General features: G+C 40.3%; 13 protein-coding genes and 1 long non-coding RNA gene across 31 annotated transcripts in view; 7 read left to right on the top strand and 7 right to left on the bottom strand.

Annotated features, from left to right (window-relative positions):
• Positions 1 to 689, top strand: part of gnrh3 (gonadotropin-releasing hormone 3) — a gene marked incomplete at its 3' end in the record, with an annotated part of 760 nt that extends 71 nt beyond the window's left edge. Inside the window, exons 1-3 of the mRNA XM_082557974.1 lie at positions 1 to 82; positions 221 to 301; positions 636 to 689. The exon at positions 1 to 82 is cut by the window's left edge and continues 71 nt beyond it. Of these exons, the coding sequence (XP_082414100.1) occupies positions 1 to 82; positions 221 to 301; positions 636 to 689 (217 nt within the window). The remainder of the gene's footprint in view (positions 83 to 220; positions 302 to 635) is intronic.
• Positions 690 to 63,743: 63,054 nt separating this feature from the next.
• On the top strand, positions 63,744 to 82,341 carry LOC309720093 (methylated-DNA--protein-cysteine methyltransferase-like). Of its 2 annotated transcripts, none has more exons than XM_082556677.1 (5): positions 63,744 to 63,860; positions 66,082 to 66,227; positions 75,009 to 75,169; positions 79,585 to 79,724; positions 82,186 to 82,341. In XM_082556677.1, exons 1-5 carry the CDS (start codon positions 63,843 to 63,845, stop codon positions 82,312 to 82,314), a joined length of 594 nt encoding a protein of 197 aa, XP_082412803.1. In that variant the 5' UTR covers positions 63,744 to 63,842; the 3' UTR covers positions 82,315 to 82,341. The 2 variants fall into 2 exon arrangements, with proteins under 2 accessions (XP_082412803.1, XP_082412802.1); XM_082556676.1 differs by having other exon boundaries at positions 63,746 to 63,860; positions 66,079 to 66,227.
• An 8,209-nt stretch (positions 82,342 to 90,550) lies between these two features.
• Positions 90,551 to 158,173, bottom strand: LOC309720160 (transcription factor COE3). Of its 8 annotated transcripts, none has more exons than XM_082556784.1 (16): positions 157,474 to 158,173; positions 157,028 to 157,184; positions 156,655 to 156,718; positions 156,318 to 156,373; positions 154,341 to 154,414; positions 152,595 to 152,663; positions 118,351 to 118,432; positions 116,212 to 116,353; positions 111,329 to 111,459; positions 111,058 to 111,184; positions 100,522 to 100,610; positions 95,425 to 95,490; positions 95,026 to 95,197; positions 94,472 to 94,657; positions 93,882 to 94,049; positions 90,551 to 92,604 (listed from the first exon to the last, which is right to left on the bottom strand). In XM_082556784.1, exons 1-16 carry the CDS (start codon positions 157,602 to 157,604, stop codon positions 92,573 to 92,575), a joined length of 1,746 nt encoding a protein of 581 aa, XP_082412910.1. In that variant the 5' UTR covers positions 157,605 to 158,173; the 3' UTR covers positions 90,551 to 92,572. The 8 variants fall into 8 exon arrangements, with proteins under 8 accessions (XP_082412910.1, XP_082412909.1, XP_082412911.1 ...); XM_082556783.1 differs by having other exon boundaries at positions 111,329 to 111,462; positions 157,474 to 158,172; XM_082556785.1 differs by having other exon boundaries at positions 111,329 to 111,462; positions 116,236 to 116,353; positions 157,474 to 158,172.
• A 132-nt stretch (positions 158,174 to 158,305) lies between these two features.
• LOC309720161 lies at positions 158,306 to 164,890 on the top strand. Its single transcript, XR_014280425.1, has 3 exons — positions 158,306 to 158,403; positions 160,006 to 160,141; positions 162,637 to 164,890. It is a non-coding gene; the product is annotated as an uncharacterized lncRNA (long non-coding RNA).
• Positions 164,891 to 170,262: 5,372 nt separating this feature from the next.
• On the top strand, positions 170,263 to 176,397 carry LOC309720223 (serine/threonine-protein phosphatase 2A 55 kDa regulatory subunit B delta isoform). The gene is made up of 10 exons (XM_082556913.1): positions 170,263 to 170,409; positions 170,607 to 170,681; positions 171,189 to 171,286; positions 172,807 to 172,972; positions 173,057 to 173,169; positions 173,257 to 173,434; positions 173,553 to 173,717; positions 173,967 to 174,136; positions 174,466 to 174,557; positions 174,716 to 176,397. The coding sequence occupies exons 1-10, from the start codon at positions 170,403 to 170,405 to the stop codon at positions 174,993 to 174,995; spliced, it is 1,344 nt and encodes a 447-aa protein (XP_082413039.1). The 5' UTR covers positions 170,263 to 170,402; the 3' UTR covers positions 174,996 to 176,397.
• Positions 176,398 to 176,449: 52 nt separating this feature from the next.
• Positions 176,450 to 180,063, bottom strand: LOC309720224 (BCL2/adenovirus E1B 19 kDa protein-interacting protein 3-like). The gene is made up of 6 exons (XM_082556914.1): positions 179,810 to 180,063; positions 179,238 to 179,409; positions 179,041 to 179,101; positions 178,666 to 178,772; positions 178,323 to 178,472; positions 176,450 to 176,962 (listed from the first exon to the last, which is right to left on the bottom strand). The coding sequence occupies exons 1-6, from the start codon at positions 179,850 to 179,852 to the stop codon at positions 176,926 to 176,928; spliced, it is 570 nt and encodes a 189-aa protein (XP_082413040.1). The 5' UTR covers positions 179,853 to 180,063; the 3' UTR covers positions 176,450 to 176,925.
• A 6,849-nt stretch (positions 180,064 to 186,912) lies between these two features.
• Positions 186,913 to 189,381, bottom strand: LOC309721085 (alpha-2A adrenergic receptor-like). The gene is made up of 2 exons (XM_082558441.1): positions 189,214 to 189,381; positions 186,913 to 188,849 (listed from the first exon to the last, which is right to left on the bottom strand). The coding sequence occupies exon 2, from the start codon at positions 188,741 to 188,743 to the stop codon at positions 187,676 to 187,678; it is 1,068 nt and encodes a 355-aa protein (XP_082414567.1). The 5' UTR covers positions 188,744 to 188,849; positions 189,214 to 189,381; the 3' UTR covers positions 186,913 to 187,675.
• Positions 189,382 to 206,594: 17,213 nt separating this feature from the next.
• smndc1 (survival motor neuron domain containing 1) lies at positions 206,595 to 212,495 on the top strand. Its single transcript, XM_082558263.1, has 6 exons — positions 206,595 to 206,736; positions 207,090 to 207,209; positions 208,121 to 208,263; positions 208,725 to 208,886; positions 211,530 to 211,683; positions 211,859 to 212,495. Exons 2-6 carry the CDS (start codon positions 207,090 to 207,092, stop codon positions 211,994 to 211,996), a joined length of 717 nt encoding a protein of 238 aa, XP_082414389.1. The 5' UTR covers positions 206,595 to 206,736; the 3' UTR covers positions 211,997 to 212,495.
• A 141-nt stretch (positions 212,496 to 212,636) lies between these two features.
• On the bottom strand, positions 212,637 to 220,560 carry LOC309720974 (max-interacting protein 1-like). Its single transcript, XM_082558261.1, has 6 exons — positions 220,126 to 220,560; positions 219,009 to 219,111; positions 218,876 to 218,905; positions 217,523 to 217,637; positions 214,785 to 214,956; positions 212,637 to 214,689 (listed from the first exon to the last, which is right to left on the bottom strand). The coding sequence occupies exons 1-6, from the start codon at positions 220,352 to 220,354 to the stop codon at positions 214,526 to 214,528; spliced, it is 813 nt and encodes a 270-aa protein (XP_082414387.1). The 5' UTR covers positions 220,355 to 220,560; the 3' UTR covers positions 212,637 to 214,525.
• Positions 220,561 to 225,266: 4,706 nt separating this feature from the next.
• Positions 225,267 to 251,475, bottom strand: LOC309720421 (gamma-adducin-like). Of its 2 annotated transcripts, none has more exons than XM_082557344.1 (15): positions 251,283 to 251,475; positions 241,838 to 242,068; positions 240,548 to 240,692; positions 239,737 to 239,888; positions 238,408 to 238,488; positions 236,330 to 236,479; positions 235,852 to 235,995; positions 234,567 to 234,665; positions 233,772 to 233,945; positions 231,877 to 232,137; positions 231,550 to 231,666; positions 231,288 to 231,377; positions 229,364 to 229,487; positions 227,134 to 227,229; positions 225,267 to 227,012 (listed from the first exon to the last, which is right to left on the bottom strand). In XM_082557344.1, exons 2-15 carry the CDS (start codon positions 242,036 to 242,038, stop codon positions 226,762 to 226,764), a joined length of 2,085 nt encoding a protein of 694 aa, XP_082413470.1. In that variant the 5' UTR covers positions 242,039 to 242,068; positions 251,283 to 251,475; the 3' UTR covers positions 225,267 to 226,761. The 2 variants fall into 2 exon arrangements, with proteins under 2 accessions (XP_082413470.1, XP_082413469.1); XM_082557343.1 differs by lacking the exon at positions 251,283 to 251,475 and adding an exon at positions 245,875 to 246,114.
• An 81-nt stretch (positions 251,476 to 251,556) lies between these two features.
• Positions 251,557 to 331,475, top strand: LOC309720420 (VPS10 domain-containing receptor SorCS1-like). 5 transcript variants are annotated; one of them, XM_082557342.1, is made up of 28 exons: positions 251,557 to 251,642; positions 293,045 to 293,112; positions 295,224 to 295,323; positions 295,517 to 295,675; positions 297,025 to 297,098; positions 303,677 to 303,754; positions 304,006 to 304,070; positions 304,607 to 304,725; positions 305,054 to 305,143; positions 305,964 to 306,143; positions 310,861 to 311,007; positions 312,714 to 312,816; positions 313,124 to 313,200; positions 313,843 to 313,934; positions 314,108 to 314,215; positions 314,535 to 314,652; positions 314,817 to 314,950; positions 315,969 to 316,082; positions 316,829 to 317,000; positions 318,977 to 319,163; positions 320,107 to 320,240; positions 320,343 to 320,466; positions 322,084 to 322,196; positions 323,101 to 323,235; positions 326,472 to 326,571; positions 326,929 to 327,037; positions 328,066 to 328,220; positions 329,506 to 331,475. In XM_082557342.1, exons 2-28 carry the CDS (start codon positions 293,054 to 293,056, stop codon positions 329,562 to 329,564), a joined length of 3,105 nt encoding a protein of 1,034 aa, XP_082413468.1. In that variant the 5' UTR covers positions 251,557 to 251,642; positions 293,045 to 293,053; the 3' UTR covers positions 329,565 to 331,475. The 5 variants fall into 5 exon arrangements, 4 of the variants coding, with proteins under 4 accessions (XP_082413468.1, XP_082413467.1, XP_082413465.1 ...); XR_014280479.1 differs by lacking the exons at positions 251,557 to 251,642; positions 329,506 to 331,475 and adding exons at positions 276,990 to 279,001; positions 327,350 to 327,485 and having other exon boundaries at positions 328,066 to 328,148; XM_082557339.1 differs by lacking the exon at positions 251,557 to 251,642 and adding an exon at positions 276,991 to 279,001.
• LOC309720422 (piggyBac transposable element-derived protein 4-like) lies at positions 307,370 to 308,466 on the bottom strand. Its single transcript, XM_082557345.1, has 2 exons — positions 308,178 to 308,466; positions 307,370 to 308,088 (listed from the first exon to the last, which is right to left on the bottom strand). Exons 1-2 carry the CDS (start codon positions 308,361 to 308,363, stop codon positions 307,540 to 307,542), a joined length of 735 nt encoding a protein of 244 aa, XP_082413471.1. The 5' UTR covers positions 308,364 to 308,466; the 3' UTR covers positions 307,370 to 307,539.
• Positions 331,476 to 333,142: 1,667 nt separating the features above from the next.
• Positions 333,143 to 388,697, bottom strand: LOC309720348 (VPS10 domain-containing receptor SorCS3-like). 5 transcript variants are annotated; one of them, XM_082557189.1, is made up of 28 exons: positions 387,828 to 388,693; positions 370,536 to 370,603; positions 359,043 to 359,142; positions 358,727 to 358,885; positions 358,530 to 358,603; positions 357,637 to 357,701; positions 356,888 to 357,006; positions 353,917 to 354,006; positions 353,479 to 353,658; positions 352,850 to 352,996; positions 351,858 to 351,960; positions 350,270 to 350,346; positions 350,083 to 350,174; positions 349,190 to 349,297; positions 348,827 to 348,944; positions 348,572 to 348,705; positions 347,870 to 347,983; positions 347,114 to 347,285; positions 344,781 to 344,967; positions 344,382 to 344,515; positions 343,889 to 344,012; positions 343,465 to 343,577; positions 343,107 to 343,241; positions 342,211 to 342,310; positions 341,275 to 341,380; positions 341,026 to 341,186; positions 335,476 to 335,560; positions 333,143 to 334,681 (listed from the first exon to the last, which is right to left on the bottom strand). In XM_082557189.1, the coding sequence occupies exons 1-27, from the start codon at positions 388,521 to 388,523 to the stop codon at positions 335,496 to 335,498; spliced, it is 3,741 nt and encodes a 1,246-aa protein (XP_082413315.1). In that variant the 5' UTR covers positions 388,524 to 388,693; the 3' UTR covers positions 333,143 to 334,681; positions 335,476 to 335,495. The 5 variants fall into 5 exon arrangements, with proteins under 5 accessions (XP_082413315.1, XP_082413314.1, XP_082413316.1 ...); XM_082557188.1 differs by having other exon boundaries at positions 333,143 to 335,560; XM_082557190.1 differs by lacking the exons at positions 333,143 to 334,681; positions 335,476 to 335,560; positions 341,026 to 341,186; positions 341,275 to 341,380; positions 342,211 to 342,310 and adding an exon at positions 342,329 to 342,754 and having other exon boundaries at positions 387,828 to 388,696.
• Positions 388,698 to 461,353: 72,656 nt separating this feature from the next.
• LOC309720347 (E3 ubiquitin-protein ligase NEURL1-like) lies at positions 461,354 to 497,368 on the top strand. Its single transcript, XM_082557187.1, has 6 exons — positions 461,354 to 461,651; positions 467,398 to 467,639; positions 469,918 to 470,239; positions 486,883 to 487,602; positions 493,273 to 493,452; positions 494,058 to 497,368. Exons 1-6 carry the CDS (start codon positions 461,618 to 461,620, stop codon positions 494,300 to 494,302), a joined length of 1,743 nt encoding a protein of 580 aa, XP_082413313.1. The 5' UTR covers positions 461,354 to 461,617; the 3' UTR covers positions 494,303 to 497,368.
• Positions 497,369 to 500,134: the final 2,766 nt, after the last annotated feature.

Raw genomic sequence — 500,134 nt, 5'->3', positions numbered from 1 at the left:
GGTCACCCTGTCCCAACACTGGTCCTATGGATGGCTACCAGGTGGAAAGAGAAGTGTGGGAGAGCTTGAGGCAACCATTAGGGTGAGTAATTATTATATGTGGAACTGAATGAAATGTTAAATAAGGGCAAAATATAACAGGAACGACCAAAACACTTCAAACCTGCTGTTAATGGGATCAGATGGGAACATCTTCTAAATTCTCTTTTACTCTACATAGATGATGGGCACAGGAGGGGTGGTGTCTCTTCCCGATGAGGCAAATGCCCAAATCCAAGAGAGACTTAGACCATACAATATAGTAAGTGCCTATTATGCATAATTTATCACCAATGTCTAGTTCAATTGTACAATATTAATGTACACTACACCACTGTGTGCCAGTGTGTTCCAAAGCGGCAATGACAATATACAAACTGCTCAGTGACTGTTTTTATTTTTCCCTCTTCGCATGAAAGAATATGGGTGTGACTCCTTTTAGTTTTGGGAGTGGTGATAGATGTACTGCAAATTTTTCTCTCTTGTTTGGTATCTACTGAGCCTACATATCAATTCAAATTGAAATATTTTTAGATTAAATATTTAAAGAAGCAGCTCGAATGACTGATTAAAATGTTTAATTTTAATCTCTTCAGATTAATGATGATTCCAGTCACTTTGACCGAAAAAAAAGGTTCCCTAATAATTGAAGAGCTACATCATTATCAGCAGCACATGGGAAAGATCGCCCGGCAACAAGATGGTGACTTCAGCAAATCATTTGTTACGCAGATGTTAATTATTTGTTATCGGTGGTTAAAGCCTTGTAAAACTGTAATAAACTTTAAAATCCAGATTAGCTAATTGTGTATTGCTCAGTGTGTTTTTTATAGATCTTGTTGATCTTGTTATTGGAGATTAAACGATATAAAATGCTCTTTTAAAGTCTTTAAACAGATTCAGCCGCCTTTGTAAAGCAGACACGACCGACAAGCATGACAAACTTGTGACACAACAATCTTAGCATGACAACAGCTGGTGATTAAGCCAATTTATTAGAAATCAATGACTTAATTGAATTTGTTACAGTTTTGGTAATTCCATTTTCTGCCACACCAGTCACTTGCATATGCAATATGGAAAATCTCACCAGCTGATTTTCCTGCTCACACTTGAATATTGATTAGACACCTACCTAAATATTTTCTGCTTTTAATGTCCGCAACTGCTTTCTGCTAATTTAGGATAACTGCAGTCATCCAAAACAGACCAAGAGTAGAACTTTATTTCCCCCCTCTCTGTACAGGAAATTGGTGTTCATTAAAAAAATTGGAATTTCATATCAGGAAAGGAAAAGAATCAGCAGGGGGCATATGTTTTAAAGAGAACTCATTTTCTGGCAAAGCCCCACAGACAGAGCACCATACTAATCGCCTGGTGCATAAGGGGCTAGAATTCATGAACTGTGCTGACACCGGGGAGGCCCGGCATTGTTAGAGCGTGGTTGTAATGCACACCAATGAACCCAAACCCGCTGGCACAATTGGGAAAAGGTGAACATTATAAAAGCACATAGAATTAAAGCGAAATTAAACCACATTCCATTGCACTTCCAGAACAATGCTTGTTCATTTGTGATACTTCACGTCATTGGTTTAATATTCATGGTTGTACTTTGCATAGCACAATCATTTCCTTTGATGAGGAAAGACTTAAGTATTTTTGAAAAGTGTTATATTATACTTTAGCTCCGTTGACAAAGTTACAGGGGAAACTATTATCCTGGGTATTTTCTTCTGAAAGTCACGATGAGACTTCCTTGAATTGATTTACTTGAGTTTATGCTTCGTGGCATTTTCAGTAATTTTGCAACATCTTCATAAAAGATAATCGTGCTTTTATAACACATCCTAAAATACAGTTTTTATTCAATTTGGTACACTTTTGTGGGGATAATTAATGTTCACAGATAAAACATAAAATCCCATAAATTCCCTTTAAATAATCCCAAAGCATTTGCAGTGAAAGCCAACTTTCTCCCTCCCAGTGTCCTCATCAAGGACCTGCCTAATTGCACGTATATCAGGACAACAAAACCTGCTGGTATCTATGTTTCCAAATTTGATTTAACCTCACTTTCTCCTTCCCAGACCCCCTGGTGGATATTCACTTTGTTTACCTCAAATTAAACTTCATATTGTTTACAGCCTCCTGGTCCCTGAACATTTTATAGCATTTTAGAATTATTTCTTTATTTATTTTTTGTAATGATTGTAGAGTTGGGATTCATTTGAATGTTTCCCTCATCTGCATGAAAATTATATAATTAACTTTTGATTAACCAGCTCAGTTGAGTTGGTTCCCCCATGCACACTGGTGAATAGTACCCACCGCATTTTAATGACTGTTTTCCAATTGAGTGGCGACCTTTTCATCAAAGAGCCACAACTGGGGCTAAACAACGGATAGAAAATAATCACGGTGAAGACAATAGTAGAGGCCGACAGGCTAGGATGTCATCCTTAAATATAACAACAAAGATAAAAGCAGCTTTACCGCATGTAGAGGCTGCGGTGAGAGAAGCCAAGTGCTTATGCTGCTGGATGCCCCATTGTTAAAGCAGTGGAGGTCACGTCCATTGGCATAGAGAGGGAAAGCACAGGAAGCTGAGAATGGCCCATTGTTACATGTCCTTGCTCTGAGGGAATTCCATTATGAAGGGCAATACATTTTTGATACTTTGATTTTTGTGCCATTCATTTGTTTGAAAAACAGAACATATTTGGATAATGGCTTCAGGAAAAAGGGGGTCTCAGAGCATCTCCATCCAAGGCTACGGCGCAGCATTAACACACCTGCCAATCAAGCACATCCGAGCAGATGTGCATCCTTGCGCTGCCTACCATCAAATAAGCATTCTATCATATGCATAATATAGTTTTCATTTCATCACTATTATGCCCCTTGCACCGTGTGTGTTTCTGATGGGTCATAGGAAACTTTTATTGAAGCGGAGTGTATAATAAAGTCATTTTCCAGGTGCTTGTTGTGGCTCTTATTATGAACAGAATGATAATTTCCCCTGGAGGAATCTGGCACTGCATATCAATTGAAGTTTAGTGTGGGTCTTACTATGTTCCCGCAGGCTATAGTAGAAGGCAAAGTCATCTTCAGAGAGAGTCTAAATGTCAGGGAGGTCTTCAAACACTTTTTTCCCAGAGCCTCACTGAAAAGGGTCTTTGGAACGGCTGTGTCTTGGAATTGATATGGTAGACGTCAGGTAAAGAGAGTGGCTGAAGGCTTAATGTAAAACAGGTGAAATTTAATTGGAGAAAATGTATTTTAAAGACTAAGGAAAGGTTAATAGAAGAAATGAAAATATTAATGCTTTTCTGGAGCCGTGTTCTGAGGTAAAGCATTTGTTCAGACAGCTGCTCAGGGACTTTTTTTTGCTATGTCGCCTCTTCTCCACATGGTGACACTCTTGAGCTGTGTGTTTTGAATCAGCTTGTGGATGCCCATCTCTCAGCAATTCCATCACTTAAGTTGGAGAAACTGTTATTCCTCTAAATCTAACAAAGGCTTCATTCAATCATCCCAAACTCTTCGAAAATTGCTCATTTTTGATCCCACTGTCTGATGGAGTTTGTGTTTTATTTTGCACAGTTTTGCAGCAGGCCTGCACACGGCCGAGAATTAAGCTCTCTGTAAAATGTGGAAATTCGCATTTCATCAATGGAAAGTCATGAATTTCTCAAGCGTTCTTAGTTTTGCATTTGCAAGACATTCATTTATTTTATTCTACTTTTCTCCCCTTGTTTCGTTGAGTGAAGTCTTCAACTACAGCTAGCTATATGGTAACATGTACAGTAGTGAATTGGCCTTCCTTCTCCTTCTTGGCTGGCAGGGAACCTTCCTGTTGTGATCTGACTTCTCTCCTTTGATCAAAGAACAGTGTTAAAGCACTGGGAGAAGGAGGAGATATGAAATATGAATGAATACAGCTGTGTTTTGATGGATATGTCTCAAAGTATCCCAGTAAGAGACTGCTAAAGGCCAGGAAATCTGTTTGTGTTGTGGAAATAGGCTCTTCCTCGCTTGTTTCTTTACCAGCTTCATCTTGGGTAGCTTTTCACTTCATATTTTAGAGATCCTTTGTTAGGAGAGAGATCAACCCCTTATCCATGCATTTGTAGGAAACTGTTCTAAGAGGCCCTAGTTCATAATATATATCATTAATGACACCATTTCTTTTGTTTGGTCTTGAAAACACCTTTTGAACAAAAAGAGCGGCAGCCATGAGAGGGGGATATTTATTATTTTTCTAGGGTAGACCCAAAGTTCTCACAGATGGAATGAGATCTTATATGAGGTGATGGAGGCTTTGTCACTCGTTATGTCTGTGATTCCATTTCCTTTTCTAAAACCCCATCGGGGAGCTCTGACTCATTTTAAAGTTGGAAGCTGATACTGTGGTGTAAAACTAACATTCCCATATGAATTAGGAAACTGTCAGCGCTCAGAGAGATTTCAGATTTTTAGAGTTAGATGAACTCATCTTTTAAATTACTCTTCTTTAATAAACAACGATAATAAAAAGAGGTGCTCGTAAAAACAATTATTAAGAGAGACTGTAAATGAGAATGGGTGCCTATAGATGTGTTTTACTCCGCAGCACGGCTCGGCTGTCTAATTAACAGTCATTTAAAGACTCTCTTTAGTCATTTAGGTTTATATTAACTAAGATTCAGCCTTTGGACTCATGTCAGGACAATGTCTCTGGGCTACTGGAGGTTCAAAACTTTCTGCATGGGCTTTATTAGCCTCACTAATAGCTGGGTTCCCCAAATGCCAGGCTCCACCTCTGCTGGGAATAAGGTCTCAGATCCTGTCAGAGAGGGGTCGCACTAACCAACTGTAATCTTTAGGGTTCTCCACTCCTGCTGACCTACATCTAACACCAGCTCCATCCCCCCCCGCTTACCTCCAACTGCTATCCTTTCCCTCCCCAATCTGGTCTACCCATCCCACGTCAGTTATGCCACCCTTGGCTCTCCCTCCCACATCTTACCACCCTTGTGTGATAGTATCCCTCCACCCATCCCACCCCATGCTTGTTCCAGCCTTGTCCGGCTGGCCACAGCGAGGAGCACGCCTTATCCTGTGGTAACAGCAATTAGCAGAGTAAAGCAAGCTGTGGAGAAGACTGGATCCCTGTCCACGTTTCAACCCCAGATCATGAGTCTCCAGCCCGACTTCAAGGCAAACCATGCAATTAGCTACAATAATGATAATGTGTTGTAGGGGAACAAAGAGAGGGTAAAACAGACTACTGGTGTGAGGGAGAGAGGGGTGCTAATAGTAGGGGGGTTATTTGAATGCCCTAGTGCAGATAGGAGACCAAATCACACTGATTATCAAACGTATGATGAATTACATTTTTCCTCTAATTATCCGTGCCTTTTATGTGTAAACCAACTGAGTGAATTTTGCATTCTAGACATCTACGGTCAGTGGTCTTTGGGCATCACACTGGGGTTACAGCTTTTATTTCCTCTAAGAAACATACAAGGAGTTACTCATGTGGCTAAGCTGATGGGAAGAGGGGAAAGATGTACTGACAATTTTCTTAGTTGACTTAATTAGATACTTTCAGAAATGTTTGGCAGCGGTACAGGAATGGAAAAAGGGAAAGTATGTGGTTTGATGTTTGACTATCGCAGATGTGTTGACACAGAATCAAAACATGCTGGAAACAAACCACAAAACCCAGACCACAAATAACAGCATTTCAAGTCAAGGTTGTGAGTAGATACAGTTGAGAAGCAGACGCGCTGCCTTGGTTGGAACACAAAAGTGCAGCACCTATTCTCTCCGCTGTGAGCAGAGACCATTCCTACAGTCTTACATCCAGAGGTTTATAGAGGATATTTTGCTGGGTGTTGTGCAAAACGAACCGTGTCCCCAGAGCAGCAGCAACTTCACCTTGGCGGAGTAATGCTGTGATATTCTGTTTATTCTTCACTCACTTCATTTTACTCAGAGGAAATCCTCTGGAGATGGCTTATCTTGGAGCTGGAACAGGTGCACTCTAATTTACTCCTATTGCTTGGGGAGCCCAGGGGCCCCTGTAGAGAAGAAAGTAGCGATGTAGCACACTCCACTGTAAAGCACAAACAGCCAGAGAAAGAGCATTTAATCGAAAGAGAAGAAAACTGTGAGCTTTGAGAGCAGCCGTATCATTTGGATGCAGAAAATCTCCCCTACTTTTTTTTTCTTTTTTGAAGAAAATGGACCTGTCATTTAATTTAATTTTCATTTCACCAACAGTGTTTACTTTGTTTGAAACTGTCATGCTACATTCGGCAAAGCACCAGATGACATAAAGGACCTGTTGTGTTACCCCTGCATCATAATACATTTCCTCGGCATCCATTCCTGAAATATCTGCAGCATTTAAGGCTTAAAAAGGTTTTATAGTATCTCAGATATGTGCCTCTTAAGTTTAAGTGTACGCAAATGTGTATGCTATCACCTATTTGTTTTAGTAATACTGCACATTTTCAGCCAGGAGAAAAAGTTTGTTTCATCTTTTACCCTCATCCCTGCATTCACCACGAAAGAGCTAAGCTTTCAACTTTGAATTACTCTCCAATTCCTTTTCTTTAGAGAACTATGGTTTTGAAGAGTGGAGCTGGTATGTTATTTGTTCGGTATATTATAAGTCTGAATTCAGTCAGTATTTTTGTTTTGTGTTGTTCGTCTCTTGGGAATTATGCAATCAAAGCAGATGCCTCAAGCAGTCTAGAAAGCGCCCCTTGTGAATAAGAGAAAATCTTGTACACAGCATTTTTTGTATGTGTGTATGAGGAAGGGGGGCATGACAACAAAGCAAATATATGGCATTGTTCTCTGTATACTATACCCGTATGCTGCACCTTTTTTAAAAGTGAATATAACCATCACACCTGCATACATTTAAATGGTGAGGAGGGGGAGTGTCTGACCATTTGACTCTGCTCAAATGACAATTTTGAGCCCAGCTGATGAAGTGCATATCTACAATGTGTGCACCGCTTTGACTGATGCGATGGAGGTTCAACCGTCAATGCAGTGGAAAATAGGCTTGAAAACTGTGTTGCTACTGGAATTCCACATTGTACAAACAGACATTTCTCAGAAAACACATACTAACACCAGGGAGACAAACGCTTTGCCCCCCCCTCATCCCTGCAACAAAAAGAAAAAAAGAGTGAACACAAACAAGAGACAGTAATACAAGGACAACAAGAGAAATATTATATACACTTTTAATGAGTGTGCCTGCTCCAAGCTTCTGTTTTTAATCACCTTTCCATGTGACATAATTTGCTGCAAGATTGTATATGCTTGAGGGACTTTCAGTTCTTGTCAACTCAAGAGCATTTGAACCAATCAATACCTGTCTATCCTGTGGCACACTCATAGTTGGCCATTAGGAAAGAGCTGCTTAAAGTAAGCTCAGCCAATACCATTAGCCCTAGCCTAAGGGCAGTTCCATGCCTTAGTCAGGGTAGGCACCTGCCCCCGTCACCCCCACCTCACCCCCTTAACCCCCCTCCACCCCTCCCCCTACCATTAAGAACCTCCCCTGAGACATCATTTGGACACATCGGCCAAAGAGCACTTCTTTATTCCCTCTCTTTTCTTTCCCTGGCTCCACCAAAAATCAATACATCTCCCCTTTTTCTTATTTTCACAATTTTGCCTCAATATTATTCTCTCCTACTGCCAGAAACCAACGGGTTATCCTCTTTTTTTTGTCTTTTCATCTACAATTTCCTGTGACTAATGTCTCCACACCTCGTGTTTCAAGGGAAAGAATGGGAAAATAATTAAATTATCTTGTCATGTTGATATCAAACAGAGCGTGTGTGGAGAAACATTTTGAAAGCACCCAGTCATCCTACATTTACTTGCTCCTCTTTTAACCCTTTATTTATATATATATATATATACATATGTGTGTGTGTGTGTGTGTGTGTGTGTGTGTGCCATTAAGAAAGTTGCTTTGCAAACTCAGCAGATTGTGTAGCCATGCTTAAACTGAATCCTTTATTTTTGACACTCAATAAGGGAGACATCAGAGCTCAGATATCTTTGCAGTAATGAGTGAACTTCCTCTGTGTCAGTGTTTTTCTGCTTCAACCATGTCATAATACCAGGCCCCAGAGAACAGTGCAGCATACACTGTAATGATTCCTGACTGCTTCTAATTTTATAGCAAGGCAATGACTCCACACAGCACAAAGTTTGAGAACAAGTCATACAATATAATGTCCTTAGAAGGGCCACGGTCACTCTGTTATGGTCCTCCCAACCCTCTATTTTCAATAGAAGCAGCAAAAGTAGGGTACTGCCCTAAATCTTGGCCAGAGCTGTTTACGATAATAACTCTGAAGAGTGATAGCTGGTTCCGCAGCGCTGGCGATTTCTGTGGCCGCCTATATCGATCGGGGGGTCCTAATGAGCAGCAGCGGAGCTGTGGCTAATGGTGTTGTGTCTGGTGTCCGTGGTAAACGCCCACGTTGAGATTATCATTCCCAGGGGGGAGTGAGAAAGGTTTTGCCAGCCCAAGCCCTCGGGGTGTGAGCGACACACTTCAGGGGTCAAGGTAAACTATCAAATGAACAGCCAGGCCTTTCCCTCCTTTGCTTTGAGTACTAGGCTATACCATACTACACTCCTACTGTTAAGTTTCCGTACAGACCTGTGTGATCCAAAGTCAAAACCACATGCATTCCTTGATATTTTTTTTACTTATTTCAGTCCAAACACAAGAAGAGATTATAATCTCACCACCCTGTTGCAGCCATGCTTTATCGCTTCAGTTCTTTGTCTCATTTCTCTACAGTAGTTGTAAAAAGCAATTACTGGGGCATTGATAGAGACTTCACCAAACTGCCTAACTGTTATTAAGAGACCTGAAATGAGACCTGGCTTGACAGACTGATAATGGCTTATTTGACTTCAGAGATCGCCCTGGCACAAACACTCTAGCCCCTTCAGATACCCATGGCAGTCATTGTCCTTTGCTATGCATGGCCATTCTGGCGGTCTTGAGTGACGTCCAACAAGTTCAGCAGATTCAGAATGTAAGTGCACACCAGACAGTACGTAGTATCTTCAAAGAAGGAGCTGAAACAGTCCCATTGTAATGAAGGGAGGTGCTGCTCCCTTCATAAACCTGGCTTGGAAATGAAACCTGCTGTCTGCTCACATGTGGGAAGGGGAAACTCTTGAAGCTATGTGGACAATTAAGTTGCGATAAAAGCACAGCAAAAACGCATCTTTATTACCGCAACCACCTTGTTGATTCCACAGACATTCCTTTGTGGATTATGCTTGATGGTATTCAGCTCAGGGTGCGTGCAGAGCATTAGTAGGGCACATTCTAATGAAGTCAAACCAACACGCGGCACCTCTCAGAGTCATGCCCTGTTTGGAGCCACACTTCCATGTCCTGGCAAATGCTGAGCATGTAAAACAGAACTGTCAATTATTCAACACGAACACGAGGATGTATGGAGTGACACGGGGGGTGGACAGGGGCCGACTAAGCCTCGGGCAGATAGGGGGTACCACTTTGATGTGAGTGTGTGGGCCTGCAGAGTTGAGCAAGGTGCACTGGGTAATCTGCTAGAACACACCCATCCCACCTCGAGCCGCGGCGCTACTTCAGTTTTCTTTCTCCTCCCTCCCAATGCCGAGCCTCTCCACACCCTTTATGTCCTGCCCCGCTTTCCCCTCTGACACGCGCTCCCTCTCTCGCTTCATCCCTGCTTTGCACAGGCATAAACAAACCCATGTGCAGACGCACAAGCGCACACACACATGCAGCGCGCGCACATGTGCGTACACACATGTAGCGACATGAAAGCAAGCCCCCTTTGTTCATTAACCAAACAAGAGCAGGCAGCACTTGTTACAGATAATAAAGTTGTGAATGGCTGATTTTTGGGGAAACAGCGTTGTTGCAGTGTCACAGGAATGGCATTACTCATTTATACAATGAATACTAAAAGTTCCTCTCTCTAGAGTCTCCTCTCGTAGTCATACAATAGCAAGCTTAATTACATTAAGTTCTGAGAAGAGAGAAGTTAATGGATGACATTTTGCTACACCATGAGTGCTCCTTCCAATAACAATAGAAACCCAAATAAGACCTAATTAATATGCATAGCAGAGCCAATGAACTTAATTGTCAAGTTGCTTTTATCAACCTGTCAAAGGATTGACAATTAAAACAGCCTCCGTTAAAACTTTAATGAGAAGCAAGTAGGATAGAGGGGTGATGAGGGAACAAAAAGACGCAAGCTTCATCCGTCATGAAAGACGCTACAAGACAACTACCCATTATTATTTCCTATCAGGATAAAACTATGCAAATCATATTATGCATTTTTAAATAATGAGTCAATGAGTAATATTTAATTTATTACCTATACTCTTAGAATGAATATTTAACGCTGTTTTTAAGTTGATGAATTCATTAGATAATTTAGTGTTGAGTTGTAACAGGAAGTCTTTTTTTTTCTTTCTTTCCTTTTTTTTGCTGCTTACAGTGTCCTTCAGCATGTCTCAGTTTTCAAGTTCAACAAGTAAACTTCTTGAAGTCTTCTCTCAAGGAGGCCAGAGAGCCTCCTCAATTTCAGCAGAGCCCGAGCAGAGGTAAGGTCTGTACCTGAGCTCAGGCTAAGGCAGCATTTTGACTTGAGTTTTTATCCCAACATTGACACCAGCATGTCTATGTTTCAGAGGGGAGTTAAAACTGCTGACTCACTCCCAGTGCGCTGGTTGTTGTTCTCCCTTACAGATGTGACCGTTAATAGGCCTGCATCCATAATCATTAGTGTGTCTCAGTGCACAGGTACCCGATGGGCCCCATGCGTCTGCCATTTGGTCTCGGTTCACTGTGCTTGCCTGCAGATGTGAGCGAGACACACACCTGCTCAGGGGCTCTCAAACAGACCGGCGCCATCCGTCACAGCTCACGCTACACTCGCTCTGTCGGAACAAGGCCTTGGTTCCGGTCCAATGGCCCTCAGACTGTAGGTCAGTGGCCGTCTCTCGTGATGAACCCACCCTACCATGAATCATATTCTCTCGTCCCTTTATACCCACTCCACTCCATCCAACCCAGCCCTCATCGCCCCTGTTCATGGTTCGCTCTTTTCTCAAACAAGCACTCAAGCGCACTGTGATCGCCCAGGTGAGCCAGGTAAAGACAGCACCTTAAAGAGAGACATAAACTAATGATCATGTTTTCCCACATCATGCGCTCTCTCTGCCCATAAGCCACTGTACACTCAATAAAAAAAATAAAAAAAAAGAAAGATGGGGGGGGGGGGAGGAAAAAAAAAACTTTCGTGTGGGTCTTTCACGGGCATCAGGCCACGCTTCACACTACATTTGTTGATGTGTGCATGCATGTGCACGTCTCATGCCAGCCCGCCTCCCATCAAGTCCTAATGAGGCCAGCTGGCTCTGTGCTTGGACCAAACCAAACTGGAGAGACGGCACAGTCCTGGCTCTCTCCGCCTTGTACACCCCTCCTCCCAGAAGCCTCACGCCTACCCTCCCTCTCCTCCAGATATCTTGGAGAACCATGGACGGCTGAGCACACAAGGCAGATTTGGAAATGGCCAGTGTGTTTGTTAAAATCGACGATGTCTCCCAGATCCCTTGGCCAGGGCCTGAATTAGAAAGTCCACAGCTGCAACCCCAGACCTGCCTCCCTGGTTGCTTACCACTACACAGTTTTCTGCATCTACAACAGCAGTGATGTTGAGGTCTGCTGTGGAAAAGCGGAAAGGAGGAGATACCCCGAGGCATAGTCAAGGGAATATTCTACCTGACTATGGAAACAGAAACAGCCAATGTTACATATACCTACAGTAACTACAATAAAAACCCAGACAGATAAAACAGATCCTAGACAACATGTCATAATGTACTTTTTTAAGAAGCTAAAAAAATAAAAATCCAACAGCCACAGTTAAAATTCCAAGTTTAGGGTTTGTAATTTCTTAGCTGCTTTCTTTTTTAATATTTTTTAATGTGCATTTTTATCTTATTATCGAGAAGAGTATTTGTTACTGGACTACAGCACTTAACTTCACTGCAGACTAATTAGAGCCATTTTACAACTATTATTGTTGATATGGGCCAAAGAGGTCTGCAGAGAGACTTGTATTGTCCAGGCTATTTCTTGGCATGCAGTTATGTCCATGTGGGTGAGTAATTCTAGCTCCCTTGCAATGTCTCCTTGACAACTAACAATAATACACCTCCTCTTAATAGCGCAAGAAATCACACACAAGATGTGTTGAGGCACACTTGGAATGTGTGTGTGTGTGTGTCTGCTGTGTATCTGTACACGCATGCATTGGTCACACATAAATAATGCACCTTTACGTTCACGCGAAAACACCTTTATGCAGTCAGACCTTAGATCGTGTTCACGACAGCAGCCTACATGTGAGTTTTTTTGCCCAGGAAGAGAGACTGGACCAGGGGGAACACCTTAACAGGTAGCCCTGGGGTGCTTAACAGAGTTCGGGCAGCCAGGGGGAGAGAGTGGCTCTGGGAAGCCGTACCACCACTATCCTCTCTGTCCACTGATTATGAAGCAGGTCCCAGACGGGTGCCTTTAGGAACCCCCCAGGCTACTCACAGCCTCCTTCTCCTCTGTTACAGGATCTGTCGCTGGGGGATTCGACTGAAGTGTGAAGAGGGGTGTATGCAGGAGACATGCTGAGAATTCTAAATAGGTACGTGCTGATTTCATTTATCTCTGTGTAAAGTTTTGTTCTGGTTACAAATTTGTTGGGAAAAAAATTACAGTGTTCACCTCCTGTGTGGGATTGATTTCAGATCATTTGTGAATTCACTTGTGTATTCCCCAGGTGTAACTCTGCATGTCTCAGCTGTTGATATAGTCAAACTCCAAACCAAAAAATGTCTCGTGTAAGTGCTACGAAAGCTGTGAGGAAAAGGTCTCAACACTTGGGCTCAGCTATAACCCTGTCTTGAGTTATGATGACGTCCCAAGTTTGCAAAAGCCCTCTGGCTTCAACTATCTCTGATGTGTGTGCATGTGCATGTATGTGTGTGTGTGTGTAAAACTCCTTGCAAAGTCCAAAAAAGAAAGAAAAAAATCATAACTAATGAGCCCATTTAGCGCCCAGCACCTGACTTTGGCCCGTGATCTCCGGGAGACATTAGAGGCAATTTGCCATCGACTTCAGGGCTCTTGTCCCAAACGTTATCAATGAGCTTGTCAGGTAGAGACCTAACCTCCCTTTGTTTCCTCCCACACCCCCCTCTCTGCTCCAGTCCCCCAGCCAGCTCCCCGGGCCCCCGAAGAGGAACCAGCGGCATGATGTCACACACCTGTTTGGCTGGAGGCTGCGGCCCGGCGATGCTTGCAACCGTGGGTGTCGCGCCGGCACCCCTCGGCCTCCCCCAACCCCACCTCACCCCACCCTTGTCGCTCCCTGCTACGCCCCGTGGATGTGTCAAAATGGCAGATGATGGTTGGGGTGTGTGCAGCTGCTTGGGAAGAGGAGTGCCAAGGGCGCTCATTTCCTGCGGTGAGTTTTAATTTGCTCTACCCGCGTCTTCTGAAGAACCCTACCCCCACCACACATACATACACACACACACACACACACACATGCACACACATTCATCTATTCCTATAAACTTACCTCATGTTACACACACTTGCAATAAACACACATACTGTATACAAGTCTGCCACCACCCAAGGGGGCAAAAGCCCCACATGCCCAAATAGAGGTGAGTGCAAAGGAGGGGGATAACAGGATGGTGCCAGACTATAGTTTTGGAGGCACACTTTTCTTGAAACTTGCTCAGATGATCAAACCGGTGCCTGTACAAATCACTTTTCAGAGGCGTTCAGCTGGGTAAAAAGAGACAAGTCACAAAACCTGCAGATAGAATATGCGGCTAGCATTGCTACGCTATGCGAAGGGTCTGTGTCTCTTGACATCTGCTGTGCAGTTGTCACTGGTAACTTAAATCCCCATTGATCAGACAGCTAGAGTGAATTTGTGTTGCTGTTTTTTTCTAACTCCCACTTTGCCAACAAACCCATTTTCACACGGGGCACACGCATATACCTGACAGTTACACCCAAACAAGCCTTGCTGTTTACTTGAGAACAAACACATAGACGCCAACCAGCAAATCTATTCTCAATACACACATCACCCTAGACGTAAAGAGATTCAATTTTCGCCTACCGGGAGTGTTTCCATTTTTTTTTACGCAACAATTTTTTTCTTTCTCTCCTGTGTCAAGACAGCTGCCTTTGATGTTAGCATCTAATATACAGGGCTAAAAAACTATAGTTTGCTGTGAGCTGACAGATAAAACAGTGCAAGACGCCATTACCCCGCAAAGCGGAATAATGAGGAGACCTGAACACACAGAAGACAGGAGCCCAGTTGAATTACCATGGTCTCTCATCCAAGGTGGGAGCTTTTTGACAGCTTTCCAGGCAGCACAACACATTACCATACTGACGCTGCTCTGTAGTGCCAAAGAAAAGCTTTGATGAAAACATAACTGGGAAACTGGGAAATCTTTATATGTGTGTGAGTGCATTTGTGTGTGTAAAAGCACATGCGTGCGTGCGCGTGTCTGCGTTTGTGTGCGTGCGCACGCACGCGTGTTCTGCTCAGGCATGTCTATGCATTCATGTGCCATTCAGTGAGTGCGACAGTGCATGTCTGTGAGAGCCCGCGTGTGCGTAACAACAAAGACAGGACAACAATGGGAAACCAAGCAGTGTCAAGCTGCAACTTTATGTTCTCTAATTACTAAGTGGATACTGTATTCTTGAGTGTGTTCCTATTGGCTGAGATACAAGGGCCTCTTTTTTGATTTATATTCATGTTGATGATTCAGTTGAATTATCAAAGTATCAAACCCATCTGACAATATGTCTAAAAGAAATTCTTCAAGTGGAGCGTAATGCTGCCAAATTCATTCTGCCATTTCATTAATGTGGTTAGCTAGTTAGTTATCCATATTCTAACAGAGTAGGCTTGATGTTAGATCTTTGGCAAGGACACCCTGTACTGAGTTTTGGCACGGTACTGTGCCGCAGTATGCTGCTGACTCTGGGTCTTAACGACAGGCTAAACGAAGCGGGCGTTACGGCCCCCTGGATAGGTCATTACTCGTCCGTGGCCAAGAGCTAAACTGGAGCAGGGCTTTTTAAAGAGGGGAGCAGGTGTGTTTCACCATAGGGGCTGGAGCCGGCCCAAGACCAAACAGCCTTAACGGTCTTTATCTCCTTCATAATGAGGCCACGCTCTCCACACATCCGAACTCTGCCCACATGGGCTAATGCTGGAGGTATGGAGACCCAGCCCTCCCCCCAGTTAAATGGTGACACTTTCAAAATGACCCATGCCCCAAGCGATGGAGGAACAGTGGCATGTCATGAATGTCTATGGACAGAAAATGATAGGGGACTATGCCATTTTATATGAGCTTGTTTTTTTTTAAAGAATTTAACAAAGTAACAAAAAAACCTCTACAGTGGAAGAAATTAACTTTTAGTACACAAATGACATGCTGACCTTTTCCTGTTTAAAATTCTTAAATAACTGTACACTGGATAAGGGTTTCTCTGCATTCGTGTATGTGTGTGAGTCATCGGGTGTGTGTTTGTATGTGTGAGTAGCAGCGTACGTGAGTGTGTCTGAGTGGTATTGTCCCTCTCCTCTTTCACCTGTCTGAGTAGGTTCTCTAGTATGGTCCCTGTGCTCCCCACAGTCTTCTCAGCCCTGTCAGCCGAGTTGAACTTGATCAACATCAAACGGCATAGCATTCAAAAGTATTAGTGTTCTCTGTTGATGGGCCCACTTGCTATCACAAATCAGTCCCTGAGCTACTTCATTATTTATCTCTAATTCATCAGTGTTTTCTCCTTGCACACGGGCAGTAATGCACACACATACTCAGTGCGAGCGCACACATGCACACACACGCAGGACCCACACCGCACATCAGCACATTAATCTCTGCTTACCTTCAACTGTGCTTTTGTTTTTGTGATACACTATGTCATCATGATTTAGCTACAAAAAAATAATATTTTTTTTCTCTCTTTGTTTTTCCTTCTACCTTTTCCTCAGGTCAGTGCAAAGCCAAAATATTCCTGAGGAGTGATTAGTCTCATGCTTGTACTTTCAAAATGCTGATTATTGCAGGGACCCGACAGGCCTTGTGTTTTTCTCCAAGCATTCTGGGGATGTGAGTCCGAAAGTAGCCCCATGGTGCCGTGACCCCTGACCTAGCGTGGGCGATCCCACCAGATGTGGAGTGTGTGCTGGGACAGTGGCGAGGGGCAGCTCGGTCTCACGCGGGGAGGCCCTGTCTCCCCAAACTGCCACAGAGAGCATGGCCAGAGGGGTTCTGTCAGCACCGTTATCAATCATACTCCCTCCCTGTCTCTCTTTCTCTTTCTCTACCACTTTTCCTCTCTCCCACTCTCTCTTTCACACTGTTTCCTTTTTGCACTGTCTCTCACTTTACCCCATTCTCTGTATTTCCCTGTTCTACTCTCTGCTTTTGTTTTTCCTCTCACTTTTTCTCTTAGCTCTCTCAGATATCCTCTTTGCCACTTAGACAACCAGCTCTTTCGTTTTCAGTCACATTCTGTACGTGCCTTCAACTCCCCCCTCCCTCACATATACACACTTTAACCTTCCTAGTGAGACTTATTTTTTTCTTTCTTTGCTCTCTAATCTGTTTCACCCCTACCATGCTCCAGTCTTAGTACAAACTTTTAGTTAAATAAAAAAAATATTTTTTACTTGTCCTTTAAATTGACAAAGCAGATGCTCTGGAAGGACATGATACGTTGTTCCAACTTCAGCAGGAATAAATAGACCGTGATTTATCATGCCCAGGGAATAAAGTGAAGAAGAAATGGAGAAGTGGACAAAAGAGCAAATAAAAAGGACTAAAATGAGCATGAGAAAAAAAATATAAAGGGCACGTAGAGGAAATGTTCACTTAGCTTAAGTTTGGAAAAAACTTAATTTTTAAGATTCTTGATGCTGTGTAATGGGAGCTGGAGGCAGGGGTTAAGGTTTGAGGAATGGATGCCAGTTCTCCCTGCCATCCGGTGTGAGGTGTTCTCTGACACATGGCACTTTGAAGGCCTCAGTCCCTCCTATCGCTGCTATCCTTTACATCTGCAATCAGGGCAAATGGGTTACAGCCAGCACAACAGACAACAACTAAATAAACAACATACCTGGGGTGGATCCCCTCCAATTCCGGACTGCCAGTCTGGCTTTGGTGCATTTTTAAAACATCACTAGGTAATTGAACTCGAATGTTCACACTGACACATTTGCATGGGGTAAAGGGGGGTTGGTGTAAGCAATGGAGCAGCTGGTACGCACCAGTACGACTCCGGCTCAACCAGTCCTTCTGACTTCATATGTAGCACTTAATTGGTTCCCAAGGCAAGAATGAAATATTTAGCTCGCACGTCCTTTAAAATGCGATTGATTTTGATCTGACAGCTGTGCCTGTCCCGCGCAAGGGAGTGAGAGAGCGAGAGTAAGAAAGAGAGAGAGAGGAAAGGAGAGGGTGAAGGCTGTCTGGGCTCGTTGCCTGAGAATAACGCGACAACACCCACTCACCCGTACACAAACACCAGTATATGACCACTGAATGTAAAGGATCACTCACTCATGGATGCCATATGCTTTCAACTGAAGCCTCCTTTTAAACACCCCCCCCCCCCCCCCCCCCCTCCTCTACCGTTTAACCTTTAAGATACAACAACCTCCAAGCTTTGGACGATCATGAGGAGAAGCTGCTTTCTTTTTTCTTTTTGCATGTTCAAAGCACGGCTGCAGTATATAAAATGCATACTCTCTCTCTTCTGCATCATAAAAAATAATTAAATGAGGTTGGGTTTTGGATTCTTTTGCATGCTACATGAAAACTCAAAATTTTAAAAAGAGCTTTAACACACTAGATCACACTTAGTAGTAACCTTCTATGTGTAGGTACAGCTTTTACTCAGAAGTAATACTCTTACCAGACTGAGGCAGATATCCAATCAAATTGGATTAATGTCACTAATTATATGGCAGAACTGAACGATGCAAGGCGCTGGTGTGGTCACGCCATAACATGATAGAAATGCATTAAATGGAAACCTGCATGGGATCCATGGCTGGGAACCTCCCCCCTGTCAAATTGACTAAGCTGCAAATTACGTACAAACGGATATATCCTTTATATAACAGCAGTGATTTTCTCCACTTTATCCTACCTGTCAAGCTCAGAACATCACAGGCTAATTCTTTATTAAGTGAAAGGGCATCGGGGACCAGATGATCCAATTTAAGTACATTGGGCAGAATAGAAGACTAATTAAAACCCATATTTTTACATTATTAATTTTGGAACTTCACTTTTAATGAATGTGAAATGACAGGCCTTCCATTTATACACACATACTCTTTGGGCTGCTCAACAAGGGAATAAGAGTTACGGGTATACTGGAGGGGCTAAGAAGAATTTTTAAGCATCCATGACAGACTTAATATCAAAGTTTAGACAAAGGTGTGCATAGCTAACTTCTGCATCATAAACATGGCTTTTAATTGAGTGTATAGGTTTAGTGCCTTTGGTTTATTTGGGTCTGCTGTGAAGCTTGAGACAAAAAGTAATCAGGACGTCTGTTGCCGGGGGTGCAACCTTGTCATTTAGCCCTCATTCCTCCTCTCAGTACCTGGAGAAAGAGAGAAAGAAAGAAAGAAAGAAAGAGAGAGGCACCTACATCCCATTTAATAATGTGCCCCATTTCCAGTCACCTCTGCTCAAAAGCAGTCCACTTTTTTAGCAGCGTCACCCTTAATTGTCCATCATGCCCTCTAATCAGAACATGACCCTGTTTTAGTGTTCACTTAATTATTATAGGGACTAGTATTGCAAAGCTCCTTCCATCCGAGGTTTTTTGCATGGTCTCCATTAGATTCATGCTTAAACATTAAAGACATCTTGTTCCACACTAGATAAAAAAAATCATTTGCAATGCTTGTTACATGTTGGAAAAAGCAGCTAAGGTGAATGAGAAGCTGCTGTGTGAAAAAAAATATGAAAATAGGGAAGGTGGATCTTGTGTTTACCCTTCATAAAAACATTTCTTTCTATTCACATTTCATTCCCCACAGGCTAACACATCCTCACTTCCACAAATAGGCACAAGTCAAAGGGCAGTGAGTTTGTAAAATTGAGTCAAATATACAAAACAGCAGTATTTAATGGCGTTTCTTTTTTCACATCAAGTGACCCCTGCATGGAAACCGATCTTTTTTTTTTCCTCCGGTTTCAGGAAACTCTTGGAAGGCAAAAGCAACATCCTGAGTTGGTGAGGAGACAGGAGAGGTGCTGACATGCCGACAGGCAGGGGATCCTGGGAAAAGCCACAGACAGGAAGAGCCTGACTGACTTTGACCCCTGAGGTCAAGGCTGGGGGCTCGGCAACTGAAAGATGTTTCCAAGCCACACTCAGACTATCATAGAGTTTTACAGGAAATAGCTTAGAAATACTGTACGCTGTGAAATGTGGGAGATCTTTTTATTGCTTGCTCTTTTGTTTTGCTCTCTGTGATATAAAATGCATTTTGGCCCTGAGCTATATTTGACTTATTTGTTTGAGGGTTACCATATGTAATTGAGTTGAGCTCTAGTCTATTTGTTTTCTCTATAATGTGAAAAACTACATTCACATATATATATATATATATATATATATATATATATATACGTAAAAATATGTAGGGTTTTTTTCGTCTGTGAATTTGCAGTGACTAATAGAATTACAGTTAATGGGGAACGAGGAGGTTTGTGTGACAGAATTCAGGCTGGGATAAAAGCTTAGTGTTACTACAGTGCTCCAGTTTCTGACATGTGTTTTGAATATAGAGAAGTTTCTCTACTTTTTAGGCTTTGTGCCGTGGGTCCCCAAAGACCCTTTACAGTTAAATCAAATTGGGTGAAAGAAGATTGTCCTTTTCTCAGTTTCACAGAAGCACCCATAAATCAAGGCATCCATCGTTTGTCACACCTCTGTCTCCCAGCTCGTTGCTCAGGCCCACCGCGTTCAACTCTGAGTTTTTACGGCACAAATGTATCCATCAACCCCACCGAGTGGCCGCCAGCCGCCAAGCCGCCTCAGCGATCGATGGGTGCGATGTACCCTCCCTCTCGGCCTATGTGGAGCTCTCGCTGCGTGGGAAGGGGTAAGAGGAACCTCATTTTAGCTGGTTTTAGCCTCGGGCCACTACTGTGATTTTACCCCATGCTCCTGGCCTGACGTCATTAAAGATGCATGATGATGGATACCGTGAAGTCAACCTCTCCGAGGGGGTTTTGAGGTGGAAGCAAAAAAAACCTTGCTTGTTTTTCAGATCACACTAAGAATAAATCAAGACTGTTTAAATGTAGAGGTTGCAACTGGATGCATGTGACTAATCTTTCAATGCACATCAGAGGAAAGAGTAAGGTATTTAATGGTGAGGCATGTTTTGACCAGTTGGTGGTGCTCCTGTCACAGTAAATTCACAAGCTTGGATATCTCTGTGACTCGCATAAATACACTCTCGGCAGTTTCCAAACCGCGTTGGAAACACAAAACACAATGATGCAAATTTAGATTTTTAGAGCAAGACATGTTTGAGAAATTGTTTTTCCTTTCTTCTCTTTTGCAATAGAAACTTGTATTTGCTGTTGCTAATTTTAGAAGTCTTTCACACCCACTTTTCATTAGCCGATACACGTCTTCCCCTCCCACTACATGTACATGTTTAAGATGATGGAAGATATTCATGAAGTCCCACTACAGCGTATTTTGCAAAATTAAGAAAAAGTGAATGTATGTATGCTCAGTATTCTCAGATTTAGAATTTCAGTACAGCATTAACATGTTTTTAATGGTTAATGTGTCTCCATATGCACTGTATGCCTAATCTTGATTTTGCTACTTGATTTATGTGAGCTTCCTAGTCCAACGCAGGAAGCTCCAACGAAAGAAATGTGGTAATGTTGTGTGTGTGTTGTTGATTCATGGCAACAGAGTGTGTGTGTGTGTGTCATTTCTTGTGAAGAATCAGTGGGTCTCCAAAGGGAATGACAGGAGAGACATTTGACAGCTGTGCTCCTCAGGTTCAAAGGTCATGTCAAGTCCTGGATGAGTCTAAGGTAAAATGCTTCACAGGGCCCGTACCGGTCAATGGGTATCGTTTGCCTCAATAGCAAACAGGATTGGAGGTAATGGGACCTCAGTCATGTGTCAGCGCCTGCAAGAAAAGTCAAATACCATGAGGCCGCGTTTACAGGCTCCCAAAACAAAAGAGAAAGTGAAAAGATTGAACTTTTAAACTCTCCAATTTATAGCTCAAAGGTGTCATATGCATGGCAAACTCTCCTGGTAGCATCTATTATCAGTCAACACCTCTCTCTTTCACTCAGCCTCTTCCCTCAATCTCTTCTCCTGCTTTCCCCTTTTACTTTTCTGTCCCACCCTCCCCTCTCAGTGTTTCAGCTCTAACTGCAGTTTCTAGCATTTCCCTTAACCGGCACGGTCCATGCCGTCCCTGCTGGGGAGTAGAATCCAGCCCCTCACTGGAAGACCCTGAAATAAGGCCTTTATCAGCCAACCCCACACAGTATCAGGGGGCCCCCCGCTCCTCCAGCAGCCTCTGATGTGAAGGAGAGATGGACAGAGCTCTGTGGTCCTCTGGTCGAGCACCAGAACAGGATTCAGCCCATTGTACCATTCAAATTAAGCAGGCATCAAAAGGGAAGAGGAAGCTGTTGTTGATGTATTGTCTCGTGTTATTTTAACCGGCTTAACTCAAGCCTCTTCATGGTGGAGTGTTGTGGCGCTGGATGCCGATGATGATAAGTGGTGGATTCTCTGTTAAGACTGCTAAGCTGCTGTGCTGGCTGAACGGGGGGCTCTGGCTCCGTCGGCTGTCGTAGCCGATTTTGGCTGTGGTTGAACCATTTCAATAGGTTACCATGGATTTATCCACTCAAAACCGCTGACTTGGCTGTCCGTGTTCAGCCTCTTCATGTCACCAGTGGGACTTCTGTTTATTTCATAACGCTGACATTTTTTTTGAGAAGATTTGATGAAAAATTAAAGTTCAACACAACAACACACACAAAGAGAAACTTTTTCGTCAGTTGCACAGTTTTAAACAGCACAACCTAAAACCGCCGTTTTCATGTTAACTTTATTTTTTGAACAAAATTAATAGAAAAAAAACTCTGTTTACGTTTTAAAAGATTGCTCCACATCATTCAGAGTGCAATAAAAGCCAACAGCTGAATTCCTGGGCCTTCAAATTCCAAACAAACTCAGCCGTCTTTTTAATAATGACACCAATAACATGTAAATAGGTGCTATAAACATACATGTGAAAGGAAATATGTTTTCCATAGACTTAAATTGCGGCATTTTATTTGCTGGCCTGGTAAATAATCACCTTGTAACGACAGTTCAGTCAGCTCTGAGTACTTGTGAATAGCGCTCTCCATTCTCCACTGAAAGCTGTCTATTTAATTTCTCTCGTCTGTCCTCAGAGCAGTAGCTATTAAGTGCCTTCATATGTCAAGCCAGTGACACCTCCTCCATTCTCTTCAGCTTGTTTAAGCGTGCCCCTGTATTGTTGCCCGCCGTGCTTGACGTGTTAATAGCTTAATAACGTAATCTGGCAAATAATGACACCTCATCACAAAGACCGAGGCCAAATGTTTACAAGGGAAGCCGTAATGTATGATGACAGTAATCTGAATAAAAATGAATTTACTGGCATCGTCTCATTTGCAGTAAATTTTCACTTCTTCTGTGCACAACTGATGCTCCGCGGACACCTTCCTTTGCTCTCTAGCTGTCTCATTACCCTGCCTTTCAAGTGGTGGGAGAAAGGGAGAGACGGAGAGAAAAGAGATGGGAGAAAGGGTGAGAGTGTGTGAGAGGGAGAAGAGGGAGGGAGGAGAAAGGGGTAAAGGAAGAAAGACGGAGAGGGCAAGGAGGAGATAGGCACTGATAGAGCTTGTTATTTTCAAAGCTATTTCCCTCTCTATTGTTTGCTGTGGAACAGGAATAAGGAAAAAAGGAGAAGTTCACACCGATTTCAAAAAAGTCTCACTTCCTTTTTGACAGATGTGGTGTCAGCTTTGCTGTTTAATTAAAAGGAAATGGAGGTGATGATTGCAACACAGACGTGATCTGATATGATAATGTATTTACAATCATCAAGATGATCGTCATTAAGGATGTGTCAAGGACGAATTCATTGTGGGATTTGGGGTCCTGAGCTGTCAAGTGTATTTTTCTGAGGCAGTTGTGTGATTGTCGGGAGGATGCTGTGACTATGACAGTCACAATTAATAATTTGCTAAAAGAATGTGATTGAGTTTTATACACAGTTTTGTCGTGGCGATTTTCAGAGCCCAGAACATTTATAGCAGCAGCGTGCGGGAGGAGAGAAAATAAAGGCCCAGGAAAGACCGTAACAACAGATATATATATTTTTTAAAAAACACCATGATGTAAACACTATATGGAAATCTGTTATTCTATACCTTTGAATTATTTTATGCACACCGTGTTAAATTCTTCAAAAGAGGTGCATATGGAAGGTTCATCAAAACAAATTGTTTGATTTTGACAATTACTACAACAATCACACCCTCCTTTCACTGCACCTGTTTGAAAATGAATAATTTGAAGTCATTTTAATTGCTTATGTGACAGCTAATCATCAAGGCATTAATTTATTTATCGAGCTTCATTTGAACTTCCTCCTTAGTGATAACATATCCAGCCTTACTCTCTAGAGTAACAAGATACTGATTAAACTGTAGCAACCTCCTTCAGTATTATGCAGATGCAGAGCAGTAAGCCCAGAGTGCCTGTAATAATAAGATGCATGATCCACACTGAGTCAAAATTAACCATGTATTGGTCATAGGAACGAAAGGCAGAGAAAATACAACTTGTTGATTTTGTCATTAAACTTTAAACTCCGGGGAGGTCGGTCGGTATCGCTGTGGTTAGCAAAAACGTACGGGGTATAAAGATTTCAAATGTTCTTTTAATCACGATGCTATTTTTACTAGATCAACCAAAAAAAGAGAAAAAAATCTGCGAACACTCTAAATGAAAAGACAAACTTGACAGTGTTAAGTTATGTGACAAAACACAAAAAGTGTGGAACATCTGCCCCGAACTCTCAGAGAAGCGGAGCATTAGCCTGAATGTTTCTAGCTGCTGGTGGCTCATCTGCAGTTGGTAGTGTGCCGGGATTGGTGCGATGGCAATGGGGAAATCAGCCACTGTTCTCTCTCTCTGGGTCCCAAGCATGGCCATTAACTGACTGCCAGCAGCTCTGGGAAGAGGAACAACAGATGCCAGCAACTGAAAAGCCTCCAGCTCTTCAGCTAAACCAATCCCAACTGAGTCGGGACGGGCCTCTGTAGATTTTTGGACATACAGCGAACAAATGTGGACATGAAAGGGGGAAGAGGAGGGCTGTTCTGGAGGTAAAGATTTGTTAACCCTCTTGAACTTGACAAGAGACAGGACCGAGGCACAGATTAGCCTCTCAAAGCTGGCTTTTGCAAAAGGTTGCTGTGAATATGCGAACATTGGTGTGAAGTGGCGCGTGTGTGAGTGTGTGCCTGTGCATTTGCGTTTAAACAAGTTTGCCTGTTTGCACATACTATATGCAGACATGTACAGTCATAATGAAAGCCGCACATTAAACGGTATGTAATTACAGCGATGAAACCATTTAATTATGTTGTAATTACATTTTACTTCTCTGCCATTACCATATGTGTCGACAGCAAAGATTTCTTTTTCATTTGATGTCATTAGATTTCATTGCAACTATTTCGCAGGGCTGCACCACAGCTTAACTTTCATCAATTCAACGAAAGAAGGAAAACATATCGACCCAAAAAAGTCCCCACATGTTTAAATGATTCAAAAGCTTCTAAATGGAAATATCTAACGGGGCTAAACTATTGAGGCGCTAATACTACCTTCATGCACGGGGGTCACGGGCTTGAACATCACATTACTTTTTAAGAACAAAAAAAAAACATGTAGGAAAAGTCCAATGATTTTGACCACATCAAGCAACAAAGCAACAAGGGAATGAGGAAATGACAGGACAGTGAAGTAGGAAGAGGAGGTGGAGAGTGGGGTGGGGGAGCAAGAAAGCACAAAGCCTGGGTAAACACAGCTAGGTCTGCATCTGGAACCAACTAAAAAGATGCTTAATAATGCAGAGCCGTGCAGGCGGGCCCTGTGCAGCTGTTGTGTGCGCAGGACCATGAAAGACTCTCCATCTGACAGCTGGCTCCATCTAGCTGGCTCCATCACCCTCTCCGTCTCTTTCTCTCTCGCTCTCTCTCTCTCACTTGCTTCCCTCTCTCCTCTGTGGTCCAGAATGGCAAGGAGACAGCAGATTAGGGATTAGCCAATCCCTGCCATCCTCATCTGTCCCATCTGCTTGCCAAGCAGCCAAGCTTCTGATTCCAGGGAGAGACGGGACATTACTGGGAGAAGTGGGGAGAAGGGGATGTGAGACAACAGAGGAGACAGCAGGAGCGAACGGGGGAAAGTGTGGAGAACTGAGACGAGGCAGAACGACACAGGTTGATGCTGGAGTGGGAGCAAAGCCGGACCGAAGAATGGGTGGGTGTCAGGCACGGGACGGCAAGACGAGAGTGGGATAGACAGAGATTCCCCTGCTAGGTGGACCACAGCTGGGGAATAAAAAATTAGAGATTTGACCATTTCAATGATCTTCAGGTTACTTTAACAATTTAAGTCAATGCCACGATACATGCCGTGGCTCTGTAATCTCATAAAACATTCAAAGAACCTGCCACTCTGAATATTCAACAACTTTTCAATCACCCTATCTCAATCTGCGACTCTTTGCTACAAGCGGCACATGAACGTATATTACATTCTGTGAAGAGATTTCACCTGAACAAAGCTGGCAACCTTTTATAGTTGCTAAAAATACACTCTTGTATTTTGTCTCAGTATCAAAGAGACCACTTGTCTTTTTAATAATCTGCCAGCTCACATTTGGCAGACACCAGAAAGCACACTCAGAGAAATAATTGCTGTTATCTGTTAGAGTCAATAAAACCTCTACAATTGCACTATTTGAGATAAGAGTGCACTCCTCGCCATGTGTTCCCCCCTAAACGAAGTCCTGCTAAATGATTTAGATATACGCTCACTAAGTATCTGCTTATACATTATGAGTGTAATAAGCTCCAGGCAATTGCAGGCTATTGGAAACATCAGTCATTGAACTAAATTGCAAGGAAATAGACACACATGCAAATGCAGTTTTGGCCCCAAATCATTTAGATATCAATATTATGGTTTCTTTTCATTTTGTGAACATTTCATGGTATTTCACATATTTATCTTTGGCAACAAGTTAATGTACTGTAAACGTATATCCTGTAAGTATTACACTGTCAGATGCACATTAACGTAAATAGCAGAAGCATTACAGTTTTTGTTTAATATCATGTGAATGGTTTGGATTTAAGGGACCAAGGTCTGCTCAGCAGCTGGGGAATTTTTTTTTTTTTTAAGTTTGCTTTTTTTCTCTAGAAAGGCACCCGGTAGCTTAACAGGCCCTCAGCTCCAGTACCTGGTTCCCTCTGTGCACACCTTTAAATCACACCCAGGATAGTTGCCTTGTCAAAGCTCTCTCAGTAAGCCAGGCATCTGAGAAACATTAAAACACTTCCTCATGCAAGCCCGAGCCTCCCACAGGGCAACGAACAGGAGCAGAGCCTTTCTCTCAGGCCCAGTATCCGGGGAGGATACTGCTCAGTACCGTTTGCAAAGTCCCAGCTCGGACAGCGGTGGTTAATATTTTAATAGCCTACGGCTGAGGTAGTTATCATCCAAGTGTATTCTTGTTGGTGGATTTAAAAAACCCACTCTCGCTCCCTCTCTCTCTCTCTTTCTCACAGTTAAGAACCCGATTTGAGTTTTTAATTATTCTTTTTTGAATTCCCCAACCAGCTCTCCTCTGTTCTTTTTCATTTGTGCTGTGCAGTTTTTCCAAGACTCGTGCCCAGGGAATCCCTGACAGTGTCCTACTTAACTTTTCACTTTCTTTCCTGTGATTTGTTCTTTTTTTCAGTTTGAGGGACTATTACTGATCAATCCCCATCTCTCTAAACACCTGCATTTATATTGATCAGTCATCTGTTTTAGCTTCTTTTGAACTGAAGGGAAGACTTGTCAGTACAGGTAAAAGTGATCAAATCCCCTTATGAAGCCACAGCTCTGTACCGTGAAATGCTTTACTTGGGAACAATGTTTGCCCGCAAGTGCTACGCTTTGGAGTTAAATGAGCACCACAACAATTTCCACCATTGAACTGGTCTCCTAGCACAACTTTGGAATGACTTTGGTGTCTCCACAGTGTACGATAGTGTAGGTCTTTCATTTAAAACCAGAGGAAGGGAATCAAGACATGTGCGCGCTTGTGTGTTACTGCCTTCACTGGCATGTACATGAGCATATTTGCATATGTTTGCATGCGAACATTTGTGTCCATGCAAATGTGGGTCTACAAGTCTTTTTCCATATACGTGTGTGCGTGTGTGGCTGCTCCGAGCCAGCCGTCAGCACAGCCTGCAGGGAAGGGGCCAGGGTTACGGCATCAGCTGCAAGCAGGAATGAGAATGGCTGAGAGTCAGACAGACACTGCCGTGGGTTATTATGTTTGAGTCAGACCAAGCACTCCTGGGAGTACCGAAAATATTGCTGTTACAGTTGTAACATTATCACAACAGAATAAATAAGAGCGGACCCGGGACACCCAAGGAAAGATTTAAAAAGGAATATATGCATGGGCCAAAACAGAAGTGGAATAATTAATTAAATAAATCTCATCACAGCACTCCTCTGCACACTTAATTGAAGTGCGCTAAACGCAGCGAGTGCTTTCAAAATTGAGAGGATGGGTCAATCCGAACCTCTGCACCTCCATAATGAAAGAGAAAAAGGAAGATAATAGCACACATAACCTCAAGCAATTAAAGGGCTCTAGAATGTGGTGAACAAGCTTTGCCCTCTTGGACACTGTTGACCCATGGTGCCCAACAAGGCCCCCTGGGAAATAAGCACTTATTAAAAATGGAGGAACAGCCACAATCCCACTGTGGCTGTAATATACTATAGAGTAATTTAATTCTACTTACATGTATCACTTCAGCTTCCGTGTAGAGAATGAAGCAATTCAGCATTTCATTTGACAAAATATGACCTGTCAAGAGACTGAATAATAACACTGTTAGATCAGATGTGCGGACTTGCAATCCAGTCTTGTGCGTGGTTCCAGAAAAAGGTCCTGCCATTCAGGAACATAGCATCTCGACATAATTGTCATTTCCTCTGCTATCTCGAAACATGCATCATCGTACAATAAAAAGCAATACATAAGAAAAAAAAAACCTCATCTACTTAAGGGATTATTTTGAAAGTCTCTCTTTACCCTCCAACAGACTGATGAAACACACTTCCATGCTTGATTTGATCATTCTTCATAAAGGAGAGAGGGGGGGGGAAAGTATACAGCGAAATCACAAGTCCTGGCATGGTTTTGGGAATATTGGTTGTACCCTTCTCAAGAGTCAGGAAAATCCCTTGGTATGGATGCTCTTTCTTTGTGCTGTGTAGCTTCATCGCAAATAAACATACTGTCTGTTATTGTTTTCCCATAAGAACTTCAGAGTTTTAAAAGTATATTTTTTTCTTTTGCTCTTCAAAATGAAATACAGGTCAGTGTCCTACATAAGTTTGCTGGAGTTTCGAAAACATTTCTGCATCATATTTTAAACGTGAGTTTGTGTTTTTGCCAAATTTGTCAAATTCACTATAAGTATATCCATTTTTTAAATCGTTGCTTTATATAAATGATCATTATTGTAGATATATGTTTAAATGTGAGTGTGGAAAAACAGCTCTGAGACGCAACCATGAATAAAACAACTGCTTTAGGGGAACAATTTGGGATGTCTGATTTTCTCTGTGGGTGTTGAGATGAATAAAAAAGGGCCCTTCTTGAGCATGCATGTGTGGTTGTCTTTGGGAGAGCGGCCATGCCCTGTGGACAGATAAAGGAGTGATAGGACACCGGGGGATAGGGCAAGGACACGTGGCGGCCCGCCCCTGGTCATTGGTGACAAGAGCAGGGGGACGTTAAACACACACACTGGGCTGACTCCACACTTTGATTTAGCGTTTTTTGCCTAATGTTACAAAGGGGTTTACAGAGGCCCATTGGAGATGGGATCAGCAGATCTCACCGACTGTCGTCATAAAGAAGCCTGCGGAGGGCTCAAACCTCGGCTCACATGTGATGCACGAGCCAAGCGTGCGCGAGCGTGTGAGTGAGAGGAAGAGAGAGGAAAAGAGGGGTGGTCCGTAGACCATAGAGAACAATACACAAAGGGCATTTAATGATTCCATATTGATGCTCTGTAAATGGCTTAATTTGTCTGAAGATGCGCAGCAAAGGCAGTGTTGTGGTGAAAACTGTATTGACTCAAAACACATGATTTAATACATATTAATATTGGATGAATAACTCATTAGACAAATCATAATACTGTGTCATAAATAGATTGAGGGCTTTTAAGAATTTATGGAATATTGGATTATTTTCCGGAAGACTACAGCGATACAGACCCAACTTGCACTGATAAAAGTCTTACACCGTAGATGCAGGTAAATAATCTCGCTGCCTTCTTCTTCTTCTTTTTTTCCAGCTAGTTACTCTCACTGTGGGCTGGGAGCTGATCTCTGCTCCAGACACTTTCAAGTCTACTTAATGTAGCCTACATGGGCTTCACAGGCTGTTTCATGCTCTTATGGAAAACAGGCCTTTGAAATCCCTCAGCAGCCCAATCTTAATCTCATTTGTGAATATGAGCCGAGCCACGACAGGACCAGGAACATCCTCGTCTTCCTAAAGCACCATTTCATTTGTCAGGAGATTTGGGGCGGTTGACACTAGAGGAGTGATTTAATTGATTTTAATCACACACCTGAGATAGGGAGAGCGAGGGGGCTGCCCTTAACGATTATTCAGAGGGCCCATCCCGTGCTGTATCTGTGCTTTCAGCCCTCTGTTTGTTTTGATACATCAGCATTTTGATGGATAGGGCTTAGATTATGAACTTACAAAGCGGTCTGGAATTTTAAACATGACCTTGGACTTAATATGCCAATATGAGGAATAAAACCATTGTTTGTCAGAGGGATGTGCATCCGAATCTCGCCCGCTTTTGTGAAAAAGCTTTTCACCAAGCAGCAGCATGCAATATGGATTTTCTATTTCCAAATGTTGCTGTCAGCTTCCTGACAATATTGACTTATTATCTGCAGTTGACTGTCTTCTCAATGTTTAACGGACACACACTGTGAAAATGTTCCACAGGCAATGCTCAACTTTGTACCACTTAAAGATGAATTTTTCCCTTATGCCTCCTCAGGAAGTTGGAGCATACTCCCTTCCCCTGGCGTACCACAGTAATTTGTTATGAAAATCTAGACCAAAAGCAGAGGGGGAAAGCAGGACCACGTTGTTGCAACCCATTAGTTGGGAAAGCTGTTTGGTGAACATTATAATGCAAACCAACCCAAGAAAAAAAGAGTGTAAGACAGCCTGGGGAGAGAGAGATTTAAATATGTAATAAACTAATATTTCATTTATTTCCCTCACATGGGAACCTGACCATTTAGCAGCAGCATAGTCAGATCAGAACCCTTCTCCTTTAATGAATTAAGCCAGCAATTATACACATCTTGGAAAATATTTAAAAAATGGATTTGGAGTAGCCATTGAAGTGTTTCACTATACAGCTTTTAGTATTGTTTGTTGTTATTGTCTTGAACATATCTATATAACTGCAATGTCTTTTTTTTTTGGATTCTCAGTTGTGCTTTGACTTGAATTGAGAAAGTAAAAAAAGAGTTATAAGGGTGTATTTTGCTGTGCATTTTATGCCTTCTTTTGCCCTCATTCCTTCATTCACGGCATTTCTCTGAGCTTTGGTTTTCCCTGTTACAGAGGCACCGTGGAAGCCTGCATGTGTTATTATGTGATTTTGCCCTGTCTTTTCAGCTCCGCGTAGAATACAATGGCATTCATTCTTGATGAGGTTGCTGTCACTTTTAATTTCTGCTAGTTCGGGTAAAATGAATGACAGTCAGCCTTGTAATAAATATAACATGCGCTGCATTAATTTTTCAGAGAACAAGAATGGGAGGCTCCTGTTACTAATTCCTTTTCAAATGTTTAGATTTATGGCTTTCTCAATGAGTGAATCTTTTTCAAACTTTGTGGCAGAAATATATTTCCATCTCATTAATGAGCAATTAAGGAAAAGGGGAGTATACAGCCAGAATCTCCATACTAAAGGACACGTCTTTGATGAATCTTCATGGTCTTCGCTTCTTGTGTGTGTATGTGTGCATATTATTGCACGTGAATGACTCTACTAATTTTGTGTGTATATCAAGTATTTTTAGCTATTTTTTTTCTAATGCCAGCACGTACATTACAATGGTTCTTGAGGAAGGTCTGCATATGAGTAATGTTAAAATACATGAGCCCATATAAATGTAATCTGCAGTGTGTGTGTGTGTGTGTGTGTGTGTGTGTGTGTGTGTGTGTGTGTGTGTGTGTGTGTGTGTGTGTGTGTGTGCCCGCGCGTGCATGCATTTCCACCTCCCCAGATAGATTTTAATTACTGTTGACTCTTATCCCTGAGTTTGCACTGTTCCTGCTGTCTGGATATCATCATTGACAGGTCTGCTCAACTAACCCTCAGACAGTCGGGGAAAGCCTCAGCATCACCTCAGCTTATAGCCACATCAGCAAAAAAAAAAAGAACAAAAAAAGGGAAAGATTTTCAGGACATAATGGTGCTTCTCAGTCAACGTTTTCAACCCAAAGTGAAAGTAATGATGGCTCTCTAATAAGCTCTTTATCAGCCATCTTTGTACTTTGTTAGGCAGGAAATTCACTCCAGCAGTTTTTTATCACCCTGAATAAGTTTGTGTTGAGTCCCTACTTTGTGGCAAAAATAGACTTTAAAAAAATGAGAGAGGAAAACGTTTGGATATGCTCAAAAGAAGTCCTCTCTCAAAGGCAGAACATCCTCAAAGAAGTTGGGGGAATCTGATATTCTTTTTAATGTCTGGAAAGCTGTTGAAGACATGAACTACTGTATGTCCTTGTAGTGGCTCCACTGTGATGATATATTACAATGGTCCAGGTTAGCCACCGAGTATCCCCAAATATCAAATAAAAGTGACATATTGGACTAAATAAATGCTCATTCTCTTTGTTCAGGTGGGCAGTAAATAAAATATAAAATTACAGGTCGTAAGCAGCTAATCCGTAACATCATGTGGTGAGATTAGTCACAGATATTTTAACAGTTTCATTTTAGAAAGAACAAGGTGGCCTCAGTTCCATGTGTGCTTTACGCTGAGGTAATAAAACCCTTCTATACAGCTGCAATATGCAGGCCATAACACTGATATACTGCTCAATGAATGCCTTATTCATACTCTAGTAAATATAACTTAAGTCTAGGCAGTATGTAAGAGTAGTAGTAACTGTTATACCTTAATTACAAGCCTGCAGTAGCCACAGTAATTTCAAGAATGTTTTTGAAATTTACTAACATTAATTTTCATTATAATGGCTGTAAAAAAAGAAAAGAAAAAAAAACCATTAAGCATAATTTAGAACCAGGGAAACTAATAAGAAATCAGTGGCAATTCCATTTCCATCCAGGATCTTCTCGGAGCAAATGTCATTCATATTTTAGCCCTTATTAGGAATGTCTGCTCCTGTGTCTCTGAATTATATTTTCAGGATTTCCACTCATCTTGAAAGACAAAAATCATTTGAATTCTGAAGATGGCAGGCATTGACAGAGGAGAGACAGAGTGAAAATATATATAAATGCAGAAATACTTTTTCTTCTGGGCTTTTTTTAATGAGCTAAAATCCCCACTTCTTGCCATTTCCCTGCTTTAATTGATGATTATGTTGTTACACAGTAGAAGCGCTTCCCTCTCTCCTCCCAGTCATTATGATATGGACAGGCAGCTCTTGAAGCTTCAAAGGCAGAATGGAGTGATTTAAGCTCAATTCAGCCATTGCCTGGCCCACAGGTAAAAACCCTTGTAAACAGTGAATGCTAATCGCTAATTAGCCCTGTGGCTGAATCACACAATTTTTGTTTGAGCTGACCGCTGTTACGGTCCTGCTTAAGGGCATGTTGTATCTCTTTTGACGGCCCAATTAGAAATTCAGCTGCAGAACCATAAGGCAAGCTCGTCATGAATATTTAAAAAGACTGCCACAGACGAGCACGAAGGGGGCACTGAACCACATGTCATGGAGGGAATATTCGGCAAGTAACCACAATCAATAGTCTCTTGATGTTCTCTGTATTAACATGATGATTGCTGTTTTTCTTGGGCCTGTAATAGAGGAAGACTACAGGTCAGGGTGATGAGGGGGCTAAAGTAATAAGGGTTGGGTTCACACCACTGAATGTCCAAATTAAATCTCCAGTGGACATGATCCTATCTGACTCAAAACATAGCAGGCACTCAGGAATCAAACTCCAGCCTCGGTGGTTCAACTCAATCTGAAGGGACTGGCAGGTCTGTGCCACTGCCAGGGAATAATTAGGCTACTGTCCTTCACAATATGTCAGGCTAACTGACTGAGGAAATGCTGCGTGCTCTCACTGCACTTTCACTCTACCGCTGTATGGTGAGGTCTGAATATAGAGGCAGCTCATGTGCTGACTCAGTATTGTATCAGGCTATTGTGGAACATATACCGTGTCAAATGCAGACATGTCGCAAAGGGCAATAAAGCTATACCATTATCACCGCTGCACAGGTTCTGCACCACATATTGGCAGGTGTGATGTCAATCTGCTGCTTATGTGTGTTTTGTTAACTTCACTGATTTTTTTTTTTTTTTTTGTGATAATTTATTTTTGCATGCCTCAGGATTTTTTTTCCTCCCCAAAACAGAAGATGTGTATTAGGAAATAATGGGCTCCTACTTCCTGCTTCAACAGTCATTACAATGCAAGTGTCAGGTAGAGGTTGGGTGTTATGTGGTTAATTGGTATTTTAATACACTGCATCTGCGACACCTAAAACAGATTCTTCATTTCCAATAACACTGTAAAACAGCATGCTGTAAAACAGCATGCTACCTTGCTTAATTATTTCAGTGAATATGAAAAGTGCCTGTTTAAACTTTATTCACCCTCACCTATTCTTTTGTGCATGGAGCCGTGAAACAGCATTCAGAGGAAAACAGGAATTGTGGCAAAGCATTAACAGGCTTGCATTGCCTGTCACTGAATTACAGAGGGTTCAAACACTTTCAAGGTAAACATGTTTTTTGAGCTTAGGGGCAATTGAATAAATTACCATTTCTCACCCTTTCTTTATAGTTATGCACTGTATGCAAGCTGTACATATATATGCAGGAAATATTCCGAATCCAGGCTTGTTTTTGCTCTAGAGGGGGGCATTTCCACATTATCCCAATAAATTCATCTTGTCTACATGATCACAGATAAGAGTCTGATTCTGCTCAGAACACGAGAGCATCATTTGGATGAGCAGAAAACAACAAGTGTAAACCTCTCACCCTCCACTCACTTATCCCGTATCACTCCAGGCAAATTGTTTTTACTCTGGACCCCACGACAGCAACTAAAGACCCACCTGCTCATCCAATAACAGCAAATCAAATCACATAGGCTTCCCTTTCTTGGTTTCAAAGGGACATTCTCTAAGTTGATTCTTTTCATTTAATTCCTGCAAAGGATAGAGGCCCCCCTCCCCACCCCACCCCACACTCACCCTTTATCTGCTCGTGAGAGTGGGGGAAGAAACAGAGGATTATCGATTTGCACTCAAACAGTGGGCCAACCTAAAAAGCCCCAATGAATTGTCACTCATTATTGAAATTATCAGGCACTAATTAAACTGGCAACCCTAAGCCCCCTGGGCTGTGCTCATCTCCAACTGAATTTCAGCTCCTCAGACAGTAATAGGGAGGCAGCATTAGCCGCTACTGGATGCTAATGAGACCTGGAAGCTGTCTCTCCCTCTTAGGGTTTCACAGAAGCAACTGCTGAATGTGAACCGCAACTACAGTGCAGCACTGTTTGTGAGCACTTGATTGGCAGAATGAGCAAGAGAGAGAGCGAGTGTGTGAGAGGGAGATTTAGGCTGGCGACTGTATGAAACTGGATGGTCCTCCGAGTACAGCGTCAACAGTTACATTCAGCAATAATTTTAGTACATGGATTTGAAAGATTTGAGGCTTTTGCGCATAATACCTCCCCCTCAGTCTTTGCTCTGCATATTTCCACCTCGCGCTGTATCTCTTACAGCTGTACTGAAGTTGTTGACTTACTCCTCATGCGCTCTCTGCTTCTCTACGCGAATCAACAGACACAGTACCAGTGAGAGTCTGTCTGACTTTATCACATGGTACACAGCTTGTTAATAACTTCCTCTGACAATTCCTCCTCATCTTTGCTGATGACCAGAGGGACAACTGTGATTGTCATGTTTGTAGGGAAGAAAGAATCTAAACAATGATGTCACGTCAGCCTCTCTATTAAAAGACTTCATATTTTGAGCGGCATAATTAATACTCTTGGGCACGTCGCTTCCAAGTTGGCACTCCAGGCAAAGGGCTGCCACTCACCTGATAATTATTTTTGGAAATGGAGCCCAAATTACAGTGATTGACAAATGCAACAAAGCAGAGACAGCCTCGAGCATTCATGAAGAAAGAAATGAGAAAATACTTAAGTGGTTAATGCACTTTCACAGTGGATTTAAAGTTTAAATCAGTTGTCCTTTTATGTCTCAAATGTAACTTTGGCTCGGGTCAAACTATTTAGCTTCTGTATCCTCATGAAGGAACTGACAAAAAAAGGCCTCTGCAGGAGTAATTAACACTTTTATCATTTCGATTTGCGAGCAAGTGAATTACTTTATTGCTATTTTTGATAGTAGCCTTATGCTCGCATATTTTCAGTGCAGCATTAACCAACTGTTATGTGTCACAGACCTCTTCACAAATCACAGTCAGCAATTCGTATGAATCCAAGTGTGTCCTCACTTCGCAGCTCTCTGCAAAAAAGGCAAACAGTTGTTAGCCTGTCGGGTTGCATCCATTAGATGGTAGATAGAGAAAAGCGGCATGCCTCTATGCTTTTTACACCTCTCGCCATGCGTAAATCAGCCACTCTGTCATTCTACTCGGAGGAGAGGGGGAGGAATTATGTCAAGTTATTTGTTTTGTACCAAAATGAAATATTTATTGGGAGTGAACACCTACCAGGAACAGACGATAGGCCAGGGTGCTTCATCTTCTCAGACTCATATTTGGCTTCCACCTCCGCAAAGGCCAAACCACGTCCTGAGGGTTTTCAGTGATTCAGGGAAGTCCGCTAGCTTTGAATCCACATTTCAAAGCCCGTGCTGAACCGGAGGACTGTGCTGGAACTGGAGGGAGACATGTGTACACACACTCTAACCAATTATATGGTGATCTCCTTGATTTCTCTTTGTGTTTGATGGTTACAAGATACATAACTTCATGCTTCTTTATTTTTCCATGTTTTCATAAAGGCTCTGAAAGATAATCTAACAATTCTAGATTGAAGCGTACACGAGAGGCTGGTTGATTTATGCCTTCGTGGTTGGGAAGTTTTCCACTTAAACATTAGGCTGTGAGGGAGACGTTAAGTTGCACTAAAGTCATCAGGGGTTATTTTGTTTTCCTTCACAACACATTGAACACACATCATTTCCCATAATTTAAGCTTGAAATACTGGTTTAAGGGAGGAAAACGGAGCACTTTCTGGAAAGAAATGCCAAAAAAACATGAAGGTGGAAACCTTAAATCCTCCAAGTAAAATCAAATTTTAGGTCTATTTAAGAGAAATAAAGTCTGACAGGAAAACCATGACAAGGCGGTGCGGTTTTCAGAATGAGCACTCAAAACAAATTCCTGCACATCAAATCTTATTGGAGAAAATACTTTTCACAGTGAGAGGCAGAACGGTGGTAGAAGGGGAAGTATTATTTTCCTACAGTCCAAGTAGACCACTTAAAGAGTTGTATTATTGATAGTGGCAATAATGTGGATCTCTGCTCCACGTCCTTCGGTACGTCATTAAACCTGTTTTAACAACAGCTTCCACTCTCCCTCCTCACTGGTAAACCCATTACAGACGCCGAATGCTAAACGCATTAACAGAAAAGGATCGGAAAGCAAAAAGAGAGAATCATTGTACCTTTGTCCAAACCCATTACAACACTGACCCCTCTGACTTCAAAGTAACAATGATTGAGTTGGTGTCATCACGAGCCCAGACTTCCCTGCCAGTAGGCCTACCTGGAAAACTCCTTTTCGGAGAGGGCTCTCGTTTGATCATGCATGCGGGCGACGCATGTCAAGCCGGGTTATTCCCACAGTTAATATTCTTTCATAACCTGCCATGCGAGCTGAACTTGATTATTTTGGCACCTGGGCAAACAGCCACAGCTTTCAGGTGGTTCATACAGTATCAGAGACCCTGGTCACAAGGGTGATCTATTCGCTGAAAAGGCAGGGTTCTGGCAAAAGACTCAGCACCTTGGAGTAATGAAGCCAGCCCTACTCTGCGAGCATGGGCAGAACAGGTTACATTAGAAATGCATGAAGGCCAATAGGTGGTTACCTTAGGTCTGCTCCAACCCATTTATATTCCATCAACTGATATCAAAGCAGGAAAATGTTTTTGGAGAGGAGGAAAAGCGGTGAGCGAGGAGGTATATTGAAATGTCCGTGTATCAACAAAACATGCAAAAATGACTGTCAAATAGCACTGGGCATGTGAAAACGTGCAGTGGTGTCCAAGTCGATGGTTACCACAGAAGGCAAGAGGCGTTTCTTTGGAAGCCTCAACTATGGCTTGGATAAAGGTTGGCTTGGATAATGAATCTTTCCTTTAACAACACTTAAAAAAAAGCTCCATGATTTTTACTTTGCTGTCTCATTACCAGTGTCCACTTGGCAGAAACTGGAGACTGCGCTGCCCAGAATTAAGGCCTGAACCTGGGCAACTTTCCTGCTGTCCACCCACCCTCTCTGCTTTTGCTTTCTCTCTTCGAGACTTGGTGCTTACTTAATCATGATTAATCGCTGCCTGGATAATCAGATACAACATCAAAAGGTTGGAGATGACAGTCCAAGGACGCTTGGGAGGAAACAAGGTATACCAGGCATTCATTAGCTTTGGCATGGCAGTCATACATTAGCCCATAACCCTTTATTGTCCTAATTAGGCTGGAGAGGAGCTGCTAGCATTAACACGACCAATATTATAAATACACTTGCGGCAATATAGTTCACTCGACTTCTGACCACACAGTGTAAGGCGCACACACATGAAAGACCTTTTATGTCTTGCGCTTTAGGTCCGTTGTTATTATTTTCTCTTCTTCCTCTTTCTGCCCAGGTAGCAGTTTGTCCATGCAGTGTATTATGTTAGCTCACATCCAGCCACTAAGCTGGGCAGTGTTTTTGATTTACAATCACCTGCTCAGGACAAACATAAGACAGGCTTCCCCTTCCTCCATTATTTTACTCATCTCACTTCACACTGTGAGGTGCAACCCATACTGTATATTTCATTTCTTTTTTTTCCTCCTCCCTCCCCTGTTTTAAGTCTCCCCGGATGGAGCCTGGCTTGCAGTGCACCATTTTCCCAGCTACAGTAGCAGTGGTGCTGGGCCCTGTTCAACCCCATTATTTCTGGGAGCCAAATTCCCATGGTCCCAGGAACAGGCGTGCCAGCTCTGCCTTCTTGGCTCTCTTCCCTGGTATTGTTTCCTTTGTTACATCCAGAGCTGCATTTCAGCCCGTTAATGTTTGCGCTGGGAGGTCCAAATTCCCAGTGTTCAGCTTTAGAAAAGGTAACTTGAAGTTCAGAATGCAACCACTTTTTTTTTTTCTTCCACAAATTACGTCTTTTTCACTTTTATTTCTTCCATTTTTTTTTGTTCTTTGTTTTGATATAGCGTATATAGTAGTAACGGCACTACACTTGTTTTTTTTAAATCCTTACATGCTGGGTAATTTTAAAATCATGCCCTGCAAATGGTTTTGGGAGACCACACTTGTACTGCAATTAAAATGTAATTATTTTTCAGCCGTGTTTCAAAAATACCTCTCTGAAGCTAATTTAATTTTTATCTCTTCTACATTACTACACAATTAAACTAAAGTGTGAAACATCTCCACCTTTAATTCTAGCAACATCACACTAACTCCAGATTGTACAAGCGCGGTCGCCAAATGGCGAATCACTAATATTAACATTTTGAGTCTGACTTACTATTCAAGCATGATGGCATTTCCCCATCTGTAATCCATTTTATCACCCATCATTCCAGCCTTAGCACCCTAACTCCTTTTCTCTGATGTCAACTCATGTAGCCATCATGGCAGCTCACACATGGGATTAAATGCAGGGTTTGTTGGCTCAGCGCAGCATGGAGGGAGCATTTCCAACTGATGTTGGCTGTTCCACTCCGAGCCACAGCACTGTCTCCCAGAGCGCAGACACGACGGTGTCAGGTAATTCTCTGAGGAAGAGCCACACGCCCCTGCAGAGAGCAGTGGGGGAGCCTGTATCACATCTCAGGAGTTGTAATAGCAGCTTTGAAGACTTCAGTCCACTAATCCCACATCATGTGATCATGTGTCTAATAGACCGGTTCCTAATTCACAGCATTGTGGGGGATTTTTAGCTGTCACTTGCACCGGCAGAGGTTTACACTGGGAGAGTGTTATGTTTAGTGAGAATAAATGTAGGAGACTTCAGCACACGGCTACACTTGGACACACATCCTTTAAAGCGCTCACACAAAGAAAAATACACTGCATATAAAGAACTATAAAAGTAAAGGCAGACATTTAGTTAAAATTTGAGCAGGAAAGTGCAAAAGTAAGAACAGAATTTCATTCATCTTTCTGAAGTCATAGGAATTACGGTCCGCAGTGAAATAAAATGATCAACAAAGAAAACTCTTTGTGCAGGACTAAAGCTCTTCCTTAATAAACAGTTAACAGAATTTATATTAGGTCAGCCTATGATCAATAATAGTATCTCTGGTGACTCTGCAGACAGTGTGATCACACATCACAGAAGATATTCCTTGTAAGAAATTTGAATCAAATACCTTGAAGACTAGTTTCATACAGTAGAAATTGTCTACTCCATAGTCATAAGCTGTCAAATCTTAGAAAAGAGAAAAATGCAACAAGACCCTCTGAGTATAGTGTGTGATCATTGCAGAAGCCCTGGTCTGTTGAGGTTTGTGTGACATTTTTAAGTCCTTTTTGAGTGATTATCTCTAAGGTACTATGCACATTAAATGGCTGAGTTAACCTTAACACATGTAAAACCATTACGCCTATTGACGACAGCAGTGTGTAATCCTGCTTTGCAGTTTGATATTGACACTCATGATCAAATGCTAAGCTCTGCTAGCGGATAGGTTGTCCCTCTCTGGGGGACTGAAAGACAGGCAAATGAAGCAGCACCAGATTGATGAGAAATGAGTGCTCTGTAAATTGTGGTGTGTGTGTGTGTGTGTGTGTGTGTGTGTGTGTGTGTGGGTGGGTGGTTGCATGTAGTGGATGTGTGTGCGTGCACGCTTCTCCTGTAAGGGATACTGCAAAGCCAATCAATTAATACTTAAAGTGGAACCAATTCTTGTTTCACTTGGGAACTTACTGAGGGCTTTGCCCCTTCATTTTAATACTGAGGTCTGCATTCCTAATTATGAACAGTGCAAATAGATGTTAAGCCATGCCAAATTAAATCTTAGTTCATTAGATATAAGCTCTTTAAAGATTGAAAGAAAATATTTGAATTTTTAAAAAGTTTCAATGTGCAGTGTCCCATTTTTAATGAGGGCGTTGCAATGTGAGGGAGGAAAAAAGGGAAATGTCTTTGTGTGGATGAATAATCTCACCAATATGAAATATTAAGTCTCTGTTTTACCCAGTGTTTCTCCTCAGGCTGCAGTGTTAGGCTGGATAATAGAAGATTTTCCTTTGGTGAGGTTCTGCTTTGAATAAAATACAGGGGTGCATGAAGGGGAAGCTCAACTGTCTAGAGGCAACTGGAGTTCTGAATTACATTGTAAATATATTCATTATTCCTCAGAAAAAGGCATTGTTGACAGACGTCAGCTTCATCATTAGAAGCGTTCCGAGCCATCCAGTAAATAACGAAAGTCCTTTTGTTTTTCTGCGGGAAAATTCATGAAACTTCCCAATTTCAATTTTTAACGATGTTTGCCGCCTAGATAAACCTAGTTATCATAATGTTGGTTTTATCTATATTGAATGTGCAAGCTTACAGGAATACTGTTTCTGCAGTAACACTTACCTGTAGCTTTTAACGTGCACAGCTTGTAATGGAGAAAGCAGATGTTCAGCGCGGCAGAACCTACTTGCTGCCTTCCTAACTCCGCTTTCGCACCACATGAGGAGACCGCAGTAAAAATCTATAGAAAGTTTCACACCAGTGCTATTAAAGGAACATTTCTTCACACCCGCTGTCTCCTGAATACGGCATCAAAAGAACATAATGTAACACATTAGATTGACCTGTTCTTGTCTTTGCTCCGCTATCTTTTTGTTATTTCTCTGTCATTGACTGTCTTACAAAGACGGATCTGCTTCTAAAATGGAAAGCTCCGAGGCCCCGTGTTGTAAGAGGTTTACACAGTGTCCATTGTGTAACAGCTGTAAAACACAGACCAAATTATTATTAACTCCGCATGCTGCTCTGCCTCTGCCTCTGATAAAGTGGAATCCCAGAACAACCTTTGGATTTTGGCCAATAACCTTGGAGGGAGATGGTGATTGAAAACAGTAGTATGAATCCAGGTCAGTCATTATGTCTGCACTGCTGAGACAAAGATACAGGACTAAGCTGAGGGTGTGGTGATGCCATTTTATGCATCAAAAAAAAAAGAAAAAAGAAAAGTGGAAACGTGAGGACTAAATCCTCCTTTGTTCAACACTCGAGACCAGTTAGGAAGAAACCGAAATCTAGTTTTCAATAAAGTTTCGGGGAAAGGCGTTCACCACTTTGCAGCCTGATGGGTTTCTAAAAGGGGAAAAACCTGCTTAAAATTTTCATCTGCTTCTGTAATTTCACAATCACTTGGTTTTTTGATTCTCACTTTACCTGTTGGGACATACGGAAATGTCGAATTTGCTCTAGCATCTTTCAGCTATGATATGACACCCAAAACCCAGAAGTGACGGTGTCTCTTTCCCCGCAGGAAAAACAAGGAAGATGATTTGTTGAGGGGCCCCGGGGAACAACTGCGCCTTGAAAACAGGTGGCGCAACATCGCACTGCAGCATGCCTTTAGGGAATATTTGTAGATATTCAGGAAATGCACAAAAACAAAACATTTCCCTTCCACAGACGCCACAAACGCCACCTACAGTACAACACAGACTGAAGAGGTGATTAACTCAGCTGCTGACATGTTTCCCCTAATGTCATTTTCCTCAGACTTGAATGATCTTTTTAAAGTAAGTTTTTTTCCTGAAGATGAATGCTTGTTATGACTTTGGCTCTCGTATATTCAACACGGACGGCGGTGAGCATGAGCAATACGTCGCTCGTCTCGTCAAGTCTCACCAACTGAGTCACTCACAGCTGAGCGAGATAGGTCAGCAAGAACAATTTCTTCATTTTGACAAATCACTCCAAAATGTATTAGCAGAGAGGCCAACTGTCAATCCAGTTGCCCAAAGGTCCTTACAGGCCCTTTTGGTGGGTCTGAAAAATGATGTAATCAGCCTGTCCTTCCTTCTTTCTCGGGCTCCATCCATCCTCTCTAAAGGCCCGGTCCCCTTGGCCTCGCTCTGGATCAAGTCCCCATAAGGCCCCCTGACCCCGTTAGAGGCGCATGATGGGCGGCCCTGTCACTTCAAATGGCTGCCGAGGTCCGGTCTGAGAGTAACCCCTCACTGTGAGTAAACCTCCACGTTATTTCTGTTTTATAGGCTACGGGCGGATAACTGCGTGGAATGGATGTGGACAACTTAGTTATTGTCACTCAGGGCGAGGGAGTGAATGTCGTTACTGGGTTGCGAATGGGAGTCGATTGAAAGGTATGAAAAGTTATGTGGTGTAGTTTCGCAGTCTGAGAAAAGTACGGCACATTTCTTACCGGTGTTAGTTCCCACTGACGAGGGAGCCTTGCTGTCACCGAATTGTCTCAGTCGACTGTTATACATTGCAGTGCATGTGGAATTACATAGTTGGCCAAAACTTACCAAAGACAATGTTCAAAGGAGTTATTTAAATTTCAAGGAAGATGAATGACTCATATATGATGTGTATTTTCACTTCTGGAGAGCTGTGCCTTTGATGGCAAGAGGGGAAGACGTGGGTTTGTTATTGAAGTAAAGAATAATAAGGCCACTGCATGTTGGCCGACTCTCCCTGTACAAAGACCTTGATATGAATCCAATGCACTATGTATGCCCCTTAGAACAAGCAGGGATACAGGAAAGCATGTGGCTTTTGATCCTGCTTTCCTTCTGTTGTCTTTCATCTGACCCATCCTCCAAAATTGTCACTAGAACTCATGTAGAAGACCGAGCAGAGATCTACTAATGTAACCCTCCGGGGCTACACTGTTTTTCTTGCTCACTTCCAGTTTCTGAATGCTCCTGGACATTTTTAGTCATTAACTTGCAGAAGACAGTGCCTTAAGTCTTAAAAACCTTCCACTCTGTATGTTGTGGACCAAGTGGGTATGAAGTGCAGCACAAAAAAAACACAATTCAGTTTTGATTCTAACATTTTTGCTACCTTTAAAAAAAAAGCCCTCTCTTCCATGAGTAAACTGTGTTGAATGTTTGAAGAGGTGCCAGGTTAGCTGCAGTATCAGCTCCGTATCCTTCCCCTTAGAGGTAGAGAGAGAGAGCATGTTCTCCTAAGTCTCTGCATGGTGAACATGTCAGCGAATTACACACTGTGAACAACTGATTGAGGCTATGAAGAGGAGGGCATACCAGAAGATAATATGTTTGGTTTGGAGGCGATCCGCTGAACATACATTTTTTCTCCCACATAAATTTTCCTGGTCCGCCCTCTACAGCAGAGTATCCCCCCCCAACACAGTAGCAGCCGGCTTTAATTCTCCGAATTCAGCATTTTGGCTTTATAAATTTTGTCCATTTCACCTTAGGGTAGCATTTGTAATCAGAAGCATGAGTTTATAAGTACAGTAAATGATGCATTTGAAAGTTTTAGTGTTACCACAAGCCTGCAGTGGCTCTGCTGGCTAGGGAGTCTCCACCTCCAGATACTTATGTTCAGGGACATGGGTTTAGATTCCAGGTGGTTGCATGGACGAGTCTGTGAATCAAACCGTGACTTTAGCAGATTGAAAAGCGATAAAATTAAATTGTTACTGTAAAACTGAGCACAGAAATGTTTAAAAGTTCGCCTCTGAACTTCTCCATTACTGCATCAAATTCCTCCCAAATGTTTGTTTTGACAACGGCTGAGGGCTGAATTCCCGGTGATGAGTCCTATACATATAAACAGGGGCCTATATTTTCGAACGCAGCAACCAGGAAAGGCTATTGCGCCAGTCTTCCACATCGATTTTAAGGCAACCTCGCCACTTCCTAGGTAACAACGAGGCATTCATATGATAATAATCATAATATGTCAAGTATCTCCAGCCATCAGAGATGCTAGTCTCAGTTTAATGATTCTGGGAAATTGAGGATTACCCAGGATATGAGAGCAAGCCTACAGTTTTCATATAGTGTGGGAGGTTGCAGGGCTCTGTATTAGTAATCACAGGGGAGAGCCGAGAGGTGGGAGAGAAAATCTGCTTCTTCTCTTCTCTCATTCATCATAGCAGTCCTCTGGTGAGGAAACATGGCAAATGGCCAAATGAATGCACTTCATAAAGCGCAAATGTCTCCTCTGATGTGCCTCTCACTGAGGATCTGGAGAGTGGGGGAAAGATTTCCACAGATATATTATTGTCAAACTCTGCTGCCCCCGCTTCCAAGTGTTATTATGATATTGTAGGAGATTTTACAATAAGATTTGGTGACTTCACTCATGCAGTTACCATAACAATGTTACAATGATGGCAGCAGTTTTCAATAGCTGCCTAAACTGAATGAAGCATATTGTCAGAGTGGATGATAAGTTTTCTAAAAGAAGCACTCGTTTTTAATGTTTTATGAGGCTGTAATTTAACAGGGTAATCTTAAAATGGAAAGCAAATTCTCACGTGGTACATAAAAGCGACTATAAGTTGAAGAGATGTAAGATAAGATATTGAAAGTGGAACTAGATCACACTACACACAATAAGATGGTCAGTACCACAGGGAGGTGCTATGGATCTGTATCCCTTATTACAAGAAGCATATGTACTGTATTTATAGATTTTATATATTATATGTATATATATTTTTTCACTTACCAATTTTGAAGCACGTCTGCAAAATGAGTTTAATCTCACATTCTTTATTATTCTGATTTAACAAAAGACAAGATTTAATGTAAAGCAGGAAATCCATGACAAAACCTTGCAAACTTTTTTTTTTAATTTATTAAAAATCTGAAAGGAGTGGCCAGATAATTAAATTATTACAATCACAATAAATAATTTTAACTGCTTTAAATATAGTCGCTTGATATACGAATAATTAAAAATTATTTCCCTTTTAAATGCAATTAAATTGTGTTAACTTTATACACTTTAAAATGTCAGTGAGTGCAGCCCATTTAAAAATAAATAAACTTAGATTTAAATATTTAGAGCCCTGCCTGTATCTGTCTGTTTTTATGCTTTTGTGAAAGCACATTTTGAAATTTCTTAAATAATTTAAGAAGAAAAACTAATTAGGTGAATAAATGAGTGACCCACGAAACACAATAGAAACATTTTTGCTAATTGAAAAATGTCTAATTAATGCTACCACAGGTCCGAAATGTACTTTACCGTGCCTGTGTGGAATAACTGTTTTCTTGAATTTAAAATTGTGTAAGTTCAACCCTCAGCTGTGCACTGAGTTTAAGTTCAAGTGAATGGCAAGACACTGAAAAAGCCGGAGTAAAACTTGCAAAAAAAATGTTAAAGAAATTAAGGTTAAAGTTTATTTCTAAAATCTATAATAATAATAATTACATTTTTTTTAAATCACACAATCATAGCATTAGTTGACAATAGTGATGATGTTCTAAATGTACTAATTAGGTACCTGTGTTTACAGTCTCTATGAGATTAGCCCAATTATGCCTTTTTCATATGGTCCCTTTATATCAGTGTATTAATTGCAGTATTGATGCAACTTAACACCTAATGCCCAAAAAGCATAAATCACATTTTCCATTTAATTGTGCATTTGGACTAATTAAACACAGCACTTTTGTTGCTGTTGTTATTGTAAAATAAATATGCATTATTGTTATTTATTATTTATTCCCTGTGCTGTCACAGTGCAGTTCAAATGCAATTAAATTGTTTGTACATCCCTAAATATATATTTAAATGTTTTGCTATGAAGACGCCAGATATTGGGTTGCATTGTTTTATTGGCAGCAGTCACTTTATCCTTTGTTTGTTTTAAGTAGAAGTAAACAAGTAGACAAGTGGACAAAGCTTTTTAGGATTAATTTGAATATTTTCAAATATGGATGCCTCTTCAAATGAGATCTTCATTCCTAACAATACTGTACAGTTGCCAATCATGGCATACGTACAGTATTGTACTGCAGCTTTGCTTCATTTATCATGCCAACTTACAGTTACATTTGGACATCTAAAGTGAGACTGTAAGGAAACGAGTGGCAAGAGAGGGCAAAGGAGGCGGGAGAAAGGGATCCAAGAAGGCTTGGCTTGTATAATTACACTCTCAAGATGGCATATTTACCGTCTCTGCCAGCGAGGTCATGCCTTCTGTCGTAGTAAACGTAGTGAAGTATGAAAGAGCCAATTACAGCACACTGGGTGACCTTTTAACAACTATTACCACATCCCATCAACACATTATCATGATGGAGATTGTGATTCCACGAGAATTACAACATTATCCTGTCACTTCTAGACCAAGACGGGCTTGTTGTGTGATGGCAGTGACAGCGCAGCTTTGAAGAATCAGCACAATAAAGGAAGACAAGTGAAATGAAAAAAGAGATTGAGACAGAGAGAGATATGGAGGAAGGATGAGAGGGGGGTTAGAACAATAGCCCCGTACAGTACATTAGCTGTGGATGTCAAGCACCCCAGTCATTCCCAATGAAAAGCACAACAAATAAGACGTTGGCCTGTTTGTATTCATTATCAGTCAGCACATGCCCCGGCTCCTGCATTAAACATTAGACTGCCTCTGATGTCTGCTTAACAGTTTAATTCCCTCCCCGCCGCTCAGCCTGTCATAATAAACCCAGCGAAGCACACACAAAGTCAAATAAGAGTGTGAGGGGGCCGCCTTTGTGTGTATGTGTGTGTTTGTATGCCTGTTTGTTTGTGCGTGTGTGTATGCGCGGTTGAGTGACATACAGATCATTCATAATAGCCCGTGCCCTCTATTGCCAGTCTTGCCTTTATTGTAGTTTATCTGATCACAGATTAAGTAGATTGTAGAGTGGCAGTCCCGTCTGCCCATGATCTGTGGGAGTGTGTGTGAGTGTGTGTGTGTGTTGGAAAGAGTATTTATATCTGTGTATTTACATCAATGTTACAAGTGCATTTTTGAGTATATGTGTGTATTCCTGTTTAGTTATGTGCGCTGATGTGTTTGTATTCCTGTCTGTGTGTGTGTGTGTTTTTTTCCTTTCTTTTCCTTTTTTTTTTCCTGCGCACTCCCTATCTCCTCGCCACAGCCAGAGGTTGGCACGAACACCACATGGTCATAACAGTCTCCTTGAGAAGGGGACCAGCCTCTTAGGCTGGCAGCCTGGCAGCCTGGCACAAAGACGCCAATCTCAGTCAAAAAGGAGGAGACCAGTGGGCACAGAAATCCCCCATTCAAAAGAGATGATTGGATTAATTAGATAAATCCACTGTATCCAATGCAATTGTGTGTTGTCCAGAAATATGTTCATGTTATTGGTAAAGGTATGGCCTCTGACATGAGCGTTCACACAGTAACACTGGCATAAGGGTGACCATCTGCTCCCTAATCTGACAGCGCCGGAAATATGAAGTCCTTCACTTCCAATAAACATTTATATTATTAGATTTATTCCACTTTGATAATTTAATCCACTTATGAATTTATTCAGTGTAGCCGGCTGTGCTAATCACTAGCTATGAAAACACTGCAACAAAAGCTGTCTTCTAATATTAATAAATCACAAGCAGTGGTGCACTGTAAATATGTTTCAGCAACATTATCAAAGAAGGGGAGGGTTTCTCTTATTTCTCTCTCTCTGGGAAAATATTGTAATTACCCCTTGGCGTTGTAAGGGAGCAAAACAGTTTGGGCTTTTAGTTTTTCATGACATTTGAACAAAGATATATAATATGTAAAAATAAAAAAAATAAAAAATTTAAATATCAGCGGTTGTCTATTATTCATATGCTAATGTGTTCTCCCTGAAAAGGGTGTGACATTAGTAATTCAACACGTTATTATTGTATTTGGGGTCCCTTTTTTTTCCTGGTGGAAAGCTTTTATTTGCCTTGTAAACGAGAGTAGAGTAATACAATGCATGTATGTCTTTTAAAAGCCATGTTTAGCCAGCAGAATGTTAACTAAGGTAAGCAGTGTTGTTTTAGCCCCTCAGTAACCACGCCAATTATCTGTAAACTTATTTTTTTCGACTTCCATGCATACTTAATGCATCCCCTGTTTCCCTCACACCATCTGCCCCCCCCACCCCCTCCGTGCCCCCCTCTCGCTCACCCCACCCCACCCCCTCTCCTGCTCCCCTCTCTACCTCCCCCCCCTCCCCTCTCCAACACTCTGGAATTTTTATGAGATAGGACAAAAATGGGCACTTCCCTTATTAACATCTCACAGTGGAAATCAAATATGCAAGGAAAGTAGTGTATCTACTAATTAGTGCTGAATTCATAATTACTGTGCTCATTGATGGAGATACATTTGAATACGTTCATTTCCTTAGGGAGAGAGGCAGGCTGTCCGGGATAGACTGGGAGAAAAAAAAATCCCCTTCAGCCCCCCCTCCCTTTTCTTTTGGAAATTAGGGATCCGTGGCACATGGCGATACTACCAGACTAAGATCCGAAGTGCCCGCAATTTTCTTCAGATATAATTAATCAAGTGAAGCATGTAACCTAATGAATGTGTTTGATATCCGCTCCTATTCAAATATGGGCTTTATCGCGATGTGTGCCGGAATTGCTTAGAGCTATGCATAGACAGTGACATTGCTTGGAAATGTTCTTCAACAGTTTCTCTTTGCGTGTAAACAATATCCATGCTTGTCAAGGCATGAAAAAAAAAACAGACAGAGAGACACATTTTAATTGCAGTAAATTAATAACAATTAAGCCGCAGGATGCTGGGTATCTTGACAGTGCTTTGTTGTTACCCTGGAGATAATTTCACTGAGTGCCTTGCAAGTCTGACAAGCAGGTGAAAAGGTAGAAAAGAGAGGGGAAAAAACTGGCAATAGGACCCAAACAAGAAAACAACTCTGGCCTGACTCTTTTTCACAGTAGATTACATAGATACAGACTTAATTAACCAAAACATTGACTTTGCAACTTGGTGAATTATTTTAAGCCTTTGACCATGAAAGTTGATGGATGATTGGAACGTTCAATCGAAGAACTGTCTGCCATGTGCACCAAAAAATGAAAAATGTGGACGCGAACGCACTTGCAGTGCTGTGCAAGAAGACAGATAGACAAACGGACATTGCGGGAGGAAGATCTATAAGTCCTTACTGTGACCTCAGAGTGTCAGACCAGCAGAGTCACGTGATGGACAAAGGCTCTCTAATTAACAGAGAGGACTCTGGAAAGCCTCTCTGTAATGAGGCACCATGCTGGACGGGCCTCCAGTGAGGCACTAGGCCCATATGCAAGGCCAGCATTGCAGGAATTTACATACTGCAGGTCAATTGAACATATGCACACTCAAAACTGACTAATGACTTCCACTAGCGCTCTGATTTTATTTCACAGACTGCTCTGAGGACGAGCATAGTATAGAACACTAATGAGGATAACACTGGGAGGCAGATGAATGCAAGCATTAATATATGTACTGAGACATGGGCTCAGTATTAAACCTGGTTGCTGGGGAAATTGGAACAACCACAACATTTCTTTGGGTACAACTTCAAGCTGCATGACTGAACCTTCTGCACAAAGGAAGCTTTTCATAGTGTGGCTGATCAGCAGGGAGCAAAAGGCAATGTCCAGTAAAGTGCCCATCCTTGTCTTTTTGCCGCACATTTACTCTCAGACAGCTGATGCCCAGTACCTGTAAGGCCACCCATTCACTATTAAACTCTTCCCCCAGCACCCCGCAGTTTGGACAGTTTGGGGGCTCGGCGGGGGTGTGTGTGTCCATCTGTGTGTGGCCGCATGCTCGTGTGCCTGACTGCTCGTGTGTGCGTGCATGCATGCAGCCTTCATGCATGTGTATGTATGTGCATGAGGAGAGGGGGTTTATGTTGAGGGGGTGGTGGCGAGGAGTTGGAAGGTGTTAAAAGTAAGAGTGCTGGTGGTGGTGGAGGGGGTTGGGAGGGGTGGCTCTTATTTGGCTGGGTGTAAAAAAATGCCCCCAGGTCTCCTGATGGAAGAGACAGGTATTAGCTCTGAGACCTCCATAGTCCCAGCTTGCCATTAGTTTCCTCTCCAGCTGCACCAGGATCCGGACTATGAATCTGCCATGGCTGGTCATTCATCAGTTTCACAGTCCGCACCAGCACACACACAGATTCCAATAACAACACTGTGAAATAGTGAGTGAGTGAGTAAGAGACACAGACGGGGAGAGAGGCATAGAATGAGAGAGAGTAAAAGTGTGAGAAAAATATCTTGTCATACAGACCCTTTGACTCCTGCAAGTGTGTAAAACCACTACATACTGTACCTTTGACTCAAATGGTAGGGTACATTACCACATCAGCATGTGTATACACGTGTGTGTGTGTGTGTGTTTGCTCACAAGCATGCATGACCAAAAAGACCCATGTTCAAATGTTTGTCTCTGCCTGATTGTGTACATGTGTGTGCGCAGTCTTCCACAAAAAGGTGATGAGACACGATATAAATTAACTCTGGGTTCTGCGTGCTGTCGTTTCGCACAGTTGAGTTTAGCTCAGGTCCCATGGAGTGATGTGGAACTTCCTGTCAAACAGGAAGCATTTAAACGTTGGCTAGAGAGTTATGGAATTGCCTGTAGAAACATATTGAAGGAGGTCAAACACAGAGGTCAGCGGTTTCCTTGACTTCCCATGTCAAGGTCCCACTCGTCAGACCCTTCAAGTTTTCTTTCTCTTGTGTTTTGTTTAGATTGTAACTTGCTCCAAAATTATTAGTTACATAATCGTAATGAATGAATGTAAGTAACTCCCTGTTTACATGTTATGGTAATCAAAAGTTTCCCAAAAAAATTGCAAATCAATCAAAGCATTTGATTTCATCCACATGACCTACCAAGCCAGAAGAATCTTTTTTTTTTTTTTTTTGTGAGTGAAGGCCACACGCTCTGTCATGTAGTGTGTATGCTAACTCAAAAGGAAGGACAGGTCCTAGCGATTCGGTCGCTTGGGTTGATGTGACCAGGACATGGCCATGGCAGCAGTGAAAGCCCGGTTGAGCCATAGTGACACGTCGTCTCCATCCATCTTCAGTCTGAAACATTTTACGCTAACTGACAGAGCGTGGCGCTTGCTTACCCACCTCCCAGAGGAAATAGTCCAGACTGGTGTCTTCTTGACATGCACTAAAGAGTGAGCAGTCCAGAGGTCCAGAGGGGCATTGTGTATTCAGTCCAAGACGAAAGGTTAGATCCTCTGAAAAGAAAGAGTAGTTCAGTATATATTGTTGAAAGTGACAATGACTTTTTTTGGTGTGTTATTCAAGCAAATAAACAATTCTGTCAGTCCTTTCAGATTTTTGTCCTTGTTGCTGTTATTGTGAAAGTGATGCTGCATGCAAGAATAATGTGTGTATTTGTTATATGAAAATTTTCATATGGAATGTAGTAGATTAAGCTTATTGATGAACTACCAAAACAGAATTTTCTTAGTAATTGTGCAATAAAAATATCTTACTGGATGTTAAATAATCTGTTTGAACAGGTAAAAAAAAAAAAAAAAAGGCCAGTGCTTTTGCTTTTCCTAATTAATATTGCATATGTTTGACAAATATAAGCAAAAAATCTTTAAATATTCCACCTATGCAGTGTGCTCGCTGACAGACTAAATTTTGTCTACACTTCTGTTCATATCCTGTATCTCGGTCAGGTACCAAAAGAAGAGGGGGGGGAGGTAGAAAAGGAGAATTGAGCAGTGGCTGTAGTAATAAATCACACGATCGCTGGTGACATTCATACAATACGGATACAGTGTTAACTCAATGAGTCGGACAGCCCTAGCCTGTTCCTCCATCCTGACCTTGCCTCCCTGTCGTAATCAATCATGTTGGCACGGCACACACGCTCCTTATTTATTATTACTCTGGACCCGCATGTACAGTAAACAATGAGTAGAATACATTCGAAAGACTGAGAGAGTGGGGCGCTATTATAAGAGAGGAGGTAAAGGTCCGGTGGAATAACCGGGGGGCATATATGTCCAGCTGGCTGGTTATAAGACTACTGAACAGGACAGTGAACAACCAGCATGGCCAATAGTGGGCTATATTGTGCAGAAATAACCAATACTAAGCGCACATTGCACCAAAAAGGTCCCATTATTGTCACTAGATAAAATTGTGCTGCTGTTGATGTTGTAAAACAACATAGTGTCACGTCTATTGGACTGCTTTTATTTTTTATTTTGTACATGAGTGGCAGCACTCTTGGATAAGTGGACGCTTTTTAAGGGAAGGTGGTGTTAAAGCTTTTCTCAGGTCTGTCCTTACTTCTAGATCACATTAAGAAGCCGTCAGACAGATGTCACTTATTTCTATGCCGTTTGACTGTTTTCCTTTTTGAAATATTCTAATTTTGACTTCTGTTATTCTCAGGTAGCAGGTGTATATCCTGAGTGACAAACCATTTTCTTTGTAAAACTAATAGCTTACAAAGTAGTGTAAATTAACAATGACCCAATGTGAAGCCTTCATAACACCACCATAACAATCCATGAAAGCCAGCCAAGCCAGACGTCATACAGTCCCATATGTAGCCTATGCAGGGGGCCTGTCTTGGCAACAAAACAGGGCCCCCATGTACAGCAGAGGGCCCTGAACTCTTCATGAAGGATGGCTGGCTATGAGGAGGGCCGAGGGGGAGTCAGTTTAAAACACATACCATATGCAGTTAGGAAGAGCCTCATTTATCAGCCCCTGAAATTCCTTGGTTTTTACACCTCAGACCCCCCAGCACTTTCTCTCCTCCCTGAGGGGTTAGCCACCTCCTAACTGTACACCACAGATGACAGGTCGCTGAGACCTGGCTTTAACTGCAGACCACAACTCGGATTTGTCTCTCCGTGGAAATAAGAAAGAACTGATTATGTAAGAAATCTAGTGATATGCTGTTCATCGGTAAGCATTCGATAACTAAACCATGAAATGAATTGCATAGATCCTGTTGCAGTTTAGAGCTTATTTTTTTGTTTGGTTTTTTTTTTCCTCTTAAGTCCATCAACCTTCCCTGTCTTTTTTCGCCCTTCTCCTGCCCTTCCTGTCCAAACTCTTCTTCGCAGTTGGACATCATCTGGCCCGTGAATGGCACATTGTTATGCCTGTTCCTCAGTGGCCGTCTGAGCAGATGCCATGAGCAGCCGCAACACTGGTCCCTGCACAAGGTTGGTAGCTCACATTCAACACGAGGCTGTAAATTACATCCCGCTAACACACAAACACTCTGCGCTCAACTGAGTTTCAGCAGTTCAGAGCACCACTGAAGAAGCATAGCATATCCTGATTTTGTTTCAGCGAAGACCAGTTTCAGGCAGCGGGGGAAGTGGCCCCTGTGGTGCACAACCATGGCCTAGACGAAGAGATCATGCACAGACAGCTGGGCTTTGAACTTCTTACCCCCACGTTCCTGGGGTCAACAGCTTGGTGGCCGCAAGGGTCAGCCAGCAGCAAGAAGCCGTCTTCTAGTAAACTGCCGGACTTATTTTGACTGGGTCCCTGTGGCACGATTACCCCATGGTGACTGGAGGTGCTCCTCTTCTGAGGGATCAGGTGAAGCAAAGTTTAGAAATAACACTTGAATAATATGCCTGCACATTACAGTGTAAGCAAGGAAAAAAATGCTACAAATGCTTTCTTTATTTGAAGTCTCTTCGATTTAAGACTTAAACAATTATAAAATACCTGCCAACAGTTTCATGTTTTATCTGAGCAAAACTTCAAACAAAATCACAGAGTTAAGCTTGCTAGAAGTTCAGTAAATAACACTATAGATCTGAGATGACACACAATAAAGTGTGATTTGTTATGATCCAGGGAAATACATGGCTCAAAATCCAATCAAAGATATCACCAAAGTGTATTTGAGGAAGAATCATCCTTGTTGCGACTTGCTACAGACAATATTTACACACTCAAATCCCACGTCTTGTCAACGGATGCATAGTGGATTGCTAAGATATATGGGTTACTTTATTCATAGCACTTCAATTACAAAATCATGTATTGGGGGAAGAATAAATTAATAATAAAACCCCCTATCTGAACTTCTAATATTTTGCTTGGCGAAGGGAAACGAATTACCCTTTTCAGAACTGATGATGTATTACTAGCGTTTGATCCTTGGAGGTTTAACCATGCTCACATTCATTACTTTCAAGTGCTGAGGTGTATCTGCAATTAGAAGCACCTTGCAGTGGATTTCTGACACTCCCGCAGACTTGAAACACCAGATCATAGAATCATCACAGCATTATACTGCAGGAGAGGGGACGGTGTCTCCTTCGAATGGAGGCAAAGATGTGGGGGGGGTTGGGCGGTGGGTGCGGGTGCTTAATTTAACCATGTGCCCATAAGTGAGGGGAGACGGTAAGCAAATGAGGACCTTTCATTAAATCAAAGGTGATTTTTGTTCTGCTAATGGGTGCCCCAAAAATCTAGTACAGCAGCGAAACATGTGATCATTCTCTGTGGAGCCTGCTATACTGTTACCGACCGGTCAGGGCTATTCTTATTACAGTATGCATAATGTAATGAGCATGCTTGTTTAATTTAATCACACTGAGTGGACTGTGTTAGTATTTCTTTGAAATGACAAAGCCATACAAGAATTTGGTTTGACAAAAAAAAGAAAAAAGGAATAAATAATAAAACCAATCAACCAACTTGCATAGTAAATGCATTTGCATTTTCACAAATGGCAACCATTTACATGGTATAGTGATTTCCTAACATGGAGACACATAAGCATGTGTGCTTCTGCAGTGTGTGTGTGTGTGTGTGTTTCTTCACCGTACAGTCCAATTTCAAATGTGGATGTCCAACTCTCAAATGCTTTTGGAATTATTGTTCTCAAGAATCGCTGTCATCCTCAAGTCCTGGTCATGGCAGGGCCAAAGCGGCCACTGTTGTGAAACACCTCAGAGAAGCAAAGGAAGTTTAGCCAAAAAACACGCTGAGCCATTATGTTAAAGTAAACGACAGCACTTCCTAATGTCATTTGGCAGAGCTAGCGCTCAGCAATTAGGGCCTCTCTTAATGCGACGCTGGGAGCATTTCTCCTCAAGGTTAGCGCCTCATTTCCCCACGATGGGTCTGCAGGGCCGCACCAGATGCATTGTGGGAGCTGGGGGGCGCGAGTTAGGACAGGTGTCCGCCACCTTGGATATCTCCCCTCGCAGCTGGCACCAGCTGGCACCCCCAGTGCCCCATCCGGACGGTCTGCTCTCCCTTCTCCGTGGAGGAGGAGGAGGAGGAGGAGGAGTACGAGGGGGGCATGTCAAGGGCAGACCTGGTACAAGCTCACTCACAGGGCACCCATGCCATGACATGACCTGGCCACTAGGGGACCTGCCAGCACTGAGGGGTAGGAGTAATGCGGTGCAGCCATGCTCGTTCGGAGACCTGCTCCACTATCCCTAATGGACCGGCGATGATGAGGCCCAGCAGTGCCAGAGGGTCAGAGGCAGCTTCTGTGGAGGACGCTGCTCTTCCCGCTAGAGAGCGGAAGATGTCATGTCTGAAGGTGGTCTCTCTGGATGCACAGCAGCTATTTTGCCAGGAGGTAAATTGTAGAAGAATTACTGTTTCTCCAAATTACAAACAAGAATCCATGGAAATGATATTGTGAATGTACATGCATAGATTTAAACAATTATTATTTATGTACACATTAACTAACACTAACTATTTTAAATTTATAGATAAAATTACAGTAATATATTTTTTAAAAGAAAATTCTTTTTCATTTTTGTGAGAAAAACACAAGGAAAATGTATATTCATGCTTATAAATCTCCCCACTTTAGTAGTTAAATAATATTCATTTTCAAAACATGAAAAAAAAAACACAGATGCATTTTTTTTCTTTTGCTTTGCTTTTGCTTTCTTTGTGTGGGGTTAAGGTAAATTATTATGAATGCAAACTGGCTGACTTGTCTCCAGTCAGGAGAAATCACTTCACATTATAAGCACATTATGTTCCAGGCAATACCACACAGTGCTTTTCTACTCATGATGTGAGTTAATTCACTTAATATGTCTTTAATGGGAAGAGGCTTTTCTTAGTGTAAAATGGTTTCAACGCTGACCATTATCTGAAATCAAGCCTAATGATGGCTCCGGTTTATGATAATGACCATTATCACACATGCCACTATCATGCCTGCCAACTGATCAAATGATCTTGCATTTCTTAGCAGCGGTCTGAATTTGTTAGTCATGTAAATTTAAGCCCTTGATGAAGCGTACCCCCCATTTCTCCTCACACCCCTTCTGTATAATATTAGACATCTGATGCTTTTGCTGCTGTTGTGCAGACCTTATATTGAACTAAGCCTGCTTTTGAAGTTCCTAACAGCATATAGCGTATCAACTTTGCCCTCATCAGCCCTTAATGGGCAAACAGAAGCGTGCAGGAATTTCATAGTCTCCTTAGTTAACACAGTCATCAGCTTCAGTATATTAAGGTAACTGTGAGGCAATAATAATAATTTGTAATAACACACACTGGCTCTTGGTATCTGATGCCACATGAATCCTTTGAAGTGCAGACTGTTGATTACTGTAAATGAGAGCTGTTTCAGGGTGGATTGTGGGTAATTATATGCAGTGCACCCCAGGGAGCAGTGCTAGGACCCAGGGGACAGCAGTTCCACAGGAGAGTGAAGCACAGACAGAGCAACACATGCTGGGCCACCGATTCCCAGCATGAAACAAGTCAACAGGCCTGTCTTTTATTTCTAATGTCTGTGATTTACATGAAAGAACCACTGTCACCCAACCGCAACAGAGTGTTGTATACCGCAGTTTGATTGACAGGATTTCATATTTCACTTGTCCCTGCACCCCCTACTCCCTCCCTAAACAACTTGATGATGATTGCAGCATTATATCATAAAGCATATTGCCAGTTTAGCTGCTATAACTCCTCTGCATGTAGTATGCAACACGGATGAAAAAAAAAAAAATCTGTTACACTCTGAAAAATCCAAAAGATAAATTATAAACTAAGTGTGAATTTAAATTAATGATAGGTCTAATTATAATATGAAAATGTATCCAGTGGCTCTTGTTTTTGTTTTTTTATATTTAAAACGTCAATCACATGCAAAAACAAGACACATAATATTAAACACTTAATAAATTTGCACTTTAACATAGTAGCAAGCAGACAGAGAAATTAACGTGAAGTATTTGCTGTGTGTAGACATTAATTATTATAAATGCATTAAGAATGTTGTCAAGCTTTACGGAGGCTAACGGGAGCACGCTAATTTCTATTTACTGTCTGCAAACCGTATATTGTTTATTTACAAACTGCAATCTAGCTGCAAGTGTTTATTAATTTATCAACTACTACTCCTTCTGTGGACAGCCATATGAATGTTTGCGTATAAAAATAATAAATAACTCAATTGTAAAACACAGACTTTCAGTGGTATGTTTATTTTTAAGTGAAATTGTAAACAATGTAAGCTAATGGATATTTCAAAACTGCCCTAGTATCTTCAAGCAGCTAAATTACAGCGTGCTGTAAAATATCTATTAAATGCTTATGTGCTGCCTCCAAATGCTAAACATGCAACGCTAAAGGCACCGATTTTTCCGAGTACATATTTTCTAATTGTCCTTATCTATCAAATATACATTGAAAATTGAATTCAAATTAGGATGCAATGTGAAGCAAAGTTTCCAATCATGCTGGGAGCCCTGCAATCTCTTTCTCTTCACTTGAGCTCATTTCTCCACTAATGACTTTGCCCTCTGATGCAAGCCAAGGGATCATCAAAGGTCCTTGAAACAAAAAGGGAAATATAGCAATTACTGGGACTTTCATCGGCGAGAAAGAGATTAAAAACCCCGTGGTTGTATAAGCACCCGAGAAGCAAACCGAGATCTGTTTCACTATCAAATGTATATTCAAGCACTTCACTGCAAACGTTATTCATCAACATGTTCTTCCTTTCACCACTCTCATTCATTTTTTTTTCCATGCATGATAATAGAATCAAATGTATTATGTATTACTAATCACATGATAAAAGCCTGTGGTGCTAGTAATGCATGTAGATTCCAAAATGCTGTGCATGTACAAGAAAAGTCATTGCCTTTTTAACAGTGGCCTGAGGGAATGGAGTTGTCCCTTAGCCTCCATAACCATTGACACAAAAGGTCCCCTAACAATTTCAAATTACTGCTTTATTTCTCTCTCTTATATAATCCACCCACATTATTAAATCTACCACCTTCTGGGACTTTACTGATACAATAATATTACAGTGCTAAGATGTTTACATTCGAGACGCCAGCTTTCCTTGTTATAAACATGTATGCCCTTAGGAATTGTGCAATACGTATGCATACTACTTGGCCTAAATGAGGCACAGGTCATTTTATTTTTAAGAGGGGTCAATATTACCTCAAGCAAGGGGCCAAGGCCAACACCAGAACCTGACTGAGCAGAAAATGGCTCCTGATTCTTACAGATGAGATCTATTATACATTAAACATGCTTGTAAATATTCACTAGTCAGACTATTCAAATGGAAAATATGGTTTAGGTCAAAGGTCTATGAAAATGTTGTCTCCAGAGGAAGTCCCCTTAGAATAGAGGCAATGATGATAACAGGGAGAAACACCCATAGGGGACTAGGGAGAACATTAAGAGTTGTTTTACATGTTTGACTGTGGTGCAGCGATGATACCAGGGAGATAAATGATGGGCACTTATTAGACTGGACTGACCTAGAGTTATGTACCATGCCTAATGGAATGTAACACTCCCATCAATTTTACAAGGCCAGGCTGAATTACAATGAATTAGTGTCCAATAAAGTTTTCTAAATAATTTCGTTCAACTAGTTTATTAGCATAAAGGATTTTTTTTAAATGTAATAATGTCCGAACAGGTATTCTTATTTAACACGACCACGCTTATTGAAATCTATGAATAGCAAAGCGCAGAAGGTACAGAATAATATGTGAACATCAGTTTTATTAGTGGTTTGTCTCACTGACAGGATCACATGGCTTGAAAATTATTTCATCATGTTCGAGTCCAACAGTGGGACCACGGTGTTATCTTCTATTTTTGTCTCTCTCAGCCGTATATTTCAGAGGCCAGGAACAATGTAGTCTGACAGACATATTCTTTATGAGGGGCTCGTGGTCTCTCTAATTTGACACAGTTGTCAGAGATAAAGCTCCTTAGAGAGTGTGGCCATGCTCTGGGTAAGAATGGGGATTAAATTAACACCCCCACCTTCACATTCTCTGACCCCAATACTGGAGAATAAAACATACATGGTGACTCACTTCAACACCCCAGATCTCCCCTCCAACTTCATCTTTGAATGTATTTGGAGTTTATTCCTAAATAAAACAATGATACTCGGCTTATAGGTTAATATTATTCAAATCCATATTATAAAACAGCTTTGCAAAAGTGACCAAGAGCATAAATTCAGTCTGCTAAAAATAAAAAAATACATACAAAAATTATTTTTATAATCAAATTTAATTATATGAGGAAACAGTGCTGCATACCTTCGGGCATTTTTTACGATAAATGTGACCAGTAAAAGCAACACAAAACAGCTTACAGGGTGTAACAATACACTCCCACTCCTCGGTAGCTTCCTATCAAATGACCCGAGCACGTAAAATCAAATCAACACTGGAATGGATCATATCAAATTCTAATGAAAACATAATATGCTCTTAAAATGTGTGTTGGCCCGGCAGCCAGTCATCCAGAGAGTCTCCCCCAGATGACGTGATGAATAGGGAACACCGATGGAATATGCATCAAAGTCGAGCTCATGATTTATGTAATAGCAGTCACTTGGACACTGATTAGCTGCTCTGTCAAGCGTGTAATACGAGAGGCACAACCCCTGGTTTATCAGTCATTTATCTGAAGTGCGTCCTGATATTATCACTGGATCCTAATGTCATCATTATGCCGCACAGCATGTGCGGGCCAGTGTGTCATGGTGCCGGCGACACTGCCTGTCAGGAGTTCAAGCCTCTTCATTTGCAAAATGCTCAGACATTCATAGCACTATGTCAACAGTAAAATAGAGAAGCCACATCATACGAGAGATGGAGGGACAGAGGCACACAGGTACACTAAATAAGTGGACACAAGAGGATACAAGGAAATTTTGTCACCTCTTTGTGGCCGTGGAATTGCTTATATGATCATCAGGCTAATTCTTTTGAGAGGAGTGGAATAACAAAGTGTCAGAGTAAAAAGAACAAAATAACAGGTTGCTTCTTTTTTTTTTCTGCGTCTGCTTCGTGGTTTGATTTAGAGGAATAGACACATCTACTGTACACTTGGTACACAAAAGACCTCCTCAATGTGCAATGTGAGGCCCACAGAGCCATTTTTCCTGATTAAAATGCACACTCACACACACCACTGTGTGAGACGATGGCGGTTGTTCAGTCTGTCAGGACTTTCCTGTTCTCCTAAAGAATATCTGATATCATAAATGACTTCAACTCCTCCCACGCCAACATGCGAGCGAGGCTGCAAACACAGGAAAAGAGAGCAAGACACAGACTGCCAGTATATGACTGAGCTATGACAATCATACATTACCGGATGGACAAAACTGCTAATAAACAATCGCTGTCATTATTACAAAAAAAGGTTAGGGCTGTTATTCTCGCAAACATCTGGTGCTGTACACTAAAAGGAAGCTGTGCAACGTATAAGTCCGTCAACACCTCACACAAACAAAAATAGTGAGGGAAACTGAACAGGAAAAGGAGCTCTTTGAGTCCCAAACAAAAGATATCAGCCCGGCTGCCAACACAGACAGGGCACCACACCTTGGCAATGATGCCGCTCACAATCAAAGGAACAGTCGTCATCAGTGGAGCCGTGTTTTTAAAGGATATCTTTAAAAGATTGAAAATATGTGTCATTATGGAAAACAATTGAGCCTGGAGCCTTTAGTATACCGAGTTGTTATGTCACTCACACGCACTTTAGGTTGTTTATTTCAACACATAATGGCAAATATGCTTCCTGTTTTTAAACATTAGAATTTTTGCACACCTCATAATAAATGTATATGATTGTAAAATGTGTAAAGCAGCCTTGATGAGCCGGTGGTAATTAAAATTAGCACACAACAAAAATTGCATTACAAAAAAATTAATAAATAATAAAATCTGTCTTAGAAAATATTTAAAATTGCACATTTCTGTCATTTTTAGTAAATGCAATAAAGCAAACACGGAACGGCTTTAGTGGCTGCCACATATGATAATTGTCTGGCCACTGAATGCAGCATTAAAATGATTTCAAACAGTATGGCTCAGAAGATCCAGCAGAGGGGGCTGCTTACTGCAATCATATGCTGATTAATTGAGCTTGATTCTCCCCATGCTGCGAACATAAGTTGTCCCACACTGTAGGCTACATGTTGGTATGTGGTTAAAGGTTACAAGGCTTTATCGAAGTCACCTTTTACCACAGGTAGCCCCTCACATCATTTTTGATGAATATTAAGAAAACACTGATTTTCTGATTATCCCTCATCAAGCCTATATCAAACTAGGTTATGTTCATTTTTATTAATCGTGCATGTTGCTCTCTAATTAGCTAATGAGAGACAAAAAGCAGGTTTAGAGCAGAAAATGCAAATGACTCTTAGAAAATAGCACAAAAAAGTAAATGGCAAGGCTGAGAATCATCCTTCATTGAAATGTCAGAGATAAATGGCTCAAATGTCACATCAATTAAAACGGGGGACAGTTAGTAGTTCATTAAAGAGAGAGCCATATTGCACCGTCGGGTACCGTTGCCAACCCTTACTATCTGGGGCAGACTGGCAGCGGGTCCAGATGGCACGGAAATCCTCACAGATTTCAAAATGGTCTCTGCAGGGGTGGCGTTTTCTCCCCCGCTCCCACCCTCACCGCTGAGATGGGGTGTGGGCCACAGGCCCATGCCGGCCTACACATTCCAAACGGAGGCATGCAGAGAGCTGAAGGCATCACAGAAACAAAAAAATAAAGCTGCAAAGGACAACAGACAGAAGAAAAGAAAAATGCGTGACTGATGCCACACACTTGGTCATAATGACTGAAATATAAGCTTCCACTTAATCTATGACTGCTCCAGGCAACATAAGGCAACCCCCCTCTCCTTTAAACGGCATAAAAACTCTAATAAAAGGATTGAGTGCTGCCCCATGTGTTGTTCATAATACTGACTTTATTAGTTGGTAATACATAAGGTGTTATTGGTTGCTGCAGTCACATAGGTGTTTTTTTATCCACAAACATTACGCTTGAGACCCTAAAGACCTCACTGAGAAGCTGTCACAGGAGATGCAGAATTGGATAAATGTCTCAGCAATAAGTGGAAAGATAACAGTGTTTGAAATTAATGCTCAAAATATGCATTATCATATTTTTTCCTGCTGTAAAAACATCAAGCAAACCAAATATCTAAATCACTACCATTACTAGTCTTCGGCGTACTGGGGACCCCCTGAAGGACCCCAAATCCCAACTTGAGACCTATTAGAAAAGCCTTCTTCTTAAGTCTGTCCCTGGCAAAGGGGAGGAGCGGAGACTTTCTCTGGACCAATTACAGAGCGAGAGCGGACTTTTGCCTCTCGTGATTGGTCGGCTTGACCACGCTGCCTTGAGAAACAGGAAGAGTTCTGCTTTGACATGTGTTTTGCAGAGGGGGGAAGAGGAGTGGGCATCGCAGAGACACCGTTTGGATGCACACGGTTAAATTTGTAAGCACCGGCGTTAATTTACAGCGTTAAACTTTCTCTAACACAAGCTAACAACATACACAAAGCTGAAAGTACGCGTACGCTTAAGCTAACGAGGGCTAGCGTTTGCTAATACGCCTTTCAGACACGAACTCTCGCTTGTTTATTTCATTATTATGATAGGTATATTTTTACATTAAAACAGATACTCACCCAAGGAGCCGTCATCTGAAACAGCACATTAAGGACACATGTTGCATTTTTACACCTGCGCAGTCACGGGGCGCTTTCTACTCAATTAATCACGCAGGTTTGACCAGGAACTAGTCTAATGAGAAACGAGTCAAATGATTGACGAGCATGAGGATGCCGCCAGTGATTTTTTTTTCTTTTTAACAACACAATCTGCTTATTGTTTGTTGTTCCTCACCGTGAAGAGCTGGGTAAACACCCAGGCACTCACTTAGACTACTCTACTGCACCGAAAACGGCACAGAACAAACATGATAGCATTATTTTTAATCAGCGCAGACTATTAGCCAAGGCCATTATTGCCAAAGTCCATTATTCTATCTATGAGTCTATTACCATCTTGCTAAATGGCACGGAGTGTGTGCAGCGCTTATCCAAAGTGCACTGTACCATTGTTTGGCTCAGAAAATTTCTCGCCTTTATTGTCAGTTCAGGCAAACCCCTGATGAATACAGTGAGAGCTGCAAGAGTAGAAACAAGAAAGTTGAAGCAGACGCATTTGTGATCACATACCATGACAGATGTGGTGGTGGTGGTGGTGGTGTTGGTAGTATGCGTGTGTGAAGTGCGGATGGGGGGGTGGATACGGGAGTAATCTAAAAATAAAAGATATCCATTCTTAAATTAAAAGTAGAGTGTGCAATGAGCAGTGAAGTGTTTTTGTTTTGCTTTGTTTAAGGGCTACAGCTTGTGATTATTGTTTTATTAAACAGTCTGTAATTTTCTGAAGCTCAAGGTGTCATTTTCTCCACTCCACAGCTCCCCAAAATTCAGTTTACGAGCAATGAAGACAAAGGAAAGAAGAAAGTGCTCTTAATACTTTTATTTTTAGTAAAAAAAAAAAAATCAAATAAAAGGATTAATTATTGAAGTAGTTACCAGTTGTGGTTAATTGTTTCATCTGTAGTTTGTTTTGTTGCTTCCTTAAATAACTAGTGCAGAAGATTTCACGTGGTGAGCATTGAAAATTTGATTATGGGACTTAAAAATGTTATAAAAGTCAGTTTAGCAGAGAAAGAGTTTCACATCTGTCAATATGCCAGGCCTGCAAAAATTAAAACAATTAGTTAGTCATTAAAAAAAATTTGTTATTCCTTTTTTAATATCATTCCCTCTTTATAGTCTGTCTTGAAACTTTAATTGTCATGTGTCATTTTTATTTTAATTAAATGCAACAAATAATAATTCATAATGAAAATAAAGTCTAGTCAAAGCAGTGCACAGCTCCCATCAATGTACACACACGTGCGAGTTAACCATTTAAAAACACGTGGTATGTGTAATATTGAAAGCAAAAATGGAGATATTGCATTTGTGCACTTTAAACTTTTCAGATCATCGTTCTGGGAAGGAAAGGTTACTTGTTTGAAACTTACAATCAATGTGACCTTTATTTATTATAACCCCCATCTCTCAAAAACTCACATATAACATAGTCAATCATCTCTCCTTCCCTCAAAGTAAAAATAAAAAAGGAACTGCTGTCTGGTTATTGCCAGTATCCATCTCAGTCGTCAGAAAAGCTGCACGTTTTTGCTGTTGTTAAGGGCTGGAAACCAGAATCCCATCGGAGTTGCACCCTAAGGAACAAATTTAATGCTAGAAAAACATCCCGGCCATCAACCAAAAATGACGGATTGAAAATAATGTCGAGCTATCTTGGGAATCCCCCACCAGACAAGGGAACAGACTGCATTGTTTTTCTCATTTATGTGATATATAGAACAGAAAGAGGGGAAAAAATGGGCGATTTATTGGTTAGATAGGCGTATTCTTTTCCATACACAGAAGAAATATTGGATAGTAATGTGGGGATCAAGTCACATCATGACATTGTTTGGAGGCAAGGTGTTCAAATATGTAAGTCATCTTCCGTTGGTGGCCCGCTAGGTTTTCAATAGATCATTCAATGCAAATATGTGTGGGAAATTGTGAAAGTTGCCACATGAATATGTCAATGAACGTAGTGTAATTTGTACTTCCTCAGCAGGGCAGCAAGATGAAGAAGCAGGGGGAGAGCCAGTGCACTCAGAAGACCATCTCATTGCTGAGCCCCCTGGGGACGATCCAAGTCAGTGGATGTGAGAATGGTGTGCACACCATCCAGATCCTAATGGATGTCGCACCTGCTGAAAGGTACTGTACAACAGCCGGGCTGGTGACGTGATAAACAAAGGTGTGAAATTTACAGGCAGACAGAATCCACTCCTGTGATGGAGTGCCACCATTCCTCATTGGAAGCAGGGCATTTTTGTAGATCCCACAAGAAATATCCTGGAGAAAGTTGGGCAAATATGAGCAGGCACTAGAAATATGAGGGGCACTAGAATACAGTTGGGCTTGAAATTAGATTTCTGATGGCATGTGGTTGTGATTCTTCCTGCAGTATATTTGAAATTTCAGAAAAATAACTTGTTTATTACCCACAAGGGAGTTGATTAGAACTGATGTCTGTAGGGTCAGCAAAGGCCACGGGGAGCATGGACTGTTCTCTCCTGTTTATTTATGTTTCCTTCAAGTTGTATGCAGTAGTTCTGAGTGTCGACTGACACTCAGAAATGTAATATGTGATTGCATTTCTCGGCCTGCCCATCCCTCAAAAGTGTCAGGAACGTTGACAGTCTTACTGAAGCGATTGAAACTGATTAAAGGCAGCATTAATAAGTGCCTCTTCCTTATTTTTACAGGTCCATATCCTACAGCTCAGATTAGTTTTGATTAGATTGAAATTAAATATCCATGTATCGCAGATTCGCATTTGATAAACTTGAATGGTCGGGGAAATTAAACGATTTCCAAATGCACCCGGATAGGAAGTTATCCTTTTGAAAATGTATGTTCAAATTCTAATTTATGGAAACCCATTAATGACCTTGTATATTATACCTCAACATGTGTTTCCTTCTCGACTGTCTGCTATTTCCTAAAATTCATCAAGCAGTAAAAAACATTCCACTTGTTGTTAATGAGTTGAAGTGAGAAAATTAATAATATGGAATTTTGATTATGGAAGATGTCCTGTAACCATGCACAAGCACCTTTCTCCGTCTCCTTGTGAACAGGGTTTAATTTGTGTGTTCAGGTTCAGTAGGAATATGCAAATGAATTTAATGATTCGCATCACTAGATCATTTCTCACTTTAATATCATTTGCTATGTCGGTCATAAGTGAAGCTCTGATCACATCGCTGTATGTTTGCAAAGGTGTGAGCCTCCCACCACCCCCACCCAAGAAAAAATTACTAGTAAAAATGTTTAGATTTTATCTCAACCGGTTGAATATATTGTTATTGTCACAGGACAGGGAAACTAGAGCCACCTTAGATATATGTAGTAACGCAATGTAAACAGGCATTAAGGGAGGCGAGATAAAGTGACAAAATACAGGCTTATCTTTGCAACCGGCTTTACATGTAGATCTCACCAAAGCCCGCCTGTAGCAGTAATAGTTCAGATCAGCCATTTCTATTGATTTATTTATGACATACTAAACAAGGCTCTTTCCAGCTTCGGATGTGTTGTGGTACAGGCTTAGAAAGTCACTGTGATAAATGATCTCTAAGAGCATATTTTAGATATGGGAAATAGATAATGTCCATTCATAGCATAAACTCAGACCTATAGCAGATATTTGCCAACGAGCCAGAGCTTTGAAGGCTTACACGGCCGCGTTTGCCTCCTGCGTTTCTCAGACTTCACTATTGCTTGGCGTTGAACAGCTGGGCCAGCAACAGAAGCATTTGTGGCATTGATAGATAGTTATTGATAAATGCCATTATAGCTACATAAACGCCCTTGAAGTATTGCTTACACACCATGACCGTCAGCTCTTTCTAATAGAAACGTCTCAAGCCCCTTTTGCTTCCTAACTGATCTTAGGAACATTTCCTGAAATCAACCTCCTCTGCCAGTCTAACGACAGCCCTGAAGGCACCATCAGATGAACAAATTCATTACATCTCAACAACCCCTGTTGGGGCCCTACGCACCAGCCTCCCTGTTAACCAGTTTCCCCCCCCTTTAGTTTTTAGCATGGCCTCAGCGTTCACAGAAAAATGATACGCATTTTGTTTACAGGAGATTACTATTATCTGAAATATGATGCTTCTTGCCTCTTTCACACAGAGCACAGACACATAATACAGAGGAAATCATAGAGCACTTTTTTATTAGGGTGAAAAATGAAAAAAAAGGGCTGGACTCCTGCCCCGAGACATTTTGTGAGCATATTATTTTACAATGCTTTGATCAATTTGTCTGTCAAGCTGGCTGAGATGTGGGGGAGCAGGAAAAAAGCAATTTAGCTTGTGAGGTCCTCAATAGAAATGTACTACAGGAGCCTGTGTATGACATGTTGCATTAGAACCTGAGTAGCCTTTATTGCCTGATAATGTTGCAAGGCAATGCTGATATCAATCACCCTTTAACAGCCAGTGTGATGTGTTTTTATGAAAAAAGAAAAAAAAAAACTGAAATAATGCATGAAACATTTTTTGGAAAATAATTGATTTAATTCAGAGCTGAGGGATTTCTACTTTTAACAACAAAAAATATTGTGTTGGTAAAAACATGCACAAAATGTGCTAGGAGCTAAAAATTGTTAGGAACAAGATCTTTTCGCATATGCTCCTATAGAAAATTGTAATTAATTTTACACGGATAAACACTTCTGTCTCATTTGCATATAGATATAAACAATATATTCGTGCGTCTGAATTCCCAGCACACTCGGGTCACGTGATCTGCCTAAAATCCTAAGTGGCTAAAACCAAAAATTATCATTATACTTCCCAGGCCATAAATCCCCCCCCCCCCCCCCGTTTTTTTTCTCTGACACAAAGCCTTATAAATCTGTGTCTGATTTTTCACATTGCACATTGTTTTTAGTTAATGATTTTCATCTGTTTGTTGTTGCTGTGATAGCGGGGAAATGTACCATATGCTCCGGCAAAAGACAAATGATTAGCAAATGAAATTCTGGACAGCTGTCTGACTGAAAGCGTTTGGTTGATAGCATTCTGCTACCATAATTAGCTTAAGCTTTGGGTTAATTAACTTTCTACCTGGATATGCATAATAATAGCATTCTGGAGAAAGCCAAGGAGCTTCCAGTATATCAGCAGCAAAGGCTGGCTTTTTATTTTGTATTTCGGCTGCATATTTCAATTTCAAGAGGCGATTTAGCTCGGGAGCATCGTCAAATATTGTAGATTTTACTCCCCAAGCCAGATAATTCTGAAACAATAGGGGTGTATTATGTGGCAGAAATGCCATTTCTGAATGTAATTAAAGCGGATGAAAGCAATCACCGATTTTTAAACGCTTTTGTCTAGCATGAGGCCTACTTGTAAAAAAATACCCATCAAGAGGAGAAAAGAGGCAAGAGAACCCCCAAGTCCTTATATAAGAGGCCTTTGAGACTGAAGTGAAGTACAACAGTAATTAGTCTTTTGTATGAATTTGCTGGCCATGGTCATGATTAGTTAAGCATATGAGAGGACTGCAGGACTGCATTGCTCTTAAGGAGGAGGGTGTTAAAGTCTATTTATCACCAGTTATCCTCACAGCTTTCCATTATCACTGACAACACTGGATGGGGCCTGAGAACAGCCTAATTGTTCTGAGGTGGAGTGTTTTTGTGTCAAATCTGCCACCCCACTCACATTGGCATTCATAAGCATCCAGACATTTTCCATCTATCTATCCCTAATACCCAAGCTGTCACAACAGCTTTTACACACTACCAACGCTAGTGTGAAATATCTGAGGTGATGCATTTATCGTTTTTTGTTTTTTTTTTCTTCTCACACTCATGTAGTGTTGTGAATCAATGTCCTGGTTCACGCTGAATAGCAGTATGGCAAATGTGTTCCTTATTCTGAGGGGCCTGTTTACATGATGTGCTCACACACCGGGAAATATAACAACTCTTTTTATTCCACTGTAATTTTTCTCTCCGCTTCTCCATCTATGGTGTATTTCATCTAACGTAGGATTTTGTTCATTTAAATTATAATTTTGCTTGATATGTAGATATATACATACATACATATATATAGACACTGCTGTGTGCTAAATAAACTGCTTACATTTGTAACTAAAATGCTTTGTCATACAAACCATGAACTGCTGAGATATTGAATGAAATCATCAATAAAGCAAGGAGAGATTTTTTGACGGAGTCCCTTTAGAAACGGTATGAATAATTCATTGTGTAATGATATTCTGATGATTTTTGTTCTATTTTTTGCTGCGGCCTTAGAATATTGTTTTGCATGTTGTGAAGTGTAGTACTCAGCTGCGTATTCATTAAGGTGCTGCTCCCACTGGCCCTTGGACCCATCTGTGCTCTATGTTTATGCCTCCATCTCCCGGGACCGTCCCAATCAGGCTGCATGTGCCATTTCCTGTGTAAACCAACACCTGTGTAACACACTACCTGTAAACCGCCCCACACAGACGAGACACTGACATTCACTCAGATGAAAATCTGCAAATGTTGTGGTTTCTAAAGCGGAGCCTCCAGGGTGAGGTTTTGAGTTGAATGAGAGTTGCTGCTCACTGTGGAGATGCAGCTAAAAGCAGCTCCTGCAGTTTTTTTGTTTCCCTCCCCTTTCCCTGCTGTCGACCGGGAACTTTTTCCAGCATAAGGGTTGCGCTAGTTTGTTTTAGAACTTGATTGGATTCTATATCTGCAACATGCAGAAGTGTACAGTGTGTGACATACTAAGGCAATATGCAGAGAGATGATTCCGCTCTGACATCTTGGAGAGGAGTACGAGTCAATTATGCCCAAGTGTTGTTCTTGCTTATCTTCCTGCGGCACCAAACAAGGATTTAGTCAAGGATTTAGGGGTGAGGGGGCGGTGGTGGGGATCATGGTAAGCGGTTCACAACAAAACACTCAAAACTCTTGGGAGCGGGCACTGATTTAAAAATAAATTACAGAAGACGAAGCGCTAACACTCAAGGGCCCTCAGCAGTGCTGGCGTACACAGGTGAAGATTAGCCTCCTCGCTAATCAGAGGAACAAGGCAGTAATTTGCTCTGAACACAGACAGTAATTAGGACTTGGTGACACTGGATTCCCATAATGCCTTTGTGCTTGACGTGGTCAAATTTTGACAGAGGCTATCCATGCAGGGTCACTGTCCCCCCAGTCTCCCGGCCCTCTTCAGTTGAGGCTCTAAAAGGTCCCTGCAGTTACAGGGGATCCCTAATGTACTTTATGCCTCCCTCACTGGCTCCTTACCATTCGGGTAATTGGAGTCTCTTACTGTGGCACTTGAGAATAGAGGCTAAAAACGCTATTTGAAACTGCTCAGTAGTCTGTTGTAGATAAACATTGCGGCGTCGGGGTGTGGATACACTACATAATGGAGTAAGAGTTAAGGCTCTGGTAATACATGCCTTCACTGACTCCTGTGGCTAGCCAGTTGGGAGAAGACCTAATTGTTGTGTGCTTTGTTGCCTACTCTGCAGTATTTTACCACCACCTTTATGTATTGGATTGAGTGTTGCAGCCTCTTTGGCGGACATTCACTAATAAGAGTTGCGGGATATCTAGAGAGCAGTTTATCCGGCCCAGTTGTTTTTATTTTGAAACAGCGGAGCACAAAACGTGCACCCCAGAACAGAGTAGGAAGCATTCCTAACAGCTTCCCACTTCAAAAGCTCTCGAGTTTAGTGCTGCACTGCCTAGATAGGCATCTGAATGATCTTCCGATGGTTGAACGAGCTGCATTGAGCAAGTGGCTTACAATTGTATCACAGCCTTTGGCTCAGAGACCATCAGGATCTTGACATTCATAGAGACATGCTGTATTTTTTTCCCTTTTTAGACAGTCATTTTAGGCTTTTTTCATGCTCTCTTGAGTCTTTGACGTCTCTGAGTTAAGTATCTGCAGCTATAAGGCTGAGGAAAATATTGGACTGCTCTTGGCCTTTTCTATTTCATCCTCTGACCCGCCATGTTACCCATGATCGGTGAAGGAGAACTCTGGCAGGCTGTGTCAAAAGTGACAGCCGATCGAGTCAGGATGAGCGCCATCACGCTTCACAGGATGGAGGCATGAGTTCTGAGTTTTTCCCCTTTTAGTGCAATATACCATTACACCCTTCGCCAGATTCCTTTCAATTAGATTCTGTGGTTAACCTGTTTCATTCTTACGTCTGCAGCTGATAGAAAAAGTCTTACTGAAGTCTTGTGCAACTAGAGATACAGAAAAAGACTAATTTAATGTCAGCTATTCTTTTCTTTTTTTTTCCCTTTGTCTCCTTTGATTGTTTCTTCCAGGATGAACAAAATAGCCTCCAACATTGTATAAATGCTCAATTCATTCTTTATATTAGAGTTGGAAAACGGGTAGAACTCCAAATGAGTCCCACTTTACGCAACAATGATTTATGGTAATTGGAAATTGATTGTGACAGGAGCACAATATTAGAAAATTTCTCAAATCGCAATCTTCTATCAAGGGAAATATTCTTTTTAGTGCAGCAGATCCTCGGCTAGTTTGGAATTAGTTTCTGATTTCTTTACCTGTGATGAAATAGTAAATGGCTGAAGGACATGGAAAAAAATATGATTTATGTAGTCAAAAGATAATAAAATAACAATTCTTCTTTAACCCAATTTGAATTGTTTGTTCTAACGTCAACACACTCGCTACACACGTTTATTAAAATACTCTTTATAATCACTGCTAATTATAATTCTTGGTTTTCATAGAGCGTTGGCAGTTACTTTAGTACAATATAAAGATTGTTTCCCCTTGGAGAGTTTTGTTGTAATTAGTCCGACATTTATTAGACATCTCTAATCTCTCATTTGAAGGGCACAGCTTCTAATGTGCCAGTCTGGACTCCATAAAGATCACATGATGCTGCCTGATTTCTGATTCACTGAAGCGGCTGGAAATGTTGCAAGCACAAGTGCTACATCTCCACTGCCCACATGCTCTTTTAAAAACAATCCCCCATTGCACCTAGAGGTGACAGACTTCAGCTCAACTGATGTTGTTCCCCCCCTTTTATTTATTTATTTCCTTGTTGTTTGCCAGCCATAACATGTACTGCATTGCATTAACTTTTACTACTGTCAATGTTGTATCAGTCAAACACCTTTTAAAAACGGGCGCATCCGTAAGCTGGGAGGAGAGGAAAATTAGCCACAGTGACAAGTCTGAAGTGTAAGCACAAGGTCAAAGGTGCCAAGCCTTAAGCAAAGGTGCACTAGCCTTTGTCCGGTAGATTGTAAGGGCCTGCGGGTCCAACAGGAACATTTCCACACACAATATCCCCGAGCTGTCAGTGTGCAGCGGCTGGAACATCCTCTCGGAGAGAAAGAGAGGGTGTGGAGGGGCAGAGGAGGTGGTGGTGTGAGGATGCGTGTTGTGGGGGGGTTGAGGGTGTGTAGAGAGGGAACAGTGGCCTGAAGATCCTTGCTGAGAGAAAGAGAAGTTGGGGGATGGTGTGTGTGTGTGTATGTCGGGGTGTAGGTGGTGGGGAGCCAAAAGAGCTGGAGTGGGAGGATAGAGCAATAGAGAGGGGGAAATGAGGAGGGAGAGCTGGGGGAGGGAGGGGAGGGAGGGGATAGAAAGGAGAGACAATGACAAGTAGGGGCTGGCTGGGCACTCACCCATGCCGACAGAGATTGCCATGAGCCATGGCCATTGTTTGAGCGGGTCTCAGCACAGAACCCGCTGGTGGGTTTCCAAGTTTTCACCACTCAACTATAAACTGCTGTGTGGTTTATTTAGAAATGAGAGTATTTACACCTTTTACTGTATTTACACCCACTGTTAAACGGCACCCGGGAGATTTTTATCACACAGCCACAAACTAGCAAGCAGAGTGGTTTCTCTGAAAACTGACCTGCTCAGTCATAACACTCCAGTAAACCTCAGCTTCACATGTCCAATATAAAACGCAGCTCAAACTGTGACCTGCACAAGTGTAAAAACACTTTAGGGCCGCGCTGTTACGGCGTGCAGGAGAGAGACGGTCTGTGTGTTTAACAAAGTAAATGTCTATTATTAATACCGTACAGGACAAGCCAATTTTGAAAAAAGGGGGCACTTAAATGGTGGTATTATTTATTTATAAGTCCTGTACACCAGTTAATGGAATTGGCGGGCCTGCTTTAGATCCACAACACAGCTTGAGGTCCACTTTGGAGTAATGCACATGCTAAGAGAGGACTTTCCCAGTAGGGTCTTTAAGTGTCAAATATGGGTCAGTCTGCTTGCATTGACCTGGGGGGTGGTCAGCAGCAGAGAGAAATTCAGCTGTTAAGTGATGCCAACTCAACCGTCGGCAAATTCCTCCAAGCATCTACTCAAGCTAAGATGCATGTCCAAGTGCGGCGCTTTTCTGGCCAACATCGCTCTGGCCAAAAAAATCCATTTATTCTTGTCATGAACTATAAACTAGACCCAAGCAGAGTTGAAACTGTTGTTAATGCTGTGCTCTTAACTTTTGTCTGCTACTTTTCTGTTTTAAGAAACCGTTTTTTCTCCCTTAAAGTAGTTTGAAACGAACTGTTAGCGGTTTCTTATGACCTGACGGTTGTTTTTTTTTTTGTCTTTTTTTCCCTTTCGTACTCTATTATATCTACTCTTGAGAAAATTCTGGATTTTGCCTTTTTATCTTCCTGAGGTTTATTCTGTCTTCCAAAGCTCTGGTATCCGTCAAAGCCGAGCGACATGCAAAAATGTACAAGTTCAGATTTTAAACACGTCTTAATTTACAACTTCAGTTCCACTCAGCAAATTATGTCATCTTGCATCTTTGTCACTCGTGGCATGTTATTACACTCTTGTGACATATTTAGCACTGTTCAAGCAAGAATTGGGTATTATGATTGCTCCTCTGATCCCCACCTCACCTCCCCATCCTGCCTTATATCCCTCACAGGAGCAGCGGGGGCCCCCTGAGCTGTGTGGTCAACGATAGCCTGGCAGAAACGAGCCCTGAGTTGCAGCGCTGCGTTGAATGGCTCCAGGCGTACTTCAGTGAGCCGCAGACCACTGGGAGTCTCCCGCTCCCTGGCTTTCACCACCCCGCCCTGCAAGGAGGTCTGTCATGGATAAATATTTGCAGAGCCATGACTGGGATCAGGCTTTCACTCTTAATTGTCAGTTACATCACTTACACTCACTGGCTCAGTGTGTTATAATGAAGTATTTTATGGCTGAGAGAGAGAGCGAGAGCGAGTGTGCGAGGAAGAGAGCGAGAGCAGAGGAAAAGTGAGTGAGTGGGTGAGTGAAAGGAGAGAGAACAGAACACAGAGCTGTAACTTGGTTCAGTAATCTGTGGCAGCTCTTACCACGCGTGTTAGTCTTGGCAAGCTTTTCCATGATTCTTGGCACATTCTTTGAAACTGATCGAATTCCACTCTTGACATTTTCAGACAGGAAGCTTTTTTTTTTTTTTTTTTTTTTTTTTAATGAGAACATGTGAATGGTGGTAAAGTTTGAATGAGCTTATTGTTGGCTTGATCAGTCACCTACTGTGAGTGAAATGAAAGCACCCCCCCAAAAATGGACAATTAGTGTCCTTTCAACCGGTAGCTTCGGCGAGGCGAACGACTAAAGATGCAGAGGAAAACAAGAAAACAAAAGCAAACAAAATGAATATTTGATTGCCAACCGTGGTTTCGTTTCGAGGAAATAAATAATATCGTAGCCCGACGACTCATTTTTGAGATCGTAAACAGAAATTTGTTTTCAAAACAATTGCGGGCTGCTCCTTTGTCACACTGAGATGCTCATCGCATTTTAACTGAAAGATTTTCAGAAGCTCTCATTTAGACACAGAAGCACACCTACACAGGAAAAAAAATGACTTTAATATATGCATTTAACAATTGTGCCTCTCTTCCCCTGCAATCAGGCCTTAGTTGCTCTCTAATTTCATGCAGATCTGCAGTGCTTGAGTGATGGCATTTTCAATGAGCAGGTACTCCATCGAGACCCTGTATACAGCTATGAGTCCCACGCTCCCGCAAAGGCAATGCAGAAATACATCAGGACCAATTACGATATCAACTTTCAGTGTGATTCCCTTCGCCACCAAGTGCTTGTGTACCAGCCCCAGGCTCTTTCAAATCGCATCTCATCTGAAGTCTTTGGGGTTTTAATTAAATTTCAGGATAGATGGAATTCTTCATTAGTACCTGATCTGAATAGGTGATTGTGCTGTGTTCCACCTCTCTCCCTCGCCTGTTGTTTTGGGGCTCCGTAAATACAGGGTTTAGGCTTGGATTGCTCTCAGTAGTCAGAACCATAGGCCATGCCAGTATAAAAATGTTAAATGTGAGCATCAAGAGTATTTGTCTTTTCAGGGGGGGAAATGGAAGGTTCTTTTTTTCTTGCTTGTTGATTCACAAATATTAAGTATCTTTTCTTTTTGCCTTATTGCTGTAAAAATTCCTCCTCGATCTAGTCGTGCAGCCTCTGCCTGCCTGGGAAAAAAAAAGATACAAGTTTAATCAGGTCATTACAATCTGTGACAACCAACTTTTGTTTGCTCAGTTATCTTGTGGGAGAACCTGAGCGCAACAGCGCTCTCGCAGCACTTGTCATGTAATATTGAGTTGTGACCTTCACTTGAAGTGTTGCCATGTTTATTTACACATTTCTGACAAAACAAGCCACTTTTCATATTAGCTGTCACGATATACCTGAGAAACAGAGGTGACATGAAAGGAGATGCAAGGTGCAGTTTTCTATACCGTCTCGACTGGTTGTCATGCACAACATCACACGCAAGTTTGGTCGGCGGGGGTAAGGGAATGGCGAGCGCTCGCGTGCGTTATGCTCAGTTAGCTTGTGTTTGCGCCTGTGTATGTGCGCTGGCTGCCTCAGAAAAACACAGACACCAACGTGGGTTCTTAAAACGATGCATATTCTTATCTCATTAATTATACATCCATATGTAACAGACGAGAGGATCTTAGTCTCGGTAAGCGGCGCGGGGAATGTGCGGGGAGGGGGCCGTGCAAAGGGGGGGAAGGGCGCTCTTCAAAGCCCAAATGACTGTGTTCCTGCAGGAGTCTGAACCTCCCCCTGTGCACAGCGCAGGGCGAGATGAGACACTCACCAGGACTCGCCCCTGTGATGTGGAGAGGAATTAGGGAAATGAACGTTTTCAGAATATCGAATAATCAGAGAATCATCAGCACCCCGTCAGCCTTCAAAAGTATGGATCCCTCAAGACTCAAGAGACACTTTGACTGGGAGTCAAAGTCTTCCCTCCCATTAGACACAAAGGATAATGAGGTAGCTGCATTTCCACTATTGTCTTTTTATTCTCACCACCATGTACGAGGTGACTGTCAGCTGGAAGTCGTCTCTCCAAATCTATCATTAGCAGGGCTGATGGATTTCAGTTTATTGTTTTCCTTTTTTTGGCTTTCAAATTGCTCCCATACACAGAATTATGAGCAAATCAATCATATATGTCAATACCATCATAACTGCCGAACGTGTTCGATTTTACTCCGGGTAAATCCATCGCAGCCGCAGTGGCTCTGTCACCTGGCCTCATGGCAGGTAATGACCTGTGACATAATTATGGGGATGTCTGTAAACATGTAAGTGGTTCCTCTCAACTTTTATTTAAACAATTGACACCAGTGCTCCTCGATCTAAAGAGGGTCCTGACCCCAGACACACCGTATTAGGCTCTTTATGAAGTATGGGGCTAGGGGACTGCTCTCCAAGTCATTGCTGGTCCCCTCGAGTGACCTGCCTGAAGTCTCTGTCACAGCCACTGATGAGGGCAAAGTTCTTTAACCTTTGTGCCCTGCAGATAAAAGTACAGACACTTTTTGTCCAGAACTGTAGGAGATGTGAAAGCTTCCAGGAGAAACAGCTGCTCAGGATTAGTCAAAGGTGTACACAGCGCCATAGCTTGTTGCTCGGTCTGTTTGTAGGCTAAAGTTCCCGTCTGCGTCTGCCGGTGTGACTTTGGTTGTTTGTCAATAACGTTTGCATCACTGTGGATTTGTCGTAGCTGCAGTCTGGGCAAGTTGTCATCTACCCCGCCGGTGACAAAAGCGAAATCCTTATGTATCACACACATCATGTGGCCAAATCCGAGCTTTATGAGGGAGAGTAATGCATGAAAGGAATTTCAGGGGTGTATCTCATCTCCTCATAACATTAAGTCTGTCTGCATAAGAGCCCGTCATCTCGTTGACAGTGTGATTATTACCTGAAAAATTATTAAACAGTACCTACGGGCCTTGTTCAAGACAAAGAACTCACATGGGTGTGCATCAATCAAATGTATCCCCTTTAGGTTTTACACTTATTCCCCCCAGTTTAGGCAAATTGCCTTGTTCGCGTGGCTTTGTGTAGCAGAGAGTGACTATAAGGTAGCGAGGGAGCCTGGGGAGCAAAGGATGTTCACTCTGTAGAAGAGAGACAGGGGTGTGACATGTTTTCACACAATGCCAATTTAGAAGGATTTCACATAGATCACTTGTCATGTGCTCTCTTAGACCATATAAATGAGAGAGAATGGGAGATCACTAATTGAATTTTCATGACTGAGTACATGTATATACTAGAAGAAATTCACCCCCTCTTGATAACGAGACCATTGTTCCTCATCTTGTTCTCAGTGCAGAAAAAGAGTGTTTTGTGCTTTCTGCACAACCTCGGTGCATCGGCGTCTTAAGGTTTTTGAGATGCCTCAAATACTTTTCTTCAGCAATCAGAGCTAGACAAACATGCCTCTCAGTCACCGCCTGGTAATCCAGAAAAAAAAAGAAGAAAAGATAATGCTACTGCTAAAGTGCTAATGAAATCAAAGCCGTTAATGTGGTTGGTTAAGCTGTGGATGATTTGAAGAATTCTGCCATTTAAGTGAAGATGATATAATGAATCTACTCTGAATAGAAAGCAATTAAAAGGACAAATTGGTCTGATTAACCTCAAAGTCATCCCGCTGCCACAAATGGTGTGCAACATTCAAATTATTATTATTAAAAATCTGGAGCAGATTTGCAGTCTTTTTGGCCTCTCTTAATCCTTTTAAATGAAGGAGCGAACTTTTTTAATTTTAGCTGTGACCTTTCAAAGCATAACCTAGATTTTTCTGCCATAGGAATAATTTTCTCACGTCAGCTTCTGTAGCATGTTAATACTAGTTCTAAGGTCAAATTGAGGGACTTCTCTGTGTTTAGGTGCATAATGAGCAGTGTAAAGATGGAAAGAAGAAAAAAGATGGAATTGTAGGGAGCCAGGATGGACATTATAGTGTTCACCAATAGGTGAAAATGCATTAATGAGTCAAACGTTGGCTTTTTAATTAAAAACAGCAGAGAGTTTAAAAAAATATAACACATGTTTAAAGTTCCTTCATGTTATCAGCCTCTCGGCTGGCTGTTTGAGTTTGATTGATTAAATGAGGAACTCTCTCTTCCCCCCTTCTCCTTTCCCGTCTTTCTGTCACTCTTCCGTCCTCTTGCTTTCTGGCAAAGATTCATTCACCAGCCGCGTGCTGCAGGTACTTCTGAGAGATGTGACGTTCGGAAAGACGGTTTCATACAAACGCCTCGCCGAGATGGCGGGAAACCCCAGAGCGGTGCGGGCGGTGGGAGGGGCTATGAGGAAGAATCCGGTGAGTATGGTTGACATTGATTGACAGGCTTCTGTCTTGCTTACTTTATTTAGTCAGACAGGTAAAGTAACGGTTTGTATTTTTTTTTTTAACTTTATTAGCGACTTCAATATTTAACACATGCAAGATTAATTATGATTAGTTTTTCGGTGAATTTGCCCTTTAACAGAAAAGTAATTTTAAATTATTCTTAGTTTATATGTTGTATTAATACGTGGAAGCAGATTGCTGTGAACTATAATATTTATTGGGTAGTAATTCATTTTGTACAAATGCATGAAAAAATGACAGAATACATAAAATAGGCAAAGATCACATTTGAGGTCATTTCCTGGTGAGGTATTGTCTCTCCTAGTTTCCTAACTCGTGTGCACGACTGAAGTTTTCCAGTAAAATGCATTTTAAAAAGTTTTCCCCGATGCATGATATGTAATCTAAACTGTAGGCGTGTTCGAGTACGTGCGATGGCGAAATAAACACCTCCCTCTGAGCACAGCTGAGGAGGGAAAGTCTACCTACAGCACAATTTTAAGCCCACACCTTTTGTTCCTGTTCTCTCAAGTCTTTACTGTAGATGTTCGCTGCAAATCTCCGCTTCTTGTAAGAAACCTGGCCTGCATCATTTTGCCCATGAATCCACTGTGTACAAAATGGAGGGCTAGAGGGCAAGTGGTGTGTCTTCTTTTGATCAAACCCTTTGATCAAAGCCTGTTTAACTCTGCCCATGTAGTGCTGTGGGCACCACCGGTGTGCTCTGTGAGGCAGAGAGCACTTCTTGTACAGCAGCAGTGCAGCCAGTGAGATGTTCTCCCTCATATGTGCTTGTGTGCATCCTCGTCTTAGTGCTGGGTCTCCCAGCATGTTGTAATTGATGTTGGGTGGGGACAAAAAGTTATTTATAATGAGAGCGCTCAATTTATAACCCAGAATAAAATGTAGATAAACTAATTAATAGTGTCCTCTGGATTCTCTGTGTACTTTATACATTGCATTAGCCAGTGGCATTGCTGCTAGATGGCTGTATAATACCGCTCCGATTTAGCATCAGTATGTTTTACAGACATTTCTTTCCTCTCGTCCAGGAGGCTGGGAGCCTGAGCCATCAGCTCCTGATTCAGATCCAGAGTCAGATTGTCAGTGTCAATTACTTGTCAGTAGCACTGCTCCACTCAGGCTTCAGCTGTGAAAAGCTCAGTGTGCTCAATCGATCCTCCCCTCTCTGTGGCACTTCTTCTTCACCAGGATTTGAGTATTGATAAGCCTGGTGTAGTGCTCTTTTCCCCCCCAAGTGAAGAGGCAGATCCGAAGGCCTTGAGGGTACCCTGCTCTCCCTCCAAACCCGGGGAACAGTATTGATCTGAATACTCGAGCAGTATTTCTCTGTCTGCAAGGTTAATCTGGGGCTCGGAAAGTTTTATTGCTGTTGATATGGGAGTGGGTTTAATGATGGATTGTTCAGTTTTCATATAAAAGGCTGGAGGTGCAACCGTCACGTCAGCCTAACACAGTTACATTGGAGAAATACAGTCGCAATGCAGCGACGGTTGTGTTGCCTTTCCGGTTAGTATAACAAGAACAAAATGAGGGCAACATTAAGAATATTTTAAAAGAAATAATTGCTGTGATTCATTCCCAACCATTGCCACTCTTCTTGTTCTGAATTCACAATGATCGAAGTGTTTTAGGCTTGCTTGTTTAATCTTTCTCCAGCCATTTAGTTTACAAAGAACTCGGGACCCCCCTGGCAGTCGTCTGCAACAAGAGTAAACGCTCCACCGACTTCCTCTTTTTAATGATCACAGGGTTATCAGATCTTAATGTTGACACCCTCTCGATTGAATATTCATCCTGCTGGTGTTTTTGCCCATTAATTTTTGATTGCTTCTTTGCTTTTCACTATTAAAGAGTAACAAACATTTATACCCAAAGACTGAGCCATCACCCTGAATGTGGATTTGTGCAGGATCAAACCAGACACTTCTGGTGTGGCACTTTGTTTTCATGCAGTGCATGAATATAAAAAGTGCTACAAAAACAAAAGCAGTTCATATTTCCTGCACGTTGGTTACTTTTAAGTCACATCGTTTATGTGCTAAATCAGAGATTCTTTCATACATAATACATATCTACTATCAGCACTTGCAACTATTGTGGTGCTGTGACAATAAATGTCAACCTGAGAATAAGTATTTGATTTTTTTCCAGCGGTCTAATCTGCGTTCCTGTCTTACTCATATATTACTTTTTGTTCCTCCACATCATAGCTTTTAGGTATTTAAATTTCTAAAGTTTAGTGAAAAATGTCCTTTTTTCCCCATAATTCTGACCAAATGTAAAAATGAAGTAGTTACTTTTTATTAAAAAAACACATTTTAAAAGTGGGACTTGGTCCTACAAATTCTAATATTTGTAAAATTGCACATGTTTATTAAATCCCCGTCTCTCTCTCTGTCTGTGCCAGGTTCCTCTCCTCATTCCTTGTCACAGAGTCATTTCTAGCAGTGGACAGAGTGGGCCGTACATGAGCGGCAAGGGCAACCATCTCAAACAATGGCTGCTCACCCATGAGAGGCAGGGAGGGGAAGGCTAAAGCATGACAGAGCCCAACTGTCCTTCAGTCAGTGCACACACGCACACACACACATATATATATACACACTCACAAGGCCAGGGTTTTTTTTTATTATTATTCTTGTCTCTTTTTTTTCTTTTCTTTTCAGAACACAAAACAGGGCCATAAAGTTTTCCTTGCTTGGCACACACCGTGGAACAACTGGAGTAACTTGTAAATATTCAGTTTATAATCCTTTTTTTTTAAATCTAAGAATAGAGATGCTGCATAGTTAATGTGATACAGAGTTGTTGCAGAATTAGAATGTACAAAAATAACTTAAACAGAGAACAGTAGGAATTACAAACATATGCTCCCGTGGGTCTCCGTTGCGTTTGCCAGATAGTGCTTGGAATGGTTTTTCTAAAGAATTATTATTCCCTTAAAAATATGTCTCTTGCATTGTTGTTGTTGTTATTTTTTTTCCTAAGCAGAATTAGTCTTTGTACCTCTCGTTGGTTTTTTAATTTCCTGCCAAGTGAATGCTTTGTTCAACATCCAGTGATAAAGGCTCTGAATTTTACGGCTACAAAGCTTTGTAGTGAGGCATTTGTTTTGTCTTCATTTAGATCTCATTGTTTGCTCTCGCCTTATAATCCACCTCGAGTGGAGAGTTGTCCTATGCATTTTATACTGTACTTTTGTTGCGTTAGACATGTTTAAATAAATCTGTCTCAAACTGACAAAATCCCGTCTTTTCATCATTTTAATTGCGTTTAATTTAAAAAGTGATTTCATGTAGCATTCACTCAGTTCAGCTCATGATTAATTATGCTGTACGTCTCTCTCCTTGCTGCTGCTCTGTATGTCACAGCTCCTTCTTTTTTATTTCTGAGGGGTGTTTTCCATTAGAGGGCAGTACAGAACGGGAAACAGAAATCAACATTTCAACCTTGAATTCATCCTGAGCGTTTAAACTGTAATTTAAATGTTTATATCCTTTCTTTAAAAAAATACAAATTTCACCACAACGTTATTTCACCCCTTTGGGATATCTTTTTTCCTTCTTAAAAAAAAAAACACCATATGGAGAGGGCAGCAGCAGCGGAGGTGCATTTAGAAAAATCTGTTACTTTAATTGAATTTGCCCTTTAGTTTTATTTTCGGCGTTTTCTCGCAGTGATATTTGTAACAGTGACAGTTTATCCTTTTCCCCTTAAATTCGTGATTCTCCTCACTCTCTGGTGAAACTCCAGAGTGACCCTTACTTGCCCATAGTTATTCCTCTTCTGTTCAGCCCAGGTAGCCTAATAATCCACCCTCCAAAAATAACCTCAGCTCTAACCTTTGCAGAACCAATTCAAGTGGCCCTCTCACTGAATACATTTGAACTTTGCTGCATTTTTGAATTTCTTATCCGATCAGCTCCGTGTGGCTGTCTTGCCGTGCTGCTGGACTCACTTACTCTGCCATTGGAGCACCATCGCAGCGTAAATGTTGAGGCAGCAGACAGGCAGATGAAGAATGAGACTCAGTCTGTGGTTTCACAGAGGGCTAATGATGCCTGTGGTGACTACAGGCTACAGTCAGCCCCCTAACGAAGGGAGCTGTGACACAGCCACAAGGGGTCCCATTTAAGCCAGGCGCACTCTGAAGTGCACTGTAAGCACCCTCCTTTTTTTGCTTGTGGCTAAGTAAATTCTATGGAATGCTATGAATTTAGCAACCAGAGATACTGATGTCTGTAGAGTGCTGTGGTTGATGTTAAAAAACAAGTCCAGCATCAAAGCTTCTGACATGCTGCCAGTAATTGGCCGTGTAATTTGCGGAGGTACCTAAGGAGTCTCCTAAAAATAATTCGCACCTTTTATTTTGTCCAGTTTTACACTTTTGAGATATTTTAGCATTTATCGGTAACAGTGTTGTTATTATTACGTCTGTATTGTTTTGTTGTTGTGCTTTCACCTTGCATACCTCTTCCACATCACGCTGGCTCAGAGATAAAAAGGAATTAGATTAAAAGACGCTGAGACGATCTCATCATCCGCACTGTTAATCTCTGTGAAACCTTTAATTTTGGCCTAATATCTGCCTCCATTTCATAGAGAAAGACTATATAAGTGCATGTGTGCGTGAGCATGTGGCCTTGCATGTTGGTGTGCGCACATGTGTATGTCCATATGTGTGTGGGTGAAGTGGATGATATTGAGTCTGACTTCATAAATCACCCAGACACTGATAAACTCCCCATGCACCCACACACCGCTAATGGGCAACCCTTAAGGAGTGTGAGTGTCTCGTGCGGCGTTTGATTCAACATTTATTAACCCCCTCACACACACTCTCTCCCTCAGATACGACACACACTCATTTGAGCCCCAGAAAGAGCGAGGATATGGTTGGTGGCATCCGTAGCGGTAGCGCAGGGTTTTGACCTGGCCGGGCTGTATTAATCATGGCCAATAGTGGTAAGGTACGTTTTGGCTTATAGCACCACAACAACAACAGCCTCTGCATTTCCTAACATTAGTTTCCCTCTCATAACTTATATCCTGTCTCCAACTCCCTACTTCCCATCTCATATCCTGGCACCCCTCCTCATTATAGAACAATTTTCTGCCCCCACATCAAATACAAACACACTCTGTGCTTCCATCTCCTTCTCTTCATACATGTCGGCTCATAATTCTAATGTTATCGCAACCTGCACCCCTTGGTACGAGGCGCAAGCTTAGTGGGGACTCTGCGCAAGTTAATTCTGCAGCCGCTTCGGTGATCGATAAACAGCTGCTTTTATCCTTCCAGAGAAGTTTGTATGTTTAAAATGAATAAAAGTAAGACTTTTTGGAATGTGTAACTCAGCTGCCAGCCGTGCTCTGTTCCTGGGAACACAGAAGGAGTATCCGGCATGCAGATAGGTAATGTCCAACAGTGAGTCAGAGATAGACGCAGGGATAGATAGCTGGATAGACAGACATTAGACTGGGGCTTGGCTGCACTATCAGGTTTCCTCCCCCTCTGTCTGTCTGCCGGGACAGCCTGGCCTCAGAGGCCCTGACACCGAGGCACCACACAGCCAGCCACGACAGCTGCCACAGCAGCATCTAATACCAACACACTCCATGCTATGCCACGACTACAAAGAGAAATATCGTTTCAAACATGGCATACTTTGATGCTCTTGTAATGATCTTTGTGTTTTGAGAGAGAAAGCGAGGGGACAGAGGATTCGTATGGTGCGCCGTCTATTTTTTTTTTCTTTCTTTCTCGTTTCTTTAGAACAAAGAGACTCCTCTCAACACGAGCAAGTTTAAAACAGTGTTGATGAGATGGAGCCGGATTAAATGAGAACGTAAAAGAAACCCTGAGCGGTATCAGCATGCGAGTGCGCGCGTGTTTGTAACCTTGTATCAGCATGTCATCGTAACCTCGTGAACTCGAGCGTCGGTCTGGGGGTCTCTAATTAGGAACGGCTGATGAACGGCCATACATTACGTGAGAGCGGGGGCCTGTGAGCGTGTATCCCTCTATGTATCAATCTGTGACTGTGCCGGGTGGCTGTCAGAGTGGTAAGGAGAGTGTCTCAGCCTGGAGAAAGTGCAGGTCTAGCCTTGGTCATGTTGACGGAGGGGGCGGCACTTCAGAGGCTCCAGGACCCCATGGCACCAGTCTCCCCAGTCCCCCAGACAGACTGGGAGCATCTGGGCTCTGTCAGCGCCTCTGGCCCCTGCAGACTCCGATCTATATGACGAGGGAGAGGAGTGCATTGGATCAGCGAGAGGGAAAATATGAGCCAGATTCCTCGACTTATGAGAAAAACCCGCGTTGCCAGTTTGCATGTAACACGTGGACGCATGTGTGGCTGCGTTAAGGCCTTATAACAGGTCACAGTGATTAAATTTGTATTATGTGAGATGGGGGGTATTGATTAGCGACTAATGCTGAAAAAGTCCTTTTTAAAAACTGTCCGATTAAGTATTAATTAAAAGTACGCCACGAAAAAATATGCGAAGCCTGTTCTGAGTAAAAACATCAAGATAAGACTGATAGATATCATTCCAGACTTTCCTATGAAAGCGAGCAATGATTTGATCAAGTAGATATAACTCTAAGCTGTGCCACATGAAAACTGATATACACACACTTGCCAAGACTAATTAATCCATACACTAAATTAGGAATATAAATCGCGGTCCCAATTTAACAAGGTCAGCTTTAACTTCTCCCTTTACACTTTTATTTAACTGTGTAGTTGCGGGAAAAAAGAATCCCTATCAATGTGCTTCGCTTATTATGATTGACGATTGATGATTAAGTCCTCCAGCTGACACACACCACCAAAGCCGGTGAGTTGGAATTGGATGTGACACATACACAGTTCTGCGTGTTAGGTAATTCGTTGACGAGGGGCCAAATTCATTTATGGAACAGCGGTATTGGCAGGCATGGACACTCTCTGCAAAAACAACGATAATCACAGAGGTTTGGCGCGGCGTGACAAGGACTCTTCAGGGAAAGGCCCTTACACGCTGCTTTGTTGGCCGTTCCTCCCTAAGATGGAGGGAAACATCCGCCACTGTTCTTAAGATGAGAGGCGCTCAGAGCAGGAGGAAAGAGGTTTATGTAAGGTGCGGAAGGGCTTCATTAGCATTCGTCGAGTCTGTTACAATATCTGAAATGACCAAATTTTTATCAATATAAATTTAACTACTCGCTGCTTTTTTTCGGAGGGAAGAAGTGAGTGATATTCTTTCCTTTTTTCCCTTTTTTTTGGTTCAATTGATGAAATAAAGGCTCTGATAAATCCTCTGTAATGAAACATGAGGGGGACCCTGTCTCAAGTCATTTAATCTCTTTTCACATTCTCCATTTTTTCTGCTAATGAGCCTTATTGACAATCAAACAGAAGCTGTCATCCCCCAGGATGCAACACTCCCAGCCCCTGCGTGTTTGTCATAGTGTCCTGGCAATCAGAGCTGCCTGCAAGACCAGGCTGGCAGTTAGTGGTTCTCACAGCAGCGCTGCCTGAAAATGGCACACTTCCTGTAGAGTTGCAGCTGCCACCTCTGCTACTTCCATTACTTTCTATAGCATGCAGATGTTGTATCAACATTCCCTGCCAAGGGGACTGCAATAACTGTGAGATTCATGCCATGTTTCAGAGGCACGTCAATTTCTCAAGTGGGACAATTAAAGAGGGAAATACAGTACCAGGTTTTTCACAGCCGCTGAAATCGGAAAAGGGCTTTTTTCACGTTTTTTTCCAAAGGGTGGCTGTTTCATAAGGGTTCAGAAATCCACCCGATTTTTACTGCCCTTTTCCTGAGTCGAGCTGTTCTGTGAGCCTTTGTGCGGCAGACCTGTTGTGACCCACAGCGGATATGGAAATGGGGCTAAGGTTTTATGGGCCAAACGGATTGGACACAGTCAAGCTCAGGGGGCATGAATATTGGATGTTATTTCTGCTCCCTTTTTATGTAATCCATTGCCAATACATTATTAATAGATGATATCATATCCAGAACTACTGGACAAAGCACTACAGAGGAGTGCTATGAAAGGAGCTCTATGTGGTGGAGACTGTGGCAGAAAAATACTGTTCAAGTGATATTATTTTATCACTGCAGCCTAGCACTCCCTGACCAGGCAATCTTTATAGTGTAATTTTTGGGCTAGGTGAAGTTCATGGAAGGAAAGTACGGTGAATGCTCTATTTCTACCGCGGGTAAATCCTGCATTTGTGGGTTTGAAATGTACTGAAACATTGATGAAGTATCAAATGACACCCAAATACAAGTTTAATGGATTTTGAAGCACTGGGATACTTTGCTCATCCTTCTTGACTGCAGTGAGTGAAGTGGAAATCTTTGTGAGGATCTAGAGTTTTCCTTCCAAAGCTGACTCCCAGTGTACAGTAGCAGGGGAGCAGTGTCTTATCTGATGTACAGATTTACAGACGGGAGACGGCGCTAATGTGGGTCAGATTCCCAGTTTTGATTCAAATTTCAAATCGTTCATAAAAGGTCACACTCCCTATTTTGAGTTATTGTCATCTCCGAGTTGTGATCTGCAGTAGTGCGGCTTTTATGAGTGGAAGAGGCAGCTTCCCACTCATGTGTGAACTTCACGGGAGTTGCAGAGACTTTTTTTTCCCCTCCACAAAACACATCACTCAGCGGCTTCACAAATCCTGTCTGTCCAAGAGCAAATCCTTAAAAAAGTACTTCTCAGCACTGCCCATCAAGCAGAGAAGATAAAACAAAGCAAAAAAATCTAGCGTCCAGCTTTTTGTTTTACGACCCGTCCGGGTACTGTGCCCATGTTCGCATTACCACATCAATGTGGGATAATGCATTAAGAGTGAACGTATAAGCCTCAATAAGAGTTACATAGAGAGCGGATACGTAAGGTAATATTCCCTTTTTAAGGTCAGTTTGAATTGTTTTTTCTCATGGGAAACGGCAGATTGATAAAGAGCAAACAAAACCTCTTTTCTGAAAGCTTGTCCTCCACGGCCTCAGTGAAGGTTTCATTCCTTTATATCATCCAGCCCAATTCCCAGCATGCACGGCCATTGTGGCTCTTTCAACTGGAGCTCTCCATTGACTGGCTTATTGTCCGGTCGCTCTTTTGTGTGCGCTATCACCAGAGCACAATCTTTCACCTGAACAGCACAGGAGCGCAGCCTGGATATAGTCACGTTAAAAAGAAAAGGAAGGAGAGAGAGAGAGGGGAAAAAAACAAAACAAACTGAGTCACTCGTGTAGTTGCCAGGCGGCGCAATTAACCCCACGCCAGTGAAGAAATGTTTAGTACGTATACTGCGTATCAACTTGTAAAAATCTCAAGTGATGCTTGTTAATAACGCAGTTATTAGTCACGCTTGAGCGGCCCGCGTCACAAAGAGATGTTCAATATTACTGCTCAGGCTTATATTATCGAAAGGAGGTTTTTTTTTTGAAATATAACAATGCACAAGCAGATGTTTGAAGAGTGGCCCTCGGCAACACGAGGCCAGTTAAGATCGATATTGCTTTCAATATTTCTTTCCTTTGACAGATAACCAGTACCGAGGAAAGTCTTGATAAGAGTGGCAACATATGGATGCGGTGAACCTCGCTCTCTTTTGATTGCGTGACCCCTTCACCTTTGCTTGTGTTTGAGAGTGAGGCAGCCACATGGTATGGTGGGGGTCTGTCAGGCTTTGGATGTGGGGCATTATTGACCCAGGATTTATAAATATTTAATGCACACATTAAGATCATGGTGGAGGGTAGCCATTAGAGTTCTCCAATAAAAGAGGCTCTCACGATGATTGAATGTTGTGGCAGAGCCAGTGGCTGATTGTTGGGTACAGGGAAACCTGCTGAGACAATATACTGTACCTCGAGCTCGCCTGCCAGGCTTCAGAGCGCTCAAAACTAAACTTGTCTTTTTTTTTTTTCTTTGATTGCACTTTTACCCTCAGTATTTTTCTTTCTTTGGCTGTTTTTGCTTGGTTTGGTTTCTAAAGAAATGTGCTGTTTGTCCTAACATTTTTTTAAAATAATAAGACACGGCGGTGCGCAGGAGATGGATCCAAACCTGTGTATCTGTGTGGCTGTTGTTATCAGACGCGCTGGATTATCGAGGGAATGATTTAAAGAACAAGGCGGCTGAAAATTAAATAGCTCTTTTTAGCGTATCTGTCCTTTGCGCTATCAGCAGCTCCTGGGCTATCTCCGGTGCTGCCAGATCTGCGCATGCTGTTTGACATAATAAGCTGCGATATGCTGATTGGCGCTTAATTGTGCATTTATGGCAGAGGTGGCCTCGGACAATGTTGCCTTGATGAGAAATTGACATTTTGCGACCTGCTCCCCGCGACCACTCAGGATGGCAGATAAGATGCTCAGTTGTTTTTAAGGAGAACCACTATTCTTCCCTCAAACACTTCTATCCTTCTGTTTGACCCACTTGATGAGTATAGATTTCACCACGGCCCCCTTTCAACGCTCTAACTATAAGAGGTTCAAAACGATACCAGCCCTTATAGACAAAGGATAACCTTGCTCTTTCAATGTATTGATTCTTTATTAACTAGGTGGCTTAATGCAATGAAATGAGGGATTTGAATGAGCCCCATTTGGGGTGTTTTGAATAAAAAGCTTGCACTGTTTATGAATGGCTACAATGAACCTTTGAAGCACCACAGATGCAGGATATGCTGATACAAAGACCAGTAGGAATATGTCACAATGTCAGAGTGCTTTGCTGAAAGAATATGAGTAAAGAGCAGTTTTCATCTTTTATGGATGTTACACTTTTTCCACAGGTGTCAAACAATTATCTCTATAGCAATGTCTAAACACTACATCTTACAGACGAATCACAGGTTTGTCCTCAGAAGTTTCTACTGTCTTTTTCTTGTTCCTGATTGTCAGTTTGTCTGCCAGCCAAACTGTACTTCAAACTGAAGAAGTCCACAGTTGAGTAGCTATTGTGTTTTTACTGAAAATTTTAATAAAACATCGCTTATTCATTTCTGTTTCCATTCCAAATGTTGAACAGTTTTAAATTTGTCTTCCCTGTAAACACAAGTAAGCTATGTGGCAGAGTCATAAGTGGTGAGTAAAAATGACTTCTATACATTCTACAAAACAGAAAAAAATACAACCACAGATGGAGTGTTTTTTTTTTATCTCCAAGGTTGTCCCTCATGCACATTAGTCTCTATTGGATCTTAACAACTATCATATGGGTCACAAACAATTTATTTGACAATACAACCAACAAAGTTTTCTCCAAAATGGTCTGTATAGATAATTTAAAATCAATACAAAAATAAACAATGAAGTTTGACTTCCCCTTTAAAAAATGGACAGAGAGTCTTGACGGAGTAACACAAATTTTGAGGATACACATGAAATATATGCACATTGCATTTCATCAAATACAAAAAGAAAAACAAATGAAGGCAACAGTTCTTGGCTGAATTATCTGTGCTGCATCACTATATTAAGGGCATGACGATTAATACATACATAATGAAAAGCAATATACAAAATTTCAGAGATAAATACATTATTTATAGTTGATATGTTACAAAATTTCCCTCAGTGAGCGCAAGTGTGTATTGGAACAGAAATATGACAATGAACTACTATAGTCCTACATTGTCAATGGATTGTAATTTAGTTTTGGGTTTTTTTTTCTTTTTTTTTTTCATTTTTGTTGATCTAAAAGAACATGAAAAAGACAGATGTATAAATATTTAGCACACGTTTGGCAATATCACAATAGTCTACAATTTTTTTTTTTACCACATATAAAACACATAAGGGAGTTGGAGCTAGGGGGGGGAGACTGCTCCTCATCAACAAGAAACAGACTTCACAGTAGCCTAGGAATGCATTAATATACAGTGCTAGCAAAAAAGTTGAAAAACATGGCAAAACACACTTGCTTAAAAGGAAGCTCTAGACATGGAAGTACATCATATTCATCAACAGAGCAGTGTTTTGTACACATCAGTGTGCTTGTTGAATCAAAGAGGATTTTTTTTTACTTTTGAAGATGATTTCTAGCTACAATAAATTACAAAATTTAAGTTAAAATGCAGGAATGAAACATGATACAACGTTACCCACCCAGCCCTGCCCCTTTTTACTCGTATTTGTTGTACTTTTATGATCGATTTTCTACATTATATATCTCATATATTTTCCAGTTGAAATTCAAACTGTCTTGGCCCCTGTGTATTTTTCTCACACATAAAAATACAAAAAAGTCACATTATAAAGACACACAACTGTTGTGAATCTATTAAAAGAGAGTTGAAACAGAAAACAATTTCTGAGGCAAACAAGTTCATTGGCAAATGTACTGTACATCAGTGTTTTTACTTTACAACCAGATGGTGAGTCCACAGAGTCCCTTCCAGTATTGAGCGTGTGGTTGATTGGACAAATCCGAGACCGAAGCGCAACCCGACAGGTATACAAAATAAACACTTCATCATCCTGTGTCCTCTTCAAGGGTGATAAAATGGGAGGAGGGTGGGGGAATAAACAAAAAAAAATCCCACAGAAAAAAAATATTGTTCATCATGAAATCCTTTTTTTTCTGCAGGCTGTGAAAGTCAATGAAAATTTAAAAAAAAAAAAAGTCTTTCTTTTCTTTCTTTTTTTTTTTTCTTCGTCTTCAAAAACAGAACAAGCGGTGGACTATACATTGCACCAGCCTTTTGCAGTGTGCTGAGGGGGTGCCCTGTGAAGTGGTAGTGGGTAGACTGGTGCTTGAGATGACGAAAGTGCATTTACATTGGAGGGACAACTAGGCCGGACATGGCTGGGGACAAAAAAGAGAGAAAGGTAACGGAGATTAGTTTATTAGGCTAAAGCAGGTATGGATATAAGTATGAAAAACTATTAAAGTGTTGTAATTTAGTGCATGCATGGCGTGTGTGTGTGTGTGTGTGTGTGTGTGTGTGTGTGTGTGTGTGTGCGTGTGTGTGTGTGGCCATCTGACAGTGCGCAAGTGCGTGAATGTAAGCCTTAATGTGCCTGTTTGCGTATGAGCCTGTGAGTGTTTGCCGTGTCCGCCAGCCTGCTGCTGCGTGTCCTCCTAACGGGGAGAGTTTGAAAACCTCCCTCCTGCTCTGACATTTCAGCCCCCAGCACGCCAGTCCTGCTATGTGTGATATTTCTCCTGGCATTGGGGTAATAGCAAACACTGGCCCAGACTCCCAGGAGACACAGCCGTGGTGACGGCAGAGCAACAACACGGTCACTTCCCACAATGCCACAATGCTACAGTACCAGACACCCAGACTCTCCTCTCCGCAAATTCAGTCCTATCACTTCCTTTCCTCCCGTCATCTCTTCTTTATCCTTGACTCTCCAACACCGAGCGGCACATTAGTCCTACGTTTCCCCATTCCCCAAGTTATGCCTCTGCGTCATTATCCAAGAGAGATTAGGCAAGATCAAAGGTAGCTTCCGTTATTTTACCGAGACCATCTGCTTAGGATATCATTAGCAACTGTACCTCACCCTGAGAGTTTATATATTCAGTATTTTCACACGTTTTAACAATTAGGCGACTAGTGAAGTGCTGGGATGATATATTATTATATTGCTCTGAGTATATTTGTAGAGTCATGGTTGAAATGCTTTTAAGTTTGCCAGCGCAGATGATGGCAAGGCATTGCTCATTAATTTCTGCACAACATGTATTAATAAGTATGAACGTGTAGCAAGATGAACTTTAATTTCCCACTTCATTAAGCCCAATGTTATTAATCTTGGGGCACACACTACGGCTAAGCTTGTTTTCAAAGCAATCATGTTGGTCATGACACATGCACAAAACCTAATAAACATAATTACTAAAACAATTCTGGGAAGGTCTTTTCCTGCGACATCAGAGGGGATCATTTGTATGAAAGGGCAACAAGGATGTATGTTTGTGTGAATGTTGGCGAAGACGCGGGATGAAGCTTGCGCTCCTACGCTTGTGCGTGTGTGCAAAGGCATGCTCTGCGTGAGTGTGTGCGTCCGAATGTAAACTGAAAGGTGTAAATTGGCCTGTCAAAATGCATATATTTGTAATGATTAATCCCTCACCAAACCGGACAGAGGCCTGAGCAGCGGTATCTGACCAGTAGTCCGTAGGGAAGGGATGAGGGGGTGAGGGGGGCTCACCTTGCAGTCCGTTGCCGTTGGCGCTGGTGCAGGAGGGGGGTGGGGAGGCCTGGGGTCGGACCACAGGGGCGAAGGCGCTCTTTTGTTTAACTGTGGAGACGATAGGGAAGGAAAGGAAAGGAGGGAGGGTAAGAGTGAGAACGTGCTGTGAGTAGTGCTCAAGAGGGAGAGGGCAGTTAAGGTAAGGCTGGGATAGTATTACTGCCAGGGGGGATACACGATCAGTACTCACAGGCCCCTACCATCAACATCTTGCCCAGTTGAACAAACACAGGTGGCAAACGGTGAAAGACAAAATGAATATTTCTTTGATTCTAAGCTGCGCGCGTGTTCTCCAAAGTGCTAAAACTAAACAAGCCCCCGTGAATAACCGGTAATATATTATCACCATCGGTAATTTTATAAACCCCCGTCAGAAATGATTCATAGAAGTGAAAACGAATGTGGGAGCTGGAATTAAATCAGCAGCAGCTTAGTGCTACTACAGCGTGCGATAGTGGCAAGCTACTCACTTCCATATGGGGAGTTGGCAGAGGATCCGTTGAGGAACCCAGGGGAGCTTGGCACTCCCAGGTTCATACCGGCATTGCCGTAGCCATTCATGCTGTTGCTGACGGTGTTGTAGCTCGACTGCTGTGGGGTGCTGCTGGAGATGTAGCCCCTGGGGGACACGCTGCTGGTGTTCCGGCTGTAACCCACTGAACAACACAAGAAAAAAGGAGAGGGATATTTTTTTAATGTATGTGGAGTGTTTGCTAATTACAGTAAAAAAAAACAATGGAGTTTTGCTGTTGCAGTAAAATTTTTATATTAACGCATGCTGCGGATGCTAGTTTAATAAGAAGAGAACTTGACATGTTAATTGGACCCTTTTTTAAAAAAAACCCAGCGTTCAGACATAATTCCTGTTCAATTTTCTTACTTTAATAAGAAAAAGGAGGGAAATGTAACTATTTCTCATTTTCCTGCAAACCCCTTGGAATACCCTCAAGGGCCCACCTCCAGGTCCCCGCACCCCACTTTGGAAACCCACCTGAATTGCAGAGCCGTATCCAAAATCTCATACCTTGGTCATTTCCTTGTGACTCAGACACATTGACTGCTAGTTGGCTGCTGAAGGAGTTGACTCCCATCATGCCGTGGGAGGCTGTGTTAGCGAGAGAGGGGATCTGGTTGTGGTTGCGGGGAACGCTGTACAGGGCCTCTGCGATGTCAGCTGCCCTCTTCAGAATGATCTCCTGAGAAGCACAGGGGAAGGTTTTGTTATTTATGTTGTTGTTTTTTGCTTTTTCTTTATAGCTGTGCTTTTTCTTTGATGCATGGTTCATGACTATATGGTTAACTCACAATGCACGTAGCCTACATTGTTCCAGATATAGTGGTAAAAATACCCTTTGGTGATACTAAATTGTTTCTTACTTAGCAGAGGTACAAGCATGCTTAAATTAGCTGTGTGGACACGGACCTGATTGTTGTGAGGCATTCCATACAGGGCTTCAACGAGATCAGCCGCCCTCTTCAGTAACACCTCCTGATGAGGAAAGCAGTGGGAGTAAATGTTAAAACCTAAAGAGATTACATTGGAGAGCCCAGTGGTACGTACAGTAACAGAAAATATCAAAAGCAACATTGCGCAGCAGGGTCGCGGGGAGCTTTAGAAATGTTTACATATTCAAACACTAAATAAAAGCCACCTTGATTTAAGAGGCACTAGAGCTGCATTTATATGGCACTACCATTTTACTCCTTCCAACCATGCAGAGCAGTGAATAATGTTCCCTATCTTAATTAAACTGGCATAGTCCTTTAAAAACAACACCTCACCCCTGATTCTGGGCTTCACGTTTGCTCCAGAGTTCACCGCTGAGTCCCCTCTCTTCAGAACAATAAAGTGAATTAGCTCTGGGTTAATCTAGTTCTGTTGTAATGACATTAAGGAATTTTTCAATTAACCTCTTTGACTGGCTGTTGCAAAGGACTTCACAAATGACTTCCCATCCAGCAAGAGCTGGGTGCTTGTGCCTTGGGGACACGGATGCTCAGGATGTGGTCTTATCCATGTCTGCATGCTTGCCCCCGCTTGACAATGCGGATTAGCTGTGTTGCTTTGGCTCTTAACACTGAAAATGAGTTGGCCCCGGATCCCGTTCCCCCCCACTCTCTTTCGGGCTTTCAGCAAGGTGGGGTTTGGCCCGTTTGTGTATCTTTATCTGCTCTTTGAATTCAGCACTTACAATTAAATCCCTCTCAAGCAACCAGGCTGCTCTCTTTGTTTTCTATAATACAGAAGGCAATATGCTCAATGAAAAATCCTCTCCTCCTTTTAGAGTGCATATAATCTGACAAAGGCAAGTTGCAGACACGGCTCTCGCGTGTGTTTTAAAACGCTCGCTTGTTGTCACCTGCTGTAGAGCAGAGATTTGTCGCCTGTGCTGTTAGAACCCTGGTTAAAAGCAATGCAAATCTGTCACCAGAAACATCTCAGATGGCGCTTGTTTTCTTCCCACATTCGCTGTGTTTTCTTTTGCGGGCCCCGGTAATTTGTCTGAAGTGTTCCATCACTTGGCAATAGCAGTGTGGGATTAAGACGGCAGCTGCCATAAATGAATGTAAACACAGCCTTCGCGCCTTCAAACAGCGGCCTCCAAGACTTGGCCTGCATTTCCAAGGCACAGCGTATGTAGTGTGTATGGAGCGTGTGTATGGGCCCTTTCATCCAGAGGAGCATATCTACCACAGTCCTTGATTTATCAAGATGAATCACTGTAGAAGCCACTTCCAGCGTATGCCATGCTCTCTTATAGAAACATATCGCTTAATCCACCCCAAGTTACCGGATGGGTGGCTCTTAGAATGGGCATTTACCTCTGAAATTGGTGTGTATGCTCAACGTTGCATGCATCTAGTTTGCATACAAATAAAGAATTATGGTTGTCGTGAGGCAGGTAGACTAAATGAGAGGACCAGCTGTCTTGATGTGTTCTCATCAGGCAGAACAGATTTCTCTCTCTCTTGCTGAGTGAGATAAAGTGGTTTTCTTTCTTTTTGTCTGCAGTTAATAATTACCAATAATCTATTCTATCATATTTCAAGATCTCCTACATGGCTCTCAATTTTAAACAACAATTAAAGCAATTAAGACTGTCGCGTTTGCAAGCCATGTTTCATTCTCTGTAAAACGTCCTCTCCCTCCTTGTCCATATGGTACTTTGCAGCAGTGACATAAGGAGAGCTTGGAAAAAGGAGGGAGGAAAACGATATTGCCTCTCATCCTTAATCTGTCGTTTACCGCGTGGTGTCTTAACTAACCAAGTTGACTCGCAGGGCTATGCTTAAGTGGCAACCTAGTCATATCCGAGGATGATGAGAAGTGCTGCACCCAATCAAGGAAGAAGTTTGTTTTCTTCTGACGAGACGCTTCCATGCGTATCAGCTCACGCTGTGAATACGATTAACACGGAATAGTGTTCTGAGGGCATTTCCATGTAAATCTCAATACTGCTCCAGCATAAGTGTAATTGGCTTTCTTGTCATGGAGACATATCAGAACACACCATGTTAAATTGAAACAATTAAAGGCTTCAAATGATTTCTGTTGTTCTGTGACAAATGCGTGACAGATTCCTTCTATTGTTTGCCATGCTTTGCATAAAGGTCTCGTGTTCCGCAACTGTCTAAATGGGACTGCTCAGATAACAGATCACCTAAGATTTAGGAGCCGTTTTATGTTATTGCTGAGAAAAAAGGCGACCAGGGGGTGGGGGTGGGGGGGGGAAGCCATATCAAATGATGTGTTATAAAAAATATCTAACAATAAGGAGATGTGGTCTAAAATGGCCCAAATGTGATTCTTCAAGCAGTAGATTAACATGGATGTTGTATTTATATTATCACAGTTAATAAAAAAGGGCCTAGGTTATGTAGCTTGGAGTGCTAATGCCATTATAAAACTGTAAGGCAATTACTCTGTTAGCTCTAGCCTGAGGTAATGAATGCATTTAGAAGCATAGGGCCATTAGATGAAGGTACTTCAAAGAGCACAGGAAGAGAGATTCATTTAAATACATGGGTAATTGCTTGACATGAACACATTTGTAATATTTTCTCCTTGTGGATTACACAAAGAATTGGAAAAGAATGGGCTTATGCTCATTTTGGGAGGAAAGAAAAGAATCCAAAGCAATCAGCTTAATAATAAAACAATATTGAGTTTCCACTTTTAATTTCATAATGAATCTAATTTGTTACAGAAGAGAGAAATTGAGTGTGATATAATGTGATATCCAGTCTATTTGTCCATTACTGCCAGAGGGCACAAAATGGTATTATAAATTGTCTTTTTTATATTATGAATAGAAAATTGTTTTATAACAAGATCTTAAAAGGGAGGGTGAATTCCAAAGTCTCTCTTCACTTAACGCAATGCCCGCAAACCAATCTCCTTTCTCATCACTTGACTGCTCACACTTATTACTTTCATATTCACCCTGGACTTTGCATTGAATTTTTATATCTCCACTCCTCCCACAGGGTCAGACTGTCATCTACGATGTTGTCTTAGAATTACGAGGTAAACTTCAATCAGAGGCAGCTTCCCCCCTTTTTTCTCTGTGTAGCAACAATATTAGCGTGCATCCCTTGCTATCCATGAGCACTCCCATATTGGCTTTCTGTCTCCTTACAATTACCACGTGTCTTACTGGTCCCAGGGAGAAGGCTGGTGGAAATCAATAGTGGAGTAATATTATCAACTGGAGGGTGAAGTCATGGGAGGGGGGAGTAGAGGTGGTGAGTGGGCTTGGTGTCGATTTGCCTTTCTGCTAATGCACACCGCGCGTCCTCCAGCTTTATCTTCTTTTTATAGAGTCTCCCTACCTCACCTGCACCCTGTAATGGCTGTTCTCTATATGCCGTTTCTGTTCTCATTCCAAATGTACATGCCAGCCTCGGCCCGCCGTGGGCTGTTTTATTGGGAATGTGCTTTTGACCCCGAGAGCTGACCCTCAGATGGCAAGCTTAACAATGACGAATCACTTGGTGGGATCATTTACATGCCCCCTGAACCCCATATTTGGGTCCATTAGAGAGCAAATCAAATATTTATGTTGTTTATTGGAAGTGCAGGGTTTCATCTCACTCTGTGATTGTTTCATGCAAAGGCTGGGAGACCATGCTATATTAAGTATGCGCACACCCAGGAAACTAATCTTGGGTTCAGTGTCAAAATCTGTCTCAGAGCCAACAACACTTTGTATTCAAGGAAAAAAAGAAGCGAAAGAAAAGAAAGGGAAAAAGGGAGGAGGGTTTCTCTGTAATAAAGCTGTGTTAAACACTGTTGCTCTCTTTGTTCACAAGATGTGGATTTCACAAAGACACTGGGTGACTTTATAAAATAAAAACAGTGCAGCTAGACTGACCTGTGATGCCTGCGGAGATAGAACGAGTCATGTGGATATGAAAGGGTAAGTGTACTTTACCTTTTGGTCTACGTTTACAGTTGAAATTAGAGTAACATTTCATGTCTAGGTGTTGTTTCCTGTCTCCACAGGGACTGGGTCTAATTGAAACACTTCATATACTGAACCAGGGACTAGCTGTGATGTTCCATTTCTCCACATTGCCTTGGTCAAATGTCTATAGCTACCACACAGTCTGTTCTTTATTAAATTGTCCGTTGGACATTAATGATATTGCGGTGTAGCATGCTGGGATTTAATAGATAAGGTCTTTAAAGGTTTTACAGTATTATTAAAACTCTGAGGTGGCCTCCACTTTACTGCGTGCCGAGGGGTTTTGAAAGTACTAATCAGTCATATTATTACACTTGACACATCTGGAACGTCAGTCATCAAAATGGTTACTGGCAGGGTAGCAATTAGTGAAAACACACAGATAGATTTTATCAATCGGAAATGGAAAGAGCGCAAGAATCAAAGGGGAGAAAAAGAATAAAAGAATCAAAGCGGTTCTGCAGGGGAGGGTTTTTTTCTCACTGTTTGCACCCAAGTTTTCGTGCTCAGGTCTTTCAATATGCCAGCGTCTTTATGTGCCACACCGGTGTGTATAAAACTGATGTGGCTTTCAACTCCTTCACCAAGGTTCAAAAGAAAACAATAAGAAAGCCAAAGCATAATAACATGCAGTCTTTGTCTATTAGCCGCAGTAAGACTAGGGGGTTTACGGCACAGGGTTCTGTAAACAAAAGATTAAACCAAATCGAGCTGCAGAAAATGAAAGGAAAACATGAGTGGGGTAATGAGGGTGCAGACGTCGTTTCTGACCAGATTACCATCTCCACAGACTACTGGAGAGGAAAACGCCTGATTGAGCTATTTTACCACACAGAGAGTTTACGCCTCTCTCCACACACAAAACCAATAGCATTATCACGCTGGTTAGTGGGTAAGCCACATATGTGAAGAAAATCTGTTAGAGTTTTGGGTCATACTGCTCTGCTTGGTTGTAATGTTGTTTTGTTTATTTGTCGAAGAATTATAACCCAGACCGCTCTGTGTCATTATGGTTCTTTTGGTTTTCAGTGCAGCAGAGACACTGTACTGACCTTTGGTAACCTCTCAGGGTCGCCGGGGTGTCTGGGGATGACTTTCTGCAGCCTCTGGAACCCATAGTCGATGGTTGGCTCATTCAGGGCTGAAAAAAAGACGAGAGAAGGTGAAAATTAGAGCGTTGTGGGGGCTAAACTAATTGAGAAATGAGTTAGAGTTTACAGTAAAATAGTCATTTCCAAATCCAAACCTCAAGGGCCAGACAGTGTTTTATACGACACAAGTTCCTCTGACACTTGTGCCACTAAGTGCTATTCCATTAAAAGCCATGATGACCTACATCAGTCTGAGGATTCTTCAGAGGGGCCCTCCCCCTTTTTATCTGCTTGAGAATATTGACTAAAGCAAACTACATAACGGCGGTCTTTTAATCTAACAGAGCCTTAATAATCTGTGAAAGGCTGTCCACACATTGATCTAGTGTAAGTTGCCGTCATTTCACCCTTCTGCACCAACTGTACTGCAACACTGGCCGTGTGAAATACGGCAGCAGATCCCATGGAGCCATTAATCTCTCCCACCCCTCAAATAGTAATCTGGGGCATGAAGCATATTGGGCGATGAATCAGAGGCACAAAGTAAATGAATCATAACCCAGACTTTGGTGAGAGCAGGGCGTTTTATGTCTGACAGTCCTAATGGGTAATTGAAGGTTTCCTTACAGCTCCGCCTGATTCTAAACAATCATGTGTACACTCATAGGCAGGACAAGGCGAGGGAGGCAGGGCAGAGGAGAGAAGGAGGGGAGGAGTGGAAGAAAGGAGGAGAGCAGTGTAAAGGGGGAAGGAACGACTTAATAGAGAACATCACTTCTCAATGTAGATATCATTTTCAGGAGAGTAACTCCACCGAGCAAGGCGCTTCATAAATCAATGGCTTTCTATGGAGACTAATAAGAGCTGCCTGCCTCTATTCATTGTTCAGCCTGTAATTTGGCCCATCACTCATTACTCAGCATGTAATTTCAGCATTAACACCGCACAGCTCGCTGAACCCGCTGAACACCAGAGAATGTGAAAGCAAGCAACCCCCCCCCCCACAAACACACACACGCACATAGAGGCAGGCAGGGCCACTGGAGCACAAGCCAGGGAGTCAGGGCAGGAAAAGGAACATTTATGTTTCTCATTCTTTCTTTTGTACATCAGATACACATGCACAACCCCGAAACACACCCATAAGGCATACTGCACCTACTCACGCATACTTATGTTACTCACACACATACTTATAATCGAACACACCACTTGTGCTAAAACTCAAATACGGTAATTGCTAGCTCAACCGTGCTCAAGTGGAGCAGTTATGTGTTCAAGCATGGACAATGCAGGGTGATAATCGATAGCAAGGATCTGGCTTACAAATACAGTGATATTCAGCCTCATAGGCTGGACACACCTGAATAAACCCATGCCACAACAACATACACTGCTGGAAATCTGATTTGACATGTTATCATGCGTCCCGAAACGACAAAGGTCTGCCATGGAATGTGAGGGAAAGCCATCTTCTCCTTAATAAAGGATTGATCTGCCGTATTGATCGTACATGACAAGGCTATAGCAAGGAATTTGCCCCCTTTCTTTTGTTATTTCCACCCCCCTTCCCCTTCTTATCTATGCACTCTGGCAGTCCTGTACATGTGTGCATGTGTACACACACGAGTGTGTAGATGTGAGTGCATATGGCCGGCAGAGAGAGAGTGTATGTGCACGGCAGCCCTGCCAGACCCTGCTGCTCAGTGTGATGTAAATTGTGTATGTGTAAAAAGCACTCCATAATCAGGCCATCCATCATCAGAGGCTGTCAGTGGGCTCTCTCAGGGTGATACATCACGCTCTCCTGTCCTCTGCCTCAGTTGGGGCCTACACAACCCGCCAGGCATGCTGGGAACACAGCCGGAGAGACGTACAGTACAGGACAAGACCTAGGTTGGGAGAGGTGTTCTGTTTGATGTGCCTCTCCAATGATAATGATGCCCTCCTGTAAATGCATGTTTTGGAGGGTAGGGTCTCCTTAATCCTTGAAATGTGGTTTATGCTGGATTTTGTCAACAGCTTTCACAGTTTATTACACTTCTAAATATGGAGAAATCGAAACGCCTCGAACTAAACCGATATTAGATGTAAAGTTTTCTCCGTCATGGTTTAACACCTGGCAGAATCGCCTGCAGTTGTCGTCCAAGCGTCAGGCATGATCTCTACATGTCGACATGTCACCATCTCATCTATCATGGAGATGATCTTTGTAACAACCCCGGCATAATGAAATTGGTGACACGGACCGCCATCTGCTATTGATTTCATGCAAATGCTTTTGACAGCTGATGGAGACTTGCATTAGCGCTAAACGGTGCTGTCAGTTGATGAGTTGACAGTTTTGTAGTCATAGCATGTACACTAGTGCAGACAGACACAGACAATGTCAATAATCCTGTAAGAGCTGCTGATGATATATACTGAGCACTTATATTCAATCTAGACAATAAATGTGTTATGAGTGCAGTCGTTGCATTGCGCCTCACATTTTTTCTTTCAGGCAAAGATTTTCTTTCATGTGCTGAGCTTTTACAAGAATCATTGGGACTACTCGCCTTACTTTTCCTCACACCACACACATTGACAGCAGCCCCACCTCTTCACCTCATGTCTTTTTTAATCCTTGACACATCATTATGTTCCAACTTCACACTCTGTCGTAAACTTTACTCTCTTCTAAAGAGCAGCTCTGTGATGCCCCGGCATGACTCGATGCATGCCAGAATTTGTTTGCTCCTTCCAGTACAATATGGAGAGAGAGGTGGGATGAGGGTGTGGACAAAGCATGCCCCCCTCCCCCTAACCTCCTCCTTACCCCTCCTTGTAAGGCTTCTCAATCGCTGCAAGGAAACATGAAACCCTCCACACACATCCCATAAATCCTGAATTGGGTGGGGAGTCTAGCCGAGGGGAGGGGGGGGGCGGCGGGGGGGGGGGGGGGACTGAAGGAGGTATGATACGGGTGGGGGGGGGGTCGCTGGCACGTTCCAGTCACGCCCGCTTCCCGGCCCGCGGCCAATCAATACCACTTTCCTGTTTTAGAGGCGGGTAATTATGAGGTGGAGAGATTGTGTGACCTCTCACCCCTGCTGCATTACTCGCCTGATATTAAGATAAATTGCCTGATTTTGGGTAAACATATGCTGCAATTCAAACTGTCAGCACTGGTTTGCTCAGGGATAATTTGTATTGATCTCCTGGCTTCTTCCCCATTTTGCTTACTGACCTCATGGATAATTAGAGAAAAAGAGACACGGGGAGGTAAGGCAGGGCTTGCATTTGAATACTTTGCAGGAGAGATGAAGAGCACATGCGGGGGGGATGTTGGGAGGTGGCAGAGGGAACATTAGAGACTAATAGAATTTTCATTTTCTCTCATTTTCGGCTCAGATTTAGACAGGTTACGTGTTTTGTTCAATTATATCTCTTTTTTTCTCTTTCCCTGCCTGTCTTATATACACAGCGATGGCCCGGGGTTTAATTTCTGTCGTGATACAAATTTTACAAATATAATGAGACAACAAAGCGACGGCGAATACGTTTCAAGTTAAACAGCTGATAACAAAAGGATTTATTGCCATATGTGAGCAAAATTAGCATGGTAAGTGACGAAAGAACAGACGTGATAAAGAGTGTGCTTCCCCTTCACGAAGGTTTGGAAGAACATTTTTATGAATATTTCAGTAATTTTCTCTCTCCAGAGAGTGAATGATCATGTTTCAGAATATGAAGAAATGGAATGCATGACTCGGTGTGCAGCTGTGACCATATCATTTCCAATTTTGAATATCACGCATGCGCATGGGCATGCATGGCAGGCCTTCAGTGAGATTCCTCTGCCTGGAATGTGCAATTCCCAATCTTATTTTGATCTGATGCCTTAATCTGCCACCCTTTCATGCCACTAACACATTTTCTCTGAGAGCTCCTTTAGCCGCCTCAGTCGAGCCACTTTACTTAAAATGTAGAGTGGATGGCGTGTACATGGCATCTGAGTGTGGTCCGCTGCTCCTTCTCCATGTTCTCTAGAAATAGGACATGAGTAACCGCTCTACAAGAACACTGTAACATGGCCGTCTCTGGCAGCCAGAAGTGCTTACATGGCGATACAGCACAGTGTGCCCACAGTCCATATGAAAGCGGATTGAACACTTGTATTGGCTTACAGTATCGAGGTAAAAACATAGGGAAATGTTTGAGCAAAGCAGTAAATTTAAAGGAAATTGTTCCTTGTTAAGTCTATGAGCCTGAATGGAAGCTCGCACAGTGTACTAGCATTCCTGCCAGCCATTACAGCTTATTACGATAACTCTATCTTTCCAGGAGATAAAAACCTAGCCTTGTTGCCATTTGCCAGCTATTACTTTCGCTAATTATACTTAACTGCTTCGAGCTTATCTCCACTCCTCCTACACCATTGAGCAGTTATTTTTTTCTTTCCCCTTAACACAAATTAGAGGTGGAGTGGGAGTTGGAAAGGGGGAGACAGATAAACAGCACAGGCAGAAGTTCATTCAAGTGTTATTGCATTTGTGACTTGTCAAACAGTCTAACTGAAGCCTTCTAGGCACCTGCAGTCTGTTAGATGGATGCAGTTCACAACAGCATCAACACACATAACGACCTCTTCTCGTCAATATTCAACAGCTGCGGACGTAGGACGAGCGTATATCTTCACAGCGTTGCGTTAAGGAATTAAAACGGACTCCTGTGCGTACAAGGAAGGCGTGATATTCAGAAGTCATGCTGCTGCTCCTCAGTATAAATGTGTTCCAGTGTTGAGAGCAGAAAATACGCATGCAGACCATCTTAAAAAAAAAAAAATCAACCAACACCAAACCAAGGCAAATTGAAATTTTCACAGCAAACCCACGCAAAGCAAACCTCATCTGTGTTAACACTGACCATATCATCTCCATCCACTGCAGCCAGTTATCACTCAGTGATTCCATCTCCAGCAGTCTCAAGATGAACAGGAAATTAAAATTTCAAAGATCTGCAGTTAAGATAAATCAATGGAGACAGATCAATGTTCATTGAAATTTCATGAACTTTGAGCCAATACAGATGAAAAAAACCCAGACAGTTACAGTCTCCAGCAGATATTGCTCCTGCAACAGATAAAATGTAATTAACACGCTTAAAAGGGAGCAATGTTACAGATTGCCCATCCATAATTCCAGACTCCCTTCATATCGGTGGTATTATTAGAAAGGGCCGAAGACACCTGTTCAATCCTCTTAGATGACATCTAAAGTACTTCTCTGAGGACGTCAGCGGACTTTCACACATTACCGGCCAACAGAAATCAAATGGGTTCCCTTCACAGCTGATTGCAAGCGCAAATTAATATTGTAAAATGAAGATCAATACATGGACGGGGCACAGATCGATGACGGCTAAATTACGGCCGCATTTTCCCCCTCATTCAAGATGAGTTGTGTTTTCCTCTCAAAGTCAATACCGTGCTGCCTCCCTCATTCATTTCTCAATAAACTTGCCGATGAATTTCAATCAAAATGCGGCAGAGGAGGGGGCGGGAGGCTGGAGTTCTTTTAAAGCCCGTTGGGTGCAGATCATACTGAAAATGGGGCAAGAAGAGGAGGTAGAGAAAAAAAGAGGAGGAGGGAAAGATCCTCGTCTATCAAGAGCCCCCCTCCCTGCCTCCTGTGTCTATCTTTCCCGTGGCAGAGGACTGATGCTGTGACTTCGTGAGGACAATCCATTTTAAGAGCTATTACAAAACAGACCTCTAACGATACTGTGGGACAAAAAGTGGGTCCAATTAAAATTAAATCAATGAATACCATCCTTACTGGGAGGAAAAAAAGCACGCACCTATGCTTTCATTTTTCTCATGAAAGATAACCACAATGCATTTCACAGAGAGATGTAATGGGGGAAAATACATGCTCAACTGCAAGTGCTTATTTCAATCAATTTCCTGGAGCTGGATTTCACAGGTCACTTGCTGATAACACGCTGTGGAATAATGCCACAGTGTGCTTCTCAAAGCCTACCTGACAAGCTGCCTGACAGTGGGGGAGTGCGAGCACGTGTCACGTCAGCCCTCTAATTGGACACAAGGACCTTCCTCCGTGGAACCTTGTCGTGCTCCACACAAGCTCACAAGGCCTTCAAACCAGGCCCATCTAACTTGGCAATGAGTGTCTGCTCCACTCCCGTGGAGCTGGTGCTAAATACCAGAGTTGTAATGAGACAGGTAGGTATGGGGATATGGCTAGTGGATAACATGCTTTGACACATGCTAAAACTGTTGTGCCAACTGGTTACAACCCACGTGACTGTGGCAGTGACATTTATAAATGCCTATGTCATCTTTTCTCATTGTAGCAGTTCATACTGCAGGGGGATTTTCTTTTTCCTCCTTTAAATCAGCCTTTTTTAGAAATATCACAAATGTTGTGCGGAGTGGCTTTAAAGGGTGCGGAAATATGAAGTCATTTGGCGTGTGTGTTTCAAAGAGCTCCTCAAAAGCAGATCTGTTTACATACCTCCTTGAATGCCTTTGATTATAGCATATCTTTGCTGTAGGCCACACCCCGTCGCTGACCAGCAACCAACCGAGTACCAAACCCAACCCATCAGGACAGGAAATGAAAAGGAAGCGCCTCATCTGATCAGCTTCTAAGTCTGGAACTTCAAAGTGACGGCAGGGCGGAGAGGAGACGCAAGGATAGGGACAATTCACGAGCTGGTCAGCACAGGACCCTATCTGATGTGCTTTGATAAAGACGTCTGCATTTGTTTGTTTAATTTTTCCCTTTTTTTTAGGGTCCACCGCTGTAACACTGTGTTCCTCTTTCTAAGAGCAGAACATTAAGTGGGTTTAATTTTGGATTTGAGAAGTGGACTTCACTATTTATATCTCTGATTTGTGCATAGAGGTTGTCAGCTCAGTGTGGGTGCATACATGTTGGAGACTGGCATTAAATAGTTTGACTTTCATAAAGCAGGAAGCTTTAGTGGAAGTGTATTTACAAAGAACCCTTACTTCTGCACTATCAACATCTCCCTTTTCCATCCCTTACAAGGTTGACATTTCTTGAGCTCCACCAGTATTGAGTGAAGCACACATGACCCCTTTGTCCTTATGTTGATGAATGACTGCCTCATACCCATTTTGTCAGATTTTGGTGCAGTGGAGTCGATAGCGTCACCTTGACGAGGAAAGTTTGTGATCCATCAGCCCTCAAGGCTGTCTGGCCACAACTAAGGCCTGGCAAGAACAGAACACTGTATGGGGGCATCCGCTTCATCCAAAAATCCTTCACCCAGTGTGTGCTGCAGTCTTGTGAGGTCGAACGAATGGCTCTTATTACTGCCGCTTTACAGTGAAGGGAGAAAAAAGAAAAAGAAAAAACACTTGACTTGTACTAATAGCTGCGAAGCCATGCTGGTCACCAAAGGTCTGAAGACGAAGCACCCTGTCAGTGCCCAGCTTGGGAAATTAGCAAATAATGTTCCCTTCCCCCTGACAAATGTGTGACAGCTCGCCTTCGCCAATCATTCTCTCCTAACGTTATGATGCATGTCCTGGATCCCCACTGGAGGATACAGGCGAAGTTTACTGACCCTCAATTTACCCATGACAAATGGGGTCCCGGTAAATGTGCGTTTTCTGGGGCGCGGAAGGGGTTCATTTTAAGCAATCCTGGTTATGTGGATGTCACTGATTAGGATAAATAGTGGCTGAGTGTGTTAGGACTGCTTGCAGAACCATATTACCAAGAGCCCGCATCGTTGCCCCTGGAGGGGAGCACTCGTGGAAACTTGGCCAAGATAGAAAACCAAAAGCTCTGATGCAATTAGGAGCTTAAATTGGATGAATTGTACACTCAAGTTTTTATTTATGATTTACTCTTTCATACACTTATGTAAGTATGCAATAAAAAGGTGAAAATGCTGCAAATGAGGCCAGAAAATTGAGACCTTTTGGTTTAGAAATATTTAATCTGGCCCGCACGTACAGGTTTTAGGGTTTAATAAAGTGAAAAGTATAATACAGTATTGACTCAGATACAGCCAGGACTTTCTCCTTTTGATTTTCTACAACCTTGCTGACAGCTGGTTCTACCAGTCCTGTCCTGACCAATAGATAACCAATATATGGATTAGACAGAGGACAAATCAGCAAGCTCCAAGGGACGACAAGCTTTTTAGAAGGTAAAAGGTATAGACTGTAAAACATCAAAATAGGCAACAAGTCATTCCTTTAAAAATGTGCCACTTAAAGAACGGATATAAGCTATTTAAAGCAGTCGGTAAACTGCAGGCTTCTCAAGTTTTATATAGTATGTCTGTTTGTCTCATTAGTGTTTTAAACATTCAAGAGTCGATGCCAACAGGATTATTTGACATATACTACACCGTGCTCTCTTTCTGAGAATGGATTGTGAGTTTTGGAGCCGTTCCAGGGTGCTAACCCGAGTGAGGACATGTCCCTCTGCTGTTCGAATTGACTGCAGTCTCCTCTGTGTTGACTCTTGGTAATTTGTGATAATTTCTTAAATTGAGCGAGTTAAATTTCCACAATTAGGGTGGTGGTGCAAGAAGAGTCAACATAAAAAAAAAGTCTAAAAAGGCACTCCTCTCAAGCCGTGCTCTCAAGTCATGCTTGAAGCCATATGCTTTGATAACTAGACCTTTGATATGCACACGGTGCTCTCCAATATGACACCGTGCCTTTCTGTGCCTTTTAGACAGCACTGTGTCACTACATGCCCTTTTCAGCCCATGTAATGTGCTATTATAACTCCAAATCTATTTGCAAATGAAGTGCCATTTGCTCAAGAGTCAGAAACAGAAAGAAAAGCTATAGCTGGAAATGAGTTTCATTCTTAAATACAATATCTGCTCTCTTACACTCAATGCATCAGCCAATTGTCATTTTAATGTCCGAGAGATGTAGCTAACATCCTTTTACCTACTGTACGTGTGGAAGCAGTGATATCTTTTTCTAGCGTTATGCATTCTGCTCTTATAACGGTTTCGTTCTCTCAAGCGTCAACCCCTGTACAATCAGGGTAAGCCACATAGGGAATAGCAGAGCAGAGGAGCCAGACCTGTCTATTGGTGACTTTCTCTTTTAATTCACCACACTAATCAATTGTACCACCGTTGCCTCGAGGGGTAATTGTATCTTTATACTAACTGGAAGTGAGTAGGAACCCAGGGAAGACAGAGAAGAAGAATGGTGGGAAAAAAAACAACAAAGATAGGGAGAAGGGGACACGTTTCCCCAGTAAAACCTGATGGTAATCATCCCAATCCGCTTAGCCTCTGTGACTAATGGGGTCTGTTCTTAAGGGACCTGGCACTTTCACTAGGGTGCTATAGAAGCCATTAATGTCTTAACTTATACACCTTCTCAGGGCTGCACAGTAACACATGTACACACATACACACACATTTCCCCCTCACTCACTCTCATACAAATACACACATACACTTTCATTATCCCAGTGCCTTGTTGGCCTCTGCTCTGCTCCTGCTAGGGAGGTTAAATGCAGGAGAGCTGGGCCAGACTGCATGGTTGGAGGAGAAGGGGACGGGTGGTTGGGGGTGGTGGTGGAGGTGGTGGTGCTGGAGATTTTAGAAGTGGGAGGGGGGACTTGATGAGAAACAGCTGCCCCAGGATGGAGGGGTCTGGATGGGGATTTTGGGTGAGGGAGTTGGGGGGGGGGCTGCACAACCCTGGCCTTGAGCGTAGCAAGGCCAGGGTTGTGCTTGGAGGCTTGGGAGTGCAGGGGGAAGTGTGAGTGCCTTGACGCACCCCCATTTCATTCTGCCCATCAGAGTTGGAACAGTCAGAGGCTTCCAGGTCAGACAGGCTCTGACCCCCAGAACCTCTGTCTCCTCACCAATGATGACAGATAAGACCACCACTTCCTTCTGTTAGCCAAGATAATCAGATCCTTTACTTAGAGTGTGACACACACACTCCCCTTCTCTCTCACGTACATATCTCTCCCTCTTTGCCGTTAATTCTCTCCTATGAATTCATGTTCAGCATACATGAGAATAACCAGATATATGTGTGCACTTAACCTACAGTAGATATGGCTTTTCTAATCTGATTTATTGTAAGAAAAAAAAAGAAATCACATTTTGGCTTATAAAAAATTGGCTCATTAGCAGAAAGCATTATCTGTCTCACTAAATAACAGATAAAGAGAACTGGCAGAAATAACTTTCCTGACAGCTTGATTCTAACAGAGCTTGGCAACGACCTTGTATGGTGGCAGGTCAGAGAGGGATCGAGTTGCACTTGTAGTCGCCCCCCTCCACAACAGCTTTTCACGAGCAGTGCAAATCTCACACATTCAACATTCAGCAAGTCGGACGGTTAGTTCATTATTAGTGCCTGGACTTAAGGCTGGGGGCTCCATCCAGAAGGAAGGGGGAAAAGCGGGGGTACATGAATAAGCCTGTAGAAAAAGGGAGAGCAGGGTGGAGGAAGTTTTGACTCACCGGTATAGACGAATCTTCCAGGGGCGCCTTTGCAGAACTGCTTGGACTTGTAGGACAGCGTTACTTCCACAACACCGGGAATGTGCCGAGGTGGAGTCTGGACGCGGATGGCGTGGGGAGTTATGAGCTGGATCACAGAGATTTAAAAAAAGCAAAAGAAAAAAGGGGTATAAGCGGTCATTACTTGCTAGAAAGTTTGTCTTAATAATTATTATTCTAATATTGTGGATGGGTTTCAATTGAGTATAAAATGTGAAATTCTACATCGTACCTCACTCCATACAAGCATGGTGCCGAACACAACTTGTAGGCCATCGAAGAAGTTGTCCCCTATGAGGATGACAGTGGCACCTCCAGTGGTCCATCCCTCACTGGGACTGATAGCCTTGATGCATGGGGTGGCTGCTTATCCAAGACAAAGAGAAGAGCAAATTCAGCACCTAAGCTTCAGCACTAGGCCTCACGTCTCCTTCCACTCAGACACATTACTGCACCACCTCTACGTTGAGCCCTCCATATCTCTCTCACAAAAGACATATCATGGAAATTGCCCCTGGAAAAAAAATGATGGATTTGTCCTTTAAGGCACGAGAATCAAAATCATTTATCAGTGCGCTGGAGTGATGTAGTTAAGCAGACCCTTCAAATGGTCCACTTCACAAAGGCTAAACGCCAGGCTCACCAGGAAAATGATTTGATGGAGCAAATTATGTGTCAGGGCAAATGTAGCTATCAGAATTGATTAAGCATGCACCCGCATGTACAGTAAAATTTCAAAGTTGAACACATCTTAAATGAGTCAAGAATACAGGCTGTTAAAGTGGAAATGACAAGCTAAAGCTTTGCTGGTTCATGTTATTTCATTACCTTTGTTCTTCATGTGCAGTACAGTGCAGGCGGTGAGCGTAGTTTCAGGTTTCATAACGTGAAATGCACTCATGAATTATTCAGATTGTGTTTTTTTTTTCTCTCTTTTTGTGATCGATTCAATCCATTTCATATTGTTTATTACAATGCTTTTCATCTGGCATGACTTCTGCTACGTAGCTCTGCCATTCATCAACAGTCTGGGTTGTTATTATAATCTAATTTGAGTGATCTGGTGCCTCACATTCACTGTCATTTGATGCATTACCTTAATATGGTGCTCAGCACAACACTGTGTTTACAACAGAAATAGCATGACAGCTAGCCATAAAATAGCAATATCAAATTTAATCTATTTCCATCAATATCTTTTAACACACTATGAATTGTGCATGTTTTCCCTTTTCCTCAAAATACGAGCAACTATTTTGCAAGTTCCTTTTTTTTCTCTCCCCTTTACAAGCTCACTTCTAAACCTCTATTATCCTTTCCATCCAGTAAGTAAATCACAGTCAGCCATTGTTGTATGGATCACCTCAGACAAGACATCTCCCTTTGTTTGCCTTGCTGTTGGGTCTGTTCAGGTCATGTTTGCTCTCTCTCCGTGCCCATAAAGTGCACACACACACATTGGTACTACAGGGAATCTGACTTTAACAGGCGCTGTTGACTTCATGCTAATCACCTCGTACAGATTTTCATTTGTGAGGCCTGGAGGAGTGACATTTGCTTTCCTTAATTGCGAAGCAGAGCGTCTGAAAGAGGACCAACCCTCTATGGGCATGCTGGGCCCCCTCTAAGGGCCTGACCTTCATCAGTGCGGACGATTACAGCAAATAATTCACCCTTCAAAATTACTGTAAACAAATTGACTTTGGGGATGAGAGAGCGAGGGGGGCAGGAAGGAGGAGGAGGCAAGAAGAGGGCCTGATGGTAACGGTGACTGTTGGGGGGCAGCTGCAGCCTGGAACCTGCGACACGCACACACAATCACGCACGCACGCACGCACACAAAACCACACACACGCAGACGCACTACCTCGGAAATCCCAGTGCCCCCTCCCACACGCAGAAGGACCCATGGTGAGGCAGCGACTGAGGCCCTAAGCCGTCCACCCTTCTGCCTAAAAATTTGCATATGTCTCAATGCACAGACAGAGAGGGAAGCATGTGCTGAATGGGGACCGTGGCGAAGTGGATTACACAGTCAGCGCAGGCGATCTGATGACAGACACGCACAATGCCCCCTCAGCAGATGATAGGCATCATGAGGAGTGGACGGATGAGGATGCAAAGAGCCGCCCTGCCGCTCTGAGTGTTGCACCACTAAGTCTTTTGCAAACTTTGGGCTACAGCTGAGGAAATTCACTGAATTTGAATTCATATGTCATGGCTTGTTTTGGGGGCTCTTTTGTCTCTCTCTCTCTGTTTGCTAAAACGTTACCCTTGTCCATTTTTGTTTGTTTGCTTGACTTTTTTTTTTCCAAGATCGCCTTCGCTGTGAATTGATCGCGGGGTGCTGATCTGGGATCTGCTCTAATCTTTGTCGTTTCTGGTTAGGGTTAGCCGCGGAGGACGTCAAAACGGATCCAAGATCTGAGCAGAGGAGGTCCTAGCTCTAGTATTGTGACACTCAAACAGGTCTGATGTGGCCCCGTGAAGCCGTCCTTTGTTCTGCCTGCTGAAATGTGTTGTAATTGTGCTGTGGGATGTCCAGATGGTCGGTTGATAGTGCAGCTGATGGGATTATACCTTTTACCTCTCCCTGGGCCATCTGTTCCCTTTGACTCTCTCTCTCTCTCTTTCTCTCTCGCTCACTCTCAGCCTCTCTCTCTCATACTCTCTCCTTCTCTTTCTCCTTTCCTCCTCTCCTTTTTCCCCCCTTCTTTTCTCCTTCTCTTTCTTCCTCTTAGGCCCAGCAGTCTGGATTCACTTGTCTTTATTGCATAAACCCTAACAGCATTACAGCCACTTGGCATGCAAATGAGGCAGGCGCTGCAGGCTCTATGCTGAGTCTCCTATATTGTCTGGGGCTCTATAATGGTGGAACTGAGCTAAGGAACGTGTGTGTGCGCGAGTGTGTCTGAGTAAGTGAGAAAGAGAGAGAGAAATTCTGTGTGTGTCAGTGCTGGTTGTTCGTGTGTGTCTGTGTGTGTGTGTGTGTGTGGGGGGGGGGGGGGGGGGTGCTCTGTGTGAAAGACTCAGCTATTTGTGAGCATGTTTATGCACCTTTGAGCCTGAATCTATACATGTTTGAGTGACAGGCAGCCACAAAGAACATCCATGTCTGAATGCATAATATGCTTGTTGTGTGACAGTACACACAAGTGAACAAAAATGTCACATGGCGAGATTCAGTCTGTCATCCACAGGCTGTGGCCCCTCTGTGCCAACAGGGGGCAGCACTTCTTGATCAATGCGAGGCAGTCGTGCAAGTGCGGTGTGAGCCGAGAGGAAGGATGCCTCTGTGTTTCAGCCACACAGTCAGTCAGCCAGTCACATATCTAAGGCTTCTCGCCCAGTGAACTCCCAAGGAAGAATGTGTTGCTAATTTAAAGCATGCTGTCTGCCTGCTAGTTGTCAAAGCAGTGTGGAGGACATGGCTGGAATTACATTTTATGACCGGCTCTCCTTTTCTCATGTGTCACATTTCTGTTTGTTAAAGGTGACGCAAACAAAGTGAGCAATCGCAGTTGATGCATGTTAAATTAGTTTGTTATGGAGCCGAGCCTAAGAGGGAGGGAGGGGGGAAAAAAGAGAAAAAACAAATCTCAACTTGTGTGAGCACACACAGTTAAGCAGAGGGAAGGTGTATTAAAGTTATTAGACAAAGACATGTTCAACTGGGCGGTTGACAATGGCTTCTTTTCTTGCTTTACGGGGCGTCACTCTGCTGCTTTGAAGAGTGTGGTGAAGGGTAGAATAAAAAAGGATGGGTTAGGGTAACCTGTAAAGAACACGAGCGTGCACACACGCACACACACACACAACGCAGGGGGTCCCATGGGAGCGGGGGAACATGGAGGCGAGGGCTCAACCTCTTTAATTGCTCTCCTCATTAAGAAACTGGTTGCTAGGCGATCCACACCTATCGTGTCATAAACGTGAAACACACAAACAGAACGTCAGCGAACATAATGACTTTGGTGCTCCGGGCAGGACTTTAATTATTTGATTTTGTTCTCCAGTAGAGGAGTCATTAATAAAGACAAAAACAAATAGATTAGCTTTTCCCCCACTAGGACTGGAGAGCACTGAGATATATTAATTGTCTGGTCTTTTTTTTTTCTTTTTTTTTTGTATTAGTCGTTGTTGTATTAAACATTACATTTGCTTTTGGTGATAGAACCATTAATGCCCATTAATGTGTAGAGAAGCTTGTTTTAGTCAGTGGTGTATATAAACTGTTTGCCCAGCCATAATTGGCCCTTGAAATCTGAAAATAAGCAATTTGCACAATTGGGCTAAGTCAGTTAACTTTTCTTTCTTTCTTTTCCTTGCAGTCTTTCAGCTGTGTGTGCTCCCATCTGCAAGCGGAGGCCACAAGGGTCAGAAGGTTATGTTTAGTGCATTTTACTTTTTGGATTTCCCATGGTTTGGTGGTCCTACTTTTCTCTCTTTTGGCTGAGAAGGCAATCAGTCTATCATATGGAATCAGTTGGAAGAAAAACAGTAAGTTCTGTTTTTCTCATAGGCCACCCCCCACACCCCTTCTCTCCTTCTCTCTCTTTCTCTCTGTTTCACACACACACACACACACACACACACACACACACACACACACACACACACACACACACACAAGCAACCCCCCTTACCTCCCCCCTCTTTTCTGTCTTTCTCCTTCCTCCCCCTGTTTCAGTTCTCTCACAGCTAAAACTGCAGAACCCAGTGGCAGGAAATTGACCTCACAGCCAAATTCTTCAGCAATTTGATCATGTTTCACATTGGCTTTTAAGACAAATGTAGGTGCGTAAGGAGACTGGAAGTAGTATAACATTTTAAAAGAGTGAATTAGTCCGAGTATTATCATCTTCGCTGGCGATACTGAAATGATAAACACTGACTAATGCATGTTGCTTCCAATCAAGACATAACAGCAGGTATGAGTGAGGCCAAAAGCAACTTAAAAAGTGAAAAAAAATGAAAGTGATGGAGGAACGAAAGCTTCTAAGCAACTAGAAGCAACTAGGTGTGTGATCTGGGAGGAAAAAAATGGGAGGATGTCTGAAAGAAACTATGAGAAAAAGGAGCGTAGCAAATTATAAGATGTAAAAATGTGCCTACCATTCTCCAGATAAGGAGGCGTACCTTCTGAAGGGTCGAGTCTGCGAGCCCTTCGCCCATGCTTGGAATTGTTGTGTACAAACATGTTGTCAGAGACAGCCAAGACATGGCCGTCCACATTGACGGTCGTCGATACGACAACCTGCGAGAGGAATTAAAGCAAAACATGTCATTCAGCAAGTTTGAAGGTGATAATAGTACATTTTGGTAAAGGTTTAGGGACATTCTGAGGGATGTATGAATAGTTTGTTGTGTCCAGGTGCTAAAGCTCATGAATTGGTTGTCCTCTTTGGACAGATCACATTACATCAACCTCCCCTCCCTGCCATTTCCTTTTTTCTTTTTACTGTCGTGCATTTGTGTACAGCTAATTGACATTTCAATCACTAAAATACCATTTCCGTTTACCCACTCTACCAACTGTCATCATAGGCGAAGCTCGGTATTATTGATCAGCTTGTCCATCTCTTTGAGGATGGAAGGCCTCCCTTTTAAAATATTACTGGAGTCATTAGCAACTGAACAGTGCTCTATCCCATCTCTCAGCAAACATTTTACTAGGATCAAATTCCAAGCCATACTCCATATTTCATAATGCTTATTTTTGTTGTTGTTTTTTTGGCTACCACATTCCAAACAGTGAGCCACATGTGAATGGCCAAAGTGTTTTTGAGCCGGAAACAGAGAGCCCCTCTCAGGTTTGCTTCGCCGGTAAGTGACCTCGGTGTAGCAGTGGAATTTAGGGGGGTGCTTTTTTTGGTTGGTTTGGGGTAGGTGGGGGTATAGGGAGAGGAGGGGAGAGAAGGGGAAGTGAAAGAGCTCCATTCTTGTGAGCAGGTTCAGAGCTGGGCCAAGCTGAGGATGATGGATTGGGCCCTTTCTGGCCTCCAGCTGGTTTTGGGGTAATAAGAAGAGTGGAAGGCATGCAGAATACACAACTTTAGCCAGAGAAACACCTACGGTGGCACATCTGGGAAATCTATTTAGGGCAAATGACATACTAACTGCTGGAATAAAGGCAATCGATGATAATAAAAAGTAAAAACATCTTCTGTTTTGGGAAAATAATATAGTTACACAAAAAGAGTGATGCAAAAAGTTCTTGCATTCCTTTTGACATATAGGAGTGAGAGGTGAAAGCCCTTGGTGGCTGTCACGCATCAGTCCACATTCAGCCTGAGGGAAGATTTGAAGAGGCAGGGGAGGTCTGATGGTAGTGACATCAGGAGGGGACACCCTGTCTTGTCTGTTTCATATCTGGGCTTCCTCCTGGAGGATGCTGGCTTATGTGTCTATCACAAAACAGTGCTGCCAGTGACGGCCGCCCTCCTGTAGGCTGTCGTTACCCTGATAGGACAAATCACACTAAACTCTCACTGTCTCACCTTGACCTAGTGGGCTGCTTGTGGTGATGTGGGCTGCTGAGTAGGATAGGTAGACAAATGGAACAACAGGGAGTCAATCATTTGAAGGCTTAACTATTTGACACTTTAGATAAGACTGAGTTAAGAGACGGTAAAAATGTATTTTAACTGGCAGTATTTTGTTAGCTTACAATAATGTTTTCTTATTTTTTTTAAAAGCATGGTTTTGACATAAAGTACATGCATATGTGGATAAACATATATGCAAGGGTTCCTAGCGTGTATCCCATCTATCTATATGTCTATGTGTGTGTGTCTGCCTGTGGGCGTGCTTGCAGATATGCGTGTGCAAGAAGGTATGCGTTTCCGCTGCCAGACAGTTCGTGAGTTAACACTGTTGTTACATTTGGTTGGATCGTCCTCCCCTCTGTGCAGAGGCTCAGAAAGCTGTCAGGGACACAATTGATGGCACTCTTAAATCCTATATCCTTATTTGTGTCAGATGGTATTCCCTAATAAATATTCTGTCCAAGAGCACACAGGACACAAAATCCCTCTCTCTCTCTCTTTGCCTGGTTTTTGCCTCCTTCAGTGCCAATAATAAAAATGTATTCATATGTGAATCTGTGTCAGTGTGACTTAGTATAGTGGAGCAGCTGTGGCTGTGCATTTGCACACCTGTGTGTGTGAGAGCGTGCGTGTCTGCAAAAAGAGAGCGAGACAGTGAAAGACAGGGACAGAAATAGAGCATATGTGTGAAATAGATTTCAGTCACCTGGAATCTGCGCATGTCTCGTGGATTCCCTGCATTCTTCAGACAGTTCTGATTGCACTTGAGAAAGAACTTTAGGAAGAATCTGTGAGAGAGCAGAAAAGAAAAAGCAAAAATATTAATTATACTTTTGAAGCTGGAATTTTAGCTGGCGAGGTGACAGAATATTTCAACAGGATTTCTCAAGCACACCCATTTTCCACATTCATTCATTCACCGTGTGAGCATCACGGTATCTCGGTTTGAGAAGTCGCACTCTTTATTATTCTTTCAAAATCTAGAGCTGTTTGTGATCTCATCCTCTCACCTGAGTTCACGGGTCTTTCCCAACTCCCATCTGCCACTAACATATAGGAAGTCACTTGATATTCCACCCACCGCTTTAATCCCAGGACACCCCCTGTGCAATTAAAGTTCTCCTGTTCAATAGGGAAGCAAATGAGGCCCACCTGTGACCAGGTCTTGTTTGAAGAGCATCAGGGATAAAGGACCTAACAAGGTGAGAGCGCGCCACAAAACTTATAGTCCTGTCAGGCAATTAGGCGGACACTCCTGGGACCACCGTATGCCACACACACACACACACACGCGCACAGACAGACACACATACACACACATAACGCATACACACACCCATGTTCTTGTGGGTGGGTGAGGCAATTATGCCACAAATTACAACCTGGCTAATCGTCTCTGAACAAATGTCACGTCTGAGTGAGATCTGGGCTTGCTTAGTTTGTAAGCCGCCTTCTCAGGTCTTGCTGAATTTATTGATAAGCCCTCGTACTGAGAGTTCTATATCAGATGAGGCTTTACAGACATCAAATAGTTAAAGAGAGGAAAACTAAAAACAAGACCAATAAGAGAAATTATCTCAGATGTAGCCCATTGTGTAAAATCCCACACAGAATAAACAATGAAATCGACTTGTTGTTTTTGCAAATTCTCCCCACAGAATCATGACTGATTGCGCCTTTGCTTTCTCCGATTCTTTATAAATACAGTGCTGTGATATTTATTTTTCATCACATTGCACTAGCATTACTATATGCAATACTGCGGTTTTCATTGTAATACTAACTTGACTCACAGAATTGCAGCAGCTCATTGGATTACCATAGATTGCACCATAGATTGCACGGACATTTCATTCAGCTAAATACAGTGGCTTGTGTGGCCTGCGAGGACGCTTTCACAACACTTAAGACTTCTCGTTCGCCCAGTGGGATCCTGGCCAAGCCATAAATCAGAGTCTGAAATGACCCTTCTAACCCCGGCCACATTAACACATGCACTGGTCATTTAGAAGCGTTCTTCGATAGACTCCTATACCTTGTGCTTCGCGGAGGGCCCAGGAGGGAGAGGAGAGGTGAGAAAATATTTTCACTCCACATCCAAGAAGCTTTGGCTTGGACATCAATAAAAGACGTTTTAACCCATGCCAGAATGCTGATTGCCTGTCGGTGTGTGGTGAGGCCATAAAAAACCTGACTTGTCATTAGTGCATTTCGCTTGATTGTGTTCACTGTGTTTTCGGGTTGCATCTGTTGGCTGATCATCAAAATGACCATTATGTACTCTAATTCCCTGACCCTGTTTTTATTTCCCCAAAGAGCCATAATGTAGAGCAGCAGACATCTGCGGAAAGCAGACCTGAAATACGACTTTTATTTGTCTGTCGCCTCTCATATAGATTGGGCAAGGCGGGTGGTGCGTATTTGTGTGCGCGTGTGCACACATCTACATGCATATGTGCGTGCAGGCATGCGCACGTACATCCATCACCGGTTGGTAAACAATTTATGTCAAAGCAAGAGATAGAATATATTTCCCAAGCAATGCATTGACTTCATAAAAGAAACACATTACTTTCAGAGTTAGTCTTGTCTCTTTTCTGGGATACTTTAATGCTTTTACATACTGTTCCCACTACAGCAAAACCAAAAGTTAAGAAACAATAAACACAAGAAATTGAGTGCCCACGCTATCATAAAGTAGCTCCTTTATGTTTACTGTTATGAAGGCAATTAAGCACAATTTCTCTCCTAAAAAGATAAGCTTAATTTTCATAGTCCACAGCAGTGGCAGCGCTATAGCATCCATTACATTTGAGTTGGTTAAGATTCTCCATGAGCACAGTGCAAATTGGTCCTTGGTGAAAAGGAGAGCAATTAAGACAAGGCCCCTCTCTCTCTCTTTTACTTCTTAAATATCTACAGAAGTTTGTGCTGGTGTTTTGGCACGCACAGAGACAAAAGGAGGTTGTTTAATTGTTTTTTAATGGGATATCAAGTCGTCGCTGCCATTAGATGTTGGCAATGGAGGGCAAAGGGGGATAGAGAGAAAGAATGAACTGCAATTAGGTTTGATTAAAGCTATCCTTCTCAATAATCAGCTGTTCTGACAGGACAGGGGGACCCTGGTGGCCGCTGAGATGGAGGAAGGTGTTGAGTGATATTAAGGCCAATGAAGGGGATATTAACATGGCTAATTAAAGCTCTTCCAAAGCCGGGAGAGGAGGCTCTCAGTGGACCGCACTGGATGAAATAATCGGCCAAGGCAGCTATCAGTTGGAGGAGAGCGAGAGAGAGAAAGGGTGTATGGGAAGGGGTGGGGTGGGCTGGGGTGTAGTCCATCTGAGAGAAAGAGAGGAGTAGAGGGAAGGAAAGAGGGAGGCGTAGAGGAAAACTGCGAAGTGTGAAGGAAGACAAAGAGGAAGACATTGACAGGCATATAGAGAAAGACTTTCAGTGTAGCCACAGAAGCTCATTCTGACATCAACCCTCTCTGTCTGCATGCCCGAAGTCTGCCAGTATAACTAAGACCTGACATCAGCTTTTATCTCCGACAGCTAGTCATACAGGTCCACAAATCAACATTAAAACAATCCTGCTCATGCCTTGGTCTAAGGCAATTAATACGATTCTCCTGTAGTACCTCCATGCTCGCCCACTGCTGAAGCTACTAATCATGCCATAATGATTTCTCTCCCTCTGGTCAAAGGGGAAATAGATTGTCTCTTTAGTAATGCAGCAGGCTCTGCGCCTTCCACTCCCTGGCTTCACAGACCCGGTAATTGAGGAGAAAAAGGCCGACTTTGGCACTTTGACTGATTTGAGGGCTGCTAGACCCTCTTATCTTTACTCTGATCATTTTAGGCTGACACTCAAAGGAAGACCCATCGCCCTAATTCTAGCTCACCCTCTCCCATCATCAAACAGAAGAGGAATAGGAAAAAAAGAAGAGAGGGAGAGGGGGGAAAAAAACAAACAGGCGAGGTGAGGAAGGCCCTCTCTCGTTTAAATGACCAACTTAATTGCCGGGTTGATGTCACTCATGCATAAATGTCCATTCCTTTGATTTGAGTGAAGAGGGCAAATAAGGATAATGTTATATTATTAAGAAGGCTCTATCGACAGTGGAGGCTCGCTGTCCTGTCAATTTCATTCACATTTTTTTCATCCATTTCTTTTTCGGATTTTTTTATGACTTACAAAAAAAAGTCAGCTTTTTTTAAAACGTGTTTTCACCCACCAGTTTCTTTAGTTGCTTACATGAGGATATATTTTCCGTTCTCTAATAGTACACCTTGTTCTTATTGTTCAAAAGAGCTTGCCCATATTTACTTAGGCTGCTACACAATACACTGACAGATGGCCATGGTTTCTGTAAGAGTCAGGTATTGACAACTCTAAGCTCCTGATTGGTGCCCCGGCACTAATGACTAGCATGCAGTGTCCACAGCCGGCAGCCATGACAGTGAGGTCATCCGTTGCAGGGCGGTGAGTATCGATCACCACCCAGCTCCAGCCCATCAGGCCCCAGCTGCCTCCCAGACTCAATGGGCCCCTGTTACAGGAGCCCTGTAAGAAAACGGTTCCCAACACCAGACTACAATCTGCTGACACCAGATCTCTACGCTGAGATAGTAGTACACGGGTCAATAGCGTATCGGATTTCCAAAACGCCAGGGTCTTAATGTCAAGCCTCCTGCCTTCCCTACCTACTGCTCCAGTTATTAGGCACTTCACTGAACTGCATTCAGATCCCTGTTGTGACAAGGCGGAGCAGGTAAAACGAGAAATAGAGACACTTATAGATCTTAATCTTCCCGAACACTTATTTATGCAACTGAGTGGGCTTGGATATATGTGCCAGTTAAGTCCCTGGGAGGGTGAACTGAGCTCCGTGGCCATTCCCATCGTATTCATGTTTGCCACTGTCTTCTCTCGTCAAGCAGAGCTGTTTTTCTCGCCTTAGCTGAAGTAAACCACAGCACATTAACAATATTTGCTCTACCCCTGTACAAGCGCCAAGGGACCAGACCCACAGATCCTATCACTTCTTTATCGGGGAACAAGTGCCTCACTATCCAACCTTATTGGGTTTGGAAGATTAACCCCTTCCACTCACGGGCTCTGCCCGTCTCCTCCGAGAGCAGCAAGGCAGATGTCACTGTGATTATTATTGTTCGGCATCAAATATCCCAACAACGTGTCTCAAAGAATTTATTGGGTATTTCCAAGGCCTTTTTTGTTTTCATTTCTTTATTTTTTCCTGCTGCTATTGTCAGTTCATTTTGTTGTTTCATATTTCATATTTTTGTTGGTGGTATGTGTGTTGTGAGGGTGTCACAAATAATTTATGTGCTTCCTCTGCACCGTAAGATGTAGCTGTGTCCCTCCATTCATCCCTCTTTACCCTCTCCTCCACCATCCCCCTTTCTCTCTAATGGGCAGAGTGGCATTGACATTATTTCACTTGAGGATCCCTCACTCTGTCAATCCCTCTTCATTTACTCCATGGCTACAGGACTCATTATTGTATCTCTTCCTCCTTCTCTCCCTCTCTCGCACTCTCACTCATTCTCCTCACCTCCTGTCTCTCTCGCTCTCTAACTATCCCTCTCCCTCACTGGACACTGTTAGTTTCTTACTTAAGAGAATCGCTCGTCTTCACAAATGGTTTCACGTCAAACCCACTCCTAGCCAGCCCCCACTGATTCCCTTCAGGCTTTGGCACAGGTTTACTGTAACAGATTAGACGAAGACTCAAAGCTCCTGCTAACTATCCATCACTTGCTAACAGTGGACTAAGGCTGTGTGCTTTATGCAGCTTTTAGCTCCAGCCCGCCACATACTGCATGTTTAGCCCCAAGCTTTCTCTCTGCCTCTCCCATCCCCTCACATCAAGATACTGCTGAGGCTGTGTACTGTTGCACGCTGTTCTTTGTTTTACTCTGAATACAGCTTTTTCTCTACTAGGACTTTGAACACAATATAATAAGACACAAAACATAAATAATTCTGCGTTGTTTTGTCTTGCACGGCCCTGTTGTAAAAACGAATAAAACACTGGTTGCTGCTATAGTGCCGGCATCATCTACATCCAAACTGGAACTCCTAGATTTTACTTAATCATAAGCACCACAGAAATGTGATGATGATTACTGATAATGACCGTGACAGTCTGAGTGTTCCTCATGAGGTGGCTGACATTACAAAAATAATCACGTACATCCACAATACAGCCCTGAGGAATATTTACTCTGCTCACCAGCTGGACGGCATAGAGGTATCTCCAGGTTATTTTTCTGCAGGAGGAGAAATATGGTGCTTTGATTACTGGTCAGCGTTGGAGCTTGAGGCCTTGAGGAAATACCAGTCAGCACCTCCCTGCACTAGTGAGATGGAAGATAAGCATATGTTGGAGTAACTGGCCAGGGTGAATAGTAGTATTTAGGGTGTTGGACGTGGGGTTCTGGAAGGCCCCAGAGCGGGTTTACAATGAGAGCCATACACCGCCGCCGTCTCTCTCCTGTGGCACCTTGGAGTGATCAGACCCAGGCAAGACGGAGAGGAACACATCTGTACAGGCAAGGCCGGCAGGGGGGCTTTGACCATTTACAGAAAGCCTTGCTGGACCCAGCAGGCCAGCAGGGGCTAATTTGCATGCGTATGTATATGAGCGTTTGTTTGTGTGTAACATATAGGTCAGTGAGTCAGTGGTTTTGCTGTCTGCCCATGCATGCTCAAATGTATGCAAGTGTATTTCGGCATTGTATTATTACTAATGTATAATACATACATCTAAAGTGGCTGTCAAAACTGGTAAGCCATCATGAAACATGAGGCTGCGACATCGGCACCACATTAACGCATTCTCAGAAGAGTTTAAAAAAAAACACCCACTGTGGACTGTCATGTAGGTGGTGGGGGGTATAAAGATAGAAAGACAGAGAGCGGGTCGGTGCTTAAAGCTAACAGGTAACCTTTCTGTGCACCTAGGACAAAGGCAGGGGGAAAAAGAAAATGTCAAATTAAGAGAGGCCAGGCAGAGAGACGTGGCTGCCATATTTGTGTGAAAGCCCAGTGCTGTTGGCAGCAGAGATGGCTGCTTTCTGATTCATCTGGGGCCGTATGGCAAAGCTTTGTCAGTCTGTGCGAGGTATAAATAATTCAGGGTGAGAGATGGCAATTACAGGGCCCTGCACAACCAAAATGAATATTTTATAAGGACTAAAACTGCCCTGGAATGAATCACACACATGGAGTCACACACACATACACACTCACACGTGCACACACGAGCGTAAGTGAATGTGCACACGCGCACACATGAGACCAAACACACACACACACAAAGGTAGCACATATGAACCCATGGCATAGCTGTTGCATTGTTGACAAAAAACAATTCTATTATATAAACCCCCGCTTTTATGGCTTAATAATTTTTAATATTCTCGTGCGCATGTGTAAAATTTGGCACGATATTTAGTTAAGGGGTGTGTTATATTCATTTATCCGTGTTCTTATTCTGTTATGGAAAAGAAAAAAACAATTCACCACAAACAAATACACATTTAAGATTTTAGTGAGCTACCCAGGAGCCCGAGTGAAATCCATTAGCTAAATAAATTCTAAAAAGTGTTGCAAATATATAGGAAAGATCTACAGAAAAAGCAGTCTCCAGAGACCCAGAGCCTTTACTTTTGACCCTGTAAATATGGTCTTTGTGTGTGAGCATAGAGGGGGTGGAGGTGGTGGTGGTGGTGTGTATGTGTGTGTGTGTGTGTGTGTGGGGGGGGGGGGGGGGGGGGGTAAAATGCTAATGGGAAAAGATTAAACCCAAAAGCCGCCTGGAGCATTTACCTCTAAAAGGTTTTGTCTGTCAGGTTTCCTGCAAAACTCTGTCCTTATAATTCTGAGACAAAAAATAACATTGTTCCAGAGTCCTGAGGACCACAGTGGCTTGGTTGAATGGCCATTGTGTGGGCCTAGCTAATGATACCTTAGCTTTTGTGAGAGGGAGGCCAGGTAGGTCTGTGACATCAGCGCCACACAAGTGCTTCTCTGTCCGGATGTTTAGGGAAGGATTTCGCCGATGGTGGGAAAAGGGTATAAAGAATAAACAGGTCCTGTTTTTGTATCAGCATTTTCAACCCCAAAGCCTAAGATAGGCCAGGTATCTTTTAAAGGAGGAAGAAAAAATTAAGGCAACTTTTTTTTCTTAATCATCCTTTAAATATGAGGAAATCTGCACACAGGTTTGTGGAGAAACTGCTTCAGCAGAAAATGATGTAATTCCAGGAATCTCTTTTCCTTTTTCCTCCCTCTCTTTTTTTTTTCATATTTCAGTGTGGGCGTTTTGTCAGTCCAAAGGGAAGATGGCAACCCTCTGAGGGAGGAGAGACCCCAAGCATGAAGACACAAGGAACGCATGTGTTGGAAAAAGTGACAGCGAGGCAAATGCTAAGAGAAAGCTGCTTCCTTACCGAAACGCACACTGTTAGCGATATAGCTAGCTGTTGTGAAGGCAGCTGACAAACTCATAGCGTGGCATGTCTCGCCCCGTTTGTGAATTTTCAAAGAGTGTGATTTGCAAATAACATGAGTCTCTGGGCATAGACTGGGCATGTAAGTACGGTGAATAAAGCCCCCCTGCTCTGCTGAGGGAAACCCATACTTGTCAGCTCAGTTCTTTGTCAGGAACCTGACAGATAAATAGACAGTGTTTTGCCGCTCACTCCTCCTGCCTTATGTACACAGAGGCGTGTGTCTGCTTCCACATACAGGTTGACTTGCTTTAGGGGAGGAATTTGTTGAAAGATACCCCACCGCTTCTCAGGGCAATGACTGAAAATATTGTGGGCCACTTCAGACAGCCTCAAACAACAAACAATGGGGGTTGATGTGTAACCAGATAAAACACAGATCGGATAGCTGGGTCTAAGCACCACTACAGGGCTTATTTTTCATGCAAATTACTACTAATGAGCTTCCTGAAATCTGACTAATTATATCAAAGTGATTTCTTTAATTAGTTTGTAATAATTCCTCGCATAAACATCATAGTAAACAGATTAAGCTATATAAAAATATCAATTTGTCACACTTATATGAGACGCCGTGCAGTCGACGCTAATCTAGCTTCTCCAAAATGCCAGAGCAAACATTTATTAAAGAATTAAATATGTACTCAGAGAATGTTTGGTAACATTAAGGGCGTGTATCTTTCACATATTTGTCACGGTTTCCCCGCAAAGATCTCGATAGCATATAAGGAAGAAGCCTGAATAGTGAGTGTCAAGTGGTAAGAGAGGTTTCAGTTAATAATTCAATGCTCCACATAAAGTGCAATATTAAATTCTGTAATTGAAAGTCATAAAAAAGCGTATAAGTATTTAACTCAAACAGAGCTAGTGTTATTGCAATCCAACATCAGAGATTACACCAGTGAGTGACTGCAAGACTGCATGTCAAATCCAAATACCCGTTTGAAAAATAACAGATGACTTCAGAAAAGATAAGAAATTGAATTTATCTACCACTTTACACCTTTTGTTAATCCAGCAACATTCCTAAAACCCCTAAAGAGTAAAAATATCTAATATACTAGCAGTCACGAGAGAACTCGCACGACTACCGATCTTTCTGATACCCTCAATCTGCACTGAGATGGATTAAACATTCAATTTGTTACTCGCCAGACCACCACCTAGGTTCACCACTTACCATACAAATGGAAAACACGCTAGTAATCTATTAGCCTGCCTGGCCTGACACTGTATTATGTTGTATTTGTATTATATTTACTTCAGGGAAATTACGATTCAAGTCATATTTATCTTCATGTGGAAATGTGTGTCTAAATGGAAATCACCTATAGTGCGAGGGTGGATGCAGAGCAATACTAATGTGATCCATGAACCGTGCGATTTAGTCACCCTCTATGGATGCACTATGAGCTGATTCTACATATCAAACATGCTCTCCCCCTGCTAAAGCCCATACCCAGAGCCCCCGATGCTGTTTGATAATTATTACGCTTACATTACAACACAAGACCTTGCCTGTGGAGTTGGAAGAGCCACCCCCTTCCCCGTAAACTAACACACACACACGCTCGCGCGCACACACATGCACACGCACTCTTTGTCATATACAGTAGTAAACAGCTTCCCAGTAAGCTGTTTGCACTTCACTGCCCGCTCTAGGAAATAAAAACAAAGAGCAAATTGGGGGTTTTGCGTCTCAGTGAATAAATAAGGTTGTTTTACTCACAGAATCCATTACCTTTTTAAAACATGCGCCTAATGCGTTGAGCCTTTTCATTCTACAAACAAAGCCTAAATTAGGAATTAAATACATTGGTATTTAGATAACGGCATTAGCTTTATGACATCAATGTAAAAAAGTTGGATGCCATCCATATCATTCCCATGCTTCCATTGTTACGTTAAATTGCAATATTAATCCTGGCTCAAACCAAGGTACTGTGGCTTTTATGCAGTACACTTGAATTATGCTATTGAAGTAATTGATAGTGATTCAGTCATTGAAGGTACTAATCCCATGATTCAGTTCATCTCTCTCAGTGCCATTTACCTCCAGATGTTTAGAGTTTGGGGTAATCAATAAAGAGGGAATAAAGATTGGCATTCACAATACTCCCCTTGACAAGCTCCAGCCGAATGTTTGTCAAGCAAATTAAACACACTTAGACTTTTCACCTGCTCCTACAACGACACCACATATGGCCGTGAAGTTAAAAATAAGAAACTGTGCATACATTACCATGCATAATGCACAACTCCCTCCATTTAATATGCAAATTTTGTAAAATATTACTGAATACCTTCTGTTCGGAATGAATAAATTTGAATTGCAATTAGAATAATCTTGTATAATTAATGAAAACTGTCAATTTTGGTTCCGAAGTAATTTGATTAGCATGTTGATAGGACACTTATCAAGTTCAGTAAACTGTTAGATTAAGAAGATGAAAAAAAAAAGATTCTAAGGATATTTTTCTCAACGGCTCTGACATTTTCCCTTGGCATTGTAAACAAAGACAGTAGCTGGCAAACTTCCTGAATCGAGGGGCGAGAAGGGGAGGGTGCAACAGAAAAAGAGAAATAGAGACGAGGACAGAGATAGAGAGCCTCTTGAGATAATCTGTGAATCTCAGTCCGCAGATGAAAAGGAGTCTATCGTCAAGGCTCCTGAGTGAGCTACTCATCTCTGCCCTCTGCTCTCCAGCTAAGCCCAAGTTTATGGGATTTATCTCGTGAACCATTTGTAGTTTTCACAGCACATGATGAGTTAAAAACAGCATACAGCTTTTCTAAATGTTTTGAGGCTATAAATGTTGAGTTCACAGCTAAAGCCCACAGACAACTGATTCCAGTCTGCAATTCATCTGAGAGTAGCTATCTATTAGCGATCAACAAATTGATGTACGCCATTGTTGTATTGTATAAAAAACAACCATCTGTACTGTCTACAGATGAACAGAGCTAGTGACCTCCTTTTCCCCTCTCTTTCTCTGCTCATTAGCTATCCTGAACCTCTTTCTCTCCTGCCTTTAGTTTTCAAACCCCCAAATGAGACCTAAATCGCTTGCAATACAGGTTAGCTTGAGGAGAAGGGGGGCAAACATCTGTCGCGCTAGGTACCCGCATGCAGCTCGGGGTATCTCCTGCGAGGAACTTTGGGGATGTTTAATTCATAAACGCTGTCATCCATGTAAACCTCCTGATTTCATAATGACTAACTCTTGGTGGTTTAATTAATTTAATAATGCCTTTCAGAAGCCATAAATGAAAGGGTCTCTGAAGTGGTGCATTAATTAGCCAGCTCCGCTGCTAGCCCTGTCAGACTGGTGGCTGTCAAAAGCAGGGCAAAGCGGAGGATGGGCACAGCTGACGTCCTGAGTTCAGAGGTCATGCCAATCATGCTCCTCACCACACTTAATGAGTCATAATTTGTGTCTGGTATACACATGTATTAGGGTCAACCTGTGGTCATGTCCATAATTCTCTCCCCTTGCTAGGCTACATGAAAATAAGTGGCGGGACGACAAGGTACTTACATTCTCAGTAATAAGCTGTGGCATGGCCACATTATGTTGCTTCTAGTATTTACATGGAAAGTACAATCCATCAGAGCCATTGTCATTACCTTACATATTGTTTATGCTGTTACCCGCTACATATTTTGCTTTAATGACAATGTTATGACTTACTTGTTCACAAGATTATAATAAAGAATAAATCAAACTTCATTAAAAGTCTCAGCAACTCAACGCATGAGCGCACAAAATCATCACAGAACCAGCCAGATTATATTCCAAAGTAACACCATGCATCTCATAAGGAGGTTGTTTTCCTTTTTCATATTTCATAAATATGAACCAGGGTGGTTTGTGTCTGTGCCTGTCCATTTATTACCATAAAAATCAGCTGACTGAAGTATCTCACTATCTGTGGAGGCAATTAACTGTTTTGAGAGAATGCGTAATACGGGACTTTGTAATGGTATCATTTGGAGTCAAGGCACAGATGCGCCGTGCGGAGCCATACTGTAATTAGAGAGAAACGCTGTACAGGTTTTCCACTAATTAGCAAATTATGCTGAAAATAGCATCAAGCTAATTAACAGTTATTATGGCATTTTTGAAAGTATGACTTTAATTAGCAAAGTCCTGACGCAGGCAATTTCAAACTCGTCTCTGAGAAGATGAGGAGGAAAGGGGAAAAAAAACATGGGGCATGATCAAGAAGATACCCAGATTATTACGATGCTGTCAAAAACTAAAGGAAGGGGAGAAAAAAAAACAGGAGGGGAAAAGAGAGACTGTGTGAGTGAGCGAGGGAGGGAAGGGAAGGGAGGAGGAGGAGGAGGGCCGGGGGGGTAAAGCTTTTGTGTGTTGTGTCTGAATCTCCATCCAAATGAGGGGACATGTGTGCTGTGCCACGTTGCCAAGAGGAGCCCTGAGCCGTGTGCCCAGTGTCAGGTGGCAGCGGCTCACCCCTCAGCTACCAGGCGAAGACGAGAGTGAGCTCAGCTGGTGCCCACAGCCACTCACTTATTCTACTCCGCTGCACATTAAAGGAGCCCTCGAGTGGAGCCAAGCAACGCCAGCCAGCCAACCTGACAACAACACTCCACCTCCTCCTCATTTCCAACAGTTCCTCTTAGCACTTCCAGGGACCCACCTTGGATCTAATGACGCCCGGTGACAGCGGATACACTCGGAGAATTACGCATCTTCTTAGCTTACAAAGAAAACGCCTTCTCCGTCATTTTGGATTGGCCTTGTGAAATTATTTCTAATTGGGGAAATGTCACTCATTAACATCACAATTGTTGATACGGCGTGTAAGCGAGTATTTCCGAGGTGTTTCGTGGATAATGTGTCTTAAAAGGCACCTGTGCAGAACCTTTTGAAGGGAGGAATTGTCACCAGTGGAAGTGGGGAAACGAGAAAAAGAGGAGTGGAAGAGATGGAGGGAAGGGAGAGGAGAGAAGGAGAGGGGTGGACTGAAGGGTCTTTGAAGGCCCAGTGTGTGAGAGAGAACAGAAGTGTGCCTAGCCCCAGGCAGCCTACGGCTCAGGCCCATTAGCTAGACTGACCTTGCCCGCGCCTTTGTCTTTGTGCTCTCCTCCCGCTGCTTCCCCTTCTCAAGCATTCCCTTTTTGTTGTCTCCGAGCGAGATTGGGAAGAGGGCCATATCTTTCAGCTTTCTAACCCCCCCACAATCTACCACTCCTCTCCACCCCACACACAACACCCCCCACACTTTGCCTGGAGCTTGTGCCCCCAGAGGGCTCGGTACAGTGACACGCCTAGCCGGTGGCCACCTCTGCCCCGACGAGAACTTGGCTGGAGTGGTCAGCGCCCCGAAGACCTCCGGAGAAAATACTACATATCAGGGGGCCCAAATCATGGCGCTGCAGGCCTCGCATACATGCACCCACTCTGGGCAGCCTGCCTCTTTATTGCCTGCCTCTCATTTGAGAGGATGGAGACCGGCTGCCAAGTTTTGACACCGCCACATATGGCCTCCTCCATCAATCGGACTAATCAAGCATCAAGGGGAGGCAGGACCAGCTTAATTGCCAGCCAGATATAGCTGCTCTCACTTGACGTGCAACCTGAAATAGAAACAGGTCTAAGGAGACATGACAGAAGATAAATGAATACGGCCATTGTTCTAATAATTGTAGAAATACATTTCTTTACACTTTAAATCTTAGCCCCAACACAAGTAACAGCTAATGCAATAGACGTGCTTGTTTCAACATCAACACTATTGCAAATATTGCCTTAATATAGCATCATCTACTCATTAAAATGTGGATTATGTTCACATTTGTAATGTTAGGTACCTCAGGTTAGAGAAGTGTACAGTAAGTTGTTAGGGAGTTTTTTTTCCCATGCAGGCAGAAGAGCTCTGCTCCTCCAGAGTCCTTGAGGCATTCTGTCTGCCTCTGCCTGCCTCTCTCAACTTCCTGTTTCCCTACACCCCCCACTGGGGTAGCAGCCACGGAATAACTTAGCACATGGAATGAGGAGGAGAGATCAACAGCAGTGATCCATTCATCTTGAGTTTCTCCTGTCACTCTCTCTTTCCGTTTGTAAACACTGAGGGTCTGTGGTCAGAATGGCCTTTTGTCCACTGTGTTTTTCTGCATCCCTCTCTTATTCACTTCAAAGGTAACAAGTGACAGATGTCTGTCTTTGCTGCGGTCTTAAACACTAAGGCTCCCGCGATAGCATCTGGACTGAATGTCAAACTGTGAATCTACCCTAAGAATGTACTGTGGTTATGCCAAGCTCATTGTTATTAATGTCAGGGACACTGCCTACAGAAGTATTTAAAATACTCCCTGTAGTTCGCAGCAGGGTGCGCACCGGGGGAGGAGTTGGAGAGGGGGGCATGTATGTAAAAATAATGGACAAAGATTATTAGAAAAATATTAAAATAGAGAAATTATAACAAAGGGCAAAGTAAATGGATGAATAGCTCAATTAGATCTATATCATGATTTCCTGGTGGGCGTGCAACTTCCCAAAGAATTTGACTCTGCATGAATCAATTTAGCCACAGGAGGTGATAAAACCGAAAAGGAGGGGGGGGGGGGGAGAAGGAGGAAATATATAACATGTTAAAGCAGAAGTTTAGCGGGATTAAAGAGTTCCCTGGAGTTGCAAGAACTGAAAAAGTGGCAAAGGTGGTGGTGTTTTGAGCTTGTAATCACAGCACGGTGCTGTGTTTATTTAACTTTCCCTTCTCCGTCGCTGCCTGCTTTTGGTATTTACATGTTTAATTGAGAAGTGTGCTGCTGGTTTCTTCTGCCCATCTGCCGAGTCCCTTCCTCTTATCAAGCTCATTCCTCAAACTGACAGCTCTCCCTTTCTGCATATCTCTCTTTCACTCCCGTGCCACTACACTACTAACTCCTCTCTTCCTTTCCATGTCCCTCTTCAATCTGTCAAGTTCGGCTATGAGTAATGACAATGCGTTTTCTCTCAAATCAAACCAATAAGTAGAAACACGCACAGGCAGACTCGCAAGAAAAGTCTGTGCCGCCGGTGTCACGTCATGAAACTCTCTGTTGTGTGGTCCGGGGTTTGTTTGTTTTTTCCTCTTAGTACCACGTCTAAATCATGCGCCTGTCAGACGCAACATGTGTGTCATTGTATCCCCATCAGCGTGTTTCATTGTACACACTACCACCTCTGAAGAGCTGCCTCTTATCAGTGGAGTGTCAGAAAGCCCCCAGCACCACCACCTCCTCCCTGCTGCCTTTCTAAATGCTTTTCTATTAAGAGCAGTGTTGTGTCCCTCTGATAGCGGCAGCTTCTCCACTTCATCATTCATAATCCCAATGGGCATCAATGGACTCCATGGCCTCGCCATCCACACCAAAGCCTTTGTCATTCATTGCAAATGAAAACAACCTAAATGAGAGAGAGAATCTAAGGAATCCACTACAAGAGATGGGGAAAAGGCCCAATGGGCCAGAGCACTCCAATCATGAATAGTCTCCGCCACGGTAAGACACAGGCGATACCTCATATGTTTCGAGTGGGCTTTTGGCCTGCTTTAATCCTTTCTAGATGGCAGAAAACATATGGTGATCACTATATAAGTCTGAAATGGTACCACTTATGTGCTCAGGCCTTTTAAATGCAGTTCTATTTTAGTTATCTGCATGGCATGACAGGGAAAAAACAATAAATTCCCAAAGGTAGACAAGTGCTTTGCAAATCAAGGAATGAGCGCCAGATGAGAAAACAAGAGATGAAAAAATATCCACTATACTACATTATAGTGACGGCGTAGGCTAACTTTTACTAGCTCAAAAAGTCTAAACTGATGTTCCCGCCCTTCCCAGCATGCAGAAGTCCCGCTGGGGGCCTCAATGTGATCAGCAGCATCCCCACCACGTCTCCTCATTATTGAGTAAATAGGTTTGGGCATGTCCTCAGTAAACAAAGCCAAGACTGACAGTTAAGGGAGTGAGGGGAGTGGGAGGCAGCCTCGTTCCCAATTAGAGTCGCCTCAGGCAAAACTTTAAAGAGGAGATCAATCCTACAGATCGCTAAACTGATCCTGTCACAGGCTGGGGATATTTAAACCGTGGTGCAGAGCAGAGCGGTGCAGGGCAGTTCTCAGTACAGTTTGACTGTGTGTGCTAATGACTTGGGGGTAGGCTCTCTCACCAGGACACACACCCCACAGCGAGGAGGCCATGATTGACGGGTGAAATCGGACCTCAGCTGCAGTTCTCGGCACAGTAGGGGCCAGATGGGGAAATAGTGATTTGCGTTTTTTAGTATGCAGCGCCTGCACTTACGGATATTCCCTAATTGTCTCCCTTACTTACCTGTGAGGCTGTTTCCCATCACAGATGCAGAATACATTTCAAATTAACCCAGGATGTTTTGATTTTTTTTCACACCCTACACCTTTGAAGCAGACTTATTAAAATGTGCCAGTGGGGCTCATCCCTGTCCATCTACTCAAGGTAAAAAAGTTAGTTCTCACTAATGTCGAATGGACTAACAAGAGTTGAATGAAGCAGGTGTTGTGGAGATGACACCAGAGTTTATTCGCATCGTCAATTCATGACATCCCGCTGAAGCGCCAGATACCACATCTTTGACTACAAGTGAGAAACATGCCTACTCCAACTCCCAGGCATACATTGGTAATGTGTAATGAGCTACCGAGTTTTCTGCAGCTGCAGAGGAGCTGCACATTTAAATGAGCGAATAATGTATTCTGTATATCACTGAGATTTCTGCGCGGGAATTAATCATGATCATAAAAGCCAAAGACAAAACAATATACCCGGGCCACTGCTAAATTGTTGTGATCTAATGTAAAACAAATTCATTTTTCATGCCATTAAAGATAAAGAAAATCTTAAAAGGTTTGGTTTTGCTTGTCTGCGTCTCTTATTGAGAGTCATTCACTTTCAACTTTATTTGCGGATTATTGCAAATCCCCGGTACAAATCATATCATGAAATCATGTAGCTGGGACATTGGATGTGTTCTGCTAATGCTCAAGGAAGATCCCCTGAGGGAGCCATTGAGTGGGGGAGAAGGAAAAGAAAAAGAAAGACGGGATTGAGGCAGAAAGAAAGAGGGAAAGCAAGAGAGAGGTGGAGAGCAAGCTACAGGATGGAGGAAAAAGAGAGAGGAGGGCGCGAAAGGAAGACAGAGAGGAGGGGAGGGCGGCAGCAGTCAAGCTGCACTTTATCCTGACAGATCTCCTTTACACACTAATTTCCTTGTTAAAGAAGAGAAAATGGCACTCAATCCGGAGAAATCCTTTTCTCCTGGAGCAGGCCTGTCAGCTGAGGGATGAGTGGATACAAGCGTAGCTTTCCTCCTCAGGCTAGCTCCCCCTGGCACACAGCAGCTAGGCTACCGCTCACAGCAGAGCTCTCTATCTATAGCCATAATTAATACACCATCAGAATATAATGAACCATACCATGATACATGAATTTCAGTGGATGCTGTCGACAGCAGTCATTTAACCGCGCGCTGGAAATCAAATGTGAAGTGAATTGATTTTTTGATCATGTCATCTCCATCACAAATGGCAAACAAATCGTGTACAAACATTTCATGCTCAGTTGCTGTTCATAAACAACCCCCATGACAAAATAGTAAGCCTCCACCCCCCCCTACCCCGCCCCCTCTACCCCTGGCATTCCGAGTTACCGGCAAAGACAATAAAATCCAGTAAGGGCACCTCTTTCACCGGAGCATATTTATCACTGAATTTGTAATTCACCAAAGTGTATTAGCTCGGATTTGAAGAGGGGAGAAAAGAAAAGCCTCTTTTATTTTAAGTCAGGGGTGTTAGCTGTTCACTCTGGATGTTCTCATCTCCCAAGATTACTATTCGCGGGGTGTGTGTCAAGACTACTTTTCAGAAATCTCGGTAACAATTCAGATGCGATCGATAAGGAGTGACAGTTTATTCTAAGGCTTAGCACAGGCCAAGAAAAGAACGAGTGAAGCATCAAGTTTAGAGGAATGAATTTGTTTTGTATTTGATTTTTCCATTAAATTTATCACCACTTTAACTCTCCCTTTCCCCCCTCACTCCTTCTCACTCTTTCCCTCTCACTTTCTCCCTCACTCTGTCACTCACATCAACAACAAGGCTGTAAACGGCTGTCAATTTCTCATCTGTGATTCCCATGTCTTCATTTTCATCCATTTTTGATTGCTTCACACCCTGTACCTATGGTGCTTTTAGTGCTCATCGGTGACCTTGCGAGATGATGGGGGAAATTATAAAATACATTTTCAGTGGCAGAGTGACGGTGCCCTTTGTAACACTTCATCATATCTGCTGTGGACGGAAAATAGTTGAGAAACATTTTCTTACACAACTGCCTAATGCTGGTTTGGCCCAGAATCATATGGTAAATCTATTACCACTTTGTCAAGAGAAACCACTTGAGGTTTCCCACAGTGTAGCAGCAGGCAAAGTGGGAAATTGTAACCCTGAAACTGCTGTCCGATTTCTCTTATTAAAGTGTTTTCAAAATCTTCTCCCTTTTCGGATTTAAGGGTCACTGAGAAAGCCAATCAGAGGGACAGGCCAGTCAGAAAGCCAGCGGCGTGAACAGGACAGGAACCAGCTGATGAAATTCATCCATACTTCTCACTTATGATGACATGATTGATTTTCCCTCAGAGTGCTCAAATGTAGGATTGTCTTCCTACCCCCATCTCCTCCTCCATCCCGCCTCAATCTGCCCACCCACCCGCCAAGCCAGCAGCTAATGGATAAAGCCTCTGTCTGTCTCAGGCATGGCGGAGAGTTGACGAGTGGAAGAACAACTGCAACGAATGAAGGGTGAAATCTGAGAGTGCAATTTTCCGTCTGTCAATCTCCCTTCAAGAGAACAAGTTGACCACCAATCAGGGGAGTCGATTCGGGGCTGGCGGTTGATGGGAGCATTCTGAGTGACAGCATCATGTCACTACATTAACACAGCAATGAGAGACATAAAAAGGAATTTTTTGAAGGGCCCAGCCAGTTATTCGATTTCTGGATGTGATTCGGGGGGTTGGGACCATACTTTTCTGCCTTAACAAATGAACTAACTGACAGGTTAATGCATAACATATCACTCTATAATTCATGCTTCTGAATTTGGGAGACTCCTATCATCCACTAGGTGCTTCAAAATACAACCAATTAAACTTTACTTAATTATTAAAGTTAGAAAGTGAGGGAGAAACATGCCTTAAAAACTCTTGCTTGCAGTCAATTACGATAAAACTTTAATGAGCCTGGATAGAGAGCCATAAAAACTGATAGCCTCTGTGTCATGAATTATATATCCATATCGATTTTGTTGCTTTGCTATAAGAATTGCAGGTAATCGTATGTTACCACATGTAAAGTGCACTTCCCTAGTGAGGATAAATATTAACTATCAAATATATATGAGGTGTGTGTGCATTTATGACCAAGCTCATGTAGAAAATGAAGAGCAGAGATGTCGAGGCGAGGGCCACTGGGAATGGATGAAGGGTGCCATTTCTGACAGTAAGAGAGACCCTTAGCGGCGCTGGCTTGATATGTTACCTAGTTAGCGTCACAGAGAGAGGAATAAATAGTTCTTTATTATTTGTGGTTGCCATCATGTCTCTCCTAATAGACAGGCTATACTGAGTTTAAACCACATTATCCTCTGCGAGACCATTGCAATTACTCTTGAGAGCTTGGTCTGATGTGTGGATAAGGCAGGTCGCCCATGTCTTAATGAACACAAACAATGTGAAATGGAGGAAGGAGCAGTGGGGGGAAAGATAATGGCAGGGGAGGGCTTGCTTTAATAGAGACAGCACTAAGTTGTTTGCTATGATCTATGCGAAGTCTGAGAATGCTGAAAACCTCCACTGTTAGTTTGTAGAGATCTGTTTTCATGATCCTATTACCCAATAAATCCACACTCGCTCCTCTGCATTTTGCTGACAAGCAGCAGGCACAAATCCTGTTTAGAAGACCTCCAGTTGTGGACTTGTGTGTCTTGCTGTCATTGTCGCGCAGTCCTGCCTTGTTGGACACTCACAGGGGTTAAAGGGCACCAAACTGGATCACTGTGACGCCCAGCACGAGCAATATCCCCAGCACAAATGGCTCAGCGCTGGATTAATTGATAAACTGCCGCTCCACTTCATTAGTCAGACAGACCAGGCTTAACGAACGAACACAGAGAGAGTGTCACTCTGAATATGTTAATCATGACTAGCCATTACGGGGCTCTTCCCTCTACCTCCTTGTCTCAGTCTACAAAGACCGTGGATATGGAATCACTTCCGACTGTCTGTATGCTTGTAGTGAGCAAGGCTATTTATCAGTGACAATGGAAAAATAACAGGAGACAGACAGACACAAGAGTGGTCCTTGGTGTTATTGAATATAAATATATAATAACCATGTAAAAAATGCATCATTTGGCCTTTTCACAAAGGCAGTTGTAATATAGCGCTAGGTGAGCACTGTACTTGACGTACACACTGGAGGTGAGGGTGTCAGGGGAGAGCTCGCTGGAGAGAGAGGAGGTTTTTATTGTTGCCCAGCCCTTCCGCTTAAGTGCACATGGCTGGGAGGAAGCCGGGACCTCCAGCTCTGACCTCTGCGCATGTATATTTAATAGGCCATCAGTTGGCCGGGGCAGCGCTCTGATCAGGATTCAGAGAGGGGCTTTGAACACCCCTGTGTATTCCTGAGCGTGCAGCCTCAAGCTGCTCTCCCCAGCTGTGTCAATCCGACAGCACTGTTACAGGCACCCAGACAAGGCGCTGGGCACTCCACTGCTACCGCCTAATGACTACAGAAAAAAAAAAAAAAAGAAGCAAAACAAACACAAAAACAATAACATTTGGCGTATGGAGCTCTGCTACCATCTAATGAGTGGTTTAAAAAACAGAAATATTACACCAGCTGATATACTGTAGGGTGCGTGGAATGCCTTCGGATTACATCAGCTATACTATACAATGCTATGTTCCCTTTAATAATAACAAAAAGGCAATCTCACGGTGACTGCACTACACACGCTGGTAACGATTGAAGAAACAAGACGGCAAACAGAGAAGTGCCACTCGTGTGTCTTTTCTTCTAACAAGGTATCACTACTCTTTGAATCAAATCGGCTTTGTGTGCGGGTGTGTGTGCATGCGTGTGTGAGCGCATGAATGTCACAGCGCACGCAAGTGTGTGCATATGCGTGTGTGTGTGTGAGGGCAGCTTAACGAGGGTGGTTCATTTGACAGGCAATTAGTTTGCGGAGCTGCTATTGACAGCCCCTGTGCTTGTGTTTGTTCAACAGCTCTGGGTGAGTTCCACGCTCCCTGGGCTACGTGACAAAGCACCTCCGACAGGGAGCTCCTGATCTCCACCGGGGCTCGGAGGCTCACACTGTGAGGGGGGTGGATATGTGACAGCCTAGCAGAGAGAAGAGAGGAGAGAGAAGGGGGAGAGATACAAAACCCACAAGGGTCTATTAGGGGGTTGTTGCAAGTTAATGTAGCTACAACACACTTTTTGTGTTGTATTTTGAAAGGCCTGAGCAATGATGTTGTCATTTGTTGTTTGATTGCGGGGATAGCGGAGGGTAATCTTAGGAGACGCACAGGCTCTCACACTACATGCACACACATAAAAATGCAGAAAGAGAGGAGACGAGGAGGTGGGGGGAAAGCTTGAGGGAGATGGAGGAGAGGAAAAATATAACAAGATCCAAACACTCTTTTATCCTCGAAAATCCCATATTCTAATGCAAGGGCCCATCCCTCTTTTAGTTGCAACCGTTTCGTTTGTAGAGCCAAGCTCCAATCAATATCATTATTTTCACAGAGGATCGAAGTGCCTTCACCGAGTTAATGGGGGATTGAGGTGGTAAACGTTTACCCTCTCACTGTCAGCAGAGCAGTGGTCCATAGTGGGCCCAGATGACAGCACTGGCCCCACTGTGGACACACTATGTGGAGATGTCCTGTGGGTAGACAGGCTGCATGGACTGTCAACCGCCTGCCATGCCCTAGATGGCCTAACATATCAGCCACTTGAGTTAGAGCAGCAGCATGGGCTCTGACTTCTGCTGGAGCTAACAGAAACAAAACGGCCAGTGCAGGCAGCAGCACTACTGCACCGCTTGACACTGTTATTGTTGATACGAGGAAAACCGAAATTACACTTTGCTTTTCCTTGATTTATTTTATGATTGGAGACAGCACTGATGTAGTTAAGCAAAATATTAACATGTATTAGTTTTTGGACAGCACTCAATGCTGTTTGTGACTACGGATCAGCTGTTCTGTCGGATTTTTGAGAAATGAGGACTAATCTGCAGCTGGCAACAGCAAAGCAAATTCTCTTGTATAGCAGCATATGCTAAATAGCTCTTCAAGCGCGCAGATGCATTGCTGTAAAATACTTCTCATGTCTGCGTATCTGCATCTCCCAGATGGGTCCCAAGCTGTGCCAAACTGCATCTCATCAACTGCTATGAACTATGGCATCACATGACCACAGGAGATATGTGGAGTCCTATTCTGTCTTGCCTTGGCACAACGTGGTCAAGCGATGCATCATCGGTGAGCACACACTTTGTCAAAAAATGGGACGAAGGTGAAGGAAAAAAGGGAGGCAAGGGAGAGACGTGCCTTTTCTGCTCAAACTGTCGAAGTTCTGTTCAGTGAGCAGAAGAAAAGAACAAGACTTTTGTCTATTTTTTTTTCCACTTAAGAAAAAAAAACGACTAATCAGCAGAGTTTGAGTTGATTCGGGTTTGCACGAGGGTGTGACAGAGCAGTGAAAGATTTCATGGGACGTTGCCCCATGATTCATTGAGTTATTGGTTTCCGCCCTGTTTTAATCGCTGACGTGCCCGAGCCAAAAAATCTCGGAGGATTCCGGAGAGTTCTTTTCTCCACCATTCAGCAGAATGGAATTTGGTCTGCAAGTGCCTCACGTCATTCGAGGCGTCCTTCACAGTTTCGGGGGCCCTAATTCAAACCACATGGAGGCCAGCGTCCGGTTACGGACCTCTGCGAGAGAAAAAAAAGGACATATTCCCATTGGCTGCATCAGGGCGGGAAATGGAGTGTCTTGATGGAAAAAGATAACAAACAGATCTAAGTGGGCGTCACAACACAGCCTAAGCACAAACATATTCACATGCATAAATATACATACACATGTACGTACACGAGGACATATACAAATATACATGCATATACACAAATACACACACAGACTGTGAAACATACACTTGGGCCTGCAAAAGCTGTTTGCTTGACATGATGGAAGAATGAGCAGCAGGCTCTGTAATATTGCTCCTATTCTTCATTGACAAGCATATATATATTTTGCTGTTCCCAACTGACTTTGCAGCGCTGAACTCCATTTATGAATTATCTGACATATTTCCTGCTATTTTTTTGACAGGAGTACTCAGAGGAAATTTCAAGGCACCTTTCTCCTGACAAGTAGAAATATCAATATTTGAATAAATTGCAGATTTGGATCTCCTCACATGGATGCTCTCCAGCAAGAGTGTGTGTGTGTGTATACGACGGCATGAATGTGTGTTTGTGGATGTGTGTTTTGCATGTGTGTCTGTGTTTGTGTGTGAGTGAAGGGAATGGGAAGGGGTTTGTTTCATTCTGTTACCACGGTCTTATCCCCCTGAGCCCGCAGGCAGAAATCTGTATGCAGCATTTCATTAGGAGGGAGCTCGACTGAGTGACATGTGAAGCACACCTCGCCGTCGACCTGATGAAGTTTACTTCTCTCAAACGACAAAAAGCCACTTTGTAGACTAGCCTTTTTTCCACTGAGGAAGAGAGGGGGTGATGGCTGAGCACCAATAAAAGAATCATGAATGCTGTTTCACAGAATGACAGGCCTATCTGTACACAAATATTTCTCTTCGAGAAAAATGTAAGCTTCAGAGCTTTTTTTTTTCTCCTCCCCTCTTTTTAAAGTAGATTTGACTTGATAGAAGTGACAGTGTTCAAAATATGATCACCTAAATTCTAAGCCTTGTAGAAAAAAAGGTTGACAAGAAGCACAAAAGGGAGGCTAGAAACCGATTGTTCTTATCTTACAAAAGTGGCAAGTTTTATGTGAGGAAAACAGCATTTCACCCAGTGAACTAAATAATTTACAAACAAATACACCGTTGTCCTACAACCTTGATAAATACACACTCTGTGTATAAGAGGTCAATGTCAAGCATCCATAACACTCAGTGCTGTCTTCTTAAAGCTCCTGGTGTTACGTATGAGAGACTTCTGCCTATCTGTCTCACTCTGTTTAGCTGCAGTAGCTGCCATGCTGTCTGCATGTCTCCTGCTGCCGCTGATAGATCACTCTCCTGCCCACCCCTTCAACTTACCCCTCCTCTCTGCACCCCGCCATCATTTCAGGGAGCTTGAGAAATGGCTTAGCCATGTGAGGTTACTCAGGTACCAAACAGGCTGTGACCCTTTGACCCCCAGATCTGACCTTCCTGACCTGAACCTCGTACTTTCTCCCTCTCCCCCCCCAAAAAACAAAAACAAATCTAATGCACCTTAGCTGCTCAAAGAAAATCGCAAAGCTTTATATCAACGTGGAGCTTTGACAATCATCTGTCCACATGACCTGCGATTTCTCCAACAGGGTCTGCTTGACACTTACAATAGAGAGGTGACGGCACGCAGGTTGTCCATCTCTCGTCTCGCCTGCCCTTATCTCCTCTCCTCTCCATCTCTCTCCGCCTTGTGTGCACAACTTAATAACCAAGCAAGGGGTAGATTCCCATTATGGAAACCCTGGAAAATGGCCCGGACATTTTCCCCCATATCTGGGATCTCCATCTGGAGGACGCACTCTCGCTCTCGCTGCCCCCCTTGTCCAATCTCTGTGTGTGTTCTGGTGAGCCTACGCTGCAGAGATGGCTTTCACTCTCCACTGGCTACAATGAGATTGGCGCACCAGGTTGACTCTATTCGACTCGACAACCCATTTCAATAACGTAACAAAACAGAACAGAGTGGTGATGCTGAATAAAACATTTTTGAGGGGTGCCCAGGGGGCAGTGTGGAGGTCTTAAATGAGCTAAATCTGTAAAATTTTGAAACACTTTAGCAGACACATACATTTATGTAGCTATAATCTAAAATAGTGTCAACTTAAGAATAGCAGGTGATTCTTGCTAGCCTGAGCTGTATGTCAGTACGGCTCTTCTCCAATCAGGCTTCATAGCTAGACTATGCGGTTAATAGACTAATAAAGATTACACTGAGGTCAGCAAGTCACTAATCCCTGGCATTATTAGTAAAAACAAAGCCTACAGCTTTGCACTATGCACCTTATCCCATCTGAGTGCCTATGCACGTGCATAAAGTCCGAACATAATATGTGTGACTTAAACCATACAATGAGAAGAGAAAATAAATATGCTAAGAGCAGCAGGGGTGGACCAGGCCGGGCCTCTGTGGACCTATGTCATCGCTCCCTCTGGTCTCAGCTACACTCCCCACCCGAGCGAAAGGTTCAGTGATTACGGAGGCTCAACTTCCCTCTAAGAAAGCAAACCGGAGCTGCAGTCCAAACAAGGCCGAGCCAGCAGCGAGGGAGCACTGCTGCACCAGGCAGCTCGGGTTTACCGTCGCCTCCGACCTGGCTGGCCCCGGGGCTTGCATTAGTCCCCAGCCCAGCCTCCCTAGGACAAACAAACAACCACCACTTACACAGTCAGACGAGCAGTGAGGCAGGGAGAGCTGGTGCCACCAGCACTGTGTGGAGGGGAACCTGACCCAATTGGATTTGCTTTATCACCCCATATAATGACTCCCAGACTGGCCTGTTCCAGTGGTCGAAAATAAAAGATTACAAAAAATATCTGCCTGCTTGCCATTCTGAGTTTGGCCCAAAATGGGCAGCTCCCCCAAAACAGATGGGGAGGCATCTCAAAAATGTTCTCTGCCTCTGGGGACATGTGGTTTTCCCCATCATTATATAACTGTAAACTCCTGGATGTCAGAGATTGGGGATAATAACTTTCAGATGTTGGCAGCCCGGGCCAAAGCTGGGACCTGCTGGATGGGAACAGTTATTTGGCAGAGAAGAGGAAGTCCGAGAGATTAGGACTAAGATGTGACAGGGAGGAAAGTGGATCTGGATGGAGCTCAATAGGTCCTGTTAGTCTGTTCCAGTGTGTTCGGTGTTGTATTGGGTCCTAATGATGACCGTGTGGAAGGCAGGGGCCCAGCGTGTGTGTGCGGGTGGGATAGAGAATGAGACATGAATTAATATCAAACCGCAGGAAATCATGTCATCGTGTTAACACGCTGAAATCAAGCTCAAGCGATCCACCACTTTTAGCATTCCATTTCAATTTTCTGAAAGATTTGATATGACAGTTTTAGCACTCCCCACTGCAGTGCAGATGTGCCACTAATTCAGAAACAGACACACCTCCTTCAATAAATGAGTCCTTATAGAAGTGTCATCCTGTTAAACCATTTTTATTGGTTTGTCTCACATGAGCAGGAGAGGATCATTGTTCACTGCAGACGTGGTTGCCGGTTGCTGGCGTGGTCAAGGTTTGGTCACTTAAACTCGCACTCCTCTAATGAAATGAAACATCTCTTCATATATATTTTTTAATATATTCCAGCTGGTCGCTGCATGGTAGAAAGAACAGCCCTGTTTTTCTTCTTTTTAAATTTTTTTCCCCCCCTTTACTTTAAAGTATCGATCGCAGTGCTGAACAAGCAGAGGAGTGTTTTTTATTGTAAATCAATACTGATCGATCTGCAGCCTGGGTGTTGAATATGGATCAATATCACACCAGGCTGTGGAGGAGATCTGATTTCAATTGGCAAGAGAAGCCCACAGCAGGTTTCCATCAAGCGGTAATTCAAGACATGGGAACATAAGTCAGATGGATTGATATAGACTAGCCAGGACCTTTCTTGCCACTGAACCAGCACAAGGAAATTTCTGTCATATATCATTAACGCAGTTGGGGCAGGCAGTAAAAAAAAGATGGGGAGCAGAGTACCTCAGTGACCCTCAATGAAGAGCTTTGGTCAAACACTAAAAAAATATGCCATTATTACTGTGAACTTTATGATTTTTATAAATAAAACCCAGAATAGAAAAACAACTGAAACAGTAAAAGCTGAATATCTACTCTCTGTGCACACACACACACCACAGTGTGGTCATATTCTGCAGAACTCCTGGTACTGATTATGCAGAGGTCAAGCTGAGATGCATACTGTAAGCTGTTATTAATTTACTGAACAAATGTCCTGCAGGAAAATCTGGTGCATGGTGAAATGTTTTTAGTACACTTATCACGGGGTCGATCTTTATTAAACCTGCACATTTGTTTAATTTACCACAGAAATGAGACACAAAATATCATTTAACAGCGCGCGTGTGTTGCAGAGGAGCATCGAGCATGTGTGTATGGTAAAAAAGCTGGTCACCTGGTTCATTCATCACTTGTTTGTGATTCCTGAACAGAGAGGCACTGTTCCAAATGACAGCATTGTAAAACAATAAAAACAGAGCTATAGTTAGAAATAACTTGTCACTTTTAATAAATGACACTGGTTCAGGGTTCTTTCTCTGGGGCTTCTCCTCCGATACATCCCAGGCACCCCTGGGGCCAACAGAGCAGCCAGCAGACCAGCTCGTTTCCCCGAGGTAACTGATGACCCTATCCCTGAATTCCCCCCATCTTTGTCCTGTGACCTCACACCAGCGGGAGCAGGACCATGTCCGATGAAATCTTCAGACTGCTTCCCATCCTAATCTAGCCTGTGTCACACTACAAATTGCTACATTCAGAAAATGGAAAAAGATTGCGGCGGTGGTGGAGGGAGGGACTGACAGAGGTAGGGAAAAAAGGAAGGATGGGCAGGGAGGGGGAGCAGAGGAGTGTGCATCGACAACCAGTCCCCTAAGAAAAATACTTGAGGAAAGAACGACTCGGGAGATCCCAACATGGAATCACATCTCAGCGAACATATTGATCTGATTTACAAAACCTCCACTCTAATGCGAAACAAATGGCGTGGGCGTGAACTGGTACTTAACCATAAAACCCCAGCATTACTCCGTCTCCGATGAAATACCACATATATCCCTCACCAGGGCCTAATGTGCTGTTTTACGGCCAGATACGACTGAGGTTGACCCAACAGTTTGTTTGACAATTAGGGGAAACCTAATAAGGATTGAATGGGAGTAAGAACATGCCAAGAGAAAGAAAGGAGACTCTTTTTCAACTGAAAAAATAGCACAAAAAAGGAAAAAGAAAAAAAAACACACACACATAGGTCTGAGTGACCTAAATGTGATTCACAGAATCGGGAGCTGTTCGACAAAGATCTTGCGTCATTAATGCTTTAAGGAACCAAACAACATCATCACAACAGCTACAAAGTTTAATTATAAAGGAGAGCTGCTAAATATTTGAGAAAGAGTGGCATGTTTTATTTACCTCAGATTTAATTTCAATAATGTAGGATTTTCACCACGGTGGCTTATTGCAGCAGTGTGTCGGGGAACAGTGAATAAATCTCGATAGAGTGTTTTCGCTCATAATATCAAAATAAATGATCGCTCCGCAGCTGGACATGAAAACTATGGAAAAACAAGTCGGCGAATAAAGATGGCAAACTTTAACAACATATAAAGACATACACCAAAAAAAAAACAAAAAAACAAGTGAATAAATAAATATAAAATCTTTGATAACCTTTTCTTACTCCTCTTCGGCTTGTGTGTGTGTGTGTGTGTGTGTGTGTGTGTGTGTGTGTGTGTGTGTGTGTGTGTGTAACTGTGTGTAACTGTGTGTAACTGTGTGTATACAAGGTCCAGTGTTGCTCTTGGCCCAGCATTCATCCCATCACCCCAGCTCTGGCCTTGTTTCTGTCAGCAGTGAACCAGGGGAGTAAAAAGTGGAGGGGGTGGGTGGTTCGGGCAGCTAGAGAAGGAGAGAGGAAGAGAAGGAAAGAGGGAAAGAGAAGGGGGGTGGGGTTGGAGGGGGGGAGGGGTTGTCTCAATGGACAGATGGACTGCTCTTTCTCAACACATGTGGAACCATGTTTCGTCTTTCACTGCCGTCAAGCTGGAGCCGAATCCGTCGCTCTGTTGGCCCGCGCCACTTTCGTACTGCACACCTCTCTCTTTAGCACAGCACACACACACACACACACACACGCGAGTGTGTGCACACACTCAGAGATGCAGGTACACACACAAAACACATGCACACACGCCACACAAACATCTCCGTCTTTCTCTGCACACATGTTAAAGTCATCACCCCTGCTCAGCGCTAGTAAAACACAACACCCCCGGCTTCTCTGCTGTTGTCAAGTCTTGCCATTAGCTGATGCCACTGGGGAATCCTACCCTAGTGAGGTGGGTCTCCCTCGGGAACGTCAGGCACCACGTTACATTCAGCCGCCACTCATGTGAACCCAAACATGTGAGCATAATTTGGAAAATATCATTTATACTGTGCGTCTTTGTACGTGTCTTGACATTTACAAACTGCGATAAAACCGACATGAGGGAGGAGGGAATAGAAAACAGGGCGAGTATAATTTGAGGTAATGTTTTGCTTAGTGAACAGTATTACCCAATCCTGGATGTTGGAGCACTGGGAAGGAGGTTCTGGCTCTGGGGCTGCAGAGAGGGTCTGGGTTTCATTTCTCGGCAAGTGCAAGCCAAAGGAGGGCTGCCAAGTACAGCTTTCACTCTCAACACTTCCTGCTCTTCCTACTCTGGCTCGGGAGGAGACAGGCTTCACTCAAACATCACGTCGACTTAGGCAGGGGTGGCCAGTTTATTCTCCCATTTCTCAATGGGCGTGAAAAACTCACATCTGTCACACGAATTACACCAAACACAGCCATAAATCCAACAGCAAGATGGATATTTTATTAAGCCGCAAATAATAAGACATTTGCAGGTGTTTGCATGCGTGTGTAAATATAATAACAGAGCATTTCCTATACATGTTAACAGCTTTAAATGACTCACTGTAAAATCTAAAGAGCCCACAGCTCAGTGGTATAATGTTAAAAAGAGAAATAAAAGTAACACCTGCAGCAATCAACTCTAAATCAAAACAACAGTGACCCTATCCACTGCATCATTTTCATTATGGATGGTGGGATGGTGTTAGATTAACACTACCTACCGAGTGCCATCTTAATTGCCCCTCTGCAGATGCAGTGAAAACATGTCATTTAGGCACTTCATAAACAGACTTCTCTTTGCAGGTTATCAAGTCAGCCGCTCAGTGAAAACACACCCTCTTTTCCAATGCTGATGTGCAATTAAAATGGTTTTAGAAATCCTCTTTGACAGTCCAGGGCTTAGCCAAAAATGTAAATGACATTAAAGGAGACAATGAATTTAATTTTGCTTAATGTCCCCTTTCGCTGATTCTCATTTACATCACATTTCCACATAAAGGGCTGACCTTATAAATACTGGCATTTGTTCAGCTTTTGGAGGTAATCACGGTTTTGCACAAACCAGATGGGAGCGCACAAATTTTCCGATTTGTTTCTTAGAAGGCCGAGGGAACCACATGCGAGACGTTCTAAGGCTGCGGTCTTTTGTTTCTGGTAAACAACTTGACAACAAGTCAAGTGCACTCTGGGAAATGACCTCGTAGGTGTTCCACAAATGAACGATAACGCAAAGTCATTTAGAAAATACAGGCTCACTAATGAGGGACATAACAGAAAGCTAAGCAAAATCTACATTAGGCAAAAATTTAATTGCATTAACACACGAACAGGTGCGGTGAGGCCTTTATAAATGAGCTAAATGAATAAAAGCCTCCCACAGCACAACCATGTGTGCTGACCAAAAAAAAAAGAGAGAGAAAGAAAGAGACAAGGGGAAAAATAAGGGGAAAAAACAAGTCAATGTCATGAATTATTCAGTGGCTGGGCTGCACTCCAAAGGTCAGTGCTCTTTGACCTTTGTGACAGGAAGTGAAAGGGAGGGCCGTAGCCGCTGGAATAAATGAAGCTGACATGTTTAGATATGGTCCAGAATCTGTTGGTGAATGGCAGCGTAAACTCACACACCTTAAAAAAAATCCAAATTCATACACACATTTGCCGCTTGTCTGTTTCAATGCTACTTGCATAAATTGCTCGAGATCCCTGTGTAAAATGTGACCTTTGAACCCTGACAGTCAGAATGAGTCATTTTCTCTCCTCTTTCAACAACATGTGCCGTCTTATTACAAAATCCATGTGTAAGCCGGAACAATGTATCTAATCTTTCACACAAGAGAGGACAAAGTCAATATGCAAGAGAGTGAAGGCAGATACCCAACCAGAGGAGTCACCGTAAATTGAGTTATGTTTGGCTATATGTGTACTGTAAATGGGAAAACCATCTAATCAGATATTGGGTGCCTCATCACTATATTTCTAAAGACTTAAATTACCAGTTAAATCAGCCTACACTCCCACTTACTTTAAAGGACCATTAACTTATAAATGTGACAACTGTAGCACTGCTGGATTTATAAATGAGACATAGCAAAGTGTACAGCTATGCAATCATAGCAACAATGCTACAATTAGTGGCTGTTTCCTTTATTTAACAAGCACGGACTGACTTACTTTTTTTTTTTTTTTAGTTTCTGGTTTGATGTCTGAAGAAAGGAAAAAGAGTGCTCATGCTCTTAACAGTGAATCGACTTTTTTGTAGAGCAAAATACAAACTGACTTTTGCAAAAGACACTGAAACTTTAGTAGCACATATAAACCCACCCAAATGCAGCAAAAATAGGGCCTTTCTTCATCCAAAAATTAATATGAATTATGCAAGGGCATCAAATGTAAGTGCTGAAATATTTAAAGACCAAGCAGTGCTGAAACTTTGTGACAGCTGTTGGGCCTATATCTAACCAACTTTTTTTTTTTTTTAAAGAGAATCCTTCCTCTTCAAAAATCTGAGTGAAAATCTGTATCAAAACTCTGAGAGAAAATAGGGTAAACAGATGTCTGGCTTGACCGCAGGAAAATAGGACACATTTGGAATGATAAGTTTCCCAAACTCCGTTGGATATGCCAGATCCATGGGAATGCCAGTTAATGTCTTGCTAGATGCCAGCTAGCTGTGTGCGCTTTCCCCTCTTACCATCTGGGAAAATGTTACAGAGAATGAACGCCATCAATGATTCACTCCAAATCTGTTTCTTAAGGTTCGGCCATGCTACTGTTTCTCTGGGAAATGTGGCAGTGCTAGCTGGTTTTCATACTGTAATTGTAGACAGATGAGACGTGCCTGATTCAACAATCAAACCTCTCCTCTAGGTTTATGTCACTCAACTATGTTCTACTCAATTGGAAATAATCAGTTTCTGCCAGCAGCGACCGCAGCACAGGTGCCTGTAATGATGTGCATGAGAAAATGACAGATGTAACAGAAATGGCTGTAAAACATGGAAGCTTTAACAGAAAAGCTTACCCATATGCACAGCGGGAAAAGTCAAGTAATTGCAGTAAATAAGCTTACATAGCAAGCCTACAGTGTGCTCTGGCCGTGTCCGTAACTCTTGCTAAACCCTGCAACCTTTCACAAGCACCCCTCTCTGCGAGCCTCCTTCAGTCACTGGGAACCTGTGTGGGTCTGTTAGGGTGAGCTGACGGGCTCATAGTTACGACATGGAGACAATGGGAGGGTCTAATGAGGAACATATGCTTTTGTGTTTCAACAGAGCTGCTCATTGTGCAAGGAAAGGGATACTCTACTCCTATTCAGACTCGTCACAATGAAAATCCGAGCCCTCCCTGAGCCAGTTGAGCTTACAATATCCATCCGCTTCTTTCTTCCCTGTTCTTTTTTTCCCACCCCTCTTCTTGACTTTAATTCTCCATGCATTCATTTTGCTTATTGTACTTAAGTTACATGTTTTGTCCCGCAGATTGAAGAACAATGGCGTGCGAAACTCTAAACAGTAAAAGGCAGCAGAGCAGCACAAAGCAAACATGAAAGCGGCGGAAATCAGGAGACGTAGACGTCTCAAGTTATATGTTAATGTTTGCACTATCGCTGTCACTATTGTAAGGAACAAATGCACCTGACTAATGAATTAAGAAATCCTTGCAATCCGGCGAGAAAAAAAAAGGAAAAAGCTATACTCTTACGATGCCCTAAAAAAACCCTCAATAGTTTTCTTGTACTTGCATTGAAATACATTCAGCCACAGCAACAGCATGAACGACATACAAGCAGCACGCGTGTGTGTTTGAGGATGTGCATGCGTGTGTGTGGGTGTCTGTCTGTCTGCGTTTGTGTCCTTGTCTGAGTGTGCATCTGCGTTTATCTACATGTGTGTCTTTGTGAGCTTGACTTCAGACAGCAGTAGCTCTGGTAATCCATCCAGGCTCCCAGGGCAGCCAGCTCCTACTTCCTGATGCATGAGAAGCCGCTGGAGTGGAGTGGCAGCAACAACTGCTCAGCCCTATTTGATTACTAATAAGAGAGTTGTCCCCTCTGTCAGATACCAGGCATTCTCCACTAAGCAAACAGTGATTCCAGCTAGTCAAACATTAGCATTGCTGTCTCTCCCTACTACGTGGTGAGAGTTACATTGAGATCGACGCTCAAACTACACCCCCTACCTCACCTCTATAGCCACCGAACACACATAAGCACAAAAGCGCGCACACCCTCGTACCACCAACCTAAACATATTCACATTGACCAAGACCTATAGTTTCACAGTGTGAGGGAAAATGTCAACGCCTGGAAGAAGGCCATTTATTCTCCCACTTTATAAAGTGATGAAGGTAATATAAAAGTGGCAGATAACTAGCCTGAAGGTGCAGAACAAAACAGCAGACATAAAATGTTTATCCCTCCTAAAACAAAGCTTTAATGGCACCTAGCTCACAGCTAACTTGAACGAAGGAAACAGTCAATGAAAAACAACTATTGACAGTGTAAGCATCACTGTCATAAACAAAGAAAGGAAGCCAGCCAAATAAATGCGAAGTTGCCTAAGCTAATTAGGTGTATTCCCAGCATGATCCTCTAGTGATTGAACCACCTGTGACTGAACAAACCCTATCCAGGTGGTGACCGCCCCTCAGTGCACAGGTACTTGGGAAAGACACCCCTCAGCCACTCACACAGAGTCACCCACAGTTCCCACACTGTGGGCTGTAAGATGCAAGTCAGCCCAACTGGGCCGTCTGGTACAGCGGGAGGGGACTAATTTGTTCACTAGCTCATCCGTGTGCCTGCTCATCCACTCAGTCACTCATGCATTTAGTCAGTCTGACGCTCACTCATTCACTTACTCATTCCCTGTTCGCAAACACAGAAAAGGAAAAAGCTGCACACGGCCTACCTGTCAATGATCACTGGGTCTGAGGGAGTCTCGTTCCTGTTTCCACAGCTTTTCTTGTCACAGCATCGGCTACAAAAACATAGAAAAGTGTGTTACAGGGCAAGCGATACTTTGCACAATAAATACAAATAAATAAATAATGCACAAAAAAAAAAAAAACATGCATGTATTACGCGTATCTGAGTGCTTTTGATATGGGGGGTAAAAATTACCATGAGATTTCCTTCACTCAATCTATCCTTTCCATTGATGCTGATGGCTGATAAAAATGGTGAAAACAACATGTTGTGTTGTTTGGCTTAGTGTTGGAGGGGAGGGGAGTGGGGATTGGGCCAGGAGGCAGGGGAGTCACTTTTCACAGCTTCAGCTTTTGTTTACCTCTAATTGCCAAGCTGCTATTTCTGAGGGAGATGCAAGGTGCCACCCTCAACCAATATTTCTGCGGGGCATTTATCAATTATGGCCTCAAAAGCACTAATCTATCTTCCACCACATGTTTCAACCATCTCCTCCCTAAGCCTATAGCTAGCTGCCTTTCACTTCTTTGATTGGGACTGGAAAAAAAAAAAACAGCAAAAATAAACAAATACATCATCCCAGCTTCCATTTGAAATGAAAACATATAAACATATGTGAATAAGATTGATTTATGCCATATGGTGCAGAAAAGGGAAAACAAAGATTTTGTGCAAAGCTACTGTCAGTCAAGCACACGCTATTTAAATATCCCTGATTTACATGACTTTCTAGAAGCAATAATAAAAAAGTGTTTTATGGCTGCAAAGTACTGAGAAAAAATATATAATTCAAAAACTAGTTTATTACACGGCTAAAATAAAATATGCTTTAATTAGATAATATATCAAAAGAATATTCTCGTTATGTATATCTTCTTATGTGATAATAGGCAGCAGTTGTAGTAGTTGTTTTATTCAGCAGCAAAATGCACTTCCCTTTGGAAAAAAAAATATATTACCTCTCGAGCACGACCATATTCAATGTGTCACAAATAAGTGATGGATGCTTGTATAAATTGAGCGTGAGTGATGAGTTTATGCATGGAAAAAGACAAATCATTCTCAGCTCTCATGCTGCACTTGCTCTCAACCAGTAACTTGAACAATGCACCGGTGCAACAAAGGAGCGGTTAACCGACAGTATCCGAATTCAATGTTCACAAAGCTCATGCTGAGCTCAACAATAACAACAAAAGGCGTTTTTCCTTTTAGTATCAATGACACCGCTGAATAGCAGCGCAATATGAGTGGAGATTTATGTGGTTAAATGACACTAAAAGGCTTGCTGATCATTGTTGACAGGTGGGATCAACTGAGAATTGAGTACAAAAAAAAAAAAGATGCATAGCATGCAGCATTAATGCATAACAGAAGACACATTGTCCCTGGCATGCTGATATATAATTCTTAAAATATAAAAACAAACTAAAAGATTAAAAAAAACAAAACCACAACTTATGTACTTTGTCACTGAGTGTTTATTACACATTCAGTTCCCCTTCACTGGAAAAGACAGTTCATTTTCACTGTCATATTCATATCAAAGTTGAATCACATCATATCAAAGTTAGAAATGACAGCAGCTCTCTCTCGCTCTGTGGCTGCTGAAGGACCACAGGACAGTTTTGGCTCGCTGCATCACATCATGAGTGTCAAAACTTATTGAAGGGGAGGGAATTACTTTTTGCTTGAATCTGCAAAATGGACAGAGCAGGAAAATAACGCTTACCTGCACATAATTTCATGAGTAAGAAGAACTCTGCACATTTCTGGATTCTTGTCTTGACCCTCATAAACTATGGCCTTTGAAACAAAATGAGATGGAAATAAAGTGAAAACACAGCCGTCGTTTTCAACACACACATCAAGAAAACTCTTGAACTGGCAAATAATTAGGCTACTGTTTAACAAAATAAATCAGGGCATGAACACACGTGATGTTAGAGCAACACAATATAACAGATGAGACCAAATACTGAATAGGAAATGTGGTTCAAATAATCCCAGCATTCCCCTGTGCTGTAAATTATACTGATTTCTATAAACATAAATGACTGTCTAAATTTAACTCTTAAAAAATGCACAAATATCAACTGCTTCTACATTTTTGTGGCAGCAATAGTAAAAATTTATATAAAAATAAAAGTAGCAATCCATATATTTAATAATAATCATAAACTGTATTTTTTATTAATCTGGATAATATGTGGCACAGACAGACAGAGGAAGAGAGAGGGGGGGGGAGACAGAGGGATTTTCATAAGGAGAGATCCAATAGAAGTGTCATCAATATGCTTATAATCTGGGGATATTTGGGGGAAAGTGTTAATGGGCAATCTGTTGTTTATTTTGAGCCGCTAACAATGATCTTTCTGTGGATAAAAAGCGGTGTCTGGCGGTACGGTTGAGTAATTTTTGAGCATTGGCTGAAACAGATGGCGTGGAGCTATCAGTTCTGCCGCTCTTCTCTCCCTCCCTCGATCCCTCCCTCCTTCTACCATTTCTAAGGATAGACACTTTACTCCCTCGTACGCTGAACCGGCACCGAGTGTAAATGCAAAGCAAAGCAACAAATTATAAAGAAAATATTGCACATAATGCCAAAAAAATCTACATATATATATATATATATATATAATAAAAAAAACCTGATAGGTTGCATTTAATTTTTACGTTCTGTTTGCCTAGAATGAAATTTGTATTTTTTGCCCCTGACTCTCTTTATGCCAACAGGAAAGAATGACTTTGAAAAAGTGACATATCTGAACCAGGTCGCATCACTCTCTCTCGCTTCTAAAAGCTGTCCTACTTGACCTGCTGTGGGGTTTTTTTCCTCCCCTCTCTTCTTTTTTTCGGGGGAACCAGGCGATTATCTATATTGGTTTGATTTATGTAGCTATTTGCAGCTGTAGAAACAGAAATCCATAAATTGCTTGTTCTGCGTCATTGACTCGGATCATTCGCACAGGAATGTTGTCTGTGACCAGTGGTCCAGGCTTCACGGCTCTATTCAGGAGGCTGAGGCTCTAGCTAAATCCTCTGTTTAATAATAAAACACGATATGGAGAGACGAAAGCGTGGCGTCTAATTTTATTTTCCCTAATCATAATTAAGTTCGGTAATCTAAAAAAAAACAAAAAAAATACTCATAAGCATTTTTGGGGGTTTATTTTTACGCTATGAAAGCCATTCACGTGTTTACACCTGAGCAGAATTTTTTAAATGTCTATTTTTATAAATATAACATTTAAAGCAATTTTTTTTTTAAAAAATGTTTAGACCGTCACCTCTGACTCTTTGCAGGAAAAGTCAAATCGGATCATATGGAGCAGAGGTAGTGTTTAAATTTTAATGCTGGACAAACTGAACCTACAAAAAAAAAGACTCAACTCTGGCGAAGAGAAATTGACTTTAGGGTCTTGCAATATGATATGGTCAAACGTAAACAGTCAAAATGGAAGCTGTCTCTTCTGATTCCATCTGTAATTTGATTTTTATTTTGTGCCACAACTGCATTTTGCAAGCAGATTTTTTTTCTTTTTTCTTTTTAGAAAACCGAGAAGTGTGTCTATGTATCTCAGGGGTGACGATTTACACGCCATGTTAAGATTTTGTTTGGCTTTTTTTTTATGTTTTTTTCCTCCCCCACTTGTGAACCGTGGAGTTTGCACTGTGCGCAGAAACAAGTGTAACAGCAGCAGCTTACCTGCTTCGTCATGGAATCGATTAACCGTATGTAAAGATCCTGTTCTGTTCTGACGCCTGGGGAGAGAAAAAGAGGAGCACTTTTACATTTTTAAGGAATTGTGGGTAATGAATTTATGAAAATAAATAATAATAAAACCCTCAAAAAAAGAGAAAAAAGAAAAAAAAACTTTTCATTAAAATCTAAGAGTTCAGATAGTGATTATAATTTTATAATATTATTATTATTATTATTATTATTATTATTATTATTATTATTACATGTGGTTTTACGCACACAGACAAACTCACTGATAGATTTTCACGTTTTTAAAAATATTAAAGACAGTTTCACTCACCGTTACTGTACAATAACTGTAGTTTGTAATGTATCCCATTGTTAGTTTTTTCACTGGTTGGTTCCTGCAGAAAACAACAGTTTGTGAAAATCAGCAATCAGAAAAACAACTGCCCATCACCACCACATGTCTATGCGTTTAAAAATAAATTCAGAGTTTTGGTGCTAAAGAAGAGAAACGGCTTTAGATGCTAAAATGACCCTCTGTCATCAAGGAATTGAATTTTTCCTTTTTTCCTTTTTTTCTTTTTAAAGAAAATCAATATTACACGTGACTTCCCCTTAGTAACCCATTGCCCATTTCTGAGTACATAATTTCGATACATGTGCTGATTATGTAGAGAGGTGCATGTATTCTAAAATACACCGCTTACTTTTTCTTTCTCCACAAAGTCCACAAAAGCTGTCCTTTCGATCTCCACGGGCTGACCCTGTCTGTCATACAGCGCCAGGACGAAATGGAAAAAATTGGATTTTCTGAGGTTGGAAGGGGGCTGCTTTTCATAATGTGCCCGTGCCAAGCCGACACCGCTGCGGGGAGAAAACAAGAGACCATCTCGGTTAAGCACCGGACACCGGGGATACTAGATGATGGAGAAGCTGATGGAAACATTGGAGATGCAGAAGCACGCTTGAGTACGGGGGAGATTTCTTGATTTGTCACAATAATGGGTAATCTGATGTAATGAAAGAAGGGAAAGCCGAAGGGGGGGCATTTATTGGGAGACCGTAATTGATACAGAGTATTCAGGGGATTGAGGGGTCGATATGATGAGGAGGGAATGCGTGAGAAAAATCAGATGCTTTTTGGCATGCGTACCTTTGGGCGGCTGTGTTTGCATCCACCACCCCAGCTGTGTGCATCCAGGAGCGGACCGAGTTCAGTCCACCCAGCGGTTCCTCCTTCATCGTCGTCCCACCCCGCGGTATAGTTTCCTGAATCCCAAACATTTAGGACAATTTGCGTGAAAAAGAGCCTCCTGCGAAATTAGGCAAATAAACGTCCAAGCGTGTTATCCTTCAGGGTTTTTTTTTTTTCACGGGATAAGTAGCGAGAGCCGATTCAGACTTGCGAGGGAAAACCCGGTCCACAGGTCTTGCCTCCCTCTTCAGTCCGTCCGATGTGAACAATTCTCAAAGTGCTGTACTTAGTTAGAGCGGTATCCACAGACTGGAAAAGTGAATTGTTCAATAGACAAGATTTTTTTGTGTTGCTATTGTTCCTCTGTTTTTTTTTTCTTTTTCTTTTTTTTTTGTGCTATTCACAGAAAAATCGATGGCAGTTGTTTGTGTTTGTGGGTGATGCTGCTCTCAAAGTGCCCACATCCCTGAAGCACCGCATCCAAAACCTTCAGGACTTCTTGTTGAATAAAAAACCCACTCCTGAAAAGGTGCTGCTGCTTCTCCACAAGACAAACACAGGCAAAGGCTGATCACCAGTGGAGGTGTTCCTAGTACACAGGAGAGGTGGATAAGGGGCCCTTTCGCGTCGTGCAGGATGGATGGGAACATGCAAAACTAAGCCCTCTTTCCCCGAGGACTGAAATCTTTCCCGGGAGCCAAAACTCTAAACCCACGGGAGAGGCGCTGTCAGAATATGACGCTGAAGGGGCGTGGTTTTGACCATATATGGAGCTCTGACGGTTCCTGTCAGGCAGTGGCGCTCCACTGTACGGGTACAGCCCTATAGTGCAGCAGCTTGAGAACACTCATTCGCTCCACTTTTCCTCTTGCTTAGGCCCTATATGTGGTGAGTTTGATTTTTTTAATGATATGGAAAATTCAACCGGGTGTAACCATCACACATAATGAGGAGGAAAATAATAATAATAATAAAATAATCATAATAATAATACATAACAATTATTCGGAATTCAGTGCTTATTATTTTTAGCTGGCCTACCGATTGCAATTTCCGTGATTAGTTTTATTATAATGGATTAAAATTAATAGCATTTCATATATTTATTCGATTAAATTTTTTAACACCATTACAAATTGACTTGATGAGACCGTTTGTTCACTGACGTATCGAAAGCATCTCAGTGTCTGTGAGATTAAAGGCCATAAATCATATTTCAATAAGAGCAGATTATGTTTCTTCATAAAATTGATATATATTCTATTTCGTATTGTGATCGCGTGCTGTGGGTTATGTTATTGTAATTAAGGTGTAATTAACACAACGCGGAAATCATAAAATCACACATGATTATAAATATTTTAATTTACATTAACTTTTCATTGATCATTTTTTTTTAACAACAGGTATTTGACTCATTTGTTTCGCTGGGGCAGTCGGGCAGGGTTTTTTTTTTTATGTTTTAGTTTTTGCGCACAAAATCCAAAAAAGGGAGCAAAGTTTGGAAATCAGACGGAGTTTTTCAGCATCTTTGTTATTAATGTCAAAACAAATCAGTCACATCGCGGTGCCATTTACTGCAGATAAAGTCAGGTCTTTTGACCTCTTTTATAGATTAAAAATCAGAGTCGGTGTCTCATGACATTAAACAAACTTCGGGAAATCCATGGTTCTATGTCTTCCGCATTTAATGCACGCCATGTACCTAATAATCAGAAACATCTTAATCATTTTTAAAGAGCCAACTGCCTACATGTCCGACTCCGTCCGAGAGGGACAAGCAAGCAATTCGGTTCATTAGTGGTGAAAGGGGGGAGAGGATGAAGGAGAGAGGGGAGGGTGCGAGGAAGAGAGATGTGTGCTATATCCTGAGCAATCTATCTAGCTGGTGCAGAGGGTTAATAGCTGCTGCCAAAGATAAGTGAATTATAAGCTGTTGCTTTCACCTCTACACAATCTATTGCCAAATTGCCCAGTTACAAAACCAGGTTGTAGATTTTTTTTTAAACTTTTTATTTTTGTTTTTATTTTTTATTTTTTTTAGAGAACTCAAAGTTTAAATTTGTGGGGAGGGGAGGATATGAGAATGAAATCAAATGGGTGCTCTTTGTTAATTGTATTTTTCCCCCTTAGATGAAACAAATCGAGACGCGTGCTGCAAATGTTTTGTCTGTTCTACCGAGATTGCAAATATCTTTTTTGCACAGAACTCACTGTGCTTTTTGCACAGTTTCAAGTCGCTTATTAGAACTTAACCCCTGATTACACGCACCGAGGCGATTTAAATCTGATTATCAAATTAGGAGACTTTGAGACAAATCCTCTTAGATCTGATACTGTTGACTGGAGAGGGAAAATGGATCTCCACACCCGTCACGTAGGTAACGATGCTGTCCTGAAAGGGAGTTTTAAACCGTATTTGACAACAAATGCAGCTGCCCCGCTATTTCAGAAGATATTAAAGGAAAATGAATGCAAATCTGTGTGCAGGAGCCATCTGGACGTGGAGAGAGGGAGTCAGCTGCTCCACACACTGAGGCGCGGAGCCTGAATCCGTCTCAGCTCATTCTGTGGGATCATCTGCGTGGTGGGCTTACACCGTGGAAAATGCGCTCTCCATCATTAGGTGAAATGTTAGCATCAAAATAAAAGAAATGTTGATCCCCGTTTGTTTTAGTGGTTGCATGCATGAAAACTTTGCACGGGCGTGGAATTAGACCATCTCAGTCACATTTTCTTTTTATTACCCACCCCCTCCCCCACTCTCCTTAAGAGATTTTTTTTAAATCCACTTTTTTCAACAGCGTGCTAGAGGTAAGTGATGGGTGACAGAGAAGGGGAAACAATTGCAAACTATTTCATCTTGGCCGCATTAAGCCAGCCTGAATGCTCGTATAAATGACCGGCTGATAACACGGGGGCCCTGTTATCTCACTCTTTCTATTCAGTGATCACAATGAGTGAACCCCCAAAGATTTGGACCTGACCACTGATATAAAACCAAACTCCTCGGGACGCGTGGTTTCCACTCAAAAAAAAATGTTACAGGGTGACTTTAGAAGACCTCCCGTCTCGACGGGACGAGGGTGACGTCTTCTTTTTTGTGTGCGTGTGTCTATGTGTGTGTGTGTGAATTTACGGGGCGAGGCCCTCATGATCTCCTTAAATTTGCATGTAAATGGCGACATCAGCCTATACGCGTGCCAGGGGCCAGCGGGCCTCCCAGATGTCAAGGCAAAGTCAATCAGCCGGCCGCTGCCCAGCTGTCCATCGATGCACTTTATTGGGACAACACTTTCATTATGCTCACCTGCATTGTTTCCTAATGGATTGATTGGTAAAAAGCGAAGTGAAGGAAATTTTATTAGCACCCACCAAGCAAGTTTCCTCACGGCTTTATCGCAGAGGTTGTTTTAAAGTGATCTTTTTCCCCCTTCTCCTTCTTCTTCTTTTTTTCGATTAAATATTTATCAAGTACGCCCACAGTTAGGCATTATTCCAAATTCCATACGGAACAAATAGGCAATCAGCCCACTTACTGTTTACAGCTAACATCGCCTGTTCCGTTGTTTAGAGCTACAATATTTTGTGAAAATATTTGAAGTTGAAATTTAAGTTACACCGCGCAAAGAAAACTAATTTAGGGAGCTTCAGCCTACAGCCTTTGTTTAAAATTTCTGTCACTTGTAGCTGAATTAGAAAAGATTAACTCCAGCTGATGCTTGTGCGTTGACAATTTTCTCATGAGTAGGGAGGAAAAAAATACACATCACTTATATCAGTTTCCCCCATCAGTTTTAATTAAATTACCAAATAGCTTGATTCCGCATCACATATATATAAAAAAAAAACCTTCAGTGCAAACTTTAGTTATTACAACTTATCGGCCTAATAAATGCACGCCTAAAATTCGATATCTCATATTAAAACATGGTTTTCACGATATTTTTTAATTATTGTAGTTAGAAAAAAAATCAAACGGCCAAGAGTGATGAGATCAATCATGAAGGCTGTTCGTGTCAAGTTGGAGCTAATAGACGGACAGCGCCCCTCGTTGGTTACACTTGAGATCATGGAGTCGATATGAGGCAGCTGTGTTGTTCAGTGACAAGATAGCAAAATCTCAAGTTTGGTTTATATGTAACTGCTTCCCCACTGCCCCACGAGCTACATTTTCTTTTTTCAAATTCAGGTACTATTTTAAAAAGCAACAGAATTATTTTTAAAATAATAAAAAAAAATTTTTTTTATTTTTCTTTGTCATCTCGCACACTAGAATAAGAAAAAATAACAGATGTTTGAAGGGCTAAAAAAATTAAGGAAAGAATGTTTTTTATGTATTATTATTATTATTATTATTATTATTATTATTATTATTATTATTATTATTATTATTATTTCTGATGTGTTTATTGTGTGTCTGAAATAAACATTATTTGACAATGTGCTGGTGTGACCTCACGTTTCGTCACTAACTTCTGTCAGAGTGTTCATGTTAATTGTGTGCAGTGGTGAGTTCTGTCAAGGGCATTGCCCGTGCGCACAATTTGCATTTCCATTCTGCTGTGGAAATGATGAGAGAGTTTCTGCGCGGTTTAGAGCCTCGCGGCGCAGTCTGTGGGCGAATTACATTTAAAGAAGGCGAGAGAAATTAAATAAGAAACCGAGACCACTTCAGGGCTATTAACATCTAAAATATCCCCTGGAAATTTAGACCAAAATACACATGACCAAATACCCAGGATACCTTCGCTCTTAACACAGCCCTGGTCTTGATTGTGTCCATCACTGTTTTGTAGGCCTATCTAAAATTCTTTATTTAAAAAAAAAAAAAGTTATCACGCCGCCTCACATTTCTCAGTGGCGATGATGGAAGTGAGGCAAATTTGATTATGCAGCTCTAAATCGGAACATATTAACTTAATATATAGGCGCCCTACTGCCAAACAGACTGTGACACTCAGAAAAATGGGTGCAAAAATCCGACTTTAAAGGTCAGTTTAAAAAAAAAAACCCTCATCAGTAAGTATGATGTGGGCACATGTTGCATCGGGGAAAGTGGCCTCCAAAAGAGGAGGCATCAGCTTTAACCTTGTTCCTTTTTTTTCTTATTTTTTTTAGAGCGCCTGTGCATGCATGACCAAAGAGGCAGCAGCCTTTCCCTCAGTACTCCAGAGACCTTTAATTTGCCTGTTGACCCCAGGATGGAGGTGTTGCCAACTCACAGTGATACTACCTCACCCACAAGAGACTAATAATTCTCAAGTTACTTACATCAAAATATATATTTTCAACATGTTGCATCAGTGCCTCTAATTCGTTTTTCTCCTTTAGGGGCTGCCATTATAAAGGAGATACATATTTGATGGCAACTGGCAAGTCTACAAATGCATTTTGATTTTAGTCAGATTATTAATATCGGACTGTGTTACTATTAACAGAAATGTTAATTATGATGTCAAGACAGAGGGAGTCAAGGTGAAAGCTGCACAGCAATAGCTAAAAATAATCCATGCCAGCCAGAGTACAGTATGATCCTGCAGAGGAGTGTTACTGGCAAGGGACCTTTTTGCTGCAACAAAGAGGTGGAAAAGAGGAAGTAAATGAATTAGAGTACAAGCCAGATTTTGTCTTTGTTTCATCCACACTTGTCCTGTCCCTATTTTCCAACCTCTCCCTTTTCCTTGCTATTGGAAGTGCTGCAAATTGTATAATGCTGGTCTTTGTTCTACAGAGTCAAGCCACATGAATAGCCGTCCTGAGCACACACAAAAACACACTGACAAACTGATCATCTTAAAAAAGCAACGCCCTGGTGCTCACTTGGCCTACTTTCCACGGCAGCACTGGGACGTGGGAAGAGGAATAGAATTCAGGGGAGGATGTTCTTGCACTCTGGGAAACATTCAGTATAGCAAGTGTGATGCACATAAACATAGCCTTTGCATTGTCAACCTTAGACCGTATTTGCCCCAGATAACTAGTCCCCATGTGCTAGACTATTCTCTTTGACTTTGCAATTGAAATCCTGAGAAGATTATGCCAAAGCTAAAAGAGGCAAACTCTGGGGTGGGATTTCAATTGTCAATTCCTGTTGGATTTTATAGCATTATGACATATAGTACACCATCTGTTACGCTTCCCGTGACTAGGTCTACATCTGCACAAGTGGAGCTTATTGATGTGAACATCAGTACAACTAAGACCTGGTTTTTGAATGGACAGCAATTTTCAATCACCGATATTTTTCTCCTGAATCCCGTTTAACACAGATGTATGACTAAGTAGCGGGGTCTCTAGCTTACAAAACACCAGAGCAAATTAAAAAGGTGCAGGAAAGTAACCACTCCTAACTTTAGCTAAACAGACTTCCTGGAGCGCTAGATAATCTGGGGCTTCTATGTACACCGCCTAACCAAATGTCGACATCTGTGAGGGTGTGCATAAAGAAAAGCTCCTCAGAGAAACGGGGGATAATAATCTTAGTTCCCCTCACCTTCAGCTTGCCCATAGGGGTTTAAAAGGGAGATGAAGAAATCCTATGTAAACATGCCAAGTCAAATTTTCACTTGAAATGTGACATAAAGGCAAAGGGCAACCTTGGTGCATCGCTAATGTGCTTCCACGCATGAGTTTTCCAGTGCCCCTGGATGTAAACAATTGATGTATTCAGTCTGTGGTTTGAACACTGACTCACTGTGCACACTTAATATGTTTGAGCATCTTCTTAGCCATCACTGTACATTTAGTGCATAGGTGAAGAGCCCAAAAGAAGTCAACACAAAGCCTGTACACAATCAGAATCTCTGTACTCAATAGCTGCATGAAAGTGAGTTTTGCTCTCCTGAGAAACATACAAAGTTTGAGCATCTGTTCCATCATGTAGTCTTTGTTGAGAAATTAAATATTGAACTGATCTAGTGTACCATGAATGTTTCACTCACATAGTGATTAGACAGACTGGAGAGGCAAGACATCGCAGCACTTTACTCTCTACTTTCATATACTGTATTTGTTGGTCTTGCCTTTAAGTGTTTCACGCGCCAGATTGTGTTGTTGTTATGGAAAATGTTTTTTAATGTTGCGTCAATTATACTTAGCATGCATGTGTAACTCGACACAAAAGTAAATTCATATGCATGCTACGTATGTGCACAAACGCAATCATCCTCAGTCTGATAATTGCTGTATAGTGTAGTCCAGCTGAAGCAATATAATTGGAAAAAAGAGAAAAACATAAATTAGAGTTTTGGTTTTATGATTCAATTATGAACTTGGCAGCATCTGTTTTTTCATACTTTTATGTTATTGTGAATATGGAGAAAATACTGATTGGTTTTCTTGTCGCATCTCAGAATAAAGGGCGTCTCTTTTATAGTTTCTCATCCCTTACTCCAAATCAACAATTGTCTCTCGGGAGAGTCCCAAATGATGTTTCCTGACATAAACATTTTGGATTATAATGGGCAGACCAAGCCAACGTGCAAGCAGGAGAAGGAAACAGTATCATCACAGAGATCATAAAATGGTGTCGTGAGTAGTCTTTTGTCCAGGACCATAGGAGAGTTCTGTTGCTAAAGGGAAGGACAAAAGCAGAAGGCGCCACGGGTATAAGGTTCCCCTGAGCAACAATACTGAAAGTTTCAACTTGCAGCACATGGGTGTAACTTTAACTGGAATACTGTGGATCAAAGACTCACAAACAAAGTGGGTGGAAATGCTGAAGGAGTGTCTGTGCTCAAGTGAAGGACAGGTTCACTAGAGAGAAAGCGGGAGCGACAATTTCTGAAACACAGACCAGGCAATCAAGGCTAATTACTGAGCCCGTGTTTTGTGAACTCAAAGGGCAGCATGATTCAATTAACAAAACCGATGTGTATTATAATTCTGAAAAGCAAAATTACCTCTGTCGACAACACGCTTATCAGATATAAAACAAAAGCAAATTCAAATTAAACTGAACAGTTTTAAATGTGTTTCTGCTTCGTGCGCTTTAATAAGGAAGAGTGCACACAGTCGATTTTGTATTGCATCTCAAACATTCATTCCGCACTCTTGTCTTCACCTGTCAGCTTTTAGAGAGTGGGAGAATTATTCAGTTCTGCTTCTTTAAATAAAAAACACAGCCTTGAAATTTGTGAGGCTTAAGGCAATTCATCAGGTTAGATCAGTACAATGTGGATGTGTAACCTTTACACTGCACTGGAACCTGCACATACAAGTGTTATGAAAGGTCCCCGTGGCACTCTGCTCTTCTGACATGGATTTGAAGACTTGCCACTTTATTAGCTGCTAAGCCCCCACTACTTGTTCTATATAGTGGAGGCCTATGTTATGAGCTGGGATCTCATTGTCTAGCGTTATTAGAGGTAGAGTCTGCAGCGCTCTCTTGTCTCCCCTCGAGAGTAGCCTGACTATTTGAAAGGAAGCTACAAGTGCAATTTAACCCATCTTATTTACAATACGATCTCTTACAAGGACATCATCGCAGCAAGGATTCACATATAATACATCTCTACAATGTGCTTCTTTCCTGTTTTGATTGTTTCAGGAGAGTTGTTTGACGCTCAATTGAGCCCTAAGAAGAAAAAAAATCTCTGAATGTGTCAAGTTAGAGCAGACACAAACTTTAGTCAACAACACTAGTCCGGTTTTGTATTTTTCAAAAATACTTCACATAAGATTTATGCACAACAACAAGTGTTTTCTGCTTAAAGGTCAAAAGAGTTAATAAATAAAAAAGAGTGGGTATGGGGTTCTTAATGATAGCATTAACATCGTGTCTGGGAAAACAAGCTGTTTGTGATCATCACTTTTGTCACCAACGCACACGCACACACACCCCCTCCAAAATGGAAATGATCTGTTGGCACTGAATAATAAGTGCCATAGTGCCATCTAGTGCACAAATTTGCACACTGAAGAATGACAGTCCCTGTATGTAAAACATACACTACATACTGCAGCGTACATGCAAAGGTACAGGGCTTAAGGGCTACTTGTGATTATGATAAAGGATGGTGTACTGTTTTCACTGATCGCTTGTGTGCTTCAGTGTGAGTTTCAGCTACACTAAATGACCACACTGAAAATTTCCACTCATAGGGGAAATAAACAAGGAGACAAAGGTTTGTCTTAGAAGCCAGGTCTTTGACAACCCGCGGCTGTGGCAAGCCGCAAGGATAATCTCCTTCAGACAATGAGACGATGTTGAAGGCTGTGCATGCAAATTATACTCTGCCATCTAAATTACAAAGACATACACAGACCTCAAGTCATCAGGCCTCATATCTCACTCATCTGGCCTCCTGGCTGTTAGGTTGCCAGAGGATACTATAGAGACAACAGAACAGAAATAATAAGAAAAAACACATGAGCCAAAACAAGAGTCTTGAATAATTGATTGTGTTTGTCTTTTGCTGTTTGTGTGTGAGAGTGTGTGTTTGAGTGAGAGCGAGAGTGTGTGTGTGTTAGGACTCAGGGTCTGGACAGAGCTTATGCCCCTGAGCAGAGCAGACACATCCACTGGCCAATGGTTTGTGTTAAAAACTGTCTGATTGACCAAATGTGGGGGAAGGGTATGTTTGTGCGTGCCGGGCAAAAATGAATGTGCATGGGTATTTATGTTCATGACTGTGTGTGTAAATTCAAAGAGAAATAGGTGAGGATAGTAGCTGCGATGTGTGTGATTTTTGGCAAACTAAACCTGGGCATGATTAGCTCATGTTGAAATCAGCGCTGGTTTTGTATTCAGTAACATGGGAATAAGATGAAGTAAAGATTTCCAGGATAACAAACGCTTTTTGTTAAACGGGCCAGGAATAGGTGTGTTGTAAGATGTTAAAAAGTCAATATACCTTCATTTTGTCTGTGCTGGTAATGAGCCATATTTTCTGGGGAAAATGGCTGCTTCTCCGGAGGCACCATGTCTACTGAATGTGGCCCTGATCCTGGATAAAACAGAAGGCTCACCAATCAATCTCTCCAGGTTGCCCACAGCCAGAGAAAGCAGCTGCACCACATGTTTGCCTTGCGCGATAGCGACAAGTTAACATACGGGCAGCACAGTAACCATCCACAAGCAGCCTCTAGCTGTCTTATAATGAATTCCCACAGGGATGGGGAACTATCAGAGTCAGTGGTGTTACTGGAGGCTCGGAATAAAGTCAACACCTCTCCTTATACCTGATGAAGCTACGGCACGGCAGCACACTCACACACATAGTCACAGCCACAACGCTCGACTCGTACAAACGTGAACATTTCGAATGCACACAACGATTAAGCTGTACAGTTTATTAAATCATAAATTAGGCTGCATTCGGGCATTACATGTTCACGCAATGATGGTGAACAGAAACTGCTTGCTTTTAATAATGCAGTCTTATCGGGACAGCAGTTTTGTTTAATTCAATGTATAACACGTTATAAAGAGACATTTTAAATTAACGAAAAATCGCCATTCAGCATTTTCTTTAATTTTTTAAAAGCCCTATTTTTCATTCTGATTTGGACATCAGTGTGGCGTCTACACCCACACACCTACTGCTTTCAAATCATGATGTGTTTGTACTGTATTCACAAAGTAATGACTGACACAGTGGTCCACTTAGTCAAACATTTAAGCAATCAAAGTACAAAACACAACAAACCCATTTGGTGCACAGGGCTCGACACGTAGAAGTCAAGGGTGTTTTAAAAGGTTTAAGCGGTTGTTAAAATAATGATGGTTTTATGAAACACTGGTGGACCATCTTTTGTTAATTTAAAGCTAAATGCCCTCACATCTACTAACTGCAAATGAGATCAATACACAAGCTGGTGCTGTAGAGTTTCTCTGGTAAACTGACATTAGTCAACTGCATTTCAGACAGCACTTTCAGAAAATGCATAAATTACACCCATTATGTATTCATATGTGGAATAATGTTAAACTGAGTGAGCAAGAAAAGTGCAATGCAGTCCATGTAGATAGATAGATAGATAGATAGATAGATAGATAGATAGATAGATAGATAGATAGATAGATAGATAGATAGATAGATAGATAGATAGATAGATAGATAGATAGATAGATAGATAGATAGATCAAAGTATTTCCTCTGGTAGCGTTCCAGAAACTTTCAGAATCAATGCCAAGGAGTACTGCAGTTGTTCTGGTGGCAGGTGTTGACCCAACACCTTATAAGAACATTTAATTTTATGCTATATCTGTATAAATATCTCTACAGACAAATATATAGATATGTCTGTACCTGTATAGATAGTTAAATATAGATATATAGGTGTACTGAGAAAGAGAGTGAGGGAGTGAGAGAGTCTTCCTAACCTCCAGGCCTCTGCTCTGCTTCTTCCCGTGGGACTCTGCGTGAGTGATGAGACGATGTGTAGCTTGGGAGAAGGTTTTGGTGGGATTTGGCCCAGGTCTTCGAGGGTACATCGTTTTTATTCTCTTGCCACCTCCTGGACAATGTGCAGCTGCAAAAACCAAATATAAACTATGGGGAAAATACATATATATATATATATAATCAAACTTCAAGTCAGTGCAAGTGATGAGTTGGCTTCAAAAACACACGCTATGATAGCTGAATAAAAACAAGCTTTAGACTATGCTTTTTCATATCTGCTTATTGGCATTTATCCACTGAACTGTGTATATATATCACCATATGTATTTAATTAAAAAAAATACATCATCTACGGCAGTTTTTTCTGTATGCACTACATCACACTGCAGACAATCTATTTAAAAAATAAATACACAGCATATTTTTTTGTTGGTTCTGTGTAAAATACCTAAAACATTATTTTGTAGCTTGAAAAAATCACACTGAGTATTTGAAATAATATCAAATTAACCTAATATACTTTGAACCATTATCTAAGTTACCTTTGTTTGGTCATAGAAAACTGAAATTGCATGTGCAGAATTACCAGTTTTAGCCAATAAAACTAATTTTAAAAGCTCACTTACATTGTTGTGAAATTCTCTCATAGATTTAAATTCTGGATTCTTTGAGTGGCAGGCTTCTTTCTAATAACACTGGCTTGCATTTGTTTTCACTGGACTTGTCAGACTCTTTTTACCTTTATCTTCGTGAAGAAATATAACAATAGAAAAGGATACAGACTAAAATAAAGACTGAAAACTATATAGTGGATGCGAAGTACACTGAATTTTCTCAGTTTTGCCGCTAGATGTCACCGATTGACCATCCAATACAGGCTGAGGTGCTACATGTTGTCACTATAATTCAAAGTGACGCTTTACTCAAAATCACACTTTGCATGTAAAATATGAAAAATTAAAAAAAAAATTTAAATGTCAAAAAACGTTTAACATGCAAACAAAATGTGTTTAACTCGTATTCATGGGCTGCTATGCAAATCATTTTAATTAAACATATTTGCTCTGTGGATATATGCCTGAAAAAAATGTAGATTTTCTTAGTTGTTTTTGCATGTGTAGCTGTTTATTTCAGTCACAGTGAAAATAACCAGGCGGGGATGTGTAAATTGTATTTGTCCTGCTTATTAGTGGGCAGCTAAATAGAATTTAAACTCCTCAATAACCATATATGTAAAACATGCAATTCATCGAAACAAAGCTGGGTGGATATAAAATCCAGTGAAAATGCACATTTACTGATATGATGCTCAGGAGGATGGATGGAGTCAGGATGTGGCATGTGTGCATGACGTCATTTCTCCATGTACTGTGCGCCATTTTGGAAGAAAAAAAATCACGGATAATTTCCGTGGTCTTGACAGATCTGGACCCGAGTCTTCACACTGATTGTGGATGCTATCTATCTCCCCGAGCGCGCCGCACTGGTTGATAAGGCATTGGAAGCTGTGTACAACAAGAGCTGCTAAATGAAGCAATGGCGGGTAAGCTACTTTTTAAAGGAAGGGAAAAGGATCCACCTCACTTGGTGTGTGTGATGGCCTGAATCTGCAACTTGGCTAACCAGCGTTAGCGCTGGCAAGCTAAGTTGCTAGTTGTCAAACTGTGTCACTGTCAGGTCATTATTACCGCCCGATGAAGGGCGAGCCGGAATCACACTAACCCTGGTTTCTTTTTGCAGGAGTTGCAGGAGGAAATGATTTTCAGTGGTGTTTCTCTCAAGTAAAAGGAGCGATAGATGAAGATGTTGCGGAAGGTATGTGGCTAACGTTAGCTCGGCGGCTAGGCTACAGTGGTGGGCAGCTAGCTAGGTGGTCTGATGATGGTTCTCTGTGGGATTCACTTGAGGTGCACGAGAGCTGACGGCGGATGGACGCGCGTGCTTTTTTGCAAGACTGCTCTCGTGATTAGTGTAGACCTGTTTGTGGATCAGTTGCACAAACGCCCTTTCCTTGTAGATTGCTGTGTGTCGCTAGCTCGCTATGAGCTAGCTGGTGGCTAAACTATTAAAGGGGGAGCGACCGTGCCCGTGACGTCAATGTGCTGCGTCCATAAATTGTCGAGTGACATCATGCTTGTTTTCATTCATACCTTAATGGGTCTACGTGATATTATGTGGTTATCGGTATTTTACATTTTCTATAAGAACAGTGGGACCAGACTTAGCCTGCAGCCCATCACAGTAGCATTCTAGCTGCCATCCCAACTACAGTGCGGAAGCTGAGCTGTGAGGTCTGATTCACACCGATTTGTGTCTTTTCAGCTGACATAATCTCAACAGTTGAGTTCAACTATTCTGGAGAGCTACTGGCAACTGGAGACAAGGGAGGCAGAGTAGTGATATTTCAGCATGAACAAGAGGTAAGGATCACACAGCAGTAACACCATTCCAGAAGTGAAGCTGTTGTTGTATATAGATATTAAATATTCTCTGAGCAGTATTTGCATATTAATGATCATAAAACTGACCTTACAGCGGATTGTTAGTCAGTGGCACCAGTTTAGATCATCATGCAAATGTAGTGTTTGTAAGGTTGGGGAAACCTGCACTCAGCTAAGACTGAGGAAGTCATTTGGATGAATGCCTCCCACTGAAAACGCAACATCCAAATGAGCAGAATGAGCTCTCTGGGATACACTACATCTAAAAGACCAAGTTTATTGTATCCATTTCAACAATACAATTTCTATGAATTTGTCTTGTTATGCTCACATTTACCATAAGATGCATTCATCATCGTACAGCACAGAACAATGTAATGTGGAATAAAACTACATGTAAGAACTGAAGGCTGCATGCATATTTTAGGAAGTAAACAGTTGGCAGAAACACTGGCTAGGAACAAAGTGTGAGTGGTATTCAAACTGGATATTATATTTATTTTGGTTTTAAGGTTAAATATTAAGGTACTAGACTATCATGGGAAGGTGTTATCTTAGTTTTTCTCAGTTTAATCATATATTTATTCAATTCAATAAAATTGAATTGATTTTATTGATCCTGAAGGTTGACCCCGAAGGAAATTGGGTTAAGGCTGCCGACCTTTGCCAGCGCCGTCTTACCCTTCTGACCATACATACATTACACAAACATCACATGGGGAAGATAGGCCAGAGAGGTATAACAATGGAAAATGCACAACACGAGGAAAGATAAGGAGAAAAAAATAACTCCCCCCAGACTGAGCTCCAACAGGGAGATCAGTTTGAGAACAGAAAAAAAACCACCTCTGCACATAGCACATGAAAAAACTCTTAATACACCAAAGAAACACATGACAAGCAACAGGGGTGGGTAAAGGGTGAGAGACAGCCAATGTAGACAGTACATCCAGGCCTGCAGCATAAGCGCTGGTCTCCTTGATCCACCGTCAGCATCGGAGGGGGGATGAGTGTACATTTATGGAAAATATGGTAAAGTTACAATGAAAATGTGCTATTAAACATTGTTTAGGGCATTTCAAAAAGCACAATGCCATGATCATAGTGTTTTACATCAGTACTCCATAATGGAACTGTTGTGAAAAATCTACATGTGGCTCCACAGTGTAGTAGTTTATACATGTACTTGGTCTATGGGTTTTTGGGGTTGTCTCAGGAAGACCAACTAATGTCTACTATGCAGAATCAAATATAAGGAGTTACCCACTTGTAAATAACTGAGTGGCCGAAAATGTATTTTTTGTTTATTTATTTTGCTTGTTGTTGATTGTGCTATTTTCTGTAATGAGCTTTCTTTTACATATTTATGCAAAAATATGAACAGGTAATGATGAAATCTTGTTTGTTTTTGGTTTTTTGCTGTTGTTTTGGGTTTTTTTTTTAATGCCAGAAACAATACCATGATTACAGTGTTGTTTTTGTTGCCTTTTCCCCCTCAGTCTAAGAATCGTCCACACCTGCGTGGGGAGTACAACGTCTATAGCACTTTTCAGAGTCACGAGCCAGAATTTGATTATTTGAAAAGTTTAGAAATCGAGGAAAAAATTAATAAAATAAGATGGCTACCACAACAAAATGCTGCTCACTTTCTACTTTCAACAAACGGTAAGAGCTTTTTTCTGTTTTTCTTATTTGTTGATAATGAAGCGCTATGTTCCCTCTCCTAAAGCCTTTCCTTTTTCCCCCCAGATAAAACTATCAAATTGTGGAAAATTAGTGAAAGAGATAAACGAGCAGAAGGTTACAATCTGAAAGACGAAGACGGACGACTCAGAGACCCCTTTAGAATCACCTCTTTACGGGTGTGTTTAGCCGTCCCTCAGACCTGCCTCATTCTGAGCATGACTCTATGTGATAACTTTTCTAAAATTGATTGTTGTACATTTCAGGTACCAGTACTGATGCCAATGGATCTCATGGTAGAAGCAAGCCCACGGAGGATCTTTGCAAATGCGCACACCTATCACATTAATTCCATTTCTGTAAATAGTGATCATGAAACTTACCTCTCTGCAGATGACCTAAGAATAAATCTATGGCACTTGGAAATCACAGACAGAAGTTTTAGTATCCTTTTTTTTATATATATATCAGAAAGCTGATTTTTAGATGTGTCTTAAAGTTTTAATAGCATTGCATCAATGTAAAATATAAGACTGCTAGCTCCTTAACAGTGTGCTAACAGATATTGTAGACATCAAGCCCGCCAACATGGAGGAACTGACAGAAGTAATCACAGCTGCTGAGTGCCATCCACATCAATGCAATGTATTTGTGTACAGCAGTAGCAAAGGAACCATCCGCCTGTGTGACATGCGAGCGGCAGCGCTCTGTGATAGGCACTCAAAGTGTAAGTACTTCTACCGTATTGTAGTGAAGCCATCGGTCTGTCTGGAAAATAGAGAATTCGAAAGTGCAGCGATTTCTGAAATTAACCTTAGTCTGACAATTTGTCTAGTTTTTTTTGTTTTTTCAAAGATGCATCTGTTACCTGTTAATCTAATTTCTTTGTCGTGATCTGTAATTCAATTAAGAGCTAATAAGATTTATACAAGAATTTGAGGATTTCCCCCTTTGCCCTTTCCCTTTATTTTCTAAGTCTTTGAGGAACCAGAGGATCCCAGCAGCCGATCCTTTTTTTCTGAGATCATCTCCTCCATCTCAGACGTGAAGTTCAGTCACAGCGGACGCTATATGATGACACGTGACTACCTCTCCGTCAAAGTTTGGGACCTCAACATGGAGAACAGGCCAGTGGAGACGTATCAGGTGCTTAAACATGCTTTTCTGGGGATTCAATTTTAAATCACATTAACACTTGTGATCTTTTCTGGGACTTGGTTTTTATTTTTTTTTAAAGTCAACTTTGATTAAGGCTTGAAATAGTGCTTTTTCAGATATACGTCAGAATTTTACTCAGACTTCCTAAAGTCAGTAATAACCAAATAGGGATATGGTCTATCAAGAAATGACAGGCAAACTCCTAATGGAGGCTGATAGGTACCGGTTAGCCTCGCAACATGGATTAAATATGCAGAAGGCTATGTTTTATGTAAGATAAAGATTTGAACAGTTCCCTTTACATTGTTTCATTTCAGGTCCATGAATATCTTCGCAGTAAGCTTTGCTCTTTGTATGAAAACGACTGCATCTTTGACAAGTTTGAGTGCTGCTGGAATGGCAGTGACAGGTATGTATCCTTCCTGCTGCAAAGGACAAGCATTTCACTCACTACTGTTTTTATAAATGTTGTTCCCGGCTTATAAGTTATATCAATCGGTGGTCAAACTTTTGGTGTTACTGCAACAAATTCAAACATTGAGTTTATTTTTTTACTCTCTTCGGCAGTGCCATCATGACAGGCTCCTACAACAACTTCTTTCGAATGTTTGACCGGAACACCCGGCGGGACATCACACTGGAGGCATCCCGAGAGAGCAGCAAACCACGGGCCACACTTAAACCACGTAAAGTGTCCACCGGTGGCAAGAGGAAGAAGGACGAGATCAGCGTGGACAGCCTGGACTTCAACAAGAAGATCCTCCACACTGCCTGGCACCCCAAAGATAACGTGATAGCTGTGGCAGCCACCAACAACTTGTACATTTTCCAGGACAAAATCAACTAGAAGATTTGGGGCTCCAGAGGATAGGGCTTTTACCGTACCTGTGTAGTTAAGCCTACTACTTGTCTATCTGTATAAGAAGAAACAGCCTTGTTGTCCTCCTGGTGAAGAATTTGAAAGCACGTGTCTACTTTTTTTGCCACAGGAGGTTGATCCATAGGCCTGTTTTATTTTGAGTCTGAGCTTAGGTTGTTTTTGCCTTTGGCACCAGGGCAATCGACATGCCCCCCTGACCCAGAAAGCCCAGTTCGGGTCTAATTGACAGAACGGCACTCCCTAGAGGTCAAACTCTTGAACGTTGGTGTTTGTGTTGACATTTTAAGCCTTCATTTCACAATTTAATGACAGAACTCTTGGAAGTACTTAAAAATGACGTCTTGTCAAGGTTGTATCATCAATTCAAAGTTTTTGGGCCCTCTGAAGCACGGATGAATGGCCAATAAGCCTAACTGTAACATTCCCCCATTGGTCATGTATTCAGGCCACACAACTGGTGGAAAAGGCCATGAATTTGGAAAAGTGGACATGTTTCTGCCCCCAAACCCCACCCCCTTCTCTTATTTTACCCCAGTCAATACGGTGACATAATTTCACTGACTGTATCTACTCAAGTACACCTTGTCATCCACATAATAAAAGAAACTAAATCTACAGACGTGTTTTTAAATTTAGAAGTATGTATTAAAACATGTTTATTGCTTTGCATGTTTTTATGTTGTAGAGAGGTGGAAAAATCTCCAGTCACACCACTGTCTATTGAGCAGATCTCAAGAAAACCTTGTTAAGGAAATACCATTCGGGGCTACCAGTTTGAGAACCACTGTTGGAGACAACCTATAACGTGTTTGTGTCAAGAGATTCAAGTTCTAGTTTTTGCTCATGTTTAGGATGCAGGCTGGAAACTACACTGCACAAGATGGGGTCCAGGACAAAGGGAATCTGCAGCCTTAATACCTACTTCTATCAGTGACAGCTACAAGTTATGTCCCCCAATGTTTTACAAACCTCATGTGCATTATTTGTAAATCCTATTTTATAGTTATGTCCTCATATACTGCTGCTACACGTGGCTGTCTATGAAAACACCGAGGAGGAAATTGCACACCATACAGTTTGTGATAGTGCCTCCGGATCATGAGATAAGTAGGACATTAAGACAGGCCTCATACATGTGCCCTTACTCATTTATTAGGGATGTCACCCAAATTTGAACTGCATATTGCAAATGTGGATCTTATCTCTGTAGTTGTGAACGCAGAAATGAAGGTTGACTACACAAAATATACTGATGAATTAAAACAAACACATAATGCATTGTCTTTGTCCATTGATTCCTAACATGGTGGCAATGTATTCACTTGTTTATTATTTTGACCAAAGTTCAATAAAATTTTAATTGTGTTCATCTGCTGTTCGCCTGCTCTGCATCATTGTGAATTAAATCAACTGTAACACAGTTAAGGTCATGCATACGTTTCACACTTTTAATGTTTTTTGATGATGAACATGTGCCATTTCTATGCTGTTTGTTCTTTTTTGAAAATCACAATTTATCATTGCACAACTAAGCAATCAGTAACGAGTGCCATCAACTAATCTAAAGATTCCCCAAAACAAATAAAACAGTCAAGTTAAATTTCTTTGAGCCATCTGCCTCCTCTAAAAAACTGCTTGCATTATTTATTTATTTATTTTTAAAAAGTGATTTGAGTTCAATCAAAAGAAAACGCCACTGCTGTGTTCAGAGCTTTACACCCAAAAAACAGCAATAACTGATCCCTCAACTCTCCACACTGCTGTGGGAAATGTGGAACACTGAATTCAACAGGACCACGTCACATGGCTACTATATTTCCTTTGATCATTAGAAGGTCCCGTTTTCATGCCAAGATGGTTGCATGACGTTGACGTGGTAGTGCCAAGCGCCACGATCCTATTTAGGATGTGTTAGGCGCCTTCCAATATATATCCTACCAGGAAAGAAGAAAACAGAGAAATTAAGATGCTGCTTTAAAACATAAACACAACTAGATGTATCTACTGAAATAGTTTTTTAACCGGGTAAAATGCAAACTCAATGACCACCAAATTAGGTACAACTTTTCAGCCAATGGCAGCAACTCAAAGCATTAACCCTCTGGGCTACCTGGAGCCATTTTTCATCCACAGCGTTTTTTAATTTCAAGCCATTTTCACTGTGTTGAATAGAATATAGCCAAACTTTCCAAACATTTATTTATTTTTTTACTTTAGAATTGCAGTCTGAGTTCATCAGATTAGCTTAAGGCATGCAGACATGGTCCAGATGACCTGCTGAATTTCAAATCGAGCAACAGAATGGAGAAGGTGACTCAAAGGAATTTGAACGTGGCATGGCTATTGGTGCCAGATAGGCTGATCTAAATGTTTCATATTCTGCTGATCAAGTAGGATTTTCCAACACAGCCATCTCTAGGGTTTACAGAAAACGGCCTGAAAAAGAGAAACTTGAACAGCAGTTCTCTGGTTGAATATGCCTTATTGATGCCAGAGGAGTATGGCCAAGCTAAGCGCTTCCTCTCCAGCTAATTTGCATTTGCTCATCAAAACTGGACATTAAAATGAAATTGGAAAAACATTTGTTATAAAACAGAATTTGCTATAAACAACATGAAAGATCCACCCTGTAGTTTTCAGGCTGGTGGTGGTGGCAGTGTGATGGCATGGTGGATATTTTCTTGGCACACTTTGGGCCCCTTCATACCAGCGAAGCATCACTGATATGGACCAAAATCTCTGAAGAACATTTCCACCAATTTGTTTAAGGTGTAACTAATGAGGTGGCCAGTGAGTTTATGTGGTCGTTTTTTAAATATAAAAGTCCAAAATAAGATGTGTTGAAATAATGCTCTATAGAATAATAACCACAGGCTCCTAAATAAAGACAATTATATTCTCTGTCATTCTGAAGTTGATATACTTCAGGGAGTATCTTACCTAAACCTATTAAATGTCAGACACTGAACAGGACTGCTGTTTATCCAGTCAGGCATTGTTCTAAACATCATTATGTTTGTTTTATTTTTACATATATTTCAGTGTTTTGTTGTGAGGACACTGTCGTTTTTCTACCCTGCAAATCCTGCAAATGTTAAGAGATTATTGATTGGTCATTATTTAATTTACAAATACCATTTTTAAGTGCATGTAAAATCATCCCAATATTTATGTGAAAATAGAAAACATCAGGTCTAGTGGGTCAACAGTTTCTGCAGCAACTCAAGAGGTTCCCGTACAGTGTTTTTAGTTTTTGCATACTGCCTGAGTTAAAGATTAAATGATGCTGCTTACCCTAAGCCAACAGCGAGTATGTGGGAAATGATAAATGATGGAAGGAAAAGCTTCAGAAAGTCAGAAGAGAGAAAGCCTCCCTTCTTCATGACGCTGGTTTTCCTGATGCTGAGAGAGGTTGAGCGCTTAGGGTGCTTCAGCAGGAACTCCCTACAGAGCGACACATTAATTTTTCATTGTTCTGAATACATTAAAATCAAGTGAGTGCCAGTTTAATGTCACACCAGCACCTTTGCTCACACAGACATCATTCCAAATTCTATGAATCACAATTACAAATCATGGCATGTAATAATTATAGTTGGGGTAAAAGATTATCTCTAATTGTGAAATGACTACTTACTTTGGTGGACTGTTCTCAGGTCGGCTAGACCAGTCCCAGATCCAGTCAGCATTTTTCTTCATCAGGTTCTCAACTTCCCGTATTCTCTCTTGGAAATCTTCATCTGACTAAAAGGGGGGAAAAAATAATTTAAAATAATAATAATAATAAAATTATGTCACAATACATTTAGCTTTAACAAGGTTATGAATAATGCATAAACATAAAACTATATATAAAGAAAACAGATTGTTTTCAACTTGTCTAAGCAGGAAAAGCCCGACTCAGCTGTTAAGTAAGGACCTCTTCAAGTGGAACGACCTTAATAATTAAGAATACTTTCCCTTGCCTGCTATAACATGTCCAAATTTCTGCTGTGAGAAAGGCTTAATGTACCTGTGAGCTATTCCCCTCTGAGCCTTTCCACAGAAGAAGCGGGGTCTGTGCTCTGCGTGGGCTGTTGTGAAGAAGAACAAGAAGGAGAAGGAGAAGAAAACACATAAGGGAAACTCAGCTCACGACTTCTTCATATTACTCAACAAACAGAGGAAAAACATGAACTGCTCTTCCCCCTTCTGCCCACCCCCACCAACCTGTTGCACTGAGAGCTTCCTCTGGAGCTGCTCCTGCCTGATTCGTGCTGTGCTTCTAGCAACATTTTCTCCATGTCAGCTGCCAGGCTGGATGAGGGAATTTGCTCCTGGCTTCCTTGTTGACTGGCACTTTGGGAGCCATTCCCACTGAAATGCAGCTCAACCCAGGAACCTTAAATCAAATGCAAAGTCTTTAAACATGAATCCTGGTTATCCAGTACTACATCACAGGCCAATCTCGGCTAGGATAGGAATGCAGTCTCTGCGCATAGAGGAACAATAAACAAATGAGGACTGTTTTTAGCTTGAAGGCATTTTCATCGTGGCAACACTGCAGATTAGCCTTAATAACTAACTAGAACCATGGCCTACCCTGTATAGCTGTGTCTACACGTCTTATAGGTATATAAATCAATGTGGAGTTGAGATTCAATCTCGCTATTTAGCCAAACACCCCTATCGACTGGCTTTTCACGTGGTCAGGCTAGGTGACGTTTTTAGTCGTGGTGTTTAACTATCGTCTACCGCTAACAACAACACTGGCAAATATATATTTGACGTAAATACTTCACCTTGCAGACTTTCGTCAGAGGAAGCGTCCACCGGTAGTGACATTGCAGCGGTATAATGCAGTCTCCGCAGATTTAAAGGCCTATATATCAGCGAAATGGTGGCGAAATGCCTGCAAGCAGCTGGAGCTCCAACTACCACAATAACAATGACGCAACATTGTGTTTATCTAAAATGTGATTGGCTTGGAAAGGAGAGCACGCGCGCCACGCTCTCCCTGCGTGTTGCTCATGCGCGTTCACGCCCGCATACAAGGACACGATTTATGACCCACCACGATAAACACGTATCCGAGTTATTTGTGAAAATGTTATGCAAGCAGCGCTACAGAGAAAATGTGCTTATGTCAGCTGACTGTGTCTCACATTTTTGGTTTAACCTTCACTGCAGCAGTTATACACATCTGTCTGCAGAGGGCAGTCATAACTAGGATGACCAGATCCCTCCCCCCCCATCCCACAGCTTCAGACAATGTCCCACATTTTGACTTGTTCTGCAGGATATGCACTTTTCTAAAGTCTGGCTTTTACCCTTTGTATATGAAGTGAAGGCTTTTTTATTATAGTCAGAAGAAGGTCATCTGGTATAATGCCATACTCAAAAGGGAAAATTACAAGTCACCAAAAAGTCACATGCTTTGCAGAAGGTGTTTCTACACCAATCTGCATTTTATAATTAGTCTACGGCTTTCTTCTATAGGATGCCTTTTGTTTTGTCTCCCTTCCCTCACCCTCTACTGCTCGTGGCAGATGACTCCCCCTCCCTCAGCCGGTTCCTGCCAAATGGGAGTTTTTCCTTCCCACTGTCGCTAACCTGCTCGTAGGAGGTTGTCAGATTCTAACTTGAAAGTTACACAACTTCATAGTGTAAAACTCATAATCAATGATCTTTACTCTTGCATGACTATGTGTCAGTTCCATAGTCTAGCAACCTAATTAAATTAATGCTTACTCGTTTGTACAGTTTTTCTTTCAACCAAGAACTGAATAACAACATGCTGTTTGGGAACAGCTAGACATATATTATACTGTATTGTTCACAATTTCTTCAACCGGCTAGTCCAAATCTGTAATCTCAAATTTGGGACTTGCAAATACAATTATGTTTGTGGACATGGAAATTAGTTTGGCTCATTATTCTTCCTAAATTGCATTACTGTGGGGGCTTATTATTATGGGTAGTGTACTGCTTCCTCGCAGGCAAAGGTTTACACAGTTTACCACATCATTTTAAAACACGGATAAAATACTTTGTTAAAAAATGTTACCAAACAGTTGATATCTTATGAGAAATGAAGTTTGCAAAAGCATGCAGTGAGTGGTGCTTCAGTTTGTGGTGCTCGTGATGTTCCACCTTTTATCTTTTTAACATTGAGCTCTACTAGATGTAGATGTCAGCTAAAAGTACAGAAAAATATCTCAAACCTCAAACTCAGTTCAAACATATTTCCAAATTAAAGTGCATAAATTGGATTTATCAGCTAATGTGTACAGACAGATATAAGGAATATTCACAAAAGAGCCGAGGAAGGAAGTCCCAATTTTGGGTATTCGATTAAACCAGAAATTTGTATCTGGAAACCTATCACTAATCTGTGTAGATAATCTGCCATTTCTATCAGACGGACTGCTTTCCGGGTAGAAGAAAGCCAAATTCCTGTTTGCATTAACTAGACTGCAAATGTATTAATAAATTGTGGTATAAGAAAACCTATCACTAGTGCATGAACAATAATACCTGGTGGCACAAAAACAGGGAACACATCGTTCCACTCAGGTTGCAAGCCAATAGACAGTCTCTACACAACTGTTTATTGTAGACGTACCTGTGAGATCCACTGTTGCCATCAAGGAGAGCAGCTATCAACACTGCAGGCCACAGACACTGTATTAGACTCTAAGGCTGTACAAGCCAAAGCAACGTTTTCAGAGACTAAAGAGACCTGAAAATGTGAGACACTGTACTTCATATAAATAAATAAATGTGTGTTCATTTTTTTCTAATTTTGCCATGTAAACTATCCAAACAGTTTTCTGTAATCAATACTTTGCATTGCAAACATTTATAAACATTAATAAAACTATTGCATCTAATATAGATAGCATATTATGTTATCCTTTAATTGAAAAAAAAACAACAACAACAACAACAAAACAGACAAGCTTTTTCATTGAGTTAGCCATGCATGCTTTTTACAGACTGAAACTATAATTTTCTTTATCCATTCGTATCAGATTTGCACTTACAAATATCCCATTATAAATCTTAGGCTGTAGCCAAATACCTACATTACGCACAGCATTTAGCTAGCTACTTAGTTAGCATAAGAGTTCAGCTGCGTCTAACACCACTCTAACTGTTTTTTGTTTGTTATTTTGTATATATATATTAAAAATTCCCAAACATACTTCAACACAATGCCTTACCTTTTCTGGAATCTAAGAGATATTTAGTGTACAGTCTAGATTTTTCCAAGCTTGAGAAATGAGAATGAAACTCATCTCAATATCCTCAGGAGTTACTCTGGGACCAGTAGACTAGCTCATTTGATTCCACGTCACATGGTATTAACAAATTACTGCAGTGGTAATAACTTACTACAAATGTGTTGTTATGCAGCAGTCAAAGTAAAGCAATGATGTTCTTTTTAGACAGATTAAAGCAGCTCTTCATAACTGGACGAGGCATGGACCACTCCAACATCCTGTTGAAGAGATTCATTATTTTTCATATAAATGTTACATTTTGAAAAAAGCATCTGGGAAAACATTTCAGCTAATTGGAATTAAATTTTGCTTTATTCTTGCTTTATCTTTAAAATATTTTTAGTAAATGACATTAATATTTAACTGGATTTAACTTGGACCTAATCTTCAAATATTACGTGAGATCCTTGGCAATTATTTTTATTGTCTGATATTGCCATCATTCTGTCTGCATGTTGTCATGTTTTTATTTCACAATTAGATACTGTAATTTACACTAAATTACTTACTTAGACTAAACAATTAGGTGCACCCGCTCAATGGCTCTTTATCTAGGTAGCAAATCAAGCAACTCTTAAACTTAAACCAAGCATCAGGATGGGGAAGAAGGGTGATTTAAGTGACACTGAACAGAGAAAGTTGCAAGACGGCTGAGCTGAGTGTTTCAGAAACAGGTTGATCTCCTGGGATTTTCCAACACAACCATCTCTAAGGGTCACAGAGAATTGTCTGAAAGAGAAAATTCCCAGTGAGCTTTAGTTTTCTGAGTGAAAATGCCTTGTCAGTGACACCAAAGAATATCTGCGTATTGTTTGTGACAATGTCCATCACTTTATGACCACAGTGCATTCATTTTCTAATGACTGCTTCCAACAGGATAATGCATCATGTCACAATGCTCATATCATCTTAGACTGGTTTCCTGAACATGACAATTTGTTTACACTGCTCAAATGGCCTCCACTGTCACCAGATCTCCAAAAGAGTGGCTTTAGGATGTGGCGGAAATTATGTGGGAAATTTGTAGCATGGATGTCCAGTTAGCAAATTTGTAGCAACTGCCCAATGCTCTAATTTCAAAATTAACTCAAATATTCTGATGAATCTTTCCAACACCTTGCTGAATCTGTGCCACAATGATTTAAGGCAAAAAGGGGCTCCAGTCAAGTACTGGTAAGGTGTAAGTAATAAAGTGGCCAGTTTGCTTCGTCGTCTTAGAGCCTTTTAAAAAGAGATGAGGTAGAGACTGAGACTTTGCCTATAAAGCCACACATCTATCCACCTTGTTATGCCAGTATATTGGTGTATGGTAACTGGAAGCATATTCAGAGATTAATTGTTGGGTGTCTGAGTGATGAGGACAGAAATTATTGCAAGCTTGATCGGGAGTTGGTGTTTGCATAGTTCACTTATATGTTTGTGGGTGTGTTTGATGACATCATCCGGGAGCATATGATGGTGCTGGCAGAAGACAAGGATTGAATACAATCAATACTACAGACAGGACAAGATGCCTCAGGAAGAATTATGATGTCCGGAGTAGGAAATTTGCAAGAGCTACACTCGGTATCAGTGAAGGTGTGCTGCAGACGGTGATGGCACTTTCCCAGCAGGCAGAGCAGCTTGACTTGACAAAAAGAATCAAACTTGTTTTCAGACTCAGACTTTTATTAAATTATTTCTCATTTATGAGGTCACAAATTTGTCAGAACAATAGGACCTAAAAAGCTCACTCTTTCACCTTTTCCATCAATTTGCCCTTCTTATCCTCTCTCACACACACGCACTCATACCCAAAGAGTTCCTTCAGAGTGTACTTTCAAGCACATGTTGTTCATAAAATAAAATAAGTTGCTCTTTATTATCCAAGAAAGACAAAGAGTTGACCCAAAAAATGTGACTCATTTACAAACTGCTGTATAACTACAGTTCTACTCATCATATTGTGTTGGCAGTAAGTGTTCACCTATACTCTGCTTTTAGCATTTATGCAGAGATAAATGCTAACATAGGGGCCACTTCTTGAGCCTGGTTCTATTGAAGGTTTCGTCCTGTTAAAGAGCACTTCCCACTGTCGCCAAATCATTTGCTCATAGGGGGTCACATGATTGTTGGGGTTTTCTCTGTTTTATTTGTGTTGTTGTAAAATATAAATGACCTTGAGATAACTGTTGTTGTTTTTTGGCGCAGTATAAATAAAACTGAATTGAATTGAATAGATAAATGTTAAAAGCAGGACTGCTTTCATATTTCTCATTCAAGTAGCACTTGCATAAGGTATCTTTTGTGTAACTACAATCTAACCATCAGGTACTGTGAAATAAACTCGCATTAACTGAATTTGCTGATGGTTTTGATGAATAATTAAGCAGGGATTTTCTGCTGCAGCTCAATACAAACAGGAGGTAAATATGATTAAAGTAAAGCATGAATTAGTAAAGACTGTGCTGGCCGACCTAAAGAATGAACTTTGATTTGTTGCCATATTTGAAATATTTATTCAACTTCACATTATCCATGCACTTTGGCTGTCTTTATTCCTCGTTGAGGTCCTCTTTTCCCTGGGGTTTTCTTCTGGAGATCAAAAATAGTCTCTAATTACACCAGTCTTGGAAAACAGAAAACACTGGGCTGCAAAGCTATTGCAGAAACGTCCATATTTTTGATTTTCCTCCTACTATGTTGGGTTATCATTTTATAATTTCTCGCAAAGAAAAATGCAGCCATCTTCTGCATAATTAGACAGCTAGAAATATTATGCTTAAAAATATTAAACACATTCAGAAAACTAGGGACTGAAATATTTATTTTGGATGCAATGTGAGCACAGTGAGATCATGAGGCAAATTAAACAGGAGGCTCCTGCTGCTTACATCCCAGAGAATCTAATTTGATTGTCTTGCATCCTTATCAATTCAGGGGGGAGGAAGTATTATATGCCCCAGTGTGCATGATGCATTGTGCTCAAACCATAATGAATGACCCAACATTCAATTAAAAACACTCTATTCATCACCAGCTATGATTTAAACTTGTTAGTGTGACCTTGATGTTTCTCTGACTCTGTGCAATCCTGCCTTGGCAGTCCTTGTTTATCCAAGATGCACACTTTTCTCAGTGCTCTTTAATTGTCTCTAAGTTAGACCCCTTTGAGATACATGGCCAGCAGCTTTAAAGAGCACTTATTGAGTTGTAAGTGGGGAGAAATTAGAATAAAATGATGGAAGCTGAGCAGAGAGCTGCGTGAAAGTTGTAAGAACTTTCGCCAGAAGCAGCTTATAAAGGATGTCAGATGCATAAATCGCGGTGCTCTGTGGCCTGTAGAGAGGGAAATAAATCATTCTCTCTGCAGACCGTGCAAGTGGTCTTCTGTGTGCATACACTGAGATTAGCTAATGTAAGTGCTTATTTATCTAACCAACCGTCAGTCCCACAGCACGTTGAAAAAACATCCAGATATATTTGACGCAGTCAACATTTGTCTGTATTTTTGTGATTTACATATAACTCTTGTTATACTTCACGACTTCTACTTTTGCATTAATCTTTTGGCCTAGTAATGTTATGGGCCTCTTGGCATTTAATTTCTCTGTTGCTTGGTGAGTGTGTTAAAAATGTAATTTATGCATCCTGCTGCTCAAGCATAGCAGCAGACTCCAGGAGAATTGTTATTTTAATTAAAGGATGAATTCAGACGGCAATCACTGCAGTTTCATCGTTCAAACCATACTGATGTGCAGCAGTAGAAATATTTGTTTTGAATACTTTATAGTACTAAATAGTTTTTTATGTTTATTTGTATTACTAATACAAGCAGATACCTGTCAAAATGTTTCAAAAGATAATCTATTCTTATTAGGGCTGTTATAGCAGACCCTTTAGAAATTATGATTTATATCGAATAAACCCTCATTACCACAAAGCTTCCATTACAGTGTATTTTTATTTTATTCCTTTTGACAAATTGTTCGTGGGAACATTCGACAGTCAGGTCGATAGTTTGCCATTCCTAATGGATGCTGTATTTTAAGACTCTGAGACATGGCTGAACCCACACATGTGTACCACAGGAATCTCAAAACACCAGAGTCCCAAAGAACAAGCCATGGGAATCACTCTGTTGTATGAGAGGTGGCTGGGGGTGGAAATGTTTGCTAAGTTAAAACAATTATGGATGGCTTATTTACTTTATGTCAGGTTCACAGGCTGATAGTGGCTTGGAATTAGAACTATAAATAAAGGTTTTACTGTTCTGAAAAGTGTGGTTAAATAGCGACAAGACAATGAATGGTGATAACACACCAAGTAGGATAACAACGCATTGATAAGCATGTGTGGATATTAACTTCACAGTGTTTGCAGGAGCCAATCATATTTCTATTGCTCCATGACTTCTGTTTGACTCAGGGGAAGGATTTAATGATATCCTGATATGAAGGACTATAATTCACAATGAACTGAATTAGATATTGTTTTGCCACCCGTACCTCCAAGGCATCATTTTCTCTTCATATAATTGTCTTGTTCATGCATTTGTTGTTTGAGAATAGTTGGTGCTGTGGGGATAGCGTCCTTTGGGTGCAACTTGTTATTATGACTTCCTGCTATTGATTGCACTATACAAAGTATGCATTTTTTTATTGGCAATATTGTAGCATTTACAGTTATCTACATTTCTTAAATGTGTTTATGTTTTTAATTCAATTGGCATAGACAGAGAAGCTTATGTGCATCGATGTGGCATTCCTTCAGCCTGCTGTGAGCGCATCACTAAGGTTCAAACATAATACTTATATGCTTATTTAGACTCCTTTGACATTCTTGTGGATTTACAGTAATGTATAATTTTCACTAGTAATCATTTTCTTCAGCTACTCCATGAACAGTCACGTTGATGAAGCCGTGGCATGTTTATTGTGGTAACGTCTAAGCCAAATGTCTGCCTTTGTATTACCAACATGGACAATTTTGCATATGTTGAGCAGACTCTGTTGCAATATGCTTCTGCTGTCTTCTACAAGCTATTATCTTTGAAGCTAAAAACAAACACAGGATATCAGTTTAAATACTGTATACCAGCATACACACGTAGAAAATGTGCATCATCAACATTGATACAACTTCACAATATCAAAGCTTTAACTCACAGGTTGTCCAAATATAATACGAGCTGTGTAGCAAATGCACATCATGGATTTAAGTATGATTTAATATCGCAAAAACTAACACTTAGTATCAATAAAACATTAATATATAACAGAAAAAATGCCCTTTTCTTTTTCAAATATTCAATATTGTCTAATATTTTCAAAGGTTACAATTACAGATAAATGTATGACCAAACGCCCTTTAGTGTTCGAAATGAATGCATAAAAGTATTTATTACACTCTTCTGTCCCTTTTACAAAGGATCTTTTTAAAAGATTTCCTGAAGTCATTATTGAATACAGTGTATATGACGGGGTTTAGTGAGCTATTGCAGTAACCTAACCAGAAGAACATTTTGAACAGGGTCTCTGGCACACAGCACTTGTCACACACAGCGGTGAGCGTGTACGTGAAAAAAAAGGGGAACCAGCAGAGAACAAACACTCCCATGACTACAGCCAGAACAAATGTAAAGCGCCTCTCTCTGTACTGCCTTCCTTTCCACCTTCTCCCTCTCTCGCGGGACTCCGGCTGTGGTTTTGAAGCGCTTTCTCCGGGATTCACCTGAGTCACTTTTGCTGTTTTCATAGCCTTCTTCTTTGTAAGTGAACATAGGATTGTTTCATTCCCATCGGAAGAGGAGGGTTCTTCCTCCACATCAAGCTCATTAGCCTCTTTACCGTCTTCTCCTCTCACCTCCCTCTGTTCTCTGTCTTTTCTCTCCAGCGTGTCCAAACCGAACTTTGGGTCTTCTGAGTTCCCATTGTGTCTTTGCCTTTCTCCAGGTGGGGCTCTTGTTCTTTTCTTGGCAATCTGGTAGATTCTAACATACACCGTAATCATAATGACACAGGGTACAAAGAAGGAGGCACAACTGGAGAATATGATGTACCATTTCTCACCATTAATGTCACATTCAAGACTGTCTGTTTTGTCCTTTTTCGCTGTGATAAGCGGAGGAAATGAAATGAGAGCTGCCAGTATCCAAACTAAGCAGACTTTGCCTTTAATCCTGAGTGGTGTCCTTCTCAGGTTATACTCAATGGCTTGTGTGACAGACCAGTATCTGTCCAGGCTTATTGCACACAGATGAACAATGGATGATGTGCAGAAAAGAACATCCAAAGCCAGGTAGATTCCACACCATACCTTCCCAAAGAACCAATAACCCATTAGTTCATTCGCTAAAGAGAATGGCATCACTAAAGTGGCAACCAGGATGTCTGCACATGCTAGAGAGACTAAAAATAAGTTCTGAGGTGCTCTCAGGACACGGCTTGTCATCACAGCAATTACTACCATGACATTACCAAACAGTGTTAGCAGGATAAGGATACCCACCAGGATTGTTAGAGGCACAGAGGTCTGCACAGTATAAGGGTTCCTCCCAGGCAAAGTCACATTTCCACTGTTGAAGATAAAACAACCCATCAGAGTGAGCTGTGGTGTCGATGGTATGGTCTGAACGGGGCTCTGTCAGGAGGCTTGGAAGCTGTGCTCCAGCAGTCTATTAATTGCATCCATTCAAGAACACGGCACAGAGTTGAGGCTTTTCATTTTGTTCACTGGAAGAGTTTCCTTCAAAGATATCTATTCTTCTTTTCTCTTTGTCAATTAAAAAATAGAGACCAAAAAAAGCAAGAATTGGGTTTTTTTTTTAATATAAACTAAAAAGACAAACAAGCAGTAAAAGAAATAAAGGGAACCTATTTATTCCGTTTTTCACATAAGATAGTTTTAAGAGTACTAAAAAAAAATCTTTATCCACTAACCTTCAAGAATAAAAGCTTCTGCTAAATCCCCTGGAAGGTTTTGTAAAACAGACTTATATTGCAGGCAGATCTTTTCGTCTAGTGCTGCTGAAGAGGAGCTCATCTTTTATATAGGCTTATCTGACGCTGGGGATCTGTGATGCTGGAATGGGCGGGGCTCATCTCACACTGGACATTTAACAAGAGATTGGGGGTTGTTCTAAGACTATGAAACCACTGGCTGATCGTGACAATAATAATATTGTTGATTTATAGAAACAATATATGTAGTCTATTAAATTAAATTAGAATGGATTAAAAGTACACACTGGGTTTTTCATTTCTGTTCCATGAACAGATGGTGAGATGTTTTAAAGGAAAAATATCTGGATTGTTAGAGACGATTAAAGCTGCTTATAGAATCTTTTTTTTTCTTTTTCAAATATATAATGACAAGATATCAAAATCAGAGTGAATGAGCTGAGGAAAAAAGCTTAAATGCTTAACCTTTTGTAACTTTCTTCTAATAGCACTACATTTTCAAGCCCAGTCTAATAAATTATTAAACCTATGTGTACCAGGTAGGATACACTGATGTGATGATTATGTTCAGGTTTTACCCACTACCTGTATGCACTACTTTACTAAGTCACAAGCATGCTCACCAAGCTGCATTACTTGTTTCACTTTTAGTTCGCTATGTTTTTCGAAAACAAAAGTGCACACAAACCCAAGGTAATTCATGGCATTAGATTGGATTAAACAGCTTCAATAGTTAAATGTCAAAAAGCAGGTTTGTCAGCTAAATTCTTTATCCTGTGATATGGATAAGTCTTGAGCCATCACTCACTTCCTGATGTTTTGCTTGGGAAATAGATGCAGACATTTAATGAAACATGTAGCTATAAATGAAAATAAAACATTAAAGGAAAAACAGATAAATTAAAGAGCATGAAAATCAATCTTTGGTATGACCACTTTTGCTCTTCAACACAAAATAAACTTTCTCCAAATTTTCTTCTTTAAGCAGTCGTCAAGATTAGCTCGTCAGGCTTTCAGGAAGACATTTAAAATGTGTTTGAATGTTGAGGGGTGTTGTGGAAGTTTTTCCATTTAAATAAAGCCTGCAGACAAGCGGTGAGTGGTAGCTAACATTCTTTAATCAACACAAAGAATAGAAAACCAAGCTTGGTGGAGAGCCTGCATCATCGCGGGGCAGACGGTCAGCCACTGCTCTCTCCTTCTTCAGGAACAAAAGGCAGTACACAGCTGTTTCACACCTTAAGGTTCACACTCCCTTGCTACCTCCCACAGTCCACAGGGGACAAAAGACTCTTCCCGTGGAGTTGTCTGCTTCCCCCAACTTCCTTACCAGACCCCCACTCCCTGTCTAACTGCACGAGTGTGAGACATGCTAAATTTCAGTGGCACCAAGGCATTATACAATAAAAATAATGTGATTAACACATAAATAAACGAAATTCGTATACAATCCCACCCTTTGATTCTTAAATCAAACCTTAAGAATCACATTAATAACAGAATTTCTTTCCTGACATTCTGTATATCACATCAACATTATTGTACACTTAAAGGAGTTTCACACTGTGTATCCTCACTTCACTGTTCTCTCACCACCCTTTGGTCATCTTTAATCATGCTCACAATCTAAGCTCTCACATGCAAATGGAAACAACAATGATACAGAGGAAAGGCCCTCTCCAGAATATCAAAGTATGCATGGCAGAGTGAAACAGCATTTTGTTGTCAGTCATTCCCCAGTCACGGTCATGGCTCCTGGTGTCTGTGCCATTTACAGAGTCCTAATTCCAACCCTGATCTTCCTCTGCGCATCTGTATGCACACTTTCTCACAGTGACCTCTGCATTGCAAGCAATACAAGGTCATGAATAACACACTGCTGATAAATTCACAAAGACACAGAAAGTGGCATTTAAAAGGTTAAGTCGGCATGGCCCAGAGTTCCTAGGATTTACCAAGGATGTTGCTGTCACAGTTCTGCTCCTGTGAAAAAGAAACATACATACATACATCCACCCTATTGTCACTGTCTGGGTGGAGGTGCAATCTTGCACATTGGTGTCAAGTCAGTCAAGCTTTTGTCAGTCCAGTCAGTTCCCCTTTTTTTCTTTTAATTGCTGATAGCAGAACCTCTCATGTCACATTAAGTTTCTAGTGCCAGCAATATGATGCCATTTCAAAAAAAAGAAAAAGAAGAATTTAGACTGGATTACCTCGCTGAACCTTTTGTGTCCCAAATGAGTGGCTTTTTCCAGAGCCCATTTAATGTGGAGAAGCTCACTTGCAATCGTTTCCCGACGAAGTGTTGTGTAGCGCTTTCAATTCCAATCGTACAGGCCTGCTCTCCTCTTTGCAGTGCTCCAGACACTTTTCAATTCTCCACGCAAGGCAGTCGTTTTTTCTTCCCAGTTTCCTAAACCCAAATTTCAGTTTCCCACACTAAAACAGCCTTCCTCCATGCATCCTCCTGCCCCACTATGGACTCCTCTCCCCACTCATTGTCAGACCAGTGGCAGTCAGTTCTCTTCCAGCTTTGTCCTGTGTTTTCCACTGTCTCATCTTGCCATTTTGCTCCAAAAGTGTCAAATGTCACACTCAGAAAGTCTTCTCAAAGGTCCCTTCCCTTCAGTTCAGACTACTTCCATTGGGAAGGAGGTTCTGCAGCATCCGGTCCCGAACCAGCAGACTGAGAGACAGCTTTTTCCATCAGGCCATCAGACTGCTGACACACGTAGATATACATATACACATTTAGTAATGCATACACTCTTATAATGTACATATATGTAACACCCCTCCCACGTTCTATTGAGAGGGGCCCTGGGTTCCTGTTGTTACTTTCCTATTGATACTCCCTTTTTAATGCTTATGGTATTAAATATGCAATAAAACTACACTATATGGAAATAAATCACACACAAGCAGGTCAATTATAAAGTTAACTCCACTTTAGTGAATGCTTAATTAACAACACAAAAGAAAATAAGTAAAATCAATAAAGTTTGTTAAACAATGGTAAGGTATCTACCTCAACAGAAACAAAATAATCAACTAATATTGTGGGCCCACACGCACTCTCACCAAACACACACACACACCTCAAGTGCTACAGTCTTTCTGCTAGCAAACCCCTCGTTGCAGTCGTGGCTCGGGTGTGTCACTACCCGATCCGTACCGGAAACCCGATCGGTACCCCGCATGCGCAAATCTTACGTCACTTCCTCTCTTTGCGACATTCAATATATTTGAATGATGCGGTTAGCGCCCAGTTAGCTCCTAGCATTTCTCAACAGCTCTGCCTTCTTTTCGACTGCCCGGGACATTTAAACAATGGATAATCCGTATACAAAGAAATTCATGCTTTTCTCCTCAACAGAGAGCGTCCCCCGATTGAGCAACAGCGCCGTAAAATAAGAAGAATGGCGCCTAATTACAGAGTTAATAATGCAGACTTTGTAATATCTCACGTGTAGATTCATCAGCCAGATTAAGTGTTTACTGACAGTGATAGCGCACATCATCATCACTATTCCAACAATCCTCTCCTCACAGACAAGCATAAACACACTCGACTATCGCTAAATCAGATTTAACACACGTTTGTAATGACGATAATTCAGTTTATAATAGGGTTTATTCGCTCGGTCAGCAGGTGGCGGTATCCTCGTACACTGGGGAGTAAACTGCCATTAAACGAACAGATTGCTTAAGATGGCGGCGCGCACAGACGCAGCGGCCCGGAGCTCCTACACTTTTGCACTTTTGGTGGTACTGTGTATTATTTCACACAGTCTGGGGTTACTTCAATACAACAGAGATGATCTACTACAACTAAGCCGTGGAGATCTTCAACTAACATCCGAGTATCTCATCCCCCCGGAGATCGTTAAGCAACCCCCGGGGCTACCCGCAACAGCAAGCCGCAGGAGGAGACATTGCGATCGGAGGCAGAAGAGAGGCAAGCGGGGAGGCCTGTGGGCACGGCTAAAGACTAGTCCGTTTAAACCACCACTCCCGATCATATTCCTCTCCAACGCCCGTTCAATCCGTTACAAACTGGATGAAATACGACTGCAGATCGCCACTCGACGGACTTTTAATAACTGTTCGTGCATGATTTTCACTGAAACCTGGCTGGACAGCGCCATTCCCGATGCGGCTATCGATCTAGCAGGCCGCACCGCCTATCGAGCCGACAGGTCTGCGGACTCGGGTAAGAAGACTGGCGGGGGGCTGTGCATCTATATTAACAACCTTTGGTGCACGAACGTCACGGTAACGGAAAGACTGTGCAGTACAGAGGTAGAACTGTTGGTGTTAAAGTGCCGTCCATTCTATCTCCCTCGGGAATTTTCTGCCGTTTACATCTGCGCTGTTTACATTCCACCAGATGCTAATGCTAAGCTAGCGTTAGCACAATTGAGCAGCAGCATCAATAACAGCCTGGTAGCACACCCGGACAGTGTCTTTATTGCGGCTGGGGATTTTAACCACGCGGACCTGAAATCTGTACTTCACAATTTCCACCGTAATGTGAAGTGTGCTACCAGAGGAGATAGAACGTTGGACCAGGTGTACACCAACATGGCGAATGCGTACAGAGCCCAGGCTTATCCCCACCTGGGTCTGTCAGACCATCTCTCCCTTCTGCTACACCCAATATACACACAAAAGATCAAGAGCACTGGGATTACAACCAAAACCGTGAGAACATGGCCGCAGGATGCTATTCCGATGCTTCAGGACTGTTTCCACTGCACAGACTGGGATGTATTCAAGGTGCAGGACACTGACAATCGTGTCGCATTGGACAGTTACACCTCCACTGTCTTGGACTACATCTGTTTCTGTGTGGACAATGTAACAACTTGGAAACGATTCCGTGTGTTCCCTAATAATCCACCCTGGATGACACACGGAGTTCAACAACTTATTCGAACAAGGAACAACGCTTTCAAATCCGGGGACCAGGAGGCATACAGTGCTGCCAGGGCCAACCTGAGAAGAGGCATCAAGACTGCCAAGCAGCAGCACAGGAGGCGTATCGAGGCCAGGTTTGAGAACAACACAAACCCAAGGCAGGTCTGGGAGGGCATCAGGGCTATCACGGACTACAAAAGAAGAACACCATCACCCTCAGCCGACAGTTCTACTCTGGCTGAGGATCTAAATCTCTTTTATGCCCGTTTTGATAGGGAGAACACCGACCCTGTCCTGTCCCCTCTCCCCTCAACCGACCCTGCTCCGGTCCTGAGCACTCATGAGCTGAGGCGTGTGTTCCGGAGCATTAACACCAGGAAGGCGGCCGGGCCGGATGGAGTGCTGGGCCGGGTGCTAAAAGACTGTGCTGCGGACCTGGCGGACGTCTTCACCTCTATATATAACACCTCGCTGTCCTGTTCACTGGTACCATCCTGTTTCAAAGCAGCAACCATCGTTCCCATCCCAAAACAGTCAAATGTCACATGTCTGAACGATTTCAGACCTGTGGCACTCACCCCCATTCCCGCCAAATGCCTGGAGAGACTGGTCATTAAACACATCAGAGCTGCTTTTCCACCATCCCTGGACTCGCACCAGTTTGCATACAGGGAGAACCGGTCAACCGAGGATGCGATCGCCACAGTGCTGCACACATTACTGAAGCACTTGGAACACAGGAACACCTATGCACGGCTCCTCTTTGTAGACTACAGCTCGGCTTTTAATACCATCCGGCCATACAAACTCCGTCCCAAACTCCACCAACTGGGACTTAACTCCTCTCTGTGCAACTGGATTGTGGACTTCCTCACTAACCGTAGACAGAGTGTCAGAGTGGGTAAGAACACCTCTTCCACCCTTGTGGTCAACACCGGTGCCCCTCAGGGGTGTGTTCTGAGCCCTCTGCTATACACTCTCTTCACCCATGACTGTATTTCCTCCTGCGCGTCCAATCTCATTGTTAAGTTTGCAGATGACACCACAGTGCTCGGACTTATATCCAACAATGATGAGACAAACTATAGGACAGAGGTGCAACAACTAGAGTCATGGTGCCATGACAATAACTTGGTCTTAAACACCAAAAAGACCAAGGAGATCATTGTAGATTTCCGGAAGAGGGGTCATAACAACCATCTGCCTCTCTTCATTGGCAGTGAGGCGGTGGAGAGGGTGAGCAGTTTTAAATTCTTGGGGGTAATTGTGACCGAGGACCTGTCCTGGGGCAACCATATCACCTCAGTTGTACGGAAGGCCCAACAGCGCCTCTACTACCTGAGGAGACTGCGGAGCGCACACATTCCCAGATCTCTGATGTTGAACTTCTACAACTGTGCCATCAGCAGCGTTCTGACGTATGGATTTCTAGTGTGGTTCCCCAGCTGCACCAAGGCCGATCAGCAAGCACTCCAGCGGGTGGTGAAAGAAGCTGGCAGAATTATTGGAACAAGTCTGCCAGAGATCAGTAATATCTTCCCCACTCGCTGTCTGAGGAGGGTGCACAGTATCCTGCGGGACCAACATCACCCTGCGCGCCACCTTTTCCATCTGCTGCCCTCAGGGAGAAGGTACAGGTCTATACAGGCCAGAACATCCAGACTGGCCAACAGCCTGTATCCACAGGCTGTGAGGCTCCTGAACTCTCTGCCCCCCTCTCACGGACAATAACCATATCCAACTTCTTAATAGCAATGAACTGGTCTGCATTGGTGCATCATATCTTTATTCTCTTCCCCCTCCTGCCCCCCCCCCCCCCCTCTTTCTTAAATAGATAACTATCATATCTGATATCATATCTCACAGTACAATAATATTGAATGGGTTGCATTGTTGTATTTTGTCATGTTTCTCAGGTCTTTGTCTGAATTTCTACGAACATTATTGCTAAGGATTGTCTTATTGCATTGGAGTCACACTGGGTTAAATATGTACACTTGGGTTTTAAGGGGTATTTATTATTTTCTTCTTTTTTTGGGGTTGTATGGAAGCCCCAAACGCAATTTCATTGTTCTTGACAATGACAATAAATAAATAAATACTAAATACAGAAGAAGAAGAAAACATCTGCACATGCGCGGTACGGATCGGGTAGACCCGATTTGTACGGTCAGACTTTACACATGCGCAGTAAGGATCGGAGAGTCCTGATCCGTAACTTTCTTTTTATTTTTCGTTTTTGTCTACATTGTACTGAAATGCTTCATTATTGCAAACATTTTAAGATATACTTGTTATTCTTAACATCTTAACAGATACTCTGACCCATAACTATCGTAAAACGCTACGACCGGAAGTAGAGACCTTTCGCGCATGCGGGGTACGGATCGGGTTTCCGGTACGGATCGGGTAGTGACAGGGTGCGTTTGGACCTAAAACAATATGGTCGCTTCACTTGTTTTTTTGTTTTTTTTTTGTTTGTTTTGTTTTTTCATACTTTAATTAAATTTATGCACATATTACAATCTCTCATTGGGAGACAACATTAGTGCAACAACATCTTGAAAAGGTTGAATAAGAAACCAAACGGAAAAAAACAAAAAAAAAAAACAAAAACACATATATACATATACATAAATATATGAAGGCCATTTTTATGACATATAACAGTTTCCTTTCTGCGAACACTTTAACATACATGTGGCTTACTTAGTACACCAAAAACACAATCATTAAAAGGATAGAGATTGAGTCCCATTGTCGCATATCAAAGCAGCCTCTTTACATGAATCCCTCAGTAATTCTAAAGATGACAAAAAAGATTTTAATTCAATTTTCAATACAGTTAGGGAAGGTCTTTTACTTTGCCATTTGCATTTGTGTATGTGGTATTTGCCCATAATTATCACCACCTTGTGTAGCATGGACAGTTCCTTAGATGGATCACCATTATTATATAAAACTTGTGTTAGAGTCAGTGGGGTCATCCCCTCTATTCTTATACTCGACCAGTCTACTAGATCTTGCCAAAAGTCAGTTGTTACTGAGCAGGAAAAAAACAAATGATCAATACTTTCCACCTTTTGTGAACAAAATCCACATGGCTCTACCTCAAACCCAAACCTTTTTTTAAGCATTTCAGCTGCTGGGTAATATCCATTAATTATTTTAAATTGCATTTCTTTGACTTTGGGGGGGATAGGCCATTTTAAAAAGTGCGTATATTTGTTCGTTATTTTAATATTACTCCCTTTTAGTTTTGTGTTACTGTTAAAGTCGTGAAATAATTTGTTTTTAAATATCTTGTTCATGGTTTTATTATTACAGTTTTTATCCGTCAAAAGAATCTGGTTTAGATGTAAAGAAGGTAGACTAATTTGTGCCTTAGAGTAATACAAATAACCTTGAATCAAACTCAACAGAGGTAAGGGGATTGCCTTACAAACCTTGTCATATTCTCTAAGGGAACACTGAATGTTAAACTTAGCCTTAAAAACACCCACTAAGAGAAACTGACCCCTTTCATCAAGTAAGTCTGTTATGAAGATTATGTTTTTTTCAAACCACTCTTTAATAAACAATGACTTCTTATTAATTGTAATTGTTCTGTTATTCCACAAGGTGGAGCAATGTGGTGAAAAGTTATGGGCAAACACCATCTTCCAATAAGACAAGACCTGCTTATGATATTCTGACAGTTTCACAGGCAACTTCAATATATCAAAATCACATTTCAGGAGAAAATCCAACCCTCCCACCTTTTTGAAAATATTTTTTGGGATATGGAACCATATGGAGTCAGGTTTCAAGAGGAAGGCTTTTATCCAGTTTATTTTAAATACTCCAACCATTGATTGAAAATCAGTTGACTTTATACCACCTTTAGCGTAATCTTTGACAAGTTGTGATTTTTTAATGTAATGTGTTTTATTGCGCCAAATGAATTGATAGATTATAGAGTTAATCTTTTTAATACTTTTCGGGGTAATGTATAGTGAGTATGCTGGATAAACCATCTTTGAGACGCCCTCTGATTTGGATAATAGATTGCGTCCAAAAATTGTAATATCTCTCGTCAACCAATGATTTAGTGTTTTGGACATGCCATCAATTTTGTCTTTCAGGTTTTTTGATTCTCTAGTGTTGATGTCTTTGTCTAAATAGATGCCTAGATACTTAACTTCATTTTTCACTGGAATCGTCCTCATGCTATTTTCCAAACAATCATAAAGTGGCAAAAGTTCACACTTCTTTAGGTTCAGACACAAGCCTGAAGCTTTAGAAAAAATTGAAATGACATTCAATGCTTTCTCGAGTATTGATTTATCCTTTAAAAATATTACTGTGTCGTCTGCAAACTGACTTATTTTCAGTTCAATATCAAAAATGTTTATTCCTTCGATGTCTGAATGGTTCACAATGAGGTAAGCCATTAATTGAGTGCAAAGAATAAATAATTTTGGAGAAATTGGGCAACCCTGTCGAATTCCACAGAATATGTCTATCCTAGATGTTATACCTGGATTGAGCGAAACATAACTATAAATTTGCTTGTAGAACAGTTTGATCACTTTGCAAAATTTGTTTCCAAATCCAAAAAGTTCTAAAGATCTAAATCAAAAATTATGGTCTATTGAATCAAATGCTTTAAAAAAGTCAACAAATAGTATTAAACTTTCTGAATTAATAAAGGATCGATAGTCAATCATATCTAATATTAATCTTATGTTATTATGAATCTGCCTTCCTTTGATAAACGCTGATTGGCACTCATCAATCAATTTGGTTAAGCCTATTTGCATATACTAAGGCTAATAATTTGTAGTCGTTACATAAAAGTGTTATGGGTCTCCAATTGTCTAGCATTTGTAAATCTTTGTTTGGTTTGGGTAATAAGGTTATTAATCCTGTTTTCATTGTTGGGGATAGTTCTTCATTTTTTAAACAATCCAAAAGGCCATTAAATAACAAATCTTTAATGTCTTGCCAAAAGGTTTTATAAAATTCAATCGTTAAACCATCAATTCCAGGCGATTTTCCATTTTTCATTTGTTTTAGAGCTGTATCTAATTTGGATATTTTCAAATCTTCTTCTAACCATGTTTTATCATCCTCTTCCAATTTTTTAACCTGATCTTTAATCATATCAAAAAAGATATCTGCATTTTCTTTTTCAGTTCTTGATTTATACAGATTACTATAGAACATGTTAATTTCCTCACTTATTTTGTTTGGTTCCTCAATTATAGTACCATCCTTACTCAATTTAGTTATTTTTTTCTTTGTTTGTCTACGCTTCTCTAGACTATAGAAATAAGATGAATTTTTTTCTCCATGCTCAATCCACTTGGCTCTAGACCTTACATATGCTCCTTTAGCTTTAATCAAGTACACCTCATCTAGCTTATTTTGTAAAGATTGTAAGCGTTCTGACTCTTCCGCAGTCATACAGGGTTTACCACATAATAAATGAATTTGTTCAATTAGATTTTTCTGTTCACATACGCGTAGGGCAGACACTTTCTTTCCCGTTTCTATAGCTAATTGTTTCACACTATATTTAAACCATTCCCATTTACTGACATTAGTCATGCTCATATTGTTAATTTCTGATTTAAGTTCTTTAACTTGTTTACAGAAGTCTTCGTTTTGTAATAAACTATTGTTAAATTTCCATATGTTGTCAGATCATTGTTGTTTACGTAGAGATAATAAGAGACTTATCAGACAATGATCAGTAAGTGGGGTTGACTGGGTCTCACATTTCGTAACATATGATGATACTGTTTGGGAGACAAGCCAATAATCTAATCTTGAACATACGTTTTTATTTGATGGACTAAACCAAGTATATTTCTTCGTATTTGGGTTTGTCATCCTCCAATAATCGATCATATTGGTTGTCGTACATAAGTCACAAATAATGCTTTCGTGTTCTGGTTGATTTCCTCTTTGTGGTTGTCTGTCAAGCCATGAGTTAGGAGCCAGGTTAAAATCGCCTCCAATTATCACCTGGGTAGAACCATATGTAGTACTCCACTTTGCAATTAATTTACTTAAGTTAGACATCATATTTCTATTTAGCGACCTGTTATTGTATCCATACACGTTAATAAGAATAATTTTCTGTTCACAGACTTCTACCAACACCATGATCCAATGCCCCATTCCGTCGCTTTTATGATCAATAACTCTCCCTGCAAATTTGTTGAATAAGATCATAACTCCTGCTGAGTGAGTAGTACCATGTGAATAAAGAATACTATCTCCCCATTGATGTTTCCAAAATGTTTCCTCTTCCTTACCAGAATGTGTTTCTTGTAAAAACAAAATGTTTGCCTTAATTTCCTTGCAGAATAAAAACATGGCCTTACGTTTGACATTGTTTTTTAAGCCTCGAACATTTAAGGAACTTAATAGAACAGCCATCTATAAGATAAACAAAAAACAAAAACAAAAAACGCAAGAACAAAATACAAAACAAGAACAGTAACGGCTTCCTTGGCACTTACTAGAAGAAAAAAAAGTGCTTGAAGCGGGAATAAGCCTAGTGTCCTACCTATGTAATCATAACAGTACTCCGACCCTATCACAGTACTACCCCTTTCTATATGCGGCAATTTAGCTCTGTATAGCTCACATTTAACTACGACTTTGCTTTTTGACCCTCTCCTATTTTTTATTTGTGTATTTTTAACAGATATGTATATATAAACATATATATACACACATACATACCCACATTTTATGGTTAACTTGTAGTGACTTCTTCAAGTGCATCTCACAGATCGATCCTTTTACCGTCTATTATTGCATAACCCTCCTTTAGGAATGCTCTTTTGCCATTGTTTCGAGCTTCCTGCACCTTGGGCCACAGCTTGATCCGAGCTTGACGGTCTTCTTTGGAGAAGTCTTCTTTAAATTTTATGTTCAGTTCTTTGCAGACCCTGGCCTCTTTGGATTTCCTCCATACTTCATCCCTTGCCGTCCTCATGCTGAACTGTATGGTGATTGGTCTTGGCACCTTGTTGCTCACTGCATTGTCTTTCTTCCCCAGTCGGTGTACTGTATCAACCATGAGCTGTAGTTTTTCCACTGATACAGGAACCACTCTTGTTAGAATGCCGATCACTGTTTCACGTGTATTCTCGTCGTCCTTCTCTGTCAGACCCAAAATTCTGAGGTCCCATCTTCTGCGGTAACGTGCACTCTCCCGACAGCTCTCCTTTAATTCTTTGTTTTCCTTCATCAGCGACTCCACCTTCGTCGTCAGCTTGTCAATTTCCTCTCTGTTTTTGTGGGTCGCCTGTGTATTTACTTCAATGCGTTGTTCGAAGGCTTCCAACTTCTTTTCAAGCGAATCAAACCTTTCCTCGCATCTCTTTGTGAAGCCAAGTAAAACTTCATATACATTCTCGATGCTCACCTGCTTCTCAGTTATTTTGCTTTTCATTTTTTTGGGATTGGGACTTGGTAACGGAGTGTGGTCACCTATGGGTCTTCCGATCTCTTTCTGAAGTTCCATCTCTTCTATATCTTCATCCTCACATGCTTCCCGCATAGCAGCAAGGTTGTAATCATGGTCGGAGAGGCTACCTGTTAGCTTGGGGTTAGCCATTTTTATCGCTCTAAGTTTATCTTTGTGTCTGCCTGAAGGTCTGTCAAAGTAACTTCCAGGGGGTTTCGCTTGCGTTCTACTTCCTTTGGAGTAACAGTTTGTCAGTAAAGTATTTTACAGGACATCAAAATCACGTTTCTTAATCAGACCCGCAGATTGTACAACCGCTTATTCCGCCATCTTTCTCTCCCCGGTCGCTTCACTTGTTGCCAAGCAGTAAAAATAAAAAGCACGTGCAAACAACAGTACTCACACCTCCAGGCAGTTCAAGGGGATAGCGGGGAAACTGGGTCACGGCTACCAGCAGGCCGCGGCAGCAGCACTCACAGTCGTCCTTTCCACGTGCTCCCACGTGAACACATAACTTCAGCACACCAGCAGAAGGGACCTCTCTGACACGCCAGCAAGACGTCCGTCTCCTCCTACTGAATCACACAACCCCGCTAAATGCCAGTTCACATGCGATAACATTCAATCTTAGCATTAGCTTAATAAATAAAAACAGAGCAAGTCAAGTCAACTTTATTTGTCAATTCTGCCACATGTACAGGACATACAGAGAATAGAAATTTCGTTACTCTCAAACCCTAGATGAGCAGAACAAGAGCTTAGCGAATATGCTAGGCTACGCTAGCGGCTATGTTAGCAGTTGTGCTAGTGGCTGTGTTAGCGGCTAGTCGCGGTTAGCAGTTAGCCCGTTTTACACAATAACATTGGGTTCAAGTGTCAGACAAAATTCACATTTACCTCACAGTAGGGTACAACAGTTCTCGACTCCGGTTAACTATCCGTCAACCCGAAAATACGTCGGTCGCCCTTCTATGAACTCTGCGTTCAGTTTTTTTTTTTTTATAAACTTTATTTAACAAACAATGAGTATACAACATACGAACAGATGAAGTATACAAAACAACAGAACATGAACACACAAAACCAGGGGTAAAAGAAAAAGGTAACAATTATAAGAATACACGCAAAAATTCACATACATAAATTGTTTTGAGAGCCTTTTTTTTTGGTGGAGTCTGATATTGAATGTATGTACATTTCCACATCCTTAAAATAATGACAGAAATATGGTGTTTTGTTAAACTCCGCGTTCACTCGACACTGTTCAGCTCTCGTCTCTCTCGCTTCCTGCAGAGTGCACAAGGCTCCCCACTTACTTCCACCCCTCTATCTGAGACTACTTCAGGGTTCACTGGAGCTGTAGTACATATCAATACCATATCAAAAATAATGACATAAACCTCAAAATACAAATAAAAAGGTTGTGCATTTAACTAACACACATCACATACTTTGCAGGCATTTGTATACATTCTTGAACACATTAAACATTTGCAATTAACTATCAATATTAATGAACAAATTTAAATAATGAGCTACTTATATAGCCAGGGCTACATATATTTATTCATATTACTCTCATATTTGGCCATTCTTATATTTCGATTGTTCTTATGTTATTGTGTTTTTGCACACCTCTGTTGCTGGTGAAGCTCGCACACAAGAATTTCACTCACATGTACTGTACCAGTGTACCTCCACATGTGCTGTGACAATAAAAGTGATTTGATTTTGATTTGATTTTGAAAAATACAACTGTAGGGAGATGGTCTGCAACCATAGCTGATCTGAATTGTGCAACAAAAACAAAATCCACTCAATGACGGTTAAATGGCAAACAAAAGAACCATGGCTGCAACGGTTCATCGAGTAATTCGAATAATTCGATTGTAAAGAAATGTCCACACAAATTCTTTGCTTCGTTTAATGCACGGCTCGGTAGCGCGCCACTGTTACCATGGGAACTCGACCGCGAACGTTTCAGGGACATTTGTAACTAAAAACAGAGCTGTAATAGAAACGTAGTTAAGAGCAGCGTGTGAATAAAAGGTCTGACTGCATTAAGCCCACACAACCGCCAGTTTTTAACCGAAACACTCATAACACAACGGCAGCAGTGACGATGACGTTGGCACAGTTTAACGTGTTGAACGTGGAGCTGGCGTCTGTTTACACACCGCGAAGAGCAAAGGGGTGGGGCCGGTACCAAGACGGTGAGCTCAGGTCGAGTGAAAGAAAACGTGTTTGTAAAGTTGCAAAACAGCGACGCAGTTCCTGTAATCACCAATAAAAACGTTTACTGGGAAAAAGCTAGCGGGAGTCTTTCATCAAAGCACAAACTTAAAGCAACAAACTTAAAGCTGCTCCTTTTGTTTTACACTGAGAAAAATCTGCAGCCTCCAGTTATTAAAATATGCACATGAACTGTTAACTTAGTCTGATAACAGGCTGGTGCTTAAATGATACAGTAGCCTTCCTATTTTCCATGGAAGCAATACCTGCAGCAAACAGGGGTAAGTCTAAAGGGGGGCATGGGGTGTATTAGACCAGTGGTTCTCAAACTTTTCACAATGAGTACCACCTCATAAAATATATGTAGTATAGTAGTATAGACCTATTTATTTATCACCATATACAGTTTACACGAGACAGTTATATTTCTTATATGAATGTTATTATTTTAACCTTCATAAACAGGACGTGACAAGTGATAATAATAACAACAATATTAAAACATTCACAGCAGGTGGGATATCCAATCTTTAAGCAATGACGTGATGAAACCTGCTTGCGGGTCCGAGCTGCTCTGTGTTTATTAAGGCTGTTGTGTTTTTAACATGTTTTAATGCTTTGTATCTTTTTCTATTTAATCTGAACAATCAGTGATCACTGTCGGCCTCTCTCGGTTTTTATTACCACTATTCATTTTAAAGCTCAGTTTTTAAAACCTGTAATGTAACTACAGCCCATGCAGCAGTATATTAATGATTAACCTCGTGTTGTGGATGGATTATATCAGTAGTTCTCTTGACTGAAGTTTTGTCCATTTAAAAATGATGGTTAAAACAGGGAAATGAGCCTGCCAGCGCTCTGTAGCAGAGACGATCACTGGCAATAAGGAAAGGGTGCTCTTCACAGAGGACTCACGCTCCGGGAGGGGAGACGTTTTTCTGGTCGACTCCCAGAAGAGCCTCAGGAACTCTTGTGTGTTGTGCAATGCCTCCACAATGGTATATTAATTAATCTTAAAATTCTTTTTGGAGATTTTTCCGCATACCATTAGAGAGAGCCCAAGCACCACCAGTTTGAGAACCACTGTATTAGACCATATTAATCTCAAGGTGTTCATAACATTTCTCACAATGAAAGTGAAATAGTATCAAATATTGTGTTAACTAAACTGCATTCATATTTAAAAATATAGAAATACAAGCTTTTTTTTCAAAAGCCAATAAATATGTACATGGGCCATTAAACTCTGATCCACTGACCTGAGGGTTGTTAACAGGGTTGTTGGACACTGAATTATTGTTAATATTAATATTTAACATCTGCATCGTCATAACGTCTATGATGGTCTAATATCTGGTTAAATGTCTCTTAGGATGTTGCACCTCGACCAGATGCTTTTAGTAGCCAAAGCCATAGGCTTTGGGAAGGTCAGAATAATGAAGCCAGCTTTATTTTGTTTCATCAGAGTTGGTGTAAAGCACCCACAATTTTGTTGTACATCTTCAATGACTATTCTATTCTATTCTATTCTATTCTATTCTATTCTATTCTCAATCTAAACCAGTTTTGATGTGTATTTGGGATCATTGTCCTTTTGGAACCCTCAAATTGTGCCCAAGTTTCAACGCTCTAGCTGTTGGTTTGAGGTAAAGTTGTAGAATTTGGAAGTAGTCCCCATTTTTATTATTCCAGTCACAATATACCATTACCACTGGCAGCAAAACTATCCCAGAGCATGATGGTAACACCACCATGCTTGACAGCTGGTACAGTTTTCTTAGGTTTGACCTCATGGCTTGAACTTTGGTGATTCCTGGGTCATTCCTGAACAGTCTAACCAATTTCCTCTCATCTGAGGTGACAATTTGAACCATTTTCCACACCTTGGCAAAGTGGTCATGAGCTGAATAACTTGTACTTAAAATTGTAAAATTGTCTGAATTGATGATCTTGAAATCTGCAGTTATTTACAAATGGCTCCAAGAGACTTTCCCAACTTGCAAAAATCTACAATTCTCCTTCTTAGATCTTTACTGAGTTTCTTGGACTTTACCATTGTTCTGAGTATTGCTCTGTCCAATGAATGCTGTCAAACAAATCCTTTTTATGCTGGCAAACAGAAACTACCAAGTTTTAGTCAATCATGATCACTAATAAAAGGTTAATAGGGCTTGGCCTTGTCAAGTTAAAATATATTGTAGAACAGAGCACCACTTATTAAAGGATTTAAATGAGTTTGCTTGTATTTTTGAATCTGGGTGTATAATCTTGACCCCATTTGGTTTAGAGAAATGCTGTAAGAATGTGAGAAATTCAAACTTGTGCAGCCAATTATTGTTTTTGTTTTTTAAAGTCTTTAGGATCAACAGAATCATTCCACTCTGGAAAAAGGACTGATCAAAGATATCAAAGATTTAAAGCCACAAATTATCGTGACATTCATGCCCATTATGAGCATATATAAACTTTTTACAAAAATGCATCCCTACATAATACATAGTATGTGAGTTGTAGGAAGTTCAGTTTTTCTGTTGTGGACCTGATTCGTATTTGAATTAAACAATCTTTTGATTTATCGTTTTACCCTTGGAGTCTCCAAAATATTTAAGCTTTTATTTTATAATCTTCATCCTATAGGATAAGGGTATGGTTCACTTGTAATATGCAAAGAGACAATATTATTACCACCGTCAGGGGCGCTGGCGACATCAGAGCCCATCTGTTATCGCGAGAGCGTGTTCAATGTGTTTCCGGCTGGTTGTCCGCGACGGAAGTACAGAGAGTGGACTGTTCTTTCTTTTTAAGCAGGCATTTTGAACAAAGATATCAGGTTTAGAGTTGAATGCTTACTATATTTATCGGCAAAGAGTATTGATATTGAGGTAAGATTACACAGTAATCTGTTATTTTTGTCTCTCAACCAGTGTGCCGCTTATAGTTAGCATTAGCCGACGTACGTTAAATTTACGCAATTTTAGGGCCAAGGGAACCCTGCTTGCTAATCGTTTAGCGCCATGTTAGCGCGGATGCTATATGAGACAAAACGTAAATCATGGTCTTTAGTATTTTTGTGACACAGCTTTCACTCGTTACGGGTTTTACACAGCCTACGTTAGAAGTTTGTACATTCGGCATATGCCTAATCCAGGCTAGCACGCATATTTATTCCGTTTGTCACTGAATTATAGGATTTGTGCTAACGCAAGTAGCCATTTTCCCTGTTTTGTCAACACAGATGTCGGAGGACTTGGTTAAACAGTTGAGCAACTACAAAGCCCAGCTGCAGCAAGTTGAAGTCGCTCTATCTACTGATCCAGACAATGAAGACCTTCTTAAACTCCAAAAAGACTTACAGGTTTGTTTAATTTACTCATAGTAGAAAATTGCTTCTTTTAAAGCAAGGTGAGCAAGTGATGTGTTGCTGTTACTTTTAAAGTAACACAACGAAAACATAAATGAATTATTTATAAGTTTTGAATAAATGAAAAAAAAAACACTGTGTAAAAAAAATAATTTATATAATGTTGTTTCTGACTCAAAATTATTTGCTATCATTCAGGAGAGATGTTTCACAGATTATAGTTCAACAAGTCATTTACAACAGTTTAAATACTTACAATAATACTTACTATATACACACACACACACACACACACACACACACACAAACAAAAACACCCAGCACGCCCCTGCGGGCGGTTTATCCTTCAAGCTCGGGTCCTCTACCAGAGGCCTGGGAGCTTGAGGGTCCTGCGCAGTATCTTAGCTGTTCCCAGGACTGCGCTCTTCTGGACAGAGATCTCCGATGTTATTCCCGGGATCTGCTGGAGCCACTCGCCTAGCTTGGGAGTATATATATATATGTGTGTGTGTGTGTGTGTGTATATATATATACTCCCAAGCTAGGCGAGTGGATCTCCTGATAAGGTTTTATCCTATGTGGAGAATATCCCATTTAACAAATTACACCAATAGCATGCATTCCAACTTGTAGGAAACTGAAATGTTTCAAAAGACAATATTTTGTGTTATTCCTATTTTAATGTTTTAAAGTTCTGTCTGACTGTCTTTACAGTTGAGCTTGATTTCCTTAACTGATTAATGTTTTAAACCTTAATTGTGGGGCGTGCCACAGTGATTTATATTATGATACTTTTGCACTTTCTGTCACTCTCTTTTTATTGTTACAACTGCAGCGACTTGTTACTGTTAACTATATTTTCTGATGGAGAATGAAAATCTGATTTCCTTTTATGTATTTTGCAGGAAGTCATTGATTTGACAAAAGACCTCCTGACCTCACAGCCGGCAGAGACTGTTGCCAAAACAAGTGGCTCGGACACAGTTCCTGTGAAGCATGGCTGGAAAGTGGGAGACAAGTGTCTGGCTATGTGGAGTCAGGACGGACAGTGAGTGTCAGCAGCCTCTTTAAATGAAAACATTATGTGTGTCTACATACTTTTTATAGCGCTGCAATTTAAACCCTCATCTGATTTGTAGTAGCTGTTTTATTATTTACTTTATTATTTTTGTAGATGCATGTTAGTCGCACATGTCAAATACCTACATTTCCAACTGTACTTGTTCAGTGAGTCAAGGAAATGAGATTATTTATACTGATATGGGACAGCATTGTAAAAACAATATTATAAGCAACAATTTTAGATTTAAATCCACACATTTAGCCATGTTCAAGGAAACAAGTGTACAGTTTTTTTTTATAAATATATATTGTAAAAATGGAAAATGGTGTAAGATGTGTAGTTGTATTTAACAGACAGATTATATGTTAGTTTTAGGCTTTACTTATAAAGTAGACCTGGCGTATTTGGCTCATACTCACCTGCTTACAGACGGGATTTTTTTGCAGGATTTATGAAGCGGAGATTGAGGAGATAGACCGAGACAACGGCACTGCAGCCGTTACCTTCACTGGATATGGGAATGCTGAAGTGATTCCTCTACAGAACCTCAAGGCAGTAGAGGAAGGAAAGCTTTTGGAGGAGGATGGGAGTATGAAGCCAAAGTCGAGGTATGAACAAACTCTTCTCTAACTCACTCAATGAAACTCTGTGCATATAAAACTGAACTTAAATCAAGGACAGGAATGGGAACAACTGTAATCAACCATACGGACAATTGAGACACAATTAAATGATTTAAAGCTTTAGAACTAACAACACAAGAACTTTGAAGAATTGGTGCTGCATAACTCAAAGTGATTGAAGCCGAACTTAGCTTAGCTCAGTGGTTCCCAAACTTTTTTTTGCTGGGCCCCCCTTTGTTTTACAAGAATAAACAGGGGGAACAAATCGTGGCAGGATGAGCCTGATATTATTTGTATCCCGCTGTAACTTTACTGTATAAAGAGCTAACATCTCCAAAATGTCCAGAGTAGTTAGTCATTACAACAAGTGTTTGTGAACTAAAAATCAAGAATGTGGGATACTGTTTGTCTGTGATTTGAAGAGCCCAGCGCGTGCTCCTGACGCAAGGGAAACCAATTCTGCCGTTGAGACCTACCTTAGCACTTGTGCAGGTGAAACGAAAGGGTAGATATGCTTCACCATATTTTCTAGTCTTTGGCTAAGAATGAAGTTGGTTTGGAAACATATTCAGCGATGCTTCATCTCCTGCTTTGCGTTTCTGTGGGCGCCCCGTACTAGCAGTGTCCAAGCGTTGTTTTGTTTTTTTTCCTTTTCATACCACGCCGGGCCCCACACTTTGGGAAGGTCTGGTTTAGCTAATCTTATTAAAAGAAAATAACAAAATTAAACTTAACTGCATGCTACTTAACACAAAAGGATGTAGCGCCATTAGAAAAAAAGTTTGTTAGGAAAAAACAATATAGAATTTTACTATCAAGCTATGGGTAACTTTTGCATCAACCGTACAGAGCAATGAAAAAGGGCAGCAAACTGCTAACAGTAAATTATAGGAACCTAAAATGATAGCTTAGCAGCCCTAAAGCAGCTGCGGCAATTAGTGTTGACGCTTGACTGGACCGTGGGACTGAAGCGGTCCAGTCAGTTGTTTTTGAAGGCAGGATGAGAAACAAGTGCAAGTACAAATCGGTAGCAGAGGCCTGCGCACACTAATTAGTCTATAAAATGGGTAAAGTGGGACTACATATGCAAATTAGCTTAAGCTAACTCTGGTACAATGCCTGGAATGGCAACATTTTGTTAATATTGTACATGTTACCTTTTCAGATAAAATTAATTATTGATGATGATGATGATGATAATAACAATAATAATGATGATGATGATGATGATGATGATGACGGGGGTGACCGTGGTTCAGGGAATTATCATTCCCTGATAATGACCGTGGTTCAGGGGGTTGGGTCTGGAAGCTCATCTTGTAACCGGAAGGTTGCCGGTTCGATCCCAAACTCTGTCTGTAGCTGGTTGTTGTGTCCTTGGGCAAGACACTTCACCCTACCGCCTACTGGTGTTGGCCAGAGGGGCCGATGACGCGATATAGCAGCCTCACTTCTGTCAGTCTGCCCCAGGGCAGCTGTGGCTACAACTGTGGTTTGCCTCCATCAGTGTGTGAATGTGAGAGTGAATGAATAGTGGAATTGTAAAGCACTTTGAGTGTCTAGAGAAGCGCTATATAAATGCAAACCATTATTATTATTATTATTATTATTATTATTATTATTATTATAAGAAGACAATAGGAAATTCTACTATTATCCATGAAAAAAAGTTTCTTATTTAACCATCAGTTTAAAACAGTGCATATATCTGTAGCAATTAGCTTTATTAGTAGAAACACATCAATCTCTACTAATAAAGAAGAAAGTAGAAAAATAAGATTGTTTCTATAAACGAGGGCTAAAATTCGAGGGACCGGAACTGGCAAATTTCCAGTATTCTTGTTCTGGAGTCGTCATTAATTGGTCATATGGCTGATTAAGAACTGGTCTGCTTCAATCATACACAACTTGCGCACAGCAGCGCAGACAAATAGTCACTTCTGCAGTCACAGCCATATGCTAACAAAGCTTGGAAGTAAGTTTGCCAAAGACCGCTGTGAAAACCTTTGTAACAACAAACCTAATCAGACAGCTAAATGTGGACACTAAAGAAATTAACAGAGGGAAAGTAGCTCAAAGTATCAAGGACTCAAAGCCAGCCACAAGACAGCAGTCTCAGCAAGAGCAAGGGATTTAAGCTGTTAAAAGGAAAATGGTGGAGATGAATATAAACAAGAAAAGGGACAGTGTCCTGCTACCAGGCAAATTTATAGGCACATTGTAAAATGATGCAAGTATCTGAAAGTCTTTTGCTGAATAGATCTGCTGCACCTGCTTTTGGCTGGTAAGGTAAAATCTGTCAGATTCAGTTGGGTGTACAGCAACACACAGTTAATTCTTTTTGTACCGCTTTCCAGTAGCAGAGCACTTTATTTTCAATAAAGTGAGAAAACAACCCTTAATTTACAGCAGTTAAAGGAAAATTCTCCCCATCTAATAAGCTCTTTATTATGAAATATGTTTTGTGTTGGAGAAAATTTTATTTTTTCTGTGTAAATGCTGTCAGTTACAATTCTGAGAAAGAAAATTAGAATCGGGGGAATCCGTATTGACTCTCTCTCTCTCTCTCTCTCTCTCTCTCTCTCTCTCTCTCTCTCTCTCTCTCTCTCTCTCTCTCTCTCTCTCTAGGAAAGAGCAGATAGCAGAGCAGAGGGAGTATAAAAAGAAGAAAGCTCAGAAGAAGGTACAGAGGATGAAGGAGCTGGAGCAAGAACGAGAGGAGCAAAAGTCAAAGTGGCAGCAGTTCAACAACAAAGCCTACTCAAAGAACAAGAAAGGCCAGGTAAGTTATTTTTAAGGCTAGTGTTAGAAAACCAAGATATCGGCTTGAAACTAGTGACATGTGTCCATAGGTTACTGTTAAGTTCTTTGTAATGCATAATTAATACAAATTTTCCAGTACTACATTGTTGCAACAGCTACTAATGTTGATTTCCATGTGCTTTTGTTTATTCTAGGTGAAGAGGAGCATATTTGCATCTCCAGAAAGCGTCAACGGCAAGGTGGGAGTGGGAACGTGTGGTATTGCAGACAAGCCTATGACCCAGTACCATGACACGTCCAAATACAATGTCAGACATCTAATGCCACAATGACCTGATATGACCTGTACATAATAGTCCACTGTATACTAGCTGTATCAGTGCTTTCCATTGTGTTTATACATGATTTAAGTTTCTCGAGTAAAGTAAGCTTTGAAAGTAAGTGCTTGCACACCAATGTTTTGAAATATTGTTGTAGTTTCATATATATATATTATTATTATTATTATTATTATTGTTAGGCACAACAAATACAATCCATATGAGGGACTTGCCCTCCATTGGAGCAAGGTCATCTATTATGTAAGAAAAGGAAATGGTGTTTTAGAAAAGCCATAGAGTTTGCGGTTTGTCCACTGAGGCCAAATACCATCTGTTTTATTTATAAACATGCGCCTGTAGATGTGGTTTTTGCATTTGAGGCTGGATTTTAAACATTAACGTGTTCTAGGAAAGTCTGAATTAATAATGGTGTTGATTTTGAGTTGGCTGAATTTAAGTTTTCCCTCATGTACATATAACAGTGAAATAAACATTGTTTTCAGTTTTTAAAGATTTGATCCTTTACATCATTTCACCATCTCAGCAGTGTATTTTAGTCGTGGCCCCGTCAGGTCCTGTAGGTGGTGGCAAAGCGATGTCGTCAACATCAGGTTGCAGCTGTGAATACAACCAATTTTCTCATTTGAGTAACATGATTTTTTTATTTTTTTCTCTTTTCTCATGTTAGATGCTCAACATTGGCAAACTGGCTACACCACAGACCTGACTTGCATGTGAAACTTGCTCTGTTTTAATACAACTCTTATGACTTTATTGAACGTTAAAAGTAGGGATTAAAATAGACAGGATTGGGGTTTTTCTGTGTAGAGGTTTATTAAGATTTCAAGGGTAGTTATCAGGAACTGTAACAAAGCAGGGGACCAGCAGCACATGTTTTGCAAAAAAGTCACCTTGGATGGCTGATTAAGCACAAGAAAAACATTCTGGGGGTGTGCTTCAACGTACTTCCTTAACAAAAGTCATTTTCATAGTGCATTTTATAGTTTCCCAAACATGTTGGGGGTTACAGGTGCAAGAGTCATATACCCACTTTAAGACACAATTTGGTGGTGATCTACTTAGAAACTGGATCAGAAGAATGCAGATAAATGGTCTCATTTGGTTTCATGGATTTGAATAGCTCAGCAGTGCAATTCTTTGCGTCAAATACACATCAAATTATCAAGTCTCCAGATTTCAAGGATTTTAGCTTTTTCTGCTACGATACAAACAAAAAAGTTAAACAATGAAGTACAAACCAAAATCTGTGGTGTTTATGTGGTTCATGCTACACACATGGTTGTAAGACTCAATCCAAAGCACATTACAACATGATTAGAAAGGCTACATTCAAATACACATGCACCATAGCGTTTCGAGTCCATTACAATCATTTCACTGTTGATTATGAATAGCTGGTACTACCGCTGGAGCAAGTGGAAAACTATAATTTGGAGTTGGACGGACAGAATAATGTGCTAAACCCAGCCAACACTGAAGATCTATTAAAACTAGAGGCATTATTGCTTGAGCTTTGTGCTTGGACAAGTGCGGGATAGCTTATTACTGTCTAAAAAAAATTTAATTCACGCACAGTGTGAAAGCATTTCGAGTAATGCATTAAACTAGCACTGCTTCAGTGGGGATTTTACATCATGTAAGTTTGGTAAACATTTAGAAACAGAAAATAATAAAAGAATTTAACAGCAAGGGTTTTTTTTCCCATTCAAGCATGACCAAGACCTAGCTACAGTACAATTAAATATACCAAAAATAAATATTATATGCAAAATAAATTAGAATAACAAGGGTGGACTGCACCACCTCTCTGTATCTGACTGTATGTCACTTAAGAAGAGGGACGCCACATGGATCGATGATGTTGGTGGGTCCTAAAGCAGAGGTTATAGAAGTATGATAAACATTTTGGAATGCAGACATTTTAGCCCTTTCCTCTGACTTGGACACTGACAAGAAGTGCTATCTGGATACATTATCCAAAGAAAAAGGGCCATGTTTTTTTTGTTTTTACAAGGCAATGGAGCGAACGTTCCCAATGGTGAGTTTCTAGCTGGTATTTGGGATTTTTTGTCTGTTTTGCTGGTTTCTGAGGATCAACTTCACTAAAGGTACAGTTTAGCCTTTAGTGTTTGACACAGGTGCATTCATGGGTCCTCTAAAGGATCACTATCAAGTGCAGGTATGGCGGCTTCAAGCTGGTAATGGGTAAAGGGACATTCGGGTGATTGATTAAGTCATCTTTTAAAGTAAGGAAACCGTATATTGCTGGAGATTTGTGGTTGTGTAAATTGGAGCCGCTTGGTTTTTGGAAGGAGACTGTTTTAGACTTTCAGACTTGAGCTGAACTTAAGGCTGGTTCTTGGGTGGAGATGTTTCATTTGTCAGGTAAAGATAGGATAGGGGCTGGTTCTTCTGATGACAGATTAGCTAAACGGTAAGGGAGACTGGAGCTGTAGGCTGGTACTTTGACAGGTAAAAGCCATAAAAGACTGCAGCTTAATGAAAGTATAGGCTGGTGCTTTAAGCAGAAAAGGCCAGTTTCAGGCTGCAAGTGGAGTAGCCCTCATCACTGGCGGAGCTCTGCCGGCTGCTATGGTCATCCAGGTCGCTTGCACCACTGGTGCTTACACTGTCCATTTCTCCATGGGAGAACTCAGTGCTTTCCACATCAACTTCAATTTCCTCTGCTCAAACACACACAGACACATAAAAAAAGCCAATGAATACAAATCAGTCTCTGCATTTGAAATGAAATGAAGCCTTTAGTGCAAGTACTAACCTCTGTCAGACTCTGAGCGATCAGAGTCCATGCGGGAACCCAGGCTGTCCGTACGAACGCGCTCCCACTCTCCGTGGGTCTGCAGCAGAGCTAGCTGCCTCTGCAGGTGCCTTTGCTCCCTCTCTAAGGTCTCCAGCTGGTGCTGACTCCTCCGGTCTATCTCTTCAAGTTTCTAAAAAGTGGCACGAGTAAGAATTAAAAGCACTGCATTATGCAGAAACCTAACAACAATGTCAGGCGATCTGTGAGGTTCTTAACCATCCCAGTCAGTGTTTTCAAAAAGCATTTTCAAAGATATCGTTATCACTACACCTCTGTAAATGTTCCTCATGTTTAACATAATATGGAAAGCATGGCAGAATTCTCATGTATGTAGCGAGTTGATAATGTGGTAATATGTACATATATATGGCTGCTGTAAAATGCGATATTTCCAATAAATTATTTAACACAGTGACAGCAAGTTGCTGGATGGGATCTAAGGGAATAGATGGTGCCTGTGTGTGGTGGATAAAAGTGAAATATGGCTGGATGGAGAAGGAAGAGAATTCATTTTATGAGCTTCGCTATACAAATGAATCTAAAGGTCACCCCGTCCTGCTTTGGACAAGAGCGTTTTGCTTTTGGCCCTCTTAGTTTTAATTTATGCATTTAACCTTCGCCAACTTGGACTCCAGTCCAGTTTAGGTCCACTTATGATTTCCAGTAGTTTTTGTTGGATGTGTGTACTTTAAGTTGTTTACTGCAATTGTAGCTGTTAAGCTAAGAAATAACCAAAGTCCTGAAATTCAATTATGAACCTCTGTAATTATACGGATATAAGATCACATAATCCCGGTCATTACGCCCATGAATCAAAGCTCATGTATGGAACTATAGCAGCACAGTCTGGATAATTTGCACACAAACCAGCAGTTGAACAAGATTTGCTGCTTATATGTACATTGAAACTAATGTAATTTCTCCACAGCTGCACATTTATAGTTCCAAGTGGCAGAATGTGTAAAATGAACAGTGATTTTGGGGGAAAGTAATTCATTGAAAAAGGACTGCTTTTCCTATTGGCAAAAGCTGTGTATTACATTTCATGTTATGTCCCCTATTATATTGTTAAGATAATAAGCATTTGGGACATATTAGCTTGAAATATAAATAAAGATTTATTTGGCTGTGACACCTGCTTCATTTTACATAAATATGACAAAAATGTATTTGTGGTATTATATTATGAAGGGTAAGACTTTTGACCTGCTAGTTCTGAGTAATGTTTAAATAGACTTGTGTGTTTGTATAATTGAATTTGGTATAATGGAGCCTCCACATAAGTGACAGTAGTGCTAGCCTTTCTCTCTGCAGCTCAACAGAGCTTATTATTGGCTGCACCTGCTCCACCTTTTATTGTACTGCACAACCCCTGGTTCCAAAAATACAAAGCAGCAGCATTCAAAAGCCTCATTTCCTGGATGTGAAACAGGCAAGTCCAAAGTCAACAGCTGACATCTTAGGTACTTTACTCACTAACCCCGACTGTGATAAACTCTCAGAGTCTGTTGCCAAGCCAGGATTGCTTTCATATTGTAGCCTTTAGTCATTCTTTAGCTGTTGCTCACAGCTGGAAACTGTACAGACGGGGCAAAAAAACAGCACCAATCTTTCCACCAAAGTTTGATCTGAGTTTGCTTGCTGTACTCAGGGGAGCCATTGCATTGAATGTTTGAAATCTTTAAGTCTCTTTTAGTTCAGTCAGTCAACTAGTTTTAATAGCAGGATAGCTGCAGTGCTCCTAAGTCCAAGGTTAAGTGTCCCATTCTGATGTTATCCTGCAGTGTTAAAGACACAAGTTCTAATCAAAGACTTACCAAGGCTCAAAACCTTGCAAAAGTGAGCCCTGCAAACATCCCCAGGGAGATTTTTTCAAAGGGGAAGAAAAACTCAAACAACCACACAGCAGCTGCCTTAAGGTCCAATCATCTCGGGGTTCTGGGAAAAGTGACTCTGCTTGAAAAATCCCTACTTTACATGTAAACCATAAGCGCGCAAGCATTTAGCGTTGCTTTATTGCCAGTTTATGATAAATGTTGTGTTTATCTAGTCGTATCTTCTCCTTTCCTAGTGTTTGAACTGAGTCAGTTACAATTAAAATCAAACCTTTTCATCCTGCAGCGGCTGCTGGAAATAACACAGCTCTCTCCCCCTGTTTGAGCCAATATACAAAGCAATTTGCTGTAAACAGAATGCCGGCACTGCTGTTGACAGCAACAGGCCTTTTCTTTTTCTTTTATTATTCTTTTTTTTTACTGATAATTACCCATGACTGAATTTAGTTGCTTTGGTTTCAGGGTCCTGCTCTTAGTCACGCTTTGCCTGTATCCAGGCCTTTGAATCTCACCACTTTGCAGAAACACAGCAGACAGTTCTGTTTGATTTCAGGCCAGTTCATGCTGGCTCGCCGTCACACCGCTATGGCTTGCTGGGACACATTATGTTATTAGTATCACCTGTGTTTTTCGTGCTACGACAAGTCAAAGCCCCTGCTGTGAATAAGGCCTTTTTTGGCATGTTGACTAAACGGTTATCTTGTTGCTGCTGCTTTCCCAAAACGATATTAACCAAACTATTAACACGTCGGCAGTCAGGCAGAAAAAGCTTGATGTCAGTATGGTTGCATTACTACTTTTGAGAGGAAATCAGCTCTTAGTCCCATTACAGCGCCACACTCCTCCCTTAGACTACCACACCTTGATATGTGCTTTGGCCTTGTTGAGCAGTCCCAGAGTGGTATGCCGACTGCAGTCTGGTCCCAGAGGAATGAGGGACTTCAACCTCTCCAAGCACAGACGAAGATGTGCTCGCCTGTAAATGACATAGAGCAATCTGCATTATTCAACATAATACATGAACAGAAAACTGACTGATGAATTTGCACAGTAATCTATTCATTTGCACTGATCCTCATCCGGTCAGATTATTACCTCCTCATCCAATTTGATTTGTATCTTATTAGAAAAAGCAAAAACTACTTGATTGTTCCTCATCAATTCTATTCAGGATGATGAGTGATGTAAGTGTTAATGGATCCTGGCACTTTATCTGTTTATCCCTTTTGCTCATAAGCTATGCCATCTGACTCCCTTACAATTAAATATGGATCTGTCTGGTCCCAGATTTAAAAACTGCCGAGGTCAGCCTGATATTCTATTTCTGATCCACCAAAGCCTCTGAGCCTGTGGTCTGAATGAATGCAGAAACTGGCAAAGGACACTCACTATCCTTTCAAAAAAATGGTGTAAAATGTAGGTCAAGTCATGATGTCATCTCTTTTCTTCTGCATTGGCCACCATTTTGTAATAGAAAACAGTCCTTTATGAGCCTTCTTGAAGATGCTCTCTTCCTCTTTTCATTTATCATTTAAAGTGAGAATATGTCACACATGGCTGGGCATTTAATTTTAGGATAAATGTGTCCTGACATTTGTTTCAGAGCAGAGGCTGCCTCATCCTGGAGCTACAGACGCAAGCTGCAGTTAGACCTGCAGCTGAGAATCTCTCACGAAGGAGCCCTGTTGTCTGGAAACAGACGGTTCCCATTTGCTGACTGGGGAAATGTCTGCACGTCCTCTAGGAACAGTGCTGCTTACATCTCCCTTATATTTGCCTCGCAAAACGCACTCTCCTATCACACACAACTCATGAAATATCAGAGTTGTTGATAAAAAGGTCTTTTTTTATAATCCCATGATGATACCATGCTGACTTATAGAACTCTGGTGCGAGTCATGTTGAAAATGCATGGCCAACATATTTAGCATATGACTTAGATATGCAAACAGTTTGAAGCTCCATTTCGAAACAACCGACTGTTGAGATAAACTGCCACAGACGATTAACAACTATGGGCGTGTTGTTGAGTTTTTTTCCATCCTTCATCCTCACAGTCAACTTGTTATGCATAGGTAGCAACGAAGGAAGTATGACTCGCAATATTTCATTGTCTTTATTTTACCCTCTTTAGTGCAGTCTTCACCTGTCTGCATTATGTGTTTATAACCTAAACATGCATATAAGTGACCTCCTCTGTGATTTTTCACTCACCTGTTCTTTTCCAGTTCATTGTGTGCCGACCTGTTGAAAATAGGTATATAAATATATAACCAGAACGGTCACATGGCTTAAATATGCAAAATACAGCATATGCATATAAATATATTTCCAGACTTTAACCTACCTATTGTGAACATTGTCCAGTTTCCTGTTCTTTAATTTGCGTTGTTTCTGTTGAAGTGAAATCTGGGTTGCGGGGTATGTTGAAGCATACCCGTGCTCACATTCTGGTGATAGAAGAAAAAAGATAAAGAGGATTAAATATGCTACAAGGAAGAAGATGGTTGGATTTGAGCAATGGCAACACATCCTTGGAATGACTAAAATTCGGTGCAATGCACAAGCACACCTTAAAAAATGTCCATGCATATATACATATAGTTTCATTTAGAGCAAGTCAATTTAAACTTATCAAGAACAGTCCAGACTGAAGAGCAAACGCTTGGAAACAGCTCTCAAGCGAGAAGAATTTAACAAATCACACAAGAACTACTGTTCCCAGAAACCTCGCCAGACAAAATCCTGCACGCGATTGGTCAACTGCAGTGACACTCGCGTTGGAAACATGGATCCTGACCAATGAGAACTTTGCAATTTGTTCCATGTGGAAACCATGTGAACAACACATACAAGGAAGCAGATGCTGGCCGAGCAAACCCGCAGTTGGATTTCGAATTAGGAATTTTCATTGGAAATTAAAAAACCCACATTGCAGTCTAGATCAGAGAGGGCGTAAATGCGAGATTTCCGAGTGGATATGATATTTTAGGAGCGCAATCTTAAAATTAGCTGTGAGGGAATGATAGAAAAAAAGAAGTATAAACTGGATGTCTCGTGTCATAAACGTCTACATGTATGAACGTAAATGCGCACACATGCATGGCTGTGCTAGTTCATATAATGAATACACTGAACCGTGCGTTATGAGCCGGGCTGCGTCTCCCACGGTCTGCAAAAACACCGGTTTTAATGGGAGCGGATCGCTGCAAGGCTATTGTTGCGAGGCTGTCTCCGCTATGCGATTGTTTCCCGACTTCCAAATTTCGGTGATTTCTGGAGTTCTTCGAGTGGTCATATTACGCAGGATAAGAGTGAGGCCGATTGAGACGGCACGGTTTCCCAGTAGCAGGTAAAACATGACGGGCTGCTGTCGGGCTGCGCGTCTTTTGTCGCCTTCGCCTCTATTGTTGTCTGCTCGGCGCATTACGTGTTAATATCCCCTGCAGCCCGTGTTTACTTACTTCCGTTGTTCTTCTCAATGTTTTCAATGTAATTGGCTGCATCGAGCAGCACTTGCACGTTCTTCATAAAAGTGCCGATTTGGTCCATTGCGGAACATTTGGAGTATATAACGTCGCTGAAAGAATAGTCGGACACCTCTCCGAAATCCTGCTGGTCCATGGACGCATCAGACTCCGACATGACCTCTTCGGGTTTCAGCTCGCTGTGATGTCTCATGTACTTTACCATTTTTTCTGTTCTTTCTTTGTTTCTTTTTTTTTTAACTTTAGGCTTTTGGGGGGGCTTTGACAAATACGCAGCGCTGAAATTGCTCTCCTTGTTCCGTCTGTGCGCTGAGCGGATGACTGAAATGAACTAGGCTGGATGGAATTGCAGTCCTTAGCCTCAGCCACTTGCCCTACTTGGTGGATAATCCCTCCCACTAACGCATGCACATTGCATTCATTGTCAACCGTGCCATAATAAATCCTCATTATCAATACTGCAAGAGAGTAACAAATAGCACACTTGTGTCCAGTGACATTCTGCAATAATGACTGCTTTCATTTGTAATAAAGCTGCATTATTTTAGCTGCCATAAACTGGATAATTATGACGAATGCTCCTTTTCCCATGTGCATTCAGTTATCTCTAAATATGTATGTGAACAGAGTTTAAAAGTGAAAAAGCATTAAGATCAAACGGCAGATCTAATCAATAGTTCAACCTGGATACCGGGGACAACTGCCAGGGTTGGTCTTGGTTATAAATATGTAATCACTTGGGGCTTTTGTGTTGTTAAAGGGCCCCACATGGTCCTGCTTCAATGCTGGAACCGCACTCTATTCCCACATGCTTTTAAATGTGCTCTGTAATTAACATCTTTACACATTTGTACACTGGGATAGCAGTTTAGAGAGCTACTTGTGTCGCTTTCATGTTGCACCGCGTTGTCATCCCATCCTCACAAAAAACAGATACCTGTGCGACATTTGAAAGCCGATTGAATGCAGTACAACTCAGGTGTTTGATGTGATAATTTTAGGTGATTCGTTTACTTCCTGCTGGATTGGAAAATTGAGTTTTGTCAGGGGAGTGCAGGTGGGGAGGGGGATTCTTGGCGTAAATCAAATGAACTCATATTAGTTCAGGTGCAGTTTGTTTGCCATTATTTGCATTTAATAATCTCATTGTTTGCCCCCCTCAGCCCCTCTGTGTGTCTTTTCCTGGTTCCAAAGCAGTCTAAACTCACATCGAGATTAAAAGGAAAGTTGCAAACAAGTGAAAGGATTTTTAGGAACAGGCACAGCCAATCCTTGTGTAGAAATGTCTTTACTTTACTAAACTTTAAAGTTATCTGCCATTTTCAAAAATTAACCTTGAAATTGAACCTTTTTCGAGCTTGATGCTCCACTTCTGTTGTCCCTTTTGAGAGATTAAGAAGTCATTTTGCCCCACACTGGGAGGAATGGAAGAGAACAGAGGGGGGAAAGGGACTGCCTTTACAAGGCCAGCCATGCGTGCAGGGCTGTGTTGTGCCTCTGAGACAATGGGTGCAGATGGCTGGCCCGCTGCAGATGTGGTCTGGCCTGTAACGGACGCCTGTGAGAGAGTACACCATCCCATAGAGGCTTTAATAAGCCTGGCGAGGCCTCTCACATAGACACTGAAACAGTGACGCACACTTCAGGGACACATATTCTTGCAAATACAGGTCTGTTTTGACTCATAGGCACTGCATATTTCTCTCCTAATATGCAATAAGGCTTTTGTTACTGGAGCATGTTTAGCATATAAAACAACAACGCCAGTGTGCACTCAGACATCATCTACTGCTACGCACATGCTCAAAAGGACACACAAATAGAGTGAGACATGGACAGAGAGTTCAGTGGGGGATGGAAACTGACAGCATTTTACCAGGAAAAGACTCATCTGTGCTGTGAGGCTTGTGTGCAGACTGATTCTGCGTGCTGCACACTGATAGCGACTGTGGAAAGCTGACCCGCTGTAGGTTGGTGTAGAATGTGACCCCAACTGGAGTAATCTGAAAAGCCTGAGGATTACACCAGTGGCTCAGTTGTCACAGAGGAGGCAAAGTCACACAGTGCTGGAGTGTGTATAGGCTTGCTTTTATGAAAAAGAACATGACAAAAATCACACATAAGGGAGAATAATCCATTCTGGGTGTTGTCAAAAAGGCAAATATATTTATTTATTTTTTTAAATGCAGGGGACTCTATTTGATGTTACCCTGCTAAGATGATGTTTTCAGACTATCCATTGTACCACAGCAGTCTCCCGTTGTTTCAAAACAATAGCTGCACTTTGCCCCGAGGTCACAGTAGGACAATAAAGCAGACCAGACGTGTGTCACCTGCTCCGTCCTCTCCTTAGCACTGTCAGGATGTGGATGAGGTCAGCGGCAAGCTTTTCCCCCCCTTATTTATTCTTAATAACCATCAGTCTTTGTTTTTACATTAAACTTAAAATCATGTTTATGTTTTCTTAATTATCTAATTTTATTGTTGTTGGTGGTGGTTTTACACAGTTAAATGCACTGCCTTAAAACTTTTCTCCCTATTACATCTCATAGAAGGTGAGATGTGTGTGTGTGTGGTTTGGGGTTTGGTGGAGGTTCAGATCCTGTCACTCCCCCCCAACATGAACACCTGTTGGAGACACCAAATCCTCTCTTTGTCTCTGCATCTCCCCCCTCTCAGTGGATTACTATGACAACGCCCATTCATATCATGGCTGAATGCTGATTATACAGCTTCACACAATTATCTCTGAATAGAATATATTGTTTTAGGGGAGCTCGCTTTTTGTTTTTTGAAATTAGATGCAGAGGCTGTGTAAACAGTTCCCAAGATGTATTTAATATAAGAGGTGTTACTCCATCTGGTGAAAATGGTTCAAGTTTTGTGATGCATCACTGTCCAACAACATCAAAAATCTCCTCATGTTTAACTGATTCCCATGTAAGTACTCCACAGGGTATTTGTGCATACTTCTGCAGTAGCCAGTAGGTTTGTGAAGAGGCGATCAGCTAACTAAAAGACAACATAAAATTACAATTTAATCATAGAATTAAGTAGATCTAGACAAGTTTGTGCATCAAGGTCATAATTAACAAAAGCAACCAGGAAACAGCTAAAAGTAAGACTGAAATCGTAAAAACAAATAAGTAATACATTTTTTTAAAATGAAATGGCAAGCTAAAACTATGGATAACTAGCTAAGATTGTTCACTAGTATAAATAAGTTCCTGACATTGTTTCCCAAAAGTAAACCAGGCATTTAAAATGGTTTGCTAAAAATCTTGGCTAACCAGTTAAAATAGCAAAATATTAGCATGGATAAACTGTTGAAACTGTGAAAGTAAAGTTAAAAGAAAGAAATGCTTTATCCAAAATTTAGAAAATACTTTTATTAGAGCAATTAATAAACAAAAATATAAATACATAAAAATCATATGTGGCTAAATAAAATAATAAAAACAAAACTCTATAGTGCTAGCTAAATGCTATAGAGTCACAGTTTGAATAAGAGTATTGATAAACAGTTAAAATTGTTAGCCAATAGTATGGATAACAGATGTATAAAGACATGGATTAACTTTTGAAGAATTGGCTAACAGTATAAACTGCAGTAATCATATTAAGAAAGTACAACCTCTTTTAAATGAGACATGAAAATATCTTGGCTTTTAACAGATCTTATAATGTGATCAATGTAGTCTCACATGAACAACAACACATTACATATTATGGCTTGTAATTATTTATTTATCAAAAACTGAGCTGAAATTTAGCACTGATGAAAAACTAAACACACCCCTACTTCTTCCATAGGAATTAAAAGTAGGAGCTATCTGCTGCTAATTAGTAAGTATGAACACCTCCACTAAAAACAGTCGTTTTTGGCAGTTTGACGGTCTGGAGCAGTCGGTTGTGTTGCTAACGATCTTAGAGAAGCAATTGTTGCCGCTGAACAATCTCCGATGGGTTATAAGACAATTTCAAGACAACTAACAAAAACCCAAGAGGTGTATTTCGGACTCAGTTACACTGCAGGCTTCAGTTAGCATGTTAAATGTTAAAGATCATGAAAGTACAAAAAGAAAACAAATGAAAGTGTGGTTTGTATGAAAAGCTATGGAGTTCCCAGGAGAACGCCTCTACCCTTTAAAAAAGTTGCATGTCAGCAACTCATAAGATGTCTGGAACAATGGCTTTTGGATACACAACAAGGTGGAGTTATGTGGAGTTATGTGGTTATTGCGCAGCTCGACACTTGGAGAGAACCAAAACAGCAAGGTGGTGGAGGGGTGATGATCGCCCCGATCATCACCCCTCCACCACCTTGCTGACTTCAAAACAAGCCCCTTGTTTTGAAGTCAGATGATCTGGGCACCTTACAGTCATTGTGTCAGCCATGGACTCCTTTGTATACCAAAATATTCTAGAGTCAAATGTGAGGCCATCTGTTCAACTGCTAAAACTCAGAGTCGTACAACAGGACAATGATCCCACTGCAGCAAATCTACAACAGAATGGCTGCAGACCCAAAGAAGAGTACGCTTAAATTCCTCAGCAATTTCAGAGACTAAAGTCATGCAGGAAACAATTACAAGTTTTGCTGCTGAAGGCATTGAATCATAGGAAGTACTTACTTTTGCACACACTGCTTCTGCATTTTGCTCAGTTAAAAAAAAAAATAGTGATGCAGTATAATAAATCTCATGTTGTTGCTCATTTGAAGTTGCATTTACTTAATTTTAAGGTCTAATAAGGACTAGATAATGTCCTGATATGTAATACTTTAGAAGTGGCAAATGGTGCACCTTTTACCACAAGTGTGTGTAAAATGTTACAAAGCGGATTAACCGTTTAAATTTGTCACCAAGTCATGAAATAAATGACTGTTAAACAGTCATAGCTAAATGCAGTTGGTGAATAGTTTAAAGTTGTAGATATCTCAGTTTAAACATCAAACAGATCTAGTTTAAGATGAGTTCAAATAAAGCGATTTAATGACGAAAACAGTTCATGTAAAATTTTGACTGTATAACAATTCTGCGTGCAAAAAGATCGGGAACCACTGCTTTAAATGATCGAGCATCCTTCAGCTAATAACCGAGACAGAAACAGAACAGTTATGGAAACATATCCCAGCTTTTATTAAATCAGGTCATTAAATCAAGGCATTGTTAAAAGGCTGACTTTGAAGCAAGGCGACTGAAGAAAAAAAAAAAAAGGTGATACAAACAGCAATGTAAACAACAGAGGAAGAACAGCATTAAGCACACTAATTACACAAGTAATACAGTTTGTAAACACAAAGCGCTCTGCATGTTCAGTAAATAAGGAGCTTAATTAAGGTGGGTAAAAACCCCCAAAAACAACAGAGGAAGTGTTAAAATATTGTTATTTGATTGTACTGTCACATCTCTATATTTCATTGTTTAACATTTGGTTTAGCGTAACAAAAGAACTTCACAAAAAAAAGAAAAAAGAAAACTATTTACAAAGGCAAAGAATTCACTCCCTTTGGGTTTAAACAAATCATTCACATTATTGACTGGGATGTAAATATATGGCCCTCTAATATACTTTATATCAAACTAACAGTGGCTACAAAGAAAAGCTTTCCATCAGCCAACTACTTAGCCAAAATCTGCCATCAGCATCCGTCACATTCATTTCACTTTCTGCAGCGCAGACGTGCCACTTTCATCCAATGAAGCGATTTCCCCGTCAGTTCTGTAAAAAGTCACTCTTTGTTACTCCTAAACAACGTGCGGCAATCCTCGCTTTGCTGAGCTCTTTCTGATAGTCACAGTCAATTCCTTGTCACAATTACAATAAAGCAGCAACCATGGGAACAATATCACGTGTTAAAAACTACATGAATTATTACTGAATTATCAATCACTGCGTGTTAAGTATAAGAGTTAGTATGTAAATAGACAAAGAAATCATCTCTCAAACACTATAATGTTAATACCTATAATATAAACCGACATATATTATTACAAGGTAGTAGAACTATGACTATGTTCAGTTACAACTCGTACTTCTTATAAGTCTAACCGTCATATAATTTGAATATCTTCAGCCGCTGTTACACTACTGGTATGGAAGTTACATTTTTTTTAAATTGCTAAACAATTTTCTTAGCTGTCAGTATACATTCAACAATGAACTTGTGCAAAAAGGGGGGAAAAAAAAAATTCACAAATATGTAACACGTCCGATCGGATGCATTAACTTCAAAGCTTTGGCCTGCGTTTGGCTCTCCAGGGCTCTGAGTCACCCCCGTCTCCTTTGATACCCATTTCTAAAACTCGTTAAAAAATATGGGTGAGAACAAAGAACCAAAACAAAAACAGTCCTGCATTGCATTTTGATTTGATGAAACTCCGCTGAGCCCTCAGTGGTCAAATGAAATCTCACAGGAAATTAAACCTTCCGCATTACCATCTACTGGCACATCTCTGAAAAACTTTCACATTGAATAATAGCTGTGAATGTGGGGAACTGGGTGTTCAAATACAACAATGTCCTGGGGGGCTTATTTCACTTCCCTTCAACAAACTGAAAATTAGGAAGGCAATTCAAACGTTTTCATTGCTTTTCGGGTTCATTCGCTCATGCTTCTAGTTTCTCTTTCTCCTCCTTCTTTTTCTTGCTCTTCTTCAAGAATGAAGGTGTGCGGAACTTCTTTTTCTTTTTCTTGGGAGACTTGGTTTGGCTCTCCGGGGTCTGAGGCTCCCCCGTCTTTTCCTTCGTTGTTATGGAGATTTCCACCGTTTCTGAAGTGCTCACGCTCAGCTTGGATACCTCGATGCTCAGATCCTCCTCCATCTCTGCCAAGTGGTCTTTCCCATTGGGTATTGTGTCTGTCATGAGATGAAGCCAACGGAGAGGGATGCGAATAAAAACACGTTAAATTATCCATTTCATTTGAGGCATTTCTTGTCCTTTTTCACTAACTGAAACACCCATTCACTTGCTAATTACCTTGTTTAGCTGGCGTCATTATGGGAGAGAGGGAGAGGGAGATAGTCGAGCCATCAAATGTGGTCATCTCATCTGCATCAGTGGCATCATCATCTTCTGTAAAAGGATTGAAGCTCATAGGGGTCAGTCATCTAACAAAGCAGGTATGAGTCAGCTTAGGCTATTATATGAACAAATAAAATCCCAAGCTGATGTCGGCACTCTACAAACAGCTAACAGGGTTACACAATTCATTCAGAGGGAGAACGGGAATGTTGGAACAAATGTCCCAGGAATCAATCAGTAGAAATTTTCCCCGGCAGCACACATTTTGCAATCTTACAGCAAAGAAGGTATGGATGTATAACTGACAACAGCACTGCACTCTTCAGACTTCCCTTTATGCATCCAGAGCCAAGATCAAAAGCACATCTACACTAATATCTTTTACTTTAGCAACATCTCGATGTCCACAACATTCCCACGTTTTAGGAAACCAAAAAGAGAGACTTTTGGAAATGCTGCCGACCCAGTTTTAGTTTGAAAACTTGAAATATCTAATACCAGGCTTTATTGTACTGTGTGGATGTTGAGGCTGTGGAATCAATGAGGCAGAAAACCACACTGACTTCTTGATCAGACCGTATCAGTTATAAAAGTAAGCTATTATACCTGTTATGACTTTATCTTTTCTGTTTGGGCTCTCCTTCCTCATCACCACAGCTGTTTCTAGTGATGGATAACGCCCTGGGGACCACTCAAATATCTTGCAATATTTGTTTTGTTTTCTACCACCATGACTGGTTATACTGGTTTTACCTTCAACGACAATTACGCCATATTACTAGCCCAGATAATATTTGTATCCTTCCTCTGTAGTATTTTTAAAAGCAACTAGCTCTACCCCTCTTTCCACATACAAAGGTATGAACAGTGCACCTGATTGGTCATCATTTTCAACTGTGTTAGGAATTAGCAGGGACGCCACTAATATCTACCATGAAAAGTGTTTGTAAAATCTTATGGTAGCACAAGCTTAAAGGTTAGGAGATGTCCTTTTTCTGTCTGGCCAATGTTAAGATTGACCAGATAGCATCCCAGCATTCCCATAATTATTTAGGCACTGACAAAACCTTTGTAATTTTGTTTCCGTATACTACCCGAGTGGATTTTAACTCAAACATTCAGTATGTGATTTAATTGCAGACTTTGATCTTTAAGGCAAGGGGTTTAACTAAAGTATTGCATTAACTGTTTGAAAATTGCCATCATTTTTATACACAATACGGGTCAAACATAATTGGACAAACCAATGATGAAACTCGTGTGCAGTCAATGACTGCCCGAAGTCTAGATCTCGTGGACATCACTAAATCCTGTGTTTTCTCCCTTGAGATGCTCTGCCAGGGCCTCACTGCAACCACGTTCAGTTGCTCCTTGTTTGTGGGTCTTTCTGCATTCAGCTTGGTCTTCAGTAACTGAAAAGCACGCCCTATTTAGTTTATATCAGCTGGCTGACTCGGCCATTGAAGAACATCTCATTTCTTTACCTTTATAAACTCTCGGGTTGCTTTTGCAGTATGCTATGGGTCGTTATCCATTTGCACTGTGAAGCACGCTTCGATTAGTTTTACAGCATTTGGCTGAATCTAAGCAGAGTTCAGCCCTGTACACTTCAGAAGTCATCCTACCGCTTCTATCAGCAGTTACATCATCATTAAACACTAGTGGCCCAGTTCCACTGGCAACCATACATGTTTATGCCATAGCATTGCTTAACCATGTATACCAAATACTTACATCCCCAACTCTACCAAAAACCTCACTACACTCATGCTGCCAGCATGCAAAATGCAAACTAAAAGTATTGAACACAAGCACATTTTAACAACTTTATTCCATAGGTTTCTTAGCTCACATGTTCCAATAGTAAAGCATTTCTGTGATGGAGAATAACAAAGGAGTTACTTTGATGCACAGATGTTTCCTTCCTATACACAGATTTCCCTTTGTTTACAGTCACAATGAGACAAAAGGAGTTTGACACGGCGAGTGTCTCTACAGCTCATCTCTCACCAGTAGGAAGTAGTAGGAAACTTTCCTCCTGTACAAACTTTCCTCCACCCAGGACAAGCTGGCGCTAATTAACTGCCTTGAGCGTAACCTAATGGCACAATTCTTGTGTGGCAACAATAACCACAGCAAACTCAGTAAAGCGTCTGACTAATGTATAAAGGATAGGGAACAGTACCTTCTTGGCCTTGCTGCTTTCTTTCTACCATGCTCTTGTATTCTTCCAGCGCCTTCTCTGTGAGATCATTGAAAGGATTGGGAGGAAGAGAGCGGGTCTGTTCTTCATCCTCAATGATGAAAGCCTAAAGACACGGGAAAACATAAGATGCCGTTGCAGTCAGCTGATGCACAATATTATTTCCAAAAGGTTGAAACAGTTTGTTGAATGTCAAATGTTGAAAGTAAAAACTTTTGTTTGTTTTATTTATTTATTTTAATATATTGGGGCTTTATAAATGTAATAATGGTAACTCCTTTTCTTAAAAGCAAAAATGGGTCAGGGGAATGTTTACAACAGTGTTGCATCACCTCTTCTTTTAAAACCGTCTGTAAACATTTGAGCTCTGACATAAATTGTTGTACAGTTATCAAAGCACAACACCTCCCCCCACCCCCCTTCTTACATGGTGAAGGATTTCAGCTGCTCCAATATAGAAGGACTTCTTTTTTCTACTTTGTTTTTTCGTTAAGTGACAAATGTTCAACTGGTAACCGACTGAACTGCAGACATGGCTGTTTAGCACCCAGACCCTTTCATGATGGAGCCACGCTGATATCACACGCACAGAAATCTCTTGCTTAAATAAGGAAAGGCGTCCCTTATGAAACAAAAAAAAACCAAATGCAGCATCTGGATAGCAGTACATGTTGCTCTAAAACCCAAATATCATTCATTATTAATGGTGCCTTCACATGAGCAAGTTGCACCAACTCCATTCAGCTTCCATTTCTGAATGCAACGGAGTGGTTTTCTGATGTGCTCCTAAGCCCGTGCACTCGTTTCCACTACACAACTACTGCCTGAGGATGTAAAGATCAAGATATGATTTATTACTGGCTTTCAGCACTGCTGCTAGCATGCAGAGATTTCTGTGGATTTCCTGAATCTTTTAATCCTATCGCGTACCATAGATGGTAAAATCTTCAAATTCTTTGCATGTTTATAGCTAGAAACTTTCTTTGCATTATATTTTATTTACTTACAAAATAAAATAACAAATAATCACAGTCTTTTTGTGAAGGTGTTCCAATTAGGATTTATGGAAGGATCATGACTGTTGCTACATGTGTTTAATTGGCACAATCTACATAATTAAAAATCTAGTTCCTCTTTATATTTGCATTTTTGGTTGCTTTCATAAGGAAATAAATGTAAACACTGCGTTAACCTCCGCAATCAAAATCTACAAGAATGTGTGACCTTTTTCAAATTTCAATAAACACGACAGACAGAATATTTTAGTGTGCTATGCTTTTACTTCTGTGTGTTCGGGCTTTTTGGCTACATATTTTTTTTGTAATCTTGACATTTATCAGCCTCCAAAGCTGAAAGATCTGTAGATCAATGGACTCAAATTCCTCAAACCATTCCTGAACAACTCTTGTTTTAGTCGTGTCACATGATCCTGATGAACAATGCTGCTGTGTGTGTTGCAGTCTGAAACACTGTTTAAACTAAGTAAGACCAGGGGAACTACACTTGATACTAATTTGTGGAGAGATGACTGATTCAAAATTCCTGGATCACCAACTCGTAACTGAACGGTTTAAGAAACATAGGTGTGTAAACAACAAGCTATAATCTAATGTTAGACCTTGTATATGGACTTCACTCCAAGGCCACAAATTTGTGTTTAGTTAATTATCTTTGTTTTAACAATGATTGCTAGCAATAAATCCCGTCCGTTGGAAAGACACATTTGTAAGAAAAATGTCTTCATGAGTTGAGCAGCAATTTAGTATGTGGGTTGAGTTGTGCGTTATTTTCAGACGTGCTTAGGCAAATGCAAAACACACTAAAATACCATAACACACACTGCATCATGAAATCCGGCTGCTAATGTTGCAATTTTTTTTTTTTTACAAATGATACATAAACTTACTGGTCCTGGTATGGTGTCCACAACAATGCCTGCCAGTAACTGAGATTTAGGTCCCGGGGTCATCTGGTCACCTCTGTGTTGCTCTTTTATCTGAACAAACATATTCAACAAAGGAATCTCAGCTTTAGGATTTTGGTTATTAGATGCTATGACTGACATTCAAATGACAGTGTAGCTGTTCCAATCTTTGTGCATTTCTACCGCCCAGGTTTGTAACATCTGGGACCAATCTTGTGGAAAATGTGATCATTTTTCAACTGACCCGGTTCCTCTTATCCAAAACCTCAGTGGGGTCAGTGTTGAGTGGGACAAACTGGTTAGGGTCTTCAATCTTTATTGGGGTGCCAACGCTGTAGCCTGGCTGCGAGGACTTCATCCACTGAGAGAATTTAAATGAAGCAAACACACACATAGATTAATAGCAAGAATTCAGAATATAAAAAAGTGCATTTAAAAAACTTGCCACAAGAGGGCAGGCTAACACAGATAAAAATGGGCACCTCAAAAGACGAGCTTGCTCAGGACACCAAAGCCGATAGGATCAAATCGTTTCATTTCCTCTTACACTTTGACAATAAAATCAACACACCATGGTTTTTGTCCTCGGGCTCACGTCCCCGCTGGGTGACTGTTCAGGAACATTGACCTTCAAGTAGCTGTTGGGTGAATTAAGCCACCGGGTCCTTTCTCTCTGTTGTTTCTGCGCCATAAACTTGAAGGGGCTCCGCAGGCCAAGCTCACAGTCTTCTGGCGGCATAGCCGACACTGTGGCGGGGATTTCGACGTCGTTCTTAGACCGGGGTTTTTCACGGACAATGGGGTTCCGGTAAGAATGGCCCGTTCTGTATCCCTAGCACGTTACACAAGGAGAAAATATTATTGCGGCACACGCACCGAGAGTTTCCCTTTGCCAGAAGTTAGTCTTTGAAATATTTTGCACTATTCTTCTCTGCTCATGGGATAAATAAGAAATATTAACCCAAAACTCCAAACCCCCCACAATTCAAATGATTCACAGGCCACCCAGAATCCACTTACACAATACTTTTAAATATTTAAACGCAATATATACAAACAGCATTTTTGCAGACGCCTCCAGTTTGAAAGGGAGAAGACACAACTTTGGTTTGAAGGAGTGTGTTGTTAACAATACATCAAAGACGGAGAGAGACAACTAGAAAACTAGTGATGGGTCCTTGCAGTATGTAGAAAAGTGTGGTCTGAAGAAAAGCAGTGTAACGCTACATTAAAAACAATCAAAACTGGCATTTCTGCACAGGCAATTTGACAAGTTTGCCACAAAAAAAAAAAAAATCCCCTCTGCATTGAGCTTTGATCGTCGCAGTGCCAGCAAGCCATTTTTCACAGAGCCGTTCAGTGGAAACTAAAGCTCAGTTTCAAAATGCTTTAAGTGTGACTGAAACACAGTAAACAAATACAATTCAGGGCGTATCAGTCGTAGCATTCATCATCATAAATTTCTGCACAAACTGTACAAAGGAGTGCAAGAGCTACAGTAACTATTGCCAACATGTGTGACAGAATCTAATATAATGAAAAGGTGAACGGACAGATAGGAGGATATTTTTAATTAAGCAGGTACTTTAAAAGGCCAACTCCTCATCCACACCCCTAATCTGTTTCACCTTTCCATCTCATTGCTTGGTTTAGAGAAGTCTTTCCTTTGAGCATTTTTCTTTTTAAATCGTTTTTAAAACCATGCAATGCAATTTCTAAATCACCTTCTGTCAGATACCATTCCTTCATCATTAGCTGTGACCTTTAGCGCAGCTCAGCTTTTTTGTTGTCTTTGTTTGGGAATTATCTCTGACACGGCAACAATCAAACTCCACCCTCTGTCAGGGAAGGTCAGGCGTCCAGTTGCAACGACTGCGCTGGCATTTTCGCCCTGTGGTATACTCAACAGTCTGGAAGAAAATGCCAAATCCTATTTCCAAATTGAGTACACGGGAGTTATTGCACTAAGTGGCTGTGTGGTCCGTGTGGCTGTAACTGCCCGCAGCACGGCTCACCATCTGGAAGCTATGTTTGAGAGGGTGGGCGATCTCTGATCACACAGAGCTAACACAGCTGCAGTCTGTTCCAGCCGGAGCTGTTAGCAGGAAGGCGACTCGAGCAGACAGTCTGACATCTTCTGTGTCCACAAAACATGTCAGGGCCTGGGCATTATCAGCGAGGCTTAAAAAAAATAAATAAAAATCAGGGTGTATGCTTTTACAAAGCCCAGCAGAAGGAGTTCTGTTCTCACAGCTAGAACAACAGTATCCTGAATATTAGGAAATGAAATCTGCAAATATCATAAAACAATATGAGCCAATTACAAAAAAATCAATTTAAGATTAGATAAACAAAAAAACACATGAAGTTTCATTGTGTCCTCTAGTCAGCAACTTCCCGAGGAAGCATGTGAGACAGGAAACTCAAAGCATCGTGGGTAAAAGGCACAGGTCAGGGTTCACTCACCAGGTTGTCTAGCATCCTCATAAGAGACTCGAACTCTGCCTCGCCTATTTTCCACTTGACCTCGTTGTCTATGACGACACCGGCAGCGGCCACTCCCTGGGTCAGGGGCTTAAACTTATCCCTGTCCAGGAGAACGAGGTTGTCCGCGCCGCCTGAACATCTCATAGCGTTCACCTAAACAAAGCCATTTGTACCATCGAAGATTGTGTTAATACAATTTTCACTTGGCATTTGGTGCAGTTACTGAGGATTTCACTCATAAAAATTGGAGATTAATTCTAAAACTTTCTTTTCTGAGACACATCATTTTAATTTCAAAACAATCCATCATAGAATTATATAATTAAACAATTGCAAGTGAGGTGAACTCTGAACACGTCAAAAACGACGGAAAAACCAACAGTTGAGAAAACAAAAAAATCGCTGCAAAAGGATCTCTTGCACAAAGCAACAGGAGTGTTTCAGGAACACTGCAGGGTTCCACCTGTCTGTAAACAGAGATCACTGACACATATTTGAATCAGCTTTACTCAAGCAAGCAGCACACTTGATATTAGCTTTGCCTCCATTTCAGGCACTGCTCTGTTTTATGTGTCTGACTCATTTGTAGACAGAGGGGAAAAACATTTCAACAAATAAAAGCTGGAAAATAATATCAGTGACTCACACGCATAAAACTGACTTATGAAGTGTGAAGAAAGGCCACATCGAAGTTAACCAATTGCTTTGACCGGAATGGCGCAATTACACTCCATTACCAAGGGCAGGTAGGATCAAGAATAACGATTTTTATACCTGGATCTCACAGGCGAGCTGTGAGTGGTACATATAGTGGAAAGCTTCTTCTACTGTTTCTCCCAAAGCCAGAAGCCCGTGATTCCTCAGGATCATCAGCTGAAAAACACAAACTGCCACATTAGTACATCCTGAATGTGCATTAATGAAAAATATATGGCTATGATTAAAAGTTTAATTAGACATTTCTTTTAAGAACGCATTTATTAGACCAGAAGCTCAATGACATTCTCACATTTGTCTGTTCCATACAAGGCTACAGCTAAAATAAAATAACGACTGCAGTACAGTAGCCTCGTTCTGTCCAACAGTAACAAATCTGCCTATTAAAGCTTCTTTTTGCACTTTTAGAGTTTACGTTCATGCACATTATGGATCTTTTGTTACTAATATATGAGATATCTGCAGTATTAATATGTTGTGACTGCTGCTTAGCTGGTCGACCCAAGTCAAATATTGCTCTCAGCATTACATTTCACACTAATATTGTGGCAATCCAGAGATGCCATCTGGTACAGACAAGGATATTAAAGCATTTCTAACTTTCTCTCTTTGTAGTCATTGTTCAGCACATTAAGAAGCTGGTGGTGACGATTCAGTTTGTGTTGTTTTTGAGTAATGATTTAACATTTGGTGATATATTTATAAAACTGCCTAACTCTAGATGGTGGGTGAAAAAAATGGCAGTGATATGCAGCATTCTTCAGCTATCAGAGATCCAAAATAAATAAATAAATAAAAATGAGTCACAGAGCTGTAGTTTTCAGCATAGTCTAAATATATGGGACTACCACTGGGGGTGAAAAAAAGAATAAATAAGCAGGCTTCAAGGAAAAACACTTTGGTAGACCAGACTATTTCTGGGCTGGGAGCCCTAGAACAATCTTAGATCGGCTGGTTTAAGCAGCCTCTACCTCTTTAAATTTGCTCATCTGCTTGCAATGATTGCGTGGCAGACATGAGAGCGGTATCGTCTCATCTAACTTTACTTTAAATGTCAGAGTAGTCCCTAAATAGGTGGTTCTAATATTTATTAATTTTTATTATTTTATTTATTTATTATTAAAATGGGTAAACACGCTAAACAAACTGCTTAAGACTATTTGTTGTACCTACACTCCATATCTAAACAAACTAAATATTCTAGTGTACTCAGCTATTTACAGTTACCAACCAGTGGTACAAATACCCCCAGCACATGTGCATACAGTACAACATAATAAGCCCACTCTGTCCCACGTGAACGTGAGCTTGCCACTAATGGAGTGCCTTGCTTTGACAGTACCTTGGCAGTCGGGCCCAAAGCTTTCTGAAACTCCACCTTTGTCTCTTTATCATCCAGGCTGCCATGGTAACCAAAGCACCTCACGTCTCCCAGAAGCAAAGCCTCTTGGGAAATGGGCAAGATTCCACATTTCATCGAGGACACCTGTTAGCATGGGATAAAAACAACTAAGCGTGTGACACACCAGCATAAACAGAGGCGCCTTTTTCGCTGTCGGGCACAATTAAAATGGTGCACACATCATGTGCTGTGCATTTTATAGCAAAGCTTCAAAGAAAATGGTTAAAAAAAAAAAAAGAAAAAAAAGAAAAAAGAGAGAGAGAGAACAGAAACTGCATTACAGACTGCCAGCATCTAAAATAACTAGACATGCAGGGGGCTGCCTTTAACTCAGCCTTCTTCGTGATACCAAAGTAGTATTTAGCAGCAGCTTTGATTAAAATGAAGCTCATTTAATATTTGCCCCGAGCGTACTTACAGCGGCTGTAACTGCGGTGTGTGCATGGATGATGCATCTCACATCAGGGCGCATTGAATAAATGGCAGAATGGGGAGCAAATCCAAACTGGTCGATGCCCAGATCAGTAGAACCCTGGTCTACAACCTCACCAATTATGTTGACCTTCACCTAAATATTGGAGAAAACAAACAAACAACAAGCAGAGATTTGTGAGAAATGGGAGCTGGCTGTTTAGTATTGTCAGCAGTAGTTGTAGGCGTAGTACTTTAAAAGAATACCCAACTCTGGTTTGCTTTTTTTTAAATAACACTATAAACCTTAAGGTAATAATTGCCTGCAGCGTGACTGAACCATTAAAGGTACCCTGTGGAGTTTGTGTCTAAACAAGGTCATGTTTACAATTGTTAATTACAAGTACACATTATGTGCATGCTTAAGGTCTAGCAGAATGTTTTCTTCTCCTTAGAAGTGCATTTCTTTTAATAGTATATAGAATATGCAGTGTTGTTTTTCTTTCCTTTATTTTTGCGGGGGCAATATGACTACTTCTGTAACCTGTCGAGCAGTGAAACAGTGTGAGGTGGATGACAGCAAACAGCACAGAACCACACTTGTGTGTCGGATACTTTTCATATCCTTTCTTTGATATGCCATTGTCTCAAAATCAAACAGTTAATTAAATTAACAAATTTCCCCAAGACTACGACTGGTTTCGGATTCATTTTTAATGAACTTGACTTCATTTAACACTGGTTTACTTTAAGTAAATCAAATAAAAATCCTATTAGGATCTGAGCTCTTGACGATTTTTCATTTTTAGAATGACAACTGCAAAAACCAAAAGCTAACATTAAGGAAAAACGTATGCTTTTAGAGTGCGTCAGCTGTCAGGAAGTGTAAGACCACTGCATGAAAGAGAACGAGCCAACTGGCAATAATGTAAATTTACAGCTGACTGACCCTTCCGGTCATAACAGAACACAAACACAGATTTTATGCTGTTGTTAACTGTGTGATTTCTGATGTTTAAAGCGTCTGTGTATCTGCTTAAAATCATTTTGTAAAACTTTACGGCTGGTCACATTATTGGGGTGGTACCTGTTCACCTGTCAGCTGCAGGAGGAGTGTGTGAATGCCCTTTCTTGTGACTGCAGAATGATTTTGTGTACTTTACATTCAGTCCAATCATTATTAATTCACATCTGTTGCCAGGTACATGTCGTAAATAGAGATGTACGTATTGACCAGTGAAAAGCCGGTCAGCCTACCATATGTTCAATTACAAACTGGTCCGTTTCATGCATATACAACATGCAGCACACTCACAGCCACACACTAAAATGATGTTAGTGTGGAAACACATCACTGTGAGTGAAGACACAAGGTTCACCAAAATAAACCACGGTTGGTCTTAATGAGGCACTTAAATCATTTTCACCCAGCTGAACATGGACATTTTAAAGAAGCTAACAAAGGCCAAGTGGCTAAAGCTAAAGCTAATCAGATCTCAGCCTGGCGTGAGCAACAGATCAAAGCATTCGTGAGGAAAATGGAGATAAGTGAACAAAAGAAAATAGTCAATATCCTGCTAATTCAGTACAGTTTTACTGCAGTTGCCGTTTTATATTTTAAGGTAGAGATCCTACAATAAAATACTGGAATACTAGAAACGATTTAAGTACCGGATGTTTGTTTTGTTATATGAAGCTGATGCAACTGCTTTTGTTTGGAAGGCAAAATATGTATATGGTAAAGGTGAGTGAGCAGCAACTAATTTTCAGTTAACTATTTGTCCCGCTTTCCAGTAGCAAAGCACTTTATTTTCACTTGTTCTAAATAAGATCCTGAAACTTACAGTTTGAGGAAAATTGTAAAGTTTAATCATTTCTTTTAATCATGAAAATAATATTTGGCGTTAATGAAAAGTTACTTTTTTGTCTGTATATGCTTTTAGTTAGTTCTCAGAAAGAAAATCGAAATCAACAGAAACTGGTATTACAAATAAATGGGAATCAGAATTGGCCAAATAAACTGCCATCTGTAGTACTAAAACTATATTCCCAACTAAAAATAACACACTCAACTACTTTCCTTACCAAATTTGCTGCCGTCACTTCAGCAAAAGAAAGACCTCGTGGACTGATGAGAATGTGGTCCTGCTCTTTACTGACACGTACCTATGACAAAATGAACACATGAGTAAAGTGGCGAAAAGCTCAAGTTTGATGTACAAAAATCAAGAGGACAGTGGCTTAAATGCAAAACAGGGGCTTCAGAACAAGAGTCCCAAAAAGAGCTATGTCTGTTTTTATATAGTCTACATGTATCTTCATGTAGCATCAATGTGGCTGCCCTTTCTGGTTTCATTACTCTTTGGAATATTTCAAACTCACTGGCAGAAAATGCTTAAAAATTGCTTTGGTTTTGTTTTGCAGATAAATGTTAGCAGTGAGAGATAAAGCCTCACTCACACAGACCCAGGTGATACAAATCATTGACCGCTTGGCAACCTCAAGTTGCCAGGTAAGAATGTGTATTCCCCAGCTGGTTGGTAAGTGCTTGCTGGCTGTTACTGGGTGAAATCAGTCACACAGAGGGTGCTTCACCTTTGTATTTATCACACTTTTCGGTTTCGCCACTGCTCACTGAGTGGCGGGGCAGTCAAATCATCATCTTCCATACAAACTATAGGTGACAATGGTTTTTTTATGTAGCACCATACGACTCTTTGCAACCAGTCTCACCTACCTACTGCCAGCAAACCTCAGCAGCCTTTTCCAAACCGTTGGGGAATACACATTTTTTCCTAGCAACTGATGGTTGGAAAAGCATTGTCCACTGGTGACCAGGCCCATGTGACGGAGGCTTTATACACTGCATATCCTGTGACTATCCTTTAATATAAATTAACTGATGTAAAAGCTTTGAGGCAGCATTTTTAAACATTTGTCTAAGTAAAAAAAAAAAAACAACCACCACTGCTGCTGCCATGAGGAATGAAATCTCTACATTTACAATGTTTTTTTTTTTCTTTTCAAGAGGGGTTAACACTGTCTAAGAGAAGGAAGACACATTTTCCCAAGTCATGGGTAAAGAAACTCTGAACCACAGACAAAAGCTTTTTTTTTACTTAGAAAAACTCAAAAATGTGTCTGTCTTTGCTTTGTCTTTGGGGAATATCAGAACCTAACATTCTGATGTTCTCCAAGGTGTACATCAGATGTATGGTTGTGAATTCTTGCTTCATATTCACAAACCTTACTTTTCTATGCCATAAATAATATATAGTTTCTGAAAATAAAGTGGTATTCCCCTTTAAGCCTTCCAGGTGCCAGAGAACAAGGAGCACACATAAAGAAACACAAACCTCGTGCTGCATACATAAGCAGGTGTGCACTGGAGCATGATTGTGAAGTTGTACTCACAGTAATGTAGGAGCTTGTAAAGCGAGCCCAGCTGAAGAGGTCAACGAGCCTGTAGAGGCTGGCCAGCTTGCAGCGACTCGGTTTCTCCCCTTTGGCAAAGGAGGGAGACTCTACGCCATACAAGTCATTGACTGGGGTCACCATCCCGATGCCTGCCACAGCACATAACATCATCTGTACATTGCAGTGCATCCGAAAAATGTACAAGCATGTTTACATGATTTGTTTCCACAGTATGTAAAGTCAAACATCCCGGGGAACATGAGTCTCCTCAGCTGAAGATTGAAAAAAGGGCCCTACTCAGAATCCCCAAAGTGTATCTGAGGGTATTTTGGGGATGTAATACCATATAAGGCCATTAATGATACAGGGCATTAACTTTTATAGCCACTTTGGCTTTTTAAAGGCGCAGGTCTGCCTCAACTCTTCAAAGCATGTTCTTACATTTTCCAAACATTTACAGTTTTGATCATTAAACTGTCTAAAACTATAACTTCCCAGTGTCAGCTCTGTGACCTCCCACTGAAACACAGGGGTAAAAGGTCAGGCCAGTATAATGAACACTGCAAACTGCTATACTTGATTACTCAGACTGGTCATGAGAGTTACTTAATAAAAGCACTATTGAGCATTTTATGCTGTTTCAGGGTTGTTGAGTGTCACAGGAGTTGGGGAATTCAGCCTCCAACAATGAAGATATTCAGTCTGGCTGATGCACACTGACGCAGGATACACGTTGAATGACAAACAGGCCGAAAGGGACATAAATGGATACATTCAGACGCACACACGAGCACACGAGGCCACTCACTGATGGGAGCAGTCAAGGGGCCTGCCCCTCCCGTGGTGCTGGCCATGACCAGGTCAGCAATCTGCCTCAGTGCCATGAGACCTGTAGGGTTGTTGCCCTTAGTCAGCTGGTCCTGAATCAGACCTTCTAATTCATCTTTAAACACCTGCAAACAAAACCAAATAAAACTTTTTTATAGTAGGAGATGTGGTACAAAGAAGCTAAAACCTAGCAACTCATGTACACGCAGCCTATCTTTGTCCTACTTCCAACACCTTCACAGGATGTGTGGGGAAGCACAGCGAGCTTTCAGATGCTCCTTATAACAACTATACACAAATCACCAGACCACTAAAAAAAAGCTCTTTGTGTACATCTGTGAAAAGGGGGTTCACTAGAAGAAGGAGCTGGCATTAAACTTGACCATCAATTTCTGCGTCAAGTGTAGCCTGTGAATCTTGAAACGACATCATTTTCTCCTGAGCTGCAACTAAGCTCAGGCATTCTGCTTCATCCGACCACGGTTCCCATGGTGATGTGATGAGCTCCACTTGTTTGGTGGGTTATGCAATCACAGATGAGTGTGGGCTCGTCTTATTTCCATGCACTTCATTGGTGTGTACTTATTTCACATCCCTGTACTTACACTGACTGTGTGCTGTCTCCTCCATTTGCTCTCCATTTTATCAATTTTTTACTGAAGCAATACTGTGTATTATATGCACTGGTGTTTATATTATTCTGTCTTTTGTCAACGAGAGCAGATCACATAATAGAACAGATCTCTAAATGATGCAAATTATATCCTAGGGTGAATCTCTACATTATTTAGGCTGAGTTTTTGCTGTGCTGTCTTATTATTAACTTAACTGAAATGTACCTAATAAACTGACACAGGCTTAAGGACAACAAGAAGTGCTACAATTAGGATTTTAAGGAAAATAGTGAAAAATGCCTCCAAGTGTAGTTTAACTTTAAAAATGAGTCACTGATACACAGAAAAAGAAGCAGACTAACACTAACCCCCTTTGTAAAGTAATGATGATGATAATAATAATATTAATAATCTGGACAGTAACAATGGTAGAACCATTTACACTTAATTCTGTAAGCTAAAGCTAACCCATATTAAAATAGAATGCAGTATATTAAATGATGTGCACATAAACAAGTAAAAAATACATGCACTACAATCAGCATTGAGTAAAGGGTAGAGTGTATCTCTCTGGGGTTTAAAGCTCTGTTTATTACTCATACACAGTGAAAGCTTGTGTGTAGGAGGCTATTTGTATGAAGCCTCTTGCTACATACTGGACTCTGCAGGATCTGGGTGACCCTCTTCTTCTGCTCCATCATGTTAAAGTCCTGCCTCAGGTCCGGTGACATATTCTTGCTCCGGAGATACTCAGGGTCGCTCTCATCCACGCGGTCAAAGTAGCGCTCCTTGGAGTCGTTGCTGGACAAGGCCAGGGTCAGAGACCCCACCGTCTGCCTCACATCCACCAAACTCATATCCTCACCGCAAGGCCTCCCACTCTTCCTCTGGAAGAAAGGAGAAAACATCACAGCTCATTTTGCATTCAGGCTGTCAAGGCAACTGATGTTGTTTTAACAGAAAAGATGCTGGATGGGTGCAATAGTGACTAATGTAATTACAGAGAAGGAGATAAAAGAGAGGCGATTATTGTTATGTGACTGGTGCTGCTTGGAAAGGACAAAAGCTGGTGCTTTGCAAAAATGACAAGTTAGTCACAGCTACTGTGAATATAATAGCATTTTTGTTTTATTGCGATCAGTACATTTTACTTACTTTTCCCCACAAACACGCACAGAACCAACACATTTCTGTCTCTATCATTCCTCAGCGGTATATTATGTTTTATCAGAGAACACTGGCAACACTTTGTAATAATCACTGCCAACAGTAAATGATTAATAGTGTTTATGTCAACTGGTCATTAGTTTGCATAACAAAACAGTACTTACCAAAGTTTTAGAAATATTTGTTGCAACTTTACTGTTAAACAGCTAAATAATACTTACAGATTGTTTACAATCCATTGATTCACACTTAGGTAAACACTGTTTTATTGTTTGCTAACAGAAACGACAGTTTATCTAACCATCAAGTTATTCTAAGCCTTAGGCATGAATTTCATTTCAGCAGGAAATCACTCGGTAACTTGTGTTGTTACCGGGATCTCCTTTTAACTGTTCGCCGTAACCTTCTACGTAACCTGACGTGCACAGCCCGAGAAATGTAACTACACGTCAGGTTGACACAGCACGCAACAACCTGAAAGGCGCGAAATGCTGCGGTGCAGGGATAAAAGGAGTTTTTGGTTAAGTTAGGTCATCTTCACTGTGTCATTAGCATTTTTAACAGAGACAATTATTCAACACCATGTCTAAAGAACAGACAACATTGTGACTATTTCACATTTGGTTTGATATTAAATTGGTGACACCATTGTGGATTCTTTCAGATTCTTCACAACGAATGTTGTATAAGTCCGGACAGACATGGATATAAACTGCAGCCTTACGGGTTGGCAGACAAATACAACTGAAAGGCAGTATTTCCAGTTTTCTGTTACTTAGTGGGTTTCAGCACCAAACTTCAACATCTCCTTCCTCTCCACACAGACTGAGGCCAATTTATACACTGTGAGAGGAAAGTAGCAACAGCTTCAACTCTTCTGTTCATCAAGAAGCTATAAAGCATGGCCAGCAGCAGAGCCAGGCATGAAGGGCTTAGGTGGTTGCCTAGGGTGCATAATATCAGGGGGGAACTGGCACGCCAGGCTTTCTTTTCTTTTTCTTTTTTTTTGGGTTAAATCATGATTACAGCAACAAGTTTATTAACAAAAACAGTCTTTTAACTACAATAACACAAACTCCATCCCCTGAACTGTTGACAAGATGATGGAATAAACAGCGGCTGACATCATGAGGTAACCATCCATGTAACCAGTGCACGATAGCATCCCTACAATCCAAACTGCCCAAACTAATCTCAAGCCAAATTAGAGGAAGCCTTAAAGCTCCTTGTTTATGAAAAGAATGATATCGGTGAACAGCCTTTTTCGTCGACAGGACGAAACCTAAATAATAAGACTTTATGATAAGATGATAAGATTTCAGCAACAGAACCAATCTACATACTTACAAATAGAGCTGGGCGATATATCGAGTTTTTAAAAAATATCGATATATTTTTATACGAGATATAAGATGTGACAATATCCTTTATATCGATATAGTCTATGTTACGTTATAATTATACTTGTGGAGCCGCAAGTTTGCCTCTCTTTCGTCCACTTTCGTCTTTACGCAACGTTACTCTGCCTCGCCTCTCCTTCACTGAACACAACTCCCCCTCCTCCCCCATCGCTTCACCTGCAGGAAGCGACAAGATGGACACGGCAAATCTCCGTTAACGAGTTACTGCGCATCGCCCCGTGCGTGGGGCTGGACGGCTTCAACGTGTTAGCTAGCTAACCACGCTAACGAGCTAACCACGCTAACGCCATGCAGCCCAGAGGGGCTGCACGGACTAAAATCCTTTCATTTTCTCAAAAGTTGACAGCGCGCCTTATGTATGAATTCTGGTTGTGCTTGATGGCCGCGAACCGATTTTATGTGGAACACAGCGCTCAGCAATCTGTCAAAAAATGTTTTAGTACGACTTTAGTAAGCTACGGAGCTGCACCGCTTGATGGATTGTCGGAGCATTACGGCTGAGCCTCGCGGAGTGATACGTACTCTGCTTCAACGTAATATTACCCTACTGTGTATAAGGACCATAAATGGCACCTGTTAAGAGACGTGGTTGCGAAGCGGATTTCAAACTCCAGGCTGTCAGTCACGCAGTACAAGTCGGGAACAGAGCAGCTGTGAAATCTGTCTTTGTTATTACGCTCAGCGTCTTTTAGTTTACATTTTGACTGCACAATTGTGAGCTTTTTGTTATGCACAAAAACAACATTGTTTTCTTTTATTTATGGAGCATTATTATTTAATAAATGCTCAATTTATTTTTGAGTAAATTTTATGTACATCTGCTCTATGTTAATAAAAGTGCCTGTGTGACATCTGGGACACAGCTTTGACTAAGAACTCTCTTTTTGTTCTTACTTTATGGCTTTAAAAAAATATATCGAGATATATATCTTATATCGCCATCCAGCTAAAAAATATCGAGATATGAATTTTGGGTCATATCGCCCAGCCCTACTTACAAATTTCCAAAGTTATGCACACGCACTTGTTCGTAAGATGTTACAGAGGTTTGCCAATAATCTCGATTTAACAAAACAAACAGGAGCTAAAGTTGTGTTTGTCTTTCCTCTGAGTTTATTAACTTTCACAGGGTTACCTACAGCATCTACTTGTGTCCCCACAGGCAGAAAGTTGCAGGCATTTACACCACAGTGGTATCTTTGTTTGTTTAAAAGACACGTAAATAACTAAATAAATCTGTTTTTCCTAACCTCAAACAAATGAGGTGTCACACAGAGAGCCCCGGCTTTACTGTTCAATCAACTGTTGACATCTGCCTTCCAGACATTTTTATTTTACTGTTAATACAAATGTGACTGGTTTATTCAAATCAAAAACAGTCAAACAGCTTTATTTAAACATTCTTGTCATGTACCCGCCTACATTTAAGTCATCATTATTGACAGTTCCAATAACTACATAGGATGCAACTTTACTATTGATAAAGTAACTAACTTGAAATATGACAGCAAATAGCCCAGAAGCATTGGAAATGCACACAGACGTAGTTAAGTCTAAAATAATGAATCTACTAATTAAACATTTTTGTAAAGACAGGCAGTAGATTTGAGTTTATAATTAATTATAATAATCTTAGCTGTTTTGGGAGAAAAGAGCAGGCCGTTCAACCAAAACATTTTTTTTGTTAAAAAAAAAGGGGGGGGGGGGGGGGGCGAGGGGCACCGAATCCAAAGGCTACAGCCGGCCCTGGTCGCCTCATGCAAATGAGATATTTTGAAAAGCAGCGTGCGCCTTTGATGCTGCAGTGTTACCTGATGTGGGGGTGGAGGGAGATACAGCTAGGTCTACTTCACATTAGGCCGGGAAACGCAACAATTTCACTCCACTAAAGCAGAAATAACACTCTCACAGCTGTTTTCATGGCAGCCTGTAATCAACCACTCGATGCGTGGCATCAAATTACAACTTTTAACCGTTACTGCAACGAAAAGTAACGCAGAGGGGGATGTATTAGCCAAAGCTAGAGGTACGAGCTGAAGAAGAAAAAAAATCAAAGCGAGCACATGAACCCAAAAGTAAAACTGTTACTGCAAGTTGAAAATTACCTGAAGCAAAGTTCTCCTAACTACCTCCGGGCGACGTGACGTCGAATATCTCCTGAAACGTGGATAAAGGTGAGCCACGCGGATATTATTCCCAGTTCGGATGCATGGTTTTGGGAGAAAACAGGCTTGCAACTTGTGCTGCTACAGTATCCAGACGAAGCAGCAGGCTGCCCGCTGCGGGTAAGTAGTGAGTTGAAGAGTGAAGATTGGCTGCATGGAGGAGGGTGTGGGTGTGTTGGTGTGGGAAAGAGGAAAAGTGACCATGTGACTTCACTTATCCACCCACTAGAGCGTTTGTATTGAGCGGGACAAAAGCATGGCCACTCAGAGCTTAGTTTTTCACAACCACACTGTAGCTTTCCTGTAATATTACTTAATAAACCTTATTCTTAAAATCCCCCCCAGGGAATATCTTACAGGCTTGCAATAATTTTTGGTGAGGATTTGAAGTAAAGTTTGTGTGTCTGTGTGTGTTTTTTAAATTACTCTTCTCTCCTGCTCTCTGCCTCTCAGTGTGTGATTCATTAACTCCTGCCACTTCATATCATAAATAACTGAGACGCCTGTGATCCAACTGCAGCTCCGAGGAGGTTTACATCAAAGCTGTATGCCTCAATCATACAAAAACAGAATATTTCAAAGCCAGAATAAGTGCCCCCCCCCCCCCCCCCCAAAAAAAAAAAGTTTTCCACAATATAGCATATTTGCTTACAGAAAGCAATTCATAAAGTGTCTCAAAGACGAGAAACTATAACAATTCTCATTATTTTATTCACATCACACTTACTTTTCCCGAATTCACAAGCACAGCATGCCCACTTCACTTGTAAAGTAAAAAAAGACCACCACTTAATGTGCTGGCTGCACAAATCATATTTTTTGAACGGCCACATTGTTGTGCAAGGTTCTTTTAGACACGCTGCTTTTCTTTAAGTGAAATAAGATGGTTCTCTCAACAGAAATAAGGAATAAGATCAAAGTACAACTGAATGCAAGGCTGTGCAGATTTGTGTTAAAAAGAGCAGCCACCTCTCTACTCTTTTCTGCTTTGCTGGTCACCCTCTACGAGCTGTAGTGTAGCAATATTCAAATGCACTCCTTGTTAAATGAATGCAAGTCTGGAATTTCCAATTTTCTCAGTACAGCTTCCGTCAGCCCACAGATGTATTACCGCCTTTATTCACGCACAATCGGGCACACTCGTACCAAAATCTTGATTTTGAGATGTAAGAGAGAGAAGGATTAGATCACTGACTGACACAACAATTGCAGGAAACACAGTGGAGTCTTGGAGGCGGGGCAGATATGTGGACATATGGGTTGATGTAATGAAAAGCAGAACTTTCTCACTCTGGAGCAGCGTGACCCCCTAAACTCCCCCCTCCGCTCGGAACCCTGCCTCCCTGTTACTGGCAGGGTTCCCACCAGAAACCACAAGCAAGCTTAAATGTCTGCGCACAACATCCTCCCACCTTCCAAGCACCACATTCTTGCTGGCTATTTAAACTTTTCAGTGAGGCCAGCCTATCCTGAAAGCAACTCACCAAATGTCAGGTGTTATTACTTGACGACTCATTCATACAGATTACTGTTGAGGATACTGATGTCCGCTACTGGAATCCCACCTTTTTCTTGTCAAAAACCTACTACTGCTCTGCTGGATGTGACATTGAAATCAGACACACAAATACTGCCTGGATAGATCAAATGAAAGCATGTAGCCTACAGTAGAGTAAAACTCTGGGAAATAATCGTATAATTCCTTATAAGATTAATCAAAGAGATGCAATATAAATACCGATGCAGAATTGTTGCTCTAAGTAAAACCATTCCTGCAGAACATATTGGTGAGATTTGGTATAGTTAGAGTTAAGTTATAACCACTAACTGTGTGGTGAAAAGTGAAAAATAAAATAAAACTCAGAAAGTAAAGCAAACACAGCAAACTCCATTTCAGAGTGAACAATAAACTCAAGAAAAACTGCAAAGCATGACACCAAAAAGTCACAGCTGACTTTCTTTTCTAAAGGCTTAGAGAAGAGTAGGCGAAAGCTTTCAGGGTGTCATGCTAGATGAGGGACCAGCGTGTGAACTGGAGTAAACCCAAAGTAAAACCCGGGAGACATAGGCACAGGGAATGGTGATCAGTGTCATGTCATGGTTGAACTTAAGAAAGATATCTGGCCCTGTGGAAGGCACAGCGTGTTGGGATGTGTGTAGCCACCTTTTGACCTGTGGATTTATCTTTTATCTCTGCCCTTGATGGGTTTCTTGGGGGGTTATGATCACACCAGTGCTAGTGCTTTATCTCTTTTCTCTGTAGGGAAAAGCTGACAGAGGGATCTCTGTTCTTTAACAGGTACGTAACACAGCATGGAGATTGTTCAGTATAGGCATCACGTAGAGTTGTAGTTTAAATAGTTTCCTATAGATGACAGAAAAGGTAAGAAACTACTTATTACACAACAAAGAACAATTTCTGCTATTGTGAAATTATATATATATATATATATATATATATATATATATATATATATATATATATAGTTTGAATGCTGAGTGTTTAAGTGTGCAAGCAATTATTCAAACCAAATTCATCAATGAAGTCTGATTTATGATTAATAAATGACTAATATGTTGATTAAAAATTTAATAATTAATGCCTGTAAAATTCTTCCAAACAGTTAGATCAACATGAGGTAAAAATATCTCGAGTTTCTGTATATCAAATGCCAAAAATATGAGATAATACATTTCCCATAATGCAACTGCTGTGCTATTTTTTAGAGCATTCCTTCCTTATTTTTTCAAGTCATCATCAGTGTTTTCTTTTTCCTTAGCAGTCAGAAACTGCTAGTATTTAGCACTGAACATTATCATGATGACTAATTTCGATCGAGAGAGAGAGAGATGTCAACTTTATTTCAGGTCCTTGCAAGCATGGTTGCCTTGGTAACCAATGCTTATGCTGTGTGAGGCAAAATTAGTAAGGGAAAGAGAGAATGGGTGCCAGATAACATGGCATCAAGAAGAAAGATTAGAAATCGACACAAACTGTACCGTTTCACAGAAATACACAGAGTCGAACTAATCATCTCATAAATATAACCCTGATTACCCCGTCTGCATGACTGATGGATCTTCTTTATAATTAAGCCACAGGGTAAAGACCTGTTGTATTTCTCTTTTAACCAAAAGCATTCTGTGCTGATTACCTTGAAGACTTAAATCATAGCTCTGACTTTCAGACATGTTTGAAATATTAGTCGTAACCATTACGTTGCACTCACTCAGCCAGACATTTAGCCTCTGAACACAGAGGCACACACTATAGAGAGTTTTGCTTATTTCCCCCTTTCTATTTTGTGATTCTGTTTTGCAGACATTATGAATAAGAATTTTTTTTTGAATTTATTTGTGTCTAATTTCTTTCAGTTTTGTCTATTTGCATGGTATGGCTCTGTTTTATGACCACTGCACATGGCATTAAATCAGATACAACATGAAGAGGAGGAGATGGGATGAAAGTGGGTTGCAAAGTGGCTTACAGATGGGAAACATCTACAGGCAAAGTAAAGCAGGTGCTCTTTGAGATTTGCCAACTAGATGCATTGATATGGGCTGTCACTGAGATCAGTAAATAGGGATTAATGAGTTCTGCTACTACTTGACTTCACGGCCTGTCTGAATTAACTCCATCCATCCCTCTCTCCATCCTTTCATTCATTTTCTTTCACTTATCTAATTCAATGTTGCAAGGATGCTGGAGCCTATCCCAGCTGTCATAGGGCAAAAGGTTGAGTACTACCTGCACTGGTTGCCAGAAAGATAGCCAGTGTCCTGCACTCTATTTAATTCACATTTTTTAAGCTGAGAGACTCATCAGAGCCTTCTTTATGTCAGTGACTTCTTTAAATGGTCAGTTTCTAAAACATATTCCTTTAAACAAGGTCCTTTAAACTTTGATCAAATGAAAGGTCCCAAATAGAAACAAGAACATTCCTACTGACATCTTTCTGATAAATAAAATACACCTTAGTTTGTAGAAAAACTCAGACACAGACGTTTTGGAGAGGAAACCTTTTAAATTTTCTTTAAAATTTCTACTACAAAACAATGCCATTGTTTTGGTAACTTCACATAAATATATATCACTCCACGTCTTGCTAAAATTGGTCGTGCTACTCCCACTCAGCAGGGTGGGTGGCAACAACAGAGCGCACTTTGAACCTGAAACAATTTACATTGTTATAGTTGGATCGGTGCCTTCGCTGCATTTACGTGTAGAACTGCGTCGGCACACGCATGATCACACACTGCCGGAGACATATTCAAACACACACACGTCGCAGCACTATGGAAAGAGACAGACTTTGTTTACCTAAGGGGAAGAGCTGGCTGTAGTCCCTACTGCGGTTGTCTTTGGATGGCCTCCATGTTGGAGATCTAGCGGTTTTGTGTGGTTCACTTTAATTGAGGCTGAGGTGGTGGCCTGGCTAACAGATCCTTGCATGTTGTCACATTCAAATCACAACTACGAAAAAATGAGGTGGTAATGTGGTAAATTTTCCATAAACCTCTCACATTTGTGCAAAAACCTGACATTTACTATAAACTGACAAAGTACCTACATGCAGTGCAGTAAAAGCCATTTATTATCAAATTAATTTAGCAAGGAGATGATGACAGCGTAAAACTTAATCTAACGTGAAAACGTCATAAAATGAAAACTGTGTCTAAGTGTAAACGGCAACAGGAACAATTGATTGCATGGTTGATAGGGTTTGGGTCATGACCTGCTTTTGGGTTTTATGGCCGTCTATAACTCGTATCACCAGGCACACACATTATGAAATCCCGTGCTGCCCTAGCTCCACATCTAAAGTCAACAAATGCTTGTTCGGAGTAATGTTTCTGGAGAGTGATGCTAATTGAAAACATCTGTTTGAAGCCTCTGCAGCTGGAGGTAACCCTGCCGCAGCAAACAGGCCAGTTAGGCAGTGACAGACGACTACCATGTTAAATCTAGAAAAAGCAGTAAATAGAGATGCAACACAGTCTCTCTGTAAAAAGCAGCAACTCAGAAACTATTTACAGGTTTGCTGTAACTGAAATTTCATATGGTGTTTACAAAAAAATCACTCCACAAAGGATGTATCACAATCTGTTGCTGTAAGAAATCCCATTCTCCTGGGCCATAAGGTGTCCTTTATCTGTTATTAGTGTACTAAAAACATACACTTTCCTTTCCAAAAGCTTCAAAGCTTGCATAGAAAAAAAATAATTAAAAAAAATCATCCTGCCATGTAACTTATTTGCTTTGATCTTAGCTCTAGTAAATGCCTGCTCTCATGGATAAAAAGGTAAAAAAAAAAAAAAAAAGGAAAAAGTAAATGAACACAACTTACATTGATTGCTGTCTCTACACTTATCCTGCAGCAGAATTCTTCACGTTTTATTTCAAACTCCCACGATTCCAGCCGTTGTTGGATAGCTGTTTACATTATCACTTTGAAGAAGGTCATCTGGTTTCCCAGAAGAGAGGAAACTGCTGCTTTGCCTCTGATCTCCTGAACTCCCTCGGCTCCTCTTGTCACAGCGGCTGTCTATTCTCAAAAGGAATGGAAGAAAACTTGACCAAGCATTTTGAATGGACTGGACTGCACTGAAAAAAAAAATGGGAGGGACAAGCTTCCACCCCGGCATACATATATAGATATATATATATATATCTATATCTGTATATTACACCAACTAGTTTCTCTAAAGTACGTATGATTTTCTTCATTATTTTTAAAGGCTTTTTTATCATGCAGGAATTACATGTTGCATTTGTATCTAACCATAAATGGAGAAAAACTGCAGCAATCTCCTGCCAGGCATATTTTTCCTCTGCATATTGAGTGTGCCTCATGTTCTAAATTTTGCTTTCGAGGAGGGCATTGCACACAGTGAATTCTTGCCTGCATGCTTTCACCTCCTCCCACATACTCTCTCACAGTGAGTGAGTAGGATGTGTTGCTCTCCCTCTGTACTGCACCACCACCTGAATACATCAGGCATTTGAAGAGTGCATTCTATCGCTGTGAAGAAGGTAGAAATGCAAGGTAATTACAAGCTTTAGACTGCGAATAACCGTTTTGACTGAGCAACAAATGCACCGTGATGGCAGACGATCAAACAGCGTATGTGGTAGACAGCGAACCATGCATGCCTGTGATCTGTGGGTCTGGGTACAGTTTATCTTATCAAAATGATAAGAACACTAGGAACACATCACGAAACACAAGGAGCGTGAAATATGTTAACTTCATGTGCAAAAATCCATTTTCTAGAATGTCAACAAGCCTCTGCTGTGATAGCAATAACATGGCATTTATAACTTTTACACTCCCACCAAACATTGATATGATCTGCCCCAATGAAATTCCAGATGTTTTGGAAGAGAAACCAAGAGGAAACTGTCCGCTTTTTATTTTATTTGGCTTGGCATCAGCTGATGAGTTAAATTTAGACGTTTCTCTTTCCCACCCACTACGCTGCTGTTGTTGTCTTTGCGCAGGCTGATAAAACATTAATTTCCTGAGCTTTCTGCAATCGCAGAGCCACACCCACAGGACGGCCCCAGTCAAAGGTTGCAGTCGGATGAAGTAAGCAAGTTATTAAAATAAACATCTATATTGTGCGGCTCAGAAAGTTCCTTCAGAGGAGTCATTGATTTTCTATCCTACCTGCACAGACACACTCATGGAGACACTGAAACAGAGAGACTAAGGAAAAGGGAGAAAGGAGGCCCTAGAAAGTTTCTAAAATGATTCCATGTGTGATAAAACTTGTCAAGCAATATCGCTACACTACACTGCCATCTAGTGAAGACTTGGCAAACATAATGACAGTAATATACGTCTCCTCTCCTCCCCTGTTTTCTAGTGACACACGGTGTATTTCTCTCTCTCTCTCGTGCTCTTTTTTTGGTGCATGTTAAACCAGCTATCTGGAAAATCAAGAAAACAAGAAACTGAAAGCGGTGGAAGAAAATAAAACATCACTCTGTAGCTGGTAGCTCTGGGCTCTGAGATTTATGCTTCAGATTTGGGTGAAACACCTTGATGTTTGTAGAACAGTGTTTGTGTTGTGAGGTTGCTTGAGAAATTGCGACCAATTTAAAAAGGATATATATGTATATATATTTGTATGTGTGTGTGTATATAAAAAAAGGTGATTACGGTGGTTGATTTAGCTGATAAAAAAGGAAGCTGGAAGCTTTTTCTGCAGCAACCTTTCACTCAATATCACATTCATGAGTATTTCAGCGTAAACATGACTTCAGTATTTGAAGGATCGTCTTCAGGTCAGAAAAAGTGGTGACATGATCACAAAAATGAACTAGAACAGAAAATTATGGAGATATACTTGCACATGTCAGGTACGCTGACTGAATGGCAAAAACAAAACCAGATAGTTTTCATCTCCCACAGACACTGACGTGCCTGAAAGAAATGTTAAAAGTGGCTTAAGTTTAAATCAGTTTCTAGTTAACAGACCGTTATAAAGCTGAATCCCAAAGCTTTAAATGGAAAGGAGATTTTTCTGAATAATGCTGCACTGAGGTATTATTACTGGCAAAATGCACAGTGCTGCATTACTAAAACAAAAGAAAGGAAGGAGGAGTTAACAGACGAGTGCAAGACAGTATTTTTTAGGAAATTCTTTACAGAGGAAAACATTTGTACTTGTAACTCTGACTTTTCAGAAACACTGGCATCAGAAACCTTGGCATCACCTCAAAATATGTACCCTCACACACACACTTTGAAAAGCCTTGATCTAGCAGTGAGTGGATGATCATCTGATGGCAGTGGCAGGAAAAGTCTGGGACAAATGAGCTGTTTGGTGTCAAGAGAAAAATAAAACATCAAAGATGAGAGTTCTGGTTGTTTCCTGAGCTTTCAGTTTGGCACCAACATGAGCGTGCACCACCAGTTTTTGACTCAGCTGCTGTTACTTATCACAGAGCCCAACAGTTTGGAAATAAATCAAAGCTTCTCTCTTGGGGCTACGGAGTTGTGGGTCTTTGTATTCAAGAATCTTTGCAGCGTGCCATTCTACGCTCTAGTCGAGTCGAGCACTCGCCACAAAGTTTGCTTTGGTAATTTACATCAACAGCTCCTTCGAAGGAAATGCAGACGGGATAAAAATGTTAAGCACACTCCCCCGTATCGATTGGGTGGACCGATCTTGGCTCTCTGCACCTCCTAACCAGAGCTCAGTGCCTGCCTGGCTCACCGCGGAGGCAAAGAAGAATAGCTCTGATCTTAAAGGCAAAGCCCCAGCTGGGGCTTCACTTTATGTTGGAAGAAGGACAGGGTGCTGTCAGACCAGATTCCCAAGTACTTGAAGAAGCTGTCTCAGGCACAAAGCAATTAACTGTTGCTGTGGTTGTGATGGAGCCAACTGGGGATGCGCTGCTTCCTTAATTATAGATGGATTTTATTCTTTATTGATATAATCATAACTGGTGGCACAATGCTCAGCCTCTTTTTCTTTTTTGCTGCTTCTTTCATGATTATCCTGAAATATTTGGGAAAACAAAAATCTCTTTCAGTCACTTGTGTAATGGGATTCATTACGTTTGTATTCAGGTAATTTGCTTGACAATGGGTAGGCTTATTACATCAATATGTATATAATAGTGGGGGATCCACTAAAGTGACCCAAAGTAGGCTATAAGCCGTTCAGTATATAGAGTTGTTTCCTTCCACAGCACCATAATAAAGACAGTGCTGTTTCCATTCGTTAAACAATTATGTCTCAGTCATGCCAAACAATAGCAAAGGACACAAACAGACTCACTCAAAGGGAAATGAGGCGCTTTACCTCAGTCTAGCCTTCCAGGTTTAGCCTGTCGTTGAACTTTGTAAAAATGGCTCTTCATTTTATCACCCACTTCACATCAGGAGCTGCCCTCAAACTCCCCTCATTTAATAGAAGGCCTTACCTTCACAACACACACACACACACACACACACACACACACACACACACACACACACACACACACACACACACACACACATATTCTCATGCATATATTACTCCCCACGCTGTGACACAGATTGCCCGTGCTAGCTAGTTTGAGGAGCCACAATATCTCCTTAGGTGACTCCAAACCTTAATTACCCCAGGAACAGAGGCATAGATGGATATCTAAGACAACGTCTTACTGAGTACCGCGCTGCCTCAGAATCCCTGTAAGGCAATTACTACTTCTGCAAAGAATAAGGAGACAGAAGTAAAGAAAGGAAAGCAAACTTCATTAAAATGAAAAGCATTAAAGGCATATCCCCTCCTGTGATCATCATTTTCTTGTCCTGCGGTTCTCTAAACCTGGCTGAAGCCCAGGTTTGCAGAAACATCAGATTTAGCACAATAAAACTTAAGACTGAAGCTAAGCCAAAACCTGCCTGCTAAAGACATCGGTACTATCACATTGTTTATAAATTGGTTCTTTGACCCTGACACCCTCTGAATTTGGAATCAATCCTCTATCTACCTTAAACGCATAGTTATGGATTAAAAATAATAACTGTCTAATGATGGAAATCCCAGACCTGGAGCACTCCCAAGATGTAATCAATTGTTCTTTGGCTCAATGCTCACCTCCCCAACTAATATCACATATAGCCATTCATATCTTTTAAGATATCAGACAGAACATGATAATGGTAATAAGAAGAGGCAAAGACATAACCTTGTTAGCGCAGGTGATGGGAGAGTTGATTTGAGAGCACTTGCTGAAAAACTTTGCCTATTTTCTAGGTCAGTTTCTACCATTTGCTTTTAAAACATAATTATTTCTGGTTATTTCTTGTAGAATAACAGGGGAACATGTCATTAAAAGTTACTTTCACTGACTTTTAATGACTGCGATGATGATGTGGATGATGAGTCCACTGAGAGCTGTAATGCTCGGATATGTTATATAAGTTTGCCGTAAGAGTGGTACAAGAACTTTCTAATGTAAAACAATGTCAAAAAGAAATTTAATGTTAGGACGCGAAAAGCCGGTTTCCCCCTCACAGACAGCATCATTTGTTACCTTTTCGCTATCCCCAGAGAGCTCGATTATTTGTTTGATCTTCATGGGCTTTTTCAAAGGAACAAAAGTATTTGTGATCTTAAATTCCATGCTGTGTTATTCATATAACAAACCCGGTCATCTGGATTTAGATCTAAGAGATCAAAAAAATCCTTTTTGATGAGTTTCGACTGACAGGGAGAAAAAAAAAGAATATTTTAGACTTCTTTGGAGCACAAAGTTCTCCTAAGATTCAAATAAACACATCCGTTCTTCTTAGATTAGATTAAAGTTCTTGCAGAAGCAATGACACGAGCGCATTTCTCTCTGCAATTGCTTATTTTCTCTCCAAAGTCCTTGAAGATGGAGTTCAGACCATCCAGCTAATCACAGTGCGTGTGATTTGCGCCTAAACTTGATCCCAGCGTGGCCCTCGATCTAATTGTTATTGAATACTTCAAGCTTTTAACAGTGCTAGAGGAAATAATATTACTGGAAGAGCATCTGGTTTGGATTTCGTGAGGGAGCATAGGCACATAAAGCTTATCTAAATTTTAGCTTCGCCACCCCTTGTTCTGGCATTTAGTGAGAGTTTTCTATGAGGTTCTTTGAGGTAAATGCAACCAACACGTTAGGTCACAACGCAGTTACACCAAGTTTCTCATTTGAATTTCACGTGCGCTTGTGCAAACATTTAATTAGCACTAACAGTTAGAATTTACTCAGCAGGATGCATGAATATCTGCCAAATTTCAGGGCCGATCCATTCAACATTTGACATTTAATTAAAAACTAAAACGTGAATCAAATTGTGCCTTTAGAGGAAAAGTTACCAGACTAAATTAAATTAAGAAAATAGTGCGTGCCAATCCATCATGTTCACTGAATAAAGATATTTCAGTAGGAAAGTGAAATTTTTGATCCGCTGACTGACTGTCTAGTGTGCTGTTATTGCTTATGAAACTTTAATGATGAAAGGAGGAAGAGAGAGTCGTATACTTTTTCGAGCAGAGAATAGGCCCATCATTGCAGAATGCAGCAAAAGCCAGAGTCTCGGGCTTAACTGACAGTTCAGATTTGCAGATACAATTCATCTCTGGCTGCGCAGTATTCACACTCGAGTGGAAAATATAGAACATGCTTAATTTGATTTTTCCCCCCCCCCAACTTTTGAAAGGTTTGTTAAACCTAGTGCGAAACCATTCAATATCAATATTCGGGAGATTTTCATTATTCACAAAGCAGCTGCTGAGGTGAAAGAACTGCCTTTTCAAACAATATAAAGAAGTGGACATGAGGTTATTTTTACTGTGGCAAAATATATCGTGAGGTACTTTTTTCCCCCAAACACAGAGAATCTATTTAAACCAACTGTGAATAGATGTTTGAGGTGCATTATCACACAAAGCTCAATCATCTTTTAACAACACCTATCTGCCTTGCGGCACATTACCAGTCTTTTTGTGCATGTCGGTGTTTCAGATATTGTATTTGAAGAAAATACACTTTTAAAATTGTTTTCCATCATTTCAACTTGTAATGAAATTCTGTCCCGGCTGTATGCACTGCTGTGTGTCGTGAATATTTGTCAGCTATACTGTTATACTTAAGAGAATGTCTACAAATCTGCTGCTTATTCTACTATTAAATTAGGGATGCTCGGTGTACAAGCGCATTCAACAAAAACTACAAGCTGTAAGTCGGATAGCTTTGCCACAGGTCTTTCAAAAACAAGTCGATCACACAGCTGCAGCTTGTTCAAAACGCTGCTGCTGGAGTCTTAAAAGACAAGTGCAATACTTACTCTAACTCCACTTCTCGCTCCTTTGTACTGACTTCCTGTGAATTGATTTTTCAAACAGTGCTACTGGTTTTGTAAAGCACTAAATGGTTTAGGGCCAAAATAAGTTTCGGGTCTGCTGATATTTTATGCACCATCCAGGCCTGCTGACAGTTCCCAAAGTGAAAAGAAAACATGAAGCTGAGTTTAGTTTCTGTGAATCACAGACTGGGATAAACTTCCAGAAAGCCTGAGCCTCACTCCAACTCTCCATTTTTAAATTACTTTTCTTTTGCCGCTGCTTTCAGCCCTGTTTTCCTCTTTTTAAAAACAAAATGTCACTTGGGTTGTAGCAAAAGGTGCCACACAAATGAACTTTTCTTACATTTGCTAATTTCCATACCTTCAAACCACTTAACACTTGCTTGGATTCTTTTCCTCATTTGTGATATGAGAAATACTACAGGCGGTTAAAGTTCAGGTTTAAAGAAGGGAAAGTTTCAGACCTTGAGCAAGTTTTCCGATTGATATTGGGCTGGTCAACGGGGTAAATACTTTTTAATCGACATTTGAAACCCTGCTTGTACCAGCTGGACTTTCATTGACATTGTGTGCATCACTGTGTGCAGTGTGTCTCTTGTTTTTTTATTGACTATCCTTAGAAAGGTGCTGCAGAAATGAATTAAACTTTATATTTACCTCGCCTCTCTGCTTGCCTTCCACCTTGCCATTCCGTGCTTGGAGCTCTCCAGAAAAAGGAAAAGTGAAAAAGAAAAAAGACCCTACAAGAACCAGACGATATATTTGTTAACCATAATTAATGTAACAGGTTAAATTAAAGTCCTTTAGGTTCATGAAATATAACCAAGGGTTGGGAGCCATATCAAGTGCTGCTGCTCAGCATTGCCGTTATCAAAGAAGAACACTGTTAAATGAAAGAATTAAGGTCATGATTTCAGTATCTTGGCTCTGATTCATGTTAGCCTGCTGATCAGGGATTTGAAAGGTGGCTCTTTGAAGACCAGCTTCAATCATTTTAATGAGTTCATCATATCATTGCAGACTGAGATGTCCCTGATGTCATGGTGGGGTCTCCACTAAATATATTCCGTTGTTGTAACCATCGATTTTTCTCCTCTGATACATTCATTTTTAACGAGGCACGTCTCCTCCCTGCTCCTCAGAGGCAATCAAAACTTGACAGATATTCTGCAGGATCCCCAGTGGTACTCAAACACCACACAGCTCTACTGGGTGAAAAGGTGGGGGGGAAAAGGTCAGTGGAGGTATGTACGATAATGCCCTCAACAATGAACTTATGTGGAGTAAATCGTATGTTACATGGACTCAGCATAGTCTAAAAGTCTGTAAAAGCAGGGTTCCTAGAATTAAATTTATACCTATAGCCACTTTGTTTGGTTAAACATGTTTTTAAGAACGGTTCACGCTGCATTTGAGTCATGTTTACACACAACAGATTTTCCAACACAGTTAAAGCTTCCTCTCAGGGTGGTGGCTGTGCGGCACAAACACAGCACATGGCTTGCATGTGGGTTTACGCAACAAAAGTACTTCAGTTGAGGTTAGCGAAAATGATGGTTTTCAATCAATCGTGTTTAACAGTCATGTGTCCATAACAAGACTAAGGCCTGGTGCAGTAGTAGCTTCTGTGAGATGATGTTTAACTGGTGCCTGTTTAAAAGAAGGAGTGAAAAAAACCCAGCTGATGCAGTGCAGATGTGATATTGGTTAAATAGATCCTCTCATACACACTCTCTCCTGGTCCGATTGATCGCATCAGACTCCGTTGTTCACATAAAAAGTGACAGAAGTAATTGTGTCTCCGGATGAGAATAGCGATCAAAACCTGGCTCTTTTTCCACCTCTGCACAGCTGACTAATCACTGCGTGAAGCGGGTCTGAATGTTGGGTCGCCACAAGTCTCAAAAAGAGAGGGAGGGAAAGGGGAGGTACTATCTGACAAGCAGTTTCAGCAGGGTGTACCTATTGTCCCTTCATTTGAATAATGCGTTAGAGCTAATGGATCTGTGAGGCTGTTGTTAGGCACAGTAGTGCTGATGTTTATCATTTAGTGTTTTACCATGTCAGCTTTGATTGTGATAGCAGGATTTAATCTTAATCATAGTTAACAAAAACTGGTCCTTAAGCAGCACTCAGTTAGCCTCATGCTAGTCATGCAATTATTATAATGTCTGAAGGCCGCTATGACCGAAATATCTATGAGCATAATTCATGTCCTATAAATCACCACATGCCTCGAATCTAACAAGTGAATCAAGTCTTCCTAAACCACTGCTCTGGCTCTAATATGCAAAAGCACAAGAACCATATAAATCTTCACTTTTTATTCATTTCTTTACATGAGGGTAATATGCCTGCAGATGCTTTGATCATCAAAAGGCTACATACTTTGAAAGTGACAGTGGGTTTGTTTGTGCCTCTCACCGCCCCCCACCCCCCTCACAAAAGATCTTCTTGAAATCACTGTAGAACAACCCAGAGAGTATTTCTTTTTGTTGCTTAAGCACACCCATGTGAATGTCATATTTTATTCATAAAGTCTGAAAAGTGTGCCACAGAGAAGGCTCAGCTTGCTACGTCAGGCTTCAAAAAAACTGGATGGCGCTCATAAAAGTTTCAGCTCCTTTCAGCGTGGAGAGTTCAGACATGTTGTCTTCAATTATTTCATTTCACATTAAAAGTTTTAAAACATTCGCTCCGTGTCCAAAAATGGGGATATTTCTTGGTGCATTCTGAGGGTATGTCCCCTTCCAGACCTTCTAACCCCATTCATAAAACATATGAGAAAGACTGGCAGTTCTCCAGCAACTATATCAGTCTGGCTTTTCTTTTGGTTTTCATTCTTGCTTTATTAGATACAAGCTAAGTTATGAAATGCTAACTTTTCCTCCCCTCCAACAAAGTACATTTCCTGCAAAAGGGGAAAAAAATAGTAGTGTTTTCACTGCAGGGGCAAATGGCTTCTTCAAAGTCACACTCTGCAGTACTTTCTTTTATAAAAACCCGCTGCTAACAGATCTCTGAGGACATGCAACTGGATTAAAGATCAGATTAGAGCTCCTGGAATTAGGGAGTAAATTGAAACAGATGCATGCTTATGAATTTGTTATGAGAAGATGCACTTTTTTTTAAAATCACATGTGCTTTTTGTCCCCCCACTGTCCGCAAATGCTGTATGAAGCTGAAGAGAATTATGAAAACATAATGCTGGAATTCATCGTTAGGAAGAGTTTGCCCCAAAATTTGGAGCTTTGATGCCAGCAATATTTCCAATGCTGTCACATCAAAAATGTTCTGAGCAGCCACTGAACTCTGATAGTCTCCCATGTGAGACGCTTGTACCTCATTTGTGACATGTTTCTTATTTCAGTCTTTTCACAACAAATAATGATGAAGTCATGGAGTTAAATAAAGCATCGGTGTTATCACCCTAACAGCCAAAACTGAGACTTCCAAAAATACTCCATTGACGTCACCCTAAAACTGCTCAAACAAATTAATGTGAACCTACACGAGGTTCGCGAATGCACTTCTGATGGCCCTGATTACTGTCTCTTCCCTCACACCTACGATAAAACTCGACTGAGGAGTTTGCAAGCCTTTGTGTGTGCTTTTCACAGAAGCAAATCTCAGAGGAGCAGCGGTACGCTGCGCTATGACAGCCGAGCATGGGACGTCAAGAGTCTCACACTTTCCGTTTCTTTATCTTTCTCTTTTCTTTTTCTTTGAGTACTGAGAATAAGCTGAGTCTTCCCAATTAGCACGTTTCTGAAGAGGTGTTGTGACAGCCAGGGAATACAATTTACAGTTGTTACAGCTTAACTGAAGTCACTGTGAGTGTCTAACAAAGATAATATTAAGCTTGATAATAATTCAGAAGACTATATAAAGCAAAGTATCATGATGATTGATTGGACACGCTCGGATCAAAGGTGGTCTAATCCATACAGCACATCTGTCCAAGCTGCTTAAGCATCCCTCCTGAAATTGCTGTCTGCTGCCAGATAATGTAGACCAGTCGCGAGTCACACCTGCCTATTGTAAGCTTGTGGGAGACCTGAACAGCTTAGCGAAAAGCAGGAAGGAAGTTTGCAATGTGAAAACTCAGAAAAGAAATGTGAGATATGCGCTGATGTTTCCTGGAAGGCTCTATTTTTTATCTGGCAGGATACAATGAGCAACGTGTGGGTGAAAAATGGAATAAATTTGTTTTTACAAAGCTTGCAAACTTGCATTATGGAGTCTCTTCACTATGCTCCTCATAGTTATCTCTCAAGCAAAACAGAAGCTCTAGCCACCTCATTTTTCCTCACCTCATAACTAATTTTTTTCACACTGAGAGAGCGTCTGTGAAAAGTAGCTGTATGTCTTCATTTCCATCGAGATTCTTGGGAAATAAATGATGCTACTGCTGTAGACTATATAGGAAAGATGGATGTAGCCATTGTGATGTTATGCATTGGCTTATATATGCCTTTCTGAAGCCTTTAGCTATTACCACCCTGTTTTTGTTTCTTCTTTTACAGATTTTTCTTGTTCTGCCCTAAAAACACAAAAGAGCAAGTTGTGAATCACAGTCACACTACATGAAACTATACCCTAATAAAAAGAACAGTTTGCTTTAATAAACAATCCCGAAACCTTCAATTTCAAATTTAAAACCAACAGGAAAGTGTTTACTAAGGTTAGACTAAGTGAGCAGCAAGCTTGTTTGGGCATAGGTGTCAGTTCAGTCAGTTTTTAAGCAACCAGAGCAGCTGCCCCCTGCTGGCTATTAGCAGAATTATTGAGAAACTTCACTCTTTCAGACTCAGAGGCAATGTCCTTTGTTTACATACCTTCTATGACTGGAACACCTTAAAAGGCAAGTAAATATAAATCAGTTTGCAAACCACTGGCAACATGTGGTTGTAGGTAAATATGTGTATTCCCCCATCACTTCATGAGTGATTGATGGCTGCTACGAAGAGGGTGCTGCACAAAAAAACCTCTTTTAGACTGCTCTGCTCTCTAGCAGATTGCTGCATTTGCCTGTAGTTTACGTGGTAGATGCCAAGTTATCTGCAATCACTCGCAAGCTGCAATCACTGGCTGAGCAAGTAATGACTGGAAACCTGACAAACCAGAAACAGAGATATTTCTCCATTATGGACACGGACAGCTGGAGACGCATGGCCGAGCAGTCATCCTATTACACTTATTTGAAGTCTGCTTGAAGTCAGGGGCGCATTCACATGTGGTACATTGTAATGTACATTGTCTCTGTGAATAAGTGTATGTGGTCAAAAAAAGCAGGCAAATGCAAATGTGCAACTTTTATTTTGAAGGCCAACGGTATCAGTTTCTTGTTTGAGTTCCACTTTTTACGTTTCAGTGGGTGTTTGCAGGCAAGTTGACATCTTACATGCAAACAACGGATGACTCCTGCAACCTGCTTGTGACCAAAGCAGTCAGGAGGTTTTCAGTGCAGTACCAACTTTGTGACCCATTTCACCTCTGGTAACTACTCGCCAACTGTTCAGAAAATCTCGCGTTGCACTAAACATCTGTAGTTGACAACAGGGTTACTAGCTGGTCTCAGAGTGTGTGAATCTGTCTGTACAGTAAAGCCAACGGTTTGGCTAATCCTATCAGAAAACGCAGACAAGCAAAATCTTGAAAAACAAGATGGTTTTTCATGGATTTAAAACTCAAGCTATAACATTAGAGGTGCAGATGGGTACATCATTGCTGGAAGTTCAATTTTAGCTAACACAGAGATATAAAGATGGAAATAGTCTCGTCTGATTCTCAGCAAAGAGGCTTATTTTTAAATGTCAAACATTTTATATCACTGGCATTAAACTTAAAACTTTAAATATGTGACCTCAGATAGCATTAAGACAGAAGGCTTAGGCCTCCCTGTGTAAAGTAGCAGTGAGGGATATTAAGATTTGGCTCCATGTCTGCATTGAGAAAGAGACAAGATTCTACTGTAACTCCTTTAATAAGTTGTCATTAGTTTGTTCTATAATGCATTACTTATAAGCTTTGCAGATTTTATGACTTTTTATTGTTTATTGTTGTAAAGTGGAGATGGCTATACGTACGCTAACATATTGTTGGCTATCTAAAGACACTTGTTGTTCTCACATTGTGCAGATGAAGCTGTGATCACAATATCCTGTCGTTTTGCTGTATCCCATCATTTATGTTTCCCAAATTTCCAAGAAAATAGAGGGAAACGTGACAGTATCCTACAGAGGCTGACTCATGAAACTGAACTCATTGTTCTCTCTTGGCTACTCTGCGCGCCACTATCCGCTATCGCATCTTACCAGTGGCATCGGAAACAAAAAGACTCAAAAGTATCGATTTCTATTGGTGCCTTTAATCTTAAATGACAGGTCTCTGTGAGTGCCATTATCTCAAAGAAGCTACAATGAACTCCATTGATTAATTTTGTCTTTTGAAATAGTGGTCTTGAGTCCAGTAAGTATACTTCTTTTGTGCTGATACAGAGAATCGATATATGGCCCTTTGTAATATTGTACTGGTTTTTTTTCCTTCAGTCAACTTCTTCCTCCACTCAGATTTCATTGAGTCTTGGAAATGATGTAGTCAGATAAAAAAAAGTCTGTCAACAGAATGCACACTGGCATGTTCACAATAGAATCAATTTATTTCACTTACTCTTTCTTCTGATGCCATTTATGAGCATCACCTTTATCGCTCTGCAACCCGTTCTCACTCCCAAAGCGTAACATTTTACGCTAGGTGACAAATCGTCACCATATTACGTTTTCGGCTACCCACCACGTTCCTAAATGACGACCTCGGAAAAAGAGGAAATATGAGAACCGTCTGGACTGAACCTACACATGTTCGCTCTTTTTCTTCAAATCGCTTAGAAACACGCTATTTAACATCATTAAAGTCCTGGTTAAGGTCAGGAATAAGGTTATGGTCAGGGCTAGGGATAAGGTTAGGTTTAGGGCTGGAATACAGGGCTGGAACGTCTATTACCGCGGGAGCGTCATTGCACTGGATTCCAGCCATAACCCGCCGCGTACCATAAGAACGCCGAAGGTCTCCTTTCGCGTTCCTCAGGAACGCCGCGGGACGTGACAAAACGTCGACATGTTACGCCTCAGGAGTGAGAACGCTCTGCTTTATCATACTGTCATCCTCCTACAGATTTTTGATGCCAAAATATTTTAGATGTAAGTACACAGCGATGCAGTTGGAGCGTGGTAAACTATGCTGCAGTGCAGACCACTCCATTATACCTTGGAGAACTGGGAATTGGAGTAAAGGGACTGAGTTATATGAAAGGAGCTGTGCATTTTAGACCTTCAAGCTGATAAATTAAACCTTCATAAGTGGAGATTGACAGCTCAGCTGCCTTCTGTGCTTGGGGAATTCTTGAGGAAGTGCTGCAAAATGCTATACCTGTGTCCCTGAGCTGCAGTGCAGGGTCAGCGCTGGAGGTGGCCACCTCAACTAGGTGTAAAATGGCCAGTAAATCACAGGCAAAACAGGACAGTGCTTTTGTGTGAGTCCTGTGTGTGTGTGTGTGTGTGTGTGTGTGTGTGTGTGTGTGTGTGTGTGACTGAGCGGAGAATGTGTGTAATCTTTCGCATTTCAATGCGCTTCATCCTGAGAGTCCCGTCTCCACAATGAATGCATGATCAGCCAGGAGATTATGTGCTTTCGGGTATCAGGGTACTTTGTGCGCTGCTGTATGTTTGTGCTTATTTTTATGCCAACATTTACGTGTGCATGTGTGTATTTTCGTGAGTGCGTGCAGGTCACCCTGAAGCTGCCAGACCAGATGTGCAGGAGTCTGGACTGTGTGGAGTGATGAGTGGCTCTCTAGCTGACTCTGCAGACTTGGAACAATGCACACAGGTCTCTCCAAATAATGAGCTCTCTATATAGAGAGCATACAGAGAGAGGCTCAACTCTGCCTACAGTTTCAATCAGGGCCTCCATATCTGGCGAGCTGAGCTTTTTCTGCTTGTGCTGGCACTGGACCAAGGAACCTGATACAAAATGCAAATCAGCATCCAGTACCTGAGGTGGTTCCATTTAGTTTGTGTCACAAGGTGGAGAGTGACAGGTTCTTTGGATCAGGATGGAGTAGGCTAAGGAATGCAGAAACAGCTAGGCTATTTTTGTCTAGACTTTCTAATACATAGGAATACACAGAGCCTTGCTTCCCCAGATTTTGTTGCAGAGCACTTTGTATAACTGGGACAGCAACCAAAATCTATTAAAAAAATTCAAATAACAAATTTCTAACAATAAAGTTTAAATGATTCATTGAAACAACACTGTGTCACATTTATAAATCAGAGCGCAAGGACAAAAACGAATAATATGTTTCAACATTGCAAGCCTGTTGTATAGGAAAGTTCTGCTCCCCGATGGGCTTTTAAAACCGACTCCAACTAATATAGGTTACAGGGGCAGAGAATGACGCAGCGCCCCTTGGGGCAAGTGTCCAGACTTCTTACGGAGAAATGACTCTACATTATTCATTTCACCTCTAATGTCTTTGTTTCGCAACAGTGCCTGAAGCAGAGCAGTACCACTACCTTGACTCTGAGACTTCCAATGGGAAGCTTCTAGAAATATCTGATAAGCTCACTTGGTGCTTTGAAAAAAAAAAAAAAACAGCTAGAAAATGATTTTTTTGTTTGCTGGAAATATGCAATAAAAAGTGCTGTGCTAACGGTGTCTTGTCATGATTAGAAGCAAGCAGGGAAAAAGCTTTATCATCACTACTAGCAGCATAATAAAACAGGACATGAGCTGAAATCTAGCCTTCCCAGTAATAAGCATGACTCTAATGAGACCGGGAATTGTGGGCTTTTAACCTTGAGTAAATGTTTTTACCTGCCTTGTAGTTTTTAACCTCAGGGGAAACAGCAGAAAACACCACATCACATGTTTTTTGGACTTCCAGGTACATTAAGACATATCCAAGGTAGGATTTTTTTTTTTGCACAACAGGCAGTTTAGAATGCAAATCTTCTCTTATGCTAGAAATCATAGCCTGGTAGCAATGTCATAAAATATTCATTTTTTTTTTTTACAGGAATCCTATTCTATGGTGGTGCAAAATCCTCAGCTTCTGAGAGAGAAGTACAAAGATAGACTCACATACCCTACAGTCTTCCTCTGCCATATCATGTACCTGTCAGGGAAATTACAAAGACTCGTGAGCTCATGTCAAATTTTCAAACGCCTAACCTTTTTGTTTTAGGTTTGTGTTTCTGTGGCAGCACTAAATATATGAGATGCCCTCTAGTATTGTACAAGCTTTCCGTTTTGATCTATGAGGTTGTGATATAAGCTTTGGTTAATAATTGATGTCTGGAAGAATGTCTCTCTCCAGCTACTTCGTATGACTCAAAAATGACGTTCCTGAAAATAAGAAGGGGTCTTTTGCAGGATGAAAATGTTCACTTTATGAATCACTGATGCACTGTGTGGGAGTTCCTACGCTCTCCTTGCTACCTTATTATTGTGCAAAGTTCAGTGTTTTTAAGTTTGCCATGGCCTTTAGACTAGTAAGAAAAGGTTGAGATGACCTCATTAGTGGTTACTGGCTAGCACCTGGAGCTAGTAATGTGTGCCCTGAAGTTTATATCTGTATGCTAAACATCAAAAATGACCTTCTCATTTTCTCTTATGTGTCTCACCATGGTTAATTAATGTCAGGAGAAGGTGGTACCAGAAGACACCTGCTCTGCAAGGTGAAACATGAGAACAGCATGTTGCTTCCAAAGCTAAGCTGCTACCAAACGTGGTGTAATCCCCACTGAAGAGAAACAGCCAGCAGTCTGTTAGTTTAATTTAGCATACAGACTGGAAGCAGCACTAAACAGCTATGTGTCTCTCTGCACCAAACAATGCATCTAAAAAAGGATTCTTGAAGTGGAGTCTCAGGATACCTAAGAGCCTACGGGTAGCCGAGAGGTCAGCAATATAAACAGCTAAAATCCTAATATTATACACAAATACAGATCATTTATGACAATTACGCCCAGATATGTTATCTTGGGGCCAAGAGACGTTCTAATTTGAGATGACATGAAATTACTGAAGGCCTGTTCCTACTGCTGTGTAGCTTAGCATGTTAACCAGCTTGCTAGCTAGTATTTGATTGCGCCCCACCAATTCCACTGGACTAAAGTACAGGGTGGGCCATTTATATGGATACACCGTAATAACATGGGAATGGTTGGTGATATTAAAGTCCTGTTTGTGGCACATTAGTATATGTGAGGGGGCAAACTCCTCAAGATGGGTGGTGACCATGGTGGCCATTTAGAAGTCGGCCATCTTGGATACAACTTTTGTTTTTTCAATAGGAAGAAGGCCATGTGACACATCAAACTTATTGGTAATGTCACAAGAAAAACAATGGTGTGCTTCGTTTCAACATAACCTTATTCTTTCATAAGTTTCTCTTTGTTCAGAGCCATTGACATGTCGAAGAGGTTAACACGTGAGGAGCGGATCAAAATTGTGTTGATATCTGGTGAATGCAGTAACCGGGTCATTGCAGCAGATTTCAATGCAAGACACCCTACAAGACCACTCATCTCCCATGCTACAGTTAGCAAACTGCTTGCTAAGTTTCGTGAAACTGGTTCAGTCTTGGATTTGCCAAAATGTGGATGCAAGAAAACTGTCACTAATGAAGAAACATCAGTGGCTGTCCTAGCTTCATTCAGCAAGAGCCCACAGCGTAGGACTCATGTCACTGGAGAGTGGCATTAGTCGAACATCCCTTTGGCGGATATTAGCTACTCACAAATGGCACCCTTACAAACTCCAGCTACTGCAGCATCTCAACGAGGATGACCCAGATTGGCGCACAGAATTTGCAGAATGGGCAAAACAAAAATTGAAACAGGAACCTCAGTTCACGCAGAAGATTTTGTTCAGTGATGAGGCAAACTTTTATGTGAATGGTGAAGTTAACAAACAAAACCAGTGCTATTGGTCTGACACTGACCCACATTGGATGGATCCCTCCAAGACTGGTGGAACAAAAGTGATGGTTTGGTGTGGTATATGGGGTACAACGATAGTGGGTCCATTCTTCAATGGAAACCTCAAGGCCACTGGATATTTGAAATTGCTACATGATGATGTGTTTCCCTGTTTATGCACTGAAGCTGGCACGTTCCCTGAGCTTTTCCAGCAAGGTGGTGCACCACCACATTATGGGTGCCAGGTCCAAGCATTCCTAGATGAACAGTTTCCTGGAAAGTGGATTGGTCATCGTGGGCCAGTTGAATGGCCCCCAAGGTCTCCCGATCTGACCCCCTTAGACTTTTATCTTTGGGTCATCTGAAGGCAATTGTCTATGGTGTGAAGATACGAGATGTGCAGCACCTGAAACTACGGATACTGGATGCCTGTGCTGGCATTTCTCCTGCGGTGTTGCTATCAGTGTGTGAAGAGTGGGGGAAGAGAGTTGCATTGACAATTCAACACAATGGGCAGCACATTGAACACATTTTATAAGTGGTCAGAAACTTGTAAATAACTCATGAAAGAATAAAGTTACGTTGAAACCAAGCACACCATTGTTTTCCTTGTGACATTACCTATAAGTTTGATGTGTCACATGGCCCTCTTCCTATTGAAAAAACAAAAGTTGTATCCAAGATGGCCGACTTCTAAATGGCCACCATGGTCACCACCCATCTTGAGGAGTTTGCCCCTCACATATACTAATGTGCCACAAACAGGACTTTAATATCACCAACCATTCCCATGTTACTACAGTGTATCCATATAAATGGCCCACCCTGTACTGTTAATTTTGCTGTGCCCAACACCACTCATTGACAGCACAGAGCAGAATGAATGTAACTATAGATTTACTCGAGTAGTTTACTAGAGTATAGATGTAATGTAGTATATTTAGGTTTTCTCAAGGCATGAATGGAAATATTGTACTTTGTACTTTAACAAATGAGACAAATTACATTATTATAGATCAAGCTACCCAGGAAGTCATTAAAAAGCCATCAACATCAAGTGCCATTCTACATAGTGAATATATTAACTTTAGATAGATAGGGTTATACAAGTTGTGCACTGCTAGTAGATTTATAACTCAAGTAAACAAGCTTTTTTAAGAAAAGAAATTCGACTTTGTAAAACAAATAACCAAAACAGTGTTAGTTATGTGCAACTCATGTGCGGCATTTCTTTTCATGTATTAATCCTATCTTTGATAGGACAAAACACAACACATGAGCCTGACATCATTTTAGATCATTTACATTTTTTTTTACACTTATTTCCTATTAAATTCTCTGATAAAACACTGATGTCATCCTGTTCTTGTCCCTCTCATTATAACCCTATTAAAACAATCTGGAAATGTCCCTGATGAGGAATTTCCCCTAAGGAATCCCATACTTGAACATGTTATAGCTAATGTGTTTATTTGTATAAAAGCAAAAAGAGAGTGAGAGACATGCTGTCTCCTCCTAAGAAAGTCAAGTGAAATGACATTGTCTTGCCAAAAGAGGTATCAGATGAAACAAACTGCTTACGTGCCATTCTAGAGGTCATAGACAAACCGTGGATGTATTTCATTGATTTAGAGGGCCTGTTGTCATGAGCCAATTTCCAAAAATAGAGCGTATCTTTTCTGCGTGTATTCATTTGTATATTAAATATATAATACAAGAAGCAGATAGATAGATAGATAGATAGATAGATAGATAGATAGATAGATAGATAGATAGATAGATAGATAGATAGATAGATAGATAGATAGATAGATAGACTATTCAAATCCTAGGAAACAGTTTGAATGCGAGCATATATAATTGATAATTACAAGTGTGTGTCACAGTTTGTGGTTCTGCAGCTGGAGGCTGATGAAAAGCTGATCAAAACCGTGACTCCCACTGTGTTGAAATTGTTTGCTTCACCCAGCTAAAGAATAGCGATCAAGCTTAGCTTAAACATTCTCTGAGAACAGTTTCAAATGTTTATCTAGTTGGTGTATAAAAATCATGTGGTATTCTCTTACTTGAGAGCTTCTGTCCAGTTGTAAATTACCATGATGATGTCTAAATTAAGCAACAAAAAAAGAAAAAGACACATCGCTTTAAGGAGGGGATGCTCACCAGGACGCCTGGACATCTGATTGATTTTGATTTGATTTGATTTTATTGATTAGCATTCAAATTCAAATCTCAGTGAAAACAGTGAGAAAAAACAAAACAAAAAACAGTGAAAACAGAACAAAAATCTACCATAAAGAAAGAAAGCATGAGACAAGGCTAATCAAAAGGTATTGGCTGAAGCATTTGCTTATTACGCCAACCCTTTTCACAAAATATCTTTTTGTATGCAGCTCCTGTACACAGGGCTTGAAGAAAATAATAAAACAAAGCAAAAACCAAACAAAACAAACAAACAAACAAACAAACAAACAAACAAAACAAAGAAAAAAAAAACTTTCCACCTTAGATAAGTAACTACATCAAAGTAAAGAATCAAGAGGTTGTTGTTTTTTTTCTCCTTTTTGTTCTTTTCATTCTTGATATATATATTTTTCTAATACTCTATTTTTAAACATGTTTTTAAACAAGGAAAATGAACTACACCTTTTTAAATCACTGTCATAACTATTCCACAGGTTAACTCCTCTAACAGAAACACATCTCTGCTTTATGTTTGTCCTCATCTTGTTTTTCTTAAAGAAATCTGTTCCCCTTAAGTCATATTGACTCTCTCTGACTTTGAACAGCTTCTGAGTACTGGGGCAAAGCAAGTTATTTTGTGCTTTATACATTATCTGTGCCATTTTATATTCAACTAAATCATAAAATTTCAGGGTATTCAGATTAATAAACAAAATGTTAGTTGGTTCTATATAGTTTGATTGGTTTATAATTCTTATAGCTCTTTTTTGTAACTTGAAAATATGAAGAGTGTTCGTTTTATATGCATTACCCCATATCTCCAGACAGTAAGTCATATATGGAAGAAACAGAGTACAATAAAGTGTGTATAATGATTTTTTGTTCAGGACATGCTTTGTTTTATAGAGAATAGCAATGGTTTTTGACATTTTTGTTTTCACGTGGTTTATATGAGACTTCCAACTCAGCTTATCATCAATTATCACTCCAAGAAATTTATTTTCGTACACTCTTTCAATTTCAATTCCATTAACCCTTATTTTAGATACATTTTTCACTTGTCTAGTGCCAAAAATAATCAATTTTGTTTTCTTTATATTTAATGATAACTTATTTACATCAAACCAGTTTTTTAATATATTTAACTCCTTTTCCGCTGTAGTCAGAAGCTGTTCTAAGTTTTTACCTGAGCAGTACAGAGTCGTATCATCAGCAAACGATACACATTTTAACAGTTTGGAAACACTACATATGTCATTTATATATAATATAAATAATTTAGGGCCCAGCACAGAGCCCTGAGGAACACCACAAGTTACCTTCAACTGCTTAGATTTTACATTATTGAATTCGACATATTGATATCTTTCATCCAGGTAACTTTTCATCCACTTGTATGCTATCCCTCTTATGCCATATCTCTCTAGTTTATTCATTAATATAGAATGATCAATTGTATCAAACGCCTTTTTTAAGTCTATAAAAACACCAACAGTATATTCCTTATTATCTATTGCATTAGATATCCCTTCAACAAGTTCCATCACTGCCATTGAAGTGGACCTTTTCACTCTAAAGCCATATTGGTTATCACTTAGGAGATTATGCTTCTCAATATATTTATCAAGTCTATTAACAAATAACTTTTCTAAAATTTTTGAGAACTGTGGGAGTAGTGATATTGGCCTATAATTGGTAAACTGACATCTCTCTCCGTTTTTATGGATTGGAATAACTTTTGCTATTTTCATTTGTGAGGGAAACACACCAGTTTGAAAGGACAGATTACAAATGTATGCGAAAGGTTGCACTATATATTCTATAATACTTTTAACTAATATCATGTCAATACCAAAACAGTCAGTGGACTTTTTATTTTTAAATGTCTTCACAATGTTAATTATTTCTCTATGAGTTACAGCACCAATAAACATGGAGGACACATTCTGAGTAATATGTTTATTTAGGTCGTTATTATTTCTTGACTCTGGAATTTCTTTTGCTAAATTAAAGCCAACATTTACAAAGAAATCATTAAATTCATTTGCAATGTCTTTAGTTTTATCAAGCACAATATCTTTATCTTTTTTTAAATAATCTGGATAATTCTTATTTTTTGAGCCCTTTTTGATTAGACTGTTTAATATCCTCCATGTTTCTTGTGTGTTACTTCTACTTTGCTCCAATAATTTGTGGTAATATTCTTTCTTACTTGTTCTTATAATATTTACTAATCTATTTTTATATAACTTGTACTTTATTTCAGCATCTTTTGTCCTCTGTTTTATGAATCTCTTATATAGATTATTTTTCTTTTTACATGCATCTTCTATCCCCTTTGTGATCCATGGCTTATTTGATCTGTGATGCTTTCTAGTGATTTTCCACTTCACTTCACTTTGTAGTGACATCTGTCACTACAAAGTGAAGTGGACATGAAATACTTCTAAAAGTTTAATTACAAGCTACATCAGGAGAACTCCAGATCTGCTGTGCCAACATTTCAATATTTCTCTCAGATATTAATGTTTACAGCCAGCGTGCCCTCAACTACAGGTTCAGCTTTTTTTTTACTTTTCCCACTTTCTGGTTCCTCAGACCACCTAAAGTCATCCCCCAGGAATCAAATTTGTTAATCTAATGGTGGGTTGAATCACCTAGACAGCAGTTTCCAAGGAATCCATTTTTATAAAAGACAAAAAAAAAGACAGAAGGAAAAAAACCATGGGGCCATTGTCTGCAAACATGCATGAATTTGCTATCGTAAAATGAACTTTTTCATAAAACGAACTCTCTTTTTCCTGCCTTTTTATGAAGTGTACCACATAAAGATGACATTTGTTAAAGGCTATACACTCACGCAGAGAGAACTCTCATTCATTGCTAACATTTCCTTTAACTCCAACAGGCAGGTCCGCAAAAACATAATTTAAAAGATATTTCATTTCTGAAAATGGATGCATATTCTATTGAAACGGGATATTAGGCTTGTACATAATGTGATCTTTGGCTGGGTTTTGTTCCAAAATAACCTGGGGAGGACACCTTTGTCATCATGGCTGCAATAGTAAACGTGCACTATGGATCACTTACGGTAAAAAATTCTTTACATTTCAAAGACTACACTGACAGTCAGCACAGAAGCAAATTACTGAGTCCGTGTCTAAAGCACATCTTATCCAGAAATAACTCTAGGTGTTGTTGATTACATTGTTTTTTTTACTAGCAGACCTGAATGTAAACACATTTTCACTGTACAAGAAATGATGCAGTCAATAATGAACGCCTTCAATATTGCACAGTTGCTATCCTCCTCGATCAGTTTCTGAATGCTAATTAGCACTTGCATTATCTTTTAATATTTAGTGCCTCCATAGTGTAGTGGTTTACACATTCGCCTAACATTCGTCTAACAAGCAAAAGATTCTCCCATGTTTCCTATGGGAGGAAACATAAATCCCTTCGGATGTGAAAATCTGTCAAATCAAAAACATGTGGAGCTACCTGCTGCGGTGACCCCTTGTGAATAAGGGAGCAGCTGGAAGCAGCTCTGTTGTCTTTTTAAATTTTGTGGTTATTCAAGTCCTTCTAAGTACTTCAAGTTTGGACCTGTAATGTTAAAATATTCAAATTAATGCATGATTCTCCAACAAAAAATGAATGCAATGATAAAGCAGGTAAACATTTACTCAGTACATTTGTCTCACACTGTAAAAATACCTTTACTACCCAAACCACTTATGAAAAAGTAGTCCAAGCTACATAATTGTTGATGTTATTCTTTTTGTAATTTAAATTATTCTGCTCCTAGTCCTAACTGTAGCTTTCAGCTAAATTTCCTGAGACCAATAATGGGGTCAGATCAAACACACTGTAGTTAAGCAATAACATCAATGCATCTGGCTCTCTGGCGGGAGTAAAATGAGGAAAACTCTATGCCCTGTAGCTCAAAACCTTTATTTCTTAGCATTTCCTCAAACTGTGAAAAGAATGAACTCTTTCAGATGTGGATTAATGATGCTTTTGTGATAATATTAGGCTGCTGTTGTTGTCCTGAGCTCCAATAAGGCAGATTCTGCCCACTGAAGGTTAAGCAAAACATTAGGAAGAATGAAGATTAACATAATGGTGAAGAAGTATGATAATAGGGAAATCCAGCTCACTGATTACTAAATTTGTGCTGAATAACTAATGGTTTTAAATTAGACCTCATATGCAAGAACCGAAGGTCAGTTAATTAAAGCTGCACCCACCTTACCTGAAATAAGCAGAAACTAGACTTCAGTACACAAAGTATGCATGTGGTAGGTTTCTGTTACTTACACGTTCACAGCATTTTACACACTGCTTCACTTCACTCACAGCAAAGCAGACACATCAAATCATATATTTGAACGATCCACTGAAAGGTTTGAGCTATCAATTGTACATAGCCTGTAGCATTTCAGCGTTTGTTTCAGCGTTTTACCTTATCTCTCAATATTGTAATTGAAATCATTATTTGAAAAGGTGATTTTCTCTTCCTGGTGCCCCCGAGGTGTGTTCAGCATTAATTAAAGTGGATGTCTCAGGTGTCCGTCATCGAACTGAGCTCGACTATTCCTACCGCAACACCTTATAGCGAGGCACGAGTTGCTGCATAACACGTCTGCACAGCAGCTACACTTTTTTTCACCCCTTCTCTTTTATTTTTAGACGATCACATTTTCATTATGTACATTGAATTACTGTATGCAAAAAAAGGTTATTTTTCTATGGCAACCGTGTGTGACTTTTGCCATATACAGATACTGTTGCTGCCACCCAACACTTTGCAGCACTGAAGGCAGATGTTACCTTTTAGTTTGAGCAGAAGGTTTTAGACAATGTTCTGTGCATGAGTAATGTCCTGACTGTCTTTGCTCCCTTTTTAAAGCTATTATGAGGACTGGAGTAATAAGGACAGTTGTGAAAGTAAACCAGACGTCAACATGGAAAAGACTAATTTCAGAGATGCCCTATACAGTGCTCTCTTCTTCTTCTGCTGAATTCTATTTAATTAAAAACACAGACTAATCCAGCAACATAGAAAGCTGTCACCTCTTTCCTTTGTGTGCTTCTCACACTGCCGGCTCACAAGTTCCCATCATAAAGGCAGGAGCTCAGGGAGCATACGCAGTTTGTATTCAGTCAGTGTGACAGGCAGCAAAGCAGCAATCTTGTCTGTCGAAAGACAATGATTCCACTCAGCTGCCATGTTGTGCACACAAATGTGCTATACGACATCAGTCCCGAAATCTGTCACCTTGCAGTGAAATTTAAAGTCTGCGAACAAGTCTAAAAGATCCTCCGCGGATATTGTTTTTTTAATGCACAATTTATTTTTGCTCTCTTTCACACAAAGTTGGCTTGTACTTACCACAGTTTTTCTTTTTCTGAGACATCTACAAGTTTTTTTTTTTACACTTCAGCCTCCTACCGTGGCTTCAACAATGCGTAAAGAAAACAAGACTTGCAGCTCAGGGTTTAATGATTAGTTGGCTACTGGTTTATCCACAGAAAATGACTTTCTCCCTGTGACACAACTGCTTGTTTCATTTATATGAGCTAAAATCAAATGACCCCTGGGTTTGGGAGATTTTTTTGAGATCAAGCAAGTAATTTCAGAATGTCACCTTAGACTAAGATATTGTCATGGCCTCTTTTCACTATTTTCTGATTAAAACATTTTTGAATAATATGACAAAGTAATCAGTAAACGTAATAAATCTGCTAAAGTGGTGATGCTGAGGATGACTTTTTAGCATCATCTATCACAGAGACGTTACAAGCAAAACAAAGGCAGGAACTGCTTATCCACATCTGAACTATGCAGATAGGTCAGGCATTATGATCACTGCATTATTACTGTGAACTCGACAAAGGCAGAACAAGCACAGAAACACACATGTGTAAACTTGTGGAAGTGTCACTCACACACACACTCGTACCTAGAGAAAAAAGAGACCAGTTTTTTCCATTTTTAAAAAAGGTGTTCTGTATTGAAACAGTTGGACTTTGCTTGAGGTTTTCATTACAGTCGAAAGTTGAGGTTTTTAGCCAGTGTTCTCTGTGATTGAAATTCTCAGTCAGCCATCAATCTGCATTATAGACTGGTTTCCCCTTGTCTGGTGGGGGCTAACTGAAACAGATTGAGACAGCTCTTGCTCACTGCATCACTAATGGCTGGCAATGAAAGACGTCTCTGTGCAGTTGACCCGTATGTGGAACAGGATCACGTCGCAGCTCAGAGCGATGGGGAGAACGCAGCTCAATATAGGGAGTCTCTTCGGCATCACTCACCAGTCAACAGCATCCTCATCCTATTGACTAAATGTTGCCCAGAAATAGAATCTAATCACAGAGTTTGGACAGGCTCTAGTTCTCCTAATGGTCCACCATTAGCTGACTGGAACAAAGCCCAAAGTATAGAGAAATATAACAATATATTTTTGCTGTATGCACTGCATGGCAATAATGGGATCGTTATTATTGCCGTGACACCTGCGCACTCTTCTGTACTTATACTCAACAGCAGAGATCAGAGATGTAGCAAGACTGATTACTCACTCACCTCTGCTTTGAATTCTTCTCATTATTTTCTGTTATTCAAGCCTCCATTAACCCCAAGAAAGGGCCACAGAAAACAGCAGGTAAAATTTGGGGAATATGCATTTTCTCCATTCGGGTGTATTGAATGGATAATACAGGAGCAAAGCCTAAGTGAAACTATTTCCAGCCCATTTTGCAGGCAGGCCACAGCCGGGACTTTACCTGCATGACATAATTGACAGTGAACACAGGCAATCTTGTTAATTGATTACTCAGACCTGCTAATGGAAAATGCAAAGCCTCATTGTATCTTCCATAAAGCTCCTGTCAGTAACATTTCCTCACAAAGACTGCCAGTGGCAGACCCACTAATGTTTCCAGACTTCCCCCCCAGGGACCCCATACATCACCTTTCAGGCTGTTTTGATTCTGTGCATAATTACCAAGATATAAGATGATTATTAAATCAAATGTTTTATAATGACATACTATCTGTCACACTGTTGATCAGGAATAAACTTAAGTTACACCCAACCCCTATGCTTGTTTTTATTATTTTGTTGTTCCTTCCTTCTTCTTCTTCTTTTTTTTTGTTTTAATCCAGGTTGAGATGATGATGCGGGGTATCGGCCCCGCTCCCCTCTTGTGCAGGATTCAGCCTCCAGCTCCTCCTCTGATGCATCGTTTGCATCAGTACTTGGGAGCACTTGTCCGCGCGCTGCTGCACCTCCTCACAGTACATTCAACCACTTTACCAGGTGATGACAGACACTCGCTCAAGACTAAAAAAATGATATGTTTTTAAGTAGGAATCAACGTAGAATGGAGACGCGCCTCGGTCACTGCCTTTTTATCATTTTCTCTGAGTGGATTTGGATCTTTACCCTAACTTCCATCCTGGGCGGAACAAAAGCGGAGGTAAGGTGCATTCCGTCTTGCCAGCTGCCGCTCATTTCCGCAGCATTTCCCCGGGAACTCTCGGCGCTGGATTTGACAAATTTTGGAGAGGCAACAGCTGAAGAGTTTCTTAGATTTACCGAGGGGTCGGTCACCCCCCGAAACGAAAGGCACTACGATGCAGAACTGACCGCGAGCGAAGAAAGTTCGTCCAAAGTACAGCCACGGTTTGGGGGAAATATCTCAAGTTCTCTGCATAAAGGCGCCCCAAGCAGTAACCAGAAACTTTCCCAATCTGAAGTGTCTTCAAGCGTGTCCTCCCCCTTTCTCAGCAATGTAACCGAGAATAACACAGACGACGGGGGAAATAAAATTGGTGATGTGACGGAAAACGAGGACAGGAATGTGACCAGTTGGAGACGTAGTGCGAGGAGCACAGAGACTTGGTCCGGATTCAGACCCGAGGGCGGGGAGGATGCCTCGGTTTCGGACCAGGAGGAGTTTCACCTCACAAGTTCGACATTTGCGCTCACCGAGGACACGGCTCATAACCAGGCGATGGTGCACTGGTCCGGACAAAACAGTAGCGTAAGTAGTTAATGTGCTCCAGATTTACGCACGGACCTCTTTTTGACGCAGTGTGGTCATCATTCATCCACAGGTCTTACGTGGCAGTAAGACTCATTCAGATGCGTCTGAAAAACGCGATGAAAGATTAAAACTGAGAGCTTGCAGACTTTAAAGGAATCAGTCTCTGCCTTTCAACCTCTCCCTTGCTCTCCCTCTCTCTTTTTCTGTCTGTCTCGCGCACGCGCACATACACGGGCACGCACACCCTATTTATGCTGTTGTTTATTGATCGGCTGACTTGGCAGATATGGTAAAGAAAAAGAAAATAATGTTAAGGGGATTATGCCCCATTTGCTCTTTTGTGCGTGTTTCTCCCATTTAGTCACTCACAGAAGCTCATTTTGCTTTTCCCCGTTTTGGTCAGTCACTCATTTGTAAGTTCTCTGCATACATATTATTTGCAAGCTTAAATCAATTAAACTATAATTCTCCTACCACCCATTATATAAGAATGGCTCAGATAAAGTATAGGACGAAAGTTATAATAGCGTAATAATTAAGAATCAATATAATTACAATCATGCAAAGAACCTAAACCTGGAGTCCTTTAGACTAAAAGACAAATTAAGGATAAATGAAGCATGAAATAACATCATAATACAATGACATGCTAAAATAAGGACTTGGAGACAAATGGATTTACAGGTTGAAAGATAACAGAATGCTCAGTGGGGGTTATTCCCTGATATCCAGAGGGACATACTTTCTACAGTTTGGACAGATCCAATTTTCTTGGGTCTGATTGTGGTTCTGAACTTCAAACAACCTACATGGAGGATGTGAGTAAATGTAAAGACACTTAAAACAACAGGGAGCCTTGAGGATGGAAGCTGGTGAAACACTGTCGTGCTTTATAGACAAACAAGTTATTTAATATCTGTAAAATATATATGGAGCTATACCGAGTTCAGCTAAAACCAGAATCACTCAGTGTTCTCTTCTTCTTGTTCTGGTCAATATCACAAGAACCCGGATTTGAATGATTTATAATTGACAAATCAAATTCTCAGCAAGACCACTGAAATACACAGTAGGCTTGTCTAGTCTACTGAGAATTAAGCACAAACTGGGTTTTTGATATGGCAATATTACTCAGCTGAGAGAATTCCAATTTTATGGTGTAATATAATGCTATGATCAAAGTCCAACACACTCTCACTAATGTCTTTTGCTTAGGCTTGAACTGTGGAAGCAGAGAGCTAAGATTTTTGGACAGTACATCTCTTGTGGCCCTGAGGCAAAGCAGAAGTATTTTTACCTTGCTTGTCTTTCATGAGTCTCACAAAGTTATTACTCATCAGACTTATTGTATCATTTGGCTGCACGGGTGTGCATAATTCTGTGTCATCAGCATAGCTGTGGAAAGTTCCTATTTGAATACATTACCTCAGTATTGCTCTGCTTTGACTTTAGGGCAGTTACACCTATTGGCTTTTTTGCTCATAGTTCTGATAAGGATCCTCTCTCCTCTGCACATAAACACTAGTTAGGATGCCAGAGCCAACTGGTGGTTAGCCGAGTTTAGCAGTAAGCCTGGAAACGGGGGAAACTGTTTCCCCAGCTTATCCAAAAAGTAACTGGTATGATACATCTTGTCTACAACAACAGCAGAATATTTTTGCTTTATGGGGTGACTAGAGTGATTTCTGAACAGTTTCCCCCCAGTTTTTTCATTATGCTAAGCTATAAGCCTCACAGCACACAGTTTTCTACCTCTTGCCAGGAAAGTAAATAAGCTTATCATCCATAATGCAGTATAGTTACAGTATAAGATGGGGAGTATCTTGGGGTACCAAAGATCCAAAAGTCACACAGTAATAAAAAGTGATTAAAGTGCTTTTTTGTGTATTTTTGTCTGCTTTTAATTAATAGTATTAGTTATACTCCAAAACCTATTATTGTATTAAGTCATTTTCAGCAGGATTTGGCACTATCGTCTTCACAGTTGCATGGCGAACTTTCTGCTTCAACAAATTTCCCCCTTATGCAGAATCTCATCTCGCCTACTCACAGTCTAATGTGTTTGTGTGTGTGTGTGTGTTACTTGCCACACCCTCTCCCCTTCTTTCTCTCTTTCTCCATGTGTGTAAGTGGAGGCCAGGTGGTCAGTAAGAAAACGTGTACATTTTCCAGCTGGTCTACTTTTTAAAATAAATCTATTTAAAGCAGTAATCTATTTCAAAATGAAGCCTTGTCCTAATTAAACATCTTTGCTTAATCTATTAACACTTACAGTTTAGTCATAAGGGCTTTAATCAGATTCCCTGGAAACAAGAAGACATTTAGTATCACACATCACAGGCCTAAGCAACCTTGTCTTACAGGCTGAATAACACATTTTGTATTATTGACTGTCATACAAAGAAAGAAGAACCGTTTAGGGACCCGTGTAACTCAGTTTGTATGGGAACCTGCTTTGAGAATTTACACAGTTATCACATTATATTTGTCGTCCATGACATTATATTTTTAGTAGTGCTCAAAAATGTAGATATTTGTTTGTTGTGCTTGCTTGAAAACTCTGACATATAATAACTGATGAAGCATTACATCTAAAGAAATTCAGTCAGTTTGTACGGTTTGTTACACACATTGTCCGAGCTTGATGTCGACATGCCTTGATATCTAGTTTTTCTGTCCAGCTCAGGCAGATGCTTTGGTACTTATTTGCTGAAGCCTAGTTGATGGATGGTGCCATTCATTTATCATTTGTCCAATTATCACGGTTCACAAACGAAGCTGCAACATCATTTCAGCTTTTCAATCAACACAAAAAAACAGACAAAATCAAAAGTAGTGCTCAGTCCACGCTGCTAATTCATGTGGTTGTTGTCTGTCACATTTAGCATTTCAATACCAAGGCTGCCTTCATTAGAGTTGAACAATTTAACTGTAGCGGTTAATTAGCAAGCTTCAAGGACTCTATTAAGAAGAAACTGCAATAAATTGAGATATATTTGAATGTTTGCTTCACGGTGAATTGTAGTGTAGCATTAAATAACTTTCAATGGTTTACCTGCATTAGATTAGTTCAATAAACTCTTCAGCACTGGGTTTTTGAGTGGAGCCAAGGGCACAACGTGTTTTGCAGGAGGAATTATAACAGCTTAAATATCCACAGGTGAATAGTGTTTGATAAACCATATTTGCGTTAGACTTTGTCGCTCTTTATTTGAACAAACGAGGTGTGTGTATCTCCAACAGGCTGCTTCTTATAGTCTGCTTGCATCTTTTTCAGTGCACTGGGTCTCTTCCAACACGTCCTCCGGATAAACGATTGTGATCAATCTGTTGTTTCAGCCGTCATAGCACAAGTCATCACCATTCCTGGCTTGAGACAGGGACGCTGGAGTAAGACTGTTATCTAATTTTCAGAATTTGCTTTAAAATAGAGCCTTTTAAAACATTAAACACATATTTCAAAGTTTCATTTTGTAGGTTATAAGGGTGCCTAAAGGTAGCGACTCTCTCATTTAACAGCTGTTTTCCAGGGGAGGACTGTCTCTTCTCCTCTGTTCAGTAAAATAGAAAAAGCCTCTTAGCTGAGAGCTTAGACTGAATTTTGGAATCTACAATATGGATGGAAAAATTGTGGGTAAGGCTTACAGCAAATATTTCAGGTCACTGGCTTATAGAACATGTATAAATTGGACAAAACGTATACATCCAGAGAGCACAGGTAAACCAGCGATATATAAGGTAAATCAATGAAAACTTGCAGTTTTAGTCACACTATATAAAATACTTATTTTAAAAACATGCTTGCTGTAATTTATAATGGATCTTTTCATGGCAGCCATGTGGAAAATCAGACTGGAATTTTGGTGAGCAGTGTTGCTAAAAGTGCAAGACAGGTGACCAGAAGTTAATCAGGTAAATAATCGGGCATCGTGAGTCCCCATCAACTAAACATTTAACTTCAAATGATGTGGAAAAATCACAAAAACTGTGCGACAGAGGCAGCACTGCAAATTACTTCTGCAGAATATTGCAGGATTGGGCTGTGTGGGTCGCACCCAATTTATCTGAACAAACGATGTGTTAGTTTAATGTTGAACGTTGTAATTTTAGAGGGTATGATGTTCAGGTTGCGTGTTGTCCTTGTGTTCGAATGGCTTCATTCAGGTGCTCTAGTTTCCTCCCACAGTCCAAAGACTAGCAAGGTGAATCGGAAAGTCTAAATTGCCTGCAGGTGTGAAAGTGCTTGTCATTCTGTTTCCCCTGTGAGGCTGTCAAACCTGTCCCAGGTCTTACCCAGGTTACACTGGGATACGATCCAGCATCACATGACCTTGAAAACATCTGTTCCGTTTTATTTTCACTTTATCCAGCTGTTACACAGAAGAAGAAGAATGCAGGATGCACATTGTGTTATTTGTTTTGTGAAGGAAAAAGTTAAAAGCAGAAAATTATTGATAGTATTGTTAGTAGAAAACACATTTTCCCCCCACCCTTCCATATTTTCAAGGTCAGGATAGGGAAGAGTGCTACGACGTCCAGGAAAATTCTCAAACATTTTTGTCCAAAAGAATGCTTAAATTACTAGTAGATAGATAGAGAGGCTCCTAATAAATCTCCCAGTCCTTGAGCTTTTCAGGGGTTAAGACATTTAACGTGGTTCATAACTATTTTATCATGGTCAAGCTTGAAGCCTTCTGTGCATGTAGTGTTGAATTTCTCTGTGCTTCTCTGCTTTGAGCAACCTCGAGGAGAAGCTTCGCAGTTCATGACAATCCATATTTTCAGCTTTCCCATTTTTGTAGAGGGCATCCTCCTCTTCATAGATCACGTTCTTGATAGCTTGGTGCGCAGCTTCTCCTCATCTGCCTCATTGAGTTTTTGGTGAATTGTCTCATCCGCTACTGCGAAACTGGAGGCTGGCCAGGTATGCAGTCAGTCACCAGTTTCATCCGAGTTTTTAGTCGTTTCTATGACTCACTGACTGAATCACAGATAAAATTTTGTCATTCTCCAGTTCCACTTTATGACTGTCTTCTGTGCCCTTGAAAGTCAATATGGGTAAGCATCACTACAGTATCTTTTTAACTGTAATGTTCCTGAGCTGAGTCTTTGTGTATGTTAGGTTTGGGCTATAAGAATGATGAGATGAGCAAGCCATTTGTGTATTCACAGTCAATACAAACATCTGTCCTATAATTCACTTTTATATGTATATAAATCTCTTACATGAACAGCGTGAGTCTACCGCACCCCAACTACATAAACCTGAAAACGGAAGATAAGATTTAGGGTTACAGATATATTTAAGTTTGCCAGCACCTGTTTTTTTGAGGATAAATTATCAGTTAAAGATGAGGTTATGTGGTTTCAGTCATACTACCAGTGTGAACAAAATGATGTGATTTCCCAAGATAATTAAGGAATCAAAAGCAAAATGTTGATGTTAGAGCACTATGGAGGTATGTAAATTAATACATCAAAATTAAGGCTGGAAACTTCATGCTAATAAAACAAACAAATAAATCTTGAGGGTGCTGAAAAACGTGAAAATCATATCTCTTTCCTTTCTAACTTCCAGGCCTCTTCTTCTCTGTTTTCCCATATATACCATCATCCCGGAGCCACAGCGAGAATACTGTGTTTGCCCAAAGTGCGATATTTTCAGTACAAAGCTGGCCTTACTCAAAGAAAATGCTAATGTATCAGCACCAGGAATATGCAGGATAAAATTGGATGAAATAAACAGTATATGGTTAAAAAAACTGCTGTGTGGACCTGAAAAAACAGTCAAAAATAAGTGAGACGTGCAAAGTGTTGGAAGGAAAGTAAATAATCATATTTACCAAGATGTTGCATTTTTGGTTTGATGTAAAGGACAGGAAAGGCACAGCAAACATACAATATGCCATGTTTTTAAGAAAATGAGCACACGGGTCAGAAAAAATTCAGAGGTCTTTGGACCTTACCCAAAATTAGCTCATTATTAATAAATGTAATAAAGCAAAAATAATGCTGTCATTCTTTCTTTCTTTAAATCTATACTCATATAAGTCAATGCTAAATTAAATCTTAATGAATAAACAGTGACATGAAAGGGATTTATGACTTCACATCTCCCTGTTGATCAGTTTGACACAATTTCCTGTCCCACTTCTATCAAATGCCATATTGAAGTAATTACAAAAAAAGTGCAGCTTTCTCTGCAGCAAACTCTAATCTGGATCATATTGCTGCTGTTCTGCCATTTTTATTTGTGCTGGGTTCAAAAACTAGTCCGGTCATTAACACCTTTCCACTATTTTATCTCATGTAAATTCTGTCTCTTCAGCAAAGCATCACAAACAGCAAACAGCCTGTTGACATGCTCAGACATCCTCAGACAGCCCACTGACCGACGCAGCCAGAACGGACCTCCACCAGCTCTGCTCACTCCTGGCTGGGATGTGGAGCCCGAGGGGCTTGGTGTAACATTTCGGGAAGGGAAATATCACACACATAAATAAATTCATGAAATACATAATGATAGGAATCGCAACACCATGACTTAGCATAAGACAACCGAAGACAACAAATTCATTTTTCCTGACAATTTATGGCTGTAGTACTGCCTGTACTGCATGGATAAACAGAGAGACTGATTTTTTAAAGCTCAGCACTGCACAGAAACTACTGGCAGGATGAGTTCAGCTCTGCCGAGCCACCAAACCTTCCTGTGGTGAGGTTCTCTTACGCCTTGAAATCCTGCTGAGTGTGTTTTTTTTTATTGGCAAGCTGCGTTCCCCTCCTGGGTTTCCTTTCTTCTGCACCGAGTGTGGTCTAACAGAGCAGAAATTCCAAATTCAAATCAGGTAACGATCTTATTCTAGACAAGGATAAAGTTAATTTGCCGGGAACAATGCATAATGAGATCTCACCTCTTTCTTTGTTATTTTTTTCCTTTTTTTTCTTGTCACAGACACATCTTTTTGTTTGCACTTCTTTTTGTTTGCTTAAATACAACTTATGCTGTGCAGGTCCATGCTATTGTTATGTGTGCTCTGGCTGTTTCCACTGTGACTCAGTGTTGTTTCATGAGCAGCTGCTAAAGCTTCAGAATAATTGGAGTACCAGTTGGTAAGCAAAGAGTTGGCCTATTCATTTGCACAGATATCTTCACAATTAATGTTAAAATTACCGCTATATTGTTGAAGTGCTATTTGAGTTGTCGGCTGCTTGGTGTGCCTCAGCGCCTCAGTGCTCCAGCTCAAACACTCTGCCAGTTGGTTGCTGCTGTCAATATTCTTTTGTCGACCATTGCTCAGTTTGCACCTCATTTTGTGGTTCAGAACACTTTCATTTTACAGTGGCCACCTGCATTACTTGTTCATATACCATCTGGCTGCTTCAAGAAAAGCCTTATAATCAAAACCATAACTTTGATTTGCTCACTCGAGCTCTCCGTTTTGGATTTACAGTGATGCATTTTGGCAAACAGAAGGATCAGCTGTTTTACTTTATTTACGTCAGAGGAAACATATTGAAGAGTCCAGGGAGCTTTTAGGTTTGTCAACACACTGTCAATTTTTTACCTTTTCACTCAGCACTTCCAAATTTCAAAGTGAGTGCTGAAGATTTAAAGAGAGTTTTGAAAAAAGAAAAAGACAAATCCTCCTCGCACAGCGGGCGTAACTTTTTGGCTGAGTTGGAAACCTACCCACTTGCTGTCTAATCTTGCTTGCATTGATCAGACCCCCTCCTCGTGCACACTGACTCACAAGCTTAGCATGCTGCTGCAACCCAGCTGCTGGACTAGCCTGGGCGTTCATTTATGGTGAAGAAGCAAATGATGCGAGAGCGTAAGCTGAAAGAGTAAGGAAGCCGTTTCAGATGACTTGCCAACCGAGCTTCTACTTCGACACAGTTCCGTTGTCTCGGCAAGAGAAGTCCAATAAAGTCACATACTTGCTGCTCTGCTCAAAAGCCGAAGCTGTAATGTGAAGCTGCACTTAAAATGCTGATTATTTGATGTTTTCTGTCTGCCAGAGGAACAGCGTACTGCCATCAGGCACATCGTAGATGAACTTTATTTCTGCAAGAATGAAAGTAAAATGTGCATCCTTGTTAAAGCAGCGGTCAGAAAGCCTTTACTTAAATTCCCAAGCAGCACATTTACTCCGATTAACACCTTCTTGTATTTATACATCATTCTCATCAGGACACGGATAGTTTATGTTGTGCAAAGTGCTGTTGAGCAGTTACTTCATAATTTATGATTGCAGTGACCTGCAATCCATGGGAAAGCCAACAACTTCAAACAACCTAGCTCCAGCGCAACATCTGCTCTACGAGGAAATGTTGCCTTTGTTAATGAAATGATATAAATTGATGTGGCAGACAAAAGGCTCTGTACATTGTGTGTCTCACTCAGGTGGTATTGAAGTGTATGACGGCATGCCCTCCTGCAGGCTTTTGTTGCCGCGCAGTGTGTCGTAGGGCAATAAACACCCTAATAAAATTAGACAATGCTTTCTTTTTTGAAGGTGTTAAATGATGCTGTTTAATGTGGTAATTTCATAAAGTGAAGTTTCATAATTTCTGCTGTGCTTCCTCTGGGAGCATTGAATTTGCTTGCTAAGCTTTGTTTTTTTTTTCCATTCCTTAAACAGCGTGCACTCTAACATTGTTATCACCTCTGTGGTGTGGATATCTAGGTGTTCTCACATTTCTTCTCCCAATTAGTTTGCCTTATTTGTGAAAATCAGTGCCACCAGTTGTCACACCTTTAAGCGTCATCATTACGCAAAATCTTGATGCCCTATGACAACATGCAGTAATTAAATTTGCTTAAATTGTGTATTTGTGTTAACGGCGGATCGTATGCTTACTTGTGATGCGGATGTGTTACATTTGAGCATGCAGCAGGGAAAAAGGCTTCGACAGTGACCACTTTTTGATGTGTAATATTTGTCTTTATTATTAATATTCCAGTGAGTAACTCCTGTAACAACTGCTTTTATGGAATCATCCATCTGTTTAATTGCTGTGGCGAAATGTGATGACAGTTTTATTGATGAGGCGTCTTAATTCCAACAGCTGATAAGGCCTGATCAGCGGGTTGGTTAGAGTAGGAATGAATTGCAGTGTGCACTCTGTTGCTCATTTCATTTGTCTCAAGTGTTCATCCTTCAGTAACCGAATCCTCACACTGCTTTCTACCACCACACCGCCCCTACCCCTCCGCATACAACGCCTTCATTTCCCACCAGTAATCTCTTCACCCTAAGCTCTTTAAGTCACCATTAAGCCTCCATTCATTCTTATATAATGATCAAATTCATCCCAGGCCATTTACCTTCAAGGTTTAAGATTTACAAAGGATTAAGAGTTGAAAAATCAATTTGCTTGCACTTGGATGTCAAGTAATCCACTTTGGAAACATGCTGGAGTTACTGCAGCCTATGTGCCACACCTTAGCTGCAGGAGTAGGTTGAGGTTGATTTGCAGTGTAAACATGCGTGGTTTGTCTGGTGGTACACGATCTCGATAAGCACTCTGCAAAAGGTTTTGATTATTATTATTAAATCTGTTATTTAGACACTCACCTTACACATCACGCGTGATTCATTCACAAATAAAGAAAAGCAAATGCAAGGTTAGTTCAAGATAAATAAATATAACCTTTTAAAATGTTTCTATTAAATCGGGGAATGTAGTTTCCTAGCTTTTTGCAGCTCTTTCCATTTATTGACAGCAAAGTATTTAAATTCAGTTTTTCCAGTGCAGTATGTGAACAAGAAGTCCAGCTAATGTTAAAATTATTAGCAGTCCTGGGATTGGACATCGTAATTACAGTGTTTAAATTTAATTAAAGAGCATATGCAAGCAAGGAGTTTTTACAGTAGGACAGTAAATACAATCATAGAATGATGCTATCTTTTCTAAGCTTGTTCATGTAAAATATATAAAAAACAATCCCCACTGTGATACACACAATCAAGAGGACTTAAGGTAGATGAAGAAGCTTGCATGTAAACAATATCCCCATAGTCAAGTGCAGACAGATTGCTTAATGATTTTACGACTGCTGAATGAGAAGCAAGATTTGTTTATCTGCAAAAATCCAATTTTTGATTTTGGCTGTCTTGGTCCACGTGGGCCTAAAAACTGATTCCAGCATCCAGCCACTGTTGTAAAAGTATTTATAACAACAGATTCAGTTTTATGACCATGAATGGTTTGAATATTGACTATAGAGCTGATACTTCTTTATCTCCTCCAAGGAGGTTATGTGGTCTATCTGTTACTCAAAAATAATTCAATTCAATTCAGTTTTATTTGTACCAACAACAGTCACCTCAAGGCCACTGATGTTGTGCTTATATACAGTTGTATACAGTTGTTGTTGTTTTTTAAAGCTGGTAAAAACCAAAATGAACCATTCCACCTACCAACCTGCATAAGTCATAAACCTAAATAGAGTCCAGTAACATTATCTATATGGTTATTGTAAAGCTGAAGCTGGTTTACTATTCAGCTATTCACCATTTTTATTTTGTTGTTTGTTAGGTTTATTTATGATCAATTTGCTGTTACTTAATAATAGTTATTATAATGTGAGGGCTTGAGTACATCAAGATCTGCTGCGTTCAGGATCTAGCATTTCAGTTTATTTTTCTTTCATTTATCCATCTGTTAATCTATAGGTGCATTTCTATTATATCCATGGGAAAAAATATTCTTCACCATTTGTTTCTTATTCACCCCCTCTCCCCTTTAAAACAAGGGAAAGGACTGAACCAAAGCCAGAGTACAATATGAGCCAAACAGTGAGTTAGAGAGTTGTTTTACCCCCAGGTAGCTGACACCTTTGTTCAAATTGAAAGGTAAAAATGTGCTAAAACAGATTCTTTTACCATTTTCAGAGGATAAATTACCATGTGGTGTATTCATTAAAAGAAGAGCCTTCATCTGGTGGTTTGAAAAAGCAATTTAATAGCTTCTGTGACATGTTAAGCACCTTTCTGACACAGACATGCCAACAAAGTGAATATTGTATCACTTTATTGACGTGTTAACTGCAGCCATCAAGTTTCACCTTACTTTCAGCATCACTCAGAATACAGGACTCTTTTCCAGCCAGCAGGAAGGTAGATACACATGACATTTTGCTGTAATCCTGGAGTCTTTCCAAGGAAATGCATAAAGCTAATTGCCATACAGAAGAGGGGGTGGGAGTGTAATTTGTCCTAATTTTCAGACTGCTGCAGGTTGTTTTATTGTGTATGACAGTGTCCATGAGGCTATGACTTTTGGAAGGCATAAAGGCCATTTTATTGGAAGACCATAAATCTCTGCAAGCCAGTCTGGACACAAAGTTATAACAAGCTGTGAGGATTATCTTAGAACTACCTCCCATAAAGAGAATTTTTATACATTCAGCACAAGGTAAGAGCAGAGTCAGAGTTTTCTGTCTCAGCCTATGCATAGGGGGAATACAGTCTGGAAAGAAAGTAAAACCGTGAATTTACAATTTACTGCATTAACGGTGTGGTGTTAGGTAGAAGCAGTGGGCTATTGGTAATATTCATAATATATCAGATAATGGGGTTTTCTCTTGGAGAAACATAAATTTGCTGTTTAGAGGTTATATACAGTAATTGCAAATATGATATCTCTGAGAGGATCTTTCATTCAGCTCAGAGTAATTGTGATAAAATATTAACTGATCTGTAGACAGCTAATCAAAGCAAATGATCACTGATTTCAACCCCAGTCATATAATGTCCAAAGTAAACTGCAATCGCATAATAACACAATAATAACAATAACAATATGTACTTGAAAAAAAGTCCAGAATTTGTTGAAAACATAACTACTGTACATGAATTTTGTAGTTTTTTAAAAATATGTAAACCACAGTGGATTTTAATTAAAACAATTGATATGTAACCAAAATGCAGATTTTTAGCTTGATTTATTTGTTTAATTTTTGTTAACGAATCGCAGCCATTTGAATACTTAGTCTTCCATTTGCACAGACTCAAGTAACAGGGACTGGATGACTGCCTGTCTAATGCTATGTTTCCTCCTCTGAGATGCTCTGCCAGGCCTATACTGCAGCCACCTTCAGTTAATGCTTGTTTGTGGCTCTGTCTGTTTTGTACATAATAACTGAAAGCATTCTCTACTGGGTTGAGATCAGGTGACTGACTCGGCTATTGAAAAATGGCCTTGAGAAACTCTTGGGTTGCTTTGTAGTATGCTACAAGTCATTATCCGTTTGCACTGTGAAGCACTACCTGATCAGTTTTGCACTATTTTTCATGATTCATCTTGGTGCTTCTATCAGCAGTCACATCAACAAACACGAGCAGTCCAGTTTCATATGCCCATGCCATAACATTACCATGATCCACCAAATAATGTGGTATGCTTCAGAACAGGAGCTGCTGTTCTCTCCTTCTCTATACTTTTCTCTCCCCATCATTCTAGTACAAGTTCATCTTGGTTTCATTTGTCCAAATATGTTTTTCAGATCTGTGCCTGCTCTTTTAGGTGTTTTCTCAGAAAATCCAATCTGGCCTTCCTGTTCCTGAGTGTAACCAGTGGTTTGCACTTTGATTGTCTAAACCATCTGTATGCCCATTTTTGAAGGCAGGTCTTGATTGTAAACCTCAGCAATAATATGCTTACCTCCTCGAGTGTTCTTGACTTGTTAGATGCTCTGAAGTTGCTTTTCTCCCAAACCTTTTGCTATCTCTCTGTTTATTTTGTTGTTTCAACCTAATTATGGTCTCGCTCGCTTGCTGTGACACGTCTTTGCATCTACAGTATATTTAGGAATTATAAGCATATAGAGAACAAACTTGATTTGACTTCATATTGAATAATTTAGCTTTGAAAAATACTTTTTTTTTTTTTTTTACAGAAAATATGGTACATGATTCACCTGAAAGTGCACATTTATCAAATAGAGATGAAAAGGATTTGTTTGATTTTAACCTGGAAAATGAGTTCTGTTTGGCCTTTTTATATGCAAAAGTTTAATAAAAAAAGTTAAAAATTCCTGTTAATATGATGAAGTTCTTAGTCATCATAGGGAATGTCACCCCAAATGCTCATAACACTTGATAATTAGAAGGTAGCGGTGAAAAGCTCAACAAGATGCCTCAAAAGGCTTCCCGAGAGAGTTATATGAGCTGCTGGTTTTATGATTCCCTAGTGCACAAAGGGCACTGCTTGAGCAGTTAATTTGCGTAAAGGATGAAGGGCACCATGTGAACTGCTGTTCACGTGGTGCCCTTCATTAGCTCACAATGACTGTTTAGCAGACATTATTTTTATTTCTGCATTTGTTTCTGCTAAATATATATAATTATATGTAAAACCGTTTCTTCACTAAAAAAAAGTAAAAAAACAAACAAGTAAAGAGCATGTAAACACGCCTTCATGCATCAGTAATTACATGCACATACAAACACACTGGCTTTGATTAAGGTTTGATACGTTCTGAGAAAAGCAGGCAAATGATATTCCACAGCAAGCCGTTTATTAATATTAATTTGAAAGACAGCAGGAAATCTGTAGTTTTTATGTGTTTGGTAAAGCCCTGTGAACTGTAAACCACACATGTAAGTGACATTTTTTATGACTCTCTACAGAATGGATGTCCTATATATTTTTAAGGTCTGCCTTTCTATGCCAAGAATAAATTATAGTGTTTACTGATTTATTCATTTAGTCATTGCTCACCAGTGGTTGCATTTCTTGGTCCTCTACTCTGTCTTAACAATATATAGGTATATAAAACGCAGTATATCATACATATGTGATCAGATTTTTTCCCTTGAGAATATGCACAAGGCTTCATGGCGTACGGGGGTAGTGGGTTGACAAGGCATCACGGTTTTGTTGTGTTTTTAATAAAGCATTGTCTGTCAGGGAGATTAAAAGACACATGCATGGGCGGCTTTTGGTTCGCTATCTGACACTTTGTGGCTGCTATTGAAAACTGATGATACACACCTTCACAGCTGGTAATCTGTTTGATCTGTTTTCTAGGTGATTCTCATGTTGACAAAATACTACGACTTTAACTCTGGCAGAGTAACGGAGAGTTCTTTATGGAGGTAAGATCTCCTCTCTGATATTACGCTCTGTAGTTATACAGCAGGACACATTGATGTTACTGTTATGTTGATGTTAATGTAGTTGCACACTGTTTGGACCCTTGGAGAGATCAGCACAAAAGCATTAACACTGAATCATTAATTTAATGTCATTGTTGTGTCCACAGTGACGCAAGTTACTTTCCTGTCAGTAAAAGGTGAAAGATTTAATTTCGTGTAATAGAAGTTGGTAAAGTCTACACTTTGTCATCAAATGCTGAATCTATCCATTTCCACATATTTATGACAAGCATTTAAATTTTTGTTGTTATTAAAAGAAGTGCCCATTAAAATAAATGTTGACAACAAAGAATTTAATTAAATGGGAGGAACAAAAATTACTGACAGAATAGTTGAAGGATGAAGCTTTAGCTTATCGTGCCTATCCTTTATACAGAGCAAATTTGAAATGGCAATGCTTTTCTAACTCGATTTCATTGAAACAAAAACCAAATGAAAAATAATACATTTGAAACAAATGTAAACAAGGACAAAAGCGAATGTTTCACAGACAATAGTAATAAGGTTTTACATTTGTTCATCACCTGGTTTTTGGAATTTAAAAAGAGAACTACACAATCTTAATTCCTTGTCATACCTATTCCACAATGGTTACACCTATTTGATTTAACCTTTGAATACAGTTTGGAGGTAGATTATTTTGTGCTTTGTATATTACCAGTGCAGTGTTGAGATGGACTGAATAGTAACATTTTAAGGCATGTAGTTTAATGAATAGTTGCATGGTTGGTTTATGGTTGGTTTTTAAGTCCTGTAGTATTTTTCCCCTGTACCATACGCACTGTATTAGCTCTTGTTTTGAATGTGTTTCTCCACACCTCCACACAGTAAGTAATGCACAGTATGTATAATGATTTTGATTTATGTAAAGTTTTATGTATATTTAGTTTTAGACCTTCATATTTTTACATTGTTTATATTCGCCTAACAAGTGAAAGTTCAATCCCTTTCAACTTTGGGAACATAGATCTGTTTGGGCTTGTGTCAAGAACGGCATCTGTCGTAACAAATCTGCCAAATCTGACATGTGGAGTTACCCGCTGTGGCGACTCCTTTGTGGATAATGGAGCAGCCAAAAGTGGTTTTCATATGAACCTTCCAACATCATTTATATACAATTATCATGCCCGGAAATACATTTTTCTTGCCCTCTTTATACTTATAAATTTACTTTTTTTATTTGCCTGTTACAAAACATCCTCTGCTTTATTTTGCTTTAATTTAGTGATAATATATTTTTTTAATTTCAGCCATTTTCTTTCAGTTTTCTTTCCACTATATTGTTCCAAGTGTTCCTAGGGAAATATAAATTAATCATCAGCAAATGAAGTGAATTTTAACAATTCAGACATGTTACATGTCATTTCTATACAGCATGTTATGTTGGTGTTTAATACAGTCATCAAGAACTGAAGAAACAAAGTGATTTCCTAGTTATTATCATTCTTAGTTCATGAAGTTTTGTGCAACATTTCAGTGCATTCTCTTGCCAGGATATCAAATACTGGTGTTTATCCTCTAAGACATCCTAAATCCACAAGTTTTTTTTGTATTATGCAGTGCAACGGCTATTTTTTACTGAAATGTCACCAACCACCTAAAACCGATATCTATTTTGGTGAAAATAATAGGTATTCAAAATGAAATCTGAAATAGCGCCTTTGTTTTGAGATGAAAAATGACTTCAAAACCCCATTATTAAGCTTTCAGGCAAATATGTCCTTCATTTGATTTCTAAAACACGACAGAGTGGTAATTAAATGTAAGCATCAATAATAACACAATAATAACACTTATAATACCACTACTAATTAAAAGGAATAATAATATCATGCCCCAGCCACACATGCAACACTGGATTTATTGTTTATTTTAATAATTAAAAAAATCTCCATTCATTTAGCAAATTGCTTCACGACTTCTGCTGTGGTAATTTTCTGCTTCCCTGAAATGCTTAATGATACCATCAGCATCTTAACTAGTAGGTGTTGCGCTGTTCTTCTCTTCTCTCCAGCAAAACCCATTTACTTTGTCCTGTAATTGAATTTTAGGTCAACTGATTATGGGACCACGTATGAAAAGCTCAATGAGAAAGTCGGGACAAAAACCATACTGAGCTACTTGTATGTCAGTCCAAACAACAAGATGAAGGTAAGTGTGAACGTGCATGTCGTGTACGTGGATTCATAAGTCTGTCAGCAGGGTTATTATGATCTTTACCCTACACAGCCCTGCAGGAGTCTGTGCCTTGCGTCTGTTGCACAAGCACTCTTTAAGCCCTGTGGAATGGATGCTGTCATGGTGGGCTGCTGATTCCCCTGTCTCTTGTCTTGTCTTGTCTTAGATCATGTTACTGACCGACCCAGAAGTGGAGAGCAGCTTGCTCATTAGCCTTGACGAGGGGGCGTCCTATCAAAAATACAGCTTAGCCTTTGATATCCTCAGCTTGCTTTTTCACCCCGAGCAGGAAGACTGGATCCTGGCTTACAGCCATGACCAAAAGGTAGAGTGTAGCTGTCAGATGGCATGAAATAGTTGCAATAAAATCTGAAAATGTGACAGAAAAACATCTCCATATGAGAATGTGGGCTGTTGTATACAGATTACTTGCTGCTTTTTATTCTTTTGTTACTTTTACTTGAATGTTCTGCCAGACTGAAGTCACCGTGGGGTCACATTGCAAGTAATCTCTCTATAAAATGATACAGAACATAGGTTGCCTTCATGGCCAGATGCATTCATTTTAATGCCAATGTTAACTCTCATAACATGGTCTTCACAAGCACAGATATCTGCCGCTTCTGCAGCCCTTAACAGGTCATAAGGTGCAGCTACAGACAGCTCTGAATGGATGTGTCCTCAGAAAGCACAGGGGAAAGTTAACAAGTTAGACACGCCCAAACAATGCACAAACTCAGTCACACACAATAGCGAGCATAAACACACACCCTCCATTACTCTGTGTGAGAACCCTGCTGTCTGCTTTACTCAAAACCAGAGGCATCAAACTCGGACTCCCAGCCTGCTATTGGAAGACTTGATTTTCAGAGAGAAAAACAGTCAAGGTCTGAGAAGTGAGATAAATGATGCAGGGAGGAAGATGAAAGCTGAGTTGAGAGCCACAGATGGGTCAAAATAAAGATGCTCCAGAGACGTTTGCCTTTAGGTCATTCTGTATGTCTTTGTAAAGCTACATTTCAGTGGTTTTCCTTGTTCCTTTTATCGCAGCTATAGCTGGGTTTCATTTTACATTTATTGATTGCCTGTCATGTCTTTTAAAAGTTGTAAGTACTTAGATAACTCAAAAATGATATTGCCGATCCTTGTAAGGCTGAGAGCTTAAGATGCACGCTGCTCAGTCATTAAGGAGAGATGACAGGCTTTCGGACTGCTTGAACACAAGTAAAATGGCTTTATGGAGAAAAATTACAATGACAGCTACAAGACGGATTTTAAGATGTCAGGTAGGAATCCTGCTGTGTTACTTTAAGAACAAGACGCTGTGGTTTTTAACTCAGAGACCACTTTGTATATCACTTCCCTCTTATTTAAGCCATCACAGTAGATATACACCATTCCCTGTTTTATTTTTAAAATCTGGCTTCTAAGGGTTGCTGCATTTTTACATGAACTGGTGGATCTCCGCATAAAGCATGCACTTAGTAGTGCTGTATTTTTTTAAAAAAAACAACTAAAAATCTTAATGCCACAAAATTTAAAGATTTGGCAGCTGCTTGGAAAAGAAGTTGGACATAAATCTTGAAATAATCCTTTTGGAGATTCTGAAAAAAAATCATCTTTATACTGTACCTCATGCCGTAGACATTTGATTAATGCCTTCCCATTTTTCAGCTCTATGTCTCCGTTGAGTTTGGAAGAAGATGGCAGCTTGTGCATGACAATGTCGTCCCCAACAGATTCTACTGGTGAGATCAACATCCAGTCATTTGTCATTCTGGTAGAAACATGCTGCATTATTTTCACACAAAATATGTAAATTGAGTTGTGTGCATTTTTAGCACTCTGCTCACAACAGTAGTACAGAGGGGAATGATCAGTCAGCAGCTTGTTTTCAGTAATGACAAAGAAAACAAAACATTAATGTTATCAAGTCAGATTTAAACCTAACATCTAGAGTCTTAAGTGTGCCATTTTTTTTTAAAGTTTTAGCTCGGGCCTGCCATTTTTATTTTGTCTTGTAAAGCACTTTGTGGCTTTGTTTTCAAAAGTGCCATGTAAAGCATTTTTTTAAATAAAGTTCTTTGTAGGAAGTGCCTTGGGTTATAGAAAAAACAACATGTTTGCATTTGTCCTTTCAGAAATGGTAAAAATGAATTAAACTTAAAGCCTTTTTCTTTAAATAGCAAATGCCAAGCAAGGTTTCCAGGAAGGCAGAGCTTGGCTTGTATTTATAAATATTTTATATTTGCTTGTCGTTCTTTTTATTTTTTACATAATGCGCTGTGTCTAGTTTACACACACTTATAAATATTTGATCCACCGAATACAGTCTCCTCATGAAATATTTTTGGCATATTTTTGGATTACCATATTATGTTACAAATCAGGGCTTACCCGAACATTATCCATCAGGTTTTCTTTTTTTTGGTTTCCTTTCTTTCTTTCTTTCTTTCTTTTTTTGCATGCATGTACCTGATGCATAGAGTCAGGACTGAGGTTGTGTCCTGGGGCTTTTGAGCTTCTCTTAGGAACCGATACAGGGACTATGGTCGCTGATATGTGTTAAATTTATGACAGTTTTTATAGTAGCTGGCTTCACACTCTTCTCTAAATAAATAAATAAATAAAGCCATATTAATCAGGAAGTTTGAAATGACGTACAGTGGAGTGATCTGCAGGTTTTTGTTAGTCTTAAATCATGTTGACAATATTATGGTAAATAGAAATCTGTAGGGAAGAGGTAATGACTAAGTAGAATTCAGGGAAAGTCATGAAAAAGGCATTTTAGTGCCTTGTTTAATGATGCTGATATTTTTATCCTCAAGCCTCATTGCTTATGGTTGTTCAGGAGAAATAGTTAACTTTCTAATTTGTTTTTTTCTAGTCAATACAATTAAATGCAGAACGATGGACATCTTTGGGTTAAAGGTACTTCAGTTTGCAGCTAGGTTGGAAAATCTTCATAAGCTAAAACTGCTGCATGAAGTAAGCCCACAGGATTTACTGTGTGTGTGTGAGTTCGGTATTTATTGTGTCAAACTCCCAGCCCACAAGGACTTAAAATACACTAAAAATACAATTTGCAGTGGTGAAGGAGCTTGTCACACAAAAACATTTTATTGCCAACACAGAAATCCTGTCCCATGTTCAGGGCTAAAACACAGCATTATATTAACCAGCCTTCTACAAGAGTAGGTTATAATCCCTTTATAATGATGTGTAAAACATAAAGTAGACTGGATCTTTCCATGTAACCTACATAATGAACTACACCAGTACTGTACAAGGTCTTTCATAATTTTCCTATAGACTATAGGCTATTTTTCACTCATTTTCAGTCCAGTACTTTTAGAGAAATGTTACGTAACACTGACCTAATTATCATCTAAGGATACCAAAAAACTAACTGAAGGGATGAACCAGTCAACTTGACAAATAAACAATTTTATATTGTATCTTTAGGCACTTTGTTACTAAATCCTCTCTCAAACACATTAGTTCCCATTTCTTGAGCTAAATATGTGATACATGTCAAACATAAAGCAGTTTTACAAATGAAATTGTATGTTTGCACCAAGTTGATTGCCAAATTAGCTGAAAAGTTGCCATATCTCGATGTAGTGTGCAGTGTGTACAGGTGTAGTGCAAGGATGGGCCAAACTAATTTGGGCTGGAACTTGTAATCACATAAAATGCATGTGTTTGATACTATTCTACCACTTGTGTTTATTACGAGTGAATACATGCACATGCATAATGTATGAAAACAATACCTGATCTATCACCATTGTGAAGACCATCATAGAGTATTCACTCTCTTAAATACTGACATTCAAATTGTAACTAAATAAATAATATAATAAAAGAAAGAAAGCAAGTTTATCCTCACTGTATGTACTCAATTATCAGTGTTTTCATAGAATTCACATTTAGCCTTTTGTGCATTTTAATACGTTATTCTGATCATTAAAAATTAAAAACAATATTCTTATGGGCAGTCAGAATGGGCTCATTGTAGATGTGGGTGGGCCCTCTCCCATTAGACATTAAAAAATGATGAAATGCAGAATCTATGATCTAGAAAGCATCTGACTGACAACAGCTTAATTTTTCAGCATTAAAATGATCCCAAACACACAGTGAAACACGGTCAGTTATGAGTGGCCTCCCCAGATCCAGCCAAAAAACAGCCAATATTCAAAGAAAAGCTTTAAATGTCCTTCAATAAGCATGGAAAACTATTCAAAAACATTACAAGATAGCTTGCCTAAGAGGGTTCAGGCTGTGGTGAATGTAATCCTACCAAATATTGACTTTCAAGCTTGTTAGAAATGTGTTTTTAGGCAGTTTACCTTATACACTGTAGATCCATGTATGTTTACTGCACCTGTTCCACATCCCCTAGCAAAATATAAAGAAATGAGGGGCAGCTGAACATTTTTGCACAGTAGATTAGTATATAAGTACACATGTTTGACTTTCAAATTCTTTCTTACATGAGACTGCAGCTACTCTTCAGCAGAGAATGTGTTCATAATTTAGGTTTGTACAAGACATCAGCAGATGGTCTTTCTTCACAAATCACCAAAGGTTTGGTGTGAAAATCACTCATAACAGTTGTTTGTTTTAAAAAATAAAAACCAAAAACCAAATAAAGAATTCATCTCACTAACACAGAAGCGTCAATGCAACAAATCCTAGTTTTAAAGATACGTTTGATTCCCCCCCCCATCATCTGGAACAGTGAGTGATGCCAAAGGATTAATCAAAAATCAAATTTACAGTGCTCATATGTGTAAGCACATCCTTTTGTCTTTAAGGAAATACATAACCCAAATATGCAAGAAAAAAGCATCCCACACTGCTCAGTTTAAGATGATTTACAAAAGCATATGGTAACACTTATCGTGAATTCATGACCTCTTGCATACTGATATGAAAAGTTGAATATGATTTATTTTCTGCTGCTATTTATCATTTGCTTTGCTGTGTTAAAGAAGGACAAGGCTGCCTCTTTATCGGAAAGGCCAGGCTAAAGATACGAAGAATGAAAGCTCTGATATGTAATTATAACATTTGGAATTCAACCAAAATCGCTCAATGCCATTACTTCAATTTCTTTAGCCCATCCTACACCATGATGAAGACATTAACATGATTTGATAATTCACAAATCTTTGCCATTAAAATTCCCTAAGTTGTTGCGTTAGATACTATTAATTCAGGTATGTTACTTATAGTTCTGAAGGTTTTAATCAAATATTTTAATCAAATGTGTTTACTCAACCACAAAGCGGTCTATGAATTCCTGAAAGGTCTTGCGTCCTTGCTGTAAAATGCTACCAAAAGGCGTTAGTTATTGGGGGACATAGTGTAACATTGCAGGGGTTATTTAAGACCAAGTGCTGCTGTTCACTGATAGAATTGGATGAAGTATTTGACAGAAAGTCCATTAAAAGAGATGGAGCTGTGAGGCAATTACAGAGTGCTGAGGGAAGCAGGATTGGAGCTTTTTATATTGTAGTTCAGACACAGTATGGAAAATGAGAAGAAAACCCATCTTCTGTCACAACAGCTGCTATTAATACAAGAAGTGGTCACTCCAGCCACTCTTCACTTAACCGCTACCGTGAAGAATCTGTGGTGAAAGTGAGTAAGTGTCAGGTTTCGTAGATCGGACTCACGCGCAGACCACTAGTGTCTTCAAAAGGTGCATTTATTTACAGTGTTCCTCTACAGTGGAATTCATATATACATATAATGGTGTCAAGGGAAAAGGGGCCGGGGTTCCAGGGTCCAGGAGCGAAAGAGGCAGGAGTCCAGGAAGGGAAGGTTTTCATTCAGCCCTCGCACATCTCCTCTCCTTTCCTCTATCTCTCTTGCTTCCGTTCAGTCGCCATGCACAGGGAAAGAACAGGTCCAGAGGCGATCTATACACAGGCAGAAAAAAACCATTAGTTTCCTGGTTCAGACAGGCTCACAAACTGACTTTACAAAATACAGGACGACTGACGCTGATGGCTCAACGATCCAGCGACGAGTAGAGCAGACTCGCCCTCTTAAGAAGGGTTCCAATCTCTTATGATCAGCAACAGATGTGCTGATCACCTCCAGGTGTGTAGGCCAGGGGCAGGAGCCCATACTAAGCTCCGCCCCGGCAGGAGAAAGAGAGAATGGAAGAGGGCGAGAGAGAAAGGGAAACAAAAACAAAGCACCTGACAGCTGTCAGCTGTCGAGGAGCGGAGACCATGACAGTAAGATAGCTAAGTATACTTTACAGATAACGAGTGGTACAGGCCAAACGACCCATCAGGTCTGTAGTTATGGTTGCTATGTTGTTGCTCCTGGAAAATGAAACCCTAAAAATCGCCACTGCTCCTTCTCTTATTTCTCATGACCACTAATGAAATTTAAATGACAACCAACTAATCTAAGACAAATATTGCACTTCTAAGAGCATTAAAAACCCCCACCAATTACTGTGAGCTCAATGCGCTTACTAAGGAGTTTTCTCAGTTTTCTTTGTTTCTGTTACAGCCTGATTATGTACAAGGCTCCACTTTATTCAAATATATTCAGTGCTTTTTGTCTCGCTATTTTACTAAGCTACTTGTTACAAAACACTGAATGTTAAAATTGGGGGACCTACAATGAAAGCCTAATTTAGGGCTTCAGGAGTCCCAAAATAATTTATTAAGGGGATAAAATAAAAATGAAAAAAAAAAAAGAAAATTCTGCCTGTTCTTTAAGTTAAACTAACTTTTAATCCTTTGCAAATGTATGCAAGTCAGTACAATTATATTAATATGTAAATAAGTTATTTCTCAGTTGGCATTAGTTGTTCTCGTGCAGTTTATGAAAAAAACCATGAACTGCATGAACATATGCAGCAACTATCAGCACTAGTGGTGACAAAAAATAGTAATACTCCAATTTAAATGTAACAACTTCTTGATTTTGGAACTACTGGGAATAACTGGGAATAACTGTTTAATACATAACTTAAATTCGCATGCAGTGTAATGCTTGCTGCTTTATATTTTATTGTCAGTCTGTATAGCTTTGGAGGAATCACACCAAAAAAATCTGATAAAATATAAATAATATAAAAGCTGATATTACTTCTGAACTCTTTAAGTCCTTCATCTCAGACAGCCTGTTGTCTTCTGATTGGCCAACTGGAAGCCTGGGCAGCTCCAGGTGCTTTGGAGCAATATCACATCTGTTTGGCAGCGTGGAGTTTCCAAATACACATATGTGTGTATAAAAGATAGATGTACCCAGCATGTCATTGTTTTCTGTGCTCTGTGTTTTGAAGCCTCATTTTGGCTGCTGCCGTGTTAGTTTTTGGACCCAGAAGAGACCAGATTTAGAGAAGAAAGCAAAAGTTTAACAAACCACCACCACAAACTTACTGGACAGACATGTGTACCTGCTAATTTGTTTTGTAGCACACTAGTAAAATACCAGAATTTAACTCTTTAACACTAAAGGGCAAATTTCTAAACCTTCTTGCACAAGCTGTACCACAGCCATAATGTCAGTCAGGTTATTTCATGAAAATGCTCCAGAAGACACTAGCAACAGACAGTGGAGGGCTTGAGTCTGTGACTATAGTGTTCAGCAGGCTGCATCAGCACACATCAGTCAAAGCAGCCACGTCCAGAATCCAGAAGGATGAGTTATAAAGACCCAGTATATATTTGTTATGATGGAGGAGACTACCTCTAAAGACAAAAAACAGTGTATTATGTATTTTCTGTGCCAGGCTGTAAACAAGGTTTTTATTGCTTCTAAGTTGGCCATTTTGCTATAGCAGTCTGTGGGGACTGACTCGCTTCAAGTGGCCTCGGTAGTTTTTTAAACACTTTTGTGTTGGATTCATTTTTCTAGCCTGGAGGTTGTAAACCTTCTAAACAATGTACATTGTTATTTACAACTTTTTAATATTCATGTCAGAGCCAGAATCAAATATGATTAATCAAAAAACCCATTGCTACAAACATGACATGAACATTTTTTCCTGCATCTTCATAGAGATTAAGTAAGCTTATCACAGATTTCTTTTATATAGATTTCTCCATATATTGCTTGTGATTGAAACTTCAGTGTTATATCATACAGTCAGCTGGTAATTAGCTTAACCAGTCTGTTTTGAAGCATAGATGCCCTGCTGCTGTCCTTGTTGCTGCAGATCTTCTCATATACCAGACTGAATTTGAACATGTGAGAGTAGATTGGAGAAATTGCCATTTGTAGTTAAGAACAAGACATTTGTGTTCATCTCTGTTTTTACATTTTGCTCTTGGAATCTCCTCACCAGGAACAGGAGGAGGCAGTGCTCACAAGCAAAGGATGGTAACTCACTACAGGCACCGGAAAGCTGGCCAGTCAGAGCACAGTAGGCTTATAGAGAAGAGGTGGGGCTCAATGAGCCCAGAGCTAATATCACCTTTTTCATGAGGAGGCTTCAGCAAAGCCCATACATCAGACGAAAGTGGGCTTTTAGGCAGCCTGTAGCTCTTATATGTGCTTCAGAGTAAGAAATAAATGAGGAATTCTTCAGACAATGTGAAACGTTCACTTTTCTTAAGGGTCACGGGACAGACACTGATTATAAAACAAAAAGTAATGTTTATCATGATGTTACAGGTCCAGACTGGGCTTGGACAAAGAACAAGGAATGATTCATCTGGAGATCAGCGTCTCTGATGGGCGTGAGTAATAACAACATGTTACCTTAGCAACACAGAAAAAAAAATTGATTTATCACAATTTAGTTTAACAATGTTTTTTTTAATATAATAAATATATATGAATTATTTCATTTAAGTATATTATTATTATAGTGAGAAACAAAGAAAGTAGTCAGTGCTGAAATTCTTCTTCCCATCTGGCTACATGAAGTCTTCATACAGTCGAGCTTATTCATTTTTGAAGGGCTGGGCTGTGACTTGGCGCACTCGGCTCGACTTTCTTGGCCACAATGCAGAGAGGGGGGCACTTCCATAAGGGCCTTGTGTGTTAATGCCCTATCTCTGTAGAGAGTACTTCATTTGGCTGATGTTAACAAACTGGGACAGCTCTCTCTACTTTATCTATTAGTAAGAATATTGGCTTCCAAATTTTTGCTTCTATGCTTCACTTAATACTATGAGCATAGGCACTGCTAAGCTTTTACTGTGGGCTACAGAAGGTTGTTTGTTCCTGTATTATGTTGTCTTTTTAGCACTAATTTCTTGCTTACCCACAGGATCGCAGTACATAACTTGTAAACTTCAGAATTGCTCTGATGGAAACAAGAGCAAACCTTTTCCTGGGTTTATCATCCCTGATTCCCTTGTGGTTCAGGATGAATACGTTTTTATCCAGGTGGGTTTTTATTGTGAGGTCTGGTTTCATTAAAAGACAATTAAATGCTGTAAAACCAATGTGTTCACTCTTGTCTTAATGTACAGTCATGTTTTTCATTAACTAAAAGGGGCCATTATCCTGTGAAGGGATGGGGTAAAAATTAAATTGCAGCGTTGTGTATTACTACAATGCCACTCTGGCATGATGCACAACAGCCTAATTAGCAACAAACCCAGAGTTTTGATGGCTGCATAAATTATTTGACCCGAGCTTCGGGCAGTTAGTGTCTTCATTTATGTTTATGGATGTTTACTATGGATAAATGTACTCTATTCTGCTTTTGTAGGTGCCAGTAGGTGGCCAGTCTGTCCATTATGTGTCCTATAAACGAAATGCTTTCTACCCGATGAAGCTTCCCAAGTACACTCTGCCAAAGGTAAGGTAACTGGAAAGGATGCAGTGTTTGATTGAGAAGAACAAGTAACATTAATTTAACTATGAAACATTTATTCCTCTGGGATATTTTGTTCTATGATTATAAGTTTTAGTTGGGTGATTATTTCCAAATACTTTCATCAAGTTTGCTTCCAGTATTATTTACTGACGGATCCATTAAATTGTTTTCTGTGCTTTAATCTCCTGAAAAATGATATAGGATTGCATAATTATGTCTCTGTTTATTTAATAGCATTGCACTGATTTTCAGTTTTCTCATCTATATCTACTTCGCCTAAATTACATTTACTTAAAGCAAATCTGGAGTTCCCGAGGGCTCCCCAAAATGTTCTGAAGCAGAAAATGTCAATTTAGCATCTGCACAAAAATGCACTGACTTCCATTTACTGCAAGCACAGCAGGGTGGCTTAGCAGTTTGAGAGACTGTGTTAGAACAACAGGAGAGATTTAGTTCCTGCAGTGTTGTTTCAATAAATCTATCCATCCTGCCTTGTATTCTGTGACCATTTTTTCTGGGAAGGGCACATCTTGTGCACCATGCTGGATAAGAGATTCAGTAAAATTAAAAGGAGCTTGGCTTCATTTTTAGTGCACAGCGTGAAATGCCTTAGGTCTAATTGCTACAGACCCAGACTGAGTGATGTCAAGAAGTGACAAATTGTTAGCTCGCAGCTTTGTGCACATCGCTAAGCGGATTTACACTTACTTGTTCTTTAAGCCATTTCCTAAGAAACATATTGGCAAATGAGTAGTTAAGTAATCCACACAGAGGCATCCACTCATGAATTCTGCTTATTTAGGACTTACAGATAATCAGCACAGACGATAACCAGGTGGTGGCAGCGATTCAGGACTGGCACCAGAATGATTCCTACAACCTGTACATGTCTGAGTCCAGAGGGCTATTCTTCACCCTGATGCTGGAGGACGTTGTGAGCAGTGGAGGTCCCGAGGGAAATATAATGATAGACCTCTATGAGGTAGGCAGTGAATGTGCTGCAGGGGTGGTGCTTTTATCTGACTACATGGTTTTGTAATATTAGGGCAGTGGCTTTTTTTGTAGTTTCTCCTTTTATATATTTCATATATTTATTATAGTCTGTCTGTGTGTGTGTGTTGACATTAATGCATTACTACTTAAGAATGCTTTATGGAGCACTAATTGAGCTCCTTCAAAATGTTAACCCCAGAGTGTTATTGGAGTATATGGTTTTAATTTTATGTTCCAAATTAAGGTAAATGAAGGTATCATATATGGTTCCTCGTTTTATTTTCTGAACATTTTCTTGACTGGAGTCTTGTCCAGTCACAGGCACAGGCTGCTGTAAGGTGGCAACATTTGCAAAATGTGGCTAAAAATATATACTTTTCTTCAAAGGTCTAAGTTCATTTGAGTTCATACACTGAACTGAGCATGCATATACACACAAATACAGGTTGTGCCCGAACAGAATACTTCAAGTGAAAAAACAGTATTTTTTTGAGTCAATACTGAGCCCACTTTGAAGAAAAACAGTAGCAGTGAAGTATATCTCTACTACAAACAAAAAAATAAATAGCATGGTGAAACCATGTGAAAATCAAGGAAAACTAAATAATTCATAAACATTGAATTACTAAATCAATTTTAGCAGTAATAAAATATAATAACACTATGTAACTGAAGTATAATAAAAATACTATAAGGGTATCAAAAAACCAAAATCACACATTTCACAGCTTGAAAATGACTAAAAGTGGGATAAATGTCTCACTGGATCACTGTATGATGTTATAGGAACTTGTGGCAACATTCAGTGTATTATTCACTACTACTATCCTATATTTATAAGAGTTTTTTTTAATAACACAAATATGGCTCTCTAGATGCATCTGGTGTATGTCTCAAAGTGGACTTATGGAAATATGATCAAATATAGTGCCACCACTTTTAGCCATAAATTCCACTAATTTCTAGAGACAACACCTATCTCAACATTTAGAACAACTATTGAAATACATAATGTAGAAGACTAAAGTCTGAAATACTCCCAGCCACTGCTGATTGGATGCACTTAGACCCCCGGAGAGCAGTCATTTTGGTTTTCTACCTTAGACCCCCGCGGAGTCATCATTTTGCGTTTCTACCTTTAAAAGCCGGAGAGCAGTCAGTCAAATGCTGGAGTCATTCATATGTATATTATGAATTCTGGAGGGAGGGGGTGGGGGAGTGGAGTGTTTCAGTTTGCCATCTTAGGGAGAAATCAACACATGTCCTTTGTATGTCCTTTGTTGCTGACATTTATTGATGAAAACAGTACAAAAAACCAACCATTTGTACACATATTTACAAATAATGATAAAAAGTGAGTGAGTACATTTCAACATTTTCAGCAATCACTCACAATCCTGGCACTGCCACGGTATCTGTCGTCTGCATTTACCACATGTGTACCTGTAGCAGTGAACACATCGCACAGTGGCCTGATTTTTTTTGCATCTGTGTTTGACCTGACACGTGGCCCTTTTTCCAGGGCTCGGTGTGGAGGGTTGTGTCCGAAGCAACTGATCTTTTCTTGCCTTCTTCGCAGCTACATGAGAGCGAGCCAACTCCCTTGCAAGCTCCACCAGGAAGTCCACCCGTCTTTCCTTCGTCCCGGTGCATGCTTGATACAGCACATGTGCATTCAGTGCTGCCATGTCAATCATGTTATAAAACACGGCAACTGGCCAGCGCCGTGTTCCTTTGCGGACAGTGTACTCCCGAACCATCTGGTCCATCACATCCACGCCACACTTTGTTTTGTTGTAAAGGGTGACAGTGTTTGGCTTCCTTTTGGTAGTGTTATCAGTCTGAACCACGCTGTGCATGCTGCTAAGAATATAGACTGTCTTCTTCCGTTTGGCCGCATACGCCGTCAGCGTGGCAGCAGAGGTTGAAAACACCTAAGAAATAAGATAAATTGTTATTTCCATAGCCCTTTTACACACAATGAAACACATAAACATAGAACCACAAAAGACCTGCAACATACCTGAGTGGTGAATTCATTGCGATCTGTCTGTCTAGTGGATTGAGGAATTTCCCTGCGAATCTTGTTGACTGTGCCGAGGATGGTGGTTTTCCGTCCAAGAAGTTTTTGCGCAAGTGAAAGCGATGTGAAGAAATTGTCCGTGGTAACATTTCTGCCCTTGTCTAGGAATGGTTCCATCAGCCTCATTACTACATTTTCAGAAAGTCTCTCCCCAGTGGGACGATTGGGGTCCTTGCCAAGATATGGGAAGACATTGCAAATGTACTTGGATTTTAGGTCGCAGGCCACCCAAAACTTGGTTGGTGCACAATCATAGAGATGATTGTGCACCAATCAGAGCACTGGGTGTTTTTTGTACTGGGTATATATATGACACAATCTCACTGTTTTCATCAATAAATGTCAGCAACAAAGGACATACAAAGGACATGTGTTGATTTCTCCCTAAGATGGCAAACTGAAACACTCCACTCCCCCACCCCCTCAATCACTCACCCCCACTCCCCTCCCTCCAGAATTCCTAGGTAACAACCTAATATACATATGAATGACTAGCCAATTTAGCTTCCACTTCCAGCATTTGACTGCTCTCCGGCTTTTAAAGGTACAACGGTAAAAGCCTGGCAATCCCAGTGAGCATTGCATTCAAATGCACTTTTATCACTATGTGTCACATACATTAGCCTGATGTTTGCTGACTGACTGGGAGACGTTTATATGGTTCCACAACCTCACAGTGAAGCCAGTTTTAACGTCTATTTAAGTTACCAAATGTGGTTCCTTGCCCCAACAGAGGGTTTGCTTGACAGAAAATCAAAAAGTCACAAACTTTCATCACATTCATCAAGTCAAAATGTCAGATATTTACCGAGTGTCACGGTCTGGCTGGCAGACCGTGGGGATGTGGGGAAAGGAGGACCCAAAACGCAGACTCTGCGATGCAAACAGTGCTCTTTATTTACAGTGAAAAGGCTGTAAAAACAATAACTCCCCGTTGCTCCCTCGAACCCCGTGTGCGTGCTTCCCTCCGATATCTGTGCTCGTGCTCCCCGCTGTTGTGTTTCCGCACCCCCGTGCGTGCTGCCTCTCCGGACCACTCCTCCTCCTGTAGGGAAACCAGAGACGCAGCCGTCAACACTAACCCTCGGCGGGCATATACGCACAGCACAGACCTACGCTAACACACACTGACTTGGTAAGATAACTCAATGATCCCGCGTCGGTGGGAGCTCCAAGACTCTCCTAAGTAGCTCCCCCGACGAGCCCTGATCAGCGGCAGGTGTGTGGCTTCGGGTGTGGCCAGTCCCTCCGCAGGGCCACACCCCTCAGGCCTGCAGGTGGCCGAGCTCCATCCTCCAGGCACACCCGCAGACATACACACCCATACCTCGCCTAAACATATGAGTGGGACACAGACTAACACAGCACAGAGAAGGAGAAACGACACCAAAAATACATAATAATAATACACAGGTCCATGACTGCCCAGGGATCCTGGGTCGCCCAGTCCCAGGACCCTGACACCGAGTTAGATTTCTTTAATTTGTTTTCTAATTTGGGACTGTATTTGTGTCCTTAAAAAATGATAAAAAATTACATGAAATAACATTAACTTGATGCTGCTTAGGAATGAATTTTTTTTAGATGAATAATCAGAAAAACACTTGAATTTTTTTTTACCCATATACTGAAACTGTTGACTATAAGAGGACTCTGATGGCAACATGGGGAGCGCTAACGGAGACACTATGTGTCTCTAAGAGTACCATACAAAAGTCAAATCACTGGTTTGGGATCTTTCTTGAGCAACATAACAGACTCTGACAAGTAAAGCACCAACAGATGGACAAAAACTTTCATAAGAGTTCTTGTGGATTTTCTGCTGTGTTTTCCTTAAGTGCACTGAGATGTTTTAGATGCCCCTTCTATAATGAAACAGATGTTACACTGCATTCATTCTGCAGCATCTGGGTGCTTCTCTCATATCTACTTTATGGCTGCTTTATCATCTTTTTCATGCAACATTACAGTTTCACAAGAAATCATTTAACAGGTTTAGTCATTAGATAAGGTATCATTCATATACACATTTCGAAAACACAGTCAGTGATGGTGCATTGGCACAGTGCAGAATACTGGCTTTAACTAGTGCCCTGAACATATTATATCTGTGCTGACAGATCTACTACGAGGTTGCAGCAGCTGCACATGTATACATCAGCCTAGATTATCCTCATCCTTAGCCAGCAGTAAAAGCATCATGTTGTTGAAAGCTAAGATAGCCATCAGCAGTAGTTATGCTGCTCTCTGCCCAGAAACACTTAGCTGCAGTGACCAGTAGAAGATATTAAATGGTCATTCATACTTTGACAAAGATTTGTGGAAATGAAAGAGAAATGTGAGCTCAAGTGATAGCTGCAGGTGAGAGTCTGCATCTCTCTGCACATAAATACAAAGAAGAAGACATATCTCAGGGCTGTGCCATATGTTGTTTTGATTTTGCAGAGTCCTACAGATGGTCCAAAATAGTGCTCCATGTCAGGAAAAACTATCACTTTCAGACATCTCTTCCTTTCCAAACTAGGTCTTCAGCTTTACTTAAGTTTGAATAATTTACGGTTATTTTTTTCCTCCCTTTTTTGTTACTTTTCCCCCCACTGCTCTCCTTCTCTCATGTTCTCAGGTTGCCGGGATTAAAGGGGTGTTCCTGTCAAATAAAGTTGTCGAGAACCAAGTGAAAACTTATATCACATACAACAAGGGGAGAGACTGGCGTCTTCTTCAGGCTCCAGCAACCGATCTCCAAGGAAACAAGGTCTATTGTGAACAAGTAAGTGGGCCACTGACAAGAGGTACATTTGGTTATTTGGATTTCCATTATCTGCTTGCAAAAATACCGCAGTGAATCATGCTAGACCATGGTCAAAGTCTGCTGATAACTATGTGCCATAGCAACGCAGTTCTGAATGTGGCAGTAAGTGAAGAGACCTGTTATGATTAGGTTTACCTTCCAGTATTCATTTATTTTCAATACATATTACTACAAGTAAAGGGAACATACCATACCTTTCCTTATTTTAAGTCATACTCAAACGTGTAAATGTAATCCCTATGAGCCAAAGCTCAGGCTCCAGACTGCTCTGAGTACTAGGTTCATATTTTCGTCTTATGTGTTGCTCAGTTCCTGGCACAGAACTTAGATGAAGTCAAACATGTATGTACGCACTCTCTCTAGACAGTATTACTACAGCACTGCGTACGCAGTAGGGGTGCAACATTTGCACAAATCTATACGGGACTGGGGAATGACTGCAGGCATGAGCACTTGATCATCGTAAATCACGAACGAAAAATTGTGATGCACTTTCAGGCCACTCTTTACATTAATCCCCTTTAAAAACTCCAGTTTTGCACTCAGATGTTGAATTTTAGAGTGTGTCTGTGTCCCGTAGAGGCTTATATTATTCATGCAACAAGATGTTAGCAGCAGTGGCAACGAATAGGGTGTAAAACACTGGATGATGGAACTACGACATGAGTAAATTCTGTAAATTCAATATAAGTTTTAGTATTATTTCTGTAGTACTGAATGTGCAACATAGACATTTTACTTGCTGCCTAACCTTTGGTGTTTCCTGACATTTTCCTGCTTTTCCATGTCAGTCACATGTTATTATAATATTATGAAGATGATTTAATCATCAAGTTCTAGCTTTAAACATGTGGTGATTAAATGATTTAAAAATCACTGGATTTTATTTTTATTCACGTTTTGCATAGCATCCCAGCATGCTTTGAAAACCAGACTTTACTGTATTGCTCTGTACCATAGATTTTTGGATAGCTTTTTGTTTGTGTGCTAAAATGCAGCACATTATTGCATTTTTGCTTTATTTTTCTTTCTTTTCTTTTAAAAAAAATAAATCAGTACAAAGCTTCACATTGTTTCTTATTCCACCAGGGTAGATAAAGTCAAATCATAAAAGATAAGGAGCACAAGCATAAGTGGCAGACTTAGTCAACGACAAATTAAAGGAAAATTAAAACTTTTTTTTAATTTAGAGAGATTCTAGGCCCATAAATTAAATCTAAAGAGGCACTTAATCCAAAAAGGTCCCACAAATACTTTCTGTCGTCCAAACTGCCTTTTAATCTACCAAGCGTACACTCGTAAGAGATTTATCTCTACTGCTGCATCTCTATCTCTAGCCATTTTCCACTAATTTTGGGAACTGTAATAAGACAATATTTACTAAGCATTACTCACTATGTGAAATAGCATTAGTTGGGACTCATATTGCTTCATAAGCTTTGATTCCACTGGGCTACAGCTGCAACTAAAATGTTTTTTTTTAGTTGTTGTAATTATTTTTGATGCTTGTTGTGTCTTTTTACAACAGACAAAAGCCCAAATATGGGCTTTGAGTTACTCATGTATATAACAATCAAATCTTCACATCATCTCCTGCGCATAGATCTGATCTATATTAACGTTTCATTTTGATTTGGAAAACTAATGTCCTTCGCGTTTCGCAGCCATACTGTTCGTTGCACCTGCACCTTCACGTATCAGAGAATCCTTACACCTCGGGAAACATTGTCAGCAAAGACTCAGCTCCAGGAATCATAATAGCATCAGGTGAGACGATATTTGATTATTTTGCACATCCATACTGTTGTTTACGCTCTGCCTTAATGCTGGTCTTTGCTCACATCCTTCAGCACACAGTCACATCTGTTTTTTTTTAGATGCAATTCCAGCTCTGTCTTTCTTAGCTGACAACAATTTAGAATATAAAAGGAAATCTGTTTGTCCTGCACATCTGTTGCATGTTCTTTAGTGGAACGACTAACAAAAGCACTTTTTTGTTGGTTCTGAATTAACGATCGGATCTGAAAACGTGACATGCTTAAAATAATTGAGATTAAAAATCTTTTGTATTCAGGCGTGGTTGGACCTGAGCTGACCAACGCTAATGTCAGCATCTTCATCACATCTGATGCTGGGAACACCTGGAGAGAGGTACATTACATTAACTGTTAGATTAGGGCTATGGGTACATTTTGTGATATTAGTACCTGTACAATGTCTTCATCTCGATAGGTAGTGCTTTCTGAATGTATTACTCTGTTGAGTATAATCAGGTTTTCCTTTTGAGTCTTTTTATCCATTCAAGAAACCAGTAATGTCTTCCCCATGACTATTCACTGAGTGTAATACGGAACAAAAGTTTTAAAACATATGACTTTAGTGAGCTATTATCTGAACAAAGAAGAAGAGAACAAAACAGGGAATCTGAGCTTTCATTGCCAACTTTCATTCCTCAGTTTTCAGCTGCTGTTGCTGCAGTCACATTTTCAAAAAAAACCCCTACAAAACAAAAAAAACAAAGGCGTGAAGTTTGACAGCCAGCTTTGTGCATATCTGATCTTTAAAACAAATAAAACAAAAGGAGCATTTAGACTTTTTGCCATTGGCTTAAGTCTGAAAAAAATATCAACAATAAGAGCAACGCTCGCTTGATGCTTTCCTTTATTCACACAGCTGAGACTCTTGTGTGTTCCTGCTTGTTCGTTGTATAGGTGTGAACATGCATGTTCTTGTACTTTGTGCAGACTTGAATTTTTCTCTGGAGTTATGAAGTGGAGCTGATTATGTCTGCAGGTTTTTCAGGAAGAGTACAGTGTGTTTTTCCTGAATCAAGGAGGATCTCTGGTGGCCATCCGACACACACCTCTGCCAATTAGACACATATGGTAAGGCTCTCCAAGGACGCACCACATCTTTTTAGAGACTGTATTCAATCTTCAAAACAAGGGAGTTTGGGGGGGGGGGGGGGGGGTTGCTTCCCCTCTGATGCTTTTCATACAGAATTCAGCTCTATTTGTGGCTGGTCTGTCTGTGATCCAACCATTGTTCTCTCCCTCAGGCTGAGTTTTGATGAGGGCAGAAACTGGGACAAATATAGCTTCACCTCCTCTCCGCTCTATGTTGATGGGGTGCTGGGGGAGCCTGGAGAGGACACCCTTATAATGACGTAAGATTTGAAGGAACCATGAAGACTCAATGTGTTTCATTTTAGTTAATTACCGTCCTTGCTAATTATATTTTACCCAGATGAAGACTTAGAAGAGTTCACAATATTCTTGATTTTATTTGATATGGATTTTGGGTTTCGTCAGCCAAGATGTAGAAGAAGGGTTTCTCTGCTCCTGCAGAACATGGGTTAGAGTCAGTGTATTGTTATTATTATTATTATTATTATTATCAGTGGAGTTACAGGTTTTTCACATATTTCTTCTCAAATCTACCCCACATTTGATTAATTTTCTGGCTTTTCTGACTTTTTTGTGTAGAATATTCGGTCACTTCAGTCATCGATCTGAGTGGCAACTCGTCAAGATCGACTTCCGGTCCATTTTCCAACAGCGGTGCACATCTGACGACTATCTGACGTGGCAGTTGCACAATGAGGTAAGGCGATCTTTCTGCTATTTGACTAATGATAACGCGAAGATTCATCCATTGATTAAAGCCAAGAGAATCACTTTGATTTAGCTGCACAATAAAAGCAAGATGGTAAAAAAGAAACAAAAAAAAGAATTTCTGAAATGTTTATGATGCATTATTAATCACAGGGTGAAGTGTGCATCATGGGAATGAAGAGAATCTTCCAAAAACTGAAAGCAAACGTTCGATGTGTCAAGGCCAGAGATCAGTATATTTCCCAGATGTCAGATTCCTGCCTGTGCACAGAGGCGGATTTTGAGTGGTGAGTTCCCTTCTCTGCAGCTACACTCTTTTCACTTCATTAAATCCAATGCACAACACTTTATCAATCTCCAGAGGCAGAGTCTGTGAAGTAAACCTAAGGCACAACAAGAACAGTATTTGAAAAGATCTATTTTATAATTCACTACTTGTTATTCCTATTTCAGTCATGTTCTTTTGTAAATTTAGGACATAACTTGGTAATAATAATAATAAAAAAAAGTTTCACGAACACAGATGTTTTTCTGCTTCCTAGTATATTGTGCAGTTCATTTATCATGTCACTTTTACCACACAGTGTTACCCAAACTTATATTTATGATAATATGCATCGCAAAAGTATGAAAAATCTCAATTATAAAAAGTTTAAACACCACATGATCACGAGATAAAGAAAAATGTGGGTGCCCAGCCTTCGCAATCACATGAAAGCAGGTTCATTGCTGCATGATTCAAGTGCCCTTGAATAGATTTCCATAATGAATAGCAGTAGTGGTTCACTCTACACTCTATTATTAGCTACTTCTGTATGTCTAACAAGTATTGCTTCGATACTTGTTTATCACTTCAGACTGTCTCATCCTTTCTTTTATCTTTCTCATCTAACCGGTGCTGATTGAGCAGCACAAACTAATATAACACAAGCTTAACACCACTTTATTACTAGATGACTTCTGGCTCCTGAGAGAGTGTTTCCCTGATCATGATGAAAGATTTCTGACAGATCAGTCTTACTGATGAATACTTTGCAGAGGTATTATAATTGTGTGTTTGTGTTAACACAGACAATGCTTTTGCTGCCTCAGAAATTTGATGCAACCCCCCCAAAAACATCAAAACTTCAAATACTGCTTTGCTGTGGGGACTTTTCTCTAGCCCAGAACATTTCTGTTTGAAGGATGCATGTAGTTATTGATTTTTTTATTTTTATTTTTTGGTGTGGGGTTTGGGTATTTTTTTAATATATAAATAAACGATCCGTAATCTTGATAATAGTGTCTTTTTCCCTACTGAAACAGCGACTATGGGTTCGAGAGGCAGATCGATGGCACCTGTGCTCCAGCTTTCTGGTTTGTTCATTCAGCAACATCTAGAGACTGCATCGCAGGGGACAGCTTTCTCAACACCACAGGGTATGCTTGAGTCACTTGTTCATTATGTTTTTGATTTAATTCAGTTTTATTTGTCAATGCAGTTTACATTGCACAGTAAAGACCATCAATAGTAGAGAGATCAAATATCCCCCACCGAGCTAGCACTTGGTGGCAGTTTTCACAGGATGAGATTTCTGGTAGAACCAGATTGAAATGATGCCAGAAAAACAAGCAGCAGATGCACAAATGTTTTTAGTTAGTTTCAAATCAGCCTTCATGAATCACCAGTTGTTGTGTTAAAATAGTAGTTTTCATACAATGTAATTTCCAAGGTTAAAAACAGATGGAAAACATGCTTGAAAGAGACGTGTGTGGAGTTTAGGTAATTAAAAAGATCAAACCTCTGATTTTCTTACTTCAGATTAAGAGCGAGGCTTGCTTATATTTATTGCCACTATTTAACTGTCAGCCAAAATAAGCCAGCTGTATAGCACAGGCTTCCCACCACACTGAACATCACGTCACATGCTGCTTAAAAACTAGTCATTAAACAAGACTAAACCAGCCAACATATGTGGGAAATATGATTAAAAAAATATCCAGTAATAAATCTGTTTGCATTAATATCTATTCATAACAGGCTAATTAAACTCACCTAATACAGCAGTTAAATATGACAAACAGTCGTATCCACTGTCTACATGGGTTGTGCCTGCTTTTATGCTCATGCCGTGTCTGACAGTCCTTTATTTTAGAAGTCCTCTCTTTTCTTTTACGAATTCTAGATATCACAGAGCTTTGTCTAACAACTGCACCGAGGGAAACCTGTTAAAGTACAGCCCCAGACGACAAAAGTGTCCCAGTCAGGCTCCCAAGGGCCTCCAGCTCTTCACCAATGAGGGAACGCTGGTAGCAACTTTGGGAAAGAATGTCACCTTCTTGGTGTTTCTGGAAGAGGTGCTGAGTTCACTTAAGAAAAAAAAAACCCATGTACTTTACATTATAGGGTGAAGCTTTTAGGGTGCATGCTCTTTTATTGGTGTACTGTATACCAAGATGCTGTCATGAACATATCACAGAGGACCGAGCAGCAGCACATCAAATAAATATGCTGTGACATGATTTACAGCATGATCTCATTCCAGTAGATATTAGAGAAAAAGCACACGGTTGTGTGTCAGCGAGAATGCTGACAAACAACCAAGGTTACAGCGTGAGTGACAGTATTTTCCAGAGGTGTGGACTCGAGTCACATGACTTGGACTCGAGTCAGACTCGAGTCATTAATTTTATGACTTTAGACTTGACTTGAAAAAATGTTCTAAGACTTGTGACTTGACTTGGACTTTTACACCAATGACTTGGGACTTGAATTGGACTTGAACCGGTTTACTTGAAAAGACTTGATATTTTACCCAAAATATAAAATTTAACATGCATATTATATAGAGATTGAAAATGTGACGTCATTCACGGGTAGAACCGCAAAGGATTCTGGGAACTCGTGGCAAGCGGTAGTAGCGCACGCAGGCTTTCAATTGAAATCAGTCACACAGCGATAAAAAGAAACACAAAAATGTCAAGAAGCCGTTGTATTATTAACTGCAATAGCCGGTCGCATGACAGCCACGGGAAGCCGACGGGTAAAGAGATCGGTTGTTATCGGATTACGTCGTTGAAGAGAAATTGTTCAAGCCGTGTTTCCGAAGTAACAAAGACGCGACGGATGGCCTGGATTGCAGCCATTCAAAGATCAAATATAACGTCCCAGAACACTCCAGCTCACAGGTTAGTCTGCTCCAAGCATTTACACGAAGGTCAGTATTTTTTAGTAGTTAATACGTCACTTTCATAACATAATTAGTGATATAGGTTACAAGCAAGTCTGGCGCTGAACAGAAATTGTCACGCTATGCTCCTTTGTTTATTGTGCATAAATAGTGAATTGTCCTGACACAATATTGTGTTTCGCTTCTGTTATTATGGTACATTAACAAAAACATATACTTTTATTCACAGGATAAAACAGGTTTTTTGTATCACTAATTGCCCAGTACGATTACAGCATACAATATTGTTGTCACTGCTACATTTCTGTGATGCTACCAGAAATTATTTCCACTACTAATTAATTACCGTTGAGCTCAAAGGTCCTATTAATAAACGGTTAACGAATGTGTATTTATGACGACAATTTGTGAGACTGGTAAACTTATGATACGTACGATGGTCTTTACTTTCTACACGGTGCATTTCAAGGTCCTGCACCCATCCGTCGGTAAACTGTACCTGGACTTGTTGCAGTGACCTGAAGTTACTAAACTTCACGAGTGTATGCACTCACTCCAAGAACCGTATGATTATAAATATGCATATAAATATGCTACAATGAGATAGCTGACTTCATCTAACTAGCAAATGTTGTCCAGGCTACGTTGGTGATGCAGTTCTTTTTAATGTGTATGATATTTTTGTCATGCGATTTTAAAGCCGGTCCTACAACCGCATCCAAGAATAACATGCAGCTTATCTCAGAACTGTCGGTGAAAATTATTCTTGGAGCTAAGTTTAATTGAGCTGCATTTTAAAGAGGTGCAATTTCACAATTTGTGTATATTTTCTAAGTTCACTATTTTGTCATGTGTTGAGAAAAACACAGATTTTAAAATTACATGGTCTAATATTTACATTTAGCATAACTGCAACATTATTTTTTCGTTTTTTTTTTAAAGACTCGAAAGGACTTGAAATTCAAAGTTTCAGGCTTGTGACTTGACTCGGACTTTTACACCAGTGACTTGAGACTCGACTCTGACTTGCCTGACATTACTTGAGACTTGACTTGAGACTTGAGGATAAAGACTTGAGACTTACTTGAGACTTGCAAAACAATGACTTGGTCCCATCTCTGGTATTTTCTTTTCTTTTGCAAGGGTCTTGGCTCCATGACAAGTATAACAGTGGACTTTGGTGATGGAACCACTATATCCTATGTGAATATAAGCTCCATCGACGACGGGGTCAAGCATATCTACAGTAAAGTTGGCATCTACCAAGTTTCTGCTACAGCAAACAACGCTCTGGGCTTTGAAAGGATCGTGCTCTACCTCCATGTCTCCTGTGAGTGGAAAAAAAGTAACTTGTCCTGGATAAGCTCCTGCTAAAGCATACAAAATCATATAATGCATACACTTCCACTTCCATGCTAGATTTATAGGCATCATTCATAATGCAATGCTCATATTAAACCTTAAAAGTTCACATGATTCACACAGTTTTTTTCTGATCTTGGTGTTGTATGATGTCAGTGACATCTTTAATACAATCAGCTCAGGCAATACAGCTCTAGCTCACAGATGCCCCACCCACCTGCTGTTCAAACCTTCTGTTAATTGTTTACATCAGACGAAAGTTGGCTTAAAGGGAGCTAAAACAGCTTGAGGGTCTACACCATGGCCCAGTGTAAGATAAATGAGGATTATTTTGAAATCTGAATCATGCAAAGCCATGTCCAAAAATAAAAATATGGAGCTGGAATATACACGTATATAATACAGCTAACTTTGCACCAGCCTTCAAATAGATCAAAACACTTGGACTTTTGAACCTTTAGAGTGAAAAAGTGGTTTGAAAATGCACTCACGCTCCTTCTGCGGGTTCAGATCGGCTCATTAAAGTAAGACTTCACCGAAAAAAAAAGAAAAAAAGCTTTGAGTGTCATTCATCCAGCGTGGGTGTGAAAGACAGCTGTTTGTTGTCTCCTTGTTGACAGAAAAGAGCGCCACTGGTCAGCTTGAATTTACCTCATTATAACAGATTCCAATAGTGGCACTTTCATGGGTGCAAAAACATCAAAACATCTGCAGACACTTGTCAAACCACTCCTGAAGCGCATTCAGCTCCATCCTGCCTGTCAATGTGTTCCAGGCCGCCATTGTTGTGCCAGAATACTGTGTGATCAAATACGTGGTTTCTCTTGAAATTTGGAGCACCATGAAAGCTTTACGTTTACGCATTTTAACAAAAGGTACGACTTTGGAGTTTCTGTATTTTCCCTCTAAAGGTCAACTCGAGCAGGTCCAGCTTTCTGCTCCGTCAGTGGTCATCAAGAACAAAGCAGTAAACCTTACCACAGTGCTACAGCCCAGTGATGTGGGAACAGTCACTTATTACTGGTGGTTTGATAACAAAACGGAGGTAAGCCATACTTTCTCCTACTAAACCATGCCGCCTGTTTACTGAGCAGCATGATAGATAGTAGACAGTTTCATCTCATCTCATGCCTCTATGCCTTTTTAGCCTGTTGTGACCCTCAGTGGCGCAATGCCCTTCACTTTCTCCAAGGAGGGAACTCACACTGTTACTGTTCAGGCTTCAGTGGGCAACACTGTCCATCAAGATCAAAAGAGGGTATCAGTTTATGGTATGTATCTTTTTTATGTTACCATCATTTTCTTCACCTAATGCACTTAAGTAGCCATTCGATAATTGTTTTGCCTCTAGAAATTGAGAGTGAATAACTTGAAAACTTTATGGCTTCTGACAGCACAAAAAAAAAGGGTTCAGTGATGCTTCTTTCAGCCACATCTCGTGCCATTCATGAGTGAAGGACGCTGGCTGTGTTGCAGTAGAAATTGTTTAGTTTAGTAACTACAGTTTTGATCATGTGAAAGCTCTGTAGGGGTTATGAGATGTGCCAGAAAACATAAAAGCATTGCTGCAGTGTTTCTATGATCCAAGTTTAAGCCTGGGTAAGCAAGTGAGACCAGTTCATTAAGTAAGAACTGTTCTTACTTAATGAACTTAATTCTATTTTTAATGACTTGGGGGCATTTACTTCAGGCTCCAGATGTTTTGCCTGTTGTTTCTGGAATTACAATTACTTTTACAAAGATATTCATTTTTTACAGACAATCAACTTTATGAATTTTGGTTGTTTCTGTGTTTTATTTTTATTTTTATTGCTTGCAATTAACAATGTGTGTATAGTTTTGAATGTGTATGTGCTACTAAATTATGCAACTTATGATTGCACTGTTGTCTTTCTTGGCCAGGACACTGCTATTTTTTTCTAGTATAAATGAAGGTAATTATAAATAATGACAGAGCATTTCTTTAAATTTCGTTCACTTTTTATGCTAGTTTGCAAAGTTAATTGTACCACATATGGAACTGGCACATGAACAGGACCCATCACTCAACTTTAAATGCATGCATTTTCTTCTGCTTATCCAATTAAAGTTTCGAGCCTATCCCAGCCATCACAGGGTGAAAGGCAGGGTGTAACCTGGACAGGCCACCAGAATATCGCAAAGCTAACACAGAGAGGACCAACCATTCACACTCACACCTGTGGCCAATTTTACAAAGAATTTCCAATCAACATGCATGTCATGAGCTGTGGGGGAAAATTATACCTGGAGTGTACCTATGGAGGCAAAAGGCAAACATGCAAACACCACACAGACACACAGTGGATTCAAACCGAGGCCCTTCTTGCTAAACAGCAGTGTTAACCACTGCACCTCTGTGCCACCCTCACCATAAACAATAAAAATACATGTAACACAGACAAAGACAGCAGAAACTCTGCACAGAATTTCTATTTATTTTCTTTTTGATATAAATTGTTTACTAACATTTAAAAAGATGTAAATTTTAATGAAAATACCAATTTTTGAGGAGTCCTGGGGCTGCTCTTTGAATCTAATGAAACACTATAGCAGATCTCCAGTGTGAAGCAGTTCATTTTACATTCTGCCAGTAGTACAATCAATACATTTTATCACTGGCACTCCGACTGTCTTTTCTTGTAGCAGCTAATAAACAAAGTCGAGGATTTAGCTGCAGCTAATGATGCATGCACAGGAATAAACAATGTATTCTAAAATGAAATAAGAAGGTCACCAGACCAAAAAATATATGCAAGAAACGACACTTTTGCCAGTCAGTGTAAGGGTTATTTGAAGTGTGTGAAGTGGATAATTGTTTAAAGAGTTTTTTTTTTCATGAAGTAAGAAGATTTCTGCCTATATTTCAGATTATTTCCGCTCACACGTGTTGGCATTTTCATCTAATTTGGATGAGCTGAACCCCGGGGTGTCTGAGTGGAGAGAGGACATCGCCAGAGTTGTGAAAAACTGCATGGTTCAGGTCAGTTTTTCAGCTGCTGGTGTTATAAAGGCTGTAACATGAGTAGGAATAAACTAAACTTCAGAAATCTCATTTAGATTCTGGCAATTAGCAGCTTTACACTAGTGTGGAGGAGGGAAAAAAACTCTAGTCACTGTCTAGTGAGCTGATAACACTTAAGATTTTGGTTACGCTACATTTGTAATGTATGCATGTGATCTTGTCAAGTGTTTCACTCCAATAGCTGCAGTGTCTTTAACCTCAGTAGCTGTGTAATTAGTCGTTTCGCTCTGAACGCTGACATAGCGCATCACTCGAAATCATTATTACGAGCGCAAGCTTTCAACTGAACATGTCAAAACACTAAAGGGCAGTAAAAGTGCTGCTATGACACTTGCCTTTTGCCTCTGTGAAGAAGAGAATGACGGTGAGAGAACACCACAACCTCTAGTAAAAAAGAGCCACACTGTGGTTAAATGTGCCTGGTTTTCTCTTTCAGACACTGTGGGGATGTGATCAAAGCAGCGGGTTATGTAAAAGACCTGGATACTGAGCTCTATATATATCCGACAGTAGCCCTCAGTATGAAACATTCACTTTGACCTTCTGTCTTGTCAGATATGACCACAGTTTGCACCAAGAAACTGACAGCAGACCTCTGGTTACGGCACAAATGCACTAAAAGCTCTGGCCTTTACCAAAGACTGTCATATTGAACTTGCATGTTTAACTTGATTCGTGCATTATACCTCGACAGTGACTGGTGCTTAGGCAAATGATATATGAAGCAGAAAGCAGAAAGAATTTACTCGTTAATACAGATGACCCCCAAGGATCGTATTTCAGGGCCGTAGTGCACACTATCACCTCAAAGTGTGTCAGTTCAAAAACCTTTTTTAATGAGGTTTTGTTGTTATTATAAAAGGTCACTGGAATCAGTGAGGATCAGCTCCTGGTCACAGTGCTTCCAGGGCTACCAACTACAGCAGAGATTTTCATTGTACCTGAGAAGAGGCCAAGTGACAGAGCCATGGATGAAAAGTGGGCACACCTGGATCAGGTACTGTCTCATAAATCACTATAATGGTCCTTGACAGATACTCAGTACACTTTGGTTTTCTGTAATCCACAAAAGAAAATAAATAAATACAAGAAGTTGAGGAGTTAAGAGACCATCTCAGGAGAGAACATCTCAGGAGAATGCCTCCTTTCCTTCAGAGTGTCATACAGGATTGTTGAGCTATCAGTATAAGCTAAGTATTAAAAACATATCTTTCTATCACTGCAGCTGTCTAGCAGGCAGGAGAGGACCCAAAAGTAGCACTCTAAAAACACCACATAAACTCACTGACTGGACTGAGGACATAAATACACATGAGGTAACAAGAGGACAGGCCACAGGTGTGAACACAGGTGACACTAATCTAGACAAATGAGACAAGGGAAGCAAAACTGAATGTGTTAGGAGACTATTGAAGTAAAACAGGAAGTAAGATAACCACAGAGACAAAACTAAGACTCACAGGCTTGACACCGGGACCGGGGACAAGACAGACTGAGGCTGAATCACAAAACTCTTGATAAACTAGAAAATAACATTCGGAAACCAGACATCATTATCTCCTGCTTTCAAAAAATACAAACCCAGACGAAAACTCAGAACAGTTTCTGTCACCACAGGGTTGCATCTTGCTTTGCAGATACACAGAACATTGTATTTACCATACCATAGTCTTAAGCTAAAGGATAAAAATGAAAGTGGTCTGCAATTTTTTTTTTCACCACACTGCCTCCTGCATTGATTTTTCCCCCCCCTGAGAAACTCTTTGCATAAATTTCAGTTTCTCATATATTGCTGCAATCATCCCTAATTATCTAAGATTCTTTCTCCAATTTCCGATTGATGTGGAGCATCAAGCTGTTTTTAGAGTCCTTGGTTATATGTATTGGAGAAGTGTTTTAAGGAGAGTTACATCTTAACTTCCCTTTCTCTCTGTTTGTCCACAGTACTGGAAGTATGTGTGCGCTGAAATGAAATTGTATTTGCACAAATTCCCCCTCTCTTATCTCTGACTACTGACTATTATTTCCTGTTTCCAGTTTTTCTTTTCTTTTATGTGTTTGACAGACAGAGTCTGTTATGCGAGAGACTACCTAATTATTATCCAATTATTTTATGCTTTTATTTATTACTTCTTAAAATGTCTTCTGCCTTCTTTGGTGCCACAGTTTCCCTTTTTTTTCCATTCCAATCATCAACTTGGGGAGACTTGAAACTTGTTCTGGCAAGACAATACATCAAAACGAGCATAATGTCTGCTCTTATTTTTGTCAGAGTTACATTATAGTTGCATAGTAACACAGTTTTAAGTGCAGCTTGACTTGGAAAGTCTGCACTCCATCACCACCTAACATTAAGGTTAACTCTGACAAAAATAAATGCAGACATGATGCTCATTGTGATGGATTACCGAAGTCAGCCAAGTTTAAAGTCTCTGAAAATGCATTTTCATACCATTGTGAAATGAATGGATGCCACTGGCTGCTTGGTGGTGAGGAAAAATATGATGTTATGCCTTGGAAAAGGTCAGCCGTAATGAGGACTGTACATTTTTTGTGGTAATTGGGCTAAAGCATGCACAAACTCTGGTGTAGTCCATCAAGTGAGAACTCAGTGAATAAGAGGAATGTGTTCCATATAGGCTCATTGTTATTATTATATAGACCCCATAGGCTCTTTTCTTACACGAGCCAATCTTTCAGTAGCGTCTCAATAGTCTGTCCTCATGCACTTTCTTGTTTTTTGAGTATACCCCTATTTAATCAGTATTTCTCTTCCTTATCACGCGTATTATTTCACAGAACCTCCAAACTGATTTTAAATCTGTATCACTAAACTGTTAATTATTTCAGTGATTCCACTGATTCATATTGTATTTCAGGCACTCCTAAAATGTAATACTTTATGTCAACACTAGAGGGCAATGCCTTCCCGTGTAAAAGCACTGCTGCATCCATCAGCGCACTGAAATAACACTCAGAGTATCTCAGAATGTGAAATTGGACTGACAGTCACCTCTGTGAAGTTTTGAGACTTGCATAAACCTTTGGGTAACGATAACAACTTTATTTTAAGCCGCCCGGGCTTCGTGGTTGTTATTTTCTTGCTGTGAAATAATATTCCTGGAAATGTATCGTGCATCATGTTCGGAAAAGCTATCAAATAGGTAAACAAAGCAATAAAACAGAGATGTTTTTTTAAAGCTAGACAAGCTCATTTATTCATAACGGAAGAGACTACAATGTATCACAAGTAAACATAATTTTGCTGGCTCACAGTCAGTCTTGAACTACGTTAATAGGTATTTAATTACATTGATGCATCATATAATTGGCACCATCGAGAAAGGAGACAATCTGGGGCAGGCGGCTGGGATTGGGAATTAAAGAGATGTATTTATCTAAAGCCTGTCTGATTACCTGGCAGAACCTCACAGACAATAGGGTAATAAATCTTCAGTTCACTGTTCTCATCTCCAGTGAATGACTTGCAATGTGGAGGCACTGAGTGAGCGCCAACACATACACATGTGCATCGATGAGTGCATGTGTGGAGGAGCTTATTAAAATGTGTAATAGATTTACTGACCCTGATATGCCACTAGAACAAAAAGTAATTATTCATACTGTGTAGAGCGGTCTAATTTTAACCAGTGGAAAGATTTTAGAAAGAGCGAGATGGAATTAGTGAGGCATGGCTAAGGACTCAAATGGGCACTGGGAAGGCATTTTGGTCTCTTGCTAAATGACTGCTTCATCAAGGTGTGAAAAGCAGGGGAACTTGAGTCTCTTCAGGGAGAAAAATTAAAACAGCAATTTTAAGATATTAGAACACACTTTGATTTCCAATAATGTTGCCTCACTGAACCTATAAATGGGCAAATCACATTCCCTTTAAAAGGAAGCATGACAAGGAAATAGTTTGAAAAACTCCCCGCTGTGATGGAAATGGCAGAAGATTATTTTTTAATGTCACTGCCACACCATAAGCAGAACACCTGGTTACCTGATAAGGTTTTTCCCCCACCATTAAAGCCTGTTAGGTTTCAGTGCAGCAGGTTTGGTTTTCCCTGTGTCACATCACCATTTGCTCCTCTTTAGAAGGAAGCAAAAACTCTGATCCATAATTCAAGCTGTTGGATGGAATGGCTGTGGTTGAAATATTGATGACTGTGAAATATTCCTATACAGCTGCCGCTAACTGAGCCTTCTCCGCTCTGCCACTTCTCGTCATAGCTTTCTCAGGTTCTGCTAAGTGCTCTGAACCAAGACCTCATCCAGTTCACACTCAAACCGGGGGTGCAGGTAAACGTGTACGCCACACGGCTGTCTCCAGGTGAGCCTGCTGCGTCTGTCACACACCTACCTGAACAAATGGCAGGCAGTCTGATCCATTTTTGTTAGAGATGTGTTCCAGACCCCATTTCTGGGGTCGTGTTGGGGCCAGACTGTGTGCGGTTCTTCTAGTTTGAGGCTGAAAATGAGATCTACATGTGAACGAGCTTTCAGCTTTTCAAATGCTTATTAAAAATTAAACAGAAGTCTGGAAAGTACAGCTTATGTATTTTGTCATATTGTTGTATTCGTTTTCCATGTTCTCTCTGTTTATACTGCGCTGACTGATATTTAACAGAATTGCTATATAATCTTGGCCTGCATATGTGCTCATTTTCTCCATCTTTCTGCTTCAAAGCTCCTCTCGTGGACAGCAGTGATAGTGGCCACAGCGGCACGGCGGTCATCATGCTGGTGTCAGTTGTCCTGATGGGCCTGGCTGCCTTTGTTATATATAAATTTAAAAGGTACAAAATACTTGGGTGACAGAGCACAGTCAGAGAAAGATAAGTTAGGCGGAGTCATAAAAATAAGCCCTCTGATTTGCAGACGCATCCATGAAGTTGTCTGCGATAAAATACGTTATTGCTTTGTTTGTTTGTGTGTATTCGCACGGCCCTATTTAGGGTTGCTCCCATTATCTAGAAGCAAGCACCTAACTGCCGAACTCCTAAAACTTTCCAGAAGTATTCAGACTCCATATATCTCTGAGTTATGGACATCCACGACACAATAATAGCTTGAGAAATAAGACAATTCCCCTCTGTCTCAATCTGCAGAATATTACAGGGAATGACAGGCTAATCAATTCTCCCAGAGCGCTGAATGGGTGTCAGAGTCCTGCAGTTATCAATATTCATCTATCTGACAATGTGAGGGTTGACCTTTCGGAAATGCTAAACACAGCTATCCAAGGTGAGGCATACTCTGCAGAATGGCAGGAAAGGTTGAGAAGATGAATCCTGAGACAACACACATTATACAGTGAGGGACATACAGTAAATAGCATCCTCTGCTGGAGGTAATCCCATGCCAATCACAGGGGGATGGTTTTGTTCGTCAGTAGTTTGTGGAATTTTACTCATTATAAAGCAAACACTGCTGAACTTTATGGATAGTAATTACTACATTAAGAAATCAACTTGGAGTTCTTAAGCTCCCCCAAATGTCACAGCACCAGCTGCAGCACAAAAACACAAGGGGGTGAATCTGAAATTAGAAATGCAAGATGTTAGTTTTAAGCAGAATTGGGGATGCATCTGAGGGGATGAAAAATTGATTGAAAAGTGAGGTGAACAATACGAAAAGTGAGAGAGCAATGCCCAGTGGAATGCAAAATGCCCTAGTTTCCAGCTTTCAAGCAATCCTCTCCCATCCTTAACAGTTAAAAATAGTGCGTGACACATTATGCCTAGTGAAGGCATTAGTGAAACAGACCTGATGGCAGGTTTCCATTAACTTGCTTCCCTTTCCCCACCTTGTGCACGACCTGCAGGAAGATCCCAGGCATGAACACATACACGGCAGAGCAGCCTGACAAAGAACAAGAGGTCATCCCGTCAGTGACCTCCATAGCCGTCCCAAACCCTGAGGGGGACAAGCTGACCGCACTGGATCACGTGGATGTACAGCTGGACTCAAAAAGCAGAGGTGTGTAGCGCTTTGTTAAAGCTACAGGCTTTATTCAGCTTGTATCAGTTTTTTAAGCAACAAAATAGGTGTCATCTTCCCAGGCAGCCAAGCCGGCGGTGTACTTGTCACTAAAACTGCATAATTACTTACCTGATAGAATTGAGGTAACTGGAATTTTATTTGTAGTGCTAAGAGCAATAACAAAATGACATTTAGAAGATTTGTTTCTTTTCTGGGACATTATCGCCATTAATTTGGAGATCCCACAGAAAGCACTGTCAACAGTTTTTTAAATTTTTTTTATTCAGAATGAACTATAAAACACGGTTTACAGCAGTGTCTGTGAAGAAGCCAAAAAGGGCACACTTACTTTACGGGCTATAATTGAAGGGAGCAAATGTAGATAATGAGTTCAAAGAGGATTATCCTGGTGGAATCTTCTGGACAATCATGGCAGGAGCGAAAGTGAGAGTTACTTAAAGTGGAAATTCACAGAGAAACTGAAATAATGAAACTGTGCAACATAAATCTGGTATTTCTTGTTGACTAGTACGCTCTTCCATTAAGAATCATAGTTTTGAACATGTACATTGACAAACGCATGATGCTACACCTGATACATTTTTATTGTATGATTCCCAGAAGACGTCTTGTTTGATACTGTATGTAGCAGTGTCTTCAGTAAAGATGAACCAAATGTTTGGCAAAAAAAATGACTAGCCACGTGCTAGGAAATCAGAAAGCTATATCTTAATCGCGACATGCTAAAACTGTGTTCACTGAAAGGCATCGTGTCTTTATTTGTAAATAATAAATATTTGAAACATTAAAGAAAATTGTCGCAGTCAGGAGCACTGGCCACAAGTTAAAGCTCGCTGACTTGATATTCGCTTACTATTAAGTGCCAATTCTATTTTTCCTCCCCGTGTATTGTCAGACGAGTTGCCAAGACAGAGTTATTATTTTGTGTTATGTATTTATGTATTTGCCAGCCTGACTTTGGCACAGTGAGGTATTAGCACGCACAGGTAAGCGAAGCACAACCAAGTGTGAGCTAAAGTGATGAGAATGTCTCGGTGAATTATTTGACCCAATAAAATAATTAGTACAGCTGCAAAGAAGCAGAGTGGTGAAAGCATTTTCATCAAGAAATATATATGAAGTTCCGGTTGATTTACCTCCACGCGTAGCTAAACAATCGACCCATCCAAGATAAATGTGTTTGCCTGCAAAAATACACCCTCATGCAAATAGCATACATAAAATTCCTCCCGTGTCGCTTTCCTTTCTTCTCCCTCGCCAGGCTACCTGCCATCTCACACAGACATCAAGCTCTCTGATGAAGCACCCCATGTGTTTTAATGTTGAGAGTCTATGACCGACTCGAAAGCAATACATCTTCTTTGGCAGTTACTTCCAGCAAGCTATGAAACCACGGTCACAATGAATGGTCTCGAGTGTTTTGCTACCCATGCATGGATGGACCAGTTCACACTGTGCTGCCTAATCCCTCTGAGGAGACTGTACAGATTTATACTTGCTTCTTGAAAAGGAACACTTTTTGACTGAAATACTTGTATTTTTGCAAGGACACTGATCTTTTTATGTAAATAATGTACATCCATAATGGAAGAAGTCTCAGCTGGTTACAGCTGCGCCTGCCCAAATATGAAAATATCAAATGGGAGTGATGTGTAATCATATCTCAAAATATTCTACCGTTTCTGTTTTTGGACTTGTGTTTGTGGAGTTTACTTTATTTAACTATGTGGAAATAGCTTATCTGAGTAAGACAGTGAGGGAAGCAGATTCATTAAGCTCTGTACAATCAGTAAATCTTATCAGGAGATTCTCATCAAATGAAAGCTTGCAATATCCAGGAGATGAAGGAGAGCTCCTAGTCCCAGATCTGTGTATTCCATCAAGCCTGCCTCTGTGCCGCTCAAAATGTTATAATATGTGTCATAACAAAAATAAGAACAGAAGATTACAGTAGATGGGTATGCACAGCAGATGAAAATCCGAGCAATCCCTCTTGTCTAGTAGACTCAAATAAGTCATTTTGGTGACAATGAAGGCAGCGGAATGAATGCTAACGTCATAAATGTTACCCTGCTTTAACGCGAACAACACATTAGTGCTCTAAATCATTGTTTTGGGCTATTATTGCAACGGTAGTCTTATATTTGATTGTCATACGGTCAACTTTAACTGTTGCACAAAACAGTGACTTTTACACTTTGTATTTATTCATTGCCAGAAGCATTTCTGGTGTATTCGGGTTTCTATACAGAGAACAAAATGTAAATTTTCAGAATAATAACACTGCAGCAGACACTCACTGTAATGCAGTAAAAAAGCGCTAAATTTACACTTTAGTTATTAGATCAAGGTTTATTTTCAGTTTGTCGCCTCCTTGACACAATTATTACTTACTTTTCATATTTTCTTTGAACTGCTGGTACTGTGAAGGATGTGGTGCCTTTTTATAGGAAAAGAGTGAAACTGTGGATTTTTGGATTATTGTAATTCACTTTTTATTTACTCTGGACTGTTTATGATATTAAGATGATACCGACATCTACACATAGCATTTCCTCGGTTTACTGCAATGCACGGGAGCCTGCAGTCTGTTTAAGGTTTACCCCCAAGGACTCGGCGGACAAAAGCCTGCAGATTTGTTCATCTCGTTCGCTGCAAGGGACACAGAGATAGAGAAGACATATCTCCTGTCAACAAGGCTCAGCCTACGCACACTGCTTTGGTCAGCTGCTGTCTCTTTGGGATAAGTACTAAAGTTCTTCTTCATCAAACTTTTCTTTTTAAGTGTTGTCAGCATCATATGTCAGTAAGACAAATTGACTAGAGGCTTCTCCATACTTCTTCCCTCCAATCCTCCAATTGAGCCTGAAGCATAAATAAACTCGTCTTCAGACAAACTCTCATCTCTCCACATGGTCATCTGAAGATTTTTTTTTTCTTTGTGCTTGTTATTTATTTAACAACTATTTTTTGTTAAGTCCAAATAATTAACCTGTGAATACGATTGTGAACATATTTGCATGACCTTTTTTTTCTATTTCAAGCTACCTAAATATGTCTTAGGTTAAAAAAAAAAGAAAAGAAATGTTAACAATGTGAACTGGAAAATGTTATGTTTCTCAACGGGCTAGACTAATCATTCATTATAAGTGATGTGATTATTCAGTGGGTTGTTACTGTGTTTTTCATTTGATCTTGCAGAAGTAACCATAATTACATAAATAATAAAGAAGAAACACAAAAGGATTGCAGTGTGGCTGCTATATTTCTGCTGTTTAAACCACGTAGTTAACTCGCAGGCTATGCAAAGTCAATCAGCAAGGCTCATGAGGAGCAAAAGTAAGGCTCTACCCTAGCCGACTGTGAGTCTATCACAAATTGGTACTTTTGATTGATAGGCACGCTCACATTGTAGAATTAGTTGCTTCTTCTTCTTTGTCTCTTAACAAGTGTTGCTTAGCATGCCTGAAGTTTCAGTGCAGCCATTTGCATAATACAATGGGGCAGAGCGAGAGGACAATGAAAAGCACCAAGTAGCCTGGAGTGATTCTAATGGGATAGTTCCTTGGCTCTCCCACTGTGCAACAAATTAATTATCCCCTCTCCAGGAAATCAACACACACACACACACACAAAATCAACAAGGAAGATTTTCCCAGTCTGGGTAGCACCTTGAATGAAAAATGTCCCACAACAATAACCCACAGCAATATTGTGTTAGCCACAGTGTGAAATTGATGAGCATGTTTCCTTTCATTGAGTGCTACATTACAGTGTCTGGCTGCAGCGAATCATCCATTAGTGATTGTCACCGTTCAATTTGATTGTGCACTGCCGAACATCCCAGGGCAGTTAGAGAAAGGCCTTGGTGTTAATTCAGACTGAGAGCAGGAGCGAGAATAAGACTCTCGGGGCGTTGATGGCTGTTGGAGTGATGAAGATTGGTGTGCGATATGAAGCCGTTGAAGTGGCAAACAAAATGCAAAACACAGAAACAAGGTCCTGGTTGCTGCAGCTTTGTGTGTGAAGACATATTTCAGCCAATCAACCACAGTGTTTTATGCTCCAATCTCACTGTCTTTCACATTTCTTTTGTAACTCAGAGAAGAAATCATACTAATACCTCCGTACTAACATCTGCTTTTCATCACTTGACCACAGCCGTAGTAATTGTTCCCATTAAAAAGAAACCAGCTATAACTGGCAACTTGAATGATAGAGTGTTAGAGGTAAAATGAAGCTCAGTCTAAACGTCAGATGGGAATCTTCACATGGGTGTTATCACACTTCTGCCCATTAAATCTGACTTCAGAGCCTCTGTGGGATCATTAAAAGTGCTGTGGTGAGCCTGATACACTGGCTGCTACATGGCACCTGTGTTTCAGATAAGGCTGTGGTAGTGCTGTTAAAGAGAAGCTTCTCGAACCCTTTGGTTTTTAGGTTTGTGTCATGACAACCCCAACATTTTTTGTAAGCACTGCGAGCCATTTCTTAATCTTACATGTTCCACTGTTAGGCTTACTGTGGGTGTATGCATAATACAAAACATAATTCCATATAAAAATACATTTATTTTGAACAATTTCAAAATGGCAATTTGTTCACAGTAAGAAATGTGATTCCAAACAAGACGATTTTATATAATCGACAAAAAGGAACAATATCATAGAAGTTTCATGTTTCATGCACAACTCTGGGCAAATGCACAACTAGACTATAAGACAAGGTGTTTAATAGTTTGTTTAATGTGTCAAGTAAAGTTTAAAATCACAATGATATATATTTATATATATATATTTATATATACAGTACTGGCTCACCCCAATAAAAGTCTTTTATAGTCTTATCACAGATAATTAGGGCATGCTACTGTAAAAAAAAAAAAACAAACGAAAAAAAAAACCCCCAATGAAATTAAAAAAGTGGACATACATCTTGCTGTGAGACTTAAAATCAAGGAAAGACACAACTGCCTGCTCAGTGGGCTGCCTTAACGACAATGTATGACGATGCTAGTGTACAGATTTAAATTCCATCTTATTCTATGTACATGTTGTCGATATTTCCCCTTGTAAGGCCAGACTTTCATGATGTTGTATACCATATTCTGAGAAACAGTCATTGAAAGCACCATGTTATCTAACAGAGCAGAAACATACATCCCTGTCTTATACTCTTTACCAACAGTCACATATGTATGCATAAGCATTATATCTACAACTCAAAGACCTCTAGTTTTAGGATGGTAACGTTTAGCTTGAGCATAAAGTTTAAGAGGTTAATAGAATAAATTATATGATTTAAAAAAAAATCAAACAATCTATTATATTTTTGTCTTATATTATAGTCACACTCAGGAAAACAGTGACGTGAGCCAAAATTACTGAGACTGTGTACAATGATGATCTTGTCACCTGAAATGATTGTTTCAAAGACAGGGACCAGGTTTGCAACCACTCGCAGTCAGTTGCCTTTGGTGGATGAAGACAGCAATAAAACGGTCAGTCTGCTTTCAGTTTGAATGGAGCTGGCTCTACATACACAGAAATTCACATCAAACGGAAATTCACACAAACTATTTACAGAGTTCGGCCAGAACCTCATAGATCTGAAACAGAATTTCCTCCACAAATAATGACATCATTGCTGCAAAATGACAGAGATGGTCAGCAACCTTGCTTTCATATAGAGATATAACCAGAATACAACTTGTTGGCAACCAGTTGAGTCATGTCTCCTATTTCAAAGAGATGCGCCGCAGATGAGTTGTGCTCATTGGTGCAGACTGACTCAGATTGATTGCATTGTGTTGCAATCTATGTTTATAAATGAGACTGCAGTTTTATGCAAACCTTTGCTAACCTGTCTGAAGGTGACTGCACTCAGTCTGAGTCAGGCCATGATTGTTTAGAGACAAAGGTTGAAGGTGTTGCATGCTCAACTTCTGCTTCTTATTTGCAATTGGTCGCCAAATGCAAAAAAAATCTGATGCAATCACAAGGCCACCACCCATTTTTCATAGTCATAATGGGGTTGCAGTGCTAGTTTTATACTAGTGCAACTGAGCTATTATGAAGGAAGAGCAGAATGTAATCTGCCCCATCATGCAAGTCTTTGTTGGATGGGTTGACTATCCATTAAAGCTGTGTCCGCACAACAAGTGATTCTCAGCAGTGCTGTGACCAGAGACCACAAAGTCAACCTCAAGTGACTATAGATCAAAAAAACTGCTAACAAAGCAAAGTGGACAAGTCCAAGATAAACTTTTCTCAAAATTGAGGCAATCGATTGAAGTGACTACCAGAGAGATGCTGGTGATTGACTTACAACCTGGTAATCAATACAGAGCATAACCGAGGCAACCAGAGCCTGGAATGATCGCTAGCAACCAACTGTTGGTTTCAGATGCATGAATTGCTCCCTGTGTGGACACGGCTCTTCAGGATGTAACAAAGAGGAAAAAGTAAACAAAAAGTATGAATAAAGTAAAATATTGTAATTGACAGAGTTGATCATTTTTAGTCAAATTAGTATGATAGAGATAAATATGAATGCAGCAGAACCTTTTTATTAGATGGAATCAGTATTTTCCAGCCTTGTTTAGTATTCTAATATTCCCACAGGGCTGTCTCCTTACGACAACCACTGAGAAATCAATGTCGAGTTTACAAACTATAGTAAAGCCTATCCATCCTCTCTCTAGTACTAACCTCTCCATTAATAATATCCTCCTTCTTATTAACATTATACCCATATATTCCTAACACTGTTTTCTCTAGAAGGGCACCTACCAAAGCTTCCGGGGTATTTGTTTTCTAGTGCCCGGCCATGTATTTCCCAAATACTATACAAAAGGAGTAAAACAATATTTAAAGCAGCACAACATCATCTGAGTATTCATAATATTAATAATGTTCATATTAGCAATGTAGGATCCATGGCATGTGGTAAAGAGCGAGGGAGTCTTGACGCCACTTACTTTTTGCTTGTTGCTGCACTTATTAACACATTTCAGCATTAACTGTCCCCAAACTAGAGGCCCTGTAGTCTGGCTCAGTGGATTCATCTTTATCATCTGGTATTGTAAACTAGATGCTTATTCTATCCACATGAATAAAAAAAAACATGTCTCGGAACGATAGCAGCTATTGGCATGAAAACAAAGAAGGAAAAAAAAGACCAGTAAATAAAACTATTTCAGCACAATTGAAACACAACAATCAGTACTTACTCTGTAACAGAGCTCATGTCTTAGACATTAGTACAGTTAGGAAATTCCCTTGTAACAATTCTCTCCATATTTCTGCCAATTCCACCTGAAAAAAAGAAGAAGAGGTGAACAAATTATTAAACTGAGTAAATAAAATAGCAGGGGACTGCTGTGGCATGATTTGGTTTTTTTGTGTTTTTTAATTAAATGGCTTGTAGAGGCTTTTATATTTAATTGCATCATTCATGCATTTTGCCTGAAACACACTAAAAGAACATGGCTTATCCGAGCAGGGCTGAGCTGGTGATGACGGTAGGCTGATAAGATACAATCGCCGTGACAAGTGCGGTCATTCAGATCGTGCAGACACTGGCTTATTCGAAAGTTGAACTTCAGCGTCTCAAACATCTCAGTTCAATAAATTCAGCCATTTGTATAGAGCAGCCTGAACCTAATTTCATGTTCATTCTCATAAGTAATAACCTGCAATAAATTCATTAAGGTGGAGACCTGGCTGTCAGTTCAGATTTACAAAAGACATACAGATTTTTTTTAGCTTTAAATTAATCTTATAAGAGGGATGTTTTAAGAGTAAAACTTGTGTAGCCTGCAGCAAATTGAGTATTTAATATAAAAGATAAAATGAGCTTTAAAATTGAGATCGGAATTCTAGTGCTTTTTAAAATGAACCAGAAACAGTAACTGTATATTAACTAAAGGGAGCTCTTTCACCTCTATAAAGCTAAAAGCACAGCTCAAAGAAATGAGCAGAACACTTGATTGTCACAGTATAACACAGTTGGTTAAACATCAAGTTTATCAGTCTGTTCAGTTAGGAAGCATAAACTATTCTAAATCCATTTCACCTGCTTTGGTAACAGTGAAAGTGACAACAGGTTCACTGGAGAGGCAACAACAAGACAGCTGCTAAAAAAGGAATGTTTCTGCAGGAGGTGGTCACAGACAGTTGCTCTCTCCTTATCCCCCCCGACTGATTTTTCTCTTATTTTGCTTTTTATTAGTGTCCTTGTCACTACTGGTAGCATGAAACAATACCTGCAGCCCATTCAGGCTGCACAGGTAGCTGCCCCAGGATGGCGCATCCATACATGCCATCACAAAAACTTTGGTGTATGTCTAAGGACAGTCTCAAGATTGTGGACATGATACCAAAAGACTGGCTAATACATGCAGAGAGGTGGACAAGACCGAAGAAGGGCATCAACCAAGAAGCAGGATCGGCCTCTGCTCCTGTGTGTGTGGAGAAACAGGGGGAGCACTGCCAGAGCCTTACAGAATGACCTCTAGTGGGCTCATTGTGCATATTTCTGACCAAACTGTCAGGAACAGACTACGGGAGACTGGGATGAAGGACTGAAGTCCTTTAGTGGGACCTGTGCTCACAGCCCACCACCGTGCAGCTTGGCTGGCATACGCCAAAGAATGCAAAAATTGGCAGTATCCACCTCTGATCCCCTGTTGGCTTCACAGATGAAAGCAGGTTCGCTCTGACAATGAGTCAAAGAGTCTGGAGACACCATGGGAAACTTTATGATGTCTGAAACATCATCCGGCATTACAAGTTTTCGCGTGGGTCAGTGATGATCTTATCCTTATCCTTGCAAGGTCATACAGACCTGCATACACAGACTGCTGTTTGGTACCAGGAGGGAATCCTCAGAACTTTTGTCAGACCCTATGCCGGTCTACATTGCTCTCATGTGTCCAGAGGGCATTTAAGGCAGTGATACACTGACTGGCTCTCATATTACCAGGCCAGGGCTGATGATTTTGGTTACAATTGATGTCGTTGCATCATTTTGTTTGCAACAAATTATAGATTATACATCAGTAAATAGTTACAACTTAGATATGTCATTCATCAAGATGTGGTGTTTGACTTAAGCGTTTCATGGATTTTTTTTGAGCAGTATACTTATTTCCTTCTGTCTGGATGGCTGCTGTAAAGACACAGAAATGAGTTAATATGTTTTCAGACATGTTAACTTCCATTTCTATATCAAATGATTCTTATTCTAGTTAGGTTTTGTTTCAAATCTAGATGGTTCTATTTTATTTCAGACCAACACATAACAAACATTACTAATGAAGCTGCAATGAACCATTTTTGTGGTTGCTTTGGAAAGCAAAAATAATTAATATACAGATCTGTTCAGATTTATGTGGCCAATTGTTTTTCAGTAAACATGTTACTTTGCACAACCAGTTGTTACAAAATAACACGATCTCCTCTTTCAGCTCTGTGTTTGGTCTCCTATAAAGTTTTTATAGCTGCAAAATGTCTCAGTATTTTTGCCATCTAACTTTTAATCTTGACTACTGCTGTTTGGTGCTGAGCTGCTGGTGTTTTTAGAGCTTTTCACAATAACAGTGGACTCAACATGCTAGTTGCAGATTGCATAGTTAAGGTTAAGTCCACTGTAAAGCCCTGCAAAGCTGAGGGGAGCTGCAGAGTCAGAGGTTAATTCTCTGTAGGTTCATCAATAAGAACACCTTTCAAGCTGTCCTGTCACATTGCCTTTTGACACACTATTATTAGAAAACAACTCAGAATCGATTTAAGGATGTCACTTAAGAGTAACCATCAATGGAGCACATGCAGGATACACCCGAGACTGATAGCTGTGACCAATTATGTAGCCGAATGAGAGGTGCTCTTCAAAAGTTACTGCTTCAGTGTTTTGTCTCTTTGACCAAGAGATGACATTTGATACTCCTACACTGAGTCTAGTGAATTCAGGTGTAATTTTTGGAGGTTACATGCAGTACAAGCCTCATCCTCCTTTCAAAAACAGTTTCCTTTTTCCACATACAGCATCAATTTTGTACGTACAAATGCTAATCAGAGAATTCTAACTTGTCTTCCTTAGTTGATTGCTAGGAAGACTGGTCCTGACAACTTCCTGTCTTGTATAATGTATCATACATGAATCCCCTTTCCAGCATAATTAATCCCCATTTCAACTCAACTGTAATTTTCTACGGAGCCCATATGAGCTGTCATTTTAATCATTTAGTATTAACATATATCAAATGAAAGTCCTTAACTAAGCTGCCAAAAAAATGTTCATTTAAGTCTGTCAGATACTGCTTGAAACATTCAAATCTTCCTTTTAACCTTCATGAATTCTGACTGTAATTTTACTTAATAGCTTCAGCGGCATTGTGACAGCTACCAGTGATAAGAGATTCTTCTTCGTTTTAAAGCATGTAAGGATATTTGGACTAAAGTGAGGACACATAAAATCACTGAACCCACACATTAATTAAATTAAACTCTCTAAGGAAATATTTCCCACTGGCTGGTGGAAGACCTGCCTTACAAGACATGGAAGGTTCAGTACTGTATAACAAATGTGCTCTATTTATTCCACATTTTTAAAAAGAGTTCACAAAATTGTGTAGGTAAATCATCGATGGCAATACTCAAAACAGATGAACAATCATATTAATCCTGCAGTAAGCTGAACAGCGACTTGGACTAACAGATGGTAGACTTTATAACGTTCCTGTAAAATAGTGAAAACCGAATACAGCAGACTCAGCTTTCTGGGAACATTTATATCTCAGCCAGAATTGGAATACATGAAAATCAAACCAAGCTGATGAGTACTAATGAAATCTTTAAGCAGCAGGTTGTAAATTCATTTAGCATAGCGAGCCACAGATTAAAGGCCCCATGCTGCTCTGCCCTTTTCTAAATAAACACTCTCGAAAGCAACTAAAAAGGAGTCAATTTGTTTCAGATCAGCAAGGACTTGGTTGAAACAGCTGAGAAATGAAGAACAGCCAAAGTGCTGAGTGACCAGAAAAAAGGCCTGCAGCCCACATGTCTGTGTCAGGAGCACTGCAATGCTAGTTTTGTCAAACAGTCCACACCGTCTGCAGGGACTGAATAGTTCTCATCTAAAAGACATCACAGCGGATGTCAAGCATAGCAATCAAAAAGTTAACTTGTCATGGTGATATCTGGTTTCTGTGCAGATGCTGCAGTTGTGCTCGGGCTGTGCAAATTGCAAAAATATGACACACAGCATTGATAAAGACGTCGCAGCACCTCAGACACGCACTGAATTCTAATGTATTTTTGAGTAGTTTCACTAAAAAAATAAAAAACATGCCATTTTAAATAAGAGCAAAAAGAACATCCTCGTATTTTGAGTCTACGCTATATTAAATTTCAGATTTATTCAAATGCTCAGTGATGTTTTTTAGGGCAATAAAAAGTTAATCAGCATCTGTCTTTTACAATAACATTCAGCCTTTAAACCCCGTATTAATAAAATACATATTATTACATTAAAAAATAATCACAGTAGGTTCTCATATACTCTTAATGTGGGCCTGAAATAAAAGCTTGCATCATGATACACTGTCTCTTCAATGATTGAAAGCAACAAAGTACATTCGTGGGGAACTTATACTGTACTTGACTATTTGACATTTATACTATATGTTTACACACTATGTTTTAACATAAAGTAGGTCCAGCATTTTATTGAAATATATGATCTAACATGTTAATACAGTATGTAAGGCAGAAACAGAGCTTGCACAATTGGAACAAGCTTGAAAGTGAATATTTGACCTGATCATCTTTAACTCTCTTAGCAGCATTCTTGTAATTTCTTTAAGTAGTCTTCAGGAATAGTTCTCCAGGGTTCTTGAAGGACTTTCAAAGCTCTTATTTGGATGTTGGCTGCCTTTTGTTCCTGTTCTCTATCAAGATGATCCCAAAATCCTTCAATAATGTTGAGATCTGGACTCTGAGGAGGCCAATCTGTGACTGCTACTATTTCAATTTGTGCTTTTTCTATCCTGTAGACACTCACTGTTGTACCTCACTTCTGACCTCCTCCATTCATATTGATTATGATTTGAACAGAAAACTTCAAATGTGGCCTGATTACTCCATGAGACCAGTTTCCTCAACTTTTTTTAAGGATACACTGCACAGATCGCTGCAATCTGCCAGGTTTTTTGCTAATAGCACCATAAGAATCACCTTGTTGTTGCAAAAAGTAATATTTTGTGTTTTTCAATCTATATTGTTAACATTTTTCATACAAATTACATTTTTTGACAGGCTAACAAAGTGCCAAACAATACAATTTAAAATTGGTTCTTTGTTAGGTTTTCTGTGATGTGTAGATACAACACTGTTAATTCTGTAAGCCAAGAGCCTTTTTAAGGTTAAATGATTTATACCTCAGTGTTAAGTGGTTCATGAAAATACTCTGAAAATGGTCAGGTACAAGAGCTGCACTGAAAATAAGTAAAAAAAGCAACCAATGTCAAAAGAAAAACTTTGAAAGACCTTCAGAAAGCCTGGAGAATTATTGCTCCTGACCATTAAAAAAAATTAGACATAGCATGGGTACTTGGAAGCAACATATATAGAAAAGAGGGATGCCTCACAACTTTTGCACAGTAGTGCAGCCTCATTAGAATGTAGATTTTATGTCACTACTCCATTAGTAATAATTACAGCACATTTTTCAACAACACAGTCACAGTTTGCCTGCAGTAAAGGCATTTTGAAAGGGTTACCTATGTTCCTTGCCTCCAGCTCTTTTTCCATGAGTTCTTTCTGGGAGGGAAACTCACTGAGCTTGACCTTGGACATGGTGTCATTCTGACCGACTGTGCTTATCACTTCTGGATCCTTCTCATGGCTGTCCTCAGTCTGAACGTGGACCCAAGGGATTTTCCTAAGAGACAGCAGAGCAATAAAGATGATTAGCTTTTGATTATCAAGTGAGTTCAACAGTATTTACTTCGTTATCTCAGTAAACATACCTTTTGAACTTGTAGATGAAGAATGCAGCTAAACCAACAAACACCACGATGAGCAGCATCAGCATGGCCGACCCACTGGGAAGTGAGTTTGAGTCCACAAGTGGTGCTGAAAGCCAAACACCATAAATGAGCACCAAACTTTTTACATAATATGTGTTAAACTCATTACTTTTTCCTAAACCATGTCCTATTCCAAGGATATTACTTCATTACCCAATGTCATGAAGAGCATATCCCTACATGTTATCCCCTCAGGGCATAAAAAGCACCTTTAGGAGGTCCACTGCTTCTCTCCAGGGTTCATACTGCATGCAGCAGTAGCTTATGCATAGTCATGGCTTTATAAATGCTGAGATGCAATATTCAAAGTATTTCCTCTCACTGCCCATCTTTCTCCCCGTCACAGAGAAGCCTATGAAGTCTTTGACCTTTCCCGATCATTTTAAAGGCAACCCAGACCTTTGTATGCAGACACAAATGAAGACAGATCCATTGGTGGATGAAAAGGGTAAAGACACGCGAGGTGATCGACACGTTTTTACGATATGCTAATGACCCGGTGACCCTGTGAATTTCCCGTGCATATCAAACACCTGCTTTGTCAATCATGTGATTGATTGGCTGACTTCAAAGAGAGCTACTGTCTCATAGCCTCAGGTGCAAAACTGGCACTCTGTGAAGGATATTTAAATCCTGTGATATACAGCATTGTCCGTCTCTCAGGAAACACTTTGTCTTTGCCTTGCTTTATTTTTTCAGAGCGTTGTTAAAATTCAATGTCAAACCAGTCTAACGAAGACACATCTTATCTAATGCTCTGTGGATCTGTAGACATGCTGTATTAATCTGCCGTAAAATAAGCCTAGGGCCTGTTTGAGTGTTTTGTTTTCACATATCTCTAAAAGGGTTTCAATGTAACGACTGCTGAAAACTTACCCAGAGTTTGCTGAGTCATGTACACAATAATGCGAATGTCAGCTTTCAGTTCAAACTGGATCAGGCCTTGGTTCAGTGCAGTGACAAAAATATTTGATATCTGTCACAGGATTTTAACAAAAACACACAGAAAACACAAAGGTTTACATTAAAATTTCATGAACAAGCAAGACATTTTTGGAAAAGAAAAGATTGATACAATAATTAGCTCAGCTTAGCATAATGGCCGGTGGCGCCATTGACTGGCTCTCTCCATTGTTCAAAGATTCGCCCGATAATTAACACATTTCAGTGCATTTGTCTTGCGTTTTGCACTTACTTTGTTTGAGTCCTAGCAAAATAAGCAGTCTGCGGATCTTTTGTGAGCTCAAAAGCTTTTGCTCAAGATCATTTAACAAAAAGAAATAAAAATCAACTATTCTGACAAAAAGACAGGAGCCTGAGATGGAAGTGGCAGAACTGAAGATGTTAAGAGTTTTACTGAGGATGTAGTGAAGGAGGACGTGCAAGTGCTTTTGTGACAGAGGAGGATGCTAGGGATACGCTAAAAGAAGAAGAAGGAAAACAGAAGAAATAAATACCAACTATGGAAACATGCCATATGAACAAACAGTCTTATTATCCTATTAACAGCCTTTAGGTCCTCTTAAATATCTAGCATAAATATAAATGGTAAATGGTAAATGGCCTGTATTTATATAGCGCTTTACTAGTCCCTAAGGACCCCAAAGCGCTTTACATATCCAGTCATCCACCCATTCACACACACATTCACAAACTGGTGATGGCAAGCTACATTGTAGCCACAGCCACCCAAAATACAATGTATCTTTAATGTCCAGGAAACAGCAGCTCTACATAAAAGCTGACATGATCTACATTATTGTGGCTCTTACCATCTCAAGAGCCGCTTCGCTCCCACTCTTGTGCTCAGTAGATGTCTGCTCATCAGGCAGAATAAAGAGCTCTGCTGTAGTTGGAAGCCCTGGATACAGAGATACCAGCAGCTGATCTTCATGAATCCCAGACACCTGCAGTGACGCGAAAACACGACAGCCAGGTATGGCTTTACTCTGAAGGCTAAATTCACACTAAATAATGTGTCTCCTAAACAAAATAAAAGAAGAACACATGGGTTACAAAACATCATGACTGCTGTGTCATTTTAGCGCACCCGTATAAAATAGTAATGACCCTGAAAGCCATTGGTGTTCGCTGTCAACTGCAGGAAAGATCTCTTAGGAACTGATGTACCTGTGATAGAGCTGTCCGCACCACACGGCCTATGTCCTCCCTCCATTCGGGGATGTCAGGATTGTGCTCATCAAGCGCTGGCGAAAACGACAACAGCAGTGACCTGAAGAACTCTGGAAAAAAGGTGAAGTGATGTCTGTTAGAATATTAACGCTACTTCTAGTTTAGGTTTTGATTAATCTGATGTGCAGTTTTGTCCTTTTTCATTTGGCAACATCTGCCTTGAAGTTAATTGCTCCTCGAGATTTCGTGTTCGCATACCGTGACATTTTATTCATTAGATAAGTCCACGTTGACATCAACGTGGCGAAGCTTGCAGCGCTGACCGAGAGGCATCACACTTTCCCTGAGATAGCATATTGCATATTCATGTAACAGGCATCTCTCCAATTAAAGTGCTTTGAAGACTGTCTCCCCCACTCACCTTTAACAGTTGTAACTTTTGAATCCTGCATTACAGTGCTCCCAGAAGCAACCTGGACCGTGACCTTGCTTTTTCCTTCGCTCTGAAATGTGTGTGAGATGCTTCCCTCCAAGGTTATAATGGGCTGGATTTCAAAAGGAAAAACACAGAGAAATGCACAGAAAAAGCTGCATCCTCATGGCTGAATATAGAACACTACGTATATCTACTGTATAATGAGGGGATGCTGCGCTGAACACAATCAATCTCAGGCAAATATAATCAACCATCCAAGCTGGATCCTCCAGAATGGCACAGGGCAGTCACATACTGTCACTTTTTCCATGATTTGTGGGGAGATCTGTGTAGATTTACACTTTCAGATTACAAACAAGAGCACAAAGACATCAAGGGAGGAGTGGGAAGATGGGGAAAAAAGCAGCAGTAAAAAGGATAAATGCCTTGTGTGTATAGAAGAATGGTGGGAGGAGGTGGAGGAGGAGAAGCGTCTCACCTCAGAGCTGTTGTCAAACCACCAGAAGAAGGTCAATGTTCTGGTGTGGCTCGGCCAAACCACTGCAGTCAGATTAGCCTCCTTCCCTCTGACGGCTACAATGGGAGCGGAGAGATACACCCGCTCTAGTGGACCTGCGGCGATGACAAATACGCCATCATATATCCATACATGCATCGAATGAATGCAGCCAGCAAGAAAAGTATTATTGTGATCGCAGTTGATGTACATTTAGCTTCAGGTGTGTGCTTTTGCATTTTCCAAGGTTAAAATGCATAAAAGTAGTAAAACCATGACTGAAATGCAATTCAGCGGGAACGTGACTATCCATGAAAGAAAAGAGGTTTATGCTATCTGCACAGCCTCAGGAATCAGTAATGATGTTTCTTATTCACATACTGGTGATGTGTAAAAACAGTGTGCTGCTGTCAGATCCTTGACTGTTTTCTGCAGTAGCTGTCACGCGGTAAATCCCAGTCGTTTTGTAGATGTGCTTGATGCCATCATCCGCCCTGCTCAGGTTAGAGTACGTGATCTTGATGCCATCTCCAAAGTCTAGCTGGATGCTGGTCCTCAGCGAGTCTCCCTGTGGACAGATGGTATTACATAGCATCTGTCATCATGGCTTAGGTCAGGATACTTTCACTTGGACCACATGCAAGGGAAGAACGATCAGTCTGCCGCTGAAGTGCTGGAGCTGAGATGTCATATAGGCTGTGTCATAAAAACTTTGAAGGTGAATATGAATGGAAAAAGACAGAAATTCAGCAGAGAAAACAAGCAGAAATGTGAAAAGAGAGACGCAGAGGCAAAAAAGGTCATGAAAGAGTCCCAAAGTAAGATGGAGGAGTTTATAATCTGGTGTCATTTTTCCAGCTGATCACTCAAAAACAGACACATTGCCATCACCAAAGTGTTTTTCATACAAATTACAGAAACTTTAACAACAAACTTTTGGTTTTATTACTCAGGCTTTGAGCTATCTGTAGTGAGATGCCACGCTGAAACAAAAGATCAAATAAACTTCATTTGTGGTGATCAAAGCTATGAAAAATCGCACTTTAAAAACATTCAGCAACACCCTGTCAGGCATTTCAGAAGAATCTAGTTCCAATTAAATTAGTTAACAATAAGATCTCAGGACTAACTTCTTCCTTAACTAACCTCAAATTGTTTCTTTTTCTTACATTTAATGAACTTACAAAGAGGTGCAAATCTATGTTATGTTAAAAGAGGTAAATTTGAGTGGAACAGGGAACAAGGAAAAACAATGTTTGAGGTGATATTTCATAAATACATCCATTTTTCAGGCTAAAGGTTGTTTTTTTTGATAACCTTCGAGTTAAAGCCGTTCAAGTTTTTGGGCAATCTATGTAAATCCTACAAGGTACACACATTGCATTCAGATCTGGTTTTTGGTGCAGTAATGTGCTGCTGTGAATATATTAGTCATAAATAGATCAACGTTGTATATATTAGTATTTTGAATATCACACTTTTCTCTTTTCTGCATTTGTCTTTTGAAAAAATCAATACATATTTCCCAGAAGAGAAGTCTTACAAAATATTCCTGAGAATAATTTGAGATTTCAGATTACTTTTAAATGAGGTTGATAACTACCATCATCATTTCCAGTTCCATCCATTTTTGTAACTGCTTATCCAATTCTGGGTAGTGGAGGAGGGGGCTTAAATCGACGTTCTTTTCTTTGGGTTAGGGTTAGGAAAATGAAACAATGAACACCTCGGAAGAAATTAAGAAACCGTCTTCCTTCCTTTTATGTGGTCTTTTCTATCACTGGCTATTATATTCTTTTTTTCTCTCTCCTCCAAAATGAATCTCAGTCGTGCCTCATGGAGAACTGGATGATGATTCCTCGTAGGCTCCCAGTTCCCGCCGAGCGAGCCAGACCGATGGACGACATCTGGAATCCGATGCTGTTTTCTGGCAGACGATGACGACACCAGCTCAAATAGCTTCTTCAATCTCTTAAACTCATCTGAACTGATGCAGATCCTATTGCCTTTCACATCATGATATTGTAACATGCAGCTTTCCCAGCCCCTCCGTTTTTTGCTTTGTTTATCTTTTTAAACAAGCTTATATACGTTTCCTTTCTGGAATCAACTGTACATCAGTTGTTCTATTTGCTGTCCTCTCTGTTGCATAATTTACTATTAATTATGTTTTGTAAGGTGACCTTGATTGTCAGCGCCATTTAGTAAAGTTTTTTATTATTACAATCAACTCTGAAACCAGTTTTCACATTTTTCTTTTACATCTTTTACGTCCCTAATTATTTCAGATCATTTATGCTAGCCTGTAGGCCATCATTAATTGAGAATAACATCCTTTGTAAATGTGTCCATCTCCAGCAAGGCACATTGTTTCTTACAGGTTTTAATAGGAGGTTCAGTTTGTCACCATAAATTATATTTAAACAACAAAATATAGTAGCTGAAAAAGAGGACATAGCATGTCTGATTTAATGGGCACTTGAGCAGATCTTTTCTTTAAAATTTGCTCCTACCACCTCCTACCACACACAAATGGAAAAGTATTCAACATAACATCCTCACTTCTATATAACAGCAAGAGAAAAGTAAATGAGTCATTCATTTAGCTTAGGAATTAGGGGAAAAAAAGCAGGAGAGCACTAGCCTGGGTTTGGTTCATTATGCAATATCTGCTTCTTCTTACACTGCAGTGACTTTTAGGTGTAATAACTCACCTCATTGAGGGAGACCATAAAAGTAACGTTGCTTCCAACAGGGGAACTGAGCTCTCCCTGACTGGTAGACAGCTGGAGGCCCCGGGGTGCTCTGGGATGACACGGCTGCCTCCTGGGCGAGTACACATTCCTCCCTGCCTCCTTACAATTATTGGACAAAACCTTCCGATACCTTTTGAGCATAGAGTAAGTAAAGAGCATTGTCACATCGCATAACAGAACCCAGCATTAGATACATGTTTTACCAGTTTTCAAAAAACATAAAGACTTAACTGTTAAGTGCCAGTAAATTTTCATAGAGCTCACAGCTATTTACAAAAAGAGGGGAAAAAAATGTTTTTCCCAAAAGATTTTTTTTCTTTGTTCACCACTATCACATTTATTTTTTATTTATTTCCGCTTGGAAGATGCTCCTCAGTTTTATTTCTGCAATTTAGTGCAGGAAAATAGCACCTAGCAACAGCACATACTGTGCATTTGGCAGGCTGAAATACAGACCTCTATGAGCACACTTAATTTTGTCAGTTTCCTGAATGTAAAAAAGCTTCATAACCAAAAACCTGTTTTGAATTATTATACATTATGAATTATTATATATTTTAGAATTGGGAAATAATGCAGATTGGGCCCTCCGAGCCCTATTTCTCAACCAATAGGAAGTAAACTATTATTTTCTGTTTATGTACTACACAACATGACAAAAAAGGTGTAATGGGATATTGTTTTGTGATGGACTGAACACTGGGGGCCACTTACCCTGTGCTGTTTAGGAAGCTTTGGCTGGTGCTGCAGCTTTTAGCCGCACCGTTTGGATTAAACCAAAAAGCAGGGGAACAATTCCCATCTGCCTGGCGCTCCCATCCATAATCACTGCCAAAGCAAAGCAAAACAAAACAAAGCAAAAAAAAACTTCATGAAATGATAAACACTGCTACTCAGAGTAATCTAGCTATCCACGCTTTTGTAGTGGGGCAAATGCTTTGCATTTGGAGCTTCATGGCATATTTTAAGACCATAACTAGAGACATGATTGTCAGACATGTGGGATCAAACAGAATTTCAGACAGATGGATAAAAGATATTTAAAATTCATTTAACGATCCATTATTAATTGAATTCTAATAAGTCACTTGACATTATGCAAATCACAGCAGCGCGATGAAAAGTTCTTAACTCCGATCCATATTTTTCAAACTATAATTATATCCGATGAACAGAGTCATATTGGTTATTCTGTAAATATGCCGTGTAAGAGGGATATTAAGCCTTATGAAGTTCTGCAAACTGATACTTTTGTTCTTTTATTACAGCCCTAATTACACACAACTGAATTAGATGTTCAAAGTAGAGAGGCTGTTTGGTAAACATGTGATGAAAGAAATTAAGAGTCACTGGGGATAAAAAAAAAAGTGAGTTACAATATATTCCCTGCTAGGAACACTGAATACAAGCCATTACCATTCGAAATCATATGCTGTGCAGGGGCATGGCTCTGAGGAATAGATCCTGGAATAGTCTTGGGCCAGCATGCAACGGTTGCCTGGCCTGCGCTTCATATAGATCTGCTTCTCACCCATCACACAGAGCTCTCCCTATATCGCAAAGAAGGAAAGAAAAAAAGCTTGTCTTCTTTTTCACAAGTCTGAAAGAAACAAATGTGCAAACACGCGCTCGAATCGTTAATAAATCAGAAGTGATTAATAATCCTGTTACCTTGTTGTGCAGGTACCATGTCTGATAATCTCCATCCATGCATCTCCTGCTAAAGAGGCCTTTGTAGTCAATCTTAATCAGTTGCCACTCTGACCGATGGCTGAAGTGCCCAAAGAAACTGAAAGATGATGCATAAGAAAAGCAAGATTATCTTGAGACATAGACACGCAGTTTTCTGATATCATATTCAGCACCTGCAATCTGAAGTCTGTCATTAATGTTAACAGGCAACATAAAATTCCTCTTGATTAGAAGTCTAAGTTAATCAGTTGAACCTTTCCTTGTTTATATCAACACAAGAGTTAATTCTTCAGATTTGATATTGTTCTATTCCTCTTGGACGCTACCCATGTGTCTCCTTACGTGATAATATGATTGTCAGACTCTGGCTCCATTAAAACTCCATCCACATACAGAGGAGCCAAGGAGAAGCTGTGGCGGTCCCATTTCTTTCCTTCATCTAGACTGATCCTGCGTAAAGGAAGACAACAACTGTCAGTGGACGAATATCTACCTACCGTTGTTTATCTAGCTGTAGTAGATAAAATCATTGTTTTCTCTGTGCGTGTAACATTAAACATCACAAGCACACAGGTTACAGAAACAAAAAGCAAGAACAAAGAAATATGATAAAAGATTTGAGTTCATTTAGCTTTTGCCGCGGGTGAAAAATGAAGCACCTTGAATTCTCTTCAATGTGAAAAATTATCTTGACAACAGACTGAACAATAGAACAAATGTTCCTTGGCCCAGGTAGATTTTTGAAGGTGACAACAGAAAAGAGAGATATGACTCAGGTTGTAACATTAGAAATAGATTTGGGGGGTTTCAAATCACCTCTCTCGGAGCTTAATCACATTTGACAGGGCTGTAGTGTGCAGGGACATCAAAGTAGATAGTGTTACAGAGCTCCCACAATATGAGGGACTTATGAGGGCATTCTGAGTCTCATATTTCCACCCTGCTCTACTCCTCATTTACATAAAAGCACTCAAACCATCATATCCAACTACGAGTACAAAGCTGTAACAGACTCTCTTCCGCTGGAAATGACTCTGACGGTTCTGAAGCTGCAGCACCGATACAATAATCATGCAAACTTGGCCCATCAGCATTTTAAAACATTAAATATAATCATATGCAGCACCCCCCAAACAAAATTGCACTCGTGTAATTTCCCACTACAACCCCAACACCTACAGTTTCTATCTACAGTATTTATGGGATTAGAGATTACTGAAGAAGCTTATACCTACCATAAGTGTCGAATTGGCGCCGCTGCTTGCAATACCGCCAACAAAGCTCCTCCATTGTCAAGAAACCAAACGTTGTACTCTTCATCAAAAATCTGAATCGTAAATTTGAAAAAGAGACACATTTGCTCATTTTATTAGGCAGCACCATTCTTTAAGGTAACCATGCAAAGCGTGTCATGGATGTCACCTGTCTCCAGCTATTTCCTGCGTCAGATGTTATAAACATCCCAAGGTTGGCGGAGGACAGCTGTGTTCCAATATTCCCTGAGTCCAAAAACATGCATAATTTCAGTCAGCATTTACATAGCAAAGACTCACTATAGCTCATAACTCACCTATGTGCACAATCAGCTGATAGAAATCACTCAGAAGCTATGTACGTTCTCATTTTCCACTGCAGGAAAATGACAGTTTACGATTTAGCCTGATCTAATCATCTCACCTGAAATATCAGATTTAGCCTGAGAAGTTTTCATATTTGACTTCAATGACATAAAGAGGGCACTGTGTGATTAATTGTGTGTTAGCTGAACTGCTACAATGTATTTACCTGAAAAACAATGAATAGCTACAATACTGTGCAAAAGTCTTGAGCCATGGCTCATTGCTTTATATTTGGCTGCAGAGGATACGGGACTGTCTTGCAATTTTTATAGGGGTCTTCAGCGATAGTTCTCCAGGCTGTCTGAAGGTATTTCATAGATTTCCTTTGGACATTGGCTGCAATCGTTCTCCTTTTCAGTCCAGTTTTTGTGCCTGACCATTTTCAGCAATAAAACAAATATCTTACCCAAAACATGAACCACCGTTGTGTCTCCACATCAGTGGAAGCAAGGAACCAATTTTAAACTATTATCGTTAGCAATTTTGTCACAATATCATGCAATTTATTCTGAGTTCTTTAGTTGAATCTACAAAAAATGTCAAAGATAACACATTTTGACAGGTATAAAGTAGTAAATGAAAAAGGGAGAAAAGCCTGAGGTTTGTCAAAATTACACGACACCTGAATGGGTCTGGATAGCAATGACACTTACCAGTGAAATTGAGTGATATGAAGTTTTTGTTTCAAATTCCTCTCATCTCCTCAAATTCTCAATATTATCAACATGTATGGAGGAGGTCAGGAGAGAGGTACTACACTGAGTGTCTTATACTAATCTGTAAAACATGGTGGAGACTCTGTAATGGTTTACCACAGCATTGAGGATCTTCTCAAAACTGATGAAATTATGAACACAGAAAAGTACACATTTCAATTCACCATGCAACACCATCCGCAAAGTGTCTGGAAAACAACGGCTTCATTTTTCAGCATGACAGTGATCCCAAACACACTGTCAATATAAAAAAAACATACCTGGGTAAAAAACAGACCGTGGAATACCATCAGCCATGGATTGGCCTCCCTAAATCTTAGGCCTCAACATTAGTGAAGCCATGTGGGATCATCTTGACAGAGAATGGAACAAAAGGCAGCCAACGTCCAAAGAAGAAACCTGGAGAAGAATTCCTCTATAATACTTAAGGAAATGATAAGGAAGCTTGCCTAACAGAGCTCAGACTTTGTTGAAGTTTAAATCAACTACTGACTTTCAAGCTCAAATGAACTGTACAAACTCTGTGCTTCTATATTTAATTTCCATATAAATGTGCACATGTTTCAGTTCTCCAGTGCATCTATCTCCTATTTTTCTATCAAATTATTTAAAAAATGAGAGGAGACTCAAGCCTTTTGCACAGCACCTTAAATTCATGTCCTAATGTAACTCTACCTGTAGCCACAATGATTCCTGGAACAGACTTTTTGCTGGTGATTGGTCCGGATGTGTAAGGATTCTCTGACATCTCCAGTTGAAGATGCAGTGAGCAAAATGGCTGTCAACAAAACGGATTCAAATACAGCACAAGTTGAAACAATATATATCTCAGATCTTAACAGCAGCAATTATAATTAGTTCGGCTTTCAAACTATTCTTCCCGTTGAGCGAAAAGTGTTAACATTTTCAGACACCATTTATAAAACAAAGATACTTTGTTCCTCTCATCTCCTCTGCTAGGAGAAAAAAAAAGAAATGGCTGAGGGGACACAGAGGGCATTTGAATTGTTTCATTCTAAAGCAAACAAGGCATGTAATTAAAATTCCCCAAGATGCACTGATAAAAATGGCAAAATTGATTCAAATCATTTCACTCATCTCCCCGAATAAAGCGTACCGAAAAACATCAATAAGGCTTTTCATGCGGCTGAAGTTGGAGGAGGGGGTCAGGAAACAGAAGAGAGCATAGTGGTCATTTGTAAGACACACAGAAAGACTATAGCCTGCTATTAATTGAGGAATGTACATGATTTTAAATGGTCTCTGAAGAACATATTGACTGGATTAGGTGAACATCATACCTGCTGAAAAACACCACAGCCACATAATGTAATTCAGTGCAATCTAACTTTCATTAGTCCTGTTTGACTACAGTTTCAGAGGTTAATGGAAAGTCTAGACCCCTAAAATGTAATGCAATGACACTCTGTGACTTAAACTGATAATAAGAATATTCCAACAAAGCATCTTTTCAGTCATTTAGGGGACTAAAAAGACAAGTCGATGCTGAGGCTGGCACCTGGCCTGGTGCAAAAATGGCTTCGTCTCCAAGAACATCCAAAACACAGCTGATGAGGCTGAAACATTTGAGGAATGTTTCATGTCATAGGCTTAATTTTGCATGAATAAGAGCATTCATTCACTCCTGCCCAAAGGCTCAAGCTCACCAGAATGCAGTGAAGGTTATTTCCAGCCACATCAGTGGCAGGAGCTGGCAGCAAGGACCATGTTTGCCCCTTGTTGTATGTGATGAAAGTCTTTATGTAATTATCCACCAGTTTGTTGGCAAGATACATGCCATTTATCCCCTCAACCTAAGAAGGAAAACAACAAAAATGCATTCATTACTGTCAAAGCCCTTTTCACTTCTAGTTTAGAAAATCAATCTATAATTATTGACTCGTCTTTTGAGCCTCAGTGGAAGCAGGCTGAAAATACATGGCACTGTAAAAAAAAAAACTCTATGAAAGGATATTTCATGTTTTGAAAAATGTTCTTTAAAAGTACAGCATCATGAGCAAAATATGTAAAGTTTTATTGTTAATAATTCAAAACAGCTTTAAATAGTTTACTGTGTAACGATGCACCATATTTTAGTAGCTGTTCAGACAAAATATACTGCCAACAAAATTCTGATTTTTCATTATAAAAATGTATTATTAGGATTAATGTTAATGGATTAAAACCTACTATATAACGACAGCTTCATAAATTAACAGTTCTCCAGCACAGTAACAGGAAAGGGAGTAAGTGGTGGAGTGCCAACATCAGTCCATAAACAAGGCTAACTACACACCTTATAAAAGTCCACTAGTAGATTACCCGCAGGTCCTCTGCTGGTTCTCAGGTTCTCTAATGAAAGGATAAAGTAGACCCCGGGAGAGTCTGAGATATACAGGCTGTAAGTGTTGTTCTGATTCCACTCTTGGACAGCAGCAAATACCTGCTTCTCATCTGTGCTGATAATATGCATGTCCTGTAGTAGGATGTGTGCGAGAGAAAAATGGACAGATGGAAAGACAGAATGGGTGAGAATGACAGATGCAGGCAAACAAACACAAAATAGTCTCAGAAGAGATGGCATTAAAAGGCTTAAATGTGACATTTCTTCATAAAAGTCATGTGACCTAACTCTTAAAACAAAAAGCAACAAAGGTGATTTGAAACAATAACAATATCTTTTCTTTTTCCTAAATATCAGACACTTTTAGGAGTTGTTATTTCTGTTGCTCACCTTTGGCAGACAATATTTAGGTAATTTCATCCGCTTGAATGATTCTCTCATGTAGGAGACAAAGTAGCTGGCTCGTCCTGACTTGGTTACCTTTGCAATGAAGGCAGAAAAGCTTTGTCACTCTGTAATCAGATCACATGCACTGTATATACCCCTGTGTCAAGAAGATACATCATATTTGAAAGTTACTTTTTCACAGTAATACAAAAAGAAAAGAAATTTAGTTCAGTGGAATTTATTTGCACATTCCCATTATAGCCGTTGCTGTTGGTATGATTTTCTCCTACATAGAAAAGCCTATGTAGACCATCAGACAAATGAAAACCAAACTGAGATGGGAGGTGTTTACAAGACATACAGTACAGTGAAAAAGGTGCAGAAAGTAAAGTGAAAGTCGTTTTCATCAGTAGCTAAAATGCCGTAAAAAAAAAAGGAAAAAAATCCCTTTACTGTGGCCATCGTTTTCTTTTAAAACAGCACTCTCCTAGGCTTGCAAACACTTTTTCAAGGTACAAGGTTATTCAAAGCATGTTGCCGAACATGTCAAACATTGCTCCTATGGATTCTCTTTCATTGGGGATTATATCTCTTTGTATAATCCTGGACCAAACCATCTCCTAGTGGAAATTGTGAAAAAATGCAATGGTACACTTACTTGTTTTTTTTTTGCTGTTTTTTCAGTAGGCAGCATATGTACTCAGCAGGGTTGTCAAAAAAATAGCACGTGCATGCTAATTGATACTAATAATTACTATCAGGTTACATACTCCTTTAATGCAGTATTGATATCAATAGTGTCACCTATGCCTCCTTCAGGTGACATAGAGCTTCACACAGCCCCTCCCCTCACTAGCAGCTAAACACATGAATAGCATAACAAACTTGGGAAAGCATCTGAAAGACTGATGTCCCACTCTTCAGGAGGTCAGTGAAGCTCCTGTTCCAACAGCACTTTATTATTGAACAGTTATCATAAATTTGAACTTGTTAACAGATCTTAACGTCAGCTGTTTAGCTAACACTAGTTACCCACATCAATAAGCTAGCAGCTAGCAGCTATGGTCAACAGTAAAACAATGCTTAAAACCTTATCTTTAGCAAACCTCATCAGTTCTGCCTATCTGTAACAGGATAGCAATTATTTGTGTCTGAAAAACTTGTGTTTCTGTAAAAGTCCCAGACTGAAGCTGGGAAACAGATAGAAAGAGTAGCAGTCTAGCTCTGACTGACAATAAAAACATGATTCTAAATCACCTGAAAGACGTAAAATAAACAGGTTTGAAGCTGAATACATCTGCATAAAGCACTATTTTTAAAAATAAAAATAGTAACATCTGCATATGTAAAAAATATAAATATATAATAAAAATATTTTTCTGGGTATCGAATTTTAAATTCAACCTCTCTCTGATTATATGTTTAAGTTTGCCATAATGCTACAAATTGAATCTGGAGCCAATCAAAAGCCTCCTCGACTGTACTATACGACACACAGATATCAAACAAATTATAGTACCTAATATTTTGTACAGCAATGCATGAGAGTTGGACAGCACCCCGCTCTGTTGTGAAAAGAGGGCATGCCTAGACTTCTATCGAAGGTGGTATATGAACACTGCTTTCCAGAGTGTTGAAAGCAGACAAAAATTAAGCACAACAGAAATTACTGTCATTATCTCAATTAGTCTAAAGCTAAGAGGCACTGAAAATTGTGCTGGCTTTATCTACAGTGTTTCTTGGAGATCTTAATGCACTACCACTTTCCCTTCCACTTACAGGCAGGGCAACACTACTTGATTGCTTATTTTCTAATCAACTAGAAGGATGGTGTTTGTCCCCCAACACACTACATTAGGACCCTAATGGAATAATCTATCGAAAATCAATGAGCTGCATTTTCCCAGGCCACATTTTTGAGGATGTTGCACTTGGCTGTTCCTTCCCTCCCAAGAGACTTTGGAGGTGTTGAAGACTGCTTATTTCGTTGTAGCCCAATCGATAACCTCATTACTCTTTGTCAAGTTAAATCCAACTGCCCCAAGCAATGAAAGTCACAAGAAAGTCATCTGTGCCACCAGATCTCCGTGTAGACACTCCCTGTATGTCCAGTTATTTTCACCAGCATCTTCCTCGTGTCTGCCTCAGCCTTGACGGTCAATCTCATCTCAGCTAAATGCAATTTGGGCTTTTTATTGAATCACCATTTCTGAATCACACTGTGATTTTTTTTTTTCATACAGTTTCATTCTTACACTGTAGCCATTCCAATCAAGTCAGTGGATTAAATGTGTTGAAAGTGAAACTAGGTCACTGCTAGCATTGCTGCTGCAACATCATATCATATCAAAAGATTAAATCTGTGAATAAATAAATTAAAATGAACAGAAAATATTTAGGGGTGTTTATTTAAAATGAAAGCAGCCACAGAAAAGTAGTATAATTTGATTTTTTTATTTTCCCCAAATTTAGTTAGTACAGTCAAGGATGACCAAAATGCATCAAGCCTGACCAGCAAGAGAAAATTGCATAGCTGTGGATGGAAATCAATGACAGTGGAGGGCATTTGAAAATTAAATTTTCTAATAATGACCCTGACTGTGGATGTCTAATTGGAGTCAAAGTCAGAGTGAATGATAATACGGACACCAACCTGTCTATTCACAGTTCCTTTTTCAGGCATGGAGTATGTCTGTGTGGAAACTCAAAGACTGAGCGTGCCTTGACATGAACGAGACAAAACATAATCAAAACACACATCGGGCCAGTGGGGAACAGGTGTGTTGGAGAAAGCTATTACATGGGTTTTGATGGAAAAGGATGAATTGGGTGCACATGAGAGCAAAATAAAAACAAACGACAATGAAAAAAAGAAAAAGAAAATCAAAAATCACATAGACAGCAACCTTTGCATGAAAAGATGCCGACGACTGGCTTAGTTTAATCGATGAAAGTAATCTATTATTATGCAAACCTGTGTGAAAACGTATTCATCCTGTACGACGAGTGAGTTGGTGTCTACGTGTCCAGGGAAGAGGTACTGTCTGTTGCCTTCTGTGCATCGCTGGGCTCTGCACTTCACATACTGAGCACCTGGAAAGAGACAAAAGGAAATCAATCAGAAGTTGATTACAACCATTTATCTTCAAACAGTACTTTGTATGCAGTGGAGCTGCTATACAGTATGTAAATCCAAAATCCACTCCAAGTTCATCGCTCTGGAACAATTTTCAGCTTGTGTAACAGTCAAACACTGACACTAGTCACCAAATACTTTTAAAATCCAAATTAGATTCAAGACTATTAGAGTCAAAGCTCTGGCAGCGTTACACGACAAAGTAAATTTCAAGATGTTATTGTGCCAGACAAGGAGAGGTTGTATGGTAATTCTGATACACATTTTCTCACCACAGGAGGAATATGAGCATCATTTCTAATGCAGGAGATTCCTTTAATTGGTTTGACAGAATAGACCACGCTGTTTAGAAAGGGGAAGCTGAGGTTTGTCTATGAAACTCAGGGGGGAGATTAACGAGAAGAAACATCCATCAGCCCACTAAAATTCTCCGTTTTTGTCAGGAGACACCTATTCTGCTTTACTAGACTTCAGGGACCAATCTGAACAGAAGAACAGGTCTCATCTTGCCCGTGACCTCGCTCTAAATGAGAGGCAAGGGGTCCTGTGGGTCTTGCTACTGCAGCAAACTGGAGTGCAGTACTCACGGCCTTTTCCGATGCGCGTCTCAATGTGGACCACATCTGATTCTCTGTCTAGCCCCATTACCGCCCTTGAAAGAAGAAGAGGAGGAGAAAATAAAGAGGAGCGGAAAAAGGTTGGTGGGCAAGAAAAGGAAAAAAATGCTCAGATGGACATCACTATTCTGTGAAACCCATAACAATATGTTTTTATTTCCTGTAGATCGGTCAATGTACGATCTGTGCCACCAGCGGCAATTAATCTCAATTCACCAACAACAAAGGAAACGGCAAAAGAAGAGTAGTATGGCATGGCGGGGGGCTTGGCAAAACATCCCCCATTCCCATAAACACATACCATGGCAAATGTGTGTTTTTACAAAATTGTAGGAGGCTCCAGCCTTATTTTGAAAAATAACTATTTGGCATAATGTGCATGAAGAAATAGTATTCAAGTGGACAAATAATGCAGTGTTTCGAGTGCTGCTTCACCCGCTGCGCTCTTCTTATTTATCAAACATCTAACTGTTCATGCATGTGGAGAGGATGTCCTCCAACCAATGTCCTTTCTTTCCCAGCAAAAAACCCACTGGGTTTGACACATACTATGACAAACAGGGATAAACGGCCTCACATCAATATTCACTGCCTTGTGCCCGCACAGTCAAGATTACTAAATGACAGCGACAACAAAAACAGCATGTCATGTTTGTGCTATGGACAAAGAAACATATTCCTTCAGGTCTACGTGACGTGGATATAATCAGTTTCGAGCTCGACTGCTGTGTGTGAGATCTGCTTTTGACTAGAGGTCACAGGATCCCTCTAAGACTATAGAGTCGTGAACACTCTGATGATGCAAATTGCAATCACTGTACAGAAGGAGTTAAAAAGAAATACGGGGGTCAACATAATCATACCAGTAGAATCTGCCTGGCATCACGTTGTCATGAACAAGCTGCCATTTTCTCCCAAAGTCCATCGAACTGTACAGCTGCAAGACAAAAACAGGCTGATCTTCATCACGCGTAAAATTTTCAGGAATAAGATGTTACTGAGCATCGAACATTATTTTATTCCCACTTTAAGTTTCATTGTGGATTCACTCAGAAGATACCTTGCTGTCATGACTATAGGCGAGTATCCAGTTCTCCTGCGCGGGATGGAAGAGCAGGCTCAGGATGTTGAAGTTAATGGGATGCTTTTCAAAGCTCGCCCCTTCATCTGAACTGATGAGAACAGCGCTCTCTACTTCTGGGTCACTAAGCACCATTATCTAAAGTACAAAGGGCCAGATGATGTGTATTTATACACACACACACACATATACATGTATGTGTAGGTGAGAGAGAGAGAGAGAGAACAACATTTAAAAAAAAATAATAATAAATTTCACGCCAGGAAGATGTAATAAGCAACAGGTAAATGCTAACCTTCTGTTTGTTGGTAGGGCAGACGTAGAGGTAACTTAAAACTGTCCTTGAACCCACTTTGTCGTTGAGTTTGGTGTAGGTGCTCCCATAATCAGTGGATCTGGACACAAACAAAAAACATTTCATGTCTGATGAAAAAAATCAATTAGAGACAAATTTGAAAGCCCCATAGCAGAGTGTTGGGATGTTTTAGCCCATTAACTGCAAATCACTTATTCTTTAGAAGACTCCAGAGTATACCATACTTTTTTCGATTGATTTTCTACCATTCGGGCAGCCTTTTGCTTTAAGGGATGAAAATCTACTTGCACAGTCTACATTCATGCTAATGTAGGTTTTGTTGCTCCTGCAAAGTGCTGCGTTAAAAAACACTGCTACACTAAAAACTGCCATTCATTGCAGCTCAGATTATAAAAGGACTAAATGTGTAATGTAATCAGAGGGTGGTGTTTGGCTGAAAAGCAGGGCTTTCAAGTAGTAACTGTAGAGCTAATTTTTACAGAAATATGCTGGATAAAAAGACAAAATTAATCACTGCTAAAAGTAACCCCACGGTGCTTTTAGCAAGTAGTGAGCGGGCGTCTATTTTGTTTGTTTGTATCTTAGGCTTCAGGCAGCCACGCCAAGTATTTTGAGTGGTAAGTAGCAAAACCCAGCTTTGAAAGCAAGATGCTGAGTCACATACAAATTTGCACAGCAGTGTACATGCATATAAATAAATATTAATAAAAGTTAAAGCTTTGAAGTCAGCTTTAATTTAATTTGCTCTAACTAGCTGCAACATCTGCCTATTATTTTTGAAAATACAATTTCAGTATTTATATAAATATTTCCAAAACTTTAATTTGCTCTCCAGACTGTGGAGTCTAAATTGCAGATAACTTGGCAACTCATCACTTGTGTTCCAAGGGGGAAGCTACGTTTTAATTACTCTACAATTGCGCTCACTTGCCACTTCATTAGTTACACCTGTTCAGCTGCTCGTTAAAGCAAATATCTAATCAGCCGATCAAGTCAGTGCATTTAGGTGTGAAGAGATGTTCACACTGAGCATCAGAATTGGGGAGAAATTTGATTTAAGTAACTTTGAATGGAGCATGGCTGTTGGTGCCAGACGGGCTGGTCTGAATATTTAAAAAATTGAGAGTACTTGGGTATTCCCATGGTATGGTCAGAATTTGGGGTAAACAACATGAAAGCATGGATTCATCCTACCTTGTATCAATGCTTCAAGCTTCTGATGGTGTAATGGTGTCAGGGATACTTTCTTGGCACACTTTGGGCCCCCTAGTACCAATTGGCAATCATTTAAACACCACAGTCTACCTGAGTATTGTCGCTGACCAGCAGAGTGGCAGAACTCAAATTATTTCAAACTGGTTTCCTGAACATAAAAAAATGGCTTCCATAGTCTCCAGATCTTAATCCAGTACAGCACCTTTGGGATGTGGCAGAAATCTGCATCAAATGTGTGAGCTTATCATGTCAGTATGGACCACAATCTCTGAGGAGTGTTTCCAGTAGAATTAAGGCAGGAAAAGTCTGTTTTTTCTTTGGCCCTTTGTTAAGATCAACTTTTGTTTAAGCATCAAAACTTATCAAAGGTTTTTAACAGCATTTAGGACAGGTGAAGAAGACAGCCAAGTCATTTTTGAGGCCTCCCTGGCTAGCAGTTGAAGCATTTGTATGCATGTGATAGAGGATTTTCCTGATTTTCCTTCTTAAATACTGCCAACTTCTTCCCGTATCACAATGTGAAGAAAGAATCTTAGAAAAGCTTCCTTGTAACTTTGGAATTTTCACTCCACCTTCAACCCTAAAAGGTCCAAATAGCTCATCCTTAATTATAGCAGCTCTTACCAGGACCCCTTTTCCACCTCCACCTCCGCCCGGTGCACTTTGTGTTTAGTAATCCAGCCACGGACACATCCGTCTGCTCCAAAAACAGTCACTGTCATTTCATCTTGTTCTTGTTCAGCCAGAACTGGAGGGGTTACCCACATTCTTCTGCATTTAATTTGTGCCATTTTTAACAAAACACTTCATTATTTGTTAGTCACTCAAAGAGGTTTTGCAAACATCTAAAAGTCACTGCATGGTTTTTGATATTTCCCTGTTATTTAAATCTCGTCATGGGCTACCTGAGATAATTAATTTGTCCAGTAATTATGAACACCTTAATAAACAGTGTGAATCAATTTAGCCTGCTCCCTCTCATATTACAGAAACATCACCTGAAAATTATAAACAGCAACAAGCTTTTAGGCTTATATGTTTTGGAGTTGAATAGTGTGCATAGAAATTATTATATGATGAATACTAACCTGCCAAGTGATTGTGCATGCATGGGAAACATGGACATGTCTAAAATTGGGCCCATTATTTTGTAACAGTGCACTTAAAGAAAACCTGTCAGGTGATTTTGATTTTGTTTTTATGAGCTAATAATCAGCTCTATTTTTTCTCATTTTTGTTTTAAGCAGGCCTGCAACAGTGAATAACGGCGATGAAAATTCTCGGGAAGAGCAAATATAAGGGGGCTTTCCAGATTACAATTGGCTGAGGAGAAAGCTACCTGGGGACTATTCAGGTCGTAAGTCCCTGTAAAAAGGATTTTATGCGAGTCAATCCAGTCCAAAAGCATAAAGAAATATTTTCCTATGGAAAATAAAAATGACTGAGCTCATTTTGCTGAGGGTGGAGAATCTGACGCGGGAAGCTCCACTATTAGCAAAAATATGGAGTGAATGTGTGAGTGAATGTGAGGATGAATAAATGTGGACAAACAATTTGCTTTTACCAGAGAAAATTTCTGTTTTGTTTTATTAAGTGGGGTTAGATTATGGGATTATAGTATATTGTTGGGAGAATGCCAAATGCTAAAGGGGAAATATTTTTTGATGTAACTCAGTTACCATTAATTGAAGAAACACATGACTGATAACTGTTCTGTTTTAAGTTTATTTTTATGACATAGATTGGATCATGAGTGGGGAAACTGAGCATTTTTAAGTTTTGTATAGTATCTTGACACATGAAATGTATCAAGATAAAGGGGGGTTTAGGGTTTAATAATTTAATTGTTTAATAATTTAGGATCATTTTAGGACCTTTTGGGTTTTTGATCATTTGGATATGGTAAAACTGAAACTATTATTTTTAAGTTAAGGTTAAAGGATTAAAGTGAACTTGTCACGGTTTGCGGGGCAAGCCGTGTGGAGTTGTAGAAAAGGACCCAAAAGGCGGCAGCTCTGGTGCAGGTGAATATTTATTTACAACGGTGGGCACAAAACAGCACTGGTGGAAAAACAAGAAACCGGAAACCTAAACTGGGTAAGCTAATAACACAAACCAGAAACGAGGATGCAGGGAGGTCCGGGGAAATACACAAGAGACGCAGGGAGACCGAGGGGAAACAACACAGACGAACCAGCAACTACCATAACAAAAGACACAACTTAAATACACCCAGAGAATACAGGGAGATTACACACAGGTGGGGAACACAGGTGATACTGATAAACATAACGAGACAGGGCAGGAGTGAACACAACATTACGCATACTGACGAGAGACTGTCAAAGTAAAACAGGAAGTACACAGAGGTTCAGACAGGAGGAGAGAGAGCACGGGGAGAACACAGACATAACAGGCTGGGGGAAACATGGAATAAACACAAAGAGAGACGAGAGCTCATAAATACACAGAGGGGCACAAGGGGGTAAGAGTCACAAAGGGAAAAACACTTAGGGAACACCACAACAGGACACCTCAGAAAACCTGGCCTAAATAAGGAGCGAAAATACAAGGAACCAAGAATACTGGGCCAACATGGCCCAGGACCATGACAGAACTGAATCCTGTTTAGAAGATACAATGCCGGTTTTTCAAAGCTGTGAATAATTCTTAGAGGGAAAATTAGTGAGGGTTGAAGGAGTAGAACAGCTTTGATTTCTTTTTGATTTCTAGAAGTAGTGGTTATAATGTAGGCTTACACATACAGATATTACATAGGAGGTATTTTTAGGATAAAGGGGAGAGCTTATAAATAGAAATGATTTTTATACATATTGCATTTTTTGATATGAGTTATTGAAGTTATTGAAGGATTGCACACGCTTACAGACACAGAGTTAAGAAACACACATGACAGTATTGATTCCAGGCAAAAGGCCTCAAATTCATTTAGCTTTTTGACTGAACTTAAAGAAGGATCAAAGAGGAAGGAAAGCATATATTTTGGTTAAGTCTGATAAATTAGAATTAGAAGGTATTGTTACATTAAAGGGAGCAAATGAAATAAAAAGGCTATACCAAAAACGGGTTATAACATAGGAAACGTGAGGTTTTAAAATGAAGTTAGTGTTAACACACAGGAGTTGTTTCAAGGCAGCATTTAGCTATGATGAAATGTATACAGGAGTAGTTGCTTATATGCTTAAACTTAATTGATTAAAGTGGTTGTTTTCTTTTGGAGCTTTTAGTAAAATAGGCTGGTTCTAATGATTTTTTGTTAAAAAGGTGGACAGTTTGTGCACAGGATGTTGATGATCAGATAAGGGAAAATAGAGCGAGCAACCGGACGTGAAAGCAGGGCTTAGAGAGTTTTAAAGGGATGAGTAACGTTGAAGAATATATAAATATAAGTCAATAAGTTAAGAACATAATTAGGATCAGGCTTTTGATTACAGAGTCCCAAAAAGGATAAGTTAGGGAGATGCAGGAAAAGGTGTTTTGTTTCCTTTGCAGAAGATCGATCTCGGCGACCACAGGAGGGGCGAGGATCCTGGAGATCTCGAGGTCCGAGACCACCAGAGAGGGACCGAGAAAACCTAAGCTTACACATGGAGTGTTCTCGAATGGGAGCTGGTGTTTATTACTGGACCAAGTAGATGACGGGAGGTTGTCTGATTTGCTGAGCGAGGACGCAATGTATTGCGACCTCTGGTGTTCCAGAGGTCGAGAGAGGGAGTGTGGAGCAGGGAAATTATTTTACTGCTATTGTTAAATAATCATCATTATTACCATTGCATTAATAATATAATCTGGAGTTTATATTGCATTCAGGGGTTGAACAGTGTGTGTCTTTCAGAAAGGCTAAAAGTAAAAGGACAGGAAACAGGCTTGGAGAGTTTTGCAGAAGTGAAAGTTATTTTGAGCAGCAGGCTAAGACGAGGCTTTAACAATGTAACAGATAGCTTTAAGAAGGCCTTAAGCAGTTATGACTATTTTATACACAATGCATATCTGTGCTTATTAAAGAGTTGGAGCTCGGTCAATTAATTGGGGGTCGGAAGCTTTGTTCGGCGCGATGTCCGGACAATCTATTGTGCAAGTGACTTGGAGCCATAGAAGGAATTGCAATACATGCTTACAAAACACTTATATATCAGATCATTTTATATTAAGGTTTTAAGTAGAGGTTCTTGGTTAAAACATTTATTTAGTAGAAGACATACACATAGTCTCAGTGAGCTTCTGGTCTAGTGAAAGGTCAAAAGTGCAACAGGTGAATTGAGAAAGAGCATGTGAGGTCAACACATACACACACATGAGTTAGATTTATTTAGAGGAGAGATTAGTCATGTCTCGGCAAGAAAGAGGAACAATTCACTTTAAGACAAGAACGGAAAGTACCAGCCATGAAAATAGAAGATGATTTTCTGGGTTAAAAGTCACTGTGGTGTTGATCTGATCTATGTATAAAATGTATCTGTGACGCATGAAGGGGCGTCAGTAAATCAAACCCTGATGCTATAAAATATCTGTTCATGCTTTGATTAAGTCAAGGACTACTGGCTGTCTGCGTACAGAGTGTCTTCCCACACGTGTGTTCATTAAAATCATTGTTGGACCAAGACCTTCTGGACCATGGGTGGTTTGTACTCTCCCTCCTCAATTTTGAACCTTAACAGTAGTTATATGAAGAATGATATGTAATTTAGCAACAATCGTGTAGCTTGAGGACTCACATGCACAGAAACAAGTATGCAAGAGACAGGATATGTATTATCACTGCTGACAAACATGCTATTAGTAGGCAATACAAATGCATGCTGCATGAAAGCTGTAAAAACAAGAAGGAACAGCTGAAATACAAAAAAGGTGCAGTGAAGGATGACATCAGCTAGTGAAGGTGAAGCCACTGTCGAAGCAAATTAATACATTTGGCTCAATGATTAGTTTGCCAACAAAGTGAAAGCAAGGCTAGTGTATGACATCACACTGCTGATTCTATTGATCAGCTACTGGTTCCAATAAAGCCAAAGGAAAGAGCAGACAACACTATTCACATAGGATTTGTATTGTCAGGGGAGCTTTATGTGACTTAGACATTTACCCAAAACACGGCATGTAAACTGTTGATTTGCTTGAATTGAATAACATGTCTGCTAGCCAGCTACAAAATTAATGTTACTATAGACTGCCAAATAACTACATTTGAGCTTGCATTTTGTATGAGTGGGCGTCCATGCTGTGTGGCAGAATTGATACCTGAGTTTGCATGCAAAAAGCAACGAAACATAAAGAGGCAAAACACAGGTGCACAGAAAAAAGACAGACATCACTGTGATGTCTCCATGCATTCGATTATTATGCCATGGCACTTCTGTATGAGGTAGATATTTTGCTGTGGACTAAATTACAGACATGTTACATCTAAAAAGGATTAAGATTATAGATTACTAGGAAATATTGCTATAGTAAAGAAACACAAGATTGCTAACTAAAGTCACTGCAACATATTTTTTAAAAGCTAGTTGTGCAAATATTTAAAAGAAATACCCATACCTTATAGGACATTTCTTGAACAAAGTTGTTTGGCCTCAGGAATACACATAACGTACAATATTGTGCAAAAGACTTTAGCACAGCCTAATTCCTTTACATTTTTACCCAGACTTTCTTGTATTTGTTAAAGTGTTCTTGAGCAATAGTTCTCAAAGCTTTCTGAATTTATTTTAAAGTTAATTTAAACTGGACATTGGCTGCTTTTTCACTGATTCTCGTCTTTGTAACTGACAGTTTACAGTGTAGCTTTTGTTTTGTTTTTGTTTGTTAAGCCTCTTAATACTGATCTATCAATCATTCAAATAAAAAAAAGGTGTTGCATCAGACAGCTTCGCAGAAAAAACTGTTTTAAATTGTATCTTTAGGCACTTTGTTACAAGCAGCCTGTTCCATAAACACATGATTTGTTCCCATTTCTTTAGCTGAATCTACAAACAATGGCAAAGACAACACAGTTTGACAGGCGTTAAATAGTATTTTTGCACCAACAAGGTGATTTGCAAAGAGCTCTTAGCTGAAAATCTTGACATGCTGTGCAGTGTTTCCTCAAGAAAATTGAGGAAACTGGAGAAATGGAGGACAAAGGAAAAGTGCCAGGTCTACAAAACTATCTACAGCAGAGAAAGAGTATCTAAAAGCAAAAATCCAACAAAGACCTGACACAGGACATGAAGAGGTACTAATATGAGTGTTTTATAGTAGTCTTTAAACATGGTGGACACTGTCACGGTTTAGGTCTGCATTTCAGCCACTGTTTGTTCAAGATCTGTTCAAAATTAATGTTATAATTAACATATAGTATTCTATATAGTATTGCTGGTAAACAAACACACTGCCAATGCAGTAAAGGCATACCTGGATAGAAGAACACACAATGGAACACTATCAGTTATGGATTATCCTACCGAGATAGCGGACCTCAACATTGTTCAAGCAGTGTGGGTTAAAGAGCAAACTTCAGGCAACATTCAAAGAAGAGCTTTGAATGACTTTCAGAAAGTCTGGAAAACTATTCCTGAGGAATACTTGAAGAAATAACAAGAAAACTCGCCTAAGGGATTTTTTTTTGAAAATGTGTGTTGAAGAATGAAGATAGTCATACTGAAATATGAACTTTTACAAACTTTGTAGATTGGTGCAAACTCTGCTTCTTCCTAATACTGAATTTCTATATATGCATGTGCACATTTCAATAAACCGCTGAACCTATTTTTCCATTTTCCTAGCAAAATAGAAAGAAATGAGGTGTGACTCAAGACTGCTAGCCAAGACTGTACTTTGGTGAATAATATCAAATGTTAGAAAATTATTTTTATGAGAAAATTCCACAAGATACATTTAGCGTTTTGGGGATTTTATCAGGAAATTTGTCATCGCTGTAAGATGGTGTATATTTCACACCGGGGCTAATTTGAAGACTCGCGCGTTCAAAATCATTAAGGAAAGCTCACACTTTAAAGCTTTTTGACAACCAACAAGATAACATGAACGTCAAAAGAAGGAATATGATTTATGAGAGCCAAGTCTGGCAGATTTCTGCAGTGAAAAGTTGGGATAATAATCAGGCAGTTCTCACAGAAATCTGCAACAGAAATAATTTAACTCTGACAAAGACATCATGCAGACTAAACATCAATTCCCTGCATGTCAAACAAGTCTCTGCAAGCTGATTTAAACGATACACTGACATGTAATAAAACCAGGTACGGAATCAATTAATGAAGTCCAGGTATGTAATGGAAAATGTTAATCAGTAAATATAGAATATGCTCTTTGTTGTTGAAGGGCTAAATCATCCAGCATGACTACAGTCCTTGAATACAACATTATTCTGCGTAATGGACACATTGCAAGCTTACAGTATAAGAGTAATAACTCTCCTTTCATACTGTTTGTACATTGAAGGCTGTGAGGAAGGAATTTTGAAGACTTCCTTTCAAGTGCTGTGATGAAATCCCCTTTCATATAGCTTTTAATCTTAAATTAGAGCCAGAATTGCCTTTTATTCTCTGTGCTTTCAACTGATTTAGATATTTAGTTTCATCCTCTTTCATTAGGTTTTCTTTTCAGTAGGGAAAACTTAAAGTGCTCACATTATGCTTTTTGAGTTTCTCCTCTAACCCTTTAGTCTGTTACATGGCATTTTTTTGTAAATGTAAAAGGTTTTCAAAGTAAGAGAGGACAAATGTAGTTATTCCCTCCCATGGAAAATAGTGCTTCTGAACGGTTTGAAACACTTGTAGTTCAGGATTTTCTTCTCTTACTTATCTGTGCCACTACACAGCAGACTGTTATACTGCCCACATGGAGGCAAGTTTGGCACACCCTCAAACAAAATGGACAAAACACTCTGAATTATCTGTTGCTGCTGAACACATGCATACCCAACAATGCAAGAAATAAAAAGTCACTGGATTACTTTTATTTTGGTGGCAATCTCCCCGCAACAATAAGAAAATCCTTATAAGTGCTAGCACTGTGCACAGCTAGTGTGGTTAACATTATTGTTTTATGCATTTGTTTCTCTGCAAATCTCTTTGCACTTGCATGTTGTACTTTGCTGAATTCCCAATAAAGCTACAGAATGCACATAAAACAGTGACACGAACACAGCCAATTTAGACCAATGCACAACATTATTTTGAAGCAATTTTTTAACCTGCTACTCGGTGCATCTAAAAGAATTGTAGCAGCAAGCTACAAACAGCAGTGATGCTGTGTTTTTTTTTAATTTACATGTAAATTTATTAGTTAAGCTAAACCTTTTTGTTTACAGGCGACAGTTTTACATGTAACCCAGTGTTACCTTGCTATGTACTAGCTAACTGACCAATCAGACCAATCCTTCCTGAAAGGTAGTTTAAAAGGAACAGGAGCTAAAGCAGAGTGTATAAAAATAATCTATGTTTAATTGATCCTTGTGGGGAAATTCCTCTCTGTATTTAACCCATTCACGCAGTAAAGTGGTGGGCAGCCATTGGGCTGTAGAACAGGGAGTAGTGTGTAAGGACAGTACCTTGCTCAGGGGTACCACAGGGTAGCCGTTCAGTGGATTCAAACCCCCGACCTTCCGATCATGGGGCCACCACTCTACCTACTGAGCTATCCCCGCTCTATGAGTATGAGTATCCCAGTACAGCCTGAGAAAAGCAGTGTTTTCTTTTAATATTAAAAATTTAATGAGACAGATTTTAAAATAAATGTAAATAACAACCAGCTGTATTTAAACGCAATCAGAAATTTAGATCTGTTGCATGTAAAGACACTTGCACAAAACTGCTATCCACAAAAAGGGGCAGATGTGTTCATCATCTTGGTTCTCATATTTCTCCTCAGCACAAACGGCCAAACCAAGCTTCAGTTTTACCTGAGTGCCTCCAAATGTAATTTCACTGTATAATTGGATAGACACCCAGTGTCTGCTATCATTGTCTGTGCATTAACTTGAATCGTTCCGTTTGCTGTTGACATTGTTTTCAAAGCCTTACCCTAAACGCATTTGTATTTGTGCTTAAGTACTGCTTTCAGCTGGCATATCGCTCTTTGATTGCAGTGGTGGAAGTAAGCCTCTTAAACGATGTTACTATATTGTGATGTTTCTTGGGCAGGAGCGGCAGGCGTCTCTAAACACAAAAGGCACTTGATGCGTGTTTAGATGGCTTCTGTAAGTCATCCGTTGATCCGAACACTGCGTCTTGCCACCAACAGAGGCCTGCAGCTGTAGTCATAAATCATTTATTGTGTTATCACAGAAATCATTTACTCCCTTTTCTTTTCATAACATTCAAATCTCTGCTTTTCTAATACTCATACTAAGAACCTTTGTGCATCCCCGGAGGAACACTCTAATTTACTCGTGGTGCCATTGTTAAGCAGACACCTTGATGATGGAAGACCTCCTGTACACAATATGGGATTTCAAAATGTGTCAAGTCGGGTGTAAATCTTAGTGCCGCCTCTGGTGAAACAGATATTAATTTGAAACTCTATGCTTGGCGGACTGATGGTCTCTTTTTCACGTGTATTTCAGAATGAAATGAGTTCTCTGCAGGCTATGGCAGAGGTGAGAGAAAAGGCATATCAGAGGCTGGATTGGGCTCTATGGTATAATCCTTAATGAATTCCATTCTTATTTATGACCTGACAGGGCACTGTAACTCACCTCTCAATACATACTGAATGAAATTACTACGGCTATATAGCAGCAATTGCATGTCAATTGCTTCTGAAACAAAAGGTTACAGATGACAATCAATCAAAAACTCCATCACAAAGTTTCTAGGTCAGAGGAAAAGCACCACAGATCCAAACAGAGAATCCCTCAGATCATTCTTAAGGTTTATCTTTCAGAAATAGTCCTGCTGATGATGGACAGAAAATAGGTTGGGCCTTCTTTAAAAGGTTGTTGTGGTGCTAGTTGTGTTATTAATGGAACTCCAGCAAGCAAAAAGAGGATGGTACTTCAAGATGCTTTATTAAAACATACTTCATATTGGCTTCGAGTGAAACTTGATTGTTCGTATCCTAGCAAGGGAGAACACTATAAATCATGCTTACAGTATCCAGCACTCGATGAATATATTATTGTTGTTGTTCTTGGCTTGTGATTTTGCATTTTTATAAAATTCCTGCAGTGATACCGCAACCTTAATATTGGTATGCAAAGGAAAAGATAGCAGAGATTAAAAAAGGAAAACTTACCTCCAGAGTGAGCTCTCGGTAACACCCCCCAGATTGAAGTCATAGAGTTTAGTCAAGATCAGGATCACCTGCAACGTAACCACAACAGACATATTTAATTACAAGTCAAGATCTGCATTAAAAACCTTTGGCTCGGCAGCGCACATTATCTGTCTCCACCTAATGACTTGGAATAAATACAACATGTCCGCTACTTTTCTTTGCTAATAAATATCAGGCTCATACAGTATGTTAGCCCAATGACAAGTGATCCTCATGTTGTCAGGAAATGTCAGTCGACTAGTGGCAGGATCTGAAAAAAGAAATCCATGAAGGCTGTCAAGAGTTGTGTCTGTATCTCATGTGGAATGATACCTACATGACAGAAAACTCTGAACATAATTGTTCAGTGAACAATGAAAAGAAATGCAGTCAGTGGCTGCAATGCACCATCCTCTCTCATTTCCTTTTTTTTTTTAAACTTCAGCTTTGCTTTTACCTTCAAAACATTTAAGTACCTTGGCTGCAAAAGCACCAACAAATCTCAAATGCTGATGTTACATGTTGTTATTTTACTCTTTTTACTCATTGGAAGACGTCCAGTTCCAGTTTAGGTGGAACATTTGTTCTCTGGGGATGGTTGGACAATGTGTTTCTGGGGAAACAAAAATGCGGCCCATAAAAGCCTGTCAAGGCACAGAGGGCAGAGTGAAATGGTGTGCAAACGCATTATTGTCACTCCAATGGCATTATAAATGACTTCCCGTGGGGATGCTCATAACTCAGGATAGAAAGAGGGGTAGGGTAGAGAGCTTGGGGTGCTGTATGAATTGTGGGAGAAGGAATGGTAGATAATTACAATCAAAGACTAGAAAGATGACATAATATTGTGATTTTATTTAAAAAAAGCCATGAAAGATAGGTCAAAAGCTCAATTACAGTGAGTTTAAAGTATTAACCTTATGGGACCCATGGAACGACTCATTAAACCGTAAAAAGCCACACAAGACTCAGAGGAACAATGACACGTATCTAAGTCTGCTTTGAAAATGTTAAAACCCAATTGACCCACAATTTAGCCATCAAATGGCCACTGTGCATGGCTGGGACTATCTGCATTGCAGGTTAATTAACCAATCACACAGTGAGATAAGCATTTGCATAACTAAATGCACCATGTCTGCAAGGTCCAACGCTGGAGTCAGAATCAATTTGGAGCGCAGACTTAGTTAAATGGCTGTGATGTTAGTCCTAATTGCCTGCTTTGAAAAATAGATACAAGAGGAAAAACTGAGCCAAACTGTTGATCGTTTGTCTCTTCAGTTCTCTTTTGCTAACAACAATGAATCTGTGTCACGGGATATTATAAATACTACGAGGTAAATTGAATCTGGATTTGATTTTATCAGTGTCAGAACTAGAGCAGTTCATTCTTAACCACCGGCATTCAAACATCCAGCACAGCAAACGAATCGAGTGAACAACGATTAGATGTTCACAGTTTCGTGGGTTTCAATCATTTCTGCTGTCTTGCACGTGAATTCCAAATGAACCAAATGTACATAAATGTAGCTGGTGATGTAAAATAACCTTGATAAAAATAGCCCCAAATGGCAAAACTTGATAACGAAAAGCCTCTCTGCACCCAAGCTGTAATTGCCATTAGGAGCTCTCCCTTAACTGTTGTCAACGTGTTTGTGTGGTTGGCTCATTAACAAAAGCTGACCCACTGAAATGGGTCAGTGAAGATCTACCTCAGGGACCAACAGACTAGTGAGGCAGCTGACTGTTTGGATGATTTGTCCCTAAGTGGATACATCAAGAGTATATCACTGTAGACTGCACGTTCCCACATCTTCAGCGTTATTGATAGGCTGTGCATCTGTGACTCAAGTCAATAGGGAGCAACTACTATACATGCAAATGCCGAGACCAGTAGGGACAGCACATGACTTGCACACCAGATGTGTGACTTAAAGTATGAGAATGAAGGTGCATTAAACACGAAATTCTGTGAGTTTGTGGTGCAGCCTTGCATTTATGTAAATACCAGGAACAAACAAACACAAAATGGCTTCCAGAATTATTTTGAGCCTTCTAGGTAAATACAATTCTCCATGCATATCATTGCTCACTTGCATACATGAAATTAAGTAAGGACCCTGGAAGGCCAAAAGCAGTGCATTTATTCATGTTTATGTTTTATTGATGTGAGCAAAGAGAGCTTTGCCCCGGGAAAGTCAACCAATCATTTTTCAGATTGGCTCTCACCCTCTGAGGAGTTGGGTTTAGTCATCCTTTTATCCTAACATTCTATTCTTGTCGCAGTTTTTTCCTTCTTTGCTTCCTCTTTTCTTTCTTTCGTTCAATCTCACCTCATTTGTTTCTTTCTTCCTTATAGAACAGACTCTCCAATTACTTTCTTTATTTTTAATCCAGCATTTTTCGTTTGGCGACAGAGGAAAAAGAAAACATTAAAAGGCACACACAGACAGGTCGTTTTTGCCAAAGATTTGAACTCTTAGATGACTGAGTAAACAGCCTCCATGGCAACAAGTGTTAAAAGCCATAATTTAATTGTGATTATTTTTTTTAGCTTAATTCAAAAGACTTAGCAGCGAACAGATCCACCAGAGTTTTTCCTGCCTAATGGTTTAGTCACTCTAAAATAGAAATAGGTCAGAAACCTCATTTCAACTTGGAAAAATCAGTGGGTTACTTTGTGATTTCGTTCAGTTTTTTTGCTGTCAGAAGCCGATTGCATGTAGTAGCAGCCAGCTGTTTGCTCAGACGTTGAGCGTGCAACACCGTCAACCTCTGGGTTGGGTGACCGTTTTTGATTACAAGGTGACAATCATGGCCCGACTCAGATGTACTGCAATGACTTTCAGACAGATTAGTGAAGGTTTGGAAATAGCTCACATGATGCAATCAATCTTAGTAATGCACGGATAAGCTCAACTCGTCTGCAAAGCATCTCTTTGCAATGGAGCACTCAACTCAACTAACTACTTGAGTCGATTGTTTAGATATTTTTTGTTTATATTCCTACATAAAAGCAAGGTTACTGAGTGTCTTTGTAATTTTTGCTGATCCTGCAGCCATCCTGCAGCAACTATGTCACTATTTGTGGAGCGATTTCTGAAGTTTCACAACTATGAGGTTCTTGGTGGAGTCTGAATGTGAGGAGTGTCTGTGAATGTCAATATCTGTGTCTGTAGATGGCAACAGACTTAACGCTCCCAACTTAACCACATTCAATCTCAAACTTAAAGCAGACTGATAGCAGACTGACTCTGTCCTACCACGTTATTGCCTGAATCAGAAAAGGTTCGAAGACAGCAATGTACTGCGAGTGTTCACAGACCTGGTCCTCATCTCATCAGATCAAAAGTTCATTTTCCGCAATTGAAATAATGCATCTTTGGATGCCACCAAAAATTTCTCTGCTCAGGAAAAACCCTGCCTACGCATTCAACTTGCACATCTGTGCAGGCCAGACAGCATATGCAATGACAGCCTGTGGACTGAATCATGTCTCTACAAATTCCATATCAATCCGACTTTTGTTTTAAGCGAAATGGTCAAATTTGAATGTGCTTCAGTGGGACATGAGAGGCATCTGAACATAGTTGGTGGGCAGAATATTTTCTACACAACTCGCAATTTAGGTATGAATCATCTCTTTGTACTGTACTGAAAAATGGCTATTAATAAAATAAAATAAAATAGACTGTTACTGCACATCAACACAGTTATTTTGTGATTTCTAGCACCAAGCTTCAAATGGAACCTGTTGCTTATTCAGCCCCAAGTAAAGCATAATTAGGCTGGCACCCCTCAAATATTGTTTCTGCCTAATTGGGTAGTCAAGGGAAGCAAAGGAACCCTTACTCTAAACATCACACCTCCAGACTGTTATTTTTCTGCTCAGGAGTAACACATCGCGGGAAGCAGAAACAATCTTTAGAAATGCGAGAAATGAATCCACTTTCATGTGGATCTGGTGCTGTTTTTGAACATAACTAGAGGGGACAACAAGGAGCTAAATTAATTTCCAAGGGACCCCCAAAGTTGATACCAGTGAGTGATGTAAGGTTCATTGTAATAACTCAGCTAGCGGCTGATGCTCACCGAAGCACTGACATATCTCTATTTTGTTACTTACCTTTAGCCTCTGCAAAGTTCACTGCTACAATGACACACATTTACATTTTCATGAATACACATAAGCTTTGTATATTGTACTGCAGGGTAAACATTCATACAGTGAGCGAGCCATCTCCTGGGAGTGACCCCCGTCTATCTGAGCCACAAACGTCTAACAACTCACTGGAATATTTCAACACTAATGGAATTATTTTCATGCATTAGATATTTTATTTTAAAACCAAAATATGCCACCTCTCTCTGACAGCTGTCAGGAGGTCAGTTTTGTGATCTCCCAAAAGAGTAAAAGTGGTTTTTGAATCCATCAAGTGACTGAGTAAGACATAATCTGACAAGCCTTGCCTTAACTGGCATGCGAGTAGATACATGTGTACAGTCTTCTCTAAGAGCTTTTCATGTGTCCAGCTGTAATAAGTAATATGACAGTGCAGACTTGAGAAGCGTCAGACTGGGTTTGAGGTCGTTTAGGAATGACGTCAACGTTGGAGAGTTTGGTGATTTTTTTCCTTTTTTTTCACTCATTTTTTCACTCGTCTCTTTCGCCTCAGTCCAACCGGTCGAGGCAGATGGCTGCCGTCGCTGAGCTTTGCTCCGCCTGAGGTTTGCTCTGCCTGAGGTTTCTTCCTGTTAAAACTGGATTTTTCCCCCCACACTGACACAAAGTGCTTGTCATAGGGAATAATCGGGTTTCTCTCTTTCTATGTAATATTTTACCCTACAATGTCAAGAGCCATGATTTCATTTGACTTCCTGATTTGGCTATTACTCACCATTTTTACCTTATTTTGTGCTCAACAAAGTGTGTGTCATTGAAGATTTTCAACTTAAATATTTCATTCATTAAGTGTTTTAGGTGATTTTTTTGAGCAAGGGAAGAATATTTTCATAGAACAACAACACATAGAGATTTATAACAAGTATCAGCTCAGTGTCCAACACCACGCAACTTTTCTGTTTTGTTTCACAGCTCTCAAAGCACCGTTTTTGGCAGCAGTGGGCAGCTGTTTACAGTGAAAAACCTCCAACACACTCCTGCACAGCAGCTCAGCAGCAAGCAACAGATAGAAACAGTTAGTGCTTAGCTTTTTCACAAGCAAATAGATAGATATATGCCTTTATGCTAAAAATGTATTAGTATCGTTGTAGTTTTAAGTCTCATGTTGTAGTTGTTTGAACCAGGTGGTGCTGGTCCCAAAAATTCTGGATCATTCAAGCCATAGCAGAAAGGTTACTCCAGCAAAATAGACGACATGCAAAGAGAGAAATCCAAGAAAGGTGAGAACTGGTGAAAAAAATCACTGGTTGACAACAAATATAAAATAAGCTGTATCATAATGAAAAGCCTGATCTATTGTTGCTGACTGAGAACACCCTCGTCATTCTGATTTTGAACTGATGCCCTCAGGTCGATGTTCTAGGAAGCCTCGAGCTAGTAAAATGCTTTATAAGGGAATCATTTGTGCCAAAAACAATAAGTATACTGAACAACAAGATACTGCAGTGTATTTCGGTTATACTGAAGTTTTATGTATGTACTATATATGTATGAAAGTGTGCTGATAATTATCAGTATTTTTCTTAATTATAAATTGATTTGTGACTGATGTGAACAATAAGGGTACTCTATTGTATTCTATTCTAGTCTGTTCTATTCTATTATTTCTGCAAATGGAGCCTGGGTAAGCTATGCCTAGCTTTTACAAAATCCCATTCAGCATTTACATAATTTCATACCCGTGTCACCCCATCCACAGGCACTCTCTATGCTCTTTCAAATAAGAAGCAATGGAAGTGGTTTGAAAGAGGTGAAAAATGTACAACACCTTGGGGTGAGCCATATCTAACCAATATTGATGATCCACAGAGACCCCCTAATGCATTCAGGCTATTATCAAACACCAAAAACTGGTGAATACAGCAAGCTGGAACTCTCTGCTCTACCTAACTCCACTCCATTCCTGTTCAGGCAAATGCAATCTTGAAGACATAAAAATAAAGTCTGTTTCATTTGTTGTTAAGCTCATTAGATTCTCAACTTCATTAAGGAAATAAAGACAAAAGCCAAGGGCAACAAAGAGTAATTTGAGTAATTTGACAAAGACTGCTTTCTTTAAGTCAACTACCTAATTAATATCCTTGATCTCCTACCTACACTGAGCACATTTCAGGTTTGCTGCAGACTATCGCTTTTAACATTCATCTCCTGTGCTTTGTGGGGGGGAAAGACCTCCATCAAAGCACAAGAAAAAATATTGCTGTTTTGTGTCTTTTGTTGAGCCAAATGGGACTACCAGTGTAGTTGTAGTAAGTCATCCGTGTATCAAAATGAGCTCATCTCTTTTGTTCCACAACAGATTCAACAAAGTAGTCATAAAACGTTTTCCTTTTTTTTTGGCTAAGATTAAAGATTAATATATTCATGCATCCATTAGAAATTATCTGATGCAAACACCTGCAGAGAAAAGAAATACAGTATTGGTTGCAAATTTGCATAAATTTCTTTAAGGCTTGACAGCAATGAGGGCAAAATCAAGATGCACTGCAAGTGGGTGGAGGGAAGAAAAGCACAACATCTTGATTGTGGCTCTGGGAGGACATCTCCAAAGTAGAGCACTTAGTAGAGACAAATGTCTTTTAAGAAAAATTGTGAGGTCCAAGAGAGGCCTTACTCTGTCCTCATCTTAATTGTGCACCAAATTGATTGTTTGTACTTTTGTGGGGGAAAACATACTCCAGGGGATGATGCTTTCATCAAGTAAACCCCCGCAAAATGTCCCTTGTGCATTAGTCTGCTGTTTCTATGTTTGCTTATCCACTAGACTTTTGAGCTTTGGTCATGTAACCCTGATGCTTCGAGCTTGAGAGGTTTCACCAATCAATTCAGTCCATTAAGAAGGGGGAAATGAATGAAATGGGCAGAATATAAAAGGGTTTCACTTCAATGCAGCTCTATTGTGAGGAGATTTTGTGAACATGTTGTACTTTTTTTCTTGCTAACAACAATACACAATAAACTGTGCTGTTTGTCCTTAATAAGATAAAAGGTTGTGATAGATCTGCTTCAATCTTTTTTTTAAAAGAAAGTTTGGGGTAAGAAGTCATTGAAATACGTTTAATGGACTGGATATGAAAATATAAACTGTCATGGTTTTTTCTTCCTTATGTTTGATGTTGTTATGCCACGATGCACTGTGGTTTCCTCTAAAAAGGTGGAAAACAAGGAACACAGCATTCAAGGACAGATTTGATTGCAATTTTAGAAGTCATTTAAATGTTTCGACACGTTTAACAAAGTTTTAGTCCCATCCCATGCAATCTAAAATTAATTTGATGCATTGTAAGTGGTGTAGAGAGCCAAAAAAAAAAAAAAAAAAAAAACCCTGATATTTGCATTTTTCTCTTACAGGGTTTTGGCATGTGCTTCTCTTGATTGCTCAGATTTAGAGTTCATAGGTTGAAGGTACAGTTGCATGTTGTCTGTGCATTATCATCTTATTCATTAAGCCACAGAAAACAACCAAGTCTGACGATTAATATGATTATTAGATGAAATATGGTAATATAAAATGTAATACTAAATGAAAAGTTCCCCCAAAATCAAAACTACTATTTTCATTTTGGAGAACTTTGTACAGTCTAATGCCATCTAGGCATTTCTTCCAGTGTCTTCTGTTCTCTCACAGCTTTGGCTCCTAATGGCTCAGCTTCTGCCTGGAGGGGTCTGAGCTAGAGCCAAAGGCGGTAGTTAGTCCAAATTGAGATTTTGGAAGAGAGAAGCCCTCCACCTAAAATGACCCCCTTCACTGCCAAAAGTGCTGAGACTCAGCTCGTGAGCTAAATGTGTCCCACATATAATTTTGTCTTTCTTCCCCTCTTGCTTATTTGCATTTTTCATAATGCAAAGAGAGTAAACTGGTAAACATTAGTTTTAATAAAAATTAAATGCATACACTACGCGTTTTCTTTGCCAATGATACTTTTTAAGGAATAAAGTCCTGCCAAGATCATGTTTGATAGGAAAGTTCTTTTCCAGAAAGTAATGTGCTATGTTCCTCTTTTTCTTCTTTCCTATTTTTTTTTGCCTGTACAAATACTGTACCGAAGTGCTTGTAATACAGTACAGTACAAATATAGTTTGAGCTGTTTAGTTGTAAATATCTTGTGTTAATTTGGCTTATATTTACCCTGACAAAAAGTTGTAAATACAGTCTAGCAAATCAGGCCCTTCTCCTCATTATTATGATAAAGACTGACAGGGGGATGAGCTCGGTGGGTTTCAGCGCCAAATGTTGTTTCCAGTTCATTTGAGAATAATTATGTTAATAAAACAAAAGATCAACCCGTTGCTCTTTTTTAAAAATTGCATCCATATTCAGCCGTGGAGTGTAACACTCGAGGTAAGCCAAAACAGTTTTTTCCGTAGAGAAAACTTCGGGTGTTTTACAATAATTTCTTTTTAGTATTGGCTCGTGAATCTGGATGTTCAAAGCGCAGGACTTTGACACCAGAGACTGGGCTTTTCTGATAGACAATACAAACAGTTTGAAACCCCCTAATCATAGCCATAGTCTCTGATAACTGTTAACAGAGTAAACAAGTGAGATATTCAAATCACTGGTGATTTGACTGGTGGTTTTTCTAAAACTAAAATCCAAGAACAGCATTTTTTCCTAACATCAAAACTAACAAGAAGCTGCCTGTTTATCACCACGCAAAGGTTTTAGCATGCTTTGATTGCAACATGTAGATATTTTGTACATATTTTGTACATTGTAAGAAAAGAATGAATTGTGTGGTCAATGTATTGTCATTTCAAAGTGTCAACATTTTGTGAGCTGACAGATAGGTTAACAATTCTTCTCATGCTGGTGACTAAAACCATGTGATGTGTATTATTTCTGTTTCAAAGCACACTACCAATTTATAAATAAACATAAGGTTCAACATAGTGGCAGTTTTGCCTATTATGTTGGCCATGTATAAATGCATCCATCCAGTCATTTTCTTCCTCATATGCAAGGTTACAGTGGGTTGTCACAGGAGAGAGTTAGTTTGTTGCAGGAATAATGCTTTATTTACAGTACTGTGATTGTGTCCACATGCTGAGGTATTTGCCTACAGAGAGGCTATAGAGAAAGGTTTTCAGCCAATGCAAATGTGCTCCCCTTCAGTCCTCCAGAATCCCAAGTGCACTTTGCTGAATGTGGATGCCACTGTGCATTTGTTGAAAGTTTATGATTTGACAGGAAAGAGACCCACGGTGTAGTTCAGCAAGAAGGAGAGAAGTGCCAAAATCCCAATCAAAGATCAAAAAATACAGTATGAAAACTACAGACAGCAGCTGCAGTGAGCAGCTCCTTTTTTTTTTTTTTCACTGTTTTTAACACACTGCTTCACTTCAGCTCTTTCTATATGATAACTTTGCTCTTCTCTGTGGCTGGCTGATGGACCAAAAAAAACACCACAACCAAGAGTAGCCCACAGGCTTGATTCTGCCTCCATCTGAGTATAGATGTTCTCTGCAGGTAGATGGGCAGTCCACAGTTACCAGCAGACTGCAAATGTGCTACCACCTGTGAGCCATAATTTCACCACAACACAACAGCCTTCAGCCACACATCTATGGCCAATTTAGAATCTCCAGTTAACCTATAATGCACATCTCTGGACTGTTGTAGACAATGCCACAGGCACAGAGAGAGCATGCAAACTCCACACAGAAAAGCCTGAGCTAGCCAATTCAAACCAAAGACCTATTGTTACATTCTCAACTACTTTTCTTGTTGCTGCAGCAAGAGTAGAGCTACATACAACCAATATAATAAAATTTCCATTACTTCTGGGCGGCAAATTAAGCCATTAAAAGAAGCAAAAAAAAAGACAGAAATGGATAGGATTATAAATTAAAGATGGTCATTTAAACATTCTGAACAGCACTGTTTAATTATAAGTGTGTGTCAAAATCATCGTAAGAAATCAGGGCTTACAAGTTGTTTGCTTTGGCTTCAGAGGATGTGAAATGATCACCATAGTAAAGCTAGAACATAATTAGATTTTATTTAGCTATTAAAATAATTTAGTCTCATTCACAGACATTTATAATGATGGCAGTTCAAATGTGTTCAAATACAATCATTAACTCACATAAATGATGTGTAGATCCTGTCAAGTCTTGTCACCATTTCTGCCATTATTTTGATCCATATTTATTTGCCCATTTATACAGCTTCCGAATTTGACAATAAGTCACTTTTTTTTGTTGGTTTTTTTCTTTGCAAAAGCAAGGCGTCATTTAAAATGATTTGTTACAGGAAACCAATTGAGAGAGTACTCTGTTTTCTAAATGTGTCATTTTGTGTTTGGAAGTTTTCCATCATCTCCATTGATTGCACAGTGTGTGTGGCGCTCAAGGGTTGGGTCCTTTGCATCTCGCTTGATCGGGAAAAAAACGTTTTCCTCCTGCAACTAATGCATTCCTGTCACTGTAACCAGCCAAGTCAAGCTATTATTTAAGCTGAGTGCCACCTGAGCAATCCCAGTCATCTTTAAACGTGATAGTACCGTCTGTGTTTCTTCTGGTAATATGCTGCTGCAAATCCCAGCAATTCCCAACGCACAGTTTGATCAAACTTGTTTTGTGTATCAAGAAGAATAAAACTGAAAACTAAATTAGCCTTGACCTTTAGACATACAAAGTTTTAAAAAGGCACAGTTTGTGTTAGCTCGGTCTCTATGTTAATTAATAAATTTGTCTCCCAATCTGAATATCAATTTTATGATTTTCTCCAATCAGAAAACGCATAAATTTGCTTTTATAACCTAATCACAGTTATATCTACCTCACTGCAGTTATTAAAGCTAATTAATCACATGCAAACCTGTCAAGTATGATTCTGCACCCGCTTTGTCTCTTTGATTAAAGCTGAAAAATAAAACGTGTGCATGTGTTAGTCTTGCACAAATAACGAGAGAGCGAGGTCAAATCAAGTAATGACAGTGTGCTTGAACATACAACTGATGGCAGGCCTTTATTTGCTGCTTAAAATGCACTTTGTGAGGCAAATTTAAATTCTGAGTGCTGAGGAAGTGCTGAGAGGATATGTTGATGTGATGCATTATGGTCCCTGAGCACAAATGATTCATGAAAAAAAAGGGGGCACACATTCATGTCATTTGTGGAGTAAAAACTGGGATTTCAATGAATTATTACTACATCGAGGTAGAGACTTGTAGCCTGTGCGCTATAAAATAAACTGAGACAAAAGGAAATAACAATGCGAATGCTGCCTTTTTCTCCAGAAATGTTTAAAAATTGCCCATCCAACCCTGAGAAATTGTAAGGGTTTTTTTTTTTTTTTTTTTTTTTTTTTTTTTGTGTGTGCCAAATATCAATCTGCCTCTAATAGAGGGCAGAGCTCCAACCACAGCCATAATCATAGATGTTCTGAAGTATGGGGATGGTTAGGTGCTTAAAAAGGCCTTGATCTTTACTTGAGAGCCATTTTCTATCATTAACATTAGCTAACATACCTGTTTGCAGCTAGAGAACACTTTTGATTGCAAGGCAACTGCACAAGTTACCTGGTAGAAGGCGACCAGTCTCCGAACAGTGGTGGTCTGCAATCACTAAGTAGTGAATGTGAATTTCTGTTTAATGTGAATTTCTGTGTATCCAGACAACAACAACTTTGCAACAGAGGACAATTTAAGAATATTTTTTTGCCTTATTTATCCCAATTAATCACCATATTATCACAAGTGATTGCTGACTGACTCCATTATATTGCTGTTTTTTTTATTGCACCATCTTGACACACCAAAATCACTCTGAAAACAGCAGCCAGCTGCAAGTGATCCGGATCCAATCCTTTGTGTTTAAAGCAACCATTTTAAAGATAATGAGCTTGCACGTTCATTGCACACGCTGGCAATAATTTTGATCATGCCGTAGTATCCAACCACCGTTTTCCATGGTGTGACTACAGCATAAGTAACATAGCTGTTTTAGCTAACATAGCTTTGTTGGCTAATGTGCCTGTCACAGCAGACCAAGAGTTACATACACACTCATTAAACACCATTAACCTATAATGCATATCTCTGGACAGTTGGAGACAATGCCAAAGGGCACAGAAAGAGCATGCAAACTCCACACCGAACAGTAACAGAAATGTGCTATCCAAAATAACAAGTTTTAAAAAGGGAAAAAACAACAACAAAACATTTTTACAGATGATAATACTCCTGAAAATCTTTTCATTGTCACTGCAATTTAATGCTATCTTTCAGTAATTGTTATGAGTTGTTACGGACATGCTTTGCATTTATAATTACTGTGGATTTATCTCACCCAGCCTAAGTTGTCCATGGAGATTGCTTTTTTGACTAAATTTGGACTAAACGACTGTCATGATCTTTAAAAAGAGAACCCTTTATGTCTAAAGTTGGTTTAAAGGTAAAAGATCAAAAGTAATTTGTTTCAGTCTATTGCTGGACTTGAATTCATGTTTATCCTCCTGAACATTTTCTGTTGATTAGAGGTCACATTTTAACATTGTTTAGAAATTTGGCAAAGTCATCTTCAGTATGTTTTCAATGGGTTTTTGCTGGGTTGAACAGTAGCACAAGCACTTCTATGCTGATAATTTGATTCAAGCCATCAAAGCAGTCCTCTGCACAGGCTGGCAAAGTACTTGTATGCAGGTATACTAAGAGAAGCTAAATTAAATATTTTTTACCTTGCAAAATGTCATGATGTCTCTCTGGATTTATACTAGCCAGTGTCATTTCAGCTCTCTACCGATCTGGAATGAGTTTTATTCCCTTTGTTAATACAAATTAAACCTAGGGATGTGTAATAAGTCAGCTAGATGACTGCTAAGTGGTTGTGGCCATCACTCAACAGGAAAATAAGATGTGGTTAATGTGATTTTAAAAAAAGATTCTCAAATGAAAATAATGTAGGGCTTTTTTTCTTGACAATTTTTAACTTGGTGCATTAAATTGTGTTCAATTTCGCCTTTTTCCCCCCATTTATGTTTTCCTTGTACTCTTTTAGAGTAGTTACTTAGTCTAAGTGTTACTCATATTTAATCACTAGTTCCAGGAACATTCTCACAATATTCTTTTTTACAACACAGCAGCACATTTTCTATGCAATAATGCAGAGGATGGCATCAGAGGAAAATGGAATATGGTCAATAGCTCATAAATGTGGCATTATTAACCGGTCTTAATACCATGGGAAATAGCTGGACTTGGATCTAATTACCTTTTATTTATAGCTCCACAACAACAATCTCCAATAAACTAGAAGCTCTGTGCCATCAGTACAAGTAAACCATAAACCATAGTAACCAGGTAACTGTGTCACACGCTCTGGTCACAACCAGTGGCTCAGTATTTCAGTGGGAACTAGACGGGTCTCTTTTTACACAGCCAACAAGACTGGTGCAGTTTCTATCACCATCTTACAATCACATCAGTGGACAGCACACCCCTAAAGACTTGAGACGGGCGGGATTAATGAACAGCCGTGTGGTGTTGACACCTCAAGGGACAAGCAGGTAAAGGACAAAAACGGCTGTTCGAAAAACTCTTTTATGTTGAATTTTATTCTCTCTTTTTTGTGCATTTTAAAACTCTAAATATACCATCTATGTTAAAATCAATTAGTAGGAAAAAAATGAAAAAAGAGACATAATTGAAAGAAAATATTAAGTACAAATTAAAGATTGAAGTGCTGCCAATATTATAATACAAAGTGTACCACAGGAGGGAAATAATTTGTACTTAAATGTGAGAACAACAGACAACTTTGATTTTCATCAAACGTTCAATGGATCAAAATCCCCTTAGCTAGCAATCGGGGGCAGGATGATGAAAAGTTCATGAAAAACAGGCCTTTTATCTGTCTCTTTGACTGAGTATCGTAATGTTTTTTTTAATAGAGGAATTTTGCATGAAACTAGAACTGCAAAAGCAGAAAAGTTCTCTTGTTTGTGTACAATAGGAAAGTGAAATGTTGCAAGTTATGAGAAAATTTTAAAAGACACATTATAACTTTCCTCTTTATTTTATCTGAGAACCTCACCAGTGGCGGCTTTTTAATACACTTTTCATCATACTGTAACAGCACCAAACTCCAGTCAAACTCCCCTGTGAATTGGGAACCCATTACATTTGATTTTATGGATCAAGGAGCTCCCATGCAACCAGCTTTGGCATGTTAAATGGAATGGCTGTCTATCTAATGAACCAGTTTTAAACACAGGTGTCCCCAAGGGCCATGCCATTTCCTCCTTTTTATTGTCTATTTATTCTGATAAGATTATGTGCAACAATAACGGCCTTTCTCTGGTTAGGCATGCGTACAGCATGACTCAGGAGGCCAGTCTGATTCCCAATCAGCCGCTGCAATGGACGATGATGTTACAGAGCTGACAGATTGACTTGAGCCTTGCCACCTCACAAGAAACAATCTCCCCCCCCCCAAAAAAATTAAATAAATAAATAAATAAAATAAGAGCTTAACAAGTCCAAAGGTGCCCAGTGGGAGCATGGCCCGTCCTAAAGCAAGTTTTTAACAGTAGCTTCATAGAGATGACCAGCTCCTTATTGTCATGGTATATATTTACTTTATTTACAATGACACACAGTATAATTTCTGAAGCAAATGCTCAGACGAAGTGAAGTCAATAAAGATACTCATTACTGTCTGCAGCTTCAACACAGTGTCCTAGTTTGGTCAGCTATCTGTGAGGAGCTTGGTCAATCAGGAGACTAAAATCATTTGGCTGCCAATAACTCCATGATCACCAGCTGGCTTGCACACTAAGACTTTTGCCTTCAGTGGGGTAGAGAGGGGGCTCTCTGCATCCCTTGAGTGTAGGATGTGGTGCAATGGCTGTTTAGAAAGATTACCAATAGCTTGAACACCCATGTGAGGAGAAGACTGAAATATTGATTTGCCATATAGGACCATCAACAGCCAAGTGTATTTATTAGTGTTTTTAATTAGTTTATTTTCTGTTTTTATGGCACACATCATTACAAATCATGAATCTTTTTTATCACCATCCCCATTCACATTCAGCACAGACTTAAGGAGTAAGAAACATGCACAGCCAATCGATACATGTAGCTAAGAACCATTCATTTCAAAGGGAATTAGTACATGTTTTATTCCCATGGTCGACTCCAATCAATGTTATCTCTCCTAAAATCAGAGACCAGAGAGCTATGACTTAGGCTTTGATGTCTCAGACAATCACTGAAATCTAATAATAGTTGAGAGACTGATTTGTGGACAGATTTTGGGGTTTTATGCAATAAAATTCTTTATCAAATCTGTACTCTGAGGATACCCCGCTGGAGTTTTCACCATCACCTTCTACATCTTTTTCATTTTACTCCCTGTGGAATTTTACATCTTGGTCAGATCACAGGCAAAGTCTTGAGGTGAATATTTGATAGAACTACCCCACACCACAGAAATGAAGTAATTTTCCTTCAAATGTCCCTGTAAGATTGGATTTATTATCAGTCATTTACATCTAATATAGCCTGAGCTATAACATCTAGTCATAAAATGCCATCAATCTAAACTCTACTGTTTCAGTCGTACTTTTGGGACCATGGAAAGGAGTTCAGACTGTATAAATCTCAAATGTTGACAGCTGCAGTGACAACCCCATCAGCGATAATCCAGTGAACAGTGTCCTGCAGTAGCAAAGGCCATCGTTGGTGAAGACATCTCAGACCAGAAGCATATTTCACATAGCAATCCATGAATCAACGTTATTATTAGTTATATTTCAGGACCTTCTTCAATGACCAACGTCTGTGATGCCTCTTATGTTATGACATACACCACAAAAGAAATTGCACCAGATAAGAAAACGCTTATCAGGAACATGCAAAATAATATAATTCACCAAGTGAAATATGTCTGCATTTTGGGATAACACATGAATATTTGCATTTTTTCTGGGACACAGGGATCTTTAGATGTGGTCTCAGACTAATGTTTCAGCCGCACACCCGTTTGCCCAGCAGACTAAGGTGACTCAAATTACCTGAAGTAAAAAATGCAGAGCAGCTCATTTCTTTTGAACAAGGCTGTTTGTAGTTTAAAGATCTTTGTTCCTGATAAATGCTGCTAGTTGAAAACATTTTTGCATGGTGGATATGTAAAGAGAGATAAAATCTCCATGGCTTTGTCTTTGTTATGGTAAAAAAAAAAGTGCATGTGCATTTAGCTGTGGTGTAGGTGTGTGTGTGCATTTGTGCGTCTATGTGCACGTTTGTGAGGATGTGGATGTGTGTGTTTGTAAGGGTGTGTGACTGTGATGCGGGCAATCTGGATGTTTACTGCAATGTCTTGTCATCCATTTAAATTGTGCATAGTCCCATCAAGACGTGTTGAAGTGTATCATACTGCAATACAGTATTTAGACGGGCAATTGAACAAGTATCAGCTAAGTGTGAGTAAATGTCAGTGACAAAAGCATGTTCAACTTGCCAAAAATGTCAGATAGGGTCTCATCAGCATCACATAAAGGGCCAGGTTGGACACAATCCTTTTTAATTGTAGCTACTACACCTTCCTGGAAGGCATTACTTGATTATTTCATAAATTATTAATGTGTTTTGATTGCTGCCAAACAGCCTGCACCTTCCCACGGCACTGTCACATCAAATTTACCTAAGGGGTTAACTGTTATTTTAAAGTTCAGGTGGCGAACAGTTTGTTGAGATAACCGATTCCATTACTGTTTGAAAAAACACGAGGGAATCCTCCAAGTGCACACTTATATCCATCTGGCGTCCAAGCAAACAGGCGCGCAATGCGCAAACACTAATAATCTCTTTATAGGTAATAAAAGAAAACACAATTGTGGTTAAATGCTCCAAGTTAAATGCTTTGTTAGAGTGGAATTTATTTGCAGGAACGAATTCTTTTTGTGCGCACGGAATCAGCTGTGCGTAAAAATGTGACAGATTGATGCGCATCGACTGAATAATAAAAACGTCTATATCAGGTAGAAACAAAGTTAAATATCACCAGTGTGTGGGGCATTTTTATGTTCTTTACACCTTTAAAAATATGATAAAGTGTATTTTTGTAAAACTGAAACTTACGCTGCTGTTGTGCCCGGACCAGTGCACCATAGCCTGGTTGTGTGCCGAGTCTCCCGACAGAGCAAAAGTAGAAGTGTCCAGGTGAGGTTCGTTCTGTCTCGGGTTTGACACTCTTGCTTCCTCTCCGCTGCGCCGATACTCGGGTCTTGCGCTGGAAACACCTTGGACAGTTTGCACGAATCTCTCTCTTGAATACGCTTCTCCACTTATACTCCTATCCACGTTTTCGTTGTATGTTGCGCCCACACTCCTCTTTGCCTTCTTTCTTCCGGCAGAAAATGTATTTTCTAACATTATATTCGCTTTGAATCGTCCTTCTTTGTCCTCGAAAATGTTATCATACTTTTTATCGGGAATGTTGAGACCGCTGCTATAGTTTGTTTTGATGTCGATCGGTGCCTCATTTCCACTCTGTGTTTCATTCCACACTTGCTGACCATGGTTTCGTTTCAAAGCCCCGGCTGTGTTTGTTTCATACGCGCTAAAAACTTTCGTGTTATTGTCGATTTTCAGTGAGACTTTGATTTCCGCCGATTTTCTGGCCACACGTGCGTCCAGTGGCGTTACATCCAGTCGATAAAATCTGTCGAGTTTTGTGGAAAAACTTATTTCCGCGCGAGCCACAAACTTGGGGTGAAAGGGGCAGAGCAACACCAAAGCCAAAAGAGAAAACCCCCAAAATGACCAAAGTGCCATTGTGGTCTTCCAAACTGACAGTCCACCAGTGGGGGTAAAATACAGAGAGCGGCAGAGCTGTTCAACTTCTAAAATATTCAAGGCATCATCTTTATGAGCAAGAAGCCATTCAGGAGACCCGCTCACGTCCAAGAATTTGTCAAAGTGAGGGACCAGTTTGGGAGGCGCTGCGCATCAGACAAACGCACCGACGGTGAGTGACTGCGGGAACGGTTGGAGCTCATTGTTCATGAGGACGTTTGAAGAAAGAAAACATTTATAACGCTGTAATCACCCGAAATCATTTCGAAATTATTCCACAATTCTATTGTGTTTTATTCAGTAACATCTTAGACTCTTTATGTTGCCTAAACCTGTGCAATTTGTCCAAAACAGAGCTTGAATGACTCAGAGCTGTTGACAGCAAAAGTAATTTGTGCTTTGCAGTACCCTGTTCATTCTGTGGCAACGTTTTGCCTTTGAAATGGCAGGGAAAAAAAACATCATTTGCTTGCATCAATCAACACCGGATTCACTTGTCAAATGTGCACGCGCGAGAGTAAGGGTGCGTTTGGGGGAAATTCAGATGGACTTTCTGATAAACATCCATGACTGATATCATTCTAAAATGCATTGCAGCAGAGATTCGGAATTATCTACCTTTCTTTGTCTGTTGACACTGTAACTTTTTTTTTCCAATTACGCCACAGACACGGTGTGCCTCAGGCCTTCTACTGCACAACAGCCCAGGATAGAAGAAGAGCTTTGAAGTCATATAATGATATGTTTGGCACCATCTTCATGACTTGTGTTCCCACTGAGGCAAGAAGGATCAAGTAGCTCTTTCAATCTTAGCACTTCGACAGTTTTTATTATTCCGTCATTTTTAGAGTGTACATTTGAAAACTGAGTTTCCTCCAAATCAATATGCAATTTAAAAGGTATTAGTTTCAATTAGTGCAGCTAAATGAATCCCGAAAAGGCAATTCCAACTTTCTGCTGACTGAGCTGTCTGTCAGTTCTTGAAATTGTGTGTCAATATTTTAAAAAGTACTCCTGAAATACTTGTTTGTGCTATTTTGAGTGCATAAGTGCATTCACAGTTGCACAAGCAAGCCTAAAAGTACACACTGTGACGTCACCCTTAGCTTTGATCTCTGCATTTTGAAACCTTAACATTAGGATTTTGGCTGGCACCATATTTGATTTTTAAGCCAGAAGTTACATTATATGGATGAAAGGATGGAGTGATAAGTTGTGCTATTTAGGAAGGTTTCCTACATTTGAGTGGTGAAACACACATTGGCTAATTAGTCCTAAAGTAATAGACTAATAAAAGGTGTATCTCCATGTTGGTCTTGTTTCTGCATCATCATCATAATGTTGTTGCAGCATCAGCACTGCAATTGACCAATCATGTTGTTGTGATGTCGGAGCTTTGCTATGTGGTAAAGACATGTATGTTTCAACCAAGTTTCATGCTGGTTCCATACATGCCAACCTTCCAGATTTTTTGGGGAGAATCATGAATTTCAGTGCCCCCCCCCCCCCCCCCCCCCCCGAAAATCTCCTGGAGTCACCATTCTCCCAAATTTCTATTGATTTTTCACCCGGACAACAAAATTGAAAAACCATATCGTAGAATTCATAGCCCAGCCAATTCCAGTTTCCAACAATGGCGGCAGCTACTTAGTTTTAATATTACTCTTATTACTCTTTCTGGGTCGCAAAATAAACTTTTAATATATTTTCAGGCGAGAAATCGATTTGGATGAGATTAAAGTTATTAGATCAGGTTAGATTAAATTTAACTTTATTAATCTCTTGGGAGGGTTCCTCCGGGATTTTCACACAGCCGAATAAACATCAAACAGAAAACTGATTAAACAGAAGTGTGAGATGGTCGATAATTTATGCTAGCGTCCGGTTATATTTTTGACAGCAAGGAGCAGACGGCAGAGTTTCACTCCACCGAGAGAGCTCGTGACGTAATTCTGAAGGCTAGACCGTCCAATTGCACAGTCGCTCACTTCCGGCCTGCCCAGCTTTCAGAGGACCCGGCCCACAGACCGCGGAGGTCCTCAGGAGGATGCAGCCTCTGAATTTGGATGCCCCCGCTGTTTCTGGCCAGCCAATAATAACGATGACATTTAACTTATTTTATCTGATAAATAAAAACTGTAAAATTCAAGTTTTTTGTATACATATACATATATATATGTATACCACCCCCCACCCCCAACAGCCCTTTTCAATGTCTCCCTAATTTTTTAGGTCTCAAGGTTGGCAAGTATGGTTGGCTCCATGTTGGTTTTAAATAGCATTAGCTACTCTTAAATAGCATTAGCTAACTTCATGGCTAATGCTAACTGAACTGCTAACTGAACTGGTTAATCCTGGACCATCATTGTTATAGTGATGCAGGAGTAGGGCTGCACGATTAATTGTTAGAAAATCGCGATCTCGATTCATACTTATGTGCGATCTCATTTCCAAATGACAACGATTTAAAAAAAAAAAAGACGACGACGAACGCTACACAGTGCCGTCCCGCAACTATTTTTCTATTGTTGCACTACCTGCTCTATACATGCAGCGTCGAGCAACGGTGGAGACGGAATTTCAAGCAGTACAACATTTTGCGGCAACAACAAAACGTGAGACATTTGTTGTTTTTATGTTTATTTATTGTTTTTATGTTCAGTCTCAACTGTTACGAAGTTGATGTGCAGTTAATAAGTGCAATAAATATTTATACTGGAAAAGTAAATCGTGAGAGAATCGTGATCTCAATTCTAAGCCAAAAAATCGTGATTCTCATTTTATGCAAAATCGTGCAGCCCTATGCAGGAGTCACACCAACAAAGGGATATCACATTGTAAAAATGCTGGATTTAAAATCTGAAGTACCGTGTTTATGTATGTCCAAACTATTGTGTGTGTGTGTTTTTTAACAGACTTTTATATATGCCTTTTATTTCTGTAAATTTGGCCACTTTAACATGGAAGTCTATGGGGAGCAAGCTTCAAACAAGCACCCAGAGAAATGCAGTTTTCAGGGGTTGTCCCTTGGCCTACACATGCAGCACATCAGTTCTGATAACAGTCATGCTGAACATGGAACTGATCTCTTCTTCCTTTCAGCGGTTGCAATTTTGGAAATTGTAGGGTCTTGACCTTTCAGCATAAAGCATGTTGAATGTTGTTGGCACTTTATAAGTAGACCTGGATTGAATTGAATTGAAACAAAACAGAAAGAAAGGGCTGACCAACCAAATGTCAGCCAGTAGCAAAGGAGATCGTCAGTGCTATCTAGGCAATTAATGGTGGCATTTTTCATCAGCTATTAATGTTACATGTCTTAATAGCTGTCTTTGGTGTAGAAGAATTTAGTACTACATTTTTGATGAGAGGATCAAAAATATGACAGCTGTGGTGATAATCACAGTCTGATTCTCCTGTCTTCATTTTTGATAAGTGAACAGTTTGCATCATTCAATTTGAAATAACACCATCTTGTTGGAATTTGCGCACTATGTTAATAAATATGCATATACACAGTGCACTACATGGAAGCGTAGTCCACAGATGTATTCAAATGGAGACACAGTGATAGGCCTATGTTTACATCTGCTGCCAGACAGCTGCCCAAAGGATAACAATAAAGAGAAGTATTTTCATCTTTTCCAAGGACGACAAGCACAGCACAAAAGCAGTAACCAGATATGTTTTTGTATGTTACTTACATTTTGAGATAAAGTGAGAGCAATAATACCCGTCAAGGTTAAAAAAAAATCCATGAGATGCTTAAAAATGGATCCCACGGTTGCATGAACATGAAAAATAGAGAAAAAAGCCAACTGTCCCATCTTATTCTTCATTTGATAGTGAACAAAGTACTTCAGAACAAGTAAAATCAAATCATAACGATTTTCAGATATCATATTCAGGAATGCAGCCTTTTACTCTACTGTTACAACTCTCAGCAGCAAAATCATGCATCTGCTCAGCTGTAAAACATAGTGGAATTGGGGGTTGAGAAAATTTACAGCCCTTGAAAACTGTGCAGCAAGAACAACCGCAAAACAATTCGCTAGAAGGACTGACGTCGACATGAGTTCAGTGCTGAGAACAGCACCTTCGGATCATGCACACATTCACAGACAGTGCAGTGAAAACAGCAATCAGAAGGTAAGCCGGCAGTCCCATCCGCCTCAGAGGGCTCAATTCTTGGTCATCAGCTTTTGGCACGGCTGTACAAACAAATTGAGATTCATACAAGTGAGTACTCAGGGCAGCAGGTGCTACTGTTGCATCTCCACAGCACGCCAGACAGCTAACTCTCTCTACAGGCCATTCCCGCCAGAACGCCCCTGCAATGAGGGGGTAATTGGACTGATCACACTCTGTTTACCCATTATGCTGCTAAAATGAAGTGGGTTGTTCCCAAACACACTGTGACAGGCCAGGGAGGGAGGAGGAGCCTCTTCTATCAATGACACATCTTTTAATCTATACTAACCTTGGGCAGGGAGCATTGTGCGAATTCGCTGTTTGCCTCATTGTGCACGTTCATGTGTGCGTCTGTGTAAGACAGAGAGGAAGAAAGAGGGAGAGGCGAGCATTTGTACTTTTATGAAGAAGTATCAGGGGGAGAGTTTTTAATGTGTCTGTGCCCTACATCCTGTGTGTGCTTTCACTATGACAAGGAATATTGCATATCTTCCTGGGTGGAGAACATCTCAAATTCTGCATAAAACTTAGCTACAGTGAAAGAGAATAGGCAAAAAGAGAGATGAGAGGACAAGACTGAAAACTGTGTACATCGGTGGAGCTCATTTAATTTTATATGCTCCCCTCCCCAGTGTAGATCATTAGCAAGATTATCAGATGTAATCATCTCATTTCTCTTGGCACATAACTCTGACAATCCTTGCAAACGGTACCATCCTCTCTCCTGTTTCAACCGAAGACAGGGAGCAAACTCTAAAGCTTTCAGGACAAAATCCCATTTGTGCATCCGCTGTCTGCATCCCAAGCTTGTTAGTTCCAACACTTCAGTGATCCCGGCGGAGCAGACGCACAGGCAGTAGCAGGAACCATAATGGCCATCACCCAGACAGCTCACACTCGCATGCAAGAGATGAACAGCAAGGTGCACTCCCCACACTGCTATACCCATGCCATTAAAAAGGGAAACTTTCTTTTATTGCAGATGGCAAAACACTTATTTTGTACCTCCTTCATCGTCTAGATGAAATAAAAGGGATTTTAAAATCACAGTGGGAGTATAGTTTAGGACAGTTTGCCACTGCTATAAACTGGCCCTGTCACTGAAAACGGGCCTCAATGGTGAATCACTGTATTACTATTATCGCTTTGACATATTTGTTCTTGGGCCTCTTTCCTGTACATGATGAACACAGGGAGCAGCTTGGCAGGATATCAATACAATTTACTTGATCTCTTAAAGCTGTAGTTCATCTGTCACGCACAGCGGTGATGTTTTACTTTCAGCAGAAATGTGTTGGGTCAGTTATTGGCGTTACTCCTTTAGCTAGATACATTTACATAATGCATCATCATTGCAGTTCATTTCCAATTAATCACAACTTAGATTGACATCAGTTTGGCTATTGTGCCTCCCTGTCTTGATCAAATTGTATCTCGGAACACTGGGATAAAAAGATGTCTGATTATTTATCAGTCAGGTTTTAAACCAGTAGCTCTTATGATCCCCACAATACTGCCCAAAAGTCCTGAGCTACCCCTTCATTTCTTTATAGTTTGTTAGGAAAATGGGACATAGGTGCAACAACTTTTGAAACATTTTTAAACTCATGTGGAAATACAGCATTTAAGGCAAGAAGAGATAATATATTTATAAGAAAGTTGAAAACCAATATTTGGTATGACCATCTTTGCTCTTCAACACAATGTGACAAACATGTTTGCAACAGGCTGCTTGTATAAAAATGATAAAGGTTTTGCTGCACAATGTTTTTAAAAAGCAAAATCAATTGCACTACACAGTAGTCCTGAAATATAGGAAACGTTTTTAAATTCATTCTTTAGGAAAACTGAAAAATGTAAAATGTTTATTTTACATTTTTCAGTGTCATTTTTTCTTGTATTAGCAAATTACCATGATAAATATAAGTTGAATCAATTAGGAAAGACTGCATTCTCAATTATATATTTAAAAAAAAACTAAAGGATTATTTAAAATCTGAGCACCTGACTTCTTTTTAGATCGTAGTAAAAATGTCGAAAAAAAATACCATGCCTTTGTTTCTTAATAGAACTAAGTTTGAATGTTGCATCAATATTGGTAAATTCATGCTAGAAATTAACATATTTAACTGGGAAGGCATGTGACTTTCTGCCAACCACGTGTCGGATTAACAACTTTCAAGATGTAAGAGAAAATACATGAATAAATTATTGAATCAGCTTAATCACTTTGGGGAGAATCTGTGTATGAACAGAGGCTCTCAGTAATGTTTCCGAATACTTCTTTTTGCCTAATTATGTCACCATACTCTTCAAGGCCTTTATAAAATATGACCAAAAACATAATCAGATAATTATAAAGTTGGTCTGTTCATTCTTATTAAACATGTTTGTTTATTGCCACTGGAGAGTGAACACCATCTGTTATCAAAGAGAAATTCTTTGACCCACACTGTAAATACCTGATCCTTCTCCTACAGAAAAGCCAGCCATTTTCTGCAGATACTGTTCTACTTGATCAAATTAACATGTGAATTCTTTTAAATCGTAGCACACTTGTTACCAGTTTAGTTTGAAGTTGATAACAACTGGCATAGGGAGTGACCTCATATTACGTAGTCACTTTATTGGGTACACCTGCTCAATCACATGGCAGCAAGTCAATGCTTTCAAGCATGTGAACAATGTGGACGAAAACAGCTGCTCAAATAACCTCTGGTTGCAACCAAGGTATGCAAAAGGGTCTCTCGAAGCCACAACCCATCAAACCTTAAGCTACAGCTGCAGAAGACCACACCAGGTGTGAACCCTGTCAGCTAAGAACAGGAAACATGGGCTCAGCAAAAAATTGGAAAATAGCAAAAAAACATCGTCTGGTCTGGTAAAATCATGGATCCATCCTGCCTGTAACAACGTCAGTATCAACAGTGGTGGTGTAACTGCACGGGGGGAATTTTTTGGCAGACTTTGGAGCATATAGTTAAAAAAAACAAGAACAAAAGGGGGAAAAAAGCTCTAAAAAGCAGCCAGGAGATTTACATCAGCCTACAACTATGTGATGCTATCATGTCAATATGTACCAAAATCTTAGGAACGCTTCCAGCGTGTTGTGAAATTGATGCCATGAAGGATTAAGGCAGTTCTGAAGGCAAAAGGGTGTGAAATCCAGTATTAGTGAAGTGGCCTTAACACAGTGACGGCGGTTGTATTAGGCATAATTGCAGTACAGTATGCTGAATAAATCAGATGAATCTGTGATCATTATGCTCATCCACTACTATTAGTTTTTGTGTACTTGGCACATTGCAGTCAATGTGCAGCTCATTTCATTTTCATATATAATTTTCATCTGGACTCAAATTTAATTCTATGCTCTTGAGCTTTAGGTCATCTTTATGTAGGCAAATAAACTGCTTATGAAATCAGACCATATTTATATGCATATATATATTTAGATGTATAAATACCGAAATCATTTCATATTCTTATTTAGGTGAGTTCAAATATGATTAAATACCAACAGGATAAGATAAGATTAGATTAGACTATAGAAGCGATAAAACCTACTTGACACTGAGTTCATCCAAATCCATTCCCCACCTTGCTAGTATCACGATGATGTTAAGACAGATTTATCACAGTGGTATACCATAGCAAATTAAAATGAACCAGTACGTGTTGTGACTGACAACTGATTAAAATAAATAAATATCTAAGTAGCTATCCCATCTCCCCTGCTCCAGCATCATAAACAAGTAATGGTTGTATCAGTTTACTGTCGTGTCATATTTTACGCTGACAAGAAAGAGGCCAAGGGAAAGAAATGTCTTCCCCATTATGGATTTCGTCCTACATTTACACATCAGCTATGTGGGCTAACCTGGACTTTTAGTGGGTTTCCTTTAGGCTTTCCTCACAGGCTGAAAGGAAAGTCAATACTGCTTAAACCCCTCTGCAACTTTTGTGAGATTTTTTTTTTAAATGAGCACTTTAGAACTCGGCCAAAGGTGATGCGTTCTCTGCTCCCGTACTCTTTTTTGGGGGGTCTATTGGCAGGCAATTGCTTATCACCAACCACACTTTTTCTCCCACCACACATACACAAGCGCACACACATTTCTCCTTTTTGTCTCCCTGTGTTTCTTGGTTTCTCTGTCTTCCTTTCAAGTACATTCCCACCCCCCTACCCCAACCCATTCGCTCTCGGTCGATGTGTCTCCACTTGCACTTCCTCACTTCTTTCCCATCTCACTCCTTTTGAAGTCTGAGACAGCTCGAAATCCTACGCGGTTCTTTTTTGGACAGCCAAGGGGAAATGGCTCAGAAAGAGGGGCTCAAGTTCGATTACAGCTGTTAATCAAAAATCTACACTGCCCAGCATGGCGTGATGTGAGAAATGATTTTGGTTTTCATCTGTAGAGGCCATTGTATGTTACATGCACAGAGCCATATGAAAATATCTTGTGCATCACTGCACATACAAAAATGTGCAAAAAAATGTACTAGGATAACACAAAATATAAACACTTTTGAAGATATGCAAGGGAGGACACAGGAAAAAAGAAATCTATGATCAAGCAGCTGAGGATCAGTACAGCTCATTCTGCTCACATGCAAAATACAGTTCAGCAGGTCTGAGAGTATGTGCTGTTTGTTTTATTGAAATGAAGGATTCTCTGTATGTGCGTATCTTCATCCTGTCCACTTCACCCTGGAAGTTATTATTATATTCTGGGTCTTTATATTTTGGCTAAAATCTATTTTTTTTATGTTTTCCGACAGATGCACCTTGTGAGCATTCTAGATAGACATATGCATTATACCCCATGGCATCAGGGATGATAAACATTATGACAGAATCTAAATTTTGTCACTCTGAATCTAGCTCCATCAGAGAGACTTCAGGACAGACTTTCCTTTGCCTTATGTGGAGAAATAACCGTCATAGAATCAATATTTGAACTGGCCAGTATAGACTCTGGAACAGGGATGATGGTAGCATGGAAACAGAGACAGCTTAACTATGAATGGACAAGGAATCAGATGACCAAAGACCAGGAGCAGATTCAGCAACAGGGAATACAGAATTGATTAAATAGTGGTTGATCTTTGGCTGGCTGAACTGAACAGATTTAAAAAAGGACACATCATGACCTCTACAGTACTAACCAGCAGAATCTCTAGAGAGGCTGGGGGGCTGATGAGCTGGGCAGTTGTAAGAGGGAGGAGCTGAGTGATAATAAAGGCAAGGAGCTTTGTGGCTACAAGGTACAGCTGTGATGTGACCTACAATTTCATCTCCAGGTATTGCCAGCAGATGGTTACCGGAGAACCTAAGGGCAGGATTAGGCTGGAAACAGACAGGTTTAGTGCCAGACTGGACAGTTACTGATAATTCAGCCAAGACCCAAGGCTTGTAAAATGTGAAAAACATCTTCTTTTGTTAAAAAATCATTAAGTGCAGTAAATGTGCAGTATTGTGTGATTCATAAAATAGTACCCAAAAGAGAAGTTTCAGTTGACGTGGACCATGTGTTCATTGTACCAGTTAAATTTAACTTAAATCCAAAAGGTGATAAAACAACAAAAGGAAAAAAAATTATTTTCTGTAATGCTTTACAAAATAATCACATTACATTTTTCGGTAATGTTGTAATGTAACACATTACTGTACTAAATTCAATAATTACATTACAGTTACAATTATGTTGTTACTTGGTAGTGATGTGTCGGCTGTAGCCATGAAGTTTATACAGTTAACTGGTTATTATGAGACGGTGTGTTTCAGGTGATTTTATCGAGTAACAACAAAACAATGTAACAAGTAGTGTAACAAATTACTTTTCCCAGCGAGTAATTAAGTAATGTACTGCATTACATTTACGAAAAAATAATGAGTAATGTGTAATACATTACTTTTCTTTGGTAACACTACCACTGCACAGAATGCAGGGGAAAACTATGGGATACAAAAATAGTGTGAGATGGACTGACACGTGAGACACGGGAAAATCTGTTTGTTAAGTCTGAAGTCACTGGGAGTTTCTGGGTCCAAACACTCTTCCAAACTCAGAGGCACTACTGAGTATTAAAAATCATCCAAATTCTTTCAGCTTCACAACAATGATCAGTGTTGCTGTTGCAGAATCCATGAAAGTCTAGTTTCCACTAAAAGATATTAATAATAATAATAATAATGGATTGGATTTATATAGCGCTTTTCAAGGCACACAAAGCGCTTTACAATACCTCTATTCATTCACTCTCACATTCACACACTGGTGGAGGCAAGCTACGGTTGTAGCCACAGCTGCCCTGGGGCAGACTGACAGAAGCGAGGCTGCCATATCGCGCCATCGGCCCCTCTGGCCATATCAAATTCAAATTCAAATTTTATTTGTCACGTACACAGTCATACACAGTACGATATGTAGTGAAATGCTTGGACAACTGCTCGTGACCTAAAGAAAACAAAAAAGGAAAAGGCTATGAATAAGAAAGGAAATAAATATGAAAAATTAAAAAGGGTAAATTTAACTAGGAAGGAATAAAATATAAATTAAGGTTAAAAATGAAATAACTGTACAACACAAATTAGAATGAAGGGTAAATTTAACTAGGAAGAATAAGATAAAGATAAATATATAAATTAAAGTTGAAAATAAAATAACTGTACAACAAAATACACAATACACAATATAGAACTATATAAGAATGTATGAAGAAATCTAAATATAAATAAATATATACACAATAACAGCAGCTGTACAAGTATTAACCGGAAATGAAGAATATAGTGACCAGTGTTGTGCAAAACCGAAGTCCAGAAAGTCCAGTGTGTGTGTAAGAACCATATGTGTGGGTCAGTACTGTGTGGTGGTGTGATTGAGAGACCGTATCGCCTGCGGGAAGAAGCTCCTCCTCAGTCTCTCTGTGTTGGTCTTCAGGGAGCGGAATCGCTTTCCTGACCTCAACAGAGAGAGGTCAGGAAAGGTCCTTCACGATCTTCCTGGCCTTGGTCCAGCACCGCCTGCTGTAGATTGAGTGCAGGTCAGGGAGCTCGGAGCGGATGGTGCGCTCAGCTGACCGCACAACCCTCTGTAGAGCTCGTCTGTCCTGCATGGTGCTGTTCCCGAACCAGGTTAAGATGTTTCCCGCCAGGATGCTCTCTATGGTGCACGAGTAAAAGTTCCTGAGCACCTTGGAGGGCAGTTGGAAGTCTCTCAAGCGTCTGAGGTGGTAGAGACGCTGTCGGGCCTTTTTCAACACGGTGTTGATGTGACAGGACCATGACAGGTCCTGCGTGATGTGAACTCTGAGGTATTTGAAGCTGTCCACTCTCTCCACTGGGCACTCGTTGATGACGGGGGTCTGGTAGTTCCTCTCCTGCTTAGTGCTGAAGTCCACTATCAGCTCCTTTGTCTTACTGACGTTTAGAAGGAGGTTGTTCCTCTGGCACCAGTTCTCCAGATTCCTAATCTCCTTCAGGTAGGCCGTCTCGTTGTTATCAGAGATCAGGCCCACCACGACGGTGTCGTCAGCAAACTTGATGATGGTGGTGGAGCTGGTAGTGGCCACACAGTCATATGTGTACAAAGAGTACAGCAGGGGGCTCAGAACACACCCCTGGGGGGCTCCAGTGCTGAGAGTGGTGGAGGCTGAGACATGTCCGCCCATCCTTACTGCCTGTGGTCTGCCAGTTAGGAAGTTGGAGATCCACTGACACATAGATGAGCTGAGTCCCAGATGCTCCAGCTTGGTGGTGAGTGTGGAGGGAATTATGGTGTTAAATGCAGAGCTGTAGTCTATGAAGAGCATTTTAACATAATTCCCCCTTCTAGTGTCCAAGTGTCCAAGTGAGTGAGTGATGTTATAATATTATATAATATTATACCATATATATATATACCATAAAATATATATACCATATATATATATACCATAAAACTGGAAACCATAGCTGTAGTTTGAACGTGAAAAGTTGGGCTAGCTGATGATGCTGTGATTCCTGGTGGCTAGCTATGAAGCGATGGTTAAGTTCATAGAAACACATTAGCATGATGCAGAATCAGGGTTATGGAAACGAGGGTTCAGGCATTGTAGATAATATTTTGTAAGACACACTTCAAAGGTGATGTTGAAAACTGGATTGTAGTTCATGCTAACAATTAGCCGATTCCTCATTCGGTAATGACATGCCTGCATGTTTAAATCCACATTTATATATTACTAATTCACACTCAACAAATGGTAAAGCCACAGTGTTAACCTAAAATATATATAATTAGCTTATTTTTGAGCACATATATAAATCACTCATAGGTTTTTGTTTTTTGATGAATGACGAAATCTTTCTACATCCAATCTTTCACATCCACACTTACAGCCAATTTAACATCAGTGATTAGCTTTATATGGATGTGACGTGGGCGGAAACCAATAAAGACATTCCCCAGACGATCAGCAGGTTCCAGCCACTTCGCTACTGTGCCACCCGTGAACTTTTCAATTTTCTTATTTTGCAGCTGTGTCTATCAATGCAATCACTAGTGATTCTAAGGGTTATTTGAAAAATTTCTCATTTGGAAAAGTAATTACGTGGCATTACTTAACATCAAAAGTATTTAGTTTTATCACTTTCTTTCTTCCCTCAGTACAACTCAGTCAAAGAATCTTCAAACAGCATTTTAAAACTGCTGAAATAGGAAAAGAGTGCAACAAAAAGCAACAAATCTACAATAGGTATTGTAGGAGGTATTTACTGATTCCAGGCAGCCTTTATAGTCCCACAGACACACCCACCAACTCTGAACAAAATTTACTTTTATCTTTCAAATAGGGGAGAACGGGGATAGTTGTAACATTTTTTACATTTCTGTCTGTAAATTGGAGCTCTTTTAAGGTAGTGGATTCAAAATGTAATGCAAAGTATTTACATGTCTCTGCTATTAAATAGTACAGCTATTTTCTCTGCAGCACAATTACTCATTGCATGGTATGGTCTCAAACACAAAGAGTAAAATGTTACAACCAACCCCATAGCCTGCGTTAGTTGTAACATATCCTGGGGTGAAATGCAACACAATGAAAAACATTAACATGTAATCTTTTTTTATTCAGCACATGAATAAATGAATGCCATTTATGTAGCTATGTGTGTGTGTGACAGAATGCAGAAATCTAGCTTTTGAACATATTCCAACCCCCCAAAAAAGACAAATTATGGAGTTTTCTGCAACTGAATATTTCATTAATTTTGGTTGGTCTTCCTTGAGTTTGGCTTCAGTGGTTCAGTGGGCATTGTAACCTACAACTCTTGCACCAACTTTTGAACATAACAATGAAGCACCAGCATCGCAATTCCATTACTTTTTTTCATGGCTTACCTTGGTGTGGTTTGCAAAGTGCTTCAGAAAGATGAGGAAATCTGTTTCTTGCACCCATCCGGATTTATTTCCACTACCAGTACTTCCTACTGGTCCATCTCTGACAAAGTGGTCTGTATAATGTTTGTGTGGGAACACAAACAGTAGAGGAATTGTGTTGCCAATGGCATTAACCGCATATACAAAGGTGACCAGTGAACCTCTCTCTGCTGATGTCGTTGCCCCAACTTGTTTAATATAAGTTAAAGTAATAGTGTGGTAAGTTGTAACATTTGCAATATTGTTACAACTAACCCAGACTGTTGCTGTTACAACTGACCCAGACTCCTATAGCCATGAACTAGCTAAGATTGCAGCCAACGGCTAAAACATTAGCACTAAAGACCTACACAGAATATATCCCCACAGACATACAAAAAACATAATTTAACTTTGATGAGTTTAACTGCAAAGCAGATAATGCTATTAGAAATTGAAATAAAGTAGAAAAACTTACTTTTTGGCATACAAATTACTTTTTTTCTTATTAAATTGTCCGTGTTTGACAAAATGTGCTGATTTTTCACATGTGATAGAAGAACTGAATTGGGCATGTACAGGATGATGTACAGGATGAATCACATCATCCTGTACATCATCCTGTACCGGCCCACCGGGCTTGTCATTTTTCGTTTTTATGGGCCGATGGGGTTTTATTTCTTTCTTTTTTTTTACGATATAAATGAATTGTGGTGGATTGGCCAGTTGGTCATGATCGACTCTGGGCTTGACCAGTTACAGCAAAGGAGGTCGAACTTTACAGTTGAGGTGAAAAGGAACGCGATTTCATAACTATTTCAGCTAGAAAGTTGCTAATTCAATCATGAAACTGATCAATGATCAGCTGATCGGCTTTTCTCTCTGCGCCAGAAAGAGGGAACCAGCAGATGTCGCGCTAAACAACAGCAGCACGTTTAAGCTTGATCAGCTGTCGGTAGAATTTATTTAATGTTCATTTCTAGTATCAGCTGATGTTTGTTGGAGCCACAGCTGTAAAGCTGCTGGTCATGATATCGGTTTGGATATGTGGTAAGGGGGAAACATGAAGATGAAACCAGGAGATGTCCTTACTGAATCATCAGAGCTGAACAGGTGATGGAGAAACAGGTTTACATTTTAGGTGACATGAATGAGTTGAAGGGAAGTTGAAGGGAAGAAATGAACCGTTTCTGAGAGCCAAATAACACCAGGATCCATACTTTTCTTTCTTATTCTCATTTAAAATGTCTAGCTTTTAATAAATATTTATCTGAATCTTACAACCAAAGTTTTCATCTTATGTAAAATGTATAGAAATACATTATTGTATTCAGTAAATATTAAGTCTAGTAAATATTCCAAACATTTTACATTTGACCTGCAGAATTTGGTACAGCGTCTACACTGCATAAAGTTTACAAAACGTCCAATTAAAAATAAAGACCTCATTTGAAGTCATTACTAGAAGGAGTATTGAAACTCTAAAAGCAGCATCAGACAGCAAATTCAACTAGAAAGTGCATTTCCTGGAGTAAACACACTGGGATTATTACAAGCTGCTGTTTGCTAGAAGCAGTAGTGGGTTTCCAGCCTTTAAGCATACTGAAGTAGAAGAACATGAAAGTTTTGCAGAATGAAAACAAATGCAACTGTTTATCAAGAACAGAAAAATTGACAAAATTTTAAATTTACGTTTTCTCCTAAAACATTATGAAATATTGCTGGGTCACTGAAGGTCTCTAATGCACTGGACACCTGACCTTGGTTTAAAATAGATAATGCATTCAAGAGTTATTGCAATTCGGATGAAATTGGCTCACCTGCAAAACTGTGTTATTCAGTTATATAAAAACAGTAACTTATATTGTTTATAAATGTAAGAATCGAGATAATCACACTTATCTAAATATGGTATATGTCAAGAATACATTGTATACACTGTAGAATAGGAAATAAAGTTTTGTGAATATTTTCATATTTAAAAGTGGACATGGACTATCATTGTCTGCAGAATTGAACAAATCCTTTGACCAAACAGTTAGTCTTCCTGGAGTTAGTCAGCTAATGTTAGCTGACTAACTCCAGGAAGACAGGGTGTCGTTGTGTTTTTTGGTTTGTCCATTTGTTTGTGTCTTTTTTCTCTTTAAATCAATGTGTTCCCACAATGTCTAATTTATGTCGTCACATAGAATAGAATAGAATAGAATAGAATTCAACTTTATTGTCATTGCACATGCACAGGTACAGGGCAACGAAATGCAGTTTGCATCCATCCAGAAGTGCTTTAGTGATATAGATATATTACAATATATATTAGCAATAATATAGATATGAGAGTATATTACAGAAATGGGTCTATTATGGTATGTTATAATGTACACGGTATGAAGTATGTTGTGAATATTCTATAACTATAAGTATGTACAGGCTGTAGTGAGTACAAGCTATGTACAGGATATGAACAGGATATAAATATGAAAAACTATACAGAATATGAAATAAATAACTTTACAGAATCTGGGATATACAGCTATACAGAAATGGGAACTATGCAAGTTGTAAACAGTTGTAGGATTAAAGATTATCGAATGTACAGAATGATTATTTACACAGAGCTATACAGTAGTGCAGTTAAGATAAGTGAGGGTGTAGATAGTTTCTACAGAGGCTATATAAAGTGCTAGTGGTTGTGAGTGGTGGTTCAGTCCATGTTATTATTGTGTTTGAGGGTACAGTTGTCCATTGTGGGTGTGTGTATGTTCAGTCCATGAGTTTAACGTGGGTCAGATGTCAGGAGGCAGAGTTCAGGAGTCTGACAGCTGTGGGGAAGAAGCTGTTCCGGTACCTGGTGGTCTTAGTCCGGAGGCTCCTGTGGCGCCTCCCAGAGGGCAGGAGGGTGAAGAGTCCATGTGATGGGTGACTGGGGTCTTTGATGATTTTCCCAGCCCTTTTCAGACACCGCTTCCTGTAGATGTCTTTTATGGCAGGAAGTGGTGCTCCGGCGATGCGCTGGGCAGTTTTCACGACCCTCTGCAACGCCTTCCGGTCCGAGGTAGAGCAGTTCCCGTACCAGACTGTTATACAGTTGGTCAGGATGCTCTCGATGGTGCAGCGATAGAAGTTCACCAGGATGTCTGAGGACAGGTGGTTCTTCCTCAGAGTCCTCAAGAAGAAGAGGCGCTGGTGAGCCTTCTTGACCAGCTTGGAGCAGTTGGTCGTCCAGATGAGATCCTCGGAGATGTGGACTCCCAGGAACTTGAAGCTGCTCACACGCTCCACAGCCGTCCCCTTAATGTGGATGGGTGGATGTGGGTCAGCATTCCTCCTGTAGTCCACGATGAGCTCCTTGGTCTTCTCGGTGTTAAGCAGCAGGTTGTTTCTGTCGCACCACTCAGCCAGACGATCCACCTCCTCCCTGTAGGCGGCCTCATCGTTGTCACTGATGAGGCCAATCACCGTGGTGTCATCTGCAAACTTAATGATGGTGTTGGAACCATCAGCAGGTCTGCAGTCGTGGGTGAAGAGGGAGTAGAGGAAAGGGCTCATCACACAGCCTTGTGGTACACCGGTGTTCATTGTGATGGTAGATGAGCAGCGGTTATCCAGCCGGACATGTTGGGGGCGGTTGGTCAGGAAGTCCAGTAACCATTTGCAGATGAGGGAACTGATACCCAGGTCTGTCAGTTTCCTGATGAGTTGTGAGGGGTGGATTGTATTGAATGCTGAACTGAAGTCTATAAACAGCATTCTGGCGTAGGTGTTGTTGTTGTCCAGGTGTGAGAGGACAGAGTGCATTGCGATGGAGACTGCATCCTCTGTGCTCCTGTTCCGGCGGTATGCGAATTGGTGGGGGTCCAGGGTGGGGGGGAGACAGGATTTGAAGTGTGCTAGGACCAGTCGCTCTAAGCACTTAGTGATGATGGGGGTGAGTGCTACTGGGCGGTAATCATTGAGGCAAGATGGGTTGGAGTTTTTGGGTATCGGGACGATGGAGGTGGATTTGAAGCAGGCCGGTACCACAGCGTGGGCCAAGGACAGATTGAATATGTCTGTGAGCACTCCTGCAAGCTCCCCAGAACACGCTCTGAGAACACGCCCGGGGATGCCATCAGGGCCTGCAGCCTTGTGGACATTGATCCTGCTCAGCACCGCTCCTACATCGGTGGGGGAGGGAGTCATAGGTTGGTGGTCTGGCGTCATGTCTGCTTTGGTTGTGGTTGTGGGGTTCCCTCGCTCAAAACGAGCATAAAAGTTGTTGAGCTCGTTGAGGAAGGATACATCAGAGGATGCGGGGGGAGGGTTTGGTGGTCCTGTAGTCTGTGATGGTCTGGAGTCCTTGCCACATGCGTCGGGGATTGGAGTTGGAGAAGTGTTCTTCTACCTTCTTTTTGTAATGGTGTTTGGCTTTTTTGATGCCCTTCTTTAGATTAGCCCTGGCTGTACTGTAGGCGTGTGCACATCATAGTTAATGCAAAATATACCAATAAACCAGTTCTTAAATAAAAACTAAAATAAGACTAGTGCTTTTTTGACAGGTGACTGGGTTCTGCACCATGTTATATTTATTTGTGTTTGTTTATTTGTTCTTTCTATTTTCTGTAGGTGAATCTGGCAACACTGAATATACAATAAATAATAGGGTAAACATTTAATTTAGCAAATATATGAAAGATCTGTAATAATCAGTGTATCAAGAAAAAAAATAAAGTACTAGTATTTGACGAGTACATAATAAAAGGCCTAACTATCACTGTCAGTGAAAACTACCTGGAACTCCAGTAGTGGTTGCTACTAGCAACAGGATTTTTCACTTATACTGATTTTCTGAATGAATGATTACTAGTAACATTACAGGTGCACCAACTTTAATTTTTCTTTGAGCCTTGAAAATGTGTCTTAGCCATTCTCAGTATATCAAATCAAATCAAATCACTTTTTATTGTCACATCACATGTGCAGGCACACTGGCACAGCACATGCGAGTGAAATTCTTGTGTGCGAGCCCCACAAGCAACAGAGATGTGCAAACACAACAACACAAACGAGCAAAATACAAGAATGGCCAACCTGAAACTAATAAATATATGTACAATATATAATAGTGTATGCATTTCTGGATGTGTATACTAAATATTTTCCTACGTGTGTGTGTGTGTGTGTGTGTGTGTGTGTGTGTGTGTGTGTGTGTATACACATTTTTACAAATTAAATAGTAAAAAAATAAAATAAAATAATAATAATAATAATAATAATAATAATAATAATAATAATAAAATATATAAAATATACAGAGTTGAATATGTGCAAAACAAGTGGCATTTATATACAGTGTGGAGTGCATAATGTTGAAGTTCCAGTAGTGAAGCTGAGGTGTCTATGACGTGTTCAGCAGTCTGATGGCCTGATGGAAAAAGCTGTCTCTCAGTCTGCTGGTACGGGACCGGATGCTGCAGAACCTCCTTCCTGATGGAAGCAGTCTGAACAGTTTATGGCTGGGGTGACTGGAGTCCTTGATGATCCTCCCCGCTTTCCTCAGGCACCGCTTCCTGTAGATGTCTTGGAGGGAGGGAAGCTCACCTCCAATTATTCAGAGCACCGCACTACTCGCTGGAGAGCTTTGCAGTTGTAGGCGGTGCTGTTGCCATACCAGGTGGTGATGCATCCAGTGAGGATGCTCTCAATGGCACAGTGATAGAAGGTCCTGAGGATGCGGGGGCTCATGCCGAATCTTTTCAGTCTCCTGAGAAAGAAGAGGCGCTGCTGGGCCTTCTTCACTGTTTTTATGTTTATATGTTTATATGTCACTGTGCGACCTGTTTTCGACCCTATTGCAGCAGCAGTGTTGTCATGTTGATGAACTATTTCAGCACATAGCAAACATGCTCAAGATGAATAATTTATCAGGATGTGAACATGATTACTGCCAATACTAAAGCACAGTTACAAATACGTACATTCAAAGAAAAACAAAGCAAAACAAAAAAAAACAGTTTTTGAGCATCCCATCTTATTGGACTGTCATGGGAAACAATGGAACAATACAGATATTAAAAGACGTCTGTGTTCATTGACTAGCATCTGCTTTTGCTTCTTGTGTCATTATACCAACTGCCATTCTTAATAGTGACTTTTTACTTTTTCTTTACTCTTCTTGCAATTGGAATACTGAGCTGTCATATTTATAGGCTCTGCTGCAAGTCCCATAATAAAAACATGCAGATAAAGAGAGTGAGAATAAACTGTCTCACTTCTCACAGTACAAATGCAAACTGTACCTAGAGAGCTAGTCTAGAGTAGAGCAGACAACCAATTATAAAGCTAGCCTCAATAAAGGCTGAAATGTTGAAACAAATGAAATAAGATAAGATAAGATAAGATAACCTTTATTAGTCCCACACGTGGGAAATTTGTTTTGTCACAGCAGGAAGTGGACAGTGCAAAAGTTATGACGCAAAAATTAGAATACAATAAGAATAAATACAGTACACAGCTGTACAGAATAGAATAAAATAATATACTATATACAGTAGAATAAAATAGAATAAAAATATTGTGGCGTGGGTGTGGTCCCTGGCCAGCTGCAGAGGAGGGGTGACGCAGTGAGCTCCCGGGGCGGCGCAGGGGCGGGGTGAACAGGTGTGCTGGGATCTGACAGTGATTGTGTCTCTTTATATGTTGGCAGTGACAGACGGAGACGGAGGTGACAGCAGAGAAAGAGAGCGCGGGAGTATATGTGTCCACGTACAACCCCGAGTTTAATAAAAAGTTCTGCATTGTCAAAGTCGCTCCGGCTGGTATTTCTTGGGTCCACCGTTACAAATATACAATAAGATAAAAATAGAATACGAATGCTATATACAACTGAGTAAAAATACAACGATGCCAGAAAAGATTATTGCACTTAGTGTTATTGCACATGTGTGGATGTGTGTGTTTGTTCAGTTAAAGTCTTTGTTGTGGAGTCTGACAGCAGTGGGGAGGAAAGAACTGCGAAATCTCTCCGTCCCACACTGTGGGTGCTGCAGTCTCCCACTGAAGGAGCTGCTCAGTGCTGTCACAGTCTGCTGCATGGGGTGGGAGACATTGTCCAAATAAATAGACATTAGATATGCTCAGAAAAAAAGTTATTTTGTTTTATTGCAAAGTATAATATTGCATTAAAACATGTCCTTGCTAAAATGTTAGAAATGCTGTTTAAACGATCTGAAAAGTACTGGACCAACATTATATGACTAATAGCAGCATGTGAATTTCCTTAAATATATAGTTTGTGTGTGTATTTCTGTTTTGTGGGGCTGTTTAAATGTTTTGCAGGCTCCTGAATTCACAATGAGGGAAATCTCAGTGCTACAGTGTGAAGCTGAAAAACACATTTAGGTCCATAAGCTTATAGATAGCATTAAATAGCATTGCCTGTTTAGTGGTTCTATAGAGTTGTTGTCTGCACATTTGACCAACAAGCAAAAGATCCCTCGTTTGATGCTAGGAGATGACACAAATCCCTTTGGACTTGTGTGAGGAAGGCTATGTGTATAAGAAAAATAGAAACCTGTCATATCAATCGTGCAGAGCTGAGATGAAGCATTTTAGGAATTATACATCTAATTTAATCTATCTAATTTTTATACATAGTCCGCCATTCTATATTAGTTTGTCCAAAAGTAATTCGACAAATGAAAATAATTGAAAAAATATCAATTATTATTTTTTAATTTGGGGTGAAAATCCTTTGCAGTCAATGACTGTCTGAAGTCTATAATCCATGGATATCACCAAATGCTACATTTATTCCCTTGAGAAGCTCTATACGGCCTTTTCTGCAGCCACCTTCACTTGCTGCTTGTTTGTGGGTCTTTCTGCCTTTGGGTTTATATTTAATAACAAAAAAAGCATGCTCTATCAGGCTGCAATCAGGTGACTGACTTGGTGACTGAACAATACCCCATTTCTGCCTTTAGAAACTCTGTGTTTTTGCAGCATGCTTTCCATCATTATCCATTTGCTAATGTGAAGCCCCGACCGATCAGTTTTTTGCTGCATTTGCCTGAATCTGAGAAGAGTATAGCCCTGTACACTTAAGCATTCATCCTGCTACTTCTATCAGCAGTCACATCATCAATAAGCATTAGGGGTCTGACTTCACTGGCAGCCTTACATGCCCATGCAATAATATTACTTCCACCATATTTGACAAATGATGTGGTATGTTTTGGATCATGAGCTTTTTCTTTCCATCTCCATACTTTTCTCTTCCTATCATTTTGATAAAAGTTTCTCTTGGTTTCATCTGTGCAAAGATTTATTTCAGAACTGTACATGCTCTTTAAGATTGTGTTCTTGAATGTAACCAATGGTTTCCACCTTGTTAATACACCTCTCCTCTTCTGCAGGTTCTTGATTTGGACAGATATTTTCACAGCCAAGGAATGAATTATTTGATTGTCCACTTTGTTGTCTTCAATGATCTTCCTGGCCTTTTGGTGTATCTGACTGGCTGGTGCAATACTTCTTTTTAACAATGCGCCAGATTGTTGATTTTGCTCCTTCTAAAGGTTTTTTCCTCTTTAATAGGTTTGTTATGTTCTTTCAGTCTAATGATGGCCCCTGCCACTTCATCACCAGCAGCATCAACTGCTGCAAGTTCAGCAGTTGGAATCAACTCCAGATCTTTTATCTGCTTAATATGTCAAAGAATAATGAGGGAACTAGACTCACCAGGCCGTTTAACTGCTTGTCCAATTACTTTTGAGTCTGTAAAAATTGGTGCCTGTGCATAAGAATGTCTATAATTCCCAAAATTGTTAATGTTGTTTATTGACCCCCTTAAATTAAAGCTGAAAGTCTGCACTTCAATGACATATTGATCGTTTTAATTAAAATCTACTGTGGTAGTGTACAGAGGCAAAAATTGTGTCATTTTTAAAAATTATTTAAGGACCTAATTGCACTTTATTTCTCATGTATTTTGGAGCTGAAATAACAATAATAACAGCCACACAGGATCGTTTTAGACAAAAGCATGCTTGGCAGCATTTTAAGACAAATACTTTTTTCTTTTTCTTTTTTCTTTTTAGAATGAAACTGCTTCCATGCACAACGCAAGTTCTTAAAGGAATTAGTGGAAGTCCTTGACAGGCTGATATTGCACCTTGATTTTTACACATCCACCACCTTTGGGATGAAGTGAACTGTAGACTGGTACCAAATATCACCAACCTCACTCATGCTCTTATGGATTAAATATGAACAAATCCTCACAGCCTGAGTTTAAAATCTTGTGGAAAGCCTTCTCAGAGAGAATGTGAGGCTGTTTTGAGAGCATGTTAATTGTTTCTAGAATGAAAAGCAGTCACATACATATATACAGCATATACAAACACAGGTGTGTGTGGGGGTGCATATGCATTTGTCTGTGTGTGTGATGTTCTTGGGTTAATTTGTTTTTCCATTTGTGTCTCAGGAAATGTAATTGCTGCTTGGATTATGCTCAAAGCAATGTTTTACCACTGAAAGAATTGCTATGCTGTCGCACAAAGCACAGGACTTTCACAGCATATACAAGGTCTGAGTTATAAAAACAACTTCTTTTTTCTGTCCACTGTTTTTTTTTTTCAATGTTTAGTCAAGACTGAAACCACATTGACTTGCATAAGAAAATAAATAAATTATTTAACTTCATTTAGCAGATTCACTCAGTGTAAGTATTTTGCACCTTGGCAGATGCATTCGTTGATTGGAGTGGTATTATATTCATTTTTTACATATGTATAATTATATACATATGTAAAAAAAAATACACTGACTAGCATGGTGTTTTTTTAAATTGTACAATATTTTGTAATTTATTTTAAAATAACATCACTATTAGAATTTTAAAAACACTTTGCGTTTGTAAATGTAGTTTAAGGTAAAGGCCATGTCTTGTTCTAGGTTATTCCATTGTAAGAGAGCTTGTACACTCTTGAGATTCCTTCCCAGGGGTTTCAGCCCCGCCCCCCACCCCCACCCCTCATGCCTTGCCTTAGGTGACCTCAACAGTTGACATGATGGTAAGGTGGGGCAATGTCATCACCAGGGACAAGGTGTGAGCAGTATATACTGCTCAACAGGACGCATGTACTGTAGCTTATTAGTCTCAGTCTTTTCTAAGATAAGATAAGATAAGATAAGATAAGATAAGATAAAACTTTATTAATCCCTCGGGTGGGTTCCTCTGGGAAATTCAGTTTCCAAAAAAAGCACAGCACCGACAGAAGTTACAGAGTTACAGAATATTATATATATATATACATACACATATATAAATACAAAGACATATATAGATAAAATATACAAAGGGGATAAATAGAATAAATAGGAATAAAATAAAAATAAAAATACAAGTGAATTGCACATTTCAAGTATGAAGTCTATTGCACCGTTGACTATGATATATGATTCTATGATATATTTCCAGCATAATGACTTAAGTAATCTATTTGACTTAAGTTGATTTACCTATAATTTATAAAGCTGACAAGTGGTTCTAATGGATGAAATCTTTCAGAGTCCATTTAATTAATATTTGATTCCAGTGCATTTTATTCATTTAAGTGACAAATGTAATGATGTATCGCTATTTGAAGTCGATGCAAAAATATATATTTGGATAGTACATATTTTATTTATTTAGTATTTTTTATTCATCAAAATGCCATAGTTACTTGAATATCTCAATATCTTAGAATGAAAAGCTGGATAACCATGTATCACCCTCCACCTCTACTGGCTAATATGAGTAAAAGGTGGTCCTACAATTACATTTATAATCCTGTCTGTGTGTAATGATACTGCTTATCATTACTGCTTATCAAAAGTTTGGTTATCAAGGGGAATTCATAGACAGTGAGCAGCATTTCTCTGGCTGAAAATAATTTGTTGATGTCAGACGACCAGTTCTCAAGGTAAAAGAGAGTTCAGCCTGGCACTAGCAAAGTAAACCTCAGATTATAATAAAATAACACTGAAGGATATCACTCGCCAAAACCTGTCTTCTCACACAAATCTTAGTACATTAACAAATTAAATGTTCCAGGAAGGAACCAACATTATAGTTCAAACATTATGCCCTAACAATTTTAAACTGGTGAATTAAAAACAAAGAAACGTTTCTGTGCGGTTGCTAAAAAGGAGAAAATAAGCAAACGCCTTTTTTTAACCAAGATTTTATCACATTTCTGGTCAAACATCTTGGATTTTAGAATACAAGTCTATCAAAAAGGAATGGTGGTGTGCAAAGCAGACCTGAGAAGAAGACCTACAGATGTACACAAATATGATGTCAAGTGAGTAACACTGTTAACCCATTTGAGCTGGATGAGTAAACAGGCACAAGTATTTGTTAATGCTTTCCAATTATTTTGTAATTATTTTTACAGCTTGTTGTGCTGCCCCGTGTGGCTAAATAATCATTTTGTGCAAGTTTAAGAATGTATTCATTTTAAGTTTCCAATGCAAGAACATTTTTCTCATTTATTTAGTTGCATTCTATTACTGTGTTTCAAGTTTCCCTGTTCCGATCAGCTTTTTTGTAATCAACATTTTACATCCTCACCGTGTACTGTATGAAACTAAAACACTTTATACTGTAACACACTTTGTCTTCTGCCTGAAGCATTAAAGACAACTCCATTAGAGACCTATTTGGATGCAATTCTTTGCATTGCTTGTGTTGAATTTAAAACTCAACTATAATACTCGTATGAAAAAACTCGTGAATAAATGGAGGATCACATTTAATTTGGTGTTTTACAAAAGTGCCAACACTGTCATTGCAAACTACTGGAGCAAAAAGAATTGGTTGTGCAGAGTTGTTCGGGCTGAGAGTGCAAACATGGTATAAGAGTCTGGTGGGCATTCATAATTTCCAAAGTTTAAACTGTCTCCTGTAGGGCCAGAGGCTGAGTCTTATCGGGGATGACACGACTTTTACTCTCTGGATCCCCCGACTGCTCACTGTTATTAACTCTAATGCTTAACATTTTTTTTACTCGCTGTTGAGAGGAAAACCCACCAGTTATGCCGCATAGTGGTTACAAAGCATGGATATTTGCAACAAGGGTATATGTTCATACCCATTACACGATCACTCGTCATCACAGCAGATCTGATGGAAGTGCTGTGATAGAAGTGAGCATTGTGAGGGGGCAACTTATGGCTGCAGTGTTTCACGCTGCTTTCTCCCTCCTTTGTGGGACAGAAGCTTAAAGCTTGAATCAAAGGATCTTCCCCCTGCGTCCCGGCTCTTCTGTGCTGCTCTCCCTCTCTGTTGGGTGGCTTTCACCACAATGAGATGGAAATGTGACACAGTTAGGTGGGACTCCTGCCTGGGCCTGTACTGAGGAGTAGAGGTGTGTGTGACATATTTCCAGCGACTCCTAGCTGCTCCCAGAACAGCTGCTGAGGACTGTTATGACAGCTTTCCACTGAGAGCACAGGAATCCATCTTCTCTCCACGACACTTCTATTCCAGTTCAGTCACTCTCATTTTTCCTTTTTCCACAGTTTTTGCAATGCTGTCATTCAAGCAACCTAGATTAGGTTTGGGGTGAGCTGAAAAAGCGGCGGAAAACATTACTTTTCTTTTCTTTCCTGTTTTTTTCTTTTTTTTGAATAACACTTGGCAGGTGTAATTACTCAGTTCTGCAAAACGCATTTCCTGAATGCTCACGCTACCTAATGACAGATATTAGAAAAGCATCCTTTGATCTTGTATTGTCTCTAACCATCCTTTCATGAGACTTTTGACAGCGTTATCAAATCAGAGATAATGCCTTTGGACAAATCAGGGATCAGATGGAGACATAAAAGGCAAAACAAAACTCTGTTTCCTTGTTTCTTTTTAGTTCGTGCCATCGTACAGTATTTAATTTAATATACTGGGTTAAAAATACATATTTTGTACTTTCTATGAACTCTAGAAAGGTAGAGAGGCATGCAGATGAGTTCCAAATGGTTCACCTACGCTGAATAATTTCAAAACAGGCACCTGTTTATCCTGGCTTTGCTCTGCAATACCAGCAGAAAACCAGAAGGAGACACGTTTTCTGAACAGCAGCTTATGCATAAAGCTCTGCTGCCAGACACAAAATGTAAAAGTAAAAATTAAAATCCTCAAAAAAAGTCTAGAAAACAAAGAGAATAGGATTTTGCCTGTGTTGCCTGTGAGTCATTCAGAGGCGGCAAAGCAAATTTTTAGTTCTTTTAATAATCTCTCTGAAACAGATGCCATTCATGTTCCGCTGATATTGTCTAGCTGTGGGTTAAAGGCTGTAATATTCATGGGATGTTGCTTATATATGAGTGCAGATGAGTGAAGAAGTAGGCAGCAAAGCAGTGAACCGCAGGGCAGTGAGGCAGGCTCACAGCCAGAGAGTGAACAGAGTGAAGATTTGTTTTCAATCAGGGGAAGAAACTTGACTCAAAAGTTTGACATGGCAACCAGTGGCATACACACACAAACCATATTAATGTACTGCAGTTTTATGAGTCCATTTTAGAACCATAGCAATGAGGAGCAACGTCGGAGGGGTAATGAAAAAAAAAGTTGTGACCATTATAAGTAAGTCAAAAGCAATTACACTAATCACGCAAAAGGTTTCCACTTGCCTAATATTGTGTTGGCTCCCCTTTGCTGCCAAAGCAGCCCTGACCACTCGAGACATGGACTCCACCAGACCTCTGATGGTGTGCTGTGGTATCTGGCACCAAAATGTTGGTAAAAGAGCCTTTAAGTGCTATAAGTTGCGAGGTGTGGCCTCCAAGGATCAGACTAGTTTGTCCAGCACATCCCACAGATGCACCACTGGATTGAAATCTGGAGAAATTTCAGGATGGAGAACACCGGAAACTTGCTGTACCCCTCAAACCATTCCTGAAACTTTTTTGCTTTGTGCAGGATACAGTTATCCCATTGAAAAAGGGCATGGGGATATCTTTCAATGAACATGGTCTGGTTCACCATCACTCCTTCCTTGGACCGTGTTTGATAGATACTGACCACTGCAAACTGGGAATACCCCACAAGAACAGTTTTGGAGATGCTCTAGCTTCTAGCCATCATAATTTTCCCTCGTCAGACTCCCTTAAATTCTTGCCCTTGCCCATTTTTCCTGCTTATATCTCGACAACTTTGAAAACTAGATGTTCACTTGCTCCCTAATAAATCCCACCCACTAATAAATGCCTCGATGAAAAGATAATTAGTATTATTTACAGTGCATTTTGGTCCCATCCTGCAACAGATTGGACAAAAAAAGCAATATTGTGTTTTAAAAGTCAACTTAAAACTATCAACAGTAAATAAGAGCAAGGTTGAGCAATAAAACAACTGCACAGCTTCCTAGGAGCGTGTTATTGTTTAATACTGGAATGTTAATATATTTAGCCTGCTAATATCTAGATATTTCTCTTGCTAACAAATTTTATGGCACTCCTCAGAACCTCTTCCCAACCTTTTCTTGTTCCTTATATACCATTAGACAGCACCCAATTCAATTTTATTGCTTGGCGGAAACGAATTCCCCATAACTCTGCAAATAAAACAGAACAAGTCTTGTTCAGTCGTCTTGTATTATTAAATATACAGTAATATAAAAAAACGTTTTTACTGTTAGAGCTGGAGTGAGAAGACTTTTGTTTTATCCTCAGGGGATAGTGAACAACAATAAAATAGAAATAATGTTAATGTGTTATAATGCTCTAAAACCTTCTTGTAAAAGCTTTACATAAATGCATTATGCTAAAGTTTCATTTGTCGACTTGTCGATTTGGTTACTTGTTGTTACCGTAATGGATTGTATAAGGGGGGAGAAACTTCAGTGAAGGCGCATATGTGTCCCAGGTTTACGTGCTACACTGCTAGTTACGTTTATTGAATGTAATCTATAAATCCTGCTTAAATACAGATGGCAAGAGCTGTGACTGCTGATTGTAGCACATATTTTCATGTGACACATAGTAGCATGCATATAAATGATTGTAGCTTGTGCAGTGGAAAGAATCCGGTGAGTATGCATGGAAATGTGGCTTGTGGTGAATTTTGCTGGACAGAAAGCACTCTCTCGCTGCTGGATAAAGAAAGATAAAGGTTACACTGGAGAGCAATTTGTGCTGTGCAGAGAACCAAATTAAAATGTGGTTTTGGGTGACCTTGCGGTCAGGTGAGCATGAGGCAATACTTAGGCAGCTGATTCTAAATACTGCTCGAGCAGGGGCAGATCAGACTCTGTCTAAAGCCTTTCTAAGCTCCAAACTCTCAAATCACCACTTCTCAACCAGCAGACCACAGTGCGTGGCCTCTCTGGCTCTTTTTGGCTTATGTGTATGTATTTCTGCCACTTTGTTCTGAGCTTTTATGCCTCACACCATTAGCAAGCCACCTCATTCTCCCCCTTTCTTTCTCACCCTCTCCCACTGTTTCCTGCACACGCCAGCAGGATTTAGATACCCTATGTATTATGGATGGGAAAAATAAACAGAATGCGCCAGCCATTTATATGACACACTTGTGAGATCACAGGACAGGAGCGATTAGAGTGGTCAAATAAAGCTTCAGTGGGGGATGGAAGAAAGAGGGAAAAAATACTGAGATAGAGCCTGTCTTTTAAATCTTCTTCATTTTTTCTGACGCTTCCCTCCGCATGTCGTCTGGTAACCAATTACATTAAGCCACCACTCCCATTCGTACTGGAGGTCTATTAAAGTGGGCCTTAATGTAATAGAGGACTTATGTATGTGTTGTTGAGATAATTATTCCTCTCATTGAGGGCGATTGCACCTTCATCAAGCACAGCCAGGCTCGAAGGACCTCCCTATGCACAAGTATATTAAAACAGCAGCACATATGACGCTGTCATGCTCTACACCATTATGCTTAAGAGAATAATCCTATCCAGAATTAGAAGGGGTAACTTTACTATTGAGTGGTCTCCAATCTAATGAGTCTGCTAGTCTGTAATATTAAAAATCATTTAGGCTGTCGATTATGTTGGCTTGGCTTCTCTCCTTGAGGCAGTGTAAGACAGGTGTAAAAATAATGTAGACGCGCATACTCCATCAGCAGAAATGACTCTAATTAGAGCTGCAAGCAGAGATGATAAAGCTCTTGCACATGGCATAGCACAATGTGATATAAAAGGGTTTAAATCAGGACATTTAAATATTACACCAGAACTTGTTTAAGACTTGTATACACTTAAAAACAACTTAAATTGGGACCTTTTTTAATTTTTTTTTTTACATTTTGTTGGTTATATCACTTGCAGAGAACAAAACGCAAACTTTTTGTTGTCCATAGTACATTCACATTACAACAATGTTTACAATGCTAAACAATAACATTTTGCTTAGGTGCAATTCAGGATTTTAGCATCGATCTGCATGCTGGCGATTGGGGGTGTTATGGAAATCTTTTTTTTTTCTGTGCTCAAAGTTTCCGGTTTGGTTATGTTGGATAAATCACATTTGTAGATTCTAGTTGCCTCACTCTCTCTTTTTCTGTTGGGCAATGAGAGACATTTGGAAACAAGCTGTTACATATTCTGTGCACAGATTATGATTTCAATTTTTTTTTCACATTTTTCATTTTATTAAAATGAAGCTACAAAAAATAATAGACACTCTTAAACTCAATGGATTTAGGCATGTAGACCTGCTGAAGTTCAAACCGAGTATCAGAATGTAGAAGAAAGGTGACTTGGAACATGAAACGATTGTTGATTCCAGTTGAGCCGATGGGAGGATTTCAACAACTGATAATTTACTGGGACTTTCCCACACAACCATCTCTAGTTAGTTATATCCAGTAGGCAGCCACTCCTGTCAGCTATAAACAGGAAATGGAGGTTACATTGGAAAAACATTTTTCTGGTCTGATGAATCCCAATTTCTGCTGCAACATTCAAATGGTAGGGTATGGTAGGGATATTTTCCTTAGGAGCCCTCAGTAGCACCTGAACATCATTTAAGCACTACAGCCTACATGAGTATTGTTGCTGACCATGTTCATCCTTGTATGACCACACCCATCTCCTGATAGCCATTTCCAGCAGGATAAAGTGCCATGTATTTCGGTAGTTTGTTTATTTAGGACAGTGCATGTTAATGAACATAAATGTAAAAAAATTTTTTACATGAATGTAAACATACCAGATTATAGCCAAGGGCTAATTTCCATCTGTTGTTGAACATGGCAGTGACTTCCCTTTACTCAAAGCCTCCACAGTCACCAGATCTCAATCCAACACAACACTTTTGGGATTTGATGGAACAGGAGATTCACATCATGGATGTGCAGTGGACAAATTACTGAAGTTATCATGGGAATACAGACCAAAAGCTCTGAACACTGTTTCCAGTAACATGTTAAATTTATGCCATGAAGAATTAAGGCAGTTTTAAAAGCAAAAGGGCGTCCAACTGGGTGAGGTGTAACAAAAAAAAAGTTTCTGGTGAGTAAATATTGAAATATTGTTCGCAATCTCACTACATATTGAATATTTAGTGAGATTCTGGATAAGACACTGGTCATAAATACTGTGAAAGCAGAGCATTTATGACCAGTGTCATTATTACAATTTGTTTAGCTTCCAATTCTCTGGATTTTTTTATCAGTATTGTTTTTAGCAAACAAAACACTTGTTGTATTGTATCATGTTCTATGAAGAAATGTAGCTTATGCTGGACTTTCTCTTTCCTTATGTTTATGGATTACGAGAGCTCGAGTTGTCTCATTACATGAATGCACGTAAACATGAAGCTGAACAAGGCTGTAGTTGCAGGAAAATATGTCATAGCTTTATATCCAGCATATAGTTGGCTTGTAGTAAAAAAACACAGATCATGGAAATTTGGGAAGAAAAAAAAAAGTTTGTCAGATTTGTACTTTTTCACCCTGTTGCTAAAGCTTAGTTGGAAAGTTTGCCAGGTCAGCCTACTGGTGCCTAAGGTAATCTATTATGAGCAGCAGATGCAATATAATTATAGAAGTCTCAGCACTTCATTTGTTAGCCTTGATACTGTACACAGTTCAGCCAGCAATATTTTTTTTAAATAATTTGTAGTGACACACCATCAAAAACAGCAAAGAGACTGACAAATTAAACAGAGCACCTCTACAAGAGGCACACAAAAACACCTTTCATATCATGTTCAAAAGTTCATAATATCAAAGGGCATTGGCTGATGATAAGATACCCAGGAAATGTGAAGGCCTGCAGAGAAAATTACACCTATCCCAACAGCAATATCTTGGCCAAAATGAAAGTGATAAGTGTGTAACCTAGGTGGAAATAAAGCTATGAATATATCAGTGTGTTGGGGTGCAATTTTTCTGATTGTCCAAGTGAATCTAAAGCTTGTGCTTCCACCATTATTGATATATATAGAAAAAGACACGTATGACCTCGATTTGCTAGATATGGGTACAGTGTGATGGATCAGACAAGACAAAACAACAATCAGTAAGATGCCACTGCTGCTGCTGCAAAGTCTATACTCTTTGTGAAAGTCTGCAGCTCCTCTGTATCTCAGTAGACACTTCATCTGGTATCACAGACTCTGTTGTCACTTTACTGGTTTGCCGAAAAGGAAATTCGACTGCTGTTCCATCCTAGAGTATCAGACAGGAATCACACTGTGTTTAAAAAAATACAAAATGTTCTAGTTTGTGCGTTTGAGTGTGTGTGCCCTTCATACAGTAAATATGAACAAAACCTGGAAATAGCCAGGTAATTTGCCATCATCATGTTGAAAATTTAAAACACTTCTTCCACAACCCCACTGCTTTCACCAGTTTAATTTCACATCACACTCGTGAAGGGACCAAAAGAAGTACAAGTGGACAAATTGCCTATTTTCTTCTGTATCTCACCTACTTATGCCCTCCAATTATACGAAGGATCAAGATTATCCTGCACACAAATGTTCATTTTGACTGAGACACGGAACCATTTTTATAAGTACCAAGTGCAGTGTTTCCTGTCAGCGGTATGACAAATAGCACTCAGGGGTCTTCAGATGCACCAACTTTCCAAAGTTGGATAAAGATGAATTCAAGTTCTCATTTATGCATAATTCATTATCATTATTCTTTCTATCCTGTCAGTCGGCAATGTGTTTGAGTTCAAGGGCAAAGATGAAATGATAGTACAAAGGGGTTGGATAACTCACAGTGGTAAAATGGCATTATATCTCTTCCTTAATGTTTAATCAACGCTGTCACTGAGCCCACACAAGGCTCAGTCAGACTACTCAATTTCAATGACTCTGCCGTGTGTGTGTGTTTGTGTCAGCGCACAGAATTGTGTATGTGACCAGCTTAGAAGCTAACATTCTTTCTGAAATGTCCTAGAAACTTTTCCTGCCATCACTGTGTTTCCAGTGCAGAATGAGAGCTGAAAATCACCAATTAAAATGTCAATGCTAAAACCAGCAGTCAGGACAATGACAGACTTTCATCACACTGATGCAGTGTGCTCCACATACATATTTCATAATTGCTTTACCAGTTAAATTAATGAATTTCCTCCTTTCATCTAAAGCAACTTCGACCAAACCTGGTCATCACATTAATGTGACTGTGAAACTGGACCAGTGAAAATTTTCATTATTACAATTGGCTGAAAACACTGCATCCTTCTATTAAGAACTGCTTGCCACTTTCAGAGGCTTTTAATTGTGTGCAGCAGAGGCTAACAAAATCTTGTGAAATAAGAAGATGAACAAGATCTCAGAGCTTTTCAAGCAAAACCTTTTAAAAATGTTGTTTACACCCATTTATCATAGTAAACACCACAGCTCACTGACAGCTTTGTTTTTATCCTTCTTCTAGTTTTGGCTTAAACTTCAATAATTTTCAAAAATAACAAGCCTGCAACAGGAAATTCACTCTTTATTTTGAAACTGGAACAGAAATGGTTAACTATGCTCTGGAAAAAAGTCAGGACGTTGATTTTTTTTTTCACAGATGTAGATGGAACAATAATAACGATGACGTGATTAGATTTAGATTTTAGATTATTGCGGTACAATACTCCATACACCAGGAGTTGACAGCAAATTTGATGCCATCACATTTGATTTTGCGCTATTTTGCATTAGTAGTTAAGTTGCAACTGTTGGCAACAGTGCAGGGTATAAAGAGTAGCTGCATAGTGGTAGAGATTGGGTTGGAAGGGATTTTTTTTCCACTGCTTCTTAGTCGCATTGCATGGATGCTTCCATCCAGAATCCCTGGGATCAAGACTGAATGAGAGTTGCAATGGTTGGTTGGTTGGTTTGCAGAGCACTGAACAAAAGGCGTTCATAAGGTGGTTGAAAAAACTGACACCGCGCCTCATCTGGAAGACTTCAGTCTTGTTCATGTCATCCTTCAGCATGATCGAGAACTCAGAACAATGCAAAAACATAGTAATAAAAATTGCAATATGTACTCACATTTGTGTTTGTGGTGGGATGTTACAACTGAGGAGGAACATGAAGGGAGTGACGTAAGCTAACTACGCTCTGAGATGAAGACAGATGTGAGAAGACAGTCGGGACAGACGAGGAGAGGAAGGAGAGAGGTTAGATTTAAAGGGAAGGACTGCTCAGTGATGCTTGATAAACTTCAAATTTAAAGTTTACATGTGATGTTAGAATTTTAATTATATATTGGACAGATTATGTGTTTTGATAAATTCTGTATTCTGTAATTCCTGATCACAGTCTGAACACAAAGGAAATCTACTGAAGCTCACATTAGAAATTACTGCTTGAGTTGTTAGTATTTTCCCAATACTGAGCCACAACAGCAGATCTTATATTCTTTCACTGCTTGTATCCTATATAACATATTCAAACTAAGTACATTCCTTGGAGTTAGAATTTAGATTCGAATAATATTTGTATTCATATGTACTAAAATGCTATTATTATGATAATATAGCAGAAGATTCAGTTATTTTTGCACAAAAAGTATTAGTAGAATTGGCCTCCAAGGAGCTACTTTTATTTTCTTACTCTGAGTACATTTCAGAGCCTGTACTTTTTCACTTTTACTTGAGTGAAAAAGCTGCTTCAGCACTTCAGCTTTTAGCGGAGTATTTTTTTTTTTAAACCCAGGTATCTGTACTTCTACTTAATACAGAAAGTCTGCACTGGTACTTTTACCACCTCTGATCACCCACATAGTGTAAATCTTCTATATGCATAGTTTCTTTACTCAGAAAGGACTTGTTCAGGGGATTCCACTTCTATAACTGGCTGCCCCTCCACATAGGCCAACCCAGGCAATTGTCATTGGTAATGACTGCACCAGTCAAGACTGCTAGTCCCTTGGACCTGGACCTTTAAGCAAGACACAAAAAAATGATGTATGAATCAAACCCGGTTACCAAAGGCCACAATTTATTCAATTTATTTGTTGTGTACTGCTGGAGAAGCTTTTTTATTGGTTTAAAACTACATTTGGGGTGGTGACCTAGCATTGAAATCACAATGGAACCACAGAAAATGCAAAACTTGTCACATGACAATGCATCCACCATTATCAAAGTGTTTCATCCTTTATGTTTGAACTTATTGTCTTATACGTGATAGTTTTTACCAACCAAAGATGTTCTGGATTTTGGCTCTTGAATTTTGTTTACTCTTGTATATGAAGACAATCAAGATGTAGTATGCTGTGAGCTCAATTCTTTCAATATAGAGGTTGTTGCTGTCTCCAAAATCAGACTGTGCCAGTGGTGATTTGGCCATCTCCTTACCCAATTTAGCTTTTATACTCAGATCAATAATAATAATAAAAAATAATAAGAAGAGGACTGGTAAACTGCAAATATCAGGATATTTTACATTAGAATCTAGTAGTGTGCAATATTGCAAATTTTAGTATCGATCCTGGAATGTAAATGTGCCTGTTTATAAAGCACTATAAAACACAATTAAAGTTCAGGATGGGCCACCTGCGGAACTTAGAGGATAGAAACAAAGTATCCATCCTGTCACAATAGTATCAATCCAATAACAATACCAGCATTGGTATCGATACTATCAATTACTGGATCGATCTGCCAGCCTCTAGTAGAATCCATCCCCACATCTTTCATTTAGTTTGGCAGCTTGTTAAGAAGTTTTGTAAGGCTAGTTGGTGAACTCATTGCTGGCAAATCCCATTCAGATACAATACCACTCTCTTCTCTCTGTGTTTACTTCAACTTGGAGAACTATTTTATTTTTTTATAAAAAGTTGTTGAAATGGTAAAAGCTTGCTAGCGGAACATATCACATATGCAAATGCACCATCAGCTTCTTTCTTATAAATGATGAATGATCTTCACTTATTTAGTACTTTTTAAGTTCTTCACAGCTCTTTACAGTGTAACTATCATTACACACTAACAGCAGCAGAGTGGCCATGCCTGTAGTTAGAAGTAACTTGAGGTTAAGTGCCTTGTCCTCACAACAAACCCACTCTACCACCTGAACCACATTACATAATAACTGTCTGCAAACCACTGTCTGTCGAATAGTTTGTATTCCAGCAGACGAAGGTCAAACAAAAGTGAATGGTTAGATTGGCAATAATTTTAAAAGCTTCCTCCATTTTCACCCACCGTCCCCTTAAAGGTCAACATTTTTTAAATGAGTGACACAGCAGAAACTTACCTTGCTTATCCAAATTTACCAATGTAGAACCTGATGCAAAATAATTTGCATTAGTTTAAATCTTCCCCATTGAGCACATCCAATGTCTGAGCGGACTTCATTAGAATTAACTGAAATTGTAGTTCCCTGTTTGATCATGCCCCAAGCCAATCACCTTAAAGCTAAAAAAAGACCTAACATCAGGAACATCAAGAACACATTGTCTCTCCCAAATTATTACAAATTGTTACATAATGATGCTTGGACTCCTTCCTGTCACATTTAAACTCACCTTTAGCTCATTTCTGACATGCAGGATAACAGATGAGAAAGAATAAAAACTGATACAAATCTGCATTTAGAGAGAGGTGTAACTCCTATTTGGGACCAATATTCTTACACTATATACATACATATGATATACCTGTGTACCACTGACAGAAGCGTAAACTTTCATCATATTCGACAAAATATTATTCCAATTCAAGAAAAACACCATTACGCCTGTCTTCAATCATATACACAGTCCAGAAACTGATAAACACTTTGAAATAAAAAGGGTTGGGCCAGCCTTGAAAAACACGAGTTATTTATTCTGCTTCCTTTGTGCTTTGGAGTCCTTTGCAGTGCTGTAGCAGCAAGGAAGACAGTCTAGCTTTGGTCAGAATAAAAGCTGTTATGGTAAACTGGTGAAATGTCAGCAATGCCAGCTCTTCTTGAAAGACAGAACTTCACAGCCACAACAAAAGGCTCCGCGGCGTTCGCTGACTGACTGTGTGCTATATACTGACTCTGCAGGTACTCTAGACCCATGTGACACCACACAAGCAACACCACTATACAACACCCTATAAATTTTACATTGAATTTACATTTCATGAGACACTGAAATTCATCTATCTGCATTATGCACAATAGCAATCTCGCCCAGTGTGCTACAAAATAAACAATAGAGTGTCTTTACATTGTTTGTTAAATTTACCTGTATTTGTGTTAACTCAGTAATAACATGATTTATTTTAGTTTGTGATTTCCATTTACTGTTTGATGTACACAGTAATATATCTAATATATAATTTTGGCTATGTACAGTGCATGATTAATAAGAGCACCAAATAATAATCTCATTTACTCAGCTAAAAATAATATTTAGATCTCTGGAGATCTGCCAGGGATGCAAAACTGCTGCTTCTGCTGTTTGATTATGTTGTGTTTTTACATTTTATTAGCTGTCCTAATCAATATTTTTATATTAACAAATTGTTCATTAAAAAATGAAATATCTAGCTTGAACTCTGTCTTTGGAGGTTCAGTAACAGTCTTTCGGTTCATCGCCACGCTCTCTCTCATCAAACCCATTCCTAGCTCAGCAGCTGCAGGTAGCTCTTTTCAGAAATAAACCCAGTGTGCGCTACTTGTACATCCCTGAACAGCAGAGAATGTTTGCTTCTCATTGGGGGAGCTTTTAGCAGCTAAAGAGGTGGATATTTCCCTGAGGAGTTGTTGGTGAGCAAACCAGAAGTATAAGCAGAATAAATATTGGGCTTAGAGCCATCAGGTGTCAACTGATCTGAACAAACTCAAATGTGCTGCTCAGCAATGGGGTCAGTTCAGCTATGAAATGGGTCCCATTCCAAAAAGAATTGTAATGTCACGTTTGTCGAAGAGAAAATGATATTTTCACTGTTTGTGACACGCATATTTGATTACTTATAACAGTTAAATACTTGATTTCTCAAAACTGAACCCTTGTTGAATTTGTGGTATCACTAAAAACATTTTAAAAGGTCTGCAAACACAAGTGTAAACGAGTAAGACAAGCTAAAAAAAAAATCACATTCTTTCTTTTCACAGTTGACTAATTCTTTTCATTTTCAACCTGAGAAAACAAAGTTTATTGAAAATATAATATTTTCAGTCAGCCAGTATCATTACATTGTTGGGGCAGATTCAATTTTCTTTATCTTTGATGTTGAAGTCGATTTATACTTCGCATCGTCTTGTAATCATGAGCACGTCAGTGTATCTCTCAAGTGAATAAAGCCAGTACTGGCCCAAAGCTTATTTGAATGCGCGGTGTCCCTCTGTTGCAGACTTTTAAGATTTCCAAATAGGAAGTCATTACCTTTGACGAGAAAATATCACTATCATTTTCTTTTCAAAGCAGTTCCCTGAATGCAAAACAAACAAGCCACAGCGTCACGATACACACGGCGTCATGGGAAGAGAAGATTATGTTCTCTTGACAAGTCTTATTTAGACGTGTGCACTAGAACACATTAGGCTCTTTATTTACTCCCTCTCAAGACATTACAAACACTTTGTGGCCCAGAGTGCCTGCTGGATCTATGCAGTGTTGATGCACGGTTTGAAATTCTGTGCTGGAAGTGTGTCCAATTTTCATTTCAAATTACATAATTGCCGATTTGAGGATACACGTGTAAACAACATTATCTTTGGGGTTTTTTAAGTGCATGTGACCATTAATTCCACATCACAGCCTCTTAAAATGATCAAAAAAAATATCACTGATTATAAGATGTTAGATTTGCCAGATTAATCGTGCATGAAAATCTCCCACGCTCTTCAAAAGGGTGGGAGGAAGGAGAGACGGGAGGGGTTTAAACCAGGCAGATCCCATACTACTTCTGTTTAATGTCATGTAAAGTACATGCATCTGAGTGGAAGCAAATAATCTACTACTACAAGAAGCGCCTCTGGCAGCAGACCACTCTCCTGGTAACAGATAGCACTGGAGTGTTCAAATAGCAGTCAGGAGTGTAGCAGGAGTAAAATCCTTTCCTGTGGTGTCTAATAGCATAAGTCCTACCAACACCAACATGGGAGGGAGTCGGGGGCAAAGGTGATTCCGCCTCCCGTGTTATCAGAACCGCAGTGACAGATCTCCAGCAGATGCGTGCCCGGAATATAAAAATAGACTGGATTTAATGATTGTGGCACACTTCCAAAATTGTGTCTCTCTCTGTGTCTATGAACTGTGAAAGTTATCAGACTGAGCGAGAGGTGTTCTCTCCTGCACCCCAAGTCAATTTATGTCTCAAGTCAGGGCCTTTACAGATCAAGCTGTTTGATCCGGCTCGGCTGGCTCTGGCGTCTGCTCCTGAGCAGCTCTGGCCTATTGACCAAGACAGCTGTATCGCCCCCACCGGCCCGCTTTAACCTCCTAAGACCCGAACTCTTCCACGGCATGTATTTTTAATTTCTCTTTGATATTTGGTCACATTGGGGCCCGATGAATGTAAAAACAAAGGATTGCCAGATTTTTCTTTAATCTTATTTTTGTTTTTAAGAAAAATATGAGGATATTGGTTTAAAATCTTGATAGCACAGTAGCAGTATAATGTCCTCGTAAATGGATATCAGGCCCTTGTAGAGCAAAATTGAGTATTTTGGTCTAAATAACCCAAAATGTGATGCCCACATATGTGGACGCCAGGTCCCAGGAGGTTAAAATTTCCAGTTTGGGAAAAAGCTTCATCTCTGGAAATAAGAACATGTCAACAGTGATTCATGTCAAAAAAGCAATTGTCCCCGTGTACCTGATGAGCTTGTGTGTTTGTGAGACTGCAAGTTGAAACTGAAAGTTTTTTCTATGTGTGTGACTTAAATTCTGCCTCATGTTGTTACCGAAACACTGATATATACTAAGTTTTGTATTGTTTTTGTATTGTTGTGTTTACCAAAGCTTTAGCTCACTTAAATATCCAAGAAACTATATTGTCTCTAATGATATAAATATAAATATAATCACATGTTACCTCAGGTTAACTTAACTTACCAGCAAGAAAAAAAAAGTCAACTCAATTAGTTTCAGTTTGTATTTATACAGCACCAAATCACAACAACAGTCTCCTCAAGATGCTTTATGTTGTAAGGTAAAGACGATATGATGATAAAGGAGTAAAATCCCAACAATGATACAACCCCCTATGAGCAAGCACTTGGCAACAGTGGGAAGGAAAAACTCCCTTTTAACAGGAAGGAATCTCCAGTAAAACCATGCTCAGTTCAGGACAGACATCTACTACACCTGATTTGGGGTGAGGGGAGGGAGACAGGACAATAGACAACCTGTGGAAGATATAAAGTGCAATGCAATGATTTTTGAGGATGTACGTCAAGCTGTTGTTAATCTGTACAAATACTTCTTAGAGTCATTTTAAACTTGATTATGCTGATGGAATAACAAAAAATTATAGTGTACTAGTTGCAAAGTGAAATTATAATTATCAAAACTGCAGGGAATGTAACAAAAACAGAGGACAGCTTAGATGCTTATATGGGAATGACATGAGTTTTATTGCTGCTGCTTTATAGATGGCCAAATTTAGATGCTAAAGAAACTGAATTTTTAGAAATTGTGCTTTTTTCAAATTGATGTATTGTAGCAGAAAGCCAATAATATGCTGACAGCAGACTAGAAGTCTTTGAAAGTTTGAGAATGGATAACAAGAGATTTCAGCGTAATTTGTTTGGATCGATATGAATGACAGAATTCAAACAGTCAAACAAGGAATCTGAGATGAGAAACATGCCTTTATCTATTTGATATAATTGCCTTCCAAGATTAAAAGTAGTGTACTTTGTCTTGTATTTTCATCTATTTGTTCATTCCCTTGCCTTCCCCAGCTGCACTTAGGCCTACAAACTGTACTCCCTCATTTTTTGTACAGAAGCCAAGATTGCTGATCCCACTGCAGTTTTTTTAGGCAGACCTTTTGGCTTTGTGACAGAAGGGAAAGCACTGGTGGAATTAACAACGGCTCAGATAAATTAGGCTATGACGGTAAACCAGCCTCCACAATAGCAGGACCTCCCCTAAGCCATCATTAATACACATGTCAAAATCTGGCGTGAAACAAGTCTGAAGTAGCGGCTCAGGAGCAGCCTTTGAAGAAGCAAAGCATTCTGGTTATTGTAGGATTTCTCTCCTTCTGCTGATAGTGACCACCCCGATTCTTTTTGGCCCTGTTCTTGCCTTTTTTTTCCAGTTACTTTTTTAAAAACTTTCTATACTCACAGTCTAGTTTTATGACATACACAAACAGTGACATTACTCTGTAAGGAAGAAACACCTTCCACAGAAACCTTCAGTGCGGCTCAGATTAGATGGGAATTTGGATTGAAGATAATGAGTTACGCCAATCATGATTCTCTGTGATGGACAAAACAACAACAACAAAATAACAGTTATAATATGATTGCTGTAGTTGTTATTATAGCATAATTATGGCAATTACATGTCATCTGCCTTGCATTACTTCAATTTAGCACTACGATGAATCTGCGTTGTTTTTAGCTTGCTAATTGCTTTTGTAACAATATATCGTTCCCGTGCGTGGGTACAGCAGTCACAATGTCAAGACAACAAGTGGTAACAAATTCAAGTAACTCGGTCTTTCAAAAGTGAAAGTAGTACTTCGAACACGGACATCAAGTGAAATGAGTTTCAGAAGGTTGAATCTGTTTTGCTGCTGCAGACAGAAGATGAGAGAAAATTTGTTTTTGTATGCATTTTCGTGCTTTAGTGATGCATCGCAGGAGGCCTTGGCATAGATTGAACTTAACATGAATTCCTGATGATCAAAGGGATGAAAGCTAAAGTGAAAGCTCCTGTGCTTTAATACACCGTTTGAACATTCACAACATTTCCAGTAAATTAGCATATTGTTTGGTCATTTGAATAATCAGACAATGACCTGGTAAATAGATCTTTTGTTATGCTGTTACTTCAGTGCTTGGAACTAATGTGGAAACTTTTAGTGTCACTACTGTTTTGGGTGAGGACACTACACGGTTGTCTTATGGATACTTTTGAAAGTCACTTTCTTGAATACCTAGTCCACATTTAGATCAAATAGAGAGAGAAAAATCTTAATGAGTCTCTAAATGTAACTAATGATGAAGGTCTCCTAACATCTGCATGGGTTTATTAATGTACTGACCCAGATTACTCAACAAAATAGACTTTGTATCAAATCTTAACTGTACAGGTGTAAGTTTGTCATTTTTGAGCACAGCATAAATACGGCATTGGCATTTTTTTTCTTTAAATGGTCATATCTATAATAATAATATTAACAATAATATGCAGTTTCTCTGCTCTTCTCTTTGTATGATGCCAGTGGAGGGTTTGGCACACAGCACCTACCTGCTCTTCAAACCTCTTAGCTACAAGGGGGAGCCAGTGAGAATATTGATGAAGAAGAAGTTGGCTTTAACCTCCTAAGATCCGAACTCTTCCACGGCATGCATTTTCATTTCTTATTGATATTTGGTCACATTGGGGCCCGATGAATGTAAAAACAAAGAATTACCCGATTTTTTTTAACCTTTTTTTGTTTTTAAGAAAAATATGAGGATATTGGTTTAAAATTTTGATAAAACAGTAGCAGTATAATGTCCTCGTAAGTGGATATCAGGCCCTTGTAGAGCAAAATTGAGTATTTTGGTCTAAATAACCCAAAATGTGATGTCCACATATGTGGACGCCAGGTCCTAGGAGATTAAGGGAGAACAGGCTTAGTATAATTGTGAAATAATCATGCAAACCTACTCTAATTAATTATAAGAATGAATAAATTGTGAAGCTGGAAATAAGCAGAATAGGTAACCTCTAAAGCTGCAGTAAACTGGTAGCTGGCTAATGGTTCAATCACTCTAGAGCAGGCCTGCCCAATCCCAGTCCTCGAGAGCTACTATCCTGCAGCTTTTAGATGCATCCCTACTCCAACACAGCTGAATCAAATGGTTTGATCTCTTCAGCATGCCATCATGTTTGGCAAAGGCCTGATAACAAGCCATTCATTTGATTCAGGTGTGTGGGAACAAGGATGCATCTAAAAGCTGCAGGACGGTAGCTCTCGAGGACCGGGATTGGGCACCCCTGCTCTAGAGTAAAAACAGGATGGCAAACTCCTTCATGGAAGAATGGAAAAATGGTGCTTGCCCAGTTATTACATTGTACTTTATTTATTTATTTATCTTAACTTTCAGTGGTTCCGCCGACCCCTTTTCATAGCGATTGCACAGATTTCTTTGAGGGAGGCAACCTGTCTCAAAACAACTGTGGTCCACCTTGGATCACTCTTAGACAAACTGGCAAAGGTTTTCAAAAAACATTTTTATATAAATGCAAAGAGATTGCCAACAAATTGCGATCCCTATTCTCTCTTTACAATAGGGAACTTGACTCAACAGACTGTTGCTATATATAAGTTTCTGGAGTGGCTTTATACAGTTAAAATGATGTCCTGCAGCAATTACATCTCTACTTTTGGAGAAATTTGAAATTTCTGTTTCAAATTTATGGGATTCTGAATGTTATTGGGTAACGTGGGTCTCTGTGTATGTAGATGGAAGCAGATTTGTGATTTTGACTGATTTGTCATAGTTAATCACCATAATATCACATATTATCAGGTTACTTTTTGCCCAATCCACGGTCATTGTCGCACATTTCTATTGCACTGTTGCGTCTGCACTGTCTTGTGTCTGTATCGTTCTGTTCTGTCTGGTGTTGCACTGCCTTTGTTTTGGTATTTTTTTGCAATTTTTGCACCCTTTTTAAGTAGTGCTGTGTTGATTGTCTGTTATATGTATGTATGTATGTATGTATGTATGTAGCACCATGGTCACACACTGTGTACTGTACCACTGCATGTGCTTGAAATGACAATAAAGCCACTTGACTTGGTTGACTTGACTTGATAATTTTAACATAAAATGGCCTCATTCGATCATAAAGTGATAGTAAACTGATATCAGACTGACTCCAAATTGTTGCTATTATATTCCCATTTTAAGCACCAAAGTTGCTTTGAAGACAGTAATGCGGGTGGTTGCAGACCTGATCACTGTTTTCAAAGCAACAATTTCAAAGGCAGTGAGAGTTCATAGTAACCAGTCACAATATTTTTTGGCTGTGTCACAGTCTCGAGCCACTGTTTTCCCTAGTGTGACTGCAGATTGATAGGATTCACTGCTTCTGAAGTGAGTCATTGAACTGAACCATTTTAACTGGAACATTTTTGATAGAGTAACCTGACAAATTATATGGGTCTCTGTGCTGTTAAACTTACTATTACATCATCTAAAAAGTGCTCCCGTGTCGGCAAATGAAATTCTAGTATATTATTTGTATCTTACTTATCACTAATTAGCAGGTATCTGTGTCCATGGAAGCAGCTCGATACCCGTGGTTGCTGGCATTAGCTGATAACTTAACACTTCACCCTCACGTCTAAATAATGTGCGCTGTGGTTGTAGAAAAAAGACAACACAAGCCTTCAAATGAGAGGCTGCACAAACACCCGAAGAGGTGAAGTGGAAAAGTAAGATTTTAGTTGAACAGCACAAATATAAATTAACCATGCATCCCAGGTAATGAAGCCGTCATTATTCATAATATCTCCGGGTATATAGAGGTAGGAGACTATGTTAAATAATTCTTTAGGAAAAAAAACTTTTCCAAGTATCTCACCTCTCCATATTTAACACAGTTAGATCATGCTGGAGGAAAGCCTACAGTAGGCTACGTTTGGAGTATATATGACGAGAATGAAATTGTATAAGAAATAGAGGCAATACTCATCTGCCTAGTGATTGCAGGGCAGACTGACATTTTGATTTCTTTCCTGCAAGTTTGATGTTAATGATTTTGCTTTGGATGGGGGACCTTCATAGTGTCTGAGCCATATGAGTGCAATTTCCGTCCTGGGGATGAAAGCACATCGATTGCCCTCTGATGGTTTTTATGGGGGGCTGCTTTCATCCAGACTGAGACATTATTGAACTGCACTCACCATTAATGCAGGGCTGATTCTGTGTAACTATATCAACAGGAGTCCGGCAAACATTCATTATGCTATACTTGTATGATGTAGCTACTATACTCCTGCACAAGTGTTTTTGAGCCCCTATGCAAATATCAAAGTGAAGTGGGATAATTTCATTTTCCCACAATGGAACACAGACCTCATATGATCCAGTGAATAAAGACTACAGGAAGTCGGGCAGCCACCCACCCATGATAGGCATAAAAATGAGCTTTTTATTCTCTGTAATTGATTAATATTGCAATTAGACTTTGCAGCCAGCAAACCCTTCTGCATTCACATTAGGGAATTTTATCCCTGCTGGTGTGCAATAGGGAGGATGCTGCTGGAAGCCTTTCTGCCTTTATGAATCCCTCTCTCAGTGTCTGCTTGGATTAAGGAATCATCCACAGCTGCTTCTACTGCACTGATGGGGTTTATGCTCGGGTTAAACGCTGAAATGTGCTCAAGTGATTCACTTATAGTCCAAACCTTACTGAACTGACCCACAAAGACACAGAGGAATGCAGCTGTCTAAATGAATACGTCTAGACAAAAGCTACTTGTGAATATATCACACACATGCCATAAATCTGCCTCTGTTTGGTTAGTATTGCTACAGCGGCTCCCAAATAGATTCAGGGGTTATTTTCATTTAAGATTATGTTTAGATGAAGCACAAAGGCACATTTTTCCCTCATTTTAGATCTACTATCTATATCAGTTATAGTTCAAGGTACCTCATTAAAAGCATCAAATCACTATTCTAAAACAGTAAAATACAACTAGCTAGCTAACTAGAATTATGGATTCAGTGTACTAGTTACTGTTTGACCATCGCCTTCATTAATTTGTGTTTATATGAGATAACATGAGGTGGTATAAAATATATAAATTTTTTAATTTAACTCTTAAGTGTGTAATGTGTGTTTGTTGCTTTGAAATCACAATCTAGCCATTTTTAACCACCTTGCTACTATTATAAACAGTTTTACTAAAGTTTGCACCCTCAAGATGAAAAATCCCAATGTTCCTACTATCTAAACCAGTGAAAGGTGATATTAAGTACCCAACACCAGACTGCACTGTCTGCATATTTACCTGCAGGGAAGGTATTGACCTCTGCTCTTTTTACTTAATTTACTGACAAATTATGGAGCATAGAGGCCTCACCTTTGCACTCTAAATTAGCACAGCAGGAGGTGAGCTAAAGGGCATAACTGTGCTATAAACATAAACCCATATGCATGTCAAAGAGGTCCAATTAGGTCCTTCCTCAGTGTGTGGCTGTATGCAAAATGGGCCCAGCTGTTGCAGAAAGTATACAACTCTTTCCTAAATAATGACCAGGAATCAGATGTCAACACTGCCACAAAAACAATGCAGCACATTATCCCCAGTGCTGTTTCCTCTTGTTGATCTGAGACCTGCTTATCCCCTCGCTCCTTCACCTAATGGTCTTGAGTTAAGGAAGCAAAACTCATTGTTGGTCCAACCTGCACAAGTAACACAAAAGCCATGTTACACACACCCACCCACAGGACACTTGCATCTCATCCAATTTGCAGTTTTGTTATTTAGCCTGCTCACTCCTCTCTTTTTCTTTCTCTTTTTCTTCCTCAACTAAGACTCACAATCCCTTCAGATCTCAAGAGGCTTAATCAGTGTCTGTGTCAGACTACTTCACGGCAGCCTTTGGCCGCAACGGATATTATCCATCTTTCCCTTCTAACAAATCTGTCGGTCCACTCAACGGGAAATGAAACTTCTCCTTTCTACAGGCATGCAAACTGTTTGTCTGAGGCAACGCCCAAAAAAAGAAAAAAAATATTTAAAAGGAGCAAAACATGAATTCAACATGAAATACTCAACGGTGAGAGCTCAGAGGTGATGTGACAGTGCCAAAGCTTTCACAAGAAGGAATATCAGGAATAAAATATTGGTTTCAAATTCACAATATATGCAAAGGGGTAACCAACCAGGGGAAAGCTTGCTTTGATTTGACTCAATTTGCATAAACCCTCCCAACTATGCTTTTAATAAGTGATCTTCACCCAGGGAGTTGCCGGTGCATAACAGATTAGCATATTCCAGACAACATAACCACCGGTTGGTTTAGGGGAAAAAAGAAGAAGAAAGAAAACAAAAAAGAGAAAGAGAGAAGGAAAAAGAAAAGGAAAAGGAAAAAACTGGTACGAGGGCAAATCGGAGGAATAGCAAGAGGGAATGAGGGGGGGCAATGTACCAAACAGACTTGTTTGCTTTGGATTTCATTTTCAGTAATACAGCAATAAACAGCTACTGCTAGAGAAATAACCACCTCTTATGACTCCCCTGCTAATTTGCTAATGGCTGGGTTGATTCATAGTGCCCCCTAGTGGTTCAAAAGAAGTTGGCTTCTGTTATGCTGAGGGAGATGGTTGATTAGGAAACTAAATGTATGCAACAGTAGAGATTAATAGTTGCTGAGGGGAGAAATTGACTGGGGAGGAGGAGGAATATTAGAAAACATACAGCCAAGATTCAACCTGATATTAAAATAAGACTTTATTCCTTTTAGGAGCAAATATCTATAGATTTTAAAATATGTTTTAAATGCTGCAATATTTGAATAATACACTGAAACGGTCTGTTGCATATATGATGAATGAGGGACGTTTCTGAAGAGGACCTCTGAGGGAACAGACTGCTACGTGATCATTTCTTTACACACTAGAGGGGGCTAGATCATTGGGAGCAAGTCGCATTAAATATGAGCTGATTGTGATTACAGAAAGTGTTGTGGTTATGTTTTTCAGCCACATTTTTACACAGCCTCTCGCTCTGTGACCTGCAGAGAGACAAATTTGCAATTATTCCTGGTCATACAGAATAGATCAACAGCTACATCAGTGTGAACTGAATATGATAAAAATGGGGTCAAGTTAATCCTCCTCCCATCATATTACCCTTGAGAATGGGCTGACATTGACTGTTGGCTGAAATAATGACAAAATAAAAGATGTAGCGCAGTGGGTCCACACTTCAGTGGCTGGGATAAGCTGGAAAGCCAGTTAATTTGCTGCAACTTTAATTTGCATGTATTTGAAAAGACAGAAACTAATTGGTATTAGATAGTTGTGTGTTGATAGAGGAGGACTGTCAGAATATTGGCAGGAATGGGAACACAGGGTCCAGCGTTTAATTGCCTTCCAGAGGGAACAAAATCTCATTAAGTGACACAACAAAAATTGAGTTAATGATAAATTCCAGTCTAAAAAGACAACAGCGGGACATCATTTTCTGATTTTGAATACATATTTTGTAAGAGATCCAAAGGAAAAACAGTTCCAGCATGAGATGCTGATATCATTCCTGTTGTGATGAGTTTACTAAGCTCGCATGATTGTGTTGCAGTTTCTTTCACAGATGTGTTTCGTTCAAGACGCTTGTCATGCACACACCAATCATGAATTACTTCGTATCAAAACAGAATATTTAATGCATGCAGAATACCCACCATAGTTCTTGTATAAAGACACGGGAACCAATGCATTTATGTTGAAGCCATAGCTGGACGGTGAAATGCATCTCTGCAGTGTGAAATGCACTTTGTGCTGCTTCCCAATTTTCCAGTGACAGAATTGACAAAGCTAAGCAACAGGGAGTAAGATGGGTGAGAATTTGTTTTGCAATATTTTACAATTACCAATTTGCTGAACTTGATATATCCCAAAACTAACCCTTTTAAGCAAGCTTTGAGAAAGAGAGATACAGATAGGTATACCTGATCAAATGTTCGTTGGTGCAAATATCATGCATGTCATAGCAGCAATACAGTGCATTTAGCCATGTAGACAAGGTCAAAAGAATCTACTGAAGTTCAAACTGACCATCAGATTGGGAAAGAAAGGTGATTTAAGTGACTCTTAGCATGGTATGTTTGTTGGGATAAGACAGGCTGAGCTGAGTACTTAAGAAACTACAACTGATCTACAGGGATTTTCTATGGTTTACAGACAAATCCAAAATAGAGAAAATATCCATGGAGTGGTAGTTTTCTGGGTGCTGAATGTTGTTGCTGCCCATCTTTTGATGGGCAAACTGCTTCAATCAGGGGAACACACCATGTCTCAGAGTTCAAATTATATCACTGTACTCAAATGGCCTCCAGAGTCACTGGATCTCAATTCAATAGAGAATATAATAGAACGAGAGATTCACATCATTAATGAGCAGCCAACAAATCTGCAGCAACTGTGTGATGCTATCATGTCAGTATGGACTGAAATCTCTGAGGAATGTTTCCAAAACCTGGTTGAATCTATACCACAAAGATTTAAAGCAGTTTTGAAGGCAAAGCAGTTCAACTTGATACTAAGAAGGCGTACGTAATGAAGTGACCAGTGTATGAGCACTGATACGCCAAAGCTAGCTCGAGTTATTTGGTAGTCGTCAGTGGAGAAGAATTGAATCAGTTTTGACAAGCACAACAGGCTCGCACAAGCATCAAGCAACAAGTATTTGTGAAGTCTTTGCAACCCGCAACATGTAAAACAACTGCTATATTTGTATATTTACTTGTTTCGCAATGTTTTGAAATGTACGAGCCTAAAAGAAATAGATAAATGAAATAAAACTGCAGTGGAAGATTTTGCCACTCGAGGTTTCCATGTACTGCATGTATGTGATGGTCAGCAGTTTATTCAGATCTTTCAAGGATACTGACCAGTTTCCTTGACAACAGAGTGCAACATCTCAGCCATTTTCTTGTCTGTGTCCTTGGTGATCAAGCCTAACACTAATTAGGATGATTTATGGGTTAAAAAAAACATTGGATCCATTTTCCTGAAAGACAGAGGCAATACCTCGCTTCCTTTTTTTCCACTGACCTTCACCGTGCCTGCTTTGGGGCTGTATTCTGGATACTGTCAGTTGTTTTAAACAGATGCCTGTTGTTGATTTTGATTTATTTACCCCTCCTCCATCCTCATACTCTTGAAGAGTCTACAGGCCCTGTGCTGGGGGGAGGCTGGATGTGTATGCAAGGCTTTGCATGTGTGGAGATGATGTCAGCTTTATACAGTATGAGTAAAGACAGATGTGTTGAAGACAGACTGTGTCATGAGTACAGGCACAGTCAAGGGAAACGTGCTGTGCTGCACAAAAGACTGCTTGCTTTACATCTACACACTAAGCATTGTGCAAATGATGGTTTTGGCTCAAAATCTGAAGGATTTTATACATTTCATGTCATAGCGGCATCATTAAATGAAAAAAAAATTGCAGTGTCCTGATTTCACTCTCAGAAAATGATACTTGTTTGCAGCTTTAGTTCATAAGCTAAGAAGAACTAAAAGAAAATATACCACACTCTTGCTCAATTCAATAAACTCGCCTCATTTTGCCTCTCTACGTCCATTTTTGCTCTGCTATGTTTGCCAGTGTCAGCAAAATGTCAGATATTGCTATGAGAGTGTCTTTCTTTATATTTCTTCATAATGTAAAATCAAAACAAAGTAAATATGGCAGCAGAAACAATTCAGAAACAAGGGAGTGTTCATTTTCAGTGCTTTACACTCCCATGGTGTGGGTGATGAAATTTGACAACAGAAACAGCCCCACATGTGCCCACAAGAGTGTAAAGAACATGATATCAAGTTTTTCCAGTTACATCCCGCCCCCTCAAGGCTTGTGAGAAGAGCCTGGGAAAATGTCATTTCGTCATCTTAAGTGAATGTACACTCACCAACCATTTCATCAGTTATATGTTGCTAGCACTGGGTTTGACCTACTTTTGCTTTCAGAAGTGCCTTAATTGTTTTTGATAATGATTCAACAAGGTGCTGGAAACATTGCTCAGAGATTTTGGTCCATATTGCCATGAAGCGCAACACAGTTGCATTGCACAACCATAATGGAAATCTCCTGGTCCATTACATCCCATAATGTTCTACTGGATTTAGATCTGGAGTGCCAAATGAGTAAAATGAATCTATTGCCATGTCCTGATGCATGCTCAGTCATCCAGATGAACAAAAACAAGTTTTGGGGAATCCATTGTCATGTCCAGGAAACCAGTTTGAGCTGATTTGAGTTTTAAAATGTGGTCATAATAATGAACATGGTCTGCAACAATACTCAGGAAGGCTGGAAGAAAGGCATTTACACAATCCTCAGTTGATAATAAGGGGACCAAAAACACCAAGGAAATATCCCCCACACCCACTGCACCAGTACCAGCCTAAATCGTTGATGAAAGGTAGGATGGATCCGTGCGTTCATGTTCGTGTGCTAAATTCTGACCCCACCATCCAAATGTTGGAGCAGAAATCAAGACTCAGCAGACCAGGCAACATTATTCCAATCTTCAGTTGCCCAGTTTTGGTGATCCCGTGCAAACACTAGCCTCAGTTTTCTGTTTTTAGCTGACACTTAGTCTTAAGTTACTGTAGCCCACCTGCTTTTAGATTTAACGTGTTGTGCGTTCATGGATACTGCTCCTGTTGAGACCCACAACAATAAAAAGTGAATACATTTTTAAAATTTCTAATGTAGATTCCCAAGTTCTCAAAGTCACTAAATCAGGTTGAAAGTCTGTGAAATGTGTTTAAAATGTTGCACCAGATGCATTTCCATATGAGTCCATGCTCAGCGAAAGCGTGCAAAGCAGACACCATGTGGGATCCTGATGGAGAAAGCAGGGCTCAGGTGCAAAACTATAAGTCATTTATGAAAGGAGCAAAGGGTAGCCATCCACAATAAGCTTGTGTTTGAATATATCTCTCAGTGTAATTATATATTTACTGAAAGGCTGGAACAAGCTGATGCTGTCAGCCAAGCAAGTAAAAAAAGATGATTTTAATAAACTCCAGAAAAAAAAATGTTAAGGGTTAATCCCCCTCAGCAAAAAATTACATAATATCTCTGTGATCCACATAAGCATTATAAATATGTGTTGCTTCCTACTACATGTAATATATATATAGCATGTTATTTATTATGAGTCAAGTGGAAGTTTGCCTCTCTGAGAGATCTAAGATACAGCAATACTGTGTGGGGTTAAAAATATGCAGCTACTCTTAAAACTACAAGAAGTCTTATTGTAAACAGGCTCGGGCTCTGATTTGCCTTTGGTATCTGCTGGAGATTCCTTTGATATTTTTATGATTCCTCTGAGTACAGATAATGTTATTGTGGCTTCTCATGACAGTCAGATGCTCCATAATATAGAAGAGTCTTATTAGTTGAAGCCTAACAACCCACATTTTTATTATTATTAACCTTTATTTAACCAGGAAAAGTCCCATTGAGATTAAAAACCTCTTTTGCAAGGGAGTCCTGGCCAATCTCCTAAAGAGATGGGCACTGATAAGCAAAGTCCGCCCTGATAGCAAGATCCTAAAGGCTGGCTGAACAACAACTCAATGAGAGGAAGTTTTGACAAATATAGGCGCGGTCACAAGAGACTTCATATGAGGTTAATGTTTTGAAGTACTGTCATTTTTGGATAAAGACCAGATGGGAATAAACACACACACATACTGGCAGGCTGAATTTGCAACAAACTTTCAAATAACTGCAAGTACATATGCTTTAAAAAAAAAAGAAAGAAAGAAAAAAGAGCTGGCATATGTTCATGAACAGGCAGGCACATACACGTTGCACATACTCGTGAAAGCCATCACGGTGAATGACAGCTTATACATTGGGTGCCGTTGAATGGAGGCCACAAAGTGACAGTGCGTAACTCCCATTGCTCAGCCAAGTATAAAGAGATTTGATGGAGCATCTGTTTGGAGAGTGCTGAAACAACAGGCGGAACAAGAGTGGAAAGCTGGACCAGACAGTCTGCACATTGTCACGCGGCTTCAAATTATAACCCATAATAGACACAACAATGGAAAATCACGTTTACATAAACAGAAGACTTACAAAATTAAAATCAACACATCATGCAATATGAATGGGCTTCCTTAATACATCTTATATTATTAACTAACGTTGAAAAGATCTGCAACAGCTGTTACAGATGTGAAGGTCGGGTTGTGTGTGTGTGCGAGAGTGTGTGGGGAAGGGAGGGGAAGAAGGTAAAGAAATGAAAGGTAATTTGTATCAGGAGGAGCAGAACTGTCATTCAGTTGTAACGTGGCCTTCACCTTGTTGTCAGCTTAATATGATTGTGTGTCACCGCAAATGACAGAGCATCTGTTTGTGGCACACAAGAATCAATACTCGGGAGCGAAGTGTCATTTATCTTGTTACGCACTGACTTTGAAAATAAAAAGCCCCATTTCATCCTGAATGTGAAGAAAAGGGTAATTACACAAAGGAGCACTCATAATTATTAGCTCAATCTTAAATTATTCTTAAAGATATTCACCTCCATGAAGAAACACCATTTTATTAAAGTTGGAGGAAAAGCATTAATTATCTAGAATGTGTTTTAATTCTAAGCATATGTTTTTATATGGTAGTTTTCAAAAAGCTGTTATTGATCTCTAATGTGTTTTTAATTAAGCTGCTAAATAGAAAATAAACACAGTAAAACAGCAAAAAGTGAAATCATTTATTTTAAAATATCGAGAAGTAGAAGCATAACCACTGCTTGAGCCAAGAAGCTTGTGAGGTGCACAGAAACATCATCAAAAACTCAAACTTCACATGTCAAGAAGGACAAAAGGAGCTCCACAAAAAGTGAAGAATTTTGAGTTGAGAAATAAATTGCTTTTGACACGTTCTTCTTTTTCTTACACCCAACATTTTTATTTGCAATGATTCAGGACACTTAACATTTCTACAAAGCACTTTCTATTACAGCTCAATGTAGTAACAGTGGGCCATCAAGGTAGTAACGTGGAAATGGCACTATTACTATTACTTAATTACACAAGTAAATGTCAAGTAATATTGATTTAGTTATCTTGAATCACCAGTGCTTAATGTGTAATATTGCACTGAAATGTATGTATTTCAGTAGCAACTGGGGGTAAAAAATGTGGAAACAAACATATCCCTTCAAGGCAAAATCAACTAATGAAGTAACATATTGTCAACAATATGATAATCAGCAATATAATGATGGTAGCTCTGCATGTAGGTAAAAATGTCAATATTACAGTTAATTCAGTGGCTTTTTACCCAGAACACTATGGTAGTCAGTGGCTGCAAAATGCAAACCTGTGTATTTCTAATTCTTTCTTACCTGGAAATATTTGATATTTTCTGTGTAATAACCAGCAATGAAGGCTACAAAATGTAAAACTCCCTATTCCTATTAATTTTATGTTAATATTAAATTAACTTATTACCCTAATATCACCACATTATTATTATTGAGCTGTAAAAGAAAATGTTACAGATTCCTAAACGTATAACAAAAGTGAAGGACTGATGTTAAAGAAGAAAATCAACCTTGTGACCTTTTCCAAAGCTCTGTGGGTATGTGAAAATGTTACTTCTCTAATGAGAGGAAAGAGGGTAGCTTCTGGACATCTGCCAATACATTTTCATTGTATAACGTATGCTAATCCTAGTTGTCTTGGTATGTATGCCAATAAGTTCCAGAAAGTGGGTGGAAAGAAGTTTAAACTTTGTATACTAGTTGCTTTATAAACCTGTCTGAAAGATGACATGGTTGTGCTCCTTGCTCCATTAGCCTCTCCGTCATTGCTCTCCCTCCTCGCTCTGTCTTGCAGTGATTTATGTAGGAGTGGAAAGACTGCAGTGTTGCAATTTGTGTCCTCTCTGTATGTCACCCGAGCGGTCCAACTATTTAAACGGTCTGTAAAATAAGACATCAGTGCAGCAATGAAACCTGTGCAGCATATTTTAAGATTGCTGCACCTACTCACATACGAATATTGATTTTATTCATATGAGGAATAAAACGTTCAAATCTTGATGATCCCCAAAAATTCCTGCCAAACAGAAAAGACATTCAATTTTAGTTTAAGTTGTTGCACAATGTGTTGCGCAACATTCAAGTGCTGCACATTGCAGAGTACTTGAAGATGATGGCATACAAATTCCTAAAGTTTTGTTTCTGCAATACTTATCTAACCCTCGATTAGATTTTTATTTTATTTGATCAATTTTTTTGCTAGGAGATTATTTTACGATGTCGTAGCCAATATTCAGGACAAAAGAAAATCACGCTCAGCATCTCGGTGTGAAACGCTCCTCTGCTCCACACTGAACATTAAAACAAGGGAGAAGCAAACCAGCATAGACTCTCAGGCTGGAGCTGAAATGAAACAGGTGCACATAAATTAGTTAAATAACAATTTACCTTATTCGGTTTTGGAGAAAATTGGAGAGAACTTTGCAATCTGCCATTTAGCCTTTAATTGTAGTTTCACTCTCTTCATCTATTTATAAATGTGGGGATGGAAGTAACATGCACATCACAAAAACATTACATTTTTATTACAGATATTTTACATACAGTCTTCACTTACTGCGCCTGCAGTCATAACTTCCAGTTAATTGTAACTCTACATGATTTGAAAAGTGTACCAAATTCACTGGTTGCGTCTGCATAAAATGAAAATTATGCTGATTGTGTCTTTATTCTGTCTACATCATGCTGTTGAAATACAGATACAAGTGCTTTCCACTTCGTGTGTGTGTATACTTGGGAAGACTAATAATTCAAATCATCTCTAATAATTTTTTATATGCTGATGATTTGTTGGTATTTATTAAAGTATAAACTGCTGACGCAAGTCTAGTGAGTCTGCGATGAGAAGTCTGAGGCTATGGTTTATTTCTCCACTGCAATTTAAGGCCCTTAAATAAAAGTCCAATTTTTATATAACACCAACGTCAGTTCAACTGCTTTTTATAAAGGTGTACTTGCTGCCACAAACCAGACACACTTTGAAGTTGTTTTCAGAATCAGAATCAGAATCAGAAAGGGTTTTATTGCCAAATGTTGAGCAGGTTTACAACATTAGGAAATTGCTGCGGTGCTTCAGTGCAAACATACTGTCATAAATTTCCTTTAAGGTATCACAACTGCTTTACTGTTTCAAAAAACAGTGAATAAATCTCTACACCAAGTTTGAGTGTTTGTCTGGCTAACTCAGCAAGCATTCATTTAAACTTGGTGGGTATAACACTGAGCAGTGTAAACCTTCATTTCTGGCTGATCTGATTTTAAAAACGATCCAGTCTGGTCATTACTTGCCTCCGTCTGCAAGGCACGTACATATGACAGGATCACTAAACATTATGAGATCCTGAGCCTGATGAAACAGGCTTTTCAGGTCTCCACAAGACGTTCAGGTTGTCACACCCTTCATTTCTCTCTCTGTTCCCATCTTGCTTGCAGCTTCTCTCGCTGTGTCTCTGTAACACACTCTGTGCCTTTCTCTCATTCATACACATATTTTTTGTGTCTTGGAGAAAGTTCGATTGCAGGAGTGGAGACAGGTGCCTCGAAACCTGAGCAGAGCTTCACCAGCTGTAACCACTTCTCCAATCAAACCTCCATCATGTTCTCAGCTGTGTTCTCGCCAGAGCGTAGACTTTTCTCATGCACAGCTTTAGTATAAGCAGATTCTCGCAACTCTTCCCTCAGTATACTGCTCAGTTTAATTCATGTTTTCTGTGTCCTCACTTCTCACAGATGAGTCAGCTCATTTGCAGACCTCCTGCCCCATCCGCCCCCTTTTGACTTCCTGGATTTCTTTCTCCCTGGCTCCCCTCGGTATTTCCCCCTGCCAGGTTCATCCCAGCATCGGGTCCACAGCAACCACCAGCTTTTTTCCACCCCAGCCTGAGTTTTTCTGTTAGTTGTTTTATTTTTTTTTTAACTGTATGTAAAACTGTTCCTGCCTCTGCTTCTGTGCCAGCCTTTAGTTTTTACTTCCCTAGCTTTGGACACATTTGGCACTCCATAGTCGCCTTCTATGATGGTTTCAAGTATAAAGCAAATCAGATATTCTAACGACCAGCTTCCCAGAAGGAATTTGCGTAAATGTAGTGAGCTACATCATTATGAATTTATGGTGTAGTCTAACACCACCCTTGGGATTGTTTTGCACTCAGTAAATCAGTGTACAATGGCTAATTTACTGAGAGTATTCATCATCTCCAGAGGATTGATCCTAATATTATAACAGTGTTTCTTCTGAACCCATCACAAAATCCATCACACACAACAAGTAATAAAATCTAATGGGACAATTTCCATGAAATTTACAGAGTAAATTAGTGCCAAACTCGAATGATGAAACTTATTCTATTTGTTGACTCCATGTCTCTGAAAGGCTGTCTTTTCATGAGTGGAATGAACAAACCTGAGTTCTGTTTTAGTTTATTATTCTACAGAAAATTCCACAGTGAATTTCAGCTGTAAGTTGTCCAAGACTTGCACATATGCTTGTGCTTCAATAAAACAAGCCCAGAGCAGCAGTATAAAATCAATATCTTACACCTCATAAGCAAAGAGAGACAGACAGTATTTGTGTTGGGCCTTGTTTTGTCATTACATCATTATGAATTCATGTAAAGTGCTTTAATTATGCACAAGGCCAAAGCTTGAAGGACCACCTTAAATATTTATCGATTATAAATGCCGTAATTCATTATAAACCTTCTTTGTTCATGACTGGTTTACACTTTTGCTTCAGTTAACATTCCAACATGTTTGCAGTCACCCTCTGCTCCAGTAATACTTTACAGGCTCTATATTAGTAAAGTTTAAACAGTTTATAATACAGTGCTAACAACTGTAAAACAACTGTAAACATCTGCACTGCACTACAGGGGTTTCAAGTGAAAAATGTGCTCTTTACAATATAGGTTTTGCCGTCATGTGAATTTGGCTTTCCCACAGGTTATATGACACTTTATTGTTATTACATAACCAAGCAATAATAGCAAGTAACTGAAGAAATGGTCCGTGAGAGTTTGCGCTACACTGAATTCCTCTGACTTGCTTCGTTACATTAAATGAAGCACAAAGTGAGCATATAGGAACATCTGTAGACTGGATGGTTCTTATTCTAACCACAGCTACAGCAGTGATCCCAGGATGTGGAAAAAAAATAGGTCTAATTAATTAATGATCTGACGCTGAGCTCCTCTATTATCTGTTACTGCAGAATTAGTTTCCATTTTAAAATGCATATTTTCTAGGTCAGTATATATTGTTTTGAGCAAAGCCATTTTTTCTTGCATTCTTTCTGATTTGTATGAAAAACTGTACTGAGCTGCATAATGGAAATATGATGAAAATCAGACCAGCCATAGTTTGAGCCATAGTGATCCTGGTTCTGTAATTATGAGGATTTTTTTTCTCTCCCTGAGGCTTGGATTTTATCCTCACTGGAGGAAGATCAATTGTAATCATTTGAACTCTCCATAGCAATGAAAGTGATGGAAAGCCTGCTTTCAGATGCTGTTTTCACAAGCTCCAATAAATGCTCCATGACGATCATATCTGGTTATTGATACATGATAGCAAACATTCACGATCAGCAAGAAAAATAACTCTGCAGCCTTATTTTCACAATATCTATCTATCTATCTATCTATCTATCTATCTATCTATCTATCTATCTATCTATCTATCTATCTATCTATCTATCTATCTATCTGTGTATCTGTGTATATGTGTGTGTGTGTATATATAAAACAAACACCCAGCACGCCCCTGCGGGCGGTTTATCCTTCAAGCTCGGGTCCTCTACCAGAGGCCTGGGAGCTTGAGGGTCCTGCGCAGTATCTTAGCTGTTCCCAGGACTGCGCTCTTCTGGACAGAGATCTCCGATGTTATTCCCGGGATCTGCTGGAGCCGCTCGCCTAGCTTGGGAGTCACCGCACCTAGTGCTCCGATTACCACGGGGACCACCGTTACCTTCACCCTCCACATCCTCTCGAGCTCTTCTCTGAGCCCTTGGTATTTCTCCAGCTTCTCGTGTTCCTTCTTCCTGATATTGCTGTCATTCGGAACCGCTACATCGATCACTACGGCCGTCTTCTTCTGTTTGTCTACCACCACTATGTCCGGTTGGTTAGCCACCACCATTTTGTCCGTCTGTATCTGGAAGTCCCACAGGATCTTAGCTCGGTCATTCTCCACCACCCTTGGGGGCATCTCCCATTTTGACCTCGGGACTTCCAGGTTATACTCGGCACAGATGTTCCTGTACACTATGCCGGCCACTTGGTTATGGCGTTCCATGTATGCCTTGCCTGCTAGCATCTTGCACCCTGCTGTTATGTGCTGGATTGTCTCTGGGGCATCTTTACACAGCCTGCACCTGGGGTCTTGCCTGGTGTGATAGACCCCAGCCTCTATGGATCTTGTGCTCAGAGCTTGTTCTTGTGCTGCCATGATTAGTGCCTCTGTGCTGTCTTTCAGTCCAGCTTTGTCCAGCCACTGGTAGGATTTCTGGATATCAGCCACCTCCTCTATCTGCCGGTGGTACATACCGTGCAGGGGCCTGTCCTTCCATGATGGTTCCTCGTCTCCCTCCTCTTTCTTGGGTTTCTGCTGCCTGAGGTATTCACTGAGCACTCGGTCAGTTGGGGCCATCTTCCCAATGTATTCTTGGATGTTATATATATATATAGGTCATGGGTCATGAACAGAAGGAGGCCTCTGCCAAAACAGAATCCTTTTTTGTTTTTTTTTTATCACCCTCTTACGACCATTGCATATAAACATGATTTTGATCTGATTAAATTATCCAGATGCTTTCTGTTGCCTTACTTCTGTTCCAGCTGCAAATGTCCCCAGCTATAATATATATTACAAAAACCAATCCCAAAAAGGAGGAGATAGAGACTCCTCCTTGTGGCTCAACTTCGCCTTCTTCCAAGTTGCATGAAGAATAACAGGGGTGTAACGAGGTCGCTTGAGCAAAACATGTAGTATAAATTTCAGCTTTATTATTTGACTGGCACATTTCAGGCTATGTCCTTTGATGACCCTGATGAAGGCCGCAGGCCAAAACACATTGGTCAAAGTAATAAAGCTGTTCATCATACTACAAGTGTTGCTGGAGCGCCAACCTTGCTTTTGACTCAGGCCAAGAATTCCCTCATAAGTGTTTAGAAAAAATGTTGAACTACTGATTAATTTAGAATGTGTAAATAGCCTATCTGACATTTATAAATGGATGATTAATTATTAAGTGATGTTTCAGAGAGCAGGAGCGTGTATTTTGGAGAAACAGAAAAATACATTTTTGGAGAAAAAAATGTACTCTCACACAATAACATGTCCTGTTATACTTAAGACATTAAAGAATAAAAAACAGACTGATTTAATTATCTTTCATTAAATGTGAAGATGGCAGGAAAATTGTGGGACTGTTAGGATTGTTTTATATAACCATTCATCCATTAAACAACCATTAAACACTTCCTCACTTCTCTGGAATAAAAACCTCATAAGTACCATTTTTAATTATCAGTATGATTTTAATATTAATCAACACAAAACCTGCTCATTGCAGACTCATCTGTGCATTCACATGTGGTATTTGCATTTGTTTCCACATTCAGTGAAATGGCAGCTCAGGTACCTTTATAATGTTACCTGTATGATCTCCCCAGCCCCTCTTTTCATCTCTGTTTTAATCTCAGTTAGAATCAGGGGATTCTAATTTGTTTTTGGTATTATTAGATTCTTTTCTTACATTGTCGGTATATTGGTGCTTGCAAATCACAGGCACCAGCATATACGCTTGTAATGTGCTATATTGCCCTTTTCTTGTCTTATTTTTAACTAGAACTCACACTTTGATCACACATTCTTACAGCACTTTACCTGCCACACATACATGGCCAAGTTAGACTCACCCATTAAAATGACATGCATATTTTTGGACTGTGGAAGGAAGTAGTTGGAGAAACCTCACTCCAGGTACTCCACACAGAAAGATCCCAGGAACCTTCTTGCTGTGAGTAAACAGTGCTAACCACTTGATCGCCATGTCGCCCTATTTCAGATCAAAAGCAGACAAAAGCAGTATAATTTCTTATATATTTTGTGTGTTTGCAATCACTTCAGAAAAAGTGTCAAATTTCAGGTTAAAAGAATTACATTTGTGGTATTTTTCTGTGGTCAAATGTCAAAATGGATCAAATTCGACCTGGTATATCAAGTATCAGTTTGTGAGAGCTAAAACTGTGGAAAGCGATGTTGTTTTCTTAGTGTATTAATGCAATAATTACAGTGAAAAACACCACAAAACAAAAAAGGTAAGTTATGTTCTGTAGTTCTACAGGTATAGTATACCAGGTGTGTGCTGCTTTTCGAAAAAAGAGTGAAAAAAAACCACTGTTTTTAGGAGAGGCTCTGAATGCGCTTTGATGAATTTAATGCACAAAGAAAGTCTGTTTAAAACTGAATGAAGATCATTGTCGCAAACTGGCTCAAAGGACCACAAAAGAGATTTACTTAAATAAAAGAGTATTTATTAACATTAATCATCCGAGACATGAATACCAAAGTGGGTTCGTGGAAGAGAGACAGTGAACAGTTCATCTGAGTTTTTATATCCTGGGAGCCCAGGTGGCTGTTATAGACCCTCCCATCTTAGCTTATTATTAGTAAGAGTAGGCCAATATTTACATGAGACCGGTTGAGTCATGGCACAAGATTTTAAACAATAGCAGACTAGTCTATAATTTTTGGTAACTGAGGTCTAAAGGAAACCAAATACATACAAACATGTTTTGAGTTATTTCACACTTTTTTGTTTACTACATAATTCCATGTGTGTTCATTCATAGTTCTGATGCCTTCAGTGAGAATCTACAATGTAAATGGTCATGATAATACAGAAAAACCATTAAATGAGAAGGTGCCACGAAACTGTTGACTACATTGACTATATAACCCACTTTTATATGGAAAATTGCTGTTTTTTGTTGTCAATAATATCTACTTTTTTAAGACAGATGGGTTTCTGGAACAATCCAGGACATGCATCTGCAATTACTGTTTTTCCTCTTTTGTCAACACGGTCTTGTCAGAATATGTCAGCAGGTGTTTAGCATTATGTGCTTTTAAAAATATGGTAATGTGGTCAGAATAAAAGAACAGTTCCTCAGCTCTGCCTTAAAAGTAGCCATCGCTCAAGTATTATAAATCAACTTATTTTTAAAGCTAGAATGAGCAGAAATTTGTTCAGCATTGGAGAAAAATTTCATAGAACCTTTCAGCATGTTGTAATTCAATTGGTTTGAAATTAAACTAGATTTCTGCACTTCATCTGGGCTTTGTTTTCAGGCTTTAGAAAATCTAGTCCGTGACGGGGGACTTTGGCTGATCACAAAGAGATTCTTTTCAAAGAAACAGTTCCTATTAACTTGTCTCCAAAATTCAGTGGTGAAATATTCTTCAGAAAGAGTTCCTATTCCAGCATTGCCAACTGCAAAGTTATCAGAAAGAAAATCTAAATGAGAGGCTGACAACAAATGTAATAAATTATGTGCTGTAGAGCGTTTCAGAGATTGTGCAATCATCATTGCTCTGCTGTTCCAGTATGTACCTGTGGCCCTCTTTACTTCTGTGCTGTGGCTGCTCAGCTTGGTAAGTGAGGATCTGCTGTTAGTGACGTTAAGGTTGTGGAGACTATTTTGCAGAGCTGTGTTTTGCAATATTGCTCCACCTTGCAGTGTCTGTGAAGAACATTCATCTTAAAGCCAGATAAAAGTTTAATTTTGCAGCTATAAGTGAATGTCTTGACATTTAAATAGCCATGATTTAATGTCTGGATTTTGTTGTGCATTTCTTTATATGGGTGGCTGTAGCTCAGGTGGTAGAGCAGGTCATCTACTGATCGGAAGGTTGGTGGTTCGATTCCCGGCTTCCCCTAGTCTGCATGCCAAATATCCTTGGGCAAGATACTAACCCGAAATTGCTCTCCGATGCATTCATCGGAGTATGAATGTGTGTGAATGTCAGTTGTGCTTGTGCGAATGGGTGTGAATGGGTGAATGCACAAGTTGTGTAAAGCGCTTTGAGTGCTCAGAAGAGTGGAAAAGCGCTATATAAGAACTAGTCCATTTACCATATATATCTAAATATGTTGTTGTTGCTCTTCGTTAGGTAGTATGCATCTGTGGTCAGAAGTAAATACACTCATGGGCATGAATGCCATAGTAATTTGGGGCTTTTAATAATTTCTTTAACATCTTCTTTCTTCATAGTGGAATGATTGTACAGCATACATCTTTTTGGTATGTGAACAAATCTGAATATGTTATGGATTTTCTCAGATCCACACAGGGTCAAAATTATACACACAGGCTAAAATATATACATGTACACTAACTTAAATCTTTTAGGAAGTGGTGCTGAAGGTTCTACAGTGTCTTTTTACTGGGCAAGACCAAGGCCTATTAACTTTTCGTGACTGCTCATTATTGACTACAACTGTTACTTCTCTGTTTGCCGGCATAAAAAATGATTTGTTTGACAGGACTACCACTCAGAACAACGGGAAAGTCCAAGGGACTCAGTGAAGAGCCGAGAAGAATTGTAGTTAGTGTTTATACAAATTTTGACAATCTCTTTGAACTATTTCTAAACCTACAGATTCCAAGTTCAACAGTTCAAACAGTTTGCCATGTCACCACTTTGCTAAGGTCCAGAAGAAGACCCAAACTGTCACCTTCAAATGAGAGGAAATTAATAAAGATGTTCTGGAGCAACCCAGAAACCGCTAAGGCTCCAGCCTGCCTTGTAGTGGAAACTGTTAGCACACCAGCATCAATTTCCACAGTGAACCAAGTTTATATGCAGTGAGAGGGCACAGACCAAATAGAAAGACCCTGTTCCAAAACTGACACCTTCAAGCTCAGCTGTCCACATAGACAAGTCAAATGCCTTTTTGGAGGAACTTTTTATGGTCAGGCGAAAAAAAGATTGAAGAAATTGGTTAGGATCTTCAGGAACTACACAGAAAGCAGTATGACAAGAGTTATGTGTGAAGGAGTGAAACTGAAGCTTTCAAACCTAAGAACACTGTACCAACTGTCAAGCATGGTGGTGGTAGCATCGTGCTCCAGGACAGTTTTGCTGCCAGGTACATGGCATACTGGACAGTGGATTGAATAATCAAGAACAAGTACTGTGCATAAAGCTGAATCTGAACTGGGAAACCAATTTAAATTTAAATCAACCAGTTCTGCCCAAAAAATTGTCATTAGCTCGTTGATGGCTACCAAAAGCATCTGATCAAGGTGCAACTTGTTAAAGAACATTCAAGTAAATATTAGTGGGGTATGTGTTTGAGCTTGTATTTATGGTTTTGACTCTGTGTGGAAAATCCTGCCAAAAATTTAAACTTCACCCAATTCTTGTTTTCTTAAAGTCATTAAAAGTGTGCTGTATAATCATTCTACTCTGGAAAAAGAACAGTTCAAAGAAATCATTAAAAGCCCCAAATTGCTCTAACAGTTGTGCCCATGATAAGTACATGTACACCTCTAACTGCAACTGTAGGTTAGATGAGATCTGCTGCAGTTGTCTTGGTGTATAACACCACAGGGAAAATCCAGAGGTTTTGCAAAGAAGTCCATCCCTCGGCTTGTCAGGGCTATTTTGGCAGCACAGTGTTAGGCAGGTGGTTCTAATGTTGTGGCTGACTGATGGAGAATAAAACTTTTTTGACGCAGCTCCCTTCTAAACCTTGTCAAATACTTACATGGCTGACTTGCATCCATTTATTCTGCCTGACATTGTTTGTAGTTTTATTTATTGAGCTTAGAGGAATTGAGGCTTTTTGGATTTGGGTTTGTTTGTTACTTCAGGGTTAGCTTAGGTGAAGTCTGTACACAGTTGGGACACACAGTTGTGCAGGTGTTGTGAAAATAACATTTTTCTTCCACAATGAAGAGGCTCATTTGGTTAGTTTTACTGTTACACGCACAGAGCAGCTTTCATTTGGTATCAGCTTATCAATGTGTATCAAGTGAATCCATATTGTCTTTTCATGGGGCAACCGTGGCTCAAGAGTTGGCAGTTCGTCTTATAATCGGAAGGTTGCCGGTTCGAGCCCCAGCTCTGACAGTCTCGGTTGTTGTGTCCTTGGGCAAGACACTTCACCCGTTGCCTACTGGTGGTGTTCAGAGGGCCTGGTGGCGCTAGTGTCCGGCAGCCTCGCCTCTGTCAGTGTGCTCCAGGGCAGCTGTGGCTACAATGTAGCTTGCCATCACCAGTGTGTGAATGGGTGGATGACTGAATGTAGTGTAAAGTGCTTTGGGGTCCTTAGGGACTAAGTAAAGCGCTATACAAATAAAGGCCATTTGCCAAAAAACGGTATGTACACAGTAAAAGTGACAAGATCTTACTTACTTCATCTATGATTTCAGTAAAAGCTTTCCTTACGAGTCCATGGTCTTAGCTGCTTGTGGCTTATTTTGAAAATTTTCCCAGTGGAGACATCAGGAAGGATAAAGCAGGGTATGCTTTAGGATGGGCCAACTTACCTACTGTGTACAGCGTCCCTTGGTTTCTGAGTCAGATCCATCCTTCGCTTTTCACATCCGGTTTCAAAATACCAACACCAACACCATAGCAACTGCTGAAATGCTCTGCTTAAGACTTCAAAATGGGACTTCACTGAGAAAATATCCCTCTTGGTGTATGAGGTCAGCAGCAGGGCCTTTCTCTCATTAGAAATGGGATATTCACACATGCAGTACTTGTTCAGTGTTCAGTGTAGATTTTACGAAGAGTATAGTTCAAAGTCAACCACAGAAAACAGCATTAACTGTCATTATCCAATCACCTGTCAGAATCCAAGTGAAGCTATGACTAATACTGTGCAGTTTACTCCCTGCCAATTCTCAAACTGCAAGGAGAGAGGAAAAAATCTGATTTAAATTATTCCCTGAATACCTAATTATTTTCTGCAGCACCCTGGTGACATTGTCTGGTGTGACTGGGGGTCCCTTTAACGACAAAGCACATTCACTGAGAACAGCTGAAGGGATAATGACTGGACCTGCAGCGCAATTGTTTGACTACAAATACATATTATGGTGCACGAGCTGGTTTGAGAAATGCGTTGGCCATTTTGTTCTGCTTTGTGGCTGTAAATGACAGCTCCATTAGTAACCTCAGCAGTCTCAGATAAAAATGACATGTAACTAAATCACTATTTGATGGTTATTCAAATGTCACCGGAGTTTTGCGTGAGATGTGTGTGAATGCAGGAATACAATGAGGAGTGTGGAGGAGAATGAGGAGGGTTAGGAGTGTTTAGTCAAGTCAAAATAAAAGCAGTTCTCAGGTCAGAGCTCAGGTCATGGTTTAGTTAATATTTTCCATAATCAACATAACAATGGATAGTATTATTGTGAAATGTGCAAGGTTGAGCCACTGATTTTTTTGGAGCAGACAGAGAAACTGCCAATATTTAGAACAGCTAAGAAGCTCTAGCTGTTTTTGTTTTCTTTTTCTTTTTGTTAGTTTGTTTTTTGTGGTGAAAACAAGAGCTTTAAAGTGATTTAAAAAAAAAACAAAAAACAATATTTTCCACTTTCCATGTATGATATGTTTTCTTTTTAGATACAGTACTGTTCAAAAGTCCCATTTTTTTTTACATTTTGCATGGAAAATGGTACATAATTGCAACAAATTATGGAAGCATGTGCAAATATATCTGCAAATACAGTAGAAACACAGAGTTTGTACAACTCTAAAAACACTCGAAGGTCAATCTTTATTCTTCAACACAGCCTGAATTCTCTTAGGCAAGCTTTCTTGTATTTTCTTCAACAAACTTTCAAAAGGACATTCCAAGCTCTTCTTTAGATGTTGGATCCCTTTTGTTCTGTTCTCTGTCAAGATGATCCCACACTGCTTGAATAATGTTGGGGTACAGGCAATCCATGACTGATAGTGTTCCATTGTGTGTTTGTTAGCTCCAGGTATGTTTTTACATTGGCAGCATGTTTGGGATCATTGTCAATCTGAAAAATGAAGACATTGCCAATCAGATGATTTCCAGATGGAATTGCATGGTGGATTAAAATCTGACAGTAATTTACCGTGTTCATAATTTTTCTCCATTTTGACTACTGGCTGAAATGCAGCCATGACAGCGCCTCTATCATGTTTTACAGATGGTAGACACTCACAGTCATACCTCTCTCCTGGCCTCCTCTGTGCATACTGAAGATGATTTGAACCAAAAAAAATTCCAATTTGGATTCATCACCTCCTCAAGACTGGCTGCCACTGATTTCCAGTCCAGTTCTTGTGTGATACTTCAGCCATTTCTTATTTCCTTAAGAATGGTATTTCACAGCCACCCTTCTACTGAGCCCATTGTCTTTTTGTGAACAGTAGACAGAGCAACTGAAGGTCTAGATGCATCTCTCAGGTCACGTGTGAGAGCTTTCCTAGTTTTTTTCTCCTGATACTGCTCATTCACTATTATGTATGTAGACACAACACAGGCTCATCCTTTGAATTTGATGAAATTAGGTGAAAATGGTCATGAAAAAAGGAAAAAGAAAGTCTCGCTCCCTGGAAGCAAAATATGAAGAAATGAGGGTTGGCTCAAGACCTTTGCACTGTACTGTATAGCGTTTGAATGATGTGCTTTTACGTCGCTTTAACTCGCAGTTTATGCAACATCCTAAATTTTTGTACAGGTTTGTACATATGGTAATCCGACTGAGTGCTTCTACTCTCCAAACTTGCTGTTGCTGCTCATTTCCACATTCGTAATGTGAAGAGCTGTCACTGTGGACTGCTGTATTTGCTCACTCGAGGCAGCCCAATTTTACCGGTGTGTCTAGAGGAACCCTTACGCAGTCATGTCAAGATTATTGCTTGAGATCATGTTCGTGACCAGGCACCTTCCTGACTCAATAACACACTCATGAAGCTTAAAACACCTCATTTGACAACCTAGCAGGTGTTTTATGTCAAGTTTGTTCCCGGTGACTGCAGCTGCTCCTTTCTTTAAAAGAAATAATAACTTGTGCAGACAGAGAGCAAATGACTCCTGCTAAATGTTTTATGACACCACAGATGATCTCTAGAGTTGAGTACAATTAAAAATTTCATCCAACTACTGACTTTTTTCAGCTGTTTTTTCCAAATGACCTATTGTTACTTCTGTTGCATTGGCTGAACTCAAGCCACTGAGTTAAAAATTGTCTTCCTGAAAAAGAGAAAAAAAAACTGAGAGAAGAAACAATAACACCCTGTCCGTTTGATTTAAGTGTATAATGCAGGCTTACATGAGCAAATATTGATGTGGAAATTCTGTATTTATATGTTGCCATGCAGAGCACCACACGTGAGAGCAGTTCCCTTATAATCAGTAGGAGTAATACAGTCACATGGTATTTATTTCCAAATATAATATATTTAATAATCTCATCTGACCAGTTATGCAAAGCATTAAGAATAATAATATTATTTAACATCTGAACCAGTAAATCCAGCAAAATTCACTCTAATTGATTTGAGGCAACTCCTTGCATCTATCCTCATCCTGCCTATTAGTGACATGGAAAGAATTTAACCCAGGACTTGCGCTCTTTTCAAGCTCTTAAGACTACCATGACCTGCAGGACCGAGAACCTACACAGACATTTGACCCAGAAGTTTGATTAAAGATGTGCTATTGGACACTTATTTTATTATCCATAGACTGGTCACATGTAAACAGCAATTACACTTTGAAAGCCTATGATTCTGTGTAAAATGGGCTAAAGATGCTCTTGTGCTGCTGTTTAGAGTAGCTTTTAGATGATTAGTGTGGATTGTTATCCACACTTCTCAGTGATCTCATATATTGAGACGCTTGCTTCTCAGTGAGTTGATCCGTAGTCTCACAGGTCATAATCTCATAGATAATCCTTCAGTTACTCCGTCTTTGGATGACTTAACACCACTGAATGCCAGGCTAAAAAAACCCATTTAAAATAAAGAACACATAATGCTGTGATATAATGATAACAAACACAAAAGTGTGTTGGAAAAGTAAAAAGGACCACATGATATAATAAAAATATCACTGAAACACAGTTGAGTAATGCCGTAAAGTGAGGCAATGAACTATGGAAGAGAAACTAGGATCTTTTGTGTACCTATTTTCTTTGCAGAACAGCTGAATCTCTGTTTATCTGCACATTTTGGCAGCGCCTGTAGGTACACTGACAACTTCTTACAAACTGTGATTGTAATTCTAATAAATCTTTCTGCAGAACTTCTTTGCCAACAGAGAAAGGGATTCTGGTGCAATTAAATGAATGCTGTGATTGCCTTCTAGCTACACTTTAGTTTTAAAAAAGTCAGCTGGTATCTTTCCTATGTCAGTGTCACTTTGCAATGTTATGTGACAACCTATATTTCACCTCTAATACGTGCCTGCCGGGTGGGGTTCCTTTTCTCCCGACACCCCCCTGTTGAGGATCATATGATGCTCTTGTGTTGCTTTGTAATGTTTTGCATATGGCTCCCGGGCGAGGATCCAAACTTTGAGTTGAATGGTGTTTTTGTTCAACATGGATCATCCCAGAAGAGAGCAAGAGTGCACACGGCTCCCTCAAACAAGCCTGTCAAGATGTCCGTGGAGGCCCAACGCCAGCACACCCCACCAGGCAGCTGCTGCCTGCCAGGCGCCCATCTACAAATAATCTACTGTGGGAGGAGGTGTCAGTCTGTTCTGTCAGGGTATACAGTGTGTATCCAATTCTGAGTGAATGGTTCAAAGCTATTGCACAAAGAACTAGGTAATAATAAAAATCTCAATAGTGTTTGTATTTAAGCAAACTGAGCCAGTTCTGAAATGTAAGCCACATTCTGTGACTTCCATGTAGGGATTACTGAACCTAGCAGGGACTTGCTCCGGGGTCCAAGAAAGAGAAGCAAAACAGTGTTCTTTTTTTTTCTTTTGAAAATGACTACAAAGAGACATAGAGCAAACCACAGCATTTACACAACTACAAATGTAACAAACAGCTATAAATAAACACACAACTACTAGAATGGGTGCAAAGTAATTGCAAAAAAGAGACATGAAACCACAAAGAGACACAAGATAACTAAGAAAATGGATGCAATGTGCATTTCTGCAGATGTGAAATGTTGTAACACAACCACAAAGAGATGCAAAAGGGCTACAAGAGTTGAGGTACAAAGAACCATATTTTGGAGATATACAAAATTACACTTAAAACATCTAGAATAACTAATAAAAGACGCGAAACAACTACAAAAATATGCAAAATGTCTGCAAAAATAATGAACACTGATGCAAAAAAACAACAACCCTGCACATTGTGACTGCAAAGAAATACAAAACAACTACACCATGATCCAAAACAACTACAAAGAGTTGCAAGAAGAAATGACTGCAAGGGATGCAAGCGTCTACAAAATAGTTAGAAAAATGAATACAAAGAGCCAAAAAAAAAACTATTGCAGAATGACTTTAAAATCATGCATGATGGCTTATTAAAGATGCAAAACAACTACCAAATTATAAAAGTGGACAACAGAATTACAAAGACTTGGAGAAGAAAAGAATACAATAGAAGAGAAAGGCAACTTTACTGACATTTGGGAATGTAGCGTAAAGTGCTTTGGCGTCCATAGGGACTAAGTAAAGCGCTATACAAATATAGGCCATACAACAGTTAGTGCACATCAAAATAAAATTTCAGAGCATCTAAATCTAAAGGTGTGAATATATATGTATTTTTAAAACTAGAATATAGACACATAAGAATATAAGGGCAATATGTCTCTATACACTATTATTAGAAAGGAAAAGTGTACTAGAGGCATAAACAGGTGCAAAACTATTACAAAGAGATGCAAAGACTACAAATAGAAATACCCAACAACAACAAATATAGGTATGTAAAACAAAGGTGTATTCTAGCCATGCAAAGCTGCAACAAAGACATCTGCAAAAATATCATAGCTATATGTCAGTCTGTTTATTTATATAAGGTTGTGCCATTGCATTTATATGAGATGACTCACACATCACGGCACCGTAACAGGTTAGGTATGGGGTGCTACTTAGAGCTTACACAAATAACACACATTTCGGGGTTTTTTGTATTTTCTAAGTGATCTTTTGCAATTGCTAGGTATTTTGGCAACTTTCCATGGTGCATGATTAGCAGCATGCAGTTTTGAACTATTACCGTAGGACACAAACCATCACGTTTTATCATTTCACAGTGAACTGCACTTCTTCTTGTATTACAGAACAGCCAGTCAGTTTTTTGACAGCCCAGTGATCAGGTGGCATGTCATACACCATTAAGCATGACTGCGATCGCTACGGGGTCCATGCTATAAATTCCTAAGTGTTCTGTTCACACATTTTGTTTTGATACTTTTAGTTTATCTCTGCTTTCTTTGACAAATAAAATTGTTTTGACCACTTTTCATAGAAAATGACGATGTAAAATGCTGCATGAAAAACCCCAAGTCATATGGCTTTACCCCCGTTGGAAATTGCTTACAGACAGTCAAGTAAACCGCAATCAGTTTGTATAAACAACACAAGAATATAGCCCATGCTACTGAGCCAATACAGTGTCTCACAGGCCTGGCTGCTGATACAAGTTATATAAATGCTAAAGCGACAATAAGGCAGATCCTGAGAGGTGCCCGCTGGGAAACATGGCCAGCATGCCAACTCTGAATGTCTAGAGCCAGACACTTTGGAGATGTGTGTGCAACAAGCTCTTCCTTTACTTTAATTTGAAAAAGGTCAGTTATATTAACATTTTCAATGTGAGATCACCCCCTTTGATTTAACTGGTGGAAAGTCCAGTCATGATCTGGAAATTTGAAAATGTTGCACTGAATGAAAGTTGTTCTGAGATCTGCTTGCATGCATAAAAAAAACTTTTCCAGCTCAAAGATCAATCAAAGCTCTCAAATAAACCTAATATACTACATGGCCTCCCTGTTTCACAGCACCAGTATCGCATTGAGCCTCAAGCCAGGAGTGCCTTGCTCTGGTCATCATGGCAACTCCTCTGCCAAGACCCATCAGAAAGTGTCTTTATTTATCCTCATACACACTGCCAAGTAAATCTTGAAATGCTGCTCTGAGTACAGATGTTGCCATTAGAGGAACATAAACTCCTTAACCTGTTGTTGGAAGGAACTTCTTCCAGCTGTGTGACATATCTTTATGGCTGATCAAGTGGATTAATCCTCCAGAGGGATGCTTGAGGTCACAACTGGATTTTTATGCCAAAACAACTACAAAAATCAGACACTGTCAGAAAATATTCTTCCTTGGATTTTTTATTTTACCATCTATTGAATTCAGTGAGTTTCTCCATGGGAATGTAAATTGCCTACTTGGGGGGGGAAGATGAAAGGATAGTAGGGACAGCACACATGGTGGGCAACAAGTGGGGTGGAAAACCGAGCGCCACGTGCTTGATATACTGTGGTGCACCAGCAGTAGCCACTACACGAACTGTGGAACACGAGGACACAACATGATTATGAAAATGATTAGAAATTTTACAGTTTAATAAAAAGTATTAAAAAACAAAAACAAAACAAGCTCTTTGTTGGATGAGTGATTCCTCGCAGTCGTACAATGTGAACAGAACACTGTACTGGAGATAACTGTGCTTTAAGTGTCTATATAATCTGGGAATATAATAACTATTTCTTGCTAGTTAACGCTCTTGAAGTCTGCTCTGGTGACTACAGCGTCAATAGTCCTGTGAAGCTCCACCTCCACTACCACCTTTTATGTTAATTTCCGCGCGGACTGAAGTGAGCCACTGCGTGCTGGATCTGTTAGTTGCTGTGAGCTGCTGCTTGATGTCGATGAATCTTTGGATAGACACAACCTAACGCTGAATCACTGTCGGGACTCTTTTTCCCCCCCTGTGCGTGTGTGAACAGTGTGGTGTCCATATAATGTCGCTGCTGAGGACGCGAGGCTGAATGTGAATACTGTGGATCCAGGTCGCAGTTAGAGGGAGAGGTGAACGCACCTTGCATCCAGCCATGGGAGGTCAGATCACCAGGAATACCTTTTACGGTAAGGGCATCTGGCGTCACCGGACAGGAGAGCGTGTGCCGATTGTTTATTATGCGCCACAACTGTAATATTATAAGAGGAGACGATATAAACGAGTTGTAGGCTTGGCTTGTGCAGCTTCAAGCCAGTGTGCATGAAAACTGTAGGCGTCCTGGGAGCCTAAAATAAAGGAGAAGTGAAATTACAGCCGCTTTGGCCAAGTTTAAGCACCATTTGTAAGTCACGACTGGTTTAGGATTAAAGACACTGGTGTTTTTTAAGTGTGAAAATCCTCTGCGACATATTAACCGACTTCCAGCAAAAGAAACCAAACAGGACAAACTGAACTGAGCTGGTTAGAGGATTAAATAGCCTTCAACTTTTTTTTTTTTTACCCACCTGCTTGTTATTTTTTATTTATTTATTTATCTCTGCCTTTAGTTGATGCCTAACACTTTTAGAGTCTCCTGCCTCTTTTTAATGAACCTGCGTGTCTGAAATTATAATAGTGAGCAGGTACAGGGTATCTTGTTTCCTCTGCTTTTTGCTTGTATTCTGTTTCACTTTTTAGGTGTACGTTCAGTGGTAAAAGTCATATAGAACCCCGTTTAGTTTTGAATGATTATTGGGAGTCTGACACTGATATAAGTACACACAACATGCATTTAGTAAAATTTCTTAAACCTGTTATTAAACTATGCTGAGCACTAAATGAATTTAAGATGACTGTGGTCTTTTGTTTTTTTAAGCGTTTAACTCGTTAGTGCTGTTTTATTAAGATTAAGCATTTAAATTTAAAGTTGGCACAGTAAAAGTTCATGTATCAGGCATTAGGGTAGAGCTGAAGCAATACTTTGAATCGATTATTCAGTCTCCAGAAACATAATGCTTTTGGATATGTGATTGTTTCAGTTAATTCCCAAGTAAACCAAGTAGAAAGTTCTCTGGCTCTGGCCTCTCACATGTGATGGTTTGCAGATTTTCTGTGGCTTACTCATTTTAAATTTAATAACCTTGAGTATGAACTGATGGTTGACGGGCAGGGAATTTTGATGAGTTTACGCTCTTTTCTGTCATTTTATGGAAGAACATGAAGTGACTAATAAAGAAATATAACCATCAGGTAAATTGAATTATAAGAATCCCATTAATAGCGTCTTGTTGGGGGCCTAACTGATGCAGTTCTAGTGTTACACTATGTCTTTTGTGGGATGTAGTGTTTTGATTAGCTTTCAGTTGCTTTACATCAGCAAAGATTTGCCAGATGATTGAATGCTCTGTGGTTTTTGGTTCCTAGTTATTGTAAACAGTCCACATACAGTAAATGCCACAAGTCTGTGTGGCCTTATTTGATAGCAACCTGGCATTCTCTTGTATTTCTGATCATTTGTGACCATTATATTTCAGTGAACTCAAGTCAGATTAACTAAATTGGATAGAAATAATTTTATACCAGCACAAATGATCTTCCACTGTCTCTGGCTATAAATGTTTTAGGACAGCAACAGTTTTTGGGTTCATTTTTCTGTTCAGGTGGTACAATGAAGGTGATAACTTATATAGAGTTTACAGTCTTCCTTTTCACTTTTTATTCAGGTCTCCAACGCTGTCTATCAGCACCAACCTGCCCATCCTATTTTTCTAACTTTTACGTTCCATATCCATATTATAATATTTTTGGTTTCATCTCTCTTCCATATTGGTATTATCTTGCTTTAGTTTACAATTGCAGTTTGGTACTTTTTGATATACCAAGTGCTTTCTAGCACACCCAGATGAACCAGTTCATGTGATCCCTTTTCCAGTTTCAGTTGTAGGGTCCACTGGTGTGACACAATACAGGTGCAGACAGGGGCACAGCTAGAAGTTCTTGGCTGTCAGCCATGTGTTCAATCGGGGCCCTAAAAATGTAAACCTTAATAATCCCTGTCGCATTGCAGGGCCCACCTCCATCTTAAGGGCTCATGAATCATTCAACCTTCACTCCTCCCCGTTTGGTAAACCTTCATGACGACTCTGGCATGCATTGTTCTTACTTAAAAATTCTTTAGTTCGATGTTTTCAAATAGGAACACTGCATTTTTGGACGGTTTTGGACTGTTGCTGAGAAAATAAAAACAAGACATTTCAAGGTATCACCTTGAGCTGTGAAATTGTTTGACATGTTTTCATAATTTTCTAGAGCAAACAACTAATCCAGCCCAAAGTTTACATCATGTGACAGTCCAGTATACATCTTTAACACTGTGCATGTATACCTGTTAGCTCATGACAAATAAAATAGGCTTTCCTTTAGGTTTTTTAAATAAAGCAGTTTAAAAACAATGAATTGATCTAACATTGGAAACAAAACCCACTTAAACAGATTCAAGTGATGGTCCTGTCAAACCTGAAGTAGGCGCAGCCCTTTTACAGAGGCCTCATACAAAGCATCTTCTCTGGTAAGACGTTTAAAAACTTTTAAATCACAAATGTTTATCTCTTATTGAAACAACCCCAGCTATGACATATGTGGAAAAAGCTAAATGTGCCCTGGAGCTCTTTAGAATGCATTTGAGGGGCCACCATGCCTTGATACTAACGTCACACCACATTAGGGCCTCTGCTGAGGCGTCTTAGTAAGACCAAGCCTCAGGATAAAACACAGAGGAGCGTAGGAGGCCAGGTGACACTGGCCAGGGCCACTCATTGTCTCTGCACTGTTTGTCTTTTCCAATTAATGACAGCAGAGGCAGTCACATTGTGTGCGGTGGTGCATTAAGTAACATTATCCTTAAGTTGCTCATCTGACGTTTGTCATGGCACCTCTCTTTTATCGTGGCAGGGCTCTGGTCGGTGGTTACCCTGACGTCACCGTCGGGTTGCATGACTTTTTAAACATACTTCAGCAACCATTGTATCATCAGCACTTTTGGCTCTAATCAGTTGTCATCTACAGTAAATCAAATGTGGTATTTTTATTTATCCTTTTATTTACTTTTTTGACTTTCATAGTTTATATAGTCCTTTGAAAGTTGTAAACCCCTGACAGGATGTCTGGGTTGTGGAAATAAACCTTCAGCTGATTTAAAAAAAAAAAAGAAAGTCTGTAGAATTCAATTTCACAGCAGCAGAAATGGTAGTAATATAGCAAAAATGAAAGAATATATTGGATTCTCTGGTTAGATGGTGGAGGATAAGAGACGCCACGGTCTGCAGGGCCAGTGAGGTGAGGTGTTGCTTCTGTTTTCAACCCTAACAGGAAATATTCTATTCTATTCTCAAGCCTGGTCTTTGATGGAGTACAATGCAGTGCTGTTTTGTTTTCCCCAAGACATCACGTCTGACACGACGTCATGGATGCAATATGGTTGAAGGGTTTGTTATGACTTCATTTAAGACCACTGTTGTGCACAGAGCACAATTAAGCATTGTTCAGCATTGACAAGAGCATGCAAAAAGCTTACTAAATACACTGTGCTGAGTACAGAACACTTGGCAGAGGCTCTCTGATTGTGATTTGAAGGGCAGGACTGGACAGAAATATGTGACAACGATTCCCATTTGACAGCATTTGTAATTATTTTTCAGGGTTGACTATGACAAGTTTTTTAGATTTTATTTTATTTTTTTAATATAAATCATGTCTTCATCTACTGCTCAAATCTCTGTCTCTGCCCTAAAATTAGAACGCTGTGATGTTCTATTAAACCTGGCCTCAGAAGTCACATGGCGACTCGTCTCCAATCCTGGCAGTCCTAACTGATTTGTCTCTGTGGTGCATTATATACCTCTTGACCTTCCAAGGTCAATTAAAGGAGAGCAAAAATAGCTGTCTTTCAGCAGTGGCTCACATTCTCCTCTTGCAGACAAACACAAGCTGCTCATACACAGTCTTCCAAGTTTAGGTGCGAAAATGCAACCAGTTCCCGAGGATGAAGAAGCGTTAATGAGGCTTAAATTATTTATTTTGTTCACACTTCGTGCTCGATGGTATTTTAAAACCCTGAAATGCTGCTGTAGACGAGGTCGGCGTTTTATGGAATAAAATCTGTATCAAACCGTGTCGTGAGATAAAAGTTATTTGTGTTATCAGTAGAATAAAAAGTTGGGTTTTGAGTGAGCCAAAGTTTGTGAGAAAACACCTCCTCCATTAAAACCACAGTGACCTTGGTGTGGTCCTTTTGAAGAGGAATGTAGGAAATGAGAATGGGGAGAGTGGATCCAAATGAGAGGGAGTCCGTGTGAATCATGATTATGAAGGCTTTGAGATTGGACGTTTGGGGGGGGAAAAAAAAAGCTGGTTCTCTTTTATGAGTTACTGTAAGTGGGACAAGTTGTTCACATTTTCACATGGGAAAAAATCTAGAAACCCGGGTGCATGGTGTGACTCACTGTGTACCTGTGGAGTTTTTTTTTTTTTTTTTACCACTTCCTCTGACTTACAAATCACAATAAATGCCTCACATTTTGCACCACTGATTTTGTAGCGTCGCGTGTACGTGACTTTCAGACATAAAGACTTATGATAAGATTGATATATGCTCATTAAACCACGAGCCGTAACTGGAAATAACATGTTAACAGCCATTCCTCACTATTATTAGTGTAGCTTTGAATATACTGTATTGGCCAGCTGAACATACACGCATCAAGAACTCCCGTAAGATCCCAAAGGTCATTTTCTCCTTGGCTAATTGTGGTCTTATTTGTGTGTAAGTTGATCTTTTTTTTTTTTCTTTGTCCTCCGCCTCCTTCTGCTTCCTTTACCGCTTTCTGCTGATTATCAAACAAAAAGTTTTCCACAGAAAAAAAAGAAAACCAAATGCAGCACAAATCAGATGATTATCTTGAAAGATGTAGAATAACAAAAGTGAGATTTCGGTGTTACCGGAAATGACCATTTACTGAAATGAGAGTGTTTTGCACAGACTTCTCGCAGCTGCATTGTTCTCCTAAATTACGGTGCCAGGAGAGCAGGTCTGTCTTTGTGCTGTTGGGTTTGTGTTTTTTTTTTTTTGTTGTTGTTGTTGTTTTGTTTTGTTTTTTAAATCCAAGGACATTTAGCTTCTAATTTACAATACAGGTGCTATTACTGTGCTACCGTGAGAAGATGGAAACAGACTTATGCTTTAAATTGCTTAAATAAATGTAATTGCTTCTGTTTGTCTATCTGTCTGTCTCTTTGTTAGCAGTCTAGCATCCAAAGTTTTTAAGATTTCATTTTCAAATTTTTCGTGACGGTAGTTACCAACAAGAACTCAAGCTGATTTAGTTTTTGCGAAAATTGGGTCAAGGTCACACCAAATGTGAAAATCAGTCCAAACGTTATGTTACCCATGATTTCTTTTTATGGATCATCTTTAAACTCTACAACAATATACTAGGCCTTGGAGTACCAAAATTGGATAAGCATTTGACTTGACCGTCATTGTTGCAAGTTGACCTTGCAAAATATCATATATCATATATATGGGCATGGAAAAAGGGCATGGAGAGAGCTATACAACACGCTTTTTATTTTCTCAATACAACACTATACAACTATAGCCCTTGCCCTTTGGGGAAAGTTGGGTTCTCTGAGTGCTTTTGTTACCAAATTGGATAATTCAGGAGAATGAACCAGCCAGTGTGGTCCTGCAGTGGTACAGACAGCCTGATTCAATACTGCAGTCAAATGTAATCTAATATTTGGGTATTTTACTGTAAATTGCACCCCAAGAAAATTAACTCCCCCTCAACCCTTGACCAAAATAACCAACTCTTATGCTTCTCATTCTTCACATAGATTCCCTAAATGGACCGTTTCCAGCAGGACCTCACCGATATCACCACAAGCCCAAGCGCTGCCTTCCCATCCAGCCATGTGGAAATTTGTCCTCCTTCCCTCTGCTCTTCCACCCAAGCACCAAGGGCTCGCAGATCGTCATGGACATGTCTCAGAGAACTGTCAAGAGACAGGCCAGCTTCTGCAATGCCATCACCTTCAGCAACAGACCTATCGCTGTATATGAGCAGGTTCGACTGAAGGTAAACGATGCACTATTCGAATGTCATTTGTATTCACAGGGATAATTACTATTGGAGCCCCGGTATGCTACACACAGAAAATGACTGGGTTAAAAATTGACCTATTGCACAATGAGTCCAAAGTCCGACACCAGAACTAGAGCACAACTGGTTGTCATTTTCATAATTTCCTGTAACAAAAAAGTTACTTTACAAAACCATAGATTAGCACATCTTGTACTTTCTGATATTATTACAGTCAATTACTGAGAAGATCCAAATTGTGAGTGTGATGAAAAGTAGTCCTCTTTTATCTCTGTCCCTCTAATTCTGTTAGCATGTTTTCATTTTCTTCTCCCTGCCTGTCTGCCTCCCTTTCTTCATCCCAGCTCTTCACTCTCCTGTTTTCATTTTCTCTCTTTCCTCTCTGTGCTCTTGTGTGGGCCAAAGCGGCAGCAGCTTAGAACAAGTTTCCACTTCACCTATCAGGCCATCTATGTCTCGAATGTGAGAGAGTAGGGCAAGCACTGCCATGTGAGGAACACTGTTATCTGGCACAGTAAATGCAAAGTAAATAGTGCTTCGAAATAAGACAAAAATCGTTTGCAGGTGATAAACATACCGAGGTAACCAATCTTGAAAGTGATAAGTTGTTTTTTTAGCCCTGCTAGTGGTTTGGCACTATGATGGGAATGTTGTGCTGTCTGTTTGTTCAGACTGAAATATCTCAACTATTGGATAAATTGGCATGAAACTTACAGACATAGAAGCCCATCCGTCCATCTATTTTCTTAAGCACTCATCCAGCCAAACCAAATTAAATTCCTCAAGATAAGTAAAAATAACCTCAGTAACTCTATGTAAATGATTGATGTAGCCACATTTCAAAGCCTCGATGTTAGCTTTGCTTAGACAGGCTTCGCCATGCAGCGGGCCATATTATTTCGCAGATAGTTTCTTTCAAAATGCTCCAAGAGGCACAAACAGCACAAACATGGTTGAGAGGTCCACTTCAGTGAATTGAATTAGTGCAGGAGAGTTCAAGCAGACAACCATCGGCTACAGCTCCCTCTATGTCAGCATTGTGGACCACATGTGAGCGATAACGTTAATAAGGTTTATTTGCCGGGAAATTCTTTTGCAATCACATTTCCATACACCAACATGGAGCAAACACATCTTTTTCAATACGTAGGGACACTTTCATTGCACCTTGAGGTTGTTTTGGCTAAACCACCTGGGCAGGCCATGTGTTGCCCATGTTTAGAAATTTGATGGCTTGAGGAATAGACAAGACATGGATGTTGCTTCTTGTTGTTCTGAAAAGTGAAGCCAAGGTGGAAGTGCCTCTGGTAGTACAAATTATTCCTGTAGTAAACAGCCTCCACTTTCCGGATGATTGTATTGGAACAAGTGCTAGTTTCAGAACAAACAGAATAAAACCTGAAGTAAATTTTGTAAATTATGAGTACACTCATGGGCCAATGACTTGCCAGTCACATGTGAGTATTGAGTAGCATGGTATCACTCACTTTCTCTGTAATGTCTTCCACGTGCTGCTGAGGCTTCACCATGAGACTTCACTAAACAATGGGTGATGTCACCATTGTTATATCCATCTTTCAAACACATTAACAGCCATAGTGGTTAATTTAAGCCTTACCAGTTTTAATTGGTATACTGGCTTGCAATTGGGACAGTGGTGTAATCATCAGCTGTTGGCATGCTAGAAGATAAGCTGTTGGACATGATTATCATCAGTTAGACATTTTTACCATGGTGACATTCTTAAACTCAAAGCGACACTGCACAACAAGTGCATATGTGTCTGTAGACTCTAGATATTTTTGGACAATATTTTAATCTTAATGCTCTTATAGTATATGCCTTTAATGCCCAGTACATGTTTCTGCCATTCTAATGGTTCCCATAGGCCATTTGTCATGGTGCTAACATGCTCCGATCTATCAGGCAAAACATTTTGGATTGTATCCATTTACATAAAGAAGTCACATTTCACAATAATCTAGGACTAGCTGCTCTTGGCACTGACAAAACACAGTCATACCACTTTAAAGGTAATTGCAGCTATAATTATGACTGGGTGGAGGTAAAAAATTACCCAAATGCAAGCTTTGAATGTCATGAATTAATCACAGTGCAGTGCAGGTAGTATCACTGCAACTCAGCAGAAACTATGCCGGCCCAAATTTGGCTTTATTCTTTTTAGCTCATATTTTATCTTGCATATTTATCTTAATTAAATTATCTTCATTGATTTAAAATATGTTCTCTCCAGATCACTAAAAAGCAGTGCTGCTGGAGTGGTGCTCTACGTCTTGGTTTTACATCCAAAGACCCATCAAGGATCAATCCAGACACCCTGCCCAAGTATGCCTGCCCTGACCTGGTCTCCCAAAGTGGCTTCTGGGCAAAAGCACTTCCAGAGGAGCTCTCCAATGAGGGAAACGTCATCTCGTTTTGGGTAGATAAGAAGGGCCGGGTGTTCTATCGAATCAACGACTCCAGCCCCATACTGTTCTTCAGTGGGGTACATGTCTCAGAACCCCTCTGGGCTCTCATAGACGTCTATGGCCTCACTAGGGGGGTCCAACTGCTAGGTGAGTCATGCATTCAGAGGCAGGTCTACGTTTTATTATCTCAAATATTTTATTTACTCCCAAAAACCTTTAAAACTACTCATATTCCTGCCAGTTCTAAGTTTGATTTGTGCTCTATTTACAGCTGTTGTAATGATCTTGCATTAGCTCATGAGACCCATTAAGGAGGCTAAGCTGAAATGGTAAACATTATACTGTTAAACATCAGCTAGAAGTTATCTCACAGCACCTCTCTGCCTGGGTAGACACTTACAGAGTTGATAGCATTGCTGCAGACTCTGTGTTCTTGGTGTAATGCTTTGCCACTGGAAAAACACTCTGCATCTGCTGCTTTTTCATCAAGTGATTAAAAGGTGATGTTACATACAGCTGCACTGCTTTTCCCACACCGGCCAAATGGCTCAGTGGAAAAAGATGGTGGGAGATTAGGCAGATTGTATAGTTAGCATGGCCGTTAGTATCAAAGAAATTTCCCTGAAGGGAGAATTTCAAAATGTCTGAAATCTTTTCTTACAATTCTGCCGTGCTGCTTAAAGGGTCATTACATCAAAGAAATGTGAAGCAAACCGGTCCGTCCCAATTATTAACAGCAGTGTTTCATCAATCTAAACCATCTCAAGTGTGTTTGGATTGGTGATTGTGTTGTATTTATGAAACACATCATAACCAAGCCAGCTTTTGAAAACAATGCAAATGGACAAATAGGAATCCTTGTGGTTGCCTCAGTACTTATTTATAACCATTTCCAAGAACCGCACTGCCTCTCCCTCTAAACAAAAGAGGCTGTCAGCACCAGTAATAAAAATAGAAGAGGCTCCCATATTGTGTAGATAGTGCCATTTAACCTTATTTCTTGTGGTGTGGTTGACAGCGAGAAGCGTGCTATCTCGTGATGGGCTGTTTGGTATCCAGCGCCAGAGTGTAGCTATCTGGGGTTCACTGGCCTCATGGTGCTGACCAGCACATTGCTCTTGTTCTTTCACAAGAGCAATGTGGTGTGGTGTTCATCCCAACAGGATAGACGACAGTAGGGATGATGTCAGGTAATGAGATGTTTGGGGTGTTTTTCCAAGACAATCAAATCAGTGGAATGTCTCACTCTGTGGATCCAAGTCTGAGTTTGACTTCGTTTGACATGCAGACAACTTGCCTTCAACCCAAACTCGGATTCATATGTTTAAATGAAAGTCCCATTGGTATAATAAGAGAATTTTTCCGTTTTACAATTACAATTAAATCTGGGGTTTTCTGGAATGTGAGATCATACTTTACGCAATCTATGCCTGTGTATAATGTGAATGAGGCCAGCAGCCATAAATCCCACAGTTTCTACTCTAGTTTTTCCATATTGATCACTTTTATCCTCACATTGATGGCTTAAACCGAAAAGCCTCAGCCCTCAGTCAGCTAAAGGATCACTTGGCTATCAGCTTTCCTCTATAGCCTGAGAACGTCACTGCTCAAGAGCATGGTATATCTCAAAAGGCCAGTATTGTCTCAGGGGTTGGCTGCAGTTCAGCAAACACTTAGCCTGAAATATGGGCAGACACATCAAAGTCTGGTGTTGCAAACTGGCATGCAATTTCCTTTAACAGAAGGCTGCTTTTTGATTCTTAATGATGCTTAAAAGCTGAGCCAAATTTCACCTGTTGTGGGCTTACACAATCTTCCCAGGTGGGAATTATAGATCGCCAGCAGTTTTTTATTTTATTTTTTTTTTTTTAACAGAAGACAAATTGTACGAGGAGCTGTGAATAGACTCCACGGAGTGTGGAGAAAGGCTTGGTTGGGTGACCTTGATTTGGCTTTTGAGATAAATGTGCAGGACAGTTTAAAAAGAAAAAAAGGCAGAATAAGATGCGATCAATTGTTTACTCATGATGATGATGATGATGATGATGATGATGATGATGATAATAATAATAATAATAATAATAATGTGCATCACTGATTAGATAATGTGCTTCAGGAGTGTTAAAGGGCTTCACCACTAAGTTTACATAGGACTACTTTAGTACAGAGGGAGTACTCCACTCCACTCAAATTTAGGACCGTTGCAAAATCGTTTCTACTCAGCCAAACAACTCACTCCAAGACATTTCAGTCAGAGGTTTCGCTGCAGGTGCCTGATGTGGCCTCAAGATGCTAATCTCCAGCACTGATGACGGCTGTTATGTTCACTTCTTCCCGAACATGAGATTTAATTTACATTATAAGCTGAGAGTCTTCATATCCAACCAATTCCTGATTAAGGTGACATCTTTGGAAGCAATTTATCAGATTTCATGCACCTCCCTCAGAGCCGCAGATGATTTCATCAAGATTTTCTCCCAAATGCATTTCCTAAGCACTGTAAACAGACTTTTATGTTTAAAAACCGAAGGCCGCATCAGAGACCGGAGCTTGATTCATTTAGAAAAATGTCAGCTTTTGGTATTTAGTTGGTATTTATTTACATTAATAGATATATGAGATTCAGCATATCAGAAGTCTGTTTTAGTCCATTTTTAAACATGTCTTCTTTGTTTCACTTTCAGCTTAAGAAAATCTATGGTATGATAACAGATTTCACTTCTCGTAACATTTTATGTCTATTCCTGTAAGCCGAACCAGTCTTGTCTTATTACCTCATTCCTCAGCTGACACGGCAGACACTGCCCTCCATTCACTTTGAGACACACATAGTGAGCTCGCTGTGATCTGATTTCATCCTTTATGTAAAAAGAATCCATGTCTTTAATATTTAATGGATTAATCATAATAATGTTCCTGCACACATCAGCATCACAACTGTTACTTCTGCAAAGTGCCACCTGAGTATTACTACCCTGTTAAAAGGTGATGGTTTGATTGTCTTTTCCTGCACAAATATTTTCTGTGATCCCTTCCAGGGTGAATATTTCTTAAAAATCTGAATTTATTCTGAACGCATGATGAAGTTTTATAATTATCCGAGTCATTTTTCAATAGATGTTTTTCATTCAGTGGCTGCAACCTCCCCTGAGGAGACGCAGTCAAAACTTTGTTGTTTTCTTTAGCCAGTGGCTTATCCGCATCAAACGCATGCTCTGCATCGTTCTCATACCTTTGTGTCCATTTGATCTTTTACAACCAAAACATGCTATATTAAGGGATTCAACCAAGCTGCTATCCGTCATCACCATTTCACTTGCGCTGCCTCTTAATGCGGTCTGCTGTCAAACAGCTTAACTGCTCTCAGGTCTTATTCTGATGTTCAAGGATCTTTTCCAGTGCAGTGTTGTTTCCACTCTTATCATGGGAGTGCAGTTCAGTAGCTAGCCACCCATGCAAGAAGCCAAAGGTGATCCTGAGATCAGTGAGACTGCTTGAAAGCTGAGATGGCGTTACGTAAGAGAGGAACCTAAATTAATCTGCTGAAATCAAACTGAGCCTCGGGGGTTGTCCAGACCAACAATGCTGCCCATGCAATTTAAGAAAGATCTGTTACATCACCACACTTGTCCTACTCACACAGCTATCAATAAAGACTAAAGTGCATTGCTTGGGCTTTGTACAGAACGGACTGTGCTGTTGAGGATGCACGACACTACCACTTTAGCCCTTAGTAAGATTGACAAAAGATTTCCTCAAGTGTATAATATGTCCCAAGCAGTATAACTGGTTTTAAAGCTCAGTTTTCTCAGCTGTGTTTTCATAAAAAGGTCTCTGTTTACTATGTTTCCCCTAGCAGTATAACCAAAAGCCTGGCTTTACGTAAACCTTTTTAATACCCCCCCCCCCACTAATATGAAATCAAAAAGTGTTAGTTTTCTTTTCTTACTTGCTAACTTATAGGCAACTTGTCAAGCTACAGAAACCAGGTCATAAATATCTGAAAAGGGAAATGGTACACCGTTTTGTGGTAAAAAAAAATGTAATGGGGGATCCGAATGCTCCCTTTACACCTATATAGCTGCAGTCTTAGCAGAATCTGTTTGTTTATGGGACGTATCCCAAGAGACCACACAGCATCCTCGGTTTTGTACAGGTATGATGGATTTTTTCCAAGTTAGATAAGCCGACAGAGTCAAAGGCATCTTTTGATAGATGCAAGATGCTTTACTGGGGGTTTGTTTACTAGAGGTAGATGAGTCACTTAATCACTGACAGAATGGTAGTGATCCGTGAGGCCGGCATCAGCTAACATCATCTGCAACCTGTCCTCTAGTCATTAGAGAAGAATCCAAAATGACTGCCAGACTGTCAAGAGGCTGCGTACCTCTCAGGTGATTAAGAGGGAACTGCTGACATCAATCATTTCCATACACGGCATTGCGACACATTAGACTGTAGAGCTTCATGGTGGGGAAAACTCCTGCTATTTGCTTTTCATGCTTACTAGCGTCTTCAGGGACATCCCTAACATTTACACCTGATGAAACACAGGAAAGGTTCCTTTTTTTTAAAATGCATGCTGCATAGAATATCCGTAGTAGTTGCAAGTATCCATGCATGGCTTTGGCAGCTTCACTTAACAGTGGAGAGAATGTTTTTTTAAAGTTGTCCACAATAAGGATAAATCTGTATTGCTTTAGTCATTTCTTGTGTTTTCACCTGGTAGATCATTAGACTGTGCATTATACAGAGATCTGAACTATTTTATTGTGGACTGGGAATTGTGATCACTTAAAATTAGCACAAGTCACTCTCCTACTCCATAATAAAAAGATACCCAGTTTGCACTCTTTTTCCTGCCAGTCCAGATTAGTTTGGAGTGCAAATCTGACAACAACTGCAATCTTCATTTACCTTATGGCTGCTGCTACTGAAATGTTGGTTATCTTTATTATGATTCATCTTTCGACTATTTTAATTCCTAATTGTTTCAGTCTATAAAATGAGAAATTAGACATCACTATCCTTTAAATCAGCGCCATCAAACCAGCTATTTGCCAAAAGAGCTAATATTAATAAACATAAAGAACACAAAAAAGTTAGCATTGGCTGTATGTTTAAACAATTTTTAAGCTAGTTATTTTATTATAAAGTGACTCGGAGCTGACAAGCATGCACCTCCCTGTAATCATATAATTTATCCCTACTCGAGAAATATTGAAGATTAACACTGACGGGCCTCAAGTCCAAAGCAATAAACTCCACAGCTCTCATCATCATATTTTTCCATTTTAATGATGGAAGAGGTTTCACATCCAGCTTGTCTGGGTGCAGCTGCTGCTGTTGGCTGCCGCTGGAGCTGGTGAAGCTGTGGCTGAATTGGACCACACATACTGAAATATGCCAAGTCAAATATGGAAACATCAAGCACTAAACAGTTGTCAGAACAGTCTAACTTAGACAAGTTGGCTTACAGGGTTTAGATGATAGATGACTGCTAAATTCTTAGTCACACACACCTAAAGAATGGAGGGTGACCCTACCATAGTCCATGGAAAAATGTGTATTCCTCAAATCATTGGCAAGTGGTTGCCTCTTGTCACGCAGGCCTAGAGACCAGTTAGCAACCCCCTAGCACACTGGTCACTAAGGAACAATGTGTATTCTCCAACTGGTTAACAAGCAGTTGCTGGATGTTGCTGACATTTGCTAGCTGAAAGTGGTTCCAAAAAGTGTGGCATTAAAAACCCTGTTGCAATTGTTTTTGTTTCCTAGCAGAATGCCACAGTTGCCTTTAGTTTGCATGGAAGATGCCAGCTTATCTGCACCTTAGTAGAAAATGTATCATGTTGCTGAATCCTACACTTTTCCAAACGAGCAACTTTTACTGTAGTTACTTTAGTTGGCAAGTGTTTGCAGACAAGTTTCATGCAAACTGCAAGCGACCAGTTTGCTAGTGACAAAAGCGATCACCAGGATGTCTTAGTGCAGCACCATCTTTGCCACCAAATTTAACTAGTGACAGCCAGCAGGCTGGAACAACGACTCTTCAGTCTGAGAATACACATTTTTGTTGCAAGAGAGTCACAGACTAGTCTCTACATCTGTGTAATTGAGGCCTAAGCTTAAAGTTTACAACAGCGTCACTGTGTCAGTTAGTTTGGAGAAGATAAACATTCAGTAAATGTAAACATTAAGGACATTAAACATAGTAGTGTCTGTTATTTTTGGCAGTGCTGTGAAAACATGGAGTGTTATCAAAACATCTCCATGTTTTCCACGGATCAACCCTGGAAGGCTATCGAGGTAGCTCTTCTTATTATTATTAAAACGGTGGACCGATTACTGAGAATTTGATTATATGAAACAATATCGACAAAATAATTGAGCAATTGCCTGTGAGACTGCAACCCAGATTCTTTAAATGATCACTTTATCAAATTTTCCCCAAGGGCCGCAGAGACTCTTAGTCCCATTTCAAATTTGTCGCTGAACAGATTTACAGTATTTCATCATGTGTCCATAGCAATTCTTTACTCTTGTTATTGTGTTACTTTCATGTTACTCAAATAAAAGCGAAACAGTTTGCAGTTGCCTTTGACTCATACCTGTTTTATCAAGAGAGATAAACTGCACACGATGAAAAGCTCGGTGCTGCACAAACATGTTTGACGAAACCTGATTGTGCTGTACTTTCCTTTCTTTGTGTCTATTTTTGTCTGTGCTCGCTCCGTATGCCACATACTTATGTTCACTTGCTACAGATCTCACCTATTGTTTCTCTTGTCAACACAGATTATGTGGCCTTTCACAAGGTTTGATTTGTGGATTAATATGTTATAAATATAGAGGCAGATCTGATAAGTGCAGTCGGAAACAAGTGCACGCAGGATTGGGTCAGTGGGGCTGATTTAAAAAAAGATTCAGTATCATAAAATGATGCCCAAAGTGGTTTCTGTAATAGCATACAAGTAAAACTTTTAATTCAGTTTTTATACTGTATCCAGTCGTGATGTGGTCCTACCTTTTTCAAAGGGGCTTCATAAGGGAGCAGAACTAAACTCTTTGTTAATTTTGATTGATGAAGACACGCGATAGGCCTCAGGGTTCTTATTACCCTGAAGTACTGCAAATGGATGTTGTGCTAATACATTGGGGTTCTGGTCTGCTGCTTACAGCCAAATCCTCCAAAAACAATAAACTTGAAATTCAGCATGATAATAACAATATGCAAAGTCATCTGTCAAAAGTCAGTTTGCAGCCAAAGGCAAAAGGCAGACAGTGAGAGAGGAAAGCAAAAAGAAATGCTAAATGTCTCCATATTATAAACATTCGGTAAGTTCCTTGAGGTGAATTCTTTTGGCAGAATTAGACTGAAATCATGAATCATACTTCAGCTTGTCGCGCTTTTCTTTCTGTTTTCTTCAGCAGTTGCTGTCTGTGTGATGAAAACCTGAACAAATCGAACGAAAAGTGATCCTTTTTTTCAAGGGACTGGACATTTAAACCTGATTACAGTCGCATTATGATTTCGCAAGGCTGTGGACGCCGTCCCAAGTTTTCCTGTTATGGAAATTGCTGAAGCTTAAAACTTACGTTCCGGTCAAGAGGACATTTAGGCCCATGTTAATACCTTTTTGGGTAAAACGATGCAAGGCTAGAGAGGCCTGTGCAAGATCTGAGGTAACCTTACTCATTCCTAACTAGGTACATTGTCTTTGCTTCTATGTCATAACCAGTTTGATACTGAGGTTGCTAGCTCTCGGGCAAGTGATAAATCTATCCATAATCCACCCGTCCTTTAAGTTTAAAAAGAAAAAAAAAGAATAAATAAATCAAAATTTGTGGTCGTAAAGGTCATAAAAATAGCAGAAATTGCTATATTTAAATTATTTTTCTGTACTGCTGTATTTGAAATACAAATTATTAAACTGCTAAACATAACAGTCTCAGAGTATAGTTGTAGTGTAACTTGATAGTACAGATCTTTGTACTTGAGTCACCCTTTTATTTCATAGCAGCCAAACAATTCCCATTTGCATGCATGTTTGCAGCCAACTAGGGCTGAACGATTATGGAAAATAATCTAATTGCGATTTTTTTGCCCCAAGATTGCGATGCGATATGCGATTATTTTTTTAAGGTATTTGTCTTCTGTATTATTAAACAAAGACAAGCAATACATCATATAGTATGGCCAATACTATATTACATTAATTTTAAACTGTTCTTTCCTGGAAGACAGACCTCTGTTATGATGACATGAGGTGATGCATGAATTGATGACTGACATTTTTATTTAACTTCTTCAATCACAACAGTATATTTGAACATACACAATAGTTTATTTTTAGCTTACAAACATCTGAGCATAAAGTGCTGACAAGGAACCCTGGTGTAAACATTAAAATGAAAGTCAGTACAATGTGCAGATTGCAGAAATATACATAAACAAAATCAGTGGCTTTACCACACTCAGTTTTTCGACATCTGTGAACTACTAGACAGTCATTCAATTAAAAAATAATATTAAATAAATAAAACTAATAAATAAAAAATACACACATCTTACTGATCTCTGCAGTCAGTAACATTACACATAAAGTGCAAACATAATAGCAATTGTATAAACACACACACAAACACGCCTTTAAAATTTAAAGGCGTGAAATTGGACGGTCTAGTTCTGATTAGCGTCACCGCTGTCTCGGTGGAGTTTAATAAACTCGGCCGTCTGCTTCTTGCTATCTAAAATATAACCAGACACTGGTGTAAATTCTCGACTGTCTCATACTTCTGTTTAATAAGTTTTCTGTTTGACGTTTAGTCAGCTGTGTGAAAACCAAGGAGGAACCCACCCGGGGGATTAATAAAGTTTTATTTTATCTAATCTAATAACTTTAATCTCAGCCAAACCGATTTACTCACGAACAAACAAAACACTGAAAAAAGCCCAACAATAACATTTTTAGGTTGTCTAAGTGACTTATATATTACGTTTAACCCGAGCAGCGAAACTCCGCGGTGATCTGAAAATGATGTGCCGGGAGTTGTGCCGTTCTCGGCCGCATCAGTAACCCTCGAGCTCCTGGCTAGCTGTCGAGCTGGTGGGTAGCAGACGCCTCTGAAAACGTCGAAGCACTTTTGCAAATATGGGATATCTTGATAAACCGAGCAGATATTTGATGTTTACACAACTACTTTCTCGCCTGAAAATATGTTAAAAGTTTATTTTGTGACCCAGAAAGATTAGTATGAGTAATTTTAAAACTTAGTAGCGGCCGCCATTGCTGGAAACTGGAGTTTGGCTGGGCCGCGCTATGAATTCTGGGATATGGTAGTAATTTGGACAGCCTTCGGCGCGTCGCTGTGACGTAATCGGTCTACAAATGCGGCCTCAGGAGGATGCAGCCCATGAATTGTATAATATAATCGCAGTATAATCGCAGCCTTTGCGGTTAGAAAATTGCACTTGATCATGTCGCGATATTATCGCAAATGCGATATATCGTTCAGCCCTACAGCCAACCTTGCAAAACTATTTATTAACTTAAAAAGCATTTTTGAGATACAGTGTGGAGATACAACGTCAGTTTGGAGAAAACAAGACTCTTGGACACAGTCGTGTCAAAAGGACAACCTTTACTCCTTCTATCTAAATTAAGAGGTCAAGTAGCAGCCAGTTCAAATGATTGATTTTGATTCACTGAATGCAAGTGTGACAAACTCCGTAAAAGCAAAACGTTTTGACAGGTTGCCGGTCTGGAGCATTCAAGTGTGTGTTCACTCTTTAGAGGATTGTTGCAGTGTGTTAAAGTCAAAGCAAATTCACCAAAGGTCAGCATGTGCAATGCTCTGAGGAATTCTAAAACCTTCAGCTCAGACTCTACAGGCCTCAGTTAGCATGTTAAATATTAAAGTTCATGCAAGTACAACCAGAAAAAGACTAATATATGAATAAGTATGGCTGAGACAGGAGGAAGCCTCTTCTCTTTAAAAAAACAACAACATGACCTCATCTAGATGCTGTAGTTAGATGAAATGCTGTAGTGGGACCTTAAGAGCGCTGTGTATAAAGTAATGGCCGCAAATCCAGTAAACTGAAGCAACGTTGCGAAGAAGAGTTGGCCATAATTCCTCTATAATGATGTGACCGAATGATAGTCCTTAAGGAAACCGTTGCTTCAGTTTATTGCAGCTAAATGTTGTTCTATGGCTTATTGAGTCATGAGGTGTATGTACTTGTGAAAACTTTCTCTTTCATATGACTGCATGTTTTGGATGCTATGTAAATAAAGAGTTTATAGTACAGTGGCTTCAATCAGCACAAGGAAAGACCTGATAAATGACTAGCAAACAGAATCTGCAAATTCAAAGGAAGAATTGCCTTACTGTTCGTTTATTTTAGCATGCTGACTGAAAAAAAAAAAAAATCAAAAGCTACCACTGAAAGCGTTTGAACAGTTGCTGGTATTTGGTATAATTATAGTGAAGTGATTGGGTGCTTGCCGAGGGGCCTTGAAGAGCCTTTCAGCTTCTATAGCTGCATTCAGGAGTCAGAACAGAGACGAGCTGGTTTCACCGTCCCCAAGACACACAGTGCATGAGTGTTACGCAACATTATGGCCCATTAGCGCTTCCCATTTCTCATGACAGTTTTTGGTCGCTTATATTTCCACTATTTTAAAGCCACTGTTAAGTGATTGCATAAATGTGTCCATTCATCTCCAAGTAGTTATTTTGTTAATGCTGCACACACACCCAGGAATGGCATGTTCAGCTTTTTGTTTTGTATTTTAATCACACATCCTCTCCTACAGGCCGGTGAGGTGTGAGTGGAGGACACAAGTGTACAGCTCCCTATAGCACTGTATTCTCTAAGTCACTTTTGAGTGTTTTTACTTGGATTATAACTAAGTAAATTAAATCTGCCAGACAGTCAGCTACAATTAAATAAGGGGCTTGATATAAACTAAAGGGCTGTATTTTGACCTAACATCTGCCAGAGTCTACACACTGGGATTAGAGTCCACTTATTTATGAGAGCTCTGTTTCTGGTGATCTCAGGGCTTGGAATTCACTTGATTTGTTGAACCAAAATAAATGCCGCTGGCCAGGCTATTATGCTTCAGCTGTGATTTAATCGGTGCAGATGGAATCGAACAGATTTTCAGGAAATCAAAATAGAAATCGTAATGGAGCCTGTCAGTTTTGGATCCAGGAAGCTGGACTGTACCGGGGGAAGCCTTTGGAGAGGAGGCTAATCACTTTCAGATGACCCGGTGAAGACGTGAAAGCGTGCTCTCTTTCCTGTGTGTCGATGTGTGCACAGATGTTCGCTTGATATTACTTTCACCAAAAACAATGAGATGAATCAATAATTGGAGAAATGTGTTTCAGATTGAGACACCTCATCAAGCAGTGGACGGTTGTCCAATGTGGAATTACCTAAGATGAGTAAGGCTGTGTAGAAGCACTGCATTACAGGCAGTTTCAGAAGGCTGACCCTAGAGGAAACTGTGCCCTTGAAGTGCTCAGCAGCGTCTTCATCTGCTGCCATTTCTCCCTTCAGTGTGTGCCCTTTACTTTTCACTATCACAATCATAAATTCTAAAAACCAATTGCTTAACTTGGTCTCTCAACATATGTGGCTTTTGTTGCACATGGGGTCCTATCATGTATCACTGTTATAGCTTTTAGACCCTCTTGCTTCACGTACACTTTCCTTAGTGAGCTCAGTCTGGGGTTTTTGGTTTTTTTTTTCTTTCTTTGATAAGCGGAAGCCCATCCCTTTCCTTTTTGGGACAGGCGCATAACCCTCGCCAAACACCTCTCTTATGACGGATGACTTCACTCAGTCATTGCAGACAGAGCCCTGGATAGCTCTGCAATGCATGCATACTTACGGCAAATCCCCAAACGCACACACATATATGCACACGCACACAGTCGGTGCTGCTGACCTTGTATAGAGGTTGCAGCTTCATAAAAAGACCAAAATACCTCTTAATCTTGTTCTACCAGCGCAAGGAAGAGGAAGAAATCTCCCTCGTCTATATAGTGCCACGCCACTGTCTGACTGAGAGGTGTCCATGACTAAAAGAGGCACAGCATTCCCCAAAAAAAAGAATGTACATAAAAACAGCTCTATTGCAATATGTGCATTTCTTGTGAGTTACACAAGATGCAGTTAGCTCTTAATATAAAGCATACTGTTTGTTTAGACTGTGTGTGAACTGTCTGCAGTTTGTTTGTTGTTAAACTGGCTTGTGTTTACAGTAAAACAGGATTTCGGTTTCGGTTACAGCCTCCCATTGCACATGAAATATCGTCTCCAGAAACAGGTTTTTCCAGGCAGTGTGAAGACATTTATGCCTGTGAATGTTGGGACTTGTTTGAATGTGTAACAACGCAAGAGGCAGAGGGATGTTTATCTATCTGTCGACTACTTTTTTTTTCTTTTTTTTTTTTCCTACAGGTGTATATTTTGGCATGGATGTGTTCTTGCTTTCTCAAAGCCAAGAAATGTCCCCATAATGTGTAGCAGGAGTTGAGCTACACTGATTACTGATGTTTTCTCACAGCTACAATGATGGTATAAAGAGCCAGAGTCAAAGCGGTCAGCCGCTGACCCTGTAGTATCAGTCTGGTATGTGTTCCTCTTTTCAAATAGTGTTTTTTTCCTTCTCCTGGGACCAAGAAGCTGGAGCTGTTAAAAGGCCTCTTAATGCTACTGGGCCAATTGCAGCCATGCACTTAATCATTTCAGTATTGTTTTTTGTCCCAGATCCAAGAAGAAAAAATCCGAATTCAGACTATTCAAAAGCTTTAAGGACATGAACTTCGAAGTAGAACATAATTACCATTATGTTTATGACATGTTATTAAAGAAACCACTGGAGCACTGCCAGCTGTTACGACTCAAAAAATTGTTACTCTAAGCTGCAATGAATTTCTGTTGGTACCGTGCTTAATTTTCTCACATAATTCAGAAGACTGTGTGCGACATTTTAATGAGAGTGCAGATTGTAAGGAAGAGTTGGTTCTTCATCAACCAAAGGGCTTACAGTTACAAAAAGGTGTGTGTGCGGAAACTCACTGGTTTATGAATTTGCTTTGTTAGAACAGTTTTCATTTGTATCCAATACTTTTAGCTAACACCTTTAACCTATGGTCCTTGCTAGTACTGAGTTGAAACCCTTTTGCTGTCCTAAATGTTTGTGACGTAGATTTACAAAGTGCCGGAAACAGTTTTTTCAGAGATTTTGCTCTATGCTGACATGATAGCATCACACAGTTGCTGCACATCCGTGGTCTGAATCGCCGCAATCGCAAAGCTGCTTTATTTGGTGGCTTGGAGACTATGGAGGCCATTTGAGTTGAGTGAACTCATGTCATGTTCAAGAAATCAGTTTGAGATCATTTAAGCTTTGTTATCCTTCGTTATCCTGCTGGAAGCAGACTTCAGAAAATGGGTACACTCAGGCCATAAAGGGATGGAGGTGGTCAGCACTAATACTTGAAATGATGCTCATTTGGTACTAAGGGATCCAAAGCATGCCAAGAATCACCCACACATTCAAGGAAGGATAGTCCATGCCAAATTCTTACCCTCAGAGCAGAAACTGAGACACATCAGTCCAGGCAACATTTTCTCAATCTTCCTAGCAGCTTCAAGCATTCTGGCCATTCTCTTCTGACCTCTGGCATCAACAAGGCATTTTCTCCATCAGGACTGAGCTCACTGGGTATTTTCTCTTTTTTGGAACAGTCTCTGCAAACCCTGGAGATGGTTTTATGAGAAGATCCCAGTAGATCTACAGTTTCTGAAATACTCAGACCAGCTCGTCTGGCACCAACAACCATGCTACATTCACAGACAGTTAAATCACCTTGCTTCCCCATTTTGATACTTGGTAAAAAGACATTGTTTTGCACATTTTATCAGACAGAAGATAAATGTGGTGTATTAGGTGTTTCAAGCTTCACCATGTATTACCCAAAGATTTTCATAGTTTGTCAAAAGTTTCATGAGTAAAATTCTTTCCCAGACTCTTTTCAGGCTAAACCCAGGAAGAGCTCATACATATTTAGTTGCCTCACGTCTTTGTCTTTCTTTGTTTGGTCTTCTTTTATCTTTTGTATATCTTTGAATGTTACTATTCCCCTCACAGCTTGGCTTGAGTGCTGCGCCAATCTCAGAAACCAAAACTGTGAACCACAGGAAGCTTTAATAGCAAGAATAGAAATTATCTCCTGTAAGTCGGCTAACTTTGCCTTGAAGATGATAAGGCGGCTAATAATAAGACTCTCGTGCCTGATCGTGCACGCTCTTGGCTGAGGTAGTAATGAATGTCAAGCACTTTATCAGAGGCTAGCCGGAGATGTGCCATCTTTGTTTGATAAAGGAGAGATGTTGAGGTCTGCCCTTTCATTCAAGTGCCTACCCTATTTTTTTTTTTTTTTTTTTTTTTTTTTTTTTTGTCAGGTCGTCCCTTGCTGCGCTCTCCTTCTTCATCCACTTCTCAAAGGGAAAGCCCAAAGCAGATCGAGGCTGGGAGCCGTCATGTCACTCATCTCTCAGCCTGCCCTCTGCTTGCTCTCCTCAGATGTCCAATCAGCCTAATTTTAGCTTGTTTTAGATGGCCGTGTTAAATATGTCTCTGTGTCCCCAAGCGTGCCATGATGCAGATGATCTGTGTGCATGGAAAGCACACTCACGCTGTGTTTTCTTTTTTTTTTTTAATGATGCTCCTGTGTGGTTTCTATTTAACAGTGAGCAGATTTAGCACAGGAAGGCCTATTTGTGAGGTGGGGTGGAGAGCATGGAGAGACATGTAATGCCGTTTTTAGGAGTCCCTTTACCTTTCAACGATTGGAAAAAAGCTGATTTTAGCATCCAGACACATAGCTGAAAATGTCACCAGTAGACAGAGGTATATTAAGTTGCTGGTGCTGAGGCAGTTTGTTTTGTAAACACTTGTGGTAGCTATTTGGATGTATACATATGGTTTTACTCTCTGACAAAGACTATATATAAACTGGCTTCAGTAAATTTTTGGAAATATAATCTTTGCATTTAAAGGCTCGGAGGACTGGAGCTGTGGTAAGTCTCACTTGCACACTTGGAGTTATGGTAGAAAAAAAAATAGTGCACCCTTTATCAGTTCTAGGCTTTAACATATCAGGACATAGTTTAAGAAAATCATCTTTCTTTAGCAGCTATTAAAATTATTTAAATCTAGCCTTAGGTGTAAAATGACACCCAGCAGTTTCCACTGTTCCATCATTTATTTAACAAAAACTAAACCCAAATGCAGAAGCAGAGTGTGAAATATTAAATACACCCCGTGATTCAGTAGCTTGTACAACTTTTAGCAGTAACAGCTTAAAGTAATTGTTTTCTGAATGACCTTATTAGTCTCTCACATCATTGCGGAGAAATTTTGGCCCGGTCTTCTTTACGTTGCTTCAGTTCATTGAGGTTTGCAGGTATTTGTTTTATGCGCAGTTCTCTTAAGGTCCACCTACAGTTTCATTCTGGTTGAATTCAAGACTTTGACTGGGAAATCGCTTTTCTTTTTCAACCATTCTGTTGCAGATTTGCTGCTGTCCTTGAGATCATTGTTCTGTTGCATGGCCTAATTTGACAAGCTTTAGCTGTTGGACAGGTCATGAACTTCAACATGTAACTTGCTAACTAAGGCCTTTAGGGTCTAAGACGTAGCTTTTAGGTTTGTTGCACTGTACAATCTGACCTTTAGCAGAATTAGCTGGGATGTCCTAGAACGATTGATGGGTAGCAGTAATTGACTTTCTAAGATAAGTTTTCATCCTTGGCATTGTGTTAACATATACCTGAATATACTAGAGCAGCCAACTGCTAAATCTTCTGCTTTTATAGAGGTGCTCACACTTGCTGATGATCAGTTAATCAAGTGCATTTAATGAGCAGCACCTGGCTCCTACTTACCCTCCTAATTCCTACTTGAAGCAGTGAAAATGTCCGTAGTTTTTCACACGCTGTGTCTGCATGTTGGCTCAGTGTCTGTTGAATAAGTAATGGCACAAATCTCATGTCATGTGGTTCAGCAGAGGTTGCATTTACTTAATTTTAAGACGTGCGAGAGACCAGTGTATTTTCATCATGTTGTGATACATAAAACCTCAAAACTGAAAGAGGGTGTACTTTCTTTTTACCATGACTGTAAGAAACAAGCAAAAGAAACCACAGGACCCTGAGCTAGAGACAGCGAGACAGGGCCTCAAACACAGGACCTCTTTTTCCTTCAGTGTTACATAAAGCTGTTATGTCCTACTGTGATGGAGCCACTGGGCCTGCAGCTATAGCTTTCCCCCACTTAAAGTGCTGATATGTTTCGGGAACATATAAACATTGAAAAATTTTGTTCATACTTTTGAAGCCTTAGTGCAGAGAGAGCTTTAGAATGAATATGTTATAAAACAGAGAAGCCGGAAGCCACCATTTGTTTAGAGTGGCAGGTGTGATGAATAAACAGTGTATAGACTGAGGATATAAAACAAAATAGTGTTATACAAGGAAATATGCAGATTACTAAGTGGCTACATTAATTTCATTTAGTCCTCCTGACTCTGTTTTCTACTTGCAAAGACTGTAAATTGATTCATTTTTTGCAGCTGTAAAGCCAGAGTGCTAATAAAAATGTGCTCTGTAAAAAAAAAAACAAAAAAAACCCACCACAAACAAGTGATTACATAATATCGCTGTGTGTGTGTGTGTTCTTTTTTTCTTCTTTTTTCCACAGACAGCGAGATGGTCCCACTGGATTGCCTGCGTCCTCGTTCTCTCGCTTCCGCCCACCAGACCGCCATTCAGCGAAGCAGTGGTGACCCTCGCCTCTCCGTCAGCCTGTGTGACCTGAGCCTGCAGCAGCAAGAGATGCATCTGGAGGAAGATGATGAGGATGAGGAGCAGCTACATCCCCTGAGCAGCTCCTCCTCCTGCCATGTGCCCCAAAACTCACAGAACTCACAGCAGTGCTCGCTTCTGCCCAGCCATTTGGACAATGATCTGCACTTTCACTCTGTGCACGGCATCCACGTAACCGTGCTGGATAAGCACACGGTGGCTCAGCTGGATCACCGCGGTGATGAAAGGACATTGGTGTTCACCAGCCGACCAATGCGCTGCTCAGAGACTGTATTTGTGAAGGTGAAAGCAGGTGTCTCGCGGCCCGGGTCGCTTTCTTATGGCGTGACATCCTGTGACCCTGCCACCCTGAGGCCCATTGATCTGCCGTCTAACCCAGAGTCCCTGGTTGACCGCAAGGAATTCTGGGCTGTGCGTCGCGTAGCGATGCCACTCCACAGCGGCGATATCTTGGGCTTTGTGGTGAACGCAGAGGGGGAGGTTATGATGAGCCATAATGGCGTCAGTGCAGGGATGCAGCTGTGCGTCGATAACTCCAGGCCTCTCTGGATGTTCTTCGGTCTGCACGGCACCATCACACAACTCAGGATTTTAGGTAGATTCAGTTGATCTTTTCATGTTTTTATCTTTTCAGTGTGTGTGTGTGTGTGTGTGTGTGTGTGTGTGTGATACCTAAAAATCTATTTTTATGTTCTTAAATCAAATTTGGATTAGAACAAATTCAGGAAAAACCTAAGCTATCACAAGAATGGACTCCATCACTGTTATTGCTCCCTCAGAAAACACTAAGATTTTTTTTACCTAAGAGCTGCTTGCATTGAAGCCATGTTTAACTGTCGAGCCACAGCCCTTTTAGAAAATGAGTTTTTGGTAATTAGATTTCAGTCTTTTATTAGATTTCAGTTTTTCAAGATTTTTGTTCCTTTTTCCTCCTTCTGAATAATTAAATCTTCGTTCAAGGAAATCAGTTGTGCTCACAGATCTTTGCAGGGTGTCAGTTGTAACTTTCCGTTCTTAACTGAGTGCGTGATCGTGGAATGACCTTTGGAAGCTGAATTCCCACTCAGTCAAGTCATGAAATAGTTTCTCCCTCCTCTGTTGTCTGGGGCTGCTCTCTGCCTTTTTATCAACTCATATATCGCTTTTGGAATTTACATCCAACCCCCACGATTTGCCCGTGAATGTTAACTTTGTACCGTCGGATGAACAGAATTCATATCAGCTGGGTTTGATTCCAGCAGATTTCACACAGTGGTAACGTGACGTTACCTCAAGGTACTCTGAACTAAAAGTGTGGGTGTGCGTACACAGTTCAGGACTCAGAATGAAAAAAAGTAGGAACAGATAATTGCGCTCTCCAAAATAATTTCTTGGTTGGAAATGAAATGATATGGGTTATATGTAAATGCTGTAGTGATTATGACTGAGTAAAAACAGATTTCTTTTCAGGGAGCTTTGAGGAAATTGATTTGCCTTCAGGCTCTGTCCAAGAGCTACAGATCACTTGATTGTTCAACTCTTCAGAACATGTAATCAGTCTACTCTGTACATATTTGAATCTCTTTGGGAGAGTTTCAAAACAGGGTTTACTGTAGGTGGAAAATTGAAGGCCCTCGTGTCAGTAAAAGGTTATTTTTCTAGGTCATTTGACATTCAGCATCTGCCCTCACGAGGTTAAGATTGAAATATTTATTTTGATTTCCTCAGTGGTAAGTCTCCTGCACTTTAAGGATTTTTATAAGCTGGAGCTTGGACATAGTTTATTTGCCTGTATTGGTAAAATATCACAGCAGGCAGGAATCATGAGTGAGTGCTTGTGATCTGTTTATCTTCATCGCAGATTAAGTCTTGATAGAGAACAGTTTTCTTACAGCTCAGAATTACACGATAGACATCTTTTCATAGAAAATCTAACATTTGAGATGAAAAAGAGGGTCAAAATACTCTGGTTGGTTAGTTTTTTTTTTCTATAATAATTCATCTGTGGATTCTCTGCTCTCTCTCCTTTCATGTAGTCAGTCAGACCAGGAACTGAAGAGGTTATTTCTGTCTTGCGTGGGCTCCCAGCAGTCAGCATTATGTATCAGGAGGGTGCCTGTGATCGCTCCTCATGATGCCCTCCATATGCATTATTAAAATGTAATTGCATGGAGAATTGCAATGCTGGGTTTTCCACCCACAGCCAGTTCCTGTCACACTGGTCCTCGAGTCATCTCTGTACTTCCTCTTTTCCTTCTGCCTTTTTCTTCCTCTTTCTCCCTCCCATCCTGATTCTTTGGGGGTATGAGCATTCTTCGAGTCATTACCCACTCCAGCTGTGGGGAGTGCATTTGTGACGACTCTGCTCACCCACTCGCAGCATCCCGCACGCCATGAGTTGCCATGGAAACATCTAGCCAGTGAGGCAAGTGACAGTTTGTCGTGGCTGGGTGTTGTCAAGCCCGTGAAGCGGAACAGATGGGAGACTGTTGCTCTCACGTGGTCATTTTGTCCATGTTATCTCAGAAACAGTGATTTGATCTTTTCATGGGTCGGTCTAAGGGTCTACTCGTGTAATTACATGCTAATTTCAGTTGTAAATGTGATTAATACATATATGAGCTGTAATTTATTAATATTTTCAAGAAAGATTCGGCAGAGAATTATCACCTAACTCTGACCACAGAGCTTCCAGCTTCTTTCAGTTCATTTTTGTGGTTGTGCTCCCCACAGCAAGTAACCTCTTCTTAAATTAGGGTTTAAATGAACCATTTGTTATAAAGTTGTGATCTATAGTAATAGCATTAGTATTAAAAAATGTATTTTTTAATACTAATGCTACTTATTTTTTAGCACTCTGTTTTAGATGGCAGTTACTCAGAATTAGCTGCTGAACTGGCATCTTTTAAAATTTGTGCCTTACATATTTATGTTAATTTTGATCAATCACAATATCAAAAAATGTAGTTGATGCAAGAAAACTCTGCAGGTATTCTTGCAGACAGCTCCAAAATCCTTCACCAGTAGGACAGGACAGCTTGTATCATGCCACTTGGTGTTGCTTGTGGAGCTTAATGCGTTGGCTATGAATAGACTGTACAGTCACCGGCCACTTTGTTAAGTACACCTGTTCAGCTGCTTGTGTATCAGCCAATCGCACATCAGCAACCAAACACATTCAGACATATAGACATGGTCGAGATAACCTGCTGAAATTCAAACTGAGCGTCAGAATTGAGAGAAAAGGTGATTTAAGTGACTTAATGTTATATAGATGTTTGCCCCAGATGGACTCTAGTGTTCACAAAAAAACTGTCCAGTCAGGAGCACTGTCTCTGGGCAAAACACACCAGAAGTTCACCAACACATTAACTCAGAGCTGCCACATAAGCGCTTAATGGAGTGCCGTTTAAATGCTACTGTATGCATACATCCTCTCACTTTAAAATGTATAACTTTATGAATAAATAAACAGATGACTCTGAGAAGAGTGTGTCTCAGCAAAGTGCTGCGATCATCAGTCCCAGCGCTGACCTTAAATGCAAGTAAATTAGGGAACGTTTAAGCACGCATAACCAGAAGCAGTGTGTTCATGCAGGCTTTGCTCCATCTACTGATTTTTTTTCTTCTTTCTTTCACACAAACACACTGGTGGTTGCATGATTAAAAAGCTACTATGACTTGTTTACATAAGCTGAAACTGAACTGCAAGCGGTTCAAGTGGTCCAAGGAAAAGGCATCAGAGTTCAGTGCAGCAAATCGGGTCACGTAGCTACAGTTATGCAACAAACTGTATACATTTTACAAACCCTATTAACGTGTTCTTGGTTAGAAAAAAAAATCTCACAAAACACAGAGAAGCTAACGTGATAGAACAGCTGCAGAAGTGAGAGAAACCAAAGCAAGTGAAGGACTGCATTGAGACACGCTTAAAGGAAGCAAACGGTTCATCAGTGTTATGATGGAGAAGTAGATGCAAGTGCATTATTCATATAATCCTGTAGATACATGTTGCTATTAGCTGTTTACTGCTAGTTCGTCACTTCTGCAGCTGTTGCTTCACGTTATTGTCGCCCCAAAAGAATTCCTATTTTGTTTTGTGAGTTATGTTCCACTTCTATTGTTTTGGGGGGGGGTTGTGTGTGCTTTTGCAGCATTTTTCTATTTGCTGTCAAAACAGAATATCAAAATCTAGCAATCTTTCAGATGGCCAGCAGAAGGTCGCTTCTTTGGTTCCCAAATGAAATCTGATAGTACGAGAAAATGACCCTACTACTAATTTCATGATCTCATCAAATACTTTTCCAGTGAGTCTGTGGTCTCAATCACTAGATTCAGGTCTTCTTTAATACTACATGATGTTCATTTTCTAAATTATGGTCCCATTTAGAGTAAAATAGAAGACAAAGCAGGGTATGTTTTATGATTTGGCTGCCTTTCCTCCTCCACCTCCTTATGTCTTGCTTGTTTGTTTTCTTTTAAATGCTGGTATGACATCCATCGTTAATATAAAACCCATGGCTGCATTGCAGTAACTAGAGCTGACTCATAATTGATTGGATTTTGGGGTATGGTGGTAAAAAAGAATAATATTTAGTCAACCTTTAGCAAAATTTATGGGGACAAAAACACAGTTAAAAAATGAGTTTCCCTCACACCTGACACCAGGAAAACACGTTTAGCATGGCAGTGAGTTCACTGTACTAGCACATAAGCTAGTTGCTAAAAGAAAATATGCAGTACTGGATGAATGGAGGAGTTAAGTGGGGGGTAAAACAGGGCTAAAAGGAGAGCGAATATCAAACTTGGGTTTGGTGGAGGAATGCTAATGTTCATCCATAATTGCTTGATGTGTAAATAAACAAGTGTTGAAAGCCACTATACACATGCTCAACCACAAATAAGTCTCCTGCACTGCCAGCACAACCAAAGACACACATACTCACGATCTCACAGCCAGCCATGAATGCATAATACAAGAGAAGACAGAAGGGTACATGAATAGACAAGAAGGTTATCCATTTGGCCTTATTGGAGTTCACCAACACATTAACTCAGAGCTGCCACATAAGCGCTTAATGGAGTACCGTTTAAATGCTACTGTATGCATATGTCCTCTCACTTTAAAATATATAATAACTTTAGGAATAAATAAACAGATGACTCTGAGAAGAGTGTGTCTCAGCAAAGTGCTGCGATCATCAGTCCCAGCGCTGACCTTAAATGCAAGCAAATTAGGGAACGTTTAAGCACGCATAACCAGAAGCAGTGTGTTCATGCAGACTTTGCTCCATCTACTGATTTTTTTTTTCTTCTTTCTTTCACACAAACACACTGGTGGTTGCATGATTAAAAAGCTACTATGACTTGTTTACATAAGCTGAAACTGAACTGCAAGCGGTTCAAGTGGTCCAAGGAAAAGGCATCAGAGTTCAGGGCAGCGAATAGGGGCACGTAGCTACAGTTACGCAACAAACTGTATACATTTTACAAACCCTATTAACGTTTTCCCTTCCTTTTTTTGTGAATTTACAGCGTTTTGCTTTTTTCCTGCATTTTCCCACCATCTGTGGTTCTTCGTTTTTTTTCTTGTTCTCCACTCCACATTGTATTGTAAGAAAATTTGGATAAGCAAATAGTGGAATTGAATGAAAACCACTGACATTAGATAATTTGACACATGGAAGCATGGTGGCGCCAAGTAAGTGACCAAACCAACTGTGTAGCAGTATTTCAATGTAAAACAACAATGCTACATCACTGCCAGGCAGACTTGATCAGATTTTGTTTTTCTATGAAATCGGGGTTGGTACGCTCTTCTGTGAGGAGAGATGAAGTGCCAGTATGACGCTAGAGCCTGTAGTTATCGGTTGCGGATGGGGACACATCACATGGGACGCACAAGAGAGCGTCTGTAGAGAGGGGTTTTTTTTGTACCCTACCCGGAGGTATTGTGGGCTCGTGAAGGAAGAAGGAAAAGTAGGGTGAGGGGAGATTACATCAATTCATAGGCTCCTGACTCACTCACACGCCTACACACACACTGTAGACTCATAAGTCATCTGCTTGGTGATAGAGAATATTTGACGTACGTGTAAGGGAGAGAATGACAGGCTGAGATAGCGACAGAGATGTAACAAGACATCAAACCTCCTACATTAGCTAATTATCAGCCCTGACTCTCAAAGATGCGGACGATTGAAAAGTGAAATGTTTAATCTTTGCATGTGAAACTTTGGCACTTTTGAATACTTCTATAAAGGTATCGTTTCCTCTCTATCCCCAGGCTCATCTCAGCACCCAGACCTGCGAGGCCCATCGGTGCCCAGCTCTCCATCATTTACACCAAACACACCCACAATGCTTTGCAGTGGCAACTCTGAGTCCAACCTCAACACTCCTTTGAATATCAACCTCAATTCAAGTCTCAACTCCAACTACCACACGCTTTTTTCCTCCTCAACAGGTTTGTCCGAGCGTTTTGGGTTTTTTTCTTTCCTTTCTTTGCGTATCTTTTCGGAGAAGTTTCGTGACATCTTTACAAGCCATGTCATGGTCTCCGATTCAAGTATTTCCACATGCCTTGTTTTTTCCAGATTTTCCATTGTGTTTATAAAAAGAAAATGTTTATGAAATTTACATTTATTAAAATGCAGAGGTGCAACAGAGCAGTGAAACAGCCAGCAGCACGCAAACGCTGACTGAACAGCACCAAGACGTCAAGTCGCGATGAGCACGTCAGTGCATGAAGCAAATATTTACCTTGGTGATGTGAAGCAGCGATCTTTGACATCACTACCGTCCCAAGCTGCCGGCAGTATGACAGCAAAACAGGAGTGATGATTGGAGTGCGCACTCAGTTATTCTTGCACAAAGTTGTCCTGAAGCTTCATTAGCAGGAAAAATAGGGGAATAGTGCTGACAGGTAAAATAAAAGATGCGTTGGATGTAGGGTACGTCGGATTGAGCAGAGCTGAATCTGTCTGGGTGAACTACCTGGAAGGTTTCTTCCGTTTTTCTGCCTCACCTTCAGACTCTCATATCTCTAATGGCTTTCTTTTGTCACCCCAGGTACAACCCCAAGCTCTCCATTCTCTAACCATCCAGAGTCCCCCACCTTCCCATCCTGTTCCAGCTCATGGAGTGATGAATGCACCATCTGCTATGAGAATGCAGTGGACACGGTCCTCTACGCCTGTGGGCACATGTGTCTCTGCTACGCCTGCGGTCTCAAACTCAAGAAGATGGCGAACGCGTGCTGCCCCATTTGCAGGAGGACAATCAAAGATATCATCAAGACCTACCGGAGCACGTAGGCTCGATAGGCGATGTCAGGTTCAGCTCGGCACATTGTCAAAGCCATGTGAGACTTTGTAAAGACACGGCACAAGCCTTGATCGTTTGCGTGTGCAGTCTGGCTCAGGTACTTTAAACTCCACCATTAAAGCGTTTTAATTATATCATGTCTAATGCACATCCTTAGCAAGCTAACAGTTGGTCCACTGAGATTCATCAGAGATCAATCCAAACGTACAGTGTGATCAACGGAGACACATTTTTGTGTAGTAACAGCACAACAACAACACACCTTGACCTACTTCCACTGAAGAGAAGAAGTAATCTGAAGAGGCATCTGTCCTACTTTGCCACAGTAGCTCATCAGTCTGCTGGTGATAGCATCACTGCTGGCTAGTTTTATGAGAATTAAAATTGTCCAGAGGAGTGGAGAAATAAATCGGTGGTTTCACCAGCTGCTCCGTTGCAGTTTTTCAGGCCGCCTTGGTTAAAGTGTTTTTTGGGGTTTTTTTTTAAGTAGAAGCTCATGGCAAGATCAGATCGCGGTGAGGAATGAGTAGAAAGACAGAGAAAGAATGTGGCGAGTGTGGTGTGTTTGTGGTGAAAGTGCTTCTCTAGCAATAAAACACAAAGAAATGTCTGACCCTACAGGGTGAAGAAAAGCCGGAAAGGGAGCTCTGTTGGGTTATAAATGAAGTGTTCTGCTGAATATCTCAGCACCTGCTGTGCTTCTGTGAATGTCAGCCAAAGCAAGATTGCGCAAAGGGTAAAAAAGTGTGAATGTTGTCACCGCAGAAGGTCACGCTGGCGGTGAATGAGCATGTAAATCAGTGAGGAGGAGGAGGAAGGAGGCGAGAGGATGTTGTACGTTTGGGATGGAGACAGGGAAGAAAGAAGCGTCTTTGCTGCATGTCAGGGTAAAGAAAATGTTCACGCAGACGTACCAGATACAACTTTAGAAAGCCTGTAAAATGAGGGACTTGCGTGGATTGCATGTCCTGCTTCTTGGCAGCCGTTCACACCATCTCTGGCTGGTTGCTAAAGCCTGCTGGATGCTATAATTGCACAAACGTCATCCAAATAAACAGTGGTGGGCAGGGAAGCATTTTAAAATGCTGAAAGAGCACATGAAGATGATGAATCAACCTCTTCATCCCTGAAAGAATCAGGGAATACGAAATCCCACATAAGTTACAGATGGCTCCTCTTACTTCAGGTTACGCCCCTCTCTTTCATGCATCGAATCTCAACGTGAATAATTGCTTTCAGTTATGACATATTTATGTGTCCTTGAGCGGCTTGGAAATTTAAAACAAATCGCAAGTTTGTCATCAGCGGCAAGGATGTAGCTTGTTATTGTGGGACATTTGTGTAAAAAATGTCATTTGCATATCAGTTTCTGAGTGCTGCTCTCCATCGATAAAAGCAAACTCCAAGGACACTTTCACTTGACTAATCTCTTGCATTATGTACTGCTTTGAAATGTTAAGAAACACAAGATATGTTCAGGTGTTACTCTGGCCTCGCTGAAACATTGCTCATCTTTAAAGTAGTAAGTGCTGATTTCTTTTCGAGCTTGTCGTCTTGTGGGGGAAAATTGGCAGTTACTGTGTGGATCATTTGAAGGACAGCTAAGTTTTCTAGTGTGCCTTTTAATAAAGAGAAGCTTGGACAAAGTTAGGCTCCTCACTGTGAAAACCTAGAGGGATGCCAAGGTCCTTTTTTATCTTTGAGCCACAGGTGGAAGCACAAAAAGATTGGAAGCAAACGCATCAATGTGCTTAATATCAGCGTGTGCTTTTTATTCACTGCTACTAATGAAATGTTTGTGTCACTACAGTGTACAATACTGGAAATTAGTTGTGAGCGTTGAGAGATGCTCACAGTGTACATTTCTACCTGGGTTCGTTTTCCTTCCTGACCAAATATTACCTAGCAGAAATCCAGCATTGCTGAACATTTGAAATGGATGAAACGGTATTGATGAGTGTAATATTAACTGTACATTGAGGTTTATTTATTTTTCAGTGCTACAATAAGAAATTATCACTGTTTCTTTCGTATGTGTGGGTGTAGTGTCCAAAAAGTAAGAACATTGTTTATTTTATGGTTAGCAGACAAAGACAAAAGGAAACTTTTATTTCCCTGAAAGGCCCCTGCGGATGTGTCAGCTGATTTTCACTGAAAGAAATAGTTTGACATTTTGGGAAATGCTTATACATTTTGCGGTGAAGATTCAGATGAGATGATCCGTTACGCTCTCCAGTGGTTGCATGGTACGTACATTAAGTCAAGCACTCTATTTAACTACATTTTTGTATTTCGCTTGAGCATTTCCAGGATTTCAGAGAGAAACATTCGACTTTTGGGAATGTCATCTCAGTCTGTTGCTCTTCATGGAGCTAGAAAATCAAATATTACTTTCTCTAAAAGTTAGAGAAACTGAGAACCAGATGATAATGCTACTTCACGACTGATGGATATTTAAAAAAGCAACTGTTTGCTTACAAGTTTGCCACACCACGTCAAACCGTGGCCTACCTGAACAAACACCCCGAAGGCTTCGCTGTTTGCCTGCCAACTCGTCCCTGCCAAATAATAGTGCAGCCAAATCTGTCACACATCCTCTGGAAAAGTGGTGAATGGTGTAATTTGTACACTTTGATTGCAGCCGTGTGATATTTTTGGAGGTACTTGTTGCAGCTCACCCGACTCTGTAGAAAGGCATCTCCAGACAGATAAGAGAGTGGTATCACTCTATTCATCAGTTTCCCAAAAGGCCAAATAAGAGAAAATCAAATGTAAAGTTGGAATTGTTTAGCTTTACCTTTTGGTAATTTATATTTCTCCTAATTGAGCGTATTTAAACCGTGTTGTGGCCTGTGAGTAGTTCTGTTGATTCCGAGAGCTTCTTTTTTTCCCCCCAAACGTGACCAAACTAATCCGAATGAGGCAGTACGTGAAGATGGGCATTGTGTATTTTTGGACAAGAAAATTGTCTCTTTATTTTGGTTTTCTGGGCTACTTTGTGGTTTCTGAATTCGCTAATTATGTTCTGTTTGTTAAATAAAATTTAAATCACTGGCTTTCCTCTTTGTCTGTTATTTCCGATGATTGTATAACATGACCAAAAAAAAGAAAAGAAAAGAGCACACAGAGCAATTCTTTCGATACAATAAAGAGTGAAAACTGACCATTTCCATTTAACTGCCGGGGTGCTTTCTCTGTTTTATGCACAGCAGGAAAAAAGAAGTCAATCTTGCACAGATGGGGAATGAAAGTGCATTAGCGCCATTACCTTTTCCCAAAATATACATTATACAAATGTTTCATTTGTGGGAGATTTACCTCTTGTACATGAAAATTCAAATTAGGCAATAGCTTGAGAACTAAAAAGGCGCCCAACACAAACATTCTCTGCAGTAGTATACTTGACTAACATCCCACCATATACTATATGAATAACAAAGGCAATGGCTTTTAGTAAACGGCTATAACTCACAGGGAAACTGTTTAGAGTTGTGGTATGTAGACCTGGACAGAGTGAACATCATCTGTTATTTACTACCCTGCAGGCCTGGCTCTAATGCAGCAAGGTTTTAAGCTGCACTCCAATAGGCACAAATACAGCCTGCGACGTTCGGACATGAAACAGGCAGCAGTGTGTTCAGAGGTGAGAGGGAAATACACAACCAGGGACTGTGAAAGTGACATGAATACAGTACATCTCGCTGGTGTCTGTGTACACACAGACTTTCCACTCAGACCTCTCAGTGAACCTGGCTGTGGGCCTTGTGAAGGCTTAAGGGCTTGCCAGACGTGTTTGAGCTGTGTTATGGTATCTCTTCTAGACAGCTGTTTGGTCAAACGCGCAAACTATCAACTTGTATTAATGTATTAAATTTGTATTCCAAGAAGGCAAGGCACTATCGATTTTGAATTTTAACTACACATCAGACAGTCTGAGTTTGTGTTTGTTCCTCTGCTGTAGCCGAGGCACTAAGCAGCTTTTGGTATTCAGTGTGATGTAAAAGTCTTTTCCTCAGTCAGATTGGTGGCATCGAGGGACAGACTCTAAAAAGTGTTATTTAAAAACTGCAATTTTTTTGTTTTAAAGTCCCTGATATCAAATGAGTCCTTTCAGCCTTACAGTAATTATTGAGCTGATGAAGGCACAGGTGAAGGTCACAGTGATGCAGTGCTTTGTCTGCACCAAGATGCTGAGTACTGCTGCCATCCAGTGGCCAGAAACATGTCCAGCATCTTATGCACCAGGCAGAAAACACAGACAGTATGATTTAAAAAGCTTTCAGTGCATTTTGAAAAAAACAAATATTTCATTCAAAAACTCAGTCAATACATGGCAAGTCCATTTTTTATAAATAGTAATGGCAGTAGGTTGACAAGAATCTCATTTTATAGAATCAATTTTGACCATTGGCCATAAATATAGATTCTAGTACCATTCTTTAATCATTACATATATATAGTTAATCAAATATTTTCTTTCCAGGTGCTATAAATCACATTTTCCATATTTCATCATTATAAACTATCAGCTAGTTTTCAGATACTTGTGGTGACACAATGAGGGACACATCGCTTTTAAATTTGAAGTCCCCGATGGTGTAATGCATTCCCTTCTTCTCCCTGTCTTACCCATGTGATTCATCATTTGCATTCACAAGTAAATGGCCTGTGTTTGTATATTTACTAGTCCCTAAGGACCCCAAAGCGCTTTACACATCCAGTCATCCACCCACACATTCACACACTGGTGATGGCAAGCTACAGTGTAGCCACAGACACCCTGGGGCGCACTGACAGAGGCGAGGTTGCCGGACACTGGCGCCACCGGGCCCTCTGACCACCACCAGTAGGCAACAGTGAAGTGTCTTGCCCAAGGACACAACGATCGAGACTGTCCAAGCCGGGGCTCGAACCGGCAACCTTCCGATTACAAGGCGACCTCCCAACTCTTGAGCCACGATTGCATGCATGTAAATAAACATGCATGCAATTGTGCACATTTAACTTGTTATAAAGATGATGAATGGACATCCACAATTAGTTCCAAGCCAATGACTGCACGAGTCTCAACAGTGGGATGGACATATGATTTGGTGTTTCTCTGATTGCAGCTGAAGGCGATCATATTATACGTCTCCAGACTGGTAACTTTAACGTTTGCTTTGCGAGTTGATGCTAAATTAAGTCGCTCAGCAACCGCAGAATGAAAGCCAATGTCAAACGTGCAGGTTCTCCTAAAGCAGTGCTGCTGTCAATTAGAAATGAATGGAATCCTAAGCAGCCCAGGATGATCTAATTTATTTGAATGAAATCATCTGGCTGGTAAAACACTTGAGCTGTATTAGAGCTATAGATATATGCAGATGTGGAATGAAACTAGATATAAACACATCCAATACTGAGATCTTTTACAAAGTTAAAGGTGGAAAGAGAACTGAGGGGTATCCTATTGCCAGTGATTATGGCTGGTAATGAATTTCATCATACTTTCTGTCAACTGTTAACAGGATTATACAAAAAAAACTACCCACCAGAATTTCATGAAACTTGGTGGAGAGCTGTATTAAGAGAAAAAAACTTTTGTGAGTGGGTGCCGAATCAAAATGCTTTTGTGAAACAAGGTATTGGCCTTGGGAGAGGATGTCCTCTTAGTGTGCCCTTCTAGCTCTCAATCTGCTCAGATGATAATGATCACATTCACTCACAATAAAGAAGTGCCCCTAAACACACCTGCAACGCAGACAGGAATAATCTCATTTTGGTTTATCACTTTTACAACAATATCAGTTTTTTAAATGTGTGAAAGATGACTCGTTATTTTT

Source organism: Aulonocara stuartgranti, assembly GCF_965226115.1.
Source record: "Aulonocara stuartgranti genome assembly, chromosome: 13".
Classification (NCBI taxonomy): domain Eukaryota; kingdom Metazoa; phylum Chordata; class Actinopteri; order Cichliformes; family Cichlidae; genus Aulonocara; species Aulonocara stuartgranti.
Note: the sequence above shows the minus strand (reverse complement) of the source record. Positions and strands in the feature narration are given on the sequence as shown.

Bases quoted from the DNA above. Each gene is read 5' to 3' on its own strand.
- LOC309720093 (XM_082556676.1), top strand. The intron at 75,170-79,584 runs GTCTGTCATGGA...TTTCTGGCAAAG, and splicing joins CCACCCCGCCCTGCAAGGAG to ATTCATTCACCAGCCGCGTG. The intron at 79,725-82,185 runs GTGAGTATGGTT...TGTCTGTGCCAG, and splicing joins GGGCTATGAGGAAGAATCCG to GTTCCTCTCCTCATTCCTTG.
- LOC309720160 (XM_082556783.1), bottom strand. From the start codon at position 157,604: ATGTTTGGGATTCAGGAAACTATACCGCGGGGTGGGACGACGATGAAG. The intron at 154,415-156,317 runs GTAAGCTGCTGC...TTTGTTTCAAAG, and splicing joins TCGATTCCATGACGAAGCAG to GCCATAGTTTATGAGGGTCA. The intron at 100,611-111,057 runs GTGAGTCAAAAC...TCTTTTTTTCAG, and splicing joins TGGAAGATTCGTCTATACCG to CCCTGAATGAGCCAACCATC.
- LOC309720223 (XM_082556913.1), top strand. The intron at 171,287-172,806 runs GTAAGGATCACA...TTTCCCCCTCAG, and splicing joins TATTTCAGCATGAACAAGAG to TCTAAGAATCGTCCACACCT. The intron at 173,170-173,256 runs GTGTGTTTAGCC...TGTACATTTCAG, and splicing joins TTAGAATCACCTCTTTACGG to GTACCAGTACTGATGCCAAT.
- LOC309720224 (XM_082556914.1), bottom strand. From the start codon at position 179,852: ATGTCACTACCGGTGGACGCTTCCTCTGACGAAAGTCTGCAAG. The intron at 179,410-179,809 runs GTGAAGTATTTA...ATTTGATTTAAG, and splicing joins CTCTGACGAAAGTCTGCAAG to GTTCCTGGGTTGAGCTGCAT. The intron at 176,963-178,322 runs GTAAGCAGCATC...CTTTCCTGGTAG, and splicing joins ATACTCGCTGTTGGCTTAGG to GATATATATTGGAAGGCGCC.
- LOC309721085 (XM_082558441.1), bottom strand. From the start codon at position 188,743: ATGGTAGTAATTGCTGTGATGACAAGCCGTGTCCTGAGAGCACCTCAG.
- smndc1 (XM_082558263.1), top strand. From the start codon at position 207,090: ATGTCGGAGGACTTGGTTAAACAGTTGAGCAACTACAAAGCCCAGCTG. The intron at 208,887-211,529 runs GTATGAACAAAC...CTCTCTCTCTAG, and splicing joins AGTATGAAGCCAAAGTCGAG to GAAAGAGCAGATAGCAGAGC. The intron at 211,684-211,858 runs GTAAGTTATTTT...TGTTTATTCTAG, and splicing joins CAAAGAACAAGAAAGGCCAG to GTGAAGAGGAGCATATTTGC.
- LOC309720974 (XM_082558261.1), bottom strand. From the start codon at position 220,354: ATGGTAAAGTACATGAGACATCACAGCGAGCTGAAACCCGAAGAGGTC. The intron at 217,638-218,875 runs GTGAGTGAAAAA...TGTCATTTACAG, and splicing joins AATGAACTGGAAAAGAACAG to GCGAGCACATCTTCGTCTGT. The intron at 214,690-214,784 runs GTTAGTACTTGC...GTGTTTGAGCAG, and splicing joins TCGCTCAGAGTCTGACAGAG to AGGAAATTGAAGTTGATGTG.
- LOC309720421 (XM_082557344.1), bottom strand. From the start codon at position 242,038: ATGAGTTTGGTGGATGTGAGGCAGACGGTGGGGTCTCTGACCCTGGCC. The intron at 240,693-241,837 runs GTATGTAGCAAG...TTTTGTTTGCAG, and splicing joins CCCAGATCCTGCAGAGTCCA to GTGTTTAAAGATGAATTAGA. The intron at 234,666-235,851 runs GTACTGTCAAAG...TGTGTTTTTCAG, and splicing joins CTTTGGGCCCGACTGCCAAG to CTGATGATCCTGAGGAATCA.
- LOC309720420 (XM_082557339.1), top strand. From the start codon at position 278,312: ATGTTTTTAAGTAGGAATCAACGTAGAATGGAGACGCGCCTCGGTCAC. The intron at 279,002-293,044 runs GTAAGTAGTTAA...TCTGTTTTCTAG, and splicing joins GGTCCGGACAAAACAGTAGC to GTGATTCTCATGTTGACAAA. The intron at 297,099-303,676 runs GTGAGATCAACA...TCTCCTCACCAG, and splicing joins GTCCCCAACAGATTCTACTG to GAACAGGAGGAGGCAGTGCT.
- LOC309720422 (XM_082557345.1), bottom strand. From the start codon at position 308,363: ATGAGGCTGATGGAACCATTCCTAGACAAGGGCAGAAATGTTACCACG. The intron at 308,089-308,177 runs GTATGTTGCAGG...CTTATTTCTTAG, and splicing joins GCAATGAATTCACCACTCAG to GTGTTTTCAACCTCTGCTGC.
- LOC309720348 (XM_082557188.1), bottom strand. From the start codon at position 388,523: ATGGCACTTTGGTCATTTTGGGGGTTTTCTCTTTTGGCTTTGGTGTTG. The intron at 358,886-359,042 runs GTTAGCATTTAC...TTTGTACTTTAG, and splicing joins GCCCTACCAACAAACAGAAG to ATAATGGTGCTTAGTGACCC. The intron at 350,175-350,269 runs GTGACATCCATG...TTTACGATTCAG, and splicing joins CAGGAAATAGCTGGAGACAG to ATTTTTGATGAAGAGTACAA.
- LOC309720347 (XM_082557187.1), top strand. From the start codon at position 461,618: ATGGGAGGTCAGATCACCAGGAATACCTTTTACG. The intron at 467,640-469,917 runs GTAAACGATGCA...TGTTCTCTCCAG, and splicing joins ATGAGCAGGTTCGACTGAAG to ATCACTAAAAAGCAGTGCTG. The intron at 487,603-493,272 runs GTAGATTCAGTT...CTCTATCCCCAG, and splicing joins CACACAACTCAGGATTTTAG to GCTCATCTCAGCACCCAGAC.